Source organism: Prorops nasuta, unplaced genomic scaffold (genome assembly GCF_024137725.1).
Source record: "Prorops nasuta isolate Cenicafe-Biocafe unplaced genomic scaffold, Cenicafe_Pnas_1.2 PNAS00013, whole genome shotgun sequence".
NCBI lineage: Eukaryota > Metazoa > Arthropoda > Insecta > Hymenoptera > Bethylidae > Prorops > Prorops nasuta.
In genome coordinates, this window is record NW_027116810.1 from 480,035 (window position 1) to 1,056,750 (window position 576,716).

Consider the following 576,716-nt stretch of genomic DNA (forward strand, 5'->3'; position numbering starts at 1 on the left):
GAGCAGATGATTCGTCAAGTTCTGCAGGGAATCGACGACTAGCATGAACGCCATCATAATGGCAACTGACTGATTAGTTCCGTAATTCACGAAATATAAATGGACGATACAGTTGTTCCCGAAAGTTAATAGCGAGGATGCATTTCGTGAAGCATGTGCCGACTATTCCCGTGTCAAATTTGGGTAGTCATGCTCACAATGCTACCACGCAAATAAAAAAACATCAACGGCGCTATTACCATCTACGATACGCTGCATAGTTTGCAGTCCGTCCAATTGCGGTAAGACAAACGTGCTGCTGAGCCTCATAGAGAGTCCGCACGGTGTGAGATTCGAAAACCTGTACGTCTACTCGAAATCGCTGCAGCAACCGAAGTATCGATATTTGGAACCGCTTTTGCAAGACACGGAGGAAATTGATTACTTTCAATTTTCAAACAATTGCGAGGTTATGAACGTAGCGAATGCAATACCGATTTCTATTTTCATATTCGACGATGTAGCCAACGACAAGAGTAGTATACCTATGTCACCGCATCGGGTGTACGCATTTTTGAACAAACTTTTTCCCTAGATGTAGTGGGGGTAAATTTCAGAACGTACTTTTTCCCCTAGATGTTAGTGGCGCCGCCTGGCGGTGAGTATAGTAAATTTTGTAGGCGTGTGGCGGCGCGGCTGGCGTGCGCGAGGGCCCCAGCCCCCGCTGCACAGCCCGGGCTGTGAGAGGGTGGTATATTGAAAGGTATGTATAAAAAAAGTTGGATATTTTGGGCGTTGGTATTGCTGGGAGCGAGGTAGAGTTTTTGTTCCTGCTTCTGTTACTCTAAAAGATACTGTGAACTAATAGTTCATACTTGTAAGGTGGTGTGGCCGAGCGGTCTAAGGCACTGGTATAAAAGCAACCAGTATAAAGTCCCCCTACGATTGTGTGGGATACTCGTGGGTTCGAATCCCACCGCCACTGAAATTTTTTTTTCTCTCACAAGATCATCACGCGTGTGCGTGCGTTAGACACTCCTTTTAGGAACATTTTTTTGTGCAAGAGGGAAAGATAGAGATGGAGAGGAAGAGAGAGGGGAGATTTAATACTGCTAATTTCCAGATATGCGTACACGTTTCATCCTGTCAATCTAAATGCATTACAAATATCAATAAATTCAATGTGTTGACTGTGATATTTTTTCAATATTAATATATATTATTTTATTAGTTAAGTGCTGCTGTTTCAAAAAATGAGAAGTGTGGAAATTTTCGTTAAATTCTGTAGAAGAATTAAAAGAATTATTTAATTTTATAAATATTATACTCTTACAAAACGTTATGAAATCCCACAAAAAACAGACTTCGCCTGTAAAAAAAGGCGGCAAGTACATAAACCATTTAGCATAAATAATATAGTAAAATTATCCAATTAAAAAAAGTAATTAAATCCAAATATTAGGCAAGTGTATTTTTTCACCTTAGCAAAAGTTAAATTTTTGAAAAAAAAAAGGAACAACAAAGTTACTTGCCGGGCCCGTAATGTCCATGCACAGTGGGAAACTGAATCGTGTGTGAGATTCAGCTATAGCGTAGTACAGCAAATTTCATGTTAAAATACAGAGTGAAGTTAGCCGAACCACAGACGATTCTACTTCTCACTGTGCATGGACATTACGGGCCCGGCAAGTAACTTTGTTGTTCCTTTTTTTTTCAAAAATTTAACTTTTGCTAAGGTGAAAAAATACACTTGCCTAATATTTGGATTTCACTACTTTTTTTAATTGGATCATTTTATTGTATTATTTATGCTAAATAATTTATGTACTTGCCGTTTTTTTTTACAGGCGAAGTCTGTTTTTTGTGGGATTTCATAACGTTTTGTAAGAGTATAATATTTAAAAAATTAAATAATTCTTTTAATTTTTCTACAGAATTTAAAGAAAATTTCCACACTTCTCATTTTTGGAAACAGCAGCGCTTAACTAATAAAAAAATATATATATTAATATTGAAAAAATATCACAGTCAACACATTGAATTTATTGATATTTGTAATGCATTCTGCATAAATGAACTTCATAATTAATGCCCCGGCTACTTGTTTAATGTTTTCAATTTCACTATATAATAAAAGTTTGATTAAATTTTTCATAATCAATAAACATACTTTCAACATATAAAAATAATTAAGTAAAATGTATGTTTTAATTAATTTACATTTTCTGTTTATCAACATTAGACTTTTACCACCATCTGACCTTGCCAGACTTCACTAGTTTAATCAACTACTTGAGTTGATATTGGGGCAAGACTGGACAAGCAATTCGCAAAGCTTTGAATAAGCTACAATCAAGTATATATTCAAAGCTGACAATGTCGTTTTGCATACCACGTTTCTATTTAGCACAATTACTATCACATTTATGCTGCTAATTCTTGATAAAGGTGATATAGGAGATACATTGGCGAGTCGTCCTTATAACATTTCGTGTGCATGAGTCCTCAAATGTTCGTTTCGCTAATTTCTATACACTGTTGAAACTGGTCGGATTTCTGGTGCTGCAAAATGGAGTGGAAACCATTAATTTTTGGACTGAGTTTCAATTGAGAATAAACTTGCATTTTCTCATCCATACCAATGACCAGTATACTGCCTTTGGCCTAGAATACTAGCATAGGTAACAGAGGAAAACAATCAACAGTTATTAATTCAATTTTACAGAATTTCATCCAATGAGTCTCATCCTTAAATTATGGCTGAGCAATGGATGAGGTTTTTCTGAATATTGGCTTATTCTTACTTTGCCAATCTTTCAATGCTTGCATCTTTGCCTGTTTCTAGTACCAGAATGCAGGAGTGAAAAGCCCAATTTTTGATTCAACTCCAATAGTCAGTATGTGTGCGAACCTTCCTCCTTGGATTTTTAATTCAATTGTATCAAATGTGTTTAAGTCAAAGCACAAGTATTACTATTTGCTATAATACACTTGCACAGTGACTGTAAAATACTAATTGATAACATCTGAGTAAACCTAAAATCAAATTCATCATTTAAAAATCTCAATTCTTCAAACAAAATAATATTTTAAAAAACATGAATCATTCCATTTGTTAATCAACATTTGACTTTTTACCGACATCTGACTTTGCGAAACTTCAGTAACTCCATCAGCTGCTTGGGGTGATACAGGGGCATGACTGGACAAGCAATTCGCAAAGCTTTAAATAAACTACAATCAAGCATATAATTAAAGCTGACATTGTCGTTTTGCATACCACATTTCTTTTTAGCACCAATTACTGTCACATTTATGCTGCTAATTCTTGACAAAGGTATAACCTATCGGACAGTTGAAACCCACATCAGTTTAAAGAGAAGAAACAACTAAAACTGTATTTTGTTAATGATTTCAATACCTGGAAGTTTAGCATATGGTTTTCAAATACTTTAACAATTTCTTGCAATTAATATACTCTTGATAATCACCGATGCACATAAATGTTGAAAGTATACTTCTCCTTGGCACAGTGTTGAAAATATATAAATATTAATCTTACTTCATCCAGTCAACTCTATTCACCCCCAGTATGATAACCTATCGGACAGTTGAAATCCACATCAATTTAAAGAAAAGAAACAGTTAAATATGTATTTTGTTAATGATTTCAATACTTGGAAGTTTAGCATATGGTTTTCAAATACCTTAACAATTTCTTGCAATTTATATATACTCTGGATAATCACCGATGCACATCAATATTGACAGTATACTTCTTCTTGGCTGTGTTAAAAATATATAAATATTAATCTTACTTCATCCAGTCAGCTCTATCCTCAGCAACTCAATCCACGTAGTTTCATCCTCAGTAATCAAGAGACACGGTGTATATTATATTTTAATCTTTCACTCCACACAGCTCGACCCTTAGCAGTCAGATAATAAACACATCACTATTTAGTCTGCAATAAAATCACACAAAGTACCAGAAAATATATTACATTTTATATCATAAAATTCATTTTTATACTTATCTAATCTGTTGATTCCTTTATGTAATTAAAAATCCTTTTAATGAGTATAACCTCATCAAATTTAAATAAGTACAGCCTAATCATGTTTTTCATTTATTTATTTCATAATTGGGTTCAAATTGTTTTAAGGTTAATACCAGTTAATACTGTCAATCTTGCAGCTTAACCTGATTTACCGTAATAAACGAAGTAAAACATATATCTAGGAGATACACACAGACACACTGTTTACGATTGTGTGCAATTATATTTACGTTTACGTCTACTGACGTCACTAATCCTACGTTAAGCAGCCAACTTCAGCCCGAGACATACACTCTGGCTGGAGAAGAAGAAAAAGAAGATTATGAAGGAGAAGAATCTCAATTTTCGATATATATATAGCTAACTCAGTATGAGATCTCTGGATTGCACGAACCGTTTTTAATGTTCATGGTCTTAAATGAAAGCTTGTTCCAAACTAGTTTAAGGAAAGCTTTACTTAAATCATGACAGTGGATCATTCACGGAAATAAATCGGTTTGAAAAATGAGGCGGCCAAACCTACTGTATAAGATAATGGTAGTGCTCGGCGGTATAGACGTGTCATTATCTACTTTTATATGTACTTGCCGTCGAGACACTACCGTGTCTCTTGAAAAAAATGTTTTTCGTTAATAACATAGATTTTTATGTGGTATTGCACACCCAAAAACACGTGTAGCTCCTTCTTTCCTCTCCTTCCTTCAATGAAGAGTGTGATAATATCAATCAAAATAAAATCATAAAATTTTTATGAGGTATTGCGCACCCACAAAAAAAACACGTGTAGCTCATTCTCTCCTCTTCTCCTTCAATGAAGAGTGTGATAATGTCAATCAAAATAAAATCATTAAAATTTTATGTGGTTCCTCTTCTTCTTCAATGAAGAGTGTGATAATGTCAATCAAAATAAAATCATTAAAATTTTATGTGGAATTGAACACCCAAAAACACGTGTAGCTCCTTCCTTCCTCTTCTCCTTCAATGAGGAGTTGGATAATGTCAATCAAAAAATCATGTGAAGAAAAAAAAAATGAAAGAGGAGAAATATAGCTTTTTCCACCTTTTTTCTCTTCATGAGAGAAAAAGTGTGATAATACCCAATGAAAAATCATGTGAAAACAAAGGAATGAGAAGAGAGAAAATTCATTAATCATGTAAAATTATGTTAGCTTTTTCCTCTTTACCTATCTAAACTTCTGCAATTTATGATAAGAAGCTGACATATAAATGTGTGATAAAAGAGAAACATCATGCATCGCTGCTGCTGTTGCGTGGACAAGTTAAAACTGCGAATTAAGATATAATAAGTGAGCGAGTTCTACGAATCACTGCTGTGAACATTGATTTAATTGAATAATTTCAAATCTAGTTTTACTGCTGATTGATTAGGCAAAATATTTAGTAAATAAATTCTGTAGCTCTTTGATCAGGCCTATAGGATGAAAATCCATAGCTTTACGACTTTGATTCAGTCTATCGCTGAATATTACTGTATAAAGTAGAACATGGTGAATCTATGGAACCTACCAACGTATGATACAGCATCATTGGAACTATTGGAAGAAGAACCATTACCTTCGCTGGAAATACCAGAAGAACCATTACCTTTAATAAATCCACCAACTTCACCTCCACGACCACCAACACCAATACCATGGGAACCACCAACTCCACCTCCACGACCGCCAACACCAATGCCACGAGGGCTATCATTTGAATTTCATTCACAACCATCGCCAATATTATGGGAATTACCAATTTCATCTCCTTCACCACCACCATCAATATCATCGGAATTAACAATTCTATCTTCTTCACAACCACCACCACCATCAGCATCTTAAATTAGTTTTCTAAAAGTAAGTAAAAAGAAAGGAAAGGGGAGAGTGAGGAGGAGTAGGAAAAAGAGATTAAGTAATTTAAAACTTAAATAGAATTGATTATATATATTTTTTAGATTATACGTGTGTGATTTACATTGATATAGTGAAAAAAAATTACATACATTGATTATAGACATATATATTAATGTATCTGTTTGAATCAATATTACATAAGAAAAAATAGTATGTCTTAAAAATCAGATATTTTTTAATTTATCTTTATTTTTTTTGTTTTTTACCGATGACGATGGTTTATTTCTTGATAATACAGTTTTTGCATTTCTCTTACGATGTTTTCCAGCTATAGAATTATTTTTATTTTCATCAGCAATTTTATTCTTATTTTCCTCACATAGCAATACTTCATCTTCGGGATTGATGTATTCTACCTCTTCTGTGTCATCCTCTGCTGTATCATCATCATCAGCATCATCATCATCAGCACCACCAGCACCACCGTTGTCATAATCGTCGTCGTCGTCGTCACCATTTTCAACGTTTACTTTACTTTGTCGACAGTTGTTCTTATTAATAATTCGCTTTTTCGTCAATATATTTAGAGTCATACTTTTTGTAGAATCAACATACATGACTATATCTTTTTTACATTCATGCAAAATGTTTATCAATTTATTCAATAAATCCTGATCATTGCACATAAGAATATTTTGCAACCTCATTGGTAGAAATAGTGAATAATCATTATTCAATTCAAAAATTATTTTATCACCAAATTTAGTTTTCACATTTCTTATATCGTCGATTATATATTCACCTTCGTTTAAATCAGACCATCTTATATTAGGCAAATACGATTTCATGCTACTGAGAGTATTGTTAATCTCTTCCAACCACTTCATGATGATGTATGTAGAAGAATTATTTTTCTCTATACTTTATTCTTTATTAAAACACACACAGCTTTCGTTTTAATTGATAGACTGAGGAAAAAATGGTATTGAATTACTATATATATAAAGTAGGTGGTATATTCCTACTCTTTCCCCTCTACTTCCTTTTGCTCTATATTCATCCTTCTCCCTATTCCTTCTTATCCTAAATCTTACTACAAGAATAAAGGGGAAAAATTGTCAAGTATAATAGCATATGACCGTAGATAAAAAAACTCAGTTGTAGCTCAAACAATCTAGTTTACCCATTCCACAAAGCCTACTCTTCAATCATTTTTTCTCCTTTGACCTTTCTCCCTCTCTTCCTCACATTAACTTGTCGAACCTCTTCTGAAAGAGAGAAATAACAGTTTGTTTATGTGTGTGTATATATTTTTTTACTTGTTTTTACATTTTTTTCTCTTTAAAAAATGGCATTTATGTTGATTGATGGTACAATTGTCAATTTACCAACGGAAATGTTTAACAATGACCAGCGGTGTATAATCAATGAATTAGAATTTTTAATAGAGTTATGGCTTAGCGATTTGTCTGATGATAAAATGTTTTATTATAGATCTGGTATTGGTATATATCAGTTAGTGAAGGAAAATGATGAAATCAATTTTCGAAAACTAGTAAGTAAAAAAATAATTATATGCAAATAATTTTTATACATAAATATTTTTTTTCTGTTCATAGATAAAAGACCATACTAAAAATGTGAATTTTAATATAAATGATAAAACTTTTAATATACCTTATGAATTAAGTCAATTAGAATCTGAAGATATGGAGATATTGAAGAAAATTATTACATTTTATTGCGATAATAATCTACAGCAATTTTTCCGTTATTATAAATTTGGAGTTTATTACAAATTTTTAAGTCCAGAGCATATAATGCGGACGGTAAATATAAAAGAGAAAATATTAAAAAAAATTTTTTTTTTTAATATCAATTTCTTTTTATAATCGAAACTGATTTTTTTACAGAATGGATACAGTGCTGTAGATACATATTATTTTTTAATTGACAATGACGAAGATCGTAATTTTATCAAATGTTGTACTGAGAATGAATACGGAATAGAATGAAGTTAATAGTATCAATGATGAAAAACAGAATGATTTAAACATAAAACACGTAAATATATATCTATTCATTAATATATTGTACTTAAAACATGAATAAATATTACATATTCAAGACATTTTTTTACCTATCCATTGTCATAAAAAAAATACATATTACATCATCATTTTTATATTAATTTACGTACAATACCACTTAATGGTTTATATTCAATAATCTGATCATGAATAATTAAACAATATGCGCTAGTATTCTCAGGTATATTAGAATCACACTTAAATTCTATCTGAATATCTACAGTACCACTTTTAATTGATTCGTTTTGATGAGAACAGTCAATCGCAACAAATGGACCATAGTCTATAAAATTTTCGAAATTAAGCATAGGCATAATATACTTTGATTCAGTATTATAATAAGAATTAATAAATTTATAATACATATCATATAAAATAGCATAGTTATTATTGGCAAAATTAAGATTTAATTTACCGTAGGGATATGATGTTGAATTTAAATATAATTTTTAATTTCTCAAATTACAATGATCAAATTTAGCCATACTCTTCTTTACATTATCTTTCCTATTGGTTTGAAATGCAAATACTATAAAACGTGGCTTTTCTAATTTTGTTGAAACTTTTACTGACCAAGAGTGGTTTTGAGTTTTGAGAAGCATAGGATATTCATACAATTCCCATGAACGATACGTCATTGTAATAGAATGATCTTTTTCAATAATGTTTAAAAATTTTAATTTTGTATATTCTTCCAACGTAATATGAGGTATTTTCCACTGAATTTTCGATAGTACTGTCTACTTTAACATTAATATTATCCATTGTACAATAAACAGCATTAGAATCATTGCGCGATCTTATTAATATGAGTTCATGACGTGCATTTACGATAACATGTTTATAATCATCAAAAAATCCCATTAGTTTGTTCAACGGTATGCAAAAGCTAAAGTATTGGAAATTCTTAATTGGATTTTTACTATTAATATCAAACGATGCTGATTTCAAAGTTGTACTCTCATGTGATGATAATAATGCATAGTTTCGCAATGTAGTAGTCTGGGACAAAAATCTAAGTAAAAAAGTTATAAAAACTTTTTTCCTAGCACCCTTGGTTAAAAAGTTATTTGCAATTAAAGATTATCCATTAAAGTAGCCTTTCTTAAAGAGTAAGATTGTTTTCGTCGCATTATAAGGCCAAAAATGTTAAGATTCTGTGAATTAAGATACTAAGAAAAACACAAAGCCAAACATCCACTTAAGCCTGAGGTATGTTTATGTTTTGATTGTTTTTATGGCACTCGCACTCAAAACTGCCGATCGACCTTCGACCACTTGAATAGGCTCAAGTGCATGTTTGCTTTTGTGTCTTTCTTAGTATTTTAATTCACAGAATCTTAGCATTTTTGGCCTTATAATGCGACCAAAACAATCTTCCTCTTTAAGAAAGGCTACTTTAAGGGGATGCATTGAGCGACTCAAACAATCATTCAAGTTTATCTTTCAAACTATTAGGAATATGAACTTTTATGTAGAGAGTAAATTTACTCTTTTGACTGTACTGAAGCGCGCTACAAACTCGGTTTCTCAAAATTATAAAAAAAAAATTTCATAAAAATTATAAATAATTGTAATTTTGTTGGTCATAATAATATTGAAAATTAGGCCTTTTAGCGCGCTAAAGAAAAGTTCTATGAGTAATTTGAAACCAAGAAGAAATAAATATACCTGAAAATGTGGAAGATTTTTTTGAAAAACTAAATTAGCTATTGAAAGGCAAGTTTTCCACTGTTTTACCAATGGAGAAGTTTCACAGTGCGTTAGAAAAGGACAGGCCTATTAGCTCTCTCGCTTTAGAAGGGGTACCCACTCTCTCCCCACCATTCCCCGCTATACAAACCAACTCTCCTACACACAGCAAGATGGCTGGCTAACGCTGCCTGTCGGTGTGAATCCGTAGCGGAATGGAAGAACAAATAATTATTTGTCGAGTTCAGGGTTAGGTTTTCGCAAATCCGGCGTTGTACCGCCCTTCGATATCATTTCCGACAGCTACTACAAATTTCTCAAATCATTTTGTCATCTACAAATCTCAAAAAACTTGAATTAGTTGACTAAAGCGTGACTCGTAGCAGCCGACGCTGATGCGCTACACAACTTAGCGATCAGCGTCGGCTGCTACGAGTTGTACGCTTTAGTCAACTAATTCAAGTTTTTTGAGATTTGTAGATGACAAAATGATTTGAGAAATTTGTAGTAGCTGTCGGAAATGATATGGAAGGGCGGTACAACGCCGGATTTGCGAAAACCTAACCCTGAAATCTACAAATAATTATTTGTTCTTCCATTCCGCTACGGATTCACACCGACAGGCAGCGTTAGCCAGCCATCTTGCTGTGTGTAGGAGAGTTGGTTTGTTTAGCCGGGAATAGTGGGGAGAGAGTGGGTGCCCCTTCTAAAGCGAGAGAGCTAATAGGCCTGTCCTTGTCTAACGCACTATGAAACTTCTCCGTCGGTAAAACAGTGTAAAATTTGTCTTTCAATAGCTATAATTTAGTTTTTCAAAAAAATCTTCCACATTTTTAGGTATATTTGTTTTTTCTTGGTCTCAAATTTGTCATAGAACTTTCCTTTCGCGCGCTACAAGGTTTAATTTTCAATATTATTATGACCAACAAAATTACATGTATTTATAATTTTTATGAAAATTATTTTTTATAATTTTGAGAAACCGAGTTTGTAGCGCGCTTCAGTACAATCAAAAGAGTAAATTTAATCTCTACAAAAAAGTTCATATTCCTAATAGTTTGGAAGATAAACTTGAATGAGTGTTTGAGTCGCTCAATGCATCCCCTTAATGGATAATCTTTAATTGCAAATAACTTTTTAACCAAGGGTGCTAGGAAAAAAGTTTTTATAACTTTTTTACTTAGATTTTTGTCCCCTATCCGATGGTATTGGCATGGCCACCGTACGTGGGACACCCTGTATATATATATATATATATTGTAACCTATGCCGAATGTTGACTAAGGGAAAGGCGAGTGAACGCCAGATAGGTACAATGCACACGGACTTTATGATTTACTAATTTTACATATGGGCGCCAGGCCTATTTTTATTATAGGCCTGTCCGCGGCCTTCCCGGCTTGAGCTCTCTTAGGTTTGGGTCCTGCCCACGCATTTAACAAGTACAATTAAATTAGAGTGAATATTAACTTCCAACCTTTACTATTTATTATTCTGCTACTTTATATTCAAACATACTGCTCTATACTAGTAAGAACAATTATGACCATTATGAACATTTTAACATCTTGCAACTTCCCATTTAGTACAACATATTAGACCTTAATATAATTACAATACAGTGGCAAGGTACATGAGTCTACGCTACCCAAATTGTATAATATTCCTTTGGGTAATGAACTGATTAAGTTTCAATGCCCTATCCTGTATTATTTTTAGGTTGGTGGAGTAGCCTCATTGGTGCCTTCCATGGTTCTTCGCCGTAGGTTTCTCTCTTCACACTGTCCTTTTAGTCCTTTGGGGATACTGCGTAACCCATCCTAGGCTGTTTTTTTTCTAATGGGTCCCCCCCTTCAACCAATGCTACTGTAGTATTTTCTCCTTATTACTGACTGGCTTGTCTGTTATTACTTTTTCTTACACTGGATTGTTTGCACATATAAAGTTAGGACCTGTTGGGAAGAATATTTGGGCTTCGCTTGCCCCAGGTACTTGCCTTGTACCTCTCTTTTCTCTTGCCTGACAGGCTACGTAGCCTATTGCTGTGGGAGAGGGTCCCACTAGGTGATTGTCTCTATATTATGCTAATTAATCCCCTATTAGCCTTTTCAATTACAATTCACCTTCACCAAAATGGATGTCAGCAGCCTGAGTTCATATTCTACTACCTATGTGGTTCACATGCCACTCTGAACCCCCAATAAAATTCCTCTGCCACCAGCAATATTCCATACTACGCCCCGCCTAGAGAAGAGGCCTTCGTATAGATTACGAAAAGCAAATAAGCCAAAGGAGTACTCCTGGCGCCTATAGGTTATGTTAATCGATTTGTTACCACTTACCTTGGCTCTCCTCCTTTTTGGTTATTTCCTCTCTTTTATCCTTTCCTTTCTGTCCTCTTTCCGTTATCCTTTTCCAACTGTCTTTTCCTTTATTCTTTTATTTCCCTTTTTCTGGCCTGACGTGTCTAGGGGTATCGAAATAGTGCCACGAGGCAACGGGGTTCACTTTGCTCGAGCCCTGAAAGAAGAAGGGCGCAGGCGCGCCCAGGGCCGGCGCAACTAGTTTTTCGCATCGATCCATTGATCGATTCAGGTCCGGGCTAACGCCCACTTGGGCCACCGCACTTCTGGCGGCGCGGAAATCAAAATATCTATGTAACCGGTCGAAACCGTAGTTTTGTCCGAATACAACTCCCCCTCACTAAAATCGACGTTAGGAGAACTACAGGAAACGAAGGCGTACAAAAGAAATAATGCCCTTTATTCAATTAGCCTTCCCCTTCGGCCCATGACTAAGCAATACACACAATCCACAAAACAACAAAAAAAATATATCGCAAGGGCACAAATTAGGAGTCACCCGGAAAGGATGAGTAATAAACCCCTGCCCTTACACGGCCGTTCTAATAACAAAAAAAAATCTTGCTCATATGAGCCTAGTATGACAATCATTATTAGACCGAAGGATTGGTAATACAAAAAAAAAACTAAATTATGGTTGGGCATGGAACCAGGCCCAGCGTTCTCGCTTGACCGAGAGCCGCGATGGCGTCTATTATACCGTGCCGGGATGGTGCAGGCCGACGTCCACTCCAGCCACGCGGGACGCGCCGGCAAGACGGTCATTCCCTGGCGACGCCAGTAACGGGCCGCACATCGAGGGCACGTCACTTCGGACTCGAAGGCCCATCCACAGCCCTCACAAGATTTTAATACGAGGGGTTTAGGGCAATCCCTCCATCCGTGGCCCCGCCGATGACAGCTGTGACACTGTCCGTCTAGAAGGGGTCCTTGCTCCCACATCCAATAGTACGCGGGGCGTGTATCTCGATTAGTGTCTTTATCGTCCCGTAGAAATTGTTCAGGCGAAACTAGAAGTTCGCCTTTTTCGTTTACGTTTTCGGGTGGACAGAACTCATCACCCGAACCGACTTGTTGGCTGACGGGGATATAGCGAGAACCCCTATTTCCTCTGGGTCTGGTCTAACCGGCAAAGCCGGTAATGTATCCGGATATGCTACACATTTAGCATTACTTTGATCTATTTCGGCCTGTCCGAAATCCGATTCGTATTCACTGGAGGACGACATTTTTCTAAAAGAACAACAAAAAAAAAGTTTAATGACGCGACGAGGCGGTCAACTATGCCTGAACTTTGGATTCTGGTTGTTCACGATTGGCCAAAGCCACCCTGAACGTTATTTCAGGGGTCGCAGTCGACGCGCCCAGGTGCTCTCAGCACCAATTCCGCTATTTCCGCCAGACTGAGATGATACAGCTTCTACCGCTCGATCATTGGTCGAGTCCGGCTTATCAGAAGCATCCAATAACAGCCGCGCTTCCTCTTCACAAGTTAATCCAGTTTTAGCTACTTCCTGTCCCTCTAGTTGATCGGGATACGATCCAATAAAAGGCTTCAGGTCTTTTATGTGCACCTTTGGATTGCAACGCGTCGCATCATCTTTGAGTTCATAAACAACAGGTGAAGTAACACGCGCAATCGCATACGGGCCTACATAATTAGGAGCTAGTCTCGCACTGAATTTATCAATTCCAGACGATAGTACGTGGTTCCTTCGCCACACTAAATCGCCTTGAGAATAGATTACCTCGCGTTTGCCTTGATCATAATAACGGGCTTGTTTCGCACTCGCCTTTTCCATTTGAGTTTGTACTAAGTCCCGTAGTAAATCTAAACGCTTGACACGATCGTACCACGTGGCTAATTCAGTTTTGACCATTTTTACAGGGCCGTCCTCGCTGCGCTTGGCGCTGGGTTTCGCCACTAGTTCCCTTCCTAGGTTAACGAAAGCGGGGGACTCCCCTGTCGAACTATGGAAAGAACTATTAATAGCGAACTGAAATTGGTGGAGATGCTGGTCCCAGGTACGATGATCTTTGCCCACATAGGCCGAAATCATTCCTTTTATGACCCGATTCACTCTCTCCACCGGGTTGGCTTGAGGGTGATAAGGTGGCACTGTAATTTGACGAATACCATGATCTTCTAAACACTGTTTAAGAGCTTTGTTTAAAAATTCGGTTCCATTGTCTGTCAAGAGTATATCTGGCGCACCCCAACGATAAATAACCCTATGTTCCAACTCTCTGGCGATTGAAACGCCATCCGCTTTTCGCAACGCTTGGATCTCCACCCATCGACTAAAATTGTCTAAGAAAACCACTATATATTTACACTGCGACTTACTAGGAGGTAGAGGACCCATGACGTCGGCAGATACCACTGTCCAAGGACGTTCATAAACCCTATTTCCCATAAGTCCGCATGGTCCAACTTGTGAAACTTTGTTTTGTTGACACACTAAACAAGAACGCACATAGTTTCGCACATCACGGTGTAGTCCCGGCCAATACACATTCACTAATAAACGGTTGATAGTCTTTTCTGCTCCCAAGTGTGCAGCTGACGGGTCGTCGTGCGCCTTTACCATAGCCTGCCATCGCTTAGACTCAGGCAACACCAGTTTCTAACTGTCTTGATCAATTCCAGTGATTTCATGCTGAGCATTTGGCCTATGACAGTAGAGTCGTCTTCCCTCTACCCGCCAATCCGGTTAGGTTTTAGGGTGTTTCTTGATGTTGATGATACGCCTAGTGTACCACTCATCTTTGGGCTCATCTACGGTAGCCATTGCTTCTTGCGAATCATTACACTTGTCCAGTTGATCTTCCCACACACGAGACAAGGCATCCGGGACGTAATTAAGAGCTCCCTTACGGTGCACTATGGTATATTTATGTGCTTGTAAGGAAAGCGCCCATCGGGCCAATCTACCTGCTGGATCCTTGAGGTGATGGAGCCACTTTAAGCTACTATGATCCGTTACTACTATAAACTCGTATCCCTCTAGATAGGGGCGTAGTTTCTTGATCGCCCAAACAACAGCCAGGCACTCTTTCTCCGTGACTGTATATTTGCGTTCGGCAGCACTTAGTACTCGATTTATGTACACAACAGGGTGTTCCTCACCCTCGACTTCCTGTACCAACACCGCTCCTATCGCGAAATCACTCGCATCAGTCTGTACCATAAACGGTTTGGTAAAATCTGGACGTGCCAACACTGGTGCATTACATAAGGCTTCTTTCAGCCTCCGAAAGGACTCGTCCTGCTGCTCGCCCCAGGTCCATTTTACGTCCTTCTTTAGCAAGGTTACCAGCGGAATCTTGTCCTTAGAAGCATCTGGAAGGAACTTCGCATACCATCCGATCATACCTAGAAAAAGTCTCAATTGTTTCAGATTACTAGGAGGCGGATATTCCAGTATTGGTCGCACTTTCTCTTGGTCGATTGACAATCCATGTTTACTAATCACGTACCCAAGAAACGGAATCTCGCTACGGCAAAACTTGCTTTTCTCCCAATTGATTTCCAAATTGGCCCGCTGAATGATAGTCACAACTTCCTGAAGCCATTCCATGTGCTCCTTAAATGTTTTTGTGATTATGATCACATCATCCAAATATGCAAACGCTACTGGATCCAGTTCAGGCCCTATCAGTCGGTCCATTAGGCGTTGAAATGTCGCAGGCGCGTTGGTCAAGCCAAACGGCATACGCCTAAATTGATATAATCCTTTTCCTGGGCAATGAAGGCCGTAATTTCCTTACTTTCGTCCTCCAATTCCACCTGAAAATAGGCCTGGCTCAAGTCTATGGTTGATATATACCTTGCTGACCGTAGTTTGTCCAGAATGGTTTCTATATGAGGAATAGTATATGCGTCCTTCTTCGTTACTGCATTTACTGCACGAAAGTCCACGAAAAACCTGTGTTTCCCATTGGGTTTGGGTACAATTACGGGACAGCTTGCCCAGGCACTTTCTGAAAGTTCTATTATCTCATTTGTCAACATTTTATCTACCTCATGATGGACTGCCTCATATAATTGGGGCGAAATACGCCTGGCTTGTTGTCCAATTGGTCGACTATCGAATAGTTCGATCCTATGTTTTACCAATGGCGTGATCCGGGGCACCTCTTAAATTGGAGTGGCGTGAGTCATTTTGAATCCCTCGACGACATCTTGTTGAGTTTCTGTTAACTCTTCCAAGGCCGCGCAGTCGGACTCCATACCATACTCCATCCTCTGTGGCCTAGGCCCTATGAAAGAGTGCCAAGATCCATTCTTTGTCCTCCATCTAAAATGCTGCAAATCTATCCGTAAGCCGAATTGACGGATAAAATCCATTCCTAAAATGCGATCGTAGTCGAGACACGGGGCAACGCGTACTTGTAGAGTCCGCTGTAAATTATCAATACTTAAGACCCACCACACGCTTCCAGTCACCTCACTCAAGCTACCGTCTCCCAGCCTCATCTGCCCACCATTCGATCAGTCTAGGCAGTGTTCAAGGGAGGGTAGTAACTTCGCACCGACATACGATCTCGCTGCACCAGTATCTACAACGCTTTCAAGTTCCTACCGCACACGCTTAACCAAATATACGGTCGTACCGAAATATGAGATTCTTTTGGTTTCTCTTTCGCATCAGGCGCAATTTCGGCGACATTCTTAGACTACTTAAAGGCTGACTTAGCATACCGGGTAATACATACGGGTTCGCAGATCCTTGTTCGAGATACAAAGTCTCATTTTCCGCATCTAGGCTGATGGCAAATTTCCTCAAAAAATCTACTCCTAGCACGCAATTTGTGTTAAGGGAAGGAGCGATTAGTACATTGAGCTCCGCCGACTTATTGTTCAGAGTCCAAAACAATGGAACTTCCTTAACAATTTCTCGCGACTGGCCATCAGCCACTTTGACTGCCGCAATTACCGCATTGCCCGCGCGAGGAGAGAGCAGCCGCACAGCGCTCGCACCAACAAAGGTACGCTCGGCGCCTGTGTCGATCAGGCCATACATTTCCTGGCCAACCAGCGACAGGCGGACATAACCTCTCCTATCCTGTTCCGGAATCTCCCCTGGAGCCACCTTGGGACAATGTATCTTTACCACTTGTACTGGATTTTCTGCTTGTTCACCTTCCCTATAAGTATCTTCCTGGAGTGTTGGTTGAACTTTGGTAGAATCTGAAGCTGGTGGTGATAATCTTGGGCCTTCGTTATTTAATCCTGAGGCGGAGATGACCCCTGGCTCTCGCCTCGCCTTGAGTTTCCCGCTGCTACTTGGCTATTTGTGTTTTGCTCCGTAGGTTCCGATCCCGTGCGGTTCCCCCGGGGTTGTGGGCATGAATTCTTCCAGTGTCCCACTTGTCCACAATTGTAGCAGGGCCTCTGACTTCTGTTTCCTGGGCCTGAACCTTCACCTCGAAAAGAATTCGGTTTCCCGCGTACGAAAGGCGCCTGCAGCACAATGTATTGGGGCTGCGTTGAGGCGGGAATTTGGATTACTTGTGCTCCCTCTGCTAGCGAAGGTAGCAGTTTAGTTTCCACTCGTACTCCCGTCCCTGGTTTCTCTTCCGTCGCCGCTGCTTCCACTTCCTTCTTGGAGGTATAATTCTCAGGCTGTTTCTTCTTAGTCTTGGAAGCCTTTTTCTGCTTTCGACCTTTCCACCCGATCCTTCTTCGGTGGCCGATTCCGTCGTCACTGCACCACATCTACTTCCAGTTTTCTCTCTGCCGTGGTACACCGCACTAGGCACAGGCACGCGATCAGTCTGAGTTTTACCTTTTCGCCGTCGCTCTTTGGCCCAATGGTCCTCCAATTCCTGGCCCAAGTCAATGAGTTCTTCATAAGAGGTAAATTGGCTCCGGAAAAGTCTGTTGGTGTACGCCGATCGCAAATTTTCATAAACTAGATCCAGGCGTCGACGCTCTTTCAATGGGGGTTGTAGGTAGGAGAAGATGGTTTCCATGTTTTCCAAAAACTCCACTATATTTTCTCCATCTGCTTGCATCCTTCCCTTGGCCTGATCTAGTATCTTCCTACGGTACTCCTGTGTTTGAAATCTCTTTTTAAACTTTTCCAAGAAGTCCTTCCATGATCGGGCCTGGCAACCAATAAGGCGATACCATTTGTCGGCCTGATCTTTGAGCACTACTGGCAACGCATGAAGCAGATGATGACGACTAATTCCCGATCCTTTCTGACAACGCTCCAATCGCTCGATGAACGCGTCGGCACTTTCTTTTTGTTCATTACTATATGAAATGTGCCATTTGTGGAGAGCGTCTACCGCCTTTGACCTGGAACTTCTAGTTCTTGAGTTTTAACTTTGTCGGTCAGACCTAGCAGTGCTGTGTCTCCTTCTTCGATGATTGTTCTGGTTGTGCCATCTTCCTCTCACATCAGCTGATCGGTTATCATCATTTCGATCTTCCCCCTCACTGGACTGTGAGTAATCCCGTGGCGAATTACGTCGCCCATTTGTCGTACGGGGTAAAGAATAATCGCTACTGTTGCTGTCGTCACTTTCTTTGTTGCCTCGTTTACAAAAAGACTTTTTATAGATCTGCTTACCCACCCTCGATGATACTGCTCTGCGATCACGTCTATTTCTTTGGCGATCATCTTTCTTCCTTTCTCGCCCTATATCCTGCGAGAGAGCATCGGTAAAGTCTTCGGAGTCGGCTGATTCTGTACTAAAATGAGTATTCACTTTTCCACTGCTTGGCTCACGCCATTTCCTTGGCGAATTTCCTTTACCAGGCTGTCGGTGGCCTTTACAATCCAAGGCAGGAACTTTGGTTGAATGATGCAGAGACGCTGGATTAATAGGTAATTTTTTCACAATCCCTGTATATCGTGATCTCGTCGGGGACAACCTATCCTGCTCCAGTCTCAATACCGATAGGCGATTCGCCTCTTCCAGTTCGTGTCTCTCACGCGCTTCAAAAGATCGACGTTTGAACTCGTCCACGGTATGCCTTGCCACTTCTGCAATTTCTTTTTCCAAACTGGCCCTGAGTAGTGTGGCTATAGGGATTCTGGGACCGGGTGGCGAGGGGGTCGGGGTTTCGCGGGGGAAGGGGAGGTAGGGGAAATACCCCCACTTCTTAGCGGAGGGGGATTGCCCCCACTGCAGGGTGGTGGGGGAAGCCTGGTGGTGGGGGAAAAATAATCACGTGACACCCCGGTGGTGGGGGAAAATTAATCACGTGACACTCCAATTGTTTAGCCTTTAACAAAAAGGTTTATTTATATCGTTAGATCTCTTGATACTGATAACGTGGTATAATTTTATAAGAAGTTTGCGAATCTAAGTAGTACATCGCGCGCCTATCTGCCTATTTTGTTATTTCATCCATTGGTATGCCTAATTTCAAATGAAAAATTCCAGCCGGTGTTCGCAACGGGTCCGCCAAACGTCGCAGCCCTTTACGCGAGAGATATATAAGAGAGAGTGTGCGAAACAGTGCCCCAAGTTGGCTCCGAACCTGTGGTCAGAAAGGAAGGTCTTATTCTAGAATAAAATATTCAAGGCAGAGATAATAGGTAAAAGTGTTTTTTATTCAAATAAATAAAAAATATACAAACGTTTACAAAGTATTTTTATGTACAAGAAAAACCGCGATATTTACAATGGCGAAGGCCTAGGGAATTTGCTGCCGTTAAATTCTAGGGAATTTCTTTTCGCAGAAGATTCCCTAGAACCCCAAGACTCAAAATTCCCCAGGAGGGAACGCGGACTTAGAAACTCCCTGACTGGACAATTTTTCCTAGGGTATTCCCTAGTAATATCCCCAGCCACGGGAGGAAGCGAAGTAGGAGAGGTGGATTTAGGGAAGGGGAAGTCCCCTTACCCCTCAGCCCCCTTCTCCCAGAGCTATGGTGGCTCCGAGCCACCCCAACCCCTAGGGTGAATCTACCCCTCCCACTACCCGACTCGTCGAGACCCCTGGATTTGAGGGTCGGAACACTGGGTCCGAGGTAGTCCTCGGAGGCAGTGTGGAGGGGAAGGAGAGGGTGGACTTCTCCCGGGCAGTCCCCGGAGAAATTTCCCTTAGGAGGGAGGAAATGCCGCAGAGGGGTAGTCCTCTCTTGGTTGGCAGTGGGTGGTGGGTGATACTTACCAAAGTAGTCGACCCGTAGAGTTCGCCGGTGGAGGCGCTCGCTGGCTGGCCTGGTGGAGGCTTCAAAAATGCCGTGGAGGCGGTGGTGCCGAAAGGCTCAAAAAAAAGGTGCTGCTGTTGCTGCGGGTAGCAGCGGTCGAGCAAGGCTGAGGTGCGATGGGTCCTTATCAAGGACCCATCTATATAATTACGCGACACTAATCTTGCCAGCGAGAGAGTTGCCGCGGGCGCTGGCCACCTAGTGGCCAAGCGCGCAAGTAGTGTCGCTTCGCGGCCGCGACGCGCCAGGGCCAGAAGACGCGCAAGCGCGCAGCGGAGAGAGAGACAGATAGAGCGGCTAGACGCTGTCGGTCTAGCCGTCTATTGTGAGCGCAATAGAGATAGGAGATATAGCAGAGAAATGCGGATTCTACTTCGTAACATTTTCTGCTCCTCCCAATCTCGAACAAACTCCCCCCGTTGACGCGATAGCGTCAAGACAAGGAAGAAAGAGTGTAATCAGTTTAAACCAAATTTATTTACAAAAAAAATAAAAATAAAAAATATAAAACAGATAGGGACGAGACGACTATTTACATGGCTTCATATGGAGCTTGGCCGAGTGAAGCTCTAAGGCCGGCGACCACCGCAGGGTGATTTTGCCCTGCGGGGCCCAGGCCTTCCACCGCCGAAGTTTGAGGGCCGAATAGAGCGGCACCTCTATCGTCTGCCCGAAGGCTCTTACAATAATTTTTTGCGCATTGCGCTCGATTTCCCTGGCGCTGGGATCGTCTAAGACTTTCCCAGCCCAGTTCGTCGAGGCAATGCGCTTCTGGGCGGCAACCACGGGCCTCCGACGTCGCGGGTTCGATGGTGGTTTCCGTGGCGTTGGTGGTGGTGGCTTCTCTTTTTCCCCGCCGGGAGAACGTGGCCGAACATCCGTCGAAATTCCGCTTCCTCCCGGGGGGCATGCAATTCGAGGACATCGTCCCCCTCGTCCTCGTACCCTACGCCCAAGAGGTGGGCCCACGGATAGTCCGCCATGATCAATCTCGCTACACCAAAAAAGGCAAATGATGAGTACGAAGACTCAGTAAGTATCGTGGGAGTTTTGGAAGAAAAGACATGGCGGAGATCATAAAGTGTTCCTGAAGGTTTGGAACAGGAAACAGGACGACCTGAAGATTCCCAGGACGCCCGAGAGAGGAGGTGGTAACCTGAAGAGTCCCAGGAAACCAGGAAAAGAAAGTTAAGCAACCTGAAGAGTCCCAGGAAGCTTGAGAAGGAGAGATGACAACCTGAAGAGTCCCAGGATGCCGGAAAGTAGGGTGAAGCTAGACCCTGATACGTCCCAAAGTGAGGGCTAAGAGGGGAGTTTACAGAGTTGCGAGAGACTCCGTTGAATCTCTTTTCTCGCGGTTTTAAGTATAGCTACGCGAGCTACCCCATCCACCCCAGGGACTAGTTTGAGAATCCGCCCCAAGGTCCACATACGGGAGGATTGTTAGGTACTTTGACAAGCACCAAATCTCCTTCACCGAATTCCGAGTTAGAGTTCTGCCATTTCGGCCTATGTTGCAGAGTGTGTAAGTATTCGGAAGACCACTTCTTCCAAAAGGTCTCGGTGATTCGATTTACGGTTTGCCAGCGGTTTAATGATGATTCTCGTAAATCCAAGGTGGATAATTCAGGTGGGAAATTTAACGCCCGGCCTGACAAAAAATGCCCCGGAGTGAGTACGTCCAACGACTCTGGATCATCATGTAACCGCGATATAGGTCGTGAATTTAAACAGGCCTCAATCTTGGTCAATAGTGTGGCCATTTCCTCGAAATTAGGCACGAAAACTCCGAGGGAGCGCTTCAGGTGGTGCTTCATGCTTTTCACGGCACTTTCCCAAAGACCGCCTTAGTGGGGAGTAGCGACCGGAATGAATTTCCACTCGATTTTACTGATGGAATCGGTGTTCTGAGCGCGTGCAGCTTCTAAGGAGCATCGGTAGGCGCGTTTTAGTTCAGCGTCCGCTCCTTGAAAATTAAGGCCGTTGTCCGAATACATGACGACGGGTTTTCCACGACGAGAGATAAATCGAGTTAGCGCGGCGAGGAAGGCCTCGGTGTCCAGTCTGGAGACGAGTTCTAAGTGAACAGCACGGGTAGATAGACATACGAACACGGCCACGTAGCATTTTATGGCTTTTGCATTACGACCGTGATGTAATTTCACCGAAAAGGGCCCGGCATAGTCTACTCCGGTGTGTTCGAAAGTGAAACTGCGAGAAACCCGAGCGGCAGGAAGTGAACCCATAAGTTGGCTACCGAGTTTAGCGCGTTCGCGAACACACGTGATGCATTTATGAACACATGATTTTACTAGATTTCGCGCATTCACGACCCAAAACCTTTGTCGCAACGTGGACAAGGTTAATTGGAGTCCCCCGTGAAGTGTCTCTAGGTGAGTTTGCCTAATAAGAATGGCCGTTAAGTGGCAATCCGGAAGAATAATGGGGTGTTTCATTTGTTCACAAATTTCGGCGTTCCGAAGCCGCCCCCCTATTCTTAGGATTCCTTGTGAATCAATGACCGGATGTAAGGAAAGAAGCTTTGACCGCGACGGTATACGTAACCCATGATTCAAGGCTGAGATTTCGCTCGCGAAGTGCGTTCGTTGAACAACCTTTACCAAGGCTTCAATCGAACTGCGAATTTCCGTTGCAGACAGGAGGGAGTCCTCCCATTGGCCGTTTTTTCTGGTCCGCTGGACAAATCGAAGAACATAGGCCATAACTCGGACCAGTTTAGACCAAGACGAAAACTTATCAAAAAACCAACACTCAGTTGTGTCGAATTGAGCGGTTAACGCTACCTTCCGACTTTCTTCCGCGGTTTCAAAGACCTGAACGGGATTTGCGGTGTGCTCACGAAGAAAAGCAGGCCCATGCCACCAAAGTGAGTCCTCTGATAACTGTTGAGCACTGGTTCCTCTTGAGCACAAGTCTGCAGGATTCAACTTAGTGGGTACATGATGCCAGCTGGCTTCCGATAAATGCGTTTGGATATATGAAACGCGATTAGCCACAAACGTCTTCCAATGCGCAGGATGCTTTGCTATCCAGGCTAAAGCGACTTGCGAATCCGAATAGCAACGAATCGCATCACAACTCCCGACCAAGCTTCCCTTGACGTGAACCAATAACTTGACTAGAAGGGCAGCTGCGACCAACTCCAGACGAGGGATTGAAGTGGTCTTGATCGGAGGGACCTTTGTTTTGGACATTACTAAATGTACCGAGAGTTTACCGTCCTCATCAGTGAGGCGTTCATAAACGACTGCGCCGTACGCAAGTTCTGAGGCGTCATAAAATCCAATTAATTCGCGTTTTCCAGTAGTAAGTGATTGTCCGGTCCACCGTGGAATCCGTAAAGTCTGTAAGTCTCGGAGATGCTCATAGCACTTGAGCCATTTTGACTGAATAGGCTCAGGAATTTCTTCATCCCAAGAGAGTTTAAGCAACCAGGTGGATTGCATTAACTGCTTTAGAGTAATGACTATTGGAGAAATCCATCCCAATGGATCGAAGATCTTAGCATTCTCTGATAAGAGGATGCGTTTGGTTAGTACACCAATGTGTGAAGGAGAAACACGGAAGCGGAAGCTATCATCCCCGTGATCCCAATATATGCCCAAGACTTTACTTGATCCAGCAGGATCCTCAAAGAAAGAATGCAGCTCGGTAGGTTCAAGCGGGGAAGCCCCCGGTTGATTGAATGCCCATTTGCTTAAGGAGAAGCCCCCTTTTGCCAGTAGAGCGATGAGTTGTTCCCTGACCGAACTAAGTTGCTGTAAGTCATGGGCCCCAAAAAGTATATCGTCTACATAAGTAGAATTTAACAACACATCCTGCGCGAGAGGGAAGTTAGCTCCGTCCGTGTAAGCTAATTCGCGCAAAACTCGCGAGGATAGGAAAGGTGCCGGTCCAGTACCGTAGGTCACCGTGTTGAGTTCGAAGGCCTGAAGCTCACCGGAATCAGACTTCCATAAAATGTTCTGATACTTGCGGTCCTCAAAACGCACAAGAATCTGTCTGAATATTTTAACAATGTCAGTGACGCCTACATATCGAAAGGAACGCCAATTCATTAGGATCCGCGTGATGTCCTGTTGGAGCTTGGGTCCAATGAATAACGTATCGTTAAGCGAGACGCCAGTAGAAGTTTTAGATGATGCGTTGAATACAACGCGAATCTTGGTCTTCTGATTCTCGGTCTTGAATACTGCATGATGAGGCAGGAAGACGCGAAAATCAGAGTTCCTAGGAACAGGAGACATATGTCCCAACATAAGATACTCCTGTAAGGATTGAGAATAACTTTCAGCCTGTTCTGGAGAAGTATCCAATCGCCGAAGTATTCTTGATAAGGTTTTCTCTGCTACCCGAGAAGAAGAACCTAGACTATGCCTTTCGATGTCGGATCGAAAAGGTAAGGCAACGACAAAACGACCCGAAGGGGTGCGTGATACCGTATCCACAAAATGTTGTTCACAGAGGGAGTCCTCTGTGGACATGGGTTTGACCTCAGGAACTTCTTCCAGTTCCCAGAAGTCGCGAAGAGTGTTTTCGAAGTCAAAGCAATGATGAACCGTGTAACTATGAGAGCGACCAGCCTTGGATAAGACTCCGGCTACGATCCACCCGAAAATCGTCTGCTGAGCAAGTACTGAATGATCAGGACAACGAATGTACGGACCTTCTACCACCTCAGCAAGATAATCTGCACCAAGGAGCACATCAATTGAAACCTTGGTAGAAGCGAAAGTATCTGCGAGCTCAATTCCGTTTAGTGCTGGAATAGATGACGGAGAATAAGACGGAGGTAGATATGGAGTAATCTTTGATAAGATTATTGCGGTTACATCCAATGAAGCACCGTGTCGTTTGAGAGAATGAAGGGTAATCTGTGCCTCCGCTCGAACGGTTTGAGCCGAATTCACTCCATGGATGGTAGCGTTGATACGTTGTCGCGGTACTCGTAACTGCTGAGCTAACTTTTCTGAGATAAAGGAAGTTTCTGAGCCCGGGTCAACTAAACCGCGGACTATAACACGAGAACCGTCATGAGCATCAATCCTGGCAGAGAACGTGGCCAATAGGACTGATCGTGTATCGGTAACGCTAAGATGCGTTGTAGAATGCGAGCTAGAGGGTTCAGGCTCGGAAGCGGAGTTTGTCGCAGGGGTAGTCCCCCGTGACTTGCTCCCCCCGGTGCCAGATTTGTCAAAATGCAACAACGTATGATGCATTTTACTACATTTCCTGCATCGTAACGAAGAAGAACAATTGGAGCAACTATGCCCTGGCCTCAGGCAGTTGATGCAGAGGTTCTGTGAAAATGCAAACTTTGATCGAGCCTGAGGGATCAATGCAAGGTAGTCCTTGCACTGATACAAGAGATGGTTACTACCACAGTGAGCACAACCGGTACTATTCACACTCGCAGCGTGTGACTTCAAGGATTTCCCCGATTCCTTTTTGGAAGTCTTAGGTTTGTTGCCTAATGATTGCAAAGAGTTAATGTGACGCGTTAGAAACTCCGAAAATTGAAGAAAGGTGGGATAATCCTTGCTGCTTCCCAGATACATCTCCCAGGCCAAGCGGAGGGTGTCATCCAGTTTGTTCTTCAGTGAATGAACAATGATGGGATCCCAATGATCGACGCCGTAACCCATAGTTTTGAGGGCGTTGAGAGCTACCGTGACAGAGTCCCTAACTTCCTTGAGAACTTTAAAATTGTCACCCCGAAGCGTGGGTACTTGCGAGATCTGGTCTAAGAACGTATCCGTGAAAATTCGTCTGTCAGTATACCTAGCTACTAGAGTGTCCCATGCTATCTCATAGTTCTCGGAGGTGATCGCTAAAGATTTAATGACCGTAGCCGCTTCACCTTGCAAGCAAGATTTTAGATAATGGAACTTGTCTCGCCCGGAGACATATGCCTTTTCATGAACAATGGAACTGAATGTTTCATAAAAGTTGTTCCATTCTAAATAATCCCCGGAAAACCTCGGCAAATCGATAATTGGAAGCCTAATGTGGTTTATTTCGCCTGAAGGCGCCGTGGGACCTGATGCTGGCATCACCTGATTGGAGCGAAGTTCATCTAAATGTCCTAGGATGAATTCTTCCGCGTCACTATGGGCATCAAGGGCCGCTTCATACCAGCTTTCGGTTACGTAATCCATTTTAGCTAATTCAGCCGGTTTAGTATGAGTAGTGATCTTAACGTGAGTTTTATGCAACACCTTAAGCCACTTCTCGACGGCCGCAAGCCTATCCTCCAAGAAAGGGAGGGTGAAGTTGCGTACTCCACGTTTCTTAATGTTAACGACCAACCGAACGAATTCATCCCGAATCATGGGCACGTAATTGATCGCTTCTAGTAATTCCCCTGAGCTAGGCGTAGTCATCTTGAATCTCTATTCCAGAACAAACCACAATCTTAACCCAGTCAGAATCTCCAACTTAAAAACACTGATGCACTTCGAACGTTTTTTGCCGGAAATCCGGCTCGAAGGACCAAAAATTTGTGCGAAACAGTGCCCCAAGTTGGCTCCGAACCTGTGGTCAGAAAGGAAGGTCTTATTCTAGAATAAAATATTCAAGGCAGAGATAATAGGTAAAAGTGATTTTTATTCAAATAAATAAAAAATATACAAACGTTTACAAAGTATTTTTATGTACAAGAAAAACCGCGATATTTACAATGGCGAAGGCCTAGGGAATTTGCTGCCGTTAAATTCTACGGAATTTCTTTTCGCAGAAGATTCCCTAGAACCCCAAGACTCAAAATTCCCCAGGAGGGAACGCGGACTTAGAAACTCCCTGACTGGACAATTTTTCCTAGGGTATTCCCTAGTAATATCCCCAGCCACGGGAGGAAGCGAAGTAGGAGAGGTGGATTTAGGGAAGGGGAAGTCCCCTTACCCCTCAGCCCCCTTCTCCCAGAGCTATGGTGGCTCCGAGCCACCCCAACCCCTAGGGTGAATCTACCCCTCCCACTACCCGACTCGTCGAGAGCCCTGGATTTGAGGGTCGGAACACTGGGTCCGAGGTAGTCCTCGGAGGCAGTGTGGAGGGGAAGGAGAGGGTGGACTTCTCCCGGGCAGTCCCCGGAGAAATTTCCCTTAGGAGGGAGGAAATGCCGCAGAGGGGTAGTCCCCTCTTGGTTGGCAGTGGGTGGTGGGTGATACTTACCAAAGTAGTCGACCCGTAGAGTTCGCCGGTGGAGGCGCTCGTTGGCTGGCCTGGTGGAGGCTTCAAAAATGCCGTGGAGGCGGTGGTGCCGAAAGGCTCAAAAAAAAGGTGCTGCTGTTGCTGCGGGTAGCAGCGGTCGAGCAAGGCTGAGGTGCGATGGGTCCTTATCAAGGACCCATCTATATAATTACGCGACACTAATCTTGCCAGCGAGAGAGTTGCCGCGGGCGCTGGCCACCTAGTGGCCAAGCGCGCAAGTAGTGTCGCTTCGCGGCCGCGACGCGCCAGGGCCAGAAGACGCGCAAGCGCGCCGCGGAGAGAGAGACAGATAGAGCGGCTAGACGCTGTCGGTCTAGCCGTCTATTGTGAGCGTAATAGAGATGGGAGATATAACAGAGAAATGCGGAATCTACTTCGCAACATTTTCTGCTCCTCCCAATCTCGAACAGAGAGAGAGAGAGAGAACACATATTGTAAAATTAATTTATTATGAAAGGAATTGAGGGAACGTATAAATATACGTAGATTTTGGTGAAACAGCCTTGCGGCATAAAAAACGCACTTTATTATTTAAAATATATATATTTTTCACAATCTTCATTTTTTTTTCTGATATTCTGCAGCGAGATAGCTGGGCTCTGCGTTTTTGAGTAGTTCTTCCATCTAAAATCAAAATGGTCCACTTTGCCTCGTCGAAGTAAGGTCTACCTCAGGCTCCATTTGCGCGCAGCTTGTGTTCCCGTGACGAAAGACTCCGATCGCGTAGCCAATATTTCTCAACTTAGACATAATTGAAATCATGTTGTTACTTTTCGCATAGTAATAGCTCTATTTTTTTTAACGAAGCAAGTATACTTACAAAAATTCAGCACGCGATTTTTAGGTTTACGCCGCCTCTTCATCTCTTTTCTCTTCTTGCTCCTCTTCCTCCTCTTGCTCCATTTGTTCCTCCATTTCATCAGTTATCTCCATAAGTTGTTCAACTAATGCGGCAAAATCTGGGTCATCGTCAATGTCCTGCACCACCTCCACATTCTCCCACAAATCATTTTCTTGCTTTTTCGGTATGTCACACAACATTGTTCTTTACACTTTGATCGCTAGCGTTAAAATGATCTCAAGATTTTTCGTCACTAGTCGCTCAGATGCAAAACGATCTTCCAATGAAATATGAACTGACCGATTACGCACGTATTTTTTAGTTAATCTGATGCCTTTCTTTCCTCTTTATCAATACATATTAGTCTTCTCTTTATCAAAACGTATTAGCTTCCTTTCCGAGAAGTGGAACGCAGTCAAAGAGAATGTCAATAGAGACCTACTAGCATCCTCGTATATTTTTATTTGTACCTCTAAATGCAAATTCTAATTTGTAAGGTTGATAAAAAAAAGGAAGTATAATTTTTTATTTTGAAGGTTTTATTTATACAATAAATAAATACTGGGAAAAAATGTTGACATCATTTTTGATTGGTTATTTTAAGTAAATAGCGGCAGATGGTAGTGACAGTAGCAGTAGGAGCGGTATCATCTACGAGAAAAAAGTAAGGAAAAACATTTATTATACTACTTATCCAAGCACTCGATGCCAAAAAAATTTTTTTTTTTTTTCATCGATTCTTACCGATTGTGGGTGGTCTCCGTAGATGAATCGGACAGTAGCTGGAGAACGCCTGCATCCTCGTCGAACCGTATTACGTTTTCTGGATATAGTTCTTGTTCCATATCAATACCCTCCCACTCCATTTCACTACTAAAATATGATAGACGATCATCATCATTATCGTCATTATTCCCATCGGACTGTGAGGATTGTTGCCGCTGAAGCTTCTTCCTCAACATTTTCACAATTGCGGTCACCACGTTGTTATCCTCGTCTTCAATTTCACCCCAATCTCCTTCCAAATCTATTTCTTCTTCTTCTTCTTCCTCCACGGATTCTTCCATATGTAGAATGTTATCAATATTTTGTTCAGTAAATAATCTGTACAATTTAATTACTCCCATTTTTTTTTTGTAGGAACTATCACGTTAAGCAAACTCGGTAGACTGAGAATGGAAGAGATGTAAGCTCAATACGAAATATATTAACAATACGTATTATTATTTTCTCTATCAATACGTATTAGCTTTTGCCACCTCACAATAGCTATCAACACGTTATTTTCCTCCTCTTCCATCTCACTACTACTATCTTCCACTACCTCGTCCATACTTTGGATGATCTCAATATTTTAACTAGCATTCTGATACGACGAACGTTAATAATAATAATATTGTTTTATCATTTTTCGCGTGATTTCAAGGGTGAGAAGCAGGGAGGTGGGGGTTACGAGTTGAACGATCGTTGGAGTTTTTAATTAAAACTTATATATTTTTAAAATAATAATAATAATATTATACACATAATAATATTGCTCCTAAACTGTAGCAGCAGCAGCAGCACCAGCAGCAGAATCTGCGATTTAAAAATTGAAAATGATTTATTATTAGTCTTAAATTTTAATTTCGTGAAGTACTTAATGTTAGAAGAGTTTAAACTTTTCTTACCGATTCGTGATGGTGCCTGTTAAATGCAATCACGACCCCTATGCTCACGTAGACCACATATTGCACAGCTTACAATACGTGGTATAGGTTGATGATCGGTATCACCAGCAGCACCAGCACCAGCAGCATCAGGCTGCAGCGGTGCATTTAAAGGTCTACGAAGTGGTTGATGCTGCTGCAGAAGTCTCCATCTATTTGGTACAACTAACTGCGGTGTTGGCTGTTGTACAATCCTAAATGGCTTTACGATGGCTACAGGCTTTCCTGTTTGTTGATAATCCAATAATGTCATTTTTTTGTCTGGCAAACTGATTTTTTTTTTGTTTAAATCCATTTCGTCTACTGTCAGAAACACTACTGAAGTCGAGATTGCTCTCCAGTACGAATAATCCTTATCTATCTCTACTCTAGATTGAGTTACATCTCTTAATCAAACGTATTAGATTTCTTTCCGTTTACTCCTGATGAAATAGGAAGGGGAATATTTACAATAATATTTTTTCAATAATATTTTATTTAACCTCTACTTTTTCTCTCATGTTTTTTTTTTAAATATTATACACAAAATTTTATAGTAAAAGAAACAGAAATGTGGTTGTTCCTCTTCTTCTTCCCTCTTAGTCTGCTTTGACTCAATATCCTCCTCCTCTACTTTTTTCTCCTCTTCCTCTTCTTCCTTCTTCGTTTGCTTTGACTCAATATCTTTTTCCTCCTCCTCCTCTTCCTTCTTCGTGTCCTTTGACTCAATATCTTTTTCCTCAGCTTGTTACTCTTCGTCTTTCTTCACTTTATTAAAAAAAAAAAAACAAACAAACAATAATTATGAAAAAATGTAAAAAATAAATACTTACAGTTTTTATGAAAATAAAGATGCAGTTTCCGTTCATACTCTTCGAAGTAACGATTGAAAAAATCGTTAATTCGATTGACGTATTCCTCTGTCTATTCTCTGGGAAGAGTGGGTGAAAGAGGAACAATATCCTCTTGAATCATGATTAATTTACACTTTTCGCAGCTTATTTTTTTTTCCTGTGTGCAGCACCGACAACGGTATAAGATTGAATGAAGAATTGAGGACTTGTGTTCTTCTCTTTATTCCTCTAAATAGTTTTCAAAGAATCACATATTTGCTTTTATCCACTTGGCAAAAACTGACACCTCCTCGTAAGGACAGTGGATACGTTCATTGTCCAAGTTCGTCTCTCGAACGTGTAAATGACACGGTGTTTTTTCAAAATCATATAATTTAATTAAATCCTTAAACTTAGGACAACCATACACTTCTAAATTGATATTTTCCACATTCATCCTATTCAATATATTTCTTTCAATATTCCCTCCCTTGTAGGCTACTACGGGATTCTCGCAGGTTAAGCAATCTCCAATAAAATCTTCTACATCCTCCTGCTCGTATTTCTCGAATCCCGTATCACTGTATTTTATACCATGCACCATATTGAGCAAATACCACACGGTTTTTTTGTCTTTCTCACTAAGGTTCTTCAAAGTGTCACGCAAACGAAAAGATGCGTAAGAAATTTGGTTACTTTTTAAATCAATTATAGCTATATCTTTATATTTAAGTTCTTTTTTATAAACTAAGAAAGCTTCTATATCCATTATGTGAGTTATTCTATGCATCGTTGCGCTCGCGCTATTCTCAACGAAGAAAAGAACTGAAATGAAGCATCCGAAGAAATATCTTCGTCGAGAGAAAGACTTTATCGTTTCTTTAAAATATAAAGTTACATTTGATAAGGAGTCCATTGTTTCTTAATTACAATGGGAAAAAATCTTAGAAATTATCCCCTCCAAAACTTTGAATTTTAATACGTTTAGCATATTGGTTCCCCTGATGGAGGAGGAAAAGAAATTTCTTAAATGCGATAAAAAAAAGATCGTTCAGTATTGCATCGAGCGACTGACGACGATAATGGCACCGACATTCCTTGATTTTCAAGGTTTTGTATTGACCGACAAAAGTTTTATAGTTAAAGAATTTGCGGTGTTGCGTGATAATGAAGTGTATCACAATGTATTTTCACCACCATTTCAAGAAGCTTGGTTGAGCGATCTCGAGAGAAAACAGAATGAGTAAGTATTTTTTTTTTTTTTAAAGATAAAAAATATAATTTTTTTTTCTTTTTAAAGTTGGCTTTATTTTAATCGCCATGGATTCAATTGGACCGACGGTCATTCACCTTATTACAAGTATAAAGATGTAATAAGAAAGTATGTAACGTCATACGAGGAGGAGGATTGGATTTTCGTGAAAGGACGGGAGAAATATGATTGGTTGAGAAAAATTTGCAACTTAGAAAATATATACAATGCGAAGGAGTGTGAGGGGGGTAAATTTAGTCTTGGATGGATTAAAAATTTCGAACCACCATTACCCAAGTGTATGAATCTTTATGGTATATGTTCACTGCAAAATGTCTACTTTATGAAATCTGTATATGATCAATATATAAAGGAATAAAAGACTTCTGAATAAACATTGTATATCAATGTCAGTATGCATCTCGGACGAAACAATGGGATGTGTAGATACCCCTACTTCCATTCTCTATTCGATATATATAAGCGTTACTCTTCGTGAGAGACGCATTCGCAATTATTAATTTATTGTTGTTGTTGTTCACCGTATGACAGAGTCATTTCTTTAAGAAACACACACAAAATGTCTACCGAATTGCGAAGAAAATTTTTTACAATTAATAGCGCGAATGAGTACGATGCGTGGGTACTGGATTGTCGCGAGCATATTCGACGATTGAGCAACGCGGATCGAGCTTTGCCCGTTGGAACGCGTCAAAAGAATTTCGCCGAAATCGCGTCTATAAAGTGTCTATTGCTACGAGCGCAGAGAGAACTGAATCATATTAAATCAGGCGCTGGTTGTAGCAATGACGTACAAGGACTTACCTGGGAGGAGCTTGATTCGGCGTTTCGAAGTCGAATATGCAGCGGTATGGTAGTTAACAGTAATTATATAGAGCCTAAGGATTTTTTAGTAGACGCGGAAGTATTATTGCGTGTGCGTATAGATAAGGTATTTGTTAGTGCAAATAGTGTTAAGGTTAATTGTGTATTTAACGGACAATTCATCTCCAAGGACAATAGTGATGAAAAAAACATCAGTACGACTAACGCAACATTGTATAAAACTGATAATTTTAGTGATTGGTATAGGAAAAATATTTTAGACGTTATTATGAAAAAATTAAGTGAATTTCAAGAGAGTGATAGTGGATGGGCTTTACAAAAAATCCATTATTTATTAGTTAACATTAATCGTTTTAACCCGTTGCACGCGGGTTGTAGAATTAATCTGCCATCTGCTATCACAAGTAGGAAAGCTCTGATAAATTTAGAAACCAGCGATAATGCATGTTTCACGTGGTCCGTGACGGCGGCACTCTATCCGGCAAAATCTACGGCTCATCCAAATCGTACGTCCTCTTATCCACATTTTCGGACGGTTTTAGACGTCGGTAGCATAACCTTTCCGACTACGCTAAAACAGATCCCGAAATTCGAGACGGATAATGACGTGTCGGTCAACATCTTTACCTTGGAGAATGATATCGATGCAAAAATCGTACCTCTTCAGGTGACGAAGAAGAAGAGATCGAGGCATGCCAATCTTCTTCTCGTCAACGATGAACAGGGAGCTGCACATTTCATGTGCATAAGGAATCTGTCGAGATTGGTGCGAAGTCAATTCACCAAGAGCAAAATTGCACATTATATATGCGATCGGTATGTATTAATAATAATAATACAAATATAACTGCATATGATACAAATATAACTGCATATGATTTATTTTTAGATGGCTCCACTACTTTTGTACAGTGGAGAAGCTGGAGTCGCATGAGCAGGATTGCGCGCGGCTCAACGATAATCTCCGATTGATGCTACCGAGAGAGTCGAGGATCGCTGGGTTTCCTTCAAGAACATCAAAAATGGGGAGCGAGTGCCATTCGTCGTATACGCGGATCTCGAGTGCATATTATCGAAAGTTGAACAATCGAACAATAGTGATATTTATCAGAAGCATGAACCTATAAGTGTAGCTTATTATTTAAAAAGTGCTCGCGATGCGTCACTTTCGAGATACGATGCTCATCGGGGTGTCGACTGCATCGAATGGTTTGTACGCGAGCTCGAGGTCATTGCGCGTATCGCGAGCGAGAAACTGGGCACTATCGTACCCATGCGTGATCTTAGTCTTACCGAACGATCGCGTCACTATAATGACCCCAATTGTCATATATGCAAAAAGCCGTTTCTTCCGAATCAACTACGAATTCGCGATCACGATCATCTGACCGGCAGATATAGAGGACCGGCTCACAATAATTGTAATTTAAATTTTAAAGATTCGCATGTCATTCCAGTGATTTTCCACACTTTTTCCGGCTATGATTCGCATTTTATTCTCGAGACTATCGCTAATTTGTACGAGGGATCGGTATATCTGCTGCCTGTACATAAGGAAAAATACATTTCATTCACCAAATATTTGCGAAATTATAATATACGGCTGAGATTTATCGATTCGTTCAAATTTATGGCCTCCAGTCTGGACAAATTGAGCTCGTACTTGGCGGAATCTCAGCTGACAAATTTGAGGTCACAATTTTCGGAATTGAGCGTCGAGCAGTTCAACTTGCTTACGAGAAAAGGTATTTTTCCTTACGACTATATAGATAGCGCGGCTAGATCGGAAGAGACGGCTTTACCACCGCGCCAGTCGTTTCGCAACAGACTGACCGACAGCGATATCAGCGAGGAAGCATACAATCATGCCGTAGAGGTATGGACCAAATTCCAGATGCGCACACTTGGGGAGTACAGTGACCTGTACCTGAAGACCGATGTCCGATTGTTGACCGACGTTTTCGAAAGTTTTCGCGATAGTTGCATGCTAAATTATAACTTGGATCCAGCCCATTATTATACGCTACCGGGCTTCACCTGGGACGCGATGTTGAAGCATACGGGAATCAGGCTGGAGCTTTTCACGGACGTGGATATGTTGCTGTTCGTGGAGCGCGGTATACGCGGTGGTTTGAGTCAGTGCTCCCATCGTTACGAGAGGGCCAACAATCGGTACATGCGGGACTACGATCCAGCGGAACCGTCGAAATATCTCATGTATTACGACGTAAACAATCTGTATGGGTGGGCAATGTGTCAGCCGCTGCCCACCCATGGATTCCAATGGATGGAGGACGCTGCCAATCTCGATGTCTCCGCTATACCCACGGATCATCCCGAGGGTTATATTTTGGAGGTCGATTTGGAGTATCCGCGCGAGCTTCACGACAAACACGCGGACCTACCGTTCTGCATGGTGCGCGAGAAGCCGCCGGGCGCGAGCCAGGAGAAGCTGCTGGCCACTTTAAATGATAAGACCCGTTACGTAATACATTATCGCGCTCTGTAACAATGTATGCGTAATGGACTCGTACTGAAGCGTATACATCGCGGTTTAAAGTTTCAGCAGTCCACCTGGCTACGCGATTACATCGAGCTGAACACGCGTTTGCGCACCGCGTCCACTAACGAATTTGAGAAGAATTTCTTCAAGTTGATGAAAAACGCGGTTTTCGGTAAAACAATGGAGAACGTGAGGAATAGAGTTGACGTGAGGCTCGCAACCAAGTGGGAGGGAAGATACGGGGCGGAAAGCCTGATTTCCAAACCGAATTTTCACAGTCTCGCGATTTTCAACGAGAATTTGGTCGCGATTCAATTGTCGAAATTGTCCGCGAAATTTGATAAACCCATTTACGTAGGAATGAGTATTTTAGATATTTCAAAAATTTGCTTGTACGAATTTCACTATGACTATATGCTTCCTACATTCGGCGGTAAATGTAGAGCGATGTATACCGACACGGACAGTCTCGCAGTCAAAATTTAATTAGATCGAAGCTGAACCGAGTTTTCTCGATCAGTCAGAGAAAGGTCGCCCTCAGTCCGTACGACGACAAGCGTTTCGTTACACCCGGCACCGCGGCGACTCTACCCTGGGGACATTATAGTCTAAAATTATTATTTATTTATTGTTTTTTTTATTTCAACGATACATTTTAATAAAAGTTCTTATAAAACATTGCTCTTATTTATCCAGAAATTGTGCGTACTGTCGAATCCCAGCCACTTAACGAACAATTTATCGCCCTTTCTGCGCAATACTCTCTCCACCAGATACACATCGGGATTGATGGTTTTCGAAAGCTCGTATTCGTAAAATCCACCCAACAGTTCCGTGCCCCTGGAATCCTTGAGGAGATACGTAGCGGGATTAATCCTCTGCACTTTCGCCACCTCGAATATTTCGGTCGTCCAATTTGGCGTGTAGCCTTTGGCGAACATCTGCTTGTATTTACTGATTCGTACGAAATCGCCGACTTTGAACTTGGCACGACCTGCGACCTTGATGTGACTGTATACTGTCTTGAGTACCTTATCTGCATGCTCGGGTTTCACATCCACGGGACGCATTCCCGTGGTACGATGCTTTCGCGCATTGTACGCATCCACCAACTCTTGCAGCATAGCGTGCCACTTGTAATTGCCGTTCAGCGTAAATCGTTTCCACATTTCCGTCTTCGACGTACGATTCCAGCGCTCGACTATCGACGCTTTCATCACGCTGTAGGTCGAGTAGTGATTTATCCCGCGATTCCTCATCAAAGCCTGAAAGTCACCGTTGTAAAACTCCTTGCCGTTGTCGGTCTGTAAATTTTTCGGACATCTGCCGGTCTTTAGGATTCTCGTCATTGCCGTCGTCACTTCTCTGCCGCTCTTGGTCTTTAATGCCACCGACCAAGCGTATTTCGAGAGGGTATCGATTACAGTGAGAATGTACTGGTGACCCGCATCGACGTAATTGCGCATATCAACAAGATCGGCCTGCCAGAGATCGTCGAAGCCACGCACGAAGACTCTTCTGCGTGGAAAATTTATCCTCGCCGGTGCATGGAGCTCCTCCACCAACTGTATCTTTTCTTTGCTCATTTTTTTTTTTCAAACATGGACAGATTCCTATAATTTATAAGTATTGCTAAGTGTTTCACGTATCAGATCTTCCTTACTCACTTCATCATCCAATTTTTCACAAATTGTTTGCAAAATTTGGTCAATTTTTTTCTCAAATTGTTCATTATGTTTATTCAATGTTATTGTCAAATATTGTTTAAATTCGAGCAGTAAATGTTCTAAATTTGGTTCGTGAAAGTGTTTCCTACTCTCACCATCCAGTCCAATTCCAAATTTATTTCTCGACATTTCAAATGCACTACTGTCACTTTTTTTTTCAAAATTCAGTCTCTTGTTGTTGCTCGTTATTCCTCTTTTTGATGGCTCGTAATGTCGAGAGTATACATTCTACGATGTATGTTAAACAAATGTAAATTTCACAACAGCAGGAATCAGACATTTAATTTTTTTTTTTTTTACCTCGTACTACCGAAAGACGTTGATATTACACTGAGGTAAGAATGTAACGTGCAACTTTCTTTATACGATAAGATCCTCGTCGCGCAACTCCTCGATTATCGACTGTATCTCGTTGTGATGACTCGTATTACCGGCAGCCACCGATGCGATCAAAAGTCTTAAACGTTCGATCAATTCATTCGGATCGTTCCAATGTACGTAGTTGATTGGTCCCTCGGTGACACGCATAAGACCTTTACCCCTTTTTTTTTGATGATGTTGACGCGTCAGACGTTGACGATTTTCTTGCGCCTGATGTTGATGGTAACCGATCAGGCGGTAACATAGGTTTTCCCAATAGCAATGGTTTCATAATTTCTTTATATTTTGCACCTTTATTACCCTTGGTTTGTTTTAGACTATCGTTTAACAGTTTATGCGCTTTAGTTTGATTGAGAATACTCTTGTATTGTTCCAAATCGTCAGGTTTTATAATGGCTCGATTGGGTTCTCTCATGAAAATTAGTTCATAAGTACCTATTGTACCGGTGTATAACGTCTTATCGAGAATAATATCTCCTTCATGACTAATATCAAATTTACATCTACCAAGCGTCAGTTGATCATTTTTATAAAGAGGTCCAAAAGCACGATCAATCAAGTTATCCCTATCGGTCAGAAGTAATTTAATATACTTGCCAGGGATCGGATGTATTCGATTATGTTGAAAGGCATATTGTAACAAGCCTGGTTCATTTTTTTCATCAATATTTAATTTTTCTAGCAAACTTTTTTTCGAATCGGGCGACGTTTGATCGGTTATAGAAGACTCGTCGTCGTCGGTCATGAAATCCAATGGATTCGTAATAGTTTCACTAATACTACTACTAAGATTCTTTGCTCGTTTATACGGTGTCGATGTGAAGTAGGCTCCCCTCTTCAATTTATCGTTGACAAACGAAATATTATTATTATTATTTGTGTTATCCTCCGTTTGCGAAACCAGTTTCTTCAATGGATCGACTATCGGCTTGAATGTCTCGTTCAAACTGCTCTCCATTATCGCCTTCTCCGATTTAAAGGCACGATGCTTGTCGCGAATGACCTCGCTCGTCTTGGCGATCCTCTTCAGAAGCGATTTTTCATCCATCGCGATGCTGTATACAACAGCTTTCCTCGAATTGAACGGTTTTTAACCGACCTGTTGCGATGCTGTATACACAGCTTTCCCCGAACCAACACGGGTTTTAACCGACCTGACACGGTGATCCGAACGGCCTGCACTCCACTATCAAACTGACACTCAAGGCCGTGATCGTGAAACCTTACCGGCCTGACATTCACAAGGCCGTTCACGTTGAAACCTTACCGGCCTGACACTCGCAAGGCCGTTCACTCGATCGTGGCGTACTCGTTGAAAACTTTGCGATATCGACCGTTTTTCAGAGAGCTATCCTTGTCTATTACTAAGAAACCGTAATCGCGACTCCAACAGGTCGAACACAATGTGAGAAATTTCTCATACGACATATCACTGTTGACGTGATCGTTGAAAATATGCTTCAGATTAGTTCCATCCTGCTTAAATATTATTAGCAAGTTTGCGTTATCTCGTATCAGATGCTTTGGTATTTTCGCATAAGTCTGACAGAGGTAGAAGCAATCGATGTTGGAATGTCTACCCATGCAAAAGTAGTCCCTTATATTGTCCTGCTTGTCGTTGGCCACATCGTCGAATATGAAAATGGAGTTCGGCTTTGCATCCGCGACGTTCACAACCTCGCAATTGTTTGAAAATGGAAAGTAACCAATTTCCTCCGTGTCCTGCAGAAGCTGCTCCAGATATCGATACTTCGGTTGCTGCAGCGACTTCGAGTAGACGTACAGGTTCTCGAATCTCACACCGTGCGGACTCTCTATGAGGCTCAGCAACACGTTTGTCTTACCGCAATTCGACGGACCGCAAACTATGCAGCGTATCGTAGATGGTAATAGCGATCCGTGGCGTTTTCTTATTTGCGTGGTAGCATCGTGAGCATCCAAATTTGTCACGCGAATAGTCGGCACGTGCTTCACGAAATGCATCCTCGCTATTAACCTTCGGGAACAGCTGTATCGTTCATTTATATTTCGCGATTTACGGAACTATTCGGTCAGTTGCCATTACGATGGCGTTCATGCTAGTCGTCGTCGATTCCCTGCAGAACTTGACGAATCATCAGCTCGAACACATACCGAAGATCGTATTGCTGGAGTACTTTCCAGACAGTATCGCGAGTGTGTGGGAAAGATTACCTCGGCACATTCGCGCGGACTCGGATGTGCAGCAATATCAATATTGCTTGCAACACTACAATCTACCTAATACCACTCACCACGACGGACCACCGAGACGGATGAAAGACTGTTACGTTTGTCAGCAAGAGAAGCAGTTGCTCTAAATGTCTGGATCGTTCTTCAATAAAGTCTTGAAAAAATTGCCATTTGAGCTGCACGTGCCCGGTTACAATTATTGCGGGCCCGGCACTCGACTTCGCGAAAGATTGGAGCGCGGCGATCGTTGTATAAATCCGCTGGACGAGGCCTGCCTCAATCACGACTTAGCATATTGGCACAACGAGGATCTACCGGAGCGTCATCAGGCCGATACAGTGCTAGCGAGGAGAGCGCGTGAACGTATTACCGCAAGAGACGCGACCTTGGGTGAACGCGCGGTCGCCGCAGCCGTATGGGCATCGATGAATGCTAAGCGTAAACTTGGCTTGGGATTACATAATATTGTCGCGATGAAGAAAGCAGTAGCGGCTAAAAAAAAGAACAACAACAACAACAAGAAAAAAATTGGTACTACTACTACGAGGAAGAGAAGAATTCGAGTGCCGAGGAAACGGGGCGGTATAATACCTATACTCCCACTGCTAGGTGCAGTCGGAGCACTGGCAGGTGGAGCATCGGGTATAGCGACGGCTGTAAACCGTGCAAAAGCTGAGAGAGAACGATTGCGGGAAATGCAACGTCACAATCGCGCGATGGAAGCGTCGCGCGAGAGAGGCCGAGGTCTTTATCTGAAACCGTACAAGCGAGTCGTCGGAGAGGGAAACCGTGGAGGTGGAAAAAAAAACAACAAAAAAAACGGTCGGATAAGAGGAAGAAAATGAATGAGGGGAAATTTCGTCGTCGTCGCGATGCTCTCCCGGATTCAGGTGCTACTAGTAACATACAATTGGCACGCATCTGCCGACGCATACCATACTTCCGTGGAGTCTTTATGCGCACATCTCTGCCGCTCGACGGGCCGCGGTGCAACGAGTGCGCGATCGTGAATCTCGACGATCAATGCGGCCCTGGTACCCACTGGGTAGCCTACGTCAAGCGTAACGACATCGTCGTATATTTCGATTCCTTTGGAAATTTGAAACCGCCGAAAGAATGTGTGCGTTACTTTGGTCCTAACGTTACAATCTACTACAATCATGATCGATATCAATCGTACGATAAAAGCAATTGCGGTCAGTTGTGCGTGAAATTCCTGCGAGAACAGATACTTTGAAAATAATGTCTTTCACCGTGACATTATCGGATCGTAAATCAGTATTAAATTCAGATTTCTTTCCCCCGATCAATCTGCAAGACGATCGGTACGAGATCGGTCTCGTGGACATGCAAACGTACAGCTCGATAGCCAATGTGGACGAGACGAATAATAAGTTCTACTACTATAACGATAAGGTACTGACGATACCCAGAGGCTGTTACGAATTGAGTGCGATAAATGAGTATTTGCAGTCTCAAATTTCTGCGAGACACGAAATTCAAGACGACATTGACAGCGTTATTCTTCTACGAGCGAATAACAATACACTGAAGAGTGAAATATTCTGCAAATATTCGATTGACTTTGGAAAACCGAATAACATTGGCTCACTACTGGGCTTCTCGTCGAATCGCGTAATCTAACCGAACGCCCAGGCTGAATCCGACGAAACCGTGAACATTGTGAAAACAATTATTCTATGAATCGAGTGCAAAACTGCGTGTGGTACATACACCAACGGTAGACCCCGACACATTATTCACGAGTTATTTCCCAGCGTACCACCGGGCTATAAAATCTCGGAGGCATCGAAAACCGTCATTTATCTACCGGTCATCGTCAGAGTAATCGACCGTCTCACGTTACGTATCCTCGATCAGGACGATCGTCTCGTAGACTTTGGACGTGAAGAAATTACCATAAGATTGCACATTAAGAAAAATGTTAATTTACAAAAGTAACGAGGATTATAAAGCGGTGAAACTGGATGAAACGTTCGCTAGTCGTTTGTCCTACGTGGAGTCAAATACACCGGTTCATCGGAGTGAAAATCGCGACAAGAGGAGCTTCTTGCTAACGAGAAGAAATATAGAATTTTTACAATCATTGGGATTCACCGTGAAGAGATTGGGCGAAGGTACATAGTGGAACAATGGCAGATCCCTTGAACGTCACCGCACCGCTGACCTACGACAATCGCATCACCAAAATGGAGATGCATGCCTACAATCTGTATGCGAACGCCTCGTTGGCGAACAGCGACGAAATCGCATTCCCATACAGCAGCAAGATTTGATACTCCTGCCGTGCGAGAGTTATCTCTACGTCGAGGGTCAGCTGGTGGAGGGCACGCGTGACGCGAGCGCCAGGAACGAGGATATAGTTACGCTCGACTGCAATTCCGCGGCCTTTCTCTTCGACGAGATTCGTTACGAATTGAACGGTATCGAGATGGACCGATGCAGAAACGTCGGTATTACCAGCACTCTGAAGAATCTTGTTTCCTTGAGCACCGAGGAGAGCGCCAGTCTACGTCATTCCGGATGGTTCGTCGCTACAGCCAAAGACCGGCTCAAAAAGGAGGCGGCTGTTAAGAATTTCAGCTTTTGCGTGCCCCTGAAAATGCTGCTGGGATTCTGCGAGGATTATCGGCGAGTCGTCGTTAACGCGCGTCACGAGCTCGTTCTCATTCGCGCCCGCGACGATACAACCGCCATTTACTCATCGGTGAAAATCACCGATTCGTCGATCAAGCTGCTACGAGTGCAATGGAGAATACCCCATGTGACCCTGAACGAAGTTACGAAACTCCAATTTCTCAGTATCGTCGAGCAGGACAAGAGTCTGTCACTCGCTTTTCGCGCCTGGGAACTTTACGAGTATCCGCTTCTGCCCAAGTCGCAGCGACACACGTTGTCCGTGAAAGCGTCCACGCAATTGGAGAAGCCGCGATACGTCATTCTGGCGTTCAGAACGAACAAGAAGAGTAATCAGCACGAGGATGTGCTCAAATTCAGTCATTGCAAAGTACTCGATGTCAAACTCTATCTGAATTCCGAATCTTATCCGTACGATCGTCTCGACACTGATTTCACGAAATCCCGCTACTCCGTCCTCTACGACATGTATGTAAAGTTTTTCACCTCCTATTACGCTGGTGAGAAACTCGGGAGACCCATGCTCGACTATACGGACTTTTTGACGTACGGGCCACTCTTCGTCATCGAATGCTCGCATCAGAACGAGTCCATAAAAACCGGCACGGTCGACGTCAAACTCGAAATCGAGTGTATGGAAATCATTCCGGATAATACTACAGCCTATTGTCTAATTATACACGATAAAATTGTACAATATAATCCTCTTACGAATATTGTTAGAAATGTAAGTTAAAAAACAAGAAAACAATTTTTATTAAATAAATATATAATAAACAACAAATTTATTCATTATTTTTTTTTTTTGATACAAAATACCTATCAAACTTTAGACTTACATTCCACGTTGTGATATTTTCTTCCTTTATATAACATTATTAAATTATTGGCTGCTGCAGCCTTTTGTAGGTGCTGCAACTGCTCCGTATCTTCCGCCAATTTTGCCATTCTCCCTGGCAAGAATACCCAATCGGCTGTTGACAGCTTTACAATGATTTTCATTCCATATTTTGTCATAATTTTGTCCACTTCGGAAATATCGTACTCTTGATTTTCTGTCAAGCTATTTAATTTCACAAAATTTTTTGGAATGACGCTTCCCAATTCATTGATTTTATTGAAATTCATTTTTATCTCTATGAAAAAAAAAATGATTAGTCTCATTAAAGTTAAAAACTCAATTAAATAATGCATGTACTAATCGAATGAAAAAAAAAATATCCTTACCTTTTTTTTTTATGTAACAAACAAGTTTCTTTTTAATGTGTTTAATCACACACTTATTTTTTCTTAATAGTACAAGCACGCGTGGTACGACTATGCAGCTCTCGTTTAACAGACTGACTTTTTATATGAACGATATTATCGTATATTAAGCGTATTTAATTGCAATGTTTGGAAGGGGTAATTTTTGTTTTTTTCTTACTTGCGATGAATTTCCATTGTGATTGACTTATCACAGTATAATTCAATAGAAAAAAAACGATATTATCATATTTCTTGGAAAGAGTAATTTTCTAAGATTTTCTTACTTGCGATGAATTTCCATTGTGATTGTAACCTATAGGTTAAAGACAATAGGAAAAAAAATATCTCTATACGGAGATTATTCGAAGGGTATGATTCTTCTTATTTTGATTAAGAAAGAATTAACTCCTTATCACATGTTACTTTATATTTTAAAAACCGATAAAGACTTTCTCTCGACGGGATATCCTCGGTGGAGCAGCATTCAGTCCTCAAACCTTCAACAGTACACATTAAAAAATCATAGAAATTTAATCGATCGTTGACCTTGATGGATTTAGCACTTCGTTATTTTTTTCTGGAAGCATTTAAGTTTGCTTTATTTAAATTTTCGTTACTTTCCTGATTTACTTGGTGCATGCCTTCAACAATGCAGTACACATTGAAAAATCATAGAAAATTAATCGATCGTTGAAATTGATGGATTTAGTACTTCGTTGTTTTTTGTCTGGAGCATTTAAGTTTGCTTTATTTAAATTTTCGTTACTTTCCTGATTTACTTGGTGCATTGTGAGGATAAAATCTAAGGAAGGAGGAGGATGAAAATTCATCTGTACCTACTACTTCTTTTTCATCGATGAAAGACGTGCTGAATTTTTGTAAGTATACTTGCTTCGTTAAAAAAAATAGAGCTATTACTATGCGAAAAGTAACAACATGATTTCAATTATGTCTAAGGTGAGAAATATTGGCTACGCGATCGGAGTCTTTCGTCACGGGAACACAAGCTGCGCGCAAATGGAGCCTGAGGTAGACCTTACTTCGACGAGGCAAAGTGGACCATTTTGATTTTAGATGGAAGAACTACTCAAAAACGCAGAGCCCAGCTATCTCGCTGCAGAATATCAGAAAAAAAAATGAGGAGTGTGAAAAATATATATATTTTAAATAATAAAGTGCGTTTTTTATGCCGCAAGGCTGTTTCACCAAAATCTACGTATATTTTGTAACGAGGTTCTCTCGTTACGTATCAAGATACCGGATTTAATAAAGAAATTAAAGAAAAGCTAACGATTAGTAGTGGTTATTTCAAACCCTACATTACCGACTCGGTGCATAGGTTTCCGAGTGGACAGAAAGTACCGTCTAGGAACATCCCTGTGGACCGTCAGAAGACCGGATGAAAAGACCGGCGCTCCACTTAAAAGTCCAAGCCGACCAAGCGAGCAAGGCAGGGCTGTGCCAAGTAACTTGGTGGCTTGAGACGAGGAGAAGTGGGCACAGGGATTCCTGCGAAAGGCGAATTCTCTAGTCCCCTGAGGAGGGGGAAATAAGAGAGGGAGTCGGGCCTGGGACGTCGCGCAAGGCGGACGTACACCACACCGGCTCACCGATGAGTGTGTCCGTGTGCGTGAGGTGAGCTTGCTCCCTACGCAACGAACACACTGTATGCTATCGATGCATAAGGGACCTGTGCAGGTATGGTAGGTTTCTGCTGCATGCCGGGTGCCGCCGCTAAGTCCATGGCAACGCGCATGGCACCGCGGACTAGGGCATTGCGGGGATGCACCACCCTGACAGTCCCTTATGAGAAAAGATCACGATAACGTTCTCGTCTCCTCACCTCCCCTCATATGTATGAGTGGGTGGGTGGGAGAGTGTGTCTATTGTCGCGAGGCTCGGGCTACCTGTAAGGAACCCTCCCCTCTCTCCACGACCTAGCACACTGAGCAAACCAGGCTTCCGTACCGTCCTCTATGCACTACCAACCAGCCCATTGGGAAATGCATACGATTGGAATGGCGGGGTAAGACCCCTATGTAAACGATGGGTTGTTGATCACCCACACGACCAACTGGCGCCCTGAAAGTACCGAATGCAAGGACGGCCGAAGGTAATAGGAAGATAGCTATCACGATCAGCCCATCGTGGTAGAAGAATCCATTACAAATGGCGCCCAACGTGGTTTTATGTAAATTAAATTATTGAAGATTTTGATAATCTAAATAAGCCATGTGTCCGAGCATAAATATCGTCAGTAAAAGACTGAAAAACATGAAGCACATGATTGTCAAGAGAATTTACTCATGAGTAGTAAATAGCTCAATCGGGTTCATGCGGCCCCATGGAACTCGAGCAATCAGTGTAAGCTATCGAAAATCATATTAAATGAGAATCACGGACGATAATATAATTTAATATTATATTCGTCCGTGTTAAATCGAAATGCTCTCGTAAAGGCTCTTAGTACAGGCAGGATTCTGCCGAGCGCTTGTTTGTAAACAAAGCTAAGCGCTAGCCAAGGCCGAGCCGGCTGACAACAGTCGTCGGTACTCGCGCACCGGCTGAACTATCAGCCTAGTTACCGCGATGTTGTCAATTGAATTAACTGGATTAATCCAGTTAATTAGAAATTCGGCAACATCGGTTATCGCCTAGCGAGCGATGAGTGAGCCGGCAGGAGCTCATATCTAATCCTTCCTTGGATCCGAACAGACCTCTCCGCTCTCGTCCATGGCCTCACAAGCCCCCCTCATCCTCGCCGACGACGAAGCCGTCGCCTCCGCGGCCCAGCCGCCTCCTGCAGCATTGCTGCAACCTGCGGCCCTGCCGCCCCCCGCGACTCAGTCGCTTCCTGCGGCCCTACCGCCTCCTGCGACTCAGTCGCCTCCTGCAGCCTTGCCGCTTCCAGCGACACAGTCGCGCTCTGCGGCTCAGCCGCTTTCCCCCGTCCTGCGGGTCCCAGTGACCTTACCACTGTCGGTGGTAAGGCCACTTACCGTGGGGTCGGTGTCGCCTCCGGGCTCACCGATCTCGTTCCTCGAGGAGGATCTGGATCCCCTCGAGCTCCTGGTGGTAGACTTCGATCTGCCACCAGAGATTACCGGAGCGAGCATAGGCTCGCTCGATCTCGCAATGGAGGAAGAGTTGCTGAACTCTTCCCCGGAATTGCGTAGGGAGAGCCCCAGGACACCTGCAAAGGTGACTGAGCTCTCCCAGCAGTTCCGAGGAATGAGCACAGCGTCTCGTTCCTCCGAGGAAAAGCCGCTGCCAGAACCTTCCGTGTCTTACACGGAGAAGGACCTGGCGGCGTTTTTCCTCCGGGACCTTGACCTCTTTCACCGTGTGGTGAAAGCGGTCGAGGGGGCTTCGCGTCCTGCGACGAGGAAGCCCCCCCAAGCTCCGCCCCGCAAGGGACGTGGCAAGGGGAAGCGACCTCGTCCGGAGACAGAGGTTTCGAAGCCGCAGCCGAAACCTGCATCATACGCGAGTGTGGTGTCAGGCAAGGCCGCAAAGGCTAAGAAACCCCTGCCGCCGAAGGAGGCAGAGGTCCCGCCGGCAAAAAGGCCGAAGCTGGATTCCAGCGTGAGGCCCAAACAGCCGGCGGCCAGCGGTATCGGCGGTCCCAGCAATTGGTTTTGCTGGAACTGCAAAGGCAGGGGACACCGGTTCAGCCAGTGTCCCACACCCGTTGTGGAGGATTTCTGCAAGGGGTGTGGTCGCAAGGGTAAAACCTTGCGGACCTGCATCGCCTGCAGTCCGACGTGGCAGACACGCGGACCGTACGTGGCGAAGGCCGGTACGAACGTACCGTGGGACGTCCTGAAGCAAATGCAGAAGGCGTCCAGGCCTAAACCACGGCCTTCGGAGAAGGCGAAGGTGGCATCGCGGAAGGCTTCACAGCCGAAAGCGGGGCCATCCAAGCCTTCAAAGAAGAAGGCGGCGAAAAAGGAGGTAAGCCTCGATAGGGTTTCACAGCTCGTGGAACCTTAAAGAAGCTCCTCCTTAAGCTATCGTTCAAGATACCGCATTAATTACCGTTTATGATATCGTTTAGGATACCGCAAATCCTCAGTTTTCCCACCTATCCAAATTTCCTTTCCTTATTTTCCTTCCTTCCCAAAAATAAACAAAAACAATTTTCGCGAGGAAATGGATGGGCAGATTGAGGCTGTAAACAGACTCTCTGCCGAAAATGTTAACGGTGCTGCCATCTAGCGGTCACCAAGAGAGCCACTGATCGATAATCGATACAGGTGCTGACATCTTGCGGTGATCGAGCGAACTAGAACATTGGCTATTGATTATCGATGGTCGAATCGATACAAGCACTGCCATCTAGCGGTGATTATTCGTACTAGACCGCAGATAATTGATTATCGATGGCTGGATCATAGATCAAGCACAAATTGGGTAATTAGCGAATAGGACAAGTGGTGGCGCCACCTGCCACGACTATTGCGCGCGCACCCAAGCCACGGGTGGGGGTAACCTACCGTGAGCGGGTTATCGGAGCCAGCGGAACAGACCTGGCTCACTCCAGCGACAACCTCCGACATTCATAGACGCCTTAACACCGAACGAGCCTTAAGTAAGTGCGATGGCAGAGAATGCGGAGAGGAGAGGGAGTACCGGGTCGGGAAATACATCGGAGGATTTCGATGACCCGACAGATAATGATGCTGTCCAGGGTGACCTGGCAAGCAAGGTATCGAATCTCGATGCGAGAATGGAGAAATTGGAAAATTCTTTCCAAGATCTCATCTCGCAAATATCGAGATCCTTCGAGCAATTAGCTCAAGGAAAAGTTATCGGAGGAACAGCGCAGGCTGTTCCCGCTAAGCGTCCCAGAGGCCGTCCGCCTAAAAACGCGACGAACCAACCGGGACCGGCCAATCAGGGCCAGCCTTTGCTGACACTGACCAGGCCAGGCGAAGATATCGAATCCCAACTAGCTTCTGACGAAGCTTCGGGATTAAGTACCGCTGCGGTGTATCGAGGAGCCTACGTAACGAAGGCCACTCGCAAGACACCCGGAAAAGATATCGGCCGAGGGGAAGACACCATGCCCCGTTGGCGAGTTCTCGAGTCACTCCAGAAATCGAATCTAACCTTTGCGGGCGATTCAACGGAAACGGTTGAGAGCTTCATTGCCAGGACCGACGCCGTTTTGAATCTGCTTAGGATTAGAGATTCCGACCTGGTTGACGTCTTTCCCCACATCTTAACTGGTGTGGCGAGGATGTGGTTTGAGGATAACAAATTCTCAACCTGGTCTGAAATTAAGTCCGGTTTACGGTCATATTTCAGATCACAAACCTGGGAGGAGGAGTTGGAAACTGAGCTTCTTACAAGAACTCAGGGAGTTAACGAGCCTGTGCGAGCCTATTTGCAAATTATACAATCGTATATTCGCAAAATAGGCAGAGATAGATCGGACTGGAGCCGAATTGCTATCGCGCACAAGAACATGCTACCGGCGTATAGACGAGGTATCGCTATACATACTGCGATGACGTATCGAGAATTTGAGCGTTTAGCGCTCAATTTCGAAGCCGCATATCGGCCGTCATTAGGATATCGCCCACCTGCTATGCCAGAGGAAACTTTAGTTCCCGAACTGGCATATAAAGGCAATCGTGGAAAGTTACGGGAGTCTAGGAGACACGCAGTGCGTGCTCTTGAAGTGGACGAAAGTTCTGACTCAGATACCGATGAATCTACACCAGAAGATTCAAAAGATACCGAAGAGCATCTACAAGCTTTCAAATCATCCGGTAATCGAGGAAGGAACAATAATTCCAAATCGAAACCGAAGGAGAAAGCTACTAATAAACATCAAGGTCAGCGCGGCTCTAAACAGAAACAACCTGGCTCGAATATGACCTGCTTTAATTGCGGTAAATCGGGACACGGTTGGAGTATGTGTAAAGAGGCCAGAAAGATGTTCTGCTATCGATGCGGGCAAAAAGACGTTTCCCTTGCGGAATGTCCTAACTGTTCGTCAAAAAACGGCAAGAGGAGCTCGTAAATTCTACCCAGAATTCTACGCAGCTCCAGGCGTCGGATGAAAAGATATCGCAAATCTCGCAAATGGAGCAAGACGAAAAGATACCGAGTAATCACAAAAATCCAATTTCTGAACAAGGATGTTCGAATATCGAGCATGATTACAGTTATCGCACGTTCTCAAACCCATCGGAAATGCCCAGGTTAGGGAATGTAAATAAAAACAATGCGGAGCGTCCAGACGCTCTGGTTGTCAATACCGAAATCTTCGAAGATTTATCGATCGAAGACAAGTTATCGACTGGTGATTTAGCCGATGTAATAATTACCACATGTGGTAATAGTGCCGAGAAATTAGCATTTTACACGACAGTCACCATTCAAGGGAACGAACTGCGTGCATTAGTAGATTCTGGTGCATCACGCACGTTCGCAGGACAAAAAGCCATAGATTTATTTAAATCAATTGGTATAAAGTCCAGAAAAATAGAAACCTTGAAAGTTACCGTCGGAAACAATTGCGTTTGCAAAGTTAATGAATCCGCTAAGATACCGATCCTGTTGGAGGGGAAGACAACTATAGTGGACACACTATGGATGCCATCCTTGTCTAGCAATTTTATTCTGGGACTGGATTTCCTTAGTCACGCTTGCGTGATTGTCGACTTCTCAGCAGGAGAATGGGCGTATAAGGAAAAACCACAGAATAAATTTATGTTCTCGAATGCCGAAAGACTAAATTGTGTAGTCATATGTAACGGCTTAACAGTTCCCGATACAGATAACGCTCAGAGGTTACACGATTTTCTAGAAATCAAGCTACCCCCCATTTCTGGAAAACCGGGAATCTCCAAATTACCGGCAGTCATAATTGACGTGCAAGATCACGAGCCAATCACACAGCGAGCTCATAGATGCACGGAGAAAATCCGCCAAGCTATGTGGCAAGAGGTTGATGAAATGCTAACCAATGGCATCATCGAACCATCGCAAAGCGATTGGGCAAGCCCGGTGGTCATGGCAAAGAAAGCCAATGGCAAATTTCGGTTTTGCGTAGACCTACGGCGTGTTAACGCAGTAACGAAAAAAGATGCCTACCCATTACCAAATATGGCGGGTATTCTTGATGAGTTACGACAAGCCAATTATCTAACGACGCTCGATTTAAGTCAAGCGTATTGGCAAGTACCGTTAGCGGAGAAATCTCGTGGTATCACGGCTTTCATCGTTCCAGGCAGAGGTTTGTTTCAATTCAAACGTATGCCGTATGGATTAACTAACGCTCCCGCAATTTTCCAGCGTGCTCTGGACAAATTACTTAGTCCCGAATTCTATCCTCATGTGTTCGTCTATTTGGATGACATTATAATTGTCACCAAAACATTCGATGAGCACTTATTGTGGTTAGAGAGAGTTATCGAGAAGTTAAGGCAAGCAAACTTAACAATAAACAAAGAGAAAAGCCATTTCTGTAGAACAGAAGTGAAATATCTCGGGTTTATTGTCGACAGCCAAGGACTTCGGGTAGATCCAGCTAAAACTGACGCTGTGATTGCCTTCCCGATACCGAAAAATCTCAAGCAAATTCGTAGATTCTTGGGTATGGCTTCCTGGTACAGGAGATTCATACCCGAATTTGCGACTATTGCTGAGCCATTAACAAAGCTAACGAAGAAAAATCAAGCGTGGGAGTGGACAACCAATCAGCAGTCAGCAATTGACGCACTGAAAGGATGTTTAACGAGCGCACCAACGCTCGCATGCCCAGATTTTTCCATACCGTTTTCATTACAAACCGACGCCAGCAACGTTGGCTTAGGAGCTGTTTTGACACAAGTTATCGAAGGTCAGGAAAGGGTAATTGCCTACGCAAGTAGAGCGCTTACCGAACCTGAAAGAAAATATACCGTAACCGAGCAAGAATGCTTGGCAGTGGTATGGTCCAACAAGAAGTTTAGATGCTATCTTGAAGGCTACCGTTTCACTGTTATTACCGACCACAGCAGTCTCCGATGGTTACACAATTTAAAAGACCCATCCGGACGACTCGCTCGATGGGCTCTCGCCTTAATGGAATACGATTTTACAATCGTACACCGAAAAGGAGCATTAAATCATGTTCCAGATGCTCTGTCACGAGCACCGGAAAGTTTGAATGCACTAATACCGACAACTTACACCGATACCAAAGATGCTTGGTATCTGAAGCGCGTAAAAGATATCGAAAAGTCACCAGAAAAGTTCCCAGATTGGAAACTAGACGGTGAGTTGATGTATCATCAACGACGCTCTAATCTAGCTAACGCTGAATTAGAGGATCTCGATGCTTGGAAATTGGTAATACCAAGAGAATACAAGCAGAAGGTACTCGAAGAGTGCCATAAATTACCGCAAGCCGGCCACCAAGGTATCGATCGTACTTATCGACGCCTTGCGATAAATTATTTTTGGCCAGGTATGTTCAAAGACGTGACGTCATACGTCAGCCATCGCAACGAATGCCAACGCTGCAAAGTAGAACAACAAGCTCCCGTCGGCTTCATGGGTCGCCGAATTGTTGAACAGCCGTGGACTGTGATATCGGCAGATATTATGGGTGCACTGACGCCAAGTAAACAAGGGTTCTCGTACGTATTGGTCATTCAAGACCTTTACACGAAATGGATCGAGATCGCTCCACTTCGAAAAGCTACCGGCAAGAAAATTGCAGAAGCTATCGAAAACTTGGTGATACACAGATGGGGTACACCGAAAGTCTTAGTGACCGACAACGGTACTGAGATTGTTAACAAAGATATAAACGCTTTGTTACAACTAACGGGTATGAGGCAAACGACAACACCTCCTTACCACCCTCAGGCAAACCCAACAGAAAGGGTTAATAGAAGCCTGAAAATGATGATACGGGCCTTTCTCGATTCTGATCTTCGAGAATGGGATCGTCACTTGAGTGCGTTCCAATTTGCATTCAATACGGCCCACCATAATTCATTGCAAGCTACACCGGCTTTTGCGAATTTTGGGAGAGAACCAGAAGCAGCAAGGTCGATGAAGCGTGAATTAGAAGGCGATACCGATATCATTCCGCAGCCTACCGAACAGTGGCTAGCGAGAATGAAACGCTTAGAAACCTTAAGGTTGGTTTTCAAGCATGCTCTCGACGAAGCTCACGAACGACAGGCTAAGCCTTACAACTTACGCCGTCGTGAAAAGCAATACGAGGTTGGCGAATTAGTTCTAATTCGAAACCGACAGCTATCGAATGCAGCAAAGCATATATCGGCCGCGTTGAATAAACCATTCACCTGACCGTTCATGATTGCTAAAAAGTTATCGCAGACAGTGGTTGAACTGTCAGATCTGGCAGGCAAAATGGTTGGAAAAATGTCAACAGTTGACATCAAGCCTTACAAGCCAGAAATACCGCCAAAAGTAGACCCTTAACAAGGATAGCGCGAACTAGGTTCGAAAGTATCGGTTTCGGGTCGAAACCTCCGTTACGGAGGGGGGTATGTAACGAGGTTCTCTCGTTACATATCAAGATACCGGATTTAATAAAGAAATTAAAGAAAAGCTAACGATTAGTAGTGGTTATTTCAAACCCTACATTACCGACTCGGTGCATAGGTTTCCGAGTGGACAGAAAGTACCGTCTAGGAACATCCCTGTGGACCGTCAGAAGACCGGATGAAAAGACCGGCGCTCCACTTAAAAGTCCAAGCCGACCAAGCGAGCAAGGCAGGGCTGTGCCAAGTAACTTGGTGGCTTGAGACGAGGAGAAGTGGGCACAGGGACTCCTGCGAAAGGCGAATTCTCTAGTCCCCTGAGGAGGGGGAAATAAGAGAGGGAGTCGGGCCTGGGACGTCGCGCAAGGCGGACGTACACCACACCGGCTCACCGATGAGTGTGTCCGTGTGCGTGAGGTGAGCTTGCTCCCTACGCAACGAACACACTGTATGCTATCGATGCATAAGGGACCTGTGCAGGTATGGTAGGTTTCTGCTGCATGCCGGGTGCCGCCGCTAAGTCCATGGCAACGCGTATGGCACCGCGGACTTGGGCATTGCGGGGATGCACCACCCTGACAGTCCCTTATGAGAAAAGATCACGATAACGTTCTCGTCTCCTCACCTCCCCTCATATGTATGAGTGGGTGGGTGGGAGAGTGTGTCTATTGTCGCGAGGCTCGGGCTACCTGTAAGGAACCCTCCCCTCTCTCCACGACCTAGCACACTGAGCAAACCAGGCTTCCGTACCGTCCTCTATGCACTACCAACCAGCCCATTGGGAAATGCATACGATTGGAATGGCGGGGTAAGACCCCTATGTTAACGATGGGTTGTTGATCACCCACACGACCAACTGGCGCCCTGAAAGTACCGAATGCAAGGACGGCCGAAGGTAATAGGAAGATAGCTATCACGATCAGCCCATCGTGGTAGAAGAATCCATTACAATTTATACGTTCCCTCAATTCCTTTCATAATAAATTAATTTTACAATATGTGTTCTCTCTCTCTCTCTCTTATATATCTCTCGCGTAAAGGGCTGGGACGTTTGGCGGACCCGTTGCGAACACCGGCTGGAATTTTTCATTTGAAATTAGGCATACCAATGGATGAAATAACAAAATGGGCAGATAGGCGCGCGATGTACTACTTAGATTCGCAAACTTGTTATAAAATTATACCACGTTATCAGTACCAAGAGATCTAACGATATAAATAAACCTTTTTGTTAAAGGCTAAACAATTGGAGTGTCACGTGATTTATTTTCCCCCACCACCGGGGTGTCACGTGATTATTTTTCCCCCACCACCGGGCTTCCCCCACCACCCTGGAGTGGGGGCAATCCCCCTCCGCTAAGAAGTGGGGGTATTTCCCCTACCTCCCCTTCCCCCGCGATACCCCGACCCCCTCGCCACCCGGTCCCAGAATCCCTATAGCCACACTACTGCCCTGTTCTCCACTAATGGAATTGAAACTTCTCTCAAGGTTTGGATCTGTATAGGCGGATTTTGTCCTGGAAGATGTGTAGGCGCAATTGGTAGCCTATAAGGATCAGGCCAAGTTCCACTACCTGCGAGACTTTCTGCAGATTAGAATTAATGGCAAAGGCCGTTGCCACCTCACTAGGAGAAACCCTGCTTGGAGCAGCAGTAGTGATACAACCGATGACAGACGTAGAGAGCCACAATCCAGCTGAAGGCGAAGCCATTGTTGTGATGACTGTGGTCACAGCCCTTGACGAATTCAGTACTGTACCGCCTAGGAAGGTTAAGGAATCATTCCCTAATGTCATTCCTATAGGTGCAGGCATCGCTGGTCCGGCTGCCTCTTCTCTGGCTTCTTCTTCTCTTGGGACATCCACTATCTGCTCTTCGTCTTTTCTCGGATCCCATTTTGCCGCTGTTGAGCCCCAATCCTGGCGAATCCTGAATCGAGTGAGTCGATCCCTCAGTTTCTGGACCTTACCTTCTATTGTTAACCGTTGGCTACGCATCTGAGATATTAATTGTCCGTAAGGTAATTCTGCTACCTCCTGAGACAATCTCTCCCAGGCCGCACGCGAATCACTACACGACCAAGCTCTCTCCTCACGCCCAACACTATTAGGTGAATGTATCATGGCGCTAAGTCGACTATTATACGCCTTATTTTCCTAAAATACTAAGTTCTAATAGGGAAAAGGGATTCGATTCTTTATTTAGATCTTACAATTTTCGGTTAAGTAGCCTAAACAAGAAATGAGTACCCGCACAGCGTCTTTTGTAGCCTACCTTAGTCCGTTGTGAGTAAATGCTTCTGTAAAGAAAATTTTCTTAACCTAAACTATAAGCCACTCACTTCCCACAAAAAGCATAGGGTCATGTCATTCATGTGCAATATTTACAAGCAGTGTTATGGGTAGCGATTAATGGACACCGGCAACTCACTTAGCGCCTTACACTAACTAATCTTTGTTAAATTTTCATGCTAATGTTAGCAATAAATTCGTTGCAATCCAAAGTGTTCAGAAAAATCTCAAATAAACAATAAGCAAAAGACATTCAATTAAGTACCATCCCAACCTGGCAAGGATCAATTATTATACATTTTCGACTTTGGGAATTATTTATTCTCATAATTCTTTTTCTAAATAAACAGTGTTGGATGCCAACATCGTTTATTCATTAGGTCGTTCAAGGCCACTTTGGTCTCTCTTTGAATCAGGCCATACATAACTATTTACAATTTCTTATTATGGCCTCATTCAATCCACAAATGTATAATAACGACAGGTTTCAAGGGTATTTCAATGTGCAAAGAATCCAGCGTACAACTTATACTATTATTCGCGCTTTACAGCAGCAAATAATATCTCTGTCTATTTCAACAAGACATTTTTATAACTCAAACAAATTTCTAATTTTTCACCAGCCAGTCAGATTTCAGAGCTTCCTTTTACTTCTTCCCCTGTTATTTTAATGCGTGGGCCACACGTTGGGCACCATTTATAACCTATGCCGAATGTTCACTAAGGGAAAGGCGAGTGAACGCCAGATAGGTACAATGCACACGGACTTTATGATTTACTAATTTTACATTTGGGCGCCAGGCCTATTTTTATTATAGGCCTGTCCGCGGCCTTCCCGACTTGAGCTCTCTTAGGTTTGGGTCCTGCCCACGCATTTAACAAGTACAATTAAATTAGAGTGAATATTAACTTCCAACCTTTACTATTTATTATTCTGCTCCTTTATATTCAAACATACTACTCTATACTAGTAAGAACAATTATGACCATTATGTACATTTTAACATCTTGCAACTTCCCATTTAGTACAACATATTAGACCTTAATATAATTACAATACAGTGGCAAGGTACATGAGTCTACGCTACCCAAATTGTATAATATTCCTTTGGGTAATGAACTGATTAAGTTTCAATGCCCTATCCTGTATTATTTTTAGGTTGGTGGAGTAGCCTCATTGGTGCCTTCCATGGTTCTTCGCCGTAGGTTTCTCTCTTCACACTGTCCTTTTAGTCCTTTGGGGATACTGCTTAACCCATCCAAGGCTGTTTTTTTTATAATGGGTCCCCCCCCTTCGACCAATGCTCCTGTAGTATTTTCTCCTTATTACTGACTGGCTTGTCTGTTATTACTTTTTCTTACACTGGATTGTTTGCACATATAAAGTTAGGACCTGTTGGGAAGAATATTTGGGCTTCGCTTGCCCCAGGTACTTGACTTGTACCTCTCTTTTCTCTTGCCTGACAGGCTACGTAGCCTATTGCTGATGGGAAAGGGTCCCACTAGGTGATTGTCTCTATATTATGCTAATTAATCCCCTATTAGCCTTTACAATTACAATTCACCTTCATCAAAATGGATGTCAGCAGCCTGAGTTCATATTCTACCACCTATGTGGTTCACATGCCACTCTGAACCCCCAATAAAATTCCTCTGCCACCAGCAATATTCCTTACTACGCCCTGCCAAGAGAAGAGGCCTTCGTATAGATTACGAAAAGCAAATAAGCCAAAGGAGTACTCCTGGCGCCTATAGGTTAGGTTAATCGATTTGTTACCACTTACCTTGGCTCTCCTCCTTTTTGGTTATTTCTTCTCGTTTATCCTTTCCTTTCTGTCCTCTTTCCGTTATCCTTTTCCTTCTGTCTTTTCCTTTATTCTTTCCTTTATTCTTTTATTTCCCTTTTTCTGGCCTGACGTGTCTAGGGGTATCGAAATAGTGCCACGAGGCAACGGGGTTCACTTTGCTCGAGCCCTGAAAGAAGAAGGGCGCAGGCGCGCCCAAGGCCGGCGCAACTAGTTTTTCGCATCGATCCATTGATCGATTCAGGTCCGGGCCCACGCCCACTTGGGCCACCGCACTACTGGCGGCGCGGAAATCAAAATATCTATGTAACCGGTCGAAACCGTAATTTTGTCCGGTTACAATATATATATATATGGGTTTTACATTTTAATTTCTTCCAGCAAAAAAATAAGCAGATTGATAATGAATTCGAATTTATGTTATGGAAAATAATGTGCTTTGGACGAAATGTATCTCGAAAACTGCATTATTATATAGATTTATATCAACGCGAAAAAATTGGATTTAATACTATATAATTCATAGCGATTTATTTCAAATTAAATATTAATTTTCTATGTAGCGATTGAAAAGATGTATTCTTCTAAAACGAAATATCATTACAAAATATTAATGTCCCTTTGAGACTACCATTGTAAACAATGATAAAGTGCTAATTCAAGTAATATATAAAATTATACTCACATTTTAGTCATTTGAAAGTTTCTAAACAACTCGCAAATGATGCACTCAGCACTTGTGCTGCATATTTCACACGCATTTTGGGGATTTGATTTTTATCAATATATTGTTGATTAATTTTTCTTAATAAAGGACAAATAATATTGATCTTCCGGTCCATTATCCAAGCTGTTTGAATAATATCCCAGGATGCGACAATTTTTTGCTCAGTATTTTTTACCATTACTAGATCCTTTGTTAATAAATTATTCCTCACTCCCTTGATAAGGTGAGGTGGATCAAATAGAGGAATTACAACATTATTATCAACTTCAAATGTTTGACCTGCCAAAAACAAAATATATAAATATTTACACAAATTTAAGTTTTAAAAGATGTATAAACAATTAAAAGAGTCGTTAATTATAAAAACATGTTTATAAAGTAGATAAATATTTTACATTTTATTACGTATGTTTCGTTATTGATAATATTTACTTTGCCTTCTTCCTTCTTTAATTCTTTTTATATCTGTATCTCTCAGCAATGCATTTATTGCTACCATATTACTGCAGCCTTGGTCGCATACAGTAGCAATAATTGTAAAGCCAACATTGCATACTGCTAGGATATGTTCCTTGATACATCTCATAAGTTGAGGTGTATTAGTCAATGCAGTGCAGAAACTATATGACAGAGGAATCTTCCATCCACTGTGTAATCCACGCAACATAATTACCAGTGCGTGATCGGCTAACTTCTTCGAATGATTATGACCCCAATCTTCAAATCCACATATAATATCCTTTTGGACATCATACGAGAGATTTGGCTGAATGGCAATCTCATCCCACATTAAAATGTAGGCTTTGTCATTAGTAGACATTTTTTCACACATTAGCTTTAGATGCTGTAAAATGATGTCATTCATTCCGGGAAGAATGGGAATCTTGTGTAAAATATTACGCGAAGATTGAGTTGAAGGAAGTTCCCGGAAGATGCTTCGAAGAGACGAGTACGCTCGTTTTCCCATCGATTTGTACATGATGAGACCTAGACCTTTTTCCTTCGCATCATATCGATGACCCTAAAAAACAAAAATATATGAAAAACATAATACATTTCATTAATATTTAGCAACAGAAAGGAACAGAAGAACCTGCGTTTGTTTCTATTAATTTGAGTTAATATATAGTTTTATTGAACGTTAATATTTGTTTATCAAATTGAAACGCAAAAAATTAAGACGAGATATTAACTCAAGTTAAGCAACTAGACTGGAGCTGGATACAAGAGGCACAAGGAAGTGAGAAAAAAAGATAATCAAAAAATATTAAATAACATATAACTACGTTTTAAATATATTACATATAAAAAGCAACAAAACTACTAAGCCCACAGTAATGCATATATCTGTTAGATATATGAATATGATTATTGATCAAACAATTAATTCGAAGAATATATACACAAAATAAAAATGGAATATCCTTTAAAATAATTATGAAAACGGCAACAAAAATAATATTGAAGAAACATAATGTTAATTCGGTTTAGGTAAAAACAGGAAGGGTAATATGGAAAAAATGGGGAACAACATTGTTTACAAGTGATTTTTATTGTTAATCGAAAAAAAAGGAAACATTTATTATAATATACATGTATTTGCATACTTACATTGATGCATATTATTCTCATGCCTATATGTGATTTTTCGCCTGCTTCATTCTTCATCTTTTATGATGTTTCCATGGATTCCTCTTCTTCGTTGGAATAGTCATTTTTTATAAATGTCATTACGGAAATGTTAAATTCCAAAACAAAAATGACAGGTAAAAATAGTACTCCTTGCTCTGATATTGTTAAATATGCAGGATGTAACAAAAGTATGGATATAGTTGAATATCAAACAAGATGCATAGCAGAAAAAACTCTTTGCACCGAAAGTTGTAATGATTACAAAGATATACTTAACTACAACAATTATTTGACTGAAGGTGATGTAATAAAGATCATGTGAATGTCGTATCAACTTATTTCAACTGGTATGATATAGTTTCTATTACAAAATTTGTACAGCTTATTTCAACAGCTTTGCAAAACATTAAGTGTGTCTACTATATCATCCAAGCATTTACAAGATATTTGGATGAGAAATCGCTTGAAATAATTTCCAATATTTTTACTTCTAATGCTTCATACAATTTTTAAAAACTCGAGCATTTTAAATTATTTTCATTTTTATGGGGCAACATAAAAATTAATATCCTAAAATTCATATTCTTATTTACTTTAACGGTAGTTTGTATACAAAATAACTGTGGTAGGAAAGTAAAAATTCGTTCACAAGTGAATTATATGAATATAATATTTTTCATATAACAGAAAAGACCAATATTTATTTTTTGCCATTTTAATGTCATTTCAAGTAAAATAGGCCAAATCACGAAATATGTAAATCTCCTTTTCCGTAACAATTTCAGATATCAATTAATAGTACATTGTGTTACAAGGGACGAAAGTTGCCGTTTGCAGACGACTGTGAAGTTGGCGGCACGAGCGAAGCGAGTGCTGCCATCACACGAGTCCAAACGGCAATTTCGCCCCGCGTAACACACGATACTTTTTATTACAAGTGCATCAACTACATACATATAAGAAAAGAATGATGATAGATCATTTTACATTTTATTGGATATTATGATATGTACTTCACTTTGGTCAAATCGTAAGCTGCTACACTAAAGAACACCGTGCCATGGGATTCAATAGGGAAAATACGGCAGAGCTCCTGGTTGGGGGTGCAGGGGGCAAAGACCCCGCCAGGGGTATGGGGGCGGAGCCCCCATAAGAAAAATTAAACATTTTAAATGAAAAATAATTCTTTTATATTTTATAAATCAAAATTTAACATTTCGTATTATATTTTATAAATTATTTAAAATGAAACAATCAAAATACTTTTTAAACATAAAATCAGTTAAGAAAATATTATTTCAAACATTTTGATAATTCTGGTATTTTTAAATTCAAAATCAGCACAAATGATTTAAGGTCACAAATTAAAGTCACAGAAAGAACGACGTCTTGTTATAATTATAACTATGGAAATAGCTAGAAGAAATGTCGTCATATCCTCTATGTGCTTGCTTATTCTCAGAAAATTGCTCATTTCGATTAATATGAAAAATCGAAATTTACAATGTGAACTTAGTTGATATTTTCAGCCCTAGAGTGGAAAGTAATGATAAAATCTCCCAAGGGACGAAAGAGTGAAGTAAAACAGTAATGCGCATGCGCGGCAGAGACTAGTCTGAAAAGAGTCACTTTCGGCCCGCAAAACTGCGCCCGAAAGAGACACTTTCTATGCACGTGTAATAAAAAAAAATTTGCATATGACATATCCGAACAAAAATTTTTAAGAAAATTCGAAAAGATCTTATCTGATAATTTGATACCTTTTGCATTGATATAAACGTATCTTGCATTGCACTCAAGGGCATTTTCAATCATTCTATATGTCCAATTTAATAGATAACTTTTTGGAAAATTAGTAAGCAAAAATGAACTTTTAATATTAAGTAAGGCTAGTTCATAATTAGAAGAAATAAAAGATTAAATATTATGCAAGTAATTTTAGCCTTCCATTCGTCAAATACTTCCTTTGAGAAGTATTTATCAATGAGAAGTTATAAATTACTTAGTTTAATATCTATTATCTTATTCCTTCCAATTGTGAACAGGGCCATAGTGTTACAAAGAAAGCGGCAATTGATAAAATAATACTTATTGAATAAAAAAAAAACTACAAACTTTTTATTAAGAAAAATCTAATTATAGAGAGACTGTTATTTTAACTAGGATATGCTTTATTAAGAATAAAACTTTTTAAGTAGGTTCAATTAGCATGCATTAAAATAAAAGTTACATGTATTATTTTTTTTTATAAAAATTGAAAAAAATTGAATTTTTGTTAAATACTCCAAAACAATTATATTAAGTTTTATGTTACAAAGAAAAGAAATATGTTAACGATTAAAAAATAATACATTGTTCATATCAGTTGTACATTTTACTTCAGCAGGACTACTTCTACTATGAACAATACAAAACACTTTTACTAGGAATAAACTACTTCTGAAAAATTTTTATGAGTTGATGGTATAATTCTTCCAAATATTTACATTTATCTTATGCGATAAAAATTAAATGAAAGGAAAATATCATTAACTTACAAACATTAATAGACACAACAAGATATTTTATGAAATGTATATAAGTTTGTTTGTATATTATTGTTCAGAAAAAATTTTCAAATAAATACCTGTGCTGATTTTCTAAAATTTTTAAAAATCATATTGGTGAAGGTTCTCTGTACTGAAGGCAAGTCATTAACAATTTTATCCCATGCTGTGTCTTCTTTCATTTTATTAAGTTTTTTCCTGAGATTTCTGTTGATCTTCTTCTGTCTGTACACTTTCATTGCTGATTTCCTTAATCGTAAAGCAATATTCAGTGGAGGCCTAGAAGGAATATTGCGTTGAACTGCTGCTTCAGGTGCTGGCTGTATAATATCCTCCTGAATGGGGTATGCCAGACAATTTTGCTCTTCAACTTCATCAGCATTACCACAATGTAATTCAGAATATGACACTGCGGTTGACTGGACATCCTCACTACTAGGATTACTTGGGATAAATAATGGTGGGTATGCATTGTCCCTTAGCTTACGCCTTTGACCAACTGGTATAACAATCTTATCAGAAAAATGCATACTACATATTCTCAATTTTTCAAATTCTTCCAATGTTAAGTCTGCAAATAAGCGAGATATTGAGTAACTGTTAATAAACAACGACGAAAGTAATATTTTCCAGATCTTGTATGAATAAACACTATAGTATAACAATAGTAGATTAACACACAGTAGAAGAATGCAATGTAGTGTTTAAGTTTACATATATAGGCACCATATTTAAGTATATACAACAATTTATGATTAATTTTAATTATGAAAGAGTTGCATTAACATATATATGATTCTTCGTTGTTGAAACTAATATTGAAATATACATACTTAAATATGGTCTGTGTACCCTTAAACATTGTTCTAGACTTTTATATCAATTTACTCTACTCTGATATTTGAAATATTTTTAATATTGAAAACTTACTAATTCTATTCCCTCGACCTATTTTATGCAACCAGAATTTCGCATGTTCTGCATTCTTTGGCATTCTATGGCACGACACATTTTTATACATTGTGCATACTGGCACGCAACATTTGTAAACCATTTTTAAATGGTTTTAATTATTTCCGCATTATATTAAAAAGTATTTCTGGTGAAACACTATAAAAAGGTAACACTGAGCAAAATTTTTGCTTCGGTTGTCAGATTTTCACTTCCTAATTTTAATATTTTCAGGAGCTGTTAAAAAGCAGTACCTCCAAAAATGGCTGTATTCGCTACCGTAAATTTCGCGGTAAAAAATTGTAACGCTTAGCTACAAACTATTTAAAAGTGATGTATCAGGTATCACGTGACTTTTTAGTTCGTCTAATTAGTAGGTACTATCTGTGGTGGCGACACAATCGACGTGTATACCTGTTTTCCCATTGAGTTAGCCCCCCCTGGTTGATATGCGAGCTTACACTCATCAAAATAAGGGTAATCAATATATTTTGGTTGTTATTGATACTTTTTCAAAATATGCATGGGCAGAATCGATAAAAAAAACAGGAAATGAAGTGACTAAAGCATTTGGTAAAGTTATAAAAAGTAGAAAACCAAAAAATTTACAGACTGACGATGGTAAAGAGTTTTAGAACAAAACATTTCAAGATCTCATGAAGAAACATACAATCAATCATTATTCAACATATAGTATTATGAAAGCAAGTATTGTCGAACGCTTTAATCGAACTTTGAAAAATGATATGTGGAAATTATTTAAAATGAATGGAAGCTATAAATGGATAAATATTCTTCCAACAATAATTAACGACTATAATAAAGAAAACATTGTACTACTGGCATGAAACCTATTGATATTAATGCAAAAAATTCAACACATTTATTGAATACAGTGTATAGTAATATAAAAATTGTTGCTCCAGGAAAATTTAAAGTTGGTGATTTTGTGCGTTTAAGTAAATATAAGATGTTATTTGAGAAAGGATATACACCAAATTGGACTACTGAAGTGTTTAAAGTAAAAGTTATTCAAAAAACTAATCCAGTTAGTTATCTTTTGCAAGATTTGAGTAATAATGATATTAAAGGAGCATTTTATGAGCAAGAATTGTCAGAAGTTAAAGATAAAAATGTATATCTTGTGGAGAAAATATTGCGTAAAAAAAGAAATAAAGTTTTTTTAAAATGGTTAGGTTTTGATAAATCACATAATTCATGGATAGATAAAGATAATGTATTGTAAACAATTATAAAATAAAAAATATTTTATTACTTAAATATATATATTTAAGTTTTATTTTCAAACTACTTTTTCTCCTATTCTTTTCCTTTCTTTCATTAACCACAACGATTGTGATATATATATATATATATATATCGCAATTGTACGTTAAATATTAGAGTGCGTATCATGTTATGTAAATATGGAATATTTGTGTAAATGTTATTGTTCTTAAGTAAACTATAAGTTTTTATTTTGTATATCCAATTATTTAATGTAGCTGCCTAAATTTATAAAAATTTAATAAATAGTTTATATATCAATCCAAATTAAAACTGTTAAATGTTCTATATTTGCATTATTATTCACAGCCTCTACTAAACATATAATTATATATATATAAGCTGCTTACTATCAAAGATCCTTAGACTCTCAGGAGCTTCGATAAACCTTGAATTATAATTCTTTTCTGGTATCAATAACTTACCTTTATTATTATTACATTGTTGCAATTGTCCTGCCGAACTAGTATTGGGCCTCAGATTTAAACTGTCATTAAAAACATTGTCCTCTACATTTCCATAACTGACATTCGTCTGCGTTAAAGATTTTGCATGAACTGTGTCATGCAACATTTGACAACTGGTACTGGGCTGCATCTTGAAACGTTCATGCAAGTTGCTATTTCCACAGCTTGCAGAATTATTATTCGATTCCACTAATCCATCATTGTTACTTAGTTGATGAAGAAATTTAATTAATACTTGTCCCATAATAATGAAAACAAATGTATATGTAAAAAAAATCCCTTAAATCAAATATTATAAAACAAATAATACCTGCTTCTTCTGAAATTAATGGAAAAGACATATTAACATCTGCAGCCTCATTTTCATCCTCATTTGAAGTATTCGTTGATTCAATATCACCCTCCGTGCTTTCATAAAGAAATTTTTTGGCCTTCCTCAATCTTTTCCCTTCTAAATCTGAGGCAAGGTCAGATGTATCTTCGGCAGCAGCAGCCTTTGACTTAGCCTTCAGTAAGTTTTCTACAATTAAAGATGTAAAATAATACAATTTGTCCAGATCAATTAACTCAGTAATGTAAATTTTTGTTAGCATGCACTGTTTTAGAGAATTAAGGACTAACACAAAACCAATGGGAAATATCTTGCTATTAGCAGTAATAATATTGTGCAATTTATTATTATAGTTATATAATATTTATTAATTTTCACAACAATTTATGCAGATTTGTGGCTTGAAACTTAATTGTTAAATATGTAATCCTATAAATATTAACAAAATGAAAATATTATTTAGGATTTTTCTATTGCTAATTACAATTAAGAAATATTTACTATTATTCTAAAACATTTGTATATATAACTCCTTACCATACATTTTTTCATTTCCTAATCTTCTAATTTTATGCAAACTCCATGTTCCGAATACCGGATCCTCGCACTTTTTAATAGCTGCATTCAATTTTATTGCAGAGTATGGTGGCCAGTAATAAAGTTTACCCTGAATCCAGTTAATTGGTACAGCCTCAACTTGGTTTTCATTAATGAAATGAACGACAGCCCACGCCATTATATAGATGATGCTAATAATTGTGAAGAAGAGGAAAAACTACATAGTTGTTTTTATTTGGAAAAATTACCATTTTTGAAGAAATGCTATTAACAGGCCAAACTGATAAATCACCGAGATCTTTTATCGCATAAATATCTAGAACTGTTGATTGAAATGGTTGACTTATAAAGCTGCTTACATTCATAAATTTTTTTCCAATTACAAAGTAATTATTTTCTTCCGTTGCAAAATTTTCAATTAACACAATGCTATTATCCTTTAATAAGCAGCAATTATCACCGAGTCTTGCAGTAAATGTAATATTATCAAAAACCAGTTTCTTAAATTGTTTAGAAAAATTTCTGACTGGCAGAGGACCATTATGATGTTCTTGTATCACCTTCAAATTACTTTTTTCTGAACATATATTTGCTAAGATATTATCTGCTTCACTAATGCGATTTATAAGCTGAACCAAAGGAAGGCTAGGTTTTCTAATTAATTTTTTCAAATGTTGTAAGTAATTTTCAAATGGAAATGCACTATATCGTTCTAAATTTCCATAAAGTTTACAATCATTAACAACGTGAATTAATCCATGTACATTATGTGATATATATTCTGCCCCGTAAATATTTTTAAAATTACTTACAAAGTATATTAATAAGGAATGTGCATATTGAGAATATTTTGCAAATAAATCAGCATGGAGTAATATTCTCATAGCAATATGCAAAGATAGGAAATGTAAATATTTATCTTGTGATAAAATTTCTTTTAAAATGACTGGTCCACAATATAGCATAAAAAATCTGAACTCTGTTGCCTTTCATCGATTAATTTCTTCTAAAGAGCGTGTTTTTCGTACAAAGTCAGATGGGATAAAAGATCTTATTTCAATGAGGTAATTTGAAATCTGTTGTACGCTACTTTTTGATAATTTGTTTGAAGGAGGTCCTGCTATCCATATGTTTAACATTAACTTTTTCATCACACCAAAGCACACCAGATGCATGTACTCTAAAGGAAAACTGTCAATCATGTTAATAGATGGTATTTCTTCTAAAATTGAATATCCTGTATGATGTTGCGCTTGAACTCTATTTCGGAAACTCTCATCGGTTCTTAAGACTACATTATCACTTTTAGGATAACACACTCTTCCTTTTATATACTTTCCTTTTTGTATACATTTAGTACATGCAAAGTATCCAGTATGACCTTTACAGCGAGTAATAAGTGACTTTGCAGGCGCATCACAAATGAATGCCTTAATTTTAAAAGGTATAGTACCCTTTTGACATATAAAACCTTCTGACAATTTTTTGACTTCATCTACAAATTCTGATAAAAACTCCTTTATATTGCTAGGTTTTTCATTACCATGGTAGATACCTATTACAGACACACAATAAGGATATTCATACAACGAACATAAGATTGGGTATATTTGACTGTTGGAGCTTTTACTTAGAGGTAATCCATCTATATTTATCAATAAATTAATTTGGTCTGGATGCTTATCAATAACAGCAATAATTTTTTCAACCGCAGATTGAATTCCTATATGCGAATACATTCCTGAGCTTACATATCTACTGATTATTTGTCGAGGGGTGTGCAGCAGTGTTCTTGGATCACGTGGTAAACTCGATTCAGTACTTGAATTCAATAATATCAACAAATCACGTATAGCATTATGAGTAATTTTATGTTTTATAGCCCATAATCTAAATCCATTTCTGAAATTAGTACTATTTTCTTCTATATTATTTTCCACATTTATTGGAACCTCATTATTAATATTATTTTCAGAGTGATCAGAAAGATTGCAATCACCTGCTATTGCAGTTGCAATTGTAACATTGTAATCAGTTGAACTTATATTTGTACATTGTTGAATTTCTATTTCACAATTTGTATTCTTTTCTTCATAACTGATGCTGTTACTACTCATGGATGGCTTATTTTCACAGTTGTTGATCAAACTTTCAGATAATGTTAAACATAATTCTGTTCTCATTTTTACTCTTCGATAGAAAGCTGATTTTGATATGGTACGCTTCATTTTAAGATATTTATATTGGTGAAAAATGCAAAGACATATACTTATTTTCAGATTTCAATTTAAACAGCAAGCTTCAAATTTAATGAGAACAATTGCAATATTCAATCCCTGAATTAAAATATACCTGTAGAGAAAATATATAGACAATTGATGCAATATCAATTTATGCCTGTTAATATCATGACTATTTTTAAGTTCTTAAGTAATATATGAATTATAAGAAATTATAAATGAACTTACCAACATTGAAAAAATGTAACAAAATTTACCAGTTTATAAACTTTTATTTAATTAGCAGCAACTGTAGTAGCAGTCATTCACTCAAGACCACAAATGATTTAAACTGATTTAGTAACCGTCACCACCATAATTACCGTTATTGTTAACGTGGTAAAATTAGAAAATTGACAATGTGTATATAATGTTATACATAGATATATTCTGATGAAATGTTTATATATGGAGCTTTAAATTATGTCGGAATAGGAATAAATGAGCATTCCTTAAATGACAAATGTTAGCTGAACTCTCCCTATACTATCTTCATTGCAGGAAGGCTAACTCTACATAAGTTTTCACCCAACATCAAAAAGTCACTTATGAAAACTAGTCATTATCATTGAGTAATTAAACTATTATAGATAGTAATGATGATAAGAAGTGTTACAGTTGTATCAAACCATCAAACTATATATACTAGCGCCATCTTAAAACATATTCTAACTATAGCAAATTCTTCAATATTCTATTCAGAATATTCTCTAAATATTTAGTCATAATTCCTTGAAGAATATTCTAAATAAAGAATGTTTACACTATTTTGGAATATTCAGAGAATATTCTGTGTTTACTGGGTTGGTTCACGCAATCCAGAGATCTCATAATCTGTTAGCTATATATATAACGAATTTAATTTCTTTCCGTCATCTTCTTCTCCAGCCAGAATGTATGTCTCGGGCTGAAGTTAATCGCTAAAGAAAATGACGTAATTTTTACAAACGCTACGTCTAAATAATCGATATAATCGATAACTAATATGGCGACTACTGTTAGCTGTCAATTGAATGTCAATTGAATTGTAAGGTTTACCGGTATAACCTTAATATTTTTATAAAAATGAATTGGCTGTAATGATAGTGTAATAGTGTAATATAATCAAAACTACGGATAATTTAAGGGAGAAACATGAAGGAGCCAGCAAGATTATCAGATAAGTCACATTGTATTCAAAAATATGTATAAAATTTAATGTTCGGTGGTACTTTGTGGGATTTCTTTTATTGCAGGTTATATAAAATATTCCTTATATGCATATTCCTTGTATGCAGCTCTGATTTGAAGTCCTACCAATGCCAAATGCTCTAACAATTCTTGGAAATATCCTTTTATTGAAGAATGTAGATTGAGGAAGATTTTAAATGAAACAGAGAAGGATGAGGTTGTTACGTTAACTCATAATCAAGACACATGGTAGTGTCTCAACAGCAATTAACATAAACGTTTTTCAGTAAAGTAAGTGCATTGTAAAAAAAATTTGTTTTATTAAAACAAAGTTATATATAAGGCACCATTTCATAGTTTGCAGTTTGATGCCAAACCAGTGCCAAATAATGTAACAATTCTTGGAAATACCCTGTTATTGGAAAATGCAGATTAACGAAGATTGTAAATGAAACAAATAACGTAACAATTCTTGGAAATACCCTGTTATTGGAGAATGGAGATTAAAGAAGGTTGTAAATGAAACAGAGAAGGATGAGGTTGTTACGTTCACTCATAATCAAGACACATGGTATTGTCTCAACAGCAATTAACATAAACGTTTTTAAGTAAAGTAAGTGCATTGTAAAAGAAGTTTGTTTTATTAAAATAAAGTTATATATAAGGCACCATTTCATAGTTTGCAGTATGATGCCAAACCAGTGCCAAATAATGTATCAAATCTTGGAAATACCCTGTTATTGGAGGATGCAGATTAAGGAAGATTTTAAATAAAACAAATAATGTAACAATTCTTGGAAATACCCTGTTATTGGAGAATGCAGATAAAGGAAGATTGTAAATGAAACAGATATCATATATGCGTACAAATATTTCAGACTAAATTATAGTAATGCTTGTTTGGAAAATATGAAGTATTCCGATGAACCTTCATTTACGTAGAGTACCAGTTGACTAGTGTTTGGATTTAAGCTAATTATACAATAATAGATGTTTACAAAAGACGCAAAGACACCCAAATATTACAGATCTTTAGTCTCAAGGAAGTTAAGTCACCAAGCACTAAAGAAAATGGAGATGGAGCAACATCAAATACTGGTAAGTAACTGAGATGCTTCATGTTTCTTCAAAAATTTATTTTCTTTGAAGATTGAGATTGTTAAATGATGAATTTGATTTTAGGTTTACTCGTAGTGTCATCATTTATTATTTTACAGTCACTGTGCAAGTGTATTATAGCAAATAGTAATACTTGTGCTTTGACTTAAATACATTTGGTACAATTGAATTAAATATCCAAGGAGGAAGGTTCGCATACATACTGGCTATTGGAGTTGAATCAACAATTGTGCTTTTCACTCCTGCATTCTGGTACTTGAAACAGGCAAAGATGAAAGCATTGAAAGATTGGCAAAGTAAGAATAAGCCAATATTCAGAAAAATGTTATCCATTGCACAGCCATAATTTAAGGATGAGACTCATTGGATGAAATTCTGTAAAATTGAGTTAATAACTGTTGATTGTTTTCCTCTGTTACCTATACTAGTATTCTGCGCCAAAGGTAGTATACTGGTCATTGGTATGGATGAAAAAATGAACATTTATTCTCAATTGAAGCAAAGTCCAAAAATTAATGGTTTCCACTCCATTTTGTAGCACCAGAAATCCGACCAGTTTCAAAAGTGCGTAGAAATTAGCGAAATGAACATCTGAGGACTCTGGCACAGGAAATGTTATAAGGACGACTCGCCAATGTATCTCCCATGCCACCTTTGTCAAGAGTTAGCAGCATAAATCTAACAATGATTGGTGTTAAAAAGAAACGTGGTATACAAAACGACAATGTCAGCTTTGATTATATGCTTAATTGTAGCTTATTCAAAGCTTTGCGAATTGCTTGTCCAGCCTTGCCCCAGTATCATCTCAAGCAGTTGATGAAACTAGTGAAGTCTGGCAAGGTCAGATGGTGGTAGAAAGTCAAATGTCGGTAAGCAAATAAGATGCTTCATGTACCTTCAAATATTTTTTTTCTTTGAGGAATTATAATTCTTAAATGATGAATTTGATTTCAGGCTTACTCATAGTGTTATCATTTAGTATTTTACAGTCACTGGCAAGTGTATTATAGCAAACAGTAATACTTGCGCTTTGACTTAAATACTTTTGGTACAATTCAATTAAAAATCCAATGAGGATTTTTCGCACACATACTGACTATTGGAGTTGGATCAAAGATTATGCTTTTCGCTCCTGTATTCTGAAACTTGAAACAGGCAAATATAAAAAGTATTGAAAGATTGGCAAAGTAACAATAAGCCAATTTTCAGAAAAACGTCGTCCATTGCTCAGCCACAATTTAAGTATGAGATTTATTGGATGAAATGATATAAAATGCAGTTAATAGCTGCTGATTTTTTTTCTCCATTACCTATGCAAGTATTCAAGACGAGAGGCAGTATACTGGTCATTGGTATGGATGAAAAAATGCAGGTTTATTCTCAATAGAAAAAAACTCAGTCTAAAAATTAGTTGTTTCGAATGCATTTTGCAGCACCAGAAATCAGACCCGTTTCAAGTGTATAGAAATTTACGAAACGAAAATTTGAGGACTTTGGCACAGGAAATGTTATAAGGACGACTTGCCAATGTATCTCCCATGTCACCTTTGTCAAGTGTTAGCAGCATAAAGGTGACAATGATTGGTGCTAAAAAGAAACGGCGTATGCAAAACAACAATGCCAACTTCGATTATATGCTTCATTGTATCTTATTATAAGCTTTACGAATTGCTTTTCCAGTCTTGCCCCTGTATCACCTGAAGCAGCTGAGGGAGTTACTGAAGTTTGGCAAAGTTAGATGTTGGTAAAAAGTCAAATGATGATAAACAGAAAATGTAAATTAATTAAAATATATACATTTTATTTCATTATTTTTATATGTTGAAAGTATTTTTATTGATTATGAAAAATTCCAGTCTTGCCCCTATATCACCTGAAGCAGCTGAGGGAGTTACTGAAGTTTGGCAAAGTTAGATGTTGGTAACAAGTCAAATGTTCATAAACAGAAAATGTAAATTAATTAAAATATATACATTTTATTTCATTATTTTTATATGTTGAAAGTATGTTTATTGATTATGAAAAATTTAATCATACTTTTATTATGGTGAAACAGAAAACATTAAAAAACTAACCTGAGCATTAATTATAAAGTTCATTTATACAAAATACATTACAAATATCAATAAATTCAATGTGTTGACTGCGATATTTTTTCAATATAAATATATATATTTTTATTAGTTAAGCGCTGCTGTTTCAAAAAATGAGAAGGGTGGAAATTTTCTTTAAAATCTGTAGAATTTAAAAGAATAATTTAATTTTTTAAATATTATACTCTTACAAAACGTTATGAAATCCCACAAAAAACAGACTTCGCCTGTAAAAAAAGGCGGCAAGTACATAAACCATCTAGCATAAATAATATAGTAAAATTATCTAATTAAAAAAAGTAGTGAAATCCAAATATTAGGCAAGTATATTTTTTCACCTTAGCAAAAGTTAAATTTTCGAAAAAAAAGGAACAAAAAAGTTACTTGCCGGGCCCGTAATATCCATGCACAGTGAGAAATAGAATCGTATGTGGATCGGCTAACTTCACTCTGTATTTTAACATGACATTTGCTATACTACGCTATAGCTGAATCTCACACACGATTCAATTTCCCACTGTGCATGAACATTATGGGCCCGGCAAATAACTTTTTTGTTCCTTTTTTTTCGAAAATTTAACTTTTGCTAAGGTGAAAAAATATACTGGCCTAATATTTGGATTTCACTACTTTTTTTAATTAGATAATTTTACTATATTATTTATGCTAGATGGTTTATGTACTTGCCGCCTTTTTTTACAGGCGAAGTCTGTTTTTTGTGGTAATTATTTACAATATAATAAAATAATTATGTACATTGAATTTAACTGAAGATCTTCCAACCATTAAATATTTTTTATAAATCATTATAGTGCCATTTCTTTTAATAGCTGCTACACATTTTGAGCTTATAAATTGAATGTTTAGCTCTGAAAAGGAAAAAAACGTTTAATAAAATTAGATATATATTGAAATAATTAGTAGAATGTAATCAATTTTACAATGTAAAATTTAACTCTTTAATATTCTACTACTAGAAAGAGAAATATTTTTTACTTCTATTTTATAACAGTTTAATCAGCTTTTTCTATAAATCGTTATTTCTTATTATTCCTGAAAAACTAATTTTTGCTGTCATAACGTGAATTTACAAAAGATTTCTTTATGCTAACTGTGAACTCTTGCTGAGTCTTGTCTACATCGATTATGATGTCGAAAATTTGACGATTATCTGCAGGGGTTTTAGCCAATAAGCGTATCGGTTAATCATAAAGTGCAATTAGATGGTTATCTGGATAATCTCCATCTGTAGCAAAATTTCCTTGCTAGAGCACAGATGATTCCTTTAAAAAAATGTTAGAGTCCGTTTTATTGCTGTAAATATGACACCTTTCTTAAACTCTTGAAGATATCGAAGACTTTTTCGAAGTTTAGGAAATAAACAAAAAATCGTTTTTACTGTTATAAAATAAAACTGAGTAAGAATGTTACGTTATTATATAGTTTTGTGATAAAAGCCTGGGTATATAAAGATATTTATTTGAAAATAATATTAGTATACAATAATTGGCTATATATATTGTAACGTCTCTTCCCCTGGGAACAGATACTATAGCAATAAAGTTCTCAAAAATACTGCATTAAGCTGAATTCCGAACAAGATAGTGGGGGAACTAAATCATGCGCCTTAGCTCAACGCGCACCCCCCACTCCGAGGGTCAGAGAGTCCAGCTCTAGGTTAAGCAAATGTAGCAATTAAGTTTTTGAAGGCATTCTAATTACTTCCTTAAAGCCAAGCACAACGGTGCCCTTAAATCGATTCGTTCTTACCTCTGTTTGAACTACTTGTATTCTACATTTTACTTAGTTTTCAATTTGTAATTTAGCTGTACTGTTATCATAATCTCTATAATAATCATACCATTTTACTTTATCTAAGTGCAACCTGTGTTTACACTTTCTTTCCTGATTCCACCATCAGCATCGAAGGAGTCCAATCTTCAACAGAACACAGGTATAAACTCTAAATTTACATTCATTCAAACGATCGAATCGCGGCTGGTCCTGGGTAAACTAGTCAAAGGTATAGTGCCCGAAACGGAGAATTAATGAACAGTCTGGTTGTACAGTAAATTCAGTCTTCGCGAAACTGGACATTACAATACATACATATATATACAGGGTGTCCGGTAATAGGGTGCCAAGCCGGATACCCCAGATAGAGCGGCCGATTCTGAGGAGAAAACTCTTATGACATTTTTTCGTGAAACCCTTAATTTAGAAGTTATTAAGGGTAGAAATTATTAATATTTTATTCGTCAAGCAGGAGGAGCGAAAAATTCGGGAATCGGATTGGCAGACAATTGACGCACCAATACACTTTAATTAGTATATCATATTACCATATGATCCAATTGAAGATCTGGCAGTAGAACATAGAGTGTGTGGGGAAGGGGGGAGGGAGGTTGTGAGACTGAGCGTGGAAAAACAATTGAACCGAAGCGCTCAGTTTCGAGTGTCGGCCAACAATAGGCTTGAAAAAACCGAAATATGAATTACGTTTAATTGATCAACGAATATTAAAACTCTTCCAACTTCAATTAAACGTAATCAAAAGGTTGATTAGTGAATAGCAAAAATTGTGGTGATGACAACGAGCCTAAACATGACGTAGATACGACAGCTTTTGATTAAGTTAACTCGTAGTTACCTATAATTATTAAAACTAATAAAAGTCGCATTTACACTGCGATTGGACTCAATTTCATCGTAAAAAATGCATCAATTTTTTGAAAAATATCTTTATTACAATTGTATTTGGGCTATCTTTTCCCCACCACCTTGCGGTAAAAAGCTTGGCGCGTTTTTTTATAGTGGTTTCCCCAGGAGGCCTAATCCACTTTCCTAATTTAATTTAGGAGCTGCTCAAAGTGGCGACCGTTTTGCTCCGAGCATAGTTCGCTCCTTCGAACTATGTTCCGCGTTGCACGGTGCACCATATCTGGCGTAATAGAACGGAAGGCCGCAACAATAGCATCGCGGACTTGCTCTTCCGTCCCATTACGCCAGTCCTCTATCAAGGCCTTGACGTGGCCCCATAAAAAGAAATCCAGTGGATTTAGGTCCGGGGACCTCGCAGGCCATGTAATAGGGCCACCACGGCCCATCCATCTCTCCGGGAACATGTCGTTCAGGGTGCTTCGCACGTTCAATCGGTAGTGCGGAGGCGCACCGTCGTGCTGGAAGAGGAGATTATTCCGCACGTGGAGCGGCACATCTTCCAACAGGACACCGAGTTGTTCCCTCAGAAAATCGGCGTACACTTCCCCGTTAAGCCTCGGTGGTAGAAAATACGGACCGGTCTGTAAATTTAGAAAGAAAAAAAAACGATTAGTATAATCAGCCGAATGAAAAGGATCTTTTAATTACCCGCGTAGAAAAATAAAGTCCCATGAATTGTTTTGCGATACTATTTGCTGGAGTTCGCAGAGCATACCGCAGGCATAATATCGCGTTTGTCCTATCGCAATCCTTCATCCCGAAACTATTTTCAGTACCGGTTTCGAGACCATATCTGATACTCATTAATTATCATTTTTACGATATTATTTTCGAGACTATTTTCAATAAAAAATAAATATATACTATTTTTTACATTTTTATGTATACCTTAATTGTATTACTTTATGTATTAAAGAAACGATAAACAATTTGGCTTAATAAATAATTTAAAACTGTAAACTGAATTTTAACACATCTTATCTGCTGTTCTTTTCATATTTATTCAGAATATTTACATATATATATATACAGTTTACAATGATTTATCTATTGTGTTGGTGTATTACTTAATACTTTTAAGCAGAATTGCAATTGTGTATGTGTGTGTGTATGTGAACAGTTAGGACCCAGTAATAGAAAAATATATATAAATATGCTTACAATGTAAATTTTGATTATATATAAATTGATTCATACAGGAACACGATACTGAACAATTGGTTTAATTAGTTAAGAAAGCACCTAACTCTAAATTTCCAGTGGTTGGTGTCAAAGGGTCGTGATTGTCAAGAATTATTTATACCTTTCAGAATGTGTAAGAGATTTCAAGAACACTAATGGACAATAGAAGTTATGATTGTACTAATGAAAGTCAACGCTCATTCCATTTTGAATAACTCAAATAAAATAAATATTATAGAATCTATGAACAATAATGCCTTGGCAATTATTGATATTGAAAATTTAGAATGCATGTGTTTTACTCTGCTTCTATATAATTCACTGGATCCATTATAAAACTTTGATTTAAATCTTCAATTTCAATATAAAAACATAGGCACTCTAAATTTTCGACGTTAATTGCCAAGACGTTATTATTTATAGAGTTTATAATATTTATATAAAAAATATTCAAGTTTTGAAACATAAAATGGGTATTGATTTTTTTAAGTATAGCAAAAGCCTCTTTGCAGTGACAAATATTTTCACAATTGGTATTTGTACAATTTTTTACGAAATATTCTATTTTTCCATAAAATTTATTCTCTCCTGTAGTATATTTACAGTAGCATGATTTTGTTTTTAATGAAAACGAATAATTCTCAGAACAATATGTATAATTATTTTTGCGCAGCCGATTAAATTTATAGAAATTAATTCCCTGAATATTTAATTCATTTATTTGTTTCTCATTCTTCATTAAAAATTTAGTAAGTTTTCCTAAAATAAACGTTTTATCTTTTAACTGTTGAATTTTTAGTCCTTTAGTCTTAAATTTTACGTTGCTGCTGAATTCATTTACTAAACTATTCTCACTTATAATTGTTTTCAGAAAATTACAAAAATTAACGAATTCGCTAATTCTATTACGGATTTGAATTTCAGGCCTTTTGCTACTATGAACCAGTCTTTTCAATTGTCCATTGATATCTTCAAAAGGGAAACATGAGGTTACCCACAATGGACCGAAGTCCCTTACACACTCTGGAAGGTGTAGTAAAGAATGCAAATTGCAAGTCATGTATTCTTTACCGTATAAATACTGAAATTTTGACACAAATTTATGAAGATTATCTTCAGTAATATTGATATCCTCAATTTTTACTGTTGTCTGCATTAGTAAAGATATACTAGAAACCAATTATTTGTAGTGCTTATAATACTGACTGCCTAAAATATCCTGTAACAATGGTAACGAATAATAAAACAACCAAATTTTGAACTCTGATGCTTTCCAAAAATGTATATGTTCTTTAATTGAACTTGGTCTTCTATTAACAAACGATGGAGGCTCTATGGAAACTAATCTTGCATCAACTTTTTTCAAAAATTTTGAAACAGAAAATTTTTCATTACGAAATTTTGAATCGAACCAGAAAATCGTTAAATTCTTTACTATTCCTTCGAAAATACAATGCATCGAATCAATGGCAGTTGTACGAATAAATTTATAAACTATTTTTGATAATATAGTTGGCCCTTTGACACCAAACACTGGATGTTTTGAATTCGTGGCTTCTATTGCGTATGAATTGGTATTAGTCTCATCTCTTAATATTAAATCTTCGTACGAATAAATTAGTGAATTATTATATCTTTCTCCCCTTTGCAAACATTTTTGACACCCATAGTATCCGTTAAACTGCTTCATGTTAAGGAACAATGATTTTGCAGGTAAGTCGCAAGTGCCACAGATTGCAATACATTTAATTGTTATTGGAGATTTAGAACTATGCGTAATCACTGTAATACCTTTATATAAATTTGTTAAATTTTCATATAAAGGTTTTAGAAATACATTAGGTAGCGGTTTTTTCTCTCCATGCCAAAATCCAAAAAATAATATATTTTGAAGTTTATATCGTTTTTCGTATTTTAATTCATTTATTATAAAAAAAGGCCATAAAGAAAATTTAGAAGACATAAATAATGGAATTCCGTCTGTGTACCAAGTCAGAGTGAGATTATATACTGGCCTACAAATTTCATTGTCAAAATTCAACTCTTTATAAATTTGGCCATCATTAATATCATTAAGATTGCTATCATTATAGTCTTTGGTTTTTGAAAAGCTGAAATTTTCAGTAAAGCCAGGCCGAGAAAATAAGGTTTGGATTTGATTTGCAAGTGGTACCTCTATAAAATTTGACATTTTATCTGAATTTGAACAATGTGGGCATATCTTTATCTCCCCTAAGTATTTGGAACAGTTGAAACAGAAATTGTGTCTAATTAAATTAACGTTTGATTTTTTGTAACATTTTTTCAGGTTATAAATGCTACTAAAACAGTTGTTTGGCGTAATACAATGTAACTGAATTAAGTTTAAAATGTCTTGGAGTAAAACTTCCGTCATATTGTGTCTTATAGCTAGCGTTAAAATAGCGCAAGCGCTTTCTATTTTGGTTAACGGAGCATCCAAATATAATGGTTGATAATTTTCGTCCATAAAGGTTTCATTTTCATCCAAAGAAAATTCATCCTCATCAGCCCACTCAGGACAGTCGTAGAAAATTTGTTCATCATGTTCATCACACCTTCCGTCGTACGTGAGGGTATCTAAATAATAATATATTTACAGTTTATTACAAAAATATGTTCATATCTGGGCATTTTATACTTCTTTCAATATATTATTCTTATGTATACAGTTGTAAATAGTTAACAATAAATCTACAAATCTATTAAAAGAATTTACTGGAATATATAGGAGATACTATTTAATTTTTAACAAGAAAATAGATTAGAAATGATAAAAAATGCAATAAAAACAGCAAGTCCATTTAAAAAATTAAAGGAGCCTTCATATGTCCCTCAAATAATTTTACAACGTTATATTAACGTTTTATTGTCTCGTTTTTTCAGAAAACTAAATAATTCTTATTTTAAACATTTTTCCATATCTAATATCTTTTGCTTTATTTGTCGCAGGCGATTAAAGCGACGCCTCTCGTATAGCAAATTATTTATAGTTTTAAGATATTCTTTTATTAGAAATGTGCATCACCTTCTATAAACTCATTATTCTTCTCTTTTCCATCCACATCTCTATTACTTTCTATATCTCCTGTATCCAACACATTTACATTCTTATGTACATGCTGTTCCGCATCAGTCAAAATCGGGCATCTAAAAAATATTGTATTATTGTTGTAAAAACGAATTAATTTACTGATAATAGGTATAACGTGGAAATACAACGATAGTGAAGTGAATTTGCGTTCTTTCATATACATACGAATTCCACAGTGAAAAGCTGCGAAGAATTAACGGTAGGCATCGCTGTTAGCAAGTTTTTCACTTTACTTTTCATAGACATATAGAGTAACCTTCTCACTTAACTATCGCTGTTTAGCACATAGTGACTATACTCGTGAAGGATCTAAAGAATTATATCCAAAATTACACAGCCTTTGAAGACCATATTTAAGATTCGAAATATATTTAACACGATAATTTTACTACGAATAATAATTCACCTTAAAATAAAGTGCCAGCTCATAGATTGGTTTGACTACTTAGCCCAAAATTACATACTCGTCTGATACCTTATTGCATATTAAGAGCTGTTACGCATTGTTATATCTGACTCTATTAGGTTGGACATAGGTCCCCTAATGTTATTTGCAGAATTATTCAAAAGTACTCACATGTTTTCTTCCTGCTCCAGCACATTCTTCAATTTTGTAAAGCGTCTTTTTCTAGTGCGCACAGAAAATTCTTCCAATAATATGGGCCTTTTATTTGACATTTTTACCGTGAGAGATGGTACACAAAAATGTTCTATTCGCTTGAATAAATGTTGCATCTGTCAATTGAATACAATATATAACAATAAACTTTTGTTTCCTTTTTAATAGAAACCTATATTTTTAATTACATGCATCTTTTTTTCTGTCATACGATTTCAACCACGAGGTTGTTAATTTTAGTTAGAAGAACACGAATATTCCAAGATATTATTTTTACAATTTACTAGTTGACTTTAATTCTATTAAAAAAAATTTAATTTTAAAGAGTACTTACATTCTTACGTCTTCATCCACTAATCGACTGTTCGCTATATGCTACAGTTATTATGATTTCCTTTCCTTCTTACAGAAAATTAGTATAACTATTGTTGCTCACTTTCACTACTTGGATCTTTCAATTAGCCCAATATTTGATACAGTTTAATTAAAAACAAATTTACGTAATTGTTTCATAGTAAATAGTATATTACTCTAGCAAAAGCAAACATCTCTAACGATATGATCGAACCCGACTTTCTACATACTTCAAAGACAGTTGGTTAAATTAATGTATCGATTGAAAACAAAACGCGAACCGTAATCAACTTACGGACCTTACGGTTATGAATTTAGTTTTTCATTTGTCTTAAAAGTGCACGTTAAAATGTTTTACTTGGTGCAGTGGACAAAAACCAAAGATGTTACTGTCTTATCGGAGGCACACGCGCATAATAAAAAAGTAGACGAAGGAACCCTTATAAGAGTTAAATATGACACCATAACATACCAGGCTAAAGTACTCAAATGCAGTGGTAATTATTCCTTTTCTTAACCTAATTTTTTAATCACATCATAGTAAACTAGTTGGTGCCCATATAAATATTTTGAAAATTGATGCCCTATGTTCAAAATTTGATAAAATCGAAATGCACAACCTACTTCGTGAACGTCTGGGCTTTCTTAAACAATATAAAAGCAAATCGCTAATAGAAAAATTTAGTGGTTTTATTAATTTGGCTTCAATTTCGTTAAAAAAATCATCTAAAGGTCACCTGTTTTTGTACATATAATTCTGTTTTTAAATTGTTCGAGGAAGTTAAATTTTTTATAAAAGTTTTATACATTTACTGATACTACTCATTTAATAATCGCAGATGATAAAGATTATCTTAATAAACTGCATGTCACTAATGATGGAGAAATTGTATATGAAGAGGATTTAAAAGGATGCAGTAAACAAAATATAGTAAAAAATATGAGTTTTAAAAAATTCAGAAAAAGCATAAATAATGACAATAAAGAAATAAATGAATTACCATCGATTTTTAACCGTACTGGTAACACTTACATATTTTACAAAAAATTCTTATCAACAAAAAAAGGGGCCAAGGTGGTGCTCATTGTTTAATTATTTGAATTTAATTGTCTCCAATGAAACTGTATACTTTTCTTTATACAATTTTTTACTTAATTTCAAGATCTTTTCGAAACTATATAAATACTTTACAAGACTAAGTTAACCACATGTGTCCAGTAAAAATTAATGCACTTTTTTAAGTCATATTAATTACATCTCTTTAAATTTTTCATTAACCAACTTTCGATTTAACTGTTTAAATTTTCATGTTACAGATGAAAATATTGTACTTGAAAATAATGATAATACTCCAAGTATTAACATACCCGAAGAACAAATAGACGATAATATTTTTAATGCTATCAATAATAATCTTTCAATGGATGTAATGAATGATGTGGAAAATATTCCTGTAAAATCTCCTGAAATATATCCCGGAAATGGTAGTGAATCTAACATCCAAATGAATCATACCAATAAAAACGTATCCACGTATACAGGTATCACACAGGTTGCTCCATTGTAACTAACAGTTAAAGCAGTCAAGCCACATTAATCTCGGAACTTTAATATAAATATTATTAAAAGATTGAACTTTATAATTATTACTTTGAATTTACAGAAGTCCAGTTATACCGAAAAAAAGTAAAACAATTAATTTGTACACTTGACGAGGAAATAAAAGTCAAATCCAGAAAATTAATAAGCGTAATAATTACAGAATAAAATGGTTTTTTAATGTCTAGATAATGATCGAATTTTGAAGCACGTAATTTGTTACCGTATGCCTATAAAGAACAATTCATTCATTGCGGTATTAATATAGATGGAGGGGAGGGGGAAATTTTATAGACATTTACCTACTTTTTAATTAATAAAACTTATATATAATGTATAATGTAAATAAAATATTTCTAAATTTTAGGCTATAAATAAGTAAACAATTTAAGCGAATCTTTGGATGGAAAAGACCTTCAAATTATAGACGACAAGGTCTGTTACTTAATTACTACACAGAACAATTTAAATTATTTCAGAAATCCTTCTTTTTTTTCTAATTTCGATTGATTAATAAAAATATTTCATAATTAATGTATTACAGTAAAGAAATATACAGGACGTTCATTTAATTCTTCCCAAAGCATAGATGTAAAAATTCATTTATTTTTGTAGCTATATCAGATATAAATTATTGCGTAAGTCGTTTATAGATTTAAATAGAAAGTACTTTCAAGCCACCCTATGAAAAAAATTGATATCTCTGTTATTCACGAACATGAATGAATTTTTACGCCTACGGTTTAGAATGAATTAAATGAATTGCTGTACGATCGATTAAAAATGTAAAATCATAGCTTTATACAGTTTTGTAATTGAGGGATAGGTAAATACTTAAATAGTTTTTGGGGTGTGACTGAAATATTATTAATCTTTGAATTTTAATTAAAGGTGGAAATTAAGCCTGACAGCAAAATATATGTAAGCAATGCTGAACTGTCCTACATCAAAATTTGGAAAGATAATCCGAAACAAATGATCCGGAAGCTACTGCTGTTAATTGTGGGCCCCGATGAATTAAAACATTTAAGTGCGCGAGGCAGAATCAATGATAATGGCATTAAACAAGAAATTTTAAATGCTATTGAATGTAAATATTTTGAAGCATGCATACAATTCAATTTATCGAGGTGTATGATAATATCGAATAATTGTTTGCAGGGTATGTTAAACGAAATTCCAAGTACAATTTGAAAAGACACGAGTTTACTAGGGTTGTGAACTTATTGTGCAATCGTTTGAAAAACCCAAGGGAGTACGTTCCCAAAAATTTAAGAAACAATGAGAGTTCGAATTGATAATTACGTTAAATTTAATATACAAATATACAAATTATCAGTAGATTTAATACTGAGCAATTGTATAACAAATAAAAATTCACTATTAATAAACAAGTATATTATTTAACGATTTAACTTTTTAATTTAAATCCATATTGTGGGGTTTTTGAAATGCCCGCCAAAATCCCCTTTGTATATAGAAAGTGTAACCCCGTAGTGAATAGACGACAGTTGAGTCAGTGGTGACGGAGACGTGAGCCGAGATAGAATAAATACTTGATTGTCTTGAACCAGAGTTATATTTATTTCTTGAAAAAAAAAAACCCTGCAGCTGGGGGCTCGTCCGGGATCGGGTTGAAGTAACTCAAAAAAGTGACGTTCGTAAGCAAAAGTATATTGATCGGTACTTCTTAGACGTAAAATATAAAGTAAATGTACACACGCGCCCCATGAATTCGACGACAAACGAAGCTGCTCCACGAAGTTTAACTGTACTCGAGATTAAAAGTTTATTGGCCGACAGAGGTCTACCGACAAAAGGTACAAGAAAGAACGAATTATTAATTAGACTTCTAAGCGCCAGCCCAAATAATAAGTGGTTATCTCAGTGCACCTCTTCGAGTGATAATCGAGAGTCCAATATGGCGGTCAGTGAAGAAAATTTACTACATATTGGTGAGAATGGCTCCAATCGTGAAGGAATCGATGTGATGGCGGGAAGGGATCAGGGAATTAACTGCAGTAATGGTCCGAATATGCGAATCAACATTGATGGAGCAGGAAGAGAAGCCGAGCTAAACGAACCTATCGACGTGAGATAGCAGTGTATAAACGAGAAAAAGAGATATCAGAGAGAGAGATAGCCTTATTAAGGCGGGAACTAGAGCTAGCGAGAGCGACAGCAAACCAAAATAGCAGACCAGATGAACAGAGGACAACGGAAGTAAACAGCAATAATTCAAACTTTAACGGAGCAAATTCGATAGCTACAAATTATTCAAAAATAAACGTGGCCACAGTAGCTGACCTCCTAAATGACTTCACGGGACGTATCGATAACTACGACACGTGGGAGAGACAAGTCAAATTTTTGAGGGAAACATATGGCCTAACCGAGAATTTGACGAAGATCCTTATAGGATCTAAACTAAAAGGACGCGCGAGTGAGTGGTTTCACTCTAAGCCAGACTATCTGGAAATGACAGCAGACGAGCTGTTGAATGGTTTGCGGAGTATGTTCTGCCACAGACCAAATAAAGTAGCTTTACGAAAGCATTTTGAGGACCGATCATGGAGGACAGGGGAAACTTTCCACGATTACGTGCATGAAAAAGTAATTCTTGCCAACCGTCTTGGAGTAGAAGATGATGAAATTTTGGGCTATATTATAGAAGGAATACCTAATCTACACCTGAAGGACTTGGCCCGTGTACAAGGGTTTACCAGCAGGGATGAGATGCTGAATGCATTTGAAGAGATCAAGCTGGAGGATAGGCAACGTGGGACGGCAAAAGCCAGCGGGGGATACGAGGGCGCTAGAGCAAGCAGAGCCGACAACAACAGCAGAAATGGAATCGGCGACAACAAGCGTACGAGCGATCGAAAGGAGCACGATCCGACGAGACGCACCAAAGTTTGCTTCAATTGTGGAGAAAGAAACCATATTAGCATCGAATGTCCAACGAAATCGAAAGGAATTAGGTGTTTCGATTGTAAGGAGCATGGACATATCGCGTCAAAGTGTCCTAAGAAACAAGGAGCTGCAACAAATAGTTTAGCGATAGCACAATCCACAAAATGTAAGCATCTCAAGGTCGTAATGTTAAACGGTATTTTGATGTCAGCCATTGTCGATACAGGAAGCGACATAACGATTTTACGGGCAAATGAACTTAGTAAATTAGGTTCACCAATTCTAGAAAACGAACGGATACTGTTTCGAGGTATAGGCAGCGAGCAAAATTCAACAATCGGAAAGTTCGGAGCTCAGCTTAGGATAGACGACAATGAGTATAGTATAGATGTTCATGTAGTAGCCGACGAGATATCAAAATATGCGTTAATAATCGGGCGGGACTTCCTAGACACAATCGAATTGAATGTCAGACTTGGAGTAGTAATGATCCGGCCGGTATCCCATGATAATTCTGATATCCCTGAAATATACCAGATATCAATGGAACCGGAAGCAGGTGGCAGCGTAGACCTGTCTCACATCCAAAACCGAGAGTGTCGGGAAGACATTACTGCACTAGTCAACGAATACAAACCAGAAGGATCGCGTGATGTCGGAGTAAGCATGACTATCTTGTTAAAGGACGAGGAGCCTGTTAGCCTTAGACCACGACGCCTATCGCCGGTTGAGAAAGAGGAGGTCAATAGAATCATTGACGATTGGTTAGCAGCGAACATTATACGACCTTCCGTTTCTGATTTTGCAAGCCCAGTCGTCCTCGTAAAAAAGCGAGATGGTTCGAACAGACTTTGTATCGACTATCGATTGTTAAATAAGAAAATTTTAAAGGATCGATATCCACTCCCGCTGGTGGAAGACCAATTAGATGCCTTACAGAATGCGATTGTATTCAGCACCTTAGATCTCAAGAACGGTTTCTTTCATGTACCGATTGACGAATCAAGTCGGAAGTACACTGCTTTTGTAGTCCCAGATGGCCACTACGAGTTTTGTAAAGTCCCTTTTGGCCTCTGTAACTCCCCAGCCGTGTTCCAAAAATTTGTTAACGCCATCTTTCGAGACCTAGTGCGTGAAGGAACTGTCCTGCTTTATATGGACGACCTTATAATCCCGTCTATTGACTATGACAGCGGTCTCGATAGGCTAAAACGAGTACTCAGAGTTGCACGTGAGAATGGTCTTACTATAAATTGGAAAAAGTGTAAGGTACTAGAAACCAAAGTCGAATATCTGGGACACGTGGTAGAAGGTGGTCGAGTTCGCCCGACGGATCATAAGATTGAAGCGGTTAAGAAATTCTCGACACCGACGAATGTACGAAATGTACAACAATTTTTAGGGCTTACGGGATATTTTAGGAAGTTCATTCCTGGATATTCCGTGATAGCTCGACCCTTGACAAACCTTTTACGAATGAGAACTTCATTCCATTTTGGTGAAATAGAATTGGCTGCCTTAAATCGATTAAAAGCTATACTAATCAGTGGTCCAGTGCTGAGGCTTTATAGGATCGGCGCCGAAACTGAACTACACACAGACGCATCGGCACAAGGTTATGGTGCTATTTTAATGCAACGTGACTTTTACGATAACCGAATGCATCCAGTGTATTACGCCAGTGGAAAGACGACTCCGACCGAGGAGAAGTATAGCAGCTATGAACTTGAGGTGCTCGCGATTGTAAAAGCTGTTAAAAAATTTAGAGGTTATTTGTTACACACACCTTTTAAAATTGTCACTGATTGCCGCGCGTTCGCCGTCACTATGGGGAAAAGGGATATGAGCGTGCGAATTGCGAGATGGGCATTAACACTCGAAGAATATAATTATAAAACCGAACACAGACCTGGTACCAGCATGACTCATGTTGACGCCCTAAGCAGGAATGCCTTACCTTCCTGTTTGGTACTAGACGAGGCTCACGATACCCTCATGATGCGTATAAAAAGAGCTCAGAATAGTGACGTCGAGACCAAGCGAATTATTGAATTGACGAAAGCAGGAAAAACAAATGGCTTTATTTTGCGTGACGACCTGTTGTTTAAGGAGCACAACGGGGACATCCTTTTAGTTGTTCCTAAATTAATGTGTATGGGGATAATACGCCGAGCTCACGAAAAGGGACATTTCTCCACCACAAAGACGGAAGCCATGCTCAAACGAGACTACTTTATGCCAAATTTGCGTAACAAAGTCGAGAAGGTCATAGCGAATTGTATTGACTGCATATTGGCAGAAAAGAAGGCTGGAAAAAAGGAGGGTTTCTTGTGTCCCATTAATAAAGGCATGGTGCCTCTAGACACCTACCATATCGATCATTTAGGTCCGCTGGCTACTACTAAGAAATCGTATCGGCACATCTTAGTAGTGACGGACAGTTTTAGTAAATTCTCGTGGTTATATGCTACTAAATCGACCACGACGTCTGAAGTAATTGCCCGCTTAAAGAAACAATCAGTGATTTTTGGCAACCCCCGCCGAATCGTATCCGATCGAGGCACTGCTTTTACGTCGTCCGAATTTAAAGAATACTGTGAGGCGGAGAAAATCGAACATATCCTGATAACGACTGGTGTACCACGGGGTAACGGGCAGGTAGAGCGCCTAAATAGGACGTTAATTGCGCTCCTAACCAAATTATCAGCCCCAAATCCTGAAGATTGGTATAAATTCTTGGAATTAGCGCAGCAATATTTGAATGCGGCATTGCACCGGAGTATCAATACAACACCATTTAAGCTAGTATTTGGCGTTGACATGCGACTACCTAAAGACGAGAGTATACGAGAAATAATCGAACAAGAATGGGCTTCATCTTTCCAGGCCGAGCGTGACGATCTGAGGGCAAGAGCGAACGAACAGATCACAAAGATACAAAAAGAGAACAAGAACAGTTTTAACAAAACACGAAAAAAGGCTCACGAATATCGAGAGGGTGACCTTGTAGCAATAAGGCGAACGCAGCAAGCTCCAGGCTCCAAACTCGCCTCAAAATACTTCGGACCGTACGAAGTTATTCGACTTTTAAGAAATAATCGCTATGTTGTTCGCAAAGTAGGCACACATGAAGGTCCAGGACAGACTTCGTCCGCAGCGGACTCGATGAAACCCTGGACACAAAGCGAGGATAGTGAAGATGAAGAATTTTAATCATTCGAGGACGAATGTAACCGTAGGACGGCCGAGTGTGGGGTTTTTGAAATGCCCGCCAAAATCCCCTTTGTATATAGAAAGTGTAACCCCGTAGTGAATAGACGACAGTTGAGTCAGTGGTGACGGAGACGTGAGCCGAGATAGAATAAATACTTGATTGTCTTGAACCAGAGTTATATTTATTTCTTGAAAAAAAAAACCCTACAATATTATAAGTAACATTGGTTAATCTCTGTTGGTTCGTCATCAATTGTTATAGGAATTTCAAGTAAAATTTAAAGGATGCATACGAGGATTCCTGAGATTATAGATTCCGCATGTGTACCTCATTTTACCACATGATTTTGAAATACAATATGTTCAAAATGTGGAAGCATTTCCTTGGACAAAGTTATCGACTTCCTACTGATTCTGCAAATCTTATTATCACGTGATTGTGTCATCTGTCCCTGATCCATCTTCAATAAAAACTACATTCCCTGTATAAATATAATAACTTGTAAAACGTTACAATAAACTAAAGGTGTAGCAACCTTACGAGGTTTTTGGACCATTCTTGATGTTATTATTATTTAAATATGTTTAATATTTAAAATGTTAAACAATGTGTGAATGTAATTTATAATAACAAGTAAAATTTGTGCATATAAAATAAGATAAATAAAAGATGTTAAATTTGAAACAAAATTTTGTAGTTATATATTCAGAAAATGATACTTTGTAATATTAATAAGCGGTAGTACAAAATAATAAACAGATAAAATACCTAAACATATTTTATTTCATGTTTTTTTGAAATGGTGCTGCAAATGGTCTCGAAATTGACATTGAAAACAGTCTCGGGGTAAAGGATTGCGATAGGACAAACGCGATATTATGCCTGCGATAGGCTCTGCGAACTCCAGCAAATAGTATCGCAAAACAATTCACGGGACTTTATTTTTCTACGCGGGTACTTACGATATTATTTCCAATGAGCCCTGCCCAGACGTTGACCGTGTACTGAAACTGGAACGCATATTCACGAGCGGCATGGGGATTTTCCTCTCTCCAAACTATGTAGTTTCGAGACTTGAAAATCCCATTCGGCGTGAATGTGGATTCGTCACTCCACAGTATCCTGTCGGGGAAATCTGGATCCCTTCGGCATTGCGCAAGAAATCCTAATTAGAAAACATTTTTAGTAATTAGCTATCTATATTAAATTGTATTTAATTGAAACCGAAAATAATAGTCGAAGTTACCTTGGCAGAAGTGCACCCGACTTTCAAAATCGCGCGGCAGTAGCTGCTGGACGCGGTAAAAATGGTACGGCCGCAAGCCGTTCCTATGCAGGATTTCTCCAACTGCAAATTTGGATAAATCAAATTTGCGTGCAGCACCACGCAAGCTGTCTTGCTCACTTAAAAAGTGTTGGATGATTTCATCCTCCAATTGTACACCAATATAACGCGATCTGGCATGATCACGGTTAACCCGTAGGCTCAGTCTTTCGCGCGAACATCGCACAATATTTAAAATCGCGCGTCGTTTCGGTTGGTATTGGCGATTAGGAAAGCGGCTCGCATATAAACGCTCCGCGGCACTTGCGTTTTCATTCGCCATACCATACGTTATCAGTATGTCCGTCAATTCTACACTGGTTAAATTTTCCATGACTATTTCAAAAAATAAAAAATGCAGGAGGTCTCTACAATTCGGAGGACTCGCTACGAATGCTGCGTTGATTTGAAAACATAGAAAATGTAAACAAATGTTGCGCTTGACGATTACAACAGTTGAACGTTTAAAATACTTATTTTTTGCATTTTGTTTTAAGCAAAAAAGGAAATAGTTGTTTACATTTTGTATGTTTTCAAATCAACGCAGCATTCGTAGCGAGTCCTCCGAATTGTCGAGACCTCCTGCATTTTTTATTTTTTGAAATAGTCATGGAAAATTTAACCAATGTAGAATTGACGGACATACTGATAACGTATGATATGGCGAATGAAAACGCAAGTGCCACGGAGCGTTTATATGCGAGCCGCTTTCCTAATCGCCAATACCAACCGAAATGACGCGCGATTTTAAATATTGTGCGATGTTCGCGCGAAAGACTGAGCCTACGGGTTAACCATGATCATGCCAGATCGCGTAATATTGGTGTACAATTGGAGGATGAAATCATCCAACACTTTTTAAGTGAGCAAGACAGCTTGCGTGGTGCCGCACGCAAATTTGGTTTATCCAAATTTGCAGTTGGAGAAATCCTGAATAGGAACGGCTTGCGGCCGTACCATTTTTACCGCGTCCAGCAGCTACTGCCGCGCGATTTTGAAAGTCGGGTGCACTTCTGCCAAGGTAACTTCGACTATTATTTTCGGTTTCAATTAAATACAATTTAATACAGATAGCTAATTACTAAAAATGTTTTCCAATTAGGATTTCTTGCGCAATGCCGAAGGGATCCAGATTTCCCCGACAGGATACTGTGGAGTGACGAATCAACATTCACGCCGAATGGGATTTTCAACTCTCGAAACTACATAGTTTGGAGAGAGGAAAATCCCCATGCCGCTCGTGAATATGCGTTCCAGTATCGGTACACGGTCAACGTCTGGGCAGGCCTCATTGGAAATAATATCGTAAGTAATTAAAAGATCCTTTTCATTCGGCTGATTATACTAATCGTTTTTTTTTTCTTTCTAAATTTACAGATCGGTCCGTATTTTCTACCACCGAGGCTTAACGGGGAAGTGTACGCCGATTTTCTGAGGGAACAACTCGGTGTCCTGCTGGAAGATGTGCCGCTCCACGTGCGGAATAATCTCATCTTCCAGCACGACGGTGCGCCTCCGCACTACTGATTGAACGTGCGAAGCACTCTGAACGACATGTTCCCGGAGAGGTGGATGGGCCATGGTGGCCCTATTACATGGCCTGCGAGGTCCCCGGACCTAAATCCACTGGATTTCTTTTTATGGGGCCACGTCAAGGCCTTGATAGAGGACTGGCGAAATGGGACGGAAGAGCAAGTCCGCGATGCTATTGTTGCGGCCTTCCGTTCTATTACGCCAGATATGGTGCACCGTGCAACGCGGAACATAGTTCGAAGGAGCGAACTATGCTCGGAGCAAAACGGTCGCCACATTGAGCAGCTCCTAAATTAAATTAGGAAAGTGGATTAGGCCTCCTGGGGAAACCACTATAAAAAAAACGCGCCAAGCTATTTACCGCAAGGTGGTGGGGAAAAGATAGCCCAAAGACAATTGTAATAACGATATTTTTCAAAAAATGGATGCATTTTTTACGATGAAATTGAGTCCAATCGCAGTGTAAATGCGACATTTATTAGTTTTAATAATTATAGATAACTACGAGTTAACTTAATCAAAAGCTGTCGTATCTACGTCAGGCTTAGGCTCGTTGTCATCACCACAATTTTTGCTATTCACTAATCAACCTTTTGATTACGTTTAATTGAAGTTGTAAGTGTTTTAATATTCGTTGATCAATTAAACGTAATTCATATTTCGGTTTTTCAAGCCTATTGTTGGCCGACACTCGAAACTGAGCGCTTCGGTTCAATTGTTTTTCCACGCTCAGTCTCACAACCTCCCTCCCCCCTTCCCCACACACTCTATGTCTTACTGCCAGATCTTCAATTGGATCATATGGTAATATGATATACTAATTAAAGTGTATTGGTGCGTCAATTGTCTGCCAATCCGATTCCCGGATTTTTCGCTCCTCCTGCTCGACGAATAAAATATTAATAATTTCTACCCTTAATAACTTCTAAATTAAGGGTTTCACGAAAAAATGTCATAAGAGTTTTCTCCTCAGAATCGGCCGCTCTATCTGGGGTATCCGGCTTGGCACCCTATTACCGGACACCCTGTATATTACAATTCAAGCACAATAATTAATTTAAGCCAATTATTGTTTACACTCGAGGAAAGAGCTACTTCGTGGCAACAAAAGCTGAGGTATAAAATTAGAGATAAGCAATCGAAGAAGTTAGTATTGAATTTTCTCCGCGTGTAACGATAAGAATATAATAAATTATTCTGAATATTAAGGAAGTTTTTTATTGATGACCGTTAATCAGAATCAATACTGTCCTGAAACTCTAATCAAGTAACACGGCAGTGTTACGCGGCAAGTAATTTAAAGAGCCGCGCGGCACTACCTACTTTTACGCTAAGTTTGGACTCACGATTTTTCCGATGGATATATTTTCCGATCGGTTCATATAATGAAAATTTTAATGAAACTTTTGTCATATAATGTTTATATAAGCTTTAGAATGAGACCGCAAACGTTTAAATCGGTTCACGCAATGCTGAATTCTCACGATTACGTTCCAATATACAGGGTGTAACGAAACGACCGCATTATCTGGCAACTGGAGGTTCGGGGTGACAACCCGAGTGCACATGCAAAATTTCGTTCGAATCGTTCTAGGGGTTTAAAAGTTATTCGCGTTTAAAAATGTCCCTTTTTCGGTCCTTTTCGAACGACTTTAAAGGCACAATGCAGAGTAGAGAAAGTGAAGAAACAATAGACGAAAACCCCGCGAGAAAGGAACAATTATCGATCGCGCGCTATGATACTTTTGCTATTTATTTCTTTAATTTGGCTATTAGATTAATTTCAAAATAGCCAAATCCTCTTCATTACAATTTCAATTCAATTCAGTACAAGTATCATTGACTGAATTGATGGAAAGAGCGAGTTGTCGCAATGAAACGGAAAGTATCAGAAGCTAAGATGTCGCGCTAGCGCACTGATTCACTAATAGGCGATGCATAAAGGCATTCTCTTCCTACTAACGAAGCTAAAGAGAATGATGTAAAATCAATGCATTGATGACAGAGAAAATGAGACTTACCGATTTAATGTTCACCATGTTCTTTTACACCGGAGTTATTGGAAAAGCTTCAAACTGGCTCCTCGATGTTTTCCAGAAAGCACTATCACTGATTTTACTTTTAAACACTCGTGAATTTAATGAAATAGGTATTAACCTACGTTTTCTCACAACACTGGTTATTTTGACACTTTTCAACTATTTGAAGTAGGCTGACAGAGAGAGACACACAGAGAGAAAGAATAATCAATAATTAGTTTCGACCACTCATTATCATCCTTCTTCACTTTGCTAACTTCTCCTCTCTCCACCGTTCCAACTATTTCACCTCAGAAACGTCTGTGTGTGAGTGTATAAAGACAAATGTATTAAATGAGATTTTCCGTTTTATCAATTTTCTGTTTAAAAAATTTAATCATAAAACATTTGAAAGCGCAATCCACCGCTTACTTAGCAGTAATTTAATATTTTGGCGCTGTCGATTAAACAGTCTAGTAGAGGGGGTACATACATGAATTAAAAACGCAAAGTTACTTGGATACTAAATAATTTTTTGACTGTAACTGTGTCACTTCTAGTATCACTGTTACCTAGTTACTAAATAATTTTAGTCGCATTACAGAGCTGAATGTAATAAGACGTACTAAAAAAAAAAAACAAAATGAATTATACCCCGCGTGAAATGGCAGATATCGTGGAAGTGTATTATCGTAGTGGAGCAAACCGAGCAGCAACAATAAGAAATTATGCCGAACGCTACCCGGAGCGACGGCATCCTGACGGCAATGTAATCGCACGGTTAATTCAGCGATTTAAGGACACGGGATCGTACCTCATCTCTAATGTAGGTGGAAGACCGAGAACAACGCGCACTCCAAGGATGGAAGAAGAAATATTACAAATATTCGAAGAGCATCCTGAAAAAAGTACGCGTAGTGTAGGAAGACAGCTCGGTGTAGATCACATGTCTGTATACCGAGTGTTAAAGGAAGATTCACAACATCCGTACAAGATCTGCCGCGTTCAAGAGTTGCGGCCTACGGATTATGCAAAACGAACTACGTTTTGTCAGTGGCTACTCGAAAGGGAGAGTCAAGAGCCAGGATTCAGTAGAAGAATCCTATTCTCAGATGAGAGCAAGTTCGACCATGAAGGAGTCTTCAATAACAGGAACAATCATTGCTGGAATCGAGTGAATCCCTATGCAACACAACCTAGGGCACTCCAGAAAAAATGGAGTATAAATTTGTGGGGAGGAATTGTAGGAACCTATGTGGTAAGATGATAAATTTCACGGATATTATTTTTTCTTCGAAAAATTGTTAATAATTTAACTATTTTTACAGATAGGTCCTGTTGTGATTCCCGATCGGTTGACTGGGGAAATTTATACTCAGTTCCTCAGAACAGAGTTGCCAGAGATTTTAGAAGAGGTGCCATTGGAAATTAGAAGAGGCATGTGGTTTCAGCAAGATGGAGCTGCACCACATTACCACAGAGTCGCGAGAGCAGCCCTGGATGATATTTTTCCACATAGATGGATTGGACGACGAGGACCTGTGGAGTGGCCCCCAAGATCACCGGATCTAAATCCGCTTGATTTCTTCTTGTGGGGCTACTTGAAGAATTCCATCTACACAGGCATTGTTGAGGACCCGGATGATTTGGCGGCACGCCTGGACATAGCCCTCGCAGACATTTCTGAAGAAATGCTGGACTCCATGCACTCCAACTTATTAAGAAGAGCGAGGCTATGCATTCAAGTCAATGGTCAAAATTTCGAGCATTTGCTGTAAGTATTAGTTAAATGTATGCTATTTTAACATTTGTATTCATTCTCTTTCGTAATTAACTAGAAAACTTTTTACAGCTGACATTTACTTGAAGGCATGGCCTGCTTTTCTTAATAAGTTGGCCATGGAGTCCAGCAACTTCTTCTGGATTGCCAAGCAGGGCTATATTCCAGCGGATCGCCAATCATTCTAGTCATCAACAACGTCGTCGTAGAGGGAATTCTTCAATTAGCCTCACAAGAAAGATCAAGCGGATCAAGAACCGATGATCGTGGGGGCACTCCATGGATCCTCATCTTCTTATTCCACCTGTGTGGAAAGATTTCGTCGAGTGCTGCTCTCGCGACTGTGTTAATATGGTCCAAAATCCCATCCTGCTGAAACCACATGCCTCTTCTACTGCCCAATGGCACCTCTTCAAAAACTCTGGCAAATTTTTCCAGTCAACCCGTCGGGAAAGTCCTCTCCACAAATTTAAGCTGTGAATCGCTTCTGGAACGCCCTAGGTTGTATTGCGTGGGGATTTACTCGTTCCAGCAAAGATTGTTCCTGGCAGACTCCTTCATGGTCGAACTAGCTGTCATCTGAGAGAATAATCCTTCTGCAGAATCCTGGCTCTTGACTCTCATTTTCGAGTAGCCACTGACATTTGGCGACTCGCTTCACCATAATCCGTACGCGCCGCAGTTCTTGAACGCCGCAGTCTCGTACGGATGTTGCGAATCTTCACACAACACTCGGTATACATAAATGTGATCTACATCGGGCTGTCTTTTTTCAGGATGCTCTTTAATTTGTAATATTTCTTCTTCAATCCTGTATGTGCTTGCATGTTCTCGGTCTTCCACCTTCATTACAGATCAGGCACGATCCCGTTGTCTGAAATCGCTGAATTAACCGTGCGATTACTTTGCCGTTAAAACGTCATAACTTTGCGTAGCGTTTTGCATAATTTATAACTGTTGCTGCTTAATTTGCCCCACTACAATAATAAACTGCCACGATATCTGCCAAAAATTTTATTTTATTTTTATAAAAGTTTTTTAATTTGTTGTATTTTTTAAATTATTATATTCTTTAAATTATTGTATTTTTTAAATAAACCTTCAAATGTATAAAAAATCACTTGTTTTTTATTTAAGTAAACGTAGAAATTGAGAAATAAAAAATTTCCAAACAGAAAATTGATAAAACGGAAAATCTCATTTAATACATTTGTCTTTATACACTCACACACAGACGTTTCTGAGGTGAAATAGTTGGAACGGTGGAGAGAGGAGAAGTTAGCAAAGTGAAGAAGGATGATAATGAGTGGTCGAAACTAATTATTGATTATTCTTTCTCTCTGTGTGTCTCTCTCTGTCAGCCTACTTCAAATAGTTGAAAAGTGTCAAAATAACCAGTGTTGTGAGAAAACGTAGGTTAATACCTATTTCATTAAATTCACGAGTGTTTAAAAGTAAAATCAGTGATAGTACTTTCTGGAAAACATCGAGGAGCCAGTTTGAAGCTTTTCCAATAACTCCGGTGTAAAAGAACATGGTGAACATTAAATCGGTAAGTCTCATTTTCTCTGTCATCAATGCATTGATTTTACATCATTCTCTTTAGCTTCGTTAGTAGGAAGAGAATGCCTTTATGCATCGCCTATTAGTGAATCAGTGCGCTAGCGCGACATCTTAGCTTCTGATACTTTCCGTTTCATTGCGACAACTCGCTCTTTCCATCAATTCAGTCAATGATACTTGTACTGAATTGAATTGAAATTGTAATGAAGAGGATTTGGCTATTTTGAAATTAATCTAATAGCCAAATTAAAGAAATAAATAGCAAAAGTATCATAGCGCGCGATCGATAATTGTTCCTTTCTCGCGGGGTTTTCGTCTATTGTTTCTTCACTTTCTCTACTCTGCATTGTGCCTTTAAAGTCGTTCGAAAAGGACCGAAAAAGGGACATTTTTAAACGCGAATAACTTTTAAACCCCTAGAACGATTCGAACGAAATTTTGCATGTGCACTCGGGTTGTCACCCCGAACCTCCAGTTGCCAGATAATGCGGTCGTTTCGTTACACCCTGTATAATAGCTCAAAACATTTCATTTAGCGCTTCTTCTCTTCCCGACAGAGTTGCCAAGTGTAGTACTTTCGGTACTACCGTAGTACCAAAAAGCGACATATCCTATAGCGTAGTACTATTTTAGGTACTACGCTATAGTCGCTGCTGATACTACTGGTCGGCGGAAATACGTCAGAGGGTAGAGACTGTAGAGGGGCCGCAATATAGATATTTATAATTACTACAGGGTCTTTTCCTAACAGCGGAGCATAGGAGATTCGTGTTGGTTGACTATAGCACTCGGAATGATCGAATCTGAGAGCGCTGATTGGTCCATATTGCGTAGTACCAACATATAATAGGCCGTTACCAATAGTTGGATACAAAAAATGAGATTCATCCGCCATTTTGGTGTGGAGAATATTTACATGCTAATCCTAGCAGAAAGAGGTGTAAAATGGAGAAATGTCAAATGGTAAGGTTACTAAAGTAAAAATTGAAAATAATGAATGGAAAGTACGAATATTCTTCATTTTCATTCAAAGTATTCAATTTTTACTTTAGTAACGACAACATTTGACATTTTTCCAGTTTACACCTCTTTCTGCTACGATCAGCAGGTAAACATTCTCTACACCAATATGGCGGATGAATCTCATTTTTTGTATCCAACTATTGGTAACGGCTTATTATTTGTTGGTACTACGTAATATTGACCAATCAGCGCTCTCAGATTCGATCATTCCGGGTGCTATAGTCAACTAACACGAATCTCCTATGCTCCACTGTTAGGAAAAGACCCTGTATATGAAAAATGGCAGCACATAATATGTCAAAATACATAATGCATGGTCCGTGAGCCAAGACAAATGTTAGTATTATTGTATCGTACCACAATAAAGTATTGTAAAGAAATAAAGAGTAAGTGACAGTTTTAATCTTACTAACAGCTGATATACTGATGGTGTAACTGAATAAATAAAGTGACGAAATTTGTAAACTGTATATAAAAATAATTTTTAAAAGTATATAAAGGACTTAACTTTTTAGATAAGTATAACAATAAATTTTATAATATAAAATGTCAGATACATATATTTTGTGGTACTTTGTGGGATTTTATTTCAGATTAAATTATAGTAATGTGTTTATTATGTCACTGTGCTGAGGATGGAGCTATGCGGATTTTCAAAATTAAAATAAAGAAATGGACTAAACATAATGTGTTTATAGTGTCATTGTTGAGATTCAAATTATGTTAATTGAGACGGATAATAAAATAAACGAGTCAAAAAACTGGGTAAATATAATAATAAATAAAGAAGCTAACAAATTAGATATATAATATAAAATGTAAGATATTTTATAGTACATTCTGGGATTTTATTTCAGATTAAATTATAGTAATGTGTTTACTATGTCACTACTGAGGATGGAACTATGTGGATTGAACATTAAAATGAAAGGAATAGATTCAATATATTATGGTTACTGTGTCATCGCTGAGGATCAAACTGTGTTAATTGAGATGAATATTAAAATAAACAAATCAACTCATTGGATAAATACGATAACAAATAAAGAAGCTGACAGATTACATTTATAATTTAAAATATAAGATTTTACATAGTATTTTTTGGGATTTTGTTTCATATTAAATGATTGTAAAGTGTTTACTATGTCAATGCTGAGAATGGAGCTATGTGGATTGAACATTAAAACAAAAAGAATAGATTCACCATAATGTTGTTTCTGTGTCATCGCTGATGAGGATCAAACTGTGTTAATTGAAACAGATATTAAAATAAACGAGTCAGCAATTTGGGTAAATACAATAATAAATAAAGAAAATGACAGAATAGATATATAATATAAAATGTAAGATGTTTTATATAGTGATGCCCATGAGACTAACGAGGCGAGACTTTATAAAATTCTCGTCTTGTCTCATCAAAGAAATACGAAGTCTTATCTCGAGTCTCGTATCACAACTATTGGTCTCGTCTTGTCTCGCATCTCGTTCGAGAATCTCGCAGAAGTCTCAAAATCTGGTAACAAATAAACAGGTTCCAATTTAGGTATTTAATATTACAACACGAAAAATATTTATTTAAAATTTAAATTACAACATTTATATATGAGTACATTATTAACAAAAAATAAAACACTTCAACAAAAATATTATTTTTAATCATTAAAGTGGAAAATCTGTTTGTGTTTTACCCAATCGTTTAAACACAATAAACATCGGGCAGATTCGTTGTTAAGGCGATTTCGGTGCTTCCGTATTGTAAGGGCAGCACGCGAAAATAGTCTTTTCGCTGGAACAGAAGTGGCTGGGGTACTTAAAAAATCTCGTGCCATCGAGCTTAGAAATGGAAATTCAGAAGCATGATTTTGCCACCATTGTAAAATGTCGGTGTTTCTATCGCATCAAGGAAAGGAGTAATACATCTTAAGTTCCTTCATCCATTCTCCTTCAGCAGGAGTTTCGTTAGTTGCGTACAGTGCATCAAAATCAATTAAAATTTCTGACATTTCTGATTGAGGTTTTCTTTTCTGTACTTCCGCTTCTTTTGACTGTAGTCCCTCTGACCGATAATAGTAGTCTTTGTATATATCTTCAAATTTTTTAATTGAAGTTGTTTTTAATTCTCGGTCCCATATAGTCATATCAAACGTTTCGATTCTATGACGTGGGTCGAGAATTAATATAGCAGCATAAACCCAATTTGATTTTTTGTAGTGCTTTAATATTTTGTCTCTTGAAGCCTGAAAAGCTGTAATTAATAGTTCTTCGACAGAAGTACGGTTAACTTTCCTGTCCCATTCAAAAATTTGGCTTTCAAGCTTGTCAATTAATAAATTTATGCAAACGACCACCATCGGTAAAGTAACGTACTTTTCCCCTCCGAGCTTTTCTGAAAAAATTTGAAAATTACTTAATATTTTATGCACTTATTTCAGAATTACCCATTCTTCTTCATTTAGGACATATGATTTTAAGCCAGCAGTATTTTAGCATAATACGCCAAGTGCTTGGCTGCTTTTAAAAGCCACTTCTAGCATAGCATTAGAAGAGTTCCATCGTGTGGGTACGTCCAATACGGGTGTCAATTGGCTTGATATATCGGTTGCCTCGCACGCACTTCGGAACATAATTAAAAGTTGCTCAGACCTTTCAATCTTAGAAAAAATTGACCGTATTTTACCAGTTGCATTGGAATTATCTTCAATTTCTTCGGTTTTACAATCAGCTTTGTCGGAGTCTGAATTGTTACCATCACTTATTGCCTCAATGATCTCAGAATTCAGGTTTAAGCATTGGAATAAATTTTGTACCGCTAGATTTAGAATATGCGCAAAGCACCTAAAATGGAAGTGTTCCACATTTAAATCGGGTATTAAAATTTGAAGCTCCTTGATAAAATATGTGTTGGCTGCAGCATTATCTACTGTAATTCCTTGGACCTTATGGATTAAGCCCTTGTCGTCTAAACATTTAAAAAATGTTACAGCTATATCTTTACCAGTGTGCTTCCCGTGAGCAGGGACAAAATCTAAAGTAATTGATTGCAACGTCCAATTATCATCAATAAAATGGACGGTTATGCCATAATAAGATCTGCCATTAATGGAGGTCCAACCATCTATTGTAAAAGATAATTTGGATGAATTTAATGCTAGCATGGCTATCATTTTTGTCTGAAGGCAGTTGAATCGTGACATTGCTAATCTTTTCAATTTTGTTCGTTTTGGAAAATCCTCTTCAGATAGATTTTTAAAAAAATCTTGTGTCTCACGGTCATCGAAAAAGTTAAAAGGCAAATATTTAAGTGCTATCCAATCAACTATCGCCATGTCCAAATTACACTTCGGATTAACTAATAAAGTCTAAAATATAAAGGAAACTCGATAAATTATGTAAATGTGCATAATCTGTTATTACTTTTGTGTATTTCTTTTTAAATAAGTAAAAATAAATTAAGGTAGAGATCTAATTATCTATAATAACAAATAAATAAATAACATATTAAGATCAATATTAAGCATTGCTTATAAACGCCTATTTTTATCCATAAATTCGATATTTTACTACAATTCATTTTAATATGTGTCTTACCTTTTTTCCACCAAACATTTCATTAATTGTAAGACCAGAAGAACTTGCACTAGAACTTTGTTCCTCTGGATATAACTCGGTATACGCTTTGAAATGCTTACTTTTTAAATGTTTTTTTAGGCCACTCGTATTTCCACTTGTCATTTTTATTTTTGTTGGCTTTATACATGTCTTACAAGTGGCTATTCGATCTCGATTTGTTCCTGTAGCCTCTGTCAATTGAATAATAAAAAAAGCATCAAATTTGTTTTTATGATCAGAGGTAACACTTTTTTTACTTTCACATTCAGGAACATCATCTAAATCTAATTCACTGAATTTTCCTTTTTGTGCACAAATCTTTAGTTTTAATAATAAAATTTATTGAACTCTGGCAACCAAACTACTAGCCGGACGGACTTCCTCGCATGTACTAACCTAAGCCAATCTGTTTCTTAGTGAATTTGCTAGTATATGTCAGTATAACGGTTAGATGACACAGAGCGGTAAACCTTTGTTTTTTTTAAGATCAGACGGTAGGGGCCCATTTGTTCCAAAATTTTAGTACAATGCGTGTGTCTCTCTACATAACTTTGTGAATATGGCGACCTGTCAAAACACTGGTACACTCCGGGAAATATATTCTGTCCAACTTATAACCAAATGTTTTAAAAGGTCGTACTTCAATAGCGGTCAACACTTTTCTACATCACGCTGGTTACCTGGTCTAGTGCCGAGTCCCGAGCAATAAACCGAGAACAATCGAAGAACCCTATAATATACCTGATACTCTAATCACTAATCTAAAATTACTATTTTTGTATTTTTAATCAAACATATTTGAAATTATTACGAATACATTGCTTGTCTTTTTAACATGAAAATGAGTCCAAATACGACATTAATCGAACAATTATTTCTTTTAGTTATACCTTGAAGCTGCTACTTTATTATCTATAAATTCTAATAAAAATTCAATATTACTATATATCTTCGTTATGCGTTAAGTTAAAATAAATCTCCAAAATATTGGAAAGGACATAAACATATTATTAAAAAATTAACAAATATAAATTTTAGTTTAAGATATAATTGACAAATAAATGTAAATATTTTAAAATACTATCTTTAAAAAGAAAAAGGTTAATCATCTCATAAAATTAAAAATTTCAATTTTTTTAGTATGATTCTGCTACGGGTTAATTGATGCTTATTTGGATTATTTATAGACATATTGGAATAAAATAAATTTGATTTTTAACAGGTTTTAATAAAATGGGAGATGTAAGATATAACTAATATAGAAATAATAGTCCGAATAACGTCATTTTTGGATTCATTTTCATGTTAAAAATACAAGCAATGTATTCATAATAATTTCAAACCTGTTTGATTAAAAATATAAAAATTGTAATTTTGGATTAGTGATTAGAGTATCAGGTATATTATAGGGTTCTTCGATTGTTCTCGGTTTATTGCTCGGGACTCGGCACTAGACCAGGTAACCAGCGTGATGTAGAAAAGTGTTGACCGCTATTGAAGTACGGCCTTTTAAAACATTTGGTTATAAGTTGGACAGAATATATTTCCCGGAGTGTACCAGTGTTTTGACAGGTCGCCATATTCACAAAGTTATGTAGAGAGACACACGCATTGTACTAAAATTTTGGAACAAATGGGCCCCTACCGATCAGACATAGCGTCAAGTACTCCGTGGAAATTGAAAGAGTCGGTGTGTTCTCTTATCTGTTATGAGGTTTTGGTATAGCGTTACAGGGGTAACTCTCGATGATTCTCTTATAATTTTTATAGATATACCTATACACATAATATCGCATATGACAATAATAACAAGTGGGAAGCATTTTGCCTCTGCTAGATTGTCTTTTCTTCCTACAAAAGTCATACCTTATAAACACTTAGCTTTTTTTATAATAATTAATGCTATTAATGTAAGCTTAACGAATTTTGCGAGACCTGCAAGACTCTCGGACGAGATTCGATACAAGATTGAGAAAAGTCTTGTCTCGTCTCGTACAAAAATATCGGGTATTGTATCGAGTCTCGTCTCGAAAACGAGACAAGTCTCGCGCGAGACTCTCGAACACGAGACTCTCATGGGCATCATTAGTCGATGTCGCGTTTCGTCTGCTGTTGTCTTTAAATTTTTGCTATAAGATAGTATAGGGAAGCAGAAACTATACCTGTACAATGACCGGCAGAAATGGCGTCCCTTGATGCGTTTAGGAACCGCATTTTAGGATCCTTCACTGTATACTCTATTCTGCTAGGCGGAGATAGGGGAATGGAACGCGATAACTATAGTAGTTAGTTTATCTCGCTCTAAATGCGTGAGTACGAGAGAGAGAGCTTTATACGGCATAGCAGGGCAAGCCAGGCGTCCCGAGGCTTATTTCTATCTGTGCCATTGCCTATGGCTATCTCTCTCGCTCGGTAAGAATCATTCGTCCGTCCTTGTTTAGGTCAGTTCTACGCCAATGGATACTCTCTAAAGAAGATTTTCTCAGGCGACACCATTGAAGACTGCGATTACAGCGGGGATTTTAAAATACTGTGCACCTGTCACTGTCAAACGTCAGTATGAAAGATTATTGTCGCTTACAGCGTTTGGTGCAATTAACATTATAAGTCTGGATTATTATGTGATATTCTGTAATGCACATATATATATATACATATATTAATTAACTTTTAATTTTTTAAACCAATAAGTTATTGGCATTATAGAAGAAACTCATTTAAATATAAGAATATACTGGTTTCCACTTATGTAACTTTTCTTGTAAATATAACATAATTTTAATTAATAAAATTCACTCGTTTATTAATCAGACTAAGAAGAGTTATTTCTTTTAAATTTTAACATGTATAGAATAATATCCTAAACGCGCACACTTAACTAATTATTATTAGAGAAATATTTTTATAATCGTTACACATTAATAATAATATATCTCAATATCCTTCAGTTTAAAATATCATTTACATTGAAGAAATCTTGATCAATGGTCATGAAGAGTTCGTGGCTCAATGGCTAGGTCGCTTGCCTCGAAGATTAGTTAAAGCGCTTTTGTCGGTGGTTCGAATCCCGCGGGAGATATTTTTTTTTTCTTTTTAAAAGCATTACTATCTTTTTTTTTTGTTAATTATTTGGAAGCATTGCTACTGCTTCCAAACATATTTTGAAAAGTTTATTTTGCCCTGAAAAGGGCAGTTAGTCAGACACGGCTACCACCGACAAAAGCGCTCTAACTAATCTTCGAGGCAAGCGACCTAGCCACTGAGCCACGAACTCTTCATGACCATTGATCAAGATTTCTTCAATGTAAATGATATTTTAAACTGAAGGATATTGAGATATATTATTATCAATGTGTAACGATTAAAAAAATATTTCTCTAATAATAATTAGTTAAGTGTGCGCGTTTAGGATATTATTCTATACATGTTAAAATTTAAAAGAAATAACTCTTCTTAGTCTGATTAATAAACGAGTGAATTTTATTAATTAAAATTATGTTATATTTACAAGAAAAGTTACATAAGTGGAAACCAGTATATTCTTATATTTAAATGAGTTTCTTCTATAATGCCAATAACTTATTGGTTTAAAAAATTAAAAGTAAATTAACATATGTATATATATATATATATGTGCATTACAGAATATCACATAATAATCCAGACTTATAATGTTAATTGCACCAAACGCTGTAAGCGACAATAATCTTTCATACTGACGTTTGACAGTGACAGGTGCACAGTATTTTAAAATCCCCGCTGTAATCGCAGTCTTCAATGGTGTCGCCTGAGAAAATCTTCTTTAGAGAGTATCCATTGGCGTAGAACTGACCTAAACAAGGACGGACGAATGATTCTTACCGAGCGAGAGAGATAGCCATAGGCAATGGCACAGATAGAAATAAGCCTCGGGACGCCTGGCTTGCCCTGCTATGCCGTATAAAGCTCTCTCTCTCGCACTCACGCATTTAGAGCGAGATAAACTAACTACTATAGTTATCGCGTTCCATTCCCCTATCTCCGCCTAGCAGAATAGAGTATACAGTGAAGGATCCTAAAATGCGGTTCCTAAACGCATCAAGGGACGCCATTTCTGCCGGTCATTGTACATGATTCAGTTTTGAACAGTGTATTAAAGTAGTGTGACTAAGGGGATTCTATGACCGGGTGGCGAGGGGGTCGGGGTTCCGCGGGGGGAGGGGAGGTAGGGGAAATGCCCTCACTCCTTAGTGGAGGGGGAAGGGGGGATTTCCCCCACTCCTGGGTGGTGGGGGAAAATTAATCGCGTGACACCCATGGTGGTGGGGAAAATTGAGCACGTGACAGCCTCTCGATCCCCTCACCCAAACGTCCCAGCCCTCTACGTGAGAGATATAAGAGAGAGAGAGAGAGAGAGAACACATATTTTATAATTAATTTTTTTTTATTTATGAAAGGAATTGAGGGAACGGTTAATTATATAAATACACGTAGATTTTGGGAAAAAGCCTTGCGGCATAAAAAAACCCACTTTATTATTTAAAATACATATTTTTCACAATCTTCATTTTTTTTTTGAATATTTTTTTTGTTTTTCTAACAATCTGCAGCGAGATAGCTGGGCTCTGCTTGTTGTTATTCTCGTTGCTGCTAATCGTACCATTTTGATTCGTTCTTCCATCTAGATTCAAAATGGTCCTCTTCGCCTCGTTGAAGTAAGGTCTACCTCAGGCTCCATTTGCGCAGCTTGTGTTCCCGTGACGAAAGACTCCGATTGCGTAGCCAATATTTCTCACCTCAGACATAATTGAAATCATGTTGTTACTTTTCTTTTTCACATAGTAATAGCTCTATTTTTTTTTTTAACAAAGCAAGTATACTTACAAAAATTCAGCACGTCTTTCATCGAAGAAAAAGAAGTAGTAGGTACAGATGGATGATATTTTTTCCATTTATTTGATAAAATAATTTAATAGTAAAAGAAAAAGAAATGTGGTGGTTCCTCTTCTTCCCTCTTAGTCTGCTTTGACGCAATATCTTTTTCCTCCTCCTCCTCCTCCTCCTCCTCCTCCTTCTCCACTACTTTTTTCTCCTCTTCTTCTTCTTCCTTCTTCATCTGCTTTGACTCAATATCTTCCCCAGTCTGTTTCTATTCGTCTTTCTTCACTTTATTTTAAAAATACAAACAGGTACTAATTTTGAAAAGGTAAAAAAAGATAAAATAAATACTTACATTGTTCCTCCTCTACTTTTTTCTCCTCTTCCTTCTTCGTCTGCTTTGACTCAATATCTTTTTCCTCCTCTTCCTTCTCCTCTATTTTTTGATCCTCTTTATCTTCTTTTTCCTTCTTCGTCTCCTTTGACTCAATATCTTTTTCCTCAGTCTGTTTCTCTTCGTCTTTCTTCACTTTATTCAAAAAAAAAACAAACAAACAATAATTATGAAAAAATGTAAAAAATAAATACTTACAGTTTTTATGCAAATAATGATGCAGTTTCCGTTCATACTCTTCGAAGTAACGATTGAAAAGATCGTTAATTCGATTGACGTATTCCTCTGTCAATTCTCTTGGAAGAGTGGGTGGAAGAGGAACAATATCCTCTTAAATCATGATTAATTTACATTTTTCGCAGCTCATTTTTGTCCTGTGTGCAGTACCGACGACGGTATAAGATTGAATGAAGATTTGAGGACTTGTGTTCTCCTCTTTATTTCTCTAAATAGTTCCCCCCCCCCCCCCTATGAGTTTGAAAGAATCACATATTTGCTTTTATCCACTTGGCAAAAACTGACACCCCCTCGTAAGGACAGTGGATACGTTCATTGTCCAAGGTCTTCTCTCGAACGTGTAAATTACACGGTGTTTTTTTAAAATCATATAATTTAATTAAATCCTTAAACTTAGGACAACCATACACTTCTAAATTGATATTTTCCACATTCATCCTATTCAATATATTTTTTTCAAAATTCCCTCCCTTGTAGGTTACTACGGGATTCTCGCAGGTTAAGCAGACCCTAATAAAATCTTCAACATCCTCCTGCTCGTATTTCTCGAATCCCGTATCACTGTATTTTATACCATGCACCATATTGAGCAAATACCACACAGTTTTTTTGTCTTTCTCACTAAGGTTGTTAATAGTGTCACGCAAAAGAAAAGATGCGTAAGAAATTTGGTTACTTTTTAAATCAATTATAGCTATATCTTTATATTTAAGTTATTTTTTATAAACTAAAAAACCTTCTATATCCATTATGCGAGTTATTCTATGCATTGTTGCGCTCGCGCTATTCTCGACGAAGAGAAAAACTGAAATAAAGCTCCGAAGCAATCCCCTTAGAGAGGAAGAATTTTTATCGTTTCTTTAAAATATAAAGTTACATTTGATAAGGAGTCCATTCTTTCCTAATCAAAGAAAGATATACCCTCTGCATAATCTCCGTAAGATATATTTTTTCCTATTGTAGTATAATGTGATTAAACTATAGGTAACAATCACAATGGGGAAAAACATTGAATTTTAATACGTTTAGCATATTTGTTCCCCTGATGGAGGGGGAAAAGAAATTTCTTAAATGCGACAAAAAAATCGTTCAGTATTGCATCGAGCGACTGACGATAATGATACCGACATTCGATGATTTTCAAGGTTTTGTATTGACAGACAAAAGTTTTATAGATAAAGAATTTGCGGTGTTGCGTGATAATGAAGTGTATCACAATGTATTTTCACCACCATTTCAAGAAGCTTGGTTGAGCGATCTCGAGAGAGAACAGAATGAGTAAGTATTTTTTTTAAACGATAAAAAATATAATGTTCTGTATATAATTTTTTTGTTTAAAGTTGGCTTTATTTTAATCGCCATGGATTCAATTGGACCGACGGTCATTCACCTTATTACAAGTATAAAGATGTAATACGAAAGTATGTAACGTCATACGAGGAGAAGGAGGAGGATTGGATTTTCGTGAAAGGACGGGAGAAATATGATTGGTTGAGAAAAATTTACAACTTAGAAAATATATTCAATGTGAAGGAGTTTGAGTGGGGTAACTTTAATCTTAGAAAGAGTAAAAATTTCGAACCACCGTTACCCAAGTGTATGACTCATTATGGTATATGTTCACTGCAAAATGTCTACTATATGAAATCTGTATATGATCAAAGAAATAAATGACTTCTGTGAAAAAATTGATGACAATGTATATCTAAGAATATCAATTACATCTCGGACGAAACAATGGAATGTGTATATCACCCTTACTCCCATTTTCTATTCGCTATATATGAGCGTTATTCTTCGCGAGAGACGCATTCACAATTATTTATTTATTGTTGTCTACCGTATGACAGAATCTTAAATTTTTTAAGAAACAAAAATGTCTACTGAATTGCGAAGAAAGTTTTTTACAATTAATAGTGCGAACGAATACGATGCATGGGTACGAGAATGTCGCGAGTGTAACGTCCACTAAATAAAAAAAAAAAAAAATTTCTAAGTAAATTCTGACCATACGACAGCTATTTAACTATTATTACTATAACCTTAACCCTTACTTTATTAACTAGGAATAAATTACGATATTTACAGAAATGTATAACTACCATCCCGATCTCGAGAACACGTATTGTCGAAGAAGAATCTACTACTTTAGTTATAAGTATCCAAATATTTGCGGGAAATGTTATAATCACCTCAGTAAATCAATGCGTATTAATTACTCATTATACAATGAACACATTACTACTATTTATCCAGAGATTAATAATATCGAATATTGTTTTAACTGCAAAAACCAATTAAAAGATATAGTGAAACCTAAACATTGTAACACTTGTTCATTAGTATATTCGAAAGATAGAAAACAAAATGATAAATAACATACAACCCATATGAACATATATACATAAATATATATACTGCCTTTTGTATGAATCATAAGAAAATGTAAGAATTAAATAATAAGAAATAATTGTAAGCCAAAATACCGTACTACGTTACAAATTTCTAGAAACGATAAACTCAAAATTCCAAGAAGTCCTTGAAAGATGCAAGCTCAACAATCAACATCCGATGGCACAGCACACCGGTGCTCATCAGTTCCAAGAATCGCGAAGCGATAGGCAAAAGGGTACTGCTGACGAAGGAGTATTCCTTCAAGTCTGCCACAAAGAAGCAGAGCATTTAGTCTCATCTCAGCGCCACTACTAAACAGACGTACTTAAAACAAGCTCTCATTAACGCGTGTAAATTATACTTGACATAGTACACTAGGGCGGTAACTTGGTTAGTCTGTACACTACATAGAATAAAACTGACTCGTGAACGGACAAAACATTTATTGAACCAACCAAAAATCAAACCCTTCTTTGCCATCCCTTTGATGACAACGTTCGCTGCAGGCGCTGACCACTTACGAATTTCTTTTCCACTATCAAAAAGAAATAAGGTAGGACTTAAGTATTATTGAGATTCTGCTTTTTCCTATCCTTTATCTTTCCTTTCGCGTGAAGTGTACGAGCGAGTCTCGGCTTTCGCGATTAGTAATTTCGGATAGTGATATTTAATAGATTCAAAGCAGTGGAGTGTTATAGTCGAGGAGTATTCTCTCGCTTTACTAACAAATCTCTTACATCCACAATAGTCATACTTGCGACTTAGCGTACGCAGTAGACTATCACACGCTTGCGACTTATGCGCAGCTCTCTTTAAATCTCTTACATCCACAATAGTCATACTTGCGACTTAGCGTACGCAGTAGACTATCCCACGCTTGCGACTTATGCGCAGCTCTCTTTAAATCTCTTACATCCACAATAGTCATACTTGCGACTTAGCGTACGCAGTAGACTATCCCACGCTTGCGACTTATGCGCAGCTTTCCTTAAATCTCTTAAATCCACAATAGTCATACTTGCAACTTAGCGTACGCAGTAGACTATCCCACGCTTGCGACTTATGCGCAGCTTTCTTTAAATCTCTTAAATCCATAATAGTCATACTTGCGACTTAGCATACGCAGTAGACTATTCTACGCCTGAGATTTATACCCAGCTCTTTCAATCCGTCTGCGAAATTACGCAGTGTAATCATGTCTTCCCTCCCTCAGATCCAGAGTTATGCCCAAGAAGAAGTGCAGAGGTGAGCGTAGGAAGAGAGAGAAGATTCTTCATGCCAAACTTAAAAGAGAGCTCGAAGCTTTCAGACTCTTACAGGAAACATCATTTCCTAAACAAAATACAGCGCCGCAAAATACTCTTCAAGACGTCCCTACCAACTTAGAAACAACTGTATCATCGATTCTCCCTTTGGGTAATTTAGAATCCGAACAACAACCAGAAATAATAGAATCAGATTTCGAAATCCCATTTAACGAAACCAGGAACGAATTACCGTATCAGGCAGTAGAGTTCGAACAATTCTTCCGGCAAGAAAACCCTTTCAACAATCCACTAAGAATTTGTACTCCACCCCATGAGACCCAGTTTGTTAATTTTTCTCTTCGTCAACAAACTACAATAGTGAACGGTAATAATGTTTTAACCGAACAGTCGCAAATAAACGTGACCCAAGTAGAAACTGTCTGCATTCCCAACGACTGGAATTTCACCCCGGTTGACGTGAACACAAGTATTGATACGTCCCGCTTACCCAATAGCGATGTTCTTAACACAGATTCGCGTTATTCGTCTCTCAGGCAAAATACAAACGAAAGGGAAATAGAAACTATCGTTATAAATTGTAATATATAAAGACAATCATCTTAATTTACCTAACGAAATTTATTTTGTGACAACCGGGATCTCAGTTCCGATCACTCCAACGCTACTCCCTTACCATTTTTTCCCAAATCCACATCCCGGACGTTACACGAGCATATTCGACGATTGAGCAACGCGGATCGAGCTTTGCCCGTTGGAACGCGTCAAAAGAATTTCGCCGAAATCGCGTGTATAAAGTGTCTATTGCTACGAGCGCAGAGAAAACTGAATTATATTAAATCAGGTGCTGGTTATAGCAATGACGTACAAGGACTTATCTGGGAGGAGCTTGATTCGGCGTTTCGAAGTCGATTATGCAGCGGTCTGGTAGTTAATAGTAATTATATAGAGCCGAAGGATTGTTTAGTAGACGCGGAAGTATTAGTGCGTGTGCGTATAGATAAGGTATTTGTTAGTGCAAATAGTGGTAAAGTTAATTGTGTATTTAACGAACAATTCATCTGCAAGGACAATAGTGATGAAAAAAACATTAGTACGACTAACGCAATATTATATAAAACTGATAATTTTAGTGATTGGTATAGGAAAAATATTTTAGACGTTGTTCTAAAAAATTAAGTCAATTTCAAGAGAGAGATAGTGGATGGGCTTTACAAAAAATCCATTATTTACTGGTTAACATTAATCGTTTTAACCCGTTGCACGCGGGTTGTAGAATTAATCTACCACCTGCTATCGCAAGTAGGAAAGCTCTGATAAATTTGGAAACTAGTGATAATGCATGTTTCGTGTGGTCCATGACGGTGGCAGCCTATCCGGCTAAACCTACGGCTAATCCAAAGCGCACGTCCTCTTATCCACATTTTCAGAATGTTTTAGACGTCAGTAGCATAACCTTTCCGACTACGCTAAAACAGATCTCGAAATTCGAGACGTATAATGACGTGTCGGTCAACATCTTTAGCTCGAAGAATGAAGAGCAAAATATCGACGCAAAAATCTGAATTGTACCTCTTCAGGTGACGAAGAAGAAGAGATCGAGGCATGCTAATCTCTTCTCGTCAATGATGAACAGGGAGCTGCACATTTTATGTGCATAAGGAATCTCTCGAGACTGGTGCGAAGCCAATTCACCAAGAGCAAAATTGCACATTATATATGCGATCGGTATGTAATAATAATGATACAAATATAACTGCAAAAGTTTTATATATTTTTTTTGTAGTTGTCTCCACTACTTTCGCACAGTGGAGAAGCTCGAGTCGCATGAGCAGGATTGCGCGCAGCTCAACGATAATCTCCGCTTGATGCTACCGAGCGAGTCCGAGGATCGCTGGGTTTCCTTCAAGAACATCAAAAATGGGGAGCGAGTGCCATTCGTCGTATACGCGGATCTCGAGTGCATATTATCAAAAGTTGAACAATCGAACAGTAGTAATAATTATCAAAAACATGAACCTATCAGTGTAGGCTATTATTTAAAAAGTGCTCGCGATGCGTCACTCTCGAGATACAATGCTCATCGGAGTGCCGACTGCATCGAATGGTTCGTACGCGAGCTCGAGGTTATTGCGCGCATCGCGAGCGAGAAACTGGGCACTAAAGTGCCCATGCGTAATCTTAGTCTTACCGAACGATCGCGTCACTATAATGACCCCAATTGTCATATATGCAAAAAGGCGTTTCTTCCGAATCAACTTCGAATTCCCGATCACGATCATCTGACCGGTAGATACAGAGGACCGGCTCACAATAATTGTAATTTAAATTTTAAAGATTCGCATGTAATTCCAGTAATTTTCCACAAATTTTCCGGCTATGATTCGCATTTTATTCTAGAGACGATCGCTAATTTGTACGAGGGATCGGTATATCTGCTGTCTGTACATAAGGAAAAATACATTTCATTCACCAAATATTTGCGAAATTATAATATACGACTGAGATTTATCGATTCGTTCAAATTTATAGCCTCCAGTTTGGACAAATTGAGCTCGTACTTGGCGGAATCTCAGCTGACAAATTTGAAGTCACAATTTTCGGACTTGAGCGTCGAGCAGTTTAACTTGCTTACGAGGAAAGGAATTTTTCCTTACGACTATATAGATAGTCCGGCTCGATTGGAAGAGACGGCTTTACCACCGCGCCAGTCGTTTCGCAACAGACAGACCGAATGCGATATCAGTGAGGAAGCATACAATCATGCCGTAGAGGTAAGGACCAAATTCCAGATGCGCACACTTGGGGAGTACAGTGATCTGTACTTGAAGACCGATGTCCTATTGTTGACCGACGTTTCCGAAAATTTTCGCGATAGTTGCATGCTAAATTATAACTTGGATCCAGCCCATTATTATACGCTTCCGGGCCTCACCTGGGACGCAATGTTAAAGCATACGGGAATTAGGCTGGAGCTATTCACGGACGTGGATATGTTGCTGTTCGTAGAGCGCGGCATACGCGGTGGTTTGAGTCAGTGCTCCCATCGCTAAGAGAGGACCAACAATCGGTACATGCGGGACTACGATCCGGCGGAACCGTCGAAGTATCTCATGTATTACGACGTAAACAATCTGTATGGGTGGGCAATGTGTCAGCCGCTGCCCACCCATGGATTCCGATGGATCGAGGACGCTGCCAATCTCGATGTCTCCGCTATACCCTCGGATCATCCCGAGGGTTATATTTTGGAAGTCGATTTGGAGTATCCGCGCGAGCTTCACGACAAACACGCGGACCTACCGTTCTGTATGGTGCGCGAGAAACCGCCAGGCGCGAGCCAGGAGAAGCTGCTGGCCACTTTAAACGATAAGACGCGTTACGTAATACATTATCGCGCTCTGCAACAATGTATGCGTAATGGACTCGTACTGAAGCATATACATCGCGGTTTAAAGTTTCAGCAGTCCACCTGGCTACGCGATTACATCGAGCTGAACACGCGTTTGCGCACCGCGTCCACTAACGAATTTGAGAGGAATCTCTTCAAGTTGATGAACAACGCTGTTTTCGGTGAAACAATGGAGAACGTGAGGAATAGAGTTGACGTGAGGCTCGCAACCAAGTGGGAGGTAAGATACGGTGCGGAAACCCTGATTTCCAAACCGAATTTTCACAGTCTCGCGATTTTCAATGAGAATTTGGTCGCGATTCAATTATCGAAATTGTCCGCGAAATTTGATACACCCATTTACGTTGGAATGAGTATTTTAGATATTTCAAAAAATTTGCTTGTATGAATTTCACTATGACTATATGCTTCCTATATTCGGCGGTGAATGTAGAGCGATGTATACCGACACGGACAGTCTGATACACAGTGTCGAGTGCGACGACATTTACTCGTACATGAAACGCAATCTCGCGCGATTCGACACCAGCGATTATCCTGACGATAATCAGTATGACTTGCCACGCGTCAACAAAAAGATACCTGGTCTGATGAAGGATGAGAACAATGTTCGTATCATGACCGAGTTAGTAGGACTGAGGGCAAAAATGTATACTTTCAAGGTGCAGGACTGCACGAGAATTGTTAAAAAAGCCAAGGGTGTCAAAGGTTACGTTATCGCTAGAAATATAACATTTGACGACTACAAGGATTGTTTGGATAATTTCACCGTACAGTCTCGCAATCAAAATTTAATTCGATCGAAGCTGCACCAAGTTTTCTCGATCAGTCAGAGAAAGGTCGCCCTCAGTCCGTACGACGACAAGCGTTTGGTTACACCCGGCACCGTAGCGACTCTACCCTGGGGACATTATAGTCTAAAAGAATAATTTATTTATTCGCTTTATTGTTTTTTATTTTAAGAATACATATATTTTTTTAATGATACATCTTAATAAAAGTTCTTATAAAACATTGTTCTTATTTATCCAGGAATTGTGCGTCCTGTCGAATCCCAGCCACTTAACAAACACTTTATCGCCCTTTCTGCGCAATACTCTCTCCACCAGATACACATCGGGATTAATAGTTTTCGAAAGCTCGTATTCGTAAAATCCACCCAACAGTTCCGTACCCCTGGAATCCTTGAGGAAATACGTAACGGGATTGGTCCTCTGCACTTTCGCCACCTCGAATATTTCGGTCGTCCAATTTGGCGTGTAGCCTTTGACGAACATCTGCTTGTATTTACTAATTCGTATGAAATCGCCGACTTTGAACTTGGCACGACCCGCGACCTTGATGTGACTGTATACTGTTTTGAGTAGCTTATCTGCATGCTCGGGTTTCACATCCACGGGACGCATTCCCGTGGTACGATGCTTTCGCGCATTGTACGCATCCACCAACTCTTGCAGCATTGCGCGCCACTTGTAATTGCCGTTCAGCGTAAATCGTTTCCACATTTCCGTCTTCAACGTATGTACGATTCCAGCGCTCGACTATCGACGCTTTCATCACGCTGTAAGTCGAGTAGTGATTTATTCCGCGTTTCTTCATCAACGCCTGAAAGTCACTGTTGTAAAACTCCTTGCCGTTGTCGGTCTGTAAATTTTTCGGACATCTGCCGGTAGTAGAGGAGCTATGCTGTTCCGATGACAGGGAGTGGGGGAAGCTGTTTTGTGGTGTGGAAGGGGGATGGGTGGGGATAAGACTCTCTTAGTATGGTAGTGGTAGGGATGAGGAAGGAAAGGGTCTTATAGTGGGATCGAGTTTGGTTAGGGAGGGTGGGGGTATTTTTCACCCTATGTCACAGTTGGAAGGTCTTATAGTGGGACCGAGTTTGGTTAGGTAGGGGGTATTTTTCACCCTATGTCACAGTTGGAAGGTCTTATAGTGGGACCGGGTTTGGTTAGGGAGGGGGTATTTTTCACCCTATGGAACCGTTGGTTAGTTATCCTACGGGGACCTAAGTTATCCTACGGGACCCTAGTTGAGGGAAGGTTTTTTCACCCTTCGAAGTCGATGGTTAGTTACCTTACGTAGCCTAACTATTTCCGACTCTGCTACACAGATAAACTAGGTTGAGTTAATTGCTAGTTCCAGTAGTCACCGCTAGGTGACTGCCTTCCTTAATTTTCTTTCGCGCTAATGGTATCAATTTCAGGAATATTAATATTTTGATAGGGCAACTTATTAAGTCCTAGCTGTTACTAAACCTAGGTATCTTATAAAAGAGATTGCAGTTTCAAGATTTTCTTAGTTCAACGTGCTACTTCACTATGTCGATAAATAAATTCGGATCTGGTTTCAATACCGGTAAAGTGAGAAATTATTCACACAAAATTGACAATGATACGTTAAAGTTTGATAAAAAAAGGAATGCATTTAATGCCAAGAAGAAAATAATTTCAAACTTAGAATGTGATGTTACTGATGAGACAAGTGCTGTGAATATGGCTGCTCTGTTACGAAATTCGATGACTGTACATGATAGCTTAATGAGGGAATTGTTTGAATACAGTGAAAAGCTAACTCACTATTACCTAAAAGGTAACCGCCTTGAGGAAAAAGTTACAACTCTGCTGAAAAAAACTGAAGAAATTGATGAAAAAATTAATGATATTAGTGAAAGAATTAATCAATTGAATGATAAAGTCGATTATATTGAAAATAAATTGGATCGAAAAGTTGAGGCATTACGGAAAGATATGTATGGTAGATTGAAAATTGTTGCAAATTATATCTCTAATGAGCATCAAAAAGAGGAAATCACGACTGCCAATGAGAAGAAAAGAGAAAATGATTGGAATTATGCTCTAAAGAAACTTATATTACCGCCAGTGATTGATGAACTAGTGCAAACATAATACGTAGTGGAATAGTCATGGGAAGTGAGGAGAAGAAACAATTGGTAGAAGAGTTACATGACAGACGGAATATATTTATATATATATATATTAGGGTGTCCGTTATTTCCCAAATTAGGTTATATTTTTCAGACGCCCAAAAAACTTTTAGATTTTGGCCTAAAAAAAAATATCAGACCCATTTCAGCCCTTAATATTGATATTAACCAGTGCCTAAATCATAATCCTTTTCCCATTTAAATAACATGGGATTTTTGCACTTTTTGCAATTTATTTTTTTTTTATCGGAACAAACATAGCTAAAAATACCACTGGAATATATTTTGTCGGAAATTTTACGCTCTACAAAAAAGGTCTGAATACTTTTTTCGATAAAATCAACCCTGTAAAAGTTATTTGAAGATTAAGTGGCACTCATAAATAAATTCATCGTTTTTATCAATTCTCTCCATCATTTCGAATTATATCTGAATGAAACGAATACAGGTTGGTAATTAAATAGAAAAATATCAAAATAAGGTTTAAAATAAAGTTTATTATGGCTTATTAATAATAATAATATTTAGATAATTATCAGCCTTTATCATTTTTACAATTTTTTAGTCAAACATTCTTTAGTTGCAAACGGATATTTGGCTCTGTATTCACTTACAACTTGAATTAGATATTGTTTCTGGTCTTCTTGAGTGGTTAGTCTATTAATTTAATCTTGTGTTAATTGAACAGCTCTTTCAGTGACATCGTTCACTACCTGCAAATTATTAACAATTTCTAGCCCATTTAAATAATCACCATTACTAATCCACTTGTCAACATTTGTTTCCAAAAAATTTTTACTGATGTTAAATCTATCAAACAATTTTAGCGAACTCGAATTAATGAAGAAATCAATATCCTTCTTTTCTAAATTTTTTACTTCATTGTCAGTGTTAATAATATACCGTTTAAAAGAATCGAATTCTGAATCTTCACTACTCTTCAACGCTACAACCATTTTATTTTTAACATCAACAGATAAGTTTGGATCAAAAAATGCAAGAGCAGCTGTTTCAGCATTTAAATACCATAAATGATTTTTAAATTTATGCAAAACAGCTTCCGAAATTTTTTTATCGATTGTCTTGTATTGATAAACTACTTTTAGAAACTGCAAATCTAAATTTGGAGACAGTGCTGCACGAGGTACCGCAAACCAGAATGGCACATAAATAAACACTATAAATAAACAAATATCTAATAAATTTTTTTGCAATTGTTTATCTAATTCATGAACATCTCGAAATATATAGATTTTTAGAGTATAAATCGCCTTAGACATCCAGCGAGCATGATGAAATGCTCCTGGTTTGTAAAATTTGACTTTCTCGGCATCCATTTTACCAAGGAAAATTTGACATAATTCCAAAAGCTCCTTGTAGTCATCACGAGGTAAGATTGAACATAAGAACTCTTGAACTTTAGCATTTGTTTCTCCAATCTTTTTGAGTAATTTTTGCGGAATTTTATTTCCTACTAAACCGTTCTTGTATTTTGTTTGATCAAGATTATTCCAATTTTCCTGAAAATTCTTGAACAAGGCAATATTTGGCCCATCAGTACCTGGTATTTTCGTAACAAACACTCAATTTAAAACTAGTTCGTAAATGTGATGTCTGCAAGGTAGATATAAAAGCTCTGTTTGTAATATTTGCTCCAAATTGATCGCCGCTCCACTTCGACAGCCTAAATTTGAAGCTGTTGTATCACAACAAACTGCTTTAATGTTATGAGTTAATCCCCATTCTTGAACCGCTTCAAAAATTGCCCGAGCTTGTGTTATTCCTTTCCCATCTTGTAAGGCTGGTACACTTAATATTTGTTCGATGTTATTACTTCTAATTATGATTGGTACTCGATCGACTTTCTTGCAAGAAAAACCATCGGGTATCAACTTTCCATCCCAATGTACTACTGCCAGACCAACTTCAATCTCACCAAATCCTTTTTTTATTCGTTCAGCAGCTTCTTTACGAAACTTTGATCGATATTCATTGAATGATGTTTTGTTCAAAATTAAAGTATTAGTGTTAACTCCCAGGGCTGTTGATATAGCTGATATTAACCGAACAGAATTCCTGTAAGAGATGTTGCAGCTATCTAAGGCAGCAACTACATCTTCAGTCAAAATATTAATAGTTCCTCTCACATTTTTAGGATCGTAATCTCGACCTCCAACCTCAAATATTAAGTGTGACCTTTGGTGAGATGTCGATGTAGTTGTCTCACCGCTTAATGCTTGCTCTCCACTTAAAGGCTCATCACTAGTAGTTTTAGAGCTTGAAGGTAATGTCAAATCTGGAGAGAAAATAAGAAAATGATTATCTTGAATTTATCCTAACATAAACGATATTTTCAGGTCCAAGCAATAAAGTTTTTCCATTATTTACCTGAAACCGAACGATGTTCATCGTTGGTTATCAAATCAATATGATCATCATTTTCAGATACAATTTTATCTTCCATTTGAGTCAGATTTTCTGCAATGGATTAAATATTTTAACATCTACTGTTTAAACTGCGTCTAAATCAATATTCTCATTCAACTTTTACTTACCTACTGACTGACAATCATTTTCATTCTCTTTGCAAATACGTAAATGATATTTTCTGTCTGTCCTCTGATCTGATAAAAACTCTAACGCTTCAGTATCAGCTATCTCTAGAATATTTCCGTGAGCAATGTCAAATAATTTTTCAAGATGCGCAGAAAATTCTCCTTCTGCCTTTGGATTTGGATTTTTCTGTAAACTTCTATAATTATTATACAGTTTTTCTACTTTTTTCACGCATCTTGATGTCGCTTGAACTTGAATTCCTGCGTTATCCCAGATTTTGATAACTTCTTCTGTAACGAACTGATAACTTGCTGAAAGTGTTTTATTTTTTTCTCTTGTTTGATGAAACAACAATTTTAACACTTGTTTGTTCGTTGGTAATTTATTACCATTGATTGTTTCAGCAGGTTCTCCTAAAAGGAACAATTGATTCCTCAAATTTACAGATTTATTCATTTTTTTCTCAAAATTTTACTGAACACTAAAGTTTCACAATAACAATTAATCATAATAAATACTTCACTGAGAGGTTAGACTCATGTAACATGAAGTTCTCTCAGGCTCCTCATAGATGACGTTGAGAGTCAAAACCAATAAATTTAAAACGTGACTTTGTTTAGCTTCTTCAGTTAATTTGCATTCAATTTACAAATTTGATAAAAGGAAACTATTTAAAGACAAAAATTTAGTTTAAATTTCGTTAATATACTGCTTATTACAGTTATTCCATAATTTTATTGCAAAAAAAAGTAGAACGATGAATTTATTTATGAGCGCCACTTAATCTTTGAATAACTTTTACAGGGTTGATTTTATCGAAAAAAGTATTCAGACCTTTTTTGTAGAGCGTAAAATTTCCGACAAAATATACTCCAGTGGTATTTTTAGCTATATTTGTTCAGATAAAAAAAAATAAATTGCAAAAAGGACAAAAATACCATGTTATTTAAATGGGAAAAGGATTATGATTTAGGCACGGGTTAATATCAATACTAAGGGCTGAAATGGGTCTAATATTTTTTTTTAGGCCAAAATCTAAAAGTTTTGGGGGCGTCTGAAAAATAAAACCCAATTTGGGAAATAACGGACACCTAATATATATATATATATATATATACAGGGTGTTTCACGTAAGGCGCCCCAGCTCGAAATGAGGACTCAGAACGCATGGTGGGGGCAGATGCATCTAATTGGCCGCGGAGGGAGAGAGAGGGAATAACGTGGAGAAGGATAGAGCTATCCTTTACTAGACGATACGCCTAGCGTATCGCTGTCCCCTCTCTTCCCCGCTCACACCAGTCATCTTTGGTCAACTCTTGTCCTCTTTCTCTCTCTCTCTCTCTCTCTCTCTCTAACCGCGGCCAATTAGATGCATCTGCCCCCACCATGCGCTCTGTGAGTCCTCTTTTCTAGCTGGGGCGCCTTACGTGAAACACCCTGTATATATATAAAATGAAATGTTTTTACAATTAAACTTATAATTAAACAAATATACATAAAATTTATATAAATGATAAAAACTTATAATTGATCGGATATACAAATATATAAAAAATGAAGGAAATATACATCAATTTATACAAATATATAAAATTAAACTAATAATTAAACTTATATCAATATATATATATATTTTATTCAATCATCTGAAACAGAGAAATCCAGTTAATATTTTACAAATTGTAAGTTTAACATTTGATACTCACATCTATTTGTTGATGTACCCATCGTGCGAAAACGTTTACCTCTTGATATACACAATGTATAGGCTTTCTCGTATGATTGGTGAACATTTTTACGTGTAGTTTACACGGGGTGTTGTAAGGTTTTATAGTGGCTATCAAATTATCAAATTTAGGACAACCAAACCTTTCCAAATTTATATTTGGGATATCCAAGTAATTCAGAACATCCCGTTCTACATGCCCCCCTTTATAAGCTACTAGGGGGTATTCACAATCCAATTTAATGCTATTCACAAATTTGTAAATATCTTCTTGATTATAATGTTCATATCCTGTGTTGCAATATTTTATCCCGTGAATATTTTTGAAGACGAAATTTACGCTTTTTTGGTCCTTAATCGATAAACTTTTATACGGCTCATGAACACGAAATGCACCGTAATTCGTATTTCCCGTAGTTAAGTTTTTGATTGCCACTTCTTTATGCACAAACTTTCTGTTTATCATAAACCCGTAAAAATCGATTATATGTGTAATATGAAACAGTGAGGACATTTTTAAAATGGAATGTTATTTGTCGTACGAATCAAACGTTCAAGCAATACTGATGCCTGTCCTACGATTTCTTCGAGCTTTTAAGCACTGTTAGGGAGGTATCAACAATTTTTTTAATCTACGGTAGGAAGATGCCTATACTACTCTTAGAAAAACGTAAACGTCATTGGCTCTAAGAGAGAATATTTTCTGCCCTATGCTACATGTAGTGGGCGGTAATTCTAAGATGCTTTAAGGGTTGACAAAACTTTTGTCCTACGGTGGGGAAATGACTGACCTGCCACTCTTGGAAGAACGGAAACGTCATTGGTCCTCAAGAAAATATTTATGACCTATGCTACGTATAGTGGGAGATAGTTTTGACCTATGGTGAGGATAGTAGGAGGGATGAAGAACAATTAGCTTGAAGAGAGGGAGAAATTTTCATGAAACATTCATATTTAAATAGAATTATTTTAGTATAAAAAACGTAGGCATAATGGCACCATCGTTCGTTGATTTTCAAGGATTCCGTTTGACGGATAAGTCATTTATAATCAAAGAATTTGCTGTTATACAAGAACAAAAAGTGTTCCAGATTTTATTTTCACCGCCCTATTCATATTCGTGGCTAAGTGAAGAGGAGCGAAAGCGGACAGAGTAAGTATATGAAAAAGAAAAAATATATATTATTTTTGTTTAATATAATGTTTATTTTTAGCTGGTTCTTTCTAAATTATCACGGCTTAAATTGGGCGGATGGCTACTCACCCTACTATAAATATAAAGATATTATAAGGAAGTATATTTATGATGATGAGGATGAGATTTTTGTGAAAGGAATTGAAAATACAAATTGGTTAAGAGATATTTGTAATTTAGAAATAACTAATGTAGATAATTTTATGTGGGGGGGATTTTGATTTAGAAGATAGCTTGCATAATTCACATCTTCCAGCATGTTTGAATCATGAAGGTGTATGTGCCTTAAAAAATGTCTATTATATGAAATATATGTATGAGCAAAAATCTGGAATATATGTATAACTGAAAAACGCTTGCATCTATTTTCTAACATGTCGTTACCTGTCCTCAATGTTCTCTTACCCCCTGAAGTGTTTCAGAGATCCTTTATCTAAAGAGAGCTCAGTTTCCCACCCACTTTTCCTCAGTTCCTGATTAGTCCTCTCGAAGAAAAGAACAAAAGATGTCTCTACGAAATAGAGTTTTGAAAACGCAAGAAGAATATCGCGAGTGGGTACGCGAGTGTCGTGAATATATTCATAAACTCAGAATCTCTAATCGCAACGCACCTATAGGCACGCTGCAGAAAAATTTTGCAGAAATTGCACAAATACAGTGTCTTCTACTTAGAGCAGCTAAGGATAAGAGTTATTGTTTGAATCATGCTCTCAAGAATCCTGATTTAGGAAATCAGCATAATTATCATGAGTGGGTACGCAAGTGTCGTGATTATATTCGAAGTTTAAGAGATGCTAATAGGTCTGCAGCTCCCGATACAGTACACAAAAATCTGGCTGAAATAACAACTATCCAGCGTCTACTTCTGCATGTGGCAAAAAATAAGAAATCAATTGGAGTGAGAAAGCTTATTTGGAAAGATCTCGAGTCTTCATTTAAATCTCGAATATGTAGCGGAATGGTTGTAAATTATAATTATATAGAACCACGTGATTTTCTAACAGGTGCAAAAGACTTAGTACAGACCTACACAGAAAAAGTGTTTAATAACGTGAATGCAGTTAAGATAAATGGCATCTTTAACGGACAATTTATTTGTAAAGAGATAAGTGATATTAAACGTATCTCAACCCGCAATGCAGTTTTATACAAAACTGATAGTTTTAGTGAATGGTACAATACAAATATAATAGACAAAATTCTAAAAGAATTGAGTGAGTTTCAAGAGCGTGATAGTGGATGGGCGTTGGAAAAAATTCTGAATTTAATTATAAATATAAATTATTATAACCCGCTGCATATAGGTTGTGCCATGGAGCTTCCAGAATCTATTAAGAATAAACAGGCTGTGATAAACATACACAGTGATGATAATACATGTTTTGCATGGGCTGTAACGGCTGCACTCTATCCGGCAAAACCGAATACTCATCCACAACGAAAATCTTCATATCCTCATTTTACAACTGTTTTCGATGTTAGAAGTATAACGTTTCCGACTACATTAAAACAGATTCCGAAATTTGAGGAAGATAATGATGTCTCTATTAATATTTTTACTATGGTGGAAGAGACTGAGACGAATGAGAATACAATCATAGCACCTCTACAATTAACAAAATGCAAGAGGACCAGACACGCTAATCTTCTTCTTCTTCTCGAGCATCAAGGAGCAGCAGCACATTTTATATGTATGCATCAGGAACCTTTCCAGACTGCTGAATGGACAGCTTACTAGAGGAAAACGCTCTCATCTTATTTGTGATCGGTATGTTTTACTATATATATATTGTAACAGGACAAAACTATGGTTTCGATCGGTTACATAGATTTTGATTTCCGCGCCGCCAGTAGTGCGGTGGCCCAATTGGGCGTGGGTCCGGACCTGAATCGATCAATGGATCGATGCGAAAAACTAGTTGCGCCGGCCCTGGGCGCGCCTGCGCCCTTCTTCTTTTCAGGACTCGAGCGAGGTGAACCCCGTCAGAGCTGCCAGACTTGGCATAATCTCGCGCATGCGCGAAATGATTCTTGTAGTTTGCCTCTTCGCCACTGCAGCTTTCAGGGATGTAGCAACCTTAAGTATCGCCCGTAGAACCTTCCTTTTAATGTTTTGAATCACTGCACCTTAATATTAAAAATCAATTTCACAATAAATTAAGAAATAAACAAATTAACTATAAATTGGATTGCTTGTTAGTAAGTCCCTTTAACTCTTATCAAATATTTAAATGAAATATTAAAAGATGTGAATAATTAATGTGTTAAATTAAATCAATATTAAAAAATATCTGATATGTGAGTAGAGATATAAGCCCTCTCACCAACGACAAGGTCTTGCAATCCTTAGAGAGAGAGAACATGCAAAACATATAATAAAATTATGTTTGTTTTTATTACCAGCACTTTGTTACACTTTTCAATGAGAAAATACATTTTGCATAAAATGCAGTATATTTTTTCAGAAAAATTACGAAGATGTAGTCAATAAAATCAAACTTAAGTATTAAGAACACTCATGCAAAAATACATAAAAATGAACATATTATACCCAAAGTTTCACATGCAATGTCCGCAAATGCAAATAATTGTTTAAAAAATAGCCACCAAAAAATTGTAACATATGTTAGGAAGAATATAAATTAGCTGAGTTATGCAGCTCTAAATGTCGCGCATCTACTTGGAAAGACACACAATTCTTCTCGTGTGCTTGAAATGATGACCGAATTTTGCAAATGGCGTTTAATAAATCGGCACCGATTGCATTACGTTTCTTCGAACGAACATCTGTTACAATTGAAAAAATGCGTTCAACTTCGGCATTGGAGTGGGGCAAAGATAGGAGCATTTTAACTAATAGCTCCAAATTCGGAAATAATTTATTATTATCAAAATTTTTTAAAGTGAACACTTTATTCCAGAAGGGAACAATGTCCAAACCCTGCAACATTTCGCGATCGCTGTCTTCAATAAGAGGCAGCTGACGCCACTCCATTGCCAATTCATTTTTATTAAAAATTGGTGGTAAAGAAGGTAAGATGCAATTGAAATCACGTATTTCACGGTTTCTAACAGTTATATCTAGTGCTATAACTGGATCTAGAAATTCAAATTTCTTAAATATTATATTATTTAGTGGCAGTCTTTGCTGCATTTCAATTACGCTAACTTTATAAAAATTTAAACAACGTTTACGGATTTCTAAAACATCTTCTTCTGATAAATTTTCTAAAAATTCCTCACAATCCGAACCTAAATAAATAAGATCTATATCTAAATAATATTTTAAATCATGCAAATTTAAACATTCAATTTCACTTAATGCTTCTGCTTTCAAGAAATTTTGGCCAAATTGTTTTATTAAAGTTTTGCTTGTTTTTACAAGCTTATGGATTAAAACATTTCTAGATTGAAAAAAGGCATTAAATTTATTGAAGGCAGTTAAGGCATAGTTTAAAAACAGAAAGTAACTTTTAATCGTATCGCTATTTAAAAGATCCAAAATTTTTGTCGCCGATTCTAATTTATCATTAAAGCATGCGTCATTAAAGAAAAGACGGAGACACGACCAATTCTCAATTAGTCTATCAACACATTTCTGTGTTGATAACCAACGAGTTTCTCCAATTTTTAAAATTTTATGAGTTTCGACCTCACAAAAAGTTTGGAACTCTTTTAAAATAGCGCAACGCTTTGCACTACCAGAAACATATGTTGCTACTCCGCGCATTAATTCAAAACATTCTTGCGGCAATTCTTTGCAAGCTTTTTTTGCTACTATCGCAGAAGTGTGGCAAATACAATTTAATAGAATAACGCGAGGAACTATTTCTTTCAGCCGAGTTAAAAAGGAATCCCGGGATCCCAACATAACGGACGCATTATCACACGCGAAACCTACTATATTTTCAAAAGGAATACCGTATTGGAAAAAACAATTTTTAAAGGCCGCGAATAATTTTTCGGCTGAGCAGTCAGTTGCATCGAGCTCAATTATTTTAAATAGTTCCGTTATTACATTATTCATTTCTGTTGAAAAATATTGAACGACAATGCTTAAGCATTTCTTGTCAGTTATATCCGTTGACTCATCTAATAAAATACTAAAATAATTGTTTCTCAATGCATCTGACGTACGTTCCATTTCCTGTTTCTCTAAAACATTTGTAATAATTTTGCTACATTTCGTACGATGTAGCTTAATTTGCTCTACTATTTCCGGCCGTGTAAAAGTTACTTTTATTAAATCTACTAAATGATCTACAGACTGAATACTCACCCCTAACAGCACAGCGTCGACTTATAGTCGACTATAAGTTGACTTCTGAAGTCAAAAGCCGACTTTAAGGTTGACTTTATTATGACTAAAAGTCACCTTAAAGCCGACGTTAAGTCGCCGGATGTCTCACTTTATTAGCCAATTTAAAGATGACTTAAAGTCGACTTAATATAGTCAAGTTTTAGTCAACATTTAAACATCCTTGCGCGCATGCGCATTATAACGTAATGGCGCGAAATTTAACTTATTTTCAGATTAAATGGATTATATTATAGATTTTAGCCTGCAATGTCATAAATTATATTTATAATTAAAAAATGAACATATTATTGTAACTTATTAATAAAACACATATTCTATAGCTTAATATGTTCATTTTTCAATTATAAACATAATTTATGTCATTGCAGCCTAAAAAAAAAGAATACATTAAAACATATGTATTATGAATTATTTATATTTTTTAACTTATAATTTAACAGTTTTTATAAATATATATATTTTTATAAATGTTACTATAATTACTGTACATAGGCGCCATGGAGACTGTGGTTAAATGGACAAATCTGTAAATAAAAGCACAATCTATGGTATACTGAAATTAAAAAGATTATCACACGCAATAATAAATATTACCTTTAAGATTGTGCATTTCTTGTTACAGATGCACGGACTCTACCGCTGGATCGCCTTAACCACTCTTGCATTTGCATTTCGACATTAGAAATTGTACAGTCCTTGTACTGTTTCATCACCACATCTGAAATATTATTATGTTAGGTAGAATCTATATGTTAACGTGATGTTTTAAGTTCTTCTGTAAATATATTAGTTCTTAATAATAATTCTATTTGTATAATATAAGGAAAAAATGTAGAAGGAGAAATATATATATATACAGTATATACAATCTGTGCAAAAATGATATAGTATAATTTTCTTCATTGCAAATTATTATTATATGCAAATAATGTAATTATATACATTATCATTTGTGTCAGAGTATAATACAGTATGCATATTAGGTTAAGGAATAGAATGAGTTACCGGTTATAATGGGTGTTAATTTTTTTTGTTTGAAGGAAAGTCTATTTTTTTGGCCTGACCAGGATAAAAAGGACCCTAACTCATTGGTTAAAATAGTTTTTAAAATATTGCGTACACAATGCTTGTAATCAGCTCCTCCAATGGAAACTAGCTTCTGCTCCTAAAATTATATAATGGAATAAACACACAAGGAAAGGATTTTAGTCTTTGAAGCATTAAATATACGATACTATGCAACACCAATCAAAGTCCTACAATACTACTGCAATCTTTCTGCAAGTTCAGTGCTATTTAGGTATATCTTATTATAAATATTACATTGTATAACTACATAAAAAAGTACAAACTGATACTTACAAATTGCTTTTTCATTGCAATATCATTTGTTAACCCCATGTCAAATGTTTCTAATGCAGTAGTACTTGTAATCGGAAATTGAGGAAGCAGGTCAAATGTTTCTGTTATTTCTGCGCTGGATCTTATGCCACAGGTAGAAAGATGCTCCTGTAACAGAGCCTCTATTGCATGAAGCTGCCTAGAAATCCGCTTGAAATCTTTTTTATTTTCCTCTCTACACGTTTCTGCAACATAAAAAAATTATTATGAAATAATCATTAATATCAATTGTGACAAGAAATAAAATAATTAATCACTGCAACAATTCTCATGATTTCCGCTACAATTTTCAGGTGGCCGTATAGACTCTGAAGTCATAGGTGGTTCTGGTTGACTCAAAGCAATTGAGTTTGGAGTTTCTAGTAAGCTCGATTTGACGCAATTTTGATCAATTTGTTGCCCTGATTTCTCACATTTGGAGGACCCTGATTTGTTCAAAATTTCATTGGCCGGAAATGATGGCTGGGTCTTACTTGTATCTGAAAATGCAGATAATGTAATAAAATTTAAATTGTTTTTGTTTAAAATCATTTATGATACAAATAAATGAAAGTTTAATATTTTTGAAACATATTTTAATTATATTTACCAGGTACGGAAGTGTACGTGCATTCTGGTAGATCAATAAGGGATGCAATATTGCTTTCTGATTGAGTTACTGAAAAAGGAAAACAAATTTATTACAATTGCAAACAACAAAGACGTTATTAGATTTTTCTTACAATTATAAAAAAAATTGAAACCATTGATGAAAGTTACTTACTTTTTCTAATTTTGCTAGGTCCGGCTTTTGGCGAATCTGGTTCATCACCTGAAATAAAATAATTTTATTATTTTCATCATATAAGCAATGTATTTTATTATTTAAAGTTAAGGGATTCCACATTAAATAATTGATATATATATGTATAATATGAAAAAAATATTCGTAATAATGTTTTAGTAAAACAATTTTACTTAGATTGTGTATATAGATAACATGCACTCCGTAGAAATGATTATGATAGTATTAAATAACAAATTTTTCTTATTATATTTCTATTACTTACAAGAACTGTCCTCAAAGGACGGAAGCCTCTTTGGAGACTGATATGATAATTGTCTTATTATTGTGTCTGTCCCTGCATCAGATGGCAGTAGCCGATATTTTTTTTCTGCGATGAGAGCTTCTTTAATTGTATCTATGAAGCAATATGTTAATTACATTGTGTTTCTGCAATATAATATAGAAGTAAAACTATTTAACAATTTTTTAACGTCAAGATTGCAGCTAACTACAATTTTAGAAATTTTAAATGTTAATATATAATTTATGTGTCTATGTTTAATAAATTATTAAGAGAATGATCTTACCATAAGGACCTAAAACCTTATTACAACATTCTAGCTCCCAGTCATTTTGTGGAGGATGTGCCTCTAAGATAAGAAGCCTTGATTTTTGCCCTTGAGGAGGCCACCAATATAAGGATTCTTCAAAGAGAAGCCAATTTTCTGGAACAGTTGTGCACCTGTTGTCCCCGATTGTCACGTACCAAACCTGAAAAAATATTAAATAAAGACAAAGTAAATGAAGAAAAATATTATATATATGTATATATACTTATATACAAGTTATAAGATCTACGAATTTAATGTTTTAGCCCTTAGCGCACACTCACTATTATCATAAAATATACATGTGTAGGGTCTAAAAGACCCTAACTCTTTATAATGACTACAAAATTTGTATTTTCAAGTATTTTATTACGAAAATAATTATGTATGGTGGTTAATACTTCTATAAGAAGATAACGTTTCTTATAAATCGATTTTTGACAATTGGCGGTACAAACATAAAATTTTAAGTCCTAAAAGATACAATTAAAGCATATATTTTCTTTGGGATACTTTAGACCCCTAGTGCACTTTAACGGTTAAATAAAAATCAGAATAATATTAAGACCAAAATACTACATGAAGTAAGCAAGATTACTTTAAGAAATGTTTTATGTAATATCATTAATTAATACAATTTATTAATATATAAATATTTTAATTGAAAAGTAATATCTTTAACATTCTATAGCTTATTATATTTCGAAGGAGTATAGAAAATCTTGAAATTATTAGCAATTTAATTTTGTTTATTTTCTTTTTATAGCAAAAATATGAATAACATTAACATTTTTAAATCTAAATGCTATTATCTTTCACAGGTACAGTATTCGATCCTATCAATTTTAAAAATATATTTTCTTATTACATAAATCTTTTAATAAAATTGTTACGTTAGAAGAAATTATTTACATTTATTTTATAATTAATATTTCTTAATACTAATTTTTACATTATAAAAATAAAGAAAATGAGATTAAGCTTAAAGCACGGTCTTTCCTATACTTTGTGTATGTACTTATCATAAATATGTATATTACAAACTATTAGTCATCATGAGCTAGTAGTAGAAAAATGACATATTTCGAATTTTCATGAAAGTTAATTTGAAATCCTTTTTTTTTTATTGCAGAAATTGGAAATGTTTGTAGATCTGATAAACTATTGGCTACATAAATATTTAAAGCTCTGGAATCTAAAGGATAATTGGGCAATTCACTTAGATTAAGAAATTTTCGACCTATAATTACTGGATTGTTATTGTAATAGCAAATGTGAGAAATGCAAACTATAGAAGTTAAATTATTTTGCTGTATGTAGCAGCAATTATTGTAAGGTTTTGTAGTTAAGGTAAATGAAGAAAATCTGATTTTTTTATATGCATTGGAGTAGCCCGATGGTAATGTTGAATTTGTGGGATTTTCAAGAAGAGGAGATGAATTTTTTGGTTTTTTATTGGTAACTAAAACACCTTGTTCATGTAACCTATTCATAAGCTGTTGCAGGGGTTTATCGTACTTTCTTAAAAGATTCTTTAAGATAAATATATGGTTTTCGAATGGAAAAGCGCTGAACGCATCTAAAGGTCCAAAAGTTTTTGCATCTGTCGCTAAGTGCAATAAATTATGTATATTAAAAGTTAATGTTTCTGGTCCATATAAAATTCCCATATTTTTTACAAAAGATACTAATAAATTGTGAGCATAATTATTATTATTATAATAATCTTTAGCATCGCATAATATTCTGATTGCACAATTTAAAGAATTAAAATGCGTATGTTTTGCTTCAGTTAAAATACCATTTAAAACCACGGGCCCAAGGTACAGGAGAAAAGTACGATGCTGCGTAGCTTTCCATCTAGAACATTCTTCCGAATTAAAAATTTTACGAGAAAATTCTAGAGGAACACATTTGGACAAAGCTTTTAATTTTTCCGATAATAATTTTACATAATTTAGTACAACCCTGGAAGACTTTGACCTATCTATCCACAAAGTTAGTAGTTGTTTATTAACACCAAGGCACGTGTTGTGCATATAATCTGTGGGAAATTTGGTAACCATGGGTAATGATATTAATTCAAAAGGAGAGGATTTACCTACAAGATGATGCTGCGGTTGTCTCCTATTAACAAAATCTATGTCGGAACGAAGTGGAGCATTGACATCAGGGAATGTCATTCGCCTGTTCATATATAAGCCACGGACAGTGCATTTCGGGCATGCATAATAACCATTGTGCGACTTTGTGCACGTTACAAATGCCTTTGCCGGAGAATCGCAAATAACACTGTGAATATCGAGGAACCACTGTTTACTTTTAATTTTAAAGTTATTATTTTTTAAGTCTAAAAATTCTGTAATAAATTTATCTAAAAATTCATTAAGAATGGGTTTCTGTTTTCCATGATATATACCTACAAGAAACGGAGAAAAGTGTGAATGAGCTATTCTGGCTAATATAGGCCACATATGACTATTAGAAGAATGTGAATTAGAAAATCCATCTATATGTAAATCCAATTCAATTGTATCATTATTGAAGTCATTGGGATACTGTTCAATAATATTAGTTAGTGCTTTTGCAATCCCATAATGCACATAACAGCCATGAGATAAATTATGAAGATTATGCGAGAGTGGTCTAGGAGTTTGAAGTAATGTCCTAGCATCTGTAGGCAGATCATTATGGCCATGAGAAGAAAGAATATGCAATAAAGAAGTCAGTGCATTTTGAGGTATGTTAAAATTATTAGACCACTTTCGTAAATCTTCTTTTAAAGATAATCTTGTAGAAGTATCGACTACTAATGATAATTCATCAATGCTGCTATTTTCCAGAGAAATATCCTCCATGGAGAAATGATCGGACGAAGAATTATTAGAATAAGAGCTGATATCCATTCTATTTTCTTCAGAAGCAATTGATGGTGGCATTTCCGTACTTGTTAGTAGAATATTTATTTCAGGACTCATATTTGTGGAAGAGGTGGTAGGATCATTAGTTACTTGCATTGAATTATCCCAGTCTACATTATCAGAATTATAGGCTTTGAGAGTACGTCGATCTTTTTGACGTTGCGACAACTGATGAAACTTCTTCATTTCAAACAATTTACTTCACACAAAATAAACTACTAGCTCATATTATGACTAAACTTATATTACACCTATATACTTAAATAATATCTCATGCAGTAGAATGTAAAATGTTAATATTAACTGTATATACCATGTTTCTATTAAATGTGGCTGCTATTAGAAAAATATTCCCTTGAAATAATCTTGGAAGAAGCTAAATAAGTTTTGCATGTATCCACAGGTTTTTGGCTCTTGTCTAATAAGAAAATTTCTCAGATTCCTGTTTAAAACAAAAAGAAAAATAATATGTACAAAGTATATTTCTACTTAGTTATTTTACAACATAAACATCCAATTTATTTTATAATTTTAAGACATTAATTTTATTAATACAAATAAAATAATTAAAAGACCTTCACATCAGTAAAAATATTTAATGTAGGAAATGTTAATTGAAATCAGATTCTTGTGATGTACATTGTATGCTAAATTATTTAATGTCAGTTATCTGCATAATATTTTCTTTTGCATAAAACTCAGCGCAGTACACAGCTTCATGCAATTATTTTAATACATTCAATTATATATATATATGTACAACTTACAAACTCATAGAAGTCAAGAAGAAACATTAAGCATATCTATACGTTTTCCTCAATTGTAATACATACCATGAACTACTGGTAGACCTATCTTGGTGTTCAATGCAGTACCGTTTAACTTTTAATTTCTTTCCAATACTGAAAGAGATGCACGGATATAGCACACAACAGCACTGCAGCTTAATTATTTTGATGATCCGATGCTGTATTTGAAATGCTGGTGGAAATTCACTCTGTAGATAAAATTAGAATAAAATGCTGTTATCAGTTTGATCAATATATGTCGTCAGTCTATTAATAATAATGAAAATGAAATTATTAAATTACAGATGAATCAATTATTTATATAGGCACACTCAACTTTCGACTTACAAATGTGTATTGCAAATTAAATATAAAATTTCTAATCGTATTTTTAAGGTTATATACAATTATTTATAATAGTGAAATACATATGATATATTCTTCATAATAATTAATATTATTTACATCTGATATTGTGTTTAATAGATAAACACGCGAAACTTGGTTGTATATATATACAAATATAATTCTTAACCTTATTTTTATTGGATTCCACTTCACAAAGGATTGTCTAAGTAATATATATATAATCTTTATAGTGCTAACACACAGTTATTAATTATACAATATACGTCGTTTTACAAATCAGAAAAGTTCACAACGAAATGTAGGTTATTTGTTTTTATAACAACAATCGGTTATTGGGAAGAATGTTTTAAGACAATCAGACTATCAGACACCATGTAATTTTAGGACACATGTGCATGCCTTAAAGGTGCCTTTACAAGGCTGACATAAAGTCAGCTCGAAAAGTCAGCTTTCAGTCAACTTTAGTGGATGACCAAAATTTGTCTGAAGGCAGTCAGCTTATAGTCGACTTTTTAAAGATGACTTCAGAAAAGTTAGTTTTAAGCCGACTCTTTAGGATGACTTAAGGCTGGCCCTAAAAAGTCAGCTTTTAGTCGACATTTAGTCAATTGTGCTGTTAGGGACATTATGCTCAGCGAAATAACTTGCTAATTTAATTTCTGCACTTTTCACTAAATCACTAATATTCAAATTTTCTTCCGACGAACAAGAACTTGTAGACGCGTCATTATTTTCCACCGAACTATAATTATTATCCATCACCCACAAATGACTTTCACTTTCAGCATGCTTTTCTAAAACATTTTTTCTATTTGACAAAAACCTTTTACATGCATTGCAAAAAGCCTGATTATCCCGATTTACTAACCACGGACTAAACTTTTTATTTGACAACCACGAATAAACAAAATTTCTAACACCACCACTACTACTACAGCCTTGCATTTGGTCCGCGGAATCCATAATAAATTTCGAAAATTACTACAGACACTGTAAAATCACTTTTATTATCCCGTAAATTTATTAACGATCCGTATTAAATGATACCAAATGCAAGACTGATTAAGTTACTTTAAATTAGATGGAAAGTTAACGGGTACTTCGTTATTGTTTGTAAACAAACGGCATTTGCCAGTTAACTTTTGATTAATTTTGCAGACTGTCAAAAATTTTTCAATAATTTTATGTATCTAGCATATCTATTACTAACAGTCAGAAGGACTTTCAAATGTTTTATATAATTGTTATATAATATATGCGAAAGAGGCTTTTATCATTATTACAATAATTAACAATTTAAAAAAAAAAGATTTATTTATCAACATATAAAAGCTTAGTGTAATGGAATCAATGGTTCATTTCATATAAAATAATGATAACAATGATAAATTGGACTAATTAATTGTTTTATTTCTTTTATTTATACATATTAGTACAAATTTGCTTAATTATTCAATAGGAAATCGAATATACTTATTACTGACAAAAATGATAAAAATGGTGTTTACATTTATATATATAATTTTCAGACACCGCTTATTAAAAAGAAAATCCGAAATTCTAGAATTGAAATCTTATTTATATCTGTTTATAAATGTATTAAAAAGTTTATTTATATATTTCACATATTTATACATAAACTACATATTCCCTACTAATTAAGAAACATACTACTGCAGTTTTGACGTATATATCTTATTTCCAGAAAAATTAAGGAAAACCTGTAAATTCATACATATATATGTCCGTCGATAAGAGCGATAAAGCTTCAAAATTGGATTGGTTTAGTTCATGTGTTCTGTCAATTTAATAATCCCGCTTTCGTTTGATAAACGCATATTAAACTAACATTAAACTAACAAATAGTTTGTGTTAAATGATTTACCCAGGTAGCAAGATGACGTCATTTTGATGTACTGAATTAGTGACGAGACGTCATCTGTCGTCAAAATGACCAATTATTTGCAATACCCTTTTATAATATTTTATTGGCGTTATATAATAGGTCATATTTCAGTCAAAGCGTTTTTCGAATTGACGTACGCCGATGTCTTAATTACGCTATTTATTGAAAGTTGGCGACACTTATGTGACGGTTCATTGTCGAATTTTGCTTAATTTTGGCGCGTTCTGGTGTGGATGAAAATGGCTTACAGTGGTATTGAGTTTGTTGCTAATGAAGGTGAAGAATTTGGTACGGTTGCTGTGGTGCATCAATCGTGGTTTACACCTCGGAAATCTCAAGTTTGGTGGCCACCATACAAAACAAGCTCTCGTTTTAATAAAGCTTTGGACACTGTGGAAGATGTAGACGAAGACACTTGGACATTATACCGTATAAAACGAACCTTCTTTTCATGTGGTAAGTGAGTCTTATGCTCTAATTAAAACAAGACTAATTCTATTTTTAACCTTTTATCTGTAAGTATTAACTATCTTTGTATTGTTTATTTAACTCAAACTGATCAAATATTAAAAAATATTTACGCTATAAATTCTATGATCTGTAAATGGTAAGATAAGTTTGAGGAGGTAAATCATGGTTAAAGTGTACCTTATGAATTATACTATAAACTTGAATGTGCTCTGTAATGTAACTTCATCATACAACGTATATATGTAAGAATAAAGGTCAATCTATTTGATCTATTTTTTAAAACTAATATCCTATTATTTCCAGCTCATAAAATTTATAGCGTCAAAGATTTTAAAAACTTTACGATTTTGAGTGGACTCTAAAACAAAAAAAGTTGATACTGGTAGTTAGAAGGGTTATACTATGTGTATGATTAATCAAATAAAGTTATTATTACCATATAAATTTATTATTAGTGAAAATTAAGGTTTTAGTTGATTTTTGAATTGGAAAAAGGATTATCTTCTTCTTTTGTTATCATATAAAAACTACAATTTTGTTGAATGATGAAAGGTACATTTTATTATAAATTCCATTTCTATTTAGATGAATTGAACAAAGCAAATAAAAAATTGAAAACATGCGAAGAGTACTCTGATATATGTACAAGTGAAATAGACCAAGAAATTATAAGTAATAAGAAGAGAAAGCGTAAGCTCAATTCCAAATATATAAATAATAATAGTAGCGAAGATGAAATCCAAACAAAATCAAGCTTTCTAATTCATCCTCCGAAAGTTCCATATACACCAGGTAATCCTATTAAATATTTCATTTATGTATGTATATATATATATATAAATATATACTTTTAATTGTTAGATAAATACTACATATATGAAATGTTTAAATATATAGATTATGTAAATATTTCATACATAATTAAAGTGGTTTAATAAATATAATGAAAACAATTTTTAGGCTTACAAGCAACTGCACAAGATAATGATTATATAAATAAGGAAGTTCCATTGAAATTAAAAATAAAAAATTCTAAAAGTAATACATATATAGAGAAAAAATCTAGGAAAGAAACAGATTTGGTACTGAAACCTTTAATAAAGCCACATGAATTGGGTATTACAAATAAATTCAAATTATTTAAATTAATATAATACATTGATTGTAGTTTCTATAAAATATTCTTTTTTAAACTAAATTATTTGTCTTATTTAGGACAATTAGATAATAAATATATGGGAAAAAATATTAGCAAAGACTGTAACTTAAAGAAAAACAATAATTTAACTAGCTATCCTGTTTTTAACTATAATGAAAACGTTTCTAGCAGTATATCATTTTTAAATAATGAATCTCTTGGAAATAAAATAAATAATATTTCTGAAGGAGGTAAAGTAAAGATTGTGTTCAATAAAATATGGCATTTTTTAAGTATCTTATATCTTTTTTTAAATTCACCTGGCTCATTTTATTTTATTAACTTATTTCTACAGAATATACATTGGATATATTAGAAACTGCAGATTTGCACACTCCTTTAATTCTTCCTACTGATAGTAATGCCATTACAACGAAATCGCTTTTAAATACATCAACTAAATGCAATTGTTCATACGAACATCAATATGGAGGTAAATCTTTTTGCTTCTTTACACTAATATTTAAATTATATATATATAATTTAACTTTATCAAAACGAGATTTTAAATATAAAAATATTTAAACTAATGATAATGATATTTTAACTAAATTTTCAAATATTTTTTCAGAACCAACTTTTCTTGAAATTAAAAAATTGAGAGAACAAATAAAAGAAATTCATGGTATTTTGAAAAATATACAATGTGGAAAACTTGAGGTACCTACATGTGATAATGTTCCTGTACAATTCCCTGTGACTACACATGAACAATTAGAATTACTGGAAAGCTATTTAAACTGTGCTGAAAGGAAAAACTCTTTGGTATGTTGTATATACTTAACCTGGTACTCAGACACGTAACTCGAGGTCGACTCAAGCAAAAATACACAGTATATATAACGTAAATTATAGTATCTAAACTTGAGACGAGTTTGAATCACGACTATGAGTACAGCCGTAAAGACAGTAACAGATACACACACATGCTATACAATTCATCCATTTATGTTTTTTGCAGGCATTATATTTGTCGACTTTAGGAGGGGACACTGTTTCTGCAAGAAGTAACCGAGTTTTAAGATATCTTCTTACGAATGAAGTAGCTAAAGATTATAATTATGCTGGTCAAAATAATGTAAAACATGCTTTTGAAAAGCTCAACTTAAAAAGTGTGGTAATACGTGAGTAATTCTAAAATAAATTTGCGATATTTTTTTAATTTAATAATAGGTTCAAAAAGTTATCCTAAAATATAAAATTGTGCAATTTCCTCAATAAAATAACATGTAGGGGCCGTAAGAATAAAACTGTCTGCAAGTACAGAATCTGATGTTGAAAAGGCAATTAAAGTGTGGTTAAAACATGCACCAGAAAGATTAAAGAAGAAGAATAAGCAATAGTTAAGCTAAAATTAATTTCCTAAATATTTTTATTTATATTCATTAATTAATGTAATGTTACTTATATTAATTATTATAATTACAACAAGAATGATAGTAATTAATTCACTATCGGAGTTTCGGTTTAGTAATTAATTTAAGTATTTTTTTCTTTAGGATAACATATGTTTTTATTAATACGTTGTTTGTATAATTTTGTTATTAATGAAAATGAGTGTGCGAAAACGTAAGGAGTTTGTTGGTCGACGGCAACAATATAGAAGAGCTTTAGCATCTGTAAAAAATATATTTTCTGTTAATAATGAAAGTGTAATGGAGAATTTACCAAATTCATTAAATGAAATAAACTTTATGTTTAAGAGTTCGAAAAATTCATATAACATAATTACAAATAATGATGCACGTAAAGATATTGAATCTGATAATAATGCTTCAGTACAACATTCTCGTTCATCTTCTGAATGTGGTTGTATTGGTTTTACTTCCAATTTACCTTTCGATAATTCTTCTAAAAGCGAAGAAAGTACAAGCTCTCATAGTAACAGCTCCTTATTAAAACATGAATTAGCTTTGTGGGCTACTAAACGAAATATTTCGCATTTAGCTTTAAATGAACTATTACATATTCTTTCACAATATCAGTTGGGATTACCTAAAGATGCTCGAACTTTGGTTAACACACCATCTTCTTCGTTATACAATCATAAGTTTGATGAATTAGAAACCGGTCAATTTTGTTATTTAGGTATATCATCTGCTCTAAATAGTATATTAGTGCATAATAATATTCGAGATTGTTTTAAGTCTAATGTAATAAAACTTTCTTTCAATATTGATGGTACTCGATTATATAATAGTAAAAAATTAGAGTTATGGCCTATTTTAGGTCTTATAAAAAACTATCTTAGCTATCCATTCGTTATTGCAATTTTTTGTGGCTCATCAAAACCTAAACCTTTGAACAGTTTCTTAAGAGATTTTGTAAATGAATTAAATCAATTATTAGACAATGGAATTAATGTGAAAGGAAGCCTCTTCAATATTGAAATTGATAATATTATATGTGACGCACCTGCTCGTGCTTTTTTGAAATGCACAAAGTATCATTCAGGCTACTCATCTTGTGATAAATGTATCGAACACGGTGAATATTATAACGGCAAAGTTGTATTTTTAGGAGAAACAGCTGAAACACGTACCAATGAATCCTTTAGAAATCAATCTGATGAAAATCATCATAATGGTTTAACTCCGCTATTAGATTTACCTATAGATTTAATTAAATGCTTTCCTACAGACTACATGCATATAATATGTTTAGGTGTTACTAAAAAATTATTAGATACATGGATAGGTATCAGAGGCTTGTCTACAGTTAGATTATCTAGTCGCAGTGTCGAAGCTCTTTCAAAGAATTTAATCAATTTACGAAATTTTATTCCGGTAGAATTTAATAGGAAACCACGCTCCTTAAGAGAACTAGCATATTGGAAAGCCACTGAGTATAGAACATTTTTAATTTATACGGGTCCTGTAGTTTTAAAAAATGTGGTGCATAGAGCAGTTTATGATAATTTTTTATTATTACATGTAGCTATCACAATACTTATATCATCTGAATATATTGATTGGTTTGGACTTGAATTTGTAAGAAGTTGCTTATTGATTTTTATTAGACACAGCACCAATGAACTGTATGGTAAAACATTTGCTGTATATAATGTTCATTTATTGTCACACATTTGTGACGATGTACGAATTTTTGGACCTTTAGACGAATATTCAGCATTTCCTTTCGAAAATTTTCTCGGCCGTTTGAAAAAACTCGTAAGATCTTCAACAAAACCTTTACAGCAAATACTTCGCCGACTGCACGAAAGTAATCCATTTTTATTAGATTTAACTAAAATAAGGAGGAATATTGAAACTAAATTTCAATATAGTGCTATTATGGAGCATACAGATGGACCTTTGTTAAATTTTAACTCTTGGAGGTGTTATAAGCAATATAAAAAAATTTATTTTGCAAACTTAACATTTTCAATTACTCGATACTCAGCTGCAAATAGTTACTGTCTTATAAAAGATAAAGCGAAAACAATAATAATAGAGATACATAATATAATTTCTAGTTCCGACAACGATATTTTTATTATAGGAAGGCACTTTATAGATTATTCTCCATTATATTTGTATCCATGTGACTCATCGATGCTTAATATATATGTTGTTGAAAAATTAAGTGAACTTAAAGCATGGCCCGCTAAGCTTATTAACAGAAAATGTATTTTATTTCGACAAAACAATACTCAAATATGTTTACCAATTGTTCATAACTTAAATTAATTATAACAGAAGTTAAATGTTTAATTTGGTTTTGTCATGTTTTTTGTACTGATATTTTTTGAGTTTAGATACAAATAAAAAATGCAACATTTTTTAAAACTATTTATTATATTTCTTACTACTTTTTTACTACGGAATAATACAAAAATAATGGACTCTTATAATTTTCTACTTAACAGTATAATAAGTATTTGTCATACTTTTTACATATTAATGTTATGATATATATATATATATATAGTGTGATACATTACAGATAGTTTCCATAAAATTTGTAATGTCCTTTATCTAAAGCCGCAGTCGTTTATTAAACTGCAAGTAATGGCTCTTCTTACATTTTTATATGGTATATACTTAGTATAATCCCATAAAAATTGTAGTACAGACAATACTCTCAGATAATAAATCGGCACGGTATTAGATTAGTTTCTCATATCAACAATGTCTACATCAATACATTAAAAGCCAATATTATAATGTTAACATTTTGAAGAAAAGATAACTCAAAGTTACCATTTTACTACTTCCTCATTTAATGAAATCTTAAAGAGCACATCTCTTAACTTTTATAATGATAACTTTCAATAATCACTTGTTTAAAATGTTAATATTATGATAACGGCTTTCGATGGATTGATCTGCAACGCTGACTGGGTTAATGGCGTTACGATTCGGTACTTGTATAACGTTAAAATAATGTACTTTTATGACGTCAAAACGAAGTATATTTATGGCGTCAATTTTCTGTGACATTAGACCGTCATTTTACTGTTAAAATGACGTCCATTCATGGCGTCATGATCGGTCATTAAATGACTCATATTTGTACGTCAAACTGACGTTAGCTTGCTACCTGGGTAAGTGCATTAAAAACATGTTTAGTTTGTTCAGCAGTATATAGAACAGACCTGAAATAAGATAAACATTGATTGCATAAAAATATTCAGATTGTGCTGTTTTAGGTTAAATTTGTTAATTGAAAAGTGTTTCTTTTGTGATTTCCTTTCTACGACGATTGCATAAAAGCATGAGTTATCAGGACATTATATATTTACAGTGTTTACTCAATCTAATAATGTGATTGGCAGAATAGTGGAAATGTGAATTTTCAATTGGATAAGGAAAATGGGGAATGATGAAAATGGTGCAGCAGTACAAGCTATTTAGATGAGTATTAAAAATTAATTATTTATGGCTTGAAATAAATCAAGATTCTTTGTGTTGTGTTTTCCGTTACAGGTAATGTAGAAAAATGTGAATGTTTCTTCAAAATGTAAGGATTAACAACTATAGAGGACCAGGATACCATTAATTATGACAGCTTGGACATGGTAATTAGTCTTTCGGTCAAGATATTACTCCAACCAAGGAATATCCAGGTAAATAATTCTGCATTTAACAATAATAGAAATTAAGGAACGCCAAATGAGAATAGCTTAGAAGTGTTCTAGCTAACCTATTAATATTTGCAGCATCTTCTCCATCGCCAAGTATGATTGGTACATTGTGGAAATGTGAATCTTCTATTGGATTAGGAAAATGGTGCAGCAGTATAAGCTATTCAGATGAGTATTAACTAATAATCATTTAGAGCTTTTAGTTTGATACAAGATTCTTTGTGTTATGTTCTGCATTACAGGTTGTGTTGAAATGTGCCTAGGATTTGGAATACACAAAAAGGCTTATCAACTGAGGACCACAGTAACATAGATTGACAGCTTGGAAGTGGTATTTTGTGCTTGAGTGAAGGCGTTACCCTAGTCTTTGAATATTCAGGTAAATAATTCTGTAATTCATAGTAATAGTAATTACTTATAGAAATGTCTACCAAATCAGAGTAGCGTAGCAGTGCTAGTTAACAGTAGTTAATATTTGCAGAATCTCCTCTGTCAAAACTCTCAGATCTGGATGGAAGGATAATATTTATTTTGCTTGATGGAAGAATTAAAGGTAAACCAATAATTATCAACATTTGTAAATTTTATTTATCTCATCTTAATTATAAGTGTTTGTAGTAACATTTGTATAAAAACAAAAAAATAAACAGAAAATAAAAATTTTTAAATATTTTGTCGAGGGGCACCTCGAACACTAGCTACGTTCCCTAAGCCGGCTGCGAGAATCGTTCTACGCATGCGCCAGATTGTGCCAAGTCTGGCAGGCAGCTCTGCGTGGGCCACCTAGAGGGCAAAGTATGAATTCATGCTACTGATACCCATTTAGTGAAGGTGAATTGTGATTGAGAAATCTGGCAGTGAATTAGCTAGCATGCTATAGGAAATAATCACCTAGTGGGACCCTCTCCCATCAGCAATAGGCTACGTAGCCTGTCAGGCAAAGGAAAAGAGAGGTACAAGTCAAGTACCTGGGGCAAGAGAAGCCCAAATATTCTTCCCAGCAGGTCTTGAAAGATTATGTGCAAACAATCCAGTATAAGAAATATTATTAACTGACAAGCCAGTCAGTAGTAAGGAAAATATACCACAGGAGCATTAGTCGAAGTGGGTACTCATTGGAGAAACCAGCCTTGGGTGGGTTACGCAGTGCCCACATATGAAAGAAAGGACAATGCGAAGAGAAGAATATACTGCGAAGGACCAGAGGAGGCACTAATGAGGCCACTCCACCAGCCTACAACTAATCCGGGACATTGTATTGAAAATTTAATCAGCTAGTTAACTAAAGGAATATTATACAATTTGAGTAGCGTAGACTCATGTACCTTGCAACTGCATTGTAATTATATTAATGTCTAATATGTTGTACTAAATAGGAAGTTGCAAGAGGTTAAAATGTACATAATGCTCATAAGTGTTCTTACTAGTATAGAGTGGTATATTTGGATATAAAGGAGGAGAATAATAAATAGTACAGGTTGAAAGTAATAATCACTCTAATTTAATTGTACCTGTTAAATGTGTGGGCAGGACCCAAACCTGAGAGAGCTCAAGCCGGGAAGGCCGCGGACTGGCCTATAATAGAAATAGGCCTGGCGCCCAGATTTAAAAGTATTAAATCATAAAGTCCGTGTGCATTGTGCCTGTCTGGCGTTCACTCGCCTTTCCCTTAGTGAATATCCGCGATAGGTTACAATATATATATATATATATATATATTTTCGTATATAATCATATATAATATATACTATGTATAAGTATAGGCAGATATAGGGACGCGGTACCTATAACTACCGTTTAGTAAAAACTTAAATTTGTGGGGACCGTCCTCATATATACCTTCAGACTTATTGAAGTTATGGGGACCGTCCTTACTTGTACCAGATATACCGCTAAATACCATTTTACACAAGATTTGGTCCCCGTATCTACCCGATTAGACATATATATATATACATATATCAAACAAATCATCTGGAAGTCATATATTTAAATTTAAGAAGGATTTTGTAATAATAATGTAGGGTATATGTATAATAATTTTATTAATTTCGTTTGTTAACAAATTAATGCTATTTTCGTGTATCTTTCTACGCTAAAATAAAAATATTTTCTTAAATTATAAAATTATCTAATGTAGATCTGTTTTACCCTATTCGAAGCTCTGCCGTGTTGCTTCGCATCAGTTTCGATAGGTGGCGCGAGGGCATAATCATCTAGAAGCTAAACGATGGGATCGAAGCGCCGCCTACCGGCAACGATTGCTTCGGGACACGACATGAGCAATCTCCCGTTTCATCTCTGATATAACTATATCAGCATATTGTTTTTCATTAGTATGGTTAAATTCGGTAGTGGGTCAAATGTTCTACTTTTCGGTGGGGATAAAATGGCGGCGAGATGAGTTAATTTGTATAGAAAGTGTGAAGTGTATGTTCATTACACAAAAGTGGTTGAAAATGTATGGTATTAAGATCACGTGGTTTCTCGGTACGTTCACTGTCAAAAGTACAACAACAGAGAAGTGTCAAACTGTCAAATAGATATTTTATAACAGATTTTGGAAAAGATAAAGTATTAAATATTTATTCTGAGGATATTTGTGATTGACAAATAAGTGATAAGAGGATAAAATATTCATATAAGTAATTTGATATGATCAGAATAAATTAAATTTATTTAAAATTAAGAATAAAAACTTTGTGTTATTTCAAATTTGTTACAGATAAGAAGGAAAAGGAATTATGAAATAATAAGCAGCAATATTTTATATTTCATTTGTATAAATAAGAAGAAGAGAATCTGAAGTACTCGACAGAAGATAAATCCCCATTTAACAGGCGTTATTTAGTTGTTAAGCCTAAGTTTAACAAGAGGAGTATTAACTCTCTCTAAGTTACAAGGAAATGGTATGAGGTAAATGTATTGTATCATAATAAATAGTTGATTATTTGGCTTTAATAAAGTAACAAAATGAAAAACAGATTTCAGAGTAAAGTAAGCTTTACACCTTGGAGTAAGGAGACAATAAGATGCAGACTGTAATATATCATCAACTGGTCACTCGTCCTCTGTTTAATGCCTTTTTCGCTTTGAATCGATAGGATTCAAAATTGTCATAGGTTTTAGAAAGAGAAGTAACATGTCGAATAATATACTCCATCCAGCAATATTATTGGCTAAGAGATCTAGTTCACCTGCTCGTTCATTATCATCCATCTAGGGTAATGCAAATGCTTCTTCTAAATGCTTTACGATCTTCTGATTATGCAAATATATAGGTTGGTCCTCTTGCACATCTTTGAAGATTAAATTTTGTCTTTACAGTTATTTGAACTTGAGAATGAACTGTGGGAGAATTGTAATCAATATCATTGAGGTAACATTTACAAAAAAACACACAGATATTTATAACGTACTTATATATTATTGCTAAAGTAAATTTTGTACGTCAAATTAATCAATACATTATGTTTTTTCAGATTGAAGCAAAAATTGATTAAATTATTAAAATAATGTTTTCATCATTTTTAACAAATCGATTTAGTGAATTTGTAGAGTACGTCTTAATGATTGCAAAGACTGTACAACAGTTGAAATTAAGTAAATAAAAAAAATTTCTAAGTAAAAAAAGAAAAATTAAATAGGACAAAAACAATATATGAGTTAAAACTGCATTCAGTGCCATATATTACATTCTTGGAAAATCTGATTTTTTATTGCTGTTTAACTGCTTTTAATATTTCATAACGAATCCCTCTTTTATTATATCAATAGGTATAGTTTCTTTTATATATAAAGTTTTTCTGAATATAAATAGAAACATCCTCTCGAATAGGTATCTTAAAATTCCAATATATCTCTCTCACATTTTTCAAAATTTCCTTTGTATAAAATATTTTGCACTTCATTCTTTCTCTTCGCCTGAAAGCTTAAAGTAATCAGCCTTACTTAACTGTTTGGTATTAATTGCAATTTATGTGGAACAACCTTGATCAATTGCACCAACTGATACGGCGACATTTTACAGAACGGTTTAGAAGTTTTCATATTGAACGGTTGGCAACAAAGATGGCGTAATGGAAAAAACATAGATTGGAAACTGACTATTGAAATTGCTATATCATTTTAAGTATGTGTTAGTATTGTGCGACATAATTGTTTAAATGGGTTAAGTAAGAAGTAAACACAAATTTTTTGAGCAAAAGTGATTTATGGTAAATCATAACAACTGATTAATTAATCAAAAATGGATCAGATAAGTTAATCCCTGTTTCAGTTAATATATCTATTATTACATAAACTATATAAAGTGTAGAATATATTTCTTTGTTAAAAAGTTTATAAATTTTACAGGTTAATGGATAAGCAAAGGGATTTGAAGTATTGAAATGAATCCAGAAAATTATTATTTCTTTTTATTAATTTTTAATGTAAGAAAATAAGTAATATCTTTTTAATGTATATTATTATTAGCTAATAATTTACTCAATTTTGCTTAAATTTACAGATAATAGAACACTGAAAGGGGAGATGAAGGTGCCATAAAGGAACAATGGTGACATGAATACAAAGAAAAAGAACTGAGAGAATAGGATTCATAAATCACCAAAAGGGCAAATTAAGTAAAAACGAGAAGTTTTAATTAAAAAAGACATAATCTACTCATAAGAAAGCCATTCCAACCAATACAATGTCTACTGTTAAGCAGTGTTCTCAGTGCGTACAAAGAATGTGGAAACTTATAATGCCTGAAAATCAGTTAAGTATCCTCAGCAGTGTAGTTGCTTTGCATGTATATGTGTGCGTTTGATGTAATTAATCATACAATTATTGTGCTGAAAATGTACTTTGTTTCTTTGTAATAATTTTCTTATAATTAGATTTACAAAATGTATGGCTAATCCTCTTTTGAATATGTAATATATAGACCATGTAAGTTTTCAGTTAATGAAAGGACGTTGTTTCAAATATGTGAATCAAAGGCGATTAAATTAAAATTGAATTAAAACATCTGAAAAGCAAAAACTTACGCTTGCTTTATTTAAAAACAACAGCTATAGGATGCAAAGATTAAGAATAGGTGGTGAATCTAGGAAGGAATTGTGTACGGTATGCTTCAACTTATTTATGAATCTACAACTATATATTAAAATTTGAAAACTAATTTTCTTTATGAATAATCTACTGTTTTAATTTAGAATTTCGAGCCGAGTAATGTACCAGAATATGAAAGCAAAATATCAAATACAGAGAGGCGAGTGGATGAAAGAAGTAATTTGGCTCTCAATAAAGGAGAACAAAAGCTTTCTCTTCTAAAATTATTGGCTTAAAAAATAGAAGACAAGTGTTTTGAAGTGATAATTTTTAATTGGACATGAACGCAGCTATTTGTATAAGTAAAACAGGAGAAACGTCAGATAAGCTAATATTTGTTATAATTAATACATCTATTGTTAATGTAATGTAGAACGAATGACTTTGTTAAAATATTTATAAATTTTACAGGTAATTCTAGGATTATCGAACATGATTCAAATTCTGAGATAGCAAGAAACCTGGCCTTGGAATCTGCAGTATATTTTTAAAACGCTACTATGGAAATTATGCTCTACTATTTCTTGACCAACTTTCTAAATAATTGGACATTGAAAGAGGAGACGAAGATGCTATAGTGAAACAATACTGGCATGAATACGAAGAAAAGTAATAGAAATAATGAATGATATAAATACACCAGGAGATCATTTTGACAAAAAATTAGACATTTTAATTGAAAAATTTACTTTTCTCATAAAAACATCATTGGAACGAACGCATTGTGCTTATCAGCAAACGGTGTATGTATCAAATCATTATAATAGTTGCTATTATAGTAATATATTGAGTTATCTTAAAAAACAATGTCATAAATATAAAGCTTTTTAAAAGTTTTAAAATAAAAAAATAAGTATTACTTCCACAAAACATTTTAATTACTATTGTTAATAACAACAAATCTTATCTCACTATTATAATTTAAGTACAAATTTTTTAAAGAAATTAATTTATTCAAAACTTCTATTTCTTTATTACTGTTTATTTTGATAATAGGCATTGTTCCATTTTGTGTTTTAATTGGTGTTTCTTTATTCGCTATATTTATATTATATAATGTCTGTTTCATATTGTTTTTTTCAGTTTCTTTTAAATATTTTATTTCTTCTGTTTCATCTAATATTTGCAATATACATTTTTCTTTTTCCATGATGTTAGAGTTTTCTGTGATATCATCTATGTTTTTATATATTTTATTAATCTCTTCATTTCTTTCTTTTGAAATCTTGTTTATCTCTCGTTGTTTGTAGGTTCCAGTTTTTATGCTGTGTATAATATTTCTGTTTTCCTTTAGTAATAGCTTGATTTGGCCTGTAAAGTGTGAAAACGCAACAAATCTTATGAAAAAGGAAATAAAATGTATTACTTTGGTACCAAAATCTACCTAATAATGAGAAGGATTCAAAAATCATGTTAACCACATAGGAAATGTCACCTACTAATAGAGAATAGGTATAAACATTATTTGTATTATATATTATAAAAAATATTCTTACTCAGGAAGAGGGTAGGGTGAGGAGCTTTTCCTAAGCTTTTGCTTAGTACACTATGATAATTTTCACATTTATTGTTTGTCCTATGTTTCAATTTGTGAACTGAAAAATTTTCTGGGCCTATCTTTTTTAGCCAAAATTTTTCAAAATATGCAAAATATAAGTTGAAATAGGATCCAAAACGTTTATTAACATCAGTTTTTAATAAATTAAAAACCTCGACAATTTGCTTTGCTGGTAATAATGCTAAAGATATTATTTTCTTTATGACTATGAAATATTCGGGATAAGTGAGCTTATTTTTTTTTCTATTGATTATGTTCAATGATTGCGCTTTCTTCATTAAAGCCTATGAAACAATGTATCATACAACATGAATCAAATTTCTAATATAAATAATAAAGTGATATAGTCGAGATAAAATGAATTTTTTGATTAATGTATTACATACTTGAGCAAAATGGAAGAAGCAGTGCGTAGTTTTTATATTTAGATATACTGTTCTTAAAGAATTACTTAAACCTATTTCATAATCTGTCATTGCTACTTTAGGATGTAATTGAGGGAATTTAGATTTAAAGAAATTGAAAACTTCTATATAGTTTTCTTGCATTTTGTTATTCATTATGATCCACATGCATGGTAAAACCTGTTGAAAATATGCAGAAAGAATTGAATATAATATAAGAAAATATTGTTATTTAAAGTATCAGTATATCAGATAAAATACGATTATAAAATATAAATTTACTTTATCTGAATCATCATCAATGCTAATTAGCACAGTTATTAACTGCAAGTTTTTATCTTTTAAATTTGGGACGGATTTAAATGTTCCATCGATAAAAATATTTTCGCCGTTTATAGTATTAATAAATTGCTCATCATAAAAAATGAGGCTATAATAATTCAAATTTTGTATAATTTTAATACTTATTGTATAATTCTCAGTATTATTTCTGTATTTTAATATATCTTTATTTCTAATTAAATTTTCTCCCAGTTCTTTTAGTGTTCCATTGTTTAATTTAATATTCTGTATATTTTGTGTATTCTTTATATATCTTTGTATCGTTCTTCTACACGAGGGAAAATTAACCACATTATTCATTTCTGGCTGACTGTTTTAAATAAAAAAAAAAGTTATTAATTATGATGTTTAGCTTGGAAATACAAATATAATTACTTCGTTATTGCAGCATTGTATAAATCTTTTGGTTTTGTTCCTCGTGTTTGTGTCATTCCTAAGACATTTTTGTAAAATTCCCTTTTCTTGTTCTTTTTTTCATCGGGCTCATGATTATGCGATCCTTCTGAACTTTTAAAATTATTGTCATGAAAAATGCCATGAGCTTTACAACCTAACTGTTTATATTTTATACAGTTTAAATATCTAAAGATATATTCAAATTTTTATAAGTAACTTAACCTTTATTTATTTTTTTTAATAAATAGAAAACTTACATTCTTTCATTTTTCGTCTTGGTAATATAGTAACGAAATCCACCGAACATCCAAATTTTTCGGCTAGATTTCGTGTTCTTTGGGTTATTCATCTTATGTGAACAATTATAAATGTTAACTATAAATTTAAATTCAGGCAACTGTAAACATTAACTATATATATTCGGTATATATAAGAAGGGGCAGAGAAAGAGGGGTTGAAGAAAGTATGTACAATATGGTTCAGAAAATATATATTTTAAATAAATAAAACAAAAATATGCATAAACGTCTTAGATACGTATTCATTTTGAATTTATTTTTAGATCATTTTTTCGATTAACATGACATATATATATTTTTTTTAAATGAAAATTTTGATAATAAAAATTGCACAAAGTTGTAGTCGAACATATAATTTTTAAAGTTACAAAATGTTTTTCAAAAATGACTTTAACAATAAATATACCGATGAATTTATTACATCCATATATTTACATTTGAAAAAAATCTTCTGCACGCTAAATAAAGGCTATAATTTGATGTAAAGAGTAAAAACCAATGTGCAGAGCCCTGTGAGATGCATCTTATAATATATATATAGGATAATATTATTTTCGTTAATCAATCAATCATGTATATCAAAAGTATTGCTTTCAAGCTCAAAGGTAATAAATTATAATGTAAATTATTTTTAAGTTTCATAAACATTATCTTGAGTAAAATAAACTATTATTGTCTTTTCCAAAATAAAGGGCTTCGATTATGTACTTTTTAGTCTGTATTTCATTTTTGGTTTTTATATTCTAGTGCATCAACTGATCTCCAAAACCTAAAAAAAAAAATTGAAATTAATAATGCATTAAAAAAATTTGATCTACGACATTAAGGCAAAGAACCAGAAATAATTCTAAACATCAAGTACATTGCTATGAAAAGTTAATTATTAATACTGATTTGCTAAGTTTACAGATTACTTCTGGGTTGGAATACAATAAACTGACTTTCTCATGAGAAAAGTAAATTTTTCAATTAAAATGTCTAATTTTTTGTCAAAATGATCTCCTGGTGTATTTATATCATTCATTATTTCTATTACTTTTCTTCGTATTCATGCCAGTATTGTTTCACTATAGCATCTTCGTCTCCTCTTTCAATGTCCAATTATTTAGAAAGTTGGTCAAGAAATAGTAGAGCATAATTTCCATAGTAGCGTTTTAAAAATATACTGCAGATTCCAAGGCCAGGTTTCTTGCTATCTCAGAATTTGAATCATGTTCGATAATCCTAGAATTACCTGTAAAATTTATAAATATTTTAACAAAGTCATTCGTTCTACATTACATTAACAATAGATGTATTAATTATAACAAATATTAGCTTATCTGACGTTTCTCCTGTTTTACTTATACAAATAGCTGCGTTCATGTCCAATTAAAAATTATCACTTCAAAACACTTGTCTTCTATTTTTTAAGCCAATAATTTTAGAAGAGAAAGCTTTTGTTCTCCTTTATTGAGAGCCAAATTACTTCTTTCATCCACTCGCCTCTCTGTATTTGATATTTTGCTTTCATATTCTGGTACATTACTCGGCTCGAAATTCTAAATTAAAACAGTAGATTATTCATAAAGAAAATTAGTTTTCAAATTTTAATATATAGTTGTAGATTCATAAATAAGTTGAAGCATACCGTACACAATTCCTTCCTAGATTCACCACCTATTCTTAATCTTTGCATCCTATAGCTGTTGTTTTTAAATAAAGCAAGCGTAAGTTTTTGCTTTTCAGATGTTTTAATTCAATTTTAATTTAATCGCCTTTGATTCACATATTTGAAACAACGTCCTTTCATTAACTGAAAACTTACATGGTCTATATATTACATATTCAAAAGAGGATTAGCCATACATTTTGTAAATCTAATTATAAGAAAATTATTACAAAGAAACAAAGTACATTTTCAGCACAATAATTGTATGATTAATTACATCAAACGCACACATATACATGCAAAGCAACTACACTGCTGAGGATACTTAACTGATTTTCAGGCATTATAAGTTTCCACATTCTTTGTACGCACTGAGAACACTGCTTAACAGTAGACATTGTATTGGTTGGAATGGCTTTCTTATGAGTAGATTATGTCTTTTTTAATTAAAACTTCTCGTTTTTACTTAATTTGCCCTTTTGGTGATTTATGAATCCTATTCTCTCAGTTCTTTTTCTTTGTATTCATGTCACCATTGTTCCTTTATGGCACCTTCATCTCCCCTTTCAGTGTTCTATTATCTGTAAATTTAAGCAAAATTGAGTAAATTATTAGCTAATAATAATATACATTAAAAAGATATTACTTATTTTCTTACATTAAAAATTAATAAAAAGAAATAATAATTTTCTGGATTCATTTCAATACTTCAAATCCCGTTGCTTATCCATTAACCTGTAAAATTTATAAACTTTTTAACAAAGAAATATATTCTACACTTTATATAGTTTATGTAATAATAGATATATTAACTGAAACAGGGATTAACTTATCTGATCCATTTTTGATTAATTAATCAGTTGTTATGATTTACCATAAATCACTTTTGCTCAAAAAATTTGTGTTTACTTCTTACTTAACCCATTTAAACAATTATGTCGCACAATACTAACACATACTTAAAATGATATAGCAATTTCAATAGTCAGTTTCCAATCTATGTTTTTTCCATTACGCCATCTTTGTTGCCAACCGTTCAATATGAAAACTTCTAAACCGTTCTGTAAAATGTCGCCGTATCCACCAACTTTCCATGGTATTATTTTCTCTTTCTTTTTTATTTCATCCTTTTCCTTTATAATCTTTTCTTTCTCTTCTTTCTGATCATGCAATACCATTTTTATTGAAGTTGAATTTGTAGAATTTTTTTTGCCTTTTCTCTAGTTTGACATCTTTTTATATTATATTAATCAATTTTTGCTTCAATCTGAAAAAACAATGTATTGATTAATTTGACGTACAAAATTTACTTTAGCAATAATATATAAGTACGTTATAAATATCTGTGTGTTTTTTTGTAAATGTTACCTCAATGATATTGATTACAATTCTCCCACAGTTCATTCTCAAGTCCAAATAACTGTAAAGACAAAATTTAATCTTCAAAGATGTGCAAGAGGACCAACCTATATATTTGCATAATCAGAAGATCGTAAAGCATTTAGAAGAAGCATTTGCATTACCCTAGATGGATGATAATGAACGAGCAGGTGAACTAGATCTCTTAGCCAATAATATTGCTGGATGGAGTATATTATTCGACATGTTACTTCTCTTTCTAAAACCTATGACAATTTTGAATCCTATCGATTCAAAGCGAAAAAGGCATTAAACAGAGGACGAGTGACCAGTTGATGATATACAGGGTGTAACGAAACGACCGCCTTTTCTCGTAACTGGAGGTTCGGGGTGACAAACTGAGTGCACGTGTAAAATTTCGTTCGAATCGTTCAAGAGGTTTAAAAGTTATTTCTATTTAAAAATCACCCTTTTTCAGTCCTTTTCGAACGACTTTAACTGCATAATGGAAAGTGGAGAAAGTGAAAAACAATTGATGAGCACCCAGCTAGAATGTAAAAATTATCGATCGCGTGCGGTAATACTTTTGCTATTTATTTCTTTAATCTGGCTATTAGATTAATTTTAAAAATAACAAAATCCTTTACATTACAATTCCAATTCAATTCAGTACAAGCATCATTGACTGATTTGATGGAAAGAGCGAGTTGACGCAATGTAAAGGAAAGTATCAAAAGCTAAGATATCGCGCGAGCGCAATGATAACTTAACAGACAATGCATGAGGGCATTCTCTTTCTACTAACGAAGCTAAAGGGAATGATTCAAAATCAATACATTGATGAAGGAGAAAACTAAACTCACCCATTAAATGTTCTGCAAGTTCCTTTAAATCGAAGTTTTTGAAAAAGCTTCAAACTGGCTCCTCGATGATTTCCAGAAAGCACGCTATCACTGATTTTGCATTTAAACACTTGTGAATTTAAACAAATTAGGTATTAACCTACGTTTCTTCAAAACACTGGTGAATTTGACACTTTTGAACTGTTTGAAGTAGGGTGATTAAGAGTGGTCGAAACGAATTATTGATTATTCTATCTCTCTGAGTCTCTCTTTTCAGCCTACTTCAAACAGTTCAAAAAGTGTCAAATTAACCGGTGTTTTGAAGAAACGTAGGTTAACACCTAATTTGCTTAAATTCGTGAGTTCTTAAATGCAAAATCAATGAAAGTGTGGATTCTGGAAATCATCGAGGAGCCAGTTTGAAGCTTTTTCAAAAACTTCGGTGTAAAGGAACTTAGAGAACAATAATGGGTAAGTTTAATTTTTTCTATCATCAATGAATTGATTTTAAATAATTCTTTTTACCTTCGTTTGTAGAAAGAAAATGCCTTGATGTGTTTCCTATTAAATTATCAGTGCTGTCGCGTGACATCTTACCTTTTGATACTTTCCTTTTCATTCTATCTTCTCCCTCTTTCCATCAATTCAGTCAATGATACTTGTATTGAATTGATTTGGAATTGTAATGAAAAGGATTTTGCTATTTTTAAAATTAATCTAATAGCCAAATTAATGAAATAAATAGCAAATGTATTATCGCGCGCGATCGATAATTTTTACATTTTAGTGGGGTGTTCGTCAATTGTTTTTCCACTTTCTCCACTTTATTATGCACAGTTAAAGTCGTTCGAAAAGGACCGAAAAAGGGTAGTTTTAAATGGAAATAACTTTTAAACCCCTTGAACGATTCGAACCAAATTTTACACGTGCATTTGGATGGTCACCCCGAACCTCCAGTTACGAGAAAAGGCGGTCGTTTCGTTACACCCTGTATTACAGTCTGCATCTTATTGTCTCCTTACTGCAAGGTGTAAAGCTTACTTTACTCTGAAATCTGTTTTTCATTTTGTTACTTTATTAAAGCCAAATAATCAACTGTTTATTATGATACAATACATTTACCTCATACCATTTCCTTGTAACTTAGAGAGAGTTAATACTCCTCTTGTTAAACTTAGGCTTAACAACTAAATAACGCCTGTTAAATGGGGATTTATCTTCTGTCGAGTACTTCAGATTCTCTTCTTCTTATTTTGTAATGGATTCTTCTACCACGATGGGCTGATCGTGATAGTTATCTCCCTATTACCTTCGGCCGTTCTTACATTCGGTACTTTCAGGGCGCCAGTTGGTCGTGTGGGTGACCAACAACCCAACGTTAACATAGGGGTCTTACCTCGCCATTCCAATCGTATGCATTTTCCAATGGGCTGATTGGTAGTGCACAGAGGACGGTACGGAAGCCTGGTTTGCTCAGTGTGCTAGGTCGTGGAGAGAGGGGAGGGTCCCTTACAGGTAGCCCGAGCCTCGCGACAATAGACACACTCTCCCACCCACCCACTCACACATGTGAGGGGAGGTGAGGAGACGAGAACATTATCGAGATCTTTTCTCATAGGGGACTGTCAGGGTGGTGCATCCCCGCAATGCTCAAGTCCGCGGTGCCATGCGCGTTGCCATGGACTTAGCGGCGGCACCCGGCATGCAGCAGAAACCTACCATACCTGCACAGGTCCCTTATGCATCGATAGCATACAGTGTGTTCGTTGCGTAGGGAGCAAGCTCACCTTATGCACACGGACACACTCATCGGTGAGCCGGTGTGGTGTACGTCCGCCTTGCGCGACGTCCCAGGCCTGACTCACTCTCTTATTTCCCCCTCCTCAGGGGACTAGAGAATTCGCCTTTTCGCAGGAGTCCCTGTGCCCACTTCTCCTCGTCTCACGCCGCCAAGTTGCTTGGCACAGCCCTGCCTTGCTCGCTTGGTCGGCTTGCACTTTTAAGTGGAGCGCCGGTGTTTTCATCCGCTCTTCTGACGGTCCACAGGGATGTTCTTAGACGGTACTTCCTGTCCACTCGGAAACCTATGCACCGAGTCGGTAATGTAGGGTTTGAAATAACCACTACTAATCGTTAGCTTCTCTTTAATTTCTTTATTAAATCCGGTATCTTGATACGTAACGAGAGAACCTCGTTACATACCCCCCTCCGTAACGGAGGTTTCGACCCAAAACCGGTACTTTCGAACCTAGTTCGCTCTATCCTTGTTAAGGGTCTACTTTTGGCGGTATTTCTGGCTTGTAAGGCTTGATATCAACTGTTGACATTTTTCCAACCTTTTTGCCTGCCAGATCTGACAGTTCAACCACTGTCTGCGATAACTTTTTAGCAATCATGAACGGTCCGGTGAATGGTTTATTCAACGCGGCCGATATATGCTTTGCTGCATTCGATAGCTGTCGGTTTCGAATTAGAACTAATTCGCCAACCTCGTATTGCTTTTCACGACGGCGTAAGTTGTAAGGCTTAGCCTGTCGTTCGTGAGCTTCGTCGAGAGCATGCTTGAAAACCAGTCTTAAGGTTTCTAAGCGTTTCATTCTCGCTAGCCACTGTTCGGTAGGCTGCGGAATGATATCGGTATCGCCTTCCAATTCACGCTTCATCGACCTTGCTGCTTCTGGTTCTCTCCCAAAATTCGCAAAAGCCGGTGTAGCTTGCAATGAATTATGGTGGGCCGTATTGAATGCAAATTGGAACGCACTCAAGTGACGATCCCATTCTCGATGATCAGAATCGAGGAAGGCCCGTATCATCATTTTCAGGCTTCTATTAACCCTTTCTGTTGGGTTTGCCTGAGGATGGTAAGGAGGTGTTGTCGTTTGCCTCATACCCGTTAGTTGTAACAAAGCGTTTATATCTTTGTTAACAAACTCAGTACCGTTGTCGGTCACTAAGACTTTCGGTGTACCCCATCTGTGTATCACCAAGTTTTCGATAGCTTCTGCAATTTTCTTGCCGATAGCTTTTTGAAGTGGAGCGATCTCAATCAATTTCGTGTAAAGGTCTTGAATGACCAATACGTACGAGAACCCTTGTTTACTTGGCGTCAGTGCACCCATAATATCTGCCGATATTACAGTCCACGGCTGTTCAACAATTCGGCGACCCATGAAGCCGACGGGAGCTTGTTGTTCTACTTTGCAGCGTTGGCATTCGTTGCAATGGCTGACGTATGACGTCACGTCTTTGAACATACCTGGCCAAAAATAATTTATCGCAAGGCGTCGATAAGTACGATCGATACCTTTGGTGGCCGGCTTGCGGTAATTTATGGCACTCTTCGAGCACCTTTTGCTTGTATTCTCTTGGTATTACCAATTTCCAAGCATCGAGATCCTCTAATTCAGCGTTAGCTAGATTAGAGCGTCGTTGATGATACATCAACTCACCGTCTAGTTTCCAATCTGGGAACTTTTCTGGTGACTTTTCGATATCTTTTACGCGCTTCAGATACCAAGCATCTTTGGTATCGGCGTAAGTTGTCGGTATTAGTGCATTCAAACTTTCCGGTGCTCGTGACAGATCATCTGGAACATGATTTAATGCTCCTTTTCGGTGTACGATTGTAAAATCGTATTCCATTAAGGCGAGAGCCCATCGAGCGAGTCGTCCGGATGGATCTTTTAAATTGTGTAACCATCGGAGACTACTGTGGTCGGTAATAACAGTGAAACGGTAGCCTTCAAGGTAGCATCTAAACTTCTTGATGGACCATATCACTGCCAAGCATTCTTGCTCGGTTACGGTATATTTTCTTTCAGGTTCGGTAAGCGCTCTACTTGCGTAGGCAATTACCCTTTCCTGACCTTCGATAACTTGTGTCAAAACAGCTCCTAGGCCAACGTTGCTGGCGTCGGTTTGTAATGAAAACGGTATGGAAAAATCTGGGCATGCGAGCGTTGGTGCGCTCGTTAAACATCCTTTCAGTGCGTCAATTGCTGACTGCTGATTGGTTGTCCATTCCCACGCTTGATTTTTCTTCGTTAGCTTTGTTAATGGCTCAGCAATAGTCGCAAATTCGGGTATGAATCTCCTGTACCAGGAAGCCATACCCAAGAATCTACGAATTTGCTTGAGATTTTTCGGTATCAGGAAGGCAATCACAGCTTCAGTTTTAGCTGGATCTACCCAAAGTCCTTGGCTGTCGACAATAAACCCGAGATATTTCACTTCTGTTCTACAGAAATGGCTTTTCTCTTTGTTTATTGTTAAGTTTGCTTGCCTTAACTTCTCGATAATTCTCTCTAACCACAATAAGTGCTCATCGAATGTTTTGGTGACAATTATAATGTCATCCAGATAAACGAACACATGAGGATAGAATTCGGGATCAAGTAGTTTGTCCAGAGCACGCTGGAAAATCGCGCGGGAGCGTTAGTTAATCCATATGGCATACGTTTGAATTGAAACAAACCTCTGCCTGGAACGATGAAAGCCGTGATACCACGAGATTTCTCCGCTAACGGTACTTGCCAATACGCTTGACTTAAATCGAGCGTCGTTAGATAATTGGCTTGTCGTAACTCGTCAAGAATACCCGCCATATTTGGTAATGGGTAGGCATCTTTTTTCGTTACTGCGTTAACACGCCGTAGATCTACGCAAAACCGAAGTTTGCCATTGGCTTTCTTTGCCATGACCACCGGGCTTGCCCAATCGCTTTGCGATGGTTCGATGATGCCATTGGTTAGCATTTCATCCACCTCTTGCCACATAGCTTGGCGGATTTTCTCCGTGCATCTATGTGCTCGCTGACGAATAGGCTCGTGATCTTGCACGTCGATTTCGACTGCCGGTAATTTTGAGATTCCCGGTTTTCCAGAAATGGGGGGTAGCTTGATTTCTAGAAAATCGTGTAACCTCTGAGCGTTATCTGTATCGGGAACTGTTAAGCCGTTACATATGACTACACAATTTAGTCTTTCGGCATTCGAGAACATAAATTTATTCTGTGGTTTTTCCTTATATGCCCACTCTCCCGCTGAGAAGTCGACAATCACGCAAGCGTGACTAAGGAAATCCAGTCCCAGAATAAAATTGCTAGACAAGGATGGCATCCATAGTGTGTCCTCTATAGTTGTCTTCCCCTCCAACAGGATCGGTATCTTAGCGGATTCATTAACTTTGCAAACGCAATTGTTTCCGACGGTAACTATCAAGGTTTCTATTTTTCTGGACTTTATACCAATTGATTTAAATAAATCTATGGCTTTTTGTCCTGCGAACGTGCGTGATGCACCAGAATCTAGTAATGCACGCAGTTCGTTCCCTTGAATGGTGACTGTCGTATAAAATGCTAATTTCTCAGCATTATTTCCACATGTGGTACTTATTACATCGGCTAAATCACCAGTCGATAACTTGTTCTCGATCGATAAATCTTCGAAGATTTCGGTATTGACAACCAGAGCGTCTGGACGCTCCGCATTGTTTTTATTTACATTCTCTAACCTGGGCATTTCCGATGGGTTTGAGAACGTGCGATAACTGTAATCATACTCGATATTCGAACATCCTTGTTCGAGATTGGGAGGAGCAGAAAATGTTGCGAAGTAGATTCCGCATTTCTCTGTTATATCTCCCATCTCTATTGCGCTCACAATAGACGGCTAGACCGACAGCGCCTAGCCGCTCTATCTGTCTCTCTCTCCGCGGCGCGCTTGCGCGTCTTCTGGCCCTGGCGCGTCGCGGCCGCGAAGCGACACTACTTGCGCGCTTGGCCACTAGGTGGCTAGCGCCCGCGGCAGCTCTCTCGCTGGCAAGATTAGTGTCGCGTAATTATATAGATGGGTCCTTGATAAGGACCCATCGCACCTCAGCCTTGCTCGATCGCTTCGCAGCAGCAAAGCACCGCAGCACCTTTTTTGAGCCTTTCGGCACCACCGCCTCCACGGCATTTTTTGACGCCTCCACCAGGCCAGCCAACGAGCGCCTCCACCGGCGAACTCTACGGGTCGACTACTTTGGTAAGTATCACCCACCACCCACTGCCTACCAAGAGGGGACTACCCCTCTGCGGCGATATCCTCCCTCCTAAGGGAAATTTCTCCGGGGACTGCCCGGGAGAAGTTAACCCTCTCCTTCCCCTCCACACTGCCTCCGAGGACTACCTCGGACCCTTTGTTCCGACCCTCAAGTCCAGGGCTCTCGAAAGAGTCGGGTAGCGGGAGGGGTAGCATTCACCCTAGGGGTTGGGGTGGCTCGGAGCCACTATAGCTCTAGGAGAAGTAGGCCGAGGGGTAAGGGGACTTCCCCTTCCCTAAAACCACTTCTCCTATTTCGCTTACTCCCGTGGCTGGGGATTTTACTGGGGAATACTCCAGGGAAAATTGCCCAGTCCGGGAGCTTCTAAGTCCGCGTTCCTTTCTGGGGAATTCTGTTTTCTGGGGTTCTAGGGAATCTTCGTAGACCGAAATTCCCTAGAAGTTGACGAGAGCAAATTCCCTAGAAAGTCGATCATTAGTCTAGCGGTTCTTTTGTAAATATTGTAAAATTGTTGTACATTTTATTTATTTGAATAAAGACTCTTTTACCTCTTACATTTGTCTTCGAACTTTATTCTCAGATATAACCTTCCCTTCTGACCACAGGGCTGGAACCTACTTGGGCACTGTCTCGCACAAATTTTTGGTCCTTCGAGCCGGATTTCCGGCAACAAACGTTCGAAGTGCATCAGTGTTCCTGAGTGGGCATTCCGTACTGTGGTTTGGATTGTGGTTTGTTCTGGAATAGAGTTTCAAAATGGCTAGCGCAGGGGAATTATTAAAAGCAATCAATTACGTGCCCATGATTCGGGGTGAATTCGTTCGGTTGGTTGTTAACATCAAGAAGCGTGGAGTGCACAATTTCACCCTTCCCTTCTTGGAGGATAGGCTAGCAGCCTTAGAGAAGTGGCTTAACGTGTTGCATAAAACTCACGTTAAGATCACTACTCACACTAAACCGGCCGAATTAGCTAAAATGGAGTACGTAACCGATAATTGGTATCAAGCGGCCCTTGATGCCCATAGTGACGGGGAAGAATTCATCCTAGGACATCTAGATGAACTTCGACCCAATCAGGGCATGTCGGCATCAGGTCCCACAGCGCCTTCAGGCGAAATAAACCACATTAGGCTTCCAGTTATTGATTTACCGAAGTTTTCCGGGGATTATTTAGAATGGAACAACTTTTATGAGACGTTCCGTTCCATTGTTCACGACAAAGTGTATGTCTCGGGTCGGGACAAGTTCCATTATCTAAAATCCTGTTTGCAAGGAGAAGCAGCTACGGTCATTAAATCTTTAGCGATCACTTCCGAGAACTATGAGATAGCATGGGACACTCTGGTAGCTCGGTACACTGACAAACGGATGATCACGGATACGTTCTTAGATCAAATCTCGCAAGTACCCACGCTTCGGGGTGACAATTTTAAGGTTCTGAAAGAAGTTAGGGACTCAGTTACGGTTGCTCTCAACGCCCTTAAAACTATGGGATACGGCGTCGATCAATGGGATCCCATAATTGTTCATTCGCTGAAGAACAAACTGGATGACACCCTTCGTTTAGCCTGGGAAATGTATCTAGGAAGCAGCAAGGATTATCCCTCGTTCATTCAATTCTCTGAGTTTCTAACGCGTCATATTAACTCCTTGCAATCATTAGGTAACAAACCTAAAACTTCCAAAAAGGAATCGGGGAGATCCTTGAAGTCACACGCTACTAGCGTGAATAGTACCGGTTGCGCTCACTGTGGTAGTAACCATCTCTTGTATCAGTGCAAGGACTACCTTGCATTGACCCCTCAGGCCCGTTCAAAGTTCGCATTTTCACAGAATCTTTGCATCAACTGTCTGAGGCCCGGGCATAGTTGCTCCAATAGCTCTTCTTCGTCACGATGCAGGAAATGTAGTAAAATGCATCATACCTTATTACATTTTGACAAATCTGGCACCGGGGGGAGCAAGGCACGGGGGTCTACCCCCGCGGTCAACTCCTTTTCCGAGCCAGAACCCTCTAGCTCGAATACTACAACACATCTTAGTGTTTCCGACACCCGATCAGTGCTTTTGGCCACCTTTTCTGCCAGAATCGACGCTCATGACGGTTCTCGTATTATAGTCCGCGGTTTAGTTGACACGGGCTCCGAAACTTCCTTTATTTCGGAAAATCTAGCTCAACAACTACGGGTATCACGAAAACGTGTCAACGCAACCATTCATGGCGTCTCTCTGAATTCGGCTCAAAACGTTCGAGCAGAGGTACAGATTACGCTTCATTCTCTATCACGACACGGTGTCTCGTTGGACGTAACTGCATTGATCTTACCAAGGGTTACTCAGTATATGCCTCCGACTTATTCTCCGTCGTCCTTTCCAGCACTTAGCAAAATTGATCTGGCTGATCACTTCGCTTCAACCAGGGCTCCAATTGATGTGCTCATTGGTGCAGACTATCTTGCAGCATTGATGGAAGGCCCGTACATGCATTCTCCTGATCATACGTTGCTTGCTCAGCGGACTATTTTTGGGTGGATCGTTTCGGGGGTCGTACCCAAGGCTGGTCGCTCTCATAGTGTCACGGTGCATTATTGCTTTGAGGTAGAAAAAACTCTTCGCGACTTCTGGGAACTGGAAGAAGTTCCGGAAGTCAAACCCATGTCCACAGAGGACTCCCTCTGTGAACAACATTTTGTGAATACGGTATCACGCACCTCTTCAGGTCGTTTTGTCGTTGCTTTACCTTTTCGATCCGACATCGAGAAGCACAGCTTAGGTTCTTCCTCTCGGGTAGCAGAGAAAACCTTAACACGAATACTTCGGCGATTGGAAACCTCTCCAGAACAAGCTAAAAGTTATTCTCAATTCTTACAGGAGTATCAAGTGTTAGGACATATGTCTCCTGTTCCTTTGAACTCTGATTTTCGCGTCTTTCTGCCTCATCATGCAGTTTTTAAGACCGAGAACCAGAAAACAAAGATTCGCGTTGTATTCAACGCATCTTCTAAAACCTTTACTGGCGTCTCGCTTAATGATACGCTATTCATTGGACCCAAACTCCAACAGGACATCACGCGGATCCTGATGAATTGGCGTTCCTTTTGATATGTAGGCGTGACAGACATTGTTAAGATGTTCCGACAGATTCTTGTGCGTTTTGAGGACCGCAAGTATCAGAACATTTTATGGAAGACTGATTCCGGTGCGCTTCAGGCTTTCGAGCTCAACACGGTGACCTACGATACGGGACCGGCACCGTTCTTATCCTCGCGAGTTTTGCGCGAATTAGCTTACACGGACGGAGCTGACTTCCCTCTCGCACAGGATGTGTTGTTAAATTCTACTTATGTAGACGACATACTTTTTGGGGCCCATGACTTAAAGCAACTTAGTTCGGTCAGGGAACAACTCATCGCTCTACTGGCGAAAGGGGGCTTCTCCTTAAGCAAATGGGCATTCAATCAACCGGGGTCTTCCCCGCTTGAACCTACCGAGCTGCACACTTTCTTTGAGGATCCTGCTGGATCAAGTAAAGTCTTGGGCATATATTGGGATCACGGGGATGATAGCTTCCACTTCCGTGCTTCTCCTTCTCACATTGGTGTACTAACCAAACGCATCTTCTTATCAGAGAATGCCAAGATCTTCGATCCATTGGGATGGATCTCTCCAATAGTCATCACCTTAAAGCAGTTGATGCAATCCACCTGGTTGCTTAAACTCTCTTGGGATGAAGAAATTCCCGAGCCTATTCAGTCAAAATGGCTCAAGTGCTATGAGCAGCTCCGAGACTTACAGACTTTACGGATCCCACGGTGGACTGGACAATCATTTACTACTGGAAAACGCGAATTAATTGGATTTTGCGACGCCTCAGAGCTTGCGTACGGCGCGGTCGTTTATGAACGCCTCACTGATGAGGACGGTCAACTCTCGGTACATTTAGTAATGTCCAAAACAAAAGTCGCTCCGATCAAGACCACTTCAATCCCTCGTCTGGAGTTGGTCGCCGCTGCCCTTCTTGTCAAATTATTGGTTCACGTCAAGGGAAGCTTGGTCGGGAGTTGTGATGCGATTCGTTGCTATTCAGATTCGCAGGTCGCTTTAGCTTGGATAGCAAAGCAACCCGTACATTGGAAGACGTTTGTGGCCAATCGCGTTTCATATATCCAAACACATTTATCGGAAGCCAGCTGGCATTATGTACACACTAAATCGAATCCTGCAGACTTGTGTTCAAGAGGAACCAGTGCTCAACAGTTATCAGAGGACTCACTTTGGTGGCATGGGCCTGCTTTCCTCCGTGAGCACACCGTAAATCCCGTTCAGATTTTTGAAACCGCGGAAGAAAGTCGGAAGGTAGCGTTACCCGCTCAAATGGACAAAGCCCAGTGTTGGTTTTTTGATAAATTTTCGTCTTGGTCTAAACTGGTCCGAGTTATGGCCTATGTTCTTCGATTTGTCCAGCGGACCAGGAAAACCGGCCAACGGGAGGACTCCCTCCTGTCCGCTTCAGAGATTCGCGATTCTATAGTCGCTATCGTACAGGTGGTTCAACGGACACACTTCGCCGACGAGCTTTCAGCCTTGAATCATGGGTCACGTATACCGTCGCGCTCAAAGCTTCTTTCATTATATCCGGTAACTGATTCACAAGGAATCCTAAGAATAGGGGGGCGGCTTCGGAACGCCGAAATTTCTGAACAAATGAAACACCCCATTATTCTTCCGGATTGCCACTTAACGGCCATTCTTATTAGGCAAACTCACCTAGAGACACTTCACGGGGGACTCCAATTAACCTTGTCCACGTTGCGACAAAGGTTTTGGGTCGTGAATGCACGAAATCTAGTAAAATCATGTGTTCATAAATGCATCACGTGTGTTCGCGAACGCGCTAAACTCGGTAACCAACTCATGGGTTCACTTCCTGCCGCTCGGGTTTCTCGCAGCTTCACTTTTGAACACACCGGAGTAGACTATGCCGGGCCCTTTTCCGTGAAATTACATCACGGTCGTAATGCAAAAGCCATAAAATGCTACGTGGCCGTGTTCGTATGTCTATCTACCCGTGCTGTTCACTTGGAACTCGTCTCCAGACTGGACACCGAGGCCTTCCTCGCCGCGCTGACTCGATTTATCTCTCGTCGTGGAAAACCCGCCGTCATGTATTCGGACAACGGCCTTAATTTTCAAGGAGCGGACGCTGAACTAAAACGCGCCTACCGATGCTCCTTAGAAGCTGCACGCGCTCAGAACACCGATTCCATCAGTAAAATCGAGTGGAAATTCATTCCGGTCGCTACTCCCCACTGGGGCGGTCTTTGGGAAAGTGCCGTAAAAAGCATGAAGCACCACCTGAAGCGCTCCCTCGGAATTTTCGTGCCCAATTTCGAGGAAATGGCCACACTATTGACCAAGATTGAGGCCTGTTTAAATTCACGACCTATATCGCGGTTACATGATGATCCAGAGTCGTTGGACGTACTCACTCCGGGGCATTTTTTGTCAGGACGGGCGTTAAATTCCCCACCTGAATTATCCACCTTGGATTTACGCGAATCATTATTAAACCGTTGGCAAACCGTGAATCGAATCACCGAGACCTTTTGGAAGAAGTGGTCTTCCGAATACTTACACACTCTGCAACATAGGCCGAAATGGCAGAACTCTAACTCGGAATTCGGTGAAGGAGATTTAGTGCTTGTCAAAGTACCTAACAATCCTCCCCGTATGTGGACCTTGGGGCGGATTCTCAAACTAGTTCCTGGGGTGGACAGAGTAGCTCACGTAGCTGTCCTTAAAACCGCGAGAAAAGAGATTCAACGGAGTCTCTCGCAACTCTGTAAACTCCCCTCTTAGCCCTCACTTTGGGTCGTATCAGGGTCTATCTTCACCCTGCCTTGCGGCATCCTGGGACTCTTCAGGTTGTCATCTCTCCTTCTCAAGCTTCCTGGGACTCTTCAGGTTGCTTACACTCTTCCTGGTTTCCTGGGGCTCTTCAGGTTACCACCTCCTCTCTCGGGCGTCCTGGGACTCTTCAGGTCGTCCTGTTTCCTGTTCCAAACCTTCAGGAACACTTTATGATCTCCGCCATGTCTTTTCTTCCAAAACTCCAAAAATACTTACTGAGTCTTCGTACTCATCATTTTCCCTTTGGTGCAGTGAGAATTAATCATGGCGGATTATCCGTGGGCCCACCTCCTGGGCGTAGGCTACGAGGACGAGGGGGACGATGTCCTCGAATTGCATGCCCCCCGGGAGGAAGCGGAATTTCGACGGCTGTTCGGCCACGTTCTCCCGGCGGGGCAAAAAGAGAAGCCGGCACCACCACCACCTCCACCTCCAGCAGCACGACCGCGGACGAGACGGCAGAGGCCCGTCATCGCCTCAAAGAAGAGCATTGCCTCGGCGAACTGGTCTGGGAAAGTCCTCGACGATCCCAGCGCCAGGGAGCTCGAGCGCAATGCTCAAAAAATCAAAGTCCGGGCATTCGGGCAGAAGATAGAGGTGCCCCTCTATACGGCCCTGAAATTGCGCCGCTGGAAGGCCTGGGCTCCGCAGGGCAAAATAACCCTGCGGTGGTCGCCGGCCCTAGAGCTTCATTCAGCGAAGCTACATATGAAGCTGAAAAAATAGTCGTCTCGTCCCTATCTGTTTTATATCTTTTATTTTATTTTTTTTTGTTTGTAAATAAATTTGTTTTAAACTGATGTTGTGGTTCTATCGCTGATTCACGACAACCTCGAAATTCTTTTGTATAATAAAGTTTATTGACGTTTGATTTACAATGTTTCTTCTTTATACAAATTGATAACCAGAGCTATGAGCTAGATAATTATAGTCTTAAGAGACAAAGGATTGCCTGGATAAGTTTAAGAGATAAGAGGACTGAAGGTCCTAGGAGACTCGACTTGTTCCTTCTAGCTTTTGACTCGAACTGAATTTTGGGGCTGCACGTTTGGGGCTCCTACCCTCAAAGTGCAGCGTCAAACATTACCTTATATGGTAACATTTGCGGGTCCCAATGGTCAAATGCGTCATTGTTCTAGAACATTCGACTGCCGTCGAAGTGCATTTTGCCACGTGTCGGGACTTAGCCTTGGCGACTGTGTGAACGAGCTGCGTCTGGCGCTTCGTATTACATTTAGGAATTTGTCGCTTTTAGGAGTATCTCTCCTTTACAATGAGGCTATTGATATTTTAATATAATTATGATAGATTTAGAGTTATTAATTATATCTTTAAATGATAATAATATTAATAATATTAATTATATAATGCTTATTGTAGCAATGAGTTATGTATGTTTATTCTATGTACATAACACCCCTCCCCCCCTGGAAAAAGAGGGTGGGTGGTTAATAATCGGGGTTGTATTGAAGGTTTACTGCTTGCTCAGGTGTGACGATGATCATGTGCGTCGGGGCAGCATCGTCCGTTGCTGGGGCGGCGGCGTCATCTGTTACGATGGCATTGGGTGGCAATGCCTGTATTGACCTGAGTCTTGGCTTAGGTTTTGGTCTTTTGTGAAGATATCGCCAGATTATGTAGATGGTTAATCCTATGATGATTAACGTTGTAGTAGAATATGAGATGGCCATATGTTGATAGGTGTTTGTTGTCCTAGGTCTTCGTTTTGTACATCCTTTTTCAGCTGTTTTAACTGGATGCTGAGCGTGTTGAGGTCGTTGACCTTGTTCAGGATGTTATGCAGCCTGGGAATTTTGGTTGTGTTGATTGCTGCTACGTAGTTTTCAGGATCTATGGCTCTCAAAGAGAAATTATAGTGCGGGATATAGTGTTTATGTTTGTTGGGCTTGGAGGTTTGTACGGGTTCCAAAACAAAATCAGTAGCTGTTAGGATACAGTTTTTATATAAATTAATTACTCCGGAGCCCATTAATTCTATATTATAAGTAGGTATTTGTTTGCAGATTACTTCTACAATTTCTAATCGCGGTGTGGAGTATATCCACGAGGCTTGGTTTTTCATGGGAATTAGCATCGGTTGCACTAAATGTATAAGTTTATGCTCGCACGTATTTATATCTATGTGTTTTAAGTATAATGCAATTTCGCATGGATTAATTGTCTTTATTTTGTTGGATGGTTTATCCGTTGGACAGAAATAATTATCTTTTATCGTATAACATTTTTGTAATTCGTCTTCATTATACTCTGTATAGTGCTCAGCAATGCTGTCTATTGCTATGTATTCCTGACTTAAATCTATTATGGAGTGTAATGTTGTAGAATTCTGAATAGGGATTGGAATTGGATATATTTGCAAGAGATCGAATTCTTTGGGCGTTATTAGAGGTATGTGAAATACTACAATTAGTTTGTTGGTTTTGGTATAAATTGTGGGTTTCATTAGTTTTGAAATTAAATGTATATTTAGTGTTTCTAATGGAAAAGGGAATTGCGTGCCAGGAGGGATGTGAGGGATCGCATCTTTAAGGTATTCGAGAATTTTTGTATATCGAATAATTTTTGGATTTATTACTCCTTGGCTCGCCTGTATTACGAAATTTAGTAAGTGTTCCGTGTCTATCATTAATTCTTCGGATGTAAGATTAATGTTATATAGAGCTTCTCGCTCGTCCGCTTGGGCTTCTAGATCACGTACTGTTTTCATCAGCATTTTTTCGTTCGCATCTATTTTTTGTATCGTGTTATTATAAGTTTCTATAGTTTGGTCGATAATTTGTATTTGTTTTAAGAGTGCTATTCTGTTGGTCTCTACTGTTTGGTCTATGCTTTGTAGATGTTTATTTATTTCTTCTTCGTCGTTACTGTCCATTATTCCGAATAAAATTTTTCCGATTGATCCTACTCCGTTTGCTAGTCCTCGTTTGTTTCTTTCTTGGTGTAATGTTATTTCATCTATTTCGTCTAGGTTCTTTTCGGCTGTCTCTAGCTTGTAGACGGTATCAATAACGGGGTGTTTACAGATTTTTCTTCCTTCTTGTTTGTAGCAAAGGGTTTGATCATATAGGAATTTGTCTAGTTGCGCGAGTCTTTGGCGATATTCTACTATGTCGGTGATTATCACTAATTTCCATTTTTCTTTATAAAAATTGACCGTGCCGAATTTTTCATAAAATAATCCCGGTTGACCTTTGATGGGAATGTTTTGGACTTGCTGGGAGCTTCCGTGGATCGTTATGACCATAAGGGTCAGCATGCGCCTATAATAAAGGGTAAGTGTGGTTAATTGTGTAGTTTTAATGTGAAAAAATTTTAACAAGTTTTTAATTTTTACTGGGAGTTATTTTAGTCGGTCGCGAAGGTGCGTCTGGTTCGTAGACATTGGGTCAGCGTTTTTGCGTGAATTTGCGCGAAGTGGGGAATGGACTATATATTAGTGGTTTCCGTACGGGGAATTTCATTTCTATTCTCAAAGTTCGTAAACCGACAGTGACATGGCTGTACAAATTTACAAGCGAAAGGATATGTATGACCGAGGGGAAATTGACGGCCAGGGGCGTCGCCTTTTCTTAAGGCTGGATAATGGTGAGTGTCTCTCTCTTTTTTTTTGTTTTAGTTTTTGTTTCTACTTAATTTTAATTTCGTTGTTTCTATCCCTTTTCTTTTGTTTATTTAGTCATAATTTTCAACGTGGGTGCGGTGCAGTTCCGGAGGATGTGCCGAAAGTCGGACCGCATCCAGAGGCATCACGAGTGGGATTATGACTGCCTGGAGGACAGCTTCTGGGTCGTCTTCGACTTGTTTGGGATAAGGTGGCTCCAGTACACCGGGGTGGAGCCCTACCGTGGTTGGGGGTACCCCAACCAGCAGGTTGAGGGGTGGACGGGTCCACCCTTGGAGGAAAATGATGTCCTCCGATACCATGGCTTAATTTAGCCAAAAAAAAAATTTTTTTTTTTTTGTATCTTAAAAATTCAAACAAATGTATTTATATTAAAAAAAATTCTTTGTTTAACAATTGTCAGAGACGGTGAGGTGATTCCTTGAATAAATTTCAATTTATTTAAATGTATGTCTAATTTCTAATTTTAGTACCTTTCCCTGATATTTAAGTTTTAGAGATAGTTAGGGCAAGAGGGAGGAGGGAGAAATTAGAGAAATTTTAATAATAATAAGGGAGGGGGAAAGTTATAAAAATATCTTAGGGATTAAAATTATGTATATATATATCTCTTTCCCCTTTTTTTTTTTGTTTTGAATCGAGCTTTACTTATTAATTGTAACGAAAATATTTAAGAGTTGATTTTGATATAAAAAATTGGTAAGGTTGATTATTCATGAAATTTAATTATTATGGTTAGATAATTCTAGTGGTAGTAGCATATAGAATTGATTTAATTTTAATAGTAATTATAAGAGTAAATTGTAGTAGGAAATTGATTAGGGTGATGGGAAAAGGAGGTGAGAGAGGATGGTATGTGTGGGTGGTTGAGTCGGTATCTACACGTGATACGGCTTTAGCCTATTGACGTGGGTTACGATTTTCTTTTTACCCACTGCTAACTCATAATTTAACTCGCTTAGTTTTGCGGTTATGGTATAAGGACCGTCGTATAGGGGTTCCAATTTCTTCGGTTTTCCAGCGCGAATCATTTCTCGCTTTAACAATACTTGGTCTCCTACTTCGTAATATGATTCTTGTGTATTGTGGTCGTAATAGATCTTCGATTTTTCCTTTTCCCATATTAATTGGTCTTTCATTATGTTACCCGTTGAGCGAATTCTTTCGCGGAGCTCGTTATAGTAATCTTCAAATGTATACGTAGGTTGCGGCGGATATTTGAGCGTGGTCGGTAATTCAACCTCGCGTCCGAATAGCAGTGAAAAAGGCGTTCGGCCTGTAGCTGTGTGTGGCGTAGTGTTATAGGTGAACATGGCGTAGGGTAACCATTCGTCCCAGTTATCTAAATCTTCGTTGACAAAGTTTTTTAAGTACGACGCCAATGTTCGGTGCGACCGTTCTAGCGCACCATTTGACTGTGGGTGGTATGCCGTGGTCTGTATTTTGTCAATTTTTAATAGCTTACAGACGTCCTTAAATAGGTTACTTAGAAAGTTAGTACCCTGGTCAGTTAGAACCTTTTGGGGTAACCCGTAAGAAAAAATGATCCTTTCAACGAATAGTCGTGCCACAGTAGAGGCTGACTGGTCTTGAATAGGTAAGGCTATGCTGTATCTTGTAAAAAGGTCTTGGAAGGTTAAGGCATACTTGTTTCCTTGTTTGGTCGCAGGGTATGGTCCTATTATATCTAGGGCGACCTTTTCGAAGGGTTCTACTGGCGTGTCTGTTATCTGCATTGGTGCACGTTTCACGTTGCCTGTTTTATTGCGCTGGCACTTGTCACATTTTTTTATGTATTCTTCGATGTCCTTTTTCATATTTGGCCATACGTGTTTAATTTTAATTCTTTGCAGGGTTCTATTTACGCCTTCATGTCCTCCGAAGGGAGTATCGTGATACTCGTAAAGGATTTGATTTATCATTGCGGGAGTATAGGTTGATGGCTTCTCATCAGCTGTTTTTTCCTCGGCGTCGGAGTTAGCTGAGGTTGCATCTTCGTTTGAGTCGGTTGGCCTTGGGGCGGCTTGCCGTGCTCTTGAGCGCGTGGTCACGTATATACGACTTAGCGCATCTGCGTTTGTATTCTGAGTACCTGGTTTGTATCTAATTTCGTAATCGTACTCGGCTAACTTTAATCTCCAACGCATCAATCTGGAGCCTGGGTTTTCTACATTGAAAAGCCAAGTAAGTGGTTGATGATCGGTGATGATGGTAAATCTAGTACCATATAAGTAAGGTCGAAAATTTTGTACAGCCCAAACTATAGCTGCTAATTCTTTTTCCGTGGTGCTGTAGTTTACTTCGGCCTTGTTAAGCGTTCTACTGGCGTAAGCAACGGGGAGGTCTTTGCCTACCTCGCCTTGCGATAACACGGCTCCTATTGCTTTATTGGAGGCGTCCGTGGTCAGAATGAAAGGAAGATGAAAGTCTGGATACTGTAAAAGTGGTGCAGTAGTCAATCTTTCCTTTAGATTTTCAAATGATGATTGTTCTAGGGAGGTCCAGTTGAACTTCACTCCTTTCTTTAATAGGTTCGTCATGGGTTTCGACAGGTCAGCAAAATGGTCAATGAACCTTCGGTAATAGCCTGCTAGGCCTAAAAAGGATTGTACGTCCTTTACGCTCTTGGGTGCTGGAAAATTTTTTACAGCTTCTATTTTAGTTGGGTCTGGAGAGATGCCTTTGTCCGTAATTATATGACCCAGGTAACAAGTTTCCTTGCAAAGGAAACGGCATTTTTCCGGTTGCAGCTTTAGAGTATTTTCACGCAGTCGAATGAATACTTGTTTCAGTCTTTTGTTGTGCTCTATTAGAGTAGGGGCGTGAATTACTATGTCGTCAAGGTAAACGAAACATTGGATCCCTTGGAGTCCGGATAATACGGTGTTCATTAAACGTTGAAACGTAGCTGGCGCGTTTTTCAATCCAAAGGGCATGCGGTTGTACTCGTAGTGCCCTAGGGGTGTGGAGAAGGCTGTTTTTTCCTTGTCTTCTTCAGCCATGCCTATCTGGTGAAATCCAGAGGCTAGGTCAAGGGTGGTGAAATATTTCGAGTGGCCTAGTTGGTCCAATATTTCGGTGATGTTTGGCAATGGATAGGCATCACCTATAGTAGCTTCGTTTAGCTTGCGAAAATCTACGACGATGCGCATTTTTATATTTCCTTGTGCATCGGGTTTCTTGGGTACCACGAGCAGTGGCGCGTTCCACTGGCTTCGGCTCGGCCGTACTATTCCGTCAGCTTCTAGCTGGGAAATTTGTTTATCAATTTCTTGTTTATGCTTTTCAGGTAACCTATAGGGTTTTTTAAAGATAGGTTTAGTATTTTCTACCAAAGTAATGGTATGTTTTACCGCTTCAGTGGTGAGGAGTTTGTCACCTTCTAAGTGAAATATATCATTGTATTCCTCACAGAGTTCTGTTAGAGTGCGCAATTCTTCCTGATTTAAATGATTTAGTTCTAATTGAGACTTTAACCGGGCGAGTCGATCGCTGGCGCAGTTATTGACAGCGTATACGGTTATGGGTACAGAAGGGTCGTCGCCCTGAGTCGGTGGACTCGGAATATCTTCTAACACAACTGTAGGCAAGGGTATCTCTAGTTCTTTCTCCGTGATGTTCAAGATGCTGACGCAGCAGGTAGAGTTGGTTGGCCTAGTGGCACAGTTACCTATATACACTCCAGGTAGTATTTGGTGTCCATTTACAATGCCGTCTTGTTTGCTATCAGTTAACGCGGCTACTAATGTTTGGGATCTCGGTTTTAGTGATACCGTGCGTGATACTACTTGTTTCATTGGCCAGGTGTGTCCCAGCATCGTCAAGGACACGTCCTTTTCATAATGGAAGCTATTTCTTTTCCAGAAATCCATACCGATTAGTCCGTCGGCTATTAGCGAAAAGGTATCTGGTACTATTTGAAATTTATGGGTTATGGTGTATTTTCCGACTTTTACGTGTAGGTAAACTGATCCTAGTGTCTTTACAGGTGTTCCACTTATTCCTGTTAGCGTAATCGGAGTTTTGTCAGCTATTGTTTCTTTGCGCAGGACTCTTATTTTAATTATGGAGACGTCGGCTCCAGTGTCGAAGAGTAAGGTTGCTGGTCGAATGAATTCAGCGGCTTGTACTTCGATTAAATTTTTTATAGGAGTACACAATACCATATTAGCGGTTAAATTTCCTACAGGTGTTGGTCGATTCAGGTTTTCGTTAATTGGTTGCTCTGAATTATTTGCATTCTGTTGAGCTTCTCTTTCTCGCTTTGCTTTTAATGTGCGGCACTCTTGGACGGTGTGTCCTGGTTTTTTGCAATAATTGCAAGAGGTGGATACTTTGTTCACGGAAGATGAGTGACTCTGAGTCCGTTTTGCGTTGCTAAGTCGCGCGTAGCATTTTTCGGCTACATGTCCTTTCCTGTCGTAGCGTTTGCAATGGAGGTGCGAATTATTCCGTTGTCCGGAGGGTCGTTGTTGTCCTTGGTTATCGCGTCTGCCATGGGTCGAGCCCTGTTGAGTTCTGTACTCTTCGTCGGAGCGAGTCAAGGATTCACGATCGATTGCGATAGCAATTGATTCTCTTAGAGTTGCACGCTCGCAAGATGCTACCATAACTTGGAGTTTAAAATTCAATCCTTTTATGAATTGATGTTTCGCTTGTTGCGTTAACAATTCTTCTATGGCTTCGTTTTTAGCCGGGTCATTTGCTGGCGTGATGCATCTTTCTTTCAAACCTGATAATATGTCTTCTAGTCGAGAAGCATAGGATCGTACCGATTCATCTTTTCCTTGTCGGCATCGATTTAAACTATTTTGAAGGGTCGCGGTAGACCGTCGGGGTTTGAATGCTTCTTCTAATTCTCGTATTAGTTGCTCGATATTTTCGATTACTTTGTGCTTAGTTTCGGTATAAGCTTTGCCTCTTAGTATAGTGAATCTAACCTGCCGTAGAAATTCGTCTCTATCTAACGGGTGTAGATTTTGGTTTGCCATAATTATGGAATTCACAAACGGTTCTAGCTCGTCTGGGTCTCCTTTATACTTTGGAATTCTTCCAAGAGTTACGTGTAGGGAAGCATATCCGTGGTGAGGTTCTTCTTCTTCCTCATCGTCTAGATCTGGCGCGTATCGAGGTCTTTCGCATGGAGTCACATACGATGTTCTTTGTGTCGGTCTTGCCGTGGAGGTCCTCGAGGGGAACCTATTAAAATTTTGTCGTAACCTGGAGAGTTCGTCTCTCAGTCTCGCGTTTTCTTCTTCCATTATGCTAATATCTCGGGGCCTTATGCTGTGGTGTAATCTTCTAATTTCAGCATCTATGGCGCTAGGAGGTACGCTTTCGTCAAGTGGAATCGTGTTTGTTGGTGCGTCTTCTATTCTGATAGGGGGACGTTCCGCGGTGTAACTATGGTCTAAATCTGGGACGTCGTTGTTCGCGTTGCCACGGTGAGCCATAGTTAATCTATTCTGTCTTCGCGTATTTACGTTTCGAAATGGGGTCCCTTCGTCAAGTTCCCTAAGAGTACGCAAAGTTCTATTCCCTAATTGAGAGATGCAACTGTCTATCTCACGGGAGATTGAAACACGATTTGGTCGAGGTACGCTATGTGTCGCGGGAGTTAAACTGGGTTCAGATTGAGTTCGGTCTAAATTATCGGGATTACGGTACATGGAAGAAATTTAGTACTACGAACGCTATGGGCTCGCGGTTACAAAGTTCACAATTAAAATTGCTACTGATATGATTGGTACCGTACTCACCAAAAGCTCATTTTCACTGGTTGGCTGGCTGCAAGTTCTGCTGGTTTCCAGTCGTTGATTTCTTGTAGTCGTGAGGTAGTATGCGGGGTGAACCTCGAAGTTGTGGGTTTGTCGCTCCGTTGCTGAGAAAGGCGAAGTTGGCGGATGTCTCGTTGAGTATCGATGATCGTCCACGTCGGTTCGTCCTTGTAGAGGTTGGTCGATCGAAGAAATAGAATTTTCTTGATTTTCCTTGGGATGAAGATTTATGTAGGTTTGATCTTCACCAGTCAACGGATCCCACCGCTGCCACCAGTTTGTTGTGGTTCTATCGCTGATTCACGACAACCTCGAAATTCTTTTGTATAATAAAGTTTATTGACGTTTGATTTACAATGTTTCTTCTTTATACAAATTGATAACCAGAGCTATGAGCTAGATAATTATAGTCTTAAGAGACAAAGGATTGCCTGGATAAGTTTAAGAGATAAGAGGACTGAAGGTCCTAGGAGACTCGACTTGTTCCTTCTAGCTTTTGACTCGAACTGAATTTTGGGGCTGCACGTTTGGGGCTCCTACCCTCAAAGTGCAGCGTCAAACATTACCTTATATGGTAACATTTGCGGGTCCCAATGGTCAAATGCGTCATTGTTCTAGAACATTCGACTGCCGTCGAAGTGCATTTTGCCACGTGTCGGGACTTAGCCTTGGCGACTGTGTGAACGAGCTGCGTCTGGCGCTTCGTATTACATTTAGGAATTTGTCGCTTTTAGGAGTATCTCTCCTTTACAATGAGGCTATTGATATTTTAATATAATTATGATAGATTTAGAGTTATTAATTATATCTTTAAATGATAATAATATTAATAATATTAATTATATAATGCTTATTGTAGCAATGAGTTATGTATGTTTATTCTATGTACATAACACTGATTACACTCTTTCTTCCTTGTCTTGACGCCATCGCGTCAACGGGGGGAGTTTGTTCGAGATTGGGAGGAGCAGAAAATGTTGCGAAGTAGATTCCGCATTTCTCTGTTATATCTCCCATCTCTATTGCGCTCACAATAGACGGCTAGACCTACAGCGTCTAGCCGCTCTATCTGTCTCTCTCTCCGCGGCGCGCTTGCGCGTCTTCTGGCCCTGGCGCGTCGCGGCCGCGAAGCGACACTACTTGCGCGCTTGGCCACTAGGTGGCCAGCGCCCGCGGCAGCTCTCTCGCTGGCAAGATTAGTGTCGCGTAATTATATAGATGGGTCCTTGATAAGGACCCATCGCACCTCAGCCTTGCTCGATCGCTTCGCAGCAGCAAAGCACCGCAGCGCCTTTTTTGAGCCTTTCGGCACCACCGCCTCCACGGCATTTTTTGACGCCTCCGCCAGGCCAGCCAACAAGCGCCTCCACCGGCGAACTCTACGGGTCGACTACTTTGGTAAGTATCACCCACCACCCACTGCCTACCAAGAGGGGACTACCCCTCTGCGGCGATATCCTCCCTCCTAAGGGAAATTTCTCCGGAGACTGCCCGGGAGAAGTTAACCCTCTCCTTCCCCTCCACACTGCCTCCGAGGACTACCTCGGACCCAGTGTTCCGACCCTCAAGTCCAGAGCTCTCGAAAGAGTCGGGTAGCGGGAGGGGTAGCATTCACCCTAGGGGTTGGGGTGGCTCGGAGCCACTATAGCTCTAGGAGAAGTAGGCCGAGGGATAAGGGGACTTCCCCTTCCCTAAAACCACTTCTATTTCGCTTACTCCCGTGGCTGGGGATTTTACTGGGGAATACTCCAGGGAAAATTGCCCAGTCCGGGAGCTTCTAAGTCCGCGTTCCTTTTTGGGGAATTCTGTTTTCTGGGGTTCTAGGGAATCTTCGTAGACCGAAATTCCCTAGAAGTTGACGAGAGCAAATTCCCTAGAAAGTCGATCATTAGTGTAGCGGTTCTTTTGTAAATATTGTAAAATTTTTGTACATTTTATTTATTTGAATAAAGACTCTTTTACCTCTTACATTTGTCTTCGAACTTTATTCTCAGATATAACCTTCCCTTCTGACCACAGGGCTGGAACCTATTTGGGCACTGTCTCGCACAATCCTTGTTCCGAAATTGGATTTTCGTGATTACTGGGTATCTTTTCGTCTCGCTTCACTTGCGAGATTTGCGATATCTTTTCATCCGACGCTTGGAGCTGCGTAGAATTCTGGGTAGAATTTACGAGCTCCTTTTGCCGTTTTTTGACGAGCAGTTAGGACATTCCGCAAGGGAAACGTCTTTTTGCCCGCATCGATAGCAGAACATCTTTCTGGCCTCTTTACACATACTCCAACCGTGTCCCGATTTACCGCAATTAAAGCAGGTCATGTTCGAGCCAGGTTGTTTCTGTTTAGAGCCGCGCTGACCTGAATGTTTATTATCAGCTTTCTCCTTCGGTTTCGATTTGGAATTATTATTCCTTCCTCGATTACCGGATGATTTGAAAGCTTGTAGATGCTCTTTGGTATCTTTTGAATCTTCTGGTGTAGATTCATCGGTATCTGAGTCGGAACTTTCGTCCACTTCAAGAGCACGCAGTGTGTGTCTCCTAGACTCCCGTATCTTTCCACGATTGCCTTTATATGCCAGTTCGGGAACTAAAGTTTCCTCTGGCATAGCAGGTGGGCGATATCCTAATGACGGCCGATATGCGGCTTCGAAATTGAGCAATAAACGCTCAAATTCTCGATACGTCATCGCAGTATGTATAGCGATACCTCGTCTATACGCCGGTAGCATGTTCTTGTGCGCGATAACAATTCGGCTCCAGTCCGATCTATCTCTGCCTATTTTGCGAATATACGATTGTATAATTTGCAAATAGGCTCGCACAGGCTCGTTAACTCCCTGAGTTCTTGTAAGAAGCTCAGTTTCCAACTCCTCTTCCCAGGTTTGTGATCTGAAATACGACCGTAAACCGGACATAATTTCAGACCAGGTTGAGAATTTGTTATCCTCAAACCACATCCTCGCCACACCAGTTAAGATGTGGGGAAAGACGTCAACCAGGTCGGAATCTCTAATCCTAAGCAGATTCAAAACGGCGTCGGTCCTGGCAATGAAGCTCTCAACCGTTTCCGTTGAATCGCCCGCAAAGGTTAGATTCGATTTCTGGAGTGACTCGAGAACTCGCCAACGGGGCATGGTGTCTTCCCCTCGGCCGATATCTTTTCCGGGTATCTTGCGAGTCACCTTCGTTGCGTAGGTTCCTCGATACACCGCAGCGGTACTTAATCCCGAAGCTTCATCAGAAGCTAGTTGGGATTCGATATCTTCGCCTGGCCTAGTCAGTGTCAGCAAAGGCTGGCCCTGATTGGCCGGTCCCGGTTGGTTCGTCGCGTTTTTAGGCGGACGGCCTCTGGGACGCTTAGCGGGAACAGCCTGCGCTGTTCCTCCGATAGCTTTTCCTTGAGCTAATTGCTCGAAGGATCTCGATATTTGCGAGATGAGATCTTGGAAAGAATTTCCCAATTTCTCCATTCTCGCATTGAGATTCGATACCTTGCTTGCCAGGTTAACCTGGACAGCATCATTATCTGTCGGGTCATCGAAATCCTCCGATGTATTTCCCGACCCGGTACTCCCTCTCCTCTCCGCATTCTCTGCCATCGCACGTACTCAATGCTTGTTCGGTGTTAAGGCGTCTATGAATGTCGGAGGTTGTCGCTGGAGTGAGCCAGGTTTGTTCCACTGGCTCCGATAACCCACTCACGGTAGGTTGCCTCACCCGTGGCTTGGGTGCGCGCGCAATAGTCGAGGACGGTGGCGCCCTCACTAGAACTATTTGCTTGTGGCCGCACGTTTGTGTTCCACAATTAAAAAGGAAATAAATTACACGTCTATCTAGAGATTACTCTGGGATTTTTATTGCAATTCACAGCACTAAAAATACAGCCCTTTTTCGCACTGGGAAGTTCAATGCAAGTAACTCCTATTCTACTCGGAAGAAAGCTAGTCGGTCAGGGTGGTCCCCTTTTATACCCCGCTGCTCAGGTCAAAGGTGGCGCTGCTCTGTCGGCGAACGGTTGGTAGCAGTGGTGAGTTGGCAGCAGTCTCCACTTCCTGTAGCTCCTGTATAGTTGGTGAGACGCCAGTGTCGCCACAACCACTCCCCCCTGAGTTTGCGCGCCTGCGCTGTGTTTCAGTTGTCATGGCGGACGGGTTTGAATCTAACGTACGTTTTCCTGGGCTGGTCAAACGTCGATGTCCAAATGTGTGGCTTCTGTTCGACCACGTCGTCATCCTCAGTGAGTTCATCGTCCGTTTTGGTCAGGTACGCAGGTTTCAGTCTATCGGCGGCAATGTGTTTGTCCTGCCCATCCACTTCTATTGTGTACAAGCTGTCAGTAATTCTTGCTTTAATTTTGTAGGGCCCAGTGTATGGAGGTTCCAGTGGCTTCTTCACGTGATCCGACCTCACGAAAACATGTGTATAGGTTTGCAGGTCTTTACTGATGAACATCCTCGCCTTGTTATGGTGTGCTGTCGGAGTGGGTCTAAGTGCTCTCATTATCTCTCTGTGCCTGTCAACAAAAATCAGTGGATCCCAAACCTGCTCATTATTGACAAAGAAGTCGCCAGGTATTCTTAGTGTTGTTCCATAGGTTAACTCAGCTGGTGTTGCTTGCAGGTCCTCTTTGAAGGAAGTTCGTAGTCCAAGCAGGATGGATGGCAGGATATCAACCCAGGGTTCTGGAGAACACATCAATGCTGCCTTCAGTGTCCTGTGCCAACGTTCCACCATTCCGTTCGACTCTGGATGGTAAGGTGATGTTCTGTGCCTCTTTGCTCCAACTGCATGTGCCAGTGACTTGAAGAGTGCAGCCTCGAACTGAGTTCCTTGATCTGTGGTGATAATCAATGGTGTGCCGAAGCGCGAAATCCAGTGAGTGAACAGTGCCTTAGTGAGTGTGTCGGCAGTGATGTCTGTGAGTGGGATAGCTTCTGGCCACCTTGTGAAGCGGTCAATTATGGTCACACAATACCTAAATCCCTTCACAGGTGGTAGGATGATAATGTCCATGTGAATATGTGCAAACCTGTTATCTGGCACCTCAATGTGATTCGGAAGGATTCTGTTGTGACGCTGGATCTTGGATCTTTGACAACTTAAGCATTCACGTGTCCATTTGGTAGCATCCTTCCTAATCCCAGGCCAGGAGTATTTGCTGCAGAGTTCCCTAGACGTGCTGCGAATGCTAGGATGTGACAGTCCGTGCACAATTTTAAAGGCTGTCCTTCTTAGTCTCTGTGGTAAGTAAGGCTTCACACGACCATCAGACACCTGGCAATAAATTTGAACATTTGGCTCTACAGTGAGTTTGTGCAAGTGCAGTGAAGTGTTCCCTTCGTTTAGCAAGTCTTGCAGCTCCTGCTCATCTCCTTGCGCCTCTTGAATGACCATGGGACTCAGTACTGTAGGCATAGTGACAGCATTAATGCGAGAAAGTGCATCTGCTACCACATTGTCACTCCCTTTTATGTATTCAATGTCTGTTGTGAACTGTGAAATGTACTCCAATTGTCTCAACTGCCTGTCGGATACCTGGTGAGGCTTTTTGCTGAATGCATGTGTCAGTGGTTTATGATCACTCTTAATTTTAAATGGTCTGCCTTCTAGCATGTGTTCAAAATACTTGATTGCTGCAAACACTGCCAGAAGCTCCCTGTCATATGTAGAGTACCTCTGTTCCGTGTCACTGAGCTTCCTGGAGAAGAATCCTATAGGGTACCATGCTCCATCCTCCTGCTGCTCCAAGGACGCTCCAATCGCTGTCATAGAGGCATCAACGGTGAGGCAGACTTTTGCTGTTGCTGATGGGTAATGAAGCAAGGTTAAGTTAGAGAGGCTCGCCTTGGAATCCTCGAATACCTGCTCTGCCTCAGGGTCCCAGGTAATTGGCGTTTTGTCATTCTTTTTGGATCTGACCAGGTACTTTGTCATGGGTCCCTGCAGCTGTGCAGCTAGTGGAATCGTTTTACGGTAGTAATTTAGCATACCCAAAAACCTTCTCAGTTCCATGACTGTTGTAGGCTTTGGAAAGTCCATGATCTTTTTCACACGTTCAATAGATGGTGTGTACCCGTTTTTACTAATGTTGTATCCCAAGAAGTCAACTTCACTTTTGCCAAAGTGACACTTCTGCAGGTTAATTGATAGATTGTTCTGCTGAAGCCGTTCAAAAACTTTTTCCAGATTATCTCGATGTTGCCGCTCGGTGTCGGACATTACCAGGATATCATCAACATATATAAATACGAAATCCAGGTCTCTGAATATATGGTTGATGTACCTCTGAAAGGTTTGAGTCGCGTTTTTTAAACCAAATGGCATCACCAGGTACTCTTATAATCCTCAAGGGGTTGTAAGTGCTGTTTTTCCTATGTCTTCCTCATGCATTGGTATCTGATGATATGCTCTTTCCAGGTCAATGGTCGAGAATATGGTCTTCCCTTGCAGCAGTGGGAACACATCATGAATTAGTGGAGGCGGATAGCTATCGTGAACTGTAGCTGCATTCAAACCCCTGTAGTCACCACACATTCGATAGCTATCATCCTTCTTCTTCACCAAGTGTATGGGGCTTGCCCATGGACTACTAGATGGACGAATTGCCCCCATGTCAAGCAGCTGCTGAATCTCCCTTCGCGCTGCCATTGCCTTTTCACCAAACAGCCTTCTGAACTTCTGTGACACAGGCTGACAGTTGGTTATAATGCGGTGAGCAAAATTTGTTTCTCTAATTTGCACCTCAGGAGAAATCCGGGTTATCCCGATGTATTTTTTTAACAGGTCTGAGTACGGAGAATCTGAATAAACCGTTGACACGCTGTGGTGGCTTGTCTTAAGGATTTCTCCTCTGGAGGTTAACTTTGTTGTTCCGTCAATCAACCTTTTATTTTTCAGATCTATAATCACATTGTAGTGAGTTATAAAGTCCGCTCCTATAATGGCTGTCGGTACCTCTGCAATGATGAATGTCCAAGTGAATTCTCTTCGCAGATGCAAATCCAGCTTCAAGGTCCTCCTACCAAAGGTCGGAATTACCGAGGTGTTTGCTGCATAAAGAACTAAATTGTCTTTTTTACCTCCAATTTGGCATTTATTTGCCGGGATTATTGAGACTGCTGATCCGGAATCGATCAGATACTTTATATTTGTCTGCTTATCATGTATAAACAATCGGAGTTCCTGTGAGACCTGATTGACCTCGCCACAGTTGCGGACTCCGATCAACGATGGCTGTGCTAGTTTCCCGCAGGTTTCTTGAAGGTCGCATGAAGTAGACACGGCTCTACACACTTGTTCGACTTCTCTCCAAACTTCTGATGGTAATAACAAAGCCGTGACCTTGTTGGCGTCTTTGATCTCGGCCTACTGTGTCTTGGAGCTGTATGTTCCCGGTAACCGCTTGACCCTTGAGCAAGCTGCGTTTCTAACGCTCTATGTGCTGCCTTCACATCTTTTATTTCCTGCATGCACGTAATAATTAGCGCTTGCAAGTCCTCTATTTTTTTCTCTAGATTGCTGCTTGAATTTGCTTGCGTACTGGTCGACGCAGCCATGACATACGACGACTGGAAAGTATCTATGATACGATCAGCCATTTCAGCCACTGCTTCTATGTCCAATTTGCTCGATGTGAGCAAATGTGGACGCATGTGCGCTGGCAAACGTTCCAGCCAGAGTTGATGTAAAATCTCGTCACTTATCTCCGACTTCGCCAAATCACGCATCTCGCGTAGTAATTGCGAGGGTTTCTTGTCCCCAAGCACGAGATTTTTCAGCAGTTTATCCACTTGCTTAGTGCGCGATTCCGCCAAACGATGTATGATTGCTTCTTTTAGATTTAGGTACTTCCCCGTCTGCGGCGGTCTTCGTAGAACATCAGTCAGCAACCTGAGAGTGTCTCTGTCCAAGGCTCGGAGAATGGCAGAATATTTTGTCTCGTCCTTGGTGATTCTCGCCGCATTGAATTCAGCTTCCACCATCATGAACCACAGGTCTGGCGCATCATTCATGAATGGTGTGAGCACGTGTTTGCCCACGGAGTAGAGCTGCTCCATTGGATTGAACGCGGGCGAGTCCGTGTCCAAGAGGCTTTCGCTTCTTTCCTCTCCCATCTCTAAGAGCTGAGGTTGCATTTGATTTGCTGGACCAATCTCAGGCATTATTATCAGGTTGTCCGTTGACTCCGTAGGTGGTGGAGTTCGTGGTACCTTCAGCATCCCAGTCCCACGAGGCTAAAGGATCACTCCAACGACAATTTCCTTGCAGAGTTCTCCAGATCACGTCGGGGTCACCAATTTGTGGCCGCACGTTTGTGTTCCACAATTAAAATGGGTACATACAAGATTGTCCGAAAACTTTTGTAGAAGTGAGTCGACTACCTATATGACTAGTGAATATGGCCGAAATCTAGTAATATATTGCTATAATGTCGTAAGGCATTTATTGTAGTATTCATTTAGATATCAAGATGAGAAAAAGATAATTGAATAATCTTCAAGATAACGTCAATTTAAAGAAGCAGAAGAAAAAACTGCAAAATAAATGTAATTAAGAAAAACTATGGATCTTAGATAAGTAAAAACGTTTGAATAATTTACAGTATTTATATATTGAATTTACTAGTGTTACTTTGTGGAAATATATTTTGTACAAATATGATTTAGGTGTTTGTGGCTTTCGCAAAGGATTAAAGAAATGCAGCATAAATGTTTATCAGAATAATAATGAGAGACGAGACAAAAATGACTGATAAGTGTAATTAAAATATTCATGCGTACTTTATTGACATATATGTCATCTGGTATAACTTTTACTGCTACGATGTTCATATTAATTATGATTTTATGATGAGAAACGCATGGGTCAAAGAAGGCAATACTTCTTACAAGGTAAATGTAAACAATTTGCAAATGTATTATACTTTCAATTTCAAATATAAAACTGTGTCTTAACTGTTTAGTTGATTAATTATTTAGATATTACTTTTATCGCTGGAATGATATCTTGCTCATATCTACGATGAGCAGAAATAAGAAGATATGAAGGACTTTCGACTAATCCCATCCATGTAAATTGCTTCCTTTGGCACAGAGTTTATGGTTAGTAATCGCAAGGTATATGTAATTTTTATTACAGTGTTTATTAATTCAAAGTTACTTTTAATTTGCTTAGCTTAATGAGTTTATATATTAAATATGGTCTGCTTTGGTTTTTCAGATATTACTGAGCGACTGAAGTGGAACTTTTATCAAATAACCTATTCAAGGATTATAATAAATATATAGAGTATGGATATATATATAATTATTAATAATCATACGCTGCAAGATTTGTACAGATGACAAGTGTCTTTATAACAGTGATTTTGCAGTACTTAATTAGAACAAGTTCAAGCAAAGTTAAATTATACAAGTTAATATTGAAATTTTATCATTTTCACTATTATTAAATATATTTAATAGATATACAATATGCAGGGCGTACCACTTAAATGCCCCAGAGCATAGATACAAAAAGCGTGTATTGCGTTAATTATAAGAGATATTCAATTTTTTCATATGACCCTTTTGGAAGCAAATAACAAAAGGTTTCGAAAAAGTCCTGTGCAAACATTGAATATCTCTTATAGTTGAAGAGGTACGCGTCTTTTTGTATCTATGTTCTGGAGCATTTTAAGTGGTACGCCCTGCATATTGTATATCTATTAAATATATTTAATAATAGTGAAAATGATAAAATTTCAATATTAACTTGTATAATTTAACTTTGCTTGAACTTGTTCTAATTAAGTATTGCAAAGTCACTGTTATAAAGACACATGTCATCTGTACAAATCTTGCAGCGTATGATTATTAATAATTATATATATATCCATACTCTATATATTTATTATAATCCTTGAATAGGTTATTTGATAAAAGTTCCACTTCAGTCGCTCAGTAATATCTGAAAAACCAAAGCAGACCATATTTAATATATAAACTCATTAAGCTAAGCAAATTAAAAGTAACTTTGAATTAATAAACACTGTAATAAAAATTACATATACCTTGCGATTACTAACCATAAACTCTGTGCCAAAGGAAGCAATTTATATGGATGGGATTAGTCGAAAGTCCTTCATATCTTCTTATTTCTGCTCATCGTAGATATGAGCAAGATATCATTCCAGCGATAAAAGTAATATCTAAATAATTAATCAACTAAACAGTTAAGACACAGTTTTATATTTGAAATTGAAAGTATAATACATTTGCAAATTGTTTACATTTACCTTGTAAGAAGTATTGCCTTCTTTGACCCATGCGTTTCTCATCATAAAATCATAATTAATATGAACATCGTAGCAGTAAAAGTTATACCAGATGACATATATGTCAATAAAGTACGCATGAATATTTTAATTACACTTATCAGTCATTTTTGTCTCGTCTCTCATTATTATTCTGATAAACATTTATGCTGCATTTCTTTAATCCTTTGCGAAAGCCACAAACACCTAAATCATATTTGTACAAAATATATTTCCACAAAGTAACACTAGTAAATTCAATATATAAATACTTTAAATTATTCAAACGTTTTTACTTATCTAAGATCCATAGTTTTTCTTAATTACATTTATTTTGCAGTTTTTTCTTCTGCTTCTTTAAATTGACGTTATCTTGAAGATTATTCAATTATCTTTTTCTCATCTTGATATCTAAATGAATACTACAATAAATGCCTTACGACATTATAGCAATATATTACTAGATTTCGGCCATATTCACTAGTCATATAGGTAGTCGACTCACTTCTACAAAAGTTTTCGGACAATCTAGTATGTACCTTAAAATGGAAATAAATTACACGTCTATCTAGAGCTTACTCTGGGATTTTTATTGCAATTCACAGCACTTAAAATACAGCCCTTTTTCGCACTGGGAAGTTCAATGCAAGTAACTCCTATTCTACTCGGAAGAGAGCTAGTCGGTCAGGGTGGTCCCCTTTTATACCCCGCTGCTCAGGTCAAAGGTGGCGCTGCCCTGTCGGCGAACGGTTGGTAGTAGTGGTGAGTTGGCAGCAGTCTCCACTTCCTGTAGCTCCTGTATAGTTGGTGAGCAAGGTTGCCAAGTCCGCCATCTTGAATAGTACTACGCTCTATAGTAAGTGAATTTTGATATAAGGGACGTTTATTTTCCGAGATCAGATTCAGATCATGGATCAGACTTGCCGCAGTGTCGCAACTTATGAAAAAAATACTAGACCACCCTAGGCTGATCCGGATCTAGTGAGGAGGCTTCCGCGAGCGGGAATCCGGATCCGGATTAAGTAGAGTAAGTAGGGCCTACTCAAGTGTGATTGGAATTTTAGCTGTCATTAGTGTCATTATTCTAACCAATAAAGGATAAATTTGAAGGGAAATTCCCAATACATTTTACTAAAGATAAAGAGGGATTTGTAATAATCATTAATAATTTTCATTTTTTATTATAATATATTAATTTTCTTACATTATTTTTCGTAATAATATTATTTACAGATTAAGCAATGGACTATATGAATTTATGGAATATTTTATTTGAAAATGATGAAGAGGAAGATAATGTATTATTATCTTACATAAATTCCACAGAAACTCATAGACGAATTGAGAATTATGTTCCACAAGTTTTGCCGAATTATTCTTTATCAGGTAATTCAAATTTTGCATATTCGCTTGTGTACTGTGTTTGCAATCTTAATATAACAATTCTGAAAACATTACCTATAATCATTTATCGGATTGTATAATTTGTTTGTATTCCCTTTATTAATGTAAAATTTGTATTTTGTGCAGATTTTAAATCCCATTTCCGTCTATCCAAACCAACATTTCAAGCATTGCTAGAGAAAATAGGTTCTTGTTTGCTGAACACTCGTGAAGGGCCAAAAATAATGCCATTTAAGCAACTCGCTGTTGCTTTATGGATATTGGGAAATCAAGAGACTTACAGGTATATTTTATTTAAACACTGATTATATGATTTCCTTAAATCCATTATTATACACAAATGTTAGGCTTTATAAAGTATATTGTATATTTTATTTAATTATGTAAATTATAATATTTAAAACTACTATTAATAATAAAGGCTAAGGTTACCTTAGCTATCTCCTGTATTGAATATATAACGTACCAATAATTAGACTCCCTTACAGATCTGTTTCTGACAGATTTAACATATCTAAGAGCACAGTATGGAATTGTCTGTTAAATGTGGCGCATGTTCTACAAAATCATAGAGCTGATTATATAAAATGGCCAGAACAAAACTTAATAATACGGAATGTAGAGACATTTGCAGAGATAAGCAATTTTCCTGGTGTAGTGGGTGCCATAGATGGGTGCCACATACAAATTAGTGCTCCTACTGAGCACCCTAATAGTTATATAAACCGTAAAGGTTTCCACTCCATTGGCCTTCAAGGAATATGTGATGCCAATAGGAAATTTATTGACGTTTTCGCCGGCTATTGTGGCAGCGTACATGATGCTCGAGTTTGGCAACTCAGTAAAATTAAAGAGGCAATAGACAGTAACCCACAGCGATATTTCCCTGAAAACACGCATTTAATAGGAGATTCTGCATATCCGTTATCAAAGACTCTTCTCGTTCCATATCGAGATAATGGCCATTTAACTAATATTCAAATTAATTATAACAAAAGTTTATCTTCAACTAGAATAGTGATAGAACGAACTTTTGGTTTACTAAAAGCTCGATTCAGGAAACTAAAATACATGTATTTGTATGATACGGATATAATTCCTCTTCTAATACTAGCATGTTGTATATTACATAACATTTGTATTGATAATGAAGAAGAACTATTTAATGTAACCGAAGATGAAGATGACTTTAATATAGAAATTGATAACGAAGAATCTGCTTTTTTGGATGGAGAAGAGAAAAGAGATGTAATAGCGCATTTACTTAACATATAGAATACTTTATAATTTTATTTTGTAGATTCAATAAATTTGTACAATTACGAAAAGTTACACATATACATAGATATAAATATAATATACACCTATATTTTATTAATAAATATATATTTTGGCTACATTAATAATGCTCAGTTTTTCTTATGAGGACTATTGTCAATTTATAATAATTAATATGGAACCGAAATAAAAGAAAAATTGCATTTATTAAATTTATTATGCGAATGAAAAAATTCAGTAAAGATCTTATATTACCCTGATTTATTATGATGGTAAGTTCCTATTTACTCCAAAGCTTATTGAATCCACTTGCTTAATAGCACCAGTCCTAGAATAATATATTACTTACAGAGTATGAGTCTTTATTCAATTATTGATGCGAAACACCACAAGGCTACATCTGTTTTAAACTATTAAAACAAGTAAATTTTCAGTTTTCCTTATAAATATAAAGATATCAAATTGTCTGCAAAGAAAAAGAATTATATTAATTAAATTAATAACATATAATAATGTACATTTACAGTATCACTTTAATAGTATATATTACTCTGATCTATTATGTTGCTGAATTCCTAGTTTACTGCGAACCTTATTGATCCACTTGGTTAACAGCATCAATCTTAAAATTATATATTTTTACTCACAAAGTATGAGTCTTCATTCAGTTGATGCGAAGCATCACAAGGCCACATCTCTTTTAATCCATTTATACAATTAAATTCTCAATCGCTCTTAAAAATATATAAAGTTCATATTATCTGCAAAGAAACATAACTATTTTAAGTTAATTGTATGGAATAAAGTATTTATAGGAACACTTTGATTGTAATACACTTATTTTTACCTGCAGTTTATATATTAACTCTTCGTAAAGGTTAACCTCCTTGAATATGACAATTTTGCAGCAAGCACTCTTAAACATTTTTGTTACATATGCATTAAAGATGAGAAAGTACACAGTGGGAAATTGAATCGTGTGTGCTTCGGCTAGCTTCACTATGTAATTTAACGTGCAAAATGATATACTACACTATAGTTGAAAGCACACACGATTCAATTTCCCACTGTGTAGTACAATGCCTTCTTTTGAAAATATGTACTGGTCAACTATTTTTGTGCTCCACAGATCTGTTTCATAAGAAACAAAGTTTAAAATGTAAAAATAACTTATCAAAGAATGTATTTTTCTTATATAAATAAACTGCATCTATATTTGATCAATTAAATCATGTGTCATGAATGCTGTATCAAATTTACATTTAAAATTTGATAATCCACAAATGTTTGATCAATAAGCAGTTGCAATAAATAAATATATAAATTAAAACATCTACAATGTATCGGCATAGCTGGTAATATGTCAGTAATAAAATAAAAATCAGAAAGCATTGTAAAAATGTCCAATATTTACGTAAAAGTGCCCTATTCTTCTAAATGCTTTTTCATTAAATTTAAAAATTCTTTTTTCAGCTTAGCATTTTCTCTATGATGCCTTTCTCTCTGCTCATAAATATCGTCTATGGTCATTTTGGCGGCTCTAATAGAAGTGCGTCGTTTTATGACTCGTGTCTGTGAACTTACACTCACATTGGAGCAGCATGCAGCATTATTATTAATTATTATTTCAGGATCATGTTCATCGTCGTTTGTTCCCTCCGTTATTTGTGGTCTCCCTGTGGAAACAGGATCTGATATGCTATATGCTATTGAAACAGGGTATATTTCCGGCATCGAGAACATTATTTCATCAATTATGTCAAAATACTCCCAATTTGGTTTGCCACACGCACCAGTTTTATTACTCGAATCTTTTATATGTTTATACTTTTTCTTTAAATTTTTCCATTTACTAGAGCACTGTTCGCCGTTCACTAAATGTTCTTTGACGTTCAATTCTTCAGCAATTTCATCCCACATTTTTTTTTGGAAAAAATCTTTGTTATTAATTATTTCCTTTCTTTGCCTTATATTCTCTAATAATAATTTAGTACTCGCAACTGTCCACGAATATTTGGTTTGATCTATTAAAAGAGAGACAGAATTCATTAAATATATGTTAATTATTTCCTTTTATTAAATATTAGTGAAATTAGAAGTTCAAACATGACAAACAAAATATTCAGTTATTCCAAAATAAAGTATTACAGAACATACCTATATATCTGTTGTGTGCGATATATTTATCCATATTGAAGCTTCTACAACAAATTCAATGAGATAAAAAATGATAAAATTTATTATTATATAGAAATAACGTATCCTTACGTTTTTCTCAAATATTTTAAAAATAATTATAAAATTCTGACAATCTGACTGAATAGTCCGAGTAGCTCCTACTTACTCTACTTAATCCGGATCCGGATTCCCGCTCGCGGAAGCCTCCTCACTAGATCCGGATCAGCCTAGGGTGGTCTAGTATTTTTTTCATAAGTTGCGACACTGCGGCAAGTCTGATCCATGATCTGAATCTGATCTCGGAAAATAAACGTCCAAGGAATGCAGACTGCACAAAGTATACTGCCAGCGGAAATACGTCAGTAGCCATCTTAAATGCAGAACGTAATATATCAAAAATTATATATATTATATTCACAGCCTGTCACCGTGAACGGCGTGAACGAAGACAAAGGTTTTTTATACGGAAAAATAAAGTGTAATAAAGAAATAAGGAGTAGTGACAGCTTTGATCTATCTGACAGCTGATGTACTTATGGTATAAGTGAATAAATAAAATAAAAATGCTTTTCCTAAATTGATTTTTAATTTTGATAAAATGGTCAAATGTAGCCATTAATTAATTAGATTTGGTAATAAATACAACAAATGCGTTTTATTATAACAAATGAGTTGAGGTAAAATAAACTCAATGTTTTTATATTAATCTGTTAATAAATGCATTTTTTTATTTATTATTGAGTCCAATAAATTAATGGTTATTAAAAAAAAATTTCTTGTAATGAAAAAAAAATGAAAAAATTTTAAACTTCACCAAGACTCGAACACGAGCCCACAGCATGACAAACGGCAACCTTACCGCCTGCGCTACAGCGCTCACTTGATGTACCAAGAGCAAAACAGCCTTTTAAAGACTGACTACAATTCTTTCACTAACTCGTCATAAACAATCAAGAATTAGCTGTAATAATAAATACATTTATCTACATAGCATTATTGTACTAAATTTATTATGTTTTTAATTTGAAGCATACATTTTGCATGAAGATATGATAATTTAAAACCATTCAGTACTCTATATACAAAACTATTCATATGCTCAACTATCATAAATTAATTAAGTAATATTATAATATTTGTTATATGTAGTCGAATAACTATGATAAACCAGCATATGAATAGTTTTGTATTTAAAGTATTGCATGAACATCCTTAAAGTATCGTATCTTCATGTAAAATGTATGCTTCAAATTAAAAACATAATAAATTTAGTGCAATAATGCTGTGGAGATAAATGTATTTATTATTGCAGCTAATTCTTGATCCTTTATGACGAGTTAGTGAAAGAATTGTAGTCAGTCTTTAAAAGGCTGTTTTGCTCTTGGTACATCAAGTGAGCGCTGTAGCGCAGGTGGTAAGGTTGTCGTTTGTCATGCGGTGGGCTCGTGTTCGAGTCTTGGTGAAGTTTAAAATTTTTTCATTTTTTTTATCATTACAAGGAATTTTTTTTTTAATAACCATTAATTTATTGGACTCAATAATAAATAAAAAAATGCATTTGTTAACAGATTAATATAAAAACATTGAGTTTATTTTACCTCAACTCATTTGTTATAATAAAACGCATTTTCTGTATTTATTACCAAATCTAATTAATTAATGGCTATATTTGACCATTTTATCAATATTACAAATCAATTTAGGAAAAGCATTTTTATTTGCTTTGACTTTTTAGGTAAACGCAGCACCACTTCACACGGATAACACGTAAAAATGTCACGGTTAGCGGTAGTCGCTCTTCTTCTAAAGCCAATGTTGCCTGAAGTCCAAATCACACCTATGCTTTCCAGGCATAGTTGTGTTTGTACCGCTTCCCTTTAAATTTTCTATACTGCTGCTGGCTAGCGCTTATCTTCATTTTTGTTGCTAAAAGCTTGATTCTGGCACCACTGCCGTGTGGAACTATTAGTTTGCTAATAAAAGCAGAGGCTTAATTTAAAGAGATTGCAACATATAGTAATTAATATAGATACAATTGTAAAAAGAAAACAAAAATTTTATTTTACATATATTAACTTTAAATAAAATCCCACAAAGTACTGTAAAATATCTAACATGTTATATTATATATCTAATCGGTCAGCTTCTTTATTTTAATATTCATCTCAATTATCACAGTTTGATCCTCAGCGATGACACAGTAACCACATTATGGTGAATCTATTCTTTTTTTTTAATGTTCGATCCACATAGCTTCATCTTCAGCAGTGATACAGTAAACACACGTACATTACTATAATTTAATCTGAAACAAAATCCCACAAAGTACTATAAAACATCTTACATTTTATATTATATATCTATTCTGTCATTTTCTTTATTTATTATTGTATTTTCCCAAATTGCTGACTCATTTATTTTAATGTCTGTCTCAATTAACACAGTTTGATCCTCATCAGCGATGACACAGAAACAACATTATGGTGAATCTATTCCTTTTGTTTTAATGTTCAATCCACATAGCTCCATTCTCAGCATTGACATAGTAAACACTTTACAATAATTTAATCTGAAACAAAATCCCAAAAAGTAATATATAAAATCTTACATTAGAAATTACAAATGTAATCTGTCAGCTTCTTTATTTGTATCGTATTTACCCAATGTGTTGACTTGTTTATTTTAATATTCATCTCAATTAACACAGTTTGATCCTCAGCGATGACACAGTAACCATAATATGGTGAATCTATTCCTTTCATTTTAATGTTCAATCCACATAGCTCCATCCTCAGTAGTGACATAGTAAACACATTACTATAATTTAATCTGAAATAAAATCCCAGAAAGTACTATAAAATATCTTACATTTTATATTATATATCTAATTTGTCAGCTTCTTTATTTATTATTGTATTTACCCAGTTTTTTCACTCATTTATTTTATTATCCGTCTCAATTAACATAGTTTGAATCTCAACGATGACACAATAACCACATTATGTTTAGTCTATTCCTTTATTTTAATTTTGAAAATCCGCATAGCTCCATCCTCAGCACAGTGACATAGTAAACACATTACTATAGTTTAATCTGAAATAAAATCCCACAAAGTACCACAAAATATTTATATCTTACATTTTATATTATAAAATTTATTGTTATACTTATCTAAAATGTTCAGTCCTTTATATACTTTTAAAAATTATTTTTATGTACATTTTACAAATTTCGTCACTTTATTTATTCACTTATACCATCAGTATATCAGCTGTCAGTAAGATTAAAACTGTCACTTTATTTCTTTATATTACTTTATAACTTGCGGTATGTATGTACGATACAATAATACTAACATTTGTCTTGGCTCACGGACCATGCATTATGTATTTTGAAATTAGTAATTAGAAATATCTATATTGCGGTCCCTCTACAGTCTCTACCCTCTGACGTATTTCCGCCGACCAGTAGTATCAGCAGCGACTATAGCGTAGTACCCAAAATAGTACTACGCTATAGGATATGTCGCTTTTGGGTACTACGGTAGTACCGAAAGTACTACACTTGGCAACCTTGTTGGTGAGACGCCAGTGTCGCCACACGCTTGTCACCCGTGCTGCCCTCTTTGATTGATCTCTCCATCGATAATCCATCACCAACGATCCATTTCCAACAGTCACCACCAGATGGCAGTGCTTGCATAGATCTAGTCGCCGATAATCAATGATCAATGGCCTAGTTCCTTCAATCACCGCTAGATGGCAACACTCGTATCGATTATCGATCGGTGGCTCTATCGGTGACTGTTAGGTGGCAGCACCATTAACATTTTTGGCAGAGAGTCTGTTTACAGCCTCAATCTGCCCATCCATTTCCTCGCGAAAATTGTTTTTGTTTATTTTGGGAAGGAAGGAAAATAAGGAAAGGAAATTTGGATAGGTGGGAAAACTGAGGATTTGCGGTATCCTAAACGATAGCTTAAGGAGGAGCTTCTTTAAGGTTCCACGAGCTGTGAAACCCTATCGAGGCTTACCTCCTTTTTCGCCGCCTTCTTCTTTGAAGACTTGGATGGCCCCGCTTTCGGCTGTGAAGCCTTCCGCGATGCCACCTTCGCCTTCTCCGAAGGCCGTGGTTTAGGCCTGGACGCCTTCCGCATTTGCTTCAGGACGTCCCACGGCACGTTCGTACCGGCCTTCGCCACGTACGGTCCGCGTGTCTGCCACGTCGGACTGCAGGCGATGCAGGTCCGCAAGGTTTTACCCTTGCGACCACACCCTTTGCAGAAATCTTCCACAACGGGTGTGGGACACTGGCTAAACCTGTGTCCCCTGCCTTTGCAGTTCCAGCAATACCAATTGCTGGGACCGCCGATACCGCTGGCCGCCGGTTTGGGCCTCACGCTGGAATCCAGCTTTGGCCTCTTCGCCGGCGGGACCTCTGCCTCCTTCAGCGGCAGGGGTTTCTTGGTCTTTGCGGCCTTGCCTGACACCACACTTGCGTATGATGCAGGTTTCGGCTGCGGCCTTGAAACCTCTGTCTCCGGACGAGGTCGCTTCCCCTTGCCACGTCCCTTGCGGGACGGAGCTTGGGGGGGCTTCCCCGTCGCAGGACGCGAGGCCCCCTCGACCGCTTTCACCACACGGTGAAAGAGGTCAAGGTCCCGGAGGAAAAACGCCACCAGGTCCTTCTCCGTGTAAGACACGGAAAGCTCTGGCAGCGGCTTTTCCTCGGAGGAACGAGACGCTGTGCTCATTCCTCGAAACTGCTGAGAGAGCTCAGTCACCTTTGCAGGTATCCTGGGGCTCTCCCTACACAATTTCGGGGAAGAGTTCAGCAACTCTTCCTCGAGTTCGAGATTGAGCGAGCCGAGGCTCGCTCCGGTAATTTCTGATGGTGAACCGAAGTCCACCACCAGGAGGTCGAGGGGATCGAGATCCCCTTCGACAAATGAGATCGGTGACCCACAAGGGGACACCGATCCCACGGTGAGTGGCCTTACCACTGAAAGTGATAAGGTCACCGGGACCCGCGGAGCAGGAGGGAGCGGCTCGGCCGCAGGAAGCAGCTGGGCTGCAGGAGGTGGCTGGGCCGCGGAGGCGACGGCTTGGCCGTCGACGGAGGTGAGGGGGGCTTGTGAAGCCATGGTGAGTCGGAGGAGGTCTGTTCGGATCCAAGGAAGGATTAGATATGAGCTCCTGCCGGCTCGCTCACCGCTCGCTAGGCGATATCCGATGTTGCCGAATTTCCAATTAACTGGATTAATCCGGTTAATTGAATTGACAACATCGCGGTAACTAGGCTGATAGTTCAGCCGCGGCGCGAGGACCGACGATTGTTGTCAGCCGGCTCGGCCTTGGCTAGCGCTTGGCTGTGTTTACAAACACTCGCTAGGCAGAATCCTGCCTGTACTAAGAGCCTTTACGATAGCATTACTATTTAACACGGCGAGTATAATATTAAATTATATTCTCGACCGTGATTCTCATTTACCATGATTTTCGTTATCTTGCACTGATTGCTCGAGTTCCATGGGGCTGCATGAACCCGATTGAGCAATTTACTACCTATGAGTAAATTCTCTTGACAATCACGTGCACTATGTTTTTCAGTATTTTACTGAAGATATTTATGCTCGGACACATGGCTTATTTAGATTATTAAAATCCACAATAATTTAATTTACATAAAACCACGTTGGGCGCCATTTGTAATGGATTCTTCTACCACGATGGGCTGATCGTGATAGTTATCTTCCTATTACCTTCGGCCGTCCTTACATTCGGTACTTTCAGGGCGCCAGTTGGTCGTGTGGGTGACCAACAACCCAGCGTTAACATAGGGGTCTTACCCCGCCATTCCAATCGTATGCATTTTCCAATGGGCTGATTGGTAGTGCACAGAGGACGGTACGGAAGCCTGGTTTGCTCAGTGTGCTAGGTCGTGGAGAGAGGGGAGGGTCCCTTACAGGTAGCCCGAGCCTCGCGACAATAGACACACTCTCCCACCCACCCACTCACACATGTGAGGGGAGGTGAGGAGACGAGAACATTATCGAGATCTTTTCTCATAGGGGACTGTCAGGGTGGTGCATCCCCGCAATGCCCAAGTCCGCGGTGCCATGGACTTAGCGGCGGCACCCGGCATGCAGTAGAAACCTACCATACCTACACAGGTCCCTTATGCATCGATAGCATACAGTGTGTTCGTTGCGTAGGGAGCAAGCTCACCTCACGTACACGGACACACTCATCGGTGAGCCGGTGTGGTGTACGTCCGCCTTGCGCGACGTCCCAGGCCCGACTCACTCTCTTATTTCCCCCTCCTCAGGGGACTAGAGAATTCGCCTTTTCGCAGGAGTCCCTGTGCCCACTTCTCCTCGTCTCACGCCGCCAAGTTACTTGGCACAGCCCTGCCTTGCTCGCTTGGTCGGCTTGAACTTTTAAGTGGAGCGCCGGTGTTGTCATCCGGTCTTCTGACGGTCCACAGGGATGTTCCTAGACGGTACTTCCTGTCCACTCGGAAACCTATGCACCGAGTCGGTAATGTAGGGTTTGAAATAACCACTACTAATCGTTAGCTTCTCTTTAATTTCTTTATTAAATCCGGTATCTTGATACGTAACGAGAGAACCTCGTTACAATTTATACAAATGAAATATAAAATATTGCTGCTTATTATTTCATAATTCCTTTTCCTTCTTATCTGTAACAAATTTGAAATAACACAAAGTTTTACTCTTAATTTTAAATAAATTTAATTTATTCTGATCATATCAAATTACTTATATGAATATTTTATCCTCTTATCACTTATTTGTCAATCACAAATATCCTCAGAATAAATATTTAAAACTTTATCTTTTCCAAAATCTGTTATAAAATATCTATTTGACAGTTTGACATTTCTCTGTTGTTGTACTTTTGACAGTGAATGTACCGAGAAACCACGTGATCTCAGTACCATACATTTTCAACCAGTTTTGTGTAATGAACATAGACTTCACACTTTCTGTACAAATTAACTCATCTTGCCGCCATTTTATCCCCACCGAAAAGTAGGACATTTGACCCACTACCAAAATTTGAAGGGAAGCGGTACAAACACAGTTATGCCTGGTCAGCATAGTTGTGATTTGGACTTCAGGCAACATTGGCTTTAGAAGAAGAGTGACTACCGCTAACCGTGACATTTTTACGTGTCATCCGTGTGAAGTGGTGCTGCGTTTACCCAAAAATTCAAAGCAAATAAAAATGCTTTTCCGAAATTGATTTTTAATTTTTACAAAATGGTCAAATGTAGCCATTAATTAATTAGATTTTGTAATAAAAACAAAAAATGCGTTTTATTATAACAAATGAGTTCAGGTAAAATAAACTCAATGTTTTTATACTAATCTGTTAACAAATGCATTTTTTTTATTTATTATTGAGTCTAATAAGTTAATGGTTATTAAAAAAAAAAAAATTCCGTGTAAAAAAAAATGAAAAAATTTTTAACTTCACCGGGATCCGAACCCGAGCCCACCGCATGACAAACGGAACCCTTACCGCCTGTGCTACAGCGCTCGCTTGCTACATCAAGAGCAAAACAGCCTTTTAAAGATTGAATACAATTCTTTCATTAACTCGTCATAAACGATCAAGAATTGGCTGTAATAATAAATACATTTATATACACAGCATTATTGCACTAAATTTATTGTTTTTAATTTGAAGCATACATTTTGCATGCAGATACGATAGTTTAAGGGTAACCATTCAGTACTCTAAATACACTAAGCTGTTCATATGCTCCAGTGTCATAAATTAATTAAATAATATTATAATATATGTTACACGTGTAATGGTATCATTTATGATAGATGAGCATATGAATAGTTTAATGTATTTAGAGTACTGAATGGTTACTCTTAAATTATCATATCTTCATGCAAAATGTATGCTTCAAATTAAAAACAATAAATTTAGTACAATAATGCTGTGTAGATAAATGTATTTATTATTGCAGCTAATTCTTGATTGTTTATGACGAGTTAATGAAAGAATTGTAGTCAGTCTTTAACGGGATCCCTCAAGCCCTCTGTAGCCAACATTATGGAACGAAAAACGAGGGAGAATTGTCCAGCCCTATTTTTCAACCGATTTCAATGTTTTTGGGCTTATTGGAATCGTTAGGACTCGCCGTTCGTCATAAATAAAGCCGTATTTTCTAAAAAACGTAAAAAAATAAAATTGTTTAAAAATTCGCATTAATAATATTTAAACGCAAAACAAATCGAAAAATCGGGCTTCTTTATGACGAGGTGCCAGACCTAACGATTCCAACAAGCCCAAAAACATTGAAATCGGTTGAGAAATAGAGCCGTACCATTGTCCCGCGTTTCTGAGGTGGACGAAAACCAAAAATTTTTAGGAAGGCAGCTAAGCTTCCGCCCCTCTCGCGGCTCACGCTAACGTGTTCCCCCACTCCAGCATCGAAACTTACTGCGAAACTTTCCTCATATTTACGCTATTCCCCTATCTGTAGCTATACACATATAAATACCGCTAAAATAATGTTGAGAACATTTCATTTCGCCGATATAATGAAATTGCTCAAAATGCAATTATCATTTTGAAATAAAATTGTAGAAAAATAGATTTCGTAATGCTTGAAATATAGGGCATACGGCGAAACGCGGGACAATGCTACAGTTGTATTTTTCAACAGAATTTGATGAGACTAGTAATAATTAAAGCCATTCTTCATGTAGATTGTCCTAAAGAGCTCGCATTTTCGATAAAGCCTATAGTTTTCCAGTTATGAACGATTGAAGATGGACGTGCGCAACAGCTGATCTACGCGAGAGAAGAAATATGTATTTGTGCGCCGTGCAACTTCAAACGTTCATAGCTGAAAAACTATAAGCTTTATCGAAAATGCGAGCTCTTTAGGACAATCTACATGAAGAATGGCTTTAATTATTACTAGTCTCATCAAATTCTGTTGAAAAATACGACTGTACCATTGTCCCGCGTTTCGCCGTATGCCCTATATTTCAAGCATTACGAAATCTCCTTTTCTACAATTTTATTTCAAAATGATAATTGCATTTTTAGCAATTTCATTATATCGGCGAAATGAAATGTTCTCAACATTATTTTAGCGGTATTTATATGTGTATAGCTACAGATAGGGGAATAGCGTAAATATGAGGAAAGCTTCGCCGTAATTTTCGATGCTGGAGTGGGGGAACACGTTAGCGTGAGCCGCGAGAGGGGTGGAAGCCTAGCTTTCTTCCTAAAAATTTTTGCTTTTCATCCACCTTAAAAACGCGGGACAATGGTACGGCTCTATTTCTCAACCGATTTCAATGTTTTTGGGCTTGTTGGAATCGTTAGGTCTGGCACCTCGTCATAAAGAAGCTCGAATTTTCGATTTGTTTTGCGTTTAAATAATATTCATGCGAATTTTTAAATAATTTTATTTTTTTCACGTTTTTTGGAAAATACGGCTTTATTTATGACAAAGTGCGAGTCCTAACGATTCCAACAAGCCCAAAAACATTGAAATCGGTTGAAAAATAGCGCTGGACAATTCTCCCTCGTTTTTAGTTCCGTAATGTTGGCTACAGAGGGCTTGAGGGATCCCGTTAAAACGTTAAGATTAATTTTTTCTTAACATTTTGCGTTTATTGACAGGATGAAAAATGGACGAGATTTGAAAGACCTAGACTTAGACTCGTGGGAACCGAAAAATGTTTAAAAACGATAGAATCAAAAATATATTAGAAAAAGTTATTTTGCATATAACCAAACATTAACAACACTTTAAAATATTTATAAATCTAGTTGTTACGTTGCAACGCACATTCCGTAAGTGTAAATTTTTGTAATAGAAATACAATAGTTGCAAACAGAAACGTCTATACAAAAGGTGAACAAAATTATCCATGACTTTATTTATACATCATATTATCCAATTGTTTTATAAATATATATAAAAACTACATGAAATTATTTTTTTTAAACGATAAAGAAAAGTATAACAATACTACATCAGTCATTTATATAAAAATACATTTAAAATCATTTTATTAACCGTTAAGCAATACATTAATTATATAAATGCTTTATCATGGCATACTTTACAAATTTAATATAAAATCTGGACCTAATTTTTCTTTTATAGAAAGTTGAGATTTTGCTGCATCACGTAAGCTAAAAATATGTGTAAGTTCCATTGAAGTACGACCCAATGCTAAAGCTTTATCAAACAACTCTATAGCTTCCTTTAAATTTCCTCTGTAAAAGAAATTTGTTAATTATTATAGATTAAAACGTTATTTATAATAGTATTAAGTTTTCGGAAAAGTTATAATGCATTATCTCATTGCCTACTGTTATGAAAATGCGTCATCACTTTGCTGACAATCCCATTTGCATTATTATTTATTCTAACATTTACCTTTGAACTTCAATAGTTCCTAATGTTTCATAACCAAATTCACATTTATCATCCAATTCTAAAGCTGTTTTTATATATTCAATAGCTTTTACCATATTTGCATTCCATTGTAATTGTAAAAGACCTCTATGAACATAAATCGTTGCATTTTTAGGATCTTTTTCAATTGCCTTAGCAAAATAAATGTCTGCTTTTTGGTAGTCTTGTGTTTCCGAAAGAAGCTAAAAAAATCAATAAATTCATTTATTTTCAATAATTATAAAATATGATAAAATGAGATTAATGGCACAATGTAGGATAATAAGGTAACAATAAAAAAATTTTACGCTCTTATTGTTATTGTTGCTTTTCATAATGACTTGTGTTATTTCCTTAGGGACTACATTGACAAAATCCTAAGGGAAAAATTGCACTAGCTATTTATATTAAATTTATTTGGAAAATTGTCTTCTATTTCTTATAATCTATTAAATTCAATAAAAAAATAATATATTTGTTTTTCTAGTTTATTTTAAATTTTTCATAAAATTTTTGTACTGTTTAGGGTAGATCCACACTTTCCACACTAGAGCACTTTTGCGCGAACGAAAGCCATTCCTGCACCAATACTCTCATCTTCACAAGTATTTTATGCATAAAAAACAAAAGAATTCTAGACTAATAGTACGCGAATACTGTTCGTGCGCACAAAAAGGCTCTAATGTGGATACACCCTTATAACCTCAACTCATAAGAGGATCCATCAAGGTCGAATTTTGTAACTTTCAATTATCTTTTAAAATTTTAGAAATATTAATATTTTTGTAAGGACTAAACTTATTCATTAAGATCCATTCTATAACGGTAAGAAGCCCGTTTTCTAAAAATATAAAAAATAAAAAATAACAAGAATTAAATTTTACTCTGTAAAACAAATCATTATATTTATTAAAAAAGACAGTCTTTACGGCTATGGACAAGAGTATAATGAGTAATTTGAGACCAAAAACAAGTCGATATTGCTACAATAATCGAAGATTTTTGGCTAAAACCAATTCAGCTAAACGAAGAACAGTATCGAATCTGTTTTACCGACTCGATCGTATATCAGTATATTAAACAAGGACAGGCGTATTAGCTATTTCGCTATATTAAGAACGTTCGTCATCACCCTACTACTCCCAGCGAAAATACACTAATAATTCTCCATTACTCATATTCTTCTTATTAGGAGATTGCATGGCAACAGTGCAATTAGGATTTATTTTCATCTGATAAGAAATTATTTTGAATAATCTATGGCTTTACCACCCTTTCTCATGAATCAACGAAACTATGCAATATTTTCATATATCACAGTGACCTATAAAAACTGAAAAAATTGGATAAAATTGTACGAATGTATGAATCTTACCATGCTTCTTCGTTGGCTCATATGTGTTGGTTCATTTGTTCTAATCAACATATAGAAACTCATAACAAAGCACACTGAGATTAGTACACCCGTAATGACTTGTCCAAATATATCGGCTTCTAGAGGCCAAATTATGATAAAATAATTAAGTACAGTTTCATTGATTTTAAGGAAGGAGGGTAGTCATATACTCTTCAAAAACCTCTTTTCAGCTGAAAAAAAATCGTAATAGCACTACTGCGCTGTTATTTCATACTACTGGGATATTATATAGTAAGGAAGATTTTTTGATGTAATTAGGCTATGAGTAGTAGAGAGAAAAGGAACGTTCTTAAGGGGAATCCGTATACCGACATTACAGAGGAAAATTTTTGTCAAATGTAACTCCGTCATTTCTCAAAAGATTTTAATGTTTAACAACCTTTTTGAAAATGCCAGAAAGAGATCTAGACGCCTAATCGGGGAGAAATGGCACAAAAATATAGCACTTTTTCCACTTCGTGCCAAAGAGAATTTTAATTTTTTTATGTATAGTTTAGAACGTCCTTAAAGAGCTCCTAAAGTCTCGAACACGAAGGAGGTAGGGAAGGTTATTATTAATTATAAAAAAATGTTGAAAAATCCGTTTCTTTCTGGTTTAACTTAAATCACTCGCTTATTATTAATCGTATCAAAAAATGTGTCAAATAAAACTTGTTCGTAATTAAATTTTCAATAAGATAGGCGGGGTTTAAAAAATCAATTTGTTTTGTTTATTTGTAAAATCATTAATGAAGTACAGGAAGGGGAGAAAAGTTTAAGTAGTGAAAAACCATATAACAAATGCTTGATTGCTACTGAAAGTTCACTAGAAGGTGTCTTTTAGTTAGTAGAATTTGCTATAAAAGCCATTTTTCGATATCTAAAAATGGTGGCCTATTGAAAAATTATTTATGTCAAAACTTTAAGTAGCTGCCAATTTTTTCCTGGCGGTCATAAATTAATGAAACCAATTGCTAAAAATTGATATTAACGTTATTAACAAATGGTGTAAAGAGCATATTTTTCAATAATAAACAAAGCATTTTTTAATTGAAAAAACCCGTTGCTATCGTCCGAATTTCAGCAACTATTGTATTTTAACAATTGCAATAAAATGGATTGTAATGTTTATAAAAAACCATGAATTTAAAAAAAAACAATAGCGATTGAAGCAGTAAAAGCTGAGTTCATCATGTTTTACTTCACGGTGCACTACGTCGAATGTATTTGACCTTTCGACCTGAAATTTGGCACAGTAGTAGTGCACATATCACCCTATCACCTAAATTTTTTTCTTAATCTTTCGTTCAAGTTTCCTTGTTTGCAACGAAGAAGAATCTGTTAGAATTTACGCGCTCGGTGGTAGCGATCTCCTCGCTACGTGGCGCGGTGGTGGAGGTAGCGCCTGAACAATGCAGGCGCTGGAGATATTAAACAACTTAATTGAAAAATTTATTTCTACACAACCAAAGGTCGTAGATGGATGATTTTTTTTAATTGTATATCATTTTTTCCGTACTTTCCAGCAATATTTATAAAAATTTTATAAGAGTACGGTTAGTGTCAGAAAAGTATGCTTTTTAACTTATTTGTAATTTTCCAGGATTTCGAAATAAAGTACAGACTTGTTTTTAAATTGCAATTAAATATCATATGTATATTTAACTATGCAATTTAAAAACATGTCTGTACTTTATTTCGAAATCCTGGAAAGTTACAAATAAGTTAAAAAGCATACTTTTCTGACACTAACCGTACTCTTATAAAATTTTTATAAATATTGCTGGAAAGTACGGAAAAAATGATATACAATTAAAAAAAAATCATCCATCTACGACCTTTGGTAATGTAGAAATAAATTTTTCAATTAAGTTGTTTAATATCTCCAGCGCCTCCACTGTTCAGGCGCTACCCTTGCGCTACCCCCACCACCGCGCCACGTAGCGAGGAGACCGCTACCACCGATCGCGTAAATTCTAACAGATTCTTCTTCGTTGCAAACAAGAAAAATTGAACGAAAGATTAAGAAAAAAATTTAGGTGATAGGGTGATATATGCACTACTACTGTGCCAAATTTCAGGTCGAAAAGTCAAATACTTTCGACGTAGTGCACCGTGAAGTAAAACTTGATGAACTCAGCTTCTACTGCTCCAATCGCCATTATTTTTTTTAAAATTCATGGTTTTTTATAAACATTACAATGCATTTTATTGCAATTGTTAAAATCCAATAGTTGCTGAAATACGGACGATAGCAACGGGTATTTTCAATTAATAAATGCTTTGTTTATTATTGAAAAATATGCTCTTTACACAATTTATTAATAACGTTAATATCAATTTTTAGCAATTGGTTTCATTAATTTATGACCGCCAGGAAAAAATTGGCAGCTACTTAAAATTTTAACATAAATAATTTTGCAATAGGCCACCATTTTTAGATATCGAAAAATGGCTTTTATAGCAAATTCTACTAACTAAAAGACACCTTCTAGTGAACTTTCAGTAGCAATCAAGCATTTGTTATATGGTTTTTCACTACTTAAACTTTTCTCCACTTCCTGTACTTCATTAATGATTTTACAAATAAACAAAACAAATTGATTTTTTAAACTCCGCCTATCTTATTGAAAATTTAATTACGAACAAGTTTTATTTGACACATTTTTTGATACGATTAATAATAAGCGAGTTATTTAAGTTAAACCAGAAAGAAACGGATTTTTCAACATTTTTTTGAATTAATAATAACCTTCCCGACCTCCTTCGTGTTCGAGACTTTAAGAGCTCTTTAAGGACGTTCTAAACTATACATAAAAAAATTAAAATTCTCTATGGCACGAAGTCGAAATTCAAATGCTATTTCTCCCCGACTAGCCTACGTTGGTCGAATTGTGAAATTTAACTATTTTTTCAATTTTCTTCAGTTTTTAATTTTTTCAAAATTCGACCAATGTAGGTATCTAGATCTCCTTCTGGCGTTTTCAAAAAGGTGGCTAAACATTAAAATCGGTTAAGAAATGAGGGAGCTACGTTTGACAAGAGTTTTGAATAATTTGTTGAAATTTACGCAAAGCTGGCATAACAGAAGGGACGTTGGGTCAGGTTTGCCTCCCCACTCCAGCAGCGAGGGGGGAAGTAGACTTGCTCTTCAGTCACGACATTACTCCCCACTCCGCAGCCTACAATGAATTGCATGGCCTATGTCAAAAATCACGCTAATTTTGCCACACGATACGGTCGTAATTCTTATCCAATTGCCATGAAATCGGTATGAGCATAATCTTTCATTTATTTCGAAGTGAACCACGTTTTTAAATTTTCAATACGAATTTTAGTTTTTTTTCTGTTAGCGATAGAAGATGGAAGTGCGCAACGAACTAATCGAGTTGAACAGTGATCGGAGTTGTCACGCACTTGCAACTTCTTCGGTAAAGAGGGAAAAAACTATAACACTTTTTAAAAATTTACAAACGTAGATCACTCTGTTATAAATGTAGGACTATATTCGTACCAATTTTATTGTAATCGGATAAGAATTACAATCATACGGCGTGGCAAAAGGTAGCGTGATTATTACCATAGGCATGGTCGCTATCTTTTGCAACGCCGTATGATTGTAATTCTTATCCGATTACAATAAAATTGGTACGAATATAGTCCTATATTTATAACAGAGTGATCTACGTTTGTAAATTTTTAAAAAGTGTTATAGTTTTTTCCCTCTTTACCGAAGAAGTTGCAAGTGCGTGACAACTCCGATCACTGTTCAACTCGATTAGTTCGTTGCGCACTTCCATCTTCTATCGCTAACAGAAAAAAAACTAAAAGTCGTATTGAAAATTTAAAAACGTGGTTCACTTCGAAATAAATGAAAGATTATGTTCATACCGATTTCATTGCAATTGGATAAGAATTACGACCGTATCGTGTGGCAAAATTAGCGTGATTTTTGACATAGGCCGTGCAATTCATTGTAGGCTGCGGAGTGGGGAGTAACGTCGTGAGTGTGAAGAGCGAGTCTACTTCCCCCCTCGTTACTGGAGTGGGGAGGCAAGCTAGGTCCAACGTTCCTTCTGTTATGCCAGCTTTGCGTAAATTTCAACAAATTATTCAAAACTCTTGTCAAACGTAGCTCCCTCATTTCTTAACCGATTTTAATGTTTAGCCACCTTTTTGAAAACGCCAGAAGGAGATCTAGATGCCTACATTGGTCGAATTTTGCAAAAATGTAAAACTGAAGAAAATTGAAAAAATAGTTAAATTTCACAATTCGACCAACGTAGGCGTCTAGATCTCTTTCTGGCGTTTTCAAAAAGGTTTTTAAACATTAAAATCTGTTGAGAAATGACGGAGTTACGTTTGACAAAAATTTTGCTCTGTAATGTCGGTATACGGATTCCCCTTAACATATAACGAAATAGCTAATACGTCTGTCAGTGTCTAATATACTGATGTACGGTAGAGTCGGTAAAACAAATTCGATATTGCTCTTTGTTTAACTGAATTGCTTTTAGCCAAAAATCTTCGACAATTTTAGCAATATCAGCTTGTTTTTGATTTCAAATTACTCATTACACTCTCGCCCGTAGTCGTAAAGACATACTTTTTCAACAGTCATTTGTTTTACAAAGTAAAATTTAATTCTTGTTATTTTTAATTTTTCATATTTTTGGAAAACGGGCTTCTTTCCGTTATAGAATGGATCTTAACGAATAAGTTTAATCCTTTAAAAAATGTTAATATTTCTAAAATTTTAAAAGATAATTGAAAGTTAAAATATTCTACCTCGATGGATCTCTTTAAGGACCGGTGTAAGATAGAAAAATTAAGGGCTACAAACTTCAAAATTTAAAGACAAAGAAGCAGTTTTTATGTTCGGGAGATCGAAATAAAGACTCTCTAAAGTAAAACAAGATAAATTATATGATAATTTACCACCTTCACATAGAATTGGCATCTACCTAGGATGATTACTACTTTTTTGTCTTTAAATTCTGAGGTTTGTAGTCCTGAATATTTCCATCTCGCATCTGCCCTTAGTTATTGATAATGTTTGAATTTTAAGCAATTGAAAACAGGCCCCGGACTCTATAACTACAACAAAAATTGCCGCTATCTGTATTGACTGAAAATGAATATAGTGTTTCAGATAAAACGCCCTAGACCATTGACATAACATGCTGTTTAACTTTGTAACTACAAGAGTTAGCAATTTTTGCTATAAAACCTTTCTGAAGCGTCTTTTGATTTGCGTTCAAAAAGGTCTTATAATAAAAATTGCTATCTCATATAATTACGAAGTTAAACAGCATGTTATGTCAATGTTATGTCAATGGTCTGGGGCGTTTTATCTGAAACACCCTGTATATTAAGAAAAATACTCTAATCACTAATATTTTTCTTAATATAACTCAAATTTTGAATATTTCGGTAACGTAAGTATTTTTCTACTCGTTGATTTTTATCGTCATGTTCATTAAGCTATTGCATCGCACCAGGGTAAAATTAAATGAGTTTTTATTTTTTTCGTTATATATATATAGCAGCAGGATGAGTTTTTATTATTGTACGATTTTTAAAACGCATCATATAGCTATAAGAAAATGATAACTGGCATTGTCGAAAATCTAAGTGCTAATTAAATGTAAAAAAGATCAAGTTTACAGGCACCATTAGTCCTTAAAAAAAGAGATTTTCTCGGTGGGTAAATGTTTGATATTTTATTTAGAACTGATTTGAAGGGTTGAATAAAAAAAAATCGCGAACTCCCTTTTTAACGGTCACCCTAATATACAAATACATTTATCAGTACTGAATACACGTACCGATATTTTTTGGTAACTTCGGCTTAACGGTACCGAAATTTGTCGATAAGATTTACACAGAATTGCCTTACAGTTATTAAAAATAGTAAAGGTAGAGCCCCCTCCTCTCCAGTGTTGACTCTAAAGGCGGGTCCAGACTTTCAAGTTGCAAACGAACTTCTTCGCGAACCACATAACAGTTGGTTCGATGCAAAGCGTGTTAAACGTATCACATGAAACTGACAGCATGTATATATGTTTCGCTACGAAGTTCGATTACAAGTTTTGACCTATCTTAACTTGGCAAGCGTATTGTAGAAAGGATGAGTATCTCAAATATCCTTGATCTAACACCAGTGAGAATAAAATGGAATAACACCGTTTAGCGTAATTCCTTCAACCTCGTTGATCTTTTAGCTTTCATGTATTGTTTATTTTAAAGTTCGTTTAATGTAAAGAAAGAATACTTCATGAAAAGACGAAATTAAATGCCACGTGCCAAGCTACGTACATAGGGACTGTAATCGTATTAAGAGCTGAGACAAAGGGTATATTGATAACTTTTTCAAAAAATAAAATTAAATAATAATTTACACAATTATTTTGTTCTCGATTACCTTGTCCATCATGGTATAAATAAGAAGTGTAATGCTTTTGTTTTAATTTTAAAAAGAGAATAATAGCTTGTTTGTAAGATCATAACTTGTAGTTCAAATGTTGCAACATAATTTGAAATAAAGTTTTGGTTTATCATTTTATTTTTTAAAACATCCAAATTACCTAGCTTTCCCCTAGTCACCAAAAGCTACTAAAAATATAAATGACTATTATTTCTTAGTAATATGTACCTGGGCATAGAGAACATAACATTCTGAGCAGTCTGGGAACTTTTGACATGCTTCCTCAAATTTTTTCATTGATGCTGAAAGTAAGTCCATTTCCTTTTGCATTATTGCATATCTGTAGTCTGCATAACATTTCTGTACATATATGACACCATAATTAGGATTTAGCATTATAGCTTTTTCAAAATCTGCTTTAGCTTCAATTATTTTTTCCAAAAGAAGGTTCACCTACAAAAAGGTAGTTAATAATTCTTTTGAAATACACAGTGAAAGTTACATATTTTATAAGAATATAGGCAAATTTAAAATACATAAAAAGAATATAACCTTACTTGCCCTCTGTGGTGATAGATATCGGTACATTTTGGATTTAGCCTTTCAGCAGCTGTAAAGTCATTATAACATTTCTCAACACTTTCCATTTGCATGTATAATGTTGCCCTCTTTATTAAAGCATTTACTTTTGTTTTTACTGATGCTGACCTACTAGTTATAATTGTTTCAAAATCAGTGAAAGCATCTTCATGCTTACCTAACAAAAGACTAAAAGTAGCCCTTAAAAGTATTAGATCCATGTAATATTCATCTTTTTCATCCTCGATTTCTTTCAATTGTTGTGTACAAATCAGTATTATATCATCAAAATTTTGTTCTTTTAATGCTATTATAGCATTTTGTAATCTAAATTATAAGAATATATAGTATAGGTAAAGGAGTAAATGACCTTAAATTTGTTTAATACTTACAAATGATGAATACTTTCAAGAGGTTTATCTACAAGAATGAAAACAGGATCTTCATTGAAAGAAGTTTTATAAGTTTGAATAAAATGTTTACTTGGCATGATAAATTTTTTTTTTGCTAAATGTTCTTGAGCATGTTGCTTCCCTAAAAGGAAAAATTAAAAATAATAAAAACTAACAAAAATAATTTAGAGAATATAACAGAACATTGATTAAAAATGAATAATACCAAGATGTTTTAAAACTCTGTCTGCCATTATTAGGGCAGTATGGTTCTGAAAGCCCTCAAGAATACAAGCAACAGTAACATCTTCTAAGGCAGATTCCAATTCATTAGTTTGTTCCAGAGCTCTAGCTCTACGTAATAAGGCTTTTGCATATTTTGGTTTTAATTCTAATGCTTTAGTACAGTCTTCTTTTACTGAATTATATTTTCTCTACAAGATAAAAAATACAAATATAAGAATTAGAAATATATAAAATTATAACAAAATGATTTATTTACCAAATGTTCATAAGCAGCAGCTCTATTTTGATAAAAAGTAGCAAGCTCTTCTTTATTTTCTTTAGGACATGCATCAATAGCATTATTGTACTCAGCAATTGCTTCGTCATATTTACCTATGCGGAAATGACTATTACCTAAGTTTTTACATTTCTGAGCTTTCATCAGTGGAACCTACAATATGAGTTAATGTATATTCTGCATGCATGGGACATTTAGTTTCTTATTGAAATATGTGAGAAGAAAAAAAAATATATACTGATAAGAAAAAAGAACACACACTTCAGAGTAGTTTATTTTTTACAAAAAGGACTATCTTTTTAAACAAAAATGATTTCATATTGAACCACTCCTATTATCATATTTTAGATATTTGTCAAAGCTGCTATTTAATAATTACAGCTGTATGATTAATGATTCTACTTAATTTGTTTGTTTTATTAAAACTAGGTGAAAGATATACATTTGTTAAAGATTACTAATATAACTTTGCTAAAAACATTAAATACAAATTAAGAAACAATTAAGGTATATATGGTTTTCCAAAACAACAAAAAATCATTTAGTTTTTAAATATTCTATAAAACTCATTTAATTGTGCAATGTTAAAAAATTGCAGTATTTTAAAAAATCATTAAAACTAACAGCACATGATGTAGAATTTGGAGAGTTAACTGACATTTGGTCATTAAATGCAAATACTTTAACCAACAGTCATTCAAGATAAAGTACATATCTAGAATCTACTAGGTTAATCTCACTCGAAGCATTAAACTTTTTCATATTTCTGAATGTTTACTGGATTTAAATAATTATTGTTGATTGGGCATTAGTAATGTCCCAAACTGGCAGCAAGCATTAAAATACCAGAAGCAACCCAAAAGGTCAAAAAGCATAGTGTGCTGCTAAGTTCAAAAGAATTTTATAAAATTATTTTTGTGTAAATATAACAATGACAAAAAAACAATTTTTTTATAAACCTCTGAAGCATGTAAATTCATAAATAATCTAATATAAAGTGACTTTCTTTTAATCGGTTCTAGTCACATTTTAAAAAAATCATACTACTTTCTGAAATGAGTTGTTTTTTCTGCCACTAAATAGTCTAAGTCTAACCTCTTTCAAAACATTGCTATTGCTTAAGTTGCACTCTTCATCAATGGAAATTTGCTGATTCCTAGCAGTACCATTTTCTTCCACAGAATTTTTATTCTTGCCACGACTGGGTTTTGATGACGGTTTTGTGTTATTTTTGTAATATATATATCCAAGACCAAAGGCAATCGGTGCTCCAACAAAAAGAGCAACTTGCCATTTCGGAAGAGAATTACCAGCTATGCTATTACTTCCATTTAAGGTTGACATATTCTTCAAGAAAATAGCTATCGTACTTGGAATAGATTAGTACTTACAACTCTTACTTAAAACCTGACATTTTAAAAGCGTGTTAAGGGCCAGTATTTCTACCTACTGGTAAACATCTTGGTAAAATTATTTATTTGGTTAATATGACAAACCGCAGTAGATTCTATTCAATTTCAAGCTTTATCAAACAGATAAATTTACCAAGACTTTTACTATAGGTGGAAAAACCAGCTTTGCGATAATTCATAAGCTGCTAAAAAGCTAAATATTCACCACACTTTAGAGCATGGGTTAATCACGCAGCTCAACACAACCGCAACGTTGCCAGGTTCGCCATTTTGAATTTTGTTTGCAGTGCACACTGCACACTGCACAGTGAAAAATTGTACAATTTTAACGACAGATATCGCTGTTAGCCAGTAGTGTGCAAGGTTGCCAAGTGTAGTACACTGTTCAAAACTGAATCATGTACAGGTATAGTTTCTGCTTCCCTATACTATCTTGTAGCAAAAATGCTTCTCGCAAAATTGATTCATGTCCATCTCAACTCCTCTATACTATCTTATAGCAAAAATTTAAAGACAACAGCGTCAACAGCAGACGAAACGCGACATCGACAAATATGAAGATGACGTTTTAGACGTATAGTAAAAGTATTATCCAGAAAGCATATTATTTATGTTGGAAACGTAGGGATGTCGAAAAATGGAATGGAAAATAATGCAAATATGGTGCATATATATAATATTATTTATCAAGTATAAAAAGGAAGAGATCGGATGTAATTTTCAGCCTATAAAGAGGAAAAAGCATCAGATAAGCATCGGGAGCAGTAAATCAAAAGAAAGATTAAGGAATATTTTGCTTTGTTAAATTAATCTTTCTTCTGACTTGCTGCTCCCGATACTTATCTGATGCTTTTTCCTCTTTATAGGCTGAAAATTGCATCCGATCTCTTCCCTTTTATACTTGATAAATAATATTATATATATGCACCATATTTGCATTATTTTCCATTCCATTTTTCGACATCCCTACATTTCCAACATAAATAATATGCTTTCTGGATAATACTTTTACTACGTCCAAAACGTCATCTTCATATTTGTCGATGTCGCGTTTCGTCTGCTGTTGTCATTAAATTTTTGCTATAAGATAGTATAGAGTAGTTGAGATGGACATGAATCAATTTTGCGAGAAGCATTTTTGCTACAAGATAGTATAGGGAAGCAGAAACTATACCTGTACATGATTCAATTTTGAACAGTGTACTTTCGGTACTACCGTAGTACCCAAAAGCGACATATCCTATAGCGTAGTACTATTTTGGGTACTACGCTATAGTCGCTGCTGATACTACTGGTCGGCGGAAATACGTCAGAGGGTAGAGACTGTAGAGGGACCGCAATACAGTGATGCCAGAAACGGACTTTTTTTCCAAAAAAACAGTTGAACAGAGGGGGCATGCACACAACGATAAATACCCCTATGCGTGTGACTAGCCACTTTTATGCCGATTCGGGCAACTTCGGCTTTAGAGAAGGACAGCGACATTTACTACGTCACTCTACATACACAAGTCTACGGCATATGCGTGTGAGCTGCTTGCGTCATCGAATACCGGGAGACTAACACCAGAGATGAAACGGGAGATTGCTCATGCGAGGTCCCGAGGCAATCCCTACCGGTAGGCGGCGCTGGTGTTGGCAAACGCGTGTCTCAGGTCCATCTAACCCCTAACGCCATCTATCGGAAGAGACCACGAAGCACGAGCGTTAAGCTTAGAATAGGGTAAAACATATATGCATTGTTGCCAGAAAGCGGAATAAAGAGAGAGCGGAGATATTTTCTCGGACCTCTCTGTCTTTCTCGCTGTTAGCTTCTAGCAGAAGAGTCGAGGCAAAATCTTTCCGTTTCGCTTTGCCGAAAATCTACCAATATTCGATGTCATTTATATTTGCAGGCCAATGCCTTTATACATGATTTTTTCAGCATATTTATTTATCAGCATTGACTTATTTAAATCAATAATAAATTAAGGAAATGCGTATTTGATATATAATAATTATTTTAACTATAATTTCATCGTTATATTTCGCTTATTTCCGTAAAATCTGCATTTCTTTAGTTTATTATTGATTATTGTAAGTCAATGGCAATTTAAAAAAATTTAATCTTAAAAAAAAAAGAAAAGTACCGATCAGGAATCGAACCCGGACCCACGAATCGCCACGCGATTACCTTACCGCTTAGACCACGAGACTTCTTCAGTGCATCGTAAACAGATAGTCTTTTTAAGGGCTTGAAATCTTCTATTGAACCATATAAATAAACGAAGAACCGACATCTTTATTCATTATTATTCTATCATAATGATACACAAATTAAAGAATAATTATATAATGTAGATTTTCAAAAGCTTTTCCAATAACCAAGAACGGAAACTGCGAGCGTTAATTGATTATTTATCTTCGTTCTTGGCTATTGGAAAAGCTTTTGAAAACTATTCAAAATATAATTATTCCTTAATTTGTGTACCATTATGACAGAATAATAATGAATAAAGCTGTCGGTTGCTCGTTTATTTATATGGTTTAAAAGAAGATTTCAAGCCCTTAAAAAGACTATCTGTTTACAATGCACTGAAGAAGCCTTGTGGTCTAGGCGGTAAGGTAATCGCGTGGCGATTTGTGGGTCCGGGTTCGATTCCTGAACGGTACTTTTCTTTTTTTTTTCAATGGCCATTGACTTACAATAATCAATAATAAACTAAAGAAATTCAGATTTTACGGAAAGAAGCGAAATATAACGATGAAATTATAGTTAAAATAATTATTATATATCAAATACGCATTTCCTTAATTTATTATTGATTTAAATAAGTCAATGCTGATTAATAAATATGCTGAAAAAATCATGTATAAAGGCATTGGCCTGCAAATGTAAATGACATCGAATATTGGTAGATTTTCGGCAAAGCGAAACGGAAAGATTTTGCATCGACTCTTCTGCTAGAAGCTAACAGTGAGAAAGACAGAGAGGTCCGAGAAAATATCTCCGCTCTCTCTTTATTCCGCTTTCTGGCAACAATGCATATATGTTTTACCCCTATTCTAAGCTTAACGCTCGTGCTTCGTGGTCTCTTCCGATAGATGGCGTTAGGGGTTAGATGGACCTGAGACCTGAGACACGCGTTTGCCAACACCAGCGCCGCCTACCGGTAGGGATTGCCTCGGGACCTCGCATGAGCAATCTCCCGTTTCATCTCTGCTAACACATATGTATGATCCATCCGTGAGAGCCTTCCCAAAGTTTAGCAAAGTGTCAAAAATTCTCGTGTTCATAATCTATATTAACCTGTTCGAATGTTTTACGTGAGTAAAGTGTAGTGAAGTGAAATGTCAAGTGTGGATAATAAAGAAGATTGTGGGGAATCATCATCGAGTATGACATCCACAGGTAAATTATGAATTATTCTGTAAAGTTTTTGGTGCTTGTTTCAACGTTTTCGTTTTTGTAGGTTATTTTAATGGAAGGGTTTTGGTGGGTAGGTGCGGAATAGCCATAAATCCTGTTGAGTGTCGAGTTTGGATTTAATATTCCAAATAACTTGACCTCTCCAGGTCGGCAGCAAGTCCCACACTACCCGTGCAAAGGATCCTTGTATCGTTTGCACGGGTAGTGTGGGACTTGCTGCCGACCTGGAGAGGTCAAGTTATTTGGAATATTAAATCCAAACTCGACACTCAACAGGATTTATGGCTATTCCGCACCTACCCACCAAAACCCTTCCATTAAAATAACCTACAAAAACGAAAACGTTGAAACAAGCACCAAAAACTTTACAGAATAATTCATAATTTACCTGTGGATGTCATACTCGATGATGATTCCCCACAATCTTCTTTATTATCCACACTTGACATTTCACTTCACTACACTTTACTCACGTAAAACATTCGAACAGGTTAATATAGATTATGAACACGAGAATTTTTGACACTTTGCTAAACTTTGGGAAGGCTCTCACGGATGGATCATACATATGTGTTAGTCTCCCGGTATTCGATGACGCAAGCAGCTCACACGCATATGCCGTAGACTTGTGTATGTAGAGTGACGTAGTAAATGTCGCTGTCCTTCTCTAAAGCCGAAGTTGCCCGAATCGGCATAAAAGTGGCTAGTCACACGCATAGGGGTATTTATCGTTGTGTGCATGCCCCCTCTGTTCAACTGTTTTTTTGGAAAAAAAGTCCGTTTCTGGCATCACTGCCGCAATATAGATATTTCTAATTTCAAAATACATAATGCATGGTCCGTGAGCCAAGACAAATGTTAGTATATACATACCACAAGTTATAAAGTAATATAAAGAAATAAAGTGACAGTTTTAATCTTACTGACAGCTGATATACTGATGGTATAAGTGAATAAATAAAGTGACGAAATTTGTAAAATGTACATAAAAATAATTTTTAAAAGTATATAAAGGACTGAACATTTTAGATAAGTATAACAATAAATTTTATAATATAAAATGTAAGATATAAATATTTTGTGGTACTTTGTGGGATTTTATTTCAGATTAAATTATAGTAATGTGTTTACTATGTCACTGTGCTGAGAATGGAGCTATGCAGATTTTCAAAATTAAAATAAAGGAATAGACTAAACATAATGTGGTTATTGTGTCATCGTTGAGATTCAAACTATGTTAATTGAGACGGATAATAAAATAAACGAGTGAAAAAACTGGGTAAATACAATAATAAATAAAGAAGCTGACAAATTAGATATATAATATAAAATGTAAGATATTTTATAGTACTTTCTGGGATTTTATTTCAGATTAAATTATAGTAATGTGTTTACTATGTCACTACTGAGGATGGAGCTATGTGGATTGAACATTAAAATGAAAGGAATAGATTCACCATATTATGGTTACTGTGTCATCGCTGAGGATCAAACTGTGTTAATTGAGATGAATATTAAAATAAACAAGTCAACACATTGGGTAAATACGATACAAATAAAGAAGCTGACAGATTACATTTGTAATTTCAAATGTAAGATTTTATATAGTACTTTTTGGTATTTTGTTTCAGATTAAATTATTGTAAAGTGTTTACTATGTTAATGCTGAGAATGGAGCTATGTGGATTGAACATTAAAACAAAAGGAATAGATTCACCATAATGTTGTTTCTGTGTCATCGCGGATGAGGATCAAACTGTGTTAATTGAGACAGACATTAAAATAAATGAGTCAGCATTTTGGGTAAATACAATAATAAATAAAGAAAATGACATAATAGATATATAATATAAAATGTAAGATGTTTTATAGTACTTTGTGGGATTTTGTTTCAGATTAAATTATAGTAATGTACGTGTGTTTACTGTATCACTGCTGAGGATGAAGCTATGTGGATCGAACATTAAAAGAAAGAATAGATTGACCATAATATGGTTACTGTGTCATCGCTGAGGATCAAACTGTGATAATTGAGATGAATATTAAAATAAAGAAGCTGACAGATTAGATATATAATATAACATGTAAGATATTTTACAGTACTTTGTGGGATTTTATTTAAAGTTAATATATGTAAAATAAAATTTTTGTTTTCTTTTTACTATTGTATCTATATGAATTACTATATGTTGCAATCTCTTAAAATTAAGCCTCTGCTTTTATTAGCAAACTAATAGTTCCACACGGCAGTGATGCCAGAATCAAGCTTTTAGCAACAAAAATGAAGATAAGCGCTAGCCAGCAGCAGTATAGAAAATTTAAAGGGAAGCGGTACAAACACAACTATGCCTGGAGAGCATAGGTGTGATTTGGACTTCAGGCAACATTGGCGTCAGAAGAAGAGCGACTACCGGTAACCGTGACATTTTTACGTGTCATCCGAGTGAAGTGGTGCTGCGTTTACCTAAAAACTCAAAGCAAATAAAAATGCTTTTCCTAAATTGATTTTTAATATTGATAAAATGGTCAAATGTAGCCATTAATTAATTAGATTTGGTAATAAATACAGAAAATGCGTTTTATTATAACAAATGAGTTGAGGTAAAATAAACTCAATGTTTTTATATTAATCTGTTAACAAATGCATTTTTTTATTTATTATTGAGTCCAATAAATTAATGGTTATTAAAAAAAAAATTTCTTGTATTGAAAAAAAAAATGAAAAAATTTTAAACTTCACCAAGACACGAACACGAGCCCACCGAATGACAAACGGCAACCTTATCGCCTGCGCTACAGCGCTCACTTGATGTACCAAGAGCAAAACAGCCTTTTAAAGACTGACTACAATTCTTTCACTAACTCGTCATAAACGATCAAAAATTAGCTGCAATAATAAATACATTTATCTCCACAGCATTATTGCACTAAATTTATTATGTTTTTAATTTGAAGCATACATTTTACATGAAGATACGATACTTTAAGGGTGTTCATGCAATACTCTAAATACAAAACTATTCATATGCTGGTTTATCATAGTTATTCGACTACATATAACAAATATTATAATATTAATTAATTTATGATAGTTGAGCATATGAATAGTTTTGTATATAGAGTACTGAATGGTTACCCTTAAATTATCATATCTTCATGCAAAATGTATGCTTCAAATTAAAAACAATAAATTTAGTGCAATAATGCTGTGGAGATAAATGTATTTATTATTGCAGCTAATTCTTGATCGTTTATGACGAGTTAGTGAAAGAATTGTAGTCAGTCTTTAAAAGGCTGTTTTGCTCTTGGTACATCAGGTGAGCGCTGTAGCGCAGGCGGTAAGGTTGTCCTTTGTCATGCGGTGGGCTCGTGTTCGAGTCTTGGTGAAGTTTAAAATTTTTTCATTTTTTTTATCATTACAAGGAATTTTTTTTTTAATAACCATTAATTTATTGGACTCAATAATAAATAAAAAAATGCATTTGTTAACAGATTAATATAAAAACATTGAATTTATTTTACCTCAACTCATTTGTTATAATAAAACGCATTTTCTGTATTTATTACCTAATCTAATTAGTTAATGGCTACATTTGACCATTTTATCAATATTACAAATCAATTTAGGAAAAGCATTTTTATTTGCTTTGAGTTTTTAGGTAAACGCAGCACCACTTCACACGGATAACACGTAAAAATATCACGGTTAGCGGTAGTCGCTCTTCTTCTAAAGCCAATGTTGCCTGAAGTCCAAATCACACCTATGCTCTCCAGGCATAGTTGTGTTTGTACCCCTTCCCTTTAAATTTTCTATACTCCTGCTGGCTAGCGCTTATCTTCATTTTTGTTGCTAAAAGCTTGATTCTGGCATCAGTGCCGTGTGGAACTATTAATTTGCTAATAAAAGCAGAGGCTTAATTTTAAGAGATTGCAACATATAGTAATTAATATAGATACAATTGTAAAAAGAAAACAAAAATTTTATTTTACATATATTAACTTTAAATAAAATCCCACAAAGTACTGTAAAATATCTAACATGTTATATTATATATCTAATCTGTCAGCTTCTTTATTTTAATATTCATCTCAATTATCACAGTTTGATCCTCAGCGATGACACAGTAACAACATTATGGTGAATCTATTCTTTTTTTTTAATGTTCGATCCACATAGCTTCATCCTCAGCAGTGATACAGTAAACACACGTACATTACTATAATTTAATCTGAAACAAAATCCCACAAAGTAACTATAAAACATCTTACATTTTATATTATATATCTATTCTGTCATTTTCTTTATTTATTATTGTATTTACCCAAAATGCTGACTCATTTATTTTAATGTCTGTCTCAATTAACACAGTTTGATCCTCATCCGCGATGACACAGAAACAACATTATGGTGAATCTATTCCTTTTGTTTTAATGTTCAATCCACATAGCTCCATTCTCAGCATTAACATAGTAAACACTTTACAATAATTTAATCTGAAACAAAATACCAAAAAGTACTATATAAAATCTTACATTTGAAATTACAAATGTAATCTGTCAGCTTCTTTATTTGTATCGTATTTACCCAATGTGTTGACTTGTTTATTTTAATATTCATCTCAATTAACACAGTTTGATCCTCAGCGATGACACAGTAACCATAATATGGTGAATCTATTCCTTTCATTTTAATGTTCAATCCACATAGCTCCATCCTCAGTAGTGACATAGTAAACACATTACTATAATTTAATCTGAAATAAAATCCCAGAAAGTACTATAAAATATCTTACATTTTATATTATATATCTAATTTGTCAGCTTCTTTATTTATTATTGTATTTACCCAGTTTTTTCACTCGTTTATTTTATTATCCGTCTCAATTAACATAGTTTGAATCTCAACGATGACACAATAACCACATTATGTTTAGTCTATTCCTTTATTTTAATTTTGAAAATCTGCATAGCTCCATCCTCAGCACAGTGACATAGTAAACACATTACTATAATTTAATCTGAAATAAAATCCCACAAAGTACCACAAAATATTTATATCTTACATTTTATATTATAAAATTTATTGTTATACTTATCTAAAATGTTCAGTCCTTTATATACTTTTAAAAATTATTTTTATGTACATTTTACAAATTTCGTCACTTTATTTATTCACTTATACCATCAGTACATCAGCTGTCAGTAAGATTAAAACTGTCACTTTATTTCTTTATATTACTTTATAACTTGTGGTATGTATATACTAACATTTGTCTTGGCTCACGGACCATGCATTATGTATTTTGAAATTAGTAATTAGAAATATCTATATTGCGGTCCCTCTACAGTCTCTACCCTCTGACGTATTTCCGCCGACCAGTAGTATCAGCAGCGACTATAGCGTAGTACCCAAAATAGTACTACGCTATAGGATATGTCGCTTTTGGGTACTACGGTACGGTAGTACCGAAAGTACTACACTTGGCAACCTTGTCACGGACCATGCATTATGTATTTTGAAATTAGTAATTAGAAATATCTATATTGCGGTCCCTCTACAGTCTCTACCCTCTGACGTATTTCCGCCGACCAGTAGTATCAGCAGCGACTATAGCGTAGTACCCAAAATAGTACTACGCTATAGGATATGTCGCTTTTGGGTACTACGGTAGTACCGAAAGTACTACACTTGGCAACCTTGACATCAACTATTATATTGTGAGTGTTTTTGGCCTCAAGTGGGTCAAACCCCTTAACGACAACTGTCGGTATCGCTAACTACCGACAGTTATCGCTTGCGCTAACGAAAGAGCGATTCTGTAACTTTAGTTTTACGACAATAGTCGGTGCAACTCATATTTGTACGATAACGATAAAATTCGTTAAGGTTCTAGGGAAGTTGGTAATATTGGTGTATTTAATACCAACCGAAATAGGAATTTTTATGTTACTTGACTATATCAATTTTGACTATAGCAAAATTATCATATTTTATTTAAAAGAAGTATTAAAACGTAAGTATATTTTAATTAAAATAACTATTAAAAATTAATGTTTTAACATTTTTTTGAGTCAGACAATGTACAGTTAGTGCCTGTGTGCTATAGTTAAATAATACAATTAATTCTATATTTTAGAGAATACCTCTGCATATATACATATATATATATATTTAGTTATTTTTAAATATAAAAATTGGAAAAATATTAAATTTTATTTCCTATGATTTTTACTGTAAGCCTTAATTTATAAAGAAAATTTATTGTAAGTACTTTTTTGTGATATCTAAATATTAATTTAAGAAATATTTGTGACATTTATTATATTTACTTTCTCGGTAAACTTCTACCGACGCCTATCACGGTCGTCGTTAAGTTAACGATAGAATTCGGTAGCGACCGCCCTTTTTAACGACAATTATCGAAATCTTTGTGTTACAGAATCGCTCTTAGCGATATCTCTCGGTAACTCGATTCAATTACCGAAAGTTGTCGATAACTAGTTACTGAATCCATATAGACGGAAGTTACAGAATCGCTCTTTTCGTTACTGCAAGCGACAACTATCGGTAGTTAGCGATACCGACAATCATCGCTGGGAAGTTACAGAATCCCAGCACTGATCTCGGAAAATAAACGTCCTATGAATACGGCCGTATACCAGCCTGGGATGAGGTTCCTAAACGCATCATGGGGACGCCATTTCTAGCGGTCATTGCAGAGATAAGACGGGAGATTGCTCATGGCGTGTCAGAAAATAATCCTGAAACGGTGGCGCCACCACTTCAGCGAAAGCATTGCCAGATTAGGAAGCCCGTATGGCCATCTATCGGGACTGATTCGAAGCAACGACAAGCAAAGTCCAGAGAGGGTAAAACAGATCTAAACCAGATAATAATTTGCGAAAAAGATTTTATGTAAAAATATAAAGATCTCATGTATGTAAGGCAACAAAAAACAATTTACAAATAAAGTTAGTTAATACAAAAGCATAGAAGAATATTCGACACTCATATATTACTATGTAGCCTTTCCTAACTCAAATATTATTTATAGATAATTATATTATACTCTTTTCTTCGCATGTATACGTTATTACAGAGAGAGAAAAAATATATAAAAATTAAATAGTAAAAATATAATTCATGAAACCATGTTTGTTAATCTAATACCTTAAATACAAAAGCTATTATACATTTTAATCGGGGAATTGTGATTAGTTCGTATAGCTCCGGTATATTTCGAGTACGAGAGAGAGCGGTATACTTTTCTCAGACCTCTCTTTCTCGCGCTCCTTCTTCGCTCGTTTAGCCAACGAGCTTAAACGGGAGAAGCCGAGCTAGCCGAAGAAAATTAAGAAATGTCTTTTTCGCGGTCAGCTATGATAAAAACTGAATACGCTAAATGTGAGTGTATTAAGATAAAATATTTATAAGCAGCCGTTAACTTATTAGATTTTATAATAAATAAGGAAATGTGACGATATTACGTAACATTGGTCAATTGTCTTAAGACTCATATGTTACGGATTACTGTTAAAAATATTTTATTTTCTTAATTTATTATTTAATCTAGTAGGTTAATGGTAATAAAAAAAAATCATGATAAAAAAAAATTAAAAAAGTTTGCATGAGTCTGCGGGAATCGAACCCGAGCCCGCGTAAGTAGCAAGCAAGCGCATTACCATCTGTGCTACGGAACGTATTTGGTAAGTCAGAAGCAAAGTAGCCTGATACAACAATGGAAGCTTTCTCTATGAAATTCAATTTACAGAATAAAATATCAATTATAATCGTATATATATTTATTTCGTATGTCTTTTCCTAATGAAATAAAATGTTTCTTTTGCATATTTCTAATCATTAATCACTTTAACAGCTGTAGCTTCAAAAAGTGACTCCAACATTACAAAGAATATTTAATGAGCAATCTCCCGTTTCATCTCTGGTATGCACAATATATGTATAATGTCATTAACATGTTAGATAAAAAAATATGAAAAAATGGAGTTTTAATATATGATAGTCATACGCGTTCAAAACATATATATCGAGTTTCAAACTGCAAATATTTTTATAAAGATTTAATTTTTATTTTATTAGTAATTCAAATAAGTTATTAATGACTACTTTAAATATTCTAAAATTATAAAAAATGGAAAAAAAAGTGTCGAAGAGGTCTCGAATCTGGGCTCACCGGTTCCAAAAGCCGAGTACGCGTATTTGTGGCTGCTCTATAAAGTTTATGCAAGTTTATCATATATATCCTTAAGTCTCCTATAGCTCATATGGTAAGGTCTCGGCTTTTGGAACCGGTGAGCCCAGGTTCGAGACCTCTTCGACTCTTTTTTTTCCATTTTTTATAATTTTAGAATATTTAAAGTAGTCATTAATAACTTATTTGAATTACTAATAAAATAAAAATTAAATCTTTATAAGAATATTTGCAGTTTGAAACTCGATATATATGTTTTGAACGCGTATGACTATCATATATTAAAACTCCATTTTTTCATATTTTTTTATCTAACATGTTAATGACATTATACATATATTGTGCATACCAGAGATGAAACGGGAGATTGCTCATTAAATATTCTTTGTAATGTTGGAGTCACTTTTTGAAGCTACAGCTGTTAAAGTGATTAATGATTAGAAATATGCAAAAGAAACATTTTATTTCATTAGGAAAAGACATACGAAATAAATATATATACGATTATAATTGATATTTTATTCTGTAAATTGAATTTCATAGAGAAAGCTTCCATTGTTGTATCAGGCTACTTTGCTTCTGACTTACCAAATACGTTCCGTAGCACAGATGGTAATGCGCTTGCTTGCTACTTACGCGGGCTCGGGTTCGATTCCCGCAGACTCATGCAAACTTTTTTAATTTTTTTTTTATCATGATTTTTTTTTATTACCATTAACCTACTAGATTAAATAATAAATTAAGAAAATAAAATATTTTTAACAGTAATCCGTAACATATGAGTCTTAAGACAATTGACCAATGTTACGTAATATCGTCACATTTCCTTATTTATTATAAAATCTAATAAGTTAACGGCTGCTTATAAATATTTTATCTTAATACACTCACATTTAGCGTATTCAGTTTTTATCATAGCTGACCGCGAAAAAGACATTTCTTAATTTTCTTCGGCTAGCTCGGCTTCTCCCGTTTAAGCTCGTTGGCTAAACGAGCGAAGAAGGAGGGCGAGAAAGAGAGGTCTGAGAAAAGTATACCGCTCTCTCTCGTACTCGAAATATACCGGAGCTATACGAACTAATCACAATTCCCCGATTAAAATGTATAATAGCTTTTGTATTTAAGGTATTAGATTAACAAACATGGTTTCATGAATTATATTTTTACTATTTAATTTTTATATATTTTTTCTCTCTCTGTAATAACGTATACATGCGAAGAAAAGAGTATAATATAATTATCTATAAATAATATTTGAGTTAGGAAAGGCTACATAGTAATATATGAGTGTCGAATATTCTTCTATGCTTTTGTATTAACTAACTTTATTTGTAAATTGTTTTTTGTTGCCTTACATACATGAGATCTTTATATTTTTACATAAAATCTTTTTCGCAAATTATTATCTGGTTTAGATCTGTTTTACCCTCTCTGGACTTTGCTTGTCGTTGCTTCGAATCAGTCCCGATAGATGGCCATACGGGCTTCCTAATCTGGCAATGCTTTCGCTGAAGTGGTGGCGCCACCGTTTCAGGATTATTTTCTGGACGTTTATTTTCAGGGATTAGATCCAGATCTCGGATCAAACTTACCGCAGTGTCGCAACTTACAAAAAAAAAACTAGATCACCCTAGACTAATCCGGATCAAGTAAGGAGGCTTTCGCGAGAGTGAATCCGGATCCAGATTTAAGTAGAGTAATTGGGGCCTATTCAGATGTGGAAATTTTAGCTGTCATTAGTGACATTATTCTAATCAACAAAAGGTAAATATTAAATTTCCAATTTGTTTTGCTAAAGATAAAGAAAGAAGTATAATAATCATTAATAATTTTCACTTTTTATATAATATATTAACTTTCTTACATAATTTATACATCATCTTCCTCCTCATCATTTTCAAATAAAATATTCCATAAATTCATATAATCCATTGTTTAATCTGTAAATAATATGTTATTAAGAGAAATTATGTAAGAAAATTAATATATTATATAAAAAGTGAAAATTATTAATGATTATTATACTTCTTTCTTTATCTTTAGCAAAACAAATTGGAAATTTAATATTTACCTTTTGTTGATTAGAATAATGCCACTGATGACAGCTAAAATTTCCACACCTGAATTGGCCCTAATTACTCTACTTAAATCTGGATCCGGATTCACTCTCGCGAAAGCCTCCTCACTAGATCCGGATTAGTCTAGGGTGATCTAGAATTTTTTTTTCGTAAGTTGCGACACTGCGGTAAGTTTGATCCGAGATCTGGATCTAATCCCTGAAAATAAACGACCTCTGACACGCCATGAGCAATCTCCCGTCTTATCTCTGGTCATTGTACAGCAACAACATTCAAAATGCCGGTGCTGGCACGCTGAACCCGAAGTAAAATTGTCAGTCGTAAATTGTCATAATTCTTTGAAAGAAATGTCGTCGATCTGTTAGCACCGAAACGTTTTTTTTTTCTGAGTTAATTTTGATAATTTTTGTTGTAAAAAATGTTGGGAAAGGTTAGGCAAAGGATGTTAAATCATCATTTACTATTTTCAAATATGAGTAAAAAGTTTAGTCATTCGATTAAGTCCGAAGCAACTATATATCCTCCAATACTGGATTTGTCATATGAAGCTACACAAAGAAGAAAGCGAGAAGCCTGGCATGATGAAATACGAAGGATAAAAACTGTAGAAGAAAAGCTATTTAAAATTAATATGCCAAGATATTATGGTTGGAAAAGTGTAATTTTACAAGAAGAGAAGATACCATATAATGCTTTACCACTAACACAATACATTACAAGAACTCATGTAATGGAACGAAAAGAATTACCTAATTACTATGATCAGTTAATTGAAAATGAGCAACTAGATTTTATTTCAAGTGCAATACAAAACCATATAATGGATATTATAGCATTTGAGTATACGATTAGAGAGTAGGTACCTGTATAGTTCTTTGTTTTCAATAAAATGTTTTTGTAAATTCAGATAAAGTAAAATACTATTTCAATATAGTAACTTATATTTAGGTTAAGTTATTTTAATTATTGATCAAATTTTGTTTTCTTTTAGAAGAGAGTATGAACAATTTCATGGTTATTTTGATGATAAATCTGTTGTTGAAAATAAAGTAACAAATAGAATTGTCAATCAAATAAATAAAACCTTATTAGCAAATTTATCTTCAATATATCCCCATTTAATGGAAATTGAAACAGACATTGAACCAAGAATTGAAGCATTTTGGTTTGCTGGTGGATTAGGTCCGCCTAATTCTAGAAGGAAAAGTCTTGAGGGAATAAAGTTTTTTAAAAAATTTGCTAATGATCCAATAGATAGACCTATACAATATTTAGGAAGTCCATCTTTACAATTACGTTGTCAATACCCTTTAAAAGAATTTATACCAGTAAGTGATATTGAAAACTGTGAACTGCATATTCCATGTTGCAACTTTGATCCTTCTGTATTTGGCATCTGCAGTAAGCGTAGACATGGAACAACTATTCCAGGGTTTTGGCCTGGTGATCCATGTGAATTTGCTTTCCTATCGTATCATAAATTAGGACATTTACATAATAGGCCTGCATATAAAGATTTAGATGACATTATTACGGTACAATCTATTCGAGCAGCTTATGCATGGCTCTATGGCCAAGCCTGTTACCAAGGTATATGATACAATATTGTGTTTTTATTACGTTAAGCATTTAGATATAGCGTAATATTATTAATTTTTTAATACAACTTATCTTTTTCTTAAAGGTTTTTGCACATATCAAGATCTTACTTACCCTTTAACAACACAGTTAGTCTTAACAAATGGTCAGTTTTGGGCACTAAGTGCTTATCAGCTTAATACAATATTACATTATGAAGAAAATGCTGATCATAATAGTAAAAGAAACCTCTGCTGGACTACAGCGCCTATGCAATTATTTGCAGCAGTAGAGAATGAAAAAGTTATAGGTTTTAACATTGATGTTTTAAAACAATTAATAAAGTTTTACATAAATGTTCCTCAAGAGAAAGTAGGTGTTAATATGAAACCATATTTGGACGACAATGTACAAGTTATTGCTGATATAGAAGATACTGGAAGAAGAGAATGGCTTGAGTCAAATTACAAACATTTAGTTTCTAATCGTCCGAGACATAGGTATGATCAATAGATTTATATAATAAAAATATCAATCACTAACAAAAAATCAAATATTTAAGCTATATTTTATGCAGGGAATAAGCATTTTACATAATACTTATTTTTACAAAATTTAATTTATTTAAAGAGTTGCATCAAGTGGTATCACTAGTTTGACTCTGCAAAGTCATTTGTGGATTTTGAACGTTACTTTGAAATTTCAAAATATTGTACCTATATAAGATGATCCAATAGCTATTGGCACTGAGCTTATATCTGAAAAAAAGTAGAAGATTCGGAAAAAATAGTGTAAAGTTTCTTTTTATGGGGTGAGCAGTATCATACTGTACTCATTTTTAAAGATAAAACCACCTTAGAAATATCAAAAGCATTATGTATCTTATAAATGGAGTCTATATTTTTTATTGCATTTTCCTGTAAATGCTGATCTTGAGAACATCAACCCAAGTATTTAAGAATATAGATAACGTTGCTAAAGTGCCTGTACTAAAAAAAGAGAACAATTTGAAAAAAAAACACAAATACATTTATTTTAAAAAATAAATAATGGTACAGTTTTATAATAGAAAAGTATAAGAAACTTTATAAGTTTAAAATTCTCTTTAAAAATGACGTTCTGGCAATCCCCTAAATACAAGTTTTTACAATTATTTATGGATGTGTTGCTGAACGGATATTTTTATATCGATATTAAGGGGCTAGACCACTGTAGAAGTAGAAAATGAAACGCGTTCTTTGACATTTTATTTTTTATAGAAGGAAGGAAAATAAAAAAATACTAAGTACATATGTTATTAAGTATAAATTGAAATATAGTATAAAAAATTTTCATTGAAAAATATTACAAAATAGTGGCACCAGAGCTATTCTTCTGAAGTATTTACTTTTTCCACGCCACGCAACATAACTTCAATAATTTTCAATATTTTCTTTCGAAATTTTAATCACATCTTTAAAACCACGTTTCGAAAAGAAATACGTAGGGAAATTTCGATTGGTTAATTCGAACATTTTTTATAAACAAATAATTACTATTTGTTTGGATCAAAAATTTAAAGTCTTCCTTTAAATAAACGCCAATCATATAAAAATGAATATTATTAAAATTCCCTATGTACTTCTCTTCGAAATGTTGTTTTAAAGATATGATTTATGTTTCGAAAGAAAATATTGAAAATTGTTGAAGTTATGCTGCGTGCCGTGGAAAAAGTCAATACTTTAGAAGAATAGCTCTGGTGCCACTATTTTGCAATATTTTTCAATGAAAATTTTTTCTACTATATTTCAATTTATACCTAATAACATATGTACTTAGTATTTTTTTATTTTCCTTACTTCTATACAAAATAAAATGTCAACGAACGCGTTTCATTTTTTACTTTTACAGTGGTTTAACCCCTTAATAAGCGGAAGTTTATTTAACAAATTGTGGTCGTAATTTTTCATAGTATTTAATGTTATTGGATGGTTTTGAAAATGCCAGTAGCTTATACAGGGTGTAACAGCAATGATGTTTTTAATTTTAACCACATATTCTTGGGGCTAAACTAAGTAAAAAAGTCTTATACTATAAGGTCCGGAAAAGCATCATTTCTGAGATAAATTAATTTTAAACCGATGAATCAGGGCTTTGATTCAACGGAAAAATTACTTTAATTTCACTTTCGTTCACAGTTCCCCTTCAAAAAACAATAGAAGCTTGTATTTCTTTGTCGATCGGTATTGTCGTACACGGATATACATACACGAACGCAACTACGCCGATTATTAATATTACCTCCCAATGTCTTATATTCCTGATCCTGGTGCTGATGAAATTCATTTTCTGCCTATTTTTAAAAGAATCCTCGGAAGCACCCATTTAGTTGAAAACTCTGAGTAACGATACGGCGTTATTTGTTGATTAATTCTCAAGTCGTCTTATCTTTTCGGTGACGCGACATATGAAATGTTCTAAGGTAGTTAACAAATAAGTTTTATATTAAAAAAGCTATTATAAGAAATTTTATTTTTTTGTTTTTGAAAATTTTACTCTTTTATTAGATAGAGCAGTTTGCTGTGTGCATCATTGGAAGAGCAAAATGACTCGAAAATAGATTCTCAAGTAAAGCCATAGTCTTGTCTAGAAATTTCAATCTAAATGGAGAGCTTGAGGGATCCCTTTAAGAATAAGTAAGCTTTTTTTTCATTTTATGAAGGGACAAGCCACAAAACTAAAAATAATTTTTTGTTAATGCTGTAAATTATTATTCATAGTCTTTGCACGTTCTTAGGTACGAAAAGATTTGAAAGAAAAATTAGTAAATGCTTATGCTTTTCTCTTCACTTAATTACGATTTGCTAGGTGAATTGTAAAATATTTCTTTTTGGTGACCATATCAACTTGTAGTCACTATAAACTAGAATCTGACCTAGCAATTGGCAAATTTTACTGGCAAGTCCATTTAGGCAGACACTATGTAAAAAGTACTAGGCAAAAAGGCAAAAACTATGGGCAATCTACGGTATAAAGAAAAAATTATTTTTAATTTTGTGGCGTGTCCCTTCATAAAATGAAAAAATAGCTAATTTATTCTTAAAGGGATCCCTCAAGTTCTTCACTTAGATTGAAATTTCTAGTAGACTATGGCCTTACTTGACAATCCATTCTCGAGTCATTTTGATCTTCCAATGATGTAGCAAACTGTTCCATCTCATAAAACAGTGAAACTTCCAAACACAGAAAAAATACAATTTCTTATAATAGCTTTTATGATAAAATACCTATATGTTGACTACCTTAGAGCAGTTTATATGCTTCGCCACCGAAAAGATAAAGCGACTTGAAAATGAATCCACGAATAACGCCGCATTATTCTCCAGACTTTTCTACCAAATGGGTGCTATCGAGGATCAGTTTAAAAATAGGCAGAAAATGAATTTAATCAGCACCAGTATCAGGAATGTAAGACATTAGGAGGTAATATTATTAATCGGCGTAGTTGCGTAGTGTGGGCGTATGCGTGTACGACAATACCGATCGACAGAAAAATACAAGCTTCTATTGTTTTTTGAAGGGGAACTGTGAACGAAAGTGAGAGTAAATTTTTCCGTTGAATCAAAGCCCTGATTTATCGGTTTAAAATTGATTTATCTCAGTAATGATGCTTTTCCGGACCTTATAGTATAGGACCTTTCGACTTAGTTTAGTCCCAAGAATATATGGTTAAAATTAAAAACATCATTGCTGTTACATCCTGTATAGGAAACTAAGAACAAAGAATTATTTAAATAACTACATTGATATTTTAAAAAAATTACGTATAAATTAAAATATTTTTTTACGTATAGTTCTGGATAATCTCTTTGCGTTTTTAAAGAACCTAATAATAAAAAGATCTATAAAAAATAACAACGCGTGTGCTACATACTAAATAAACCAATAAAGTACTTTCGTGAGACTTACGAAAATTCTTGATTTATTTATTTAGAATATAGCACACACACATTGTTATTTTTGTATGGATCTTTATATTATTGGGCTCTGTAGAAACGCAAAAAGATCATTTAGAACAATACGTAAGAAAATATTTACATTTATGCGTAATTTTTTTAAAGTATCAATATAATTGTTTAAACAAGACTTTTTTTTCTGAATATTTCAGCGTATTTTTCTACAAAAGCTATTGGCGTTCTCGAAACCATCCAATATTACTAAAATCCGTGAAAAAATACGACTACAATTTGCACAAAAGACTCGCTCTTTGATGTCGATATACAGAATTTCTCTCAATAAACACAAAAGTTCGTAGGATATTATAAGAATATTGTATATAAACTTTTGTTTACAGAACCTAAACTAGTGTGTGAAATTACTGAATACACACGTAACTTCCCTCACATACAAAAGATTACAAATTTAAAACTTAAATACATTAAAGAGAAGAAGGGGGAGGGGGGGTATACTGTTAAATTAAGAAATTTGATTGAATATCGTGGCCTGTCGCCCTCTTATCATTAGTTTTTTGAAATCAACAAGAATTGCTTTTCTGGCATTCAAGTGATTTGATAGAAATGCTTTATATTTTACGTAGAAATATATTAAAAATGCAAGTGCCATTATTATACAGGGTGGAATGTTAACACCGCGTTTCCTTGAAAGGGGTGATTCCTGAGACCTTTCTGAACAAAACCCCGTTGTCCGTTTTTAAATCTAGCCCCTGGTTAAGGAGAGGTAAAAGATAACATTTTGCACGCTATTATGAATCATCTTTATGAATGCAGTAGTATTAGTATGTACGTGTGACAAGTGAGAGAAATTAAAGAAAAGATGCTGCTGACTTTTCACTCTCTCCTTTTATTGAATTTTTCAGAATCGGTGAGAAGTTGTTGCCGATTTGCTATTTTGCCTTTTTATTGATTAATATGAAATATTGATATTTAATTCGCGTTCTTGCACAATAAATAACGCGTACGCGTATTTTACCTACGGGGAATCTTGGTGAAATGTTATTGTGCGTCACCATACAATTTAATTTCCGATGCCAAAAAATTAATGGACAAATCGGGATAATGTAAATAAAATTCTATGAGGATTTTGCACACTTTAAATTAAGACTGTGCTCCAGTCAATGAGTGTTAGCTTGGCACAACTGAGCGCTCATGAGCACTCATTTACTGGAGCACAGTCTTAATTTAAAGTGTGCAAAATCCTCATAGAATTTTATTTAAATTATCCTGATTTGCCCATTAATTATTTGTCATCGGAAATTAAATTGTATAGTGACGCTCAATAATACTTAACCAAGATTCTCCGTAGATAAAATACGCATACGCGTTATTTTTTGCGCGAGAATTAACGCGAATTAAAACTCAAAATTTCATATTAACCAATAAAAAGGCAAAACAGCAAACCGGCAACAACTTTTCACCGATTTCGAAATAATCAATAAGAGGAGAGAGTGAAAAGTCAGCAGTAACTTCTCTTTGATCACTCTCACTTGTCATACGTACATACCAACACTATTGCATTTGTAAAGGTGATACATAATAGCAGGCATAATGTTATCTTTTACCTCTCCTTAATCAGGGGCTAGATTTAAAAACGGACAATGGGGTTTTGCTGAGTAAGGTCTCAAGAATCACCCCTTTCAAGGAAGTGCGATGTTAACGTTCCACCCTGTATATGTACGACATACGTATATTACATTTGCCTTTTTAATACAATTTTTTTTTTAATATAGAAACATTTCAATTAAATAATTTGAATGCGAGAAAACGTAGATCTTGGAGAGTTCCAAATATACTCACTAGGCGAGTGGATGGGCGTTGACTACCGCTCATCAGAGGTCGACGGACCATAATGTTCAACGCGAACAGAAGTTATATTTGGGATTTTTCACGTTTTCAGTTTTTGATACTTATTTCTTCATTGTTGCTTTAGAAATGCACTCGTAAAATTGCATTGTTTTTTAAGCCTTTTACAGTCATCCATATCACTTGAAACTTTTTCTCAACCATTCACGAATATACAGGTTGTAACAGCAATGAGGCTCTTTTAATTTTAACCATATATTCTTGAGGATAAGCTAAATCGAAAAGTCATGTACCATTAATTCCATAAAAGCATTATTGTTGAGATAACTCAATTTTAAACCAATAAATCCGGGCTTTGGTGCAACGGAAAAAATACTGTACTCTCACTTTTGTTGCCATTTCCCTACCTTTTAATAAAAGAGCTCGTACCTCTTCATCATTCCGTATTTCCGTATGCACACACACATGCAACTACGCCGATTACTAATATTACCTCCTAATGTCTTATATTCCTGATCCTATTGCTGTATGAAATTTATTTTCTGTCTATTTTTAAGGAAATCCTCAAAATCATCTATTGAGTTGAAATTTCTGGGCAACAATACAGTGTTATTTGTAGATTAATTTTGTAGTCATTTTATATTTTCCATGACGCACAATATGAACTGCTCTATCTTATAAGGTAGTCAAAAAATAAGTATCATATTAAAAAAGTGATTATAAGAAATTTTATTTTGTTCGGTTTCTGAAAATATTACTGTTTTATTAGATAAAGCAGTTTGCTGTATCATTGGAAGAGTAAAATGACTCGAAAACAGGTTTTCAAGTAATGCCATAGTCTCTTGTCTGGAAATTTCGACCTAAGTGGAAAGCTAAGGGATTCCTTTAAGAATAAATAAGCCTCTTTCCATTCTTCGAAAGGACAAGCCAAGAAATGAGGAATAATTTTTTCTTTGTGCCGTAGCTTATTTATAGTTTTTGCCTAGTACTTTTTACACAGTGCTTGCTTAAATGTACTTGCCAGTAAAACTAGTCAATTGTTGGACCAGATTCTAGTTTATACTGACTAGAGGGAGGTATGATCACGCGTAAATGAAATATTTACTAATTCACCAAGGAAATTCAAATAATATTAAGAGGAAAGCATAAATATTTACTAATTTATCTGGAATATTTCGTACTCAATAGTGTACAAAAACTATGAATAATCTATGGCATGAACACAGTTTCTTTTTTAAACTCTTTTTTGTCCTTATAATTTAAAATTTTATTCTTAAAGGAATCCCTCAGCTCTCGACATAGGTTGAAATTTCCAGACAAGACTATAGCATTACTTGAAAACCTATTTTCTGGTCATTTTACTCTTGCAACGATACAGCAACCTACTCTGTCTGATAAAACAGTAAGATTCTCAAAAACCGATAGAAATACAATTTTTGTATAATCGATTTTGGACATAACACTTATTTTTTTACTACCTTATTAGATACAGCAGTTCATATAGCGTGTCACTGAAAAGATAAAACAAATTCATAATTAACTTGCAAATAACGCCATATTGTTGCCCAGAATTTTGATCTTAATAAGTGCTTTCGAGGATCCTTTTCAAAATATCCAGAAAATAAATTTCTTACAACACAAGGATCAGGAATGTAGGATATTAGGAGGTAATATTGATAATCGGTGTGGTTGTATGTATGTGTGTATGTATGGCAATACGGAACGGTAGAGAAGTACGAACTTCCTTTGTTTATCGAAAGAGAAGTGTCATCGAAAGTGACACTAAAGTAATTTTTTTCGTTGAATCGAAACCCTAATTTATCGGTTTAAAATTTATTTATCTTAGCAATGATGCTTTTACGTTATTAATGGTACATGACTTTTCGACTTAGTTTATGCTCTAGAATATGTGGTTAAAATTAAAAGCATCATTGCTGTTGCACCCTGTATACATATATCGTTTTCGGCTCTTCTGGTACCAAAGATATTCGTTAAGATTACGGAATATTAGGTCAGATCCACTTCATCTCTCGGTTTCTGTATAATAAAAAAATAGAAGATTCCATAAAAAAGTAATGATTAACTTTTCATGAACTTCTGACAATTTCTCAAGATCAAGCCACTGATATCAAGTTACACTGCCCTCCAAGATGTTTAATTATTTTTGCAGGATAATTAATTTTTGAGATAGTTCACTATGAAAATTAAAATAAGTTTAAACTAACTTTTTTTTAAATCGATTGCCCTCCTGACTTTCGAAATAGAGAAATCGTACTAGTTGAAAGTTGAAACTTTGTCTCGATCGTAAATTATTTGGGAACAGAATTGATGGAAGCCGGTGTAACAAAGTAACATGTATATAACCCTCAATGACTTTCCAGAAGTAATCAATTATATTATTTCATGTTGCTTTTTAAGAAATAGTTTTCATAAAAATACTTATTGCTTTTGAAGATATTCTTAATTTAACCCTTTCACTGCTCTTAACGAGTTAGGTACGTCGACACTAAGTTGTTCCTAATATTTTTAATCTGATTAACCCTTTTACAACCACTACCATAATAGTACGCCTTCATTTGCAGCTTTAATGGGTCAGTGCCGTAGTTTTTTTATTGGACATTCTCTTCCTAATGAGGATAAGAAAAGTGTTAATATAGCATTGTATGACGTGTTGATAGAACGCCAAGCCTGTTGTAATATCTATTTACATGTAGAATATACCCGAAATGGAGATCCTCATGCCCCATTCTTGCTTAGGTTGGTTTATACAGAAGTGTATCTTTATTTATATGCGAGAGTCTACGCGCTACAGAACTCTTCCGACTGAGTACGGAAAAAGTATATTAATGCAAATATTGTCGCATACATGTGAAGATATACATATATAGGTATAAGCCTACCTACATATACATATAGAGTCACGGCGTTAGAATTTCCACCTCAGGTTTTTTGCGTCTTTCAAGCTGGCACGTCAAATTTAAAATTACGAAATTTTGTTGATGGATTCTGTAGCACGTTTCAAAGCACTAGAGTACTTTCATATTTTTAACAATCATTCTGTCAATGTGTTATAAAAAACACGATTTCGAAAAAATGTAATACTGTATTTTTATTTTCAAATATGTGAAAGTCAATAACTTATTGACAAAAGATTCCATAAAAGAATTTGATCTACATAAATTATAGAACTCTTAGACATGCAAACCGAACTCCACTTAAAATTGACGAATGTTAATTTTTTGTGCAAGCTAAATTTTTGTAATGTAAACAGGGGGTCTTAATTTTTTGTACTAGGGGTTCCACAAAAAAAAAATTGTAAAAATGGGACGACAGATAATTTAATTATCTTTGAATAGTAACAAGAAGGATTGAAATCATTTAAAGTTGACAAGAACATAAACTAAGTCCTGTAAACAAATAAGTTCGAACTGAAATCAGATAAATTCAACAAGTAAGTGACTTAATTAGTAAATTTAATTTAAAAAATAGCAAGACGAAAAAAAATACATAATCTTAAATAGAACAATGATTTAAATGGTATCTAAATGAATACGAATTCTAAATAAAAAGCAACTTGCCGGGCCCAGGCTTCATAAGTTTTTATGATACAGTCAAATATTGATTTAGATTAAGAAACAACATATTTTTATAGCATAATAATCAAACTATAGAATAAAATGAACGGCCTGGCAAAATGCTTTTGATTTAAAATTTGTATAGTTTTAAGTACAAATTTAATCATTGTTCTATTTAAGATTATGCATTTTTTATATTCATCTTTCTATTTTATAAATTTAATTTATTAATTAAGTCAATTACTTGATAAATTTATCTGATTTCATTGCAGACTTTTTTGTTCACAGGAGTTAGCTTACGCTTTCTTGTCAACTATAAATTATTTCAATCCTTTTCCTTCTAAGCAAAGATTACACTAGCACATAAAAAAAGTGGTCTTTACCTTGAACCAAACCCACCTATCTCTATGTATTTCGATGCGTTGATTCTGAATCTGAAGTTCATTTTAGTCAAAAACCTCCAAAATCTTGAGAAAAATGTGCAAAAAAAAACCTTCGAAATTTGCCAAAAATTGCAGAAGTCGCATTCAATTGTATAAACAAAATTCAGAATAAATTTTTATTATTTGAACAAGGTATATTTTTTATGTATTTTGATGTGCTGAATCTAAATCAAAATTTGGTTTAATTGCAACATGTACAGATTTAGCAAAGGCCATAAAAAAAGTGATATGAGTGAGACGATGGTAAGAAGAGAAAAGAATTGCACCGTCCTCCTTTTGTAACAAACTCTTTGATCTTCAAACAATCCATGCAGTGGTTTCCTCTTTCTCTTTCTGTTTTCTTTCTTTATATCTCTGTTTAGCGACCAACAAAAATCTACCATCATATTGCTATATAGCTATTCCATCTACCTTTATATCGAATCTCCGTTTCAGTTATATATTGATGAAATCGTTCTCCTTGTTCTTCACTGTAGTCTCCAAGATTTTCAGGGAAATAATCAAGGTGAGAATGAAGGAAGTGCAATATTAGATTCATTAAGCCACCAACATTTTTGAAACTTTTTCACAAATCTTTAACTATATTCTTGTAATGTACACTCTTCTCATTTCGTAAGAAGTTCTGAGAAACGTTTTTGGAACTTTTTCAAACTGCTTTCTCTAGTTCATTCATTGCGGGTTTTAGTCAATTTCGACGTTTTTTTTTGCATTTTTCTCGAGATTTTGGAGGTGTTTGACCAAAGCGGACTTCAGATTCAGAATCAACGTGTCGAAACACTTAGAGATGGGTGGGTTTGGTTCAACGTACAGACTACTTTTTTTGTGCCAGTTTTATTAAATTACTTAACGTATTTTTTATATGAGGGCCATTCCACGTAAAAACGGACAGATTTCGGAGTACAACACCGATTTTTTCTTTAAATATATGTTAATATAAAAGAAAATACAAGACTTTTGGCACTAGTTAGAGTCAAATATCTTTTTTCGCTCCGGAGATACGAACTGTCAAAGTTTAAATTTTTGCTGTTTTTGGTAAAAACACGTAATCTTTGAAAATTTATATATCCTAAACAAATAAAGATACAAGACTCTGGCTGGAACGAGAGCGCTCAGGAAGAATAATATTTTATTAGAAAAATATTTAAAAAAATAGTTTTTTATAATTGGTTAAAACTATTAAAAATTAAAATAAACATTTGAATTAACAAATGTGTTGTCATGCTCTGACAATTATAAAAAACTATCAGGAATGTTCCTTGGAATGTCCTCTACAAAGAAAAAAATTAAAACGCGTAACCTCTCTAGGTGTTCATAGTGAAAAAAAAAATTGTATCACGACGCGCACGGCCAGAAGTGTCGTTGGAGCGGTGTTAACCAGTGAGGCGCATGCGTAACTCAGCGCGACTAGTCTCTACATGTCGGAATCCATCAATCTATGAATAATGCGAGTTAATAACATTTTATAATAGTTTGTTTATGTTTTTATAACTATTATGAATTAACAATATATTTATTATTATTCTGCTTCATAAGCAGTCGTCATTAATTTACAAAATAATAAGAAATAAGACATTTGAACATGGCATTGAATATACAAATTATATACTAATTTATATTGCTACACTCCAAAAATTTTGGTTGACCCTTCGATTTTCGTACACTATAACTCGACCAAAACCTAAAACATAAATTGGGCGCCAGGTTCCCTAAAGAACCACTGTACTGTAGTGATCGCGAAATACGGTAATCGTCAAGCTGTAATACCAACTAGCTCAGTGAGTATAGGGTTAGGATTGCGTAAGCGGAGAGTGGGTGAGTCCCTGAAAATGTAAAATGCGGAAGGATTTGGCAGTTCGGGTCAAATCACTACATACTATATCCGATAATAAATTCTCTATATTTCCATAAAGACAACGCTATATATGCCAGATCTCATAGCACACAGATCGTTATTCGTATACTGTAAAACTATAGTTATGAATGGCATGGAAGACGGTTTTTTCGGAGCGCTCGGGATTAATCCAACGAATTTCTCTACGAAAACTACTAGCTAACCAACTAAAGGCCTTCTCAAGGCAGGTGTTTCTCCTGCGACCTTTCACCAAAACGAAACGATACTTTCTCGAAGAGAACCGAATGGCGTAGCTCCTTTCGGGGAGAATCCACCTCCGGGATTCCTTCCAACGAGAACAACTAACTGTACTCCCACGGGGTGATCGAACGCGGTAGCTCCTTTCGGGGAGAATTCGACCTCGGGATGCACACCTGGTTAAACACGACCAACTATACTAAACGTAACGGAAATCCGAACCTGAACGAATATCCCGATCACTCTTTACAACCGAATTCAACCCATCAACTATACTAGAAGCGCATACTCAAAGTTCGGAAATGACAAGGAATCCAATACTGCATTGAATACACGGTAATCGATAACAGAACTTAACGTAGGTTACATATAAAACTATATACATTCCATATCCGAAAATCCATAAGTGACTTGGTCATCGAATTAACTGCGAATCTCAGAATTTTCTCGACGATAGACTATTATTCCAACTATCAGTTTATGGCTCTAATTCCCAATTCACGCACTTTGGGAGCAGGTTTAACTCGTAACTCATGATTTTTGACAATCTCAAGGCGATTAAGCGCGTTTCTCCGGATTTTACTCGTATTATAAAGGATTTCTAGGAGCTGGGACTCCCGCTAACCTTTTCCGTTGAAGTTGACGGAGTAGGCTGGATCCCTCGACGGAGGTAGAGCGACGCAGCGTTGAGCAGCGTCGAGCAGAGCAGAACAGAGTCGGAGCAGCTTCCACACTTTTCTAATCCCATGATACGAGTCTTAAATTCGCGTCTGACCTCTTCCAGGTCTTAAGTATGAGTGTCGCAAAATTCGGAAGGCGCAAGCAACAAACTGTTGGTTCTTTACCCCCCATTTATCATAATTCTCAATCTAATTGGTAGAACCGATTAGATTATTGGTACCACCAATCAGACTCACGATCCGACTTCTTCCGTAAATTCAACTTGAATATTCGGGAGTCGCGGAAAGCCGAAGTTCGTTAGGCCTATTTAACATACGACTTATGGGCCAGGATCGTTACTCTACTTTTATGGCCCATCAATCACCGAACTTTATACAGTATTTCAGATGATAGGTAGGCCAATCGTACATGACGCGGTATTATGGCCTTGATAATATGACCATAATATGTATCATCGTTCTAGAGGAAAACATATATATCTTTTTAATGAACATATACTATCTTAACACATTGCCATCGGGTGATTTTTGCTCAAACTTGTCTATAAATCGGGGTATTTTTAATGAAATCAAACTATTTCGATGTGTGAATTAAAACTGCGGTTATTATTTATCTAATTAATATATTATCCATTATGGTAAAAAATAGAACTAAAATAAATGCTTAAAAATTACCAGCAAAGTGCACAAACGACGTATGTAATTTTTTTAAAAACGAGAAATCTCGTTTCCCGATCGCAATGTGTTAAAATAGTACAGGGTCTCAATATTTACATATTTTATTTAATTATGGCAGAAGAAAATATTATGAATATGTAACTGCTGTACTGAAAATATTAAACAAACTTTTACATTAGTATAATTATCTGATTCAGAAAAAGCTTTAGTTTGTAGTTGTGTTGTTGAATCTATCGTTAAAAATGCACGATAATTTCTAGTTCCTTTAACTATTTTCGCTTTTCAAAAAGATCTCGTTCAAATTATTTTAATGCTTATTAAAACTATTTGAACGAGATCTTTTTGAAAAGCGAAAATAGTTAAAGGAACTAGAAATTATCGTGCATTTTTAACGATAGATTCAACAACACAACTACAAACTAAAGCTTTTCCTGAATCAGATAATTATACTAATGTAAAAGTTTGTTTAATATTTTCAGTACAGCAGTTACATATTCATAATATTTTCTTCTGCCATAATTAAATGAAATATGTAAATATTGTGACCCTGTACTATTTTAAGATAGTATATGTTCATTAAAAAGATATATATGTTTTCCTCTAGAACGATGATACATATTATGGTCATATTATCAAGGCCATAATACCGCGTCATGTGCGATTGGCATACCTATCATCTGAAATACTGTATAAAGTTCGGTGATTGATGGGTCATAAAAGTAGAGTAACGATCATGGCTTATAAGTCGTATTTTAAATCAGCCTAACGAATTTCGGCTTTCCGCGACTCCCGAATATTCAAGTTGAATTTTCGGAAGAAGTCGGATCGTGAGTCTGATTGGTGGTACCAATAACCTAATCGGTTCTAACAATTAGATTGAGAATTATGATAAGTTGAGGGTAAAGAACCAACAGCTCGTAGCTTGCGCCTTCCGATTTTTGCGAAACTCGTACTTTAGTCCTGGAAGAGGTCAGACGCGAATTTAAGACTCGTATCGTGGGATTAGAAAAGTGTGGAAGCTGCTCCGACTCTGCTCTGCTCTACACTACTCTATTGGGTCCGACTCTGCTCAACTCTGCTCCGACTCTGCTCTGCTCGGCTCTGCTCGACGCTGCTCTACTCTGCTCTGGTCTGCCCGGCTCAACTCTGCGTTGCTCTACCTCTGTTGAGGGATCCAGCCTACTCCGTCAACTTCAGCGGAAAAGGTTAGCGGGAGTCCCAGCTCCTAGAAATCCTTTATAATACGAGTAAAATCCGGAGAAACGCGCTTGATCGCCTTGAGATTGTCAAAAATCATGAGTTACGAGTTAAACCTGCTCCCAAAGTGCGTGAATAGGGAATTAGAGCCATAAACTGATAGTTGGAATAATAGTCTATCGTCGAGAAAATTCTGAGATTCGCAGTTAATTCGATGACCAAGTCATTTATGGATTTTCGGATATGGAATGTATATAGTTTTATATGTAACCTACGTTAAGTTCTGTTATCGATTACCGTGTATTCAATGCAGTATTGGATTCCTTGTCATTTCCGAACTTTGTGTATGCGCTTCTAGTATAGTTGATGGGTTGAATCCGGTTGTAAAGAGTGATCGGGATATTCGTTCAGGTTCGGATTTCCGTTACGTTTAGTATAGTTGGTCGTGTTTAACCAGGTGTGCATCCCGAGGTCGAATTCTCCCCGAAAGGAGCTACCGCGTTCGATCACCCCGTGGGAGTACAGTTAGTTGTTCTCGTTGGAAGGAATCCCGGAGGTGGATTCTCCCCGAAAGGAGCTACTCCATTCGGTTCTCTTCGAGAAAGTATCGTTTCGTTTTGGTGAAAGGTCGCAGGAGAAACACCTGCCTTTAGAAGGCCTTTAGTTGGTTAGCTAATAGTTTTCGTAGAGAAATTCGTTGGATTAATCCCGAGCGCTCCGAAAAAACCGTCTTCCATGCCATTCATAACTATAGTTTTACAATATACGAATAACGATCTGTGTGCTATGAGATCTGGCATGTATAGCGTTGTCTTTATGGAAATATAGAGAATTTATTATCGGATATAGTATGTAGTGATTTGACCCGAACTGCCAAATCCTTCCGCATTTTACATTTTCAGGGACTCACCCACTCTCCGCTTACGCAATCCGAACCCTATACTCACTGAGCTAGTTGGTATTACAGCTTGACGATTACCGTATTTCGCGATCACTACAGTACAGTGGTTCTTTAGGGAACCTGGCGCTCAACATATGTTTTAGGTTTTGGTCGAGTTATAGTGTACGAAAATCGAAGGGTCAGCCAAAATTTTTGTAGTGTAGCAATATAAATTAGTATATAATTTGTATATTCGATGCCATGTTCAAATGTCTTATTTCTTATTATTTTGTAAATAAATGACGACTGCTTATAAAGCAGAATAATAATAAATATATTGTTAATTCATAATAGTTATAAAAACATAAACAAACTATTATAAAATGTTATTAACTCGCATTATTCATAGATTGATGGATTCCGACATGTAGAGACTAGTCGCGCTGAGTTACGCATGCGCCTCACTGGTTAACACCGCTCCAACTACACTTCTGGCCGTGCGCGTCGTGATAAAATTTTTTTTTTCACTATGAACACCTAGAGAGGTTACGCGTTTTAATTTTTTTCTTTGTAGAGGACATTCCAAGGAACATTCCTGATAGTTTTTTATAATTGTCAGAGCATGACAACACATTTGTTAATTCAAATGTTTATTTTAATTTTTAATAGTTTTAACCAATTATAAAAAACTATTTTTTTAAATATTTTTCTAATAAAATATTATTCTTCCTGAGCGCTCTCGTTCCAGCCAGCTTTATTCGTTTAGGATATATAAATTTTCAAAGATTACGTGTTTTTACCTAAAACAGCAAAAATTTAATCTTTGACAGCTCGTATCTCCGGAGCGAAAAAAGATATTTGACTCTAACTAGCGCCAAAAGTCTTGTATTTTCTTTTATATTAACATATATTTAAAGAAAAAATCGGTGTTGTACTCCGAAATCTGTCCGTTTTTACGTGGAATGGCCTATGAGTGTTTGGGGAGGGGTAGTATTTTTGTGGGACCTTTTAGTTAAAAAGTAAGGCCTCTTGTTTGTTTAACAAAAATGGGGATTATTCAAATAATTTAAACTCGTCAGTTCTGAATGGAGCTTCGTCTGTATGACTAAGGTGTTTACAATTTACATAGATACGATTTTTCTATGGGACCATTTTTTAAAGAATCATTGATCGTCTGAAATTTGAAAAGGTTAACTTAACATAATTTATTCAAAATCGGTTTTTTTTTTATAGCAAACTAACAGAGATATTGTTAAAAATATGTAAGTACTCTAGTTTTATGAGGCATGCTACAAGGACCGTCGAAACAATTTCGTATTTTTATTAATTATATGAGATTGATATATCTAGCATTTTTTTACCCGTTTATGTGTACTAAAACCGGTGCATCTATTTACATGCTGTATAATACCACCTTTATGCGTGAACTAATTGATAATAATAAAACCAAAAATTATATAATTTCAATTACGTTTTCAGTACACATTATATTGTAAATTAATAACACGTTAATTTAATACAATTTATTCTATAACACGAAATCCAAACATTTTACAGGCCGTAAATCCGCACCCCCTCCCCACCCAATAGTAAAAGGGTTAAAAAGGTTAATTAACATTTACAGTTATTCTATACGTGGCCTAAGTAAATTTGGATTTTTTTTGGTCTGGTACATCAGAGTAATTTAAATTGCTACGGAGAATAATACCCGCATGTAGTATAGAAAGGGGCTTTGAGTGTGCTGCTCCAAACTTGCCTTAAGTAGCGAAAGGGTTAAAAGATTTAATTTGTTTATGTGCAGCATTGTAATTATAATAAATTTTAGGAGACTACCGCATATTTACCTTTGGCAAAAGGTATATATGATTGATAATAAGGCTCGATCGATGGATAAGAAACGTGATTGGTGGCAACTTGGACATCCTGGCTATAAACGAAGATTAGACGATCATACTCCTAAATATATACCTAGAAAACACAGGGAAAATCCAAAGAAAAGAAAGATTGGAAGATGGGCTAAAACTTACTACCCATAATGAAAAGAAATATTGTAATCTAAACTATGTATGTATTTATCGTTTTCTGGCTATATTTTTACATTAAGACCTATTTACTATAGATTAATGTGTGCATAGACTTTGCTTTAAGTTCTAAATTTATGAAGCCAGCTTCCGTATCCTTTATTGTAACGCTTTGATTTTTGTTATTTCTGAAAAATAAAAAATCATAATTATTAAAAACTGGGACTGCTAAGTTAACACAAGTAAAAAAATGTCAGGTAGTGTACATGGAGAATATGTGAAACGTCGTCTTCGTGCTGCATAGGGCATAAGCAATAAAGATTTATTCGGGATATTAATAGTATGAGAAAACGGACTGTTCCAGAACTGTTGTTCAGGCTCCCATAAGATCACCCAATCTTTTGGACTCGAAAATTCCATTTTCTTTTTCTCTTAATCATTTTCTTAGATGATTTGGATTTTTATCGGCTTTCGCATATATTTTGTAAAATAGTTGAGCCATCATAATAATGCCAATAGACGAATTGTAGAGAATAAGGATTTGTTTTGACTCGACTGGATAATTGGTTACAGAGGAAATTAGAAACACCAGCAAAATTGGTACTACTTTTAAAAACTAATAATCCGACTATTTTTCAAGATTAAGAGCTGACACTGCAGGCATATGTAGTCCTTTTTGATTACTTTTGTGTGCGATACATAGACGCTCTGGGGCAATTAATTTGTGCGCAATTGTAGTTTACATTTCAAAAGTGCTATTTTATGAGGAGGCTGGATGTTTTATAGATCGACCAATTTTAATTTCTAAAAAAGATTTAGAAAGTTGAAATTAAGGGAAAAACGTGTATCTTTTTGTTTTCCGATACAATGTCGGAAAGTATGCGAAAAAGACGGTGAAACATAAACGAAAACGGTTAAGTGTTTGAAAGTCGGTAGTAGTGAGAGAAGCTCGCCAGCGGAGGAAAGAGCTATGTATATAGGGTGTAACAGCAATGATGCTTTTAATTTTAACCATATATTCTTGAGGATAAACTAAGGCGAAAAGTCATGTATCATTACATCGGTAAAAGCATCATTGATCATATATATCAATTTTAAACCGATAAATTAGGGCTTTGATTCAACGGAAAAATTACTTTACTATTAATTTTGTTGACACTTCTCTTTCGATAAAGAAAAGAAGCTCGTACTTCACCGTTCCGCATTGCCACACGTACACCTGTGAAACTATATTAATTATAAATACTATTTTTTGACGTCCTACAATCCTGATCCTGGTATTGTATAAAATCTATTTTCTGCTTATTTTAAAGGATCCCTGAAAGCACCAATTAAGTTGAAAATTCTGTGTGTGGACAATAATACTATGTTATGTATAAATTAATTTTTAAGACGTTTTATCTTATCGGTAATGCGTCGTATGAACTACTCTATCTAATAAGATAATCAAAAAATAAATATCATATTAAAGAAGTGATTGTAAGTAATTTTATTTTTTTCCATTTGTGAAAATCTTACTCTGTTTTATCAGATATAGCAGTTTGCTGCATCACTGGAAGAGCAGAATGACTCGAAAATAGATTTTAAAGTAAAGTCAGATTCTTCTCTGGAAGTTTGGAGCTAAGCGAAGAGCTTGAGGGATTCCTTTAAGAATAGATAAGCCTATTTTCATTTTATGAGAGGAGGCAAGCCGTAAAATTAAGAATAATTTTTTCTTTATGCCGTAAATTATCCACAGTTTTGCATAATACTTTTTGCATAGTGCCTACCTGAATAGACTTGCCAGTAAAAATAGCCAACTGTTAGGCCAGATTCTAGTTTATAGTGACTAGAAAAAATGACATGATTTTAAATAAAATATTGACTAATTCTTCAAGGTAATTGTAATGAGAGGAAGAAGAAAGCATAAGTATTTACTAACTTATCTGGAATCTTCTGATCAAAAAGAGCGTGCAAAAACTGAATAATAATTGACGGTATTAACCAAAAATTATTCTTAATTTTGTGGTTTACATTTTCATAGAATGAAAAAAGGCTTATTTCTTCTTAAAGGTATTCCTCAAGCTCTCTACTTAAGTCGAAATTTCCAGAGAAGACTATGGCCTTACTTGAAGATCTATTTTCAAGGCAATTTGTTCATCCAATGATGTACAAAACTGCTCCATCTGATAAAATCGTAAGATTTTCAAAAACCGAAAAAAATACAATTTTTTATAATCGCTTTATTAATATAATACTTATTTTTTTATTACCTTGTTAAATAGAGCAGTACGGTGCATCACCGAAAATATAAAACGGCTTCAAAATTAATCTACAAATAATGTCGAATTATTGCCTATAGAATTTTCAAGTTAGTAGGCGCTTTCGAGGATGCTTTTAAAATAAGCAGAAAATGAATTTTATACAGCATCAGGATCAGAAATGTAGGGCGTCAGAAGGTGTTGTTTGTAATTGGTATAGTTTCACATGTACGCATGTGGCAATACGAAACGGTGAAGTACGAGCCTCTTTTGTTTATCGAAAGGAAAGTGTCAACGAAAGTGAAAGTAAAGTAATCTTTCCGTTGAATAAAAGCCCTGATTTATCGGTTTAGAATTGATGCATCTCATCAATGATGCTTTTATGGATTTATTGGCACATGACTTTTCGACTTAATTTATTCTCAAGAATATATGTGTGGTTAAAATTAAATTTAATTTAGGGTAAAAATATCCGATGAATCTTATTCTGATCTTTAATTATAATTAGTAGTAAGAAATAAATTTCTATTACCTATTTTTCTTTTAAAATCTTTATTTAATTGGTTGTATGTAATATAAACGAACGGTAGGTATTTCATAGAAAAAAAATTAATTGTTTTTATTAACCATTGATTACAAAATATGCTATTTGATATAGAATATCCTCATTTTATTACATAGATTAATAGATTAGCCTGACACAAAAAATGGAAGATTTTAAACGTTAGGACAGTGATAACATGTATCGTAGTTACTAACATTGTATTTTCTTCCTGAAGATATATTACTATGTATTAATCTGTTTGCTTCCTGTTTTCGGCAGGTCCGAAAAACCTATAATGTTAGTAACGGTGAGATATATTATTATTGTTCCCAATTTTTAAAACTTTCTATAAAGCTAAATTATTAATCTATTTATATCATAATAGAGCTTTTACATATTAAACAGCATATTTTATAATAAATGATTAATAAAAACAATTAATTGTTTTTATATGCCACTGTTCATTTATAATATATATTAGAAATTACATAAAAATTTATAAAAAAGAATGGATGATAGGATTTTATTTGTTACTACTAATTAAAATGTAAGACTATAATCGGATTCCTCGGGGGTTCTTATCCTAAATTTAAAAAAAACTCATCGCAAAAACTGCAGTAGTTCTTATGATAATGGTAGTTAATGACTAGCAGTTTTTGCGTGACACGCGAACCTTTATTACTACATAAATAGCTATTTTCTTCACTCTGCTGCGCTTCACTCACTACTACACGGCTTTCAAGCACTCGACCGTTTTCGTTCATGTTTGACGGCCTTTTACGAATATTTCCCGATATTATATCGGAAAACCAAATGATATACGATTTTTTCCCTTGTTTTTTGTCTACTTTTCAAATCTATTTTAAAAAATAAAATTGGTCGATCCATAACGCATCCAGCCTCCTCACAAAATAACGCTTTTCAAATGTAAATTACGATTGCGCACAAATTAATTGTCCGAGAGCGTCTGTGTGTCGCACACATGAAGTAGTCATAAAGGACTACATACGCCTGTAGTCTCAGCTATTAATCTTGAAAAATAGTCGAATTATTAAGTTTTAAAAGTAGTACCAATTTTCTGTTGTTTCTAATTTTCTCCGTAACCAATTATCCGATCGAGTCAAAACAAATTCCAATTCTATGCAATTCGTTTATTAACTTTATTGCAATGGCTTCGCTATTTTCTAAGATATAGGCGAAAACCGAGAAAAAATTCAAATTTTTTATGAAAATTATTAATAAAAATGAAAATGGAATTTGCGAGTATTCAAAACATGACCCTGATTATACATAAACCTAACCAATTTTGATGGTACTGTCCATTTTCTAATAGTATTAATGTCCCAAAACGGTCTTATTTTTCGTTTGTTGCTTGATTTGGTAGGCTTCTACTACAGGGTATTAGCAGATATAATATGAGTATTTAATGTTAATTGAAAAGTCAACGAATCAATTTCTCAGTGTACATAATTTTGAACTTAAAGTGCTGTATTATTTTGAAATGCAATCTGTAATGACAAATCTATTTAGAATTAAACCCTGTTTAGTTAAAGACTTTCTATTAATTATGCAATTTAGTGACTAATAAAAAAATGAAACTATTGTTTTTTACTCTTCAATAACTTAATCCAAGGGCTTAATTTGAAAATAATACATAAATTTAGTTGAATAATTTAAAATATCTGAAATTTTATGACTGGCAATAATTTGAATACCGCAGCGTATACGGGGCATGTAGTTTTAGCATATAAACCCTCGTAACTTTCTGGGATGAGTTCTCATTAAAATGTGTTGTGAATAAAAGATGTATGGCTTCAAGGCGGATATAAGATGGCGTTATTTGTTTGAATTTGAAAGGTTACTAGAGAGTCACTTAAATTTTCCTGTATAAATGCCTTACCCAATTTTTTACTAAATCTTCTTGTATCCTGATTTTGATCGATTTTACTTTCGATATTAGAAATAAGGAGACACCATTGGCTAAAACATTTAATTCTTCAATTTTTGGGATTAGAGTCGACGCAGGTTATAGAGTAGATTATCTGGAGAGCTTTCCAAATAACAAAGTCTGAATCATTCCATTTGGTCATGACGTGATGCCCATATTCAATGTTAAATTGATACATTCTTATGTTCAGATTATGCGGAAATATAAACAGATCGTATTATGCACTATAATATTTGTATGATAGTGATTTTAAATGGTAACGTTTCCTGTGAAATTTTAAGTACACGGCATATTCTACATGGGACGGCCGAACTAGCTGTATAAAAGAAGTAGTGCCTTGATAGCGGTATAGACATGTCTTTATCTACTTATACATATACTTGGCATCGAAACACTACCGCATCTCTTGATTAGACATCATATTGTCAGAAAAAGAAGAGTTCATGTTATGGTGTTAATATGCGAGGATTGATCACATAATACCCCACACGAATGCATTACTAGTGCATTTACTGTTATTATGTTAATACATTTTATAATTTTATAAAAAATGTACTTTACGTTGATAAAATCAGTTATACAACATTTTGTTTGTATATATAATTAAAGCCTTACTGCATTATGGAAAGTATGATTGCCCTAGATTTGTTATAAAAATATGTACATTAGTTTGTGGATATTTGATTCCGATCTGCGTAGGAACAATTTGTAATTTCTTTTGCTAATTTAATACATTCTAATGCGCATATTTTTATTAAAGTCGTGTGCATATGATATGTGTATTCGTATAGAGATAAATATAAGAATCCCTTTATTCAACTTACGCGAAATAGTATAAGGGACAAAGCTCTACCTCACCATTCAAAGGATCTAGGTTTAAGTCATATCATGCAAGTAAATTTTTCATCAACAAAAGTATGTGAAATCAATAAACCATTAAGTGGATGCATTAAGCGGCAAAAAAAGTATTTCCAAATTATCTTCTACAATTTTAGAAATTTTAATATTTTGATAAGGACCAAATTAGCTGGTATTGTTCTACCTAATTGAAATAAACGCTTGTTTTTTCGATTAAAAAATAAAAATCGGGCATTAACAATTATATTTTATTTCCTATTATTAATCAAGAGACACGGTAGTGTCTCGACGGCAAGTACATAAAAGTAGGTATAGACGTGTCTACACCGCCGTCGAGGCACTACTGTATCTTATACAGCAAGTTTGGCCGTCTCAATTTTTAAATCGATTTTTCTCCGTGAATGATACACTGCCATGATTCAAGTAAAGCTTTTCTTAAAATAGTTTTGAACAAGCTTTCATTTGAGCCCATGAACATGAAAATCGGTTCACGCAATCTAGAGATATCATACTCTGTTATCTATATGTATGCCGAAATAACATTTTTCTCCTTCCTTATCTCTTTTTCCAGCCAAAATGTATGTCTCGGGCTGAAGTTGGCCGCTAAGGAAAGTGACGTCATTTTCACATCGCTTCCAACAAACTATACTCGCAACGACGAAACTATATATAGTTATGATCTGGCAAATAAATCGATGTAATAGATTTAACTAATCCGGCGACTTGTTAACTGTCAATAGTAATGTAAGGTTATGTATATTTAATGCAGTGAGAATGTTCATTGTTATGTTAGTGAATGTGTTTAATTTTTAAAATGAAAAATAAATTCTAATAATAATGACATAAGAAGTCGACAATTATTAGATAAACTAAGTAAACCATTATATTTTACAATACAGGATGTAGTATACTTTGTGGGGGGTATTTCTTTTTCAGATTAAATTAAGACAGAATATTTTCATTTTCATTGTTGAGGATAGAGCTGACTGGATTAAATAAGATTAATATTTACAACTCTGTGAGGAAATTCGAAAAATTGCGCTTGTACTATAGAGTGGTAGTGGAGTGGGGCGGTCTAGCAAGACACAACTTGACTACCTCTTACGGTGGAGGGGAGAAGCTAGACCACTCTCTCTCGTATTCGGTGACGATGTTGGTGGGCTGATGTACTATGATGGAACGTTGGCTGGTTTTGATTATTGTGTGTGATCTTATTAAAATATAAAGTCTTAGAAACTGTGAACGTTAGTTAGTCAATAATCTTACCAGTTTATCTTTATATCTTACATATCAGAAGTGGGATAGTTAACTTTAAATAAAAAGGAATTATACAATAGAAGAATGGGTCGACACCACTTAAAGAAGAAATCGAAAAAGCGGAGACGCAGTTCAACAGATAGTTCTGCTAGCGAAAAAGAAGAACGGAACGTTAATAAAGGGAGACTACACAGGTTAGAACAAATTATTAATAATTTGGAAAGAACTTCGCAGCCACATGTGCCAATGGTAATTGGATTCCAAAAAGGCGAGGAAGAATTGATCCCTTGCTTTGACCCGAGTAAAAATGATTTGTCCATTGAACAATGGACTAATGGATGGATCAAGCGAGTCGCCGTAGGCGACGAAGCTTGATCAAGATTATGCTGAGGGTCTCGTTCGAAAGATCACTTGGTAGTACCGCTAGAGTACGCAGATGTCGCCACAAAGTTTAGCCCTTTCTATAACTCTTTTATCTATGGTGGATTGACGGTGCTGCCGCTTCGCGCCAACTAACCCCGTGTCTCTGACTGCTTCGTCATAAGTTTAGAGCTTTCAAAATCACTTAAGGGTGGGAAACAGTAACCACATTTCTTGTGGTTCTGTAAAAAGAAAAGGATTTTTATTTTTGGGTAGGGAGTGATCTTTCGAACGAGACCCTCAGCATAATCTTGATCAAGCTTCGTCGCCTACGGCGACTCGCTTGATCCATCCATTATGCTTCGTGTCTCGTTCTCAAATCACTTGGTAGATGTTTAGAGTCTTCCTTGTTTGTTTGTTTTTTTTTTTTTTTTATTTGTCCAAACATGTTATAATTATGGTTATAAAATTCAAACACATCTTAATTATTACTTATCGAAATATCATTTCTTAAAACTACTGCCCTGGCAAATTCGTTCTTGTCCTTGACAATGGGCCTGTTATAAAAGCGATTGAAAACTGTCGATTTTTCTGACCAACCCGCTAATCTTTTTATTATACTAATGCTTACTCCTCTTTTTAACGCTGCAGATGTTGCTGCATGACGCAAACTGTGTGGTGTAAACTCTCTATCTACTCCACACCCAATTAAGAAGGATCTTAACCATCTACTTAATGTATCCTTCGATGCCTTTCTGAAGGGTTTAGTCGTGGTTAAAAATAGGCTATCACAATCTCCTCTGAGTTCTTTAGTCACCTTCAAATATTCATTTATTGTCTTAACCACACACAATTGAGGCCTTTCCGAAAACTCGGGTAATACCAGCAGTGGTTGACCGACGCCTATCCCAGAATTTTTTACTCTCTGCGGTATTTTTATTTCATATCCACTGTTAGTTCTAACTATGTTAGAAATTTTTATTAACGATATAGTCTGCTTTCTATGTGCCGTTATTAACGCTAATAAGACTATTAATTTATTAGTTAAATCTGGCAGACTTAGTTCTTCTAATGGATATAATTTTTCTAATTCTAGAATTACTGGGTCTAAATCATATATCTTATCATATTTAGGCTTCGACGGCTTAACATTGTACATCCCCTTGAGCAGCCTACTTATCACCGCATTCTTGCCCACCTTTTCACCTAATATTAGGGATAAAGCCGCTCTACATGTGTTAATCGTGCTAAACGACGCACCACTAGCATGTTTCTTACATAGAAAATCAGCTACAGATTCAATCTTAGGATTATAGATATTCGTATTAATATTCTGACAATATTTTGCCCACTCTACCAGAAATCTGGAATATTGTTTTAACGTGGTATCAGAAATTGACTGAATCAGTACCTCAATCGTTTCCCTTCCGAATCCTTGTCTCAGGTAAGCCTGCCTGATAATTGTCCTGCCATCAATCTCATTTTTGATGCCAATGGATGTCGAATTGACCTACATACCGACAATAATATATTATCATCTGGTAAAAACAAAATTGGTTTTCCTACCAGCATATCATTCCATAAAGGGTACCAAGTCTGTGATGGCCAAAATGGCGCTATTACAATGCCCTGTGCCTGTTCGCTTTTTATTTTCTGTAATGTCCGTAACAACAATGAGAACGGAGGAAATGCGTAGAATTTAAACTCCTTCCATGATACCGTAAACGCGTCTACACAATAAGCCCCGGAATCTAATTTCCAAGAAATATATCGATTACATTTCTTATTTTCCCTAGAAGCAAACAAATCTATGTCTATTTCACCAAATTCCTTACAGACTTTCCTAAATGCCCAATCAGCTAATTCCCATTCAATGTCGATATGATTTGTCCGTGATGCTGCATCTGCTTCTTCATTTTCTTTTGACGCTATATATGAAGCAAAAATCCAAATGTCCCGTTTCTCGCAAAATTGCCAAATCTCTCTGGAGATTTGGTTTAACTTGGGATATTGTACACCTCCCATTCTGTTCACGTATGATACTGCCGTTGTGTTATCGATACGCAACAATATTTCACAATTGTGTTTATTTCTTGCAAATATTCTTAGTCCATAAAACGCCGCTACTAATTCCAAATAATTAATGTGTTCTTTGAGTTGGACTACATTCCACGTATTGAAAATAATTTCACCTTCACAAGCTACGCCCCAACCCGAATTTGAAGCATCTGAAAAAATTTCCAACTCAAACTCGTATCGTCTTATTTTATTGTGACTAGTCAGGACTTTATCTTCCCACCAATCCAAGTCTGTTGACAAAGATAGTGGAATAATCATGCTAGATGAATATTCTAGGTTGTTTCTTAGTAGCCATAAATATTTAGCTCTTTCTAATTTCTTTGAGTATAACCACCCATATTGAATGGCCGGACAAGCCGCAATAATACATCCCACTAATCTCGCAAATTCTCTAATAGTGCAGATTTTTCTGTTTTTCATTTCTCTTAACAGTGATACAATTTGGAATTTTTTAGTCTCTGGTAATTCTATTGTCATATTTGACGAATTCAAGATAAACCCAAGAAACTGACAAGTTCTACTGGGAATTAAATTACTTTTATGTTCATTAATTATAAAGCCCAAAGATTCCAGCATTTTCCTAGTTACAACTAAGTTCCTTAAACAGTCTTCATAATTATTACCAAAACACAGCCAGTCATCTAAGTATACTACCGATATTAGACCATTTTTTCTTAGATTATTTATTAGTGGTTTCATAATTTTAGTAAATAACCATGGAGCTACATTCAGTCCAAAAGGAATACAGTTCCATTGGTACCTGTTATTGTTCCAATCAAAACAAATGTATTTCTGACTAGATCTATGTAAAGGAATTAAAAAATAAGCGTCCTTGAGATCCAGAGATCCCATAAAACAACCTCTCGATACTAATTTTATCGCTGTCCTAAAATCTTCCATTTTAAAATGTTGGGTTGGAATGAATTTATTCAAACCCTTCAAATTTAATATAAATCGCATCTTTCCATTAGGCTTTGCAACCAAAAAATACGTCGAAACAAATTGTTCTTTTAATTTCTTAACTTTACTAATAGCTCCTAACTCTAACAATTTAGTCACTATATCCCCTATTAAAGGTTCATCCTTTCTATTGAGGCAACCTTGCCTAGGAACTCTATTTTGAACAGGTTTCTCATTAAATTCTATTTTATACCCTTTTAGACATTGAATGACGAATGGATCATCCGTTATTTCTAACCAATTATTAATAAAATATTGTAATCGTCCAGCTATGCGACTGACCGTTAAAATTTCTTCGTGTTCGATGCGCTGGTTACATTCTGAAGCGTCTGATCGTTCTGCGCTCGATTTGACTGACGCTGTCTTCCTAACGTTCCCAGTTGTCCTTGTCCCCTCTGAGATCCAAAGTTTCTGCGACCCGCCTGACCTCTGTTGCGTACAGGCGGGCCTCGCCAGTTTAACGTGGATGACGCCTGGAAAGTTGGCTTCTTCTCTGAAGAAAACTGTTTTATTGAGAGACCCAATTTTTCTACTGCCTTGACGGTCTTTATTTTTTGGGATAGGTCTGGTCCAAATAAAAATTCCCCATGATGTGTCTTCTCTAATATTGGTCTAGCCTTTTTGTCCACACACGGATACAAGAAAGCCTTCCTAGCCTTAATTAATTGGCTATGTAATTCACACATTAACCTTCCCGAATCTACTAACCTTGTTAGTAACTCTTTGGTATTAATTTCTTCAACTGTGCTATTAAATATCATTGAAATGTCAGATCCTAGTGCCACCAACCCGGCTCCGCACAATTCTAAATCCGCAGTAAAAAATCTATCTCTTTTTTTACTCGTTTCATTAATACTGGCTTCGATTTCAAAGTTTAATTTAGGCGTTACAAATGGACCCTTACCCAATCTTGGGTATTTATCCAACAACGCCATCTTTTTATCCTTCTTTAAACCTTCGGATAAAATTTTCTGCCAATTACTGGCCAGCCTAGGGTGTAACGCTAACCCTTTGTCTTTATCGGATTCATCATCCTCACTTAAGATCTGCAAAGTTTCTTCGTCTAATTCCACGAATTCTACCTCTGTAGCAGTCTTTGTTTCCTCTAGTTCACTTGAAGTTCCTTGGTCATTGGCAGCAATATTTTCTTTGTTACCAGTACTAGACGAATTCTCGTCTTCTGCCCTTATCTCCAATGGAACTAGAAGAACAAACATGTATAGGTTATGCTTATTGAAAAAACTTTTCTTTGCATTAACCCATCAATATGTACGACTTGTTCCACCTTAACAGTGTACTTATCGCCAGAATGTAGGACTCCTCTCATCTTAAGCATGAGCACGTCGCCATGTTTGTCTTTATTAATACCCATAATACCTTACCTTCTTCACTGCCGATGGAAGCCTCACCATCACTATTTTCATCACAAGATTCGCTGCTTACATCTTTTCGTCTACCTCCTTGCTTCAGTTTCTTGCTGATATGTCCCCTAAGCTGCTTCATCTCATCTTCCAACTCCTTCAAGGAAGGTGATCGTTCCCTTTTCTTACTCATCACTCCCTAAAATGTGGCAATCTCCTACGCGCACAAAAGCGTTAATGACGAAGCAGTCAGAGACACGGGGTTAGTTGGCGCGAAGCGGCAGTACCGTCAATCCACCATAGATAAAAGAGTTATAGAAAGGGCTAAACTTTGTGGCGACATCTGCGTACTCTAGCGGTACTACCAAGTGATCTGAGAACGAGACACGAAGCATAATCATGTGGATCGATTAGCAGAACATTACAACTGGGACAATTATACCATAATGAGATTAGTTGTGGGTCGACTCAAAGGTCATGCCCGTCAATGGAATGACACCAGACAACAACTGACTACGACATGGTTGGAAACGAAAGAATTGATGAAGCAAATGTTTCATAAGTCTATGTCCTTCAGTAAATTGTTCAAAAAAGCAGCACTGTATGAGGCAAGACCTGGTCAGTCCCTTGGAGACTACTGTTTCCAGAAGTTGGACCACATAAGAAAACTCAAGCTGATGATTCCTAAAGAGTGTATTGTGGATCTAGTGATCGGAGGAATTAACGACGAAGTTATCACGAGAACCATACGAACAGCCCATCTAAAGGATCCCAATGACCTATACGCCTACAGAAGTTCTTTAGGAGAAATGCCTGGTAGGACAGAAAAACAGCGAAGGCAAGATATCATCAGGAAGGAAGAAGCCACCTCGTCACAACAAGAGAAAGGAAAAACAGACAATAATCGAGCGAGTGTTACAAATAAGCGAGTATCGTTACCACAGATAAAAAGTTTTAATTGTAGAACCCTCGGTCATGTAGCTAAAAATTGTACCAAGCCTTTATTAGAATGTACCAAATGTAAGAAGTTAGGGCATAAGCGTGATGATTGTGCAGTGTTGAAGGAAGTCAATGGCATAGGTATTAACAATAGGGAAGTAGAAAATTTATTTGAACATACTGTACGTATTGTAACGTTGCGTTCTCGCAACGCTACTATAGCTGCCATCTAGCGCTTTGCTAATCTCAAGCGCTAGATAGGCGGGTCGCGCACGAGCTAGGGAGTTATCAACCGATAAGTATTGATCTAGGATCGATAACTTGTCGGCTCCCTAGTGCCGCGCGATGGGTGTAGCGGGGCAGCGGCGGGACAGGCGCAGGGCCCTACTTGCTCCCGCGGACTGCCCCGACACACGTAGTTTAGAAGTCATAAGGGACACATAGTGCCTGGATCTGAGACCCCGCCGCCGGAACTAGTCACAGCAAGGCAGCAGCCGCCACAACGAACCTAGTACAAGTGCATACGATAGTGCAACGACTGCCACCTTGCCGCGAACCCATACCGGACAGCGGAGATTATCAGCCCTTCGGGCCAGAGTCAAGGGCGAGAAAGAGAGAGAGAGGCGAGAGCGAGAGCGAGAGAGAGAGAGAGAGAGAGAGAGAGAGAGAGAGAGAGAGAGAGAGAGAGAGAGAGAGAGAGAGAGAGACGAGAGAAAAGGGAAAGAAGAGAGCCAGCCCATTTGTAAGCAGAAAGTAGGGTGATTATTCGTTCTGTGGTAAAGTCCAGTGACGTCCCGGGGTTTGCTAGGGCTTTAGGGCTCGCAGCACCGAACGGTATTATAGGGAACCGCTGGCCAGGCTCACCTGTCAAGGGTAAGCGGGCAACTTAGCGGAGTGGTCATTCCGTCGGACCTGTAACGCATGTCATATTGTGTAGAAGCGCGAATTAGCCAGAGTGTTCGCGATTACATTGACTCGTTGGAAGTTCGACCGTTGACAGGGACGTTCCCTTCAGTCATTTCAAGGCCGCGAAATTAGTATAATTATCGTGAGGACTCGCGACCTTAGGCTTCCGAAAGTAAACACTCCGGGTCGTTGTTGTGTTTAAGTACGCGGGAACGGAGTGGGTACGAATAACCGTCGCGGGACGCGCACGCGCGGAAAGAGGGACTTATCCGCGTAACGTCGCGTAGTGGTTAATCTAGGGATCCGCCGGTGGCGCGCGAGTACCGCGCGACTCGGTGGGGCCGCCGCGAACGCCAACTAGTGGCTCGAGCGCGAGGCTAGCTAGTACGTCATCGGGACTTCAGCCGCGTTCGCACGACTTAGGCCGCGTCCACCCGTAGGACCTAGCGTAACTCACCAATACCGTGTAAAGCGAAACGGATATTGTATTGAGCATTGATATTATAATAAAGAGAGTTTAACCAAAGTTAGCAAGTTATTGTATTAGCACCCCATCCCCGACAGTTGCGTACGAGGGTTAGAACCCCCTCTGTATAAATAAATATTCGGGTATTATTAAAAGTACATCGAAGGCGCCCGGGTCTTGTAGGAAGTCGCCTATTGGGACGCGAACGCGATCGGTGAGGGATCACTCCTCCCTCCCCTTCTATATTATCCCTACGGATAGACAGTAGCGTCACAGTATTAATGGACTGAAAGCGAAAGGGCTGATTGACACAGGGAGTACATGCACGATCATATGTGATTCGTTTGTAACGCAACATAAAGTACCCGTAGTTGAAAACGTCAACAGTGATTTTAAGGGGGTTTTCAGGAGATAGTATGTCGGTGAACAAAATGGTTAAAGTCAAGATAGCAATCTTAAATGCTACGGCCGATGTGGAAGCAATGATTGTTCCTAATGAATGCTTAAGTATGACATTATTGTTGGTCGAGATTTTATAGGTCAAGAACACATAGTAATGAGTAAAGGAAAGAATGGTTTAATAGTAAACAGTATTACCGAAAAGGGAAACAAACATGATGTATACACGGTTTTTTGCGAATCAATGGCAACTTCGGAATTGCGTATTGGGAACATAAGCAGGGCTGACAAGCAAAAATGTATAAACTTAATACAAGAATTTCGCGATTGTATACCGATGTCGTTATCTGAATTGGGAAAAACAAGTGCAGCAGCATTGGATATTGTATGTACTACTGAAGTACCAGTAACGTATCATCCATACCGATTATCTGAGAGTGAGAAAGTTGTGGTAAGAAGGTTAGTTAACGAATTATTGGAAAGTAATATCATTCGGGAGTCAAGTTCGCCTTATGCAAGTCCAATTGTATTGGTAAAGAAGAAAAATAATGAATATAGAATGTGCATCGATTACAGGAAATTAAATGCAATAACCGTAAAAGATAAATTTCCATTACCATTGATTGAAGATACAATAGATAAGCTAGGTGGGAATAAATATTTCACTGGGTTAGATTTGGCGATGGGTTATTATCAAATACCTGTCTCGGATAAAGCAATGTTTAAGACTGTATTTGTAACTCCCGATGGGCATTTTGAGTTTTTGCGCATGCCGTTTGGGCTGTCTAACGCACCGGCGGTTTTTCAGCGGATGATGAATAAAATAATGAGGGATAAGCCTGCGATAACCTATTTAGACGACATCATCATTCCCTCAAGAACTGTATCGGAGGGGTTGGATAGGCTGCGGATAATATTAAATGTATTGCGTGAGAATAATTTAGGCCTTAAGCTAAGCAAGTGTGTTTTCTTTGAGACGACTATAGAGTTTTTGGGTCGGAAAATTAGCATTGATGGCGTTAAACCTGTAAAGAGTACAAATGCTAATTGTGTGATCAAAACTCTATTAGGACTTATATATATGTTTGGAACGCCGACACGTATCATTACTGATCGGGGGTCAGCTTTTACATCGGTTAATTTTAAAGATTTTTGTAAGACATATAATATAAAGCATGTACTAAATGCGGTGGCTACTCCAAGGGCCAACGGGCAATGCGAACGTTACAATAAGACTATAGTAAGTTCGTTAGCTACTACATTAGCAGGGAAAGATCCGAAAGTCTGGGATGAATATGTAAAAACTGTACAGAGTGTGTTAAACACAAGTCATAACAAAAGTTTGAATAGTACACCAATAAAAGCACTTATAGGATGTGAGCTATCAAGTCCGGCCGAAGCATGGCTTGTAAACGAGATACGTGGAGAAGCAGAACATTGTAATTTGCAAGACTTAAGGGAAAAACTGTCCCAACATATTACCCAACAAAAAAAGAGCAAAAGGAAAGGTACGACAAGAAAAGGAGGGAGGTTCGCCAATATCAACTAGGTGATTTGGTGTTAGTGAAAATTACTAGTGAGGTAGCCACAGGGTCAAGTAGGGAGTCATTTCCAAAATTTAAAGGTCCATTACGAATTCGTATTATTTTGCCAAACGATAGATATGAAGTCGAAGACCTGAGGGAACAAGGTAGACGGTTGCGAACAGTAGTGGCTGCTGACAAGATTAAGCCTTGGATAATTTTACAAGTTGAGCAGTCTGCAAATTAAAAGTATAACCCAAAGGTTTTGACGTAAGATGCCGAGTGCATTAAGATGAACAAAGTGTTCATAATTAAACGTATAACACAAAGGTGTTGACGTAAGATGCCGATTGCATTAACATGAACAAAGTGTTCCTAATTAAACATATAACACAAAGGTGCCAACCTACGAAGTTTGGGACAAACTTAAGCGTCAGGATGGTCGAATGTGAGGAAATTCGAAAAATCGCGCTTGTACTATAGAGTGGTAGTGGAGTGGGGCGGTCTAGCAAGACACAACTTGACTACCTCTTACGGTGGAGGGGAGAAGCTAGACCACTCTCTCTCGTATTCGGTGACGATGTTGGTGGGCTGACGTACTATGATGGAACGTTGGCTGGTTTTGATTATTGTGTGTGATCTTATTAAAAAATAAAGTCTTAGAAACTGTGAACGTTAGTTAGTCAATAATCTTACCAGTTTATCTTTATATCTTACAACTCTGTGTCAATGAGAACTATACTTTCAACATTAATATGCATCGGTCATTATCACGAGGATATTAATTGAAAGAAATTGTTAAGGTATTTAATATTCATATGCTCGACTTCCAGGTGTGGAAATCATTAATAAAATTTATGTTTAACTTTTTCTTTTTTTTAAACTGATATGGATTTCAATTGTTTGATAGGTTATATGATATATGCGAACAAATATTTCAGATTAAATTACAGTAATGCTTGTTTGGGAAATATGAAGCATTCCGATGAACCTTCATTTACATTGAGTACAAGTTGACTAGTGTTTGGATTTAAGCTAATTATACGATAATAGATGTTTACAAAAGATGCAAAGACACCCAAATATTACAGATCTTCAGTCTCAAGGAAGTTAGGTCACCAAACAATAAAAAATGGAGATGAGGCAACATAAAATGCTGGTAAGTAACTGAGATGTTTCATATTCCTTCAAATATTTATTTTCTTTGAAGATTGAGTTGGTAAAATGATGAATTTGATTTTAGGTTTACTCGTAATGTTGTCATTTAGTATTTTATCGTCACTGTACAAGTCTATTATAGCAAACAGTAATACTTGTGCATTGACTTAAATATATTTGGTACAATTGAATTAAAAATCCAAGGAGGAAGGTTCGCACACATACTGACTATTGAAGTTCAATAAAAAATTAGGCTTTTCTTTCCTACATTCTGATGCTTGAAACAGGCAAAGATGACAGCATTGAAAGATTGGCAAAGTAAGAATAAGCCAATATTCAGAAAAACGTCGTCTATTGCTCAGCCATAATTAAAGGATGAGATTCATTGGACGAAATTCTGTAAAAATGAGTTAATAACTGCTGATTGTTTGCCTCTGTTACCTATGAAAGTATTCAAGATGAGAGGCAGTATACTGGTCATTGGTATGGATGAAAAAATGCATGTTTATTCTCAATTGAAACTCAGTCCCAAAATTAATTGTTTCGACTCCATTTTGCAGCACCAGAAATCCAACCAGCTTCAAGTGTGTAAAAATTTACGAAACGAACATTTGAGGACTTTGGCACAGGAAATGTTATAAGGACGACTCGCCAATGTATCTCCCATGTCACCTTTGTCAAGAGTTAGCAGCATAAACGTGACAATGATTAGTACTAAAAAGAAACGGCGTATGCAAAACGACAATGCCAGCTGTGATTATACAGTGTGTTTCTCTAACGGCGGCATATAGGAGATTCGTGTTAGTTGACTATAGCGCTCAGGATGATGGTTTCTGAGAGCGCTGATTGGTCAATATCATGTAGTACCAACATGAAATGGTACGTTACCAATAGATGAATACGAAAAATGAGACCCATTCGCCATTTTGGAGTGGAGAAGTGTTTACATGCTAGTTGTAGCAGGGCCATTCCACGTCAAAACAGACAGATTTCGGAGTACAACACCGATTTTTTTTTTAAAAATATGTGTTAATATATAAGAAAATACAAGACTTTTGGCGCTAGTTTGAGTCAAAAATCTTTTTTCGTTTCGGAGATACGAGCTGTCAAAGTTTGCAGTTTTACTGTTTTTGGTAAAAACACGTAATCTTTGAAAATTTATATCTCCTAAACGAATAAAGATAGAAGACTCTGACTGGAACGAGTGTACTCAGAAAGAATCATACTTTATTAGAAAAATATAAAAAAAGACAGTTTGTTTTAATTGGTTAAAACTATTAACAATTAAAATAAACATTTGAATTAACAAATGTGTTGTCATGCTCTGACAATTATAAAAAAATATCAGGAATGTTCCTTGGAATGTCCTCTACAAAGAAAAAAATTAAAACGCGTATACTCTCTTGGTGTTCATAGTGAAAAAAAATATTTTATCACGACGCGCTCGGACAGAAGCGTCGTTCGAGCGGCGTAAACCGGTGAAGCGCATGCGTAACTGAGCGCGACTAGTCTCTACATGTCGGAATCCATCAATCTATGAATAATGCGAGCTAATAACATGTTTTAATTGTTTGTTTATGTTTTTATAAATATTATAAATTAACAATATATTTATTATTATTCTGCTTTATAAGCAGTCGTTATTTATTTACAAAATAATTAGCAATAAGACATTTGAACATGGCATTGAATATACAAATTATATACTAATTTATATTTACATATTTTATTAAATTATGGCAGAAGAAAATATTAGGAATATGAAATTTCTGTACTGAAAATATTTAACAAACTTTAACAATTGTATAATTATCTGATTGAGGAAAAGCTTTAGTTTGTAATTGTGTCTTTGAATCTATCGTTAAAAATGCACGATAATTTCTAGTTCCTTTAACTATTTTTACTTTTCAAAAAAATCTCGTTTAAATTATTTTAATGCTTATTAAAACACTTCGTACGAGATTTTTTGAAAAGTGAAAATAGTTAAAGGAACTTGAAATTATCGTGCATTTTTAACGATAGATTCAAAGACACAATTACAAACTAAAGCTTTTCCTCAATCAGATAATTATACAATTGTTAAAGTTTGTTAAATATTTTCAGTACAGAAATTTCATATTCCTAATATTTTCTTCTGCCATAATTTAATAAAATATGTAAATATAAATTAGTATATAATTTGTATATTCAATGCCATGTTCAAATGTCTTATTGCTAATTATTTTGTAAATAAATAACGACTGCTTATAAAGCAGAATAATAATAAATATATTGTTAATTTATAATATTTATAAAAACATAAACAAACAATTAAAACATGTTATTAGCTCGCATTATTCATAGATTGATGGATTCCGACATGTAGAGACTAGTCGCGCTCAGTTACGCATGCGCTTCACCGGTTTACGCCGCTCGAACGACGCTTCTGTCCGAGCGCGTCGTGATAAAATATTTTTTTTCACTATGAACACCAAGAGAGTATACGCGTTTTAATTTTTTTCTTTGTAGAGGACATTCCAAGGAACATTCCTGATATTTTTTTATAATTGTCAGAGCATGACAACACATTTGTTAATTCAAATGTTTATTTTAATTGTTAATAGTTTTAACCAATTAAAACAAACTGTCTTTTTTTATATTTTTCTAATAAAGTATGATTCTTTCTGAGTACACTCGTTCCAGCCAGAGTCTTCTATCTTTATTCGTTTAGGAGATATAAATTTTCAAAGATTACGTGTTTTTACCAAAAACAGTAAAACTGCAAACTTTGACAGCTCGTATCTCCGAAACGAAAAAAGATTTTTGACTCAAACTAGCGCCAAAAGTCTTGTATTTTCTTATATATTAACACATATTTTAAAAAAAAAAATCGGTGTTGTACTCCGAAATCTGTCTGTTTTGACGTGGAATGGCCCAGCAGAAAGAAGTATGAAATAGAAAAATGTCAAATAGTGAGGTTACTAAAGTAAAAATGGAAAATAAAGAATGGAAAGTAAGAATATTCGAACTTTCCATTCATTATTTTCCATTTTTACTTTAATAACCTCACTATTTGACATTTTTCCATTTCACACCTCTTTCTGCTACAACCAAAGATGAAACGGGAGATTGCTCATCCGTGTCCCGAAGCAATCCTTGCCGGTAGGCGGCGCTTCGATCCCATCGTTTAGCTTCCAGATGATTATGCCCTCGCGCCATCTATCGAAACTGATGCGAAACAACACGGCAGAGCTTCGAATAGGGTAAAACAGATCTACATTAGATAATTTTATAATTTAAGAAAATATTTTTATTTTAGCGTAGAAAGATACAAGAAAATAGCATTAATTTGTTAACAAACGTAATTAATAAAATTATTATATATATACCCTACATTATTATTACAATATCCTTCTTAAATTTAAATATATGACTTCCAGATGATTTGTTTGATATATATATATACAGGGTGTAACGAAACGACCGCCTTTTCTCGTAACTGGAGGTTCGGGGTGACAAACTGAGTGCACGTGTAAAATTTCGTTCGAATCGTTCAAGAGGTTTAAAAGTTATTTCTATTTAAAAATCACCCTTTTTCAGTCCTTTTCGAACGACTTTAACTGCATAATGGAAAGTGGCGAAAGTGAAAAACAATTGATGAGCACCCAGCTAGAATGTAAAAATTATCGATCGCGTGCGGTAATACTTTTGCTATTTAATTCTTTAATCTGGCTATTAGATTAATTTTAAAAATAACAAAATCCTTTATATTACAATTCCAATTCAATTTAGTACAAGCATCATTGACTGATTTGATGGAAAGAGCGAGTTGACGCAATGTAAAGGAAAGTATCAAAAGCTAAGATATCGCGCGAGCGCAATGATAACTTAATAGACAATGCATGAGGGCATTCTCTTTCTACTAACGAAGCTAAAGGGAATGATTCAAAATCAATACATTGATGAAGGAGAAAACTAAACTCACCCATTAAATGTTCTGCAAGTTCCTTTAAATCGAAGTTTTTGAAAAAGCTTCAAACTGGCTCCTCGATGATTTCCAGAAAGCACACTATCACTGATTTTGCATTTAAACACTTGTGAATTTAAACAAATTAGGTATTAACCTACGTTTCTTCAAAACACTGGAGAATTTGACACTTTTGAACTGTTTGAAGTAGGGTGATTAAGAGTGGTCGAAACGAATTATTGATTATTCTATCTCTCTGTGTCTCTCTTTTCAGCCTACTTCAAACAGTTCAAAAAGTGTCAAATTAACCGGTGTTTTGAAGAAACGTAGGTTAACACCTAATTTGCTTAAATTCGCGAGTTCTTAAATGCAAAATCAATGAAAGTGTGCATTCTGGAAATCATCGAGGAGTCAGTTTGAAGCTTTTTCAAAAACTTCGGTGTAAAGGAACTTGGAGAACAATAATGGGTAAGTTTAATTTTGTCTATCATCAATGAATTGATTTTAAATAATTCTTTTTACCTTCGTTTGTAGAAAGAAAATGCCTTGATGTGTTTCCTATTAAATTATCAGTGCAGTCGCGTGACATCCTTAGCTTTTGATACTTTCCTTTTCATTCTATCTTCTCCCTTTTTCCATCAATTCAGTCAATGATACTTGTATTGAATTGATTTGGAATTGTAATGAAAAGGATTTTGCTATTTTTAAAATTAATCTAATAGCCAAATTAATGAAATAAATAGCAAATGTATTATCGCGCGCGATCGATAATGTTTACATTCTAGTGGGGTGTTCGTCAATTGTTTTTTCACTTTCTCCACTTTATTATGCATAGTTAAAGTCGTTCGAAAAGGACCGAAAAAGGGTGAGTTTTAAATGGAAATAACTTTTAAACCCCTTGAACGATTCGAACAAAAGTTTACACCTGCATTTGGATGGTCACCCCGAACCTCCAGTTACGAGAAAAGGCGGTCGTTTCGTTACACCCTGTATATATATATATATATATATACTCGTATATACTATATACTATACATAAATATGGGTAGATACAAGGACGTACCCATAACTGTCATTTAGTAAAAACTTCTACATTTATATATCCATATATACGCAAATACGCATATATACGCGTAAATAACAAACACTATTAGTCAGTATAGGTAGATACTAGGACGTACTCATAACTACTATTGTGTACAACTTTAAAATTAAATATATCCATACAACTATAGGGAAGATGAATTAGGGCCAAAAACGTGTATATGGATAAGACACTTTAACGAGTTTGCAATGTTTAGGTTCAAGCTAAACATTTTATACATAGAGAGCATTCTTTCGTGTTTACATCTCACTAAATGTAATATACGTAATACACAGTTTAGGTCTACTAAATACAGGATTTCTAATATGTTTGTAAATTTCTAAGGATCTCAGAAACCAAAGAGTCCAGAAGCATATACATTTTCTTAGGCGAGTTAGGCTGAAAAGAGACACCCCAGACCTCTCCAAAATGGCCCAGATATAAGTTTTTTAAAAACTTTTTAGTTAAGCAATTGTAGCTTAATTAACAAGTTCCTCGCCTTCTAGAAATCCGATAAAGACGAGAGTGGTCTCGTTGGACTCATCTTGGTGCATATTTTCATCCTGCACCAAAAAATATGGTCATGAAATTTTATCGCATAATCGGATGCGATACGCCGAGACAAGAAAAATAAGCCTTCGCAGAGCTCTCTACGATACTCCGTTCACGAGATATGAATTTTTTAAGTATTTGTTGGTTAAACAATGTGTAGCTTAACTAATGGATTTCTCAGCTTCTAGACGTCCGATCAAGACAAGATTTGTCTTGCTGAACTCATCTTTGCCTATATTTTTATTCTGAGGTAAAAAATATAGTCCGGCAATTTTATGGCAGAATCGGATAAAAAATATCTAGACACACAAGCAACCGGAGACCTTGCAGAGCTGCCTATAATGCTCCGTTCGCGAGATATAAATGATTGAAATGTTTTGTAGTTAAACAATTTGTAGTACAAAGGGAATTCATAAATTATTTCAATATTATGCCAGTCGGCTTCAATGTAAATTTGTGTGAATAGATTGAAATTTCGTTAAAAAAATTGAATCTCTAGCAAATGCTATTTAAGGGGAAGCATTGAGCGACTCAAACATTCATTCAAGTTTATCTTCCAAATTATTAGGAATATAAACTTTTTTGTAGAGATTAAATTTACTCTTTTGACTGTACTGAAGCGCGCTACAAACTCGATTTCTCAAAATTATAAAAAATAATTTTCATAAAAATTATAAATACTTGTAATTTTGTTGGTCATAATAATATTGAAAATTAGGCCTTTTAGCGCGCTAAAGAAAAGTTCTATGAGTAATTTGAAACCAAGAAGAAACAAATATACCTAAAAATGTGGAAGATTTTTTTGAAAAACTAAATTAGCTATTGAAAGGCAAGTTTTCCACTGTTTTACCAATGGAGAAGTTTCACAGTGCGTTAGACAAGGACAAGCCTATTAGCTCTCATCGTTTCAGAAGGGGTACCCACTCTCTCCCCACCATTTCCCGCTAAACAAACCAACTCTCCTGCACACAGCAAGGTGTCTGACTAACGCTGCCTGTCGGTGTGAATCCGTAGCGGAATGGAAGAACAAATAATTATTTGTAGATTTCAGGGTTAGGTTTTCGTATATCCGACGTTGTACCGCTCTTCCATATCATTTCGGGAAGCTACAGTAAAATTTTCAAAATATTTTGTCATCTACAAGTCTCAAAAAACTTGAATTAGTTGACTAAAGCGTGACTCGTATCAGCCGACGCTGATGAGCTACTTAAATAGCATTTGCTAGAGGTTCAATTTTTTAACGAAATTTTAATCTATTCACACAAATTTACATTGAAGCCGACTGGCATAATATTGAAATAATTTATGAATTCCCTTTGTACTACAAATTGTTTAACTACAAAACACTTCAATCATTTATATCTCGCGAACGGAGCATTGTAGGCAGCTCTGCAAGGTCTCCGGTTGCTTGTGTGTCTAGATATTTTTTATCCGATTCTGCATAAAATTGCCGGACTATATTTTTTACCTCAGAATAAAAATATAGGCAAAGATGAGTTCAGCAAGACAAATCTTGTCTTGATCGGACGTCTAGAAGCTGAGAAATCCATTAGTTAAGCTACAAATTGTTTAACCAACAAATACTTAAAAAATTCATATCTCGCGAACGGAGTATCGTAGAGAGCTCTGCGAAGGCTTATTTTTCTTGTCTCGGCGTATCGCATCCGATTATGCGATAAAATTACATGACCATATTTTTTGGTGCAGGATGAAAATATGCACCAAGATGAGTCCAACGAGACCACTCTCGTCTTTATCGGATTTCTAGAAGGCGAGGAACTTGTTAATTAAGCTACAATTGCTTAACTAAAAAGAATTTAAAAAACTTATATCTGGGCCATTTTGGAGAGGTCTAGGGTGTCTCTTTTCAGCCTAACTCGCCTAAGAAAATGTATATGCTTCTGGACTCTTTGGTTTCTGAGATCCTTAGAAATTTACAAACATATTAGAAATCCTGTATTTAGTAGACCTAAACTGTGTATTACGTATATTACATTTAGTGAAATATAAACACGAAAGAATGCTCTCTATGTATAAAATTTTGAGCTTGAACCTAAACATTGCAAACTCGTTAAAGTGTCTTATCCATATACACGTTTTTGGCCCTAATTCATCTTCCCTATAGTTGTATGGATATATTTAATTTTAAAGTTGTACACAATAGTAGTTATGAGTACGTCCTAGTATCTACCTATACTGACTAATAGTGTTTGTTATTTACGCGTATACATGTGTATTTGCGTATATATGGATATATAAATGTAGAAGTTTTTACTAAATGACAGTTATGGGTACGTCCTCGTATCTACCCATATTTATGTATAGTATATAGTATATACGAGTATATACAGGGTGAACTACAACTGGCGGACCAAATTTGAAAAGTAGACACCTGATGCCATCGGGAGTTAAAAAGTCTTTTACTACTTTTTCATAGGAAGCATAGATTTCAAATTACAGGGTGTTGAAATTGACCAATGAGAATTAGCTTTTAGTGGAAGGTTGGTTCAAAGTAGTGTGCGTTTCGCGTGCTAGTAACAAACGAAAAACTAGATTGTTGATATTGATCGAAGTGAAGACGGTGGATATTTTAACAAGGAAGTAGCAGACAAATGAGTGAATGTTGCGCATGTACTTTAATTTTAAATGATAGGCTCTCGAAAAAAATAGACCTCTTTCACTAATTTAAATGAAATTGATTTATGAAATTATTATTTAGAAATTAATTAAGGTAAAAAAATGAACACCGTGCCAATTGTTAAAATGAATCTGTATTGTACCAATTTTTTAAAAAATATTTAGTTTTTTCTTTTAAATATTTACAGTTTTATAAAAGTGTTCGAAATGACCACCTCCTACGGCGATAGAGGCCCTTGCTCTTTTTATTAGCTCCTCCTTAATTGTACGAAGAATGGCCGGTGTAATTTTGCCAATTGCGTCGTCGATCCGTTGCGCCAACTCATTCGAATCTCGAATGATGTTTTTTCGCTGATAAATCAGCTCCTTTAAATATCCCCACAGGAAAAAATCAAGGGGGTTAAGGTCAGGAGATCGTGGTGGCCACTCAACTGGACCTCTGCGTTCAATCCATTTGCCTGGAAATTTTGCATCCAGCACATCTCGCGAAACTTGGGCAAAGTGAGGGGCTGCTCCATCTTGCTGGAACCAGAGCTTCCGCCTTAATTCCAAAGGAATATCTTCCAGAAGTACAGGCAGATCATTTTTTAGAAATTCGGCGTAAGCTACCCCTGTTAGCTTATCTGGAAGGCGCCAAGGTCCAATCTGTAAGATTTAAAGAAAACCATTTGCTTTAATAAACGTCGAATTGTTTTAAAAATGAATCGGGATCTAAAAGCCTTTATTGTTAACAGCCTTAATATCGATTGCCATTCATTTTGAAGATAAAGAGAATGGTTTTTTGTTAGCAATAATGCATATGGATCTATTGTTAATTACCAAGTATTCTCCGACAATTCCCGCCCATAAATTCACAGTCCATCTTCGTTGGGGTCGTCGAGGTATTGCAGCCTTTGGATTTTCTTCATCCCAAAAATGTGAATTGTGCCTATTTATGACACCGTTTCTATCGAAGAGACTCTCATCGGAGAACATGATGCAGCTAACGAAGCCTTCGTCTTCATGATGCCTCTGAAGGAGCCACTGACAAAACTCCACGTGCTTGGCATAGTCTCCTTCTTCCAACTCTTGTACATTTAGTCCTTTGTACGGATGCAGTCCTTCTGCGTGAAGGGTACGCCAAACTTTATTTTGGCTGGTACCAAGCATGTCTGCTATTTCTCTGGTGCTCACTTCTGGATCGTCCAAAGCAGCATTAATAATGTTTTCTTCTAGCCCCACAGTTCTTGCGTCAAGGGCAACACCACTAATTTCCTTCCGATCAGGCATTAACTGGCCGCGCCTTGAACGATTTATTAAACGTAGAATCACATTTCTCGATGGATGTCGCCTTTCTGGATACTTTTCCGCGTAAAGGGTAGCAGTTCTGCTAGCTGAGTAATTGGCTAATTCAACTAACATCAGCATATCGACGTATTCTTCAGCCGTGTACTCCATTATTACTACATGTAAAATGCCAATTTCACCTCACTTTTATAGTTTTATCAACGTTCAGGATGATTCGGGAATTATTTTAGAGCTAAATTCATTGGTATCTCGTTGCTTCCAGAATGGAAACATCCTGAAGTTAAAAAGTATAAGACATTGCGTAGATTCATCCAGATACTAAATGAATTTAGCTCTAAGATAATTCCCGAATCATCCTGAACGTTGATAAGACTATAAAAGTGAGGTGAAATTGGCATTTTACATGTAGTAATAATGGAGTACACGGCTGAAGAATACGTCGATATGCTGATGTTAGTTGGATTAGCCAATTACTCAGCTAGCAGAACTGCTACCCTTTACGCGGAAAAGTATCCAGAAAGGCGACATCCATCGAGAAATGTGATTCTACGTTTAATAAATCGTTCAAAGCGCGGCCAGTTAATGCCTGATCGGAAGGAAGTTAGTGGTGTTGCCCTTGACGCAAGAACTGTGGGGCTAGAAGAAAACATTATTAATGCTGCTTTGGACGATCCAGAAGTGAGCACCAGAGAAATAGCAGACATGCTTGGTACCAGCCAAAATAAAGTTTGGCGTACCCTTCACGCAGAAGGACTGCATCCGTACAAAGGACTAAATGTACAAGAGTTGGAAGAAGGAGACTATGCCAAGCGCGTGGAGTTTTGTCAGTGGCTCCTTCAGAGGCATCATGAAGACGAAGGCTTCGTTAGCTGCATCATGTTCTCCGATGAGAGTCTCTTCGATAGAAACGATGTCATAAATAGGCACAATTCACATTTTTGGGATGAAGAAAATCCACAGGCTGCAATACCTGGATGACCCCAACGAAGATGAACTGTGAATTTATGGGCGGGAATTGTCGGAGAATACTTGGTAATTAACAATAGATCCATATGCATTATTGTTAACAAAAAACCATTCTCTTTATCTTCAAAATGAATGGCAATCGATATTAAGGCTGTTAACAATAAAGGCTTTTAGATCCCGATTCATTTTTAAAACAATTCGACGTTTATTAAAGCAAATGGTTTTCTTTAAATCTTACAGATTGGACCTTGGCGCCTTCCAGATAAGCTAACAGGGGTAGCTTACGCCGAATTTCTAAAAAATGATCTGCCTGTACTTCTGGAAGATATTCCTTTGGAATTAAGGCGGAAGCTCTGGTTCCAGCAAGATGGAGCAGCCCCTCACTTTGTCCAAGTTTCGCGAGATGTGCTGGATGCAAAATTTCCAGGCAAATGGATTGAACGCAGAGGTCCAGTTGAGTGGCCACCACGATCTCCTGACCTTAACCCCCTTGATTTTTTCCTGTGGGGATATTTAAAGGAGCTGATTTATCAGCGAAAAAACATCATTCGAGATTCGAATGAGTTGGCGCAACGGATCGACGACGCAATTGGCAAAATTACACCGGCCATTCTTCGTACAATTAAGGAGGAGCTAATAAAAAGAGCAAGGGCCTGTATCGCCGTAGGAGGTGGTCATTTCGAACACTTTTATAAAACTGTAAATATTTAAAAGAAAAAACTAAATATTTTTTAAAAAATTGGTACAATACAGATTCATTTTAACAATTGGCACGGTGTTCATTTTTTTACCTTAATTAATTTCTAAATAATAATTTCATAAATCAATTTCATTTAAATTAGTGAAAGAGGTCTATTTTTTTCGAGAGCCTATCATTTAAAATTAAAGTACATGCGCAACATTCACTCATTTGTCTGCTACTTCCTTGTTAAAATATCCACCGTCTTCACTTCGATCAATATCAACAATCTAGTTTTTCGTTTGTTACTAGCACGCGAAACGCACACTACTTTGAACCAACCTTCCACTAAAAGCTAATTCTCATTGGTCAATTTCAGCATCCTGTAATTTGAAATCTATGCTTCCTATGAAAAAGTAGTAAAAGACTTTTTAACTCCCGATGGCATCAGGTGTCTACTTTTCAAATTTGGTCCGCCAGTTGTAGTTCACCCTGTATATATATATATAAATATATATATCAAACAAATCATCTGGAAGTCATATATTTAAATTTAACGGGATCCCTCAAGCCCTCTGTAGCCAATATTACGGAAAGAAAAACGAGGGAGAATTGTCCAGCGCTATTTTTCAACCGATTTCAATGTTTTTGGGCTTGTTGGAATTGTTAGGACTCGCGTTTCGTCATAAATAAAGCCGTATTTTCCAAAAAACGTGAAAAAAATAAAATTATTTAAAAATTCGCATTAATATTATTTAAACGCAAAACAAATCGAAAAATCGAGCTTCTTTATGACGAGGTGCCAGACCTAACGATTCCAACAAGCCCAAAAACATTGAAATCGGTTGAGAAATAGAGCCGTACCATTGTCCCACGTTTTTGAGGTGGATGAAAAGCAAAAATTTTTAGGAAGAAAGCTAGGCTTCCACCCCTCTCGCGGCTCACGCTAACGTGTTCCCCCACTCCAGCATCGAAACTTACTGCGAAGCTTTCCTCATATTTACGCTATTCCCCTATCTGTAGCTATACACATATAAATACCGCTAAAATAATGTTGAGAACATTTCATTTCGCCGATATAATGAAATTGCTCAAAATGCAATTATCATTTTGAAATAAAATTGTAGAAAAATAGATTTCGTAATGCTTGAAATATAGGGCATACGGCGAAACGCGGGACAATGCTACAGTTGTATTTTTCAACAGAATTTGATGAGACTAGTAATAATTAAAGCCATTCTTCATGTAGATTGTCCTAAAGAGCTCGCATTTTCGATAAAGCTTATAGTTTTTCAGCTATGAACGTTTGAAGTTGCACGGCGCACAAATACATATTTCTTCTCTCGCGTAGATCAGCTGTTGCGCACGTCCATCTTCAATCGTTCATAACTTGAAAACTATAGGCTTTATCGAAAATGCGAGCTCTTTAGGACAATCTACATGAAGAACGGCTTTAGTTATGACTAGTCTCATGAAATTCTATTGAGAAATACGCCTGTACCATTGTCCCGCGTTTTGCCGGAATTTCAGGTCTTCAAGCGTCACTGACTCGTTCATTCTGCTATTTATTTCGGAACAAATAAAAGTACGATTGCACATTGAGAAATTACATTAGAAGCTCTCGATAATGTACATGCTGCTATGAGTATTTCTTAATCTTATGAAGCTTGTCGTAGAAGGTGCAATGCAATAAATTTAGAAGGGCAATTTCGCGATTGAAAATAAGACCCACGTACATACATGCTAAACGCTATGTGTGTTTGTTTACAGTACACTCCACGAGTCACTAACACAGTCACACCTGTATGTATGTAGGCCTACTATGCTGGTTTACTTACGCTGGACAAGGCAACAAGCTGCAGAGGGGAGAGGGGAAGACAACTTTATTTACTCCGAGTACGCATCTTGTTACAGTTTGCATTATAATGACCAAAAGAAGCGTTGCAAAATTATGAAAATATCATAAAAGCGTCTCCCCTTTTCACGCTCTATTCAATGATGCTACCCAAGTTGTTGGTGCATTTTTACATTGCTCGGAATAAATAGCAGAATGAACGAGTCAGTGACGCTTGAAGACCTGAAATTCCGGCAAAACGCGGGACAATGGTACAGGCGTATTTCTCAATAGAATTTCATGAGACTAGTCATAACTAAAGCCGTTCTTCATGTAGATTGTCCTAAAGAGCTCGCATTTTCGATAAAGCCTATAGTTTTCAAGTTATGAACGATTGAAGATGGACGTGCGCAACAGCTGATCTACGCGAGAGAAGAAATATGTATTTGTGCGCCGTGCAACTTCAAACGTTCATAGCTGAAAAACTATAAGCTTTATCGAAAATGCGAGCTCTTTAGGACAATCTACATGAAGAATGGCTTTAATTATTACTAGTCTCATCAAATTCTGTTGAAAAATACAACTGTAGCATTGTCCCGCGTTTCGCCGTATGCCCTATATTTCAAGCATTACGAAATCTATTTTTCTACAATTTTATTTCAAAATGATAATTGCATTTTGAGCAATTTCATTATATCGGCGAAATGAAATGTTCTCAACATTATTTTAGCGGTATTTATATGTGTATAGCTACAGATAGGGGAATAGCGTAAATATGAGGAAAGCTTCGCAGTAAGTTTCGATGCTGGAGTGGGGGAACACGTTAGCGTGAGCCGCGAGAGGGGTGGAAGCCTAGCTTTCTTCCTAAAAATTTTTGCTTTTCATCCACCTCAAAAACGTGGGACAATGGTACGGCTCTATTTCTCAACCGATTTCAATGTTTTTGGGCTTGTTGGAATCGTTAGGTCTGGCACCTCGTCATAAAGAAGCTCGATTTTTCGATTTGTTTTGCGTTTAAATAATATTAATGCGAATTTTTAAATAATTTTATTTTTTTCACGTTTTTTGGAAAATACGGCTTTATTTATGACGAAAGGCGAGTCCTAACGATTCCAACAAGCCCAAAAACATTGAAATCGGTTGAAAAATAGCGCTGGACAATTCTCCCTCGTTTTTCGTTCCGTAATGTTGGCTACAGAGGGCTTGAGGGATCCCGTTAAGAAGAATATTGTAATAATAATGTAGTGTATATGTATAATAATTTTATTAATTTTGTTTGTTAACAAATTAATGCTATTTTCGTGTATCTTTCTACGCTAAAATAAATATATTTTCTTAAATTATAAAATTATCTTATGTAGATCTGTTTTACCCTATTCGAATCTCTGCCGTGTTGTTTCGCATCATCTTCGATAGATGGCGCGAGGGCATAGTCATCTGGAAGCTAAACGATGGGATCGAAGCGCCGCCTACCGGCAAGGATTGCTTCGGGACACGGCATGAGCAATCTCCCGCTTCATCTCTGCTACATCTAGCATGTAAATACTTCTCTACTTCAAAATGGCGAATGGATCTCATTTTTCGTATTCATCTATTGGTTACGTACCATTTCATGTTTGCACTTCATGATATTGACCATTCAGCGCTCTCAGATACCATCATCTTGAGCGCTATAGTCAACTAACACGAATCTCCTATATGCCGCCGTTAGAAAAACACCCTGTATGTGCTTCATTTTAGCTTTTTGATGCTTTACAAATTTCTTGCCCAGTCTTGCCCCTGAATCACCTCAAGCAGTTGAAGGAGTTACTGAAATTTGGCAAATTTAGATGTTGGTAAAAAGTCAAATGTTGATAAACTAAAAATGTAAATTAATTAAAACATATATTTTACTTCATTATTTTTATATGTTGAAAGTAGGTTTATTGATTATGAAAAATTTAATTAAACTTTTATTATAGTGAAACTGAAAACATTAAAAAACTAGCCTGAGCATTAATTATGAAGTTCATTTATGCAAAATACATTAAAAATATCAATAAATTCAATGTGTTGACTGTGATATTTTTTCAATATTAATATATGTTTTAATTAGTTAAGCGCTGCTATTTCAAAAAATGAGAAGGGTGGACATTTTCTTTGAATTCTATAGAAATTAGAAGAATAATTTAATTTTTTAAATATTATACCCTTACAAAACGTTATGAAATCCCACAAAAAACAGACTTCGACTGTAAAAAAAGGCGGCAAGTACATAAACCATCTAGCATAAATAATATAGTAAAACTATCCAATTAAAAAAAGTAGTGAAATCCAAATATTAGGCAAGTATATTTTTTCACCTTAGCAAAAGTTAAACTTTCGAAAAAAAAGGAACAAAAAAGTTACTTGCCGGGTATAAAATGTCCATGCACAGTGAGAAATAAAATCGTATGTGGTTCGGCTAACTTCACTCTGTATTTTAACATGAAATTTGCTATACTAGGCTATAGCTGAATCTCACAGATGATTCAATTTCCCACTACTGTACATGGATATTTCGGACCCGGCAAGTAACTTTTTTGTTCCTTTTATTTTCGAAAGTTTAACTTTTGCTAAGGTGAAAAAATATACTTGCCTAATATTTGGATTTCACTACTTTTTTTAATTGGATAATTTTACTATATTATTTATGCTAGATGGTTTATGTACTTGCCGCCTTTTTTTACAGGCGAAGTCTGTTTTTTGTGGGATTTCATAACGTTTTGTAAGAGTATAATATTTAAAAAATTAAATTCTTTTTTTAATTTCTACAGAATTTAAAGAAAATTTCCACCCTTCTCATTTTTTGAAACAGCAGCGCTTAACTAATAAAAAACATATATTAATATTGAAAAAATATCACAGTCAAAACATTGAATTTATTGATATTTTAAATGTATTTTGCATAAATGAACTTCATAATTAATGCTCAGGCTAGTTTTTTAATGTTTTCAGTATCACTATAATAAATGTTTGATTTAATTTTTCATAATCAATAAACATACTTTCAACATATAAAAATAATGAAGTAAAATGTATGTTTTAATTAATTTACATTTTTGGTTTATCAACATTTGACTTTTTACCAACATCTAACTTTGCCAAACTTCAGTAACTTCATCAGCTGCTTGACGTGATACAGGGGCAAGACTGGACAAGCAATTTGTAAAGCTTCAAATAAGCTACAATCAAGCATGTAATCAGAGTTGGCCTTGTCGTTTTGCATACGCCGTTTCTTTTTAATACCAATCATTGTCACGTTTATGCTGCTAACTCTTGACAAAAGTGACATGGGAGATACATTGGCGAGTCGTCCTTATAACATTTCCTGTGCCAAAGTCCTCAAATGTTCGTTTCGTAAATTTTTACACACTTCAAACTGGTTGGATTTCTTGTGCTGCAAAATGGAGTCGAAACAATTAATTTTTGGACTGAGTTTCAATTGAGAATAAAGATGCATTTTTTCATCCATACCAATGACCAGTATACTGCCTCTCATCTTGAATACTTTCATAGGTAACAGAGGCAAACAATCAGCAGTTATTAACTCATTTTTACAGAATTTCGTCCAATGAATCTCATCCTTAAATTATGGCTGAGCAATAGACGACGTTTTTCTGAATATTGGCTTATTCTTACTTTGCCAATCTTTCAATGCTGTCATCTTTGCCTGTTTCAAGCATCAGAATGTAGGAAAGAAAAGCCTAATTTTTTATTGAACTTCAATAGTCAGTATGTGTGCGAACCTTCCTCCTAGGATTTTTAATTCAATTGTACCAAATATATTTAAGTCAATGCACAAGTATTACTGTTTGCTATAATAGACTTGTACAGTGACGTTAAAATACTAAATAACAACACTACGAGTAAACCTAAAATCAAATTCATCATTTTACCAACTCAATTTTCAAAGAAAATAAATATTTGAAGGAATATGAAACATCTCAGTTACTTACCAGCATTTTATGTTGCCTCATCTCCATTTTTTATTGCTTGGTGACCTAACTTCCTTGAGACTAAAGATCTGTAATATTTGGGTGTCTCTGCATCTTTTGTAAACATCTATTATCGTATAATTAGCTTAAATCCAAACACTAGTCAACTTTTACTCAATGTAAATGAAGGTTCATCGGAATGCTTCATATTTCCCAAACAAGCATTAGAATAATTTAATCTGAAATATTTGTTCGCATATATCATATAACCTATCAAACAATTGAAATCCATATCAGTTTAAAAAAAAGAAAAAGTTAAGCTTAAATTTTATTAATGATTTCTACACCTGGAAGTCGAGCATATGAATATTAAATACCTTAACAATTTCTTTCAATTAATATCCTCCTGATAATGACCGATGCATATTAATGTTGAAAGTATAGTTCTCATTGACACAGAGTTGTAAGATATAAAGATAAACTGGTAAGATTATTGACTAACTAATGTTCACAGTTTCTAAGACTTTATTTTTTAATAAGATCACACACAATAATCAAAACCAGCCAACGTTCCATCATAGTACGTCAGCCCACCAACATCGTCACCGAATACGAGAGAGAGTGGTCTAGCTTCTCCCCTCCACCGTAAGAGGTAGTCAAGTTGTGTCTTGCTAGACCGCCCCACTCCACTACCACTCTATAGTACAAGCGCGATTTTTCGAATTTCCTCACAGAGTTGTAAATATTAATCTTATTTAATCCAGTCAGCTCTATCCTCAACAATGAAAATGAAAATATTCTGTCTTAATTTAATCTGAAAAAGAAATACCCCCCACAAAGTATACTACATCCTGTATTGTAAAATATAATGGTTTACTTAGTTTATCTAATAATTGTCGACTTCTTATGTCATTATTATTCGAATTTATTTTTCATTTTAAAAATTAAACACATTCACTAACATAACAATGAACATTCCCACTGCATTAAATATACATAACCTTACATTACTATTGACAGTTAACAAGTCGCCGGATTAGTTAAATCGATTACAACGATTTATTTGCCAGTTCATAACTATATATAGTTTCGTCGTTGCGAGTATAGTTTGTTGGAAGTGATGTGAAAATGACGTCACTTTCCTTAGCGGCCAACTTCAGCCCGAGACATACATTTTGGCTGGAAAAAGAGATAAGGAAGGAGAAAAATGTTATTTCGGCATATATATAGATAACAGAGTATGATATCTCTGGATTGCGAGAACCGATTTTCATGTTCTTGGGCTCAAATGAAAGCTTTTTCAAACCCATTTTAAGAAAATCTTTACTTAAACGATGACAATGGATTATTCACAGAGCTAAAACGATTTGATAATTGAGACGGCCAAACTTGCTGTATAAGAGAGTAGTGCCTCGACGGCGGTATAGACACGTTTATACCTACTTTTATGTACTTGCCGTCGAGGCACTATCGTGTCTTTTGATAATCGTAAATGCCGCTATAGCTAAACGCACAATTGTCTGCATTTGAAATCAAAATATTTGTTTAGTGATTGACTGGATAAAATGATTAAATAATGTTACGTTTTGGAAATTATTTCAATTTAGCTATAAGAATATGTAGCTAAAAAAGGAATACTACTTGTGATGATTGGAGTAACTTTGACATAACTTTTCAAGTTCAAATTAACAATGCTATTTTGTTTTTTCTAAGCCATACAACTTTTAACGGGATCCCTCACGCGTACTTTACCGACAGTACAAGTCAATAAACAATTCGTTTAATAAAAGTCAAAAGCGAAGCAAATTGCAAAAACGGGCTTCTTTATGACAAGGTGCCAATTCTAACGAGTCAATCGAGCTTAAAATCACTCAAATTAGTTGAAAAATAACGCTGTACCACTGTCCCGCGTTCTTGAAGTGGAAATAACCAAAAGTAACTTCTCTTTAAGAATGCAGCACAATGGTACTGCGTTATTTTTCAACTAATTTGAGTGTTTTTAAGTTCGTTTGACTCGTTAGGACTGGCACATTGTCCAACAAATGCCCGATTGTTCAATTTGCTTCGCATTTGAATTATATTAAACTAATTGTTTATTGACTTGAACTGTCGATAAAGTAGGCGTGAGGGATCCCGTTAATCACAAAAATTTTTTGCGATCGCTCCCCGTAAATTTATATGGAATGATAGATTTAAATTAGACACCCTTTATATATTATAATTAAATAATGTTACTTACTGATTATACAATATGACAACTACTTTGTTATCTGTTGTAAGGAATGCTGTATATTTAATATAAGATATGATAGGGCCATTTATTTTTATTCGTTTTGAACCCCTATCAATGAATCTACTATAATGCTTAATTGCATAATACATTGGTTGTTTATAGAATTCATCATTTTCAGGGTTTATGATAATAGAGGCATCCACATAGTTTTGAATCCAGTTTGGACCACCTTGTTGATCCAAAACAAGATTCCAATCAACCCAGCCAGTGGCCCAGTAGTTAATATTCTGTAAATCATATTCTTCGTTGTTAATACAATCATTATATTTTTGATTATATCTTAATGTTTTAAATAAAGTTACGCAGTGGCCTAAAAATTGATATAGCTATTAAAAAATACCTGCAAGATATCCAAGAAAAACAATTCACCTCTATCCCAAGAGCCCAACGCTACTTTTGGTTTATTCCATGGTTTATCTCCTGTAATCATGATTATATAAAATCAATTTTTATATTAAATTCCTTTTGAATTTTACAGATTATCCCGTAAAGCATGTTGAAGTTGCAAACTCTAATAAAATAGGATAATTCTAAAAAAAAAATCTATACATATTTTTAATATTGTTAATATTTTCCGTATTATACAACAATATGTTTAGACCTAAAGTGTGTATAAATTATCACATACCTAGGTAATTGTTAATATTATTAAGCAAGTTCGTGACACGAGCTATACCACTTTAGTTCAAGTCTGACTTTGTGGTTTATTTAATGCAATGGGAATTATACCAATTTAACGGGATCCCTCACGCCTACTTTACCGACAGTTCAAGTCAATAAACAATTAATTTAATAAAAGTCAAATGTGAAGCAAATTGAAAAAAACGGGCGTCTTTATGACAAGGTGCCAGTTCTAACGAGTCAATCGAGTTTAAAAAAACTCAAATCGGATGAAAAATAACTGTATCATTGTTCCGCGTTTTTGAAGAGGGGTCACTTTTGGTTATTTCCACTTCAAGAACGCGGAACAATGGTACAGCGTTATTCTTCATCTGATTTGAGTTTTTTAAGCTCCATTGACTCTTTAGAACTGGCACCTTGTCATAAAGACGCCCGTTTTTTCAATTTGCTTCGCATTTGACTTTTGTTAAACTAATTGTTGATTGACTTGAACTGTCGGTAAAGTAGGCGTGAGGGATCCCGTTAAGTGCAAATTGAGTTAAGCTTACTTCTTCAAATCGACTCTTAAATTCTATAGTTTACTATAAAGTCTGTCATTTGCAGTTGTGTGTTATTAGGATAGTGCCGATCAACATACAGAAGTTGTCGACAAAGTACGCTGAGATTCGTACATATGTACAGATTTATCCAATTTTTTTGGACTTATAGTGTTTAATTATGATACAAAAATATATGTACAAATTCGTTACTTCATGAAGAATTGGGTTAGTGTTATAGGTTTGATCAAATCTTTTTTTTTCGGGTAAAAATAAATCATAATTGCACTGTTAGGCTAGAAATACACACCTATAGGAATATTAGTAAACGAGATTTGTTGTTGTATTTAGGCTCTGGTAGTAGCGGGGAGAAGATGGATGGCCCTAAGAGTCTCATGGAACTAATACGTCCATCCTTGTGTAACATATTACTATGCATTTGCGTTAGTAAAGCAGATTCAAATCTGTTCTTCGTTTAACTGAATTGGTTTTAAATAAAAGCATTTTACAGTTTTAAGAATATTAGCATGATTTTGTTTCAAATTATTTATTAAACTCTAGCCCATTGTCACAAAGGCTTACTTTTTTAATAAATTTCTTCATTTTTTTCTCAGAGTAAAATATAATAGTTATTATTTTTTATTTTCCTTTTTTTTTAATCAGGCCCTTTACCGTCTAAGAGTAAATCTCATCAAATAAGTATAGTCACTACAAAAAGTTAATACTTCCAAATTTCTAAAAGGTGCTTGGAAGTCAAAATATTTGAACGCGACAGATTCCCTTAATGGGTTACGTATTAATTTTTGTAATATATTTACCTAACAAGCTTGTAACAATACGGATTGTTATATAACTTAAGAAGTATTAATAATATCAGAAACTATTTAAATGTTTTTTAGCATTACTATTATATCTATAAATCTATTTAATTACTTTAAATAGTGTTAAGGGGAATCTGTATATCGACATTACAGAGCGAAATCTTGCGCCAAACGAAACGGCCTCATTTCTTAACCGATTTGAACGTTTATTCACCCGTTTGGAAACGCCAGAAAATTATCTAGCGATCTTCGTTAGCCGATTTTTAAATTCCACTTTTTTAATTTTTTTATACGTTTTTCATTTTTTGAAAAATCTGCCAACGAAGATTGCTAGATAATCTTCTGGCGTTTTCAAAAAGGTATATAAACGTGAAAATCGGTTAAGAAATGAGGCTGTTTCGTTTGGCGCAAGATTTGACTAATTTGTTGAAATATACGCAGAGCCGAAATAACAAAGGGAACGCTGGAACCTAGCTTACCTCCCCCTTCGCTGCTCCAGTGGGGGGGGGGGGTAAGCTAGGTTCCAGCGTTGCCTTTGTTATTGTCGGCTCTGCGTATATTTCAACAAATTAGTCTAATCTTGCGCTAAACGAAACAGCCTCATTTCTTAACCGATTTTCACGTTTATACACCTTTTTGAAAATGCCAGAAGATTATCTAGCGATCTTCGTTGGCAAATTTTTTAAAAAATGAAAAACTAAAAAAAAAATTTTTGAAAAGTGAAACTTAAAAAATCAGCTAACGAAGATCGCTAGATAATCTTCTGGCGTTTCCAAAAATGTGTATAAACGTTAAAATCGGTTAAGAAATGAGGCCGTTTCGTTTGGCGCAAGATTTCGCTCTGTAATGTCGATATACAGATTCCCCTTAATACTTACCAACCTGCACAGTAATTTACGCAGTTTCCCTACCTAAACATACTGTTGGGTAACCCGGAAAATATTTACAATAATAACAACATTTAGAAAGGTCTTTTTTATCAATATGGAATCTTTTTCGTAGAGCTTGCGATTTAATCATCCTTTATGGTACACCTTGTATTATATTGCAATTTGATGTTTAAATATATGTACCAGCACAAGCTTCTGTTATAATAAGAAATTTGTTTGGATATTTATTATGTGTACGTTCCATTGCTTTAGGCGATATTATTTTATCGTAATAGAAGTGTATAGCTATTCCATCAATATAGTTCATGGCTTTAGTATTTTCAAATAACAAATTGATATACCAAGGTAGCATAAATCTTTGATCATCTAATGCTAAAATTAATGTTGCATTGAATTTCGAAGAAGCTAATGTTGGACCTAAGTTTTCAACGACCCATTTTCCGACATTATGTGGCATCCAAGCCATTGTACTTATATTAGTAACTGGAATGAATGAATTCGATGGTTCATTGCCCGTCGAAATTGCCCATAAATTGATACCGTTTTTACAGTATTCTTCCAAAAATTTCAGAAGGTAATTTGCGAATGTTTGGTAATACTCTTCCTTTAAGAAACCTGTCAAATTAGAGATAAAAAAAATATAAATACATAAGAAAGCACTTTATAGCATTCAATATTTTAAGAACGATTAATATTAATATACCAAATCCGTAGAAGTTGTCATTGGTTTTCATCCATGGTGGAGCCGTCCATGCTGCTGCGAATAACTTCAAGTCTTTATTAATTAATAAAGCTTTTTGAATAAACGGTATTTTAAATTTGTAATCTTCTTCTGCAAGTGCAAAATGCAGCAATGAAGTATCCCCTTCAATATCATCATATGTATAACCTCTAATCGAAAAATCGCATCCTCCTATTGGTATACGTCCTAAATTGTATCGACTTCCAGTTGGTGCAAAGTATTGACTAGGAGAAACAAAATTTAAGTTGAAATGTTAATTTATAAATACATAGAGAGTCTGCTGCTGCTTAATAGTACATTGTGTTACAAAGAAAAATGTTAGGCGATTGGAATCGAGTGTAAAGCTGACAGCATGAGTGCAATCGTTAATTTTTTACCCGAGTAACACACGATACTTTTTATGACCAGTGCATAAAAGTTTGCTGTATTTAGCAAACAGTGCGAATGTGATAATAGTTAAGTATAAAGATAATTAAAATGTACGCGATGAAGAAAACAACAAAGGGGTTTGAAGGGGGATGAGCCCCCCAATGAAAAGACCGTAGTTTCATTGAAATTTCAAAGTACATATTTCAATGTTTTCAATTCCTAGTTAAAAATGATAGATCAATTCGTTGAATTATTCAAAACAATTGAAAATGGAGTTGATTGCTTATGTATTGTTAAGTATTGCACGTATTTTGAATTTGGCGGTCAAACGAGCCCGTTCCAGACCTGAGGAAATGGGCGGAAGGGTGGGGAGTGAGTTGGAAGTGAGTGAAGAGTGGGGAGGTCACTGGGAGAGTAGACCTCGGAGAGGAAGGATAGATTGCATGCGTACCGATTAAGTTTGCTTTTTTTGTTGAATGGGAATGAAAAGTTTGCGTGGTGTGCACACCTAAGGAAGGGACACTTTGCCGGAGGTGTAGAGAGTCACCTACCAGGACATTATTTGGGAGAAAACCCAAAGGGTTATTGTATTGATTTGCCGGGGTCAAGAGATCTCCAGGATTGTATACGTAGTTGCGACAACTTAGTGGTTTATACTAATCATAGTATTAAGGTTAGTTGCTTTTTTTCCCTAATTGACAGGGTTTTTTTTAGGCGTAAGTAAGGACCGCACAATAAAAATGGTTAAGGTCAGATGAACCTTCAGCAGTCAGTTTATTTACCCAACCTCCTCATATTCCAGCCAGCGAAACAATAATTTGGTTGAATTCCTCAAACATGTATTTTTGCCTCGTTTATTATTAAATTATTTACTGAACTTGTAGAACCAATCGATAGGATCTCAAACATGTTCACGTGTTATCTTTGTTTAATATTTGCTGCTCAGCTTGATTCGACTGCACTTTTATTACTGAAGTTAACAGGTGTTCTATTTTATTTTTTATTATTATAATTAATTCCTCGACGTAAGCTTCTGCTACACCTTCAGATTTCCAACTACTATGCCTCTTAATTAAATAGGCCAATCAATAGAATATTTTACATGACAAAAATATTTACAGGTAGCGATTAGCATAGTTAACTAGATAATGATGCCTAGATTAATAGGTATATGTTTTCACTCAAGATTTTTCTCAGGAACTTTGTTATAAACAATTTAATGTGTAAAAATCGTATCTTTCCATCTTTTGCTTATTACTCGTAAACTAATGTAGCAATCTTAATGACCACACCAAATAAAATATAGGAGAAGAAAATATCTAGAAAATAAGACTTTGAACGTCTTCATGTGATAATGAAGAGCGGAGAAAAATTAGAACAACTCGAATATTCAGTGATTTTAAAAAAATCGTAAGTCCGCACATTTTATAAGGTATACAATTGACCTTGTAAAGTTAAATAGAAAATGAGATATTCTTTACATCGAAGAAAAGCAGACTCTGTTAAACGTTTAATTTCCCCACAATTGCGAATGAAACTTTCAAGAGTGCGTTTTTGTGGCTGATCCGTAGCGTTACCATAATTGGTATATTAATTTTAAAATAAGATTTTGATAGCCGACTATATGTGCTACAAAAAATGCATTTCAGTTTTTTGATAAAATCTTTGCAAGCATGAGAAAAATATTCCTAAAGCTAACGCTAAACAATCGAGGGCGTAAAAACGGTCGAATGGTAGGAAATTGAGCGCTAGCGGAGGAGAAACGCTATATAATAGTAATAGTCGCGCGCTGGGCGCGCTTTGTCAATCTTCAAATTGCAATTTCTCAGGAACTACTCAACTTTTTTTGACAGTTTTTTTTAATTTGGGGTAGCAAAACCCAAGAAATCTGACTTTATCACCAATTTTTATAAATAATAAAACATTTAAGATTACTGAAATGATTTCTGTAATCATGTCTTAACCGACTCAGCTGTGTCCCTTATCTTTTCTCTTTCTCTTTGTTTGTTTGTTTCTTTCTATCTTTCTCTTGCCGTCTTCTAATGCTTTATTTGATTCACAGTTATTTATTAAATAGCTTTGATAATAATGATGGAGCGATAGTGAGGATAATGCTGCAAATCTGCAATTGGACTTGACTCTTAGTTTGAATCACTCCGTTACTGTTAAAAGTTTAATAGTTTTGCGTAACTCAGCTGATTTATGAATGTGTATAGCTTTTTTCTCTAGAATTTAGTGCATTTTTAATTATGAACACGTTTATTGAATTGATTGGAATTTTCACTATTTAAGTGTACAACACACTGTATATAGATACATTAAAAAAAGATGGGCTAGGGAATGTTTGATGGAGATAGAAGAGAGAGAGAGAGAGAGAAAGGGAGGGAAAAGATCGAGATGGGAGGAAGAAAGGAAGAGATTTGTATAAGGGAGAGGGAGAAAGGGAGGAGGAGAAGGGTGGAATAAAAAGGAGGAGAGAGAAAATATGGAAAGAGGTAGAGGAGGAGAATAGGAGGGAGGAGAGTGAGGAAAGTAGGAAAAGGATAGAGTTATCGAGGTACAATAGGTGGTACAATGCAGGAAGGGGTGCCGGGATATTTGAGAGAAAAGAGGAAGGAAGGGGAATTGAGGAGGATAGCTAGGTATAGACTAGGTAGTGAAATGGGAGAAAGGAAGTATTGGGGGAAAGGGGAAGAGAGGAGATGTAGAATATGTGGATGGGAGGAAGAGTGGTGGGAGCATGTGTTAGAGAGGTGTGGAGGGAGAGTAGAAGGTTAGGAAGGGGTAGAGGAGAACGTAAGAAGGATACTGGGTGGAGAGGGAATTGGATGTGAGGGGGAATGAGAGGATAAACCGGAAGCGGAGGTGAGTGGAAGGATGTATGAGGATGGATGAAGGAGTGGGTGGATGAATGAGCAGCTCTCTCTCTCTCTCTCTCTCTCTCTCTCTCTATAATGATAGAAGAAGATTGTATAGAATCAGGAGAAGTGTGGATGAAGGAGGAAAGAGAAAAGGGAGAGGAGTAGGAATAGGATAAAAATGTAAATATATGAAATAGGTTAAGTATAATGATAATTGTAAGATTAATGTACGAAAAAAATAGGCGAACCCTGAAAGGGCGCCTAGGAAAATAATAAAAAAAAAGTAGACCTACTTATCACTATTTTTGCTCTTACTTTGCAACACGATACTGCTATCTGTTATTGCCCTACATGGGCATGTTATTGCAGATTTACGTTGTGAGATCTCTTGCTTTATTTTGCGATATTTACTCAACAAAGTCTTCGAGTATTAAACCTGGAATCTGGCAATGAAGTATTGGATTTGATTCTAACCTCCATCTAATTATTGGGACATCTTAACTCTTGGGGGGAGAAGACCTGTTCTATTATCAGACTACTCCGCCGTATTGTTGTTATCAACCATTGGCTACGACCTCTACATAGCTGCGTGCCTGTACTCTATTACGGACGCTGGGACACCTGTGTTGTTAATTACTGAACTAGCCACGGCCGACTGCTAATGCCGGTATAGGTTATTTCTGTTTGACATCTGCTGTTATAATCCAGTTCTGAACCGAATATGTACATTATGCAATCATTAGCTGTGGTGTTTGTAACCGTTTCATCAAAACCGAAGATATTACTCGGTTTTGTAATGTGGGTGCTCATGGTTATCATGGACAGTGTGTCAGACAACAACTTGCATCATCTGATGCTGACCCGCTGCCTAACGTTAACTGTCCGGTGTGCAAGAAATCTGCTGGCGCCTCGAATTCGCAGCTGTTGAAGAAGAAGTCTATGTCCAAAGTGCCCACTGAACCTGCTGATGTTTCTGTAGACAACAGCTCCTTCGCTGTTCTCATTAATACCCTCAGTAATAGGGTAAATACTAGGATCGACTCCATGATGCCCATGATGGATAAATTAAACCACATTGACACCATAAACAACAACATTCAGTTACTTCTGTCTCGCATGAATGATATATCGGAGCGTGTGGCCAAGAATGAGACTGATTTGGCTGAACTGCGTGCAAGGGTATCATCAATTGAGAACAACCCGCCTACAAACTCTAACTATAGTGAGGCAGTTGCTGATTTATCCACTCGACTTATGCGTATGGAGTTTCAGCAATCTCTTACGCATTTGAGATTCTCTGGCATTCCTGTACATGAGATTATTGCGGATGTGGAGCTTTTACTGAAATTGTCCAGGAATCTCAAGGTCAGTCTCGAACATTCTGACATTAAGCGTCTCCGTCGGCTTCGGGCTGAGAACACTGAACGTCCCAGCACTCTCGTAGTTGAATTCGGCTCTCCGTCGATTAGCTCCGCTTTCCTTGCAGCTAAGAGTTCTACTCCTTTAGAGGCATCCACCTTGGACAGTAATTTTCCCAGCTCTCCTATTTATATTAATCGACAGCTGTCTGTGGAAAGGCATAAACTTTTCACTGCTATCATTGAGGCCTCACGCAAATTACTGTATAAGTTTCCATGGATTGATGACGGCAGTGTCATTAAGATTAGAAAAAATGATTCTTCTCGTCCGGTGTCTATCAACTCATTATCTGATATAGCTACATTAATTGACATCCTCGTCCTCCGCTGACCTTTTCGCTCGCACCTCATGATGGGACTATCCGTATAAGTGAATTAATGGTTTGCCATGTTAATGCGCAATCGCTTACTGCACATTTTACTGAATTTTGTGATTTCTTTATGCACCATGACTATGATATTACCATGGTTTCTGAAGCTTGGCTTAAAGCCTTTTATTGATAGTCACGTTGTTAGGCTTGATGGATATTCTCTTCTTAGGTATGATCGTAATGAGGTTCGTGGGGGTGGTGTCTGCATGTATATAAAAGATGCCCTTTCGACGGGTCTTACTTTTCTGAAGTCGTCTGCTTCTTCTGGGTATCGTGCGCAGGTTGAATACCTCTATGCAGAAGTCACTCTTCCGAGCAATAGCAAATTACTTATAGGGGTAATATACCGCTCTCCGAAAATAGCTTTTAACTTAGTTCCTAAAAGTGATTTCTATGGTTTGTGCCAAGATTACCAACATAGAATTATTATGGGAGACTTTAATTCAGACCTCCTAACCCAATCTGCAGGTAGTTTGTACCTTCAGCGTATTTTTAATGCTACCTCCTTCTATTTAGTCCCTTACTCAGCTACTCATCACACCAACAGTTCTCATACTTGGCTTGATTTTTGTATAGTAAGTGATGAGTCTCGAGTCCTTCGATATAGCCAGCGTTCTATGCCTTTTTTATCCGGTCATGACGTAATCGACATTAAATATAACATCGATCGAGTGTCTACCCGGGGCTCTTGCGTACGCATTGGTCGGTCTTGGAAACACCTTGATACTAGTGAAGCTGTAGCATCCATAAACCTCCTTACTTTCTCGCAGGCTTTTCTAGCTGACACACTAAACTCCTCCGTTTCCTTGCTTAACACTGAGCTCAATGAGAGCTTGAATGCCTTGGTGCCCCGTCAAACCATTCCTCCTTCATCCCGCCGTGTGCCTTGGATAACTCCGGAGATCAGGAGCAAGATTAGGGAGCGTAATAGACTTCGACATCGATTACGTCGTACATGTGATCCAACGGAGTCCCTTCGTGCTTCTTATCGTGCTCTCAGGAGTGAAGTTAAGGCTTGCATCAGAAGGTCTAAAGAGATATACTACTCACATACCATTGGCAAATGCTCTTCTCCCCGAGAACTTTGGGACTGTTTAAGAAAACTCTGCATAGTAACTCCCAAAACACAATCTCAACTACTACCATTTGACATTAACGTTATTCTTACTCATTTCTGTCAAGTTCTCTATCCATTAAATTCTACTGATTCTCTCAGTCTACCTGAATTACTTGACAACCCCCAGTCATATGACGAAGAGCTTTTCCATTTTTCTTATATTACTCCTGAGATACTCTTATCCAGTCTGAAACTGTCTGATTCTCTTGTTTGTGGCATTGATGAACTTCCAGGTCGCTTTCTTCTTAAATGTACCATTCCTATCTTTCCCATCATGCTTAAAATATGTAATTGGTCACTTATGAACTCTTACCTTCCCCAGACATGGAAATTTATTCTTATCACCCCTATTTCTAAGGTCAAGCAACCTGCTACTGTAACTGACCTTCGTCCATTCTCCATTCTACCTGAATTGTCGAAAGTATTAGAACGAGTAGTCTTCAGGGACACTTGGCAATTTCTACGGAATGGAGACTTTGACGATAAATCTCAGTATGGTTTCTACCGACATCGTTCTACCCTGGATGCTCTAATAAGTTCACTGATGATGTTCGTCATGACACTAATAAGCGAAAGCTGACCATTCTGGTTTTGTTTGACTTTTCCAAGGCATTTGACACGGTGGATCATGCTTTACTATTGCATAAGTTAGCTGCACTCGGCTTCTCCAGCTGCGTGTTGCAGTGGTTCTGGTCATACCTACATGGCCGTCAGTGCGCTGTGCGATTTGATGGTCATATTTCCTCATGGAAAGATGTAACGTCCGTTGTACATCAATGCTTTATTCTAGGTCCGCTACTTTTTCTATTGTATACTACGGATATAAATATCATTTTTCAGAGATGTACCCTAATTCGGTACGCTGATGACATACAAATATATGCTGTGTCTTCCTTCACAACTGCATGATTGCATCTCTGACATGAATACTGAAATAGATAAATTCTGTGTATGGGCCTGGAGCAATAAACTAACTCTTAATCCTCTTAAAACAAAGGCTATTATTTTTGGGTTAGCTCGTTATCTCAACTCTATCAATTGGGATACCACTCTCTCTATTATGGTTAGCGATACTCCAATTAACTTTATTAATTGTGTTAAGAATCTGGGAGTTCTCATCACATCTACCCTTTGTTGGCATGAGATGGTAACCCATATTTGCAACAACATATTTAAGATGCTTTACCAGCTGCGCAATGGTTAAGTCAGCATTACTCAAGCTCTTAAACTTCAACTTGTGAAGTCTCTGATTTATCCGCACATAGACTATTGCTCTCTGGTGTTCACTGACATCATTCTACTGATAATGTAAAGCTGCAACGTGCGTTGAATGCAGCCGTCCGCTTTGTATATAATCTCCGAAAATCTGAGCATATTACTCCATACTTTAAGAAAGCGGAGCTGCTTAAGGTACATGAACGACGATTATTGAACGCGCTTGCGTTGTAAAGATTCATTCTCATTGATTGTGGTTTGATGTTATTTCATAAAAAATATGTTCTGCTTATATACATATATGAATATATCATCACATTATGAGTATCGAGAAGATATAAGATACTCTGGTTTCCTAGGAGACAAGTTATTAAAAAAAATGGGAGAACTGTGATATTTCCATTACTATTAAAACTTTTGTTAAGCTAAGACATAAAAGGCCCATTATATAGAAATTATATCTTTAACTAATATAATTTTATTGAAATTGTTTAATAAGGTGTAATAAACAATAATTGTAAAGTAATTATTCAAGATATTATTAAAAATCCGAAATATAGTCGCTACAGATTAATTTTTGTAGTGATGCGATACTAAGATCGTACAATTATTTTTCATTGACATTGCCATTCATATATCTATTTACTATCCGCATACCTCCCGCATTAGTCACCTTGTTCGGTTTGTTCGAGCTTACAATCAGCGTTACCAACTCCGCCATTTTGATTATACTACGCTGTACAGTGATGTCAGTGACGCCAGAATCAAGCTTTTAACAACGAAAATGAAAAGAAGATTTGAAGAGAAGGGGTACATATGCCTTCCCTTCAAATTTTGCATACTGCTGCTGGCTAGCGGCTAACTTCATTTTCGTTGTTAAAAGCTTGATTCTAACATCACTGACATCACTGTACAGCGTAGTATAATCCAAATGGCGGAGTTGGCAACGCTGCTTACAATATAGTAATTCTACTTCGGCACGGAGGTGCTGTTTAGATGTTCATGTACCTTCATACCGCATTGTTAGCTATGAACAATCATTTATTGTTACTGGTCAGCGTTTTTGGAATGAGCTACCTTTCTCCATTCATAATCTTAAATTTACGTTGGCTTTTAAGATGAAACTTTACCAGTTTCTTCTTGGATGCCTGGATTCGGGTTAAAAACCGTGTTTTTTCTTATTTGCTTTTGTATTATATGTTACATTTTATCATTGTTACTTTTATCTTTCTAATTGTTTGTGTGAGAGCGCTATTTTTCTTGTGTACTTATATATATATATATATATATATATATTGTAACGTGGTGGAAACCCGTTACAGAAACATGCTTATTTTTTAGTCCTCTCGTCTCTCCCCCTTGATGCCTCCCCTACTCTGGAATATGCATGTGAGTGAGTGAGTGAGAAAGGATGAACTTTCCGTGCGATGGTAATGTAGTTAACCGCTTTAGGGATATTGTAATTGCCATCCGCGGGAGGTGGGTAAATGGTTTTAGGATATAGCATGATTGAGGATTGAGCGGATGTTAGTAGGTTGTAGTTTATTTAGAGTTAAATATATTATTTCCAATGCTAAAATTATAAGTATCTTAGAATAAGGATCCTCTGCTCCAACAAGAGCTTGAAAACTGTTGTCCCTCTATCCTTCTCTAACCCATACTAAATCCACATAAGTCCTTCTCCTTCGCACCCATTGTACCGTCCGCGTATGTTTACGCGTCGATCTATCCTTCCCCTTACCATGCTTCGCGCCGCGAGCGCCTAGCAGCGTAGTCCCAATTCCCCTTACCGTGCTTCGCGCCGCGAGTCCCGTCCCCTCTCCTTACCGCGCTGACGCCTCATGCGCCTAGCTGCGTTCTCCCCTGCCCGGGCCACTACCGGCCCACCGTTGCCGACCCTGCACCAGTAGTATGGCTAGGAGGATTCTGGGACCGGGTGGCGAGGGGGTCGGGGTTCCGCGGGTGTAGGGGAAGTGCCCCCTCTCCTCGTGCGGTTGTGCGCATTGTATCGCGCCCTGCTTCCCCCCGACGTTAAACTCGTGGGGTACACAAGTGGCCTCCCACCCTCTTACGTTAAGCAGTGGACGCCTTAGAGAGAGAAAGAGAGAACAAATCCCCCACGTTAAATTACACTATATATTATTTATAAAATAACTGCCCCTTCTCATTTATCGGAATGTGAAGTCATGCAACTTTCTTGTTGTTCTTTTTTTTTTAGCCGCTACTGCTTTTTTCATCTCGACGAGAAAGAGAGAAACAGAATGGGGGGTTGCGAAATGAACGATCGTTGGAGTTTTTAATTAAAATTTATATATTTTTAATAATATACACATAATAACAATAATAATAATAATAATACTCCTAAACTGCGATTAATTGAAATACAATGCTTGTTTCTTTAGAAGTTTTTCTTACATTCTATGACATGATGTAGGGTAGAGCGGGGTAAATTGAGCCGGTTTTTGGTTCAATTGAAGTATTATGTATAATTTGGTAGTATAAACATTTTTTTCTACACGATAATTCAGTTTTATTAGTTATATACGCAATAAATAATTTTAAGTATAAAATTAGTTTATTTTCCTTGCAAGTATATCGGTAGAATACAAGTAGGCAAATTGCTCAATTTGCCCCATGGTTGGGGTAGGTTGATCCAATATGTGGGGTAAGTTGAGCCGACTTTAATTTTTGGAGATTATTTGTTAAATACATGTAAGGGTCGGATAAACAAATGAAGAATAGTTAAAAAATAATATATGAGTAATTTTTTATTACAACTGCAACAGAAGCTTCAAATAATTAGTGTTTAAATATAACTATAGAGAAAATATTATTGTTTTAATGCAACAGCTCTCTCAATCGTCTTCACAATCACAACACACATAAAATGAATTAGAACTAGAAGTGCATTTATTATGAGCCCAACCTTTACAGCTGCAACACTGTAACCATTCTTCGCCTGGAGCACTATCAGAAAACGATTCTGTACAGATGATACAAAGGCAATTTTCATCTTGTGGCTTTGACATGTTTGAATTTTTATTTGTATTATTCCTTTTCTTATTTGGACGCTTTCTTTTCGGTTTATTTTCTTCTTCAATCGCTTTAATTTCTGGAGAATCCGTTAAAATTGTACATTTGTGTCTCTTTCTTTGAGTAAGATTTTTTCTGGGTCCTGCCTTTTGCAATGATCGTACATGTTCTGGATTAAAATCTACATTATGTCTTGAAGTAGATGGTTTTCGATCGTCACTGACATTATAATAAGGTAATGTTTGTGTTACCAATAAATTATTAACTGGTAGCACATTGCACTGTGGAGTAATATCTATTGGCTGTGAATTAGGTTGTGGGCGGTCTGTCACATACGAAGGAGCAAAATCAGCATCAGTAAATATATTCGGATTGTAAGGAAAAATTCCTGTCTTCCTAAAGCCATTGCTTATATTAGAAGGAGTAAATGCTAGGGGTAAAGCTGCAGCAACAATTTGCGGTATTTCATATATACTTATTGTCTTCCCAGGGTGGCTACGAAGCCATCCATCTTGATTCAAAGAAACATATTTTTTAAAGGGTCCAAAGACAGACACATCTAGTGGTTGGAGCTTATGTGTACAGTGGGGTGGGAATGAGAGCATAATCACTCCATTGTCTTTAGCTAGTTTTACAACATTTAAAGATAAATGAGAGGAATGGTTATCAAGCAATAATAGCACTGGATCGTCTAAAGACGGGTGTGTATGCTGAATAAAATGTTCCATGAATTTGTTAAATTCTTTGTCAGTAACCCAACCACTTCCGTTTCCGATACCAATACAATCTACAGGACCATTTAAAACATATCTATCAGTATATTTTTTTCTAGGGAAAATAAACATTGGAGGAATACTATTTCCTGAGACTGATACAGCTATTAACATTGTCACATGGGTTCCGCGTTCTCCTGATGTCATAGAGCCAATATTCTTTTTTCCTTTCGCTGCAACTATTTTGCAAGGCTTTGAAACGGTAGAAACGCCAGTTTCATCTATATTCCAAATTCTGCTTGGTAAAAATTTTTATTTATCCCTCACACTAGCTAGTTTATCAAAAAACATTTTAACATTTGTTTGATTGAATGATGTAGCTCTTCCTAAACTTGTAGCCTCAGGTTTTCGGATGGAGAGTTCGGGGTTTCTTTTGAGAAAATATGTGAGCCAATCCTTGCCTGCCATTTTATTACTTCGCCAAGATTCAGGCATTTTAATTTTATAAGTATCTGCACATTCGAAAGCTAAACGACGTGTTTCGATAGGAGATAAACCATAAAATATTGACGATGCTTTCAATACATAATCTTTTAAAATAAGTTCTTGCTTTAACGAAAAAACTTTTAAATGCTTCGAATATCCTATATTTATCTGATCTGGCGAATGATAATTATTCTTCTTTTTTAAATATCTCGTTAATGTCATCCTGTTAATTCCACATTCTTTCGCTGCAAATCTTATACCTTTTCTTGTCGTTTCGACTAATCTTGCTGCATTTTCAAATTGTTCTTTAGTGATATTACCGCGATCTGTCTTTCTTTTGTAAGTTCTCACCCTAAACATAGAGAAAGAATTTATTGTCTTCTGATAGCGTGTTATAACAAGTGGCTCAATATGCCCCTACTGATTTGGATCAATTAACCCCGTCGTGCTTATTTCTAAATATTAGTAATTAAAAACTCAAATTTACACAAATAGTTACATTTATTACAAGGAGTTCATATTAGACACATTAATGTATTGAAAGATACTTACATTTTATATAAGAAATCTACAATCTTTCATCTGGACTAATAATTATTAAACTGCTCAATTTCCACGAAGTGAACGCGGAATACTAAATGTTATAGCCAATATCGCTACAGTCTTTAAATGAAGGTCAACTTAGAAGTGACTCTTATTTGTTGATTTATAGTTATATAGGAACTGTTTTGATTATCTTTCAATACTGGGTGTGCATAGTAATACACGTGGCTCAACTGACCCCGTGGCTCAACTATCCCCACTCTACCCTACGTATGTTCTGCAAATAGTACACCACTCTGGAAGTGAGCAATTAATATGCAGGTGACCATAATTTTTGCAATTTGTACACCAATAATGTGGCGTTAGATCTATCGCAGGTTCCATTTGCGTAGCCTCTGTTATTACGGAAATAGGTTCCGTTTGTGTACCACTATTTTTCACCTGGGACATATTTGAAAACATTTTGTTATTTTTTTTTTATATTGTAATAACTATTTTACAAAGCAAGTATACTTACAAAAATTACCTCCTCTTCTTCTTCTTCTTCCTCTCTCTCCTCTTCTTCCTCCCTCTCCTCTAAATCAATGGCTGGTAAAAAATAAAAAAACAAAATTTATTTTTTTCGTTTTGAATAAAAAAACAATTGGTCAAAACAATTGGTCAAATAGTGGGATAGTTAACAGTTTTCAAAAAGATGTGTCGTAAAATTCTTTTATGATTCTATTTATTGACATTATCTCATGTATCACGACATAAACAGTCTGTATGGATGGGTGGGTTTTTTGTCTTTAAAAGAAATAAAAATAAGTACTTACAGTTCAAGTGCATATTGTGATGAAGCATCGCTTCATATTCTTCAAAATAACGATTGTGAGAATCGTTAATTCTTTTGATATAATCCTGCATCGATTCTGCAGGATTTTCATCTTCCTCTACTAGATTTTTTGTCAAAAAACCCCGTTCACTTTCCATTTTTTTTTTTTTTTTTAATATTTTATGTTACAATCTATACCGCACTGATGAAGGTTCGATGACTGAATGAAGCCTCTGAAGAAATCTCGTCGAGAGAAAGTCTTTGTCGTTCATTTGTTAAATATAAAGTTACATTTGAAAACACTTAGGAATACATTCTTTCTTAATCAAAAAGGATACACTATATCCTATGAATAATCTCCGTATAGAGATATTTTTTTTCCTATTGTCTTTTACCTATAGGTTACAATCACAATGGAAATTCATCGTAAGTAAGAAAATCTTAGAAAATTACTCTTTCCAAGAAATACGATAATATCGTTTTTTTTCTATTGAGTTATACTGTGATAAACCTATAGGTCAATCACAATGAAAATTCATTGCAAGTAAAAAAAAAAAAAAAAAAAAATTACCCCTTCCAAACATTGAAATTAAATACGCTTAACATACGATAATATCGTTTGCAAAGAAGTCAAGTGAACAGCAGAAGAAGAAAAAGCTTCAGTCTGTAAAACTTATTCTGCAAAGCAGATCTAGTAGTGTCAGACGTATTCTGCATAGCAGTAGTGTCAGACGTATCGAAGAAAAGAAAGAAATTAAGTGTGTTAGAAAAAACTTCTTTTGTTTTACATAAAAAAAAGAAAAGGTAAGGATATTTTTTTTTTCATTCGATTAGTACATGCATTTTTAAAAATGATTTTTTTAACACTAATAAGGCAAATCTTTTTTTTTCATAGACATAAAAATGAATTTCAATAAGATCAATGAATTGGGAAGAGTCATTCCAAAAATTTCGTTAAATTAGATAGCTTGACGGAAAATGACGAGTACGACATTTTCGAAGTGGAAAAAATTAAGACAAAATATGGAATCAAAATCATTGTAAAGCTGTCAACAGCCGATTGGGTATTCTTGCCAGGGAGAATGGCAAAATTGGCGGAAGATACGGAGCAGTTGCAGCAGCTACAAAAGGCTGCAGCAGCCAATAATTTAATAATGTTATATAAAGGAGGAAAATACCACAACGTGGAATTTAAGTCTAAAGTTTGATAGCTATTTTGTATCCAAAAAGAAATAATGAATAAATTTGTTGTTTATTATATATTTATTTAATAAAAAATTGCTTTTTTATTTTTAACTTACATTTCTAACAATATTCGTAAGAGGATTATATTGTACAATTTTATCGTGTATGATTAAACAATAGGCTGTAGTATTATCCGGAATGATTTCCATACACTCGATCTCGAGTTTGACGTCGACCGTGCCGGTTTTTATGGACTCGTTCTGATGCGAGCAGTCGATGACGAAGAGCGGCCCGTACGTCAAGAAGTCCGTATAGTCGAGCATGGGTCTCGCGAGTTTCTCACCAGCGTAATAGGAGGTGAAAAACTTTACATATATGTCGTAGAGGACGGAATTGCGGGATTTCGTGAAATCAGTGTCGAGACGATCGTACGGATAAGATTCGGAATTCAGATAGAGTGAGACATCGAGTACTTTGCAATGACTGAATTTGAGCACATCCTCGTGCTGATTACTCTTTTTGTTCGTTCTGAACGCCAGAATGACGTATCGCGGCTTCTCCAATTGCGTGGACGCTTCCACGGACCACGTGTGTCGCTGCGACTTGGGCAGTAGCGGATACTCGTAGAGTTCCCAGGCGCGAAAAGCGAGTGACAGACTCTTGTCCTGCTCGACGATACTCAGAAATTTGAGTTTCGTAATTTCGTTCAGGGTCACATGGGGTATTCTCCATTGCACTCGTAGCAGCTTGATCGACGAATCGGTGATTTTGACCGATGAGTAAATGGCATTTGTATCGTCGCGCGCACGAATGAGAACGAGCTCGTGACGCGCGTTAACGACGACTCGCCGATAATCCTCGCAGAATCCCAGCAGCATTTTCAGGGGCATGCAAAAGCTGAAATTCTTAACAGCCTCCTTGAGCCGGTTTGCGGCCGTTGCGACGAACCATCCGGAATGACGTAGACTGGCGCTCTCCTCGGTGCTCAGGGAAACGAGATTCTTCAGAGTGCTGGTAATACCGACGTTTCTGCATCGATCGATCTCGATACCGTTCAATTCGTAACGAATCTCGTCGAAGAGGAAGGCCGCGGAATTGCAGTCGAGCGTAACTATATCCTCGTTCCTGGCGCTCGCGTCACGCGTGCCCTCCACCAGCTGTCCCTCGACGTAGAGATAACTCTCGCACGGCAGGAGTATCAAATCTTGCTGCTGTATGGGAATGCGAATTTCGTCGCTGTTCGCCAACGAGGCGTTCGCATACGGATTGTAGGCATGCATCTCCATTTTGGTGATGCGATTGTCGTAGGTCAGCGGTGCGGTGCCGTTCAAGGGATCTGCCATTGTTCCACTATGTACTTTCGCCCAAACTCTTGACGGTGAATTCCAATGATTGTAAAAATTCTATATTTCTTCTCGATAGCAAGAAGCTCCTCTTGTCGCGATTCCTGCTTTCACTCCGATGAACCGGTGTATTCGATTCCACGCAGGACGAACGACTAGCGAAAGTTTCATCCAGTTTCACCGCTTTATAATCCTCGTTACTTTTGTAAATTAACATTTTTCTTAATGTGCAATCTTATTGTAATTTCTTCACGTCCAAAATCTACGAGACGATCGTCCTATCGAGGATACGTAACGTAAGACGGTCGATTACTCTGACGAGGACCGGTAGATAAATGACGGTTTTCGGTACCTCCGAGATTTTATAGCCCGGTGGTACGCTGGTAAAGAACTCGTGAATAATGTGTAGTGGTCTACCGTTGGTGTACGCACCACCCGCAATGTTGCACCCGATGCGTAGAATATTTGTTTTCACAATGTTCACGGTTTCGTCGGATTCAGCCTGGGCGTTCGGTTCGATCACGCGATTCGACGAGAAGCCCAGTAGTGAGCCAATGTAATTCGGTTTTCCAAAGTCAATCGAATATTTACACAATATTTCACTCTTCAGTGTATTATTGTTCGCTCGTAGAAGAATAACGCTTTTAATGTCGTCTTGAATTTCGTGTCTCGCAGAAATTTGAGACTGCAAATACTCATTTATCGCACTCAATTCGTAACAGCCTCTGGGTATCGTCAGTACCTTATCGTTATCGTAGTAAAACTTATTATTCGTCTCGTCCACATTGGCTATCGAGTTGTACGTTTGCATGTCCACGAGACCGATCTTGTAGCGATCGTCTTGCAGATTGATCGGGGGAAAGAAATCTGAATTTAATACAGATTTACGATCCGATAATGTCACGGTGAAAGACATTTTGTTTTTTTCAAAGTATCTGTTCTCGCAGGAATTTAACGCACAACTGACCGCATTTGCTTTTATCGTACGATTGATATCGATCATGATTGTAGTAGATTGTATCGTTAGGACCAAAGTAACGCACACATTCTTTCGGCGGTTTCAAATTTCCAAATGAATCGAAATATACGACGATGTCGTTACGCTTGACGTAGGCTACCCAGTGGGTACCAGGGCCGCATTGATCGTCGAGATTCACCATCGCGCACTCGTTGCACCGCTGCCCGTCGAGCGGCAGAGATGTGCGCATAAAGACTCCACGGAAATGTGGTATGCGTCGGCAGATGGGTGCCAATTCTATGCTACTAGTAGCACCAGAATCCGGAAGGAGAGTTTCTACATTGCGACGAAATTTCCCCTCATTCATTTTCTTTCCGCTCCTCTTCTCCGACCGTTTTTTTTATACCTCTACGATTTCCCTCTCCAACGATTCGCTTGTACGGTTTCAGATAAAGACCTCGGCCTCTCCCGCGCTTCGCCGACGCTTCCATCGCGCGATCGTGACGTTGCATTTCCTGCAATCGTTCTCTCTCAGCTTTTGCACGGTTTACAGTCATCGCTATACCCGACGCTCCACCTGTCAGTGCTCCGACTGCACCTAGCAGTGGGAGTATAGGTATTATACCGCCCCGTTTCCTCGGCAATCGAATTCTTCTCTTCCTCGTAGTAGTATCAATTTTTTTCTTGTTGTTCTTTTTTTTAGCCGCTACTGCTTTCTTTATCCCGACAATATTATGTAATCCTAAGCCAAGTTTACGCTTAGCATTCATCGATGCCCATACGGCTGTGGCGACCGCGCGTTCACCCAAGGTCGCGTCTCTTGCGGTAATACGTTCACGCGCTCTCCCCGCTAGCACTTTATCGGCCTGATGACGCTCCGGTAGATCCTCGTTGTGCCAATATGCTAAGTCGTGATCGAGGCAGGCCTCGTCCAGTGGCTTTAAACCACGATCGCCGCGCACCATTCTTTCGCGTAGTCGAGTGCCGGGCCCGCAATAATTGTAACCGGGCACGTGCAGCTCAAATGGCAATTTTTTTAAGACTTTATTGAAGAACGATCCAGACATTTAGAGCAACTGCTTTATTTTCTCTCTCTCTCTTCTTGCTGACAAACGTAACAGTCTTTCATCCGTCTCGGTGGTCTGTCGTGGTGAGTGGTATTAGGTAGATTGTAGTGTTGCAAGCAATATTGATATTGCTGCACATCCGAGTCCGCGCGAATGTGCCGAGGTATTCTTTCCCACACACTCGCGATACTATCTGGAAGGTACTCGAGCAATACGATCTTCGGTATGTGTTCGAGCTGATGTTTCGTTAAGTTCTGCAGGGAATCGACGACAATTAGCATGAACGCCATCATAATGGCAACTGACCGAATAGTTCCATAATTCGCGAAATATAAATGAACGATACAGCTATGTCAGAAAGTTAATAGCGAGGATGCATTTCGTGAAGCACGTGCCGACTATTTGCGTGACAAATTTGGATGCTCACGATGCTACCACGCAAATAAGAAAACGTCACGGATCGCTATTACCATCTACAATACGCTGCATAGTTTGCGGTCCGTCGAATTGCGGTAAGACAAACGTGCTGCTGAGCCTCATAGAGAGTCCGCACGGTGTGAGTTTCGAAAACCTGTACGTCTACTCGAAGTCGCTGCAGCAACCGAAGTATCGATATCTGGAACAGCTTCTGCAGGACACGGAGGAAATTGGTTACTTTCAATTTTCAAACAATTGCGAGGTTGTGAACGTCGCGGATGCAAAGCCGAATTCCATTTTCATATTCGACGATGTGGCCAACGACAAGCAGGACAATATAAGGGACTACTTTTGCATGGGTAGACATTCCAACATCGATTACTTCTATCTCGGTCAGACTTATGCGAAAATCCCAAAGCATCTGATACGAGATAACGCAAACTTGCTAATAATATCTAAGCAGGATGGAACTAATCTGAAGCATATTTTCAATGATCACGTGAACAGTGATATGTCGTATGAGAAATTTCTCACATTGTGTTCGACCTGTTGGAGTCGCGATTACGGTTTCTTAGTAATAGACAAGGATAGCTCTCTGAAGAACGGTCGATATCGCAAAGGTTTCAACGAGTACGCCACGATCGAGCGAACGGCCTTGAGGGTCAGTTTTGATCGACGAACAGGTCGGTCGGAGAAACCGCGTCAGTTGATAATCGAGTGCCAGTTTGAACAGATCGGTTGGATCTGCTACAAACCGTGTCAGTTAGATCGGTTTATAACTGTTTTAAACAAAACCCCCTCCAAAACAGCATCGCGATGGATGAAAAATCGCTTCTGAAGAGGATCGCCAAGACGAGCGAGGTCATTCGCGACAAGCATCGTGCCTAGAAATCGGAGAAGGCGATAATGGATAGCAGTTTGAACGAGACATTCAAGCCGATAGTCGATCCATTGAAGAAACTCGTTTCGCAAACGGAGGGTAGTGATAACATAAATAATAATTCTTTTTTCAAATACAACGATAAATTGAGGAGGGGAGCCTACTTCACATCGAACCGCATCGAGTTGCTAAAAGAGCGAAGAATCTTAGTAGTAGTGATGAAACTATTACGAATCCATCGGATTTCATGACCGACGACGAATCTTCTATAACCGATCAAACGTCGCCCGATTCGAAAAAAAGTTTGCTAGATAAATTAAATATTGATGAAAACGAGGAACCACGCTTGTTACAATATGCCTTTCAACATAATCGAATACATCCGATCCCTGGCAAGTATATTAAATTACTTCTGACCGATAGGGAAAACTTGATTGATCGTGCTTTTGGACCTCGTTATGAAAATGAACAACTGACGCTTGGTAGATGTAAATTTGATTTTAGTCATGAAGGAGATATTATTCTCGATAAGACGCTATACACCGGTACAGTAGGTACTTATGAACTAGTTTTCATGAGAGAACCCAATCGAGCTATTGTAAAACCCGAAGATTTGGAACAATACAAGAGTATTCTCAATCAAACTAAGGCGCATAAACTGTTAAACGATACTTTAAAACAAACCAAGGGTAATAAAGGTGTAAAATATACAGAAATGATGAAACCATTGCTATTGGGAAAACTAATGTTACCGCCTGATCGGTTACCAACAACATCAGGCGCAAGAAAATCGTCAACGTCTGACGCGTCAACATCAGGCGTCAGTAAAGCGTCAACATCATCAAAAAAAAGGGGTAAAGGTGTTATGCGTGTCACCGAGAGACCAATCAACTACGTACATTGGAACGATCCGAATGAATTTATCGAACGTTTGAGACATTTGATCGCATCGGTGGCTGCCGGTAATACAAGTCATCACAACGAGATACAGTCGATAATCGAGGAGTTGCGCAACGAGGATCTTATCGTATAAAGAAAGTTGCACGTTACATTCTTACCTCAGTGTAATATCAACGTCTTTCGGTAGCACGAGGTAAAAAAAAAAAAAATTAAATGTCTGACTCCTGCTGTTGTGAAATTTACATTTGTTTAACATACATCGTAGACTGTATACTCTCGGCATTACGAGCCATCAAAAAGAGGAATAATAATAATAACGAGGAACAACCCATACAGCATACTTGACTAAACGTTGTCTTATAGACTTCTTTTAGTCATCCAATTGACTAAAAGACACCTAAAAGTTGTCTTAAAGCTACTAGGTGCTCTATGGGAAGAGACTGATTTTTGAACAAAAAAAAAAAGTGACAGTAGTGCATTTATTTTGAAATGTCGATAAATAAATTTGGAATTGGACTGGATGGTGAGAGTAGGAAACACTTTCACGAACCAAATTTAAACAATTTACTGCTTGAATTTAAACAATATTTAACAATGTCATTGAATAAACATAATGAACAATTTGAGAAGAAGATGGACCAAATTTTGGAAACAATTTGTGAAAAATTGGATGAAAAAGTGAGTAAGCAAGATCTGATACGTGAAACACTTAGCAATAATTAGAAATTCTAAGAATCTGTCCATTTTGGAAAAAAAATAAGCAAAGAAAAGATACAGTTGGTGGAGGAGCTCCATGCACCGGCGAGGATAAATTTTCCACGCAGAAGAGTCATCGTGCGCGGCTTCGACGATCTCTGGCAGGCCGATCTTGTTGATATGCGCAATTACGTCGATGCGGGTCACCAGTACATTCTCACTGTAATCGATACCCTCTCGAAGTACGCTTGGTCGGTGGCATTAAAGACCAAGAGCGGCAGAGAAGTGACGATGGCAATGACGGGAATCCTAAAAACCGGCAGATGTCCGAAAAATTTACAGACCGACAACGGCAAGGAGTTTTACAACAGTGACTTTCAGGCGTTGATGAAGAAACGCGGAATAAATCACTACTCGACTTACAGCGTGATGATAGCGTCGATAGTCGAGCGCTGGAATCGTACGTTGAAGACGGAAATGTGAAAACGATTTACGTTGAACGGCAATTACAAGTGGCGCGCTATGCTGCAAGAGTTGGTGGATTCGTACAATGCGCGAAAGCATCGTACCACGGGAATGCGTCCCGTGGATGTGAAATCCGAGCATGCAGATAAGCTACTCAAGACAGTATACAGCAACATCAAGGTCGCAGGTCGTGCCAAGTTCAAAGTCGGCGATTTCGTACGAATTAGTAAATACAAGCAGATGTTCGCCAAAGGCTACACGCCAAATTGGACGACCCAAATATTCGAGGTAGCGAAAGTGCAGAGGACCAATCCCGTTACGTATCTCCTCAAGGATTCCAGGGGTACGGAACTGTTGGGTGGATTTTACGAATACGAGCTTTCGAAAACTATCAATCCCAATGTGTATCTGGTGTAGAGAGTATTGCGCAGAAAGGGCGATAAAGTGTTCGTTAAGTGGCTGGGATTCGACAAGACGCACGATTCCTGGATAAATAAGAACAAGGTTTTATAAGAACTTTTATTAAGATGTATCATTAAAAAAAAAATATATGTATTCTTAAAATAAAAACAATAATAAAGCGAATAAATTATTCTTTTAGACTATAATGTCCCCAGGGTAGAGTCGCCGCGGTGCCAGGTGCAACGAAACGCTTGTCGTCGTACGGACTGAGGGCTACCTTTCTCTGACTGATCGAGAAAACTTGGAGCAGCTTCGATCGAATCAAATTTTGATTGCGAGACTGTGCGGTGAAGTTATCCAAACAATCCTTGTAGTCGTCAAATGTTATATTTCTATCGATAACGTAACCTTTGACACCCTTGGCTTTTTTAACAATTCTCGTGCAGTCCTGCACCTTGAAAGTATACATTTTTGCCCTCAGTCCTACGAACTCGGTCATGATACAACCATTGTTCTCGTCCTTCATCAGACCAGGTATCTTTTTGTTGACGCGTGGCAAGTCATACTGATTATCGTCAGGATAATCGCAGGTGTCGAATCGCGCGAGATCGCGTTTCATGTACGAGTAAACGTCGCACTCGACACTGTATATCAGACTGTCCGTGTCGGTATACATCGCTCTACCTTCACTGCCGAATGTAGGAAGCATATAGTCATAGTGAAATTCATACAAGCAAATTTTTGAAATATCTAAAACACTCATTCCCACGTAAATGGGTTTATCAAATTTCGCGGACAATTTCGACAATTGAATCGCGACCAAATTCTCATTGAAAATCGCGAGACTGTGAAAATTCGGTTTGGAAATCAGGGTTTCCGCCCCGTATCTTCCCTCCCACTTGGTTGCGAGCCTCGCGTCAACTCTATTCCTCACGTTCTCCATTGTTTTACCGAAAACCTCATTGTTCATCAACTTGAAGAGATTCCTCTCAAATTCGTTAGTGGACGCGGTGCGCAAACGCGTGTTCAGCTCGATGTAATCGCGTAGCCAGGTGGACTGCTGAAACTTCAAACCGCGATGTATACGCTTCAGTACGAGTCCATTACGCATACATTGTTGCAGTGCGCGATAATGTATTACGTAACGCATCTTATCGTTTAAAGTGGCCAGCAGCTTCTCCTGGCTCGCGCCAGGCGGTTTCTCTAGCACCATGCAGAACGGTAGGTCCGCGTGTTTGTCGTGAATCTCACGCGGATACTCCAAATCGACCTCCAAAATATAACCCTCGGAATGATCCGAGGGTATAGCGGAGACATCGAGATTGGCAGCGTCCTCGATCCATCGGAAACCATGGGTGGGCAGCGGCTGACACATTGCCCACCCATACAGATTGTTTACGTCGTAATACATGAGATACTTCGACGGTTCCGCCGAATCGTAGTCCCGCATGTACCGATTGTTGGCCCTCTCGTAGCGATGGGAGCACTGACTCAAACCACCGCGTATACCGCGCTCCACGAACAGCAACATATCCATGTCCGTGAAAAGTTCCAGCCTGATTCCCATATGCTTCAACATCGCGTCCCAGGTGAAGCCTGGAAGCGTATAATAATGGGCTGGATCCAATTTATTATTTAGCATGCAACTATCGCGAAAACTTTCGAAAACGTCGGTCAACAATAGGACATCGGTCTTCAAGTACAGATCACTGTACTCCCCAAGTGTGCGCATCTGGAATTTGGCCCATACCTCTACGGCATGACTTATGCTTCCTCGCTGATATCGCTGTCGGTCAGTCTGTTGCGAAATGACTGGCGCGGTGGTAAAGCCGTCTCTTCCAATCGAGCCGCACTATCTATATAGTCGTAAGGAAAAATACCTTTCCTCGTAAGCAAGTTGAACTGCTCGACGCTCAAGTTCGAAAATTGTGACCTCAAATTTGTCAGCTGAGATTCCGCGAAGTACGAGCTCAATTTGTCCAGACTGGAGGCCATAAATTTGAACGAATCGATAATTCTCAGCCGTATATTATAATTTCGCAAATATTTGGTGAATGAAATGTATTTTTCCTTATGTACAGGCAGCAGATATACCGATCCCTCGTACAAATTAGCGATCGTCTGGAGAATAAAATGTGAATCATAGCCGGAAAAATTGTGGAAAATAACTGGAATCACATGCGAATCTTTAAAATTTAAATTACAATTATTGTGAGCCGGTCCTCTGTAGCTGCCGGTCAGATGATCGTTATCGCGAATTCGAAGTTGATTCGGAAGAAACGGCTTTTTGCATATATGACAATTGGGGTCATTATAGTGACGCGATCGTTCGATAAGACTAAGATCACGCATGGGTACGATAGTCCCCAGTTTCTCGCTCGCGATGCGCGCAATCACCTCGAGCTCGCGTACGAACCATTCGATGCAGTCGGCACCCCGATGAGCATCGTATCTCGAGAGTGACGCATCGCGAGCACTTTTCAAATAATAACCAACACTTATAGGTTCATGCTTCTGATAAATATCACTACTGTTCGATTGTTCAACTTTTGATAAAATGCACCCGAGATCCACGTATACGACGAATGACACTCGTTCCCCATTTTTGATGTTCTTGAAGGAAACCCAGCGATCCTCGGACTCTCTCGGTAGCATCAAGCGGAGATTATCGTTGAGCTGCGCGCAATCCTGCTCATGCGACTCCAGCCTCTCCACTGTGCGAAAGTAGTGGAGACATCTACAAAAAAAATACATAAAACATATGCAGTTATATTTGTATCATTATTAATACATACCGATCGCATATATAATACGCATTTTTTTTCTTGGTGAATTGACTTCGCACCAATCTCGAGATATTCCTTATGCACATAAAATGTGCAACTCCCTGTTCATCGTTAACGAGGAGAAGATTAGCATGCCTCGATCTCTTCTTCTTCGTCACCTGAAGAGGTACGATTTTTGCGTCGATATCTTGCTCTTCATTCTCCAAGGTAAAGATGTTAATCGACACGTCATTATCCGTCTCGAATTTCGGGATCTGTTTTAGCGTAGTCGGAAAGGTTATGCTACCGACGTCTAAAACCGTCCGAAAATGTGGATAAAAGGACGTACGATTTGGATGAGCCGTAGATTTTGCCGGATAGAGTGCCGCCGTCACGGACCACGCGAAACATGCATTATCGCTGGTTTCTAAATTTATCAGAGCTTTCCTACTTGTTATAGCAGATGGCAGATTAATTCTACAACCCGCGTGCAACGGATTAAAACGATTAATGTTAACCAGTAAATAATGAATTTTTTGTAAAGCCCATCCACTATCTCTCTCTTGAAATTCACTTAATTTTTTCATAACAACGTTGTGTGAAAGTTGATCGGGTGATTCCTGCGAATATGACTAGGAAGGAGGGCCCTAGGTGACAAAACAACACCTCGGAAATCTGGTAAAATTCAGTTTATTTAATTGCACAGAATACAAAATACAATGAAGAAATGTGCTCGAAAGGAGGCTGAGCCTCAATTGACAATCCACCCACAACTACGAATACGAACTCCCAACCCTGTAGTCCCCAGGTCCCCGGACAGGATTCCCCGTACCTGAGACTCCCAGGCAACGAAGATAGAGCAGACAGGATGACGATTTCTTGGAGACCAAGAAATCGACGAGGAGGCAGAAAATGCGTACTAAGAGACATAGTGGCGTCGCAGGAAGGGAGGAATGGCTAAGCTGCTGAGAAGAAGAGACAGAGAAAGAAAAGACAGAGTCTAGAGTCTAGACCGTTTTGATTGAGCCGCAATTGTTTCAGAATTCTTGGGTATTAATATGTACAAGAGACCCAAATAGTAACAGCGAGAGAGAGCTCTACGCTGTGGGCCACCTATCGGCCTTGATTGGAGGTAGGACCAAGAGAGACAGAGTGTGAGCAGGAGCGAGATGGCCTGAGAGCCCCAGACCGCTCGCACCTATACTCCGATCTCTAACAAACGTCTAAAATATTTTTCCTATACCAATCACTAAAATTATCAGTTTTATACAATAATGCGTTATTCGTACTAATCTTTTTTTCATCACTATTGTCCTTGGAGACGAATTGTCCGTTAAATACACAATTAACCTTAACACTATTTGCACTAACAAATACCTTATCTCTACGCACACGCACTAATACTTCCGCGTCTACTAAAAAATCCTTCGGCTCTATATAATTACTATTAACTACCATACCACTGCATATTCGACTTCGAAACGCCGAATCAAGCTCCTTCCAGATAAGTCCTTGTACGTCATTGCTACAACCAGCACCTGATTTAATATAATTCAATTCTCTCTGCGCTCGTAGCAATAGACACTTTATACACGCGATTTCAGCGAATTTCTTTTGACGCGTTCCAACGGGCAAAGCTCGATCAGCGTTGCTCAATCGTCGAATATGCTCGTGACATTCCAGTACCCACGCATCGTATTCATTCGCACCTTTTAATTGTAAACAATTTTCTTCGCAATTCGGTCGACATTTTGTGTTGTTCTTAAGGAAATGACTCTGTCATACGGTGAACACCAACAACAACAATAAATTAATAATTGCGAATGCGTCTCTCGCGAAGAGTAACGCTTATATATATCGAATAGAGAATGGAAGTAGGGGTATCTACACATCCCATTGTTTCATCCGAAATGCATACTGACATTGATATACATTGTTTTTTTTTTCAGATGTCTTTTATTCCTTTATATATTGATCATATACAGATTTCATATAGTAGACATTTTGCAGTGAACATATACCATAATGAGTCATACATTTGGGTAACGGTGGTTCGAAATTTTTACTCCATCCAAGACTAAATTTACCCCACTCACACTCCTTCGCATTGTATATATTTTCTACGTTGCAAATTTTTCTCAACCAATCATATTTCTCCCGTCCTTTCACGAAAATCCAATCTTCATCGTATGACGTTACATACTTTCTTATTACATCTTTATGCTTGTAATAAGGTGAATGACCGTCGGTCCAATTGAATCCATGTCGATTAAAATAAAGCCAACTTTAAAAAGAAAAAAATCATATATACAACATTACATGTAAAAAAATAAAATAATACTTACTCATTCTGTTCTCTCTCGAGATCGCTCAACCAAGCTTCTTGAAATGGTGGTGAAAATACATTGTGATACACTTCATTATCACGCAACACCGCAAATTCTTTAACTATAAAACTTTTGTCGGTCAATACAAAACCTTGAAAATCAACGAATGTCGGTGTCATTATCGTCGTCGTCGTCGTCGTCGTCGTCGTCAATCGCTGGATGCAAGAATGAACGATCTTTTTTTTTGTCGCATTTAAGAAAATTTTTTTCCCCCTCCAACAGGGGAACAAATAACGTATTAAAATTTAATGTTTTTAAAAGGAGGAGATAATTTCTAAGAAATTTTTTTCCCCATTGTTACCTATAGTTTCTTCACAGTATAATACAATAGGAAAAAAAATATCTTCTAGAGATTAAGAAAGAAAGGACTTCTTATCAAATGTAACTTTATATTTTAAAGAAACGATAAAATCTTTCTCTCTACGGAGATATTTCTTCGAATGTTTCATTTCAGTTTTTTTCTTCATCGAGAATAGCACGAGCGCAACAATGCATAGAATAACTCACATAATGGATATAGAAGGTTTCTTAGTTTATAAAAAAGAACTTAAATATAAAGATATAGCTATAATTGATTTAAAAAGTAACCAAATTTCTTACGCATCGTTTCGTTTGCGTGACAGTATGAAAAATCTTAGTGAGAAAGACAAAAAAACTGTGTGGTATTTGCTCAATATGGTTCATGGTATAAAATATAGTGATACGGGATTCGAGAAATACGAGCAGGAGGATTTGGAAGATTTTATTAGAGGTTGCCTAAAGTGCGAGAATCCCGTAGTAGCCTACGAGGGAGGGAACATTGAAAAAAATCTATTGAATAGGATGAATGTGGATAATATTAATTTAGAAGTGTATGGTTGTCCTAAGTTTAAGGATTTAATTAAATTATATGATTTTGAAAATACTCCGTGCAATTTACACGTTCGAGAGAAGAACTTGGACAATGAACGTATCCACTGTCCTTACGAGGAGGTGTCAGTTTTTGCCAAGTGGATAAAAGCAAATATGTGATTCTTTGAAAACTATTTAGAGAAATAAAGAGGAGAACACAAGTCCTCAAATCTTCATTCAATCTTATACCGTTGTCGGTGCTGCACACAGGAAAAAAAAATGAGCTGCGAAAAGTGTAAATTAATCATGATTCAAGAGGATATTGTTCCTCTTTCACCCACTCTTCCCAGAGAATTGACAGAGGAATACGTCAATCGAATTAACGATTTTTTCAATCGTTACTTCGAAGAGTATGAACGGAAACTGCATCTTTATTTGCATAAAAACTTTAAGTATTTATTTTTTACATTTTTTTCATAATTATTGTTTGTTTCTTTGTTTTTTTTTAAATAAAGTGAAGAAAGACGAAGAGAAACAGGCTGAGGAAAAAGATATTGAGTCAAAGGAGACGAAGAAGGAAGAGGAGGAGGAGGAGGAAAAAGATATTGAGTCAAAGCAGACGAAGAAGGAAGAGGAGAAAAAAGTAGAGGAGGAAGAATGTAAGTATTTATTTTATCTTTTTTTTTTACCTTTTCATAATTATTATTACCTGTTTGTATTTTTAAAATAAAGTGAAGAAAGACGAAGAGAAAGAGACTAGGGAAGATATTGAGTCAAAGGATATGAAGAAGGAAGAAGAAGAGGAGAAAAAAATGGAGGAGGAGGAGGAGGAGAAAGATATTGAGTCAAAGCAAACGAAGAAGGAAGAGGAGAAAAAAGTAGTGGAGAAGGAGGAGGAAAAAGATATTGCTTCAAAGCAGACTAAGAGAGAAGAAGAGGAACCACCACATTTCTTTTTCTTTTACTATTAAATTATTTAATCTAACAAATTGAAAAAATATCATTGTAAATTAACCTCTACTATTTCTTTTATCAAATAAATTGAAAAATATTATTGTAAATATACCTTTTACTAATTCATCTGGAGTTAACGGAAAGAAACCTAATACGTATTGAGAAATGGATATAAACTTCTCTCCGCATTGATAATGAGATGTAAACTTCATCCGAAGTGGAGAGAGAAAGCTAATATGTATTGATAAAGATATGTAAACTTCATCTGGAATACGTAGAGGAGAGCACTCTTCACTTCAGTCTTCAGTGAGACATCATGAGCTCCACACGACCAATAAGTTTACCTGACAAGAAACTTACATTAAAAGACTTAGAAAAAAAATATTGCAAACCAGTGGCAATAGTAAGGCCATTTCGGCATAATGAAGAGCAGCAGCAGCAGCAGCAGCAGCAGCAGTCAGTGCTAAGAGGGTATCGCTTGATACTTGAACAGCAGCAGCAGCAGCAGCCACTGCGGCGACCACATTCGCTGCCCGTAGCCCTGCAGATGCTGCCCGCAGCGGTGCAACCTGCAGCGGAGCAACCTGCAGGGGAGCAACCTACAGGGGAGCAACCTGCAGTCTCGCGTAGGAGGCAATTGTTATTACGGTTACGTAATATGCAGCCTATGTGAGCTTGTGGGTTGTATGACAGACAGTCACCACCACCAAATCGGTAAGAGTTAATAAAAGTCAAAGACTAATAAAAAATTAAAAAAAAAATGGCTTAATAGCGAAGGAATCTCGCATTCACTTTTTCTCTCGCAGCGATTTATTAAATCGTAGTACTACTTTTGTTCGACATAGAGTGCTTTTAATGTAGCATAGAAGCTACTTAAATAATTTTTTTTTTTTAATTATAGATGCTGTTGCTGTTGCTGTTTTTATTGGAATTCTACAGGACGTACAATTCCTGGTTTATTTATATATTTTTATAAGTAAATTTGTATTTCAATAAAGAGGGTTTTTTATGCCGAAAGGCTTTTTCCCTTACATTGGTGTTTCTTCAATTACCTCTCCACCAATCCACTGTACCCTGTAATATAAGTATTGCAAATAAAAAAGAAAAAAAAATGTAAATCATAACATAAAACCCTTGAAGATTTCCATTCAACCGACATCGGACGATGCTTTGACTGAAATATTCCAGGGGGGATCTACAGCTTGAAAACTGTTCTGAATGTTGTCGTGTTTTTCACATACGTCCCAACCACTTTTCTGAAGTTAAGGTCACGTAGGCTCCGCTCTTATTACAGAGCGGATGGTAAGTATCTGCGACGATGGATATACAAATGAATATGACGATCGTCAAAGATACTGTAACATAAATAAGGGGGAGCGATCACTGCATCGCTCTCTACGAATGTTCTTTCTCTCTTTCTCTTTCCAGTACGAGTCCATTACGCATACATTGTTGCAGAGCGCGATAATGTATTAAGTAACGCGTCTTATCGTTTAAAGTAACCAACTGCTTCTCTTGGCTCGCGCATGGCGGTTTCTCTCCTTCTCTCTCTCTCTAAGGCGTTCACTGCTTAACGTAAGAGGGGGGAGGCCACTTGTGTACCCATGTGACGTCTCCCCTCTTACATGAAATTCCTGTAGTGGATCTGCGGATGGGTGCGTTCACTCTAGTTTGTGCATTTGAACCGAAAACTATCAAGGATTCTTACTATTATTTTTAAAAAAACAACAAAATGTACGAAGATATTTACGCACATATGTACGATTTTATTTGGTATCTTAAACGGATAAATCCGGATAAGAAACTTTTGGAGCAAATTAGAGACCGTAAGTTACAACAAATTAAATAATATTTTTTTTTGGTTATAAAAAATAATATATATATATATATATTTATTTTTTAATTATCCGCTTACAGTTTTAAGGGATAAAATTATTGAGAAGGAGCACAAAAAATATATACGTGAGGGAATTAAATTCAGGAATGCTCAATGGGAAGAAGAGGTGACACGAAATTTAAATTTCCAGGAGGATTTCGATTTCTACGGAATCCGTTGGATGCAGGAAGGAGTTTGGGGGTCACCCAACCTCCAACACGAAGACCCTGATGATGAGGAAGGGTGGCCCCCAATTAGGAGCGATAAATATATTATTAAAAATATATTTATAAATTTTTATTAAAAATTCCAAATATCGTTCATTTTATAACCTCAAAATTCTATTTCTCCTTCTCTTTCTCTTTCTCTCCTTCTCTCCTTCTCTCTTTCTCTGCGTTCACTGCTTAACGTAAGAGGGGGGTAGGCCACTTGTGTACCCTACGAGTTTAACGTCGGGGGAACGCGATAATGCGCACAACCGCATGCGCACAACCACACGAGGAGAGGGGGCAATTCCCCTACTTCCCCTACCCCCGCGGGACCCCGACCCCCTCGCCACCCGGTCCCAGAATCCTTACAGCTACTCTACTATCGCACGCTGAAGACTGAAATGTGGAAACGATTTACATTGAATGGAAATTATAAGTGGCGAGGTATACTGCAGCGACTAGTTGAAAACTACAACGCAAGAAAATATCGTACTATAGGAATGCGACCAGTTGATGTGACGCCAGATTATGCTAATATGCTCCTGACTACAGTATACAATAATATAAAGATTGTTGGCCGTGTCAAGTTTAAAGTAGGTGATTTTGTACGAATCAGTAAATACAAGAATGTATTCGGAAAGGGATACACACCAAATTGGACAACTGAAATATTTGAAATTATAAAAGTGCAGAAAACAAATCCTGTAACATATTTACTTAGAGACTCTAGTGGTGTTGATATATACGGAGGATTCTACGAATATGAACTTTTAAAAACTGCTAATCCTAATGTATATCTAGTGGAGAAGGTATTACGTAAGAAGGGTGATAAGGTCTTTGTGAAGTGGTTAGGATTCGATAATACACATAATTCATGGATAAATAAAGATAATATTTTGTAAAAACATTATTTATTAATAAAATTATTCAATTTAAATATAATTAATTTATTCTATAATGACCCCATGGTAGAGTCGATACAGTTCCGTGCACGATATAACGCTTATCATCATATGGGTTGAGAGCTACTTTCCGTTGTGCAATCGAATAAACATTATGCAATTTTGAGCGAATTAAATTTTGATTGCGGACTTGTACAGAAAAATTTGTTAAACATTCCTTATAGTCCTCGAAGGTTATGTTTCTAGCAACAACGTAAGTCTTAATACCTTTAGCTTTTTTGATCATTTTATTTTGAACTTTAAATGTGTACATTTTTGATCTCAGTCCAATAAACTCTGTCATTATCTGCCCATTATTCTCATCTTTAATCAGCTCAGGGACTTTTTTATTCACTAGAGGTAAATTGTACTAATTGTTGGGAGAATAATCGCTTGTGTCGAATCTAGCAAGATTCGCCCTCATAATAGTGTAAATATCATCACACTCAATGCTGTATATTAGACTATCCGTATCGGTATATAATGCTTTACATTTGCTACCGAACGTGGGAAGCATATAATCATAATGAAAATCATACAAACATGTTTTCGAAATATCAAGAATGCTCATACCTACGTATATAGGCTTATCGAATTTAGCTGCTAATTTTGATAATACAATCGCGACCAAATTCTCACTGAATATAGTGCGACTGTGAAAATTAGGCTTAGCAATCATTGCTTCAGCACCATATCTTCCCTCCCACCTACTCACGAGTCTCACATCAACTCTATTTCTAACATTTTCCATAGTCTTTCCGAACACCGCATTGTTCATTAATTTGAAAAGATTTTTCTCAAACTCATTTTTAGATGCTGCATGCAAACTAGTGTTCAGATCGATATATTTACGTAACCAGGTAGACTGCTGAAATCCTAAAACGCGATGAATGTGTTTTAAGACAATACCATTACGCATACATTGCTGTAAAGCACGATAATGTATAACATAGCGTTCCTTATTTTCTAAAGTTGCAAGTAGCTTCTTCTAACGTGTACTCGGTGGGGCATCACGTACGGGACAAAATGGAAGGTCGGAATGTTTATCGTGAAGCATGCTTGGATACTCTAAGTCAACCTCTAAAATATAACCCTCGGGTGAATCTATCGGTATATTAGAGATATCCAAATTATTAACATTTTCAATCCAGCGAAATCCGTGAGTAGGTAACCCATACAAATTATTTACATCGTAGTACATTAAATACTTAGGTTTCTCGGGATTGTAGTTTTGCATGTACCGATTGTTAGCCTTTTCATAGCGGTGCGAGCATTGGCTTAAACCACCACGTATGCCCCGTTCTACGAAAAGCAGTAATAAGTTCTAATCTTACTCCTGTATGTTTGAGCATTGCATCCCAAGTGAAGCATGGGAGTGTATAATAATGAGCTGGATCCAAATTATAAGTTTGCATGCAGCTATCACGAAAATTTTCGAAAACGTCAGCCAACAATAGTACATCAGTTTTCAAATAGAGATCGCTATACTCCCCAAGCGTTCGCATTTGAAATTTGGTCCATACCTCCTTAGCGTGATTATATGCACCCTCACTAATATGAGTATTGGATAATCTATTATAGAATATTTCGCGTGGAGGTAAAGCAGTTTCTTCCAGACGGTTCAGACTATCTATGTAATCGTAAGGAAAAATACCTTTCCTTGTCAGAAGGTTAAATTGTTCTATGTTTAAATATGAGAATTCTGACTCTAAATTTTTTAATTGTGATCTCGTTAAATATGAACTCAATTTGTCTAAACTAGATGCCATAAATTTAAAAGAATCGATAAACCTTAGTTGTATATTATATTTATGGATGAATTTAGTGAATGAAATATACTTCTCCTTATGTACAGGTAACAAATGTACTGAACCTTCATACAAGTTAGCGATTGTACCGAAAATAAAATGCGCATCATAACCTAATAAATTATGAAAAATTATTGGTATTGCATGTGAATCTTTAAAGTTTAAATTACAATTATTATGAGCAGGTCCCCTATATTTACCAGTTAAATGATCATGATCGGGAACACGTATTTGATCTGGAAGAAACGGCTTTTTACATATATGACAGTTGGGTTCAGTATAATGCCTTCAATTTTCACTAATACTTAATTTATGCATAGGTATTACTGTTTTCAGTTTTTTACTCACTATACTAGCCATTTTATCAATCTCATGACCAAACCATTCAATACAATCAAGTCCTCGATATGATTTATAATTAGATAGCGTTGAATCACGAACGGTTTTAAAATAATAGCCTATACTAAAAGGTATGTGTTTTTGATAAATACCAATATCGTCATCCGTTTGCTCAACTTTTTCAAGCAAGCACTCAATGTCAGCGTATATGACAAATGGTACCCTCTCACTGTTCTTCATGTTATTGAAGGAAACCCAACGGTCCTTGTCAGGTAGCACAATTCGGATGTTTTTATTGATTTGCGCACAATCACGTTCATGCGATTTTAGTTTTTCATCATTGTGGAAATAGTGTAAGCAACTATAAAAGGGAAAAAGTAATATTAGAATATAGAAGCAGTAATTATATATATATATATATATATATATAGACAGTAAAACATACCGATCACAAATAAGATGAGAGCGTTTTCCTCTAGTAAGCTGTCTATTTAGCAGTCTGCAAAGGTTCCTGATGCATATAAAATGTACTGCTGCTCCTTGATGCTCGAGAAGAAGAAGAAGATTAGCGTGTCTGGTCCTCTTGCATTTTGTTAATTGTAGAGGTGCTATGATTGTATTCTCATTCCTCTCAGTATCTTCCACCATAGTAAAAATATTAATAGAGACATCATTATGTTCCTCAAATTTCGGAATCTGTTTTAATGTAGTCGGAAACGTTATACTTCTAACGTCGAAAACAGTTGTAAAATGAGGATATGAAGATTTTCGTTGGGGATGAGTATTCGGTTTTGCCGGATAGAGTGCAGCCGTTACAGCCCATGCAAAACATGTATTATCATCACTGTGTATGCTTATCACAGCCTGTTTATTCTTAATAGATTCTGGAAGCTCGACTGCACAACCTATATGCAGAGGGTTATAATAATTTATATTTATAATTAAATTCAGAATTTTTTCCAAAGCCCATCCACTATCACGCTCTTGAAACTCACTCAATTCTTTTAGAATTTTGTCTATTATATTTGTATTGTATCAATCACTAAAACTATCAGTTTTGTATAAGACTGCATTGCGGGTTGAGATATGTTTAATATCACTAATCTCTTTACAAATAAATTGGCCGTTAAAGATGCAATTTATCTTAACTGCGTTCACGTTATTAAATACTTTTTCTGTGTAGGTCTGTACTAAGTCTTTTGCACCTGTTAGAAAAACACGTGGTTCTATATAATTATAATTTACAACCATTCCGTTACATATTCGAGATTTAAATGAAGACTCGAGATCTTTTCGAATAAGCTTTCTCGCTCCAATTGATTTCTTATTTTTTGCCGCATGCAGAAGTAGATGTTGGATAGTTGTTATTTCAGCCAGATTTTTGTGTTCTTTATCGGGAGCTGCAGATCTATTAGCATCTCTTAAACTTCGAATATAATCACGACACTTGCGTACCCACTCATGATAATTATGCTGATTTCCTAAGTCAGGACTCTTGAGAGCATGATTCAAACAATAACTCTTATCCTTAGCTGCTCTAAGTAGAAGACACTGTATTTGTGCAATTTCTGTAAAATTTTTCTGCAGCGTGCCTATAGGTGCGTTGCGATTAGAGATTCTGAGTTTATGAATATATTCACGACACTCGCGTACCCACTCGCGATATTCTTCTTGCGTTTTCAAAACTCTATTTCGTAGAGACATCTTTTGTTCTTTTCTTCGAGAGGATTAATCAGGAACTGAGGAAAAGTGGGTGGGAAACTGAGCTATTCAGATAAAGGATCTCTGAAACACTTCAGGGGGTAAGAGAACATTGAGGACAGGTAACGACATGTTAGAAAATAGATGCAAGCGTTTTTCAGTTATACATATATTCCAGATTTTTGCTCATACATATATTTCATATAATAGACATTTTTCAAGTCACATACACCTTCATGATTCAAACATGCTGGAAGATGTGAATTATGCAAGCTATCTTCTAAATCAAAATCCCCCCATATAAAATTATCTACATTAGTTATTTCTAAATTACAAATATCTCTTAACCAATTTGTATTTTCAATTCCTTTCACAAAAATCTCATCCTCATCATCATAAATATACTTCCTTATAATATCTTTATATTTATAGTAGGGTGAGTAGCCATCCTCCCAATTTAAGCCGTGATAATATAGAAAGAACCAGCTAAAAAAGAAACATTATATTAAACAAAAATAATATATATTTTTTCTTTTTCATATACTTACTGTGTCCGCTTTCGCTCCTCTTCACTTAGCCACAAATATGATTAGGGCGGTAAAAATAAAATATGGAACACTTTTTGTTCTTGTACAACAGCAAATTCTTTGATTATAAATGACTTATCTGTCAAACGGAATCCTTGAAAATCAACGAACGATGGTGCCATTATGCCTACGTTTTTTATACTAAAATAATTCTATTTAAATATGCATGTTTCATGAAAATTTCTCCCTCTCTTCAAGCTAATTGTTCTTCATCCCTCCTACTATTCTCACCATAGGTCAAAACTATCTCCCACTTTACGTAGCATAGGTCATAAATATTCTCTTGAGGACCAATAACGTTTCCGTTCTTCCAAGAGTGGCAGGTCAGTCAATTCCCCACTGTAGGACAAAAGTTTTGTCAACCCTTAAAGCATCTTTGAATTACCGCCCACTACATGTAGCATATGGCAGAAAATATTCTCTCTTAGAGCCAATGACGTTTCCGTTCTTCTAAGAGTAGTATAGGCATCTTCCTATCGTAGATTAAAAAAATTGTTGACACCTCCCTAACAGTGCTTAAAAGCTCGAAGAAATCGTAGGACAGGCATAAGTATTGCTTGAACGTTTGCTTCGTGCGACAAATAACATTCCATTTTAAAAATGTCTTCACTGTTACATATTTCAAATATAATTGATTTTGACGGATTTATGATAAACAGAAAGTTTGTGTATAAAAAAGTGGCAATTAATAAGTTGTCCTACCAAAAAATGTTAATATTCCTGAAATTGATGTTAAATTGTTATTCTCCCCAATAGGGGAGACTATTAAAATTGTACCCTTTCATTTAAAGGATATTTTGTTATGCGCTGCATCGGTTTAGTTAAAACCATGCAAAGTTATAATTCCATGCTCGATGGAAAGTTAATTCCTTGCACGATATCAGCAACTTATCACAATAGCTATCTACAATTTAACTAACGAGAAAAGGGGAGATTGCGGTAGCCATCTAGCGGCAATTACTGGTACTATCAAATAAATTGAACTAGTTCACCCGTGTGTGTAATTACGTAATATTAAAATACCATTAGCGCAAAAGAAGATTAAGGAAGGCAGTCACCTAGCGGTGACTACTGGAACTAGCAATTAACTCAAGCTAGTTTATCTGTGTAGCAGAGTCGGAAATAGTTAGGCCACGTAAGGTAACTAACCATCGACTTCGAAGGGTGAAAAAACCGGTAACCGGACATTTGGCCGAAAAAATTTGAAGGTTGGAGTATACTTTCTACATGTTGCATGAATATGACTATAGTTCGCGCATCTCTCTAGCTCCATTAGCGGAGAAAAATGTAAATAATTCCCTAAACATGTGACATTTGACAGATTGTTCATTTGTGTTGGTGATATATGTCAGATAAGTAAAAATTAAATTGTTTAAGTATTATAAAATATGAATGATACTTTGTGTAATATTTGTTGCAGGTTTCTGTTAAATTGGCAACGAATTTTGTTACATTTAAAACAAATAGATAACCTGCAATGTGAGGAAATAAGTATTTTGCTTAATAATTGATGTGAGGCATTTAAGCTTTGAATACTTTGCAGTGAAGAATACATAGTATTAATAATACTCAAATCATATAATGTGTTAGAGTTGTTCATTGCTTCGCCTTATTGCCTTTGCACTTTGCAGCATCGTTTACAACAATTAAAGCTAATAGAATAATCAACTTCTATACAAGAGTTCTGGATAGTGGTAATGGTATGTTTTAATCTGCAATTTTATTTATACAATATAATATAAATTAACTTTAGTTTTTCAGGCAAATGGTACAGTAATAAAAATCTATATCATATCTATACGTACCCTTTAATGAATGTAATATTACCTATTTTATTAAATGTTTGCATATGACCTGAACAATTAATGGAGACTGCAAATGTAATCAAGGAAAATGTATATATACAGGGTGTAACGAAACGACCGCCTTTTCTCGTAACTGGAGGTTCGGGGTGACAAACTGAGTGCACGTGTAAAATTTCGTTCGAATCGTTCAAGAGGTTTAAAAGTTATTTACATTTAAAAATCACCCTTTTTCGGTCCTTTTCGAACGACTTTGATTGCACAATGGAAAGTGAAGAAAGTGAAAAAACAATTGATGAACACCCCAATAGAATGTAAAAGTTGTCGATTGCGCGCGATAATACTTTTGCTATTTATTCCATTAATCTGGCTATCAGATTAATTTTAAAAATAGCAAAATCCTTTTCACTACATTTCAAATTCAATTCAGTACAATTATCATTGACTGAATTTATGGAAAGAGCGAGAAGACGCAATGAAAAGGAAAGTATCAGAAACTAAGATGTCGCGCCAACGCACTGATAATTTAATAGGAAACGCATGAGGGCATTCTCTTTCTACTAACGAAGCTAAAGAGAATGATTCAAAATCAATACATTGATGATAGAGAAAACTAAACTTACCCATTTAATGTTCTCCAAGTTCTTTTACATCAAAGTTTTTAAGAAAGCTTTAAACTGGCTCCTCGATGATTTCCAGAAAGCACACTATCACTGATTTTGCATTTGAAAACTCGCGAATTTAAGCAAATTAAATATTAACCTACTTTTCTTCAAAACACCGGTTAATTTGACACTTTTGAACTGTTTGAAGTATGCTGAAGAGAAAGAGAGAGAGAGAGAGAGAGAGAGAGAGAGACACACAGAGAGGAGAAATAATAAGTAATTCGTTTGGACTACTCTTAATCAGCCTACTTCAAACAGTTCAAAAGTGTCAAATTAACCAGTGTTTTGAAGAAGCGTAGGTTAATACCTAATTTGTTTAAATTCACGATTGCTTAAATGCAAAAACAGTGATAGTGTGCTTTCTGGAAATCATCGAGGAGCCAGTTTAAAGCTTTCTTAAAAACTTTGATGGAAAAGAACTTGGAGAACATTAAATGGGTAAATTTAGTTTTCTCTTTCATCAATGTATTGATTTTGAATCATTCTCTTTAGCTTGGTTAGTAGAAAGAGAATGCCCTCATGCGTTTCCTATTAAATTATCAGTGCGTTCGCGCGAGATCTTAGTTTTTAATACTTTCCTTTTCATTGCGTCTTCTCGCTCTTTCCATAAATTAGGTTAATGATAACTGTACTGAATTGAATTGGAAATGTAATGAAAAGGATTTTGCTATTTTTAAAATTGATCTGATAGCCAAATTAATGGAATAAATAGCAAAAGTATTATCGCGCGCGATCGATAATTTTTACATTCTATTGGGGTGTTCATCAATTGTTTTTTCACTTTCTCCACTTTCCATTGTGCAGTCAAAGTCGTTCGAAAAGGACTGAAAAAGGGTGATTTTAAAATGTAAATAACTTTTAAACCCCTTGAACGATTCGAGCAAAATTTTACACGTGCACTCAGTTTGTCACCCCGAACCTCCTGTTACGAGAAAAGGCGGTCGTTTCGTTACACCCTGTATATATATATATATTGTAACCGGACAAAACTACGGTTTCGATCGGTTACATAGATTTTGATTTCCGCGCCGCCAGTAGTGCGGTGGCCCAAGTGGGCGTGGGCCCGGACCTGAATCGATCAATGGATCGATGCGAAAAACTAGTTGCGCCGGCCCTGGGCGCGCCTGCGCCTTTCTTCTTTTTAGGACTCGAGCGAGGTGAACCCCGTTGCCTCGTGGCACTTTTTGGAAAACCCTAGACACGAGTAGGTCCAGGCAAGGAATAAATAGAGGAAAGAGACAAAAGGAAAAAGGGGTAAAATAAAGGAAATAGAGAAGGAAAAAAAAAGGATAAATAGAAATAAAGGACAAAGGAGAAAAACCAAGGTAAGTGATAACACGTGTATTTATAACCTAACCTATAGGCGCCAGGATTACTCCTTTGGCTTGTTTGCTTTTCATAATTTATAAGAAAACCTCTTCTCTTGGCGGGGCATGGTGAGGGCTGTTGCTGATGGCAGAGAGGTTTTGTTGGGGGTGCAGAGTAGCATGTGAACCATATAGATGGTAAAATATGAATTCATGCTGCTGATGCCTATTTAGTGAAGGTGAATTATGATTGAGAAATCTGGCAGTGAATTAGCTAGCATGCTATAGGAAATAATCACCTAGTGGGACCCTCTCCCATCAGCAATAGGCTACGTAGCCTGTCAGGCAAAGGAAAAGAGAGGTACAAGTCAAGTACCTGGGGCAAGCGAAGCCCAAATATTCTTCCCAGCAGGTCTTGAAAGATTATGTGCAAACAATCCAGTATAAGAAATAGTATTAACTGACAAGCCAGTCAGTAGTAAGGAAAATATACCACAGGAGCATTAGTCGAAAGGGATACCCATCAGAGGAATGAGCATTGGAGGGCTTACGCAGTGCCTACCAAAGGATAAAAGGGCAGTGCGAAGAGGAAAATAGACTGCGAAGAATCTTTTAGGACTCTGATGAGGCTAAACCACCAGCCTAAATTAACTATAATGTCCTGGAGGACATTGAGCATACAATCAGTCTCTTTAAGCTCTTAGTATAGAATTTTATAATTTAGCCTCATGTAAATTAGGCCTCTAGAGTAATTATATGAATGTTAAGGATCTATTAGTGATCCCTAAAATGGGAAGTTGTAAGATGTTCAAATGTGTATAATGATTATAACTAGCCTTATTAGTGTAAAGTAGTATGCTTGAGAGGGGACTGTAATTTGAATATAAAGGAACTGTATAATAGATAGTAAAAGTTGGAATTTAATATTTACTCTAATACAATTGTACTTGTTAAATGCGTGGGCAGGACTCAAATCTAAGAGAACTCAAGCCGGGAAGGCCGTGGACTGGTCTATAATAAAATAGGCCTGGCGCCCAAAAATTTAAAAGTATTAAATCATAAAGTCCGTGTGCATTGTGCCTGTCTGGCGTTCACTCGCCTTTCCCTTAGTGAATATCCGCGATAGGTTACAATATATATATATATATATATATATATATATATCCAAATATATTAAAGGACTTTGTCAAACATTATAGCGATTCTTTTAAACTAAGAAAACATGAAAAGACATCAGCCCTGTTAAATATGGGAACTATTTGGACTTGCACGAAAATCTCTTAGGTAAGGAAAATGGGCATTTATGTATGTGTTTTGATATAATTTACTTTGCTGATAGAATCTGATATATAGTTAATTATTCTATGTCTTAGGTATACCGATGAAGCACTTCCAATTCGTTATCCTATATTTTGGAGGACAATATGAAAGTCACATATTAAAGAAGGCCTTACATACTACATATGTTTCTTAAACGGCAAGTATATATTACTATATTTCATCATGACATTTATATAATAGAGTCTAACCAATGATTACTTTAATTTACCCATTGTTTGTTAGGTTTCACAATTTTTAAAGTGGGAAAGAAATAGAAACAGGATTTCTGTATCCAAAGGAATATATGAAACTCGGATTGTAAATTCTTCTGTAAATGTTGTAACACACATCACAGGACCTTCAACATTACTTATACCAATACTGAAAGTTGGACGTAGTGATGATTTTGCGAAGCAAAGCAAATTAATATCTTTGTTGATACGTGGATTTTTATAAATAACTTCTACGCAAAAGGTATATATATATATATGTATACATGTATAAGTTAAAACTGGAATTAACAAAAAGTTTTTAGATTGGCAGAAAAAATTATTATCAAAATATTTTTAACTCAGGTTATTGAAAATGCTACTGACAACACAGAAATATACAATTACCCAGGACATATACAATTAATGGTTTCTTTGGAGCTACTTTTGTAGATTTAAATCCACGTTTACACCTAAGATTGCATTGAAACGCATTATAAAAATTCACGTATCAACAAAGATATTAATTTGCTTTGCTTCGCAAAATCATCACTACGTCCAACTTTCAGTATTGGTATAAGTAATGTTGAAGGTCCTGTGATGTGTGTTACAACATTTACAGAAGAATTTACAATCCGAGTTTCATATATTCCTTTGGATACAGAAATCCTGTTTCTATTTCTTTCCCACTTTAAAAATTGTGAAACCTAACAAACAATGGGTAAATTAAAGTAATCATTGGTTAGACTCTATTATATAAATGTCATGATGAAATATAGTAATATATACTTGCCGTTTAAGAAACATATGTAGTATGTAAGGCCTTCTTTAATATGTGACTTTCATATTGTCCTCCAAAATATAGGATAACGAATTGGAAGTGCTTCATCTGTATACCTAAGACATAAAATAATTAACTATATATAAGATTCTATCAGCAAAGTAAATTATATCAAAACACATACATAAATGCCCATTTTCCTTACCTAAGAGATTTTCGTGCAAGTCCAAATAGTTCCCATGTTTAACAGGGCTGATGTCTTTTCATGTTTTCTTAGTTTAAAAGAATCGCTATAATGTTTGACAAAGTCCTTTAATATATTTGGATATATATATATATATATATATATATATATATATATATATACATTTTCCTTGATTACACTTGCAGTCTCCATTAATTGTTCAGGTCATATGCAAACATTTAATAAAATAGGTAATATTACATTCATTAAAGGGTACGTATAGATATGATATAGATTTTTATTACTGTACCATTTGTCTGAAAAACTAAAGTTAATTTATATTATATTGTATAAATAAAATTGCAGATTAAAACATACCATTACCACTATCCAGAACTCTTGTATAGAAGTTGATTATTCTATTAGCTTTAATTGTTGTAAACGATGCTGCAAAGTGCAAAGGCAATAAGGCGAAGCAATGAACAACTCTAACACATTGTATGATTTGAGTATTATTAATACTATGTATTCTTCACTGCAAGGTATTCAAAGCTTAAATGCCTCACATAAATTATTAAGCAAAATACTTATTTCCTCACATTGCAGGTTATCTATTTGTTTTAAATGTATCAAAATTCGTTGCCAATTTAACAGAAACCTGCAACAAATATTACACAAAGTATCATTCATATTTTATAATACTTAAACAATTTAATTTTTACTTATCTGACATATATCACCAACACAAATGAACAATCTGTCAAATGTCACATGTTTAGGGAATTATTTACATTTTTCTCCGCTAATGGAGCTAGAGAGATGCGCGAACTATAGTCATATTCATGCAACATGTAGAAAGCAGTATACTCCAACCTTCAAATTTTTTCGGCCAAATGTCCGGTTACCAAAAAATTTTCCCTCAACTAGGGTCCCCGTACGATAACTAACCAACGGTACCATAGGGTGAAAAATACCCCCTCCCTAACCAAACCCGGTCCCACTATAAGACCTTCCAACTGTGAGGTACATACTAGATTGTCCGAAAACTTTTGTAGAAGTGAGTCGACTACCTATATGACTAGTGAATATGGCCGAAATCTAGTAATATATTGCTATAATGTCGTAAGGCATTTATTGTAGTATTCATTTAGATATCAAGATGAGAAAAAGATAATTGAATAATCTTCAAGATAACGTCAATTTAAAGAAGCAGAAGAAAAAACTGCAAAATAAATGTAATTAAGAAAAACTATGGATCTTAGATAAGTAAAAACGTTTGAATAATTTAAAGTATTTATATATTGAATTTACTAGTGTTACTTTGTGGAAATATATTTTGTACAAATATGATTTAGGTGTTTGTGGCTTTCGCAAAGGATTAAAGAAATGCAGCATAAATGTTTATCAGAATAATAATGAGAGACGAGACAAAAATGACTGATAAGTGTAATTAAAATATTCATGCGTACTTTATTGACATATATGTCATCTGGTATAACTTTTACTGCTACGATGTCCATATTAATTATGATTTTATGATGAGAAACGCATGGGTCAAAGAAGGCAATACTTCTTACAAGGTAAATGTAAACAATTTGCAAATGTATTATACTTTCAATTTCAAATATAAAACTGTGTCTTAACTGTTTAGTTGATTAATTATTTAGATATTACTTTTATCGCTGGAATGATATCTTGCTCATATCTACGATGAGCAGAAATAAGAAGATATGAAGGACTTTCGACTAATCCCATCCATGTAAATTGCTTCCTTTGGCACAGAGTTTATGGTTAGTAATCGCAAGGTATATGTAATTTTTATTACAGTGTTTATTAATTCAAAGTTACTTTTAATTTGCTTAGCTTAATGAGTTTATATATTAAATATGGTCTGCTTTGGTTTTTCAGATATTACTGAGCGACTGAAGTGGAACTTTTATCAAATAACCTATTCAAGGATTATAATAAATATATAGAGTATGGATATATATATAATTATTAATAATCATACGATGCAAGATTTGTACAGATGACAAGTGTCTTTATAACAGTGATTTTGCAATACTTAATTAGAACAAGTTCAAGCAAAGTTAAATTATACAAGTTAATATTGAAATTTTATCATTTTCACTATTATTAAATATATTTAATAGATATACAATATGCAGGGCGTACCACTTAAAATGCTCCAGAGCATAGATACAAAAAGCGTGTATTGCGTTAATTATAAGAGATATTCAATTTTTTCATATGACCCTTTTGGAAGCAAATAACAAAAGGTTTCGAAAAAGTCCTGTGCAAACATTGAATATCTCTTATAGTTGAAGAGGTACGCGTCTTTTTGTATCTATGTTCTGGAGCATTTTAAGTGGTACGCCCTGCATATTGTATATCTATTAAATATATTTAATAATAGTGAAAATGATAAAATTTCAATATTAACTTGTATAATTTAACTTTGCTTGAACTTGTTCTAATTAAGTATTGCAAAATCACTGTTATAAAGACACTTGTCATCTGTACAAATCTTGCATCGTATGATTATTAATAATTATATATATATCCATACTCTATATATTTATTATAATCCTTGAATAGGTTATTTGATAAAAGTTCCACTTCAGTCGCTCAGTAATATCTGAAAAACCAAAGCAGACCATATTTAATATATAAACTCATTAAGCTAAGCAAATTAAAAGTAACTTTGAATTAATAAACACTGTAATAAAAATTACATATACCTTGCGATTACTAACCATAAACTCTGTGCCAAAGGAAGCAATTTACATGGATGGGATTAGTCGAAAGTCCTTCATATCTTCTTATTTCTGCTCATCGTAGATATGAGCAAGATATCATTCCAGCGATAAAAGTAATATCTAAATAATTAATCAACTAAACAGTTAAGACACAGTTTTATATTTGAAATTGAAAGTATAATACATTTGCAAATTGTTTACATTTACCTTGTAAGAAGTATTGCCTTCTTTGACCCATGCGTTTCTCATCATAAAATCATAATTAATATGGACATCGTAGCAGTAAAAGTTATACCAGATGACATATATGTCAATAAAGTACGCATGAATATTTTAATTACACTTATCAGTCATTTTTGTCTCGTCTCTCATTATTATTCTGATAAACATTTATGCTGCATTTCTTTAATCCTTTGCGAAAGCCACAAACACCTAAATCATATTTGTACAAAATATATTTCCACAAAGTAACACTAGTAAATTCAATATATAAATACTTTAAATTATTCAAACGTTTTTACTTATCTAAGATCCATAGTTTTTCTTAATTACATTTATTTTGCAGTTTTTTCTTCTGCTTCTTTAAATTGACGTTATCTTGAAGATTATTCAATTATCTTTTTCTCATCTTGATATCTAAATGAATACTACAATAAATGCCTTACGACATTATAGCAATATATTACTAGATTTCGGCCATATTCACTAGTCATATAGGTAGTCGACTCACTTCTACAAAAGTTTTCGGACAATCTAGTATGTACCAACTGTGACATAGGGTGAAAAATACCCCTCCCTAACCAAACTCGGTCCCACTATAAGACCTTCCAATTGTGACATAGGGTGAAAAATACCCCCTCCCTCCCTAACCAAACTCGATCCCACTATAAGACCCTCTCCTTCCTCATCCCCACCACTACCATACTAAGAGAGTCTTATCCCCACCCACCCCCCTTCCACACCACAAAACAGCTACCCCCACTCCCTGTCATCGGAACCGCTTTGCTACACTACTTCCTTGCCCTGTTCCTTTCCTTTTTCCGCTCTCCCTTGCCGCCTTTTCGCCCGTTGCCTGCTCATCGTTTCCCCCCTGTGTTTCCCCCTTTCTTTATAGTGAATTAGTAAAATCAGTGCACCGTATAATAAGTGTGCCCGGACATCACGGGAGGCCTCTCCCCTCGGGATAATTTAGTTTAGTTTTTTTTTGTGATTTATTTTCGAATAAATAAGTGTTCTCGGATCTCTTAGTGTCCGTTATTTCATATTCGACCTGGACCGTATTCCCCGGTTATAATATATATTTCTGTATTTTATGTACAAATGGGGCTTGCACCTTGTACTTTATTACAATAAATCAATCAATCAATCGATCAATCTTACCGTGGTAAACGCAATCCACCACGGACGGACTAGCGGTAGTGAGTCCCCTGGAGGTGGGTGAGCGAGCGGGGATAAAATGCCACGCGCTACCTCCGTCTATGACGCGTCCGTTTGTTCGTTTACGTCGACGAGACACCATTGGCTCCCCCCACCGAGTCCGTTCCTGGACAATAAAACGCTATTAGGCCTGGTGGAGGGGAGAAGCCACATCCAGGTGGTAAAAGCGCATTACTTGTAGGTAAGAGCGCATGCTCCGTAGGTAAAAATCGCATGTCCGGTCGGTAAAGAAGAACAGGACCGGAAGGAGGGGACCCTACAACCCCCCCCCCCCCCTCAACTAATTGGCCTAGAACCGACCTAGAACCACAACTTCAGTACATTCGAATATTGCCGTAGTGAAAGGAAATCACGGAACAAAATATGTTATACTCTAAATATTTTACAACTGTAGATTCAATTGTATCAGTTCACAGAAATAAACTTAAAAGTACATAATTCTTTTATACTGAAACGAGACAACCAGCGACCAAGAAATTCCTGCTACCATCGCTAGATGGCCACCGCGTTGAAGCGCTCTCGCAACCAAGAATGCAGCCGCGTAATTATATATAGTATACCAACGGACGACTAAAGCACGATTTCCCAGCTATTAATTTATCAATAGCTATTTTTTCCTTAAGCTCAGAGCGAGTATCGCCGAAGATATTTATCGACACCAAAGTGAGATATCGCCGAGGTGAACATTACCTGTGCCTCTATGGCCATCCAAACCGTCCGAACCTGACCTGGGTCTTAAGTGACCATTCCGACTGACCGGAAGTCTTTAGTGTATACAAACCTGCCACAGCAGTAATGAACACAGTAATTCATTTGTAAATATATGTTTATATTTTAATATTTATTCCTGTAATAAATCCATTTTATTTCCTAAACAACTGTATCATATTATTTGCCTTCCTGTCCGCCAATTCTTCGAATACTCAAAACTTACAGGGCTACCCTACGCTCAAAAAGTACGTCACAATAAAAAACATGATTTTCTTGCCCTTTTTTAAATTTTTTCATACTTTCTCCATTGTTTAGGGCAAAACGAGATTCAATACCGAATTCTGCGATAAATAAACTATAAGAAACAATGTTTAGTTTAAGTTCCATCACGGGGGCGAATATCGACCTATTTTTAACATCCTCCTTTCAATGTAAATGAGAGAAACGTGCTTCAGATATACAAATATCTTGACGTATCAAATTTCAGCACGCAGAAAAAAAAAATTAATCTCTAACAGGCTTTGTGATAAACCTTACCATACTACATTAAGTGGCTATGTATGGTAAAATTAAGATCTCCAGCAAGGTCATAATCTTTTATAAAATTTGATACATATTTGGAATAATTAAGAGACAGCCATGCTCCAGATGATAGATCTTTGCAAATATATTAACTGCCAACGCGTAGAAAATCTTTTCTTAACACTTGGCATGCGGGTATACTTCGCCGCCGAATTCCGCGTGCAGCGGAATGCAAAGCGTTGCCTAGCAACACAAACAATACGTATTTAATATCACACAGACGTAATAATACGTATTTAGTAGATTTGTGGTGGTTAGCAAGTACTCATCACAAATTTACTAAATACGTATTTTTACGTGACCCGCGCTCCAGTGAAAGACTGCAATAATCGTAAAAATACGTTCCCCGCATGCCAAGTGTTAAATTGAAATGCGCATGAATGAATCATGTAGTTGCTTTTAATAGAGTTATAATTTGAATAATTAGCAGTATATCATCTTACTAATCGATGTTAATGACACGTTAAAGTTCTGAACACGTTTCCAAAACAAATTTTCTTACCCCTTCCATCAAAAATCTTTTTTATATAAATGGATGCAAATAATAGCGGATAAGCGTCAATCTATTAAAATTTTAGTCACTGCATTGACCACAATCAATAACAAGCATCAGATCAGTGTGTATTTTAGTGTCAACTGATTAATTTAGAAGAAACTACTAGAAAAGACAGGAATATATTATTCAAATATTGTTTTCATTATTGAAAAATAATAAGAAAAGTTTTCTATACTACAGGGTCTAGATAAAACGATTTCTTTAACTAGAGTTAATGCATTTGCTTTCATCCCTGAGAAGACATTTGTTAAATTAAACAGTCTTGAGGAAAATAAAGAATATGATATAATTGAAATGATGAAAATAAAGATTAAATATGGAATAAGGATAATAGCAAAACTATCAACGGATGATTGGTTTTATCTACCTGCTCGGATGGTTGCGTTAGTCAAATCGCAGAATCAGTTTACAGAGCTGATAAATGCGGCAGCGCAATATATTTTAATAATGAATACTTATGTGGAAGATGTAATAATTTAGAATTTGGGATTAAACAATAAGTGATTTGTGTAATACATGAAGTAATAAATTCTTTATATATCTATTTTAAAAAATGCTTTATTATTCTTTTAAATCTTACATAACTAATTTAAATTTCTAACAATATTCATAAGCGGATTATAGTCTATAATCTTATCATCTACTATAACTAAACTATAAGCTGTAGTATTACTCGGAATATTTTTCCATCACTCGATTTCAATCTTAACATCGACTGTGCCAATTTTAACTGACTCTTTTTGATGTGAACAATTAATTAAAAAAACGGACCGTACTGCAAGAAGTTTAGGTAATTGAGCATTGGTTTTGTAACGAAATTCCTCGTTACGTATCCGAGATACCAAATAAAGAACACAAAAGATACCGAACAGAGGATATTATTGATCCCTACATTACCGACTCGTGAGATAGGCTCACGAGTGGATAATAGTTAACGTCAAGGATGAACCCCGTTGACTGGCAGAAGCCCGGATAAAAAGATTAGCGGTCTAAGAAGCAATGTCCAGGTTGTTCTATGAATTGAGGCAGGGCTATGCCAAGCAACTTAGGCAACCTGAGATAAGGAGTAACGGCTTCGGGGAGTCCTATAAATGGGCATTTCTATAAGTCCCCATGAGGAGGGAAAAATAGAACATCGAGTTTGGTTTGAACGCTGGTAATGCGCTTCAAGCGGGTTGCGCAGTACGTTGTGCGCTGACTGCCGATGACACAGTCGGAACGAAACCGAGCGACTGTGGTGGTGTGTCAGTGCTTGCTCTGAGGAACGCGACGCGGAACGCACACAGCCGTGGATTCGTTCGCGTACGTGAGGCGAGTGCTATATGCATTCCTTGCACGTACGTCATGACTGGATACCGGCCGAAGCATAAGGGTTTGTACAGGGGCGTAGTTAGCTCGTTGGAATGTGTCCCAGTGCCCTCCATCATCCCATAGTCTTTAGCTATGGCTGGACGGATCGAGAACATTGCTACTATGGTGGTCCGCCCTTGGCAGGCTCTGTGTTCGGTAATGATAACAGATGTTCCCAAATTTTTCACCATTACCTGTTGTTGGAGATTGGAGTGTCGGTGCGAGCGGTCTGGGACTCTCAGGCTGTCTCGCTCCCGCTCACACTCTGTCTCTCTTGGTCCTACCTCCAACAGAGGTCGATAGGTTGCCCACGGCGCGGAGATCTCTCTCGCTGTTATGATTTGGGCCCAATGTATATATAACTGCCCAAGAGTTCCGTGATAAGCGCGGCTCGTTTCAGTCAGTCTAGGCTCTAGACTCTGTCAAACTTTTGTATAATTAGCAGCTTAGCCATTCCTCAACCTTCCTGCGATACCACTAGGACTCCTAGCTCGCAATTCTTCATCCTCGTCGGTTTCTTGGTCTCTAGGAAAACGTCGTCATTTCTGCTCTAACTTCGTTGCCTGGGAATTTCAGGTGCGAGGTATCCTACCCAAGGACCTGGGGTCTTATCCAAGGTTAGGATTGCGTAGCTAGTCAGTGTATTATTGTGGGTGGGTTATTACGATATACTCAGTCTCCTTTGTGAGCGAATTTTATTCTCTGTATTCTGTATTCTCTCCCTGCATCTTGAATAAACAGATTTTCTACCAGATTTTCTCAGCATTATTTTGTCACCTAGAGTTCTACTCTCCTATAACTATTAGAGGATATCATCCGATCAACTTTCCAACACCTGTGTATCGGTGATGAGGAGAAATGTATGATCCATAGGAATAAGATTGCGAGGCTCGGACTTTTGTAAGGAACCCTCCCCTCTTTCCACAGGGGTGATCCCGTTTCACCACGTAATTATTGGACACCGGTATTATTCGCCACGTAACAATTGCACACGTTACATTTCACCACGTAACAATTGCACACATTACATTTCACCACGTAACAATTGCACACGTTACATTTCACCACGTAACAATTCGACACGTATTTTTAACCACGTTCCGATTCAATACAGTAATGATTCAACACGTCCAATTCAACCGTAATGATTCGCCACGTAACGATTTCACCATGTGATATTTTGTCACGTTACAGTTCACCATTGTATTAGTTCCATCACATTTAGTTATAAGAACTAATGACTGTTAAAAAATTCTTAATGAATCAATGTAATTATTTCATATTAATTATTGAAATGTCACGATTCTCCACGTAACAATTCAGCACGTAACAATTCGCCACGTAACAATTCGCCACGTACAAATTCGCCACGTAACAAGTCGCCACGTAGCAATTCGCCACGTAACAATTCGCCACGTAACAATTCACCACGCAACAATTCGCCACGTAGCAATTCGCCACGTAACAATTCGCCACGTAAGAATTCGCCACGTAACAATTCGTTACGTAACCATTCGATTCGTAATAAGTTACCACGTTACTATGAGCAATGTGACCGATAAACTAATATCGAAAGTTATGTATTTTTTAGGTTTTGCTAAGCCACACTTAACTGATATTTTACGTGAAACTAAACTCCATAAGGCTAAACATATTTCGATTTAGCATCTAGATCATAATTGAGTAATAAAATTAGCAGTAAACCTTTTACTAAAGCTTTTTTTATTTTTGATATAAAATGCATTTATGTATATAGCGAAGGCTTTATTCAAAGCTGCAACCAATATCTTAATTATTCTAACAGAAGTCTCATGCGTGGATGATTTGGTCATATTCGCATTTTAGTTTTACATATTCTCGTACATATTAAATTTCATCGCAGCTTTTTCTCAATTAATTCAACATTAACAAAATAATAAGGTATTATAGCTTCATTAAAGTAGTATCTGACCTCCAGCAATATGGATATATACATAATAATATTAATCATTAACAATATAATTATTAATTTATTATTTATATGTTGACTATTTCCAATGTCTTTGCTACCATAAGCTTTATATTTGGTAAATTATGCATTATTTCCAGTGATATATTATTATAATTTTACCACTGCTGGCCCTTTGGCAAATTAATAAGACCAAACCTCAGTGTCCTCAAAGTTAGGTTTAGGTTGGTATTACTGACTGGGACTCTCAGGAATAAGCATGGAGGTACGAAGTACCTGGAGAGAACATATATGGCAAAGGGTGCGTGAAAAAGGGGACGGGAGAAGGTAAGGCAGCGGCTATATTGTCTGCGGAGTTTTTGGCATACAGGGTCTTTTCCTAACAGCGGAGCATAGGAGATTCGTGTTAGTTGACTATAGCACTGGGAATGATGGAATCTGAGAGCGCTGATTGGTCAATATTGCGTAGTACCAACATATAATAGGCCGTTACCAATAGTTGGATACGAAAAATGAGATTCATCCGCCATTTTGGTGTGGAGAAATGTTTACATGCTGATCGTAGCAGAAAGAGGTGTAAAATGGAAAAATGTCAAATGGTAAGGTTACTAAAGTAAAAATTTAAAATAATGAATAGAAAGTACGAATATTCTTCATTTTCATTCAAAGTATTCAATTTTTACTTTAGTAACGACTGTATTTGACATTTTTCCATTTTACACCTCTTTCTGCTACGATCAGCATGTAAACATTTCTCCACACCAAAATAGCGGATGAATCTCATTTTTCGTATCCAACTATTGGTAACGGCCTATTATATATTGGTACTACGCAATATCGACCAATCAGCGCTCTCAGATTCCATCATTCCCAGTGCTATAGTCAACTAACACGAATCTCCTATGCTCCGCTGTTAGGAAAAGACCCTGTATGCCAAAAACTCCGCAGACAATATAGCCGCTGCCTTACCTTCTCCCGTCCCCTTTTTCACGCACCCTTTGCCATATATGTTCTCTCCAGGTACTTCGTACCTCCATGCTTATTCCTGAGAGTCCCAGTCAGTAATACCAACCTAAACCTAACTTTGAGGACACTGAGGTTTGGTCTTATTAATTTGCCAAAGGGCCAGCAGTGGTAAAATTATAATAATTTATCACTGGAAATAATGCATAATTTACCAAATATAAAGCTTATGGTAGCAAAGACATTGGAAATAGTCAACATATAAATAATAAATTAATAATTATATTGTTAATGATTATTATTATTATGTATATATCCATATTGCTGGAGGTCAGATACTACTTTAATGAAGCTATAATACCTTATTATTTTGTTAACGTTGAATTAATTGAGAAAAAGCTGCGATGAAATTTAATATGTACGAGAATATGTAAAACTAAAATGCGAATATGACCAAATCATCCACGCATGAGACTTCTGTTAGAATAATTAAGATATTGGTTGCAGCTTTGAATAAAGCCTTCGCTATATACATAAATGCATTTTATATCAAAAATAAAAAAAGCTTTAGTAAAAGGTTTACTGCTAATTTTATTACTCAATTATGATCTAGATGCTAAATCGAAATATGTTTAACCTAATGGAGTTTAGTTTCACGTAAAATATCAGTTAAGTGTGGCTTAGCAAAACTTAAAAAATACATAACTTTCGATATTAGTTTATCGGTCACATTGCGCATAGTAACGTGGTAACTTATTACGAATCGAATGGTTACGTAACGAATTGTTACGTGGCGAATAGTGACGTGGCGAATTGTTACGTGGCGAATTGTTACGTGCTGAATTGTTACGTGGCGAATCGTGACATTTCAATAATTAATATGAAATAATTACATTGATTCATTAAGAATTTTTTAACAGTCATTAATTCTTATAACTAATTGTGATGGAACTAATAAAATGGTGAACTGTAACGTGACAAAATATCACATGGTGAAATCGTTACGTGGCGAATTGTAACGTGGCGAATTGTGACGTGCGAATTGTTACGTGGCGAATCATTACGTTTGAATTGGACGTGTTGAATCATTACTGTATTGAATTGGAACGTGGTCAAAAATACGTGTTGAATTGTTACGTGGTGAAATGTAACGTGTGCAATTGGTACGTGGCGGATAATACCCGTGTCCAATAATTACGTGATCAAACGGGCATCACCCCTTTCCACAACCTACCATATCGAGCGACCCAGATTACTACTACCGTCCAATGCATGGCCGCAAGGACTGTAAGAATACATATAAGTAGGGGAATAATATGCTCAAATAATACCGTAAATTTGTTGACCACCCAACTGGCCAACTGACGCCCTGTTATCGACAAATAAGGACGGGCGAAGTTAATGTGAAAACCCTAGGTGTGAGTGGCCCTTTGCACTAACAGGAATAACGTTACAAACGGTATTTCAAAATAGATTTCAATTTTTACAACGGCTTTTGAGTCCCTGGAGAAGCATCTTTTGAATAAAATAAAGCATTTCACGATTAAAATAAAATACGAATTCCAAACGACAAAACTGTTATATTTTTTGAAAATAAACATGAAATTAAGAAAACGGACTTTTTTATTCAAAGATTTTCCTTCAAGGATTGTAAAAAGTCCAAAAACACTTCAATTCAATCTGAAATAAAGCCAAATTTTTAGAATTAGCAATTTTTACGAAATTTCATATCGAAACGATGAGACTTTAATCATAAAAAGTTGTTTTATTTTCTAAAAACTAGGTGGCGCTAGTGAGATGTCATACTGCCTATAGGTGTAATGGAGAGAGAGAGAGAGAGAGAAACAATAAAGCATTCAAATATATTGTTGCTACTCTTTCTCTCTCTCTCTCTCTCGTAAGTAGACTGAATGTGCTCTTGTGCTGTCCTGCTGTAAATATAAATATTTTTGCTGCCGTAATTTCCCCGTGGGGGCTTTGTTGTAGCTGGCATATTATAAATCTCACGCTATCATTTGAGATATTAAGGATGTTCTACCCCAAAGGTACTATTCACACCGGCGAATGGCTTAACGCGTATAGTGAAGTTGTGGATGCAACTTAAGCTTTTTGTAATAACGGCAACATGGGAAGATGAACACATGTTTTTCGATCTTTATATTGTACTACTTATCCTATTATTTTTCGCATCCACAATTAAAACATATAATTTAAAATGTAGATATACAAATTTAAGTACAATAATAATTTGAAAATATATATTCTCCCTCATTACTAGTAAATATACGTACCGCAGTTGCGCGTGCATATGCGACGCTGCCATATTTACTAACTTTCACGTTTATCGTGTAGCAATAAAACTTTGATTTATATTTTCTCGGCAACGGTACGTGTCTTATTTTTCATTTTTTTTTTAAGAGCTGTTAGAAATAAACTGCATAAAGCATTTCTTTTTTTAAAAAATCTAAAGAATCGTTTTTCTAATATTAATAAAAATGTTGTGCTTTTAGAAGACTCTCCTATATGTTCCACAGTAAAAGTGATAACTTTGATGTTGAATTTCTCAAGTTAGAAACGTGTCATCAATCTCAGATTTGACAATCGTGTCAATATCGTTATATTTAACCCATTTCAATTAACATTTAAACAATTTTATGAAAATTAATTTGGGATAGAACATCCTTAATATCTATTGGCACTATTACTCCTGCATGGATTTTTGATGTTTTGGTTTGACCTGCTAGTCTAACCTCAAAGTGTGCTTGCCGCCTAATTGCCTCTATTGCCTCTTGCGCATACCTGTATTTCGTGGTCTTTTCTATATTTCACCGCTCCACGCTGCTTACCGCTGTCACAGGACCAAACAGTATACTGATAAGGCCTACTCGCATATCCTATTGGTGCTGTTATCTCTCAACCTCGCTGCTCTGCATACTTCGGCTTCAATATCACCACTGGTACTGCACGTGCATGGACTTTTCTTTTCTCTTCTTATTTTAACATCGGCTTAGAATTGTTATATATTTACTGCGTGTAATATTTTATTTTAATATTCCTACCATATTAATTGTGGTATATGTGGGGGTTTTGTCGGTAAAACAGAGTTAAGGAAATTCTGCCTTATTCCGGAGCACGGCTATCATAATAGTTGCGTTAGACGGGAGCTTAAACTTACGCCTAAGGAGAATATTCCGGCGCACAACTGCACAATTTGTGCTAGATTGTTAATTGTTAGCCCGTCGACTCGGATTTCGCAATCTAATAAAACTTTAGATGTACCGAATGCATTGTCTAGCAATACTAATGTATCTCCGTCAACTGAGCCATCACTAACTGCGCTTTTCGCTGGTTTAAATGAGAGTTTGGATGCCATCAACACCAAATTATCGAAAATTGATGTACTGTCCGATAAAGTGGATTCTTGCATCCCTAAGATTGACACTGTGGCGTCGCGTATCACTCTAGTTGAGGGCGCAGTTGGTGAACTCAGGGATACATGTGAGAAGCTGAATTCCAGGGTTGATGCGCTGGAGTCAACCTCGCGCGATAAGTTGTCGGTGTCTGATGAGACTGGCGATTTGCGGTCTAGAATCAACCAATTAGAGTTTAGCGCTAATCGGACTCAGCTTCTTTTCTCGGGTATACCGCAATGTGAGGATGTACAGGATTTAAACCTCATCGATAAGGTTCTCAAAGCCCTTTGTGTTGACATTGGACCTGAGGACATTGCTAGTGCTCATCGCCTTCGTGCCACTATCCCAGATAAACCTGGTACTCTAGCTGTACAATTTAAAAATGAAGCCAGTACTGACACTGTAATTGCGGCGAAGCGAGCACTTGGGCGTCTTTCTGCTGGTGTAATTGATACTTCGTTTAGCAAATTTAATATTTATGTCAATAGATTTTTACCTCCTGCATTATATAAATTACTGTGCGACACTAGGTCCGCTGCGAAGAAAGATAATCATAAGTTTGTGTGGGTGGATGATCATGGCAATATAAAGGTTAAGAAATCCAGGTCATCACCAGTTGTTAGAATCAGTTCGCCTGCTGATTTTTCGAAGCTAACCTCATGAAGCTCTGCCCTCTCTACTTCGACTAGTTCACCAGAGCCAAGTGCAATGTTTTGAACGTTTGCCATATTAATGCGCAGTCGATACCGGCACATCTATCGGAATTTAGAAGCCACTTTGCGCATCATTCGTTTGACATCATAATGGTCTCTGAGACATGGCTAAATCCGATGGTTACTGATGATTTTATTGATCTGCCGGGTTATCTGATTTTGCGTTGCGACAGAACCCAGAGGAGGGGTGGGGGGGGGGGGGGTTTGTATTTACTATCGTAACATATTTAATGTTAAACTAATTTGTTTGTCTTCCGCTGACACGTATATACCGCGTGTTGAATACTTGTATGCGGAACTTACGGTGAATGCTACTAAACTTTTTTTGGGTGTTTTATATCGCCTTTCGCGCATTGTTTTTAATCAGGATTTAGAGAACCTGTTTATGGACATCTCCCAGAATTATGCCTGTAAAATTATCATGGGTGACCTAAATGCGGACCTATCCTCGAGTACTCATGACGGCATCTATTTGCGCCGAACAATTGATCTCTCTTCACTACATCTTGTGCCTTATTTACCAACGCACCATACCTCTACTTCGCATACGTGGCTGGATGTTGGTATTGTTGATAGTGCTGATAGAGTACAGGCGTCGTCACAAACCACTATGCCTTTTCTCTCAGGGCAAGATCTCATTCGTATAAGTATATAAAATCTCTCTTAAAACGCCTTACTCGCCGAGCACCATTTCCAGAAGGCATTGGGGAAACTTATCCACACCTGAGGCTGTAACCTTTCTTGACAGTTATAACTTTGATACAATATTTCGGTCGGGCTCTATTGATGAGTCTGTTTATGAGCTGAATAATTTGTTAACATCCTACTTGGATAAGTTTGCGCCAAGTCGCTCTTTGTTACCAAGAAAGCCTCCAACTCCATGGATGACCACCAGCATTAGGGAAGCTATAACAGATAGGAATAGGCTCCGTGGCAGGCTGCGTCGTCTTACTTCTGCCTCGTGCTTTTATAATTCGCTACGAACGGATTATCGCCTTGCCCGCAATAGTGTTCGTTGTATCATTAGAAATGCTAGGGAAAAGTTCTGCCTTGATTCCATAAATCGTTGCCCTAACCCCAGATCGCTGTGGAGCTGTCTCCGCAATCTTAATATTGTGCCGAGGGGTAAACATGCCACTGTAAGCTGTTTTAGTCCTGATCAATTGTGTCAGTACTTTTGTAATATTTTCAGGACAACCCACGAGGTAACTGAACAGTCATCGTTTCCAGCCGATTTGGTACCGTTTTCACCATACAGGGATGAGAACTTTTATTTCTCGCCGATTGACCTTCCTACTTTCCTCTAGCTTTTCAAATTTTCAGACACTTTACTTGCAGGTAATGACTTGCTCTCTTCTAGGCTCTTGAGTGCCTGTTCTTACTCGATCCTGCCTGCCTGTCTTGAGATCTGCAACCTCTCACTGTCCTACTCCTTTTTCCCTACCTGCTGGAAACATGCTTACATTACTGCGGTAGCCAAGGTTAAAAACCCCTGTGAGCTCAGTCAGTTTAGGCCAATTTCTATCATCCCTGAATTATCTAAGGTACTGGAGAGACTGGTGTACAAGGATGTTTTACGGTTTCTACAGAGTTGTAATTATGTAGACGATACCCAGTATGGTTTCTGTCAGGGTCGTTCCACGGAAGATGCCCTTATTATTCTAACTGATTATGTCCGACTAGGTATTGATAAAAGGAAAATAACCTTGCTGGTTTTATTTGATTTCTCTAAAGCCTTTGATACAGTCAACCACATTATTTTATTGTGTAAGCTCTCGGACCTTGGTTTTTCGGGTCCCGTGTTGCGTTGGTTCTGGTCCTATCTGTCTGGCCGTAAATATGCAGTTCGTTCACAGGAATCTGTATCTTCATGGCACTCAGTTACTTCTAGTGTACCACAGGGATCTGTCCTTGGCCCGCTACTTTTTCTCTTGTACACGGCGGACGTTACCTCTGTTTTCGCCGGCAACCTTCTGATTCGCTATGCAGATGACATCCAGGTTTGTGCTCAGTGCAACCCCTGTGAGATTAACCAGTGCGTTGCTAACCTCAATGCAAATATAGCTAAATTTAGCAGCAGGGCTAAGGCCAAGGACCTGATTCTTAATCCAGGTAAAACTTCTGCAATGATGCTTGGTTCCTCTAGGTTTATTAATTCAATGGACCTTCACAGTATCTCTCCTATCATTGTTGATAAACTTGCCATACCGTTTGCTACCTCTGTGTGTAGCCTTGGTGTGATTCTATCCACCACCCTAAGCTGGAGAGAAACTGTTATGGCAGTCTGTTCCAGAATCTACCGCACACTCTACCAACTACGTTCCAATCAAGGGTCTCTTTCTACGAAGATTAGGTTACAACTACTCAAAGCACTTATTTATCCATTATTGAACTATTGTTCACTGGTTTTGACTGATATAAGTGTTGTCCAAAATATCAGGCTGCAGCGAGTTCTGAATGCGTGCGTGCGTTTTATATTCTGCATGAGGAAGTCTGACCATATTACGTCATACTACAGGGGTGCTGGCCTTTTGAAGGTAGAAGCAAGGCGCTTTTATTTTTTAGGAATTGCCATATATGAAGCATTTTACATGCCAAAAGCCTCAGTTTTTGGTAAGCTGGTGCAAAGCCTTGTCTATCCGGCATCAGCTTTGAGCAACACCAGGCGCCCTGCTTTAGATCTCAAAGCCCCGGCTTGTAGAACTGCTGCATATCAGAACTCTTTTATTGTGTCAGGTGTACGTTTATGGAACTCATTGCCTCTTCGTATTCGACAGACTAGCACCCTTCCTAATTTTAAGATGCTGCTTTACTGTCACGTTACTGGTGGGATAACCACATAAAACCTGCGCTTGTTATACACTATTGTAGTTATATTATTTATTGTTTATGTTCTTTATGTTAACTCTACGCCAAATCTGGAGATTGATGTATTCTATATTAGATTGAGTCTATTTACCTATGTATTTTATTTTACTACTTTATTGTTAAGGAGGAGAGAGTACTTATAGGGAGGTAGGTGCCAGAGATTTAACTTGTAGTTATCCTGGAACCACCCCTACTTTCGCCTCTTAATATCCTTGCTTAATCTCTCGCACTAATTTGTACATGTGGGGCTTGCCCTTTGTATAATAGTAAATCTGTCTGTCTATCTATCTATCTCTTCTTCGTTGCATCTATAGGAAGCCTATGGCATCTAATTAGCGCCATCTAGTTTTTAAAAAATAGAATAATTTTTTATGTTTCGTCTCATCCTGTTACGATATGGAATTTTATAAAAATAACTAATTCTCAAAGTTTGGCATTATTTCAGAATCAATCGAAGTGTCTTTTTACTTATTACAATTCTTAAAGGAAACTCTTTTGACTAAAGAAGCCTGTTGTCGCAATTTCATCTTTATTATTAAAGTATAATAGTTTTGTTGTTTTGATTTTTTTTTATTTTAATCGAGAAATGCTTCATTTTATTTAAAAGATGCTTCTCCGAGGGTTTAAAAGGTATAGTAAAAATTGAAATCTGTTTTGAAATACCATTGTATTTCGAAAACTAAGATCTCAGGTGGAGACGCTCTGTAATGTCGGTATACACTTTGCTCTTAATGCGGGCTTGTAATACCTGAATTATACAAATAAGTTGTTGACCGCCCAACTGACCAACTGACGACCTTGTTATCGAAAGTAAGAATGGGTGAAAGTCGCAGGAAACCCGTAGCGTGAGTAGTCCCACATGCAGACGATAACAAGGTTAGAATATATTGTCTTTAGTAAAATACTCATTTTTAATAATTAAATCATTTTCGATCCTGCCCTTCAAGTGTATCAAGAATTCAAGCATCACAAAGTGACCCATTACGCACGTATGCGTAGTTGTCACATACACTATTTCAGCAAATTCCGTTCTTACATACAAATTAACGTAGAAATATCTCGTAAACTGATGAATGAAATAGAAAAATAATTATAAAGTTTTGGAAATATCACGAAGTCAGCTATAAAAGAGTATACAGGGTGTAACAGCAATGATGTTTTAAATTTTAACCACATATACTTGAAGCTAAACTAAGTAGAAAAGTCTTATTCTATGACACCCGGAAAAGCATCATTTCTGAGATAAATCAATTTTAAACCGATGAATCAGGGCTTTGATTTAACGGAAAAATTACATTGCTCTCATTTTCGTTGACTGTTCCCCTTCAAAAAACAAAAGAAGTTTGTACTTCTCCGCCGATCCATATTGTCGTACACGCATGTACACACACGCACGCAAATACACCGATCATTAATATTACCTCTTAATGTCTTACATTTTTGATCCTGATGCTAATGAAATTTATTTCCTACTTATTTTTAAAAGGATCCTCGAAAGCACCCATTTGGTTAAAAAGTCTGGAGAATAATACGACGTTATTCGTAGACTAATTTTCAAGTCGATTTATTTTTTCGGTGACGCGACATATGAACTGGTTTAAGGTAGTGTTACGTCCCTAACCAATTAAATTCGAAAAATTAAAATTATTTTATTAAAAGAAATAAGATATTTGAATGTAATCCCATATGCCAGAATCTGCAGCCACCGTCGCCGGGACCTTATCTTTGCCTACGTTTGCATCTTGCATCGTGCGGCTGCAAGTCCGTGAGTGAATTCTACCTCCTACTCACTCTAAGATACTTTAATTCTTATTGGTCAAAGATGGGATAAATTCATTTTAAAAACGTTTTGATTGGCTTAGCCATCTCCTTGGATCACGATCCAGGACTCGGCGTCGACTAACTCGATTAGTCTTTAAGGAAGTACTAATTGTACCTTCAATAATATCAGCCATGCAAGGCTCTCTTTTACTTGTTACGGTTAATAAATAAAAACCATTAAAAATCATCGAAGTTTACTTTGACTAAGTGTTGCATCCTTCTACACGAATCCTTCATCTAATTTGCCAATACTACTACCAGCTGGTACGGAGCGGTCGCTGAAGCCCACAACAAAAACTGTTCCTGAGTTTACTACACAACGAAGGATATAACAATTGGTGTCAGAAGTGGGATACCGCTTTTTGGGAAAATCATCGAGGACTCGCCATAATATTTGGTAACTCGCTGGACAACGCTGAACGAAGCATCCTATCGCCTATCCAACACTGAATTGGAATCAATATTGAATTTGCCGCCCTGCTTAATTCTGCTTGGACAATGTCTTCTCCGCCAGAATATCGAATTACCAAGAAAGATTCGGTACAACTACTTAGATCAGAATGGTAACTTTACTAGAGAGCGCCATACAAAACAGTGATATTATAATTACTGTATGCCAAGAATTAATTACTGTGCCACAACTGGAAGATAGAGCCAAAATCATGAGGGAAAATCACTCATCACCCTTAGGCGGACACAAAGGGATGGTAAAAATATACACTAGGATCAGAAAAAATTATTTAATGGAACAATATGATGGCCGACATCGAAAACTTCGTCAAAACATGTGAAGTATGTCAAAGAAAGAAATTAGTCCGAATTAAAACAAAACAACCAATGATACTCACGGACACTCCCATGGGACCTTTCGACAAAATTGCTATGGACATTGTTGGACCGTTTGAACCTTCCGAGAAAGGAAATCGATATATTCTAACTATGCAAGATCCTTTAACGAAATATAGCTTAGCTGTTACATTATCCAAAGCCACTGCCGATGAAATAGCCAACGCACTGTTGGAAAACTTAATTCTTAAGTCTGGCTTTCCGAAGATTATTCTAACTGACTAAGGCACAAATTTCGTGGGAAAAATCATGAAGAGTATGACTAAATCTTTGCAAATAGACCAAATCAGGACTACAGCTTTCCAACCTCAGTCAAACGATTGTCTCGAAAGAAGCCATCAGGTACTAGTTGATTACTTCAAGAGTTACACAAGCAGAAAAGACTGGGATAAGTGGATAACCACTACCGTATTCAATTACAATACTAGCAAGCATGAAGCCACCGGTTATACTCCCAATGAACTAGCCTTCGGTAAACCTGCACGAATACCTTCCAAATTTCCTTCTTTGGACGATGCAATTACAGTGGACGAATATACGCAAAACATGAAAAATCGTTATCTTGAAATGTTACACGACGCACGTACGCGCCTCGAGAAATCTAAGTTAATATCGAAAGAAAGATATGATAGAAATAAAAATCCTGTTGCGTTCGAGCCTGGTCAATATGTCTATCTCCTAAATAATGCTAAACAGAGAAAATTAGATGATAATTATAAGGGACCTTATCTTGTAATCAAGGTCATTCCACAATGTAATAATATAGAAATGGAATTGTCTAAATAAGAAAAAGGTTGTTCATTGCGATAGAGTTAAAGTAGCATTTATCAAGTAGCATAACATTTTCTGGTGACAATGTACCACGCAGTTTTTGTCACGCTGTCGCTGTGTGCGATTAGATCATGCTCAGGTTTCATCGCCTTCGACTGTGGAACGTCAACTACGGAAATAAGTAATTTCAATGTGCAATAGAATTAGAAGAATGCGTTGAACCTATTCCGAAACCTAAGGTCACCCAAACTAAAATCCAACTCCTACAGTCCCAAAATTTCCATTCGATACCTGCCAAACAATGCAAAATCGAAGTAAAAAGATTGATTGATCTTTGTGGAATGCACTCCCATATTTCTATGGTAAACTTAGGACTCGCGGAATATATAGAGGATACCTCTCGTGCAGCTTGTCTAAAAATATTTCATACCAACATGTATAATGGGAAAAACATTATTTTCAACTAAATCCCAATTAACGGAACTACTTCTCGTGTCGTGACGTTCGCCGGATCTGTGACTAACGAAGGCAATTGCCAAAGTGAAAGATATTCGGACTACTACGGGTCTTGGAATAACGTCATCGTCACCGGAGTAATTAAATTCACGATATTAGAATATGAGGCTCAGATCAATTTAATGTCGAATCAAATCATACTGCGCTCTGGAGTTCGTTGCATCTATCTCGAAGGTCACTGCCTGGATACAGAAGGTGGTAACACATATTGGGATGTAATTCAGCCCGATCAATGTAAATTCTCCTATTTTAATGTACTCTATGAGGGCCCCGCGGAAAATATCAAGGGGGATACTTTAGAAAAGTTGGGTAAAGAAATCTATTCAATAACTATAGATGACACCTCCTTCGCCCTAGCTGTCAGCACCTATCAGATGGTATGTGGGTACAAAATTCAAAAAACTGAACACCCCACTCTATTTATAATCGACGATAAAGACGGGAAATTTTTCTCCAGAATAACCTCATTAGCTGCACGAGATATGGATATCCTATCATAAGTAAATTCCAAAATAGTCTATGTCGAGAATACGATGAGAAACCAAATTGCTAAATTTTACAATTTACTGATGTTAGAACAATGTAAAATTAAGAATGAACTTCTTAAAATTCAATTAGGCTATCAATATCAGGACCCTGCTTATTTCCCATATTTATACATGGGCAAATTTGGATATACATCTATTAGAACCGGAGACACTATTCGCGTAATCAAATGTTTACCGGCGGAAGTAAGCCTACGAGAAACCGTCGAATGCTATAATCAATTACCAGTTTTTAAGGAAATTTACAGTTATTTTATGACCCCCATAACAAAAATACTAGTACAAAACGGAGATCACACCGAATGCAATAAAATCCTTGCGCCTACTTACTTAATCAATAACACGTGGCTTGAATTTACGCCGCAGATCAGTAGGGCAATTCCTCCTTCGAAACTAACTGCATCACCTTCTCCAAAATTCACATATGAGTCGCCTTTTAATTTAGCCGCGAGCGGAATCGATTCCAATCAAGATATTCAAAAACTTCATGAAAACATTATGTTTCCAATGGAAAAGCCCGCCATAATTCACACTATCTCTCGCGAAGCTACAGGGCATATTGACGGTAATCATAACTTACGAATTAATAGCCTGTTAGATGAAGCAATACTCCAGAGCCAAATACAAAAATCGTGGGACAAGTTCTTCAATTTTATACACTCATTTGGGACTTATAGCGCTGCGCTACTAGGGATCTTTCGATAGTTAGGACTATAAAATTTGCCTTGAGTACGCTTATCAACGGTTACGCTATCCACTCAGTAGTGGGTTGGAGTATTTGGTTACTCGCCGCCATATGGGACTCTTTAGCTAATTTTTTGGTATATTTTAAATCAAGAAGAGCCAGAAACGATGAGGAAAATCCTGCGGAAAACGTTCAGGGAAATATAATATACACCTCTCCAACTTCCCCCTCCGTCGAACCGAGACGAGGTAACAAGTCCTATAATCTAATTCGGGAAGACCAATCGCAACCAATTCCTCGTTATGAACGTCCTCATCTTAACCCACCTATCTCACAAGATCTATACCCTAGATTATAAAATTAAGCGCATCATAAACATTTTGTATAAATGTAAGCATACCCAAAGCGAACCTTACGCTTCTAGCCTACTGTTTGTAAGCTTAATAACTATTAAGTTACGCGACACAAATCGACATTCCAATACATTATAATCAAAGCATGTAATCATTCTTGAATTAAGTTATGGACTGCAGCATTGTGGCTTATGGGATTAAACTCTTAAAACAAACGATCGAGGACGATCTATCTTTAAGGAAAAAAGTGTAACGTCCCTAACTAATTAATTTCGAAAAATTAAAATTATTATATTAAAAGAAATAAGATAGTTTAATGTAATCCCATATGCTAGAATCTGCAGCCTTTGTTGCCGTTTGCATTTTGCATCGTGCGACTGCAAGTCGGTGAGAGAATTCTACCTCCCACTCACTCTAAGATATATGCTTTAATTCTTATTGGTCAAAGATAGGATAAATTCATTTTAAAAACGTTTTGATTGGCTTAGCCTTCTCCGTGGATCACGATCCAGGACCCGGCGTCGACTAACTCGATTAGTCTTTAAGGAAGTACTAATTGTACCTTCAATAATATCAGACTTGCAAGGCTCTCTTTTACTTGTTACGGTTCATAAATAAAAACCATTAAAAATCATCGAAGTCTACTTTGACTAAGTGTTGCATCCTTCTACACGAATCCTTCATCGAATTTCCCAAAACTACTACCAGTTGGTAGGGAGTGGTCGCTGAAGCCCACAACAAAAACTGTTCCTGAGTTTACTACACAACTAAGGACATAACAGTAGTCAATTAATAAGTATTATATTAAAAAAGGTACTATAAGAAATCGTGTTTTTTTGAAAATCTTACTGTTTCGTCAGATAGAGCAGTTTGTTCCATCATTACAAGAGCAAACTGACTGGAAAATTGGTTTTCAAGTAAAGCCATAGTCTTGTCTCGAAATTTCGGCCTAATAAGTGAAGAGCCTGAAGTATCCCTTTACGAATAAATAAGCCTTTTTTCATTTTATGAAAGGACAATCCATAAAATTAAGAATAATTTTTTCTTTATGCTGTAGATTGTCCAAAGTTTTTGCCGTTTTTCATAGTGTCTCCCCAAATGGACTTGCCAGTAAAACTAGCCAATTGCTGGACCTGATTCTAGTTTATAGTGACTAGAAGTTAATATGGTCATCAAAATGAAAGATTTTACAATTTACCAAGCAAATCATAATAATCTGGAAAAGAGAAAAGCATAAGTATTTACTAACTTATCTGAAATCTTCTCGTACCTAAGAACGTGCAAGGACTACGAATAATAATCTACAGCATTAACGGGATCCCTCAAGCCCTCCGTAGCCAACATTACGGAACGGAAAACGAGGGAGAATTGCCCAGCGCTATTTTTCGAGCGATTTCAATGTTTTTGGGCTTGTTGGAATCGTTAGGACTCGCACCTTGTCATAAATATAGCCGTATTTTCCAAAAAACGTAAAAAAAATATAATAGTTTAAAATTTTGCATTAATAAAATTTAAACGCAAAACAAATGAAAAATCGGGCTCCTTTATGATGAGATGCCAACCCAACGATTCCAACATGCCCAAAAACATTGAAATCGGTTGAGAAATAGAGCCGTACCATTGTCCCTTGTCGCGTTTCTGAGGTGGACGAAAACCAAAAATTTTTAGGAAGGAACTTAGCCTTCCGCCCCTCTCGCGGCTCACACTAACGTCGTCCCCCACTCCAGCATCGAAACTTACTGCGAAGCTTTCCTCATATGTACGCTGTTCCCCTATCTGTAGTTATACATATATAAATATCGCTAAAATAATGTTGAGAACATTTCATCTTGCTGATATAATGAAATTGCAAAAAACGCAATTATCATTTTGAAATAAAATTGTAGAAAAGGAGATTTCGTAATGCTTGAAATATAAGGCATACGGCGAAACGCGGGACAATGGTGCAGTCGTATTTTTCAACAGAATTTGATGAGACTAGTAATAATTAAAGCCATTCTTCGTGTAGATTGTCCGAAAGAGCTCGCATTTTCCATCAATCTTATAGTTTTCCAGTTATGAACGATTGAAGATGGACGTGCGCAACAGCTGATCTACGCGAGAGAAGAAATATGTATTTGTGTGTCGCGCAACTTCAATCGTTCATAGCTGAAAAACTATAAGCTTTATCGAAAATGCGAGCTCTTTAGGACAATCTACATAAAGAATGGCTTTAATAATTACTAGTCTCATCAAATTCTGTTGAAAAATACGCCTGTACCATTGTCCCGCGTTTCGCCGTATGTCTTATATTTCAAGCATTAGAAAATCTCCTTTTCTACAATTTGTAACGTTATTCCCGTCAGTGTGAGGGGCCACTCACACTACGGGTCTTATATTACCTTCGCCCGTCCTAATTTATCGATACCAGGGTGCCAGTTGGTCAGTTGGGTGGCCAACAACCCTACGTTATCTTGTGAGTCTTTCGACTCCCTTTCACATGCATTTCATACGGCTCTGCTGCCATGCATTTGGACGGTAGCGGTAGCCAGGGTCGTCCAGTATGCTAGGTCGTGGAGAGAGGGGAGGGCTCCTTGCGGAAGTCCGGGCCTCGCAGTCGTATCTGCTGAGAGGTATACATTTATCCCTCATCACCCACACTCAGGTGGTGATGAGGAGTGCAGGAACATGCGGTATCATTGCCAAGCATAGAGTTTGCCAGGAGCGGACCACCACGGGAGCAATGTTCGCGGCCCGTCCAGCCATAGCGCAAGCCTATGGGATTACGGAGGGCACCGGGACACATTCCAACGGGCTAACTACGCCCCTGCACAACCCACTATTCATATTGGCCGGTATCCAGTCATGACGTACGTGCAGGCTGGCGTATAGCACACGCCTCACGTACGTGAACGGACCCATGGCTGTCTGAGTGCCGCGTCACGCGCTAACCAGCACGCACGGACACATCAGCCCAGTCCCATGGTCGCGTTCCGACTGCCTGCTATGGCAGTCTGCGCACGATATTCGCGCAGTCTGCTTGAAGCGCGTAACCAGCGTACAAGCCAGACTCGATGTTCTATCTCCCCTCCTCGTGGGGACTTATAGACATGGTCATTCTTTTTAGGACTCCTCGAGGCTGCTTCTCCTTTTCTCAGGTTGCCTGGGTTGTTTGGCATGGCCCTGCCTTACTTCGCAGGACAATCTGGACATCGATTCCTGGAGCGCCGGTCTTTTCATCCGGGCCTCTGCCTGTCAACTAGGTCTATCATTGAAGTTAGCTATAATCCACTCGTGAGCCCATCTCACGAGTCGGTAACGTTGGGATTAATAATAACCACTGTTCGGTAGCTTTTATGTTCTTTATTTGGTATCTCGTATACGTAACGAGGAACTTCGTTACAAATTTTATTTCAAAATGATAATTGCATTTTTAGCAATATCATTATATCGGCAAGATGAAATGTTCTCAACATCATTTTAGCGGTATTAATATGTGTATAGCTACAGATAGCGGAATAACGTAAATATGAGGAGAGCATCGCAGTAAGTTTCGATGCTGGAGTGGGGGAACACGTTATTGTGAGCCGCGAGAGGGGCGGAAGGCTAGCTTCCTTTCTAAAAATTTTTGGTTTTCCTCCACCTCAAAAACGCGGGACAATGGTACGGCTCTATTTCTCAACCCATTTCAATGTTTTTGGGCTGGTTGGAATCGTCAGGTCTGGCACCTCGTCATAAAGAAGCCCGATTTTTCGATTTGTTTTGCGTTTTAATATTATTAATGCGAATTTTTAATCAATTTTATTTTTTTTTTTTTTTGGAAAATAAGGCTTTTTTTATGACAAGGTGTGAGTCCTAACGGTTCCAACAAGCCAAAATCATTAAAATCCGTCGAAAAATAACGCTGGATAATTCTCACTCGTTTTTCGTTCTGTAATGTTGGCTACAGAAGGCTTGAGGGATCCCGTTAACGGGATCCCTCACGCGTGCTTTACTGACAGTGCAAGTCAACAAATTATTAGTTTAATAAAATTCAAATGAGGAGCAAATTGAACTATCGTGCGTTTATAGGAAAATGTGCCAGTCCTAACGAGTCAAACAAACTTAAAAACACTCAAATTATTTGAAAAATAACGCTGTACCATTGTGCTGCGTTCTTGAAGAGATGTTACTTTTGGTTATTTCCACTTCAAGAACGCGGGACATAGGTACAGCGTTATTCTTCATCCGGTTTGAGTTATTTTAAGCTCGATTGACTCGTTAGAATTGGCACCTTGTCATAAAGAAGCCCGTCATTGCAATTTTCTCGCATTTGACTTTTATTAAACGAATTGTTTATTGACTTATACTGTCGGTAAAGCACGCGTGAGGGATGCCTTTAACGGGAATCCGTATACCGACATTACAGGGCAAAAATTATTTCACATGCAATGTCTTCAATTGTTGACGAATTGTAAAATTATTTCATGTTTTTCGAAATGCCCGAAACTTATCTACTAAGTTACGTAGGGAAAATTAACAAATAATGAAAAAAAATGTTTGTTTAAATAAATATATTAGCATTATTGAGAAACAACAAATAAATCGCAAAATCCCCCAACGTACTTCAGTAGATAATGTTTTTGCGTTTCCAAAAAGTCTGCAAAAATGCAAAATCGTCAAGAAATGACGATGCTCCATTGCAAATAAATAAAAGAAGAATTTCGTGTTCGGGAAATCGTCAATACGAAATTCTTACATTATTTATTTCAAATGCAGCAGCGTCATTTCTTGACGGATTTGCATTTTTGTGAATTTTTTGGAAACGCAAAAACATTATCTACTAAAGTACGTTGCGGGGATTTTCCGATTCATGTGTTGTTTCTCCATAATGTTAATATATTTATTTAAACTTTTTTTTTATTTTTTGTTAATTTTCCCAACATAACTTAGTAGATAAGCTTCTGGCATTTCCAAAAACATGAGATAACTTTACAATCCGTCAACAAATGAAGACACTGCATGCGAAATAGTTTTTGCCCTGTAACGTCGGTATACGGATTCCCGTTAACAAAAAATTATTCTTAATTTTGTAGCTTTTCCTTTCATAAAATGAAAAAAGGCTTATTTATTTGTAAACGAATCCTTCAGGCTCTTCACTTATTAGGCCGAAATTTTGAGACAAGACTATGGCTTTACCTGAAAACCAATTTTCCGGTCATTTTGCTCTTGTAATGATGGAATAAACTGCTCTATCTGACGAAACAGTAAGATTTTCAAAAAAATACGATTTCTTAAAATAGCTTTTTTAATATAATACTTATTTTTTGACTACCTTAAACCAGTTCATATGTCGCATCACCGAAAAGATAAAACGACTTGAAAATTAATATACAAATAATGTCGTATTATTCTCCAGACTTTTTAACCAAATGGGTGCTTTCGAGGATTGTATTAAAAATAAGTAGGAAATAAATTTCATAAGCATTATGATCAAAAATGTAAGACATTAGGAGGTAATATTAATGATCGGTGTATTTGCGTGCGTGTGTGTACATGCGTGTACGACAATACGGATCGGCGGAGAAGTACAAACTTCTTTTGTTTTTTGAAGGGGAACAGTCAACTAAAATAAGAGTAAAGTAATTTTTCCGTTGAATTAAAGCCCTGATCCATCAGTTTAAAATTGATTTATCTCAGCAATGATGCTTTCACGGATGTCATATTATAGGACTTTTTTACTTAGTTTAGTCTCAACTATATGTGGTTAAAATTAAAAACTTGTTTGCTGTAATACCCTGTATAGTAAAATACAAGGTTTTTGTTTTAAAAACTCAAGGTGATTTTTTTTATCCTTCAAAATGTTTCCTCCAATCAAATCTGTATAGCCATTCTATAGATTATTAAGAGTATAGTATGAAATCACAAAGGTTTCTTTTAAAAAGCTTAGTATTAAAGAAATTCAGGTGTTTCGAGATATTTTATACAACTAGTATATTATAATTATATCATATATTCAGATTAAATTTTAATATCAGATTTTAATATCTTAAATTGTTTAATAGACTAATGTTTAATTAAACTCATTCACAAATAATATTATTTTTATTTAGTAAGTACTTACTCCATTAAAATATTTTGTGTTTTTTTACTGAGTTTTTTCAAATTTATTCCAGTTGCATCGGTGAAAGCTCCACCGAAACCTTCAATTGTTTGATACATTATTTTTCTATCTATTTGAATAACCACGCCATTGTATTGTACTGCAGATATTTTTCCTTCAGAGTACTGTAATCTATCTCCAGCTTTACTTGAATAGTACCAGTAAAAATTTCCTTTTTCCGGAATATCCGGTATCATAATCGGGGTTGAATCACAATATGTTGCATTACAGACACATACAATACTCCCATGTCCAAAATCCCTGGCAATACACTTCTCAGCTTGAACTGAAATGAAACAGATAAGAAAATTATTATGAATTTACTGAATTTTACTACAAAATTTCTACCTTTTTCATTACCTGCAATAAAAGATAACACAGCTACCAACGATGTTTTATACATTTTCCAAAGTTGCAGGAACTTGATTATTTGATATCTAAAAATAAACAGCAATAAAAAATTATAATGATTATATCGTGAAGGGTGGGTATTTTCGTTATGATGCTTACTTCTACACTTCCCCTTTAACGGGATCCCTCACGCGTGATTTACCGACAGTACAAGTCAATAAACAATTAGTTTAATAAAATTCAAATGCGAAACAAATTGAACAATCGAGCGTTTGTAGGACAATTTGCCAGTCCTAACGAGTCAAACGAACTAAAAAACACTCAAATTAGTTGAAAAATAACGCTGTACTATTGTGCCGCGTTCTTGAAAAGAGGTTACTTTTAGTTATTTCCACTTCAAGAACGCGGGACAGTGGTACAGCGTTATTCTTCATCCGATTTCAGTTTTTTAAGCTCGATTGATTCGTTAGAATTGGCACCTTGTCGTAAAGAAGCCCGTTTATGCAATTTGCTTCGCATTTGATTTTTATTAAATGAATTGTTTATTAACTTGTACTGTCGGTAAAGCACGCGTGAGGGATCCCGTTAACACCCAATGATTCACATTAACCCGTTTCGTCCGAGAATGCCACTCACCGTGTATCGGTTTTTCACCAGTCACAACTATGCTACAAGCGTTAGAAATAGTTGGGAGGTATATGTTTTTAATGTTTGAAATCTGCTCTTTCCGTTGGTGCATTGAAAATTGCTAAACAATATTGTAAATTATGAATAAACGTCGTTTAAACACAAAGAAACATGACTTTTCCACTCTTTCTTTTTTTTTGAAGTTGAATTTTCAAAAACTTTCCCTTTAGCAATCAACTTGGAACCTTTTTAACCGGTGGAATAAATGTCTGCATTTAAAGAATGTATTATTTAACAATTAATTTTTCGTTTCGGTAATTTCAAAATGTCGCCCAAACCGCAAAAATTTTGCCAACACATTTAAGAATTTTTTCCTAGTAAACGAGGAACTTGTCAGCAGAGTGCTAAGAGGAAAATGTTCTTAAAATCTTTAAAAAAATGTCTGAATTTTTTTAACGGGTTGCGATTAATTTTTTGTTTTGCAATTGATACAATTTTTGCAAAATCGAAAAATTGCTCAAACCGCTCCAAAAAATTCTTGTATATTCTTTAGCTAATTTTAAAAGCATTATATTCTTGTCAATATTTTCTTAACCCGTACTGTTTTTGAATACAAAAATTTAAAATTCGAAATAACTTTTTTTTCGCTTTCGCGATATACCTTGGGAACTCGGTTCGTTATTGGTGCATACTGTCATTTCTTTTATTTTTGTACTACAGAAGTACTGGAGGTCTAGATTTGGAATATTTTTTATCTGCGACGGAACAATTTTTTCTTTTTAATCATGATTTTCAATGGAACCATTCGTAAACTTCATTTGTCTCTGTATTCATCGAAATTTGAAAATGTTCGCACATTTTGTGAAAAGGTGGAAAGTGCAAAAAGTTCATGAAAAAAATAAAAAAATTACTAAATTCGAAAAAAAATCGAAAGAAATGATCGAAATTCATTGACCTCGACGATGGTGGTAGTTGAGCAACGTGAATCAAGAGACACGGTAGTGTCTCGACGGCAAGTACATACAAAAGTAGATAAAGACATGTCTATACCGCCGTCGAGCACTACTTCTCTTATACAGCTAGTTCGGCCGTCCCAATTTTCAAACCAATTTATCTCCATGAATAATCCATTGTCATGTTTAAAGTAAAGCTTTTCTTAAAATAGTTTTGAACAAGCTTTTATTTGAGCCCATGAACATCAAAATTGATTCACGCAGTCCAGAGACCTCATACTCTGTTAGCTATATATATATATCAAAAATGAAGATTTTCCTTCATAATCTTCTTCTTCTTCTTCTCCAGCCAGAGTGTATATCTCGGGCTGAAGTTGGCCGCTAAGAGAAAAATGACTTCATTTTTTCTCAGTGTTGCCAACTGGTTAAACTCAACGACCAAACCAGTGTTGTAAACTATAAAATAAAATCGATGTAATCGATATAATTAATCCGGCGATTACTGTTAACTGTCAATTGTAATGTGAGGTTATTTACATTTAATACAGCGAGGTTAATCATTGCTATGTTAATGAATGTGTTAAATTTTCAAAATGTTAAATGAATTCGAATAATAATGACATAAGGTGTCGACAATTATTAGATAAGTATAACATTATATTTTACAATATTGGATGTTAATATACTATGTGGTACTTTGTGAAATTTCTTTTTCAGATAAATTGAGATAGAACATTTCTATTTTCATTGCTGAGGATAGTAGAGCTGACTGGATGAAATAAGATTAAAATTTACATATTTTCAACACTGAGCCAAGGAGAAGTATACTTTCAACATTTATGTGTACCGGTGATTATCAGGAGTATATTAATTAAATTAAATTTTTAAAATATTTGATAAACATATGCTAAACATCCAGGTATGGAAATCATTAACCAAAATTCATGTTTAACTTTTTCTTTTCTTTAAACTCATATGAATTTAAACTGCCCGATAGGTTATATCTTGTATATGAGCAATTTTCCAGGAGATAATAAAGTTTCTGTTTACAACGATTAGATAAAAATGAATTTTACAATATAATATGTCATATATTGTTTGGTATTTGTGAAATTGCTTTTTCAGATTAAATTGAGACAGAACATTTTCATTGACAATTTCATTGCTGGTGATAGAGCTGACCGGATGAAGTAAGATTAATATTTATATATTTTCAACACTGTGCCAAGAAGAAGTATACTTTCAACAATTATGTGCATCGGTGATTATCAGGAGCATATTAATTAAAAGAAATTGTTAAGGTATTTGATAAACATATGCTAAAATTTCAGGTATGGAAGTCATTAACAAAATTCATGTTTAACTTTTTCTTTTCTTTAAACTCATATGGATTTCAACTGCCCGATAGGTTAAAAAACATATAAGAATAATTTTCCATGAGACAATGACAGTTTCTGCTTATTATATACAGGGTGAGGCACTTAAGCCGCCCCAGAATACGAATGCCGAAAGAAGTGTATCTCTTTAACTATAACAGATATTCAATTTTTCCATAGGACATTTTCGAAGCCTCTTGTTATTTGCTTTCAGAAAGGTTCTATGCAAAAATTGAATATCTTTTATAGGTGAAGAGATACGCGCCTTTCTGCATCCATATTCTGGGGCGGCTTAAGTGCCTCACCCTGTATATAAACAATTTTCCAGGAGACAATCAAACTTTCTTATTACTACGATTAATGAAAAGTAGATGAATATTTTCTAATCGTTATTTAATATTCAATTATAATATAAAAAAGTATTAAAACCAAATATTTATCTACGCTTCCCTAATCAGAATAGAAAGAAATTATTATTATCTCCAAAAAAATTATTCAAATCTAATTTTTTATAAGAATAACATTAAATTTTATAATATAATATGTAATATATTTTTTGGTACTTAGTGAGATTTTATTACAGATTGAATTACAATAACGTGTTTATTGTGTCATTGTGCAGGCTTGAGCTGCAATATTTAATAGAAGAAGTCAGAAATGATACCAGTTTACCATAGAAAGAGCCATAATGAAAAGTTAATGTTGAGAGTTAAACCTAAGGAAAAGGTGGAGAAATTAAAAAATTTGGAAGCCAATTTTTAATAGTAAAAAGTTTGCAAGTGATTCTTGGCATAATAAACTCTTTGAAATATATAAGTCAATTAAATAATAAATATAATGATAAGATCATTTAGAAATGAGACCATGAAAAGAAGTCATCATTTTAATATGTTCCATGCAATAGAATATACAGTGAATAATTTTGCGAAACTGAAAGCAGTATATCCACAAAAGGGAGGCTTCCATTGCATTAATTTATATATTTTCTAGTTTATATTAATGAAAAGAAAATACAAATGGCACTATATAGTTTGCTTGAAAAAGAACCATGATTCATAGTGGATATTGAGAGTAACAGTTAAGAAAAAGGTAAAAAAAGGGATCAATTTCTAAGCAAATTCTTGAAAGTGAAGGGCTTGTAGGTGATTTCAGGCATAAAATTTTAGAAATATAAATCAAATAGTTAATGAATATTATAGAAATCATATAGATGTGTAAAGATGATAATAATTCATGATTTCAATTATTTACATGTGATGGGGCATACAATGAATAAATTTAGGAAACTGAAAGATGTACATCTAAGAAGAGATGAGGCTTCCATTTCATTAATTGGTGTATTTCCAAGGTTATATTAATGAATATAAAATATAAATGGCACTAGTATACTGGAGAAAGTGCCATAATTCAAAGTTGATGTTGAAAGTAACACTTAATAAAATGATGGATAAATATAAATTAATTTATAAGAAAATCCTTGAGACTGAAGTGCTTGGCAGGTAATTTTGGGTACACAATTTTGGAATTAGAAATCACATAGTTGATGAAAATAATAACAAACTCATGTAGATCTGTAAATATGACAAGAATTCATGATTTCAATATGTTACATGTGATGAGGCATACGGTGAATAAAATTAGGAGATTGAAAGCTGTATATTTAATAAAGATGAGAGTCATCCATCGTATGAATTGGTGTATTTCCTAATTTATATTAATAAAAGGAAAATATAAATGGCACTAGTGTGCTGGAGAAAATGCCATAATTCAAAGTTGATGTGTAGGGAAACAGCTAAGAAAATGATGGATAAATATGAGTTAATTTATAAGAAAATCCTTAAGAGTGAAGTGCTTGCAAGAGATTTTGGCCATACAAATTTGAAATTAAAAATCACATAGTTGATGAAAATTATAATAAAATCATGTAGATTTGTAAATATGAAAGGAATTCATGATTTCAATATTTCACATGTAATACAGCATACAGTGTGTAACTTCAGGAAACTGAAAGCAGTATACCTAAAAAACATAGGTTTCCATTGCATTAACTGGTATATATTTTACAGTTTATATTAATGAAAAGAATATATAAATGTCACTAGTTTAGCAGAGAAAGAGCCATAATGCAAAGGTGATAGTGAGAGTAACACCTAAGAAAAAGATGGATTTAAAGGTAAATTTATAAACAAATTTTTGAAAGCTAAAGGTTTTAAGGTGATTTTGGGTATAAGATGTTGAAAATATAATTCAAACAGTCATTGAATCCTATGTTAAATGCCTCTAAAAGTATAATTATGATAAGAACTCATCATTGTAATATGTTGTATTTTATTTAATAGATTAATAAATAAATATCTCGAATTGGAGCTTTACATTATTGAACGATGAGAACATTGGAAAATGTTTTGTTAGATTGAATTAGTTAAAACAATTTTTAGTTTTAATTCCTATATTCTTACAAAACGTTCTAAGATCCCATAAAAAACAAGCTTCGCTTGTAAAGAAAGGACGGCAATTACATAAGTCGTATCTAGCATGATTAAAATATAGTAATATAAAATATTTTAATTAAAAAAAATTGTGAAATCCATATGTTAGGCAAGTATAAATTTTTACCATGGCGAAAATTGAAATTTGGAAAAAAGTAAATAGTAATACAAAAATTACTTGCCGGGCCCGTTGTATGCAATCGTATTAAATAGCCACATTTTTAACTTACGAGAAGCAACGCTTATATAGCAAGATAGTGACTTGCACATGAATATTACGGGCCTGGCAAGTAATTTTTGTATTACTGTTTACTTTTTTCCAAATTTCAATTTTCGCCATGGTAAAAATTTATACTTACCTAACATTTGGATTTCACTATTTATTTTTAATTAAAATATTTTATTTTACTATATTTCAATCATGCTAGATACGACTTATGTACTTGCCGTCCTATTTTTATAAGCGAAGCTTGTTTTTTATGGGATATTACTATACATCGTATTCAATAAATGTGTTGAATTTTTTGCATTAATATCAATAGGTTTCATGCCAGTAGTACGATGTTTTCTTCTATTATAGTCGTTAATTATTGTTGGAAGAATATTAATCCATTTATAGCTTCCATTCATTGTAAATAACTTCCACATATCATTTTTCAAAGTTCGATTAAAACGTTCAACAATACTTGCTTTCATAATACTATATGTTGAATAATGATTGATTGTATGTTTCTTCATGAAATCTTGAAATGTTTTGTTATAAAACTCTTTACCATCGTCAGTCTGTAAGTTTTCTGGTTTTCTACTTTTTATAAATTTTCTAAATGCTTAAGTCACTTCATTTCCTGTTTTCTTTTTTATCGGTTCTGCCCATGCATATTTTGAAAAAGTATCAATAACAACAAAATATATTGATTACCGTTATTTTAATGAGTGTAAGCTCCCATATCAACTAGCTCTGCTTGCCATAAATCATCATATCCTTTTATTATTACTCGACGTCGTGGAAAATTTGTTCTTGCTGATCTATGAAGTTCTCTTACTAGTTGAACTTTCTCCTTACTCATTGTAGATATTATTATTGTTGTTGTTGTTGTTTAATCAAAACTCTTTTCATTACTATTCTTCTTAAAAAAAAAAAATCCTTAAATTTACTTACGTTATTTATTCTTCTTTTTCATTGTTTTTGGCGTCAGGTATAACTTTTTTTAGTGGAGTTGATCCTGAAGTCATTATTCCTGTTCCAGAGAAAGACTGATTTTCTTTTAGTAATTGTGTTTTCATTGGTTTATTAATATCTTTTAGTTTCTCATTAAATTCTTTCACAAGTGCATTTATTTTTTCATTAACTTCTTCCTCAGTCATTACTTTCGCTTTCTCATCAATTTTCATCTCTAAGGATTTTATTGTTTTTTCAAAATTATTTATCTCTGAATTAACTATTGTTCTTAAATCTTTAAAGGAATTACTTAATTTAGTCAATTCTTCGTTTGAATATGTTAAAATATGATTCTTTACTTTATTTAACTTGATATCATTCGTCTCGTGACGTATATTTATTTCATGTGAAAGATTTCTTATTTCAGTTAATATGTGATCGCGAAGATCTTTGAATTTTCCTTCAATTATTGAATAAATTTTTTCAATATTTGTGATCTTGCTATTAAGTTGTGAGAATATTTTAGTATTAAGATCTTGTAATTCACTTTGTATATGTTTACGAAGATCAACATCTTTTTCATTAATCTTTGAAAGGGTATTCTTATGAATATATTGATAAATTTTATCATTGTTTTCCGAAATTAGATTATATAAATATTTGAAAGTAACAGCATCATTAATATTCTCAGGATCGAATACATTAATAATTTTTTTATTTTGAGCGTCGAAAGAATGCTCTGAATAATTGAAATTCATTGATATTTCTCTTTTTCTTTTATACTGTAAATGATCTTTATGTCTACTAATACTATCACTAGTACCACCAAACTTATTAATAGACATTCTCACTACTTCTATAAAACGAACTTATGACTTGCTTCGTTGAGTTATGAACAAACACTGACAACATTTTTCAAGAATATAATGTTTTAAGCAATGATACCATCCTCACGCAGTTCTTCAATGATAGATATGATTTCATTATCATGATTAGTATGGCCAGCGTTTTTTGATGCTACTAATAATTTCCATCTATCGACAAGTTCATTTGGATTGTCCCAGTAAACATAATCTTTTACATGATTATTTAATAACATTTAAGATGGTATCAATTGATTTTGATCGTTGTCATCATCGTCATCATCACTAGATAAATAATTTTTTGGTTTATATAAGGATGATTGAAATTCACTCCCCGAAAATGATTGTGATCTTTGTCTTGTATTTAACTGTTTTGTAGAATTTTCCAAAGAAGATGATGCTTTTACTCTTAATTGATTTTCAGACAAACTTGGTAATGTTTTAGCTACTCTTATTCTTAATTGATTTTCAGATGAACTTGATAATTTTTTAGATGCTGTTGTTCTTGATTGATTTTCAGATAAACCAGATAATGTTTTTGATGTTGTTGATTTTGTTGCGGATTTTTTCGTTATTAAATTAGAAATAATATTTTTATATTTACTACCTCTACTACCTTTAATTTGATCTTCAGATGACCTATTTCGTCGATATGCATTAGTTTTTAATAGTATTTTCTTATAATTCTTCTCATCATCCTTAGTGTATAAGTTCGGCTGTTTCATGAAAATAAGCTCGTAAAGTCCATGTGTACCAGGATATTTATTTTCACCAATAATAATATCATCATTTTCATCGGTATTAAATAATACATTTCCTAACATTAATTGATTCGAAATAGGATTCATATACAATCCATATTTACGATCAACGTTAACATTTTTATTATTATAAAACTTTTAAATATACTCAAAGGATAAATTTTCAATACTCTTATGAGTATCGAAAAAAACTTCTGGATCATCAACTAACATCGACTGGTCTATTATTGATTTTTCTGCAAGAGATTTATCTGACACATTTTCCAAACTTTCCTTTCCATTATTTTCCTCTTCTTTTTATCCACCTCCAATGTATTTTCCATTTCTTCTTCATCATCATATTCTTCATTTTTTTTCTTTTCTTTTTTCACTTGTAATGAATTATGAACTAACTTTTTTAATGACTCAACTATGGGTTTATATGCTTCTTCAGCAGATTTTTCAGCATCTGCTATTCCCATTTTTAAATCCTTATATTTTTTTTTAATCACTCGACTTACTTTCGCAATTTTAGCTAAAACTTTTTTATTGGTAAAATCCATGATTTACAGAACAATGTAATGTACAGGCGTACACGAAATCAACTGATTTTCAAATCAAATATCTCCACTATTATAACACACAGAACTGATCAAAATTTTTACGATAACGTCCTTCAACACTTGAACTATCCTTATCTATTACCAAAAAGTTATAATTATTTCGCCAACAATGATTACATAATTTTAAAAATGTTTCATAAGACATGTCTGTATTTACATGATCGTTATATATATGTTTTAAATTTGTCCCATCTTGTTTGAATAAAATTAAAAAATTTGCATTATCGCGAATCAAATGTTTTGGTATTTTTGCACATGTTTGACACAGATAAAAACTATCAATATTAGAATGTCTACCCATAGAGAAATATTCTTTCACAAGATTTTGTTTGTTACATGCTTTATCATCAAATATAAAAATAGAGTTTGGTAATGCATCATTTATCGATATAACATCGGTATTATTCGAATATGTAAAATAACCAATATTATTGATTGATGACAAAACCTCTTCTAAATACTTATATTTAGGCTGTTGTAGAAATTTAGAATATACATAAATATTTTCAAATCTTAAACCATTTGGACTTTCTATTAAACTTAATAAAACATTAGTTTTACCACAATTTGATGGTTCACAAATAATTCCACGTATTGTATTTGGTAATAAAGCACCATGTCTACGATGTTCTTTAATGGTTTTATAATCTAAATTATAAATTGGTTTTGTTATTCGTTGTTCTATAAAACGCATTTTTTAAATTCAAAACAGACAATTCATTAATTACACACAGCAGTAATGTTACTATGAGGAAAAAGATAAAAAAGCACATATATATATATATATATATAATGGTCTCTATGGAGACTTTCTTTTGCAATTAAATATATTCTACCGGGACTTTTGGTTTCTATGGGGGCCCTACCTCATAAATTAATAAGATAAAACACCTCAGAGACCATGGACATAAAATGCTGTTTAACTTCGTAATCATAAGAGACAGCAATTTTTGTTATAAGAACTTTTTGAATGCAAATCAAAAAACATTTTGAAAAGATCTTATAGCAAAAATTGCTATCTCTCTGATAGTTACGAATTACTTATATGTTTTATATACGTATATGAATTATATTTTACAAGTTAAAAAATGAGTATATTTTATCATTAGTATTTTACGTATTTTATAAGAAAAAGAAATTTAATGGTAATATTTGCTATTTATTTTAAAACAAAAGAACAGTTTCTTATTAAGGTAGATTATGGAAGGCAGACTGCAGAGTTGTTTTGCGCTTAAGGCAAATTCGTATATTGTAACGTCCACAAAAATTTTTCGACATTTTTTTTTTCTCTCCTAAGTAAATACTGATCAAACGACAGCTATTTTAATTATTAATATTATAATCTTAACCCTTGTTCTATTAACTAGAAAATAAATTACGATATTTAAGAAAATGTATAACTACCGTCCCGACCTCGAGAATACGTATTGTCAAAAGAGAACCTATTACTTTAGCTATAAGTACCCAAATATTTGTGGAAAATGTTATAATCGCCTCAATAAATCAATGCGTATCAATTACTCGTTATACAACGAACATATTACTACTATATACCCAGAAATTAATAACATTGATTATTGTTTTAATTGCAAAAATGAATTAATAAATATAGAGAAAGCTAAATGTTGTAACATTTATTCATTGGTATATGCGGAAGATAGAAAACAAAACGATAAATAACATACGATCCACATGAATGTATACCTATATATATATATTTATATATCGCTTTTTATATGAATAATAAGAAAAGTAAAATTAAATAAGGAAACAATTGTAAGCCAAGATACCACATTACGTAACAATAAACTCAACGAATTTGAGAAGTCCCTGGAAGATGCAAACTCAACATCAAGTTCCAAGAATCACCAAGTGATAAACCTTCTCAAAAGGGTACTGCTGACCAAGCAGTTTTTCTCTAAGCCGGTCAAAAGGAAGCGGATCAGCCTCAGTCTCATCTCAACGCCTCTACTAACTAGACAAACAAAAACAAGCTCTAATTAACGCATTCAAAATATACTTGACACGGTACATTAGGGTGGTATCTTGGCTATCTTGTATACAACATAGAATAAAGCTGACTCGAGAACGGACAATACATTTATTGAATCAATCCAGGACCGAACTTTTTCTTTGTCATCTCATTGTCGACAACACTCACTCACATTACCATCTGTAATATCTCCAGGCGCTGATCTTTTACAAATTTCTTTTTCCACTACCAAAAGAAATAAGGTAGGACTTGAATTTTATTGAGACTCTGCTTTTACCCCAATTCTACCTATCCTATCGCATGAAGAGTACGAGCGAGTCCCGGCTTCCGCGATTAGTCAATTCAAATTGTGACATTTAATAGGCTAAAAGGTAGCGGAAACTCATAGTCAAGAAGAATTCTCAACTTTTACTTAAATCTCATACATCCACAATAGTCATACTTGCGACCTAGCGTACGCAGTGGACTATTCCACACATGCGATCGACCCGCAGTTCTTACTTAAATCCCATACATCCACGATAGTCACACTTGCGACCTAGCGTACGCAGTGGACTATTCCACACATGCGATCGACCCGCAGTTCTTACTTAAATCCCATACATCCACGATAGTCACACTTGCGACTTAGCGTACGCAGTGGATTATTCCATGCCTGCGATCAACACGCAGCCCCTTTAATCCATCTGCTAAACTACGCAGTGTAACCATGCCTTCCCTCCTTCAGATTCAGGGTTATGCCCAAGAAGAAGTGCAGAGGTGGGCGTAAGAAGAGAGAGAAGATTCTTCGCGCCAAGCTCAAAAGAGAGCTCGAAGCTTACAGGCTGTTGCAGGAAACATCGTTTCCAAAACAAAATACTGCGACGAAGACCACTCTTCAAGACGTTCCTACCAATATAGAGCCTACTGTATCCTTAACATGTCCTTTGGGTGAAGTAGAATCCGTACGACAAACAGAAATATTAGATTCAGATCTCGAAATTCCACCTAGCGAAACCGGGAACGAACTACCCTATCAAACACTAGATTTCGAACAATTCTTCCGGCAAGAAAATCCCTTCAATAATCCGCTAGGAATTTTTACCCCACCCCAGGAGACACAGTTTGTTAATTTTTCTCTTCGCCAACAAACTACGGTAGTAAACGGTAATAACGTTTTAATTGAACGGTCACAAATAAATGTGACACAGGTAGAAACGGTCTGCACTCCTAACGACTGGAATCTCACCCCGGTTGATGTAAATACTAGTGTTGATACGTGCCGCTTACTTAATAACGATATTTTTAACACGGATTCGCGTTTTTTGCCTCTCGAGCAAAATACAAGCGAAGGGGAAATAGAAACCATCATAATAAATTGAAACTTCGACAACCATCTTAAATTACCCAATAAAATTTATTTTGTGACAGCCGGGATCTCAGTTTCGAACACTTCAACGCTACCCCATTACTATTATTCCTAAGTCCACATCCCGGACGTTACAATATCGACATTACAGAGCGAGAATCTTGTCGCCCGTAGCTCCGTCATTTCTTAGCGGATTTTTATGTTTATTCATCTTTTAGAAAATGCCAGAAGGAGACCGAGGGCTTCACGTTGGCCCATTTTTAAAAAAATGAGAAACTGAAAAAAATGAAAAAAAAGGTTAATTCGAAAAATCGGCCAACGTGGGTCGCTAAATCTCCTTCTGACATTTTCAAAAAATACCCTACACATAAAAATCGGTTAAGAAATAACGTTGCTACGTGCGGCAAGATTATCGTTCTGTAATGTCGATATACGGATTCCCCGGAAATAAATACATTTCGCCCAACAATTTTGCGACAGGCGGTAGAAAGTAGAAATGAGAGGGGAGGATGTATATCCAGGAAGCTTGTCCGTAGCTGTCATTTGTCAAATCGCTCAATTAACCTTCTTTTCACATCGTAAACAAAAGTAATAATTTAGATAAATAAATTATGGAAAAGAAGAGAAGGATATCCATAAATAACAAAGAAGCAAAATTATATTAGATGAGTATTACGTGAAAGTTATTAAAAATTTTTAGGGATATATACTTTGTGGTTATTTTATTTCTGTTACAGGTTATATCCTATTTTTGATGAGTTTAAGTTACAGGAAAGACATACATATAGACCAATGAATGAAAGAGGACTAATTTATGAAGTACTTCTGTGCAGCCTTGTCATTTCAGTAATTGTGGCGTAATGTTATAAAAGTGAATGTGTAAGTGATTGCTGTATATATAAAGAAATTTTATTGTAAATTAATAATGATATATGAAAATGTTTTGATTCCTATTATTATAAATTAAAGCTAGTTCAATTACAATATTTTTTTTTATTTCTTTCTTGTCCAAATTCTATACATACAAAGTAAATTCATATTCTCGTAGAATCTAGCTTTAAACTATTCTAATGAAATTACAACTATTTTAAATCTGTAGGTCATAAGTAATTGTTGCATTGATTTGTCATTATTCATTCTGAAACTACTTGTACAGGGTATCTGCAAATATCTTATTAATCCGTTACATCCTTCCACATCATGTGTGACATTTATTTGCCTCGTTTGTTCATTCTTCTTCTAGTTTCCAACATATACTAATAATTTTCAAAAAATTTTCAAATACACACCAAAATGGTTATTCTGCTGTGTAAATGATATTATAAATGTTAGGATGATTGATAAACTATTACTTTATCAAAATTGAAGAATAGACACTAGACTTATTGTATTTAAATAGAATGTTTAACACCTCATCCACATGATATCATTTCCTTACATTTGAAAGGATATATTGTCCTCTAATACATTTATGTATACTATCGAGTTCAACCTGTTTTCAGCTTCAAATAAAATTTTCCAACTACATATTTGGATGTATATCTATTCCCAAAATACAATACTTATTTTGTTATTCCTATTTGTTTATAACACTTATCTATCCTAAAACCTTAATTTTTCCAGTCGCTGCATGTATATTCTACCATTTCCAGATGATTGATGTATCTTTCTATCAATCTTGATAAAACCATAATAGGAATAACGAAAAAAGTATTCTATATTCAAAATGGATATCTAATGACGTAGCTGGAAAACTATATTAAGCTGAAAACAAGAGGAACTTAGGAGTGAACTCATACCTTTTGAGAAAAACAGTATCCTCCCAAGTATTATGGAAAGATATCTTGCAGAAGAGGTGCCAAACATGTGTTAATTGTAAATACCATTATCCAAATGTCCACTTTTAAAATTTAACAAGACAATGCTTTACTAATCATTCTAACATGCATTTACAGACTTAATTAGAGGTAAAAAAATCATCATATCTGAATGTATTAAAATATATTTGGAGAATTATTGTTATCTGTTAAAGACTAGATGAATTATAAATATTACGCAAAATATAATATGGAAAGATATGATGAATCAATCAGACATGCAAAAAATCTGTATAATCTGTCAAACATTGATGAATAAGTCATTGCAAAAGCTATGCCTTACAAATATGAAATGGTTTCAATTTTGTCGGTAGTTTACAGAATATGGATAATACAAGAATATATCATTATTGTGTATGTGTAGGGTTTGAAAAAAGAAGAAAGAAATATAATATCTCAATTAAACTAGCTTTAATTTATAATAAGATTCAATACATTACCATATACAGGGTGTTTCTCTAACGACGGCATATAGGAGATTCGTGTTAGTCGATTATAGCGCTCAGTATGATAGTATCTGAGAGCGCTGATTGGTCAATATCATGTAGTGAGTAGTGGTAACTAGGGGGTTCCTGTGACACGGTGGTGAGGGGAGTGCGGGTGTGCGGGGGGAAGTGTCTTGGGTTCCTGTGACATGGTGGTGAGGGGGGTGCGGATGTGCGGGGGGAAGTGTCTTAAGAGAGCTGGGGTATATTGGGTAATGAGGGGGAGTGCGGGTGTGCGGGGGGGAAGTGTCTTCTTAAGAGCTAGGGTTCATTGGGATGATGAGGAGGGTGCGGGTGTGCGGAGGAAATGCTTTGGCTGTGGGGAGTGAGAGAGAGAGAGAGATCCCTCTCACCCTCTCTTTCTCTCTTAGTCTCTCACCCCTCTCCCATCAGTCTAGGGCCCGGATGGTTAATTATCCTACGGGTCCACTAGTTCCCTAAGGCTTACTCCCTCTCCCATGACCCTAGGACCCGGATGGTTAGTTATCCTACGGGTCCACTAGTTCCCTAAGGGTTACCCCTCTCCCATCACCCTAGGGTCCGGATGGTTAGTTATCCTGGCAGTTACCCAAAGAACTTTTTTTGTATTTTAGTTGGTGGAGGAAAAAGTTTTATTTTTCTCCACTAGGTGGAGATCACGAAAATTACTGGGTACAGCTACACCGATAGGGGTCCTGAGCAAGGTTGCCAAGTCCGCCATCTTGAATAGTACTACGCTCTATAGTAAGTGAATTTTGATATAAGGAATGCAGACTGCACAAAGTATACTGCCAGCGGAAATACGTCAGTAGCCATCTTAAATGCAGAACGTAATATATCAAAAATTATATATATTATATTCCCAGCCTGTCACCGTGAACGGCGTGAACGAAGACAAATGTTAGTATACGGAAAAATAAAGTGTAATAAAGAAATAAGGAGAGTGACAGCTTTGATCAAGAGACACGGTAGTGTCTCGACGGCAAGTACATAAAAGTAGGTATAGACGTGTCTATACCGCCGTCCAGGCACTACTGTATCTTATACAGCAAGATTGGCCGTCTCAATTTTTAAATCGATTTTTTTCCGTAAATGAAACACTGTCATGATTTCAGTAAAGCTTTTCTTGAAATGGATTAGAACAAGCTTTTATTTGAGCCCATAAACATCAAAATTGGTTCACGCAATCCAGAGATCTCATAATCTGTTAGCTATATATATAACGAATTTAATTTCTTTCCGTCATCTTCTTCTTCTCCAGCCAGAGTGTATGTCTCGGGCTGAAGTTGGTCGCTAAGAAAAATGACGTCATTTTCACAACGCTTCCAACATAATATACTCAACGATCAAACTATGTATGGTTGTGAACTGTCAATTCGGCGACTATATTGAACTGTGTAAATTGTAATGTGAGGTTATTTTTATTTAATGCAGTGAAGTTATTCATCGTGTTGCGATATTGCATCTGTTAATTTCTACAATCACAAATAATTCAATTAACAGTGACTGAAGGATTCGCGAATTAGATAATTATAATATTATATTTTACAATACAGGATGTAGTATATACTTTGTGGTACTTTGTGGTATTTCTTTTTGCAGATAAATTAAGACAGAATATTTTCATATTCATTGATGAGGATAGAGCTGACTGGATTAAATAAAATTAATATTTACAAGTCTGTGCCAATGAGAAATATACTTTCAACAATAATGTGCATCGGTCATTATCAGGAGGATATTAATTGAAAGAAATTGTTAAGGTACTTAATAATCATATGCTAAACTTTCAGGTATTGAAATCATTAATCAAATGCATGTTTTACTTTTTGTTTTCTTTAAACTGATATTGATTGTAATTATCCGATAGGTTATATCATATATATATAAACAAATATTTCAGATTAAATTATGGCAATGCTAATTTGAAAGATATGAAACATTCCAAAAAATCTTTATTTACGTAAAATAAAAGTTGACCAGTATTTGGATTTGAACAAATTATACGATAGTAGATGTTTACAAAAGATGCGAAGACAACCAAATATTACAGAAGTTAGGTCAACAAGCAATAAAGAAAATGGAGATGGGGCAAAATCAAATACTGGTAAGTAACTGAGATGTTTCATGTTCCTTCAAATATTTATTTTCATTGAAGATTAAGATTGTTAAATGATGAATTTGATTTCAGGCTTACGCATAGTGTTATCATTTAGTATTTTACAGTCACTGTGCAAGTTTATTATAGCAAATAGTAATACTTGTGCTTTGACTTAAATACATTTGGTACAATTGAATTAGAAAACCAAGGAAGAAGGTTCGCTCACATACTGACTATTGGAGTTGAATCAAACATTGGGCTTTTCATTCCTGCATTCTGGTATTTGAAACAGGCAAGGATGAAAGCATTGAAAGATTGGCAAAGTAAGAATAAGCCAATATTCAGATAATCGTCATCCATTGCTCAGCCATAATTTAAGGATGAGATTCATTGGATGAAATTCTGTAATATTGAGTTAATAACTGTTGATAGTTTTCCTCTGTTACCTATGCTAGTATTCTAGGCCAAAGGCAGTATACTAGTCGTTGGTATGGATGAAAAAATGCACGGTTACTCTCAATTGAAAGTCAGTCCAAAAATTAATGGTTTCTACTCCATTTTGCAGCACCAGAAGTCCGACCAGTTTCAACAGTGTATAGAAATTAGCGAAACGACCATTTGAGGACTCTGGCACAGGAAATGTTATAAGGACGACTCGCCAATGTATCTCCCATGCCACCTTTTTCAAGAGTTACCAGCATAAATGTAATAATGATTGGTGCCAAAAAGAAACGTGGTATGCAAAACGACAATGCCAGCTTTGAATATATGCTTAATTCTAGCTTATTCAAAGCTTTGCGAATTGCTTGTCCAGTCATGCCCCTGTATCACCTCAAGCAGCTGATGGAGTTACTGAAGTTTCACAAAGTCAGATGTTGGTAAAAAGTAAAATGTTGATTAACAAATGGAATGATTCATGTTTCTTTAAAATTTTATTTTCTTTGAAGATTTGAGATATTTAAATGATGAATTTGATTTTAGGTTTACTCAGATGTTATCATTTAGCATTTTACAGTCACTGTGCAAGTGTATTATAGCAAATAGTAATACTTGTGCTTTGACTTAAATGCATTTGGTACAATTGAATTAGAAAACCAAGGAAGAAGATTCGCTCACATACTGACTATTGGAGTTGAATCAATCATTGGGCTTTTCATTCCTGCATTCTGGTATTTGAAACAGGCAAGGATGAAAGCATTGAAAGATTGGCAAAGTAAGAATAAGCCAATATTCCGATAATCGTCATCCATTGCTCAGCCATAATTTAAGGATGAGATTCATTGGATGAAATTCTGTAAAATTGAGTTAATAACTGTTGATTGTTTTCCTCTGTTACCTATGCTAGTATTCTAGGCCAAAGGCAGTATACTAGTCATTGGTATGGATGAAAAAATGAACGTTTATTCTCAATTGAAACTCAGTCCAAAAATTAATGGTTTCCACTCCATTTTGCAGCACCAGAAATCCGACCAGTTTCAACAGTGTATAGAAATTAGCGAAACGAACATTTGAGGACTCTGGCACAGGAAATGTTATAAGGACGACTCGCTAATATATCTCCTATATCACCTTTGTCAAGAATTAGCAGCATAAATGTGATAGTAACTGGTGCTAAAAAGAAACGTGGTATGCAAAACGACATAGTCAGCTTTGAATATATGCTTGATTGTAGCTTATTCAAAGCTTTGCGAATTGCCTGTCTAGTCTTGCCCCAGTATCAACTCAAGTAGTTGATGAAACTAGTGAAGTCTGGCAAGGTCAGATGGTGGTAAAAGTCAAATGTTGATAAACAGAAAATGTAAATTAATTAAAACATACATTTTACTTAATTATTTTTATATGTTGAAAGTATGTTTATTGATTATGAAAAATTTAATCAAACTTTTATTATAGTGAAACTGAAAACATTAAACAAGTAGCCGGGGCATTAATTATGAAGTTCATTTATGCAGAATGCATTACAAATATCAATAAACTCAATGCGTTGACTGTGATATTTTTTCAATATTAATATATATTATTTTATTAGTTAAGCTCTGCTGTTTCAAAAAACGAGAAGTGTGGAAATTTTCTTTAAATTCTGTAGAAAAATTAAAAGAATTATTTAATTTTTTAAATATTATACTCTTACAAAACGTTATGAAATCCCACAAAAAACAGACTTCGCCTGTATAAAAAGGCGGCAAGTACATAAACCATTTAGCATAAATAATATAGTAAAATTATCCAATTAAAAAAAGTAGTGAAATCCAAATATTAGGCAAGTTTATTTTTTCACCTTAGCAAAAGTTAAATTTTTGAAAAAAAAGGAACAACAAAGTTACTTGCCGGGCACGTAATGTCCATGCACAGTGGGAAATTGAATCGTGTGTGAGATTCAGCTATAGCGTAGTATAGCAAATGTCATGTTAAAATACAGAGTGAAGTTAGCCGAAACACAGCGATTCTATTTCTCACTGTGCATGGACATTACGGGCCCGGCAAGTAACTTTGTTGTTCCTTTTTTTTCAAAAATTTAACTTTTGCTAAGGTGAAAAAATAAACTTGCCTAATATTTGGATTTCACTACTTTTTTTAATTGGATAATTTTACTATATTATTTATGCTAAATGGTTTATGTACTTGCCGCCTTTTTATACAGGCGAAGTCTGTTTTTTGTGGGTAAATATGTCTCAATAGCAAATAGGAGTAACCAAATAATTATTGGATATTAGGGATGGATATCCAAAAGTGTAGTTGGAAAATTATTTAAGGTGATAACAAGATGAATTCAACAGTATACATAAACGTATTGAAAAACAACATGCTCTAAAATGTACAGAGAAAATATTTTGTGGTAGAGATGCCAAATTTTATAAGTACCATAATTCAAGGATCCATTCTTTATATTTAATGGAACAATGGTTTACCAAACATCTTAACTTTTGTAGAATTAATTCGTCATCAGAATAGCCATATCTGGGAGTAATACCAAAAAAATATGTTAGAAACTACAAGAAGGAATAAACAAGGCAATTAAATGTCACACAAGATTGGAAGGATGTGACATCAATGAGATATTTACAGATACCCTGTTCAAGTAGTCTCACAATGAATAATGACAAATCAATGCAAAAATTACTTATGACCTGCAGATTTAAAATAGTAATAATTGCATTAGAAAAGTTTAAAGTTAGATTCTACGAGAATATGCATTTACTTTTGTATATAAAGAATTTGGATGAGAAAGAAAAATGATAATAATATTGTTATTATACTAGCTTTAATTTATAATAATAGGAATCAAAACATTGTCATACATGATTATTAATTTATAATAAAATTTCTTAATATATACAGCAATCGCTTACACATTCATTATTATAAATCACAACTTTTGAAGTAACTGGGCGACACAAAGATGCTTCATAAATGAATGCTTTTTCATTCATTGGTTAATAAGTTTTTTCTCCTTAATTGAAATTCATCAGAAAAAGGATTTCACCTGTAACAAAAATAAAAAAACCAAAAAGTATATTTCCTTAAAGATTTGATATTACTTTCACCTTTTTATATTAATTAATACTCATCTGATATATTTTTCATTTCTGTTGTTTATAAAAATTCTTCCTTCTTTTCCATAATTATTTTCCGAAATTTTTATTTTTTTTAGGATACGAAAAAAGAAGGTTAACTAAGCCATATTTAGCATTTGACAGCCACGGACAAACACACCCAAACACTCCCCAAACTCCCTAGATATCCCTTCAACTCATCCTACTTCCCCTAGAATCTAGATTATTCTAAATCCTCCCAGTGGTTCATAAGTCGCAAAATGATTGGGGCGAACCTAATAGGATGAATCTAAGAGTTATCTAGTGAAATTGTCAAAAGTTGTCAAATGGCTCGTACAACTTGCTTTTTGTATCGTAAACCAAAATATAATTTTGAAATATAAATTAAGTAAAAGAAGGGAAGGATTTTCATAAATAACAAAAAATATATCAGATGAGTATTAATTAATAGCAAAATGTGAAAGATATCAAATTTTTAAGGAAATATACTTTGAAGTAATTTTATTTTCGTTACAGGTTAAATCCTTTTGATGATTTTAGATTACAAAAAAGTAATACTGATATGCCAGTGAAATAAAAACCACTAATTTTTTAAGCATTTATGTAAGGTCCAGTCATCTCAACACTGTTAATATAATATAATAGTGAATGTGTAAATGATTGCTGTATAGGCAAATAATTTTTTATATAAATTAATCATTATATATGGTAATGTATTGAATCTTATTATAAATTAAAGCCAGTTTAATTGAGATATTATTTTTTTCTTCTTGTTTCAAAGCCTATACATACATAGTAATGATATATTCTCTTAGTATCTGTACGGATAAAAATGAGAATAATTTTGAACTCACAGTCAGTCACCACAAATTGTTAGTATTGATTTATTTTTCGTTGCAAATATTTATAAAGTAATTTTATAAAAACAAATTTGTTGAATAGTGGCCTAGTTTCGACAGCAATTCACACCATATATCTAGGTACATCTAGTCTCTTCGATCATCGATCGGGGTCCACCACGCCTCCTTTTCCTCTAGCCGCCCATACCGCAGCCGAAGATAACCGAGGGGACGCGAAGGGAGAGAATCATGTGCACTCCCCTGAACCATTGCACAACCAAAGGGGACGCGACGCGATGGCTTCACTCTCAGGCCAGGGACGTGCCACGATCCGCCGTTAGGCTTCCTCGTGCAACGTGGGGCGCCAAAGCCAACAGAGCTACGCTCTCTTTGGAACCATAAACAGCCTCAGAGTGATCAAGTCGCCCTTAGCTGGGGGCCAGGAGCCACAGGATCGTTTTCACGATCCTGCGCTATAAGGGTTTCGCCGTTACACGCGCGTCCACCTCCGCCAATCCTATCCGGCATCGTTCGTCTCTCCCTGCGCTCCACACCTTACAAACTTTACCATCTATAGGCATTAATTCATTCTTAACAGTGTCCATATTCTGTAAACTACTGACAAAATTGAAACTATTTAATATTTGTAAGGCATAGCTGTTCCAATGACTTTTATTAATCAATGTGAGACAATTTACACAGATTTTCTGCATATGTCTGATTAATTCATCATATCTTTCCAGATTATATTTAGTGTAATAACTAAAATTCATCTAGTTTTTAACAGATAATAATAATTCTCCAAATATATTTAAATACATTCAGATAAGTTAAACAATATGTAGTTTAACTAATGGGTTTCTAGGCTTCTATACGTCCGATTTTGACGAGACTGGCTTTGATAGACTCGTCATGACATATATTTTCATCCGCAACGAAAAAATATGACCCACTAATTTAATCGCATAATCGGTTAGAATACACCGAGACCACAAAAATGAGAACTCGCTCAGCTCTGTACGATGCTGTTTGCAAAATATAAAATTTTCAAGAATTTTTTAGTTAAACAAGACGTAGCTTAACTAGGCTGTGTTCGGAAACACCACTCGGGTGCACTCTAGAGTGATCCAATGAACTTTAACCGTTAGGAAACTGTCGGGTTGCACTGGAGTGATTTTAGCAATGTCATTTGGAAATAAGAAAGTTGTGTGGCTAGGGGGATTCTATGACCGCGGGGCGAGGGGGTCGGGGTTCCGCGGGGGAAGGGAAGTAGGGGAATTGCCCCCTCTCCTCGTGCGGTTGTGCGTGCCTGCGTGTGTCGCCCCCCCCCCGACGTTAAACTCCTTTGGTGGGGGGTACACATGTGACCTCCCCCCTCTTACGTTAAGCCGTAGACGCCTTAGAGAAAGAGAGAAAGAGAACAATGCTAGTAATATTTCAACTCAGGTTAATACTATTTCAACATCATCTAGTTCACAGCTTCTTCCTTCTCGTCGTGGGTCATGAAACTGTTGTACGTTGAATTAATCTGCCTTTTACAAATATAAATCGACAATTTTCTCCAAACTAGGAATTTTTTCTTACCGATGCTTGACCAAAAAAAAACCTTCTGGTTAAAGAATTTTTAACATTTAAATATTTTTCTTAATAAAGATTTTGTAGGTATTTGAGCGATAGAGTTCCATTTGTGTTTTTATTATTTTTGCACGTATCTTAATGTTTTTCGTTAAAGAATAATTATTATTCGATAAAAAGGGAAGTGGTTATGGATTGGTGGAGAGGTAATGTAATTGAAGAAACACCAATGTAAGGGAAAAAGCCTTTCGGCATAAAAAACCCTCTTTATTGAAATACAAATTTACTTATAAAAATATATAAATGAACCAGGAATTGTGCGTCCTGTCGAATCCCAGCCACTTAGCAACAGTATACTTTAATGGAGTAGACTGCATATTTCAGGTCATTCCAGATGACTTCCCAATAAAAACAGCAACAACATCTATAATTAAACAAAATTATTTATATATTTATATTTATTATATTTTTTATTAGTCTTTGACTTTTATTAACTCTTACCGATTTGGTGGTGACTGCCTGTCACACAAGCTCACATAGGCTGCATATTACGTAAACGTAATAGTAATTGCAGCCTACGCGCGAGACTGCAGGTTGCTCCGCTGCCAGTTGTTCCGCTGCAGGTTGCACCGCTGCGGGCAGCATCTGCAGGGCTACGGGCAGCGAATGTGGTCGCCGCAGTGGCTGCTGCTGATCAGGTATCGTGCGATACCCTCTTCGCACTGCTTGCTGCTGTTGCTGCTCTTCATTCTGTACAAATGGTCTCACTACTGCCACTGGCACAGAGGCCTTCTCCAAGTCCGACATAGTGAATTTTTTTGTGGTAGCACAATTTTACGTCCGGAGCTCATGGTGTTTTACTGAAGACTAAAGTGAAGAGTGCTCTCCTCTCTTTACTCCAGATGAAGTTTACATATCTTTATCAATACATATTAGCCTTCTCTCTGTCCACTTCAGATGAAGTTTACATCTCATTATCAATGCGGAGAGAATTTTATATCCATAAATACGTATTAGGTTTCTTTCCGTTAACTCCAGATAAATTGGTAAAAGGTATATTTACAATGATATTTCTTTCAATTTATTTGATAACATAAATAGTAAAGGTTAATTTACAATATTATTTTTTCCATTTATTTGATAAAAGAATCATTAATGTATGTTTCTAAACTATTCTATAAAATAATTTAATAGTAAAAGAAAAAGAAATGTGGTGGTTCTTTTTCCCTCTTAGTCTGCTTTGACGCAATATCTTTTTCCTCCTCCTTCTCCTCCTCCTCTTTCTTCACTACTTTTTTCTCCTCTTCTTCTTCTTCTTCCTTCTTCATCTCCTTTAAGTCAATATCTTCCCCGGTCTGTTTCTCTTTGTCTTTCTTCACTTTATATTTAAAGAAAAATACAAACAAATAATAATTATGGAAATGTAAAAAATATTATAAAATAAATACTTACAGTTTTTATGCAAATAATGATGCAGTTTCCGTTTATACTCTTCGAAGTAACGATTGAAGAAATCGTTAATTCGTTTGACGTATTCCTCTGTCAATTCTCTGGGAAGAGTGGGTGAAAGAGAAACAATATCCTCTTGAATCATGATTAATTTACACTTTTCGCAGCTCATTTTTTCTTACTGTGTCCAGCACCGACGATGTTGTAAGATAGAATGAGGCTTTGAGGACTTGTCTTCTCCTTTTTATTTCTCTAAATAGTTCTTTTTATTCCTATGAGTTTGAAAGAATTACATTTTTGCTTTTATCCACTTGGCAAAAACTGACACCTCCTCGTACGGAGAGTGGATACGTTCATTGTCCAAGTTCTTCTCTCGAACGTGTAATTTGCACGGTGTTTTTTCAAAATCATATAATTTAATTAAATCCTTAAACTTAGGACAACCATACACTTCTAAATTAATATTTTCCACATTCATCCTATTCAATATATTTTTTTCAATATTCCCTCCCTTGTAGGCTACTACGGGATTCTCGCAGGTTAAGCAATCTCTAATAAAATCTTCAACATCCTCCTGCTCGTATTTCTCGAATCCCGTATCACTGTATTTTATACCATGCACCATATTGAGCAAATACCATACAGTTTTTTTGTCTTTCTCACTAAGGTTCTTCATAGTGTCACGCAAACGAAAAGATGCGTAAGAAATTTGGTTACTTTTTAAATCAATTATAGCTATATCTTTATATTTAAGTTCTTTTTTATAAACTAAGAAACCTTCTATATCCATTATGTGAGTTATTCTATGCATTGTTGCGCTCGCACTATTCTCGACGAAGAAAACAACTGAAATGAAGCCTCCGAAGAAATATCTCCGTCGAGAGAAAGTCTTTATCGTTTCTTTAAAATATAAAGTTACATTTGATAAAGAGTCCATTCTTTCTTAATCTCCGTAAGATATTTTTTTCCTATTGTATTATACTGTGAAGAAACTATAGATAACAATCACAATGGGAAAAAAATCTTAGAAATTATTCCCTCCTAAAAACATTGAATTTTAATACGTTTTTTGTTCCCTTGTTGGAGGGGGAAAAGAAATTTCTTAAATGCGACAAAAAAAAGATCGTTCAGTATTGCATCGAGCAACTGACGATAATGACACCGACATTCGTTGATTTTCAAGGTTTTGTATTGACCGACAAAAGTTTTATAGTTAAAGAATTTGCGGTGTTGCGTGATAATGAAGTGTATCACAATGTATTTTCACCACCATTTCAAGAAGCTTGGTTGAGCGATCTCGAGTGAGAACAGAATGAGTAAGTCTTTTTTTTTTTAAACGATAAAAAATATAGTGTTTTTTTTCTTTTTCAAGTTGGCTTTATTTTAATCGACATGAATTCAATTGGACCGACGGTCATTCACCTTATTACAAGTATAAAGATGTAATAAGAAAGTATGTAACGTCATACGAGGAAGGTTGGATTTTCGTGAAAGGACGGGAGAAATATGAGTGGTTGAAAAAAATTTGCAACTTAGAAAATATATACAATGTGAAGGAGTGTGAGTGGGGTAAATTTAGTCTTAGATGGAGTAAAAATTTCGAACCACCGTTACCCAAGTGTATGAATCATTATGGTATATGTTCACTGCAAAATGTCTACTATATGAAATCTGTATATGATCAATATATAAAGAAATAAAGACTTCTGAAAAGAAAAAAATTGATAACAATGTATATCTAAGTATATCAATGTCAGTTTGCATCTTGGACGAAACAATGGGATGTGTAGATACCCCTACTTCCATTCTCTATTCGATATATATGAGCGTTAATCTTCGCGAGAGACCCATTCACAATTATTGATTCATTGTTGTCTACCGTATGACAGAGTCATAAAATTTTCTTTAAGAAACACAAAATGTCTACTGAATTGCGAATAAAATTTTTTACAATTAATAGTGCGAATGAATACGATGCGTGGGTACTGGAATGTCGCGAGCATATTCGACGATTGAGCAACGCGGATCGAGCTTTGCCCGTTGGAACGCGTCAAAAGAATTTCGCCGAAATCACGTGTATAAAGTGTCTATTGCTACGAGCGCAGAGAGAATTGAATTACATTAAGGAGGTTGGGTACTAAATTAAAAATGATTAAAAACTTTTGAAACTTCTTTTAACTTATTGCTAAGTATAGAAAAAAGATTGTGTAAAAGTTTGAAAAGGATTGTCAATGTAGTTACCGAGAAAATCTATATCAAAGTAGTGCTCTTATATATGGGCTCTTATGGGCAAAAACTTAAACCTTACATCATTCTTAAATAATTTTGTTAAAAATGATAAACTGTTGAAAAGCAAAGTTGCAATAGAAACTTCAAGGATTTCTGAATGTTTAGAAAAAAAAATAAGGTATACTTACAATGTAGTTATATAGATAATTGAATTCAGAGAAAATATTTTCGTAATTATTGGACAAATGGCCGGCTAATGTAAAGAAACGTGGCAACGCTGAGGTGTCTGCTAGATCATGTAATGGACCGCGCAACTGGCTCGCGCATGTGAACTATTCAAACGGTGTGACGCGTTTGCTTCTGCTTATATATAAGATCAATTGTAATTTATGTTATATTTTTTATTTTATTCATGCAGTGCTTATTAAGACAAATATTTTTTATACAAAGCTCTTGTGTAATGCCATGATTATCAGGATTTGTTCTTTAAATAATATATTTATGAAATAATTTGTGTTGAATCACTTTGGTTTATTATAGAACTTCATACAAACTGAATTTAAAGCAAACAATAAATGAACATTATTTAAATAATTACTGACTACTCAATATTTGGTTAATTAAATTCTTAAACTAACATTTTGACTGTATATTTTTAAAATAATTTAAAATGCTCCTTATAATTTTCTTACTTTTTATTACTTGAGGTTTACCATTAGCTTTTTGTTCAAGTAAGTCTATCACACTCTGTTCATCTTTTTGGTACTCTTTTAATAATTTATCATAAGATATAGCTGCGAAAGCCATTTTTTTTATTATCGTTTTTGACACGACGCTAAAAAGGGGATTTAAACTTTGAATAAATATTTTACTATCTCTTTCCTTATCTATTTTTTGTATATAATAATCAACAGTCTTTACATTTTCGACTAATTCATCGTACGTAAAAAATTTGTTAACTAATTTTTCTAATAAGATAACGTCATATAATGCATCATGTGCATTCATAACAGGTACTAATTCTTTCAGGTTGTCTAATTCTTTAGCTAATGCAGTTAATGTTAATGTGTTTTTTCCTTTCTTCTCAGGAAAGCGTTTTTTGAATAGACTTAAAGTATCAACAAATCCTACAACAATTGTATTAAATTTTTCTATCAAAGAAGCTGATCTTAGTTTTAATAAAAGTCGAGGCACATCAAAATTACTGTTATGTGCGACAAGTATACAAGATTTGTATATTTTGCTTAAAAAAGTCAATAATTCATCTAAAACAATTTTCATAGGTAAAGACTGCACTCTTACTCCTCGTAGATACAACTCGTTATTTTCATTTGTCAAACCATGAACGGCTGATGCTTTAGAATTAATAATTTTAGAAGGATTAACGTAGCGATTAAAAACGGTAAGTTTATATTTCGAAGCAATTTGCAAAATATCATCTGTCATTGAAAAACCTCCAGTTTCAATATCAAATATAATTATTGCTAAGGGATTATCATTAATTTCATCATTTATTTCGTTGTTAACAGTTGCAATATCTGTAGGTATGTAAAACAATCCGATATTATTTTCATACATTTGTCCTTCTATGGCTTCACGTTTATTTTTTAATTGCGTACGATTTCTTTTGAGCGTATGACGATGTAATTTGAATCTTGGTGTTTTTGCTTTCTCAGCTCGTATTTTGCTGTATTTTGTAACCCTTTGAATATGTTTGGATAGATGGGACCCAGGACTGAAGCTACATTTATTCAATGTGTCTTGAACATATTGCTCTCCTCGATTCTTTTGTGCTACAGAACAAGCAACTCTATAATCATATGACTCGGAGCATTCATATGGAACACCTTTTGGAGCTTTTCTACATATAATATTATTTAAACTTTCGTTTCCTTGTGTCGAAGCGCAAGATACAAACGTCTCAGCATTTTCAGATAATTTATAAAATATATTCTTTAACTCTTCAAATAATATTTTATTTTTCAAACCCCCTATTACTTTACTGTGTTCATAATTTTCTTTGTTTTGTACATATCCGCACCATTCACCACAGTTATCATGCATATTAAATGCATGATAAGGAATATTTTTTATCGCTGCTGCCATTCCTGAGACTTTTCCCTGATGCTGAGCCATGGCATACGTGAAACATTTATGAAGATATTTAATCGTTTCCGATGTCATTTCCTTATCAGGATCTTTACTTTTGTCGAGTTTATACAATAAACTTTTTACACCCTTTGATGTGTGATTTTTATCAGACTGTTTTATGATGTCATGATTTGCAGCTTTTTTTATTGCACAAATACTAGTACTATCGTTATCTCCGATGAAAACTCCTACTTCAATATTTTTGTCTTTCAACGTTGTGCTTCGAGTGACTAGTTCTACAGCTACATCTGGCTCCATAGCTTTTGCTGTTCCATAATAATTCAATCGGCAATCATGATCCGATTTTGCATGCCCCTGATCGCACATTCTGCACTTTCTATTCCTTGTAGCATAATCAATAACTTTACCAGATTGACTACCAATAAGATGACCTACCCCACTCAAACTATCGTACTGATAACCTGAACCTCGTGTGTGCCAACCCATGTCGAAACTGGCAAAAACTCGAATTTTTTCATTATTATTTATGTCAGCAGTTAAAGATGGTGTACTACTATTTTCTGTGACCAATACTGATGGTAAACTAGTCGATGAAGCTGATGATACTGTAACTTGATTTTCTAGTTGCTTTTCTACTGAAGACACTGACTGTGTAATAGTTGACAAATCTACTGCTATGGGATTAATTTGTGCAATTGAATGGAGACATGTTGAACTTGGTGTGATGTTGGATAAAGGTGAATCAAATCTTTCAGGAGTAAGAAAAAGTAGAGGTATGGAGTCAGGTCTGTGAAAATAACAGAAAATGAAAATATAATTATATATATACTTGAAATTAACAAAATTATTTAAATATTTCATTAAATAATTATATTAACTGAAAAAACTGTAAAATGTATCAAACAATATTATATTACCATATGCCAGGTATAACCTGTCTTTGAAAGCCAAATTATAAGAATTTCAATTTTTGATTTACCGTAGACATACCTCATATTGAATCATCAAAGGCCTTTTTTGCTTTGATAGATCTACTTTTTTCAAATTTAATTCATTTTCAAATTCCCATAATTAGACCATGAATATATACATTTATAGTATATCAAAGCAAAAGTGTCCTTTAAGCTGTAATCTGAATTAATTCTACGGTGAGTGAAAAATTGAAAATCCTGAATTTTGGCTTTCGAAGATATAATATGTCTAGCATACCATATATGTAATAATTGTTTAACACTTTTTATAGTATTTGATTAGAATCGTTTATTCGAATAAACTAAAATCAATTATCTCAATACATTATCAGTCGTAAATACTTATTTTGTACACTAAGATTATAATATATATACATTAAAAATTAATTTATTTTAATTCATCTATAGTTTTGGAATTTTAAAATTTATTAAGAGATTATGAGAGTTCAGTATCTAATTGTCTTATTCTTGACATGTTTCATTTTATATTAACTTACAAACGTTTTTTTAAATCTTCTAATTGAGATATCGTTAACTGCCTTTCCTCGTCACAGGCTTCTATGCAACTATCCTTGGCAACGCTCTCAACAACAGGTCCGAATTCTCGTTCATAATTTTTAAAAGTTTTGTTCGACATATTAGGTAGATTCATCACACTTAGAAATTTGTTTATTGATGTATACCCAAGTCCAGAATGGATGGCACCTAAAGAATAACGTTATTGAAATATATTATTTGTATGTAATTTTATTTACATTATACACAAATTGAAAGGTACGTACCAAGAACAGCTTTTGAATTAGTATCATATTTTTCATATAGACCTGATACTCCTTTGTGCACCTTGCTGGTTGGCACTACAGTTGTTGCAAGACATTTTGAACATCTCACTGTTAATAAAGATGCTAGGCCTTTTCGTACTTCTCTTTCCGTGTCGTCAAGAGAGAGAATTTCTTTACAAAATGAGCAATAGAGATGTTGTGCCATAACCTTTAATTCAACAATACGGCGTCCTTCAACGATGCACTCAGATTTATCAATTTCATCACACTGTATTTTTTTCTTTCTCCTGTTACCACTTTGTATCTGGCTCAATCGTCTTTTATATTGTTTTTCGGTCATCACTTTACCTTTATATCTGGGCAATCGCTGCATTTTCCTCAAATTTAAACACTGTTCAGTCGGTGCCAGTGTCGCCAATCTGACAGATGCACAAAATGAGTTGAAACAATGCGACGTTGCCAAACTTTCCAGATATTTCAAAGAACTTCAAATTAATAAAAATAAACTTTTATTCATATAAAACATGGATTATTTTATATTTAATATTTAAAAAAGATGTTTATACACGATTTGATTATAAACTGCCACGAAAAAAGCGTACTAAACAATATTAAATTTTTTTATCTAACGTTGGATACTATACTGAACGCCTGTGTATAAGCATAGACATACCCCTCTCACCGCTTACCCCGCTAGTGATATACCCAACCTCCTTAAATCAGGTGCTGGTTGTAGCAATGACGTACAAGGACTTATCTGGGAGGAGCTTGATTCGGCGTTTCAAAGTCGAATATGCAGTGGTATGGTAGTTAATAGTAATTATATAGAGCCGAAGGAATTTTTAGTAGACGCGGAAGTATTAGTGCGTGTGCGTATAGATAAGGTATTTGTTAGTGCAAATAGTATTAAGGTTAATTGTGTATTTAACGGACAATTCGTCTCCAAGGACAATAGTGATGAAAAAAACATTAGTGCGAATAACGCAACATTGTATAAAACTGATAATTTTAGTGATTGGTATAGGAAAAATATTTTAGACGTTGTTATGAATAAATTAAGTGAATTTCAAGGGAGTTATAGCGGATGGGCTTTCCAAAAAATTCATTATTTACTAGTTAACATTAATCGTTTTAACCCGTTGCACACGGGTTATAGAATTAATCTGCCATCTGCTATCAAAAGTAGGAAAGCTCTGATAAATTTAGAAACCAGCGATAATGCATGTTTCGCGTGGTCCGTGACGGCGGCAGTCTATCCGGCAAAACCTACGGCTAATCCAAAGCGCACGTCCTCTTATCCACATTTTCGGACGGTTTTAGACGTCTGTAGCATAACCTTTCCGACTACGCTAAAACAGATCCCGAAATTCGAGACGGATAATGACGTGTCGGTTAACATCTTTACCTTGGAGAATGAAGAGCAAGATATCGACGCAAAAATCGTACCTCTTCAGGTGACGAAGAAGAAGAGATCGAGGCATGCTAATCTTGTCGTTAACGATGAACAGGGAGCTGCACATTTTATGTGCATAAGGAATCTCTCAAGATTGGTACGAAGTCAATTCACCAAGAAAAAAATTGTGCATTATATATGCGATCGGTATGTATTAATAATGATACAAATATAACTGCATATGTTTTATATATTCTTTTTTTTTTCTTTTTTAGATGTCTCCACTACTTTTGCACAGTGGACAGGCTGGAGTCGCATGAGCAGGATTGCGCGCAGCTCAACGATAATCTCCGCTTTATGCTACCGAGAGAGTCCGAGGATCGCTGGGTTCCCTTCAAGAACATCAAAAATGGGGAACGAGTACCATTCGTCGTATACGCGGATCTCGAGTGCATTTTATCAAAAGTTGAACAATTGAACAGTAGTAATATTTATCAGAAGCATGAACTTATAAGTGTAGCCTATTATTTAAAAAGTGCTCGCGATGCGTCACTCTCGAGATACGATGCTCATCGGAGTGCCGACCGAATCGAATGGTTCGTACGCGAGCTCGAGGTCATTGCGCGCATCGCGAGCGAGAAACTGGGTACTATGGTACCCATGCGTAATCTTAGTATTAGCGAACGATCGCATCACTATAATGACCCCAATTGTCATATATGCAAAAAGCCGTTTCTTCCGAATCAACTTCGAATTCGCGATCACGATCATCTGACCGGCAGATACAGAGGACCGGCTGACAATAATTTTAATTTAAATTTTAAAGATTCACATGTCATTCCAGCCATTTTCCACAATTATTCCGGCTATGATTCACATTTTATTCTCGAGACGATCGCTAATTTGTACGAGTGATCGGTATATCTGCTGCCTGTACATAAGGAAAAATACATTTCATTCACCAAATATTTGCGAAATTATAATATACGGCTAAGATTTATCGATTCGTTCAAATTTATGGCCTCCAGTTTGGACAAATTGAGCTCGTACTTGGCGGAATCTCAGCTGACAAATTTGAGGTCACAATTTTCGGACTTGAGCGTCGAGCAGTTCAACTTGCTTACGAGGAAAGGTATTTTTCCTTACGACTATATAGATAGTGCGGCTCGATTAGCAGAGACGGCTTTACCACCGCGTCAGTCGTTTCGCAACAGACTGACCGAAAGCGATATCAGCGAGAAAGCATACAATCATGCCGTAGAGGTATGGACCAAATTCCAGATGCGCACACTTGGGGAGTACAGTGATCTGTGCTTGAAGACCGATGTCCTATTGTTGACCGACGTTTTCGAAAGTTTTCGCGATAGTTGCATGCTAAATTATAATTTGGATCCAGCCCATTATTATACGCTTCCAGGCTTCACCTGGGACGCGATGTTGAAGCATACGGGAATCAGGCTGGAGCTTTTCACGGACATGTATATGTTGCTGTTCGTAGAGCGCGGTATACGCGGTGGTTTGAGTCAGTGCTCCTATCACTACGAGAGGGCCAACAATCGGTACCATGCGGGACTACGATCCGGCGGAACCGTCGAAGTATCTCATGTATTACGACGTAAACAATCTGTATGGGTGGGCAATGTATCAGCAGCTGCACACCCATGGATTCCGATGGATCGAGGACGCTGCCAATCTCGATGTCTTCGCTATACCCTCGGATCATCCCGAAGGTTATATTTTGGAGGTCGATTTGGAGTATCCGCGCGAGCTTCACGACAAACACGCGGACCTACCGTTCTGCATGGTGCGTGAGAAACCGCCAGGTGCGACCCAGGAGAAGCTGCTGGCCACTTTAAACGATAAGACGCGTTACGTAATACATTATCGCGCTCTGCAACAATGTGCGCATAATGGACTAGTACTGAAGCGTATACATCGCGGTTTAAAGTTTCAGCAGTCCACCTGGCTACGCGATTACATCGAGCTGAATACGCGTTTGCGCACCGCGTCCACTAACGAATTTGAGAGGAATCTCTTCAAGTTGATGAACAACGCCGTTTTCGGTAAAACAATGGAGAATGTGAGGAATAGAGTTGACGTGAGGCTCGCAACCAAGTGGGAGGGAAGATACGGGGCAGAGACTCTGATTTCCAAACCGAATTTTCACAGTCTCGCGATTTTCAATGAGAATTTGGTCGCGATTCAATTGTCGAAATTGTCCGCGAAATTTGATAAACCCATTTACGTGGGAATGAGTGTTTTAGATATTTCAAAAATTTGCTTGTATGAATTTCACTATGACTATATGCTTCCTACATTCGGCAGTGAATGTAGAGCGATGTATACCGACACGGACAGTCTGATATACAGTGTCAAGTGCGACGACGTTTACTCGTACAGGAAACGCGGTCTCGCGCGATTCGACACCAGCGATTATCCTGACGATAATCAGTATGACTTGCCACGCGTCAACAAAAAGATACCTGGTCTGATGCAGGACGAGAACAATGGTTGTATCATGACCGAGTTCGTAGGACTGAGGGCAAAAATGTATACTTTCAAGGTGTAGGACTGCACGAGAATTGTTAAAAAAGCCAAGGGTGTCAAAGGTTACGTTATCGATAGAAATATAACATTTGACGTCTACAAGGATTGTTTGGATAATTTCACCGCACAGTCTCGCAATCAAAATTTGATTCGATCGAAGCTGCTCCAAGTTTTCTCGATCAGTCAGAGAAAGGTAGCCCTCAGTCCGTACGACGACAAGCGTTTCGTTGCACCCGGCACCGCGGCGACTCTACCCTGGGGACATTATAGTCTAAAAGAATAATTTATTCGCTTTATTATTGTTTTTATTTTAAGAATACATATATTTTTTTTTTAATGATACATCTTAATAAAAGTTCTTATAAAACCTTGTTCTTATTTATCCAGGAATTGTGCGTCCTGTCGAATCCCAGCCACTTAACGAACACTTTATCGCCCTTTCTGCGCAATACTCTCTCCACCAGATACACATTGGGATTGATAGTTTTCGAAAGCTCGTATTCGTAAAATCCACCCAACAGTTCCGTACCCCTGGAATCCTTGAGGAGATACGTAACGGAATTGGTCCTCTGCACTTTCGCCACCTCGAATATTTCGGTCGTCCAATTTGGCGTGTAGCCTTTGGCGAACATCTGCTTGTATTTACTAATTCGTACGAAATCGCCGACTTTGAACTTGGCACGACCTGCGACCTTGATGTTGCTGTATACTGTCTTGAGTAGCTTATCTGCATGCTCGGGTTTCACATCCACGGGACGCATTCCCGTGGTACGATGCTTTCGCGCATTGTACGAATCCACCAACTCTTGCAGCATAGCGCGCCACTTGTAATTGCCGTTCAACGTAAATCGTTTCCACATTTCCGTCTTCAACGTACGATTCCAGCGCTCGACTATCGACGCTTTCATCACGCTGTAAGTCGAGTAGTGATTTATTCCGCGTTTCTTCATCAACGCCTGAAAGTCACTGTTGTAAAACTCCTTGCCGTTGTCGGTCTGTAAATTTTTCGGACATCTGCCGGTCTTTAGGATTCCCGTCATTGCCGTCGTCACTTCTCTGCCGCTCTTGGTCTTTAATGCCACCGACCAAGCGTACTTCGAGAGGGTATCGATTACAGTGAGAATGTACTGGTGACCCGCATCGACGTAATTGCGCATATCAACAAGATCGGCCTGCCAGAGATCGTCGAAGCCGCGCACGATGACTCTTCTGCGTGGAAAATTTATCCTCGCCGGTGCATGGAGCTCCTCCACCAACTGTATCTTTTCTTTGCTTATTTTTTTTCCAAAATGGACAGATTCTTAGAATTTATAATTATTGCTAAGTGTCTCACGTATCAGACCTTGCTTACTCACTTTTTCATCCAATTTTTCACAAATTGTTTCCAAAATTTGGTCCATCTTCTTCTCAAATTGTTCATTATGTTTATTCAATGACATTGTTAAATATTGTTTAAATTCAAGCAGTAAATTGTTTAAATTTGGTTCGTGAAAGTGTTTCCTACTCTCACCATCCAGTCCAATTCCAAATTTATTTATCGACATTTCAAAATAAATGCACTACTGTCACTTTTTTTTTTTCAAAAATCAGTCTCTTCCCATAGAGCACCTAGTAGCTTTAAGACAACTTTTAGGTGTCTTTTAGTCAATTGGATGACTAAAAGAAGTCTATAAGACAATGTTTAGTCAAGTATGCTGTATGGGTTGTTCCTCGTTATTATTATTATTCCTCTTTTTGATGGCTCGTAATGCCGAGAGTATACAGTCTACGATGTATGTTAAACAAATGTAAATTTCACAACAGCAGGAGTCAGACATTTAATTTTTTTTTTACCTCGTGCTACCGAAAGACGTTGATATTACACTGAGGTAAGAATGTAACGTGCAACTTTCTTTATAAGATAAGATCCTCGTCGCGCAACTCCTCGATTATCGACTGTATCTCGTTGTGATGACTTGTATTACCGGCAGCCACCGATGCGATCAAAAGTCTCAAACGTTCGATAAATTCATTCGGATCGTTCCAATGTACGTAGTTGATTGGTCTCTCGGTGACACGCATAACACCTTTACCCCTTTTTTTTGATGATGTTGACGCTTTACTGACGCCTGATGTTGACGCGTCAGACGTTGACGATTTTCTTGCGCCTGATGTTGTTGGTAACCGATCAGGCGGTAACACTAGTTTTCCCAATAGCAATGGTTTCATAATTTCTGTATATTTTACACCTTTATTACCCTTGGTTTGTTTTAAAGTATCGTTTAACAGTTTATGCGCCTTAGTTTGATTGAGAATACTCTTGTATTGTTCCAAATCTTCGGGTTTTACAATAGCTCGATTGGGTTCTCTCATGAAAACTAGTTCATAAGTACCTACTGTACCGGTGTATAGCGTCTTATCGAGAATAATATCTCCTTCATGACTAATATCAAATTTACATCTACCAAGCGTCAGTTGCTCATTTTCATAACGAGGTCCAAAAGCACGATCAATCAAGTTTTCCCTATCGGTCAGAAGTAATTTAATGTACTTGCCAGGGATCGGATGTATTCGATTATGTTGAAAAGCATATTGTAACAAGCATGGTTCCTCGTTTTCATCAATATTTAATTTATCTAGCAAACTTTTTTTCGAATCGGGCGACGTTTGGTCGGTTATAGAAGACTCGTCGTCGGTCATGAAATCCGATGGATTCGTAATAGTTTCATCACTACTACTAAGATTCTTCGCTCTTTTAGCAACTCGATGCGGTTCGATGTGAAGTAGGCTCCCCTCCTCAATTTATCGTTGTATTTGAAAAAAGAATTATTATTTATGTTATCACTACCCTCCGTTTGCGAAACGAGTTTCTTCAATGGATCGACTATCGGCTTGAATGTCTCGTTCAAACTGCTATCCATTATCGCCTTCTCCGATTTCAAAGCACGATGCTTGTCGCGAATGACCTCGCTCGTCTTGGCGATCCTCTTCAGAAGCGATATTTCATCCATCGCGATGCTGTTTTGGAGGGGGTTTTGTTTAAAACAGTTATAAACCGATCTAACTGACACGGTTTTTAACAGATCCAACCGATCTGTTCAAACTGGCACTCGATTATCAACTGGCGCGGTTTCTCCGACCGACCTGTTCGTCGATCAAAACTGACCCTCAAGGCCGTTCGCTCGATCGTGGCGTACTCGTTGAAACCTTTGCGATATCGACCGTTCTTCAGAGAGCTATCCTTGTCTATTACTAAGAAACCGTAATCGCGACTTCAACAGGTCGAACACAATGTGAGAAATTTCTCATACGACATATCACTGTTGACGTGATCATTGAAAATATGCTTCAGATTAGTTCCATCCTGCTTAGATATTATTAGCAAGTTTGCGTTATCTCGTATCAGATGCTTTGGGATTTTCGCATAAGTCTGACCGAGATAGAAGTAATCGATGTTGGAATGTCTACCCATGCAAAAGTAGTCCCTTATATTGTCCTGCTTGTCGTTGGCCACATCGTCGAATATGAAAATGGAATTCGGCTTTGCATCCGCGACGTTCACAACCTCGCAATTGTTTGAAAATTGAAAGTAACCAATTTCCTCCGTGTCCTGCAGAAGCTGTTCCAGATATCGATACTTCGGTTGCTGCAGCGACTTCGAATAGACGTACAGGTTTTCGAATCTCACACCGTGCGGACTTTCTATAAGGCTCAGCAGCACGTTTGTCTTACCGCAATTCGACGGACTGCAAACTATGCAGCGTATCGTAGATGGTAATATCGATCCATGACGTTTTTTTATTTGCGTGGTAGCATTGTGAGCATGATTATCCAAATTTTTCATGCGAATAGTTGGCAAATGCTTCACGAAATGCATCCTCGCTTTTAACTTTCTGACATAGCTGTATCGTTCATTTATATTTCGCGAATTACGGAACTATTCAGTCAGTTGCCATTACGATGGCGTTAATGCTAGTCGTCGTCGATTCCCTGCAGAACTTGACGAATCATCAGCTCGAACACATACCGAAGATCGTATTGCTTGAGTACTTTCCAGATAGTATCGCGAGTGTGTGGGAAAGATTACCTCGGCACATTCGCGCGGACTCGGATGTGCAGCAATATCAATATTGCTTGCAACACTACAATCTACCTAATACTACTCACCACGACGGACCACCGAGACGGATGAAAGACTGCTACGTTTGTCAGCAAGAAGAGAGAGAGAAAAAATAAAGCAGTTGCTCTAAATGTCTGGATCGTTCTTCAATAAAGTCTTAAAAAAATTGCTATTTGAGCTGCACGTGCCCGGTTACAATTATTGCGGGCCCGGCACTCGACTCCGCGAAAGATTAGAGCGCGGCGATCGTGGTGTAAATCCGATGGACGAGGCCTGCCTCGATCACGACTTAGCATATTGGCACAACGAGGATCTACTGGAGCGTCATCAGGCCGATAAGTGCTAGCGAGGAGAGCGCGTGAACGTATTACCGCAAGAGACGCGACCTTTTGGGTGAACGCGCGGTCGCCACAGCCGTATGGGCATCGATGAATGCTAAGCGTAAACTTGGCTTGGGATTACATAATAATAATAATATTGTCAGGAGTGTAGCTATGCCGATACTGGAACAGTGGCGAGGGGGGTGCGGCGCGCGGGGGTCCCCGCCGCGAGAGGCGGGAGGTGTCCCCACTCTTCTGACGTCATGCCCCCCCCCCTTCTTGGTTAGCATATGAGTTCCCCCACTCCGCTGACGTCACAGTAATTTTTTAATTGCTTCACGAACGTGTCACAATTTTGATATAAGTTTAGGGACTGCATTGACCCCCCACCACTTATGAGTCCCCCACTCTGGTGACGTCAGGGCATATTTTTTTAATTGCTTTAGGAACTGCTGTAATTTTTAAGAGAGAGAGAGAGAGTGAGTGAGTGAGAGAATAGCGGTCTCGAATGTGCTATTCGGTTGAGCACAGCGTTTCGCGCTCGCCGCGACCTACAATGGTTACAAGCATCTTTTAAATATTTTTTCTATATACACTACTATTACTGCTACTACTATTAATTTGAACCCCCCCCCCCCTCCCTATGTAAGGATAATGTGGATGAAAGAACATAGAGTCTTTACCCTACATGTAGCTGAGTGTGTTACTTTTTTTGCAATAACTCAGCAATTTTTAAACTAACATATAATAGCATGTTTTTTTTTATTTAAATGTATTAGTGCGCTCAGATGTATTCGAACGTTTCTCAATTTTAAATATTTTTTCCACTATTATCTTTCTTCCGTGGAGAGCGTTCCAGGACAGAGATAATATCGGTGTCGGATGCAATATTCGGTTGAGCACAGCGTTTCGCGCTTCGCTGGACCGAGTCTATTGTTCTAACACGAGGTAATATACCTCAACTATACCCCACTACCTTATAGTTTGGTGGTACCCATGTGACGTCTCCCCTCTTACATGAAATTCCTATAGTGGATCTGTGGATGGGTGCGCTCATTCTAGTTTGTGCACTTGGACCGAAAAAGTCTCAGGGAATATTATTATTTAAAAAAAAATGTACGACGAAATCTACGCACACCTCTACGATTTTATATGGTATTTAAAAAGAATAAATCCGAATAAAAAGCTTCTGGAGAAAATTAGAGACCGTAAGTTACGACAAATTAAATAATATTGTTTTGCTTATAACAAATTAAATTATCTATATTTATTTTTTGAATTATCCGCTTACAGTTTTAAGGGAGAAAATTATTGAGAAGGAGCATAAACAATATTTACGTAAAGGAATTATAATAAGGAATGCTCAATGGGAAGAAGAAGTCATGCAAAATTTTAATTTCCAAGAAGATTTTGATTATTATGGAATCCGGTGGATGCAGGAAGGTGTGTGGGGGTCACCCAACCTCCAACACAAAGACCCTGATGATGAGGAAGGGTGGCCCCCAATTAGAAGCGAAGAATATATTTGCAATTTTTTTAATATTTAATTTTTATATTTAATTATACCTTTCTTTTTAAATTACAATGTTTCTTAAATAAAAAAAAACATCTTTATACGTTACTTTTCTTTATTAAAATACATATGTATAATTTTCCTCATCCATGTCCAAAAGTTCCACTACCACTGTTAGAATCACTGCTGAAGTGATAATTGCTCTCCTCTCCGTATTCAAAGAATAACAAACCCTACATTAGCATTATGAAACACTCTATACCTAGTAAGATAATATAAGCTGATGGTATAGAGAGAGAGAGAGAGAGAGAAAGGGGCTTCAACTTTTTTTCATCTTCTTTTTTAATGTAAAATAATAACTACTTCAAGGTTGTGATGATACATCACCCAACAATTAGAAATTTAATATACAATCAACATTAAAATAATTTGAACGAGATCTTTTTGAAAAGCGAAAATAGTTAAAGGAACTAGAAATTATCGTGCATTTTTAACGATAGATTCAACAACACAATTACAAATTAAAGCATTTCCTCAATCAGATAATAAAGGATAATTGGAACAGCATCTGTGAACAAAAAATATTTATTATTATTTTCACAATTTAATTAATTAATTAAATAATATTATGAGAGTCTAAACTTGTAACAATTCTTACCAGTTACCATAGATCATTTTCACATTCTATGGTATTATGACCATAATCTTCACAAATGCTGCACCAACTCGGAGCAGGACAAGTTATGGCCAGATGCCCATAATCACTGCATCTTCGACACCAATAGAATGGTGTCAAATCTACAACAGACTCTGTTTGTGTAGCCGTGGTTCGTGTCTATACAGAAAATAAAAAAATATTACTCTCTATTTTTTCAATTGAAGTAATAATAATAATAATAATAATAATAATAATAATAATTTACTTACAGTTTGTGGAGATTCCTGATGTATGTGCATCACCTCCCCCTCCTCTTCATCCTCCTCCATATCCGTATCCTCCAATAACAGATTAATCCTCGCTTCCATCTCCAAGTCTCTCCTTACCTCGGAAAGCAGCTGATAAACGTCATTATTTTCCGGATCATCATTACCATCCTCATCGAACAGGATATCCGAATCAATGTCACTCACTAAATCAATGACCGGAATATCATTTTCCTCAGTATCCATTCGGTTGATGTTGTTGCTGTTGTTTGGAACACCCATTATAATTTCATTTTTTACTAAATCACTGACAACAGACTGTATTGAGTGAACTTGGTAGACTGAGAATTAGATTTAAAAGATTATCATGTTTTCTCCAACTAAGTAAAAAAATTGCTGTTTCAACAGAACATGCAAAGAAGACGTATTATCTTTTTTCTCTCTCTACTCTTGATAGAGTTACATGAAGATCTTTCAAATATAACACACATTTTATTTCTCGAGGTAAAATGAGTTTATTATCAAGGTTGTGATGATACATCGTATGAGCTCTGTAGAAATTGCATACGATCGTTAAAAATCAGAAGTCTGGAGAAAATTGAGATGTGCATACATCGCTATGTCTTATTTACATGAAGATCTTTTCAATATAACACGTGGATTTTATATCTTGAGGTAAATTAATATTTTCATCAAGGTTGTGATGATACAGTATTTTGTACATAATCAGCAAATTTCAGAAATGTAGAGAAAATTGAAATCTGTACACATCTCTAATATAAAATTTCATACATATATACATCAGTTTATATAATTGAATTGTGCATATACTTATTCCTCCTCCCCACCCTAAAAATTGTTGTTTATACATAAATCGATCAGAGGAGCATCAAATCATTTTAATAAGTTCAGTGTGAAAGGAGGGCTCCTATCTTTGTAGATTTTCAAGGGATTAGATTGGCTGACAAATCTTTCATAGTGAAAGAATTTGCAGCTGTACGAAAGAAAGAAGTGCAACATATCCTATTTTCTCCACCATTCCAGCACGCTTGGCTTAATGATTGGGAGAGAAAGCAATCAGAGTAAGTGAAATTTGTTAATATTATAATGATTGATTGATTTTTATCTAATAAAATACATTTTATAGTTGGCTGTATTTAAATTACCATGGTCTACAGTGGTCGGATGATTATTCCCCCTATTATAAACATAAACAAGTAATTAAAAAATATCTAACATCTTATGAGGATGAGGAAGACAAGATTTTTGTGAAAGGTCTGGAAAAAATGAAATGGTTAAAAAAAATATCTGATTTAGATATTAATAATGCAGATGAATATAATTGGGGCGAATTTAAATTAAAAAATGGTATGTATGAATCGCAGTTACCTGTTTGCATGAATCATGATCGTATATGTGCAATGAGAAATGTGTATTACATGCAGTTTATGTATGATAAATTTTATAAATAAAAAAAAGAAAAATTGATTAAAAAACTTTATTTATATCACATATAAATATTTTTCTACCAAAAATCAGTTTAGATGAATTTGTAATAAATTATTTTCTATCACTTGTGTATAAATGAAGACTAAGCATATATCATGTTTCATTCTCATCACATCTCATTTGTATAAAAACGTGCACGTTCGAAAATAAATTTTCATTGTCATTTAACACTTTGTTACAAGATAGTTATCCAACGTCCTTATGGCTTATCCATTTTAAATCTTTTTTTTTTGTTCGGAAATTATCGAAGTTCAAAATGAATAACACTCTTCAGAAGAAGTTTAGTTTGGTGAAAACTGAGAGTGATTATCGTGTGTGGGTCATCTAGTGCCGCGATCGTATTCAGGAATTGAGAAATGTTAAACAGAATACACTTCCCGGTACGCGACAAAAGCATTTTACCGAAATCGCACGTATCAAGTGTCTCCTCCACCGAGTAGCAAGGGATAAAAGTTCAATAAAATTCGGTGGTGGTAACAATGTTGCTACTGTTGCGGTGTATGATAAACTTATTTGGGAGAATCTTGTTTCAGCATTTAAAAACCGAATATGTAGCGGTATGGTAGTTAACAGTAATTATATTGATCCACGCGAGTTTTTATTAAGTGCGGAAGAACTATTGCAAACTCATATAAACATAGTATTAAATAGTGTTAATTATATTAAGGTAAACTGTTCATTTAACGGACAATTTGTATGCAAAGACAATAGTGATAAAAAGCATATTAGTACGAAGAATAGTACCTTATATAAGACTGATGACTTTAGTGAATGGTACAAGTCCAATGTCGTACAAGTAATTTTGCATAGACTTAGTGAATTCCAAGGACGTGATAGTGTATGGGCATTGGAGAAAATTTACAGTTTAATTGTAAACATGAGCCATTACAACCCCCTGCAAGCAGGGTGTCAAATTCAGCTACCGTCTTCTATCATGACCAAAACAGCTGTGATAAATGTAAAAATAAGTGATAATGCTTGTTTTGCATGGTCTGTGACTGCATCGTTGTATCCCGCACAACCACCTGCTGTGGTCAGTCGATCATCCTCTTAACCTGATTTTCGATCTGTTTTAAAGGTTGGAAGCATAACGTTTCCCACCACTTTAAATCAGATACCGAAATTTGAAGTTGATAATGATGTTTCAGTCAATACCTTCATCTTGGAGGAGCAGGATGATCATCAGGGGAGAGAAAGAGTAAACGTCGCACCTCTACAATTAACTAAGAAAAAGAGAGATCGACATGTCAACCTTTTAATGATCACAGATGAAGAGGGGACTGCACATTTCATGTGTATAACAAACCTCTCCAGATTATTACATTCACATCGGTATAAAATGATTGAACTACTAAATATTAGCACAATTATTTTACTACCAATATTAAAGTACAGTTATTTTAATATATATTCTAATATTTTTTTAGGTGTCTACACTATTTTCACACAGTGGAGAAGTTAAAGTTGCACGAGTATGATTGTGAGCAGCTCAATGATAACCTGCATGTTGTACTACCTAGCGAAGGTGAAGACCGTTGGCTATCATTTAAGAACGTTAAGAATTGTGAACGAGTGCCGTTTGTCATATATGCAGACCTAGAGTGTATATTGGAGAAGACTGACCAATCTGATGATAACAGTAATAGTAATAGTTATCAAAAACATGAACCATTTAGTGTAGGTTATTATATAAAAAGAGTTCTCGTGATTCATCGTTCTCAAGTTACAATTCATATCGAGGTACTGACTGCATCGAGTGGTTTGTATGAGAACTTGAGAGTGTTGCACAAATTGTAAGCTATAGATTAAAGACCGTAGTACCTATGTCAATCCTTAGTGTCAGCGAAAGCTTGAGGCACTATAGTGACCCCAACTGTCATATATGCAAAAAGCCGTTTCTTCCAAATCAACTTCGAATTCGCGATCACGATCACTTAACGGGGAAATACAGAGGACCTGCACATAATAATTGCAATTTAAACTTTAAAGACTCACATGTTATTCCAATAATTTTCCATAATTTGTCCGGCTACGATTCACATTTTATTTTCGAAGCGATCGCGAATTTGTTGGAGGGATCTGTACATCTGCTACCTGTACATAAGGAAAAATATATTTCATTTATTAAATTTCTTCGTCATTATAATATTCATCTGAGATTTATCGATTCATTTAAATTTATTGCATCAAGTTTAGATAAACTGAGCTCATATTTGGAGGAATCTCAGCTAAAAAACTTAGTTTCACAGTTTCCTGGTTTAACGGAAATACAATGTAACATGCTTACAAGGAAAGGTATTTTTCCTTATGATTACATAGATAGTATAAGTCGTTTGGGGGAAACAACTTTACCACCACGAGAGTTGTTTTACAACAGATTGTCTGATAGTCATATAACTGAAGAAGCATATAATCATGCTAAAGATGTTTGGACCAAATTCAAAATCCAAACACTTGGGGAGTACAGTGATTTATATTTAAAGACTGATGTTTTATTGTTGGCAGACATTTTCGAGAATTTCCGTGATAGCTGTATGGTAAATTATAATTTGGATCCTGCTCATTATTATACGCTTCCAAGCTTCACCTGGAATGCGATGCTTAAGCATACAGGAATTAAACTGGAGCTTTTCACAGATGTAGATATGTTACTTTTTATTGAACGTGGTATACGCGGTGGTTTGAGCCAATGTTCCCATCGCTATGAAAAAGCCAACAATCGATACATGCAGGATTTTGATCCAGCTGAATCAAGCAAATATTTAATGTACTACGATGTAAATAATTTGTACGGTTGGGCAATGTGTCAACCTCTACCTACACATGGATTCCGATAGATCGAAAATGTTGATAATTTTGATATTAATAATGTACCTGAAGATTCATCCGTACGTTACATTTTAGAGGTTGACTTGGAATATCCACGTGAGCTACACGACAAACATTCCGATCTATCGTTCTGTCCGGTGCGTGAAAAGCCGCCAGGTTCACGTCAGGAAAAACTGCTTGCAACTCTAAATGATAAGATACGTTACGTTATACACTATCGTGTATTGCAGCAATGTATACGTAACGGTATTAGATTAACGCGAATACACAGAGGTTTAGAGTTTCAGCAGTCCACCTGGCTACGCGAATACATTGAGCTAAACACACGTTTACGTACAGAATCGAGAAACGATTTTGAAAAGAATCTCTTTAAGTTAATGAACAACGCAGTATTCGGTAAAACTATGGAAAACGTAAGGAATAGAATTGATGTGAAGCTCCCTACCAAGTGGGAGGGAAGATACGGGGCAGAAGCATTGATTTCTAAACCAAATTTTCACAGTCGCACAATATTCAATGAGAATTTGGTTGCAATACAATTATCGAAATTATCCGCTAAATTTGATAAACCGGTGTACGTAGGCATGAGTATTTTAGATATCTCTCTAAGACTTGTTTGTATGATTTTCATTACGATTATATGTTTCCTACATTTGGTAACAAATGTAGAGTTTTGTATACTGACACGGACAGTCTGATATACAGTATCGAATGTGATGATGTTTATTCTGTCATGAAAAATGATATTACGAAATTTGATACTAGCGATTATCCTTCTAATAATCAATTTGGCTTACCATTGGCTAATAAAAAGGTTCCAGGATTAATGAAGGATGAAAATAATGGTAAGATCATGACGGAGTTCATTGGACTGAGATCAAAAATGTATACTTTTAAAGTACAGGGTTGTATAAAAATGATCAAAAAAGCTAAAGGCATCAAAGGTTATGTTGTTGATAGAAGCATAACTTTTGATGATTACAAGGATTATTTGAATAATTTCAATGTACAATCCCGCAATCAAAATTCAATTAGATCTAAATTACATAAAGTTTTCTCAATTACACAGAAAAAAATTGCTCTCAGTCCGCACGATGATAAGCGTTTTGTCACACCTGGTACTGTAGCCACTCTACCTTGGAGTCATTATAGACTAAAAGAATAATTGTGTATTTATTATATTATATAAAAAACATGTTTTTCCTATTTATTTTAAATACAAGAATATTTATATTACATAAATGATCAAAAAACATTGTTCTTATTTATCCACGAATTATGCGTTTTATCCATACCTAACCATTTTACATAAACCTTGTTCCCTTACTTACGCAACACTTTTTCTACCAGGTATACATTACGATTAGCTGTTTTTAGGAGCTCATATTCATAAAATCCTCCATATATATCTTTACCATGAAAATCTTTAAGTAAATATGTGGCTGGATTTGTCCTTTGCACTTTTGTAACTTGAAATATTTCAGTAGTACAGTTCGCCGTGTATCTTTTAGCAAACACGTTCTTGTATTTGCTGATTCGCACAAAATCACCGACCTTGAACTTGGAACGTCCAACGACCTTAATTGTGTTGTATACAGTCGCGAGTAGCTGCTCAGCATGCTCAGGTTTCACATCAGCTGGACGCATTCTTATAGTACGATGCTTCCGTATGTTATAATCATCTACAAGCTATTGTATTATATTTCGCCATTTGTAATTACCGTTCAATGTAAATCTTTTCCACATTTCAGTTTTTAATGTTCGATTCCAACGCTCAACTATCGATGCTTTTAACGTGCTGTACATAGAGTAACGATTTATAGCCCGTTTCTTCATAAGCAGTTTGAAATCGCTGTTATAAAACTCCTTCCCGTTATCAGTTTGCAAATTTTTTGGACACCTACCACTTTTCAAGATTTTATCCATAGCCGCAGTTACTTCTTTAGCACTTTTGGTCTTCAGAGCTACTGCCCAACCGTATTTTGATAGAGCATCGATTACTGTAAGAATATAGTGATGATCAGTATCAACGTAATAACGCATATCAACAAGTTCAGCCTGCCAGAGATCATCGAAACCACGTATTATAACTTTTCTTCGTAAAAAATTTCTTCTCGCACGGACATGTAACTCTTGCACCAGTTGCTTCTTTTCTTCACTCACGATTTTCCCTGATTTTCTTTTTACAACCTTTCCCTCAGACACATATAATTTCTGTTTCTTTTCATCACTCATGATTCTTTTTCTTTCGAAAGCAATGGATTATCATGAGTATAAAATGTATGATGCATCCTAAACATTCACTTCTTGGATCCATCATTAATCTTACTGATTGTTTGGAAAAGTTTTGCTTCAATCTCCTGTATTTTTTTATTTATTCTCTCTTCAATTTTTTCCTCCAATTTAGCTAAACTGTATTGCAAGAACTTTATATTCACAGCACATGTATTATTATCAGAATCAATAGTCAAATTTACAATTTTTTTATTATTCAAATCCAGTGCTCTTTTAGTCACATTTAATGTACCAATATTAAATTCCTTCCTTACGTTAAAACCACTACCAAATTTATTAATTGACATATTGACGTGTGGTACGCAACTGATGAAAATTTTAATAAATTGTACCCTTTTATAGAATAAGATCCTCTTCGCGCAACTCTTCTATTATTGACTATATTTCATTATGGTGGTTTGTATGACCTGCGGTGGTTGATGCAATTAAAAATCGCAATCGATCATCTAATTCATTAGGATCGTTCCAATGTATATAGTTTGCAGGCTCATCAGTAACACACATAAATCCACTACCAGCTATCACTCGTTGTGATGGTACTTTATTGTAAATTAGTGGTTGAATAATTTTCTTATACTTTGGACCCTTATTCCCTTGAACCTGTTGGTAACTATCATTTGCTCTTTTATATGATTTAGTTTGTTCAAGGATTTGCTTATATATGATCCTGTCATCAATGGTGTAGATCTTTCTATCAGGCTCTTTCATGAAGATTAATTCAAAAAGACCTCTCGTACCAATATAGCGCTTTTTATCAATTAAAATATCACCTTCATGACTAATATCAAATGTACATCTTCCCATCACATATTGGTTCTTTTCATCTAATGTAACTCCGAAACCGTGATCGATTTGATCTATACTACCGAAAAGGAACAACTGCATATAATGACGTGCAATAGGTGGAAATGATCTCCAATCTATAGAATGATTTATTTGTTTTTTGAGCAATCCTAAGGTTTCCTGTCTTGATGTTGAATGTGATGATGCAGACTCGTGTCCAGGCTCTGAATGTAATGATGCAGATTCTTGTCCAGGCTCTGAATGTAATGATGTAGATTCTGGCATTGATTTAATTGGTAATACTGATTTATCAAAAGTAGATTTTTCATCATTATCATCATCATCATCATAGATCATCAATGATTTATTTGTAAGAGTGCCGTCATTGTTATGTAATTTCTTTTTTTTCTTGATAATATATTCATTAGGGGTTGAAGTATAATAACGCTTCCGCTTCTTGTCATGATTTATATCAATGTTTAAGTCATAAGATTCTTCATTGTTATTATCTGTTTGCATAACTAGTTTTTTCAGTGGATCAACTATTGGTTTAAAAGTTTCATTCAATCCACTTTCCACCATTGATCTTTCCAATTTCAGTGCGCGATATTTTTCACGAATCACCTCACTCGTTTCAGCAATCTTCATAAGTAGTGACTTTTCATCCATTTTTATTGTTTAACGAGTCAATGTACTAGTTCAATCGATCTTTATAGCTGTTCAATCAATTAGTTTAGCAGTTCAACCGACCGGTTCAGCGGTTCAAATGACCGGTTCAGCGGTTCGACCAACCGGTTCAGCGGTTCGCCTGACCGGTTCAGCGGTTCAACCGACCTGTTTAGCGGTTCAATCGACCAGTTCAGCGGTTCAATCGACCGGTTTAGCGGTTCGACCAACCTATTTAGCTATTCAATTGATCCGTTTATCTTTATACTGATTTGCTTAATAATGTATTTACACTGTTCAATGCTCTACGTTGGACTAACCCTTTTCAGCACTGATATGATGCTTTATGCTATTCGATGGTTGCATATTCATCGAGACCTTTCCGATATCGACCATTTTGCATACCACTGTCCTTATCAATTACTAAAAATCCATAATCTTCCTGCCAACACTTTGAACACAATTCACAAAATTTTGCAAATGTCATATCAGTGTTTACATGATCTTTGTAAACATGCTTCAAGTTAGTTCCATCCTGCTTAAAAATGATTAACATATTTGCATTATCACGAATCAGATGTTTTGGGATCTTAACATAGGTCTGACAAAGATAGAAGCAATCGATGCTCGAGTGTCGACCCATTGAAAAGTAGTCTCTTATATTGTCCTGCTTATCGCTTGCCACATCATCAAATATAAAGATTGAATTTGGTAATGCATCTGTCACATTTATAACCTCACTATTATTTGAAAATTGATGATAACCAATTTCCTCCATATCTGTCAATAGTTGTTCCAAGTAACGGTACTTCGGTTGCTACAACGATTTCGAGTAAACATACAGGTTGTCAAATCTTACACCGTGAGGACTCTCAATAAGACTTAGCAATACGTTTGTTTTCCCACAATTTGAAGGTACGCAAACTATACAGCGTATAGTTGACGGTAGCAAAGATCCATGACGTTTCATATCACTAACGGTGGCAGTGTGATAATCGGTATTAGAGATATTGATACTTAATGGTTGCTTTACGAAATGCATTCTCGAACGACTGTGGTGTTAAATCATAATTGCATAAGCTATTTATAGGCATGAAATCGGAGAATTCAATCAATTTTCATTATGCCAGCATTTTTGTTGGATGTTACAAGTTTGGAGGAGTTAAGCAGTGATCAATTGGAATACGTACCGAAAATTGTACTTTTAAAATACTTTTCACACAGTATTGATAGATATTGGAATAAATTATCCAAGCATATTCGTGCAGATCCTGAGGTTCAAAAGTATCGCTATTGTTTACAACATTTCAATCTACCTAATACTACTCATGCGGATGGACTACCACCGTTGATAAAAGATTATTATACATGTCGTGCGTTGGCTGCGGATCATTCCTAAATAAAACAATAAACAAACTACCGTTTGAGCTTCATTTACCAGGATACAATTACTGTGGACCAGGAACTCGACTTCAAAAACGATTAGCACGCGGTGATCGACGTGTGAATCAGCTAGACGAAGCCTGTCTAGAACACGATATCGCATATTCGCAATACAAAGACCTGTCGCAGCGTCATCAAGCTGTTAAAGTGCTCGCAAAACGTGCACGTAGACGTATCACAGCTGGTGACGCAACCTTGGGTGAGCGTGCTGCAGCAACAGCTGTCTGGGCGTCTCTGAACGCAAAGCGTAAACTTAATTTAGGATTACAAACAGATATGGTGAGGAAATCAGCAGTGAGAGAAACTGGAAATAGTGCTGTAAAAAGCGGAAAATTCGAGTGCCTAAAAAATGGGGCGGCTTGTTGCCTCTGCTCCCACTACTAGGTGCGGTGGGAGCACTAGAAGGTGTAGCATCAGGTATAGCGAAAGCTGTAAACGATGCCAAAGCTGCGAAAAAACTATTGGAAGAAATGCAGCGGCACAATCGTATCATAGAAGCAACTGCAAGAGGCGGACGGGGGCTGTATCTCACACCGTACAAACGAAGCGGAGGAGGGGTAGCAAAAAAATCAATGTCAAAGAAGCGAACAAAAAAGTAACTGTACACGGTTTACCAAGATCTGGTGCTACAAGTAATATTCAATTATCTCACGTATGTCGTGATATACCAAATTTTCGTGAAGTCTTTATACGTACAAATCTACCACGAAACGGTCCATGGTCTAATGAATGTGCAATCGTTAACCTTGACGATTCTAATGGTCCAGGCACTCACTGGGTTGCCTACGTTAAATGCAATAATCTTGTAAAGTTTTTCGATTCTTTCGGTAATCTGAAACCACCGACTGAACTTGTTCGGTACTTCGGTCCGCTTAGTACAATTTATTACAATCATGACCAATATCAGTCGTATGATACGAGCATTTGTGGTCAGTTGTGTGTTAAATTTCTAAGAGAACAGACGAAATGTCTTTAACATTTACGCTATCGGGACATGGTCATATATTGGAATCAAATTTTTTTCATCCAATCAATCTGGACGACGGTCACTATGAGCTGGGACTCGTAGATTTTCAAAGTATCTACTCGATCGCCAATGTAGATGAGACCAATAATAATTTTTACTTTGGTAAAAATAAACTAATAACCATACCTACAGGCTGTTATGAGTTGAGTGCGATAAATGAATACTTGCGTATGCGGATGGAGTTACCGTACGATGATAATGTTATTATTCTGCGTGCCAATAATATCATACTGAAAAGTGAAATAATATGTAAATATTCTATTGATTTTACAAAGATGAATAATATTGGTTCTCTGCTAGGATTTTCGTCATACCGCGTAATCCTACCAAACACTTGGGCTGAATCGGTCGAACCTGTGAATATTTTAAAAGTAAATATTCTACGTATCGAATGTAACATTACCGCTGATGTATATACGAACGGTAGACCACGACATGTCATCCACGAATTTTTCCCAAGCGTTCCACCAGGCTATAAAATCTCGGAAACACCGAAGAACGTCATTTACTTGTCAGTCATTGCGAGGGTAATCGATCGGCTCACATTACGTAATCTCGATCAAGACAATCGTCCTGTGAATTTGGAAGCGAAGAGATCACCATACGGTTACACATTAGAAAATGTTGATTTACAAGAATATTAATGATTATAAACAATCATTACTCGATAAACCAATCAGTCAATCAGCTGCAGTTGAATTGAATACATCATCATCATTATCATCATTACAGAGTAATATTGAAAATAATAAAATTGGAATTGGTAATAAGAAAGTGCTAACGAGAAAAAATTTAGATTTTCTACATACATTGGGTTTGACTGTGAAGAAAAAAAATCATGGATCCGTTGAACGTTACCGCACAGCCTGTATACGACATTCGCATAAGTAAATTGGAAATACACGCCTATAATCCATATGCGAATGCATCATTGCGAAATAGTGATGAAATTCGTATACCTATACAAGAACAAGATTTGATTCTTTTACCGAGCGGAAGTTACCTCTATATAGAAGGAAAACTGATTGAAGGTACTCGTGCTGCTGATACACCTTTGATGGATAAAGTTATGCTCGACACTTATTCTATGGCATTCTTATTCGATGAAATTCAATATGAATTGAACGGTATTGAGATCGATCGTTGTAAAAACGTCGGTATTACTACCAGTATAAAGAATCTCATATCCTTAAGCACTGAATAGATTATGAATCTACGTCATTCTGGTTGGTTTATCGAGACTCAAGACCGTGAAAAAGTCATTAACTATTTCAGCTTTTGCGTTCCCCTGCATATGCTGTTAGGATTCTGCGAAGATTACAAACGTGTCATCATCAATGCTCGCCATGAGCTTATTCTGATACGAGCACGTAATGATATCAATTCAATATTTTCATCGAGTAAGTTTACCGATTCAAGAATCGAACTGTACCGAGTGCAATGGAGAATATCTCATGTGACTTTGAATGAATTTACCAAATTACAATTTCTACGTATTATCGAGCAGAATAAAAACCTCACAATGGCTTTTCGTTCCTGGGAGCTCTACGAATATCCGCTTCTCCCTGAAACACAGCGACATACGTGGGCTGTGAAAGCAGCAACACAAGTGGAGAAGCCTAGATATGTGATACTGGCGTTTAGAAGAAATAAGAAGAACGATCAATACTCGGATGTACTTAAATTTAGTGATTGTGATGTACGTGATGTTAAAGTCTATCTGAATTCTGAATATTATTCGTACGATCGTCTCGATACAGATTTCAAAAAATCTCGCTATTCCGTACTATATGACATGTACGTAAAGTTCTTCAATTCATATTATGCTGGAGAAAAACTATCGAAACCAATGCTCGATTATCTAAACTTTTTAAAATATGGTCCACTTTTTGTAATTGATTATTCACATCAAAATGAATCTCTTAAAACTGGAACGGTGGATGTTAAAATTAAGATTGAGTGTTGGAAAAACATTCGGAGTAATACTACAGCGTATTGTTTAATTATACATGATAAAATTATAGGCTATAATCCACTTACGAATATTGTGAGAAATGTAAGGTTTAGAAAAAATAAAACATTGTTTTTTAAAACATATATAACAGTATTTATTAATTTACACATTATTATTATTATTACACAAAAACATTATTCTTTCTATTTAAATTCCAGATTATTGTATTTTCCTCCCAAATATCTCATTATTAATATATTTTCATTTGCTGCTTTCTGCAGCTCTGCAAGTTGGTCCTGTGCCTTCGATTCCAATAAAGCAGCCATCCGCGCTGGTAAATAGACCCATTTATCAGTAAATAGTTTAGCTATTAATCTCATCTCAAATTTCGTGTTAACTTTCAGAATTTGAAGTATTTCGTACTCTTGATTTTCTTCAAGAGTGTTTAATTTAATAAAATCTATCTCAGGGACGGAAGCTATTGAATTGACACCACTTAAAAAGGACATTCTTTTTTTCTATACTATAAAGAAAACCCTTATTATTATTATTATTATTAAATAACAAAGATTTAAATGATGTATTCTTACCTTTAGAAGACAAAAAAATATGTATGAAACTTGTGTAAAGAATTAATCTGGTATATATTTTAACTGATAGTAGTTAATACTGTTGACTGAAACTTAAGTACAAGTGACACTAGTTACTACTGTTGGAAGATTTTCAAGAATAACGCTTATGCAGTAGGGCAATTCCACGTCAAAACACAGATTTCGGAGTACAACACCGATTTTTTTTTTAAATATGTGTTAATATATAAGAAAATACAAGACTTTTGGCGCTAGTTTAAGTAAAAAATCTTTTTTCGTTTCGGAGATACGAGCTGTCAAAGTTTGCAGTTTTACTGTTTTTGGTAAAAACACGTAATCTTTGAAAATTTATATCTCCTAAACGAATAAAGATAGAAGACTCTGGCTGGAACGAGTGTACTCAGAAAGAATCATACTTTATTAGAAAAATATAAAAAAAGACAGTTTGTTTTAATTGGTTAAAACTATTAACAATTAAAATAAACATTTGAATTAACAAATGTGTTGTCATGCTCTGACAATTATAAAAAAATATCAGGAATGTTCCTTAGAATGTCCTCTACAAAGAAAAAAATTATAACGCGTATACTCTCTTGGTGTTCATAGTGAAAAAAAATATTTTATCACGACGCGCACGGCCAGAAGCGTCGTTCGAGCTGCGTAAACCGGTGAAGCGCATGCGTAACTGAGCGCGACTAGTCTCTACATGTCGGAATCCATCAATCTATGAATAATGCGAGTTAATAACATGTTTAATTGTTTGTTTATGTTTTTATAAATATTATAAATTAACAATATATTTATTATTATTCTGCTTTATAAGCAGTCGTTATTTATTTACAAAATAATTAGCAATAAGACATTTGAACATGGCATTGAATATACAAATTATATACTAATTTATATTTACATATTTTATTAAATTATGGCAGAAGAAAATATTATGAATATGAAATTTCTGTACTGAAAATATTTAACAAACTTTAACAATTGTATAATTATCTGATTGAGGAAAAGCTTTAGTTTGTAATTGTGTCTTTGAATCTATCGTTAAAAATGCAGGTTAATTTCAAGTTCCTTTAACTATTTTCACTTTTCAAAAAAATCTCGTACGAAGTGTTTTAATAAGCATTAAAATAATTTAAACGAGATTTTTTTGAAAAGTAAAAATAGTTAAATGAACTAGAAATTATCGTGCATTTTTAACGACAGATTCAAAGACACAATTACAAACTAAAGATTTTCCTCAATCAGATAATTATACAATTGTTAAAGTTTGTTAAATATTTTCAGTACAGAAATTTCATATTCATAATATTTTCTTCTGCCATAATTTAATAAAATATGTAAATATAAATTAGTATATAATTTGTATATTCAATGCTATGTTCAAATGTCTTATTGCTAATTATTTTGTAAATAAATAACGACTGCTTATAAAGCAGAATAATAATAAATATATTGTTAATTTATAATATTTATAAAAACATAAACAAACAATTAAAACATGTTATTAACTCGCATTATTCATAGATTGATGGATTCCGACATGTAGAGACTAGTCGCGCTCAGTTACGCATGCGCTTCACCGGTTTACGCAGCTCGAACGACGTTTCTGGCCGTGCGCGTCGTGATAAAATATTTTTTTTCACTATGAACACCAAGAGAGTATACGCGTTATAATTTTTTTCTTTGTAGAGGACATTCTAAGGAACATTCCTGATATTTTTTTATAATTGTCAGAGCATGACAACACATTTGTTAATTCAAATGTTTATTTTAATTGTTAATAGTTTTAACCAATTAAAACAAACTGTCTTTTTTTATATTTTTCTAATAAAGTATGATTCTTTCTGAGTACACTCGTTCCAGCCAGAGTCTTCTATCTTTATTCGTTTAGGAGATATAAATTTTCAAAGATTACGTGTTTTTACCAAAAACAGTAAAACTGCAAACTTTGACAGCTCGTATCTCCGAAACGAAAAAAGATTTTTGACTCAAACTAGCGCCAAAAGTCTTGTATTTTCTTATATATTAACACATATTTTAAAAAAAAATCGGTGTTGTACTCCGAAATCTGTCTGTTTTGACGTGGAATGGTCCAGTATTGCTTGAATTTACAATAAAAAATTGTAGTGGAGGGGGTACAAAATAATGATGGTAGGGATATCTTAAAGATGTGTGCAGATATCAATTTTCGCTGTAATTTAAAAAATTAATTGTTGTTTTGCTAATTAAATCTTATATTTAGCTTTAAAGAATTCAAAATATACACGTGCTAAATCGAAACCAATCAATTGAAATTTAATATTTAAAGCATACACAGATCTCATTTTATGTTACACTTTGAAGTTTTGTTGATGGTATATTAAATTTCTAATTGTAGGGTGATGTATCATCACAACCTTGAAGTAGTTATTACTTTACAGTAAAAAAAAAGAAGATGAAAAAAAGTTGAAGCCCCTTTCTCTCTCTCTATACCATCAGCTTATATTATCTTACTAGGTATAGAGTGTTTCATAATGCTAATGTAGGGTTTTTTATTCTTTGAATACGGAGAGGAGACCAATTATCACTTCAGTAGTGATTCTAACAGTATAACACCATGAGCTCTGTCAGAAAAATCAGTTTGCCGGATAAAAAATTTGATTTTAAAAATTCATCCATACCAGTGACAATTGTTAAGCCATATGCTCCTGAAGAAGAGCAACAACAGGCAGTGCAGATAGGTAACCGATGGATACCTCAGCAGCAACAACCACTACGGCGGCCACATTTGTTGCGACAGCATGCTGCTGCTGTATTACGGCTACGCAATATACAGCCGATGTGAGCATATGGGTTGTGTGACAGTCACCACCAATCGGTAAGAGTTAATAAAAGTTGTAACATGTTTTATTAGCGAGGTTAGTCGCCGTAAAACCGTTCGGTTCTATTTGACCGAAAGGGATCAAAATAACTGTAGACAAGTTTAATATGGACAATAAAATTGTTTATTCAGGGAATATAGAAAATAAACAACTATTTACAATGTTTTTACATTATAACCTTAACCTATTTGTGTTTATGTTGTTTGTTTACTGTCGCTGCAGGTGTGTACGCATGTGTGTTGGTCGCTATGTCGCAGGTACGAAATTCGCCTGCTGGCGGCGCGGCGCGGCGGTCGGTGGCCTCACGGACGGACCCGGTAAGCCAAAATGGCGGTTAACGGGGGAAGCTGAAAAGAAAACGCATTAGTCCTGTAAAGAAATGGCCGTTGGTCCAGAGAACTCTTGGACGCTGCCGTTAGCATGCGGGCATAGGTGGAGGAGCGGTGCGGATGACGCGGAGAACTCCTGCGCCAGGATATGATCGGAGAACTCCTGAGCAAAGGATGGGTGTAAGCGGAGAACTCTTGCGTAGGAAAGGTTGGGAGATGTATCCGGAGAGCTCCTGGATACGGAATGCTCAACTGGGTCGGAGCTCGGTCTTATATACGCAGTTGAGCCGCCGAAAACGGTATCGGCGCTGCGGAGCGGCCGTCTTGGGTAGTTACGGAGGGGCATGACGAGAACTCTATACTTTGCGCACGCTATAGTATAGGCCGCGGTATCGGCACGTACGCCACAGCTATCCCCACCACGCGGTATCGTGCATGGGGTAGCAACAAAGCAAGCGTCTCGTCACAAAGTCAAGACTAATAATAATTAATAAATAATATTTTTCTCTTTAATCATAAATGCTGCTTCTGTTTGGGGGGAAGTTGGAGGTGAAAATTCCCCAGTTATAATATAATGGGAGAATGCTGCAGCGATTGCGTGCCTTTACTTATGAAATAATAACCCTATATTTTATATTATTATTATTATTTGTATTTTATTATTATTTTAAAAATTAAACTCATTTTAATAAAAATGTGTGTGTGTATTATTTTTCTTCCTCTCTACTAGCCTTACATAGGGGAAAGAGTCCACCTTAGTACCAGCAGCATTAGTAGTAGTAGTAGTAGTAGTGAAAGAAACCAAGTAGTGGAGTCTTAGAGGGGATAGACGGGGTCTTGAGACGCGATGAGGACGATGAGCTTGATCACGGTGAGCGCAAAACGCTGTGCTCAGCCGAATAGCACATCCGAGACCGCTATTCTCTCTCTCCCTCTCTCTCTCTCCCTCTCTCTATCTCTCTCTCTCTCTCTCTCTCTCTCCACGGGAGAAAGACTATCGTGGAAAAAAAATATTTAAAAGATGAATGTAGGTGAGGGGGACTCGTCACGTCCGAATTTCATCGAAAAATGTCAATGGTGACCTCATGTGCGTGTATTGAGAAACGTTTGAATACATCGGAGCGTATCAATACATTTAAATAAAAAAAAAACATCTATATCTAATCATACTGGTGGGGTGAATGTAGTCCCTAAACTTATTAAAAATTACAGCAGTTCCTAAAGCAATTAAAAAAAATATGCTATTACGTCATCAGAGTGGGGGAACTTATAAGTGGTGGGGGTCAATGCAGTCCCTAAACTTATATCAAAATTATGACACGTTCGTGAAGCAATTACAAAAATTTACTGTGACGTCAGCGGAGTGGGGGAACTCATATGCTAACCAAATGGGGGGGGGGGGGGGGGGGCATGACGTCAGAGGAGTGGGGAAACCTCCCGCCTCGCGACGGGGACCCCCGCGCGTCGCACCCCCCTCGCCACTTTCCAGTATCAACATAGCTACACTACTATTACCATTATTAGTACAGTTTCGACCAATAATCTTGCGTCAGGCGAGGGGAAGTAGAAATCAGAGGAGCGAAGGGTTATCTAGGGAATTATATATCATCGACACCGTTAAATTTTAGAACAGTCATTTTTACATCAATAGATCTATCAATGGCTAGAAATAACCTGTTTTTTTTTAAATGTAGAGGAATAAATAAAATCAATAAATGGCAGAAAGGAAAGACAGAATCTTAATGAATAGGGGAAACGAAAACATCAGATGAGTATTATTTAGTTAATAAAAAACGTGAATGTAATAGTAAATATTTAAGGAAATATACTTTGTGTTTGTTTTTACTTTTATTACAGGTTAAATCGATTCTGATGATATCATGGTTACAGGAAATACATATTTATATGTTATTATGATGATGGAAGTGATAGCGACTACCAATTAAATGAAGATAAAGCTATGTCATAAATTAATAAGGATGTAAAGTGAACGTATTTTGAATTTTATTCCAAGTTAAATATAATCTGATTACAACATTATTTTGTGTCCTTATTTGAATCACTTATTGCACATTCATATTAATTACATATATTCATTCGCTTTAAAGTTAATTCCTTCAGAAGGAAAAGAGTACAAACTGCATTATTTTTTCTACTGCTATCCATATACGCTTAAGTTTTTCAGTTTTATGTGCGTGAGGAAATGCTGTTATGCATACCCTGGCCTTTGCAGACCAGGGTTATGTGGAAAGACCCCATTAAAGGTCAAGACTCTCTCAAGGGGAGTGGTTTTTTGGTTGTCTTTTTCAAGACTACCTCAACCAAGCCACCACCCTTGAGCATACCCACTAAAACCCCCCGCACTACACAGCCATGTAAAGGACAACTTGGAAGACCTCGTCAATAAAGTTCTAGGTTCTCAACTCTTTAATATTTCAGGGCATATCCACCTCATTGAACCACCTGTTCCAAACGTCGAGGGACAGAATGCACAAGATTTTCACAGATATGTGGTTAATCGTTTAATTCGTCCCACATCCTTCGCACGTGACGTTTTAGTGCCTCTGTTGTCCTATCTTCTTCAGGTCTCCAACGCTTTACAATGATACCCCATATATTTTCTATGAGGTTGAGGTCTGGAGATTTTGCTGGCCAATTTATTAACTCCACTTCAGGATGCTCTGCAAATCACTGCCTTGTTATACGAGAGGTATGTACACTTGAATTATCTTGCACAAATTTAATTGTAGGCACTTCTTGCATAGAATATCTGCTTCTTACGCTTGGCAGCATACAATTTTCTAATAGATTTGTGTATATTGCAGAGTTCATTTTTGTGTCGACTTCGAATAATCCACCTACTCCATGTTTCGACATCCAGCCCCTGTATGCAACACTTATCCTGTTGCTTCTATTCATTGGCAAAACATATTGGTCAATATACCTAGTTCCATCTGGCCGCCAAACATGGAGTCTTCCATCTTCAGAAGACTGGAAAACTTTTTCGTCACTCCAAATGACATTATCCCAAAATCCTTCCTCTTTGCTCATGTATTCCAATGCAAATCCAATCCTTTGCTGCCTATGTTGATCAGTCAACTTGAATTTATATGCTGCGTGATGGCAGTGTACGCCAGCTTCATGCAGCCTCCTACATACAGTTATTACGGATACTTGAGCTGTGTAATTCATACAAAATAATAGTTGAAGGCTGGAACCGATCTTTGTTCATAACATTAGTGATTTGCCTGTTTTCCTCTTCTGTTGTAATTCTAGGCTTTTCGTTGTGTTTCCTCTTATCTCTTAGACCTTCAACTCCTTCTTCGCCAAACTTCTTGACCCTTCGATTAATAGTCAATTTATGAACCTGCAGATCTGTAGCAATTTCTTCTGAAGATTATCCTGCATTTGACATTTCAATAGCCATTCTTTTTGCAACTAATTTATCATTTTCATTTGCCATTTTTCAGTTTAACTTTTTAGAGAACCTTTTACAATACTTTTCAGTGTTTAAGCAATAAAACAAATGCCAACTGTGCCTACTTTCATTTTTCTCTTGGCAATTGTTTTATTGCTTAACCATTGAAAACTGTTATAAGTGTTTCTCTAAAAAGTTAAACTGAAAAATGGCAAGTAACAGTGATATATCAGTTACAAGAGGAATGGCTATTGGAATGTGGAAGGCAGGACAATCTTCAGAAGAAATTGCTACAGATCTGCAGGTTCATAGATCGACTATTAATCGATGGATCAAGAAGTTTGGCGAAGAAGGAGTTGAAGGTTTAAGTGATAAGAGGAAACACAACAAAAGGCCTAGAATTACGACAGAAGAGGAAAACAGGCAAATCGTTAATGCCATGAATAAAGATCTGTTCCAGCCTTCAACTAAAATTTTAAATGGATTACAGCTTAATGTATCCCAAATGACTGTACGTAGAAGGCTGCATGAAGCTGGCGTACACTGCCATCACGCAGCACATAAAATCAAGTTGACTGATCAACATAGGCAGCAAAGGATTGGTTTTACATTGGAATACATGAGCAAAGAGGAAGGATTTTGGGATAATGTTATTTGGAGTGACGAAAAAGTTTTCCAGTTTTCTGAAGATGGAAGACTCCATGCTTGGTGGCCAGATAGAACTAGGTATATTGACCAATATGTTTTGCCAATGAATAGAAGCAACAGGATAAGTGTTACATACAGGGGCTGGATGTCGAAACATGGAGTAGGTGGATTATTCGAAGTCGACACAAAAATGAACTCTGCAATATACACAAATCTATTAGAAAATTGTATGCTGCCAAGCGTAAGAAGCAGATATTCTATGCAAGAAGTGTCTACAATTAAATTTGTGCAAGATAATTCAAGTGTACATACCTCTCGTATAACAAGGCAGTGATTTGCAGAGCATCCTGAAGTGGAGTTAATAAATTGGCCAAAAAATCTCCAGACATCAACCTCATAGAAAATATATGGGGTATCATTGTAAAGCGTTGGAGACCCGAAGAAGATAGGACAACAGAGGCACTAAAACGTCACGTGCGAAGGATGTGGGACAAATTAAATGATCAACCACATATCTGTGGAAATCTTGTGCATTCTGTCCCTCGACGTTTGGAGCAGATGGTTCAATCAGGTGGATATGCCATGAAATATTAAAGAGTTCAGAACCTAGAACTTTATTGACGAGGTCTTCCAAGTTGTCCTTTACATGGCTGTGTAGTGCAGGGGGTTTTAGTGGGTATGCTCAAGGGTGGTGGCTAGGTTGAGGTTGTTTTGAAAAAGACAACCAAAAAACCACTCCCCTTGAGAGAGTCTTGACCTTTAATGGGGTCTTTCCACATAACCCTGGTCAGCAAAGGCCAGGGTATGCATAACAGCATTTCCTCACGCACATAAAACTGAAAAACTTAAGCGTATATGGATAGCAGTAGAAAAAATAATGCAGTATGTACTCTTTTCCTTCTGAAGGAATTAACTTTAAAGCGAATGAATATATGTAATTAATATGAATGTGCAATAAGTGATTAAAATAAGGACACAAAATAATGTTGTAATCAGATTATATTTAACTTGGAATAAAATTCAAAATACATTCACTTTACATCCTTATTAATTTATTACATAGCTTTATCTTCATTTAATTGGTAGTCGCTATCACTTCCATCATCATAATAACATATAAATATGTATTTCCTGTAACCATAATATCATCAGAATCGATTTAACCTGTAATAAAAGTAAAAAGAAACACAAAGTATATTTCCTTAAATATTTACTATTACTTTCACGTTTTTTATTAACTAAATAATACTCATCTGATGTTTTCGTTTCCTTTATTCATTAAGATCCTTTCTTTCCTTTCTGCCATTTATTGATTTTATTTATTCCTCTACATTTTCAAAAAAACTGGTTATTTCTAGCCATTGATAGATCTATGGATGTAAAAAGGACTGCTCTAAAATTTAACGGTGTCGATGATATATAATTCCCTAGATAACTCTTCGCCCCTCTGATTTCTACTTCCCCTCGCCTGACGCAGGATTATTGGGCGAAACTGTACAGCTCGTTATATTCTAATACATTTTTGATATCTGCACTACTTCCACACATTAGAGAATCTAGAGATACATGAGCAGGATTATGCACAGTTCAATGATAATCTCCTTGTTGTACTACCTAGCAAGGGTGAAGACTGTTCGGTATCATTCAAGAATGTTGAAAGAGTACTGTTCGTCATACAGGGCCTTTCTCTGACGGAGGCATATAGGCGATTCGTATTAGTTGACTATAGCGCTCCGGATGGTAGTATCTGAGAGCGCTAATTGGTCAATATCATGTAGTGCCAACATGAAATGGTCCGTTACCAATAGATGAATACGAAAAATGAGACTCATCCGCCATTTTGGTATGCTAAAGTGTTTACATGCTAGTTGTAGCAGAAAGAGGTGTGAAATGGAAAAATGTCAAATGGTAAGGTTACTAAAGTAAAAATGGAAGTTATTGAATGGAGAGTTTGAATATTCTTTCTTTTCATACATTATTTTCAATTTTTACTTTAGTAACCTCACTATTTGACATTTTTCCATTTCACACCTCTTTCTGCTACAACTAACATGTAAACACTTCTCCACATCGAAATGGTGGATGGGTCTCATTTTTCGTATTCATCTATTGGTAACGGACTATTTCATGTTAGCACTACATAATATTGACCAATCAGCGCTCTCAGATACCACCATCCGGAGCGCTATAGTCAACTAACACGAGTCTCCTATATGCCACCGTTAGAGAAAGACCGTGTACATGCAGACATTAAGTGTATATTTAAGAAGAATGTTCAAAAAGATGGTAGTAATAGAAGTCAAATTTATCAATTTCATGTATCTTTTCGTGTAGACTATTATTTAAAAAGTTCTCGTTATGCATCGGTAAGTTACAAATCGTATCGAGGAAGTGATTGCATCGAGTGGTTTGTGCATGAACTTTTGAGATCATTGCATGAATTGTAAGCGACAGACTGAATACTATAGTAGCCATACATGAGCTTAGTATTAGTGAAAAGTCGTGGCATTATAATGATCCAAATTGTCACTTATGAAAAAAATCGTTTCTTCCAAATCAACTTCAAATTCACGGTCACGATCATTTAAACGGTAAATATAGAGAGGACCAACTTATAACAATTGTAATTTAAACTTTAAAGACTCAAATGTTATACCAATAACTTTTCACAATTTATTTGGTGTGACCCTGCACTGCCCTGTTCGTCGTGTATGGACACAAAAATTATTATCTGTGCGAAACAATGTTAGATATCGGCCCAAAAACCTGTGAATCAAAGTGGAAAGGGGTTTGTCTAATAATAAGTCTTTCAGATGCTGTTTAGCAGGTATATAAAAATTTATTCAAATAAATAAATTATACAAAATTGTTATAAAAGATTTACAAGTACTGAAGTTACGGTGAGGTTTTAAAAATCTCCAGAAATCCTAGGGAATTTTGTGTCTGACGCCGGTCTAGGGAATTTCTTGGGAAGAGGTTTCCCGAAAACCTACAGACAGCAAAATTCCCAAGACCGAGATTACCGCGGGCGCTAGGGACTTTCGAGTCTGGTGACTAGTAGGGTAAGTCCCCTGCCAATTCCCCACCTCGAAAGCCGAGGGAGATGAGGAGGTGGTTTTCGGGGAAGGAGCAGTCTCCTTAACCCTACGTCCAGCCTCCCCTGAGTTCTAGTGGCTCCGAGCCACCCCAACCCCAGGGTCTGAGTTTACCCCTCCCTCTACCCGACTCCTCAAGAGTCCTGACCCTAAGGGTAGGAACACTTGGTCCGAGTAAGCTCTCGGAGCCAGTGTAGAGGGGGAAGGAGAGGGTGGATTTCTCTCGGTTAGTCCCCGGAGAAGTCTCCCTTAGGAGGGAGGAGAGTGCCGCAGAGGGGAAGTCCCCTCTTGGAAGGTGGTGAGTGGTGGGTGATACTTGGCACAAGTTTCAACCCAAAAAGGTTCGCTTGTGGAAGTGCAAAAAGTTGGCTGGTGGAGGCGGTGGCGCCTAATAAGGCGGTGATGCCAAGGAGGCGACAAAAGCTGGCTAGCGATGCTGGCTGCGGCGGCTGCAGCTGCTGTTGCTGGCGGGTTTGGGCTGCAATGGGTCCTTATCAAGGACCCATGCGGCATTCAACTCACTAGCGAGAGAGCCGCTCACCACACTGGCCGCCTAGCGGCCGAGCGCTCAAGTTGTGCCGCTGCCGTGACGCGCCATGGCCTAGTAGACGTGCAAGCGCGCCGCGGAGAGAGAGAGAGAAACAGAGTGAGCAGCCTAGACGCTGGCGGTCTAGCTGTCAACTCTGTATGCAAGAGAGATAGAGCAATAGAACAGAAATCATTTTATCTTTCTGCTTTCCCCTGATCTCGAACATTATTTATAAAATATAATTATAGATACTACGACTCCAATGTAGCAGATTTGCATCAAGGCCATAATACCTGCATACAGGCCTTACCGTTGAACTTGGCGAACAAACAGAAATGATCGACATATCGAAAATATAGGCACGAACTGCCTTCGCCCATAAGTCCCATGATATGGGTTCCAACCGCGCGGAGACATAGTCGCGTACCATCTTAATAACAAGTTCGAAATTTCGAATCTATACGGTTTTTTGAACTTATTGGTGCAATACACCCAAATCCGATTTCAACCAATGACGATCATAGGAGACCTTGAGTTGGGGATAGACCTTGCGATTTCGAACCTTGCTGAAGCTGGTCTATCGTTCGTCACTCGTATTGTAGATCTCGAAGATTACGGTAGTCGGACTAAATTCATCCTGAAGAAGTGCGGGAGTATACCGAAAACTTCTGATCGTGTGGTGCATCGCTGGACTTGCTTTGCTTGGCTTGTTTTGCTGTGACTGTTTACTTGCTGTTGACCTGCCTTGCCTGCTTCATCTTGCCTGCTCGCTGCCTGTTCGCCGACCTGGTTATATATCTGCTCTCCGCCTTGCCTACTTGCCGACCTGCTAGTCTTGCCAACTCGTCGCCCTGCTTGTTTCGCCTGCTTGGTCGCTTCTCCAGCTCGCCCTGCCGCTTCGCCTGCTTCATCACTTCTCCAACTCGCCCTGCCGCTTCGCCTGTTCGTCCGCTTCGCCTGCTACGATCCTCGTCGATTCTGCCGTCTTAGGCTTCGAAAGGTTAGCGTGAATTCCTTCATAGCGAGAAGATTAAGTCGTCGCGATCGTTAGAAACTTACTGTGGATGTAAATTAGAGATCCAATGCTGGTACAGATAAGTAAGGATAAATATCTATAAATGGTCGCTTTAAAGAAACCATAATCCAGAAATGGTAGTCAATTGACTAAAATTTCATGATTGTTTGGTCGAGTTCTGTAAAGTATCGATATTCGGTTACGAAAATTATGACTTGTATATAAAGTTACGTTTAGATTTTAGGTAATTACCGTTTACCGTGTGATGACTTTTCGTATTACAGCTTGGTTCGCAATATAAGTTTTGGTCGGGAGTGCGCGATATTCCGATTAGTAGCCATGGGGAGGATAGCTTCGAGTTTTGCGTTTTGGTCGCGTATCGTTTTTAAGTATAGCAGATCGGGGGGCCCGAAGGTGAATTCTCCTTGAAAGGAGATACTTCGTTCGATTCATCCCTTGGAAGTACAGTTTTGTTTGCCATTTTTCGTATAAGGTTTGCAGGAGAAACACCTGCCTTGAGAAGGGCCTTAATTATTTGTAGTAAGTTAAAGTCGGTTACTTCACCTCGGGGAAAACTTAGAAGAATCGTCGTATCTTCCATAAATCCTCCGAATTTTAAGTCGTTTATTTGAAGATCTTTTACTTATTGCTTTGAGTTTATGTAGAGAATTCAGTTTATGCGGAAAATATATGATAAATCTGTATTACAGAATTTACAGTGTTTGGAATATTTAACCCGATTCGACAAAACATCCTTTGCGTTTCCAAAGAATCCACACATTCTCCACTTCCGAATCCTATTCTCCATAAAACTGAGCTAACTGGCGCCTTCTGATTTATTCTAACTATTTTTGGTCGAGTCTTATAATATTTTGCGATTTTACAGTACAGTTGGTTCCCTGGGGAACCTGGCGCCCAACCTTTCATTTGGTAGAGTTTCGTTAATATATATAGTAAATTCAGTTAAGAGTTACCCAAAATTTTTGTTGCGTCGCACTAGTTATGATTTACATTTTATTTTCGAAGCGATCGCGAATTTGTTGAAGAGGTCTGTACATATGCTGCCTGCATATAAGGAAATATACATTTCTTTTAGTAAATTTATACGTAATTAAAATATTCAGTTGAAATTTATCGATTCATTTAAATTTTTGGCGTCTAGTTTAGGTAAATTAAGCTCATATTTGGAAAAATCTCAGATGAGACATTTAGTACCAGAGTTTTCGGATTTAACAAAAGAGCAATTTAGTATGCTTACAAGGAGAGGTAATTTTCCATACGATTAAATACATAATTTAAGTCGTTTGGAAGAAACAGTTTTACCCACGCGAGAGTCATTTTCCACTAAGTTGTCTGAGAGTAATATCACTGAAGAAGCATATAATCATGCTAAAGATGTATAAACCAAATTCCAATTGCGAATACTTGGGGAGAACAGCGATCTGTATTTAAAGAACGATGTTCTATTGTCAGCTGACGTTTACAAGAGTTTTCGCGATAGCTGTATGATAAATTATAGTTTAAATCCTGCTCATTATTATACACTTCCAGGCTTCACCTGGGACGCAATGTTTAAACATACCGGAATCAAATTGGAACTTTTCACCGACGTAGATATGTTACTTTTTATTAAGCATGGTATACGTGGTGGTTTGAGTCAATGCTCTCATCGTTACGAAAAAGCTAACAATCAGGACATGCAGGACTATGATTCGGCGGAACCATCCAAATATTTAATGTACTATGATGTAAATAATTTTTGTATGCGTGGGCAATGTATCAACCACTGCCTACTCATGGATTCCAATGGATCGAAGACGCTGCCAATTTCGATGTCTGTATTGTACTGATGGATTCATCCATATGTTACAATTTAGAGGTTGACCTGGAATATTCGCGTGGGCTTCACAAAAAACATTCCGATCTGCTATTCTACCAGGTACGTGAAAAGCCACCAGATGCACGGCAGGGGAAACTGCTTGCATCCCTCAACGATAAAGTACGGTACGTTATACACTATTGTACATTGCAACAGTTTATACATAACGGACTCAAATGGAAACGAATATACCGAGATTTAAAGTTTCATCATCCAACTTGGTTAAGCGAATATACTGAATTAGACACTCGTCTACGTACAGCATCGAAGAACGATTTGGAAAAGAATCTTTTCAAGCTAATGCACAACGCGGTATTTGGTAGAACAATGAAAAACATAAGGAATAGGATTGATGTTAGCTCGCAACCAAGTGGAAGGGAATATACAGGGTGGATGTACTGATTTCCAAACCGAATTTTCACAGTCGCGCGATATTCAATGAGAATTTGGTAGCAATTCTATTATCAAAATTATCCGCGAAATTTGATAAACCTGTATACGTAGGCATGATTATTTTAGATATTTCCAAAACTTGTTTGTATGATTTCCATTATGATTATATGCTTCCTACATTCGGTAGCAAATGTAGAGTAAAGTATATCGACACGGACAGTCTGATATAAAGTATCGAGTGTGATGATGTTTACTCAGTAATGAATCATGACATCACTAAATTTAACATCAGCGACTATGCTATTGATAATCAGTTCAATTTACCTCTAGCTAACAAAAAGGTACCAAGTTTAATGAAGGATGAAAATAATGGTAAAATCATGACAGAGTTCATCGGGCTGAGATAAAAAATGTATATATTTAAGGTGCAGGGCTGTACAAAAATTACTAAAAAAGCTAGAAATGTTAAAGGTTATGTCATTGCTAGAAGTATAACTTTTGATTAGTACAAAGATTGTTTGGATAATTTCAAGGTACAGTCCCGCAATTAAAATTTAATTTATTCAAAATTACACAACGTTTTATCGATGACGTAAAAAAAAAATCTCAGCCCACACGATGATAAGCGTTGTATCATACATGATACTGCAGCGACTCAACCATGGGGACACTATAGGTTAAAAGAAGAGTTTTTTTAATAGCTTTGTATATTGTATTAATAATAATAATATTATTATTACATATAAATGATCATAAAACATTGTTCATATTTATCCATGAATTATGTGTTTTATCCATTGTGACGTGGTCTTCTTGTTCCCTGTCCCAAAGGGTAATTTTTAAGCCTTCAATAAGAAGTAAAGCCGTGTGGAATGGCTCGCCCTCCCTTCATTACTGGACAATTGTTTCCCAAAACAGATCATTTTTTTTTTGCTTTTAATTTAATATTATGGGTATGAGAGTGTATGCATGAAAGATGCAATGCGATGAGAAGGCGAGTCGGAATAGCGGGGATTTGCTTTGACAGTAAATAAAGAATTAGAGAATGTTCAATATGGAGGGGCTTGAAAGGTGATGGCTGTTGAATTGAATACGACGCCAAGTAAAGAAGGAGAAAGAGAGTACCCACTTCTAAATGAACATCCTCTCAGAGCTAACATAGACAAGGCAAACCAAAAATTATTGCCTGAGCTAAAAATATCGGCTAACTGGCTACGAGGAGCGATGGGCGAAGCAAATGCCATCGAAGCTTCAGGTGAACCCGATTAGCAAATAATTTGGTTATCTTACTATACGAGGTCTTCACATAGAATGTTATTGTCGACAGAAACCATCAATAAGGAGGGAGAGAAGTAGCGAAAGAGTGGGGAAAAGAGAATCTCTCTCTTGAGCCTAGATCGACGAAGAATAAAGTTGTCTGGCCGCTGGGATCGTAGAGAAGGATACCTAAGGACACCTGGAATAGGGAATTAAGAAAAGCAGTAGAAGGAAGGAACCAGATGGACTTTCGAAGAGCTGATTCGAGGATGATTAAAGTCAGGTTAGAAGGTCCAGTCCTTAAATATCCTCCGTATGTAGAGGGTAGCAGGGAGGATCGTCCCATGAAGGGGGAGTTATTCTGAGGAAACCCTGGAGGTTAGGTCCCTGTTGTCCCCGGAGATGGTGATTCCGGTGAGTGAAGATCTCTCCCGGTGGTTCATTGTGGGTGTCTTGCCCGGTGGTCAGGTAGTCGCGGAAGGGTGGAGAGGCCCCCTCGTCACGAGATCTTTGGGGAGGAATCAGGATATCACTCCCTAAGAATTCCCCTGCCGAATAGCAAAGCAGAAAAGGAAAATTCCTGTTTGGGATAGGTTGTTTCCCTATTTTTTTTTATCAGAGATAATTAATCATCGGTTGATTAAAAAGGAATATCCGCGAGCCCGTTGCGCCGATTTCCATCCCCGGGTGTGCGATATCCGGTCGGGTGAGGGAGGTGAACCGGACGTGCGACGTTGCCATGTAGCGGAGCTGTTCGGGGTGCCAGGGATCCTGTTGCGAACCTTCTCTCCGAGTATTGTCTCCTGGAGGGGCCTCCCTGATAAGCCCAGTCAGGGAATGTGTGCCGAAGGCCTCTCCGTAGAATCGAGGCATCTAGGCCTGAATGGGAAGCCACCTTCGGGACTTGGCATCCTAATTTTTGGGATCATCTATTCCCCGACATCAGGAGAATCTCTACATATGGGTGGATACGGGTGAAGATCCGACCCGAGTGAAATCCCCGCTTTCGGTCTCGTTTTTGATTTAATAAATGATAAGGTTGTTAATTGGAATGAATGCGATGTTAATGGTTATGACTCGAGAAAAGAGACCTAGTAAATCTGGGGGAAAATAAAATGTCAATTTTCCAAGAATAATAGTTGGATTATTTATTGATCAGAGATGCCCTTAACCTTATTCGCTATTATTCTGACTCCGCCCCTCTACCGTATTATACAGTTGACAAGTCGGATAGTTATGAATGACCTTTTTCAATGTTGGATACTATAGCTCCGCCATCGAGCCAGGCACCCACATATAGTTCGATTCGTCGAAATTAATCTTTTTCTCCTTTACCGTATTGTATAAAGTATCCAGCCTTGAGTGACATATACGTTTTGAGCGGTTGTATGTGACGATTAGAAATCAGGGCCTATTATACTGCTGCACCATTCCTAACCACTTTACAAAGACTTTGTCATCCTTCTTACGTAATACTTTCTCAACTAGATAAATATTAGGATTAGCAGTTTTTAAAAGTTCATATTCATAGAATCCACCATATATATCAGCACTACTAGAATCTATAAGTTGTAAAGTGGTAGATTCCGAAAGAATCTGACACGTTAAGTATTTGAATTTAGCGCCTAATGCGTGATTTTTTGGGCTTCATGAACTTGCGCGCCGATCGCAGCTCTACCGCAAGCACGCATTAAGGCCCTCAGTTGCCTGTGAGATCCTAGAAGGAGCAAGAGCTAGCTAAGACGCTTTGCTTGTACCAGAGCCGAAAGAATAAGTTGACCAGGAGAAAAGGCAGGAAAGACGGTCGCCTGGGAGATCGTAACTGGAGTGCGAGTCAGTATAGAATTTTGGGAAGCCAGTAACCTACGTCGACGGAGAAATAGGAAACGAGCGTACGTTCTGGCCAGGAAAGTATATAGTTGCTTGCTTAGGAAAAGGAATTGTAAGGTATGTGAATTAACCTAATATCGCGATGCGGTCTCTGGCCAAGTGTGTGCCACTGTATGGAGGAGATACGTAAAAATTAAGAAGTGAGACAACTATAAAAAAAGAATTGAAGAATTGGTTAGCGACAGTGTTCGGCACTCGGGCGACTCTGGGAGTATAGAATCGGTAAGCCGAGAAGAAAGTGTGTAGAAGCTAGAAGGCCATTCAGGTGGCCCACAGCGGGCCTGGCGCCCAAAACATTGTAATAGTAAAATCTTGAATGTGTTAAAGGACCGATAACAGAATGTAGAATCTCATACGTGTTGAGAATAGAATTTATTTGAGTAATTGCGTCGATTAAGATGGCTTAATGTATATTTCCCGCGTAGGCTGTCGGGAGAGGCTACGGCAAGAGAAGCCGATGTAAATAGTATTGTACCAAGAGAAGTAACAAGAATATAGAATGATTGTTTCAATTTTGACTAGAAAACTTGGATATATTATTTATTTTATTAGAAACAACTCTACCCAAAACCCGAGTTACAAAATAAATATGTAGCAGGATTCATTTCTGCAAATTTTATAATTTCAAATATTACAGTTGTCCAATTTGGTGTGTAACCTTTTGCGAATACATCTTGAATTTACTGATTCATACAAAATCACCCACTTTGAACTTGGCACGACCAACAATTTTTAAATTGTTATATACTGTAGCTAGGAGCTTATTAGCATGTTCAGGTTTCACATCAAGTGCACGCATTCGTATAGTATGATGTTTTCTTTTATTGTACTCATTAATCAGTTGCTGCAGTATACCTCTCTACTTATAATTTCCATTCAGCGTAAATCGTTTCCACATTTTGGTCTTTAACTTTCGATTTCAGCCCTCAACTATCGTTGCTTTCAATACACTGTATATAGAATAATGATTTATTCCACGTTTTTTCACATATAATTGGAAATCGCTGTTACAAAACTCTTGCCTTCATCTGTCTGAAAATTTTTCGGACATCTTCCACTCTTCAAGATTTTCGTAAATGTAGCTGTCACTTCCTTGTCAGTTTTAATTTTTAGTGCTACTGCTCAACCAAATTTCGAGAATAAGTCAATAACTATGAGAATGTAGTGGTAACCTCCGTCTGCATAATTTCTCATATCCACCAAGTCTGCTTACCAGAGGTAATCGAAGCTTCGTATTATAACCTGTTTACGTAGAAAATTCCATCTGACAGGCACAAGCAGCTCCTCCACCAATTATTTTCTTCTTATCAGAATCCATAAATCTTCTGGCATGTGCTGGGTTTACAATATCTCACTAAAATAAACTGACGATAGCGCCGGTATCATCAGTTTCGTGATACCTTTATTTTTCCCAATCTGCGACAATTTGCAGTCTTTCATACGAAACATCACGTATTTTATTAATTTTTTTCATCTAATTCATGAGTATTATGATCAATTTTATTACTCCATTCAATGATTCATTCATCAATTGTATCGATACATTCTCTCAGCAGATTTGTACATTTTTCCTCAAGGAATTCACATTCACTACTCAACCTACTTGCAAAGTCTTCCGTTAATAATGAGTGACTATTGAGCTTGATTCATCATAAAATCTGTCAATTTCACTCTGTTCTCATCCAGGCTGAACTTAATATCTTGCAAATATTCATTGTATTCATGTAATTTTTTGTAATGCTGTCACACATAATTTAAAATTATCCATCAGAACATGCATATTCACTACTCATGTCTCATTAGTAACACTAAAACTCAAGTTTGAAATTATTCTCCTCTTGGTATTAAATGCATTCTTGTGTTTTTCAAATTTTAACGTATCATCTTCAGGTTTGTGGAAGTATTTTCTTACCTTACTGATGTTGAAACCATCTCCAAAGGCTATAACAGGTTAAAAATATAAAAATTGCCCCCACTTCGATATTCATTTTAGATAGGCCATTCGAAAAGACATAATACCAGACTAGTTTATCCAAATTTTTAGATCCCTAGGTGTTACATAGTGTTTCTGTAGTAAAAACGGTGTTTTTTAAAGAAAACACTCCTGCTTCATTGTTGGCCTCAAGAATTCTCAAAAAATTCATGAGTGTGAGCTTTCCAGTAGTATGTTGTTCTGATTTTTTTCAGATTTATAAGCTCAAAAGTAAAGTCATGAAAAATATTTGAATTTTTCAGTTATTTTTAATCTTATGGAGGTTATATTTGACTAACTTATAAATGGTAGTTTTTTCTGCTTTTTTTCCATACTGTTAAATGTCAACATCAGAATTACCACTTTCAGAACAGAACATGCTCAGAATGAGAAAAAATCGATTTTTTGTTGTATTTTGTCTATAGTTTTGACACAATTTTAAAATTAGATAGCTCAATATGCATTAGAACGCTCAAAATACTCTCGGAATCATTTTTAAGTCGGAAAAGCTTATAAAAACAGGTATTACTTCACTGTAGCTGCAAAGTGGCTAAAACTGCCGGCTTTCGGTACAAGAAAAACTTATATTAATTGAAAGATATTAATTATTACAACTATAGGTAGTGAGTAAGAGCGTCAGTGTCGGTGTGACCGATTTAGAGCGAGAGAGGAGTGAGTTCCCACCGAAATATTATAAGAAATACATGTAAATAAGGAGGCCTTTCGGCTTAATCTATAGACGTGTGCTTGATTACGAAATAAGTATTGTAAAGTTCGTCTCTCTTTTTGATTATCTCCTTAATCGAACCAGTAGAAAGGGACATATCCTACACAATCCATGCTGAAAATAGGTAAGTATTATAATGACAATGTTTCTAAAAGTTATATGTTTGGATCTTTTATGAAAATAAAATAATTATGCATTATTAAAATAATATATTACAACATTACTTGATTTGGTTAAGTACTTTAACACTTATTAAATATAATGTTTTTAATCCTGTCACTATCTTCATCTACAACTAAAGTAGATCAATAATAATTCACGTAGTGTCTACATATGTATGTGTGCGCGCATATGGGTTTGTATCAGTTTGATATACTTTTAAAATAAAATCATGAAAAATTATAAAAAGATACGATGAATATTTATAGGTATCAACTTTTTTTAATACAACAGTGTTAATTATAAATATTTTTTTTAATAATTTATTCAACACAAATTGTTATGCAAATGAAAAAGAAAGTAAAGGTTTGGTACCAAACCTAAGTTTGGCATATTGACAAGTTTTAGACTGGTGGGTTGAAACATTGTTTTTGTTATTGTGCCAAACTTAGGTTCGATACCAAACCTTTACTTTCTTTTTCATTTGCATAACAATTTGTGTTAAATAAATTATTAAAAAAAAAATTATAATTAACACTGTTGTATTAAAAAAAGTTGATACCTATAAATATTAATAGTATCTTCTTATCATTTTTTATGATATTATTTGAAAAGTATATCAAACTGATATAAACCCATATGCGCGCGTACATACATACGTAGACACTACGTGAATTATTATTGATCTAGTTTAGTTGTAGATAAAGGTAGTGACAGGATTAAAAACATTATATTTAATAAGTGTTAAAATACTTAACCGATTCAAGTAATGTTATAATTTATTATTTTAATAATACATAATTGTTTTATTTTCAAAAAATAACCGAACATCGAACTTTTACAAACATTGTCATTAGAAATATTTACCTATTTTTAGCATGGATTGTGTAGTATATGTCCCTTTGTACTGGTTCGATTAAGGAGATAATCAAAAAGAGAGACGAACTTTACAATACTTATTTCGCAATCAAGCACACGTGTACATTCTAAGCCGAAAAGCCTCCTACGAAGCACGGAAACATAATAACGTGAGAATAATGTGGATATTACAACAGTGATGTCGCCTTGTATATTGAAAATCACGTTGCATTTTTATCGCTATGACGCTTAATGTCCGTCAACTTAAAGTCCGAAAAACCGCGTTATCTAAATGACATCACAATAACGTCACAAAAGTGATGTTTTTTATTATTCATTAAAATTAGCTGAAAATATATGTAAAAATTAAGAATAGTTGTATTTGAAATTAATTCTTCACTGATATAAGTGTTTGCAATATTCCGAAGCCAATTAAAATCTGTTATAATTTTCACTTCGATGAAACGCGAACCTGGAATGAGTGGAGCATCATAAATCTGCAGACTAACTTCTTATACACTCGACCAATCTGTAACTTCACTTGTGAAGCCCTTGATTTAATATTTTAGTAATTTGCATGTTACTTTAATAATTATAAGCATAGTTATTTGATTCAGGTTGTTTGTTTTTAGATACAATTTTTGTTCCTGGGGCGGTTTACTACTCTACCAGGCGCGTCCCCGGGTGGTGGATAGGGGAACGGCCGACAGATATGCCGGTTAGCTGCGAAATAAGCCGTTTCCTATGGAGGAATAAGCAGTCGCGAACCAAATGGTATTCTCATCCTCGCCTCATCTCATTCTCATCTGTCACCTGCCGTCGTACAGTTTCCATACGAGGGCCTCATATCGTCTCTCATTTCACTCATTACAGGGGACACGGGTACGGCCTCTGTGTTGACACTGCCCGATAGGGATGTGTGGATGATTCCAGTAGGGTCGTGCTCGTGTCGGATCCCGGTGTCTACGCACCGTCCTCCCAGGGAGGTATGTGGAATGCCAGTGATGGAAGAAGATGCAAGGCGGCCTGGATGTTTATCCCCGGGTTTGAGCTACAAGCTATGTTGTCTGATGGGGGTAGGCAGCATGGTGATCACCCCTCCACTTCCTGAGGCGGCGCGTTCGGAGACGCTCGGCATGCTGGTGATTTTATATTAATTAATGGAACCCCAAATTTCTTTTTCTTCTTCCTCTACAGATATCGACGTCGGCGTAAGGTCGGGCTCCAGAGTCATGGACCTGGAGGAGTTGCGGCTGCGCCTGAAGGCCCGTGACAGAGGAGCACAGGAGCTGCGTACGATCATCCAGTGTATGTCAGTCGCAATGACCGAGCTTCTTGGACTCACGGAAGGGAGAAAGGGCGTGAAGAGCATCCAGATGAAAGTGAGGGACGTGAGGGACCTCGTCGTCGCCGCTGTGCAGGAAGTGCAGGGAGTTGTGACCCAGGATTTTGGGTCACTTCTCCCCGTGCTTCTTGAAATAGGGGAAAGTGGCGAATCGCAATCAAAGGTGTGGCGGCCAGCGCAGAAGGATAAGGGAACGCAGACGTCACTTCCACCGACTTCTAAAAGGGGGAGGGGAGTTTTGCAGAAGTCGGGTGGTGGCGGCAAACACGAAAGGGGCGCGAAAATGGGAGCTGCCCTGGGGTCGCCTCCTCCGCCGAAGGAGGGGGTCTCTGGGGCAGCTGGCCCGACATTAATGGCTGCGCCATCTCCTCCGCGGGAGGAGGGGGTGCAATGGTCGGTCGTGGCTGGGCGGAAGGGAAGGAGGAGGAGGGATTCGGGGCCGGCCCCGGAATCCCGACCTCCTGATTCGGGTAGGGTTGGGGGGCCTCCTCGCCGCCCGCATAACCAGACCGTGCTCGTTGCTTGCGGGTCGGTGGGGTATGGGGGGGCTATGAGGTTGTTGAAGGACAGGGTGGACCCCGGTAAGGTTGGGGTTGATGTCAAGTCGACCAGGAGGACTCGCAGGGGAGACCTCCTGATTGAGCTGAATAAGGGAGGAGGCTCCGCGTCTACGCTCGCGGGAGCGATCGCGGAGGCACTAGGGGATGGGATTCCGGTCTCTGCTCTCTCTCCGATGGAGAGGGTTGAGATTCGGGACCTCGATGGGGTTTTTTCTGGAGAGGATGAGCGTGTGGTCCTTCTGGCCGCACTGGGCGAGGAGGTAGCCAAGGTTATAGTCTCTGCGCCGCGAAGAACTGGTGGAGGCTCCTGGGCCGTCAGCGCTTCCATACCGCCTGAGGTGGCTGGTAAGTTGTTGCGACTCGGGCGCGTTCGCGTTGGGTGGTTGGTCTGCAGGGTTCGTCCTGCGACCAGTATCATCCGTTGCAAGAGGTGTCACCACTTCGGCACACCTCGGGTAGCTGCAAATCCAGCACAGACTGCTCGGGGCTATGCTGGAGATGCGGGGAGGGGGGTCATGTCTCTGCCAGTTGTAGGGGTTCTCCTTGTTGTCTCGCCTGTAGGGACTCGGGGCTCCCGCATGGTCACACTGGGGGCACTTCATCGTGCGAATCGATCGGGGTGTGGAGAGGATCGAGACGTGCACGAAGGGTCTCCAGATCAATGTCAATCGTTCGCGATCTGCTCAGGATTTGACCGTCCATTGCACGTACTCTGGCGAGTACACGGTCTGCCTTGTCTCTGAGCAGCATAGTTTTAATAATTTCCCAAGCACCGGCTTGGAGGATGTCGGGGGGGGGGGGGTGGGGGATTCGGCTATGCTGCCCGGTGCTTCATGCAAACTGGCATCCGTCTCGTCCGATCGGGGGTTTGTTCTTCTCTCGTTGGGAACATTAGGGTGTATAGTATTTACTTTACCCCTAATGCCTCCATCGGGGAGTTAGAGGCTATCCTGGAGGACTTAGCGGGGAGTGTCAGGGAGCATGGGGTGCCGGTCCTCATTGGTGGAGACTTCATTTCGTGGTCGACATCATGGGGATCCGGTCGCTCTAACCGACGTGGAGAGCTTGTTGAGGAGTGGGGCTGTCAGCTCGGGTTGACATTGCTCAACCGAGGTCGTTCTCCAACCTTCATCTCAGGGGACCGTAGTAGTGTAATAGATCTCACCTGGGTGTCGTCGTCGATCGCCTCGAGTGTAGTCTCTTGGGAGGTGCTCGATGGCGAGACTCTGAGCGACCACCGCTTCATTCAGTGGATTATCGCGGATGGGGATCACGCCCCTGCCTCACCGGAGCGGGGGGTACGCTAGGTTCGCTCGAGGTTCGACCCACTCTTATGCGAATTAGAATTTGCGTGGGGAATAGCCACGAGCGACTCGGTTTCCCCTCCGTCCGGGCGGGGGAGGGCTGCGGCTAACGTCGGTGGTGGTGGCTCGGGCGTCTCACCGGAGAGTTGCCTCCGGGGACTCATCGGGGCGTCCGATGCTTCTATGCCCAGGGCTCACGGAATAACCAAGCGTTGGAAAGCGGCGTATTGGTGGTGTGAGGACCTCGACCGTCTCCGTAAGGCAGCGAATGCTGCCCGCAGGAGGTGGTCGAGGTCGAGGGGTGCTAATACGGAAGTTCACTTGCGCGAAGCCTATAAGACGGCGAGAACCGCTTTCTCCTCCGCTATACGCGAGAGGAAGCGGGCCGCATGGGTAGCGCTGGTGAATGAAGTGGAGGCAGATCCTTGGGGTCGCCCCTTCTAGGTGGCCTACAAGAGATTGAAGAAACAGACATCTGCTAGTCTGACGGAGTCTGAGATGGTGGTTGCGATTGAGAGTCTTTTCTCGACGTCGCAAGTGATGTCTGGGGGCGTTCCACCTGTGGTTCGCGTTAACACCAGGCCGATCTTAGAGTCTTATCTCATCACGGAAGCGGAGATTGTCATGGCTGCCGGGAGGTCCCCTGCAAAGGGGGCCCCTGGTGTCGATGGCATTCCCCGGAAGTGGTTAAGGTTGCAGCAATGAGCTGCCCGGCTGGTTTTGCCCGGTTGTTCAACCGCTGCCTGGAACTCGGCGACTTTCCCGCTATTTGGAGGAGGGCGAGGGTTGTCCTAATCCCGAAAGGGATCGGGGGCGTCAGACCCATATCTCTTCTACCGGTGATGGGGAAGTTGTTCGAGAGGGTAGTTGTTGCTCGTCTCACGAAGGTTTACGAGGGGGTCGCACCTCTTGCGGACGGTCAATACGGGTTTCGTTCTGGTAGAAATGCCATGGACGCCGTAATGGCTGTCCAGAATTTTATTCGGGTCGCCCTTCGGGGGCTGTGTACCGGAGCAAACGCGTGGCCGTAATCCTTCTTGACATCAAGAACGCGTTTAATATTGTGTCGCATGCGGCTATCTTGGAGGCCCTGGCCACCAATGGCGCGGTCCCGGAGGTGACTGTGGATATAGTCCGCAGTTACCTGGGGGTTCGGGTCATTGAGTGCGCTGGACGGCAGTGGTGCGTTGGGCGGGTGTTCCACAGGGGTCGGTCTTAGGACCTCTCCTGTGGAACATTTGTTTCGATGGGCTGTTGCGGTTGAGTCTTCCGGATGGCTGCATGTTGACTTGTTACGCGGACGATACGGCATTGTGTGCGTCGGCGGGTAGTGTTGGGTCCTTGCAGTTGAAGGTTAATAGGGCTTTGTCGCGTATCGTTTTGTGGCTTGAGGGGAGGAACCTGGAGCTGAACGCCTCCAAATCGGAGGCTGTTTTCTTCTCTAGGAGGCGGTCTGATAAGGCTCCGCGGTTTTTGATTGGGGGTGAGACGGTTTCTGTCTCCCCGCGGGGCGAAATACCTCCGAGTGTGGTTGGATCGTCGTCTTTCCTTCAAGTTTAACATTGATTGCATGGTGGGAAAAGGCAAAAAGGCTGGGTGGGCGTTGAGTAGTGTATTGCCGAACGTGGGTGGGTCGGGGGTCTCGGGAAGGATGTTGTACACGAATTTAGTGCACAGCATTCTTCTTTACCGAGCCCCTTGCTCTGGATTGAGGCTGCCTCTCGCCCAACCATTATGAGGTCCCTAATCTCCGCGCAGAGGATCATGGCGCTGATGGTTTCCCGCGCGTGTCGTACTGCTCCGTCTTGTGCGCTATTAGTAATTTTGGGCGTACCACCGGCCCATCTTTTAGCCTTGGAGCGCAGGGAGGTGTACGATGCGTCGCGTGCGGGTTGCTCCTCGGCTGGCATGGCTGAAGCGCGGAAATTGGCGAGGGCTAATCTAGTAGATAGATGGCAGGTAGCCTGGGACGCGGATGTTAGGGGTAGGTGGACCCACCGCCTCATCCCGGACATCCGGTCCTGGCTGGCTGCCAATTATAGAAACTTGACCTACCATGTTTCTCAGATGATCCTGCGGCATGGTAGTTTCAAGAGTCATCGCGCAAGGGTGGGCCGCAGGGCGACGCCCGACTGCTGGTGCACCCCGAATCCGATTGCGGATACGGCGGAGCACACGCTGTTGTGGTGTCCCCTGTGGGAATGCGAAAGAGCAGAACTCTGTGATGCTTTAGGTGCACCCTCGTTGGAGGTGGGGACCCTTGTATCCCTGGTTACGAGGACGCCGAAGGCCTGGAAGGCATTTTCCAAGTTTTCGGCTAGGGTCTTCATCTTCAAGGACATTAGAGTCAGAGATGAGGAGTCTTCTGCTCTCTCCTCTGGGGTGGGGTAGAGTCCGGGGTTTGTTTGTGGGGATGGCCTCATAAGGTCGTAGAGTAGAGCGTATACCCTCCTACCTGATGTTATAAGCTTTGCTTGGTACAGAGTAGGAGGGCAGTTATGGGGTTTTGGTGGGTTAGAATCCCACATAACCTCCGGCTGAAACATCATCGGCCGCCAGAGGTACTTAATAAGCCATAGGCTTTAAGAAGTTTCCCCCTACCTCGCAAAGCGTCGGAAAAAAAAGATACAATTTTTGTTGCGCTCACTTATATAGGACATCCCATATTAATCAGCGCAATTAAATGTATCGAAATAAATTATATGAAATTATTTTTTTTCACATTACAAATACAATATTTTTAAACGTAACAAACAATAACAGAATTCATAAAAACAATTTCAACAATTGTGTTCAAATTATGGTTGAAATCCGGTATTGTAATATATATAGAGAAGTTTATTATTATAGGTTTATAAACGACAACGAAAGACTTCGCAAAAACGTTGTGAAAGTTATTTTTCTTTCATGTGACTTAGATGATGTTACCACTATGACGTCGTAGCCAAGTTAAGAAATTGACAACGCATAAACGTTAAAACAGTGATGTTGATGTGATGTAACGAAAGATACAAACATAAAATATGACATCATTATCATGTTATTAGAACAACATCACAAAAACTTTGAAAATGTGACGTTGGTGTGATGTGACTAAAGATAACGTTATCGAAAATGAAGTTTTGATAACGTTACACAAATGACATAAAAAAAAAACATTTGAAAAGTGATGTTGAGAAAATGAAAAGAAAGATGACATTTACAAAACCATGTTTATACTACGTTATGGTGATTTCGCAGTTAAACTGGTTAAACGTCGGATTTATGTCGTTTTCGACATTACTATAATGTGGTTATCACAATTGTGCTACGTAGGCTCCTTATTTACAAACATTTCTTACAAAGTTTCATCAGGAATTCACTCCTCTCTCGCTCTACATCGGTCACACCGACACTGACGCTTTTTATCGCTACCTATATTTCTACTAATTAATATCATTCAATTAATATAAGGTTTTCTTGTGCCGAAAGCCGGCAGTTTTAGCCACTTTGCAGCTACAGTGAAGTAATACTTATTGTTCGAGATTGGGACGAGCAAAATGCTGAGAAGTAGATTCCACATTTCTGCTATATCTCCCTTTCTCTCTTGCGCTGACAGTAGACGGCTAGATCGACAGCGTCTAGCCGCTCTATCTGTCTTTATCTCTCCGCGGTGCGCTTGCGCATCTTTAAGCCCTAGCGCGTCGCGGCCGCGACAGCGACACTACTTGCGCGCTTGGCCACTAGGTGCCTAGCGCCCGCAGCAGCTCTCTCGCTGGCAAGATTAATGTCGCGTAATTACTTAGTTGGGTCCTTGATAAGGACCCATCGCACCCCCAAACTGGCTCGACAGCTGCCTAACCAGCAGCAACCGCAGCAACTTTTGACGCCTCATCGGCAATCTTTGACGCCTCAACGGCAGCGCCTCCACCGGCCATCCAACGATCGCCTCCACCGGCGAACTCTTCTGGTGAATCACTTTGGTAAGTATCACCAACCACCCACCGTCTACCAAGAGGGGACTTCCCCTCTGCGGCAATCTCCTCCCTCCTAAGGGAGATTTCTCCGGGGACTTCCCGGGAGGAATTAAACCCTCTCCTTCCCCTCCACACTGCCTCCGAGGACTACCTCGGACCCAGTGTTCCGACCCTCAATCCAGGGCTCTCGAAAGAGTCGGGTAGTGGGAGGGGTAGACTCACCCTAGGGGTTGGTGTGGCTCGGAGCCACTAGAGCTCGTGGAGAAAGAGGCTGCGGGGTAAGGGGACTTCCCCTTCCCTAAAACCACTTCTCCACATCTGCTTCCTCCCGAGGCTGGGGATTTTTATGGAGAGTACCCCAGGGAAAATTGTCCAGTCCGGGAGTTATTTAAGTTCGCGTTCCTTTCTGGTGAATTTTAGTCTCTAGGGTTCTTGGCAATCTTCGTCAACCGAAATTCTCTAGAATTTGACGACAACAAATTCCCTAGGAAGTCTATAATTAAGTATAACGTTTTTATTGTATATATTTTTGTGCCATATTATTTATTGAATAAATCTCCTATTTTCCATTAAACTGTGTGTTGACAATTGTATTTCAAGAACAAAAAACCTTCCCTTCTGACCACAGGTTCGGAGCCGACTTGGAACATTGTTTCACACACTTATTTTTATAATCTTTTCCGACGGTAGGGGGTCAAATGTCCTACTTTTCGGTGGGGGTAAAATGGCGGCGAGAGAACTTATTTGTACAGAAAGTGTGGAAGTCTATGTTCATCACACGAATATGGTTGTAATTCAATGGTTTTGTAATCACGTGATTTTTCAGTACACTCAATGCCAAAAGTAATAACAAGTATCAAACTGTCAAGTAGATGAAAATATAAACAATAATATTTGAATAAATATAATGGTGTCGAAATTTATTCCAAAGACAATTAATTGTGATTGAAAGAGAAAATCAGGTGAGAAAGAGATAAAATACTTAGATAAATAATTTGATATAATAATATTAAATCGTTTATTTTAAATCTAGAGTAAAAAACATTGTGGTGTATATTAAATTTATTATAGATAAAAGAAGGAAACCGAACTAGGAAAGATAAAAAGGAGAAATATTTTACATTTTATTTGTTCACATAAGAAGAAGTGTAACAAAAATATTCAACTCAAGAAAACTCATATTTTAAAAGGTATTGGTTCACTACCGTTAGCTTTTTTTAATAGTATTAATAATTGTTAATTAATTTTTATGAAAAGCAAAGCTATTTAAACATATATTAAGATCATTCATTATACAATAATTAAAAATAATGTAAAAATGGTTATTTGCACAGGATATAAGCGTTAAAATTTTTGCATGTTGTATGTTAGTACAATGCAGACTCCTTTGCAAAATGACATTGATTATAAAACAAAGTAAATAATTAAATATTCCAATACTTCTTGTGATTACTCAAACATATAAGGCGGTCATATTGTACATCTTTCAAGATTCAATTTTGCCTTTACAGCCATTAGGATTTTTCAGAGGAAAGTATCGGATAGTTGTAATCGATGTTATTGTGTCAATAGTTAAAAAGAAAGATTTTTAATATTTACAGTTTGTTGTATGTGTGAAATAAAATTTTTATATCAAATTAATAAAGAAATTTTGTTCTTTCAGATTGAAGCACAGGTTGATCGATGGAAAAGATAAACTTGCCAAAATAGAAAAAGACCAAAGAGATTCTGCAGATTTAAATTTATTTAGGAAAATATTGGATGGTCTGGAAGAAAATAATAAAAAATAGAAAAGAAGAAAGTGTTAAGACAATAGAACTTTTATAAAATTTTAATACAGTAAATTATTTAATAATTTGGTACACATTTCATTGAGGTTGAAAGGGGTAATGAATTTAATATATTTTCTGAATTTGACAATGATTGTTATTTTTCTTCTTATGTGATTATTATTATTTTTTTCTATTTTTAAGAACATGGTCTAATGAAATAGGCTTATCAACGATATATGTACAAGTATTTCAAAGTACAATAAAATTTTAGTGAAATTTCAAGATAATAAAGAAGTTGATTTATATTTGAGCATGTGAAAAGTAATTGGCTGAGTTTATAAGAAAAAAGAAATTATTAAATGTTAAACTTAACAGCTTTGTTAATTGCTCGTTTACAGTGATTTAACAAAGAAGAAGTATCATGTATCATTCAAAGCAAAATCATCGCCTAAGTATCCAGTGTAGCTGCTAAATACTGATATCAACTATCATTGCTGGTTCCAAATTGAAAGTGTCTTCTCTCAAATTTTATCTGATGCAGTTTACAATGCAAAGCTTTTAATTTGAGTGTATTATCCAATGGCCATCTTCTCAGAATGTATCATAAACTTTAAAAGTTTTTAATACTCGCCAAAATTATTCAGATTATCTTTATTTTTAATTAAAACTATGCTCTCCTCGTGTTCTTTAAGAGATATTAATTGTGCTAAGCGTAGTGTCAAGGTATTATCTGAAAAAGATCAAAGAATTATAAACTATTTGCGTGTACAGGGTGTATAAAAAGTTTGGATCTAAAGTAATGGTGGTGAAATGTAACAAAATTATGATTTTTCATTTTACCTCTGTTTCTTAAGATTTCTGCAATTTCCTTTAGGAGTCTTTCATTATTAAAAATAGTCATGTATAAAAATTCGTCCACATTCTGCCGCTTTATATTTTCATCCAGCGCTTCCAATCTTTCTAAAACCTTCCACCTTGTTTGAAGCCATTTATCAAAATTAATATCGCTCCTTCTTCTATTACTTGCTTTGATCTTTAAATTATTTCTTAATTGGCTTATTTCTGTGGCACTTATTATTACCAAATCTTGCAATTTTACTGCGAATGTTAGATAAAAATATGAAGAAATAATCAATTTCATAATATTATTAATTCGATAGATGAAAAATCCCACAAAAAAACAAGCTTTGCTTGTAAAAAAAGGACGGCAAGTACATAAGTCGTATCTAGTATGATTAATATATAGTAATATAAAATAATTTTTAATTAAAAAAAATAGTGAAATCCAAATCTTAAGCAAGTATAAATTTTTTCCATGGCGAAAATTGAAATTTTGAAAAAAGTAAATTATAATACAAAAATTACTTGCCGGGCCCCTAATATTCATGTGTAAGTCGCTATCTTGCAATTTAAGCGTTGCTTCTCATATGTTAAAAATGTGGCTATTTAATACGATTGCATACAACGGGCCACCGGCAAGTATAATTTTTGTGTTACTATTTTCCTTTTTCCAAATTTTAACTTTCATCATGGTAACAAAAATTTATACTTGCCTAGCATTTGGATTTCACTATTTTTATTAATTAAAATATTTTATATTACTATATTAATTATGCTAGATACGACTTATGTACTTGCCGTTCTTTCTTTACAAGCGAAGCTTGTTTTTTGTGGGATTAGTTATATCGATTGCATCGATTTTATTTGATAGTTCATAACCATGATTTTGTAATTGAGTTTAACTAGTTGGCAACGCTGAGAAAGAATGATGTCATTTACCTCTTAGCGACCAATTTCAGCGCGAGACATACACTCTGGCTGGAGAAAAAGAAGATGACGGAAAGAAATGAAATTTTTCGTTATATATACAGGGTCTTTTCCTAACAGCGGAGCATAGGAGATTCGTGTTATTTGACTATAGCGCTCGGAATGATGGAATCTGAGAGCGCTGATTGGTCAATATTGCGTAGTACCAACATATAATAAGCCGTTACCAATAGTTGGATACAAAAAATGAGATTCATCCGCCATATTGGTGTGGAGAATGTTTACATGCTAATCTTAGCAGAAAGAGGTGTAAAATGGAGAAATGTCAAATGGTAAGGTTACTAAAGTAAAAATTGAAAATAATGAATGGAAAGTACGAATATTCTTTATTTTCATTCAAAGTATTCAAATTTTACTTTAGTAACGACAACATTTGACATTTTTCCATTTTACACCTCTTTCTGCTACGATCAGCATGTAAACATTTCTCCACACCAAAATGGCGGATGAATCTCATTTTTCGTATCCAACTATTGGTAACGGCCTATTATATGTTGGTACTACGCAATATTGACCAATCAGCGCTCTCAGATTCCATCATTCCGAGTGCTATAGTCAACTAACACGAATCTCCTATGCTCCGCTGTTAGAAAAAGACCCTATATAGCTAACAGAGTATAAGATTTCTGGATTGCGTGAACCCATTTTGATGTTCGTGGGCTTAAATGAATGCTTGTCCAAAACCATTTTAAGGAAAGCTTTGTTTAAATCATGACAATTGATCATTCATTGAAATAAATTGGTTTAAAAATTGAGACGGCCAAACTTGCTGTATAAGTTACACGGTAGTGCTCGGCGGTATAGACATGTCATTGTCTACTTTTATATGTACTTGCCGTCGAGACACTACCGTATCTCTTGATGCTGTCGAGGCACTACCTTATTTTATACAGCAAGTTTAGCCGCCCTAACCTCAAAATTATTTTCAAACTACTTTTCTATATGAATTTATACATGTCATGATTTGAGAATTATTTTACTTTAAAACATTTTACAAAAGCTTTAAAATAAGACCATAAACATTAAAATCCCTTAATGCAAGCTTAATTTATCATATTCTCTGATTTCGATTCTGTCAAAAAATGATCAAAATTACTAGAAATGCCTGTAGCATTTTATCCCCCTAGAATGTCTGTAGCATATTATGCCACTAGGAACGTCTGTAGCATCTAATTCCCCTAGAAAAGTCTGTGACGTCTAGTTCCCCGAGAAATGTCTCTCTCGCCCTAAAGTTAGTTGCTAATATCTGTAACATCCGGACTCGCGAGGACTGATTTTACTGTACAAAGGGATTATTCATTGATTCTCCGTTTCGGGCACTATACCTATTGATTAGTTTACCCGGGACCGGCTGCGATTCGATTGTTCAGATGAATGGAAATTAAGGGTTTTATACTTGCGTTCCGGTGAGTATGGACTTCTTTGATGATGAGGATGGAAATGTGAAAGAATGTAGACAATAATTTCACTTAGGAAATGATCAAAATAGTATAAGTATAATAGAAATAATGATTACAACAAAAGTAAAGCTACGAATTAAATACTAACTAAAGTACGGGATAAAAGTAGTTCAAACAGAGTTAAAACAAATCGATTTAAGAAAAACAATGTGACTTGATTTAATGAAGTAATTAGAATGAATCGAAATCTTAATTTGTACTTTTGCTTAACCTAGAACTGGACTCCCTGGCCCCAGTAGTGGGGGTGCACGCGCATTGAGCTAACGCGCACGATTTGGTTCCTCCGCTATCTTGTCCACAATTCAACCGAGTGCAGTAGATTCGAATACACTATTGCTACAGTTTCTGTTTCCAGGTGGAGGGGGACGTTACATATCAACGACAAAACCGGCCATGCATAGCCATATAGTACAGCTCGATGTGAACTGTCAAATCAAATCGATATAACTAATTCGGCGAATACTGAGTAATGTAATGTGAAATTTTGTGCTTTTGTGTATTTATGGTATTTAATGCAGTGAGGTTATTCATTGTGTGGTGATAATGAATATCTTAACTTTTCAAAATCACAAATAAATTCAATAAATAATGACAGCAAGAGTCATCCATTATTACATAAGTAAAATATAATATTTTATAATACAGGAGGTTATATACTTTGTGGAACTTTATGGAATTTCTTTTTCAGATTCAATTAAAGTAAAACATTTCTATTTTCATTGCTGAGGACAAAGCTGACCAGATTAACTGAGATTAATGTTTACAACATTGCCAATGTGAGAAGTTTACTTTCAACATATTAATGTGAATCAGTCATTATCAGGAATATATTAATTCACAGAAACTGATGAGGTAATTAAAAATCATATGCTATACTTATAGGCATTCAAATTATTAATAACATGGATGTTTAATTTCTGCTTATCTTGAAACTCTTATCAATACCAAATCTTTAAAAGACTGTATCCCCCTTTCGGACAGTTTTTCAGATGACAATAAAACATTTCTATTACTACGATAGGAGAATATTAGATTAATATTTGCCAATCATTCTTCGATATTAAATTATAATATAAAAGAATATCAAAAACAAATGTTAATCTACATGTCCCTAATCAGAGTAAAAAAAATTTATTCTCCTAAAAAATTTTCCAAATTTAGGATATGACCTTTTAGTAAATTAGTGTCAATATTCTGTTAATAAATAATAGCTAATCACTTGTGGTCTTATAAAATAAATAGAACGATATGTATTTTTATGTGAAAATAAATGTTTTCAAATGAACTGTAGTCTGTTAATAAGTAAAGCGAACATCTGGTTTAATTGATAACAATTAATAAAAATAATAGTGTCAGCAATTGCATTAGCTGAGGCAATCAAAATGCAGAGGTAATAAGATGTTTGAATATAAGAAATTTAGATTGCAAAAATAGGTTTTTATCTGTTATTAAAGTGAAATTTGATGGTTTAGAAATTGACATGATTTTGCAAAGATCACATTCCACACACACCATCTTAAAACATTTAACCATCAGTTTGGCTAAAAGGCAATAAACATATCTTTTTGACTGTACATATTGAATGGGTTAACTGTAGAAATATCTTTGAGTTGCAAATACAAATGCTTGACGAATAATGTATAATAAGCTCAACGGTTGTCAAAGAACATATTGAATACAATATTTAATATCTTAAAAAACTTGCTGGATATTAGGCCATAAGTCTCTAGAAAAAAAAAAACTGTATTTCTATTGTCTATTATTCAGCTTATGCAGTTTTTAAATCTATTAATCAACTGTAGCAAAATAAAATAGACAATGAATTGCTCTAATTTTTTCACAAAAAAGGGTATAGAACAAATTTCATGTGTATAAGACCAGACTTTCCAAAATTTAGGATATTAACTAAAGTTTTATCAATAATACGTACAATCAGAGCCTTGCAGGCCATTTTCCCTTCAAAATGTGTAAAGTGCTTATCATTTAGTTTATGTAAAGATTAAGAAATCCCCATAATATAGGAGACAGTTTAAAAGATTCTTCTTGTTCCTTATCATATAATAGCCAAATCTGAAAATACTATTAATATTGAAAATTTGAAACTAATTCACCATCATCTAATGGCTTTTGGGGATTTCTGTTAGTTTTGTTCCTGTGTAGTAAACCTCAAACTACCATGAAATGCCATAACTTTTTTAGAAAAATTACCAGAATTCAACTTTTCTTTTTAAAACCAAACCTTCCTAAAAGATCACAAATCGACCAAATTTTTATCACTAATATGCAATTTCAGGTCCTTGCAATTCCTTCTCCCTTTAAGATTTATAAAATAATGATAAGTAGTGTATTGAAAGACCATTAATACATAATATAAGCTTCTCATTAGAAATAATAATATCAATCGTTTTTGTTACACTTGCTCATAAATAATTAAGCACCCTGTCTGTTGATAATACGTTTACCTAATCAAGTATTATACAGTATATTAAAATATTTATAACAGTAATACTTAAAGTTTTCAAAATGAAGCTTTGTGAATTTGATTAATTTTTTATTTACACAAAATAATAGTAAACATATTTCTAAATGCATATTAAGAGACGACGTTATTAAATTAATGTTTTGATTACACAAATAGTTCTCTTTGGAATTATATACGGAGTTTGGAAAGCTCCATTATATTCGAAAGCAAAAGAAATGCCTAGTAAAAGGCCACATTATTAAATTAATGCTTTGATTAGATAAGTGCTGCTATTTAAAATGATCGGAAAGTTGGAAACCTCCCTTATATTGCGTAGCAATTAAAATAATAATATTTTCTTTAAACTATTATATTCTTACAAAACGTTATGAAATCCCACAGAAAACAGACTTCGCCTGTAAAAAAAAGACGGCAAGTACATAAATCGTCCAGCGTAAATAATATAGTGAAATTATATTTACAATTAAAAAAATTAGTGAAATCCAAATTTTAGGAAAGCATATATTTTTATTATGGCAAAAGTTAAAATTTTGAAAAAAATAGTAACACAAAAAAGTTACTTGTCGGGCCCGTAATGTTCATACGTAAGTCGCTACTTTACAATACAAGCGTTGCTTCACATAATTTTAAAATGTGGCTATTTTATGCCATTGCGTATAACGGGACCGACGAGTAACTTTTTTGTGTTACTATTTTTTTCAAAATTTTAACTTTTGCCACAATAAAAATATATACTTGCCTAACATTTGGATTTCACTCATTTTTTTAATTGTAAATATTATTTCACTATATTACTTACGCTGGACTATTTATGTACTTGCCGTCTTTTTTTTTACAGGCGAAGTCTGTTATTTGTGGGTGTTATTATTCTGCGTGCCAATAATAACACACTGAAAAGTGAAATAATGTGTAAGTATTCTATTGATTTTACAAAAATTAATAATATTGGTTCTATGCTAGGATTTTCGTCAGACCGCGTAATCCTACCAAACACTTGGGCTGAATCGGACGAACCTGTGAATATTTTAAAAGTAAATATTCTACGTATCGAATGCAGCATTACCGCTGGTACATATACGAACGGCAGACCACGACATGTCATCCACGAATTTTTCCCAAGCGTTCCACCAGGTTATAAAATCTCGAAAACACCGAAGAACGTCATTTACTTGCCAGTCATTGCAATGGTAATCGATCGTCTCACATTACGTATTCTCGATCAAGATAATCGTCCTGTAAATTTTGGAAAGGAGGACATCACCGTACGATTACACATTAGAAGATGTGGATTTATAAGAATACCGATGATTATAAACCAACATTACTCGATGAACCAATCAGTCGATTAGCTACAACAGAGCTGAATACATCAGCTCAGAGTGAAATAGGGAACAACGTGATCGGTGACGAAAAAGTGTTGACAAGAAAAAATATAAATTTTCTACACTCGTTGGGTCTGACTGTGAAGAAAACAAATCATGGATCCGTTGAACATTACCGCACAGCCTGCGTACGACAATCGCATCACTAAATTTGAAAAACATGCTTACAATCCGTATGCGAATACATCATTGGGAAATAGCGATGAAATTCGTATCCCAAAACAACAGTAAGATTTGATTCTTTTGCCCAGTGACAGTTACCTCTACATAGAGGGGAAGCTGATTGAAGGTACTCGTGCTGCTACTACATCTTTGACGGATAAAGTTATGCTCGACGCTAATTCCATGGCATTTCTGTTCGATGAAATTCGTTATGAATTGAACGGTATTGAAATTGATCGGTGCAAACACGTTAATATCACTACCAGTATGAAGAATCTCATATCTTTAAGCAGTGAAGAGAGTATGAGTCTACGTCATTTTGGCTGGTTCGTTGCCACTCAAGAGCATGAAAATGTTGCTGAAATATTGCTGACACATTCAGCTTTTGCGTTCCCCTGCATATGCTGTTGGGATTCTGCGAAGATTACACACGTGGCGTTATCAATGGACGCCATGAGCTCGTTCTCATACGAGCGCGTAATGATATAAATTCAATATTTTCTTCGAACAAGTTTACCGATTCTGGGATTGAACTGCACCGAGTGCAATGCAGAATGCCCCACGTAACTTTAAATGAATTTACCAAACTACAATTTCTACGCATTATCGAGCAGAATAAAAATATCACCATAGCTTTTCGTTCCTGGAAGCTCTACGAATATCCCCTTTTACCTCAAATACAGCGACATACATGGGCTGTGAAAGCGGCTACATAATTGGAGAAGCCTCGATTCGTGATACTGGCGTTTAGAAAAAATATGAACGATCAATACTCGAATGTACTTAAATTTAGCGATTGCGATGTACGTGATATTAAAGTCTATTTAAATTCTGAATTTTATCCGTACGATCGTCTCGACACAGATTTCACGAAATCTCGCTACTCCGTACTCTATGATATGTATGTAAAGTTTTTCCACTCATATTATGCTGGAGAAAAACTGTCGAAACCAATGCTCGATTACCTATACTTTTTGCAATACGGTCCGCTCTTTGTAATTGACTGTTCACATCAGAACGAGTCAGTTAAAACCGGCACGGTCGATGTTAAGATTGAAATCGAGTGTTAGAAAAATATTCCGAGTAATACAGTTGGGTGCAGAAATCTTGCGTCAGGCGAGGGGAAGTAGGAATCAGAGGGGCGAAGGGATTTCTAGGGAGTTTGTCCGTAGCTGTCAAATGGCGCGATTAACCCTCAATTTTGGATCGTAAACAAAAATAATATTTTCGAAAAACGATTGCGGAAAAGAAGGAAGGTGTAACGAAGTTCTCCGTCACGTATACCAGATACCGAATAAAGGTTGATTCAGACCATACGGCACGGTCCGTTCCGTCTACGGCACGGCACGGACCGGTTACTGTACGGCAATTTTAAACATGTATGCATACTTCTTTCGTTAACCATCAGTCAGTTGACAACCGACCGTCGAAATGGATTCATCAAGTGATGATGAGTTAGTTTTAATGACTCTGCTGTTAGATGAAGAAGAAAATAAAGCAAAAAATTCAAGAAATCGTAAAAGAAGATGGGGCATACATCCAATTTTGAAAGAAAGAAAGGTGGAAGGAGAATATTGGACATTGTTCAAAGATTTATTAAAATATGACGATAAATTTTATCAATATTTTCGAATGTCGAAAAATAAATTTTTTGAACTATTAAATTTAATCGAGTTCTATTTAAAAAAACAAAATACGTCTTTTCGTGAAAGAATTTCAGCTATAGAAAGACTAGCAGTATGCTTGAGGTAAAATTACTTAAAATTATTTTTATTGTTTTGTAACATCTGAATATGCGTTAGGTACATTTGCTTCTGACGTATTTGGAAAATCATAATACGTCGATAATGATATTGAATTAGCAGATCCCGATGGTGAAGGGCTTGAAATTGATATAGTCGATAATGGTGATGGCAAAGGTAGAGGATGTAAATTATTAATATTTGATGGCCCTGGATAGTTAAATGTTTGAGGTTGTCTGTGAAAATTCGTTGATGCATAATGTTGAGGATAAGATGTATTAGGTGGGCAATATGGCTCTTTTTGCATGATTTGCTTCATTTCTAAATCACTAATAATTGAAAATATTTGTGTTTTGGCAATGTTCTGGTAATACGGCGAAAAGGTTTTAACTGTTTCTGCAATGCTGGTAAGAAAGGAATCTATTGCAATTGGTTTTGGAATCAGTGGAGGAGCTTTGACACTTGATTTTTTTCTAATAGGTATTTCATCATTACAGCAGATGCTGTATTTGGCTCGGTTTGAGATTCTTTTGTCTGTTTTTATATCTTTTGTTCATAATTTTTGTACTAGCTTTCTTTTCCGTTACACTTGTACTATTTTCATTGTCCGATTCTTCGTCATCCTTATCATTTTCAATAACTGCGTCATCATCGTTATTATTGTTTAAGCTTTCATTAATATTATTTGTGTTATTATCGCCTTTTGGATCATCTTCATTCTCGTCATCGCTAATATTCTTCAAATTAGTGCATGTTTCTCTTTCTTGCATCACAGGAATTAGGAAAGACATTTCGTCTTCAAATTTCCATTTTCGCATTTTGGTTGCGGCCTGTCCACTTCTTGTTTCACGTTTCTTTTTTAACGATTTTCTGAATGAATCGCGAAGGCTATTCCACGTTTTCTTGCAAACTTCCACTGAAAAACAATTAACATTATTTGTATAAATTGAGCACCACCTGACATTTCTTAATACAAATTACTAACAGGTTAAAAATAGGAAGGCATTTTAGGTGGATATTTAATAAATATTGTACATTATTACAATTGCTCCTCAGCTTAATTACAAAATGAATCATTCAGTCAAAACTTTTTCTTTTTAGCTGACATGCATGCATATATCAAGTCGATAATAAAGGAAAGTCTAGCAAATTGATATTGTTGGTGGGTAGGAGAATGACCTAAAGATAAATTGTCCTAACGATAAAATGACCTAAAAACGCTAACTTCACATTGGTTAAAAGCCGGTATTGCAGATTACCGACCGAATCGTCCGAATTTCCTAAATTTGAGTAGCTGGCAACGCTGGACTGTCAAACGTCAGTAAATAGTGTCAGAGGTTATGCACAGTGGAGAAAATTTCTGGATCTGTCAGATAAGTATTTGAAATAAATAAATAAAAATGAATAAATTACTTTGTTGGTATTTTTTACTTTTTCAGATGAGTTATGAGAAGGGAGTTTTAAATATTACCATATCACATAAGTCCAGGATGTGTGTGTTTTAAAAGAATTTATTCAGCCATATAATTTTTAAAGATTTACGAGCTGAACCATAAGAGGATGATCTTTTGTTAACTGAACAGCCTTTAGATAGACCAGAGAGTGCAGGATAAGTTATTAGAATAATATTTGGATATTTATTACGTGCAAAGATTTTATATTGTGCACATCAATTTTTTAGATACTCTTAATAAGAAGAAAGATTATTTAATTCTACTGAAATAATCTGCAACAGTATTAATTGCTTTTCTTTGATACAGTGATGTATCATCTTCTTGATCGCTTGGCCTATATTTTGGAGAAACTGATTTAGGAATAATTATTGCAGTCTAAGAATCGACTGTACAGTTTATTAAAAGAGGTTTCAATATTATAGTAGAATTTTGCATGTTATGCATGATTGTCGAATAACAGCTATTACTTTCTCTTATAATGATACTTTATATTTTTTAAAAAAATATTGTTAAATGATAGTATTAATCCTATATATTTTTCTTTAGGATTCACTATTTATCTGATGGAATAGAAATGTAATTAAAGGGTTTCTTAATGTAAAACTACATGATTGAGGAATGGAATCCTTTGAATGTGTAAATGTTCAGAAACATTCTGCAAGACCTTCAACACTGTTATTATGCAGAAAATTGTAGCATAAAAAAATTGTTCGTTTGAAGATTTATACGAATGGTTTGAGTTGCATACAGAAGATCTTAAGGAAGATGCGCTATTGGATCCTGCCAAAAATAAGTAATAATTTTAACGAGAATTTAAATTTCATTAGAATTCATCAATACTGTTTCATGCGACTAGGCTAAAATTTTAACTCTACGTGAAGAACATGAATCGTTTTTAAACTGAGAAACGATTATGAAATTATTTTATCCTTCTATATTTATAATATAGTATAATCATTATAATTTCATTTTATAGGTTTTTAAGTACTGGAGATTCTTATAGAACGATAGCTACGAGCTATAGACTTGGCCATTCGACAGTTAACAAAATATTAAACGAAGTTTGTGAGATCATAATTAAAAATTAGATGCCAATAGCAATGCCACAACCAACAACAGAACAGTGGAAGAATATTACCGAACAATTTTGGACTACTTGGAACTTTCCAAATTGCATAGGTGCTCTCGACGGAAAACACGTCACAATTCAAGCTCCTGCAAACAGTGGGTCTCAGTTTTTTAACTATAAAAAGACCTTTTCAGTAGTCCTATTAGCCCTAGTAGATGCACGGTATAAATTCATCGCAGTGGACATAGGAGGATACGGAAAAAATAGTGATGGAAGCCTATTTGCTAAAAGTAAATTGGGTAGAGCTCTGGAAAGATCTGATCTCCAAGTGCCAAAAGAGAATGCTCTTCCCAATACGGAAAATTTTATGCCTTATGTTATTGTTGGGGACGAAGCATTTCCCCTAAAAACATATTTACTCAGGCCATATCCCGGTTCGCAAATTCATGAAGATCGAGCAAAAAGAATATTTAACTATAGGCTCTCACGCGCTCGAAGAGTATCGGAAAATGCTTTTGGTATATTAAGCCAAAAGTTCCAATTATACAATTGAAGACTCAAATTGAAACCGGAAAATGCAGATAAAATTATATTAACTACTTGCATATTGCATAATTATCTTCGAGATTGTACAGAAAATCAAGACTGTACAGATAACCAAAAGTTAATTACTGGCACGAACTTACAAAATTTACGACGACAAGGTGGAAGTGCCCCAAGTACCGCATTTAATGTAAGAGATGTCTTTAAACAATACTTTGTTACAGATGGTCGAGTTGCATGGTAAGATGAAATCATTTAATAGAAAAAGAATTATTCTGTGTACTTTATATATTGTTTTTCTTTATTAAAATAAGTTTTTCACAACTTACCTGGCTGGTTCAAGTTTTTCGCGATTTCTTTCCATATATTATCTTTGAAATTATTGTCGCTGTATCTGGAATTAGTCATTACATATAGTGCTTCGTGAGATTTCACTAATTCTATTAACTTTTCTTGGTCCATTTTGTTGAAGGGATCCGTCCGCTCTTTACCGCTTCAATATTCACACTGGCAGTCAAGCACCGCTACGTACCGAACCGTTCCGTCTCCGCTCATCAAAACATTGTCGCGGAGAATGCCGAACGGTGTTGGCCTGTTCTGTGATGGAACGGAACGGCCGGTGACGGATAGTGTGAATTGGCATATTCAATTACATGTTTTAAAACTTACCGTGCTGGAAACGGTCCGTGCCGTGCCGTAGACGGAACGGACCGTGCCGTATAGTCTGAATCAACCTTAAAGAACATAAAAGCTACCGAAGAGTGGATATTATTAATCCCTACATTACCGACTCGTGAGATAGGCTCACGAGTGGATTATAGCTAACGTTAAGGATAGACCCCGTTGACAGGCAGAGGCCCGGATGAAAAGACCGGCGCTCCAGGAAACGATGTCCAGGTTGTCCTGGAAAGCAAGGCAGGGCCATGCCAAACAACCCAGGCAACCTGAGATAAAGAGAAGCGGCCTCGGGGAGTCCTAAAAAGAATGACCATGTCTATAAGTCCCCACGAGGAGGGGAGATTGAACATCGAGTCTGGCTTGAACGCTAGTTACGCGCTTCAAGCAGGCTGCGCGAGTGTCGTGCGCAGACTGCCATAACAGGCAGTCGGAACCAGTGCTGGTAACTCGTGAGAAATCCCTCTCCCCACCATGTCGACCAAGCTGGAACGCACACATGCATCCGTCATCCGTGAGAGATCTTTGCACCTCTAGCGGAGAAAACCGAACTATTAGGTGCCCACTTGCACTCCTAGCGGTAAAAACCGAACTACTGGCTACCCACACTGCCATTTGGCATATCTGTGTTTCGGCTACCTTCGCTGGACGTCGATTCACTTCGGGTGCAAGCGAGAGCGGTATAGTTTCATCGCTCTTCTCTTTCTAATTCTTACTTCTCGGCTACTCGGATTCTCTCTCAACTTTCGTTTAAAATCCTTTTCACTCATCTGTTCCGCTAGAGTAGGATAGCGCGAATATTGCTCTCTCTCTCTCTCTCTCACTCTTCTATCTCTCCCAATGCGTTGCGTATCTGTCAGCGGATTAAAATTCTCTCAATATAAACATAAGGTTTTAATATAACATTGTACTATATTTATTATTATGATAGTATGCAAGACCTATGTTCCTCTCGAAAGGAAAAGGAGTGTTTATCGAGAAATCAATATTGTAATTTACTTACAGTAAAAAGCAAGTGAATATCTTTCATAAATTTTTATGAAAATTAATGTATGCTTTGCAATAAACTAATTATCGTTTTAGCAATATGTATTATAGTATTTCTCATAAATTATGTATAATTTAAGATTTCATGAGACATCGAGCAAAGTAAATAGCTTGCTGTCATTTACAATAAATTTATATTATTTCAATTTGTAATTATTTTCTCTTTTTAATATTAAACAGCTATACATTGTTGGAATGATCGATTATTACAACAAAATTTCAAGTACTCTGAAACATGTAAAACACTTCGTAATTCCAAATTACCATCTACATGCTTAATTTAAATAAATATGTTTTTCAGCATTTTCCATGTTTTATGTATCAATAATCCTTGTGTCCTCCTGTCAATATATCCTTCATTTGCGTTCACCTATTTGAAAATAATTTAATCTTATATTACTTATACTGGCATTAGATGATTTATTTGTTTTACCTATTGATTTTAAGGGTAAACGACTTTAAGACAAAGATAAAGATAAATTATTATTAATTTCTACGGAAATTGCATTGTACACATCTACTCAAATCTAGTGCAATCTTATTAAATTTGAATAAACTACATTAAGCTATTCTGAATGACTACAAAATAATTACTTATCACAATATTCTGGAACAGGTGTAAGGACTAAGAAATGATATGTATACAATTAAAGTTCGTTATAAAACATTTATTTTTAAAAAAAAGTTATTTAAAAATAACAAATATACCCTCTTGCAGGCTGCGGGGGTTGAGGCCCCGCGCGACAGTTGTCCGGCCGGCTGTAATAATTACGGCGCGATTGACCTCCAAACGATCTTCGATCTGCAACAAAAGTATATGTCAATGTGAAAATATTTTCTAATATAAAATCTATCATGGTACCTAGGGGATAGATGTAATTTATATAATCTGATATGCTATTCTAAATCTGTTTGACACAACTGATTAGGATGTAAATTAGTACAATTTAGGAAACATTATGCATTCATATTATTACGATTATATTCCGTTTTAGTAAACATTCAAACGTATTATCGACAAATAAATGAAACTGTAATCTAAGTTTTTACGATTTGAACATGGAAGTTATGTAATGTTACTATAGTTGTACCACACACCCATAAATAATAAAATTTCTATATTTTGAATCCCGTGCCAAATCAATGATAATCTAATTGGAATATGGTTACATGCTACGTTTTAAGCTGCAAAGGGGCTAACTAAGAAAATTTTTATTTACCTGAATAATCGCGCCGATGTCTTTGAGGCTGGTAGGCCTGTTGCTGCTGCTGCAGCTGCATCTGTTGCAGCTGAGCAGTCAAATTCTGCAGCTGCTGCTGCTACTCCAGCAGCTGCTTCTCCTGCAGCTTCTGCTGCTTCTGCTGCTCAACGAGCAGACCCTCAATCCTGCTCGTTCGCTCCAAAAGAATGAGCAGCATTTCTCTCTCGGTATCTGTAAGTTTGAAGGAGTAATTAATAAACGTTCAACTTGATAACTTTTCATTAATAATAAATTCATACTTACAAAGCAGCTTATCCTCCTCAGTCATGGTTCTGGAAATGAAAATAAAAGAATTAATTAATTTCATAAGTATTTTTTGCATTTGTTAAAGTTTCAAAAATGCTATTTATTAGAAATTATTTTCAGTTGTCTATAATATTATAAAATATAAAATAAGGCTGTTTTAACACGTTAAGTAACAGTAATAAGAATTATGTCTGGAAAAAACCAATCATTAATACTGATAATGAACGGATTAAAAGATAAAAAATTTAATACTGAAAATGTATTGTCAGTACTGTGTGTTCTATATATATTAATTCTAAAATTTTATACTTTTAATAATTTCGGATAATAATTTGAATTAATAAAGTCAACAACTTTTATATTATAATATGGATATAAAAATTGAAAGTACTTACATAATTGTATTTAATCCTTTTGTGGCACAAAAACACGCAATGTCACTCTACACAGTTTTAAATACGACTAACTAACGAGATCATAATATCCCGAATACACGGCCTAAGAAGTATACAGTTTATATAGTGATATTAACTCGTGGGAAATTTTACTTCCCACTTTATTTCCGTAGATCATGTACTAGAAAGGGCAGCCTGACTTAGTGGTGATTTGGAAATACCTCAAAATAGCATCATCAAATGTTTCCTATTTGGCTGTTCGCTGATGGGCCCATAAATCAATCATATCATACAGCATAATTGGTGTGATTTATACCACAGTTCCTAAGACTTTTATGAAATTGATTTTTAGTCCACACCGCACCACTTACATTAAATGCATAAATGAAATATCATTATGTAACAATTGTATGGGATTATAATAAATGTATTTAGGTAATAAATAAATTAAAGTTGTTATAATTCAGCTTCAATGTATGGTATTTTATTAGGCATTTTTAAAACTAAACGTACAAATACTATTGGCTTTAAATATGAGCTCATGCTTAATTAATCAAATGTTAACATGATGACTGAAGAAAAAACTTTAATTGAAGGTATACCGTAAAAATTTGCCCATATATGCATAGTTTATTGGTAGATACGTTTATGAAATGAATTTAGTTATTTCTAAGGTAATTTTGTATTCTGAGATTACAGTGCTTTCTCCTTCCCTATAAAATCGTCGTCAATATTTCTTAATATCTTTTCATTCCTTATATATGTACTTGAAAAATAATGCTTATGCAAATCGGCGTACGGCTGAATAGCTAGAGCGCGAGACTACTGCTCCTGTGGTCGCGTGTTCAAATTCAGATAATGTAATTCATTTTTTCTTGAGAAATACTAATTTAACTGTAACATGAAAATGCAAAACAACAAATTTTTAAAATTTTGTCATTGCTAGCTGTGTTTGTATACAATAATAAATATATAAAAGGAAACGAAACCTTTGCATTCACGACAGTTGCCTAAAATCTGTTACAGTCAAAACTGTTGCAAAATTTATATTTTTGTGTTTGAGATTGTGAAAAGTGATAGAAAGTGTTGTGGAAATGTCTTCGGATTCTTCCAGTCCAACAGAAAAAAGAACAAGGAAGTCCCCCCCCCCTCCACTGCAGGAAATAAGAAGCCTGCGAATAAGAAAATATTTCAACATCACTTATACGACAAACATCTATCTTGGAAGAAGTGGTTGAAAGAAATTACGGAAGACAAGTATACATGTTATTGCTTATTTTGCGAAAAATCTTTGTGCAGCGGGTATTCGGTCGGAAATACAAAAGCACGAGTCGTCGATTTTACACCAAAGAAATACGGATAAATTCGTAACAGTTGGCGATCGTGGTCTTCCGCAAGCTTCTACTAGTAGCTATTCTGAAACTAGAAAGAAACCTGATTTCGAGTTTCGTGATCGCGTGAAAATCGCGGAAATTAGAATAGCTACATTCTTTGTCGAACACAATATTCCATATTCTGCCAGTGCCGCGATGATAGATCTTTTTCAAAGTATAGGCGAGGAGCCGCTAGTCCTACAAGCTGTAAAATTAGGACGCGCTAATTTATCGAAAATAGTCAATAACGTCGTTTGTCGTGAAGAGACTAATAGACTGAAGGGAACGCTGCAAAACACGAAATTTTCCGTATTCGTTGATAAAACGTCGGATATCACCAACGATAAATGGTTTTCCATAATGGTTCGTTATATAGAACCATCGACGTTAGAAATACAAGCGCGGCTCTTGCAATTAATAAACCTTGATGCAAGAGATTGCTCTGCCGACAAGATATTTTCCGCGTTCAATAATGAATTAATGAAAAAACAAATTCCCTTAGCACAAGTACTAGCTATAGGCTGTGATAACGCGTCCGTTATGATAGGAAGAAATTCGTCTTTTCGGACAAAAATTATAGAAAAAAATTCAAAAGTAATTACAGTCCCATGCATATGCCATTTATCGGAACTTGCGGCTTCTGCCGCGTGCAGAGCGATTCCTTCGGTACACGAAGAGTTTATAAAAAATATCGCGACTTTCATACATGAAAGCCCTAAAAGAACGGCTACATTTCGTGAATTTCAAAATTGTTTCGCTCCGAAAATATCAAGTATTTTGAGATACGCAGAAACTAGATGGCTTCCTCGCCATAAATGTATAGACCGAGTATTAGAAAATTGGGATATTCTACGTGCATTTTTATTAGAGCAGTCCTCTGAAAATAATAGACAGGCTACTCAATTATATGAATATATGCAAAACATTGAAACTAAAGCGTATTTGCATTTTGTATTAGAAAAATTCAATACTTTTAATTGCGGAATTTCAGTCTCGGGAAACAAAAATTCATTTATTGTAGCCAAAATCTATAGAAATTTTATTTTCCATATTAAGCACATTTATTAAGCCTGCGTTATTAAAATATGTAATAATGGAAGAAGGCTGCATTAATATCAATTTCTCCAATCAAAATAATATTATGGATATAGATGATATAAATGTTGGTAACTGATTGCGAAGAATATCTCCAAGATAAATTACTCGAAGAGTCACTAACCAAAATACAAGTTGATGACATAAAGAAAAACTGCTTGCAATTTTTAATAAAATCTGCTTAGGAAATCCGTAACCGCTTTCCATTCAATAATGATTTTTCAAAAATTTAACAATTTTCGATTATAAAACTGCTCTTTTCAATTCCGACCGACATTCATCGGCTGCAGTATTAATAAAAATCGATAATATTTTCGATATTTCAAATGAAACGGATTTAAAAAATGAATAGTTTTCTCTTTTTCATAAAGAATCGCCGGATGAAAGAATTGCATGGTCTAAACTTTCTTTTGATAAAATGTGGATAACAATATGTTCTCAATTAACGTCTGAAGGAATTGAAAAGTATCCTCAACTGCGATTGCTTCTTAACAATGTCCGATCATTACCGCATTCCAATGCAGAAGCCGAGCGCTGTTTTTCACTAATACCTGATGTGAAAACGAAAAAAAGAAATAGTATTAGATCTGCAACGTTAAATTCTATATGCGTGATTAAAAGCTACTTGAAGTGTACAAACTTTAATAGCGTTACTATGCCAGTAACCAAAAGACATTTATTGTTAACTGCAACAAATTATTTATATGCTAAAACTTGTGCAGCAAATGAAAGGACTCTTACTCTTCATGGGTATAAAAGCGATGATGATGATAATGATGATCAGGGTTTAATATGAACGACTGAGCTATTGTCTGCCTACTGCGACACCTTAATAAAAATAAAACCAATGTCTGCCTACTGCGACACCTTAACAAAAATTATACCAATGTCAGCCTCTTGCGACACATTTAAAAATAAATACAAACAATGTCTGCCTCTTGCGACACTTTGTAATTGAGGGTTTTTTAGTGGGTAGGCGCTATCTGATAAATCCATGTTCAGCTCAATTCCTTAATAGCAATATTATGAAACAGAAACTAGTAATAGTTATCTGTATACAAATTGTTGTCAATGTATGGAGTCGAACAAAGAGATAGTGAGTCCCACACTACTTAGAAAGAAGGGGAAGAATATATATATATATATTCTTTTTCTTTTAGGTAAGTCTACTAGGATGCATTTTTCCCTTTAAAAAAAAAAAAAGAAATTACTAAATCATTTGTACATAAGAAATTTTAGAGAGACATTGGCATTTGGCTCACTTCGGGAGCAAAAAGGAACGCGACGTTGATTCTCGGACCTCTCTGTTTATATAAAATGCTGCGTTTACACAGCTATTCGAAGCAAATGGAAATCCTTTTCCAAAATAACTTCTTAATTGTTATAAAATGTTTATATGTAGCCATTAAATTATTAGATTTGGTAACAAATACAAAAATGCTGTCTTATAATAAAAAATAATGAGTTGAGGTAAAATAAACTCAATCTTTTTGTATTAATCTGGTAACAAATGCATTTTTACATTTATTATTGAGTCTAATAAGTTAATGGTTATTAAAAAAAAAATTCGTGGTATAGAAAAAAAATGAAAAAATATTGACCTCTGCCAAGAATCGGACCCGAGCCCGCCGCGTGACAAACGGAAACCTTACCGTCTGCGCTACAGCGCTCATTTGGTGTATCGAAAGCAAAACACCCTTTTACATATTGACTACAATTCTTTCATTAACTCGTCATAAACAATCAAGAATTAGCTGCAATAATAAATATATTTATTTACACACCATTATTGCACTAAATTTATTATGTTTTTAATTTGAAGCATACATTCTGCATGAAAATACGATAGCTTAAGGGTATCCATGCAGTACTTTAAATAGAAACCTCTATTCATATGCTTCACTGTCATAAATTATTCGATTATACGAAACATATTTTATTATATTACTTAATTAATTTATGATAATGGGGCATATGAATAGTTTCGTATTTAAAGTACTGCTTGGATACCTTTAAACTATCGTATCTTCATGCAAAATGAATGCTACAAATTAAAAACATAATAAATTTAGTGCAATAATGGTGTGTAAATAAATGTATTTATTATTGCAGCTAATTCTTGATTGTTTATGACGAGTTAATGAAAGAATTGTAGTCAATATGTAAAAGGGTGTTTTGCTTTCGATACACCTAGTGAGCGTTGTAGCGCAGACGGTAAGCTTGTCGCTTTTCACGCGGCAGGGTCGGGTTCGATTCTTGGCAGAGGTTAAGATTTTTTCATTTTTTTTCTTTACGACGAAATTTTTTTTAATAACCATTAACTTATTAGACTCAATAATAAATGTAAAAATGCATTTGTTACCAGATTAATACAAAAAAATTGAGTTTATTTTACCTCAACTCATTATTATTTATTATAAGAACGCATGTTTGTATTTATTATCAAATCTAATAATTTAATGGCTACATATAAACATTTTATAACAATTAAGAAGTTATTTAGGAAAAAGATTTCCATTTGCTTCGAAATGTTGGGTAAACGCAGCATTTTATGTAGACTGAGAGGTCCGAGAATCAACGTCGCGCTCCTTTTTGCTCCCGAATCCTACCGAAACTTGTCGAAAGAAGCCGATAGCCTCACGGTCAGTCGAAAGAGAATCCGAGTAGCCGAGAGGTATCAAATAAGAATTAGAAAGAGAGGAGCGATGAAACTATACCGCTCTCGCTTGCACCCGAAGTGAATCGACGTCCAGCGAAGGTAGCCGAAACACAGATATGCCAAATGGCAGTGTGGGTAGCCACTAGTTCGCTTTTCTCCGCTATGAGTGCAAGTGGGCACCTAATAGTTCGGTTTTCTCCGCTAGGGGTGCAAAGATCTCTCACGGATGACGGATGCATGTGTGCCTTCGAGCTTGGTCGACGTGGTGGGGAGAGGTATTTTCCACGAGTTACCAGCACTGGTCGGAATGCGACTATGGGACTGTGCTGATGTGTCCGTGCGTGCTGGTAGCGCGTGACGCGGCACTCAGACAGCCATGGGTCCGTTCGCATACGTGAGGCGTGTGCTATAGGCCAGCCTGCACGTACGACATGACTGGACACCGGCCAATGCATAGTGGATTGTGCAGGGGCGTAGTTAGCCAGTTGGAATGTGTCCCGGTGCCCTCCGTAATCCCATAGGCTTGCGCTATGGCTGGATGAGCCGCGAAAATTGCCTCCGTGGTAGTCCGCTCCTGGCAAACTCTATGCTTGGCAATGATACCGCATGTTCCCGCACTCCTCACCACCACCTGTGTGTGAGTGGTGAGGGATAGATGTATGCCCCTCAGCAGATAGGTCTGCGAGGCTCGGACTTCCGCAAGGAACCCTCCCCTCTCTCCACGACCTAGCATACTGAGCGACCCTGGCTACCGCTACCGTCCAAATGCATAGAGAATGGAGTCGAAAGACTCCAATGATAACGTAGGGTTGTTGGCCACCCAACTGACCAACTAGCGCCCTGTTAATGATAGATAAGGACGGGCGAAGGTAATGAAAAACCCGTAGAGTGAGTGGCCACTCACACTGACAGGAATAATGTTACAAAGGGTTTTAATACATAAAAGAGAAGACAAAATATATCAGATGTGTATAAATTAATAACAAAAAATGACAATTATTGTGAATTTATAAGGGAATATACTTTGTGGTTATTTTATTTCTGTTATAGGCTAAATCCTATTCTTCATGAGTTTAAATCGCAGGAAAGAAATACTTAAAGATCAATGAATGAAAAAGGACTGATTTATAAAGCATTTCTGTGTGGCCCAGTCATTTCAATAATTGTCATATAATGTTATAATAGTGAAATGTAAGCGATTGCTGTGTATACAAAGAAATTTTATTACAAAATAATAATAATGTATGATAATGTTTTGATTCCTATTATTATAAATTAAAACTAGTTCAATTAAAATTAATTATTTTAATTTCTTCCTTAACCACACATAAATTCTATACATACATAGTAATTACATATTCTTGAAGAACCTATCTTTAAGCTACTCTAACTAAATTGCAACTATTTTAAATCTGCATGTCATAACTATTTTCGTCTATGATTCGTATTATTGAATGCGAGACAAATTGTATAAAGTTTCTGCTAATTTCTTATTGATCAATCACATGCTTCCACATCTCGTTCTCGTATGACATTTATTTGCCTTGATTGTTCCTTCTTCTAGTTTTCAATACATATACCAATAATTCTCTAAATATTTTCAAATATTCTCAGATATGATTATTCTGATGTCTAATTGTTTCTATAATAATTAGGATGATTGATAAACTATTGCTGTATTAAATTTGAAGAATGGACACTGGACTTATTGTATTTAAATATGTTTGGCACCTCATCCACACGATATCTTTTCCTTCCATTTGAGAGGATATTGTCGACCAATACGTTTATGTATACTGCTGAATTCATCTTGTATTCATCTTCAAATTATATTTCCCAGCTACATATTTGGATATCCATTCCCAATATGCAATACTTATTTTATTATTCCTATTTATTCATGAAATTTATCTGTCCTAAAACCTTAACTTATCCAATCGCCATGCGTATATCCTATTATTTTCAGATTATTGACATATCTTTCTATCAATCCTGACAACATTATAATAAGAGTAAGGAAATAAGAGTATTCTATATTCAAAATGTATATTCAAACACGTAGCTGGAAAATTACTTGAAGCTAAAAAATAAGATTAATTCAGTATTATACACATAACTTTTAAGGAACTTTATCTATCCAAGTATTATGAGAACATATCTCACAGAAAAGAGGCCCAATTTAAATAGCATCATTCAAATGCCCATTATCCAAATTTAATAAGACAATGGTTTAACAATCATTCGAATATTTATAAAATTAATTACATATCAGCATAATCATCTTATCTGTGCGTGTATTTAAAAATGAGTATAAAATTATTGTTATATGTTATATGTTATAGACTAGAAGAAAATAGTGCAAAGGAGGCATATAAATATCATACAAGGTAATATGTCGAAGGATGTGACAGACTCATAAGAAATTTGCAGAACCTCTACGCAATTTGTCTCACATTGAATAATAAAAATCATTGAAGCAAATAGTTATGACATGTAGATTTAAAATAGTTACAATTTTGTTAGGGTAGCTTAAAGATAGATTCTACAAGAATATGTATATAATTACTATGTACGTATAAAATCTGTATGTGGTTAAGGAAGAAATTAAAATAATTAATTTTAATTGAACTAGTTTTAATTTATTTTAATAGGAATCAAAACATTATCATACATTATTATTATTTTGTAATAAAATTTCTTTGTATACACAGCAATCGCTTACATTTCACTATTATAACATTATGTGACAATTATTGAAATGACTGGGCCACACAGAAATGCTTTATAAATCAGTCCTTTTTCATTCATTGGTCTTTAAGTATTTCTTTCCTGCGATTTAAACTCATGAAGAATAGGATTCAGCCTATAACAGAAATAAAATATTCACAAAGTAAATTTCCTTAAAAATTCACAATAATTCTCATTTTTTGTTATTAATTTATACTCATCTGATATATTTTGTCTTCTCTGTTATATATTAAAACGCTTCCTTCTTTTTCGCAATCGTTTTCCGAAAATATTATTTTTGTTTACGACCCAAAATTAAGGGTTAATCGCGCCATTTGACAGTTACCGACAAACTCCCTAGAAATCCCTTCGCCCCTCTGATTCCTTCTTCCCCTCGCCTGACCCAAGATTTCTGCACCCAACTGTACGACAATACGAATGGTGGAGAAGTATAAACTTCTTTTGTTTTTTGAAAAGGAACTGTCAACGAAAGTGAAATTAAAGTAATTCTTCCGTTGAATTAAAGCCTTCATTTATCGGTTTAAAATTCGTTTATCTCAGGAATGATGCTTTTCCGGACCTTATAGTATAGTATTTTTCTACTTAGTTTAGTCCCAAGCAGGAGTAGGACACTCAGTTACCCCCACCCTTTCTTAATTGTTACCCTAGGCTCGAAGGCAATCTTTAGCCAACCTAAAATTCTGAGCAATATAATTGGCAGCACTGCGTAGATAGCGTTATTGCGCTTCTTTAGAATTTGATGCCCATTTCAATAATATTTTTGTTTACTTTTGTTTTTTCAGGCAATCTTTGATATATTTTTTTACTATAGTATCAAATCATTCAATAATTTGATTAAGCAATTTGATTAATTCTTATTATTTACGATCAATTTAGGTAAAGTTTTAAAATAATCTATCAGTCTTATCGGACCCAGTCTTCTAATTATTTATATATATACATTAAAAATTAATGTTACAGAAAATTTAAACAATTATATTGAATGTTAAAAAATTAAACAGAATACATTTTTTAAATTTATAACAATTTATGAGAAAAAATATTTTAGTTCTTATATTTATCATTTATTAGCTAGCAGCTATATATAATTTTTGCTATATGCTTGACTTCAACACGCAAAATTAGTGAAAATATCGCCGTCGAAGGGTGAAAAATAGACAAAAATTAACTTGTAGGGAAGAGTGCGGAAAAATGATGCCCCTAAGGAAAACCCCTTCCCAGTGACGCTATTATCGATTTTAACATAGCAAAAACTTTATGTAACGAAGATCACATATTCCTTTATATTTCTACGTGGTCGCGACGATTAAATTATTAAAGATGTTTTGTAGTAATCAATTTAAAGTAAATCTTACGAAAGGATCATTTTACCCTCATCCGTGGGGTAAAATTATCCCATGCCGAATAATTTAAAATAATGAATTTATATTTATAGATACGATAGACAAAAGCTATAATACTTTCTATAAAAAAGTAGAAAAGCATATTTTAGTGCTAACATTCAGGATTTTATGAAAAGAAAACGTGTTATTCAAGTATAATCGCTTAAAGCGCAAGAAGCGTGAAAAAAGTACACTGGATCCAATCTTCTCAATAAGTCTCGTTTTTAAACTGTTTGTTGTATGAAAATAACATTCTTTGTCATCATCGTTACTACTTTTTGAGCACCGGCTGCTTCTTACAAATGAATCCACTATGGCTCAAATTTATAAACGAAACTTAAGCTTAGCAAGGTTTTAGCTACGATTAATTGTCTCACTGTAACCTTCAATACAGTGCTAAGCTTGATCTTCGTCTTAAGAAATTGCTAAGCTGAGATTCGAGCTTAGTTTGGTTTATAAATTCGAGCTTATGGGATCGTTTTGCCCAAAATGCTCTGCGCATCTTTCATCGAATCTTAAAATTTTACCACAGCCGATTTTAAATTAATTTTAAGAGGAAATAAAAGTTCATCCTTATTATGATTTACCCAATTTTGCGATTTGAAAAGTATCCCCACATTTATTTCCTATATGATTCAAAAATCGCTTATCTTACAGAAAAATGATTGTTCGAGATCGGGAGGAGCAAAAATGCTGAGAAGTAGATTCCACATTTTCTGCGATGTCTCCCTATCTCTATTGCGTTCACAGGGGACGGCTATACCAACAGCGTATAGCCGCTACCTCTATCTCACTCTATCTCTCACCGCGGCGCGCTTGCGCGTCTACTGGCCCTGGCGCGTCGCGGCCGCGGCACAGCTTGCGCGCCTGGCCACTAGGTGGCCAGCGCCACGAGCAGCTCTCTCGCTGGCAAGTTTCGTGCCGCGGAACTATATAGATGGGTCCTTGATAAGGACTCATCGCACCCCAAACTCGCTCGACAGCCTGCGTAGCAGCAGCAACAGCAGCAGTTTCCGAAGCCTTCATCGGCACTTTTTGACGCCTCATCGGCAGCGCCTCCACGGCCATCTAAGAACGCCTCCACTGGCGAACTCATTGGGAGCATACTTTGGTAAGTATCACCCACTACCCACTGCCTACCAAGAGGGGACTTCCCCTCTGCGGCATTTCCTCCCTCCTAAAGGGAGATTTCTCCGGGGACTTCCCGGGAGGAATTAAACCCTCTCCTTCCCCTCCACACTGCCTCCGAGGACTACCTCGGACCCAGTGTTCCGACCCTCACATCCAGGGCTCTCGATAGAGTCGGGTAACGGGAGGGGTAGAATTCACCCTAGGGGTTGGGGTGGCTCGGAGCCACTATAGCTTGTGGAGCGGTAGGCTGCAGGGTAAGGGGACTTCCCCTTCCCTAACACCTCTTCTCCACCTTTGCCTTTCTCCTCGGCTGGAGATTTTGCTGGGGAACAACCCAGGGAAATTGTCCAGTCCCGAGGAGGCTTAAGTCCGCGTACCTCCTGGGGAATTTTGAGTCTTGGGGTTCTAGGGAATCTTCTGCGAAAAGAAATTCCCTAGAATTTAACGACAGCAAATTCCCTAGGCCTTCGCCATTGTAAATATCGCGGCTTTTCTTGTACATAAAAATACTTTGTAAACGTTTGTATATTTTTTATTTATTTGAATAAAAAACACTTTTACCTATTACCTCGGCCTTGAATATTTTATTCTAGAATAAGACCTTCCTTTCTGACCACAGGTTCGGAGCCAACTTGGGGCACTGTTTCGCACAATGATGAAAAACACATAAATGACGCTAACAATTTTTTACGTATTAAAAATAGACATTACAATATTATATTATTGTGTATTTAGAAGTTTATATTTTAATATTGATTAATGTTTAAACGAATAGTATCAATAGTTTCCATAAAACCCTCAGGAATCATTTTACCCCGAGTGATCATTTTGCCCCACTCTCCCCTAAATATTTCGAAAGCAAACGGAAAAGCATAATACCAATTCGAAGTATAAAATAAATATTTCAGGCACAATATAGCGTCAGGAAGTACTTACCATCCTCGAGTCAATATTCAGGGTGTATCAGCAATGATGCTTTTAATTTTAACTACTTATTCTTGAGCATAAACTAAGTCGAAAAGTCCTATACTATAATATCCAGAAAACCATTATTGCTGAGATAAATCAATTTTAAACCGATAAATTAGGGCTTTCATTCAACGGAAAAATTACTTTCATTTCACTTTCGTTGACAGTTCTCCTTCAAAAAAAAGAAATTTGTACTTCTCCGCCGATCCGTATCGTCGTACACGCATATGCACACACGCACGCAACTACGCCGATTATTAATATTATCTCCTAATGTTTTACATTCCTGATCCTGATGCTGATGAAATTCATTTTCTGCCTATTTTTAAAACGATCCTCGATAGCACCCATTTGGTTGAAAAATCTGGAGAATAATATAGCGTTATTCGTAGATTAATTTTCAAGTCGCTTTATCTTTTCGGTGGCGCAGCATATGAACTGCTCTTAGGTGGTCAAAACATAAGTATTTTATCATAAAAGCTATTATAAAAAATTGTATGTTTTTCTGTTTTTGGAGGTCTCAATGTTTTATCAGATAGAACAGTTTGCTGCATCACTGGAAGATCAAAATGACTCGAAAATGGATTCTCAAGTAAGACCATAGTCCACTAGAAATTTCAATCTAAGAGAGTGGAGAACTTGAGAGATCCATTTAAGAATGAATTAGCCATTTTTTCATTTTATGAAGGGACAAGCCACAAAATTAAAAATAATTTTTTCTTTATGTCGTAGATTGTCCATAGTTTTTGCCTTTTTGCCTAGTACTTTTTGCATAGTGTCTGCCTAAATGGACTAGCCAGTAAAATTAGCCAGTTGCTAGGTCAGATTCTAGTTTATAGTGACTATAAGTTGATATGGTCACCAAAAAGTAATATTTTACAATTCACCAAGCAAATCGTAATAAAGTGAAGAGAAAAAAATAAGCATTTACAAATTTATCTTTGAAATATTTTCGTACCTAAGAGCGTGCAAAGACTGAATAATAATCTACAGCATTAACAAAAAATTATTTTTAATTTTTTGGCTTGTCCCTTCAGAAAATGAAAAAAGGCTTATTTATTCTTAAAGGGATCCCTCAACCTCTCCATTTAGATTGAAATTTCCAGAGAAGACTATGGCCTTACTTGAAAATCTATTTCCGAGACATTTTGATCTTCCAATAATGCACACAGCAAACTGCTCTATCTGATAAAACAGTAAGATTTTTAAAAACAGAAAAAAATAAAATTTCTTATAATAGCTTTTTTAATATAATACTTATTTCTTGACTACCTTAGAACAGCTCATATGTCGTGTCACCGCAAAGATAAAACGCCTTTAAATTAATCTACAAATAACGCCGTATTATTCTTTAGACTTTTCAATTATGTAAATGGATGCTGTCGAGGATCCTTTTAAAAATAGGAAGAAAATGAATTTCATCAAAAACAGGATCAGAAATGTAGGAGATTAGGAAGTAATATTAATAATCAGCGTAGTTGCGTGCGTGTGTGTATATGCGTGTACGACAATACGGATCGGCAGAGAAGTACAAACTTCTTTTGTTTTTTAAAGGAGAACTGTCAACGAAAGTGAAATGAAAGTAATTTTTCCGTTGAATCAAATCCCTGATTTATCGATTTAAAATTGATCTATCTCAGCAATGATGCTTTTCCATGCAGACCTTATAGTATAGGACTTTTCGACTTAGTTTAGTCCCAAGAATATGTGGTTAAAATTAAATGCATCAGTGCTGATACACCCTGTATAATATACTAATGATTGAAAGGATGCATCGAGTGGCAAAAATGTATTTCCAACAAATTTCCTATAAATGGAGGAATATAAATTGTCATAAGAACCAAATTACACCTCTGCTTTTAATCTACTTAAAGTACGTAAAGGCATATTTTTCCGATTTAAAAAAAAAGTTTAATATAAATAATTATTTTTTATTCCTATCAATAATTACAAAAAAGGGAGCCTATACTGCACTTTGGCAGAATTCATTGATTGATTTTTTACTAGAAAGAAACAAACGTTCTTAGAATTGCATATAAAAGAAACTTTTGACAAAACTATAATAGTAAAACGGACACATATTTGAAATTTGACTTAGTCGTGCTATTACAATTATTCCAAGGAATCTTCTAAAATTTTAAGAATATCTACTTCTTTCTAGAGTAAAATTGCTTAGTGAATTCTTTCAAAGTGCGATAAAGTTTCTGTTCGATCTTTACATGGTAACAGATCGAATCCCGGCTTTTTTTCAGGTAATCGATATTAGTGGCGTAGTAACCGATTATAAATCATTGGCAAGTTTGGTTTTTGTTACACTACAAGAGTCAATTCCCTGAAACATATGCCGAAAGCAGACATCTTCTTGGTAATAGTCCTTCAATCAAGACGAGCCCGAGCACCTTAACCCGATTGAAAAGACGAATTACCTATCGATAATTGAAATATAGAAGTAATAAGCGAGCTCGGTTCCCCTTGAAGCTTTAAATTTTGATCATACCGCAGCCCGGTTTTTTGTAAAGTTATAAGGCCCGGTCTTAAACGAATGGGAATGAAACAGCAGCCCGGCTGCTTGTTAGAAGTATAAGGCCCATTCCTAAACGAATACGAGAGATTCCGTAACCTGGATGCTCGCAAAAGACATAAGGCCCGATTCTAAACGAATACGAATGGTTCGACAGCTCGGCTGTTTGGAAAAATGACGTGACTCGTGCTAAACGATAATATGTACGAAATGTGAAATGATTCGCCAATTGAATGCGAAAGTGCGTAATAAACATTGTAATTGGCATACGGCGTAATTCATTGCACGATCGTATGTCATTTGTAATCGTGATTAGTGTAAAAGATGTATAAAAACAATAAAAAGAGTTTTTGTGCTTTCGAACTTTTTTTTCTTAATTTGTATATATTTTATTTATTTAAAAACTAAGCAGTTCCTTCATGCGGAGTTGCCCCTCAAGCATAGCCTTCTTTGCTATTGAACAGTCTCTATTTTTTTAAATTATAGATGGGTAATAAAATACATATAATTACACAGGACAACAAAATTAGGGTATTTAAAAGTTGTTTGAGACTTCGAAGTATAATTTTATGTAAATTTTCTCGCTGAATCCAAATTTGGTTCTAAAATTATTACATTATCTGCACTTTTCAAGATATTAAAATTTTCAGATGTAAAAAAATTGTGTTTGGGTATGTTCATTAATCTACAATGTTACCAGCATTAATTATGCTGCGCAACTCTATATTTTTCCAAATAGTACTAAATCAAACGTTTAAAAAAATATTGTGTTTATAGCGATGTCTGTTTTACATACTTTGGTATATCAATCAAAATTGCTATGATAAAAACACGATGCTTAATGCCAATGCGACTATGGAACAATTTTCGGTTCTTTTGTTATGCTTAAAATGAAGAAGAAAGTATCATATATATTTTAATTACAAATCATCACCCTATACAAAAAATATTTTCTTCTTATTTTGACGTAAACAAAAGAACCGAAGATTGTTCCATGATTATATTAGCCTTAAAAATTGTTTTTTATCTGAGAATTAAAAAAAAAATGAAATATGATGTCAAGGTTGCCAAGTGTAGTATAATTGTACTACCGTAGTATAATTTTCCTATAGCGTAGTATCCTTAGGATACTACGCTACAGTTTCTGTTCCCTGCGGGATCCTACGCTATAGTTTCTGTTCACTGCGGGATCCTACGCTACAGTTTCTGTCCTTGCGGGATATACTAAGTTTTGGCCATTAATCTTCAGTCTTGGCAAGGGGAAGTTAGAATCAGAGGGGCGAGGGGATTTCTAGGGAGTTTGTCCGTAGCTGTCAAATGGCGCGATTAACCCTCAATTTTATATCATCAACAAAAATAATATTTTCGGAAAACGATTGTGGAAAAGAAGGAAGGATTTTAATAAATAACAGAGAAGACAAAATATATCAGATGAGTATAAATTAATAAAAAAAATGAAAATTATTGTGAATTTTTAAGAAAATATACTTTGTGGTTATTTTATTTTTGTTACAGTTGAAATCCGGTTATGATGACTTTCAATTAAGGAAAAAAGTAATTATAGACTAATAAATGAAAAAGTATTAATACATTAAGCATTTCTGTACGGCCCAGTCATTTCAATAATTGTGACTTAATGTTATAATAGTGAATGTGTAAGCGATTAGTGCATATACAACAAACTCTTATTGTAAATTTAATAATCTTGTATGACAATGTTTTAATTGCTATTATTTTAAATTAAAGCTAGTTTAATTAACATATTTTTATTTCATCCCTTTCTCAAAATTCTAAACACACATGGTAATTACCTATTCTTGTAGTAGTCATATATTCGTTAAATTACATACAAAATTACAACTGTTTTATATTTGTAAAGCATAGCTGTTTGTTGCAATGATTTTTATTATTCATTGTGAGACAAATCGCATTTTGTTTAGGCAAATGTCTTATTTATCCGCTACATCCCTCCATATCTTATGCGACATTTATTTGGTTCCGTTGCACTATTTTCTTCCAGTCTATATCATATAACATTAATTTTCTAATCATTTATACATACACACAGATCTAATAATACTGCTGATCTGCAATTATTTTTGTAATTGTTGAAATGATTGTTAAACCATTATCTTGTTTAATTTGTAAAATGGACATTTGAATGATGCTATTAAAATTTGGTAACTTTTCTGCGAGATATGTTCTGATAATATTTGTGAAGATAAAGTTCTTTAAAAGGTATATGTATACTGCTGAGTTCATCTTGTTTTCAGCTTTAAATAGTTTTCCAACTAAACGCATGGATATCTATTTTGAATATAGAATACATATTTCATTACATCTATTATGATATTGTTAAGATTGATAGAAAGATATCAATTCTTTGAAAATGATATATTATATATCTAGTAACTGGATTAATTAAGGTTTTAGAACAGATAAATTTCACAAACAAATAGGACTAACAAAATATGTATTATATATTGAGGAAGGATATCCAAATGTGAATTATTTGAAGCTAAAAGCAAGATAAATTCAGCAGTATCCTTAAATGTATTGGAGAACAACATCCTCTCAAATTTAAAGAGAAGATATCCTATGGAAGAGATGCCAAACATTATAAGTAAAATAATTCAAGTGTCCATTCTTCAACTTTAATAGAACAATGGTTTACCAATCATCTTGACATTTATAAGATTAATTAGTCAATAGAATAGCTATATTTGAGTGTATATAAAAATAGCAAAAAATTAATCGTATATTTTGAAAACTAAAAGAAAGAACTAACAAGGCAAATAAATGTTACATAAGATATGGAAGGATGTGGCGGATAAATAAGACATTTACCTAAACAAAATGCGATTTGTCTCACATTGAATAATAAAAATCATTGCAACAAACAGCTATGCTTTACAAATATAAAACAATTGTAATTTTGTATGTAATTTAACGAATATATGACTACTACAAGAATAGGTAATTACCATGTGTGTTTAGAATTTTGAGAAAGGGATGAAATAAAAATATGTTAATTAAACTAGCTTTAATTTAAAATAATAGCAATTAAAACATTGTCATACAAGATTATTAAATTTACAATAAGAGTTTGTTGTATATGCACTAATCGCTTACACATTCACTATTATAACATTAAGTCACAATTATTGAAATGACTGGGCCGTACAGAAATGCTTAATGTATTAATACTTTTTCATTTATTAGTCTGTAATTACTTTTTTCCTTAATTGAAAGTCATCATAACCGGATTTCAACTGTAACAAAAAAAAATAACCACAAAGTATATTTTCTTAAAAATTCACAATAATTTTCATTTTTTTTATTAATTTATACTCATCTGATATATTTTGTCTTCTCTGTTATTTATTAAAATCCTTCCTTCTTTTCCACAATCGTTTTCCGAAAATATTATTTTTGTTGATGATACAAAATTGAGGGTTAATCGCGCCATTTGACAGCTACGTACAAACTCCCTAGAAATCCCCTCGCCCCTCTGATTCTAACTACACAACGCCACGACGCAAGTGGCCAAAACACGTCCGAAAGCACTGAGAGCTTATTATACCTAAAACACTATACTTCGTTTCTTCTCTGTGAATCACACTTACTATACATTTTGCGTGGTATATTCAATTCTCGCCAACAAACTATACAGCGTAGTATCTTCCAACATGGCGGACTTGGCAACGCTGTATGATGTTCACTTTGAAAAACCAAAAATTTTACTTTGATTCGATGCAAAATAAATAGATAATAGGGAAATTTTTATTTCATATATTTTTACAATAAAATTCAATTCAAGATGAGGAAAATGGCATGCCGAACATTGAAATATCTTACTTCTTCTTTTAAATATAAACATTCAAAACCTCGGTATCTTTAAAGCGTTGCATTTTCAACAATTCACAAGTTCTTTTTAGGATTAATGAAAAATTTTACAAATTTACACGGAAGTTTATATCAAAAAGTTCTACACAGTAAACAATTTTCAAGAAAATAAAAAGTAGTTTGTTTCTGAGCTCTGTGATTTGATGAGGAATGCCCCATGTTTCAATTAGAACGTTTAATCGGAGTAATAAAATTAAATGACAACCTTTAAAATATTGTAAATATTCCTTTATTGTAATCATTTAAATAAATTTATGATATGTAGAATAGTTAGTTGCAATTCATTTAAACGATTTTCGGTTCTTATAATATTTTGGTATTCAGTTTTCATTAAAGCTGGCTACTTTCACCATATTATCGCATCAAACTAAAAACAATAGATTTTTAATTATTTTGTTACTTTAATTATATTTTTTACTGTTCATTATAGATACCATTTTGTCTCAAATAATTTCATTTATTACGTTTAATACAACTAAATTAAACGAAATTTGGTAATATTCCTATAGTGAATTATGCTATAGTTATGTAACAAGATATCGTCCTTACTAATCTAACGTGACCATTTTCACCCAACGCATCAAGCACTGCTACCAACTTAAATACTGTATTTTTCTCAATTTTAACTTTTTTTAGTTGGCTAAGAATTGCCTTTGGTACAAATAATTCGAGTGGTCCAGCCCCTGGTCCCAAGAAAATGTGGTTAAAATTAAAAACATCATTGCTGATACACTCCGTATATAAGCAAAAATAAAATTCTTCTTCATAATCTTCTCCAGTCAGAGTTTATGCGTCGGGATGCAGTTGGCCGCTTCATTGACGTTATTTTCCTACTACTACCAACCTACTTTTAGGTCTTCAAAATTTGTTACTACTACCAATCTAATTTTTAGCTGTGAAAATGTTGTCGGCTGCAGTGTTTATAGTGAAGTTATGTATATTGTGATGATGTTGTTTACACATAATGAAAGTGAAATTTTTTTAAATTCAGAAATAAATTCAATTAATAGTGACAGGAGTCCACGATTAGATTAGTATAATATTATATTTTATAATACAGGATGAAGTGTCTTTTGTAGGATTTCTTTTACAGATTAAATTACAATAAAGTATTTTTTTTGGCATTTTGGAGAATCGAGCTCTCTGATTGGATTAATTGAGATTACTACGAACAAGATTGATAATGGGAAGTCTACATTTAACATTCAAGTACATGGCTCATGATCAAGGGTATATTAAATAAAAGAAACTGCTAAAGTAATTGAAAATTATACGCAATCTTCTAATGTATTCAAATTATTATTGAAGTGTAAGTGTTATTTCTTTTCTTAAAATTGATATTAATACTATATTTCTAAAAGTGTGTATAATGCATCTGGAAAATTTCTTATAGGGCAATAAACACATATTATTGTTACAATTAGATAAAAGCAGAAAAATATATATTAATTGATTTTAAGTGTTCAATTATATCATAACATGGCAATAAAAACTAATATTGACCTACTTTTCTCTAATCTTAAATACAACAGGCAATTATCATGTACTACAAAATTTAAATTTCCAAATAATTCAAATAGAGAATATTATGAGAGAAGCCTCTAAAAGTGCAACTGTGGTAAGAACTTTAAAATTTTGTATGTGACAGGCATACGTCGGATAAGTTTATGAAACTGAAAGTTATATATATACCTAAAAAAAAGAGATTTCCTTTACATTAAATGGAATATACTCTAGTTTATAATAATGAAAGGAAGCTAGAAATTATACTAGTTTACCAGAAAGTGAGTCATAAAGCAAAGTTGATGTTGATAGTAAGACCTAAGAAATAGTGAAAATAGAAGTAAATTTAAAAGCAAATTCTGCAAAGTAAAAGGGCTTTAAGATGTTTTTTGGAATAAAATGTTGAAAATATAATTCAAATTGTCAGTGAATACTATGATAAAAACCTCTAAAAATGTAATTTTGATAAGAATTCGTTACTTTAAACTCTTGTATGCGACAGGCACATGTTGGATAAACTTATAAAACTGAAAGCAGTGTACCTAAAAAAGCAAGGTTTTCCATTGCATTAATTCGTGCATTTCCTAGTTTATATGGATCAAAGGAAGCTAGAAATGATACTAGTTTGCCAAAGAAAGAATCATAATGTAAAGTTGATTTTGATAGTAACAGCTAAGGAAAAGGTTGAAAAAGGGGTAAATTTAAGAGCAAATGTTTGAGAGCAAAAGGGCTTTAAAGTGAGTTTGGGCATAAAATGTTGGAAATATAATTCAAATAGTCAGTGAATAATATGATAAAGTTTCTAAAATTGTAATTCTAATAAGCATTTGTTACTTTAAAATATTGTATGTGACAAGCATACGTTGAATAAATTTATGAAACTAAAAGTTGTATACCTAAAAAAAGAGGCTTCCTTTGCATTAATTGGCATATATCCTAGTTTATAATAATAAAAGGAAGCTAGAACTAGTTTACCAGAAAGTGAATCATAAAGCAAATTTGATGTTGATAGTAACACCTAAGAAATGGTGGAAAAAAGGGTAAATTTAAAAGCAAATTTTTCAAAGTAAAAGAGCTTTAAGGTAATTTTGAGCATAAAATATGGATAATATAATTTAAATAGTCGCTGAATATTATGAGAGATAAGCGTCTAAAAGTGTAATTATGATAAGAATTAATTACTGTAATATTTTGCATTTTATTTATATAATAGATTAATAAATTAATATCTTGAATTGAAGTTTTACGTTATGGAAAGAAAAGGACAATAAAAATGTTATGTTAGATTTAATTAGTTAAAACAATTGTTTACTTTTAACTCCTATATTCTCTCAAAACGTTATAAGATCCCACAAAAAACAAGCTTCGTCTGTAAAAAAAGGCGGCAAGTACATAAATCGTCTAGCATAAATAATACAGTAAAATAACATGCTCCAATTAAAAAAATTAGTGAAATCCAAATTTTAGGCAAGTATTTATTTTTATTGTGGCAAAAGTTAAAGTTTCAAACAAAAAATAGTAACACAGAAAAGTTACTTGCGGGCCCATAATGTTCATACCTAGATATAAGTCGCTATGTTACAATACTAGCATTGCTTTTCGTAATTTCAAAATATGGCTATTTAATACCATTGCATACAGCTAGCGAGACCAGTAACTTTTTTGTTACTACTTTTTTTCATTTCAAAATTTTAACTTTCACTACAGTAGAAATAAATACTAGCCTAAAATTGAGATTATATTAATTTTTTTTATTCGAATACTTCATTTTACTATATTATTTACGCTAGACGATTTATGTACTTGTCGCTCTATTTTTCAGGCAAAGCTTGTTTTTTGTCGGATTCAAGGAAGAAACTCAAATGCGTAATTAAAATTTTATTCGAATTGATGCAGCAGTTGAAAAATTATTCACATTTTAAATGAAACCTATTCTGACCCTTGATAAACGACTCGACTTTGAAGTGAGAATAAAGATCAGACCCCGTATTCTGTAGCTTTAACGAAAATTTTCTGTCGGTAGGTACCGACGATAATATATATATACAGGGTGTATCACACCGAAGGCGCACCAGAGGTCGAACATTAAAATTCATTTATCTCTGTAAATATGTGAGAGATATTAATTTGTTGTACATGACATTTTTAAGCCTCTTTGTATTTGCAATCAAACATGTCCTATACAAAAAATTAATATCTCTAATACTTACAGAGATAAATGATCTTTTTATGTTCAACCTTTGGTGCGCCTTCGGTGATATACCCTGCATATCTATATATATATATATATATATATATATACATTTATCATTCTGCGTTCCAATATTTATCGTTAACTTCTGCCTAACGATACCGAAATTTGTCTGTAAGAGTTGCAGAATTGCCCTATAGAGCAAGTAAGGAAACAAGTGATAAACTACTAGCGAAAAATGAATTAGGTGTAAGGGTGCATTCGCTATTTATATTAATTAGATAACTATAATGAACTGAAACTTACCAATTTAATGGTTATCCTGTTCCTTTATGTTAGTGATTTGCCTAACTTTCCAAACGGTTTAGTAATACGAGAAAGAATGGAAAATGAGTGGCTCCGCGGATTGCGTAAATTCTTCAAGGCACTTGAAGTGCGATGGAAGATCGATGAGATTTTCTTAAAAAAGCTTTGACTGCCCAAGGTACTTATATTATCGTCGGATTGATAGTCTTAATCAGTCTTAATGACCGCCATATTGGAAGCCATATTGTGGACGCCATATTAATCGTCATATTGTCTGATATGTTGCTCTCGGTGGATTAATGGTAATATATGGCGCGATGTTTCGTTTCAGAATTAGTATAGGACACAATATAATCAAATAAACAGGGTGGGTGTAAAATCGTGTTACTATGCCCTATATTATCGAAACCATTCAAAATTTAAAAATATTGCAGAACATGGGTTTAAACATGGAGATATGTACGAAATACCTGGAGGGAGCATATGGCCTGTTTAGGGCTACAAATGTGAAGCCGAAGGGTGGGGGTAAAATAGATGGCCGCCATATTGAATGTAGGTAAATATAGCACATAATAATATATATATAAATATATATATTGTGGACTCCACACTCCACAGTCCACAATCCCGTGACGGAAGACAAAATTAATATCACGGAACTTTTTGGTCGGTTTGGTTGGAAGTTTAAATTGTTTCGTCGTTCCGTTTTTCTCCCGCGTTTTAGTTCAGTCCACTTCGATGATATTTTAACAAATACCATGTCGCTGATGTCGTACGTTAATGAATGGTTTTGGCTTTGGTCACGGGATTGTTGAGTCTACAGGTTTACAGTACAATTGAATGGTTTGGCTTGGTTCACGGGATTGTGGAATCCACAATATAACATATATATACGATATATATATATGTCATTATGTGCTATATTTACCAACATTCAAGATGGCGGTCAGAAATTTTCCTCCCCACCATAGCTTCACTCCCGCGGGTATACACTGCTCGCTTGGGTTTAAATCATTAACGGACACATGACCTAAGTCAGAACCTTTGTGTCGAGTGCTCATGAGTTTTAAACAGAGCCTAGAATAAAATTTAACTGCAGATTTTTTGTGATTTAAAATGTGTTCTTCTCTATGGTTCTGCGTAATATATTTAAAAATTTATATTTATGAAATACTAACAAAAATTGACAGAAAATATCGTTTTCATGTATTTTTTTTTCATTAACGAAATCTGTGTATGTATGTGGAGCAAAAAATTAAATACTTTCAAAAAAATCCGAAAAAGATATAAATCTTGCACGCGATGTTTGTATATATACTTAAAACATATACCGTTAAGGAATTTTTTAAACATGAGCTATTTAATATGACGGCTAATACGATATAATCAAGTAGTACAGTAGTTTTATGCGGCAAGTAATTGAAAATCATAACCCATGCGAACACTACTTATATTTAGGCGAAGGTTTAATCAATCTGTACCTAATTTTATACTCAACGGACATATTTTGATATAGGTTCCTTCAATTGAGTCTAATTTAATTTTCATAATAAAAGGTCGACAAAAGCTTAGGAATGAATTTACAGACGATTAAATCGACTCATGCAGCTCTGAGATTTCAAGACCCACAAGGAAAACAAGTATCATCCGTAAAAGAAGGCGGCAAATACATAGAAATTCTTAACAAAAATAGTATTCTAGTAAAAGATAGTATTAATGTTTTAATCTTTTATTGAAATATGAAAATAATATTGAATTAATTTTTCTGCAAACAAATTTTACGAAACACGTACAATAACAACAAAAATTCATAATTCAAAAACAAAATGAAATCAATGTTATAGGTAACTATTTTTAATCCTAACAGAAGATAGTAATAAATTAATTCAAAACAGCTGAAATCAAAATATAGGATAAACATTTGGCTATACGAATATTCATCTTTAAGAAATATATTCGCAAAATTAAAATCATTGAATGAAACATTTGAAAACAAAAATATAAAATTACTTATAAAGACATTATTTAAATGATAAACAGAAACAAATATTCTTAAATCGAGAAACAAATTGAAAAGTTCGCCGACAAAATCCCGAAAAGGGACAAAATTGAAAGTTTATATGCAAAATATAAATTCTGAAGCAAAACACTACTTGCCGGGTCCGCGTTTTATGAAATTGCTAAAAATTAAAAAAAATTTGTATTAACAACAATCTACGATTTTATATAGCATTGCAGCGATACTGTATTTGTGTAAAAAGCATAAACCCGGCAAGTACCTTTTTGGTTTAGAAATTGGTTTCTGGACATAAAATTCTAATTACTTTTGTTTCTAATTATAATATATAGTTTCATAAGTATTCGACATTTTCATTTTTATATGTTAATCCAGTAATTTCAATTTTGCGAACATGTTTTTTTTAGATGAATAATCGCAGTTAAATGATTATCCTATTTTGATATTAGATATATTCTGAATTAATATATTAGAATTTTGTACTAGGATTAATAATACTTGTTTACAATATTGAATTCACATTGTATTTTAATTAAAAATTTTTGTAATTCTAGTACGCGCTCGGTAGATTTTATTCGTAGAAACATTATTTTAATATATTAATTGTATTTCTTTAGTAGATAAATGATATCCCAAAAAACATGCTTTGGGTTAAAAAAAAAGCAAGTACATTATTGTCCTAGCCGTACTAAAACATCCCATTACACACAAATACATTTAAATTCCTCAAAAAAGACTAAAACATTATCAGTTTGAACAATATTCTAATGAAAAAAAGTAGTAAGGTCAAAGTTTTAGGCAAGTATATACATATATTTTAACAAAAAAAAAATAAGTACTATACATATTCATTATAAGCAAGTGATGCAGATTTTTTATCAAAAAGATTATCACAAGCTTTAAGTAGCTGAAAGGATTATTAAAACATTAAACATAACATTGTGTATGAAAAAAAGGTTTTTAAAATACTTATACTCGTATTTTTGAATAGATAAATATTTTGAATAGGTTTTTCAAAACTAAACGTCTGAGCCAAAAATGGACTTGCCGGGCACATGCCCTTTATGTTTAATATCATTGGTTGCATTCACTAGAGACAAATGTGAGGAAGCGATGTATGTTATTGGCTATTACTCTTAGATCCTATAATTTTATCCAATAGAAGTAGGAATTTAAAAAGAATTACTAAACACACACACAGTTCCGCAACTGTTGTCTCTACTGAATGCAACCATTATATTCATGCTAAAAAAAGTGTTAGTCGTCGTAAATTAAAAATTTAGTTATTTTATGACATATTTCAATGAACGTACGAACCCGGCAAGTCCTCTTTTGGTTCAGAATTTTATTTTTGAAAACAATATTCCTGATGTTTTTCTATTCAAAGACACGAGTTTAAATATTTTAAAAGCCTTATTATCATGAAAAGTTTGAAATTATAATTTTTAATAATCGTTTCAGCTACTTGAAGCTTGTCATAAACTTTTCGATAAAAAATCTGCATCACTTGCTTATAATGGATGTAATACTATTTTTTGTTAAAATTAAGAATACTTTTCTAAAACTTTAATTCCACTGTTTTTTAATCAGAATATTTTTGCAACTGGTATACGTTTTAGCATTTTTTTGAAGGATTTAAGTAATTTTGGTAAGATGTTTCAGTAGGACATTAATGTACTTCTGATTCTTTTTTACATGCAAAGCATGTTTTTTGGGGATAACTAGATCATAACGCTTTTTATGAATTGTGACGGTACTGTCTATCCCGAGGGATAGCGTAGAAGGGGAGGGAGGAGTGATCCCTCACCGATCGCGTTCGCGTCCCAATAGGCGACTCCCTACAAGACCCGGGCGCCTTCGATGTAAATTTGTTTATAATACCCGAATATTTATTTATACAGAGGGGGTTCTAACCCTCGTACGCGAATATAGGGGAAGGGGTGCTAATACAATAATTCCTCAGCTTTGGTTAACTCTCTTTATTATAAATTCCGTACTCAATACAATAACCGGTTCTCCTTACACGGTACAATTGGGTGACGCGAGGTCCGAAGTGTGGACGCGGCATGAGTTGTGCGAACGCGGCTGAAGCCCTGATCAGTGCTGTTAGATCGTGCCGGATTTCTCTCCCCACCACGCGACCGTAGTCTCACTAACACACGGTCAGTCGGTAGCAACGGTGAGACATCCCTACTCATGCGCAACTCCGTAGTCACGCACACCATTGCAGCGGTACGTGCGTGTCTCGGCTGCGTTCACTGGGTCTCGGACGGATTCGGCACAACTGCAGAGCGAGAGAGAGAGAGCAGTATAGTTTTCTCGGCCCTCTCAATCTCTCCCAATCTTAACTGTCTCTTAGCCAAGGAAGAGTGGCAAAATCCTTTTCAGCCGGCACGGCAAGTGCAGTCCAGTCAAATCAATAAAAATAATTACCAAAAAATTGTAAAACTTTTTTTTTTTAAGTGGTAAATCCTAAGGAGCGAAAATTTGCAAAATTCAAACTCCTAAGGGACTTGCTAATTGGGGGGGGGGGGGGGGTGAAAAAGGGGTAACCAAAAATAGTTCGACTCCTGTACTTCGTAGAATAACAATTTTTTTATTTAACTTAGAAAAATATTCTCTACAACTATTATCGGACAATATTTTTTGTAGCGAAATCGGTTAAAAAGTTATTCAGGAAAAAGGAAGACAAATTTTCCAATTTTAACTTATTTAATTTAATATTTTGAATCCGGCTATTTTAATCGAAAATAAGTTTAAATATTTTTTGTAGGGTATTTAATTAGCTAGAATCCAAGTTAGATAAAATATGATTTTTGTCAAATGGAACCTTAGGTAGGGTGCATCGCGCGAAGTTAATTATTTTAATGACATATTTTGCTCAGCGAATGAAGTACACATCTTTACTTGCTATTCGTTATGTTCAAACATTGAGCTCCTCGTGTTTTTAATATATTTACGAAAAATGCTTTAAATAATAAATTCTTTTCCACCCTACCCTGAAGGTAGAGTTGGAGGCGCATTTTTTTTAACGTGGTATCCCCAGAAGGTATATTCTACAGGAATGCTTTTTAAGCCAACTTTAACACAATTATAACGAAATTTGTTAAAGGGAACACTGCCAAAACGCGCATTTGGAAACACTGGTGGACTGGCCCAGTTTTGCCAAAATCATCGGATAGTATTTTATTTTAGTAGTATAATGTGCTAATAATTGCATTTCTTATTTATTATTGAGTCCAATATGTTAATGGTTATTAAAAAAAAATCCTTGCAATGAAAAAAAAAAAAAATTTAAGCTTCGCGTAGACACGAACACGAGCCCGCCGCGTGACAAACGGTACCCTTACCATCTGCGCTACAGCGCTCACTTGGTGTACCAGAGGCAAAAGAGCTTTTTAAAGACTTACTACAATTCTTTCATTAATCCGTCATAAACGATCAAGAATTAGCAGCAATAATAAATACATTTATGTACACATCATTAATGCACTAAATTTATTATGTTTTTCATTTGAAGCATATATTTTGCATGAAGATACGACAGTTTAAGGGTGTTCATGCAATACTCTAAATACAAAAATATTAACACGCTCAATTACCATTAATTATTCGACTACACGTAACATATATTATAAGATTACTCAATTGATTTACGATAATTGAGCATATGAATATTTTTGTATTTAGAGTATTGCATAAACACCCTTAAACTGTCGTATCTTCATGCAAAATGCATGCTTCAAATTAAAAATATAATAAATTTAGTGCAATAATGCTGCGTATATAAATGTATTTATTATTACAGCCAATTCTTGATCGTTTATGACGAGTTAATGAAAGAATTGTATTCAGTTTTTAAAAGGCTGTGTTGCTTATGGTACATCAATTGAGCGCTGTAGCGCAGGCGGTAAGGTTGCCGTTTGTCATGCGGTGGGCTCGGGTTCGAGTCTTGGTGAAGTTTAAAATATTTTCATTTTTTTTTCATTACAAGGAACTTTTTTTTTAATAACCATTAACTTATTGGACTCAATAATAAATAAAAAAATGCATTTGTTAACAGATTAATATAAAAACATTGAGTTTATTTTACCTCAACTCATTTGTTATAATAAAACGCATTTTTTGTATTTATTACCAAATCTAATTAATTAATGGCTACATTTGACCATTTTATCAAAATTAAAAATCAATTTAGGAAAAGCATTTTTATTTTATTTATTCACTTATACCATAAGTACATCAGCTGTCAGATAGATCAGAGCTGTCACTACTCCTTATTTCTTTATAACACATTATTTTTCCGTATACTAACATTTGTCTTCGTTCACGCCGTTCACGGTGACAGGCTGTGAATATAATACAGGGTCTTTTCCTAACGGCGTGACATAGGAGATTTCGTGTTATTTGACTATAGTACTTTTTACTATAGTCAAATTACTATTTTCCGTTTAATTTAAGTATTAATGGAAGTCACCAAGATTAATTAAGTAAAATGATATTTATAATAAATAATAGAAGCAATTAAACTAAAGTAACCATTAAAACTTAACTATCTACGCTTTTATTAATTATATTAATGTATAGTAAGTGCTTCAATGCTATAGTCAAATAACACAATCCTATGTCCCGCCGTTAGGAAAAGACCCTGTATATATACAGGGTCTTTTCCTAACAGCGGAGCATAGGAGATTCGTGTTAGTTGACTATAGCACTCGGAATGATCGAATCTGAGAGCGCTGATTGGTCAATATTACGTAGTACCAACAGATAATAAGCCGTTACCAATAGTTGGATACAAAAAATGAGATTCATCCGCCATATTGGTGTGGAGAAATGTTTACATGCTAATCCTAGCAGAAAGAGGTGTAAAATGGAGAAATGTCAAATGGTAAGGTTACTAAAGTAAAAATTGAAAATAATGAATGGAAAGTACGAATATTCTTCATTTTCATTCAAAGTATTCAATTTTTGCTTTAGTAACGACAACATTTGACACTTTTCCATTTTACACATCTTTCTGCTACGATCAGCATGTAAACATTTCTCCACACCAAAATGGCGGATGAATCTCATTTTTCGTATCCAACGACCTATTATATGTTGGTACTACGCAATATTGACCAATCAGCGCTCTCAGATTCCATCATTCCGAGTGCTATAGTCAACTAACACGAATCTCCAATGCCGCTACCCAATTTTTGATATATTACGTTCTGCATTTAAGATGGCTACTGACGTATTTCCGCTGGCAGTATACTTTGTGCAGTCTGCATTCCTTATATCAAAATTCGCTTACTATAGAGCGTAGTACTATTCAAGATGGCGGACTTGGCTACCTTGCTTCTAACAACAAGCATCAGCGCCGCCTACCGGCAAGGATTATTTTAGGACCCTGCCATGAGTGCCATGAGCAATCTCCCGTTTCATCTCTGGTATTGTAACGTCTCTCTTCCCCTGGGAACAAATACACAGTGGGAAATTGAATCGTGTGTGGTTCGGCTAATTTCACTCTGTAATTTAACATGGAAAATGATATACTACACTATAGTTAAAAGCACACACGATTCAATTTCCCACTGTGGATGTACTATAGCAATAAGCTGAACTGCTGAATTCAGAACAAGGTAGTGGGGGAGCTAAATCATGCGCCTTAGCTCAAAGCGCACCCCCACTCCGGGGGTCGGAGAGTCCAGCTCTAGGTTAAGAAAACGTAGCAATTAAGTTTGGATAGATTCATTCTAATTATTCCTTTGAACCAAGACACATTGTCACTTAAATCGATTTGTATTAATTTTTTTTGTATTACTTGTATCCAGTATTCTAACTAGCATTTATTTCATAGTTTTATCTAATTGTAATCACATTGTCTCTATTTTAATTATATGTACTATTTGATCATTTCCAAAAGTGAACCTATTGTCTATATTTTTCTCATCCTTCCATCTCCATCATCGACGAGGAAGCCCTTTCTCAACGTACAAGGTATATATCTCTGCAATTTTCATTTATCCAACGTTTCGAATCGCGACCGGTCCCGGGCAAACTAGTCTAACGTATAGTGCCCGAAACGGTAATTCTGCGAACAGCACGGGGTTTTGTATAGTAAATTCAGCCCCGCGAATCAGGACGTTACAGATATCATATCGCACTGATGCCAACTGCGCAACATAAAAATTCCAAACCCGTTAGGTAAACTTGGGTAAACTGTCGCCAACCCCCCGAAACGCACCTTTAGAGTTAGGCCTTTACAAAATGGCGGGTATGTAACGTTGTCGGTGGTTGAAAGTCGGATTAATTTTTAGAAACGCTCTAAAATTATAAACCATTATAAATTGATTATCATATATTAAAAGTACTTTCAATTTTTTTTAAGGCTAAAATGAATCAGGCAAATGTAGAAAAACTAATCTCTAAGTTAAAATTTACTTCGAAAACAAAACCGTATAAACTATCTAATCAGGATGGTCCAGAAGGACGTTTATGCAAAATTTCTAAAACACTTACAGCTTTATTAAAACATGAGAGGATTGAAGCAAATTACAATAGAGTGGATGAAACTAAAGAATACGTTGAGTTGGTATGTTTCCAAATGTTATATCTTAAAGCTTTATTATTGTCATTAATGTTTAAAATTTGATTTTTAGCTAATATCAGAAGCAATGCGTTATGGACCAGAACATAAAGAAACAATGGATTTAGCAAATTTTTGGATTAGAGAGAAGCAATTAGTTCATAAGCTTTTTAAAGTTCTCGTCCCACGATACCAAGATTATGCTACTAGTTATACATCATTGTTTTGTGTTCCTAGCTTGAATCCTGGCTTTGGAATAAAAAGAGGCATTTTGGAGCTTAAAGGTACTTTAAGATTTTTAGATAAATGTTGTTTTTTAAATTAAAATTATATTGTGTAGGAAATATATACCCAAGTCTGAACCAGTACAACCCACATGAGTATAATATGCTACACAATATTTTGTTAAGTGCTGCTAAAAGAGGTTATCGAATGGAGAAATATAAAGAATGCACAAATATAAGTAGTAATTTTGTAAATATTAATAAATGTACTTAATATGTTAAACATAATATATTATTGTATAAATTATACATTATCTCAGTAATAAATTTGGTCATTAAGTTCTAAACTTTTCTTTCTTTCAAATATGTTAATCATTATTTTATACAGAATTATGTTGTTCCAGTGGATAATATCTTTGACATGTTTGAATATGCTTCTCCATAAAAATCATTTGTTTTCTAAAATAACATACAAAATCTTAGAAAATTTATAAACAGTTTTGTAGTCTTTTTAAAATACCTTATGTGTTTTGGCATTTCATGATACACATCTGAAAATGTTTCTTTCCAATGAGGTTTCAGTTTTTTCTCTGCTGTAGTTAGTAGAGATAAAATATTTTTCTTTGTAAAACTAATTAATGTTTTATCTTGGTGCTCATCCCAAATTCCACAATCTTCTAAATATTTGCGAAATCTTAAAATTGGTTTACAGTTTTTCCAAAGTGCTATTTCTTCAATTGAGCGATAAGACATACCATCATCAGACGTGCTGTGTGGACCACTCCTGTAAATTGATGTGCATAAATCTGTTAGTTTTCAACATTTTAAAAATATTCTTTAATAAATTTATAAGTACCGGTATGTCATGGCTTCAATTAAAACAGGTTTATTTTGTTTTATACAGTAGTCTCTAGCATTTTTTGTTGCATAGTACATAGCAAGTACATCATTACCATCCACTCTTATTGTATCAATGCCATAAGCTGGACCCTTTGCTGCAATTCCGTCACCTCTATATTGTTCATAAGTTGGTGTTGAGACTGCATACCCATTATTTCGACTTAAACATGAAGTATAAATAAAAAAATTTTGAATTTCAACAACTAATATCTATCTGACCTTCAGTTGGTTAAATATAGCATACCATAAAAAAATAATGGGGCACTGTAATGTGGAAGCAAAATTAAAAGCTGCATGAGCATCGCCTTCACTTGCTGCTCCATCTCCAAAGTAACATATTGCACAATTATCAGTTTTACCTTTTTTAAAAGCTAATGCAGATCCAACAGCTAAATTCATTTCACATAATTAAACTGTGGCATTTTATGTACAATAAATATTTAGTTGATAAAATATATTAATATTTTACCTTGTGGTAATTGTGTTGTTAATGGTGATGATATGGTGACAAAATTTAATTTTCTTGAACCATAATGTACAGGCATTTGTCTTCCTTTAGCAATGTCATCACAATTACCATAACATTGATCCATAAATTTTATTAAATCTTGTCCTCTCCAAAGTAATACACCTATAAAAAATCATTATTTAATCTAGTACTAATTGTTTCATTTACTAGCAACTTTTTCAATGGACTGATCTACGTAGTAAATCCATGACTATAATTTACCACAGTTTGTAATGCTTAATGTATAGCAAAATGTTATCAGTAAGCAAATAGTCTATAAAAGAACAGCTTAAATTGATCATAACAGAAAATTATATACCAACTTCACGATATTGGGCATATATGATATCTTCCATCATTAAGGAAGCAGCTGAACCTATTTGAAGAGCCTCCTCACCAACATTTTGCATATAAAATGATATACGTCCTTGTCTCTGAGCTTCATACAGTATTTTATCCATTAAACTTACAGTAACCATGTTTTTATACATTTTTAACAAAATCCCATTATCTAGCTTAAACAAAAACCAAATTTGCATAACTGTTAAACATCTATACTTCTAATTCAAAAGCATGTTATAATTTTATTGTAAAATAATAAGTAAAAAAACCTCTTTATCTGGAAATGCTTGTACTTGGCCATTTACATCTAGAATTCTATATATTGGAATAGGCTCGTAATTTTTCTCGTTCGTAAATTTAAGTTTATTTGTAAAAGTATTTTTTATACCCATAAATTGAGGTTCATGTATATTTGTTAAATTTCTTTTAACCTAAAATTCGTTACACGTTTTATTATTATAATAAACACATTTATGAGCAGAATCTTAAAATCTTACGCTTATTTGAGCAGGTAAAAGCTTGAAGTAAATTTTTGTCAACAATATTCTTGCAAACATTATAACGAAATATAATTCTGCAATCTCGAATAAAATTAGCAACACAACTGAAGGATGAAATGGGATGAAACAGGAATATTCTTTTCTTCTATTATTCATGGACGTTAATTTTCAGGGATTAGATTCAGGCCGGGATTCATAAACAGAACTTGAGTTCAAGCTGGTAGGGGGGAAAGTGCCATAAAATTTAATAGTAATTTTCTAGGGACAGAACTTTAGTTAAGTTGAGTATATTCAAGCAATAGTAAGTTGATGGTTGTGCATGCGCACTTGTAGATTTTCTTAGTTACCCACACACGTAACAATTATCATGTACGTGTAAAATATCTTGACTAGTTTTAACATATGTAGTAAGGAAAAAGAAATTAGAAGTTATAAAATTAAGACCAAAAGTCAGAAAATTAAAATAGATAATAGTTATAATCATTAAAAGCGTACAAGAGATATGAATTATAACATTTGTATCTACTGTCTATATATATATGCTTTCGAAGGATAAATTTTAGATAAGTATTTTAAATTTAAAGTAATTATGTTACCAAAAATAAAAATATTATGTAATTTCTAAATTTATTTTATTCTATATAGTTACTGGGGTACAGCTGCATTATATTATTAATCTGCAGTTACTTTTAGTGTTTAATGGATTTTAAATCAGCTCATAAAGTAAAATGTATTTATGAAGTTTTTTCAGCTCTTTTGTAAAAAACTGGAAGGACTAATCGAGTAATTTTTAAATAACACATATATCTGGCTAGCCAAATGTTAATCAGATATAAATGTATCACTAATTTGTTAAGAGTTATATTAATTACAAGTATAATTTAACATGAACATATTTTTAATGACGTTGGTTTTTACAGCATGTTTCAATGATAGCTTTTAATATGGTACTATTTTAAAATATTTTCGTATACCTCTAGTATTGTAATTAAAACCATTACATGAATGTTTTTAAATGCATTTTATAATAATCAATATATTCATTAATGACAGTATAACTTTATTAATTATTTTCAATTTCTACAGGTTTCTAATAATATGATGAAAACGACTAGCATGGAATTCATAAAAGTCATATCATATATCTACTGCAATTGCTTTGCATAATTTTTTATGATTCATATAGTAATGTTTCATAAAGGTATTTTTATACTGAATAGATTGCTTTTAAGCGGCAATTGGTATTGCTATATTTCCATTATTCCCTGATACTGCAGTTTTGAAAATCAACGACCAACGAGAGTAATCAAACTTCTCAAAAAGTAAATGTAAGTTAATGATATATTACTTGTTAAAGTATAATAAAAATATCTGCTTTATGATTTAATAAATCAAAACATAATTTCCTTACATTTTATACTTCAGGGAAAAGAAGTTCAGCAATTGAGAAGAATGCATAAAAATTAAAATGAGCATTTTGGAAGTTGCAAAATGAGCTGCCAGGATTGATAAATATTGTTTTCTCTTGAATACACATTACTACTGCAGATAAAAAATATACAATATAGAAATAAAATACAAAATCTGTCGTCTAATATATAAAGATATAACATTTTAACAGAATTATGCAGTACTCAAGATACTCGTATAAAATATATTTTGTCACATTTCTAAGCTGTGTTAACTAAAGAATAATTGCAAGTATGTTAATGATTAATATTCTAACGGGAGGCATTAAACTATTAAGGCCAAGTCTTACAATAGTTTACTTACTTAAAGCGATATAGTATCCGCAATATGAACTATATCATTAATAAGCAATAGTTACTTAAAGCGGTAGTTCATGTTACAAATATTATACCACTTTACTACATTAAACTTTTGTAGAACTCAGCCTAAGCATTTTTGTTAAGTGTTGCATTACTTATGAAAAATATCGGTTACTGTCATATAAGTTTTGTGAGATTATAATTAACGGTTTTTGAATGAGATTTTAATAATTTTTTCTGCGTATGCACATAACTTGCATACATTTTGGTTTCGAACGTAAAAAGAAATTAATAATACAATTATAAAATAGATAATTCATTAAAATATTAATTTCTCCGAAACTTAATTAAAGTAACATTATAATTGCTGTTGCAAGATAATTATAAAATCTATCGTATTTTGAAACTGTAAGAAGAACTGGTTCTTTGAAAATAATTAACCCTAACAGAAATAAAATGGTAATATTTTTATTAAATCTTTGTGAAAGCAAATATTTTACTAAAATAATTACAACAGTGATGGATTTTTTATAATCTGAAAGTAACCTTCAAATATATTAAATAAACTATTATCTATTTATTGACATTTTTAAAATGATGGTTCCTGTTTTGCTTCCTTTTCCAATTATGTTACAGGCAGGAACTTTGTCCAAACTAAGCAAATCTAAATCAAAACGCAAAATTATGTATGTCATAAAATATTTATAATTCATTATTATCAGATGCAATATATATTAGAACATATGACTTATTGGAATCACTGTTATATATTTATACCTTTATCCCTTAAATATTTCTTAAATTTAATTCTCAATTTTTCTATACAGTATGTATTATTCAAAAAATTTGAAATTATCTGTATTTTCGTATTTTGTGGTAAAAGATCTATATTTTTCATTTTTTCAGATTCCTCCTGTACCCATGCATCAAAACTTTTTTCTGCCCTTCGTTTCTTGGTATATTTCACATCAATACCACATTTGAATTGATTGAGAGTTCTATAATTCGTCGTAATCAAATCTTTTAATGCGGCTGTAATGGATTAATTTTGTAATATACAATCGACAGAATTTAGTACAAAAAAGTTAGCCAAATTCTTCAAATAAAGTTTACTTACAAATGAAATTACTGAATGATGGTTTAGCACCAAGCATTTCTTTTAAGGTCCGATGGTACCTTTCTTGTGAGTTATTTGTTCTATCTGCTCTTTCAAAAGTACTTAATGTTCTGGGATTAATTGTGGTAAGCCAATACCTTTCATAATATTTGAAAAGTTTTTTGAAAATTTCGTTAACTTCAGGATCTTTAATATCTAAACTTTCAATAATTAATTGAAATCCCAAAAATATACAGTTAGGTGGGAGGAGCGCCAAATTGTACATCTTCCTTAATAAAATATTGCTTTTTCCGTAAGTTTCAGGCGTCTTTAATTTTAATAATTCGAAAAGCTTAAACTTTTGTGCTTGTTTACGAATAGTCTGAAATAAAAAAATTTAATACAGATTTTACTCTTGTCTCAAATTGGATGCATGTTATAAAATATAAATAAAGGAATTTGCAGCATCCTTTTTCAAGTTATAATATCGTTGAGAGAATTTTAAATTTATTATAATTCATATAAAATTTACACTTTTATATCAACGTATATAGAATGTTTCATCACAGAGACACCCTATAATATTACATTTTCATATACATATAATTTACTCACTGAAACATAATGAAAGTAGCAACCTTGAACATCACAACTAGGGAAAACAAGTTGTACAGAATTTTGTAATCCGATTTCGAAATCAGTTATTATTAGGGAAGGTGCAAACAAATCTTGAAACTTATATTTCAGCAGTTTTAATATATTTTGATAATTTGTTGATCTTTTATTAGACATTAATATCCAAATAACTGGGAGAAACTGTTAAAAGAAAGGTAAATAACATTTTAAGAAACAAATAAATAAACAGTTTTATATTTATATCTTTACGAAAGAACAATCTGAAAAAATTAAATCTTAAAACCTCTTATAACTTTCTAGGTTTCTTACAACTTTGAAAAACATATGATTGCCACTTGACAAAGAATGCCCAATATATATTTTCTACAGCTTCTGAATTTAAATAAATTTTACGTTTCAAATTTGTGGTGAATTTATTAAGTATAAAACCCATATTTTTGTTTAGCGTATTGTTAAAAAGTATTAAACAGGTAAAAGTAACGAGAAACATACACTTTAACGCTTAGGCGTGATTCATCGTTAAATTATTTGATAACTAAATAAATTCAAATTATTTTTCCATAATCCGATATACTCCCTTTAAAAGTTTAGTATCTGTCGATACTGCACACTGTATATTTAAGATATGAAGAAATTGTACCTTGTCATGTACTTTCACCATAATTGTCAGCAACTGATAAACTTTTATTATTCGGGGAACACATTCAAAAGTTCCATCAATACTCCATGCTGGACTGTTTAAAACTTTTCTTAATAAGCTCTCATCAAACATGGCTACGGAAATGTCGATTGCTTCTTCAAAGATTAACAATTTTAAATTGTGTTCTTTGTTATTAAACTTAAACTTTAAGAACTGAATGAAATTTTCATCATTTCCATAAATTGTCAAATCCTTTAAAGTTTTTATTTTTTTTATTGCATAATTGGTTTTTCTTTTTTTGAGAGTATCCTTTACTTTATGAAAGGGCAATAAACTCGAAGCTGCAAAATGTCTGTATTACAAAGAAAAAATATATATTTTTAAGTACATTTATTAATTTCTAAGTGAATCATAAACATATGCTATTTGCAATTAATCTGTTTACGATATGTAAAGAAACGAGAACGTATACACAATATATGCACAAAAAATCCAAAAGCTTGTCACTAGAAAATATAATTATGTTGCTACAAATTCAGAAGGTAAATCAGTTCCACATTACATGATTCCATTCTCACAACATACCATAAAGAAATTGCCTTGCATCTGACGCAAAAAATGAAATAGTAAATATAAAAATGAAAGGAACATTTAACAATTTATTTCGATTTAAATTAATTATAATCATCTTGTTATGAAATATATATTTTCTTACTAATTAATATCAGGCGGCCTGTAATGGCCGAATCTATAAATTTAGATAGTATAAATGTTTATAAGAACAAAATTATTATTCAATAAGCATTTCATTTAGCTTCAATCAAAAAGTTATTAAGGATTACAAATTAATTAATTTAAGCCTTTTCATTGGCGTTAGAAGTAGCCAGCTGGCAAAGTATGACAAATAGAAGGAGAAGAACAAATGGATAGTTCTACTAATTGTAAGCTTCGAATTAGGGTATTTTAATCCTTAATAGTTTTTTCATTAAGAGATAAATTAGAAATTCATAAATATAGGAGGTCTTTTCTGAATAATATTCATACTATGACAATATATAGATGTGTCTCATAAATAACCGCCTTAATGCACAATAACATTTTCCTAGGCTATCATTTTTGTTTTACATTACGTTTTCATTTACTGATTTATACCAGGCATTAATATGTAAATTCTTTTTCCATTTATTGTATAAAGCCAGGCATCCTAAACCATTGTATCTTTCTATTAAAAAATAGGAAATTTGATCATTTAAAAGCGCTCAAAGATTTTACTATTATGTAAGCCAAACACGTTTTATTAAATTTTTTTGTTAACGTCGAGTTGAAATAAAAATAAATGATTTAATAAACAACTAGTATTTATAAATGTAGCTGATTACGTTTTGTTACAGTCTTATGTAATAAATACTTTTAACAAAATGCATATATTTTTCCACACAACATGTAAATCTACAATGATACTACTTAACCCTTAAATGCATGATGATGTATTTATACATCAGTGTATTTGTCCTTACATAATTTCTAAACGGTAACTCAAACAGTATTTTTTGCTTTTATTAGGTGCTAAAAATTATACTTTTTGGAAAATAAATATTTTTTTCTTTATTTTTCCCTTTATCTATGCTTAATTATCTACCTGTGTCAATTTATGGTATTAAAAAAAGGAAAAATCATGCATTTAAGGGTTAATATTCCAGTGAGCATGATTAGCTTATAACAAATGTGTCTTTAGAGTTTTCTATTATTTTAACTTTAAATACATATATTCAAAAAATTTTTTTAAAAATTGAATATCTTACTTTTTTGATACCATGTCATATACTTCTTTAGAAGAAACAGGTACTTTATTTGCCATTTCAAGAAGCTCTTTCCTAAATTTTGCTTTGCATTCGAATGTTTCATCCCTCTGATGTGAATGTACCTTTGTGCATTTAAATGATTTATTTATCATTTTTGCTCGTCCTTTACATCCCATTACAGAACATTTTAAATAACTATTTGTAAATAAGAAAAAAAGGAAATGAAATTAGTTGAACTTTCTATATTAACCTTTATATTGCTTAAACCATCTATCAATAAATGCACATGAGGTTACACATATAGACTCGTATCACCTTCACAAGTACAAGTTTTGAAAAATAAATTTTATTGATAGCTTTAATTAGATTGCGAAGGCTATTTAATATACAATAATCAAACCATATGGTTTCATTTTTATACTAGCAATATATATCGCCCGCAATACGAACAATGAAATTATTAAAACTTTATTTTTTACTCATGTTTCATTTTAATAATTAAATTCTACGTAAAGAAATTTTCTTCGATTATATTATTAACACTAGAGATTGCTGGAATTAATCAATTTAACTCATAAACGGTTTTATTGCTTATGTAAATTTTATTAGAGATATTTAAATATATATAGAACTTACATAACTTCTCCAACTTTTGATATAAATCGACTATTTCTATAATATATATAACCATCGGGATATAAGGTTGAACCTGTTTTTAACGTTTTTTCCATTTTTATTGATTTATAACACCAATATAAACAATTAGTATAAATTGCGTTGTGTTGCAGTTGAGCAAAAGGACCATAATGCACTTGTACGTTAATCTTACTGTTATCATTGTTATTATCCTGCATGAACAAATGACTTACGAAGATCTCTTTCCTACAGTAGAAACAGGATACCCCGTTAACTAAAACACCTCATCATCAATTTTTTGGGAACCGATTCGATGTAAACTAGTTTATTAATACATTTATACGAAAGAATATACATTATCATTTTTGTATAGAATTTCTAAGCATAAAACTGAAAGTTATATTTCTCGCCAATGTTTCATAAATTTGTAAAATTTCCGTTGTTTCGTATATTGTCTATGCGACAAATTAATAAGATACCCTGTTTTACTATGGTAAAAATTAAAAATTTTGGTAAAATGAAAAATACCTAAATAATGTTTCTTATACAAACTTTAAATGTAGCTTTTAATGAATAAACTATTCTGGATTAAAAATGATTAATTCAAACGTTATGATTGGTATACAGCTTGGCGAAGTGTGATCAGTAGCAGAAAGTCACTGGATTGCAATACCAATAGGCAGTCTCTGATTAATCAATTATTAATCTTTAATAATTTTTGTATTAAGAGCTAGATGTAAAACTTCTACAGGAAATTTTATCTTCAAATTATTCATATTGGTGGCATTCGAAATCCTTAGCGCTAAAATAGGGTTGCATTATGATTGGTTAATTCCATCAATTTGACCAATCATGACACATCTTTAGCACAACGCTAACTCCGCGTTAAAACCTTTGAAGGCAGTCATTATTTAGAAATATAGATTTGAATATAGTTAACTGGTCACCCAATATATACGATGAGAAGCCAACTTTTCTCAATATTTTTAAAATATCATTTAAATATTTGGAGATATCATTATTATAATATTGGTTAATATATACACATTTTTATATGTTTTTATATATAATACTTGTTTTATATAGGAATCATTAGTGGTATTTGTAATGTATGCATCAGAGATGGCTCTGATGGCGCATAGTGTGGCGGCCGTAGCCGTAGCATGGCGACCGAGCCAGATGTTAACTAGTACTGGCGTTGAAGACATGGTTACATTGAAATAAAGAAGTAATTAATGAAGTAGTACGAACTATTAATATTATCCTCCTGTAATTAGTAGAAACATAACAGTATTCAGCAAAGATAACTGTTGAGAGAGCGATGTGTATTATTGGCTATTTCTCTTAAATCTTATAATTTTACTCAATAGTAGTAGGCGTTTAGAAAGAAAACTCAAGAGTTGCCTCTGCTGAATGCTAACATTTACATATATTGAATAAAACTAAGCGATACATATTAGTAAATAAAAATATATCAAGATTGTAATTATGAATAGAGGATTAGTGGATACAATTGCAATATAAATATTTCCAATCCTTAAAAAGTGAGTAGAGAAATAATAAAAAATGTACTATACTTTGTAGCAAATATTTGCCTCTTTTCAAGCAGGTATTCACTCCGTTTATACACAGAAATTTGCCCTCCTTCTTAGGATCTCGATTTTCAATCAAATCTTTCATAAATTAAATCATACCATATATTGAACATCCCATCATATATATGGTATATATTGCGATTACAAATGCTTTATCGTTATCGTGATCTATGCGTTTATTTCATTCGAATTCAATCTTTGCCTCTTCTTCCTAGATTATTTCATCTTCTGAAAATATTCACTATTAAATTTTATGCTTTAAACATCGTCACTTTACAGTTTAATATCTTACAGTATTTTAAAATATGTCTCTAATATGTTGGAAATAGAATAATTAGGATTTGTGCAGCAAATTTTAAAAATGATAGTGTGATAGATCAGTCTACTGTATCAGTATTGCTCCCATCATGTAATAGCATTTTTAAATCTTTTATATATATATATTAATATTACAATATAAAAACTATTTAATATACCTTGTTTTTATAAAAATATTTCTCCTACTATATTAATTATATAGAAGATCTCGAATAGTTTCTACTTTTCCCTAGATCATTCTTATAATAGTTACAGATACCCTCAGTTACTGCTGTTAAGATTTCTTATATTTTGATATATTATTCATTGAACTATAATTCAAAAATGATTTTATGTTTTAATTAGGTTTAGTTATATAAGAGCATACGCATTAAATTAATTCTCAAAACTGTAATCATAGCCTGAAAGATTTACTATTCTTAAGGTTTACTTAAATATTTTATATACAGTTCACACTTTTCTAATGAACAATAATACTTTAATAGTTTGTTTTAATATACTGCATTTATTAGTAATTTTGTTGAGGAAGCTCAAGGACACCATATAATCACATTTTGTACGCAATCGTAAAATCCATAGACTGGCTGATCATGCAATTCGATTAATATGAATACTACTCCTGTAACAAGTATAAAATAAATCCATAAAGTAAACAATACCTTTATTTTTGATAACATAAATAATCTGAATAGAAAATACTTATCTAAAATTTATCTCTTTAAAACCTATTACGTATATAGTATATACAAATATTATAATTCAATTCTCATTACTGCCATTTTTATAATCCTATTAATTATTTAATATTTCTTCATTCCTGTATCAGAGTTTTATAAACTATTAACCTTATCTGCTTTTATCAAAACAGTTTTCAAAATAAGTGATAGCTTTTATGTGTGTATGTATACTCAGTATAATTGTGTAAGGGATTATACCCTTTCAATATACGCATGCGCGGCTTATCATTTCACTATATAGTCAATTCCTTTAAAGTTCCTTAAATTTAGTATAAGAAAATATTATCGCACTTTCCCCCCTACCTTCAAGCTCACTTTAGGCGAGTTCGGAAATTGGCTCTACTCACTTGGTCGAAGCTTTCCCTAGAATTCCCTATTAGCTCGGTCTAGTATGTAATTCTGTGTTCGGACCAACTAGGACCAAGCGAATAGAGGTGAGTGAGCTAAGAATCCTAATGCAAATTGCCTAACAGGGCAAATGTGCAGGCTATAATCCATTTCCTTGACTGATACCACTGATATTTTACCAATCTTTAGAGAATCGTAATAGGATGATTAACTTATAAATAAATTAGAAACGTTATTAATATTCAAAATTTTAAATGGTCCCTGTTCTTGTATTTCAAAATCCCACTTTGTCAAAATTCAGTAAAGGGGACAGGCTTTTGGAAGGGGTATGATAAAAAAGAGTAAGCTCACTCACCTCTATTCGCTTGGTCCTAGTTGGTCCGAACACAGAATTACTAGACCGAGCTAATAGGGAATTCTAGGGAAAGCTTCGACCAAGTGAGTAAAGCCAATTTCCGAACTCGCCTCTTGAAACCTATGTGTTAACGGGATCCCTCAAGCGAGCTTTACTGACAGTACAAGTCAATAAACATTTCGTTTAATAAAAGTCAAATGCGAAGCAAATTGCCAAAACGAGCTTCTTTATGACAAGGTGCCAATTCTAATGAGTCAAACGAGATTAAAAAAACTCAAATCGGATGAAGAATAACGCTGTACCACTGTCCCGCGTTCTTGAAGTGGAAATAACCAAAAGTAACCTCTCTTCAAGAACGCGGCCCAATGGTACAGCGTTATTTTTCAATTAATTTGAGTGTTTTTAAGTTCGTTTGACTCGTTAGGACTGGCACATTGTCCAACAAATGCCCGATTGGTCAATTTGCTTTGCATTTGAATTTTATTAAACTAATTGTTTATTGACTTGAACTGTCGATAAAGTAGGCGTGAGGGATCCCGTTAACGGGATCCCTCAAGCCCTCTGTAGCCAACATTACGGAACGAAAAACGAGGGAGAATTGTCCAGCGCTATTTTTCAACCGATTTCAATGTTTTTGGGCTTGTTGGAATCGTTAGGACTCGCTTTTTGTCATAAATAAAGCCGTATTTTCCAAAAAACGTAAAAAAATAAAATTGTTTAAAAATTCGCATTAATAATGTTTAAACGCAAAACAAATCGAAAAATCGGGCTTCTTTATGACGAGGTGCCAGACCTAACGATTCCAACAAGCCTAAAAACATTGAAATCGGTTGAGAAATAGAGGCGTACCATTGTCCCGCGTTTTTGAGGTAGACGAAAACCAAAAATTTTTAGGAAGAAAGCTAGGCTTCCTCTCCTCTCGCGGCTCACGCTAACGTGTTCCCCCACTCCAGCATCGGAACTTACTGCAAAGCTTTCCTCATATTTACGCTATTCCCCTATCTGTAGCTATACACATATAAATATCGCTAAAATAATGTTGAGAACATTTCATTTCGCCGATATAATGAAATTGCTAAAAATGCAATTATCATTTTGAAATAAAATTGTAGAAAAAGAGATTTCGTAATGCTTGAAATATAGGGCATACGGCGAAACGCGGGACAATGGTACAGTCGTATTTTTCAACAGAATTTGATGAGACTAGTAATAATTAAAGCCATTCTTCATGTAGATTGTCCTAAAGGGCTCGCATTTGCGATAAAGCTTATAGTTTTTCAGCTATGAACGTTTGAAGTTGCACGACGCACAAATACATATTTCTTCTCTCGCGTAGATCAGCTGTTGCGCACGTCCATCTTTAATCGTTCATAACTGGAAAACTATAGGCTTTATCGAAAATGCAAGCTCTTTAGGACAATCTACATGAAGAACGGCTGCAGTTATGACTAGTTTCATCAAATTCTATTGAGAAATACGCCTGTACCATTGTCCCGCGTTTTGCCGTAATTTCAGGTCTTCAAGCGTCACTGACTCGTTCATTTTGCTATTTATTCCGAGCAAAGTAAAAATGCCCCAACAACTTGGGTGGCATCATTGAATAGAGCGTGAAAGGGGGAGACGCTTTTATAATAGTTTCATAATTTTGCAACGCTTCTTTTGGTCATTATATTGCAAAATGTAACAAGTTGCGTATTCGGAGTAAATAAAGTTGGCTTCCCCTCTCACCTCTACAGCTTGTTGCCTTGTCCAGCGTATGTAAATCAGCATAGTAGATCTACATACATACATACTGGTGCGACTGTGTTAGTGACTCGTGGAGTGTACTGTAAACAAACACACATAGCGTTTACCATGTATGTACGTAAGTCTTATTTTCAATAGCGAAATTGCCCTTCTAAATTTATTGCATTGCACCTTCTACGACAAGCTTTATAAGATTAAGAAATACTCATAGCAGCATGTACATTATCGAGAACTTCTAATGTAATTTTTCAATGTGCAATCGTACTTTTATTTGTTCCGATATAAATTGCAGAATGAACGAGTCAGGACGCTTGAAGACGTGAAATTACGGCAAAACGCGGGACAATGGTACAGGCGTATTTCTCAATAGAATTTGATGAGACTAGTCATAACTAAAGCCATTCTTCATGTAGATTGTCCTAAAGAGCTCGCATTTTCGATAAAGCTTATAGTTTTCCAGTTATGAGCGATTTAACCCATTAACATCCAAAATGTCAAAATTTCTTGCACGTTTTCAAAGTGATTTTTTCCTATGTAATTGGCGTTGAAAAAATTCTTGAACCACATATTCTGATGTAAAATTGCATGCTCTTTCAGAATCCGTTGCCAGAATCATGATAAAACTCACAGGAAAAGAGATATGCTCGATTGAAACAAAAAAAACACCTAAATTTTCGAAAAAAAAAATTTTTAGGATTTTTTTTCGAAGTGTTACGGTGAAGATATCACCTTGCGACCGTGATCAAAGGTGATCATGGGAGTTGAAGTTTAACAGGGAATTTTTTTGTTGACCTTGAACCATCGCTTCTTTACAAAATGGCGGAAAAAACGAATTTTTTTTTCAATCTTCATCAACTTTTTTCTCGAAATCTATGGTCTTTAGAAAAAAATTCATAAAAACAAAAATGCCTTAGAATCGCTCGAGGAACATTCTCAAATTTTTTCAGAATTTTTTGAGACAATTTTTGATTTTCCGGGAAATTTGTGAAATGGAATTTTTAAAATTGTCTCCAAAAATTCTGAAAAAATTTTAGGACGTTTCTCGAGTGCTTCTAAGACATTTTTGTTCTTATGAATTTTTTTCTAAAGTCTATAGATTTCGAGAAAAAAATTGATAAAGTTGAAAAAATAAAAATTCGTTTCGGCCGCTATGTGCTAAAAACCTATTGGTAAAAAACGATTTCTGTGCAAATTTTAGGAAGATTTTTTTACTCTTAGCGTTACCCAGAGACTACGGCATGGACGTGGTAAAATTCTGTCTCCTTTGGGGTGCTTTTTTCCCGTGAGTCCCCTTGCCTCTCACGTCTCGGGGTGCTTGTTTTCCGTGAGTCCCCTTGCCTCTCACTTATTCATACTTGTAGTTGTGCTTTTTTAGCCAACATTTATTGCAAATATTTATATTACATGTTTTGCAGAAAATTCTTGTTCTTATTGGACAGTTTCCATTCGAACAAATCCTCAATTTGTCACTATTAGATCGTCCATGTGCTTTACTTTTGCGACTACTTTTTTGTAGGTAGTATTTGGCAATCGAAATAGTGAACTCTTTTATTCCAACTTTTTTCTTTCCATCGTTAGCAGCATTGAAAATTACAAGAGAATTAGTAATTGACGCCTGTATAAGTCTCATAAAAACTACCCATGTCCATTTTTTTGATCGTATACTTGGGAGTATGTCATTGCAATGTCCGTCATGCAGGTCAACACCTCCCATGAATTTGTTATATAGGTGAAAAGCTTGCGGAAAAGGTATTTCAATTTTAGATTTAGCCTCTGCGCTGTATCTTTTTGAAATAGATAGAGGATTGACACCTGCTGCAGTTGAAGCTATTGAGACGGGCTTCGAATCCATGATAGTAATGAAATTTATGCCACTGTTTACGTCGTGCTTCACCACATATGTCCCTCTTGGAGCTTTCTTATCAAGCACATTTTTTTCTTTGACTCGATTATCTCTGATAGTACCAGTGCATTTCAAACGCAATTTCTTCAAATGTAATACCAAATCCATGTTCGTGAAGAAGTTGTCAAAGTACAGATGAAATTGAGAAATTTTGTTATAACTTATTATTTGAAAAAATGGTTGTAATAAATATAATACTACCCGTGAACCTAAAGCACATGTAGATAATTTATCTCCAATTTGAGAATTCTTGCCGCAATAAAGATCCAAATTCAGTAGATAGCCGTCCGAAGTACACAAGCCCCAAAATTTCAAACCAAATCTTATCGGTTTTCCTCGAATAAATTGTTTCAAAACAGTTTTTGCATAGGATTTGGCCATCATCTCATCAACGGATAGAGCAGTTCTCCATATTCCGAATTTCATGATGTTATTTTGAAAAAGTTTCAGTAGAGAACGAACGCGCCATCCTCGATCATTTGAATCTTTGTCTTTGTTTTTTGAAAACTTCAATTTAGATTTTGTGATTTCAAATTGTTGGCGAGACATTGCAGAAGAAACTACTTCATTAGATAAATACGGATCAGATGACCAGTAATCTCTCTGTGATTTTCTGGGATTGAATGTAGAAAAAATAACTATTCCAATAAAAGTATCAAGATCTTTCAATTTCAGATCATAACCATTGTCTTTACACGCATCAATAATATATTTTTTCATTTCAATAGAAAAAGAGGTTTCAAACAATTGAAAAGGTTCGCTCCTACGTATTTTCTTTTTTTGCGATTCGGACAATAATACTTTATCTTCACAAGAATCAGAGTGTAACTTTTCACCCTCAATCCAAGTGAGTTCATGACCTTTTTCAAGTTTATCTTGTTTTTCAGAATAATTTGCACGAGCTTTATTGTAAGTGATATTGGGTATTTCATGTTCGCAATCTGAATCAAAATCGGAACCAGAATCATCGGAACCTGAATAGTCAGGATCCGGAATCAATAGGTTGCGTTCTGAATCACTATCTGAAGAATCTGATTCATATTCAGAAGATCTTACACGTTTCCGCGACTTAATGTATGAAATTAATGATTTCGTTTATTTATCACTCATCCGTATGTACAAAAATACGAAAGAAGAGAACAAAAAAAGACGAATATTCATGAATACATGAGACCAAAAATTACGCTTATCTGCCGAAATGAAATGGAAATAAAGGATGAAATTTTTGTCGGAATCTATAAGTCTTTGAAAAAAGAATGAAAATAAGTTAGAACCATTCGAGCAATATTGTAAAATTTTTTCCGAGTTTTCGTAGACAGAACTTTTTTTTACCAATAGGTTTTCAAAACATCGGCCGAAACGAATTTTTATTTTTTCAAATTTATCAATTTTTTTCTCGAAAGCTATAGACTTTAGAAAAAAATTCATAAGAACAAAAATGTCTTAGAAGCACTCGAGAAACGTCCTAAAATTTTTTCAGAATTTTTGGAGACATTTTTGAAAATTCCATTTCACAAGTTTCCCGGAAAATCAAAAATTGTCTCAAAAAATTCTGAAAAAATTTGAGAATGTTCCTCGAGCGATTCTAAGGCATTTTTGTTTTTATGAATTTTTTTCTAAAGGCCATAGATTTCGAGAAAAAAGTTGATGAAGATTGAAAAAAAAAAATCGTTTTTTCCGCCATTTTGTAAAGAAGCGATGGTTTAAGGTCAACAAAAAAATTCCCTGTTAAACTTCAACTCCCATGATCACCTTTGATCATGGTCGCAAGGTGATATCTTCACCGTAACACTTCGAAAAAAAATCCTAAAATTTTTTTTTTTCGAAAATTTAGGTGTTTTTTTTGTTTCAATCGAGCATATCTCTTTTCCTGTGAGTTTTATCATGATTCTGGCAACGGATTCTGAAAGAGCATGCAATTTTACATCAGAATATGTGGTTCAAGAATTTTTTCAACGCCAATTACATAGGAAAAAATCACTTTGAAAACGTGCAAGAAATTTTGACATTTTGGACGTTAATGGGTTCAATCGCTCATAACTGGAAAACTATAAGCTTTATCGAAAATGCGAGCTCTTTAGGACAATCTACATGAAGAATGGCTTTAGCTATGACTAGTCTCATCAAATTCCATTGAGAAATACGCCTGTACCATTGTCCCGCGTTTTGCCGTAATTTCACGTCTTCAAGCGTCCTGACTCGTTCATTCTGCAATTTATTTCGGAACAAATAAAAGTACGATTGCACATTGAAAATTTACATTATAAGTTCTCGATAATGTACATGCTGCTATGAGTATTTTTTAATCTTATAAAGCTTGTCGTAGAAGGTGCAATGCAATAAATTTAGAAGGGCAATTTCACGATTGAAAATAAGACTTACGTACATACATGGTAAACGCTATGTGTGTTTGTTTACAGTACACTCCACGAGTCACTAACACAGTCGCACCCGTATGTATGTATGTAGATCTACTATGCTGATTTACATACGCTGGACAAGGCAACAAGCTGTAGAGGTGAGAGGGGAAGCCAACTTTATTTACTCCGAATACGCAACTTGTTACATTTTGCAATATAATGACCAAAAGAAGCGTTGCAAAATTATGAAACTATTATAAAAGGGTACAATGTCATAACACCCATAATTTTTTTTTGTGCGCATCCAATCTACACATTTTTATGAAAGTGGTGTAGAAATATTTTGAGTTGGTAGTACTGCTCTGTCGTCGGAAAGTGACGTTATTCATGGTACTACAGACAGACAAAAATATAGTGTAAGGTGAAAGTGACAGCTCGAACATAAATTTTTAGGAATGGGTTGTTATTTAAAAATTTCTTTCCGTTGGTTTTTTTTTAATTGAAGTAGTTAATACCTCAATGAAGCAGTTGATATAAGTGAAAAGTTATAAGTTAAAGTCTTTTGAGCTGTAATATGTTTTGACAATGACGTTTTCAAAATTGAAGTCTTCTTGATATCTTCAGATAAGTTTAAACTATTTAACAGCTACTAGTTAATTTATTTACTTGTAATATAAAAACAAGATTCTTTGTCAGTATATTTTGTATTATTTTTAGGTTAATGTTGAATAAAATAAGGTGTTATTATTGTCAGGTACATTTAATAGAAGAGTAATCGCAAATGTGCCACTTCTCAGCGATGAAGCAATGGGGAATATGATGGTAATCTCACCTAATTATATTGAATAGAGATTAGCCTTTATTTTATGTATTTAGTCTTCACTCCTACAAATCATCATGTAAGTAACTGTTTGCTAAACTATTTTCTAACATTATCTGTTATGTCTTCATATTTTATCAAATACGCGTTGAAGTCTGGCTTCAGCAAATATTTATTTTCTGTTTATAATTCATATGCATTATTGAATATAAATATCAACCTGGTAGCAGATCTTAAGGCTTTAGTTAATAAGCATCCATCCGCTATCAAAATATTTTTTAATGATTAATATAAGTAATATTATGCTTTAATTAATTTTCGTTTTAAGCCATATAGAATTTATTATATAATGGTAAGCAGATATGTCTTAAAATTTTACTTTGTTAACAAAGCTAAGCTCATGTAATGTTTACAGGCTAATAACGATCTAGTTGACTCAACGCGAAATACAGGAAAGTAGTTTATATATCGTACTACTTTATTAATGAAGTTCTGCGGTGCTAGCAATAAAAGTAAGTCTAACAAATATTTAATTTATTCATCAGAATGTTTCTGAACTTATAATAAAAGTAATTATTGCGTTACACTGGAAATATTATGAATGTGCCAACTTTAAGGTACCTTACTCATGATTGTAATATATTTTGTGATATATTATGCAAAATTTGTTAAGTAAGTAGAAAGTCCTTGTGGAAACCAAATCGTTCAATCTCTTTAGTTATTATTTTATTGTTAAATTAACTCCTTCTTTACATATACAAGCGAATATATATATATATATTTTGAGCTACCTATGCTTTTATTTGACACTGCATTCTTTTGGTATCTATATAAAAATTAAAAAGTTAAAAATATATTCATTACTTTCATTAAAAAATATAATATGCGATTTACATTGATGACATTACATATTTTGTTGTTTACAATGTTTTATTAACTTTATTAATATACCATACTTCTCTTATAACAGTAAATATGCAAAAATGCTTAAAGAATAACCATTTATTTTTAAAATGCTAATCATAATATGATAGTAGTTCTATATTTTGTTAACATATTGGCTTTGAAGATTTTAGATTCATTATTGTGTTAAAAATGGAATATTTTTTTTATTCTATATATTCTTACAGCTAATCTACAGACATTTTTGAAGTACTATTTTAAAAAACATTTTATGAGATTTAAATGAAATCTCGTAAAACATTAATTAAAATTTATTTTTGGCATAGTATGGGTCCTTTTAAAAAAACTCTTTATTGCCTAAGCATTTTACATATTTCTATTTCTAACTAACAGAAAAAAAGTTTACTGAGTTTATCACTTTTGATATTATTATTATATTTTGTTTCTCTTTCTCGTTGCCATGGCAGCATTGCAAATAATTTTAATTTCTCGCATGTCAATTAAGACAATGTTAAAAATGTTTAAAATTAGGAAAGGTTTAGATTCAATTTATAGTGATGGTTTTAAATATCACATTAAAGATTCATATAAGAAGAAAAATGGAATTATAACAACGTAATAAATATTTTTATTTAATTAGCTTCATGAATTTAATCTTCTAATTAACCATAATTGCTCTTATCATTCTATAGTTAGCTCATAATTTAATTTTTCAGTTATTTAAAATGCACTGAAAGTACCTGTAATGGAAGCGCGAAGTTTATTAACACGAAAGATAATTTTCATCCCATACGAGCGCACAATCATGTTCAACATACTAATATTAAAGAAGAAGCTGTGTTTAGACAAGAAACGTACAATTTATCAAGATTACATCCAGATTTAACGTGCAAGCAAATTTATGATAAGTCTTCATTAATGTATGATACTTTATTTTTCATTTTTAATGTTTTCATAATTTTAATTCAATTCCAAAAGTAATTATTCATAGCAAAGTTTTATATTTTTATGAAAATCGTAATAATTTATTAACGCATAATATTAGAAATTAAATAACAATAGCTTAATTAAACTGATAAAAAATTGAATAAAAAGGTAAAGTAATTAGGCATTCTATACCAAACAATTTTTATTTAAAAAAAAAAAAAAATTGTTAAGATTCATATATATATAAGTAGTAGCTTTAAACAAAGAGTCATTCATATCTGAAATTTTGTTTCAGAAATCACGAAGAATCGCAAACCTTGCCATTCAAAAAACTGGAACGTTCCATTAAAAGGTGGAAAGATTCCACAAATTTAATAGTGCCGAAAACTATGGCACAATGCGAAGCTTTAGACTCGAATGCATGGAAACGTTTCTTAAAATTTGACGTTGGAAAAAACCAACATACTTTGAAGCATTTCGTTTCTCTTGATGATCAACATAAATTTGTTATATTTTATGATACCATTTTATGCAAAAAATGATGAAAACCTCAATATTACATGTGGATGGTACTTTTGAAACAATTCCCAAATTGGACGATGCTTATCAATTAATAACCTTTATGGGTTATTATAAAACTAAGGTAAAATTAAAAGTATACTTTTCTTATGGTTTCTATTTTATGAGACGGCATAAATGAAAAAATATAAGTTCGTTAGCGTTACATTTTTAAAACTCATTCCAGCAGCTCTTTTACCAACGATATATAGTCCGGTGCAGCAAACGCTAGTGAAACGGGTATCTTTGCCATTTTTCATGCCTATATAGCACATATAAGGAAATGTAAACGTTTGCACGTTCCTGAAAGATCTCTGATATATGACAACTATAATTTTATATATTAGAGATGTTTCAAAGATGTACAAGTGACTGCAATTTTCTTAGATGTGCTATGTGGATGGCGCTCATCTGCTTTTTCTCTTTGCTACAACCGGCAGGCACACTGATCACACACATATATAAGTATGTCTGGCTTTAATGAAGATGAGAATTCCAAGCCACCACCAATATGGGAGTATCTTAAAAATAATGTTATGAAAGTGGTAAGGGTATTTGGCTAGCTAGATTTTGCCGCAATTGATTATATAACGTGAAAGTTGCACAAGTTTGCAATCATTATTATATTGATTTACATCGGATCATAACCCAAATCTCGGAAAGATTTCTAACTTTACCTGTTTACTAGAGTCACAAATAGGGATTCTCTATTAGCGACTATAGTAAGCAACCAAAAGTATCAAATCATTTAAAATCCTGCCATATAGTTTGAATAAACTTGAAAAGTTAACAAACTAGATATATGTTGTGGAGCATTGCATAATAAATTATGTTTTCAATCTGTAAATAAGAAATAATTGGAAACTTATGTTACTTACATTTTTTAAGTTAGGAAAAAACGCTTTTAAAATTTCACGAGAAGCAATTCTCTCAGAATCCCTTTAACTACCTACTCGTAAAACCCCATCGTATTAAGATTTACAATAGTTGGAATTAAGAGAAATCAGTATAACGACGTTACAAAGCGAAATTTGCGCCAAACGAAACAGTCTCATTTCTTAACTGATTTTCATGTTTGTGGAATTATGAGCTCGCAGGAAGATTATCTAGTGATCTACGTTGGCAGATTTAAAAAAAAAAAACGAAATGTGAAAAATCAGTCAACGAAGATCACTAGATAATCTTCTTACGTTTTCAAAAGGTCCAGAAACGTGAACATCGGTCAAGAAATGAGGCCGTTTCGTTTGGCGTAAATTTCGCTCTGTAATGTCCATATACGGATTCCCCTTATGTTCTTGATTCTAAGATCCTATATCTTCTTATTTTACTTTTCTACTATTTATATAATTGCACTAAAACTATAATAAAAAATCTTAGCTGTATAATGAAACTATATTTTAATTTGTATCTTAACAATCTCTGATAGACAATCACAATCGATTCAGTAATAGCAATTTTATAGAATTTACAAACCTTGTTGCTCCTATTAATAAGAATGTAAAAATTTTCTATTTACTATGATTATAATATTTACAAGGTACGTTTTCTTTTTATAGGCAGTACCGTTTATTTGGGCATTGACTGAAAATAAAACACAAAGCTTATATGATAAATTATTTGAATTTATCAAATTAAAAGTTGCGAAAAGTTTAAAACCTACTATTATTGTCTGCGACTTTGAGAAAGGTTTACAAAATTCGCTGAAAGCTACTTTTCCAGAAGTAAATATAAAAGGATGTTATTTCCATTATGTCCACGTATGTATCTGTATCTTAATATCTACTTTTCCTTACTATATTAATTATCTATTTATTGCACGAGATTTCTTGTTAATTTATGCAAAAGACAAGAAAGTCTATATAGACCGAATCAATTTAAGAATGAAATAAAAAGTTCATAAGGATTAAAAATTATATAATTTTACACTTCCTACAAGTATATGAGTATATATTTATTGTTTTTTTCTGTATGTTTTGAGTCTTCGCTTGGACAGTCTGAGAAATAGTAGGAATTTTCGATCGAAGTAGGAATTTGTAAATCCTTAAAAAATTTTCAAATAATAGCTAAATAAAGGGAATGTTTCAGATCTTTTTAAAAAATCTGTCGCTATATATTAATTTATCCGTTTGGTCTTAATTAACCAAAAACTTTTGTATAATAACAAAAGTGCATTTTTTATTTAATTCTTATTATTCACATACTGATAAAAAATTATACGTTTATAACATTTTATTAACCTTTACATGGTACACACGAGTCAAAATTATCCCAACATTAATTTAATTGTTATTAATATTACGTATAACTATCTCTTCGTTCGGAAATTTTTAAAAGTATTATAATTTCAACTCTACTTAAAAATCTTTTCTATTCTGAATTTAACATTTTGAAGAGCTCTTTAATATCTATTCAATTAGTTCAACTTAGTAATTATTCTTCCATGATCATTTATTTTGTCGGGGTCTACCAGAGCGAGCTTCAGTATGCCACCTATATTTTACTCAGATAGTGTACCACTTAAGGGTTAATCATTGTATATATTTGCTTAAATTATCTAAATTCTCATCCTCTTATAATGTTGCTCTTCTGAGATCTATATTAAAATAATAACTCCTCGCTTGAAACCAGTATATCCCATACTCCCTTGAATCGAATTACTTTTATAAAGCAGTCGTACATTTGGAGAAAACAGTTACCACTAAAATTATACTAATGAGGCACAGGTGTTTATAATTTTAATAATGATAAATTCTCTCGAATAACGGATGGGTTTTTTTTTGGAAATAATCAATTTTTCAAAGCGTATGTGTTCTGTGTCAAAATAACGACTGTAAATCGTGACCTTTATTATTTATTAAACGAAACCTTAAAGCATGATCTTCCAATGACATTTCGTCCTCAGTCTCTTGAAAAACGTTCGTTTCTTTATTTATCCTTTAAGGTGTGCTTCGTCAAAAATAGGCCAGTTGAACTAACTCGCAATCAAGTGAGAAATTTTAAAAAGCCTTTTCCATAAGAGTTGTGTGACTTTAAATGGGACACAAAATACTATCATTGGTTTGAATTTACACTTAAATTGAAGATCATATGGAGCTTAATATAAGTTTTTTCAATCGAACTCTTAATTGATATTGCCTATTCTTGTAACTTGTCCCAAGAGTTACTTAAGACCTTCTTATCATTTTTTATTATATTCAGTTATTTACGAGATATTCCGGTTTGATTTTATATACAGGAGTGGGTTTGTTTAAAATAGTATGCGTGACCGCTGCGCATACACACGCTCAATCGCTCACTTACGTATATAATGTCTTGGAAAACTCTGGAGATAAGCTATAAGATTATGCAATATAAGTATGATGTTTCATTTGCAAAATTCAAGACTGTTTTTACGTCACCTTTAAATTGGGTGTCAAAATCAAATGTACACAAGATACTACCTGGTGTTCACCTCAAAGTCACACAACTCTTATTAAAAACGTTTTTCTATTTCCTCACATGGTTGCGAGTTATTCAGATTTCCTAATTTAGATGAGACACCTTTCATTGTTTCAAATTTGCATAAAGAGTATATATAGTATATATATATATATATATATATATATATATATACACACATGAACGACGGAGTTAACCCCCTCACAGGTATAACTTAGGACCTACATTACTTTTTCTTAAACCGCTCTAATAGTAGTTCTATGTGAAAAATATTACATTAAACATTTGTATTAATATATTTTATTTCTGCAATTACCACAAACACTATAAAATTGTTAAAGTATGTATGTTTTCATTAAGTGACTATCATCATAACTTTGTAACATGTAAATAATAAATAATTTTATATTTTCTATTTTAAGTATTAAACAATTTTTTTGTATATTCTTCTTCTTCTTCATATAGCATATACAGTACGTATAATGTTTCACTTGCATTTAGAAAACAATGTATTTAAAAACAAAATATGTAAAAAACTTTTAAAAATTATTTTTAAAGATTTATCAAGTATTTTTTTCAGTTCTACTTTGGGCGGAATGTCGAATGACAGTCGGTTTGAGTTTTTTAAAATAGAGCTCCTTATTTTTATTGCATATTCTTCTAATTTATATCATTCTTTCTGAAACTCCCTTTCTATTTCTTTATTTCATGCAGTTGTTTACAAGATATTTTAGTTTGAAATTGTTTGTAGGTGTGTGTATTACAGAAGTAGTGTGCTTCATCGCTACGCGTACAGGCGCATAGTCGTTCATCTGCAGAATTTAAATAAAAATATCTGCTTGTAATCGACGACATGAAATGTACAAATGAAAACAGGATTTTAAACTAATCTTGGAATAAGCGCCCAATAATGTGTAACAAAGAGTTCGGAGTATGGAAATGTCTTGTTGTATGATCTACAATACGTATAACTTAATATTAAACTGATGAGAAAACTACATGATAGATTTTTAAAAATATTTTCATTATAAAAAGCATTGTTTGCAAAATGTTCGTAACTTTTTAGACGCTCTGTATAATTCGAAAGATGCAAATCTTTAAAATGTTATATTTGTGATATAGTTATTAGTGAATTGGTGCCCTTATTTTTTTAGTTCTTATAAAAAATATATTAATATTACAGGGTGTTAGAAAAAGGGGTAAAAGATTACATATTTTTCGAAAATTTAAAGATTTTAATACCGTTAAGAAGTCAAAAATAACTTTGTATATGCAAAAATTGTACAACATTCCTCTTATGCCTGCTAATTTTATTAATCTTTCATTTAATATACTTGCAAAAGAAATTGAAGATGATAATGAAATAGCAGCAGATTTAAGGCCTTTATTAAATTATATGAGGAAATATTGGATTCGTAAAATAAATCCACAGGTTTTATCTGCCTATAATTCTAAAGGGAGAACAAATAACGTGATAGAACGTTATCACAGATATTTAAAAGAAGTCATGGGTCGTCATCCACCTTTCTGTAGATTTATTTGTAAGTATGTTTTAAAAAATGATATACATTCATTACTTTTTAATCTTTGAATTACGATGCAATAAGGAAAGTATTTATTTTCTTCGTTTTTACACAAATTTAAATAAAGATTTTTAATAAGGAACAACAATAATTATACACCGCCTGGGCTACCTAAGCATTTTCCTAAGATAAATATTTCCCATAATACAGGGAAATTGAAACGACCTGTAATTTAGAATAATAAAATTTAATTAGTTAGGTTCAAACTTAAAAAGAAAACAACCAATTTAAAAGATCGGAACATAAAATCATATACAAAGCCTGAATTTAAAACGATTTATAGCACGTATGCAAGAGGACATTGATCTCTAAATTAATCAAAGAATGCCCTCTCCCATAAGTAGTGGTAGCTAGGGGGTTCCTGTGACACGGTGGTGAGGGGAGTGCGGGTGTGCGGGGGGAAGTGTCTTGGGTTCCTGTGACACGGTGGTGAGGGGAGTGCGGGTGTGCGGGGGGAAGTGTCTTGGGTTCCTGTGACATGGTGGTGAGGGGGGTGCGGGTGTGCGGGGGGAAGTGTCTTAAGAGAGCTGGGGTATATTGGGAGATGAGGGGGGTGAGGGTGTGCGGGGGGAAGTGTCTTCTTAAGAGCTAGGGTTAATTGGGTGGTGAGGAGGGTGCGGGTGTGCGGAGGAAATGCTTTGGTTATGGGGAGTGAGAGAGAGAGAGATCCCTCTCACCCTCTCTTTCTCTCTTAGAGTCTCTCACCCCTCTCCCATCAGCCTAGGGCCCGGATGGTTAATTATCCTACGGGTCCACTAGTTCTCTAAGGCTTACCCCCTCTCCCATGTCACTAGGGTCCGGATGGTTAGTTATCCTACGGGTCCACTAGTTCCCTAAGGGTTACCCCTCTCCCATCACCCTAGGGCCCGGATGGTTAGTTATCCTGACAGTTACCCAGATAACTTTTTTTTGTATTTTAGTTAGTGGAGGAAAAAGTTCCAATTTTCTCCACTAGGTGGCGATCACGAAATTTACGGGGAACAGCTACACCGCTAGGGGGGTCCTCAGCATCTTACGGACTGCCATTTTTTTTTCTTAGACCTGCCCTCGGAGGCTCTTTTCTCCCCCCACATACTTATCTTAGACCCTCCCACTATTTTCCTACTATAGACCCGCCATTTAACTTGATTTCACATTTTTCCTTAAACAATGAGCACTAGGTAGATTTTTTTCTTTTATGAGTTAGTAACAATTATAAAGTGCTTTTTTCATTTTTTTCTTTTTTCTTTTTTCTTTTACGGATTAAATTAAGGGAAATAGGAGTAGGGGAAAAGAAAGAGACTATTAAATAACATTTATCATATAATTAAAAACGAACATGAAACTTATATAAAAAACTAATACAATTGAAACTTATATAAAAACGAATATACAATAATATTTAGCCCATTCAGCTAATAACAGCTTCTGAAACATAAAAAAATTTATTAATATCAAGTAAATTGCGAACTTAATTTTTAATATTTACCTTTTATTTGTTTCCGCACCCACTTTGCGAAAACATCTACCTCCTGTTTCACACAGTGGATAGGCTTTTGTGTTTTTCGCGTAATTTTAATTTTATGCAGCTCACAAGGAATAATGTCTGTTTTTATATATTCAATTAAGCAATCGAATTTTGGACAATTAAAATTTTCTAAATTGACATTATTAATATTCATTATATTTAATAAGTCACGTTCGAAGTGTCCACCTCTATATGCAACCACTGGTTGCACACTGTCACATTCAATGATTTTTAGAAAATCATATATTTCATTTTGTGAATATCTTTCATTTCCCGTATTTCCATATGCAATTCCGTGCACATTATTAAACACAAAAGATGCAGTTTTCCGGTCAGCAATACTTAAAGTGTTCATTGATCCACAAACTTTAAACGCACCATAATGTGTTAAGTTAGAGTATATATTTTTAATAGCCACTTCTTTGTACACTATCTTCTTATTAACGATAAATCCATCCACATCTATTATGTGCGTGATATCTCTTAAATGATGCATAATGTCAGAGTACCTGAAGATTCTGTGACTAAAACTGAGCTGAAGATTCTGTGGCTTAAACTGAACTGAAGACTACCCTACACGCTTCTCAAGATTTTTTAAATGCTGTAAGGGATGTGAAAAATTTGATCTGTGGTGGGAGGTGACTAACCAGACACTCTTAGATACACCATTGGTCCAAAGAGTGAATAGTTAAGGATAGTGGGAGAATTGAAATACTTGGTTTGAAGAGAAGGGGAAAACTTTAGAGAAACAAAAAAAGAATATATTTAAAATAACGGCAAAGTGTAATAAATTTAGTATTAAAAACGCTAACATGATGATCCCAACGTTCGTCGATTTTCAAGGATTCCATTTAATGGATAAGACATTTATAGTTAAAGAATTTGCAGTTTTACAAGAACTAAAAGTGCATCATATTTTATTTTCACCCCCCTTTCCACATACTTGGTTAAGTGAAGAGGAGAGAAAGAAAACAGAGTAAGTATATTTTATAAAAAACAACGAATTATTATTTTCAATGAATAAGGAATTTCTTTTTCAGTTCAATCTTTTTCAATCATCATGGCTTAAATTGGATGGATGGTTTTTCACCATATTATAAATATAAAGATATTATAAAAAAATATGTATATGAGGATACGGTTTTTGTAAAAGGGGTGGAAAAGTTAAATTGGTTAAAGAGTATTTGTGATTTAGAAATTAGTAATGTAGATGAATATGTGTGGGGAAATTATAATTTAGAAGATGGTTTATATAATTCACAACTTCCTATTTGCATGAATCATGAAGGTATATGCGCACTGAGAAATGTATATTATATGAAATATATGTATGAATCAAAAATCTAGAATATATGTATATTTTAAACTTGAATGCATTCTTTTTACTTCAACGCGAAACCTGATCCGTAAAGTATTTATGTTACTGAAGTGTCTCGGAGACTGATTATTTGAAGGGTTCTCCATCTAAGATTTTTCATTAGTTTCACGCTGATCATTTAAACGGAAAGAAGTACGATGTCGCTTCTAAATAGAGTTTTAAGTAGCCAGGATGAATATCGTGAGTGGGTACGTGATTGTCGCGATTACATTAAAAAATTGAGAGTTGCTAGCCGCAATGCACGTATAGGAGCAAGGCAGAAAATATTTACGGAAATTGCTCAGATACAGTGTCGATTAATCAGAGCAGCAAGAGAAAAAAGTTATTCTTCAAATCACGCTCTTAAGAATCCCGATTTAAGAACTCAGCATGATTATCGCGAGTGGGTTTGCAAGTGTCGTGATTATATTCGAGATTTGAGAGAATCCAACCGGAATGCAACTCCAGATGCTATACAGAAAAATCTTGCAGAAATAAAATGTATTCGAAAGTTACTTCTCCATGCGGCGAAAAATAAAAATTCAATTGGAGCGGGCATTAATGCGGAAAAGCTTATTTGGAAAGATCTTGATTCATCATTTAAAAGTCGAATGTGTAGTGGTATGATAGTAAACACTAATTATATCGAACCACATGAATTTCTATTGGCAGCATCAGAAATGCTGCAATGCTACATGAACAAAGTATTCAGTAAAGTAAGCGCTGTTAAGATAAATATGGTATTCAACGGACAATTTATTTGCAAGGAAATTAGTGATATCAAACATATTTCCACAAAAAATGTGATTTTATTCAAGACTGATACTTTTAGTGATTGGTATAAAACAAACGTCATAGATAAAATTTTAACAAAATTAGGTGAATTTCAAGAGCGTGATAGTGGGTGGGCTTTGGAAAAAATATTAAATTTAATTGTGAATATTAATCACTATAATCCACTACATGCAGGCTGTGGAATCGACCTTCCAAAATATATTAAGAACAAACATGCAGTGATAAACATACAGAGTGATGATAATACATGTTTTGCATGGGCTGTAACGGCTGCACTCTATCCGACTATTTCAACTAAAAACCCACAACGACAATCTTCATACCCCCATTTTAAATCTGTTTTCAACGTCAGAAGTATAACATTTCCAACCACATTAAGGCAGATACCTAAATTTGAAGAAGATAATGATGTGTCGATTAATGTTTTCACCATGGTGGATGAGCAAGAAGGGCAGGAGAATAAAATTATTGCACCTCTTCAACTCACAAAATGTGAGAAATCGAGACATGCGAATCTTCTTCTTCTCGAACATCAAGGTGCAGCACATTTTTTATGTATCACGAATCTTTCTCGCTTGCTAAAGAAACAACTGACTCGAAAAAAACAATCTCATCTTATTTGTAATCGGTATGTTATACTGTTTATATTTTAATATAATTTTATTTAATGTTTATATACTAATATGATTTTTCTCTTAGATGTTTACACTATTTCTTCAATGAGGATAAACTTCAATCTCATAAACGTGATTGCAGTCAGCTCAATATAAACGTCCGTATACTGCTACCTGAAGAGGACCGTTGGGTGTCCTTTAAAAATGACAAGAACAATGAGAGGACCCCATTCGTCGTATATGCAGACATTGAATGTTTATTAGAGAAAGTGAATGAAACGAGCGGTAATAGTAGTATTTATCAAAAACATTTACCCTTTAGTGTAGGATATTATTTTAAAAGCGTTCGTGATTCATCGCTCTCAACCTATAAATCATATCGTGGACTCGAGTGTATAGAATGGTTTGTGCGAGAACTCGATAAAATTGCTAGCATAGCGAGCGAAAAACTAAAGACTGTAGTGCCTATGAGAACGCTAAGTATTAGCGAAAATTTTCGTCATAACAATGATCCTGACTGTCATATATGTAAAAAGCCATTTCTTCCAAATCAAATACGTGTTCGCGATCATGATCATTTAACAGGTAAATATAGAGGACCCTCTCACAACAATTGTAATTTAAACTATAAAGATTCGCACGTTATTCCAGTAATTTTTCATAATTTATCTAATTACGATGCACATTTCATCTTCAATGCGATCGCAAACATGTATGAGGGTTCAGTATACCTGCTACCTGTACATAAGGAAAAGTATATTTCATTTACAAAATACATACGGAAATATAATATTCAGCTCAGATTTATTGATTCATTTAAATTTCTTGCATCAAGTTTAGACAAATTGAGCTCATACTTGGAGAGATCTCAATTGCAAAACTTAGAGTCAGAATTTTCGAATTTAAATACGGAACAATTTAATCTACTAACAAGAAAAGGTATTTTTCCTTATGATTACGTAGATAATCTGAATCGTCTGGAAGAAAATGCTTTACCGCCTCGCAAGTTATTCTATAACAAATTAACTGACAGTGATATTAGTGAAGAGGCATATAATCATGCTAAGGAGGTATGGATCAATTTTCAAATACAAACACTTGGGGAGTACAGCGATCTCTATTTAAAAACTGACGTATTATTACTGACAGACGTTTTTGAAAATTTTCGTGATAGCTGCATGGAAAATTATAATTTGGATCCTGCACATTATTTTACACTCCCAGGCTTCACTTGGGATGCAATGCTTAAATATACTAGAATAAAATTGGAACTTTTCACTGATGTTGAAATGTTGCTTTTCGTAGAACGCGGAATACGTGGTGGTTTGAGTCAGTGCTCTCACCGCTATGAAAAAGCAAACAATCGGTATATGAATGATTATGACTCAACAAAACCAAGCAAATATTTAATGTACTATGATGTAAATAATCTATACGGATGGGCAATGTGTCAAGCTCTACCTACTCATGGATTTCGCTGGATTGAAGATACTAACAACTTTGATATCTCTAGCATACCTATAGATTCATCTGAGGGTTTTATTTTAGAGGTAGACTTGGAGTATCCAAGCGTACTTCATGATAATCACTCTGACTTGCCATTTTGTCCGGTACGTGAGGCTCCGCCCGGAGCACGACAGAAGAAGCTACTTGCAACTGTCGAAAATAAGGAGCGTTATGTTATACATTATCGGGCTTTACAACAATGTATTCGTCATGGAATGGTACTGAAACGTATCCATCGCGGATTAAGATTCCAGCAATCTGCCTGGCTAAACAAATATATAGACTTAAACACACGTTTGCGAGCTGCATCTAAAAATGAGTTTGAGAAAAATCTTTTCAAACTAATGAACAATGCAGTGTTCGGTAAGACGATGGAAAATGTAAGAAATAGAGTTGATGTGAGGCTAGTTAGTAAGTGGGAAGGAAGATATGGAGCAGAAGCATTGATATCCCAACCAAATTTTCACAGTAGCGCCATATTCAACGAAAATTTGGTTGCGGTAGAATTAAAAAAATTAACGGCGAAATTTGATAAACCTATATATGTAGGTATGAGTATTCTAGATATTTCAAAAACATGTTTATACGAATTCCATTATGAATATATGCTTCCAACGTTTGGTAGTAAATGTAGAGCATTGTATACCGATACAGATAGTTTGATATACAGTATCGAATGCGATGACATTTACACGATCATGAGAGAAAATCTTTCAAGATTCGATACTAGTGATTATTCGCCTAATAACCAGTATAATTTACCTCTAGTAAATAAAAAAGTGCCTGGTTTGATGAAAGATGAGAATAACGGGAGAATTATGACTGAGTTTATTGGGCTGAGATCGAAAATGTATACATTTAAAATACAAGATAAAATTTTTAAAAAAGCTAAGGGCGTTAAGAGTTGCGTTATCGCTAGAAAAATAACGTTTGAAGATTATAGAGACTGCTTACAAAATTTTACTGTTCATATCCATAATCAAAATTTAATTCGTTCAAAATTGCATAATGTTTATTCAATTGTACAGCAAAAAATTTCTCTCAGTCCACATGATGATAAGCGCTATATTGTACAAGGTACTGTATCAACTCTACCATGGGGTCATTATAGGATAAATGAAATAGAATTAAGTGAAGTAGATTTAAATGAAGATTAAATAATTGCTTCTTTATTAATAAATTGTATGTTACAAAATATTGTTTTTATTTATCCATGAATTATGTGTATTATTGAATCCTAACCACTTTACAAAGACTTTGTCCCCCTTCTTACGTAATACCTTCTCAACTAGATATACATTAGGATTAGCAGTTTTTAAAAGTTCATGTTCGTAGAATCCACCATATATATCTGTACCACTAGAATCCCTTAGTAAATATGTAACAGGATTTGTTTTCTGCACTTTTATAATTTCAAATATTTCAGTTGTCCAATTTGGTGTGTAGCCTTTTGCAAATACATTCTTATATTTACTGATTCGTACAAAATCACCGACTTTGAACTTGGCACGACCAACGATCTTTATATTACTGAATACTGTTGCTAAGAGCTTATTAGCATGTTCAGGTTTCACATCGGCTGGACGCATTCCTATAGTACGATGTTTTCTTGAATTGTATTTGTCAACCAGTTGTTGTAGCATAGCTCTCCACTTGTAATTTCCATTCAACGTAAATCCTTTCCACATTTCTGTCTTCAACGTTCGATTCCAACGCTCGACTATGGTTGCTTTCAATACACTGTATGTTGAGTAATGATTTATTCCATGCTTTTTCATAAGCGATTGGAAATCACTATTATAAAATTCCTTGCCATCGTCGGTCTGTAGATTTTTCGGACATCTCCCACTCTTCAGGATTTTCAGCAATGCAGCTGTCACTTCCTTGCCTGACTTGGTTTTCAGGGCTATTGCCCAGCCATATTTCGACAATGCATCAATAACTGTGAGAATGTAGTGGTAGCCTGCGTCTGCATAGTTTCTCATGTCTACCAGGTCTGCTTGCCAGAGGTCATCGAAGCCTCGTATTATTACCCGTCTACGTAAAAAGTTCCGTCTGGCAGGCACATGCAACTCTTCTACCAATTGCTTCTTCTCCTCACTACTCATAATTATTCCACTACGTGTTATGTTTACAGCAGGTCATCAAGCACTGGCGGTAGTATAAGTTTCTTCAAGGCATAATTTATATCGTCTTCTCTATTCTTCTCATTTGCAAAATCTTTTTTTGCCAGCTGATTAGAGAAATATTCTACAACAATTTTCAATCCAACAATCATATCATTTCGTAATTCCTTGTCTTTTCGATCCAATTTATAATCATTATGATCGACTTTATCAACCAATTTATCGATTCTTATACCAATTTCATCAATTTCATCGATTTTTTTCATTAGAGTTGTAAATTTTTCCTCAAGAATGTTACATTTTAGGTAATAGTGAGTTAGCTTCTCACTGTATTCAAACAATTCTCTCATTAAGCTATCACGTACAGTCATCGAATTACGTAACAGAGCAGCCATATTCACCGCACTTGTCTCATCCGTAACATCACATTCTAAGTTTGAAATTATTTTCTTCTTGGCATTAAATGCATTCTTTTGTTTATCAAACTTTAACGTATCATTATCAATTTTGTGGAAATAATTTCTCACTTTACCGGTATTGAAACCAGCTCCAAATTTATTTATTGTCATAGTGAAGTAGTACGTGGAACTGAGAAAATCTTGAAACTGCAATCTCTTTTATATAGAATAACGCTTTCTTCTCTTATTTAGATCCTGCCAATTTGTAACTATTATGATCGATTTTATCATTCAATTTTTCGATTCTTTCATCAATTTCGTCGATACGTTTTTTCAACAGATTTGTCATTTTTTCCTCAAGAATTTCACATTTTAATGCATATTCATTCAGCTTCACACTATATTCATTCATTTCTTTTGTAAAGCTATCACGCAGTGGTGTCAAATTACTCATCAGAACACTGATATTCACCGCACTTGTCTCATCAGTAACATCAGATCCCAAGTTTGAAATTATTTTCTTCTTGGCATTAAATGCATTCTTATATTTATCAAACTTTAACGTATCATCATCAATTTTGTGAAAATAATTTCCCACTTTACCAGTATTGAAACCAGCTCCAAATTTATTTATTGTCATAGTGAAGTAGTACGTTGAACTGAGAAAATCTTGAAACTGCAATCTCTTTTATAAGATGATACCTTCTTCATGGAGCTCCTCAATTATTGACTGTATCTCATTATGGTGATTCGTATGACCAGCAGCAGATGATGCAATTAATAGTTTTAATCGCTCGACCAGTTCGTTTGGATCGTTCCAATGTACATAGCTCACGGGATTATTATTAACACGCATATATCCCTTGCCTTGTACAAGTTTTGTCTTCGGTGGAAATAATTCACTAATTATTTTCTTCCATTTATGTCCCTTATTCCCACGAAGCTTTCCTGTACTAATGTTATCTGCTCTGTGCACATTAGTTTGAGAAAGAATACTTTTATATGTGTCTAAATCATCTTTAGTATAATCTTCAGGTTCTTTCATGAAGATCAATTCAAATAGACCTTTCGTGCCAGGATAATACTCCTTATCGATAATAATAAAATTACTGTAATCATCAACATTAAAAGCACATTTCGCAAGCCACATTTTATTCGTCACTTTATCTAACTTAACTCCAAAATTACTGTCAATTTTATCCTTAGCATTATTCGTCAACAATTCTATATATTTGGATGCAATTGAACCAGACTTTATCGTACTTCGATTAGCATCTTTTACATCCTCGATGGATGTATGCACAGGTAATTCTATTTGTCTCGCTAAATCTTGCGTGCCATATTCATTATTCTTCTTCACCTTCTCCTCCTCCTCCTCCCCCTCCCCCTCCTCCTCCTCCTCCTCTTCATCATCTTCCAGAGAAAGGTACTGTGTTTCGTGCGACTGTGGATATTCCTGCTCATCATCCGATCAATGACCTTGAACGTTAATTCTGGAGCTGCGTATGAAATCTTTCCGCTGTGGAGTCGATGTGAGATAAGACTTTCTTCGTTTCATCGGAATTATGAAAGATTCCTCGTGTGAGAGAGATCTCTTTATAGGTTCCATTTTCATCTCATGTTTCGGTGCAACGAAAATTGCTTGATTATTTTCGGTGAGCTTCTTTAATGGTTCAACTATTGGTTTAAAAGTTTCATTTAAACTGTCTTCCATCATTACTCTGTCTGATTTGAGTGCGCGATATTTTTGACGAATTACTTCACTTGCCTCAGCAATCTTCTTTAGAAGCTTTTTCTCCTTCATTTTGTAAAGCTATTCTCTATTCAATATATAGACTTGTTCAACGTTCAAGGTTAAACTAACATTTTTGACCATTAACATCACTCTTTAATCACAGCATATTTATTGAAACCCTTTCGATATCGTCCATTTTGCATTGCACTGTCTTTATCAATTACTAAAAATCCATAATCACGCTTCCAACAATTTGAACACAATTCATAAAATTTTTCAAACGCCATATCTGTATTTACATGTTCGTTATATATATGTTTTAGGTTATTTCCATCTTGTTTAAAAATAATTAAAAAATTTGCATTATCACGTATTAGATGTTTTGGTATCCTTGCATAAGTCTGACAAAGATAAAAGCAATCAATCTTAGAATGTCTACCCATGGAGAAGTAGTCTCTTATATGGTCTTGCTTATCGGTTGCAACATCATCAAATATGAAAATTGAATTTGGTAGTGCTTCAGCTACTTTTATAACCTCACTATTATTAGAAAATTGGAAATAACTAATTTCTTCATTGTCCGATAATAGTCGCTCCAAGTATCGATATTTTGGTTGCTGCAACGATTTTGAATAAACGTATAGGTTTTCAAATCTCACACCCTGAGGGCTTTCTATAAGGCTCAGCAATACATTTGTTTTTCCACAATTTGAAGGGCCACAAACTATACAGCGTATGGTTGATGGGAGTAGAGGTCCGTGACGTCTCATGCATTTATCGGTTGTTCGGTAATCTATATTAGAAACACGAATACCGAGCGGCTGCTTTACGAAGTCCATGACTGAAAACTCTGTGGTCATACAACCTATTTATAGGAATGAAATGAATTGTTTGATCAGTTCTCATCATGCCGTTATTAGTGTTAGATGTGTCAAGTTTGGAGGTATTAACCGCTGAGCAGTTTGAATACATACCGAAAATTTTACTTTTAAAGTACTTTCCGCGTAGTATTCAAGAGGTTTGGAATAAATTGCCTGAACATATTCGTGCAGATCCTGAAGTACAACAATATCGCTGGTGTTTTAAACATCATAATCTACCTAATACAGATCACATTGATGGACCGCTCCCTTCAATAAAAGATTGCTGGGCTTGTCAGCAAACTCTGTGTGAGAAACAGAAAGAAAGTTCCACATGGTAAGCTACGGTTGTGGAACTTTTTTCAATAAAATACTGAATAAATTACCGTTCGAAGTACACATACCTGGCTACAATTATTGCGGACCAGGTACTCGACTTCGAGAACGGTTAGCACGTGGTAATCCTGGTATAAATCCTCTAGACGAAGCCTGTCGTGAACACGATATCGCATATTCAATATATAAGGATCTGCCACCACGTCACCAGGCTGATAAAGTTCTTGCACAGCGTGCACGAAAACGTATCACTGCTAGTGACTCATCTTTACGTGAACGAGCAGCTGCAGCAGCAGTCTGGGCATCCATGAATGTAAAACGAAAACTTGGCTTAGGCCTACAAGTGCATGGAAGAAGCATGAAGAAAAGAAAAATTCGTGTACCGAAGAAACGAGGAGGTTTATTGAGGAAAAAGCAATTTACTCAAAAAAAAAAAACGGGGGGGTTTATTACCTCTGCTCCCACTGTTGAGTGCAGTGGGCGCATTAGCTGGGGGCGCAGCAGGTATAACAAAAGCTGTAAACGATGCGAAAGCATCCAAGAGACAATTGGAAGAGATACAGCGTCACAATCGTGTAATAGAAAGCAGGCGTGGACATGGTTTATACCTAACCCCTTACGGACGAAGGGGAGAGGGTTTGAAAAGGAGGAAAAAAACCTCGCAAAAAAAAAAAAAATAAGCAACCTCCCGAAATCTGGAGCTACTAGTAATATTCAATTATTACATGCATGTCAGGATATACCACATTTTCGAGGAGTTTTTATGCGCACATCTCTACCGCAAACCGTACTATGCAATGAGTGTGCAATCGTGAATCTTGATGAAGATAAAGGTTCTGGTACACATTGGGTTGCCTACGTTAAACGTAATAATTACGTAAAGTATTTCGACTCCTTTGGAAATTTGAAACCTCCAATTGAACTTTTAGATTATTTTGGTCCTTCTGCTATAATCTACTACAACCACGATCAATATCAATCGTATGATACAAGCATATGCGGTCAGTTGTGTGTCAAGTTTCTACGTGAACAATGTCTTTAACGGTTACGCTGTCTGACCGCGAGTCCATATTAGAGGCAGATTTTTTCCCACCGATCAATCTTCGGGAGGAGCAATATGAACTTGGTCTCGTAGACTTTCAGAGCTTCAATTCAATCGCTAATGTTGATGAGTCGAACAATAAGTTTTACTACGATACTGAAGATCTGACTATACCTACAGGTTGTTATGAATTGAGTGCTATAAATGATCTTTTGCGTACATTGATGCATGAGGCGGATAATGAAGATGTCATTATTCTACGTGCTAATAATAATACGTTGAAAAGTGAAATAAAGTGTAAATATCTGATCGATTTTACAAAACCTAATAATATAGGCTCTTTATTGGGTTTTTCGTCAGATCGAATTATTCAGCCGAACACTATAGCCGAATCAGACCAGCCCGTAAACATTATAAGGGTGAATATTTTACGAATTGAATGTAATATTACTGCTGGTGCATATACAAACGGCAAACCTCAACATGTTATACATGAATTTTTTCCAAGCGTGCCACCAGGCTATAAAATCTCGGAAACACCGAAAAACGTCATTTACTTGCCAGTCATTGTGAAAGTAATTGACCGTCTTACTTTGCGCATTCTCGATCAGGAAAACCGTCTAGTAAATTTCGGTGGGGAAGAAATTACAATTCGATTACACATTAGAAAATGCTAATTTACAAGAATACTTATAAATCACCGATACCAGATGAGCCTATCATCAGTCCAACAGTTGCTGCAGGAGCAGATACATTGGGTGGGGATTACGTTAGAAGACCGCTAACAAGAAAAAATATAACCTTTCTTCAATCACTGGGTTTCAAGGTCAGAAATAAAAATGGACCTGTTGGACGTAACCGCACAACCTGTGTACGACAATCGCATTACTAAAATGGAAATACATGCTTACAATCCGTATGCAAATGCATCATTGGGAAATAGTGACGAAATTCGAATTCCAATACAACAGCAAGATTTAATTCTTCTACCATGTGAGAGTTACCTATACATAGAGGGAAAATTAATCGAGGGCACTCGTGCTCAGGGTGCAACAGTTCAAGATACAGTGGGACTTGACTGCAATTCCATGGCATTCTTGTTCGATGAAATTCGCTATGAATTGAATGGTATTGAGATTGACCGCAGTAAGAATGTGGGTATTACTAGTTCCATGAAGAATCTCATTTCTCTGACTGGGGAGGAGAGTACGAGTCTACACCATTCAGGATGGTTTCTATCAGATTATAAGCCTACGAAATATTTTAATTTTTGCGTACCACTGAAAATGCTGTTGGGTTTTTGTGAAGACTATAGAAGAGTCATAATAAATGCACGTCATGAGCTCGTTCTCATTCGAGCGCGTAATGATACGAATTCGATATATTCTTCAACGAAAATCACCGACTCCAAAATTGATGTTCAAAAAGTGCAATGGAGAATTCCTCATATATCATTGAATGAATACACAAAACTTCAATTTCTACGTATTATCGACCAAAACAAAAGCCTCACCATGGCTTTTCGATCCTGGGAACTCTACGAATACCCGCTTCTACCAGAAACACAGAGGCATACGTGGGCTGTAAAAGCTGCAACACAATTGGAGAAGCCTCGATACGTTATTCTAGCATTTAGAACAAATAAGAAGAATACGCAGCATATGAAGGTGCTTGACTTCGATGATAGTTTTGTTCGTGATATTAAAGTCTATCTTAATTCTGAATTTTATCCGTATGATCGACTTGATACTGATACTGAAAAATCACGATTTTCTGTACTATATGATATGTATGTTAAATTTATCCAATCCTATTATGCTGGAGAAAAACCGTCGAAACCAATGCTTGATTACAACAATTTCTTAGAATATGGCCCTCTCTTTGTCATTGATTGTTCGCATCAAAACGAATCTATTAAATCTGGCACAGTTGACGTTAAAATAGAGATCGATTGTTCTAAAAATATTGCAAGTAATACTACTGCGTATTGTTTAATTATACATGATAAAATTGTTGAATATAACCCGCTTACAAGTATTGTTAGAAATGTAAGTTAATCGTTAATAGTTAGTAATGTAAGTTAATCGCTAATAGTTAGAAATGTATGTTAATCGCTAATAGACTATAGTTAAGCTTATCATTATAATGAAGGAAAAAAATAATAAATAAGATATAATAATCATTTATTTGTGTTTAAATTATTCCTTACAAATGTTTTCTAAATTAATCTTCTGAAATTTGACTAACAATTGCAAATGTCATATTATTGTAATTTCCACCATGATACGTGAATGTTAATATTTGATTTGAAGCTGCATCTTGAAAATTCTTGAATTGTTCTGGTTTTTCCAGTAATGTCATCATCCTCGCAGGCAAGAAGAACCATTCCTTCGTAAGCAGCTTTGCTATTATTCTCTCCCCATATTTGGTTTTAATTTTCGATAATTCAGTTATTCGGTATGACCCCCCAATCTCCAAAGTATTCAGTTTTATAAAAGTTTTTGGTTCTACAGTTGCGAGTTCATTAATCTTAGTTAAATCCATTTCTATAATAATAAAATAATATTAAGAATAGAGAATAACGTAAAAAAGAAAAAATAATTCTTACCTTCTAAAGATTATCTACGACAATTACGTGACAATAAAAAAATATTCTATCTGCAACGTGAAACTGGTACTTTGCACTGCTTGAAGCTTCAATACTGCTATTACACCACAATAAAATATTATGACTGCAGCGTTACAGACTTGAACTTTCGACTGCTTCACGCTTCTAATCGAGACTGAATGAAATTTCCTAATTGCTAGCGTGGGTGACTTTGAATAATATCCTAGGAGGGAATAAGATATACACACTTGGAAATTGAGAGTAGGGGAAGTGTTGCAGGCAAACGAAACTTGGGTGGCTTTGAATAATATCGTAGGAAGGGATAAGGTATACACGCTTATTGGAAATTGAGAGTGGAGGGACTGTTGCAGGCGAACGACATTTTTGATGGGTTACTCACTCATGATTGTAGATTTCAAAGAGAATTCATTATTTTAAACCTGTTGATACATGTATTCTTTAGATCAAGTAGTTGTTAATTAAAATAAATAAATCCATTTAATTATATACACGTTCCTTATATAAAGTGACATCAGTCTAGAATATAAACTTTTCATTGTTTAAAAGCAAGTCGTGAGATACACGTTCTTCAGATCAAATAACCGTCATCTAAAACAAATATATTTAATTCAAACGTGTCATAACACGTACTAGATGGTGCAGATAGTCACGTTCCTCAGATAAAGTAATGACAGTTTAAAATATAAACTTTTCATTATTTAGAAACGAGTCGTGAAATATACGTCCATTATTACTTGGGTTGGGAATACTAGCATCTTAAGGACATATCCTAAGTGCAGCTTAAAATTTACGAGCGCATCAATTGCTTTTCGACAATCTTACGTCACACTGTGACTCTGTTTAGCACGTGGGATCATTTGTCTGCTCTGCTTGTGAGAAAAGTCTTGAGAAAAAAATAGCTAGAGGCTGAATGATTTGTCTGGTCTGCTTGAGGGAGGAAAAGTCACGAAAAAATAGCTAGAGGCTGGTTTAGAGGGTAAAATATGGTCAGAAAGTATCGAGCGCATCAATGGCTTCTTGACAATCTTACTTCACAACTGTGACTCTGTTTAGCACGTGGGCTCATTTATCTGACCTGTTTGTGAGAAAAGTCTCGAAAAAAAATAGCTAGAGACTGGTTGAGAGGGTAAAATATGGGCAGAAGGTATCGGGTCAGTTTTAGAGAGCCCTGGGAAAGCTCATAGGAGGAACATTGGGTGGTCCCTAGAATTTCACTCCCCATTGTTTCGCAAAAGGAAAAATAATGTCTGTTAACTATGTGACATGTAGAGCATGCTTACAGGAAGATGTAATGAATAATCTATTCATTTATAATATGCTTACAGTAATTTTTATTCAATATTCAAAAGATTTAACATATAATACTTTTATTCAATATATATATATATATATATATATATATATAACTAAAAAGAGTTTTAACATATAATATTTTAAAATATCAAGCTATTCTTCTGCCCTTGCTACCTCCATCGTTGTCTCCTCCTCATCCTCCTCCTCCTCCTGCTCCTCCTCATCTTCCTGCGGAATTATCCCTGCCTCTATCTCAATCATTCTGATACCTCTCATCAACAGTTGTATACAGCGTGTTACTGTAAAAAATCATCAGATTTTAGAAAAATGTATGATGCAATCTCATTCATAATAACTTACTATTTTCATACTCCATTCCATGCGTCTCGATTGTTTCTTCATTTACCGCTTGTGATAAATTTTGCATAATTTCATCTATTATTCTTGTAATTATATGAATTACTGGAGAATTCTGTCTATACGCTAAATTAATAATCACTTGATACTGCATATTTTTTCACTTTATATTTATCGACAGCTTGTATAAGAAAAAAGGAATCTGTACCCAAGGTTCAAGAAAGGTATAATGTGAAATTAAAAGAAGGACCCAAGGAGGAAAATAGTAGGAGGGAATAGAATGGGTATGTGGAGGGAAAAAGACCCTTCAATGGTGTAGAGGTAGATTGAGAGGGAAGAAAAATGGTTAAATGTGAAATCAAGTTAAATGGCGGGTCCATAGTAGGAAAATAGTGGGAAGGTCTAGGATAAGTATGTGGAGGGAGAAAAGACCCTCCGAGGGCAGGACTAAGAAATCAAAAATGGCAGTCCGTAAGATGCTTAGGACCCCTAGCGGTGTAGCTGCCCCAGTAATTTTCGTGATCGCTACCTAGTGGAGAAAAAAGAAACTTTTTCCTCCACCAACTAAAATACAAAAAAAAGTTCTCTGGGTAACTGTCAGGATAACTAACCATCCGGGCCCTAGGGTGATGGGAGAGGGGTAACCCTTAGGGAACTAGTGGACCCGTAGGATAACTAACCATCCGGACCCTAGTGACATGGGAGAGGGGGTAAGCCTTAGAGAACTAGTGGACCCGTAGGATAATTAACCATCCGGGCCCTAGGCTGATGGGAGAGGGGTGAGAGACTCTAAGAGAGATAGAGAGGGTGAGAGGGATCTCTCTCTCTCTCTCTCACTCCCCATAGCCAAAGCATTTCCTCCGCACACCCGCACCCTCCTCATCACCCAATAAACCCTAGCTCTTAAGAAGACACTTCCCCCCGCACACCCGCACCCCCCTCACCACCATGTCACAGGAACCCAAGACACTTCCCCCGCACACCCGCACTCCCCTCACCACCGTGTCACAGGAAAACCCAAGACACTTCCCCCCGCACACCCGCACTCCCCTCACCACCGTGTCACAGGAACCCCCTAGCTACCACTACTCCCATATAAAGCTTTTTATTTTTGAAAATGTTGTTTATTTGCATTTAGAAAGATTTCTTATGTGTATGCACTTTAAGGCATGAAATTAACGGCTTCTGTATATTATTATTCAACTGCTGACGTTTATGTAAATTTAGAACCTTTTACAAGTAGCTTGATAGAAAGTCTTTAACAACATTCTATGATATGATGGAACTAAATTCAAAGATTGAATGTATTTTAATTTTATAATATATTTAAAGAAAATCAATTTAAAACGAAACTAAATATATTGGCATAATGATACTCAATCTAATTAATGTATTGCGCGCAAAAGTTTAATAACCGTCAAAACAATATCAAAATTTGTAAATGTTTTCAATCCTTCTTTGTACTAATTTGATTATTGGATTTAGTCCTACTCTCGTAAATATTTTTTCAACGCTTTTGGTCTGTATATCTTAAGGTTTTACGTCCCCCTATTTTTTACTCTGTCTATAGAATGAAAAAATTAAAAAACAAAAATACTGAGGTGACAAACCTTTTATTTCTTATTTTAATCATAAAAGGATTAACGAATACATATTTCTACATAATTTGTATTAAATTAATACAGCAACTTAATAAGAAAATAGTTTATTTTAGTCAGGACACAAACATTCCAGATTTACAGAAAAAAGGTTTAACGCCCGCGGCAAACTATACTGAATTTAAAGCTGGTTTACTTCTTAGATTTGTTAGGACCAACAATATTTTTACATTTACTTCACAGCTGATTTACTTCACAGCTGAATAGTTATTGGTCTTCACAAATCTAGCGAGCAATCTGGCACGAAGTTCAGTATGGTGTGCTGTGAGCTTAAGACAGTTTTCTAGATTTCTATGTACTAACATAGGTTTTGTACTCAATGTCTCAATTATTACTAATAAGTTCGCAGTTATGTCACACATACTCCAATATTATTATAGAAAGCTATCAAATCACAATATATTCATACATGTAAAAATTGTCTATTTCAGCTAAATTGATGTACATAATAAGAATAATATTTATACAAGTAATTAATAGCTGAGGGCAAATTTTGAAATTTGTAAATAACAAAAACTTAAAGCTAAATAAATGGCTTAAAGTAAATTGGAAAAAATTAAGGAGTTCCAATCTATCAAATGGAAATAAAGAAATATCCACTTTTTTAACTCGTGCAGCATTTAATAACGAAACATGCATGAAGAAAATAAATAAAATTATAAATAATAAAGGTAATAATATAAAAAAAGTACTATATTATTATATTAAGCTACTGGTAGATAATAAACCAATGAAACAGTACAAGGGTATAAATGTATTTAATTTAATTACAAAGTAGAATAACCCTTTGTCTTTAAACCGGTCTTCTGTGTATGGGGTAAAATAAGTAAATAATTAATTTTCTACTAAATTGCTTCATTTATTTCATAACATGAGAAAATGTATCCTTCAAATATTTATTTATGATTGATACGCGAATTACACGACTCCGAACATTACAGTAAAATCTGTTCTAAATTTCTCGAGATTACTGACAGAGTTAAGATAGACGAGCACGAAAGATAGATTTACAGACTAACATTGCCGAAAAAAAGTTTAAACACGAGAAGTTAATATTTTTATTCTATTTCAGAACACTTGATGCAAATGGACTACGGAAACATAGTCAAATTATATAAAGATTGGTGATTTATATGAAAATAATAGCACACAACAATATACAATTCATGTTAATTTTCGTTATAACTAACTTATAATACAAAAATAAAATAAATTAATAATAATAAAAATATCTTAAAAATCAATTTATTTGAAAAGATAAGTATAATCGATGCATGACATAAAATTGAGAAAAGTTACAAAAAGTTTTCAGCGTATTTAAAAAATTGTAAATAATGAACCTATAGTAAAATAAATATTTCTCTTGAGCTGGAAAAACAATTAATATTGACATAAAACTTTACAAAATTCTAACTAGAGCAATTTTGATAATCAATGTGGCTGCGGAGTAAAATTTATTATCAGCTTATATAGAAAACATTAATTCTTCTTTTCTAATAATAATATGTATAAGCTGACATTTCAAATAACATAACCCATTCCTACAAATTTATGTTCGAGCTGTCACTTTCACCTTACACTATATTTTTGTCTGTCTGTAGTACCATGAATAACGTCACTTTCCGACGGCAGAGCAGTACTACCAACTCAAAATATTTCTACACCACTTTCATAAAAATGTGTAGATTGGAAGCGCACAAAAAAAAAATTATGGGTGTTATGACATTGTACCTATAAAAGCGTCTCCCCCTTTCACGCTCTATTCAATGATGCCACCCAAGTTGTTGGGGCATTTTTACTTTGCTCGGAATAAATAGCAGAATGAACGAGTCAGTGACGCTTGAAGACCTGAAATTACGGCAAAACGCGGGACAATGGTACAGGCGTATTTCTCAATAGAATTTGATGAAACTAGTCATAACTGCAGCCGTTCTTCATGTAGATTGTCCTAAAGAGCTTGCATTTTCGATAAAGCCTATAGTTTTCCAGTTATGAACGATTGAAGATGGACGTGCGCAACAGCTGATCTACGCGAGAGAAGAAATATGTATTTGTGCGTCGTGCAACTTCAAACGTTCATAGCTGAAAAACTATAAGCTTTATCACAAACGCGAGCTCTTTAGGACAATCTACATAAAGAATGGCTTTAATTATTACTAGTCTCATCAAATTCTGTTGAAAAATACGACTGTACCATTGTCCCGCGTTTCGCCGTATGCCCTATATTTCAAGCATTACGAAATCTCTTTTTCTACAATTTTATTTCAAAATGATAATTGCATTTTTAGCAATTTCATTATATCGGCGAAATGAAATGTTCTCAACATTATTTTAGCGGTATTTATATGTGTATAGCTACAGATAGGGGAATAGCATAAATATGAGGAAAGCTTTGCAGTAAGTTCCGATGCTGGAGTGGGGGAACACGTTAGCGTGAGCCGCGAGAGGGGAGGAAGGCTAGCTTTCTTCCTAAAAATTTTTGGTTTTCGTCCACCTCAAAAACGCGGGACAATGGTACGCCTCTATTTCTCAACCGATTTCAATGTTTTTAGGCTTGTTGGAATCGTTAGGTCTGGCACCTCGTCATAAAGAAGCCCGATTTTTCGATTTGTTTTGCGTTTAAATATTATTAATGCGAATTTTTAAACAATTTTATTTTTTTACGTTTTTTGGATAATACGGCTTTATTTATGACAAAAAGCGAGTCCTAACGATTCCAACAAGCCCAAAAACATTGAAATCGGTTGAAAAATAGCGCTGGACAATTCTCCCTCGTTTTTCGTTCCGTAATGTTGGCTACAGAGGGCTTGAGGGATCCCGTTAACGGGATCCCTCACGCATGCTTTACCGACAGTACAAGTCAATAAACATTTCGTTTAATAAAAGTCAAATGCGAACCAAATTGCAAAAATGGGCTTCTTTATGACAAGGTGCCAATTCTAACGAGTCAATCGAGCTTAAAAAAACTCAAATCGGATGAAGAATAACGCTGTACCACTGTCCCGCGTTCTTGAAGTGGAAATGACCAAAAGTAACCTCTCTTCAAAAACGCGGCACAATGGTACAGCGTTATTTTTCAACTAATTTGAGTGATTATAAGTTCGTTTGACTCGTTAGGACTGGCACATTGTCCTACAAAGGCACGATTGTTCAATTTGCTTCGCATTTGAATTTTATTAAACTAATTGTTTATTGACTTGAACTGTCGATAAAGTAGGCGTGAGGGATCCCGTTAAGCCTACGGCACACTATGCTGGATTTTGTGCTAGAATGCTTGCTAGAATTGTGAGGACCAATGAGATTATTATATTTAATTCACAACTGAATCATCATTGGTCTTCACAATTCTAGCAAGCCATTCTAGCACGAAATCCAGCATACTGTGCCGTAGGCTTTAAGTAGGGTGCATTCCAAATTACGCATGAAGCGCATAAAATGTACAGTTTATGTCACATTTATTATAGAATTTAAGTTCTTACTGCGCGCATATGCGTGACTCGGAACGCGCCCGTAGACTATTCGCTGTCACACGCAAAGGTCAGCGCCAACTGGTGGCGAATTCAGAACTGACTTAGAAAGGAAAACATTGAGGGTATTCCGAACCAAAGCTTTTCGGTTAATTATGTTTTCCAAATGTTGGCAATGATTAGCTAAACCTGAAAACCGTTCCGAACCTAGTGAAGTTTTTCCTTAGGTTGGTTTCGTTACCCAACTACAATAAGTGTTTCGAATTTGAACTTGACAGCTCTGACAGATAAAATATTGCATTTTACTTTAGTTGATAAAATTAATAAGTTCTGTATTTATTGATTGCGAGAAATAGAAAAGAATTAATTTTTTCAACTTTTTATACAGTTTATTTTAATATCCGGAAAGAAATGGAACATCTGGTTGACGTATTATTTGCAAGTTCTTCTAATAGTGACAGTGATGATGAGGATATTGAAATTTTCTTTACAAATCGAAACGATTGTACTATTATTAGGCCAAGAGTAAGAAATTTTATTGAAAATGTTATTTACGTCTACAATGATGAAGAGTTCAAAAGACATTTTCGGTAAATACATACATAATTACATGACACCTTTCATTTTAAAATAATCCAATATCTGATATAAATAATATTTGCAGAATGAGCCATAGTACTTTTTATTTTCTATTAAATATATTAAAACCATATTTAACCAATTCTGAAAATAATGGACCTCTCATATCACCAGAGAAACAATTATACATAGCTTTATATGTGTTAGGAACACCAGATTCATATAGATAAGTATTAATTATTTATTTGTTGTATTTTCTTGGATTTTATTTGAATCAGAATAATATGAAAATAATACTCGTTTGTTTCTTTTTGTTTTTTTACATCTGTAGTAACAAAAATTTGATGTTGGGAATGCTACAGCCTGGAGAGCCACGAAAAGGGTGGTGAAGGCCCTATGTATTTTGAGAAATACTTTCATTCGCTGGCCTACATTACAAGAAGCAGAATCTACTGCTAATACCATTGAGGAAAAATATAAATTTCCAAAAGTACTTGGATTTGTGGATGGAACGCATATAAGGATTGCTGCTCCAAAAGAAAATTCAGTTGCTTACGTTAATAGAAAAGGATTTCATTCTATACAGCTACAAGTATGAAAGAATTAAAACCATTTAGTTTCTATAGTGCTAATTTAATTTAATATGTTGTAGGTAATTTGTAATGAAAAAAGAGAATTTATTCATTGCTATGCAGGTATGCCAGGTTGTGTTCATGATATGCGAGTATTTAAATACTCTGGAGTACAACAAAAATGTACAGAAGTTTATTTTGCTGATAAACACCTCTTAGGTGATTCAGTTTATGTAATTCAAAAATGTGTTCTTACACCATATAAGAATAATGGACACTTGTCAGAGGAAGAAGTCAATTATAATTACATTCTATCTCGTAGTAGGATGATAATAGAGCGAGCTATAAGACTTTTAAAAGGAAGATGGAGATTTATTCTTGATAAATTACCCATGAGGAGAACAGATTTAATTCCATATTATATTATCGCCTGTACAGTGCTTCACAATATATGCTTACTAAATGGTGACGAAGAAATCGAGTATCCAATTATAGTTGCAAATGAGATTGCAGATCCTGGGCTATCAGAAGTAACATTGGAGCAGCATCAAGAAGGTATAATCAAAAGAAATGAAATGAAAAACTATTTAGCTACATTAAGATAATTAAAATTTTATTAATATTTTGAAAAAATAAAATAACATTGATTTTGTAACAAATAAACTATTTTTTAAATAAAGTAGTAAATATGAAATATATTGGAGTCTTTTGCACTTTTACTATAATATATTACACTTCGGTTATATTACTAAGCAGCAAAGTTACTTATTATTATATCATAGCACATATATTTAATACTCAAAACAGTTCAAAATAAGAAGTATACATATGTTGACTTTCTGTATTTTAACACATTATAAAGATCTTATTGTAAGGTTATGTTTATATATCAAATAAATAAAATATGTAGGAACTATATAAAGCTATCTAATTTGTACTCCAATATTTTGTTTCCATCGTAAATACTGTAGTAATAACTTATAGTTTATCTTTAATTTCTCTTAATATATTCAGTTTTTCATTTTGGTAAGCTTTGTCAATTTCTATTTTTCTCTTTTTAAGATCAATTATTTCCTTTAAATAATCATTTTTATTAGATTTATAATTACGTTTAACGCCTGAAAAAATGTTTTATACTTCTATATCAACAATTCAAGCTTATAGCTGTACATACATACACATAGACAATCAAAATACTTACTTAAATTAGATTGCCGGTTTTCATCAAAATGATGGCCAAGGGGCATGTCTGACCCAGCAGTAGTTAACGGTTCTATCCATCGCGTTTTACCAAATAATTCATATAAAATCTGAAGAAACAAAATTTTAAATAGTTGAATTAAATAGTTATATCTTATACCATTTACAATAAACTTGCTTCATAATGATCAATTGTTTTTGGTGAATTTCCAGTTTGACGATTATGATCCACACATTTCTTAAATGATTTTTTCATATTTTCAATTTTGGCACTACACTGTGCTGGAGTAAATGAATATCCCTTCTCATTCATTTTGGATGCCAAACTTTTCCAAGCATCATGGTTTCTTATTTTTCCATTTTGTAATTGTTTGTTTATATCAACAAATGTAGATAGAAGCAGTTTGATTTCACCGTTTGTCCATCAATGCTTAACATTTCCTAAAAATAAGAAAAATACGCAATACTACTTAAAATATTATTAAAATAACAAATATTTGTAGAATTTTAAATTACTTACTACCAGTTAATTCACCAGGATCATCCATAATCTCTTCAGTTTCATTTAAATCGCTTGAAATATTAGTAGATATACAATAAGATTCCTGATTTCCTATTTCACTCTCACATATTCCAAACACATCTGTAGAATACACAGAATCTGTAAAAATTAACATAAAATTATTTATATATATATATATACATTAATATAATGCATACAATCTATCTTTTTATATAAAAATTTGATGAATATTATACATTATTAGACATAAGTTAAATAATTTTATGTACCTCCTTCGACTTGCTTATTACGTCTATCAAGCAAGATTTGATTTTTCTTTCTTTGTTCCTCAGGAGACTTTTAGCATATGTTGGATCTGTGAACCAAAAAGAAAAATTAACTTAATGATAAGAAAATTATTAATTTTATTTTAATTTTTTATCACTAAATGCTAAATCGTAAATATCTTTTGTTACTAAAAACTTATAAATGAAATTATTGTCATCTTCTTGTATTTCCAACTGGTACATTTTTGCTGACATTTTTATAAATTGTAATAGTTTAATTTTTCCAAATGACTTTCATAACCAATAAGTGTATGACAGCACTGGCAAGCACTTTCATTTTCCCGCAGTTTTCTATAGAAACATGTTACTAGGTTCGGAACACTTTTGGAAGATTAGTTTATCAATACCAACCTTCGCAAAAAAAACAATAGCCAGAAAGCTTGGTTCGGAATACCCCCATTGGGTGCATCCAGAAGCACAACCGCTCAATGAGCGCTCGCCAAATCCCCTAGACAAAAGTACTGGATGAAACTGCTCATTAAGCTGCTCAGAGTGAGCGCCCGCCATTTTCGTGAGCCTAATTTTCAGTCGCTCACTCAGCCTCACTTTCTGCTCACTCTGAAGTTTTCGCGCGAAATTTAAAAGTTACTTAACATCCCTAGATCAGTAAAATAAATTTGAAATGGTTGCAAGTAGTCTGGGATACCTTTTCGTTGTAAAAAATTTCCTATTTTCTTTTAAAAGTGAAGAAACTTTAATTAACTTTTTAGAAAATAAAACATGGCATTTGAGCAGCAATACAATATTAATGAAATATTATATGCAATTACAGAAACGGAGGATATTAATGCAAGAATAAATAATGGTAAGGTTAAAAGATAAAAGCTCATTGAAATCCAACTATTATGGCCGTTTTCCTATTATAAAGATTGCTACAACACTGTGCATCACGGAGTAACACAGTGCAGCAAAAAACGTTTTTTAATAGGAACATTGAAATAATACTAGATGAATTTTCTCAACCGTTCAGTAATCTGGTAGATTGGATTTTGTCCTAAATTTCCCTAGGGCAAATGGTGAAAGAGGCATGGTCATCTACTAAAAGATGAATGTGGTGCGCATCTTTGATTGTGGCTCCACCAGTGAGTAAGATTTAAACTTTAAGTAGTAAACAAACAAGACAGCGTAAAAGAAATAAGAGGTTAACCGGTGGCTGTCAAAAATTCGATTTATTTAGCGAAATGAGAAAGTGGATAAAATACAAACATGTAAACGAGTAGTATGAAAATAATTATAAGCGGAAAGAATCTACATTAAGTATTAGATACAACTACGTAAAAGTTTTAATTAGTAGTATTTAGTGAAATATTTACAGTAGTATATGCAGAACAATGTAACAACTGGTTTCAATTAATAATGCTAATTTAAACAAGTCTTTTCTATGAGGAAAAAATATTTTCAAACGTGTTATTTAAGTTTAGCTAGCTGTAGTATTCATTTGGTAGCTATTGCTGTACAAGCAACCAATGTTATTACTTTGTGTTACATGAAAAACTATATGTTATTGAAAATAAAAGTGAGCAATTTTATATTATAATTTTGAAGATATTGAAGGTTTGAAAATCTTATTCATTAATAAAACATAGGATAACATATAATTTTGTTTCGCAGGTATAATTTGTATTTAATAAATGCAATATTAAAACATTAATAACAATTTTAATGTAGCGGTGCATAATGAGAAGTTAAGATATTTGTGATATTGAGGAGTCGATATACTGGATCTATGGTCACTTAGGGCAAAACAATTTCCAAGAATAATATTAGAACTTTTTAAATGATTGTCGTACAGTAATCATACATGGCGTAGATTTTATAACTCAATTGAATGATTTCTTGGAAAGAGAGCGAGGTCACCATCATTATAACGTATGAAGTAATGAGATTGAATACGGATTTACTAATCCAATATCAAATAAATATCATGTGTTATTACAAAATCATCTTTATAAAAATTTCTTTTTAATGATGGATACTGAATGGCTATTTCAGGCAAAATTATTATCAAATCATACAGCGAACATAGCTGTGAATGCATTTGAGCACTGTTAGTGAAGCAATATTTCTACAAGAAGTAGGTAAAATATTTTCTTTCTTTTTTTATTAATACATGGGTAGTTAATTTAATAAAAGATCATTTTTAATTCACTTTTCTTAGGCTTCGTCCCGACATATAAAATGATATAGAAGAAAATTAATTCATTGTTATATTAGGCTACCAATTAGGGAAGATTAATGTATGTTATTGCCATTGGACTAAGGAATTCTTGAAAAACTTATCGATAGACTTTGGCCACTGTTACTAGTGTAACTAGTCTAAATACAGTGAGTAAATATATGTCTAGTCTTAATAGCTGAATCATTTCTACTTGCATAAGTTATGATATAAAACCTATTGCAGATTATAACAAAATTCGGAAATATATTAAACTTTTAATAAATTAATCTTTTAAATAAATGAGCTATAACTTAATATTTTAATGTAAATTTAATTTGCACGCTCATGTATGAAATAAATATCAAACATTATTTTTCTAGACTTAAAATTCAACAAGATCAAAGATTTTATTAATTTAAATGAACTTCATCTCGTATAATGTATGTTAATGAAATACAATATTATGATAGATTTTTAATTTAGATCAATTATATTGAGGATTGTTTCATTTTAATGCTCCACAATTAAATGATGTCATTCAATTATCAATATTTATCAATATAGTGACGTAAATTTTGATGAGAAAATGTTTATAAATATGTTGCTTGATGAATATCTAATATTTCAACTATTATAAAAGACGCACACAACCTTGAAATTTTTTAAAACAACTATGCCAAATAAGTCGTATACTATGAGAGCTAACTGTTTCGGATAATCTATTTTATTTTTTCAACTATATCTTTTCGCAGGTCATTATGAAGTTAATTTAAAAATCCAGTAGAATAATGATAATAAATAAAGCAAAGCGAAAAGACAAGAATTTTTAATTAACGGTCAGGAGACATTTGACAAAACTGTGAAGAGATAATTACGGGTCGTCTTATTTGTATATTGTGGTATTGGAAGTGTTTCGTATAAAAACAATAATAGCGAAACTTTATATTAAGATAAGTATATTCAACTTTTATACTAGTTTATATAAAATATTAATTACAATATTACCCAATTCTAATCAATTTTCTGTATTTCAGACTTGCTAGAATGATGGATTTTAATTTGTACGTACGATGCGTTACTTATAAACATTAATATTATGAATTCAGACTTGGCTTGTCTACTGCTCGACAGACTGAAATCTGAAATATCAATTTAAGTATGGAGATTTGTCACACTCCTGGAAATAGTTTGACGAGTAAAATAAATATTTTTTTAATTGTACAATTTCAGCTTTATGGTTTCTCCAAATATTAACTTTTTCCAGAACTATCCTGATTGCGAAATAATTAGTTCCGCTGATGAGAATAATTAAAAGCAACTTCAAGTGAAATTATATAAAGTGAGAGAATCGGGGCTATACTTCTATCAAATATGAAGTTGTCTATTGATTAGGCAATTTAAAAAAAACAGCCATATACACTCTTTACCTTTATACTTATTTTTCATTTTACACATGTTCGTTTAGTGAAGAATAGCTGCCACTTTCTACAATAATTAAAAGGAATACCAGCTATGTACTGACGTTTACTATAATTTTGGTTCGTACTTCCGTATTACTTGCATTTTCTGACATTGTGCTCTTAGTGTGATAGATACGACCCCGTACAGTAAAAGTGACTTGACATTTTATAAGACGCTTGTACTGTATGAATCTATAAAAGATGTTTAAATTTAAATTTTTATTTGTTTTTAATAAATATATTTTTTTTCGATATTATCCACACAAAAATTATTTTTAAAAATGATACAGAAAAACAGAAAGTAATAAATCTTTTGAGTATAAAGATACAATTTATATTTGTCGTTATTTTATAAGAATAAAATTTAATTCTATATTCTTCAAGTTAAGGAAAGTAATAGAGATACGAAAAGATTTATGATTATTACCAATAAAAATGTAAAACCTTGTGGGAGAAGAACTCTACCCCATGATTTTTGTCGGTACATTATAATTGAGCTTTCTATATATAGGCATTTTATGAATCAAATTTATTTTGCTAAATGTCTACAAAAATTAAATTATAGATGAACACTTTCAGTTGAAAAATTCACTGCTTTTAAATAGGCTCAATCTTTTTTACAATTCATGATATTTTTTAATTCATTTTATTAATGGGAAATGCAGCGATTACAATTATTGATAGTAATATGAATTTATTTTCAAGGTTTTATACTAAAATTTCTATTTATTTAATAATGTATTATTAGAGTGGATATTTCATTTTCATAAAATTTATTCAATATATTTCGAAAAATCGATACAAATTTATGTTGTTGCAAGATATTAAGCCGTTTAAAAATGAAAGAGTTATATAATGAAAGGTAAGTTATATATAAAATATTTAATATTATATGAAATTCATATATTCTTCAATTTATAATAAGTTAGTATATGTCAAAAAGCTTCGTTTGAATTCTGCTTAGTCTTAATTGTTTTAAACAGAAAATTGAAAAACTTTTCAGATAAGAATATGTGCAAAATATGCAAAAATATAATATAAGGATTTTTATTTTAAAAAATATCAAGGTTACCTATCAACGACTTCGAAAATTAAATCGTAATTTCGTCAATGTAACTTCCCTTCTTATTGGTAATTAATTTAGTTAGAAAAGGAAAAGCCTTGTGATTGGAGGATATTGTAGTTATATTGTTTTTTATATATATTCAACGAAGATGCAAGACAAAACACGTCTTATGTCCATCTTATGCATCGACGTAAAGTGTATATTGACATCTGGGCTGTTGTTTTAAAAAGTTTATATATAATTTTGTTTCCATAAGTTTTTATTACGAATAGCAATGTCGGGTATTAATAAGAAACTATATAAAACGTTAGACGTTCTTTATCCAGATGGTTATATTTATTATCAAAGAAATAAAATTAAAAGCAAGAATGGTGAAATCACAACGTAAGTTATATTATTATTATTGACCGCTCCAGAATATTTAATAATATATCATGCGCATTATGTCCTACATATATATATATATATATACATATTATGACAACTATTTATAGTTCTATATTATATATACTGCTGTGTTAAGAAGGCAATACGTTTGTAATTTTATATTGTATCAGTTTTTGGCATCTATAAATTTATCATAACTAAATTCCGATGTTGCGTTTAGCCTTTCTCATTTAATTATTTATAAAATCTTAATACCATTTCGAGCCATCAATGTATGTTTTTAAATTTGTGAGCGTTCAAGTTTTTCGAAATATTATAAGCATTATTTATAACATCTTTCTATTCTCACGGCAACATAAAAAGAAAAGGATAGAGAAATATATAATCTAAAAATATGCTATCTAGGATGCATTTTCAGTGTTTTCTTATTAGGGAGAGTTCATGATGTTAAGTTTTTTTAAAAAATATGTTTGTCAAATGAAAATTATAAGGGCCAATAATATTGTCGAAAAGAAATAGGCATCGCTTAATATGTTTTTGACAACACATAAATCTGCTTATAAAAATATTAAAATATAATGCAAATATTCATGAGATCTCTATTACTTTAATACCATATAAAAAAAAGAAGCAGAAGAACCGTGATTAATGAAGGAAATGTAATTTTTCTACTACTTCCTCAATTGGAGAAAGGTCTTTATTTTTAACAATAATAGAAGCCTCCGCTTAATATTAGAAAAAGCTACTTATATTTTCGTCGTATTAAATGTTTCAAAGCCTTCTACTTTTCTTGCAAACAATTTCTATAACATTTTTGGAATTCTTAATTATATTTATATGATAACCACGCAGTATATTAATTACAACTTTTTATATACGTTCATAATATTTTATATTGTCAGATATTTACGATGCAGTAATAATAATTGTATAGGAACTGCAAAAATAAAAAATGACAAATTTGAAAAAATGACCAATCATACCTGTGAAAAAAAGGATCTTCTATACAAAGAACAGTGCAAGTTTCGCAATTTGGCTTTTGAAGTAATTACAAATACCCCCTGTACTTCAAAAGAAGCATACGATCATGCAGCAAAAAGGTAATCAATTCTTGATAATAAATTAAAATTATATTACATCTTCTTTATAACTTATTATAATTTATTTATATAATTTTAAATAATAATATAAATATTTTGATTTTTAGTTGTCCATTTGGAGCTGAAAGTATACCTTTCCAAAAAATTAATTATACATTAAATAAGTGGAAAAAAAAGAAATATCCAAAATCTCCTAAAAATATAAAACTATTAGAAGCAACTCTCAATTCATCAACAAAATTTATGCAATTTAAAGTAGGAAATCGTAAGGACAAAATAGAACATTATATATATAAGGAAGATAAAAATATTTCTTTCATTTTCTATAACAAAAAAATGGTGAAATGTTTGCGAGATGCTCAAACCATATCAGTAGACGGCAGTTTTGATTTAACGCCAAAAGTAATAGGCATATACCAACTTTTTATAATAATGGCGAAAAAATTTGAAAAAGTATAATTTGCCAAATTCTTTATTTCTAATAAATATTCTGTATATTAAACTTTAATTATACGCTTTTCATTATATGTGTTTGCAGAGCTTTCCAATAGTATGGATTCTTATGAATAAGAAAACTGAAAGTGCCTATAGAGGTGTTTTAAATTTTGTGAAATTTAAAATATTGAATAAAATGAATCCTGTATATGTTCATTGCGATTTCGAAAAGGCCATTCAAAATTCAGTGAAAACTATATTTCCAGAAACAGTTATAAAAGGCTGCTATTTTCATTACATTCACGTGAGGAACATACGTTAATATATATTCTTATGATGTGAAATTCATAATTTTTACTTTGCATCTTTAATTTCTAGAATATTATTAAAAAAGCAAAGACGTATAAATTAACGGGGACACGAAATATTAAAATTAAAGTGGCATTAAGGAAAATTTATAATATACCCTTATTGCCCGCAAACATTTTGAAAGATGGATTTTTCTTAATTAAAAATGACATAAAAAGAGACATTGAATTGTATAAAATATTAAAACCATTGTTAAAATATGTACAGAATTTCTGGATTAAACGAGTTGATGCTGATAGTCTCAGCGTATACAATATGGATTCTCGTACTAATAATGACCAAGAAAGGTTTATCAAATATCTTAAGCGGAAAATGGGACTGCATCCATCTTTCTATAAATTTGTTGGCATGTATTTATAAAATATTCGTTTCATCTAAGTATTTTATTTTTAGTAAATACGATGATATATGCATTTTACACATCTTGTAGATAAACTTATAGATGTTACAAAAGAATACGATATCTGCTATAAACAACTGGATACTGGACTTAAAAAATCCAAAATTAATATAAGAAAGAACGTTAAAATATACAACAAATGGATTAAAGAATTTAAATTTCAATATAAATTATTGCAGTCAAAAGAAGCAAGGGATGAAGTGATAGATTTCATAAATTTAACTATTTACAAGAACATAAATTTCATGAATATTATTAGGAAATTATGGAAATTTAATGGTAGTTATAAATATACATTATAATATATTCTCTTTAACACATTCAAACATTATATTTCAATCTACATTATTAGAGATGATATGCAATCGATTACGCTACTGAACTCTTATTTTGTTAAGAATTCAAACAAAAAACAGAAGTTCAGTTGGCTTGAACAACTAAGTAGTTTTTTAAGATATTTCTAACAAAAATTTTATTTATATAATCGAACACATCATTTCATACTATACAGGGTGAGGCACTTAAGTCGCCCCAGAATACGAATGCAGAAAGAGGTGTATCTCTTTAACTATAACAGATATTCAATTTTTCCATAGGACATTTTCGAAGCCTCTTGTTATTTGCTTTCAGAAAGGTTCTATGCAAAAATTGAATATCTTTTATAGCTGAAGAGATACGCGCCTTTCTGCATCCATATTCTGGGGCGGCTTAAGTGCCTCACCCTGTATATATATATATTGATATAAACAAATATTTTTTTGTAGATTATAAACAAATAGATTGCTCCAGAATAGAAAAAGGAAAAGTTCCTGGTACCGTAATTATAAATTTACAGAATTGTTAAACAAATATATTTTATATATTATTAATTATTGACCCATTTAATTCGTATTTAGTTATAGAAACAATGAAACACATATTTTAACGTTTTATTCAGCTTATTTTATATTTAAATAAATAATTGAAGACTTTTAACTTTCCTCTTATTATTATTTTAATCCTTTTCGTTTACATATTTGTATTTTATCCAATTTCTCATCTCGTTAAATAAATCAAATTTTTGACAGCCACCGGTTAGCCTGTTATTTCTTTTACGCTGTCTTGTTTGTTTACTACTTAAAGTTTAAATCTTACTCACTGGTGGAGCCACAATCAAAGATGCGCACCACATTCATCTTTTAGTAGATGACCATGCGTCTTGCACCATTTGCCCTAGGGAAATTTAGGACAAAATCCAATCTACCGAAGCGGAGTTGGAGAAGTGGTTTTAGGGAAGGGGAAGTCTCCTTACCCTTCAGCCTCCTTCTCCAAGACTATGGTGGCTCCGAGCCACCCCAACCTCTAGGGTGATTCTACCCCTCCCACTACCCGACTCTGTCGAGAGCCCTGGAGTTTAGGGTCGGAACACTGGGTCCGAGGTAGTCCTCGGAGGCAGTGTGGAGGGGAAGGAGAGGGTTAACTTCTCCCGGGAAGTCCCCGGAGAAATCTCCCTTACGAGGGAGGATATTGCCGCAGAGGGGTAGTCCCCTCTTGGTAGGCAGTGGGTGGTGGGTGATACTTACCAAAGTATTTGCCCGATGAGTTCGCCGGTGGAGGCGCTCTTCAAGATGCCGTTGAGGCTAAAAAGGCTGCTTCGTTGCTGCGGTTGCTGCTGCTACGCAGTCGGTTGAGCAAGGCTGAGGTGCGATGGGTCCTTATCAAGGACCCATATAAGTAATTCCGCGGCACGAAACTTGCCAGCGAGAGAGCTGCTCGTGGCGCTGGCCACCTAGTGGCCAAGCGCACAAGCTGTGCCGCGGCCGCGACGCGCCATGGCCAGTAGACGCGTAAGCGCGCCGTGGTGAGAGATAGAGAGAGACAGATGGAGCGGCTAAACGCTGTTGTTCTAGCCGTCCTCTGTAAGCGCAATAGAGATAGGGAGATATAGCAGAAAATGTGGAATCTACTTCTCATCATTTTTGCTCCTCCCGATCTCGAACAAACTCCCCCCGTTGACGCGATGGCGTCAAGAAAGGAAGAATAAAGTGAATTCAGATTTAACGGATTTATTTACAAACTGAATAAAATATAAAAAGATATAAAACAGATAGGGACGAGACGACTAAGTTTTCAGTTTCATGTGGAGCTTCGCTGAATGAAGCTCCAATGACGGAGACCACCGCAGGGTGATCTTGCCCTGTGGGGCCCAGGCCTTCCATCTCCGTAGCTTGAGGGCCGTATAGAGAGGCACCTCAATCTCCTGCCCGAATGCGCGGACTCTGATTTTTTGAGCATTGCGCTCGAGCTCCCTGGCGCTGGGATCGTCTAGGACTTTCCCAGCCCAGTTCGCCGAGGCAATGCTCTTTTTAGAGGCGATGACGGGCTTCTGCCGTCTCGCCCGTGGTCGTGGTGCTGGAGGTGGAGGTGGTGGTGGTGCCGGCTTCTCTTTTTGCCCCGCCGGGAGAACGTGGCCGAACAGCCGTCGAAATTCCGTTTCCTCCCGGGGCGCATGCAATTCGAGGACATCGTCCCCCTCGTCCTCATAGCCTACGCCCAGGAGGTGGGCCCACGAATAATCCGCCATGCTCAATATCGCTGCGCCAAAAAGGACAAATGATGAGTACGAAGACTCAGTAAGTATGGTTGGAGATTTGGAAGAAAAGACATGGCGGATATCTGAAGTGTTCCAGAAGGTTTGGAACAGGAAAGAGGGCGACCTGAAGAGTCCCAGGACGCCCGAGAGAGGAGGTGGTAACCTGGAGAGTCCCAGGAAACCAGGAAGAGAATAAGCAACCTGAAGAGCCCCAGGAAGCTTGCGAAGGAAGTATGGCAACCTGAAGAGTCCCAGGATGCCGGAAAGCAGGGTGAAGATAGACCCTGATACTACCCAAAGTGAGGGCTAAGAAGGGAGTTTACAGAGCTGCGAGAGACTCCGTTGAATCTCTTTTCTCGCGGTTTTAACTATCGCTACGCGAGCTACCCCGTCTACTCCAGGAACTAGTTGGAGAATCCGCCCCAATGTCCACATGCGGGGAGGATTGTTAGGTACTTTGACAAGCACTAAATCTCCTTCACCGAATTCCGAGTTAGAGATCTGCCATTTTGGCCTATGCTGCAGAGTATGTAAATATTCGGACGACCACTTCTTCCAAAATGTCTCGGTGATTCGATTCACGGTTTGCCAACGGTTTAATGATGATTGGCGTAAATCCAAGGTGGAAAGTTCAGGGGGGGAATTTAATGCCCGTCCTGACAAGAAATGCCCCGGAGTGAGTACGTCCAACGACTCTGGATCATCATGTAACCGCGATATAGGTCGTGAATTTAAGCAGGCCTCAATCTTGGTAAGTAGTGTGGTCATTTCCTCGAAATTAGGCACGAGAACTCCGATGGAGCGCTTCAGGTGGTGCTTCATACTTTTTACAGCACTTTCCCAAAGACCACCCCAGTGGGGAGTAGCGACCGGGATGAATTTCCACTCGATTTCGCTGAGGGAATCTGTTTTCTGAGAGCGGGCGGCTTCTAAGGAGCATTGGTAGGCGCGTTTTAGCTCAGCGTCTGCCCCTTGGAAATTAAGGCCGTTGTCTGAGTACATGACGGCGGGTTTTCCACGACGAGAAATAAATCGAGACAGCGCGGCGAGGAAGGCCTCGGTATCCAATCGAGAAACAAGTTCCAAGTGAACAGCACGGGTAGATAGACATACGAATACCGCCACGTAACATTTGATGGACTTGGCATTGCGACCGTGATGTAATTTCACTATGAATGGCCCAGCGTAGTCTACTCCGGTGTGTTCAAAAGTAAGACTGCGAGAAACCCGAGCGGCAGGAAGTGATCCCATAAGCTGGCTACCGAGTTTAGCGCGTTCGCGAACACACGTGATGCATTTGTGAACGCATGATTTTACTAGATTCCGCGCATTTATGACCCAAAACTTTTGTCGCAACGTGGACAAAGTTAGTTGGAGCCCCCCGTGAAGTGTATCTAGGTGAGTTTGCCTAATAAGAATGGCCGTTAAGTGGCAATTCGGAAGAATAATGGGGTGTTTCATTTGTTCAGAAATTTCGGCGTTCCGAAGCCGCCCCCCTATTCTTAGGATTCCTTGTGAATCAATTACCGGATACAATGAAAGAAGCTTTGAGCGCGACGGTATACGTGACCCATGATTCAAGGCTGAAAGCTCGTCGGCGAAGTGTGTCCGTTGAACCACCTGTACGATAGCGATGATAGACTCGCGAATCTCTGATGTGGACAGGAGGGAGTCCTCCCATTGACCGGTTTTCCTGGTACGCTGGACAAATCGAAGAACATAGGCCATAACTCGGACCAGTTTAGACCAAGACGAAAACTTATCGAAAAACCAACACTGAGTTGTGCTTAGTTGAGCGGTTAACGCGACCTTCCGACTTTCTTCCGCGGTTTCAAAGACCTGTACAAGGTTAGCGGTGTGTTCACGGAGAAAAGCAGGCCCATGCCACCAAAGTGAGTCCTCTGATAACTGTTGAGCACTGGTTCCTCTTGAGCACAAGTCTGCAGGATTCAACTTAGTGGGTACATAATGCCAGCTGGCTTCCGATAAATGCGTTTGGATATATGAAACGCGATTAGCCACAAACGTCTTCCAATGCACGGGTTGCTTTGCTATCCAGGCTAAAGCGACCTGCGAATCTGAATAGCAACGAATCGCATCACAACTCCCGACCAAGCTTCCCTTGACGTGAACCAATAACTTGACTAGAAGGGCAGCTGCGACCAACTCCAGACGAGGGATTGAAGTGGTCTTGATCGGAGCGACCTTTGTTTTGGACATTACTAAATGTACCGAAAGATGACTGTTTTCGTCCGTGAGACGTTCGTAAGCGACCGCGCCGTACGCAACTCTGAGGCGTCGCAAAAGCCAATTAATTCACGTTTTCTAGTATTAGGCGTTTGTCCGGTCCATCGTGGAATGCGCAAAGACTGTAGATCTCGGAGCTGCTCATAGCACTTGAGCCACTTCGATTGGACCGGTTCAGGGATCTCTTCATCCCAAGAGAGTTTGAGTAACCAAGTGGATTGCATTAACTGCTTTAGAGTAATGACTAGAGGAGAGATCCATCCCAATGGATCAAAGATTTTAGCATTCTCTGATAAGAGGATGCGTTTGGTTAATACACCAATAGATGAAGGAGAAACACGGAAGCGGAAGCTATCATCCCCGTGATCCCAATATATGCCCAAGACTTTACTTGATCCAGCAGGATCCTCAAAGAAAGAATGCAGCTCGGTAGGTTCAAGCGGGGAAGACCCCGGTTGATTGAATGCCCATTTGCTTAAGGAGAAGCCCCCTTTTGCCAGTAGAGCGATGATTTGTACCCTGACCGAACTGAGTTGCTTTACGTCATGGGCCCCAAAAAGTATATCGTCTACATATGTAGAATTTAACAAAACATCCTGCGCGAAAGGGAAGTTAGCTCCGTCCGTGGAAGCGAATTCGCGCAAAACTCGCGAGGATAAGAAAGGTGCCGGTCCAGTACCGTAGGTCACCGTGTTGAGTTCGAAAGCCTGAAGCTCACCGGAATCAGTCTTCCATAAAATGTTCTGATACTTGCGGTCCTCAAAACGCACAAGAATCTGTCGGAACATTTTAACAATGTCCGTCACGCCAACATATCGAAAGGCACGCCAATTCATTAGGATCCGCGTGATGTCCTGCTGGATCTTGGGTCCAATGAATAACGTGTCGTTAAGCGATACGCCAGTAGAGGTTTTAGAAGATGCGTTGAATACAACGCGAATCTTTGTCTTCTGATTCTCGGTCTTAAATACTGCATGATGAGGCAGGAAGACGCGAAAATCAGAGTTCATAGGAACAGGAGACATATGTCCCAACATAATATACTCCTGTAAGAATTGAGAATAACTTTCAGCTTGGTCTGGAGAAGTTTCCAATCGCCGAAGTATCCGTGATAAGGTTTTCTCTGCTACCCGAGAAGAAGAACCTAGACTATGCTTTTCGATGTCGGATCGAAAAGGTAAAGCGACGACAAAACGCCCCGAGGGGGTGCGTGTTACCGTATCCACAAAATGTTGTTCACAGAGGGAGTCCTCTGTGGACATGGGTTTGACTTCAGGAACTTCTTCCAGTTCCCAGAAGTCGCGAAGAGTGTTCTCTAGGTCAAAGCAATGATGAACCGTGAGGCTATGAGAGTGACCCGCCTTAGGTACGACTCCAGCTACGATCCACCCGAAAATAGTCCGCTGGGCTCGCAACGAATTATCAGAAGAATTAATGTACGGGCCTTCTACCACCGACGTGAGATAATCTGCACCAATGAGCACATCAATTGGAACCTTGGTTGAAGCGAAATTATCAGCGAAATCGATTCCACTAAGCGATGGAAAAGACGATCGAGAATAAGTCGGAGGGAGATATTGAGTAATCATTGGTAAGATTATTGCAGTTACATCCAACGAAACACCGTGTCTTGAGAGAGAATGAAGGGTAATCTGTGCCTCTGCTCGAACGTTTTGAGCCGAAGTCAATGCAACACCATGAATGGTAGCATTGATACGTTTTCGCGGTATTCGTAACTGCTGAGCTAAATTTTCTGAGATAAAGGAAGTTTCTGAGCCCGTGTCAAAAAGTCCGCGGACTATGATACGAGAACCGTCAGGAGCATCGATTCTAGCAGAGAACGTGTCCAACAGAACTGAACGTGTATCGGTAACGCTGAGATGCGTTGTAGAATGCGAGCTAGAGGGTTCAGGCTCGGAAGCGGAGTTTGCCGCAGGGGTAGTCCCCCGTGACTTGCTCCCCCCGGTGCCAGATTTGTCAAAATGCAACAACGTATGATGCATTTTACTACATTTCCTGCAGCGTGACGAAGAAGAACAATTGGAGCAACTATGCCCTGGCCTCAGGCAGTTGATGCATAGGTTCTGTGAAAATGCAAACTTTGATCGAGCCTGAGGGGTCAATGCAAGGTAGTCCTTGCCAGGGGGCGGAAACTCTCTGCAAGATAGGTAAACCCGTAAAGCGTAGTTCGTCCAAATTTTCGAGTGGTGAGATGGCGCTAGAAGCACAGGAACTCTTTGCATGTGTAAGTGTGTCCGTTTATGTGTGTGTATATATATATGCATACGTAGAATATATACTATATATATAAGTCAATCCAAAAGAAAACACCAAAAAATTTAATTTAAATTTTTATATTTTTAAAATATCAAAAATACATTTGCTTTCTATAAATACATATATAACAAGAATATTAACAATAAATATAAAATTAAACATATTTTCCTTAAAAATTCATATAAATAATCAATTATCACAATAGTCATTTAAAGAGTGATGGAAAATGTAATCAAACTTCACAATTTTCTGCAGTTTGCTTGATGTAATTAATTAATCGAAGTTTTCAGTCTTTTGTTAACATTTATATTAAATAGCGAAGTACATAATCTAGGTTTTGATAATTTTTCATGTCACTCTTCAATTATAAAATTTAATCTCCCAAAGCTGCTCTTGTGCTCTCTTAAAGGTAATTCTAGATATTTTAGTGGAACTGGTTGCTGACTAGCTGTCCATATATAATTAACTATACTCATCTTTTGATATCAGACTCTTTGAAACAATAGTTTATTATGGTTTGATTTTATTCTCACTTTTGCTTCTGCGTTGATTGCTGCTCTTTTAAAGGTCTCTGTACTGTTCCTTTTTTTCACCTTTTTTCTTTTCACCTTTTTCCTTTTTTAATGTTTTCAAATATTTATTTTGTGCTTCCTTTGCAAATAAATTATTTCCCACTCGTTGTTCTTTTCCTTGCAATATTCTATTAATATTGGTGCACCATCTCACAATATATTGTGCTAATATCACTTGCATAAGCAGTGATTTTAAAAGAATATTGTGTTTCTCACAATTAATCCATAGTAAATCAAGCTCTATCCATAACATTGTCTCTAATTTTGTCCATAAATTTTTTGTCTCTACATTCTTTTTCATGTTTTGTTGTAAAACTTCTTGCGCTTTTTGGAATACTTGGACTACATTGTTGGTGGGCTGCGTTTCATTATTTACTAAACTTTTTTCACAATATGAACAATTTTTTATCTCTGTATTTTGTAATAGTTTTATGACCATTTTATTTAGAGTCGTTATCTTCTCCTTATTCATATTATTAATATATTTATCTATTTCCTCTTTGGCATCATCTATTATAATTTCTTCAAATTCATCTTCATTGTCTTGTTTATTAATCTGTTCATTTTGTAACATAGATTTTAATGTGAAGAGCAAATCTCCATTGCATACATCTTCACAATTTGTCTTTCGTGTTCTCTTTGTTGTCAAGTTATTAATTAACAATGCTTTGTAATATGTTTCAAATTGAGTGCAAGTTGGAATGCTGTTGTTTCTTCCAAAGGTTCTTATCTGACCAAAAAAATTCTCCAGTAGATCTTGATTGATCATCCTGGGTTTTAAAGAAAGAAATCCTTTTTCTTTCATCATGTGCCATAATTTTTGGAAGCCTAGTATTGTACATTTCCAGTTTTTTAAACATGGTGGGTTCTTCACTGGCTGTTTGGTTTTTTTATCAACGAATCTCATATCTTCTAACTTAACTATAGCACTTTTCCAGAACTTTTCATGTTTACTATTTACTTTCACTATAGTTCTCAACGGTGCTTCTGGTGTCTTTGTGGTATATCCATTCACTGAGTCAAAAAGATCATTAAAAAATTTAAGCATTTCCGCAGTGTTTTGGCCTTCTTTCTTTGGAATTTGGAGGGGACCCTCTTTGGAAATTATATGACCTATAATTTAAAGAACATCAGAAAATAACTTAATGAAAGCTCACAAATATAAAGTAATAGAAAAAAAAACAAAAGTTTACCTTTAAGCTTTGTATGGTACATGATAAAACTAGCCATAGTTTTACTTAAAACTTGCGCAGCATGCTTTACTCTCATTTTTTTTATTTTCTTAATCACCACATGCTCCGCTATAATTTTAGGCATCAATTTATATAAATGATCCATTGAATCCATCTTATATGCTGTTTGAACTATATCCCATGAAGCTATTTGCCTTTCATTTTCATTTTTATTCTTAAAGTTAATTTCCAGATCTTTTGTCAACATATTATTTCTTATAGACTTTATTAAGTGCGGTGGGTCATATATTGGTACAATTTCCTCTCCAAATAATTTAATGCAGTAGTCTGTCAAAATAAATTTTGTTTTAAAAAATTCAGTTTACATGTAAAGAGTTATTATTCGTTATAAATTAAGTACAATAAATAAAAACATACCATTTTCATTTTCACTGCGGAAAGATTCCCTTTTCAATTTATTTATAGCAGCAACATTTGTTCCTGCTTGATCGCAGACAAAAGCAAGAACATGAAGACCAGATTCTAATACTGATTCCAATACTCTTTTAATGCAATCAACTAATTGGTTAGTTTTAGTTGCAGCATCACAAAAGAAATAGGCTAATGGAAACTTCCATCCAGAATGTATGCCACGTACCATGAAAATTAGAGCATGGTCAGCAAACTTTGGTGTTCTTACAAATCCAAAGTCTTCAAATCCTGTTATGTAAGTTTTCGTGCTGTTATAATCAACATGTGCACTAAGTGCTACTTCATCCCACATTAAAGCGCAATACTTTTCTTTCTCTGACATTTGTGTCACTGATTCCTTCAAATGTTGATTTATAAATTTCATCGGACCAGGATAAGTATTAATTTTCTGCAGCATTGTACATAATGTTCTAGTGGCAGGAAGATGGAACATTTCTCTTAAAAATAAATATGCTCTTGATGATTGTTTCCATAATGAAATAGCTAGGATCTTTTCATCCAAAGTATATCTTCGCCCCTGCAGGAAAGGTTAAAAACATATATTTGTGTGTACATTTTCTATGTGAATTTATTCATATACGACAGTACATAACATTTATAATAATCTAATTTCTTAAATTTTTTAATTTTCACAGTCTTTTATAACGTATATTTATTACTATACTTATTACAGTATTATATATAAATATATTTAATTAATATAACTATTCACCCATAATTGTAGCTTAAGTATTATTTTATATACACTTAGTTAAAATATTATGTCTGTCATAATTAATTTATTCTATTAATTTGTATGTATTTAGATTTTAAAGAATCTTAATAACATATAAGAGAAAAGACTTCAAATGCACTACTTTTTTTATAAAAAACAGGAGTGTGAACGTAATTTTATACTTTTGATACTAATCATCTAATTGAGGCACTATTGTACCTCTTAATGATGCAGTTTAAGGAAGGCAAAATGACAATCCTTTATACAGGACATCATTTATATCAAAACCGAGTGCTTTAGCTTTAGCTATATTATAATATAATTTTTTCCATACCCTTGGTGCATATGCAGATGCCTTTATTTGCATATAAATAAAATTTCGTTGCTGTTGTGTTATGTTATGTACATAGAATAAACGTACATAACTCATTGCTACAATAAGCATTATATAATTAATATTATTAATATTATTATCATTTAAAGATATAATTAATAACTCTAAATCTATCATAATTATATTAAAATATCAATAGCCTCATTGTAAAGGAGAGATACTCCTAAAAGCGACAAATTCCTAAATGTAATACGAAGCGCCAGACGCAGCTCGTTCACACAGTCGCCAAGGCTAAGTCCCGACACGTGGCAAAATGCACTTCGACGGCAGTCGAATGTTCTAGAACAATGACGCATTTGACCATTGGGACCCGCAAATGTTACCATATAAGGTAATGTTTGACGCTGCACTTTGAGGGTAGGAGCCCCAAACGTGCAACCCCAAAAATCAGTTCGAGTCAAAAGCTAGAAGGAACAAGTCGAGTCTCCTAGGACCTTCAGTCCTCTTATCTCTTAAACTTATCCAGGCAATCCTTTGTCTCTTAAAACTATAATTATCTAGCTCATGGCTCTGGTTATCAATTTGTATAAAGAAGAAACATTGTAAATCAAACGTCAATAAACTTTATTATACAAAAGAATTTCGAGTTTGTCGTGAATCAGCGATAGAACCACAACAGTTAGTTGACTCAGTAATTTTTCAATAGATTTAGATTTACTATATTTTTCTGCTTCTTTTAATCGCTGTTTTAACAACATATTTTTTTTCTGAGTATCTCTTTCCTTTTTTTCAAACACTTTAGCTATTTTGTACAGTTTCCTTTCTCTTCCACTCAGATTCTTCATATTTGTCCTTTTAGCTAATAAATAATTTCGTGGGTTTCCCTTCTCACTTACAATTTCTATTGTGCTTATGGGTACTTCCACATTAAACTCTCTTGAAACATCTACAATTTAAATTAAATTAAAGTTAAATTTTATAGAACAAAATATTTTCTAAAATTTATAAAACTGCTTGAAATACTTGCCAATTTCCATTACATCATCATTTATAGAGTCATGTGGCTCCAAGAAAGTTGATAATGAATAATTATCTGTAATCAAAATTAATTAATTTGAAACAGTTATTGTTGCACACTAGTTTTAATCAATGAAATATACTTTTATATTTCTTACCAGTATTCAATCTTTCTTTAGATGTTGAGCATGGTTTATTGGATGATACAGCTATCTCAATTGGTGATAAACGATCATCAACTGTAATTAAAACAATCAAAATATAAATATTATGTTACTTATGAAAACTTTATAATATAAAATTGAAAGAAAAAGAATAACTCACCTGATTCAGTCTCTACAGATTGTATCGTGTAATCAGTTATAATATTAATACTGGGTTTCGCAGAAGATTTTAATTTTTTCTGTTTATGTGTTTCTTCATAATCAGATTCTTTAAAGTGTCTGTAGCACACTACACACTTTTTTAGACCTTCATCATCTAAATGTGCCACTTTTGAAGAATATATACATTTCTTCCACTGAGCAAATCTTGTGGCTACTTTTGGGAAAATATGTTGTGGTGCATCCCATCTTGAAGGGCATCCCAAAACACAACAACTTTTTCCCATTGCAACTGTTAGTGTTTCCTAAGAAAAAACAAGATTTAATTATGCAACTACTTGTATATACGTTATTGGTAAATGAAAAAGTTAATAATATTTGAGCTGAACTAACCCACGCAACAATTTACACCAAACTTCACACTTTCTCCACTAAAAAAATGAAGGTATAATAGTGAAATTGTTTTATCCAGTTGCCTTTCTTTCTTTTCTACACACAAATTATCACTTTCTATTCAATTTTATGCGTCTTTCTGCAAAATTAAGACCCGATAAAAATTACACGTCTACTCTATACGGCTGAAAGGCAAAGCCCCGCGGAATGGAGTTTTGGCGCCAAAAAAGCGCATCATATGCTATCATACAATAATTTTTTTTTAGGCAAAATTAACACATATCTTGTATCTAAACAAGTAAAAAAACTTAAAAATTTAATTTCAAAGGCTTTTTAAGTGTTAATTATTGTTAATTAGTATTAATAAATAAATAGGTGAATAAAAAACTCTGTTTCACAGTTCTGACACCTGGCGGCGCCACAGTCATCGATCGCAGCGCCATCGCACCACTCGAAAATCTGGAGGAACTAAGCATTACGGGTGAATTGTGTATATGAGAGTTTCCGCCCCCTGGTCCTTGCACTGATACAAGAGATGGTTACTACCACAATGAGCGCAACCGGTACTATTCACACTCGCAGCGTGTGACTTCAAGGATCTCCCGGATTCCTTTTTGGAAGTTTTAGGTTTGTTACCTAATGATTGCAATGAGTTAATGTGTCGCGTCAAGAACTCCGAAAATTGAAGAAAGGTGGGATAATCCTTGCTGCTTCCTAGATACATCTCCCAAGCTAAGCGGAGGGTGTCATCCAGTTTGTTCTTCAGTGAATGAACAATGATGGGATCCCAATGATCGACGCCGTAACCCATAGTTTTAAGGGCGTTGAGAGCAACCGTAACAGAGTCCCTAACTTCTTTCAGAACTTTAAAATTGTCACCCCGAAGCGTGGGTACTTGCGAGATCTGATCTAAGAACGTATCCGTGATCATCCGTTTGTCAGTGTACCGAGCTACCAGAGTGTCCCATGCTATCTCATAGTTCTCGGAGGTGATCGCTAAAGATTTAATGACCGTTGCTGCTTCTCCTTGCAGACAGGATTTTAGGTAATGGAAATTATCCCGACCGGAGACATACACTTTGTCGTGAACAATGGAACTGAACGTTTCATAAAAGTTGTTCCATTCTAAGTAATCCCCGGAAAACTTTGGTAAATCGATAACTGGAAGCCTAATGTGGTTTATTTCGCCTGAAGGCGCAGTGGGACCTGATGCCGACATACCCTGATTGGGTCGAAGTTCATCTAGATGTCCTAGGATGAATTCTTCCGCGTCACTATGGGCATCAAGGGCCGCTTGATACCAGCTATCGGTTACGTACTCCATTTTAGCTAATTCGGCCGGTTTAGTGTGAGTAATGATCTTAACATGAGTTTTATGCAACGCCTTAAGCCACTTCTCGACGGCCGCAAGCCTATCCTCCAAGAATGGGAGGGTAAAGTTGTGGACTCCACGCTTCTTAATGTTAACGACCAACCGAACGAATTCATCCCGAATCATGGGCACGTAATTGATCGCTTCCAGTAATTCCCCGGAGCTAGGCGTAGTCATCTTGAAACTCTATTCCAGAACAAAACCACAATCCAAAACACAGCCCGGAATACCCACTCAGGAACACTGATGCACTTCGAACGTTTTTTGCCGGAAATCCGGCTCGAAGGACCAAAAATTTGTGCGAAACAATGTCCCAAGTTGGCTCCGAACCTGTGGTCAGAAGGGAAGGTCTTATTCTAGAATAAAATATTCAAAGCCAAAGGTAAGAGGTAAAAGGAGTTTTTATTTAAATAAATAAACTGTACAAAATTTTACAATATATTTACAAAAGAACCGCTAAACTAAAATTATCGACTTCCTAGGGAATTTGTCGTCGTCAAATTCTAGGGAATTTCGGTAACCGAAGATTCCCAAGAACCCCAGAGACTAGAATTCCCCAGAAAGGAACGTGGACTTATAAACTCCCGGGCTGGACAATTTTCCCTAGGGTATTCCCTAGTAAAATCCCCAGCCACGGGAGGAAGCGGAGTTGGAAAAGTGGTTTTAGGGAAGGGGAAGTCTCCTTACCCTTCAGCCTCCTTCTCCAAGACTATGGTGGCTCCGAGCCACCCCAACCCCTAGGGTGATTCTACCCCTCCCACTACCCGACTCTGTCGAGAGCCCTGGAGTTTAGGGTCGGAACACTGGGTCCGAGGTAGTCCTCGGAGGCAGTGTGGAGGGGAAGGAGAGGGTTAACTTCTCCCGGGAAGTCCCCGGAGAAATCTCCCTTACGAGGGAGGATATTGCCGCAGAGGGGTAGTCCCCTCTTGGTAGGCAGTGGGTGGTGGGTGATACTTACCAAAGTATTTGCCCGATGAGTTCGCCGGTGGAGGCGCTCTTCAAGATGCCGTTGAGGCTAAAAAGGCTGCTTCGTTGCTGCGGTTGCTGCTGCTACGCAGTCGGTTGAGCAAGGCTGAGGTGCGATGGGTCCTTATCAAGGACCCATATAAGTAATTCCGCGGCACGAAACTTGCCAGCGAGAGAGTTGCTCGTGGCGCTGGCCACCTAGTGGCCAAGCGCGCAAGCTGTGCCGCGGCCGCGACGCGCCATGGCCAGTAGACGCGTAAGCGCGCCGTGGTGAGAGATAGAGAGAGACAGATGGAGCGGCTAAACGCTGTTGTTCTAGCCGTCCTCTGTAAGCGCAATAGAGATAGGGAGATATAGCAGAAAATGTGGAATCTACTTCTCATCATTTTTGCTTCTCCCGATCTCGAACAGGTATATATACTTTATACGCGAAGACACATAATATATTCCTTTTATTTGTACAAGTAACAGTTTTTATAAAATAATTAAGGTTCGCATATGGAGTTATTTTAAAAAGCTAATATTTATTTGAACATACGCAGGAATGATTTTATACTGTTCTTGATATCCTTCCAGGTTTAATGCTTGCGCCAAATTTCTAGCTTCCACTTGTATGAAAATATCTGCCTTCTCCTCGAATTTTATTTAAATGATTACCATTTAACAATATGCAGCGTAAAGCTAAAAAATATCGTTAGACGAAAGAAGAACGTCTTCTGCCTCCAATAATAATATTTCGTCAATCAAAAGAATCGGCCAAAAACTATGAAAACGAAACGTAAAGCTTAGTATTCTTATTAGATATACAAATTGTTCCACAACACCAGTTATATATGAATATACGTCATATGCCCCCACTACTCTTTCCAGTCACTCAATGTAGAAACTTCCCCAGGCGGGGAAAAATCCATGGGGAATGTATGGTTCCTAAAGGCATCAAAAAAATCTTGCAGGCCATTAGTGGCGGTCGTTGGACATGAATCAATTTTGCGAGAAGCATTTTTGCTACAAGATAGTATAGGGAAGCAGAAACTATACCTGTACATGATTCAGTTTTGAACAGGTACCGAAAGTACTACATTTGGCAACCTTGACTGCCACCTGAAGACTGTACCGACTGTGTACATACATAATTACAGTATTTTTCTTTTATTATGTTGATATTAGTGACATTTAACTCTGAACTTCTTAGAATTTGACTGTGTTTCAGGGTGTTGGAAGAAAAATTAATAGGAACATAACTTGTGTTAGAATGTGTTACACAGTGCTACACTGTGTTGCTAGTAACTTCAATAGGAAAGCAGCCTATATATATAAAAAGTATAGCTGTAATATTATGTGCCTTTTATGTATGAGTGAGCAATAAGCGTAATGTCCACACGTCCAGTATATCGCTTAGCGATCACCAATCGGCTACTTGTGAGCGCTCAGTAAGCGCTCACTGAACAGCTATGCTTCTGGATGCACCCATTTAATAATTAACATGCATTTGAAATCAGGAACAAGGTTGCCAAGTGTAGTACTTTCGGTACTACCGTAGTACCCAAAAGCGACATATCCTATAGCGTAGTACTATTTTGGGTACTACGCTATAGTCGCTGCTGATACTACTGGTCGGCGGAAATACGTCAGAGGGTAGAGACTGTAGAGGGACCGCAATATAGATATTTCTAATTACTAATTTCAAAATACATAATGCATGGTCCGTGAGCCAAGACAAATGTTACTATATACATACCACAAGTTATAAAGTAATATAAAGAAATAAAGTGACAGTTTTAATCTTACTGACAGCTGATATACTGATGGTATAAGTGAATAAATAAAGTGACGAAATTTGTAAAATGTACATAAAAATAATTTTTAAAAGTATATAAAGGACTGAACATTTTAGATAAGTATAACAATAAATTTTATAATATAAAATGTAAGATATAAATATTTTGTGGTACTTTGTGGGATTTTATTTCAGACTAAATTATAGTAATGTGTTTACTATGTCACTGTGCTGAGAATGGAGCTATGCAGATTTTCAAAATTAAAATAAAGGAATAGACTAAACATAATGTGGTTATTGTGTCACCGTTGAGATTCAAACTATGTTAATTGAGACGGATAATAAAATAAACGAGTGAAAAAACTGGGTAAATACAATAATAAATAAAGAAGCTGACAAATTAGATATATAATATAAAATGTAAGATATTTTATAGTACTTTCTGGGATTTTATTTCAGATTAAATTATAGTAATGTGTTTACTATGTCACTACTGAGGATGGAGCTATGTGGATTGAACATTAAAATGAAAGGAATAGATTCACCATATTATGGTTACTGTGTCATCGCTGAGGATCAAACTGTGTTAATTGAGATGAATATTAAAATAAACAAGTCAACACAATGGGTAAGTACGATACAAATAAAGAAGCTGACAGATTACATTTGTAATTTCAAATGTAAGATTTTATATAGTACTTTTTGGGATTTTGTTTCAGATTAAATTATTGTAAAGTGTTTACTATGTCAATGCTGAGAATGGAGCTATGTGGATTGAACATTAAAACAAAAGGAATAGATTCACCATAATGTTGTTTCTGTTTCATCGCTGATGAGGATCAAACTGTGTTAATTGAGACAGACATTAAAATAAATGAGTCAGCAATTTGGGTAAATACAATAATAAATAAAGAAAATGACAGAATAGATATATAATATAAAATGTAAGATGTTTTATAGTACTTTGTGGGATTTTGTTTCAGATTAAATTATAGTAATGTACGTGTGTTTACTGTATCACTGCTGAGGATGAAGCTATGTGGATCGAACATTAAAAAAAAAGAATAGATTGACCATAATGTGGTTACTGTGTCATCGCTGAGGATCAAACTGTGATAATTGAGATGAATATTAAAATAAAGAAGCTGACAGATTAGACATATAATATAACATGTAAGATATTTTACAGTACTTTGTGGGATTTTATTTAAAGTTAATATATGTAAAATAAAATTTTTGTTTTCTTTTTACAGTTGTATCTATATTAATTACTATATGTTGCAATCTCTTAAAATTAAGCCTCTGCTTTTATTAGCAAACTAATAGTTCCACACGGCAGTGATGCCAGAATTAAGCTTTTAGCAACAAAAATGAAGATAAGCGCTAGCAAGCAGCAGTATAGAAAATTTAAAGGGAAGCGGTACAAACACAACTATGCCTGGAGAGCATAGGTGTGATTTGGACTTCAGGCAACATTGGCTTTAGAAGAAGAGCGACTACCGCTAACCGTGACATTTTTACGTGTCATCCGTGTGAGGTGGTGCTGCGTTTACCTAAAAACTCAAAGCAAATAAAAATGCTTTTCCTAAATTGATTTTTAATTTTGATAAAATGGTCAAATGTAGCCATTAATTAATTAGATTTGGTAATAAATACAGAAAATGCGTTTTATTATAACAAATGAGTTGAGGTAAAATAAACTCAATGTTTTTATATTAATCTGTTAACAAATGCATTTATTTATTTATTATTGAGTCCAATAAATTAATGGTTATTAAAAAAAAAATCCTTGTAATGAAAAAAAAAATAAAAAAATTTTAAACTTCACCATGACTCGAACACGAGCCCACCGCATCATAAACGGCAACCTTACCGCCTGCGCTACAGCGCTCACTTGATGTACCAAGAGCAAAACAGCCTTTTGAAGACTGACTACAATTCTTTCACTAACTCGTCATAAACGATCAAGAATTAGCTGCAATAATAAATACATTTATCTCCACAGCATTATTGCACTAATTTTATTATGTTTTTAATTTGAAGCATATATTTTACATGAAGATACGATACTTTAAGGGTGTTCATGCAATACTCTAAATACAAAACTATTCATATGCTCGTTTATCATAGTTATTCGACTACATATAACAAATATTATAATATTACTTAATTAATTTATGATAGTTGAGCATATGAATAGTTTTTATATAAAGTACTGAATGGTTACCCTTAAATTAACATATCTTCATGCAAAATGTATGCTTCAAATTAAAAACAATAAATTTAGTACAATAATGCTATGTAGATAAATGTATTTATTATTACAGCTAATTCTTGATCATTTATGACGAATTAATAAAAGAATTGTAGTCAGTTTTTAAAAAGCCTGTTTTGCTCTTGGTACATCAAGTGAGCGCTGTAGCGCAGGCGGTAAGGTTGCCGTTTATCATGTGGTGGGCTCGTGTTCGAGTCTTGGTGAAGATTAAAATTTTTTCATTTTTTGTTTCATTACAAAGAATGTTTTTTTTAATAACCGTTAACTTATTGGACTCAATAATAAATAAAAAAATGCATTTGTTAACAAATTAATATAAAAACATTGAGTTTATTTTACCTCAACTCATTTATTATAATAAAACGCATTTTTTGTATTTATTACCAAATCTAATTAATTAATGGCTACATTTGACCATTTTATCAAAATTAAAAATCAATTTAGGAAAAGCATTTTTATTTTATTTATTCACTTATACCATAAGTACATCAACTGTCAGATAGATCAAAGCTGTCACTACTCCTTATTTCTTTATTACACTTTATTTTTCCGTATACTAACATTTGTCTTCGTTCACGCCGTTCACGGTGACAGGCTGTGAATATAATATATATAATTTTTGATATATTACGTTCTGCATTTAAGATGGCTACTGACGTATTTCCGCTGGCAGTATACTTTGTGCAGTCGGCATTCCTTATATCAAAATTCACTTACTATAGAGCGTAGTACTATTCAAGATGGCGGACTTGGCAACCTTGATCAGGAATGTAAGTTTTTTTGACACTAAAACTCTTGTAAGTATTATTTAGGACTAGAAAAACATTTATTTTTAATTATAAGTATATTAAAATTCAATGTATTTATCATTTTAGACTAACATTCAATTATGTCAGGAAATGCAAGTAAAAGTTACTGTTCAGTTCCTCAATGCAAAAACTATTTGAGCAATAACATTAGCATTTTGAAATTTCCAAGAGATAAACGTTTGTTCAAAACATGGAAAACAGTTCTAAGAATAAATAAAAATATTACGTCAGGAATGCGAGTATGCTCAGGTCATTTTACAGAAGAAGAATTTTACCCAGATTTTTATATATTATTATTTGATAACCAAGCTGTGTAGATAAATTTTTGTATTATAGTTTTTGTTATTGTGCAAATAGCTAATGATTATACTATGAGAAGGAGGTTAAAGCCAAATGTCATCCCATCAAGAAACATTCCATTGCGCTCTTTTGAATATAGAAAAGAGTGCAGTAACAGGAGTGAAAGATTAAATACCAGGAATAAAAGAAAATATGATATTGAGAAGCAGGAAAATACTTCCAAAAGGCAAAAAAAATCGAGACTAATAATGACATAGGAGTAAACAATATAATAGAAACTGAACAGACAAATATTACAACTAACTGTTCTAATATTGTTGAAGTAGATAATGAACATATACAAATGTGTCAGCCACAAAAGGAAGACTTCAATAACAACAAGAAACACAATAGCAACTTTGATATAATCATGCTAGATAAAGAAGTTCAAGTGAAAAGTTTAAGCTTCAACAATTTTCTAAATTTTATTTTTTCATGTGATAAAATATTCAATCAATTTACTGGAGTTAATACAGGGTCTTTTCCTAACAGCGGAGCATAGGAGATTCGTGTTAGTTGACTATAGCACCCGGAATGATCGAATCTGAGAGCGCTGATTGGTCAATATTACGTAGTACCAACTGATAATAAGCCGTTACCAATAGTTGGATAAAAAAAATGAGATTTATCCGCCATACTGGTGTGGAGAAATGTTTACATGCTAATCCTAGCAGAAAGAGGTGTAAAATGAAGAAATGTCAAATGGTAAGGTTACTAAAGTAAAAATTAAAAATAATGAATGGAAAGTACGAGTATTCTTCATTTTCATTTAAAGTATTCCATTTTTACTTTAGTAACGACAACATTTGACATTTTTCCATTTTACACCTCTTTCTGCTACGATCAGCGTGCAAAAATTTCTCCACACCAAAATGGCGGATGAATCTCATTTTTCGTATCCAACTATTGGTAACGGCCTATTATATGTTGGTACTACGCAATATTGACCAATCAGCGCTCTAAGATTCCATCATTCCGAGTGCTATAGTCAACTAACACGAATCTCCTATGCTCCGCTGTTAGGAAAAGACCCTGAATAAATTATTCTATGCCATACGTTCATGTAATTTTAATGTATTAAAAGCTGAATTTGTGCATTTTAATCTCAGCATAGAGACTGCCATAATAATGATTTTAATGAAATTAAAACATAATTTTACATATAGATTTTTATCTGTACTTATCGATTGCAGTGAATCTACCATCAGAAATTATATACAAAAAGTTCTACCAATATTATCCTGTGCATTGCGATCAGCTATATATTGGCCTACAAAAGAAGAAACTATGAACAATATCCCGCAGTGTTTCGATAAATTTAAAAAAACTAGGATCTTATTAGATTGTACAGAAGTACATTTTGAAAAAACCAATTGTTTAAAATGTAGAATACGTACATATTCTCACTATAAATCAGGGCATACAATAAAATTTCTAATTGGAGTCACACCATGGGGGTATTCCGAACCAAGCTTTCCGGCTATTGTTTTTTTTGCGAAGGTTAGTATTGATAAACTAATCTTCCAAAAGTGTTCCGAACCTAGTAACATGTTTCTATAGAAAACTGCGGGAAAATGAAAGTGCTTGCCAGTGCTGTCATACACTTATTGGTTATGAAAGTCATTTGGAAAAATTAAACTATTACAATTTATAAAAATGTCAGCAAAAATGTACCAGTTGGAAATACAAGAAGATGACAATAATTTCATTTATAAGTTTTTAGTAACAAAAGATATTTACGATTTAGCATTTAGTGATAAAAAATTAAAATAAAATTAATAATTTTCTTATCATTAAGTTAATTTTTCTTTTTGGTTCACAGATCCAACATATGCTAAAAGTCTCCTGAGGAACAAAGAAAGAAAAATCAAATCTTGCTTGATAGACGTAATAAGCAAGTCGAAGGAGGTACATAAAATTATTTAACTTATGTCTAATAATGTATAATATTCATCAAATTTTTATATAAAAAGATAGATTGTATGCATTATATTAATGTATATATATATATAAATAATTTTATGTTAATTTTTACAGATTCTGTGTATTCTACAGATGTGTTTGGAATATGTGAGAGTGAAATAGGAAATCAGGAATCTTATTGTATATCTACTAATATTTCAAGCGATTTAAATGAAACTGAAGAGATTATGGATGATCCTGGTGAATTAACTGGTAGTAAGTAATTTAAAATTCTACAAATATTTGTTATTTTAATAATATTTTAAGTAGTATTGCGTATTTTTCTTATTTTTAGGAAATGTTAAGCATTGATGGACAAACGGTGAAATCAAACTGCTTCTATCTACATTTGTTGATATAAACAAACAATTACAAAATGGAAAAATAAGAAACCATGATGCTTGGAAAAGTTTGGCATCCAAAATGAATGAGAAGGGATATTCATTTACTCCAGCACAGTGTAGTGCCAAAATTGAAAATATGAAAAAATCATTTAAGAAATGTGTGGATCATAATCGTCAAACTGGAAATTCACCAAAAACAATTGATCATTATGAAGCAAGTTTATTGTAAATGGTATAAGATATAACTATTTAATTCAACTATTTAAAATTTTGTTTCTTCAGATTTTATATGAATTATTTGGTAAAACGCGATGGATAGAACCGTTAACTACTGCTGGGTCAGACATGCCCCTTGGCCATCATTTTGATGAAAACCGGCAATCTAATTTAAGTAAGTATTTTGATTGTCTATGTGTATGTATGTACAGCTATAAGCTTGAATTGTTGATATAGAAGTATAAAACATTTTTTCAGGCGTTAAACGTAATTATAAATCTAATAAAAATGATTATTTAAAGGAAATAATTGATCTTAAAAAGAGAAAAATAGAAATTGACAAAGCTTACCAAAATGAAAAACTGAATATATTAAGAGAAATTAAAGATAAACTATAAGTTATTACTACAGTATTTACGATGGAAACAAAATATTGGAGTACAAATTAGATAGCTTTATATAGTTCCTACATATTTTATTTATTTGATATATAAACATAACCTTACAATAAGATCTTTATAATGTGTTAAAATACAGAAAGTCAACATATGTATACTTCTTATTTTGAACTGTTTTGAGTATTAAATATATGTGCTATGATATAATAATAAGTAACTTTGCTGCTTAGTAATATAACCGAAGTGTAATATATTATAGTAAAAGTGCAAAAGACTCCAATATATTTCATATTTACTACTTTATTTAAAAAATAGTTTATTTGTTACAAAATCAATGTTATTTTATTTTTTCAAAATATTAATAAAATTTTAATTATCTTAATGTAGCTAAATAGTTTTTCATTTCATTTCTTTTGATTATACCTTCTTGATGCTGCTCCAATGTTACTTCTGATAGCCCAGGATCTGCAATCTCATTTGCAACTATAATTGGATACTCGATTTCTTCGTCACCATTTAGTAAGCATATATTGTGAAGCACTGTACAGGCGATAATATAATATGGAATTAAATCTGTTCTCCTCATGGGTAATTTATCAAGAATAAATCTCCATCTTCCTTTTAAAAGTCTTATAGCTCGCTCTATTATCATCCTACTACGAGATAGAATGTAATTATAATTGACTTCTTCCTCTGACAAGTGTCCATTATTCTTATATGGTGTAAGAACACATTTTTGAATTACATAAACTGAATCACCTAAGAGGTGTTTATCAGCAAAATAAACTTCTGTACATTTTTGTTGTACTCCAGAGTATTTAAATACTCGCATATCATGAACACAACCTGGCATACCTGCATAGCAATGAATAAATTCTCTTTTTTCATTACAAATTACCTACAACATATTAAATTAAATTAGCACTATAGAAACTAAATGGTTTTAATTCTTTCATACTTGTAGCTGTATAGAATGAAATCCTTTTCTATTAACGTAAGCAACTGAATTTTCTTTTGGAGCAGCAATCCTTATATGCGTTCCATCCACAAATCCAAGTACTTTTGGAAATTTATATTTTTCCTCAATGGTATTAGCAGTAGATTCTGCTTCTTGTAATGTAGGCCAGCGAATGAAAGTATTTCTCAAAATACATAGGGCCTTCACCACCCTTTTCGTGGCTCTCCAGGCTGTAGCATTCCCAACATCAAATTTTTGTTACTACAGATGTAAAAAAACAAAAAGAAACAAACGAGTATTATTTTCATATTATTGTGATTCAAATAAAATCCAAGAAAATACAACAAATAAATAATTAATACTTATCTATATGAATCTGGTGTTCCTAACACATATAAAGCTATGTATAATTGTTTCTCTGGTGATATGAGAGGTCCATTATTTTCAGAATTGGTTAAATATGGTTTTAATATATTTAATAGAAAATAAAAAGTACTATGGCTCATTCTGCAAATATTATTTATATCAGATATTGGATTATTTTAAAATGAAAGGTGTCATGTAATTATGTATGTATTTACCGAAAATGTCTTTTGAACTCTTCATCATTGTAGACGTAAATAACATTTTCAATAAAATTTCTTACTCTTGGCCTAATAATAGTACAATCGTTTCGATTTGTAAAGAAAATTTCAATATCCTCATCATCACTGTCACTATTAGAAGAACTTGCAAATAATACGTCAACCAGATGTTCCATTTCTTTCCGGATATTAAAATAAACTGTATAAAAAGTTGAAAAAATTAATTCTTTTCTATTTCTCGCAATCAATAAATACAGAACTTATTAATTTTATCAACTAAAGTAAAATGCAATATTTTATCTGTCAGAGCTGTCAAGTTCAAATTCGAAACACTTATTGTAGTTGGGTAACCAAACCAACCTAAGGAAAAACTTCACTAGGTTCGGAACGGTTTTCAGGTTTAGCTAATCATTGCCAACATTTGGAAAACATAATTAACCGAAAAGCTTTGGTTCGGAATACCCGCCATGTGGAACAATTACTTATGTCAGTCCTGCATACGGCGGAAGTACCTCTGACAAAGCTATCGTGAAAAATGAAAATGTTTTAGATTTATTAGAACCATACATTGACGCTGTTATGGTAAATAAGGGTTTTCTAATAGAAACTGAATGCTTAGCCAAAAACATCCAATTAATCAGGCCGCCTTTCTTAAAAAATCAAAAACAACTCCAAATTTGATACTGTTTACACTGCAGATGTAGCTAGAGCAAGAGTTCATGTAGAAAGGTGTATACAACGGTTTAAGATGTTTAAGGTATTCTCAGAAAAATTGCAGTGGTGTTTACTCCCATATGTCGATTATATATCCATAATTATTGCTGCCCTAGTAAATTTATCAGCTCCTATCTTAAGTAACGATAAATTTTGAGGAAATATAACTTAAAATAATGTTGCATTATTTTGAACAGGTCTTGAAAGAAGAACATATACCTTAATTTTTAATTATTTTTTAATATTACTTTATTTTTGCAAATATGACAATGCATTATTATGGTCTTTATCTATGTATGGTAAAATATAATGTGAATAAACAGAACTTAAATTTAATAACATTTTTCTTGTAAATTTATCATCAAATTCCTCAATAATAATAACGCAAGTATTGTCAAAAGAAGAATAAATAACAAAGTGACAGATTTTCACATTCAACACAGCCATTGCTAACTGTATTTGTCAATAATATATATGATTTTTTTTTAATTGAAATAACGAATTCTCAAATTTTACAAAATTTAAGTTTTCCAATATTTCTATTGCTGTATTCTTTTGGCCAATGATAGGCGACTTTATTTATACCAATATTTCATTATTTACGATACCATCTGGACTAACAGCTATCCATGATGCTAATAGATTTATAACTAATCCAGAAGTACTAATAATATTTTTTGTGTGTAATTCATAGCATTTTCTTGCTGGCTCTTCTTGATTTAAGCCATAATTCGTATGAATATTTCCAGCAAAAGTTTTAAATAAATAATCATGAATTTCTTTCATCCAATCAGGGTTTCTATTTGCACAGTAAGTATGTAATTCATAACAAGTACTACTTGTAATTCTGAATCTTCTGTAAAGTTTCAAATCCTCATTTCCTTGGTTATCAACAGTTAATAAATATACTTCTTTGCATTGTTCTTCTGTTAGCATCAAATACGTATTATAAAAGAAGGTAGGCTCAATTACTACATTCATCAAAGCAATATTGTTTGTTGTGATGAAAGAAAATAGCCTATTAACTGATCCAGAAATATGAATACTTATAGGACTAGAAGAATTTGTACATGCACCAACATTTTCTAAATTTAAACTATTTTCCTTATTTGAAAAATTATGGATATCATTACTTATTGTTCTTTCAATATTGAAAATGCTTTCTTCTCCAGCTCTTGCAAATAATCGGGATAAACTTGATTCTGGTGAACCTAACATAATTATAGATTTAACTAAATAATTATATCTTATGTAGTAAATATACTTTTCAATAGCATTATGATAAAAGGTATATTTGATAAAAATAATGAAAAGTATATTTACTATCTTGCATAACAATATCATGATCCTGCAATACTATTTCATTTATTAAAAGTGACGCAAAACTTTTGCCACACCAAAATTATACATTTGATGATGTTAAATTTTACATTTTGAGGACAAATCAAACAAAAATTTAGATACTTATAGGTACTGACTGTAAGATATTAAATTTAAGAAAATAATTAAAAAACTTAGATTTCTATGCAAAAATAACCTTATTTACTCCTAACCTTCTAAAAGAATTTTTCTATTTATTAAATCTATTTCATCTGAGACTGTTTTTTGTTTACATTTGTTTATATGACAATATTCTTTAATTCTTATTGCAGTCTTATATTCATGTGTAATTTTAGATATTTTATTATGTTTACCTCATCTCTGTTCAATGTCAGTACAGCTTATATATGATAGCTCATTGCTACAATAAAAAATCAATCAATTTTAATAAATATACTTATAAGTAAAATAGTAATAAAGTTAGCTTCAGAACAAATATACGTACCTATTTATATATAATAAAACAGCTATTATATGCTTGCAAAAGCCCCCTTCTCCTGCTTTACAAGAGCACTTGCACTTCCAGTGTTTTACATCATCGGACAAAATTATATTTATTGTATGAGGACTTTTATAAATAGCACTAGTTTGTAAAACTTGTGCAAATATTTCGTTTTTAATACCATTTAGGTAACCACATACAGCTATGTGTTCTGCTTTATATACAGCTTCACCTTCCACTAACGGTCTTCTGCGTGAGCCAATATATAAAAGAATATCCGCAAAAGATAATGACATGATTTTATTTAGATATACGAATAATTTAGAAAGATTGCTGCAGTAAGTAGTAGTGAGTACATTTTCAATGTTTTCCTTTCTAAGCGGCCATTTTTTTCATCGTTCGACGCACCACCTAGTGAGCGTTGCGATGGCGAATAGATTTTACCCTTCTTCAGGGGGGAAACCTTTGACTATATAACCATGGACTGCTAGCTCCCTATACCTGCAATGGTAAAATAACGATCCAGAATGTAGAGACACTAATCCCCGGTGCGGCGAGTTTGGAACTAATTACTGAGTAAGTTGATTATTAATACCGCAAGATGGTGGTGTAGTAGAAGCTAAACAATAACACACTGTCACATCCCGAAAGCTAGGACGTACAATTTTGCATTAAAATTTTCCTTTTGTGTATAACTAAGAGACACGGTATTATACTATCTTCACGGCAATTTAATATATTAAATTAGTGACATGGGGAAAACTCTGTATTGTTGTGTTGAATTGTGCAATAGTAAAAGATTTTCAAATGTAAGAGAAAACGTTGCAACATCAATACCGTTATACAGGTAAACTTTTTTTATTATTTTTCATAATTTTGTAACGCTACACCTTTAAATGTTATGTTAATTTAACATTACTGAAACAGGAAGCTGCATAAGCGAACAAGTCGAAGTCACCTAAATTACTTAATATATTCTATTCTTATCTTTTTATAAACTTCAAACATTTGTTTATTTTTCTTATATTTTACTTTTTAATAGATTTCCTAATGACCCAGGGTTAAATGAGAAATGGATGCAAGCTTTGGTAAATTTAAATAAGCAAACTGATATTTTAAAGTTGCCAAAGAAGGCATATATTTGTGCAGAACATTTCACAGAGGAATGCTTACACAAGGTTGGATTCTCTGCTGTACGATTGAAATCAGGATCAATTCCAACTCTCTTTCCACGTGCACAAATTACACAGTATGTAATTTAACATACACTGCACCTATTAATAACCTTTTTGATCAAAATTTTTTAACTTAGAAATTCAAATTATAAGGTTTGAAAATAGTATAAAATTATCCTTTTAAGTTGTTGAAATTGTGAGTAATACGAATCTATAAACTGTTATTTTCTTAAAACAATCATGTATTATTCATTTGTAAAGACATTATAGTTTTTAAAAATATTTAAGCAACACATTGAACAGGTTATGAAAATTGATGTGATCATTAGACTACGCAGTGATTGGAAAAGTTAATAATTGAGTAATATTGATGGAATAGATTATTATTTTCCATTTTCAGGTCAGAAGAAGAAACAGCAGATGCAGAGAATGTGGAAATGCCAAGTGTGCAACTACTGACAGCTGAAATGTCAGGTGCAGCAAGGTAAACTATAATGGAAAATATTTCAAGTTAAAATAGGGAGCATTATCTTTTAATTAATATTGAACTAAAATCATAATATTATTTTTAGCGAAATGCTTCATGAACCTGAGGTGATGGAAATTACGGAGTCACCATTAGAAGAAGCTTTTTGTTCAAGTAATACTGTTAGATACCCTGGTGATCTAACTGAACAAAAAATTGCAGAAATGTCTCCTACAAAGTTAAGAAAGTCTCTTCTGTTACTGAAGAAAGCATGCATGCAAAAAGATCAGAAGATAAAACGGTTGCAGTCACAACAAAATCGGCAAAAGAAGAAAATTGAGTCGCTACAATCTTTATTGTTTGATTTAAGAAAAAAAGATTTGATTTCTTCTAATTCTTGTCATATAATAGAGGTATAAACTATTCTTATATATAATTTTTTTTTTAATACATATATAGACGATACCTTAAAAGCCGAATTCATAAACGCATCTTGAGCATAGCGCTAACTTCCCTAAAATCTGCTTGTCTCATTTTAACCATAAGTACAACGCTTTTGTTCAATCTTTGTCTGAAGCAATTGCAAAGCTAAAATTTCAGTTTAATTCGGTTTATGAAATCGGCGGCCGTAACCAAACTTATATTTTTTTATTCTTTAATTAACTCTTATCTTATAAAACTACGGAACTTTATTAGAAGGATAATTTTTTAAAATCTAGGTATTTTTATCATTAAAGGGAAAGGATGAAGTAAATGGTAAACTTAAATTTGTAATATCCAATAGTACAATTTACATTTAATTTGTACAGTAATGTTTGCATTGGTCTTCTGAAATTAAGCTCCATGTCATTCCAGTCTTTAATCACACATTGTAAAATAAGCAACAGTTAAAGCAACATAACACTTTTTCCATTTGTATATTACAGTGTTCTTCTGATGATAATATTTTATTGCATCAAATACAAAGAGGAGGAAAAGTAAGAGGAAAGTATCCTCCTGAAATTCGTGCTTTCGCTTTAACATTAAATTTTTATAGCCCAAAAGCCTATAATTATGTGCGTCAGGCTTATCAAAATAAACTACCAGCACCAGCAACAATCAGATCTTGGTATGCTAATACAGATGGATCGCCAGGCTTCACTAAAGACGCAATAGATATTTTAAAATCACGATGTGAGGCACTTGGCGATAAAAAGATTTATGCTGCATTAATGATGGACGAAATTGCAATAAGAAAACAACTTGAATGGAGTCATTCAGGGAAAAAATTTATTGGCTACGTAGATTTAGGAACTGTTATTCCAGATCCAAATAGTATGCCATTAGCTAAAGAAGCATTAGTTTATTTGTTAACAGGGGTGAATGAAAGGTGGAAAATACCTGTTGCGTATTTTTATGTAGATGGCTTAACAGCAGAAGAAAGGGCAGCTATTACCACAAACGTACTGCAATTTATAGCAGATTCAGGTGTTAATGTAATATCATTAACCTTTGATGGCCTCGCAGCTAATATTAAAATGAGTGCAATATTAAATGCAGATGTTTTTAATCACAAAGCATTTTTTAAACATCCAACTCAAAATCATGATGTCTTTTTATTCCTCGATGCTGCACACATGCTAAAATTAATTAGAACTGCTTGGGCCAGTAAAGAAATACTTTACGATGGTAATGGAAATGCCATATATTGGAATTTACTAGAAAAACTAGTATCCTTACAAGAAGAAGGCTGTTTTCACTTAGCAAATAAAATTAATGCTAAACATATGCAATGGCAAAAAAATAAAATGAGTGTTAAGTTAGCAGCGCAAATATTTAGTAACAGCTGTGCCGATGCTTTAGAGATTCTTATGAAAAACAGACATCCTGATTTTCTGCATTCGAATGCAACTATACAGTTTATAAGGATGGTGAATAATGTGTTTGATTGCTTGAATAGTCGTTCTTTGTTTGCGTTTGGTTTTAAAAGACCCATCAAAACTGAAACGTGTTTACAAATATTTCAATTATTTAATGAAGCCAAAAATTACTTTTCCAGTATAAAGGTAACCTATTCTGGTAATTTAATAATAAATTCTAAATCAAGAACTGGATTCCTAGGTTTTATAGTGGACATGGAAAATTTTAAACAAATGTATCAAGACTATGTTGAATCTGGATATTTAAAATATATTTTATGTTACAAGTTTTCGCAAGATCACTTGGAAACATTTTTTTCATGTATCAAAGCAATGGGAGGATATAACAATAATCCTAATTGTTTACAATTTACGTCAGCATACAAACGTCTGCTGCATCATAATGAAGTGAAATCATCAGCAGAAGCAAATTGCATGATGCTGGATAAAACCAATTTATTAAATATTTCGTCAATTAGAATTAAAAAACATAATATAGAAATAAAAGAAGAAGACGTTGAAGATGAAAGCATTGATGAAATTCCCATTGAAATAATTGATAAAAGTCAGAATAATGCAGTAGAATACATGTCAGGCTTCGTGGAAAAGAAATTAATTGCTGCATTAAAATGTGACACTTGTATTTGTTTACTAAATTCATTACCACATATAACCTCAACATTCATTAATATTAAAAGTTGTGGATATCTACGTGTCCCAAGAAAAGACACTGTTAGTGTAACCACTATTGCAGAAAAGTACTTTAATATTTATAGAGTTGAAAATAAGTTAAATATAAAATTTGCATTTCACCGCCTTGTCATACTTGTCATGAGAAATCTTAACTTTAATATGATTTTCAATCATTTCGAAGCTCATGACCTTGATAATGACATTTTAGAAAGTCATAAATATATATTACTTAAGTTGATTACAGAATTGTATTTAAAAATTAAATTCCATTATTATTCAAAACATTTAACTAGAAATATTCATAAAAATTATGTACGAAAACAGTTAACAAAAACAATTTTATTTGCAGGTCAATAAAATCTTATTTTTCTAATATATGTATAAATCATTTCCTTATACTTAGTATATAACATTTTATTTCCTTTGCCAAATTCATTTTAATTATTGCTTTATCTTACTTTAATTTAGGCTGGTTATAGTATATTCTTTAATAACATTGTGTGTATATTTACTTTATTTAACTACCATTTACTGACGTTTCTCAAAAACTTAAGCAGATTAGTTCACTTATTCGCCGCAACGGGGATTGGTGTCTCCACATTTTGGATCGCACAATGGCGGACTACTAGCAGTCCATGGTTATATAGTCAAAGGGGGAAACACTCTCATAGGCGAAGTGGGGCAGCGTTATAGTTCCTCAAAAAATCTCAGAGTTCCTAGGTGGCGCTAGTGTCGCTACTTTGACGACGCCGATATCCCGCCATTTTCCGACCGCCATATTTCATGCTGCTTGAAAGAGTTGAAAGTCTTTTACCGTAAATGTGTATAAATATACTCTTAAAGTAAAGTTATTTCGACAGTAATTTTAAATACTGAAAGATGTTTGAAAGTTGTTTTTAAGTGTCAGCAGCTACAAGGGCAATTATATAATAACAACTTCAACCTGATTTTCTTTTTTTTGAAGTAAGTAAAGTTCAAACCCCTTCTAAAGCGAGGAGAGCTAATAGGCCTGTCCTTGTCTAACGTAGTGTGAAACTTTTCCGTCGGTAAAACAGTGTAAAACTTGTCTTTCAATAGCTAATTTAGTTTTTCAAAAAAATCTTCCACATTTTTAGGAATATTTGTTTCTTCTTGGTCTCAAATTAGTCATAGAACTTTTCTTTAGCGCGCTACAAGGCCTAATTTTCAATATTATTATGACCAACAAAATTACAAGTATTCATAATTTTTATGAAAATTATTTTTTATAATTTTGAGAAACCGAGTTTGTAGCGCGCTTCAGTACAGTCAAAAGAGTAAATTTAATCTCTACAAAAAAGTTCATATTCCTTATAGTTTGGAAGATAAATTTGAATGAATGTTTGAGTAGCTCAATGCATCCCCTTAACGTAAGAGGGGGGGAGGTCACATGTGTACCCCACACCAAAAGAGTTTAACGTGGGTGACACACAATGCGCACAACCGCACGAGGAGAGGGGGCCCTTACTTCCCTTCCACCCGGGGACCCCGACCCCCTCGCCAATCGGTCTCAGCCGAGGAGTGGGGCAATTCCCCTGCTTCCCCTACCCCCGCGGAACCCCGATCCCATCGCCACCCTGTCCCAGAATCCCCTTAGCCACACTACTTACGAGTGATTCCGCAACCTGGCTG

At 35.7% G+C, this 576,716-nt stretch overlaps 16 protein-coding genes, 4 long non-coding RNA genes and 1 pseudogene across 29 annotated transcripts; 10 read left to right on the forward strand and 11 right to left on the reverse strand.

Moving 5' to 3' along the window:
- The first annotated feature begins 146,678 nt into the window (after nt 1–146,678).
- On the forward strand, nt 146,679–148,198 carry LOC136778033 (uncharacterized). The gene is made up of 3 exons (XR_010823356.1): nt 146,679–146,902; nt 146,992–147,630; nt 148,182–148,198. It is a non-coding gene; the product is annotated as an uncharacterized lncRNA (long non-coding RNA).
- Nucleotides 148,199–150,347: 2,149 nt separating this feature from the next.
- Nucleotides 150,348–151,740, reverse strand: LOC136778049 (uncharacterized). The gene is made up of 3 exons (XR_010823362.1): nt 151,517–151,740; nt 150,923–151,427; nt 150,348–150,655 (listed from the first exon to the last, which is right to left on the reverse strand). It is a non-coding gene; the product is annotated as an uncharacterized lncRNA (long non-coding RNA).
- Nucleotides 151,741–160,539: 8,799 nt separating this feature from the next.
- On the forward strand, nt 160,540–167,079 carry LOC136777958 (uncharacterized). Its single transcript, XM_066734529.1, has 4 exons — nt 160,540–161,508; nt 162,925–163,176; nt 163,294–165,264; nt 167,074–167,079. The coding sequence occupies exons 1-4, from the start codon at nt 160,540–160,542 to the stop codon at nt 167,077–167,079; spliced, it is 3,198 nt and encodes a 1,065-aa protein (XP_066590626.1).
- Nucleotides 167,080–181,461: 14,382 nt separating this feature from the next.
- LOC136777959 (uncharacterized) lies at nt 181,462–183,335 on the reverse strand. The gene is made up of 2 exons (XM_066734531.1): nt 182,486–183,335; nt 181,462–182,432 (listed from the first exon to the last, which is right to left on the reverse strand). The coding sequence occupies exons 1-2, from the start codon at nt 183,333–183,335 to the stop codon at nt 181,462–181,464; spliced, it is 1,821 nt and encodes a 606-aa protein (XP_066590628.1).
- Nucleotides 183,336–186,910: 3,575 nt separating this feature from the next.
- LOC136778011 (putative nuclease HARBI1) lies at nt 186,911–188,089 on the forward strand. Its single transcript, XM_066734616.1, has 2 exons — nt 186,911–187,097; nt 187,303–188,089. Exons 1-2 carry the CDS (start codon nt 187,039–187,041, stop codon nt 188,087–188,089), a joined length of 846 nt encoding a protein of 281 aa, XP_066590713.1. The 5' UTR covers nt 186,911–187,038.
- Nucleotides 188,090–188,428: 339 nt separating this feature from the next.
- LOC136778012 (uncharacterized) lies at nt 188,429–190,823 on the reverse strand. The gene is made up of 5 exons (XR_010823345.1): nt 190,437–190,823; nt 190,250–190,293; nt 188,940–190,116; nt 188,643–188,853; nt 188,429–188,558 (listed from the first exon to the last, which is right to left on the reverse strand). It is a non-coding gene; the product is annotated as an uncharacterized lncRNA (long non-coding RNA).
- A 9,503-nt stretch (nt 190,824–200,326) lies between these two features.
- Nucleotides 200,327–211,777, reverse strand: Tom70 (translocase of outer membrane 70). Of its 7 annotated transcripts, none has more exons than XM_066734536.1 (9): nt 211,669–211,777; nt 211,147–211,412; nt 210,031–210,204; nt 209,755–209,962; nt 209,529–209,670; nt 209,115–209,463; nt 208,786–209,010; nt 200,717–200,937; nt 200,327–200,553 (listed from the first exon to the last, which is right to left on the reverse strand). In XM_066734536.1, exons 2-9 carry the CDS (start codon nt 211,393–211,395, stop codon nt 200,397–200,399), a joined length of 1,725 nt encoding a protein of 574 aa, XP_066590633.1. In that variant the 5' UTR covers nt 211,396–211,412; nt 211,669–211,777; the 3' UTR covers nt 200,327–200,396. The 7 variants fall into 7 exon arrangements, 6 of the variants coding, with proteins under 6 accessions (XP_066590633.1, XP_066590635.1, XP_066590631.1 ...); XM_066734538.1 differs by having other exon boundaries at nt 209,115–209,167; nt 209,315–209,463; nt 211,147–211,749; XM_066734534.1 differs by having other exon boundaries at nt 211,147–211,458; nt 211,669–211,746.
- Nucleotides 211,778–225,358: 13,581 nt separating this feature from the next.
- Nucleotides 225,359–280,593, forward strand: mRpS30 (mitochondrial ribosomal protein S30). Of its 2 annotated transcripts, none has more exons than XM_066734583.1 (5): nt 225,359–226,018; nt 226,155–226,753; nt 226,848–227,241; nt 243,907–244,145; nt 250,264–250,481. In XM_066734583.1, exons 1-4 carry the CDS (start codon nt 225,582–225,584, stop codon nt 244,115–244,117), a joined length of 1,641 nt encoding a protein of 546 aa, XP_066590680.1. In that variant the 5' UTR covers nt 225,359–225,581; the 3' UTR covers nt 244,118–244,145; nt 250,264–250,481. The 2 variants fall into 2 exon arrangements, with proteins under 2 accessions (XP_066590680.1, XP_066590679.1); XM_066734582.1 differs by lacking the exon at nt 250,264–250,481 and adding an exon at nt 280,453–280,593 and having other exon boundaries at nt 225,360–226,018.
- LOC136777994 (lysosomal acid glucosylceramidase-like) lies at nt 244,051–476,946 on the reverse strand. Of its 3 annotated transcripts, none has more exons than XM_066734585.1 (9): nt 476,695–476,944; nt 399,597–399,695; nt 355,182–355,258; nt 354,783–355,107; nt 283,906–284,168; nt 283,386–283,817; nt 280,675–280,754; nt 280,281–280,561; nt 244,051–244,290 (listed from the first exon to the last, which is right to left on the reverse strand). In XM_066734585.1, the coding sequence occupies exons 2-9, from the start codon at nt 399,617–399,619 to the stop codon at nt 244,188–244,190; spliced, it is 1,584 nt and encodes a 527-aa protein (XP_066590682.1). In that variant the 5' UTR covers nt 399,620–399,695; nt 476,695–476,944; the 3' UTR covers nt 244,051–244,187. The 3 variants fall into 3 exon arrangements, with proteins under 3 accessions (XP_066590682.1, XP_066590681.1, XP_066590684.1); XM_066734584.1 differs by lacking the exon at nt 244,051–244,290 and adding an exon at nt 279,039–279,220 and having other exon boundaries at nt 476,695–476,946; XM_066734587.1 differs by lacking the exons at nt 244,051–244,290; nt 399,597–399,695 and adding an exon at nt 279,039–279,220.
- Nucleotides 251,791–255,902, reverse strand: LOC136778178 (uncharacterized). Its single transcript, XM_066734801.1, has 4 exons — nt 255,731–255,902; nt 254,707–255,549; nt 252,876–254,581; nt 251,791–252,819 (listed from the first exon to the last, which is right to left on the reverse strand). The coding sequence occupies exons 1-4, from the start codon at nt 255,900–255,902 to the stop codon at nt 251,791–251,793; spliced, it is 3,750 nt and encodes a 1,249-aa protein (XP_066590898.1).
- Nucleotides 385,008–385,669, reverse strand: LOC136778177 (uncharacterized). Its single transcript, XM_066734800.1, has 2 exons — nt 385,297–385,669; nt 385,008–385,219 (listed from the first exon to the last, which is right to left on the reverse strand). Exons 1-2 carry the CDS (start codon nt 385,667–385,669, stop codon nt 385,008–385,010), a joined length of 585 nt encoding a protein of 194 aa, XP_066590897.1.
- LOC136777960 (uncharacterized) lies at nt 400,835–401,595 on the forward strand (annotated as a pseudogene).
- On the reverse strand, nt 448,248–451,747 carry LOC136777962 (uncharacterized protein DDB_G0293860-like). The gene is made up of 3 exons (XM_066734539.1): nt 451,615–451,747; nt 448,715–449,135; nt 448,248–448,623 (listed from the first exon to the last, which is right to left on the reverse strand). The coding sequence occupies exons 1-3, from the start codon at nt 451,745–451,747 to the stop codon at nt 448,248–448,250; spliced, it is 930 nt and encodes a 309-aa protein (XP_066590636.1).
- LOC136777963 (zinc finger MYM-type protein 6-like) lies at nt 455,479–458,174 on the forward strand. The gene is made up of 3 exons (XM_066734540.1): nt 455,479–455,506; nt 456,210–457,221; nt 458,000–458,174. The coding sequence occupies exons 1-3, from the start codon at nt 455,479–455,481 to the stop codon at nt 458,172–458,174; spliced, it is 1,215 nt and encodes a 404-aa protein (XP_066590637.1).
- Nucleotides 476,947–484,950: 8,004 nt separating the features above from the next.
- Nucleotides 484,951–485,856, forward strand: LOC136777989 (large ribosomal subunit protein bL17m-like). Its single transcript, XM_066734579.1, has 3 exons — nt 484,951–485,291; nt 485,359–485,569; nt 485,626–485,856. Exons 1-3 carry the CDS (start codon nt 485,094–485,096, stop codon nt 485,781–485,783), a joined length of 567 nt encoding a protein of 188 aa, XP_066590676.1. The 5' UTR covers nt 484,951–485,093; the 3' UTR covers nt 485,784–485,856.
- LOC136777987 (2-oxoisovalerate dehydrogenase subunit alpha, mitochondrial-like) lies at nt 485,784–487,976 on the reverse strand. The gene is made up of 8 exons (XM_066734578.1): nt 487,757–487,976; nt 487,529–487,690; nt 487,237–487,432; nt 486,879–487,040; nt 486,654–486,798; nt 486,366–486,569; nt 486,030–486,293; nt 485,784–485,968 (listed from the first exon to the last, which is right to left on the reverse strand). Exons 1-8 carry the CDS (start codon nt 487,913–487,915, stop codon nt 485,890–485,892), a joined length of 1,371 nt encoding a protein of 456 aa, XP_066590675.1. The 5' UTR covers nt 487,916–487,976; the 3' UTR covers nt 485,784–485,889.
- Nucleotides 487,977–488,727: 751 nt separating this feature from the next.
- On the forward strand, nt 488,728–490,465 carry LOC136778026 (uncharacterized). The gene is made up of 3 exons (XR_010823355.1): nt 488,728–489,087; nt 489,185–490,354; nt 490,435–490,465. It is a non-coding gene; the product is annotated as an uncharacterized lncRNA (long non-coding RNA).
- Nucleotides 490,466–507,375: 16,910 nt separating this feature from the next.
- On the forward strand, nt 507,376–512,241 carry LOC136777964 (uncharacterized). The gene is made up of 4 exons (XM_066734541.1): nt 507,376–507,453; nt 508,465–508,629; nt 511,530–511,887; nt 512,213–512,241. Exons 1-4 carry the CDS (start codon nt 507,376–507,378, stop codon nt 512,239–512,241), a joined length of 630 nt encoding a protein of 209 aa, XP_066590638.1.
- A 21,779-nt stretch (nt 512,242–534,020) lies between these two features.
- Nucleotides 534,021–535,365, forward strand: LOC136777965 (putative nuclease HARBI1). Its single transcript, XM_066734542.1, has 4 exons — nt 534,021–534,199; nt 534,274–534,284; nt 534,551–534,780; nt 534,841–535,365. The coding sequence occupies exons 1-4, from the start codon at nt 534,021–534,023 to the stop codon at nt 535,363–535,365; spliced, it is 945 nt and encodes a 314-aa protein (XP_066590639.1).
- Nucleotides 535,366–546,285: 10,920 nt separating this feature from the next.
- Nucleotides 546,286–551,246, reverse strand: LOC136777967 (uncharacterized). The gene is made up of 6 exons (XM_066734543.1): nt 549,774–551,246; nt 549,454–549,710; nt 549,041–549,393; nt 548,783–548,912; nt 547,144–548,683; nt 546,286–547,062 (listed from the first exon to the last, which is right to left on the reverse strand). Exons 1-6 carry the CDS (start codon nt 551,244–551,246, stop codon nt 546,286–546,288), a joined length of 4,530 nt encoding a protein of 1,509 aa, XP_066590640.1.
- Nucleotides 551,247–557,156: 5,910 nt separating this feature from the next.
- Nucleotides 557,157–557,847, reverse strand: LOC136777968 (uncharacterized). The gene is made up of 2 exons (XM_066734544.1): nt 557,254–557,847; nt 557,157–557,207 (listed from the first exon to the last, which is right to left on the reverse strand). The coding sequence occupies exons 1-2, from the start codon at nt 557,845–557,847 to the stop codon at nt 557,157–557,159; spliced, it is 645 nt and encodes a 214-aa protein (XP_066590641.1).
- Nucleotides 557,848–576,716: the final 18,869 nt, after the last annotated feature.

Excerpts from the sequence above, each read along its gene's own strand:
- LOC136777963 (XM_066734540.1), top strand. The coding sequence starts at position 455,479 with ATGACTGAAGAAAAAACTTTAATTGAAG. Across the intron at positions 455,507-456,209 it reads AGAAAAAACTTTAATTGAAG|CGGGTATTCGGTCGGAAATA; the intron begins GTATACCGTAAA and ends ATCTTTGTGCAG. Across the intron at positions 457,222-457,999 it reads CAAAACATTGAAACTAAAGC|CTACTTGAAGTGTACAAACT; the intron begins GTATTTGCATTT and ends CGTGATTAAAAG.
- LOC136777989 (XM_066734579.1), top strand. The coding sequence starts at position 485,094 with ATGAATCAGGCAAATGTAGAAAAACTAATCTCTAAGTTAAAATTTACT. Across the intron at positions 485,292-485,358 it reads CTAAAGAATACGTTGAGTTG|CTAATATCAGAAGCAATGCG; the intron begins GTATGTTTCCAA and ends TTTGATTTTTAG. Across the intron at positions 485,570-485,625 it reads AGGCATTTTGGAGCTTAAAG|GAAATATATACCCAAGTCTG; the intron begins GTACTTTAAGAT and ends TATATTGTGTAG.
- LOC136777967 (XM_066734543.1), bottom strand. The coding sequence starts at position 551,246 with ATGCAAAGAGTTCCTGTGCTTCTAGCGCCATCTCACCACTCGAAAATT. Across the intron at positions 549,394-549,453 it reads TGGGCATTCAATCAACCGGG|TAAAGTCTTGGGCATATATT; the intron begins GTCTTCCCCGCT and ends TGCTGGATCAAG. Across the intron at positions 548,684-548,782 it reads CAACCCGTGCATTGGAAGAC|AGGAACCAGTGCTCAACAGT; the intron begins GTTTGTGGCTAA and ends CTTGTGCTCAAG.
- LOC136778177 (XM_066734800.1), bottom strand. The coding sequence starts at position 385,669 with ATGCAGCGATTGCCCAGATATAAAGGTAAAGTGATGACCGAAAAACAA. Across the intron at positions 385,220-385,296 it reads TAATTCAAAAGCTGTTCTTG|GTGCCATCCATTCTGGACTT; the intron begins GTACGTACCTTT and ends GTTATTCTTTAG.
- LOC136777962 (XM_066734539.1), bottom strand. The coding sequence starts at position 451,747 with ATGGACCAAGAAAAGTTAATAGAATTAGTGAAATCTCACGAAGCACTA. Across the intron at positions 449,136-451,614 it reads GAAAAACTTGAACCAGCCAG|TGGAAGTTTGCAAGAAAACG; the intron begins GTAAGTTGTGAA and ends ATTGTTTTTCAG. Across the intron at positions 448,624-448,714 it reads AGCCAAATACAGCATCTGCT|CATTGCAGAAACAGTTAAAA; the intron begins GTAATGATGAAA and ends CTTTCTTACCAG.
- Tom70 (XM_066734536.1), bottom strand. The coding sequence starts at position 211,395 with ATGTCAACCTTAAATGGAAGTAATAGCATAGCTGGTAATTCTCTTCCG. Across the intron at positions 210,205-211,146 it reads ATAGCAATGTTTTGAAAGAG|GTTCCACTGATGAAAGCTCA; the intron begins GTTAGACTTAGA and ends CTCATATTGTAG. Across the intron at positions 209,671-209,754 it reads CAGAGTTTTAAAACATCTTG|GGAAGCAACATGCTCAAGAA; the intron begins GTATTATTCATT and ends TTTTCCTTTTAG.
- LOC136777965 (XM_066734542.1), top strand. The coding sequence starts at position 534,021 with ATGGAACATCTGGTTGACGTATTATTTGCAAGTTCTTCTAATAGTGAC. Across the intron at positions 534,781-534,840 it reads TTCATTCTATACAGCTACAA|GTAATTTGTAATGAAAAAAG; the intron begins GTATGAAAGAAT and ends AATATGTTGTAG.
- LOC136778011 (XM_066734616.1), top strand. The coding sequence starts at position 187,039 with ATGCCATTTAAGCAACTCGCTGTTGCTTTATGGATATTGGGAAATCAA. Across the intron at positions 187,098-187,302 it reads GGAAATCAAGAGACTTACAG|ATCTGTTTCTGACAGATTTA; the intron begins GTATATTTTATT and ends ACTCCCTTACAG.
- LOC136777987 (XM_066734578.1), bottom strand. The coding sequence starts at position 487,915 with ATGAATAATAGAAGAAAAGAATATTCCTGTTTCATCCCATTTCATCCT. Across the intron at positions 487,041-487,236 it reads TGCCCAATATCGTGAAGTTG|GTGTATTACTTTGGAGAGGA; the intron begins GTATATAATTTT and ends GATTTTTTATAG. Across the intron at positions 486,294-486,365 it reads ATTGAAGCCATGACATACCG|GAGTGGTCCACACAGCACGT; the intron begins GTACTTATAAAT and ends ATCAATTTACAG.
- LOC136777958 (XM_066734529.1), top strand. The coding sequence starts at position 160,540 with ATGGCTAGCGCAGGGGAATTATTAAAAGCAATCAATTACGTGCCCATG. Across the intron at positions 161,509-162,924 it reads TGAAGTCACACGCTACTAGC|ATTCTTGTGCGTTTTGAGGA; the intron begins GTGAATAGTACC and ends ATGTTCCGACAG. Across the intron at positions 163,177-163,293 it reads ACTTAAAGCAACTTAGTTCG|GATCCTGCTGGATCAAGTAA; the intron begins GTCAGGGAACAA and ends ACTTTCTTTGAG.
- LOC136777964 (XM_066734541.1), top strand. The coding sequence starts at position 507,376 with ATGTCTGGCTTTAATGAAGATGAGAATTCCAAGCCACCACCAATATGG. Across the intron at positions 507,454-508,464 it reads AAAATAATGTTATGAAAGTG|GCAGTACCGTTTATTTGGGC; the intron begins GTAAGGGTATTT and ends TTCTTTTTATAG. Across the intron at positions 508,630-511,529 it reads TGAAAGCTACTTTTCCAGAA|GGTGTTAGAAAAAGGGGTAA; the intron begins GTAAATATAAAA and ends TTAATATTACAG.
- mRpS30 (XM_066734583.1), top strand. The coding sequence starts at position 225,582 with ATGTTGGGAAAGGTTAGGCAAAGGATGTTAAATCATCATTTACTATTT. Across the intron at positions 226,019-226,154 it reads TTTGAGTATACGATTAGAGA|AAGAGAGTATGAACAATTTC; the intron begins GTAGGTACCTGT and ends GTTTTCTTTTAG. Across the intron at positions 227,242-243,906 it reads TCTAATCGTCCGAGACATAG|GAGACTACCGCATATTTACC; the intron begins GTATGATCAATA and ends AATAAATTTTAG.
- LOC136777959 (XM_066734531.1), bottom strand. The coding sequence starts at position 183,335 with ATGCTGAAGGTACCACGAACTCCACCACCTACGGAGTCAACGGACAAC. Across the intron at positions 182,433-182,485 it reads ACATACAGCTCCAAGACACA|AAGTTTGGAGAGAAGTCGAA; the intron begins GTAGGCCGAGAT and ends TATTACCATCAG.
- LOC136777968 (XM_066734544.1), bottom strand. The coding sequence starts at position 557,847 with ATGACTACGCCTAGCTCCGGGGAATTACTGGAAGCGATCAATTACGTG. Across the intron at positions 557,208-557,253 it reads AGATAGCATGGGACACTCTG|ATCAGATCTCGCAAGTACCC; the intron begins GTAGCTCGGTAC and ends ATACGTTCTTAG.
- LOC136778178 (XM_066734801.1), bottom strand. The coding sequence starts at position 255,902 with ATGAGTAAGAAAAGGGAACGATCACCTTCCTTGAAGGAGTTGGAAGAT. Across the intron at positions 255,550-255,730 it reads TTCCATCGGCAGTGAAGAAG|TTCCATTGGAGATAAGGGCA; the intron begins GTAAGGTATTAT and ends TTGTTCTTCTAG. Across the intron at positions 254,582-254,706 it reads GGGAACGTTAGGAAGACAGC|AAATAACGGATGATCCATTC; the intron begins GTCAGTCAAATC and ends ATAATTGGTTAG.
- LOC136777994 (XM_066734584.1), bottom strand. The coding sequence starts at position 399,619 with ATGGAAAATTATTGGAATAACAT. Across the intron at positions 280,755-283,385 it reads TATAACAGAAGCTTGTGCTG|GAGATAAACCATGGAATAAA; the intron begins GTACATATATTT and ends TCATGATTACAG. Across the intron at positions 280,562-280,674 it reads TTTTCTTGGATATCTTGCAG|AATATTAACTACTGGGCCAC; the intron begins GTATTTTTTAAT and ends TATGATTTACAG.